Source organism: Aquarana catesbeiana, linkage group LG01 (genome assembly GCF_042186555.1).
Source record: "Aquarana catesbeiana isolate 2022-GZ linkage group LG01, ASM4218655v1, whole genome shotgun sequence".
Lineage (NCBI taxonomy): Eukaryota > Metazoa > Chordata > Amphibia > Anura > Ranidae > Aquarana > Aquarana catesbeiana.
Window position 1 is genome coordinate 234,646,314 of NC_133324.1, and position 576,716 is coordinate 235,223,029.

The 576,716-nt window shown below is 41.9% G+C and overlaps 1 protein-coding gene across 4 annotated transcripts; it reads right to left on the reverse strand.

The window, feature by feature from the left end:
* Positions 1-39,233: 39,233 nt before the first annotated feature.
* RPH3A (rabphilin 3A) lies at positions 39,234-473,151 on the reverse strand. Of its 4 annotated transcripts, XM_073625905.1 has the most exons (22): positions 472,764-473,151; positions 345,615-345,689; positions 342,150-342,239; positions 303,803-303,814; positions 265,162-265,305; positions 227,706-227,835; positions 226,181-226,264; positions 225,061-225,226; positions 223,156-223,197; positions 210,958-211,128; positions 163,689-163,772; positions 160,131-160,187; positions 150,177-150,404; positions 144,585-144,664; positions 119,220-119,294; positions 113,835-113,944; positions 113,143-113,269; positions 112,036-112,092; positions 62,609-62,760; positions 53,792-53,873; positions 52,125-52,221; positions 39,234-44,860 (listed from the first exon to the last, which is right to left on the reverse strand). In XM_073625905.1, the coding sequence occupies exons 3-22, from the start codon at positions 342,224-342,226 to the stop codon at positions 44,730-44,732; spliced, it is 2,106 nt and encodes a 701-aa protein (XP_073482006.1). In that variant the 5' UTR covers positions 342,227-342,239; positions 345,615-345,689; positions 472,764-473,151; the 3' UTR covers positions 39,234-44,729. The 4 variants fall into 4 exon arrangements, with proteins under 4 accessions (XP_073482006.1, XP_073482022.1, XP_073481998.1 ...); XM_073625921.1 differs by lacking the exon at positions 303,803-303,814; XM_073625897.1 differs by lacking the exon at positions 345,615-345,689 and having other exon boundaries at positions 472,764-473,150.
* Positions 473,152-576,716: the final 103,565 nt, after the last annotated feature.

Sequence of the window (576,716 nt, forward strand, 5' to 3'; positions counted from 1 at the left end):
CCTTACCCCAACCCAATGTCAGAAAGGCCAAGATCATGGGGAAAGTGGTCAAAAGTCTCCACCGGAATTTCGGGGTATGTCGATCGAAAGATCAGCTCAGGAAGCGGTGGTCGGACCTCAAATTACAAGAACACGAGCAGTACAGAAAGATCTGGAGAGTGCTGCAAAAAAGTAAGTAGTTGTGCTGTGTTCCTATTCTTTTTGTGTTTATTACGTTCGTGCTGCTCCATGTGCTTTTCTTAAAAGTGTACATTTTAAAATGGCAACTTTCATGTTCATGGGCACATTATTCGTTCCTATCAAACATTTTTCTTTCGGCCTATAAAACACCATTGTTTTGGCCATATGCATTTGGCCACATTTTTTACGTCCTACTTGTATGAAACTAATTTGGTTGTGTAGATGTGTTTGTTACTAGAATGAAATGCAAACTAGATTCTGTGTAAGGAGAGGACACTGAGCAGCTGTTTTCACATCTGGACACTGGAGCACTAGTGTGGGACCCCAGAACACCATTTTTATTAGGGGGGCCACACAGGTGCTCCAGTGTATACTATAGGGGTGACTCCATCTGTGAAGCTTGTACCAAACAGGTAAAGTATTGCAGCTTGAAAAAGGACACTGAAAATGCTACATTTTGGAACTCTGCCAAAATAGACAATTGTACCCCACTTCCACTTTCCTATTTATAGTTCTGCCATCAAATATCTGTGTGCTAAGTATACCATTTTTGTTTTACATAGGGGAGAAAAGACTCGGAGGATACCCCTCATCCGAGGAGACCACAGAACCCCCACCTCTGGAAGAAGGGGAAATACCCCCAACCCAAGAAGAGCAGGAGGAGGAAGAAGATGTGGTGGAAATTGTCACCACAACAGGTGAATGTCTGCGACCACAGGCTCAGGTAAGAGATGGATGCCGGCATATTTTTGATACCTGTTTTTTTTTTGTTTCTCTCCTTTTAGGTGATCGTGATGTTGTGGATCCAGATTCTTTCACATCAGAAAGTGCACAGATCCTGATCGGGGAGATCATGAGGTGTAATTTAGAATTGGAAAACCTCAAGAAAAACATCAATGATGTTATTCAAAAACATAAAAACATCATTGATGTTTTGGGGCGAGTTTAAAACCCCTCCTAATCCCTTTGTTTTTTTGTGTGCTACAATGTTAAAAATGTTTTAGCGATTTTTTGAAAAGCAAAATTTGGAGGATGCACACAGTGTGCCAACATGTGCTATCTGCCATCACGGGAGATCAATGGACGCGTTTTGGGGGTGCAACCCCTTCCTCAATAATAAAGTAGCTAAGAGGAAGGGGTTTCTCCCCCAAAAAACATCCCTTGATCCCCCGTGATGGCAGCTAGCACATGTTGACATTGGCAAATTTGTGTGCATCTTCCAAATTTGGCTTTTCCTGGGGTGACTTCACCCCATCTGAACGCAATATCAAACACAGTTCCTAAATACTCATGTCTGATATTGCCTTCAAGTTCTACCAAATGTGAACTTTGTAAGTTCAAGATTTGTGTCTTTCTTGTTGGTTTTACACATACCTGTTTTATCTTAAATGGACATTTCTCTTTTTTATAATGCCACCCCAAAAATGGTTATACAACAAACATGTTGGTTTGTTTTAAAAACCTTTTCTAAATGCACATGTGATTGTGCAGGTATTAAAAAGATTGTTAATCAAGAATGTGTGGATTATTGTCTCAACGCTACAACACTTTTGTGGTGATGAAATTGCTGTTTTCTGTGACAATGGGGGTTATTTCCTAAGGGCAAATCCTCTTTGCACTACAAGTGCAGTTTCAGTGCAGTTTCAAGTGCACTTGTAGTGCAAAGTGTCTTTGCCTTTAGTAAATAACACCTAACAGTGCTTTGTATAAGGTTACACAATCACGCCATTTTCAGGACTCCCCACATTTCTGTCAGGGTCAGCTAAAACAAACACAAGCAGTAAATGTCACCAAAGATTTGCTTTTTTTTTGTTTTTATTTGATAAAGGCTTCACAAATTGTCTGGCATATTGATAGCCCCCCTACCCACAAAGAATTCAAGGTATCTTAACCGGACATCACGGGCACTCAGGGAGGGCAAGCCAGGACGGCCACTTTCAAGCGCCATCAGGGTTGTTTCATTTAGAATTCCGGCCTCAGGCCCAACTGAGCCAGCATAGTTGGCAGAATGTTGGCGTAAAAAGTTATGTAGAACACAGCACGCCAGGATTATATGATTAAGTTTATACTCCGCCATATGGATGGGTGTCAGAAATAGGCGGAACCGGCTGGCCATGATTCCAAATGTGTTCTCCACCACTCTTCTGGCTCTGGCCAGCCGGTAATTAAAAACCCTCTGTTCCGGGGTGAGGGTCCTCATCAGGAATGGCTGCATAAGATGGTCCCCCAGCGCAAATGCTTCATCCGCAATGAAGAAGAATGGGAGTCCTTCCACATTCTCTTCTGGAGGTGGCAAGTCCAAGCTGCCATTCTGGAGACGCCTGTAAAACTCCGTCTGGGCGATGACTCCACCATCAGACATCCGGCCATTTTTCCCCACGTCCACATACAGGAACTCGTAATTAGCCGACACCACCACCAACATCACAATACTATTGAACCCCTTGTAATTATAATAGTATGACCCCGAGTTGGGTGGTGGGACGATGTGGACGTGTTTCCCATCAATTGCCCCTCCGCAGTTAGGAAAGTCCCACCGCTGGGCAAAGTGGGAGGCCACAGTCTGCCATTCCTGTGGCATGGAAGGAAACTGTTGAGGAAAACAAAAAAAACTTAGTATTTTTGCACATAAACATGGAAAGCAGATTAGACACAAACATTCTTGGCCAACATCCAGATAACATTTATTAAGGGGAATTTTACAACACCAAAGTATAAGGTACACCTATCATATTCCCCCCTCCCCCCCTCTCATGGGCCATTTCTAACATTATAGGGGGGGAATCTTGGACAAGTAACCCACTTCATTGAGAGATGAATGCCTAAATACAGGGTATTACTTGGAACAGCCCCTCCTTAGTTACACTATTGGCAGCCCACTGGACAGGTAAGAAGTGTCAGAATACAAAGATATAAATACACACTGTACACATTTGAGCACATTTGGACATTCTGCTATTACCTATCAAGATAATAATAAGATCCAAAAACTTTAAACAGTACCATTTGAAAGTATACAGGCAGGCCCTTGCACTACATGCTTTGGGGAATTCATCCATACATCTGACCACAAAAGAGGTGGGTATAGTGTGTATGGGTTTGGCAAAGTCAGCAGATAGATGATTGAGGATAGATAGAGAATTGGTATCAGCTGACTTAGCAGTTGGGGGGAGGGAGGGTTAATAAAAATGATTTGGGGACACTACAAAAAAAAGCCTCTGGCACTCTGCCTGAATTTAAAGGACAAATCTGATTTCTAAACATTTTAGGGGTTGTTTGGGGTAAAGCACTACTATGGAGCTGATAAAATACATTGTTAAGTGACTACATGAGGTGAATATAGGGCCAGGAGAACATGCTGGGGAGGTTAGTGAAGGCAAATATGTATGAAGGACTAAAAAAATAATTACATAAAAATCCAGCATGCATGAGAACAAAGGGGACATTCACAGCATATTACAATCATGGTAATTAGGGAATGAGGAAAGAAATACAATATATTATCAAACATTAAATACAATAAAATGTGATATTAAATGATAAAAATCTTACCTTCATATACTCCTTCTGTCGGACCTGGATGATGGCAGAACAGGTCTCTGGGATAATGATCCTCAGAGCCTGGGGGGAGATGCCTGTCGAGAACTTCAAGTCCTGCAAGCTTCTCCCTGACGCCAAGTACCGCAGGGTAGTGACGAGCCTCTGCTCCGGAGTGATGGCTTGCCTCATGCAGGTATCCTGCCTGCTGATATAAGGGGTCAGCGAAGCCAACAAACGGTGAAATACGGGGTCCGTCATCTGGAGAAAGTTCCTGAAATCATCAGGATTATTCTCACGGATCTCACGGAGCAAAGGCATATGAGAGAACTGGTCACGCTGAAGCAACCAATTCTTGGTCCATGAACTCCTCCCCACCCTGTTCATGGACTGGACTTGTGTCAAGGTCAGGACCCCAACACCAAGCCCCCGCACAGCACGAACTCTACGAGGAGTACGTATACGCAACATGGCTAGAAAACGGTCGGCTGCTCAGAACGAAGTAACAGAACGCACTGAAGAACAGCAAGGCCTGTGAAGAACGACCTGAAAAACAGCAACGAGCGGGAAAGATCACACAGAAAACTCCGATACGAACTGACTGCACGCACTGAAGAGCAGATACAAACCCACAAGCACAAACTGAACCGCAGAAAACGATCTGAAAGCCACGAGTCTGAAAAAGCGCGAGTCGTCTCTCACCAAACTTTTACTAACACGAGATTAGCAAAAGGAGCCCAAAGGGTGCCGCGCTTGGTTCTGAACTGGCCTTTTCTAGTCTCGTTGTATGTGGTGTACGTGACCGCGTTGTTGGCGATCAGAAATTCCGACAACTTTGTGCGACCGTGTGTACGCAAAACAAGTTTGAGCCAACATCCGTCGGAAAAAATCCTAGGATTTTGTTGTCGGAATGTCCGATCAATGTCCGACCGTGTGTACGGGGCATAAGTCCTCAGAGGGTTTGGTTAAATTATTCATGTAAGTACAACACAAGCTTTTATCCCCTGTAACATCACATAGTCCAGTTAATACCATCATCATTCTTTCCTGCCTTTGTTTAATGATCTCTTGTTCAAAGAGTATCTTCCTAAATTCTTCATTCATCAGTCCTATATCTAGGGCGGTTTTATTCATCCATGAATCAACTAGTTGGCCAAATTCATCTACCTTTGTAAGAGCATTGTACATTCCTAGTCCTCCTACTGATGCAAATGCTTTGTCCCACCAGGTTGTAATCTCCCTCTTGTGTCTCCCAAATTCTAAATGTCCATGTGCTGATATCATCTCAACTGGGGATTTACCATCTGTTGTTCCCATGAAAGGGATCATTTCTACAAGTGTGCACCACCCAGATGTTTTCCTGTCCATGGGGTAGGGGATGGTAGTGTGACACCATAATCCACAGCAAATCATCCATCCATGGGGCATATGTGGAGCTGGGACTTCCCCTGGTGAATCAAGATTAAACCTGAGTCCTACCAAACACAACCAATCTCCCAATGAGGGGGCCTCATCTTCCCTTTCTTCCATCCATGAACTGTTCATGTGAGTGTTGGTTAACTATTCCCTGGATTCACTATTGTTGCCCTGTACACAATTTGAAATGTTGTAAGTGGACATATTACCTACTCTTTCATCAGGGTCAGAGATATTGTATGTTACCAGGCCTCTGATTTCTAAAGTGCCATTGAGAGCATATGGGAGATCTACCAGGGTAAAGTTTACTATGGAGTCTCTGCAGAATCTACCATTATACATGTCTCTCCCTGCTCTGTTCAGAAAACAAAATTAGGGTGTTCTTGTGTAACCTGTAAATAGTAGGGGCTTGTTAGTTATGGTTATGCTTTCTGGTGGGATTGGTTGGGTCACATTTAACAGTTGTTCTAGGGTAACCGGCCTTCCAACCATTGAGACTGAGTGTCGGCCTGTGCCCATGTGGGAACAAACCCAGCATTCAGAGAAGTTCTGTTTCCAACAAAAGCATGCATTATAATAAAGTGATGTGGGATAGAGTCTGGGACTGAGTACGTTTCAGGGTCTAACTGGGCTCCGTTGTTATTACTTTTAAGATCTGGCCTTAGGAGTTCCTTCCTTTGTTTAAATTGTGGCCAGAACTTCTTTGGGGCAGGTTTTCATCAGTTTCATCTAGCGGTTTAAAGGGATCGTTGTTCGATCTTCTATTCTGTATTACCTGGTTAATTCCTTTCTCTCCTAATTTGGCTTTTTTAAACTTACTTACAATATTTTGAGTAGGCCTGTGATTAGGGCCCATACACCAAGTCTTATTTTGTCCTTTATATGTAGCCATCAAAATGATGGCTGCAATATGACAATTACCATCTTTTCTCTGAATATGGTACCCAGTAACTGCTTGTGCTTGGGCTTTGGACATCTGTCCTGACACTTGTGTACAGCAAGGATAAATATGACCTGTGCTTATAAATGCTGCTTGTTTATGGATGCGTATACTCTTGTTACCTGTGTGATTCCCTTTGGTGGTTTAGAATCCACAATTTGTAGCCATCCAACAGCCAAATATAGTTAACAGTAATACCATACATATTATAAGGAAAGAAAAGGCGGCAATGAGTTGGGAGTTACACCTCCAATTACGGAGTTCCTTGAGGAGGGGCAAGGGTGGGGCTGGGTTTAGTTGAAAGTCATCAGGTCCAAGTCTTTGGATCCCTTGGATACCTCCAGGGGGGGGTATAAAGGGTGTAAGGGGGTTGGACTGTTCTTGGCAGTTTGGGGGGTTTGGGGAGTGTTTTTGTTTTTCTGAGGGGCTTGAGCTCAATCCTTCCAATCTGTTGACTTGGCTCTCCTTCAGTGGACAGCTCTGGCTGGGTGCTTCCTTGATCCTGGAGGCATGTATCCATTGTGGACCTTGGTCTGTAAGAACAGCAGTTCTGGCAGCTTTCAACACTTCAAATGGTCCTTGGTAGATGGGGCCTGGCTGTTTTCTTGCAGAGAGTTGCTTTATCAGCACCTTATCACCCCAGATGAAAGGGTGCGTTGGTTCTGTGGAAAGAGGAGGAAAAGTGACAGCAACCTTGTCGTAAGTTTCAGTCAAGTTACTTACCAGATGTTTCACGTGCTCTTCCTGTAAGGAATACAAGTTAATTTCCTCTCCTTCCTGTGGCTTTTTCTGGGCTGGTTTCCTCATAAGTATTTCATATGGGGATAACCCTGTCCTGCTATGGGCGGTCGTTCTGATTTGAAAAAGTACCCCAGGTAAGAAGTCTAACCAATTTTTCATTGTGCCTTGTGTGGCCTTCTTTAGCTTGTCTTTTATATTCCTGTTCATGCGTTCCACTATGCCTGCACTCTGGGGGTGATAAGGAATGTGTAATTTCCATTGTATTCCGAGGATCCTGATAAGTTCCTTGACTAACTTGGATGTAAATGCCTGGCCTTGATGTGAGTATATTGTGCTGGGGAGGCCGAACCTACAGATCCAGTGGTTGATAAGACATCTTGCTGCTATACCTTCTGTTTCTACAGTGACCGGTATGGCCTCTGGCCAGGCCGAAAATTTGTCCACGATCACACATAAAAATTTGAGGTTTCCTCTCTGTTTTGGCATTTGTGTGAAATCTATCTGTAAATCCTGTAGTGGGCCAATGGGGGGTGGCAAGTGTCCATGTTTACCATGTTGTGGGCCTTGGACATTGTTCTGGGCTAGGGATGAGCTTCGAGTTCGAGTCGAACTCATGTTCGACTCGAACATTGGCTGTTTGCAAGTTCGCCGAACAGCGAACAATTTTGGGTGTTCACGGCAAATTCGAATGCCGCTGAACACCCTTTAAAAGTCTATGGGAGAAATCAAAAGTGCTAATTTTAAAGACTTATATTCATGGTATTGTCATAAAAAGTGTTTGGGGACCTGGGTCCTGCCCCAGGGGACATGGATCAATGCAAAAAAAGTTTTAAAAACAGCCGTTTTTTCGGGAGCAGTGATTTTAATAATGCTTAAAGTGAAACAATAAAAGTGTAATATCTCTTTAAATTTCGTTCCTGGGGGGTGTCTATAGTATGCCTGTAAAGGGGCACATGTTTCCTGTGTTTAGAACAGTCTGACAGAAAAATGGCATTTCAAAGGAAAAAAAGTCATTTAAACTACTCGCGGCTATTAATGAATTGCCGGTCCGACAATACACATAAAAGTTCATTGACAAAAACGGCATGGGAATTTCCCACAGGGGAACCCCGAACCACAATTTAAAAAAAAAATGACGTGGGGAGTCCCCCTAAATTCCATACCAGGCCCTTCAGGTCTGGTATGGATATTAAGGGGAACCCCGGCCAAAATTTTAAAAAAAAAATGGCGTGGGGTCCCCCTCAAAATCCATACCAGACCCTTCAGGTCTGGTATGGATTTTAAGGGGAACCCCGTGCCAAAATAAAAAAAAGAAACGGCGTGGGGTCCCCCCAAAAATCCATACCAGACCCTTATCTGAGCACGCAACCTGGCAGGCCGCAGGAAAAGAGGGGAGACGAGAGAGCGCCCTCCCTCCTGAACTGCACCAGGCCACATGCCCTCAACATTGGGAGGGTGCTTTGGGCCAGTGGTTGTGGGGGTCTGCGGGCGGCGGGCTTATTGGAATCTGGAAGCCCCCTTTAACAAGGGGACCCCCAGATCCCGGCCCTCCCCCCTATGTGAAATGGTTAGGGGTACAAAAGTACCCCTACCATTTCACTAAAAAACTGTCAAAAATGTTAAAAATGACAACAGACAGTTTTTGACAATTCCTTTAGTGCTGTCTGTGGGACGAGTGCAGCTACCGTCTATAAAAACATCTAAGTCATCTGGGTTGGGTATGTCAGAGAGATCTCTGCGAGGTGCTGTGACAGTGAGAAGTTCCTGTGTGCAGTCATGACAATCAGCGGGCTCGACCAGGGGTTTAAGTAGAGCGTGTAACAGTCTGATGGCGGGAGTGACTTCAGCACATGATTTAACGGTAAGGTTGTGTGTGTTCATGAGGATTATTTCATATCCAGAGGACCTCTGTGTTGTCATGTGTTGTGCTGATAAGTTTTGCAGCAGATGTAAGACACTGTGTGAGGTGTACAGGGTAGTTGGTGCTCCTACAGTGATCTTTGGAGCTTCTTTTACTGTCATGGCACATGCCGCGAGGGCTTGCAGACATGCTGGCATACCCTGTAAAGTAATGGGCATTTTCTTTGAGAGATAGGCAACGGGGCGGTAGTGAGTGCCGTGCATTTGCGCTAAGATAGCAGCAAAGGCAGGACCTCTGACCACACAATAGAGTGCAAAGGGCTTTTCGTAATTTGGCAGGCCGAGCGCTGGTGCATTGGCTAGGGATTGTAGAAGAGTTTTAAAAGCCATCGTCATCTCACTGGTGTATGTGACAGTCTTGAGAGCCTGCACAACTGTTGCTGGTCTCAGGATCGAGTCATAGTAGGAACAGTCTGGTATCCACTGCCTGCAGTATACGATTGAACCAAGGAAGGAAAGCAAAGCGGCTTTATCCTTCGGGGGGCCCGTGCAAGTGAGGGTCTTGACCCTCTCGGGGGATACCATCCTGGTCCCGCCTGAGATAATACATCCTAGGAATTCCACCCTCTCTTGACACCACTGGATCTTTTTGCGAGATGCCAAATGGCCCTTGAGTGCTAGGTGGCTCATCAGGCTTTCAGAGTCTAGCGCACACTGCGCCCCGCCAACGCTACACAACAGCAGATCGTCAACATACTGCAATAGGACTGAACCCTCGGGAGGGACCCAATCATCTAAGGTGGCCTTTAACACCATAGAGAATGCTGCCGGACTGTCTACATATCCCTGCGGGAGACGTGCCCAGGTCAACTGACCACTTGGACTCTTCTGCCAGGAGAATGCAAAGATAGATTGAAAATCCTCATGCACATCAATGCTAAAGAAAGCATTAGAGAGATCTAGTACTGTATAAATAGTGGATTCTGCAGGAATATTGACAAATATACCAGTGATATCTGAAACCAAGGGAGGCAGCGGCTGAATACACTTGTTAACAGCTTCTTTACTGGATTTATCGGTGTGTTCCAGGGACTAAGAGGTTTGAGTATGCCTTTCCTAAGGTAGTCCTGAATCTGTGGTTCTATGACCTGGATCTTCTCAGATGGCAATGGGTATTGTTTTAGATATGTAGGAGAAGCATCTGGTTTAAATGTTGGAATGTAAGGTGTGCAGGGGATATGTCCTACATCAGTTTTGGGCGTAGCCTAAATGGCATGTCCCTCCAAATGTCCCAGTATGCTCATGAAGTAAAAAGTTAAGTCCTGTCTTTTTGGCATAGTCAGGTCACAATGAGGTGATTTGGTGGTCATTCCCCCTTCGCTGTCAAATTTGATATTCAAACCGAGCTTGGACATCAGATCCCTGCCCATAAGACATAGGGGGCAATCTTCAAGGATTGCAAATTGTGATTTAGTCAGTAGTTGGCCCCCGAGGTCGCTAACAGTCAATGGAGGGGTTATTTTGTGTATGACATCTGTCCCATTAATTCCCATAGAGCAGCCCTCAGTGCAGTCCTCAGTTACAAAACGGGGGTCATTTAAACAGCTCGTCGTAGACCCTGTGTCTAAAAGAAAACATATCACATGTCCCTCCACCTTCAGAGTGACCTGCGGTAAGGTTTTCCAATGACTAGAGAACATGTGCATCACCAAGGCTGGGACCTGCTCTATCGTCTCCTAAAAGCCCTATCGTCTCCTAAAAGGATTGCCAGTGGCTTGGTGTTGGGGGTGATTATTGCCTGGCCAATCCATTTGTATTCGAGGTTGAGTTTCTGGGGGTTTTCTTGGGGTCTAGGTTCCCTATTTCCCTGGAACTGAGTGTCCCTTCTCCATCTTCCTCCTCTGTTGTGTTGATATCCTCCCCTCCTCGAGCGATATCCTCTCCTTTGTGGGCAGTCTGACTTCCAATGGCTCATGTCCCCACAATTGAAACAACCCTGATTGTATGGTGTAGGTTGATTATTGTAGTTACTGTTAGGGTTGCTGTTGCGATAAGCATAAGTGGGCATGGGAAGTGCCGGACACATAGTATTAGACTCCGGCAGGTATGGCACTGGGTTTTGTGTGAAAACCCCACCCTTGGTATTGAAGACCCCTGAGGATGCTCGAAGCTTAATGTCCTCAAGGAAAGCTTTGGCTGTCTATTTTGACCACTCAGTATTTACTAGTTTTATGATCCGTGCTGCCTTGGGATCTCCATTATTCATTACTGTTGCTGACAAAAAGGGGTCACTATTTACTCCACATGACTCATAAATTTTTTATAACCTGGATACGAAAGAATGAAAATTCTCTCCGGGTTGCTGTTTGTATGATATTAAGTCATTAATAGGCATTTCTGGCTTATATGCTTTGCGCCATGCGTTAAGAAGTTTCCCCCAGAATGCATTTCAGTCTGCACTTGCACCATAAAGATCGCTTTCTGTTGCCCATTGGTTAACATCAATTTCTGCTGTGCTGTCAGGGTCTACTGCATTAATTATAATTTGAAGATCTTCTTGTGACATTCTAGCACCTTCACAATATCTTTTAAGGAACATAGCTGCTTGTTTTGGTTTCTTTGGTTTAGGACATGTGTCTTTAAGTTCTTTAATGGTGCCCAAGGGAAGGGGAATTTGGACTTGGATAGTGCCCATAGTAATTAATGGGAGGGCAAGCGCAGGCTTGTGTGCCTCTTTTGTCTCAGACTGTGGAGGAGTAGCCTCCTCAGGCTGTGGGGGCTTCTCTTTCTCAGCTATTTGTGGCATTACAGCGTCAGTGTTTTTATTTGATTCTTGTTTCTCCCTCTCATTTTCGGCTACATAATCCTCATCAGCCCATGAATTTTGTGCCCCTGGCACCCGGTGTTGTGGTTGACTGGGTAAGAGCTGGACTGAGACCTGTGCTGTGTGTCTCTCTTGGTTTGGAGGAGGGTGGGGGGGTTATGGGGGGGGTCTCGTCTATTTCATCCAACAGTGCTTCTATCCTCTTTTTGGATGATCTCGTGATCATCTGTCCGTGTGTCGACAGATCTCTACTTGCCTGTTGCGTTTCCTGACTTAGTTCCTTAATACGCCTTTCCCTATTAATTTTCGGTTTTATGCTCATGGACCGCTTCCTTTTAATTGTTTACTTAACTCTTCCACTATAGTATTTATTTTGTGAACTGCCTCTCTGTCCATTTGTTGTTCTTCCATCCAGCCCTCCCCTTTTCTCTTCTGCTATAGCCATTAAGGCCCCCATTGTTAATTCATCTGAGGGGTATAATTTCTTTATAGGTTTTGTCTTATTGTCGTTAGGGATGAGCTGAACACCCCCTGTTCGGTTCGCACCAGAACATGCGAACAGGAAAAAAGTTTGTTCGAACAAGCAAACACCGTTAAAGTCTATGGGACACGAACATGAATAATCAAAAGTGCTAATTTTAAAGGCTTATATGCAAGTTATTGTCATAAAAAGTGTTTGGGGACCTGGGTCCTGCCCCAGGGGACATGGATCAATGCAAAAAAAAGGTTTAAAAACGGCCGTTTTTTCAGGAGCAGTGATTTTAATAATGCTTAAAGTCAAACAATAAAAGTGTAATATCCCTTTAAATTTCGTAGCTGGGGGGTGTCTATAGTATGCCTGTAAAGGGGTGCATGTTTCCCGTGTTTAGAACAGTCTGACAGCAAAATGACATTTCAAAGGAAAAAAGTCATTTAAAACTACTCGCGGATATTGCATTGCCATTTGGACAATACACATAAAAGTTCATTAATAAAAACGGCATGGGAATTCCCCACAGGGGAACCCAGAACCAAAATTTAAAAAAAAATGACGTGGGGATCCCCCTAAATTCCATACCAGGCCCTTAGGGTCTGGTATGGATATTAAGGGGAACCCCGGCCAAAATAAAAAAAAAAAATGATGTGGGGGTCCCCCTAAATTCCATACCAGACCCTTCAGGTCTGGTATGGATTTTGAGGGGAACCCTGTGCCAATTTTTTTAAAAAAAACGGCGTGGGGTCCCCCCAAAAATCCATACCAGACCCTTATCCGAGCACGCAACCTTGCAGGCCGCAGGAAAAGAGGGGGGGATGAGAAAGCGCCCCCCCCTCCTGAACAGTACCAGGCCACATGCCCTCAACATTGGGAGGGTGCTTTGGGGTAGCCCCCCAAAACACCTTGTCCCCATGTTGATGAGGACAAGGGCCTCATCCCCACAACCCTGGCCGGTGGTTGTGGGGGTCTGCGGGCGGGGGGCTTATCGGAATCTGGAAGCCCCCTTTAACAAGGGGACCCCCAGATCCCGGCCCCCCCTGTGTGAAATGGTAAGGGTTTTGTACCCCTACCATTTCACTAAAAAACTGTCAAAAATGTTAAAAATGACAAGAGACAGTTTTTGACAATTCCTTTATTTAAATGCTTCTTCTTTCTTCTATCTTCCTTCATCTTCTTCTTCCTCTTCTGGCTCTTCTGGTTCTTCCTCCTGCGTTCTTGTCCAGGATCTCCTCCGCGGCGTCTTATATCTTCTTCACCTCGGGCCGCTCCGCACCCATGGCATGGGGGGAGGTTCCCGCTTTTCTCTTCATCTTCTTCTCTTCTTCATCTTCTTCTTCATCTTCATCTCTTCTTCTCTTCTTCATTTTCTTCTCCGGGCAGCTCCGCACCCATGCTGGCATGGAGGGAGGCTCCCGCTGTGTGACGCGTCTCCTCTTCTGACGGTTCGTAAATAGAGGGGGGCGGGGCCACCCCTCTTTCAATGCCTTAGACCAGATTTTGTAACAATCAATCATATATTCTTTATTATAGGGAAATGGTGGATAATTGTACTGTTTGTGTTGCCCGCATAATTTAGTCACCTCTTCCCAATCCTCTTGACTACAGGGACCGTGAACGGTCAATCCTGATATCTGTAATGCGTGTGCTCTGGACAAAATATTTGACCAGAAAGGGTCGGTACAATTTTTTCCATAATTTCCCGACATGAAATCAATTGGTGTAGGTTGATCTGACTTACCACCAGACCCAATTTTGTCTGCTTGATTTCCCATATTTATTTATACACATCAAAAGGAGAACACTTTGTCAAAGAATTAGGACAGACAACAAATCTTTCACCAGTCAGAAATTCAATAGAGGTCCTCACACCTCTGACAGTAAAACCCTCTTGGAAAAGAAAGTATTTGTGGATATTGAACCTCAGAGTTTGGATACGGGGTGGGTCTTCTCGAAAAAAGAGGTTCCTTTCCAATTCTGTGCCAATATCCCCCTGGTACAGTTGCAACAAGATAAGTACAAGAATATTTATCTACAAACAATAGACCTGTCTTACACTCTGAGCAGCGTCCTGCTCTCAAATATTTAGAACGCCCTGGGCCGTTAAAAACTGAAATCTCCTGACTGTCCGGTCCAATATTCATAATTGGAAAAACTTTCCAATTTTCAAGTCCTGGCCAACCTAGCGGGGACTGTAATCTTTATCTCATTCAGCGAGCTACCTGACCAATTTCTCTATAATTCTGAGTCCGTATCAAGGCAAGGGTTCACAAAATAAAAGTGAAATAATACCCTTACCTTGACCTGAAACCTCAGAATCCCACTTCTGACACCACTGAAAGGGTTCATGGTCAAGTGCGCCCCTCCTTTGCTCGAGCTGGACTCTGTTGGACACCAGGAGATTTCCTCGATCGATCGTGTATTCAAGAAACCATACACAAGGATGGATTAATCAGGAATACAATCTATTACAGGAAGTTCACATGTTAAATAGGATAACAAAATTATACATCAGTAAGGGCAGACTAAGGGGCAGTCCCCTAGTCTAACCAATCACAAGAGTACAAATATCATAGGTTACATGTTATATGACATATATATATTTGCATAGTATTCTGCCCAGAGATATACTAAAAAGTCCCTTATCTAAATATACCCTCTTAACTTTAACTAAACTTATTGGAATATAAGGCCGAGGTGTGAGGTACGCAATGTCTCTTAATAATGTTCCGAGATATGTCTCACTTATGACCACAAGCGGTTTCCTGCTAGCTGTAGCTGGAACATTCTTTTACAAGAAATATATGTTTTGCAAATAAGCCTTGCAGAAGCAGTTTATAGGTTCAACTTAACGCATCACTCTAGATTATGCATGCATGAGGGAAACCATTTTCCTTACAGTTTTTATCGGATTTATTTTTAAAATTTGATAGTTCTCCATGTTCTTTTACTTCTTTCATTATATTTGGCAGAGTCACTCTTGGGTTAGTTACCAACATTAGGATGTCATCCGCATATGCCGCGATTTTGTGCCCTTTTTCTCTGACTCTCACTCCTCTCACGTCCTGATTGTTTCTGAGTGCCACCAAAAATGGTTCCAATGCCAATACATATAATAGTGGGGAAAGCGGACATCCTTGCCGTGTTCCATTCTGCATCTCAATCAAAGGTGAGAGTCTACCATTAACCTTTACCATTGCTGTTGGACCATTATATAAATTTGATAACCACTTCATCATTTTTGGTCCCAATCCCAAATGCCGCAGCGTGTCCATCATAAATCCCCAGTCTACCCTGTCAAATGCTTTCTCTGCATCTATTGACAGGAATAGAGCTGGGGATTCACTTGGTTTACCCCTACGCAACATCAAGATTGTTTTTAGACTATTATCCCTTCCTTCTCTCCCCGGAACAAATCCAGTCTGGTCGGGATTTATCCAAAGTGGTATTCATTTTTTTAGTCTAGTAGCTAAAATTTTAGTGTAGAGTTTTGTATCAGCATTTAATAGAGCAATAGGTCTATAGCTTGAACAGTTGGTTCTGTCTTTCCCTTCTTTAGGTATAATTTTAATGTAGGCTAATAATGATTCTCGTCTTACTTCTTCTTCGTCTCCTATATTATTCAGGTATTCTTGCATCTTAGGGATCAGTTAATCTTGAAATTTCAGGGGTTTCTTTTAGGGCCCGTTTAATCTCCTCTTGTGTTATTTTTTTTCCAATTCTTTTAATTGCTCAGGTTGTATTTTTGGTAGGTTTGCTTTTTTTAGGTAGTCTTGTATCTTTTTTTTTCTTATTTCTTCTTCAAAGTATCTCTCCTGTTTTTTTATCGCGTATAATGAGCTGAAGTATTTTTGAAAGGCTAATGTAATATTCGTTGTCTTGTTTACCACTTCTTCTTTCTTGTCTTTGATCTTTTCGATGTCATTTAGAGACTCTCTCCTGTAGTACCATCCATTGTTCCATCCATTCCTTTAATTGATCCCTTTTTAGCATTATAGTCCGATATGTTACCTTTTCTAATTGCTTTTTATGCCTTTGCTCTAGTTCATGTATTTCCTTTATAATTGTCATCATATTTTTTGTTCTTTCCTTCGTTTTTCCTGCGCTGATAGATATTAATTTACCCCTGATAACGGCCTTATGTGCCTCCCAGATAGTTGCTTTTGATAGTTCTGGGGTATCGTTCTCCTGGAAATTTTTTGATCTCTTCTGTTATAATTTTTTCCGTATCCCTGTCTTCTATTATATCTTCGTTCATTCTCCATGGACCTTTTTCAAAGGATTCTCCTTGCAATTTAATTTTCAACATTACTGGACTATGATCTGAAGCTGTTAGTATTCCTATTTTGTTTCTGTTATTTCTTCCAAGTTTCTATGTTCTACCATGATATAGTCCAGCCTGGAATATGTTCCATGTGCAGTTGAGTAAAAGGTATATTGGTTTGTACTTGGGTGTTGTATTCGCCATGGGTCAACTAATTGATATTCATATAGTTTTTATTTCCTTAGTTGTCTTAATTCTCTATCTATTGCAATGGAGGTACTATCTAATCTGTGGTCCATGGGGAAATTGAAGACTCTAGCTAGTATTAATTTAACTTGTTTAAATTCCATTAAATCTTTTAATATTTCCATCAAAAATTTTTTTGGGTTTCTATTGGGGCAGTATACGTTAGCAAGTGTATATTTTACACCCTGTATGGAACCTATAAGAAAGAGGAAGTGTCCTTCTGGGTCAACTTTTCATTTGTTCTATTGTAAAACGAAGGTTTTTCCCCATTCCAATAGCCACTCCTTAAGCCCTTCTTATTGGTGAATCTCCGTAGAACCATGTTGGGATATTTTTGAGTAAATTTTGATATTTGAGTTATGGGTAATATGTGTCTCCTGTAGAAATATTATTTCAGCCTTACTTCTTTCCAATTCTCAAAGCATTATGCTTCTCTTCCGTGGGGAGTTTAATCCTCGGACATTATATGACAAAATTTTTACACTGTTCGTATTTTCCATTCGTTTTTAATCCCTGCGTGTCTTCCCAGGATCCCCCCACCCGGTCCGGGCAGAGGACCGGGAGGGGGGTCCCCCGGGTCGACACGCGAGGGGACCTTAACTTTGTTCCAGGGTACTTGGGCACTGTATCGACTTATGCAAACAAACCTTCTCCCTCCCTCACCCTTCCTCATCCCCTCCCTACCCCCTCCCCCCTCCTCCCCCCTGCCCCCCACCCCCACCCTGTGTTGGTAATTTGACCTCATGGTCTCTAGAGCAGAGAGCACTTTTGTTTTGTGGAGCGCACCCCTGCCCCCCCGGCCCTTCTCGCCTATACTAAGAAAGAGTGGCCCCCTGAACATACCATAGGTCCCGGCCTCTCCTCCCCGCCTCCAGCATATTATCTTTTCCTTCTTTTTTTCTCTTTTTTCTTTCTCTTTTAATTCCCCTTCCCCGTATCACTCCCCCACCCCCATCCCACTCCCCCCTCCCCCTCTTTAAGTAATAATGAATCTTATCATTGTAGATCTATAACACTATTTTCTAAAGCCTAAGTTCCACTTAGCCTCGATTTATGATGCTATTTCATGTACTCTGTTTCTTGAGATCAGTTGCCATTGTGTTACATCTTGTGTCGTTAGTTGCTCTTGTCTATTGCTTACATCTCCACAGTTTTCTGGTAGTGGAATTTCTAATTTATTACAAAAGTCCGGGATCTCTTCTATAAATCTTAGTCTAGCACTTCTTCCATTTTTCCTTGCGATCAGGCATGCAGGAAAACCCCAATTGTATTGTATTTTCTGCTCTTGGAGGATTTTCAATAAAGGTCTTAACTTCCTTCGTCTTCTTAACGTTTCTTGAGATAGATCTTAAAAAATTTGTATCTTATCTTCTGCATATTCAATCGGTGGTTTTCTCTTCAGGTTCACCCAGATTTGATTTTTTTTCTTCCCAATTTTTAAATCGGACGATTATATCTCTTGGTTTCTCCATTGGGAGCTCTTGGGGTCTTCTTATTCTTTGTACTCTTTCAATTTTTATTATGTTGGTTTCTTCTTTTCCTAAGATGGGGTTAAAAATCTTATTAATTATTTCTATTAAATTTTCTGCCTGTGTAGGCTCAGGGAGACCTTGGATTCTCAGATTTTTCCTTCATTCTCCGTTTTCTGGATCTTCTATTTTATAGGTTTTTTCCTGTTGTTCCTTTTTTAATACATTTATTTCACCCCTCAACTCTTTTATCATTTTTAAGTGGGAATCTACTTTAGTCTCCACTTCCTCCACTCTCGAGAGGATATGTCCCAAATCCTTATGTATTGTTGTCATCTCTGTCTTCAAGGAGTTTTCTAGGGCCGCAAACATTTTTTCCATATCAGATTTTGTTGGTAATTGGGGTGCATGTTGGTCTTCCTCCTTTTCTCCATCTTCGCCCTCCACTTCTAGGTCTTGTTCCATTCTGAATTCTGGGAGTAGACTGGTTTCAACTACTGTCTTATTTTGACCCTTTTTCTCTTTTTTCTCCTTCTTCTCCTTTGCTTCTGTCTGTCGGCCCTATATACCCTAGTTGTCTTTCTCCCTCTCCATTTCCTTGTGATAAGTATCTGTTCATGGGGCCAGGGCTAGGGCCTAAACTAGCCCGGGGTGATTTAGGTACAGCTCCGGTGCTTTTTGTCGTTTTACCCCTCATTACAAAAAAAAAACCCCAGCCACCTCTAACTGTATGTCTAGAGTTATATCCCCAGGGGGAACAGTCTTTCTCTGTGGATGATGGCTATGATGTGAGTGGCCTTTACCTTTATTCCAAAATGTATTGGTATGAACGTTCCTCTTACAGACTGGGCAGTCTAAAGAGCAATGCTCACTTGTATCAGGTCACAGCTGCACGTCTTCCAGATTTGGCCACCAATTCACTGGAGGACTGAGCTTGCAGGGCTGTATTAGGGAAAGGGCCACTTTATATGCATTCTAGTTTTGCTGAAAAGCCTGTATGGCAGAGGTACTTATGTGAATAAGCTTCAAATTAAATTCTTTACTCAAAGTCAACGTTATGATGAAACTCTCTTACAACTCGCAGTTGCCATACAAGAAATGTTAAACTGTTTGTAAAATAAAGATGGACCTAGCTGTAAATTGATAGCAAATTATGCATGACCAGGCTATTTTTAGCAGCATCCCAGAAAGAGGCACTGGATGGTCTAGTTAAACGATAATGCTACATTCTTCACTATCATGCTAGAAGCTATAGAAGCTATAGAATGAAATCAGGAGGATGAAGGAGCTTGGGTGTCAGTGGCCCAAAGGACTGAGATGCCTATTGCAATGGGTAATGCAGCACTTTTCTCTCCATTATCTGTACTGAAGAATGCTGTCAAATAGTCCTTGGCCTCCATTAAGCAGAGGGTTACAGCTGTTAAAGCCGGATTCCAGCCGTAAAAAAAAAAATAAAAGTCAGCAGCTACAAACACTGTAGCTGCTGACTTTAAATAAGTACTTACCTGTCCTGGGTCAGCCACCCGAGGCCGACCCGTCCCTCGGCTCTCGGGTCCCGACACCGCCATCCTAGGTAAGGGAAACAGGCAGTGGAGCCTTGCAGCTTCACTGCCAGTTTCCTACTGCGCACGCGCGAGCGGCGCGGCGCTCTGTGAATGGCCCCGTGGTGATCTGGGAACACACACAGTTCCCAGAAGGCAACGGGGCCGCTCGCCGAGGAGCAGAAGACGCCGTGGAAAAGGAAGAGGCAGATTAGGAAGACTGCCTAGCAACAAGGGTTTAGGTAAGTTTAAATTTTTTTTTTTTCAAATGTTTTTTTTTTTTTTTTTGAGGATTTTTGGTGTAATTTTTTTTTTCAGGGTGGCCCTCCACTTTAAGCAAGAAGTCACTGAGGCCCTAAGTGGGAATATTTCTCTTTGAAGGGGCCCCAGCATTGATCAAAGATGTTGGCAATATGGGCGACTCAGTCATATTTTTGAGAATTATGAGAATCGCCCCAAGCAAAGATGTTGAACCAGTGTGATAATTGTTTTTTTCCTGCACAAACCCGGGTTGTAAATGAAGAATAGTGAGCTATCTTGCTTGTTGGAGGAGAAGAAATCTCTTGTCAATCAATTGAGTAGAGGCAAAGCCTCCTTCTCTCACACCATTTAAGAACTGGAGAGTCAACTAAAAGAGGATTACAGCTAGAGCTTTCACAAATTAAACTTGAGAAGGACAAAAAGTTAGCAGAAAATATCTAGAAATTTAAAACATCAGACTTATCTGTCAGTGCACCAGGGATTCCATGAAGGTCAGTCTACATGCATAAAGCAAGGTTTGATCCACCTGGCTCAAGAAGAAGATGAAAAGGGATCTAAGGGAGATGATGATCCAGGTAAATCATGTCAATAGGAAAGCTGCAGTAAATCATACAACCAAAATCAAACAGCACAACCAAAAAAGAGCCAAAATAAATATAAAATTAAAAATATAAAATACAACAATTGATTGCCAGCTAACACTCACAAAGTGATTTCTTTACGTTTTATCAAACTAAAAACTCAGTACAGTGCAGCACAACATGTAGTAATTAATCAGTGATACACATTAAATATACTAGAATCCTATGATAAATAAATACATCTCTAATTATATTAAAGTCCACAATAAAAATCTTATAATAAAGTCCAAAATACTCAATCACAACAGTGATCAAATATAAAGTGCAATCTTGCTTAGAAATAAAAGTGCCACTTGTGTCTCCACTACCAGTGAATAATGGCCGCTCACCTCAGAAATATGACCCCTGCATTACCTGTAAGGTCATAAAGTGCTTGCCCCCTTCAAGGGTTATATCTTCAGGCATTCACACTTTTTTCTCTGTCATTACCATCACATATAGGCACATCCCATCATCATTTAAATGAAATATACATGTAAAGGCAGAAAAAAAAACAAGACATACGTGTTTTACGTCACCGCGTTCAGAACGATCGGATTTTCTGACAACTTTGTGCGACCATGTGTATGCAAGACAAGTTTGAGCCAACATCTGTCGGAAAAAATCCATGGATTTTGTTGTCGGAATGTCCAATCAATGTCCAATCATGTGTACAGGGCATAAGAGTATATGTTGTGGACTTTTATAATTAAAGATTTATTTATTTGTCATAGGATTTAAATATATTTAATGTGTTTCACTAATCAATCACTACAGGTTGCGTTGCACTATACTGAGTCTTTAGGAAAGCTGCAGAGTCTCAAAGAAAGGTCATTCAGATTATGGACTTGCAGACCTAATTGAGTGACTTTCTTCAACACCATGATGATCTAAAAGAGACACAGCCCTTGAAAGACATGACACTTTGCTACTGGCTAATAAGAAGGGACTGCATGCCATAAACTGGAAGCCAAGTGCAAATCAAGATCATATGGTTAGGAGCAAACAACCCATTTCCTTTTCGACGGACTAGGTCCGACAGTCTTTCCAACGGACTTTGCAGCGTAGGTCCGCCGGACTTTCAAACGAACGGACTTGGACACACACGATCACACCAAAGTCCGACGGATTCGTACGTGATGACGTACGACTGGACTAAAATAAGGAAGTTGATAGCTAGTAGCCAATAGCTGCCCTAGCGTCGGTTTTAGTCTGTCGGACTAGCATACAGACGAGCAGATTTTTCGACAAGACTCGAGTCCGTCGGAAAGATTTGAAAGATGTTTTATTTCTAGGTCCGTCGGACTTTTGGGTAAAAAAAGTCCGCTGGAGCCCAGACACGATCGAATTGTCCGACGGAGTCCGGTCTGCCGGACCTAGTCTGCCGGAAAGTCCGCTCATGTGTACGCGGCATTAGCCAACCTCCCTGCACTTAAGATGAGCAAACAATGAACACTGACGATTGCTTCTCCAGCAGTCTACACATGGACTTATGCCTATTAAGCGTTCCTGTTATGTATGGTAAATACAGTATGTTCTGTTTATGTAATGCAAGACTGTATTTTTTAAACCTGCTGGTATTCTGACAAGGATTGCATTCATTAAGCTCAGGGGAATTGTAGGCGGGTGGGGCTGGGTGGCCCCAATTTTACCTGAGCAGTGAAGGAATCCCTTTTGTCAGGTTAGCTGTGTGGCAAGTCATGCAGCAATCCTACAATTGCTAAGCCACTTTCCCTTTGTCTTCAGCAGGAGTGGTTGCAAGGCTGCCATTTTACTACTGGCTCCAGAAGGAACGCAGCATAGGACCAGTGTGTCCTATGCCATGAACTTAGAATGCCATCTTGGGAGAGCCTGTGTCTACTTTTGCTATTCTCACGATATTTCAGTGGCTGTTTAGGATGCAGATGTGCTATAAAAAATTTCCAAAAATCTAAAAATTTCCAAAGTGCATAAACAGGACCAGAAAACTGTTTACTAGGCACAGCTAGGCTTCACCTCTCAGTTGGGAGCGAGTTGGAGTCCTGGGAACTCTATGAGCTAAAGTTCCAAAATCTTAATGAGAATAATGGTCTACTGCTGCCCTCCAGAGGAGCTATCCAGTTACCAGCCAGGTTTGTTGCGATAAGAGCTAGTCATTTTAGAAGCTTAAGAAATGTATGTTTTGCATAATCTTCTGTCTGAAAGAACTGAATACGTGTTCTGCATTTGTGTTCCCTGATAAATGTGCCTCACTATTTTGGAAGTAAGTTTGAAGAAAATTAGAGTGTTACTATATTCAGCGTTGTCTTGCTCTCTGTAAACATGAACCGTGCAGCAACTACCAGATACACACACATACTCAGGGTGAATTAGATGGATTGGTGTCTTTATTCAACCTCACCAACTAACATACTGTACATTTTACCTGTGTCTTAATCTTTCTATAATATAAACTTTTCTGTTTCAGCAATGCTCTTTTTCTTGTCATGTTGTATGATCACAGACAAAAGTATAATATCCTGCTGTAGAGTTTATATATATATATATATATATATATATATATATATATATATATATATATATATAGAGATTCCTCATTTAACGACTTACCCATTTAACAACTTACCCGTTTAAACGGACTTACGAACAACTCCCCCGACCCATGCAGAACGACCGCTTGGACTAACAACCAACTGCCCCGACCCGCGCAGAACGATCTCTCGGACTTACGACCAACTCCCCCGACTCACGCAGAATGACCGCTCAGACTTACGACCAGTTCTCCAAACCCGCGCATAGGACGTCATGTCATCACTCTACATCAGCCTCATTCTCACTCCGGGCCTGCTGTTTTACAGGTATGTACTGTATTGTTCTCGGTTCTCCTAGATGCCCTTTCCAGTGTTCTTTATACTGTACTGTTTTATGTCTTATGTCTTTATACTGTACTGTTTTATGTCTTCATGTACAGTACTGTAATATAAATGTGCGCTTGTGCTGTACAGGTATTCTCCACACCATGTCAGAAAAAGAAAAAGCGTGTTTGCACCTGCAGAAAGTGCTCAGACAAAAAGAAAAGCTATTGATCTTGATATGAAAATGAAGATAATGCCCCAGGCCACCCCCAGCATCTTGTTGACCTACATTGAAGGACTATGAGGTTGGCAAGAAAGTTAAAGACATAGCAAGTACATTGGAACTTGCACATTCTACCATTTCAACAATCTTAAAGGATAAGGATAGAGTGAAAGAAGCAGCAAAAGCATCGACGGGATATCAAGCCATAATAACTAGGCAGCGGAAAAGCCTCATTCATGAAATGGAGAAATTGCTGGCAGTATGGATTGACGACCAAATAAAAAAAAGAATGCCAATGAGTCTTTTATTGATTCAAACCAAAGCATGCAGTATTTTTGAGACTATGAAAGTGTACAAAGGAGAAGAATTGACTGAAACATTCACAGCAAGCCATGGATGGTTTCAAAGGTTTTGTTGGATATTCAACCTCCATAATCAGAGTATCAGTGGGGAGGCTGCAAGTGCTAATGTGGAAGCAGCTGAAAAATTTGTGGTTGAATTTGATAAAATCATCGAAAAAGGTGGCTACTGTCCAGAGCAGATATTTAATGTGGATGAAACTGGACTTCTTTGGAAAAAATGCCTGAAAGGTCCAACATACACAAAGAAGATAAAACAATGCCCGGTTTTAAGGCTTTTAAAGACAGGGTCACGTTGTTTTTGGGAGGAAATGTTGCTGGCTTCACTTGAAAAGCCTCTCCACATCTATCGCTCACAGAACCCACGTGCATTGAAGCAGGTTAGTAAGCACACACTGCCTTTTTTATTATTGTGCAAATAAAAAGCATGGATGACACAAGCTTTATTTGATGACTGGTTCATCAACTGTTTCATAACCTCGGTCAAGCGTTAATGTCAGCAAAAGGGTGTTCCCTTTAAAATGATCCTCCTGCTTGATAATGCCCCAGGCCACCCCCAGCATCTTGTTGACCTACATCTAGAGGTAAAGGTAGTGTATCTGTCTAAAAACACAACTGCTATCCTACAACCCATGGAAATAGGGTGCAATAGCAACATTCAAGGCCTACTATTTGCACACCACCTTTTCCAAAGCTGTAGCAGCAATGAAAATTATGAAGTTACCCTTCGTGATTTTTGGAAAGCTTACAACATTTTACACTGCATAAAAAACATTGCATCAGCTTGAGAGGGAGTAACAGAAAAGTGTATGAAGAGTATATGGGAAAAAAATGCTTAAAGCGTTTTGTAAACAATAGCGAAGGGTTTGATGAAACAGATGTTGAAGATATAAATAAAAAAAGTGTTTAACTTGCTAACATGCTTGACTTAGATGTTAAAGTGACAGATATTAAAGAATTAGTGGAATTTGTTGAGGGGGAGCTAAGTAATGAAGATTTAATAGAGTTGGAAGCACAGCAACACTTAGAACAGGAAGAGGAAGAAAAGGAGGAAATAGAAAAATAGAAAATACAAAAGAAGTTCACATTCAGGGGGTTAGCTGGTGTGTTCTCAAAAGTGAATGCAGATTTATTACAAAGATAGAGTTTGGACCCAAATGTTGAAAGGTTCTCTAAAGTGGAGTGGAAGATGAAGGAACGTATGCAATGTTATTGTGAAATTTATGACGAAAAAAAGAAAATTACAAAGCAGAGCACCTTAACAGAATTCTTCTTACAAGCTACCCCTACCAGTTCTATCATTTCCTTGTCATCTTCCCCTTCATCTTCAACTCCCGATGACCCTGCTGGTAATTCCAATAATGTCATTGATGACCCTGCTGGTTATTTCAATGATGGCACTCATGACCCTGAAGCACGATCACCCTTTGAAGGATTTGATGACTAAAATGTTACTCAAAATGTCTACACGTTTACTTTTTGGGCACTGTCATTGTATCCTGTACAGTACAATATTTTTGTTGTTCATATTTTTGTGTTCTGTACTTATGCAAATTAAACAACATTATTGAGTTGGAGTTTTGTGTTTAGACCTTTTTTCAGAATACAGTACAGGAGTTAAGATAGCTTAAAATATTAATTACTTGTGGCTCCTCGTTTAATGACCTGGTCACTGGAAGGGAACCTGGTCGTTAAGTGAGGAGTACCTGTACAATTAAGAAAGCATCAGCTTCTTCATGATCACAAATAGGATTGAGCCAAATGTACTTGGGTTCCGTTCACGGGAGGTTTGTTGAACTGTGCTGAAGTGCTGCATGTTAATCTGAAACCCTACTGAAGTCAAAGAGAGCCGAACTTACAGGGGGCTGCACATACAGGGGGTTCTTCCAAAGAAGTGAGGTTTTTTAAATAAGTGGCACTTCCGCTCTTGCATCATCCATCTGAACATTTTGTTCTCTCTTCACAGGTAAATCTGTGTTTATACTTCCATCTACTTTAAACTGAACATTGACTGACTGCTCAAATGCATATTTGGTAAATCTGCGTTTATACTTCCATCTACCTTAAACTGAACATTGACTGACTGCTCAAATGCATATTTGGTAAATCTGCGTTTATACTTCCATCTACCTTAAACTGAACATTGACTGCTCAAATGCATATTTGTTAAATCTGAGTTTATACTTTCATCTACCTTAAACTGAACATTGACTGACTGCTCAAATGCATATTTGGTAAATCTGCTTGTCGCCGTTGTTTCAACTCCATCTGTAGTCATGCTCACATTATTTCAATGTTTATTTAGCTAGTAAGTCTTACCTAAATTATGGGTTCCCTTATCTTTACAATTTTGGCCTTTTGGTCCTTTGGCAGTTTGATTGTGGTGTGAAAGTTTTGCTCTGCTAGCTTTGTGCCTAATATTACATCCTGATTGATTAATTGCCAGATTCAATCCACACCCACAGTATAAAAACAAGGCCTTCTTTACGGGGAACACATACAGGGAGTTCTTCCAAAGAAGTGGGGTTCTTTAAATAAGTGGCACTTCCACTCTTGCACTTCAGCAATTTGCACAAAGCAAACTACAGCAGACTGCAGGTGACCTCATGTCCAAATCATCTCACCTTCCTCTCTGAAACATGCACTCTTTACCTCTCCTCCTTTTCACAATTGCAGCCTCTCTCCTCAAACTCTCTTTTCTTCACCCCTCTGCTCCACCCCACAATCTGTACATATCCCCCTCACTTATCCCCTCCCCCTATTACTGCACTCATCACCTCTTTCTATCTCTAAGCCCACTTGCTAACAAACCCCCCTAGGATACTGAAGCATGTCCCCTCACACAACCACTGGAGATATTTCCCCAAACCCTGGGCCTCCCTTATTTAACTGCACCCAACACACCCATCACCATCACCCTACACCCTCTGGCAGTAGTTGCAATCTACGCAATTTAGGCTCCATTCCTCTTTTTCCCAACGCCAGCCTCCCCCTCTCCTGTGCCCTCTGGAACACCCGCTCTGTCTGCAACAAACTCACCGCTGTTCATGACCTCTTTGTCACTAATTCCTTTAATCTACTTGCTGTCACCGAAACCTGGCTCCACAAATCTGACACCCCTTCTCCTGCTTCCCTATGCCAGGGTGGCCTTCACTGGACTCACTCCCCTAATGGAGTGGGATTCCTCCTATCCCCCCCAGGGCACCTTCCACGTTATTCACTCTCCTCATTCTCTTTCCCTCTCATCATTTGAAGCCCACTGTATACATCTATTCTCTCCAACTTCCCTAAGAATTGCTGTGATCTACCGCCCCACTGGACCATTATCGACTTTCCTTGAGTTTTCAGACTGGCTTCCCTACTTTCTCTCTTTAGAAATTCCGACAATCCTTCTAGGTGATTTCAACATCTCTGCTAATACAAACACTCCTGCTACTTCTAAACTTCTTAGTCTAACCTCTTCATTTGACCTCAAGCAATGGGTACAGGCTTCTACTCACTCTGATGGCAACACCCTTGACCTTGTATTCTCCTACCTATGCACTCAATACAACTTCTCAAACAATCCTTTTCCTCTCTCCGACCACCACCTTATTAGTTTCTTTCTCCCCCTGTCTTCCAGCACCTTTCCCTCCAATCGCCTAACCATCACCTGTAGAATCTTTCGTGACTTCAACGCTTTCCTCTATTCTGCTACTGGCCACCTCTATGACAAAATCTCTCCCCTGTCCTGCCCCAACTAAGCCACTTCCATTTACAACAAATCCCTGTTCTCCACCCTGGACAAGCTCGCTCCCCTCACTACACGCAGAATCAGGTCTCGACCCCTGCAACCCTGGCAAACAGATGACACTAAAATTCTCAAAAAACGTAGTCGCGCTCTTGAGCATCTGTGGCACAAGACTAAGTCTCTCAAAGACTTCAACCAATACAAATCTGCCCCCCAAAAATACTATTCTTTCCTCCACACTGCCAAGCAGACCTATTTTACAACTCGTATTACACTTTCTCATCCAGTCCCCGTAAACTCTTCTCTACCTTCAACTCTGCTTCGTCCTCCATCGCCTCCACCCACTGACTCATTCACTGCCCAGGAGATTGCTAATCACTTCAAAAACAAGATTGATACAATCCGTGATGAAATCTCCACTCTACAGGTATCTCCCCCAGTTAAGAACCCATGTCAACAGGTACAATTGACTCTCCCCTTATTCAAATCTGCTACTACAGATGAAGTTGCTAAACTCCTTTCTATCGCCCACCTAACCACCTGTCACCTGGACCCTATTCCCTCTCAAATACTACAGTCGCCCTCTGACTCTATCCTACACTCTCTAACCCACAACTTCAATCTCTCCCTCACATCTGGCATTTTCCCCAATGCTCTAAAACATGCACTGGTCACCCCAATACTTAAAAAGCTGTCCTTGGACCCTACAAATCTTAACAACCTACGCCCTATCCCCTTGCTCCCCTTTTCCTCTAAACTCCTTGAACGCCTGGTTTGTAACCAACTGAGTGACCACCTCATTAAGAATAACCTTCTTGATCCCCTTCAATCTGGATTTTGCCCTCAACACTCCACAGAAACGGTTCTTTTAAAACTCACAAATGACCTAACTGCAAAAACCAACGGACACTATTCTGTACTCCTACTTCTGGACCTTTCAGCTGCCTTTGACACGGTTGACCACCCCCTCCTCCTCAAAAAACTTTACTCCCTCGGTCTCCGTGACTGTGCTCTTTAGTGGCTTTCATCCTACCTATCCCAATGCACCTTCAGTGTCACTTACATTTCTACTTCCTCCACTCCTTCTCCGTCGGGTTCCCCCAAGGTTCTGTTCTTGGACCTCTTTGACTTTCAATCTACACCTCTTCCCTGGGTCAGCTGATAGCCTCTCACGGCTTTCAATATCATATCTGACGACACACAAATCTATCTCTCCACCCCTCAACTCACTGCATCAGTCTCCTCACGCATCACTAACTTACTAACAGACATATCTGTATGGATGTCACACCACTTCCTCAAACTCAACTTGTCCAAAACCGAGCTTATAATATTTCCTCCTCCACGTGCCTCTTCCCCTGACTTATCTGTCAAGAGCAATGGCACAACCATCCACCCATCCCCACATGTCAGCGTGCTAGGTGTTATCCTGGACTCTGAACTCTCCTTTCGGCCCCACATCCAATCACTTTTTCCAAAGCTTGCCACCTCAACCTCCGCAACATCTCTAAACTACGTCCCTTTCTAACCAATTAAACCACAAAGCTCCTGATTCACTCCCTGGTTATCTCTCGCCTTGACTACTGCAACTCCCTCCTCATTGGCTTACCTTTAAATAGACTATCCCCCTTCAGTCCATCATGAATGCTGCTGCCAGACTCATCCACCTTACAAACCGCTCAGTGTCTGCTACCCGTCTCTGCCAATGCCTCCATTGGCTGCCACTCGCTCAATGAATCAAATTCAAAATACTAACAATAAGTTACAAAGCCATCCACAAACTCTGCCCCCAGCTACATCACTAGCCTAGTTTCAAAATACCAACCTAATCGCCCTCTTCGTTCCTCCCAAGACCTCCTGCTCTCTAGCTCCCTCATTACCTCCTCCCATATCCGCCTCCAGGACTTCTCCCGAGCCTCGCCCATCCTCTGGAATTCCCTACCCCAATCTGTCAGACTGTCTCCAAATGTATCCACTTTTAGGCAATCCCTGAAAACTTTCCTCTTCAGAGAAGCCTATCCTGCCTCCATATAACAACTGCACTATTTACTCCATTAGCTCATCCCCCACAGCTATTACCCTTTTGTATAACTTGACCCTCCCTCCTAGATTGTAAGCTCTAACGAGAGCTCTCTGATTCCCCCTGTATTGAATTGTATTGTAATTGTAATTGCAAATGCAAATGCCCTAATGTTGTAAAGCGCTTCGTAAACTGTCAGCGCTATATAAATCCTGTTTAATAATAATAATAAAGTCAATGATAAAAATCAGTTCTGGTTATTTTCACATCTAATCAAACAAATGCCATGGGTAGGCTTGGAACTGCCCAGAGGGACATGTACTAATAAAAAATAATGTTTAAAAATAAAATTTTGCTATTTTAATTATGTTTAACGTGAAACATTAAAAATGCTAATTTGCTTTAAATAGCATGTTTAGGGATGCCCTGAACCTACCTGTGAAGGAGTACACCTGTACCATGTATACAATGTACTACAGCAAAAGTAACATTTACAAAGAAAAAAATACCATTTGAATTGCAGTGTTCTCCATAATGTCCTGTATACAATTACCAAAAGAGTCAACTTTTTAACACCTGGTGCTTTCTGGTTGTCTTTAGCAAATTTAAAGATATGCAGCATTTATTTTTTGTCTATGGACAGCAGTGGCTTTCTCTATGGTGACTTCCCATAAGGAACAGTTTTTTACCACAGATTTTTGTGTCAGGTATTTGAAGATTGTACAGCATGCACTTGCACACTGTAGATTACCTGCAGCTAACCATGTCCTGCGGCTCTACTGCTGTCATAAATACAGATGAGCTTCTATATGCTACTTGTGGGTATGTGATACTTGGGATTTGTTTGCTTTTAATTTCTATTCACTATTTTTTATATGACACTGGCCCTCTTTTCTGTGCTTTTTATTTTTCCCTCTCTGTATATACAGTATACACAGATATTGACCCTCATTGGTTGACCCATGGTATTTTACCACAGATTTTGATCAGGTTTCTTTTCTTATCACGCTACTCTGTTCCACTGGCCCCTGAGATGGGCATCTTTTTTAACCAGTCATAAATGCCATCAGAATAATACCTTCTGGTAAGTTGGTCACCTGCATACTGGTTTTTGTTCCCCTTCCGCCTTTCCCCCACTTTTGTTGCATTTTTTTGTTCTGACACACATTGAATATACCCCTTACATGTATATATATATATTGTTTATATATCTCTTGAACAGATATCATTTTTTACTATGACAAATCGGCGTTTGTATCCATTTTATGCTATATCAGCATTTCTGGGGTGAGTGTCCAGGTAGCTTGTGTGTGCTCCATAAGCCTTTTGTCTTTGTCCCCCCAGTTTGTCCACCTTTTCTGCCACTTCCCGAGTCATTCATACACCTTGTTCTCCCCTCTCCTCCCCCCTTTTTTTTTTCTCCTGCTTGCGGGTGCTGGTTTTTTATGTTGATTTGTAATATAATGGTTTTGTTTTTTCTTGTTTTTTTCCAATTTTTTATATATATATATATATAATATATTTAGTTATGTATTATTTGCTTACCAGGTAATATACTATGTGACCCTCAAGTGGATCCTGTAGAAGCCCAATATGGATGAAATGCATCGATCCCACCATGACTATGGGTTCTTTTGACTGTATGGCATATTTGGCAACATTGTATACATGTGTATTTAGAATATATTTTTTTCTATGGATTAATAAATTGTGGTTTTAAACATATTATTTTCTGGTTTAGTATAGGCTGTGGCATGTTTAACAATTCTCCATATCCCTGTGTCTCCCCTTGTGGGAAATCAGGGACTTCCTATGTTTTCCTAATACAGATATCTGGGGATTGTGCCACCCTATTTTATTTGTAGAAGCTCCCCCATCCAAACTTTCTATCACACCAGTATCTTTCCTCCACCATGTTAAGATGGTGTTTAGCGCTGATATGCAGTGTTTTGTGTTCTCCATAATGCTGTGTATACGATTACCAAAAACCTCAACTTTTTAACACCTGGTGCTTTCTGGTTGTATTTAGCAAACTTAAAGATGTGCAGCATTTATTCTTTTTCTTTGGCCAGCAGTGGCTTTCTCTGTGGTGACTTCCCACAAGGAACAGTTTTTTACCACAGACTTTTCTGTCAGGTATATGACTATTGTACAGCATGATCTTGCACACTGTAGATTGCCTGCAGCTAACATAAGTACAGTTAGGGAGTTGTTTCATACACATACAATTGGTTTGGCTGTAATTTCAAGGATGTTCAATTCCTTGGAATTGTTTGGCAACCCTTCCCAAGATTATGAATTAAACAATAATTTTGTAATCTGTCATATTTCAGTTTGTGTAAGCAACTGTATAAATGTTTGCGTGTGTTTGCTAGGCACAAGCATTACCTTTTTGGGGGGTAAGGCTATGCAAAAACTGGTTACTAGAGAGTTGATTTTTGCATAGGAATAGGGTTATGGGAAAAAGTACCCACAAATTCCCTGTTATTGGTGGAACAGACAATTAAAGAGATTTTTTATCCATAGCAAAAGCCATGTCATTTGTCGTATTCAGGTTAAAACACCATATAACACGTTTCGGGCTATGCGCCATTTCCTCAGAACAGGTGCATCACATGCATTTCAGGTGGAACTGTAATTGCATAGGAACTTCAGGGGGCTCTAGTGGCACTATGGAGCAGTGAACTTTTAAAGTTTAGGTATGATCTAACACCCTATGCATTAGCAGCCTTAAATCATAACTATGGGCAGAATAAAAAATGACATATATGACGCAGACTGTTGCTAGCGGGATTTTTTTCTGAGACTCTTAGCCGCATACCCCCCCACCCCCACCCCCTCCTGTGACAGCCACCATTTTATTACCTGTTAATCCAGCCAGTAAGTCTGTTATTTTTTTTTTTTTTTTACTTCCTTTAACAGGCCAACCTGATCAGCAAAAGTGGAAGTAAGAAGGTTGAGACAAACCATTTAACACTCAAAGAGGGGTCTACAGTGGTCAGCTTTTATTCATTTTTATTTCAAAAATATTTTTTTTTCAAACTTATTAAAAAGTGCTCCAAAACCAAAACCATACACTTCAATTTTTTTTTGCTATTGCAGTTGTAAATGAATGTCAATTTGAATTTGAATGAATGTTGAAAAGTAATATTAAAAATTAGAAAATCAATTGAACATCCGCAGTCTGTAAAAATGTTGTTCCATACTCTGTTTCTCTACTGGATCATGATAGGTAAACTGTATAGACCGATCATAGATTTTCAGGTGAAGCAGGGTATTCCGGTTGTACATTTTTCAATAAGAATTTAACAAGAGTAGAGAGGACCTCAAACAAAGACATAAAGATCCATATATACCTAAAGCAGCATAATCAGTGAATACAGCTTTGGGGGTCTTAGATTAGTCAAAGGAAGCCTGTGCTGACAAAAATATGTAGGCTGACCATCTTCTGAAAAGGCTGATTGTCTGGCTGTCTCTCACCTTAAAGTAAAAGCCAAAACTTGTTTTTTCTTTTTTTCATTTTTGATAGAGTAGGGTTTTTTTTTTTTCATTTGTTTCTCATTGTGGTTGTTTCCCTTCGCTTCCTGTCCTGTAGACTCAACAAGAGGTAATAGGATATCTTTTAAATGTGAGGAACATTCCCTCTTAGAAACTTGGCACTTAATTGGAAGATTTCTCCTCTGTTCCAGTGGCAGCTACATATTTTGGATTTACCCTCACTTTCATTCCATGGCACTGGCGCTTAGTACAATTAGAGAGGGGGAATCTCTCTATCAGGGACATAGACAGGAAAAGACTGAGAAAGGCTACCTTCACCACTCCTTTTGAATATAAAAATAAAATGTTGCCTTTAGCTATATTATAATAGTTTTGGAGTCAACAACCCTAAACAAATATCAAGAAAATCAAAGTGAAGGCATAGCACCAAGGTGCAGTGTTAATAGAGAAGACTAAAGGCACTGGACCATCTTGATAGCCAGGCAACTAGAACTATTATATGGTTAGATTAGCAAAGATAACTTTCAGGCTCCCACAGTACAGGATTACTTTAAGATCTTCTTTTTTTCTGAACTTGTGGTTGTTCCCTGTTAGTCTGTTCCATTTTTAATTTTTAAAATATATACGTGATCCAATAGGTAGACGGGGACTATTATTAGAGCTCTAAAGAGGTTTAAAAAACTGTCAGGTAGTTAGCTTCCCAGCCTCTACCAAAAACTGAAATAAAAACAGTTTTTGGTGGTCTCTGCAAATTGCTGCATGTATGATGTCCAGGCACCTCGAGGTATCTGCACCTGCACAAGGTCAAATCTCAGGCCATTCTGACAAAGCTTTTATACCTATGCATAAAGCTTAAATAGCCCTCTTCCTACCTATTGTAGATGTCTATTGGCCAGTGAGACTGCCCATTACAATGATGCACCAACAGAAATCTGTGTGGGCAGAGATCTGTCAGAATAGCCCAACATTCAAGAAGGTTTAAGGGGTTGCTGAAGAAGTGTACTGATACCTTCAGCTGTTTGTACTCCATACCTGCAGCTGTTTGCCCCTTCACTCAAATGACACAAGTGCCTTTAAAGTGACATTAAACAATACGTGTATGCTCCAAAAGCCATTCATACACACCCACTACTTAAAGGCCCTGTATTCTACCTTTCCTGAAGCTTGGCAGATGCCCTGTGTGTGTGTTGATATCTCATACCTTCAATTTCTCCAAAACAAAGTGAAGCTAAAGCTGAATAAAAGCCTCTCAAAAGCTTCAGATGCTTCAAGCAAGCGTTGTCATAGACTTCTATGGAGGCTTTAAAGACGATTTGAAGCACCACTAAAACGACATGGGGTATACTTTTGAAGCAAAGCAAACGCAAGGTGTGTTTTTGATGCTTCTGAGATGCTTTGGTAGTGCTTCGATGATGCTTTGGTGGTGCTTCAATGATGCTTCGGTGGTGCTTTAATTAGGCTTGGCAGGTGACTGTGTGTGTGTGTAAATCTCAATTTCTCCAAAACAAAGCGAAGCTAAAGCTGAATTAAAGCCTCTCAAAAGCTTCAGGTGCTTCAAGCAAGCTTTGTCATAGACTTCTATGGAGGCTTTGAAGGCACTTTGAAGCATCACTAAAGCGACATCTGGTGTCATTTTTTAAGCAAAGCAAGGTGTAAGCAGGATTGTAAGCTAACCATTTTATTTAGTGACAAGTGCTTTGACTAGCATTCAGAGAGCATTAAAAAAGCGTGTCCGAAGTAGTTTTAAACCAGAGTTTAGTGTCACTTTAAGTTTGTTTTAGCGTCTAAGGTGCCACAACAATTTAGCAAAGTGTTTAAAAAAAAAAAAAAGAAGCAAGACCACTTTAATTTGATTGTTTTCTTTATTTGACACATCACATAAGGAGATCAATGTGTGCTAGTTAGTGGCATGCAGAGGAAGACATTTTTAATCTAGATTGTGGGTAACATCAGCATTAAGTCTGACAATGTTTATTTTATAGTTACATCATGCTTTTTTAAATGCAAACATTAGCATACAAGTCTCTGCGCCATTTCAGTCCATATCTGCATGCGTTATTTACAAAGGAAAACAAATTTTGCTCGGCTCTTGTGTCTGACAATGGCGCATTTGAAGAATAAAAAAGGATAAACACACAAAGTGAAGATGACTAAATCGTTCTAAGCACAGCTTGTCTGGGAAAGAAGTCTTGTAACCAGGAAACTGTTAGTTTGTTTAAAACACTGATTGTCTGGAAAAAAACAAGGTTGTTAAAATATTAACCTTTTCACTACCAGCATTACTGTGACAGGCTGTAACAGTGAAGTCTCCGATTACAGTATTATTAATGCAATTTTTTGTGACCTTTGACAATCTACTTATTCATATGAATGGATAACTTTATTTTTACAATATATTGTTTGACAGAAAACCGTTTCATTACAATGCCATTATCCAGATGTCCTTTTGATGTCACAGATAGGGATTCTAAAGACTTCCAAAATACAAATGATGAAACATAAATTAAGGAGCAAAAGGATAGTACAAAAGTCTTGTTATGTTATAGGCTGTCAACAAGTCTCAACCCCACTTTTATCATACATTGAGAGACTGATCACATTAGAACGCATCAAAACTGGATAGCATGCGCCCTTGGTATGTAAAGTGCAGTAAAGGCATTTTCTGAAGATGATGCTTTAGTGTTTAAATTCAAACTGTATCCAAACTGAAGCATCTTATTTATTTTAAAATTAGCAGCACTTAAATTAAATGTATCCTAAAATTAGTGTGGTTTCCACATTTCATAATTTACCAAAATTGCATTATGCAGCACTGATATTACTAGGACCCTATAGTGAGTTGTCTTCAGTCTAACTGAATGCAAATCATTTTAGTCTACAGCAGTGATAAACTGCATTGCAGGCATAGTGTTTAGCCAGAACTTCCATTTCAGTACTCTGAAGATGTAAGGTAGGGTGGCAGTATGAGCTGCAGTCAGGTAAAGGTCAAACATGTCTCCTTATCAGCATGCATGAAAAGTAAAGACCATTGTGCACAGCCTAGTACACAATTTATAATCATTAAGTTATAAAATGGAAACTATTAGGACTCTCACAGGACTTTCACACGGGGGATCCGTATGTCCGTTTTTCATCCTTCCGTTTTCGGATGAAAAACGGACATACATGTATCCCTATGGAGCGTTGGATGTCAGCGGTGACATGTCCGCTGACATCTGACCCGCTCCGATCCGAAAAGTGTAACGGAGGAAAACCCTACTCTTCCATCCGTTTTCGGATCGGATCGGGTGACGACGGACTCTACGGTCCGTCATCATCCGATCCCCCATAGGGGAGAGCAGCGCTCTGACAGGTCCGTCGCTGCACAGTGCGCAGCGACAGACCTGTCATTTTCCTGCTCAGCGGGGATCGGCGAATCGATCCCCGCTGAGCAAGCGGGTGTTCAAGGGGCAGATCATCACTGATCCGCCCCATGTGAAAGAGCCCTTATACTGATGATACATTTTTTGTAGCTATTAAGTTAAAAACGAACGTTTTAATTCCAATTAAGAGCTGGGCTGTCTAATGAAAAAGCCCAGCAGTGTCTTTTTACTTTCAGGCAGACTATATGATTGATTACCTGGTTAAGTCCCTCCTCTGATTCAGTCAGGTGGGAATTTAAGGCTATTTCCACCTTTTACAGAAAAATAATAATTGCACATATATTAGCAGGAAGAAAAGTGTGCATTTATGTTTATTTAATTTTTTTGCATAGGAACCTGCAAAGCATTGCACCCCTGATCAGTGCACCAAGGGTGTATTGTCAGATTCCTGTAGACAATTTCTTCAACTCTATGTTCACACCAAGGTATGGACTTAAGTTGGAGAGCTGGACTACAAATGTGGTGATTACTTCACTCATGCTACATTGTTGCCCCATACACACGATCAGAAATTCTGTCAGAAAAAACTTGGATGGTTTTCCGACGGAATTCAGCTCAAGCTTGCCTTGCATACACACGGTCACACAAAAGTTCTCTGAACTTTCGACCGCCAAGAACGCGGTGACGTACAACACTACGATGAGCCCAGAAAAAGAAGCTCAATACTTTTGAGCATACGTCGAATTGTTTCCGAGCATGCATGATTTTTTGCGTGTCAGAATTGCATACAGACGATCGCATTTTCGGATAGGAACTTTTTCTGACTGAAAAATAGACTCTCAATCTTTTGCTGGCTGGAATTCCGCCAGCAAAAGTCCGATGGAGCATACACATGGTCGCATTTTATGACCAAAACCTCTCATCGGAGTTTTGCTGGCGTCATTTACGATCGTGTGTACGGGGCATGGAGCTCCATCTGTTTCTTGAAAGTGGTAATTTTGAAATATTAATTTGAAATATTTTATATTTACCTGATTAAAAAATATATTTTTTGTTCTGAAAATTGTAAGTCAAAAATAAATTATAAATATGTTTTTTCAGATCTCAGCCTTGATGGGAGGTCAGTAGTGCTGAGAAGTACACCCAGTATTTCTCAGCACTACTGATCTCTGATCAAGGCTGAGATCTGAAAATTTGTAATTTATTTTTTAAATTACGATGTTCAGAACAAAAAATAATTTTGAAGAGATGCATCCATAGACACCTATCCAGTTCCATTCTGAACCAGTTCAAAAAGTACCTATGGCAATACTAGATAACCAGTTTCTCTCAATACAACTGAACTGATAAAATGTAGCTCTTATGAAAGTTAATGGGCCTAGGTCTTTAAATAGTCAAACAGATTAGATCTGTAGGCAAAAAAAAACATTTTCTGGATATTCTAAAAGAAATGCTGCCTATTTATAAAAATAGGGAAAAAAGTGGACTGGTTGCCTATAGTGATTAATCAGGTTCCATCTCGATACGTGAAAAATGATATGGTCGTATTTAGGTCAGCATTTTTTCTACTGGTGTAAGTCTCAACATACTAAACTTTTTGCAACTGCATAGGTTTACTTCATTAAGTATTTGATACTTTGATGACAATATTTAATTTAGTCTTTGAACACTGAGTGAATATGGCAACTTAGATATTTTGTATATAAAGGTTTTCTCTAGATCTATATATATAAATCTAAACGTGACAAACACAGTAATGCACACTTCATAATATCCTCACACAGCTTCAGCAAGTTAAGCAAGGCCTTGGCATGAAAATAAAGATACCGAAAAAAATCTGCTCGTGCACCTTTATGGTAAACATATTACATTACACAGATCTACTTCTGTTGATAAAAGAAGTTAGAAAAGTCCCCGAGTAAAACTGGTGTTCTTTTCAGATGGACTGTGTATTAAAGTCTAGTCAGTACAAAGAGGACCAATCAGAATAGATTAGAGTATGAGAATGCAAACAATTATATTCATAAATGCTCTCGTACCCAGTAAAATAGGCTAAGATAACTTCCTCTGGAATAAAATTATCTGCTCGTATATAGACACATTTCTGCAGAAGAAGATAGAAGCATGCAGAAGTTGGCAATAATGAAAGATTAAAGTTTTTCTAAACATTGTGCTTCTGTAACTACTTACAAGCAGGGCCGGTGCTACCACTAGGCAAACTAGGCAGCCGCCTAGGGCGCACTGCTGCCTAGGGCGCCCAGCCACTGGTGTTCCCACTCTCTTCTCTCTGCAGCAAGCAACTAAGTCTCAGCATCAGCAGGCAGCTGCCGCTCCGTTTGCTCATAGTGTCAGAGGCACAGCGGAGGACTGTGTCTGTGTCCCGACTCCCGAATGAATGGAAGCAAGCAAACATTCATTGATGGGCACTGGTAGGCTGCATTTGATGGGCGCTGGTGAGGCTGCATTCAATGGGCACTTCATTAAAAGGGTGGGGTATACATGGGCAGGGCAAAGAGGGTGGAGTCAGGGGTGGAGCAAGGGAGGGGTGGCAAAATTAGGTTTCGCCTAGTGTCAAAAATCTTTGCACCAGTCCTGCTTACAAGCAGAAAGGCCCAGGCCTAAGTAGGAAAGTAGATAGCTAGGTTTTAAGTACAAAGTCAAGAAAATTCTTAAGTGCTAAAGCTTCATGCAGAAAACAGAACAAGCAGCATTGCATATATCATAGCTCCCAACTGTCCCTGATTTAGAACAAAGGCCCAGTTTCCCAGTGCTCAACCTTTCATCCAATTTCAAAATTGCTGCATTGGTAAATTTTAAAAGCCAGAATAAAGGAATAGTAGTGGTTAAAAAAAATGAACTTGTGGGGTTACTAATCTTTTTTTTGGATAATTCTCCTTTAAGGGGGCATGGTCAGGGTGTGTTCTGTGCATACATAGTTTTGATAATAGGTGTTCCTTGTTCCTATCACAAAAAGTTGGGAGGAATATATATAGCTGCTTCAAAGAAAAAACAGAAAGTGAGATTGCTATTTCATAATAGTGTTCATGTTTCAAAAGCTAATATTAAGTCATTCAAAACTAATATTTCAGTAGATGCTCACAGATCAAATCACAGCTTCTAATGCCTGTCAAGGACACTGAAGACAGAGGACCTCATTTAAGTTCTCTCCACCTGCCATAACCATGGCACAGCAGACCCCCTCTGTGGGGTATATTTAAAAAGCATTAAATGTGACATTCACCAAATATTCACTGTAGGCAAATCTTCACGGTGAATGTGTTATAAAATTCAGCAATAATTCACCTGCAGTGACAGTTTGGTAAGTGTCACATTCACTGCTTTATTATTTTTTTTTTATAATATATGTACAAGACAGTGAATGGGAATAATAAGACCCAATGCAGAAGTGACAAAAATGGGACCTTCAGGAATACTGCTGCTTGAGTTCTTGACAGATACAGTAATGCCCCGTACACACGGTCGGACTTTGTTCGGACATTCCGACAACAAAATCCTAGGATTTTTTCCGATGGATGTTGGCTCGAACTTGTCTTGCATACACACGGTCACACAAAGTTGTCGGAAAATCCGATCATTCTAAACGCGATGACGTAAAACACGTACGTCTGGACTATAAACGGGGCAGTGGCCAATAGCTTTCATCCCTTTATTTATTCTGAGCATGCGTGGCACTTTGTCCGTCGGATTTGTGTACACACGATCGGAATTTACGACAATGGATTTTGTTGTCGGAAAATTTTATATCCTGCTCTCAAACTTTGTGGGTCGGAAAATCCGATGGAAAATGTGTGATGGAGCCTACACACGGTCGGAATTTCCGACAACAAGGTCCTATCACACATTTTCCGTCGGAAAATCCGACTGTGTGTACGGGGCATAAGTCAGCGGGAGATTCAGTCCATACATATCTAAAATATCAGTATTGGGGGACTAACATTTTAATGGAAAACAAACCTGAAATTCATAAGTTCTTATGTCTCATCACTACTATGGTATGCTGGTTTGAACCAGTAGACATTGGCTTGGCACTAGTAGACACTCCTCCAGATGAGGTTGTGATGACATTTAGGTTGGCATGATAATGTAACCTTATTTGGCATAGTAAAAACCTGTGGCAACTGTTGCTCTGAAAAGATATTGAAGAACACCAGTGAAATGTGGACCACAAGGGTTTACATTTTGGGTACCATTCAGCGTTTAGAGTCTAGAAACTCTTGCCCCACCACCAATAGCCACAGTTAGCCACTGTAAAAATATAAACAAAACATATACTTTGATTTGACATCAGTCTAGTAACCTGCTGATAGACAGGACTTACTGTTCATGTCTTTTTAAATATTTACAAGTAAGGAAAAGGAAATATGGAGTTATAGTCGTAATTTCTGCGAATTTCATAGTAACAGATATGCAATTCTCAGATAAATCATGGCCTTATCAGTTTTTGTTACTTAACTTTCATAAAATAATACTGATAAAACTATATGCATTGAAAACAGCAAGCTGTCTAAATTAAAAGAAGTCTGGCTATAAATACAGTATCTAGCATAACTGTTGGTAACAGTGGAAGCGGTATGACACCTGCATTAATCAATCACAGGGTAAAAAATAGTATTGCTACCCTAAATGTATCTCAACATATACACCAGTAATGAGGAGTTTACTATGTATCTCTGCTATTTTTTCGCTTTAAACATACACATTATTTAAATAGAAATGTAATATCTTATCTCTGTGTTACCAAACACCCTATAACTGTAAAATGCCACATATATGAGTCAAACAACATTGCAGGTTATATTGCACCAATCACTATGAATACATTAAATAATCTTTTAAGTTACAAATTATTTAAAGGGGCAGTCCACCAAGCTGATATTTCAGTTTTGACACTGGTAGGTTATATAATCCTCTAACCAGAATCTACCAAAAATGAAAATCTTAGTTTTGGGTAGACTAACCCTTTAACTTTAACTTTATTTTGGAATGATTAGAACTGTTCACTCTATAGAATACTATCTATTATAAATTGTAAAAATATTGGTCCAAAAATACTGCTGCTACAGGTCAATAACTTTAAGATTTACTCTCTAGACTAAAATGACTACAGTCTAATATATATTTTAGCAGATTTAAATGTAATAATTTTATAATTTTACATGTGCTATTATTGTGTCCCTTTAGAAATGATCCAGAAAAATGTCTATCCTAACACAGACTGTTCCTAGAACCAAAAGGAAGCTCATATAAAAATACAAATGTTATATCTGATAAAGACAGGTTTCAAACATAATATATCAAATTTTGAGTTGGGCACTCACATTCAAATTAAGTCTATGTTAAAATTATGGAAAGACTTTTAGCATGCAATTAAATGATACTGCATGTCTTACCATAGTTTGTATGTTAAAGATGTTCTAGCTCCTCTAAAATATCTTATCCCTCACCTTAGAGCCCTTTCACACTGGGGCACGGGCCACGATAGTGGTAAAGTGCCACTTGTTTTAGCAGTGCTTTACCGCTGTTATAGCGGCGCTTTACGGCTGCTAGCAGGGCGCTTTTAACCCCACTAGCGGCCGGGGGAAAGTGCAGCTGCCAAAGCGCTTTGCAGGTGCTTTGGCAGTGCTGCCCATTGATTTCAATGGCAGGGGCGGTTTAGGAGTGGTGTATACACCGCTCCCGCACCACCCCAAAGACGCTGCTTGCAGGACTTTTTTTTCAGTCCTGCAAGCGCACTGCCCCAGTGTGAAAGCACTCAGGCTTTCATGCTGGGGATGCTTGAGAGGCGCTTTTCAGGTGCTTTACAGGCCCTATTTTTAGCACTAAAACGCCTTAAAAACCCCTTCAGTGTGAAAGGGGTCTTAGTCTGCAAATGGGGATCACTGCTCTCTGTGTGAGAATGGCATTCTCTCCTTAGAAATCCTACATCCCCCCCTCGCTGTCAGAACTGCAGCATAGCAATTATTAAGGAGCCTGAGCTTTGCTGATTGAAGCTATATAGCTCTGACACATAGACCAGAGGTCCTCAAGGGCAGGCTACATGGGAGTTACAGTACATGCTATTTTAGGGGCCCTGAAATCTTTTTAACAAAAATCAATGCAGCACTTACTGTTTCACTGTATGCTAAATGTCTTTCAGTAATTTTCACAAAGATTTTAATTAGACTTGAATGTGTCTTTGTTAAGGAATAATTATATGTATCAGTAAGCTACCATAGCCAATTTAAAATTGAACTATACTAAAATGATAATTTTCTGGGTTAAATTTAAAAAAGCAACCTAAATGCTAAAATAATACAATTTCTAGCGGAAAACATTAATCCAGGCTGCCTACAAAGCAGGTCACATGATCACTCTTAGCCATTTGATGAAAGATTTACATCCTTGGTCATGTGACCAGTAAGGGAAAGAACCTAGAGAAACATTTTCTACTTAAAAGGTATATCAGCCATTATACTTTATTTATCCATCCCAGCAAAAATGATAACATTAGAGGTTTGCTTTAAATTCAAGAATCTTGAATGAGGTACATTACATTAACAACTTAAAGGGGTTTTTTCACTGTTTCCAAAAATAGGCAAAATATTCACATATTATGGTATTCCTATAAAAGACTATGGGAGGAATTCCTAAAACTGAATAATGCAAAATCTGGTGCTATTCTGCATAGAGACAAATCAGCTAATTGAACAAGCTGAAATTGGAAGCTAATTGGCACAGCTGCACCAGATCTTGCACGCACCAGTTTTAGTAAATCAACCCCAATGCGTTATGTCTCTTATTATGGAAGAGTCCGTTTTTTTCTTAGCCACTGGTGCATTGTCCACTGAAGATCCACAAACCCAAAGCGTGTGGTCAGCAGTCACATAAATGAGCACAAACCTAATTTAATAATAAAATAACTTTATGGAGGATTTTTTTTAATTATTATTTTCAAGTTATGTACTAAGAACACTTGGGTTCTTTTGTTAATAAAGATCTTGTCACTAAGAAAACAAAGTTTTAAAAGACATACTAAGACATTTCTGTTATGCCAGGAAAGTCATGAAAGTGTTTCTGACACGAAAAAAGGTTGAGGACCACTAGTTTAAATACTTGTGGAGAACAAATGATATCACATTCAATGTACTATTACTAAATGCAATGTGATTGTTTTATAATGGAATGGCGGTAGAAAACATGGGAACATAACAAACCAGAGGCAAGGTAGGGACAACCCTTTGTTCTACAAGGACTGCCACTGGTCTGATTCATATTTTTTCAAAGTGGGAAACCCCTTTAACTGGATTTAAATATTTAGTCTAAAAAACACATCAGCAACATGGAAAAACACATCACTGAATTTTGAGTTTTCTGGTTTTTGAAATATGTGATTATCAAGGTGTACTGCAAAATGTCTTAATTTCATCATGTTTATATGGTTATAGCATACGGTTTTATTTATTTAATCTTCTAGGAGTCAGTAGGCATGTAAACTTTAGAAAATATAGACATTTTTGTTTTGTGCTCTGAAATAGTTATTTTGTAGAATGTAATACATGGTGGAAACCCAAGCCTGTCAGATAAACAGTAACCGTTTTTCCATACTGCAAGACAAGAAGTGTATTTACCATAAATCAATGTGCAAATACTTTGTGCCTTAGTAAAGATTTAAAAAAAAAAAGTTCAGTCTAAATATATATTATATCAGATTGCCAGTCAGCGGTAGTAATGTAAGTGGATTTGGTTGTAACTATGATGGACATTTTTAAAACATGCTCCACAGATAACTGGGCAGAAAGTGTGGTGCTGCCCATAACAACCACTTGCATGGCATTGTAAACTGTCATTGCCCAAGCAGTGCTTAGAAAGGGAATGCAAACATCTGATAAGCTGCGCTTTTTTTCACAGTTAGCTGTAGAGCAAAGGGGCTCATATTTAAAAACAGAAGCAAAGTAATAGTGCTGTTGCCCATAGCCACATATTAGATGCAGAACTGCATCTTTTTACCTTTCAGGCCGATAGCTTCCTATAAGCAACTTATCCAAATTCCTTTGCTGTAATTTTCTAAGTGAGTGCCAATTAACATGATTGGTAAGCATTAAAAAGAAGGCTGAGAAACAAACACATGTATCATTAAAATTCATCTATCAGCATTTGTTCTGAAGGCAAACAAAAAAGCAGTATTTATATCTAATAAAGAATATACTAGGAGCAACTATATTTTCTCTATCTCTAAAAGCCAAAAGTGTGAATGCTTTGGAAGACAAGACATAAAAAGTTTACAGTGAGTTGGTACAGAGCGTGAACGTTTGGGGAACACGGCAGCTGTCATTTAATCACTTGATACATGGTTTTCATTCTGTAGAACATGCCAGCGCTCAATCTTCTTATCTTTATTCTTCAGGCACTCATACCAGTGTTTCAAGCGCTCTCCTTTGGCATTGATGCCCAGCTGACAGCCACCTACAGGGAGAATCCAGACATAATAACTTGATATAAAACTGTCAGATAATAGAAATGTGTTAAAGCTTACCACAAAGCAAAATCAGGATTATACAGGATTTATATTAAAACGAAGGACTAGCTGATAGTAGATCAATGCTATTGCTAGATACTGGGCCACACCGCAAGTACAAAAAGGCCATATTTTGAACATCAGTGGGTTAAAACTTCTATTGATATTTTACTGCTGTATGTAACCCCAGTAAGATGTTTCCTCAAGTCTTGACTATTTTATAGCTGTCTGACAGAACAGGAAATTGAAGGAAACCCTCACAATGAGGGAAAAGACAGTAATAAAAAAAAAAACATCTAGTATAGCGAGGAAGGCTGAGCCTGGTCCCACTCTTCCTATACTTCAAGTCATGATATTTGTTCTTTACTGTAATAGGTGGCCTTTTTTTTGTCTCAGCTATGCAATGAAAAAAATAAACAGATTTTCAGCATGTATTTTTGACCATTTCCATTTATTCAAAGTATTTAATCAATTGTATTAATGGCGATGAACCTGAGCTCATATTTTGATGACAAACTTGTTATGTGCAATTGTTATGTGGAAATTATGCTTTGATTAACAAAATTATAAGGTTATCAGTTATTTTTTCTGTCTGATTGTACACGCTGATGCAGTGCAATCAAATTGCATTCATGCATTACCAAGGCAATAATTAACCTGTCATTGAAGTCATGATAAATGAGAATAGATGAAAGGTAGATTGTGTTTTGTGTATAACTAACAAGGTATTGAAACAATCTTGTTTCTAAATGTTGTTTGCACAGTAAGTAGTGCATGCACTACTTTTCAAAAACACACTGCACCAAATTACATGGTACTGGGGTACAATGTGGTTCAGTGCAGGCAAACAGACCGCATTTGTGATCTGCTTTGGGGGTATCATTAGGAATGCAGTGCAGAAAGTGAGCATGGAAATGTGGGTTTCCTGCACCGTGTTCTGGCGTGAATGATTCCTTAGATAACAGACACCCTTCACATCACAGTTCTCCTCCCTCACATCACAGTCCCCCTTTACATTGCATTCCCTCTTGCAACCACAGTCCCCATCACAATCCCCCTTGCAGTTATAAACCCACACAGCCACCATTGTCATCCTCACAGCATAGCCAGGGGGTGGGAGTTGCTGTAGATTTGGATGGAAAAAACATCAAGGAAAAACAAGCAACGTCCTCACAGTGACGGTTCCTATGCACGTTCTCCTAAAAAATGCACGGTAGATCTACCTTCTCCATCTTTCACTTCACTTCCTCAGGCGAAACCACTCTTAGGCTATCCTCTCAACCGGGCACCAGGTAACATATGAGGTCACCACAACTATCCATCAGGCAAGCCCCAGTCGGGCGATGCCCCTTCTAATTCAAACATTCCTAATGACACTTACCTGTCACTGAACACACAAATAGGGTCTTTATGACCCTCTTCCTCACATACTTCTTATGATGACACATACAAAGAAATAAAAACTGAGAGTTTTACTCCAGAACTCGATTCATGTCAACGCCTTAACAGAATTAATCTTTCTAAACATAATATATATACTGTATATATAAAATGTCAATACTGCATTGGTTCTTTTGTAAAATGATTATATACATATATTTCTTTTTGCTGTATGCTATTTGTGTAACTCTCAGTGATGTCACCCCTACCCGGGGATTTTTTTTGCCTTGGTTTGTGTATATATTTGCATTTTTCTTTGGATTTCTTTTTGCCCCAGTTTTTGAGTTTCACCTGGCACGCGTGGGCCACCCATGTTTTTCTCACCACAGGGTGGCCTCTTTGTCACTTTCTGCAACCCAGGGGTGTGGCTCTTCACCTGTGGCTCCTGCTGCCATTTGTGTTGGCGGATGCCTGATGGGTGACATCACTCCAGCGTTCTGGGCGGGGCTGCACCGCAGGCCATATGTCCGGGGACCAAGCCGGAATGCATGCCAGCTGAGGAAAGGCAGAAGTTCACTGCCTGGTAGGTTTCTCTCACCAGTCAGATGTATATAAAGTCTTGGCACCCCCAGCGTCCCAGGAGCCATCGCTACGATCCACGGACTAGGACGTGCGGCATCTTCCACCGGCTGGGACTCTCTGGTAACATCTTATATGCATGGTAAACTACTTTATTATTACTTTCTCTTCTTGTACTTTTCACTAGCAATTTAGTCTGGCCTCTTTTGCTTCATATCCTTGGTATTTGCAGCAGAATTTATATATGGTTTGTATCCTGTCGTGACTATGCAGCTACACATAGATCTTTTTTGGTTGTGGCTGACTTTAATATTTATCTGCATGTGTACCCTCCTGAGTAATAATACACTTTTATTTTGCTGTGTGAGTACTTTATGTAATAGCAATACAGCTCACAGTAACATATGCATTTTTATGCATACACATACATGCATATATTCTCTCACTTACCATATATATACCCTTCTTTTTTCTTGTTACCAGATTGCTTTTCCATTTCCATGCCCTTCCCTCCTTTGGTGTGTTACTCTAGCAGGTCCTGCTGGACCTCATTTAGGTGCTGATATTAATAAGGCTACTTCCTTCCCTCGGCAATGTGATGGTCATCATTGATTGTTTTTTCATTCCTTTGGCTGATGTATGTAAGCTCCATTTGTTGTCAACATGTGAGTTCAATTTTCAAATAAGGGAACAATAATAACTCCTTTCACTGTTATATGATTACTGTGGTGTCTATAATCCTTTTTTGCTTCATTATAGAAGTGATCCGTTCTATTAAAGCATACACCCCCGACGAAAGATTGAATTCTGAAACGCATCGGGTATTCTCCATGTATGTTCTGCCATGGTGCCCTCATCCCAGCAGTCCTTGGAATATGTAGAACTGTATGCACTCATGTAAACTTGTAATATGTTGGCTTGATTGTACGCCAGCCTTCTACATTTTTAATGATATTCCTAATAAAATTTGTATTGGATTTTTGTTACAAATATTGCTCTGCTAATTTATATGTTACCATGATTTGATTATGTGTTATAGGCCACTATGGTCCCATTAGGGGGTTATTCTTGTGTTTTCCACATAATTGGGGATGTTGGCCTGATTACCCCATCAACCATACCTGCATCTTTTTTGCAGATTTGGACAGAGGGCAAGAGCTGCTCAACTTACTATGTTAAAAAAACAGTTATTACTACTCGTTAATTTGAAAAGACTCCTGCACTCTGCCCAGATCTGCAGCACCTTCCACCTCTGTCCTGCTGTGAGGATGACAGCGGCGACAAACAGGACTGTCACTCAGTCCAGGTCCAGACCGCGTTCCGACATTTAGTGATCTTTTTCATATGCCATTGGTAAAGAATGAGTTGGAAGGTTTCATAACCTCATTTTAACTAAATGGATTTAAATGTAAATCCCTGCGCTGATCTGAAATGGTGAAATGCTGCTACTCAAGACCAGGAAGGAATCACATAAATACTAATAATATAAATGGTACTAATAATATAAATGGTACGTTATTCCCCGTGTTAAAGTATGTAACACAATGTATTTGAATGAACAAAAAGTGACTGATGTGTGCACAATAGTATGTAAAGTGATAGCCTTAATGAATTGAGACTGATACTAAATAGATTAGTGCATAAGTGACACTCTAAGGTGCTGAAAACAGTACATATGAATAAACAATCTATATATGAAACAATTGTGCCTTATGTGATAAACAATTATAGAGCACAATGTTCATATCCATGAGCAAAGATGCAGCATGTGGAATCTTTTCCGATTAGTTTCCACAAAACTGTCGTGTACTGGGAAATTCCTAGTAGACGACAGTTTTGTGGAAATGTGTCGGATCAGAGAGTCCTTGTAGCGCCACTCATCTGGTTGGACAAATGACATCGTCACCAGGCAATTTTTTCATGCTCAAATTTTCTGCCTTGCTGTAAGTGTAACCTTTACAAGCATTTTAAAAAATGTATGCAGTTTTACACTATGAGGCTTTTTCTTTCCTTATATATGATTTCCTAAATCTTGGGAGTTCCTTCTTTATTTAAACGGATACAAAAGTTTACATATTATTGCACCTGAGACTGAGTTTAAACTGGCTAATTGCTGTGATGTGGATGAGCTGAACGCCTATGGAAGTGAGTCAGTTCCTTGTTCTTTGAATCACCTGAGTTCAATCTTTGGAGGTGTTTGGTTGTGAAAAAACCTAGGTGAGTGATATCCACAGCGAGTCTGTTCTCTGTTATTGGGATCCACCATATCTGGTAAGAGGCCAACTTTACTTTATGAAACATCATATTTCAAGTCACTGGAGATTACTTACCAGTGGAATCCAGTAGAAATCTTGCAAAATTCAGCGCTTTTCAACATAGGAGATTAATGCAGAAATCTGTCTGAAAAGATTCCACATGCTGCATCCCACATGCTGCATCTTTGTTCATGAATATGAACTTTGTGTGATATAATTGTTTATCACATAAGGCACAATTGTTTCATACATAGATTGTTTATTCATATGTACTGTTTTGAGCACCTTAGAGTGTCACTTATGCACTAATCTATTTAGTATCAGTCTCAATTCATTAAGGCTATCACCTCACATACTATTGTATACACATCAGTCACTTTTTGTTCATTCAAATCCATGGGGGTTTATTTACTAAAGCTGGAGAGTGCAAAATCAGGCTCAATTCTGCACAGAAACCAGTCAGCTTCTAACCTCAGATTGTTCAATTAAGCTTTGGCAATAAAACCTAGAAGCTGATTGGTTTCTATGCAGAAGTGAGTCTGAGTTTGCACTCTCCAGCTTTAGTAAATAAACCCGACTGTGTTACATACTTTAACATAGGGAATAACGCACCATTTATATTATTAGCATTAACAAACGAGTGTGAATCACAAGCTATCATTTAAATTAGGGCAAAATTGTTTGAGAAATGAATAGGTTTACTAACAATGTACTGTATTTATACCTACAGGATATGTAATGCCACATTTGAAACTCTAAATTCAAATGTTAAAAATGCTGTAAAAATGTATTAAAGATGAAAACTAGCCTTACCTTCAGTCTTTCCCAGCCTTAATGTTCCTGTCCCACCCACTTCATTCCATGAAATTCAGTTCTTTCAATCATGGAGACTCTACATTACAGGTGGTTGTGAAGTACAGGTTCATAATAATTATTGATTTACAAAGGACTTGGCATAAATTGTTATGCTATTAATTATGAGTTTATAGGTAATCACTTCTGTGTATATAGTATATACTGTATATGTATTGGTATATATATATATATATATATATATATATATATATATATATATATATATATATACTACGATCTCTGACCTTACCATATGGTCACATTCCTAAGCTTGAAACTGTTATATGACCAGACTGGGTAAAATCAGCCATTTGATAGAACTGGTTATAACCTGGGGGCCCTCTCAATACATTTCACATGTATATAGGAGAACAAATAAGCCCACAAAAGGACCTTATCTAGGACATATAGGAGGTGAGTGTGCCTAGAACCTTGTGTAACGGTTGTCGCTTCCAAGGCTTTCTGATGTTTCCAGATGTTAAGAGGCTTCCTGGATTGAATTGAAGCTGTATTTATCCAGTTTATCACCTGTGCTATATCTTTACCTGAAGCTAAGTAAATATCTTTTATTACTATACTACTTGTGAATTGTTTGAATTATTACACTACACCCACAAATCTGAAAGGGTAAGCATAAGAACCTGTTGACAAATAAACCTCTCTTAACAAGGAATTTAACCGTTTGTTAAAGGGTGTACCCTAGAGAGGTCTGAATACAAATACGGTCTGCCTAGAAACTCAACCCATCCAGACTGACATCCACTGATCAAGGCATTTAATATTTACATAACGCCTCCTGAGAGCCAGCCCATGACTTGCATTTGGGTCAAAGGACTCTTAAGGAAATATATACAGCACACTACTGGCCCCTCCTACCAGCAATGATCTGCCTGCATTGCACAGAAAGACAAAGGTTCCATCTTTTATTTGAATTAGCATGTTGATGAGGGTGTGAGGGAGGAACCAGGGAAGGCAAAATATAACGCTGATTAAACTTCAGCTTTAAATAGTAAATTATTGTTTAATTTGCCAATTCAGTAATTGGATAATATGACAATGTGCTTAGCAGACTTGTTATTCAGAGCTGGGGTCCTAAGATTAATTTACAAGGAGTCTGTATGTTCATGTTTGCACAGGTTTCTTTAAGTACTCCAATCTTTTTCCAAAACCCAAAAGCAGACTGATGGGTTGATTGGCATCTAGACAAAATTGTCCCTAGTGTGTGCAGCATGTCTGTGATATGAACATTAAACAGTAAACTACTTTGTGGGCTGAGACTGATCTATATCATGTTGTATTTATACTCTAAAGAAATTGAGAATTTGTTAAAGCTATATACTCTATGTGATTGATCCTGAGAAGATCATTTTTTACAATACTCATGCATTACATAGCAGTCAGACACTCTTCAGTCAATGGCACCAAGATTTTCGGGTGCAATCTAAATGTAGATTCTGCATCAGCTACATCTAGTTTTGTGATGCCAGGTGCCTAGAAATAAGTGAATAATTAAAAATCCTCAGAGTGGACATTACTATTCCCTCCTCGGTGTGAATATATTACTTGCCTGGTGTGTTCGTTTTATGGTAAAAAGTGGTCATAATTTACCATTTTTAGAGAGCTATAATCTCAGCCAACCTAAAAAAGATGGGTAGGGGTAATGCCAGATGAGCGAATAAAGGATAAATGATAAAGAATAAATCTTGTAGAATGGACATTACTATTTACTCCTCTATTTGACTTGCCTTGTGTCTAAACGTAGTGGTAAAAAGTGGTCATAGTTCACCCATCTAAGACAGGAAGCCATTCCCATACAGTTTGGACAATACCATCCATACATTTTTGAACTGTACAGTATACACAAAACAAATGGAAGAAGAGATAGTGGCACGTTTAAGAAATATAGAATGGCTTGCGACCTGTCTCAGCAGCCACTGAAATTTTATTGCCAGAGTGCTCTATACTGTATTTAATCACAAACATCAAGAGAGGGCGTGAAAGAAAATTTTAAAAAGTGATTACAATTTGCTGCACCTGCCAGCCCTGTTGCTCTAAGTTACATGGAAAATAAAGCTCCATCAGATACATCACTGCACTAGCGGCATTAGACTGTAATATACAGTATATGATGAACAGAACTTACCTATATAGTCATTAGATTTTCCAATATCATAGTCCCATACTGATAAATCCAGTTGTTTTTTTGCAAGATCGCTGTGCTTTACATCAAAGAAGAATTCCTGAAGGAAACAGGTACACACAATATGAATCTGTTTTAGGTTACTAATCTGTGGTTTCATATTACAGTTTTATAAAATGTAAGGGGCTAAAATGAAGAAGGAAAAATATACAGATTTTCCAGAAACCAACCAGCTTCAGGAAACTGTTTTCCAGTTACCTATGAGAAATGTCCGTCCCTTCTTTAGGCAAGCATTAACAACACCATCCACTAGATGGCTTCAGTTGTTCTTTTTTGTGCGCCAGTTTAGTAGTACCTAACATTCTCACTAATGGTCCAACTTAAAGAGGTTGTAAACCCTCGTGTTTTTCCACCTTAATGCATCTTATGCATTAAGGTAAAAGAACTTCTGACACTGACCGGCCCCCTAGCCCCCCCCCCCGTTTTACTCACCTGAGCCCATACATTCTCTCGGCGGAAAAGCGCTGTACCTCTCTGTCTGGGGTTCTAGGCTCTTAATTGGATAGATTAATAGCAGCAAAGCCATTGGCTCCCGCTGCTGTTAATCAAATCCAATGACACGGGTGCTAGGGGAGCGGGGCCGAGTCTGGCATTCTGTGTCTATGGACGCACAGGTAACCCCCAGGGAGAGAGCTTCTCCTAGGGGGTTTACTGATGCGAGGAGGAGTCGTGAGCGCCATTGGGGGACCCCAGCAGAGGAGGATCGGGGCCACACTGTGCAAAATGAACTGCACAGTGGAGGTAAGTATGATATGTTTGTTATTTAACAAAAAAAAAAAAAAGGGGGTTTACAACTCCTTTAATGCTTATAATTAACTATAAACTAGTGCAAACAATATAGATTCTATAGAGAAATTGCCCCAGATAATTCCACACAGTGTAATCTAAGACAGTCTGGAAATTTAATTCCCCCTCTCTGGCAAATTTTGATTTTGACAGGACAAGGAAAATGTCAACATTGTAGAGATTTTTTTATGATATGCTTAAATGGGCTATTTCCACTGAACTTCAGATTTTTCTTGTTGCTATGGTCAAATGCTAAACATAGAATATACTCCATATAGCTTTTATCTAGAGCATAAACTGAGACAGTTTCCCAAAAATGAAAAAAATTGTTGGGTAAAATAAAGTATTGTATAATGACTGAATAATAAAGCCTATATAAAAACCAAAAGTTTTTTTTAAGATTGGAGTTTTACCCTTTTCTACTTTATCAGGTAATTTCTTGCTGCCTGTGTCCTGCTTTGGATATATGAGAAATTACATAAACTTTCTCAAAAGTGAACAAAATTCCCATCTTAGAGAGTTTTCAGAGGAATATGTGTCTGCAATGGTGAATTTTCCCTCACTTCTTGCTCTGGTGAAAACTTAAAATTTTTTCGATGTCCCCTCACTTTCTGTCTCAAAGACAACAATTACCGGGATATATCAAGAGGGAGAGTCTGCCCTGTAGGAACACAGGTAGCAATTATCACCTTGACAAAAGAGTCTAAGTCTTCCTTACTCTGTAAAAAGGCTAAAAAATTATTGAAAGTCAATGAAAGTTAATGAAAAGCCAATTAAAATCTATAAACCAGAAAAAATATTTGGTGCATGTGTAACATTTTTACCTCATTGAATTCTGGGTTAAGAGTCTTTTTTTTTATCTGAGTCTTCTGCTTCGCTTTCTTACCTCCCTCTGGTTTTAGAAGTCTATAAATGTAGAAATGAAAAGAATTTGTACATGCAAACTAGCATAGTTACTGCATTTGTTAACATTCACTTTATTCTAAGGAAAAATCCACTCAAAACCAAATTATGGTGGTTAATTCAAATTGTGAGTTGTAGATTGCTGAGTTTCAGCCAAGTGGCTCAAAAGTGGTTAAAACGAACTATCACTTCTAGGGGTATAACCAGATTAAAATATAACTAAAAGCAATTTTGTTTAATTTTGGATAGAGTGGAGAGGGATTAGAATACCTGTCAGGTTTAAGAAACAACACAATAAGGCAAACAGCAAAATCTGCAACACAGATCAGGGTAGGAAATTGCATAAAAGTTGGCAAAATCCTTGCAATATATAACATTTCTCTGATCCAGATTTATAAATCCAACAAATGCACATTAACTACATCCCACCCTTAGGTTGTCCCCACACAATACAGTAGTTTGGCAGGCATTAGCAATTTAAAAGCATGACATGTTAGGTATCTATTTATTTGGTGTAACATGAACTTTTATATTTTTACAAAAAAAAAAAATGGGTATTACATTGTGTTTGTGTGCACAAAAATTCAATAAAATATTTTTTTTCCCCAAAATTTGTGTTTGAAAAACCACAAATATTATGTGACATAAAATTGCAACTACTACAATATTTTTTCCTCCAGGCCTTTATATATAATGTTTGCGGGTTCTAAGTAATGATCTAGGCTTATTTTTACATGAGAGAAGTGTCTAAATTGGCTTGAGCAGCTAGTGGTTAAAGCCCAACTCTGGGAATAACAAAAATAACCTTACAGTGTAGGTGTTGCAGAAGAGACTGTATCACTTTCCTGACTTCCAGCTCCAGCAAACTCCTTTGATCTATGTGACCACTCTGCCACAGCCTTCTCTAGAAGTTGCTCCTAGATTCGGTTGCTCCCTCGCCCTCACCGCATACAATATAGCCCCCACTGCAAGGGTTTTTTTTCTGTTGTGGTCTGTGTTATGCTGCATACACACGATCGGAAACGCCACCAGCAAAACTCCGATGAGAGCTTTTTGTCGGAAAATGCGACCGTGTGTATGCTCCATTGGTCTTTGGCTGGCAGAATTCCAGCCAGCATAAGATTGGGAGCATGTTCTCTATTTTTCGGTCAGGGAAAGTTCCTATCCAAAAATGCGATCGTCTGTATGCAATTCGGACGTGCAAAAAATCACGCATACTCAGAATCAAGTACGAGACAGAAGCGCTCGTTCTGGTTAAAAGAGCGTTCGTAATGGAGATAGCACATTCGTCACGCTGTCAATTTTTGGATCTTTGCAGCGCATTCTTTTGTTCTTTATAATGCTAGAAGAATGAATTTGTTTTGCTGCTGATAATCACACAGTTCTCACAAACTTATTTCTTTATTATTTCTCGCGATCTCCCGAATAATCTTTTTTGTTTTGAAAGCCAGATCTCGATAATAATGTTTAGAATTATTTTTTATAGTCATTTTTTTTTTAATCAAGATCTCCCTTTTTTTGATTATTTTTAAATTATTTTCTAGTGATCTCCATATTTTCTTTTTTTGTGTGTGTGTCAAGTTTGCACAACAACATTATTATCTTGTATTTTTAAAAGCTCAAGGAGGTTGGTTGTTGTCCCTTGTTAATTTGACATCGTATTTTTGAAATGTACCTGCCTACTCACAAACAAACTGTCCTTTTTGAAGAAAAACACATAGGCAAGTATTTTCATATAAAAAAATCTACATTCATTCTGGCTCATAACAAAATAAAGAGGAAGGCAACACTGCAGAAACTGCTTGAATTAGCGAAGCCTTTGTACCCCAGGGCACACATCAACTCTTTATAACTAAAAATTGGTAGCCTGAGAAGTCCATATAATAGGGAGCACAATCTGGTCCAGGACTCCCAGAGATCATGAACAGCAGCAGATGACATATATGTCCCCAGGTTGTGGTACTACCACAGCCTGCATCTTCTGTCAGACCAGACTGAACCCAGGCTATCACTTTCTTGTCTTCCCTGCAGCCTTCCCTCCACACTTCCCTGCAGCCTTCCTTGGAGGCTGTGGCTCTGGAGGTGGACTTGTGGCAGGAGGAGGAGGATAGGCGAGCGCACATAAGTGCATGTTCTCACTAATTTGGCCCCTCAACCCCTTCCGAAGGGACTGAAAAATAAGATTCTCACACATAAAGCGTTAGCCCTCCTCCATTTGCTGCAATTTTGCAGCTACATAGCAGTCATAAGCCTCTTCAGCGTCAGGGGGTGTTTTCAGGGCCACATTAACCTCCTTAATGAGGCCCAGTGCTGCCTCCTCCACGTTACTCCCCTTCCTGGCACTTTTTATTGTAAGGTGGAGGGGAGGCACCTGGGATTGGGTGAGGCTACTGGGCCTGGCCACCTCCTGGATGACACTTACCCCCGCCTCCTCCTGGCTGCCACATTCCAGAGCCTCGTCCTGGCTGAGGTCTTCCTGTGTATGATAAAGGGACATAGTTGTAGTTTTTGGTTCATCAATCACACACAATTTTCAGCTCATGACTGTTGCAAACTGAATGTTAATTAATAGAAAAGACTATCATTCTGAGCCCAGCATTTTTCATTCTTGTCCCAATCATTTTTGCCCCCTACTGTCTATTAATATGTCAAACACTTTTTGTTCAATCATTCATTTGTTATCAATAATAACATCTAGTTAACACCAATAATTTTCTGTCAATAAATATGTTCAAAAATACTATACCTGGCTCCAGCTGGGCTCCTCCACTTCTTTTAGGATGGAAGGGCCAGGTTGGTCCTCGGAAGCCTCAGCTGGGGTTGAGGGAAGGGTGGATGGAAGTGTAGAAAGTGATTCCCTGGCTTCAATCTGGTCTTCCAGAAACAACATTGTGTTGTAGTACCACAGACTGGGTACATACACATCCTTTGCTGCTGCTCCTGATCTCATGGAAGCCTGGACCTTATTAAGCTCCTTCCTATAAGTGCTTCTCAAGCTACCAATTTTCCTAATCATAAACTCGATGTCTGCATCGGGGACATGCGTCTTCACAAATTGCAGCAGTTTCTCCAGCGATGCCTTCCTAGCTGGTTTATTTCGATAATAGAGGTTTTTAACCTCCCACAAATTTCTCATATCCCTGTATCTGTCTATGAACTGGCCCATGAATTCAGGGTCTTTGATATGTTTCATATTTGCTGCAAGACAAAACACAAGACAAAAACACTAATATCAGGCTAAACTCTCCTAATCTTATCCCAATATAGGGCTCAATCTCGAATCAGTATAGGCCACTGATGTCCCAAGTTAAAATGTTACCTTCGTTATAACGTTCGGCGCTTCCTCCACTCACAGAACGTCGCCCGCCCCTGACGTTCTTTACCGAATATTCCCCGTCACTTCTCTTTCATAGCAGTGGAAGAGGAACATGGCAGAGAGACAGCAGGTGCGTGATAATAGCAGTAACGAGGAAGAGGAAAGCCCGAAATGACATGATCCCGCAGGAGATTTAAGGCATTTAAGGAAACATTGTTCATTTTCCAACTAAATATGATGTTTTGGGCAGATACAGGGTTAACTATATTTGGTCATGCTAATTTGTATTAAAAGAGGTTTAGGACATTGTTGTCCAGATGGACTCAGGAGCACTAGTGTGGGACACAAGAACAAGCTTTTTAGGGTGTTCCACACAGGTACTCCAGTGGATACTTGGGGTGTCTCCATGTGTGAAACTTGTCCAAAAAATTTAAGTATTCCAGTTTTGGTAAGTGAAAAAATCATGTCTTCAGCTTGGAACTCTGCCAAAACAGACAGTTGTACCCCACTTCCAAACAATGTTTCATATTCCTATTTCTGGCCTCAAATATCTGTGTGCTAAGTATACCTTTTGTTTCATTCTCATAGGTGAGAAAAGACTCCGGAGGTCTGAGGACATCAGGAAACCCCCACCTCATGAAGAAGGGGAACAGAGGACACCACAACCTGAGGATGTGGAGGAAGGAGAGGTGGTTGAAATTGTCACCACAACAGGTGAGTGTCTGACACCACAGATTCAGGTAATAGATGTATGCCTGCATATTTATAATGCATGGTGTGTATTTTTTCTTTTAGGTGATGTGCATGTTGTGGAAGAACAATCTACTCATTTCACGACTGACAGTGCACAAAGGCTAATCCAGGACATAATGGGGGTGATTTACTAAAACTGGAGAGTGCAAAATCTGGTGCAGCTGTGAGTGGTAGCCAATTAGCTTCTAACTTCAGCTTGTTCAATTAAGCTTTGACAAAAAAAAACTGGAAGCTGATTGGTTTCATATGCATAGCTGCACCAGATTTTGCACTCTCCAATCAGCTTCCAGGTTTTTTTTTTGTCAAAGCTTAATTGAACAAGCTGAAGTTAGAAGCTAATTGGCTACCACGCACAGCTGCACCAGATTTTGCATGCTCCAGTTTTAGTAAATCAACCCCAATGTTTTGTAGTCAGGATTTAGACCTCATCAAGTAAAAAACAAATGACAAAAACTGAAGAACATGATTTATGTACTAGGATCTAAAGAGAATCTAAAGAACAACAAAATGACCACTTTTTTTCTATTTTTTTATGGATTTTAAAAGCCCAATTTTGAAGATGCACACAGTGTGTCAACATGTGCTATCAGCCATCAGGGGATATCAATGTACATGTTTTGTGGGTGCAACCCCTTCCTTGTAACTCAAGTAGGTGAGAGGAAGTGGTTGCAACCCCAAAACACGTCCATTGATCCCTGTGATGGAAGATAGCACATGTTGACAATAGGCATGGGATCAGGAGGGAAATCCCCAGTTTGATTCCCAATTTGTGTGCATCTTCAAAATTTGGCTTTTACAGGGGGACATCACCCCATCTGATGAAGGCAATAGCAACACATTTTTGAAACTATAATGTCTGATATTGCCTTCAGTTTTACAATGTTGAACTTTGTAAGTTCCTGAGTTGTGTATGTTATGTTTTGAAACATGGCTGTTTATGTACTAAAAAAATATATTCAAGGTAAAACTTAAAAAAAAAAAAATTATGTTTAAAAAAAAACAAAAAAAAACCATGTGAATGTGCACGGAGTAAAATGTTTTATACTCAACAATGTGTGGCTTCTTCTTTCAATGCTCAATACCATTTTTTGAATTAAGTTGGTGTTTACAGTGACAATGGGTGTTATTTAATAATGGAAAAACCACTTGGCACTACAAGTGCACTAGGAGAACCTAGGAGACAGCTAAAAGAAACACAAGCAGTAAATCAAAATCAAGATTGGATTAGATCAAATTTTTTTTTTATATCTAAAATAATTACAAATTTGCTGGCATAGCAATGGCCCCCCTACCAATAAAATAATCTACATATTTTTGATGCACTTTACGGGCACTTTGGGGGGGCAAGCCAGGACGGCCAGTTTCCAGGGCCGTCAGTGGATTTGGAAATCCGGCCTCACGCCCAACTGAGGCAACATAATTCGGAGCATTTCTCTTCAAAAAGTTGTGAAGTATGCAGCATGCTAGAACTATGTGGTTAAGATTGTACTCTGCCATATTTATTGCCATAAGAAATAGGCAGAACCAGCTGGCCATTATCCCAAAGGCATTTTCCACGACTTTTCTGGCTCTGACCAGCAGGTAATTAAAAACCCTCTTCTCTGGGGTGAGGGTCCTCTGGGGGAATGGCCTCATCAGGTGATCACCCAGACCAAATGCTTCATCAGCGATAAAAACAAATGGGAGTCCTTCCACGTTCTCTTCCGCAGGTGGCAATCCCAAGCCACCACTCCGGAGACGTCGGTAGAACTCGGTCTGGGCAAAGACTCCACCATCCAACATCCGGCCATTCTTCCCCACGTCCACATAGAGAAACTCGTATTTCGCCGCCACCACCGCCACCAACACAATACTATGAAACCCCTTATAGTTAAAATAGTATGACCCGAGTGGGGTGGTGGGACAATGTGGACGTGCTTCCCATCGATTGCCCCTCCGCAGTTGGGAAAGTTCCAATGATGAGCAAATTGGGAAGCCACAGTCTGCCATTCCTGTGGCATTGAAGGAAACTGTGGAGTCAAAAAAGAAAAAAAAAATATTAGTACTTTTGCACATAACATTGCAAGCAGATTAGACACAAACATTCTTGGACAACATCAGTATAACATTTATTTTAAGGAGTATTTAAAGATAAAAATATAAGGTCCACTTATCAGATTCCTCGCCCCCTCTGATGGCTCATTGGAAGGGGGAAGGGTTCTAAATGAGTTTTGGACCCCAAAAAAAGCCTCTGCCATGCTGCCTGAATTTAAGGACAACAATAACATTTGTACACATTTTAGGGGGTGTTTAGGGTAAAGCACTACAATATAGCTGACAAAATACATTGTTAAGTGACTAGGCTAGGTGTATATGGGCCCAGGATAGCATGCTGGGGAGGTTAGTGAAGGCAAATATGCATGAAGGACAAAAAAGGAGCATTAAAAGCTTACAGCATGCATGAGGACAAAGGGGACATTCACAACATATTACAATCATGGTAATTAGGGAATGATGAAAGAAATACTAAACATTAGCATACATTAAATACTTAGAATGTGATGTTAAAGGAGAAAACTTACCCTAATATAGTCCTTCTGCAGGACCTGTATGATGGCAGAACAGGTCTCTGGGATAATGATCCCCAGAGCCTGGGGGGAGATGCCTGTAGAGAACTTGAGGTCTTGCAGACTCCCGTCGCCAAATACCACAATGTGGCGACTAGCCTCTGCTCCGGAGTGATGGCTTGCCGCATGCAGGTGTCCTGCTTCATAATATAAGGGGACAACAAAGCCAACAGATGGTAAAAAGGGGGTCCCTCATCCGGAGAAAATTCCTGAAATCATCAGGGTTATCCTCCTGGATCTCACGCAGCAAAGGCATATGAGAGAATTGGTCACGCTGGAGTAACCAATTCTTGGTCCATGAACTCCTCCCCACCCTGTTCATGGACTGCGCTTGGGTCAATGCAAGAACCCTAATACCAAGCCCCCGCACAGCACAAACTCTATGACGAGCATGTACCTGCAATATGGCTTCAAATCCAAAAACCATCCAAGTTTTTTCAGACTGAAATTCCGATCGTGTGTACGCGGCATTAGGCTTCAAAACTACACCAGATGCTTTGTCTTGGATTTTGCCACATTTTCCAATACTAGCAAAATGCATAGTCAAGAGAACATCCATTCAGGACCTCTGCTTAATAATCCATTGTCTCGCAAAAAAAAAGAGCCCTACATGTCGCGCTTTGGTTGTGCTGACTTATTGTGCTGACGTATTTTTTCTGTCTAAACAATACAAAATGCATGTCATCTAAAATAAATGCCAATTCACATCAATACATGCAATGCACAGGGTCTCTGAGAAACTTTTTAGAGGGTGCGTTGTTTACTACTAGAAATTGATTCTACAGCAATATCCATGCATTAAAATATTCTGTTTTTGTCTACTATTCCTTCAAATAATATAATACAGTATTCTGGTGAAATAAATATGTTGGTGAATAGTATTTTGTCTGTGAGCCATTTATTCGCTTTACAATTTTTTTTTTTTAAAGTAAATTTTTTCTAAAACAATATAGGAGCTGCCATTACTATATTACTACTTATTTTCTAGCTCTTATATAAAATGCCAGCCTCCCAGTAATATAGATACACTGGTTATGATATTCTCTGAGTCAAGGGCCCTGTACCAGTATGGAGATCAGGAAAGTCATAGTAATGTCAGAAGACCTTTTCTGAATGTGTGTCCTTGGTTGGTGACTCAAAGCCTCGAAAAGGTTTGGCATGACAGCCAGGCAACTAACAAATGCAAGTTTTAAAGTGGAACATTACCTAAACATAAAAATGCAGGCTTTTTATTTTAGAAGAGATACACTATGTCTCTTCTGCAATAAAGGATTCTTACCTGATTTTTCATAAAGTTCTTGACAATGTACACTGAGCTGTGCATGTCGGCTGCCTAGAGAAATCAACTGCCACAGACAAGCGCAGACGTCATTCCAGGACATTCAATCAAGACAGCCAAAGATACTGAACCCAGAAAAAAACTGAGCAAAGACAGGATTGTGTGGAAGTCGCATTGCTGGAGGGCAAGTGAGTATATTTCTATTTAATGCCATCTTGTGATGTGGAGAGCTTATTTCAGAGGTGAGCTGGAAAGATTTACTCCCGATCCAACTCATTAATACCTGTGTTATTTTGCATCTACTTTTGGTTACTGTTGCTTCATTTATATTCACAATCTGTTATAACTGTGTATGAAAAAAACACTAATTTTCCTGTTCATGTGTACTCCTACGAGGATGCTCCCTTTTGGAACTCAACTTCTCCACTTTAGAAATTTATTTTGTAACTCCAAAATTACTGGAACAGATGGAGTTGCTTTTTGCTTCTTGTTGTAAAAGAAAAAAATATATAAATCAATCCCTTTACAACTTTAACTGGGACAAACACCAGTGCAATACTTTAAGGCTGAGCTTCTTCAAACAGCTAAACATATACTGTATGTGTGAAGTGTTTACATGTCAGATGATTTCTAATTCTGTTCAGCCATTATTGCATTCCAGACTCTGCCAGCCAGCACAGACAGTTCCTAGACCTTTGTGAAGACCACACAGTACTGTTTAATATCCAGACATATTAATGTACTTGTGTTACTTTTATATAAAAATACATACCCCAGTACTTACAGTTTAACAAATGGATCAGAGTAACCATTAGCATCCATAGCTGCCAGGTGAACACATCGGATAATGCCAACAATAAGCCCTCCTTGCTGAGTATTGTACATCAAAGAGACCAAAACCTTTCCTCTGTCTTCTACATCTCCACCGCGATCTGTCTGCAAAGAGGCAAAAGCTTTTTTTTGGACAATTGTAGTTTTTAATGTTTACACGTTTAAGTTCCTATATATTTTTCATTACTTGTACAAATTCTGTATTTTACAAACATATAATTCAGTGTTTTCATGTAATTTACTTAGCAGAGAATTATGGACATTTTAATAAGAAAGCCCAGCAATTGCTGCTCACCTTTTGACTAAACCAGTCTAACTGGAAACCAAGTATGATTTAGGACAGTTGTCTCCAAACTGCACCCCAGCCCCAGATGTGGCCCTTTGCTTGCCTTTATCCAGACCTTGAGATGATATTCCTCCCACTGACACCGAAGACATAGTTCTATTTCTCCCACTGACACCAATAATGAGGAACTATTCCTCCCAATGACACCAATGATGGGGCGTCATTCCTCTTACAGACGCTAAAGATGTGGTACTATTCCTGCCACTGACTGACACCAATGATGAGGCATTATTCCTCCACTGACACCAAAGATGGGACATTTTTGTTCTCACTGACACTATCGATGGGGCACTATTCTTTTCATTGATACCATATCCTACTCCTACAGGCCACAGTCCATCCCCCTAAGGTCTAAATAGCAGTAAACTGGCCCTTTGTTTAGAAAGTTCGGAGATCCCTGATCTAGGAGAGAGGGAATAGGGCTGTGTCTCTCTGGCAATATACAGCGGGCTATTCAGAAAGAGTGCACCACACTGGAAAATACTCAGTTGCACCACTTGCTGGCCACAAGAGGTATTTATTATATAACAAACAAAAAAAAATGTACAAAACAGTATACATTGTCTAAGCTAAAAATACGGGTAATGCTAGTTAGAGCAGTGAAAGGATGACCCACCCAAGAGGTAGGTGGAGGTGCAAAAGAATTACTCATTACTCACATAAAAAAATATACAACATAAAGCCCCCTCTCCCACACACGCATTAGGGTTGATTTACTAAAACTGGAGCGTGCAAAAATCTGGTGCAGCTCTGCATAGGAAGCTTCCACATTTCTTTGTCAAAGCCTAATTGAACATGCTGAAGTTGTTAATCATGATGATGACATAGTGCATGAGTTTTGGAAAATAGAAGAAAGAAAAAGAGATTTAGGGGAAAAAGGGGAAAGAGAGTGAGAAAGAGAGAAAAGTCCAGCAAACATGGATTACAAATGCAAAAAGGCTTAAACCACTGAGAACTGATGTAAACTTTGGGGCCATGCATTTAATTGCCCATTATTTGTCTAAGCATCTATCAACCAAGGATCTCATATTCCAAACCACCTCTTATTAATTTTTGTTTAATCCTGTGCCAAACCCTGCACTGAAAAAGTGGCAATTACGCTCAGCAATAACATAGCAAGACATTAACAGGTGTGGAAGTGGGGTCAAGCTATGACTCCCAGCTGGTAGGTATTTCCGCAAAAGGGCAGGACGTTATTTAACTCATGGGAGTCCTCTAAAACTAAAATAAATTCCGAATTCCAACCCTGCAAGTAATTTATAAAGGTGCAGTTTTATATTTATCGTTATATCTCCAAATCCAAATCCTTATCTAAATCTGTTTTCCTGAACTGAAACCAATTCCAACAAAAATGTTAAATCCAAAAGTGTATCAAATATGTGCCAAGTAATAGGCTATGCAACAGTTTTGCTACTTGTTGCTATGCAACCAGTGTAGTTATTTGTTGCTGTGTGATGAGTTTAGTTATGGGTTACTATGTGACAAGTTTACTACTTACTATGAGACAAATCAAGTTGTTTATTATTATTTTACAAGTTCAGTTTGCCTTGATTTCTGATCTATTTCAACTGAAATCAACATTAACAATTGTCTATGCAAACCAGCTCTGATTGCCTGTGCACCCTGCAATCAAAGACATAGTGAATACTCCAGATGGCACTTAAAATTACTGCACGTGATGCAATCAAAGGGTACCAGCTATGAGACGAGACGCGGCACACTGAGTGCTAACTGATTATTCACATTGGATATTTGTTCTCTGTTACACCGAAAGCCAATCCTCAAATTATGTCTAATTTTTGTCTGGTTCTGTTTTTATCATGCTCCGATCTGCAAACCTCTAAATATAATACAAAGGTTTACTGAAGATTATAGGTATTATGTGTCAAACAACAAAATGGAAAATTCTATACTTAACTGACAGTAATTTTCCTTTCCTGATGCATAAGCATGACAGCATACATGTATAGGATAGGCTCCGCCCCTCGCCCAATCAGAACTGATTATACTATATATAAGTGAGTCGCATCCCCCATGGCGGCATTCTCGTAACTATACTCAAATGCGAAACCCAAGTGAGGGTCCTGTATGCTGTCATGCTTATGCATCAGGAAATAAAAATTACCTTCAGGTAAGTATAGAATTTTCATCCGCAAGATGGCCACTACTGGAAGCAATGTTCTGGAAAATGTCTTGAGTATGTGGAACAGGTCAAAGGTCACTGAAGGAACCTGAAGTGAAACTCTCAGAAGCATGGGTGTACCAAAGTGTGTATGTACACATCAGTTAGAAAAAACTACAGCTGCTTTATCTGATGGTTTGTGTGATTGTTCTCAATGACTCCATATGAAGTTTTTTGGCTCTTGATCCTTCGTTCCATATCTTGCGTAAATCTGCTTTTTGACTAAGAACAATGAACCGATGGTTCCGGTTAAAACAAGATTTGGTAACATTTGTTTAAAGCTTTAATTGCTCTAAAGCACTATAGTGGGAATTAGAGGAGTTTGAGTTGACTTCCTTACTGCACAATGTACATATTCACCAGCACCCAGGAATCTTCAGTTGTTGTCCAAAAGGTTTCTATTATAGCTAGATCACATCACCAAGACAAGTACAGCACAGGCCCCACTGATCCTGAGCCTCCTCTACCCAAATTAGCAATAATTTCTGCAATATAACACCTACTGTGCAAAAGTGAGTGAAAAGAAACTTTGCTGTTCCTAGAGAGGAGCAGACTTGGGATTAGGCGATAGGTAGTAGGTATTTAATGGCTGGACTGTTTTATCATCCATACTGCCCTTGCACTCTTTTTTTTTAAGGATATTTTACTTACCTGACCCTCACCTTATTGATCGTGGCTGGTCTCTGGGTAAGCTCATTGCTCAAGATTAGCGGTGAGCTTTCTGTTTTATATATATATATATATATATATATATATATATATATATAAATGACTGCAGGCTGTTCCTGGTGTACTGTTTCTAATATACTTCAGGCGGTGTACACAGTATATAGTGCTGCGCACCTCTAGTGCAGTTGCTCATACCTTTCTGGTGGTCAATACAGTACACCCATAGTTATTATTAAACTTCTGTTGGTGTATACAGTACCGTGCACCCCTAGTGCAGTTGCTACTACTTTCCTGGTGGTGTACACAATACATACAGTACAGTGCACCCATAGTTGCTATTAAACTTCTGTTGGTGTACACAGCACGGTGCACCCATAGTGCAGTTGCTACTACTTTTCTGGTGGTGTACACAATACATAAAGTGCACCATAGTTGTTATTAAACTTCTGTTGGTGTACAAAGTACCGTGCACCCCTAGTGCAGTTGCTACTACTTTCCTGTAGGTGTATACAATACATACAGTGCACCCATAGTTGTTATTATACTTATGTTGGTGTACACAGTATTGTGCACCCCTAGTGCAGCTGCTACTACTTTCCTGGTGGTGTACACAATACGTACAGTGTACCCATAGTTGATATTATACTTCTGTTGGTGTACACAGTACCGTGCACCCCTAGTGCAGTTGCTACTACTTTCCTGGTGGTGTACACAATACATAAAGTGCACCCATAGTTGTTATTACACTTCTGTTGGTGTACACAGTACCGTGCACCCCTAGTGCAGTTGCTACTACTTTCCTGGTGGTGTACACAGTACACAATACAGTGTAGTGTTTTTTTTTGCTAAACAAAATTTACAGCATGTCCGGAAGGCCACCAAGGAGAGGCAGACGCTCACAGGCTACTAAAAGAAGGCAAGCAGGCTCTGTGTCTACAGTCGACAGTGCTGGTCGTGGACATGGTGCATCCTCAGCACGTGGCCGTGGGGCACGCTTGTCCTTTTTTCCTGCAGCTGGCCATGTTATTGAGCCACAACATGCAGAAGAGTTGGTGGAATGGATAACAAAGCCGTCCTCATCCTCTGTCAACCAGGCTCAGAGTAGTTTGCCTGCCAATGCAGCTGCCAAAGCAGCCTATTCCATCGGCTCCATGTCGACAGTCACTCCTTCCCTAGCCCCACCATCATGCACGGAGGAGTCCCCCGAACTATTCAACCACAGTGTCGGGTACATGCTGCAGGAGGATGCACAGTGATTTGAAGGCTCCGATTATGGTACCCAGGTTGAGGAAGGGAGTAACGTCAGCTTAGAGAGAGGGCCCAAGAAGGTCAAGAAACTGGCATTTGTGTTCCCCCAGCTGCAGCATACTGCCAAGTTTGCTCCAGTGACGAGGAGGGAGGGGATGATGAGGTCATTGACTCAACTTGGGTGCCTGATAGAAGAGGGGAGGAGGAGGAGGCACATCTCCAACGAGGCAGGATGCCCTCCAGGGGGCAGCTTAAGGGCAGCCACCCTATTGCATCACACCACAGAGCTAAGCAGGTGCAGGGCGCTGCTGACTCCCTGCATATTTTGAAAAGTTCCTTGGTGTGGGCCTTTTTTGACCCGTGTGCAGCAGATCGCACCGCTGCTGTTTGCAACATATGTTTGAAGCGTATCAAGCGTGGCCAAAACAACAGCCGCTTGGGCACCACATGCTTGACCAGACATATGATGACCTCCAATGCAGTCTGTTGGCAACAGCACTTAAAAGACCCACATCAAAGAACAAGGCGGACCTCTCCTTTATCCTCATCAGCTGGGATCTCCAACTCCACTATACCTCCAGTTCTCTCAGAAACCTGCACTGAGAGGAATGAAGGTATAGAAATAGGTGTCTAAGTACTTGCGGCCAATCTGCTAGCGGTACACCAACATCGGATTTTAGCAAGCAAATTTCCCTACCCCAGTGGCTAAACCGTCAAAAGAAATTCAGTCCCAGCCATCCACATGCTCAGCATCTGAATGCTAGCTTGGCCAAATTGCTAGTACTGCAACTGCTGCCTTTTCAGCTGGTAGACTCTGCCCCCTTTCGTGAATTTGTGGAATGTGAGGTACCTTAGTAGCAGGTTCCCAAATGCCATTTCTTTTCACGGAAGGCCATTCCGGCTCTCTACCAGCATGTGGAAGGCAATGTCTTGGCCTCGTTGGATAGGGTGGTCAGCAGTAAGGTGCATATTACTGCTGACTCATGGTCCAGCAGGCATGGACAGGGAAGTTACTTTTCTTTCACAGTGCACTGGGTAACTCTGCTGGCAGCTGGGAAGGATGTAGGACAGGGTTCAGTATTGTTGGAGCTTGTTTAGCCACCACGCCTCCAAAATCCTAGTGGTAATTCCGCCACAGCTCTCTCCTCCACCCCCTCCTGCTCTTCTTCCTCTATGGCCTATGGCAGATTTCTCCTCTGAAGCAGCGGTGCTCCATAGGTGTTCAAGGGGCTATGCAAGCACTAAGGCAAAAAGATGCCATGCGGTTCTTGAGTTGCTCTGCTTAGGGGACACGAGCCACACTGGGGCAGTGATTCTGTCAGCTCTGCAGGGGCAGGCTCAGACATGGTTGACGCCACTCCAGTTTCAGCCAGGAATGGTTGTATGCGACAATGGCACCAACCTCCTCTCCACCCTCTGACAGGGACACTTGACCCATGTTCCCTGTTTGGCTCGCATCCTGAATTTGGTGGTGCAGCGGTTCTTTAGCAGGTACCAGGGCTTACAGGATCTCCTGAGGCAGACCAGGAAAGTCTGTGGTCATTTCCGCCGGTCATATAATGCCAGTGCTCGGCTGGCTGACATTTAAAGAGAATGCAACCTGCCCAAGAACCACCTCATTTGTGACATGCCCACCAGGTGGAACTCAATTTTGGCAATGTTGCAGTGGCTGCATACACAGCAGAGGGCCAATGAATACCTGTGTGAGTATGGCACCAGGACACGGTCAGGGGAGCTTGGCTTTTCTTCGCCACGCCAGTGGCTACTGATCAAGGATGCATGCACTGTCCCGTCACCATTTGAGGAGGCCACGAGGATGGTGAGCAGTGACAGTGCATGCATCAGTGATACTGTCCCTCTTGTCCTCCTGTTGGAGCACACACTTCATGGAATAATGGACAGGGCACTTGAGGCAGAACAGCGGGAGGAAGAGGAGGACTTCTTTACCTCTCAAGGTCCCCTTTATCCAGATACTAATATTCTTGCAGGCCCGCCGATCACACAGGAAGAAGATGATGAGGAGGAGGATTGTGTCAGCATGGAGGTGGAGGATAACACTCAGCATCAGCAGCAGTCTTCAAGGGATCGTTGGCAGTCCCCAGAAACCCATGGAGTTGTACGTGGCTGGGAGGAGATGGTTACGGATCATGTGATTCTTAGTGACCCAGAGGATGCAGGATCGAATGCCTCTGCAAACCTATGCTGCATGGCCTCCATGATCCTGCAAAGCCTGTGAAAGGACCCTAGGATTTGTGGCATCAAGGAAAGGGATCATTACTGGCTGGCAACCCTTCTTGATCCACGTTACAAGGGTAAGGTTGCAGAACTTATCCAGCCTTCACAGAGGGAGCAGAGGATGAATTATCTTTGGGAGGCCGTGCAGAAAGGTTTGTGCAATGCGTTTCCAGAGCCTGGGAGGTTACAATTTCCTGGTGCTGGACAACGTGTTGCTGAGGCTTCGTTCAGTCACAGAAAGAGCGGTGGAGAAGGTGGCCGGCTGACCGATGCCTTCAGGCAATTCTTCAGTCCTCAGCGCCCAGGTCTGATTGGTTCCAGCAACCATCGCCAGTGTCTGAATTACATGGTGCAGGAATATCTAGGGGCAAGATCAGACTTAGAGACCTTTCCACCAGAACATCCACTGGGTTACTGGGTCTTGAGGATGGACCACTGGCCAGAGCTTGCTCAATATGCAATTTAGCTACTGGCCTGTCCTGCATCCAGCGATCTTTCTGAATGCATATTCAGTGCTGCTGGAGGATTTTTAACCAATCACAGAGTGCGCCTGTCCACAGACTCTGTTGATCGGCTCACATTCATAAAAATGAATCAGTCTTGGATCACCAGCTACCAAGCACCTGATGCTGATGTAACCAAATGATGTTTCTATGGATGTGGGATCCCTTGAAGACTGCATATGCTGAGTGACTATCCTATTATGTTGAGTGACTATCCTATTCCTCCTCAATTTTCATGATGATAGCTTCTAAGAAAATTTTCAGTTCAAGGCACCACCACCACTACCTAAGGCCCAATTTTTCTGCCCCTGTTTAACAGGGTCGCATAATTACAATTTTTGATCAAATATTTAACAGCAGGGCTTGTTCCTGCGCTCAACAAGAGTATCTGTTAGGGGATGCAGTGTTGTGGCACCACCATCACTGCCTAAGGCCCAATTTTTCTGCCCCTGTTTAACAGGGTCGCATAATTACAATTTTTGATCTAATATTTCACAGCGGGGCCTGTTCCTGCGCTCAACAAAAGTATCTGTGAGGCTTTACAGTGTTGTGCCACCACCACTGCCTAAGGCCCAATTTTTCTGCCCCTGTTTAACAGGGGCATGTAATTACAATTCTTGATATAATATTTCACAGCAGGGCCTGTTCCAGCGTCCACCAAGAGTAACTGTGAGGGCTTACAGTGTTCTGCTACCACCAACACCTAAGGCCCAATTTTCCATGGAGTGTATAGGGCAGGCCGTATAGTATATACAGGCGGTCCCCTATTTTCAAACATCTGACTTACAAACGGCTCCTACTTACAAACGGAGGGAGACAACAGGAAGTGAGAGGAAATCTACCCCTAGGAAGGGAAATTCTCCCCTGTAAGAGTTAATATGGGAAAAAGGTGTCTCCCCACTGATGCTTTATCACCAATCCTTGTTTCCCTAATAACCCAAAATGTTCAAAGTCGAATTGTCATTGGGACAGAAACTGAGGTGAAATCTTCTGAACAGGGGCACAGACAGCAAAACAAATGTTACAGGGGTGATGATAACCCTTCCCTATGTTATCCAAAAAGCTTAAAAATAGATTTTTTGGCTGGAGCTACACTTACAAAATGTACCTGTTCCAAATTACAAACAGATTCAACTAAGAACAAACCTACAGTCCCTATCTTGTTTGTAACCAGGGGACTGCCTGTATACTGCTGCTGTTCAGAGTATATAGGGCCTGGGGGCCCCATGCCTTTTTTTTTTTTTTAATTTGGGTGCGGGGTTCATCTTAATATTCATACAAGACCCAAAGGGCCTGGTAATGGGCTGGGGGGGGGCAACAGTTTTAAATTACTTTTTCCTTTAGAAATGTCATTTTGTGCAGGGACTGTTCTAAACATGGGAAAAATGCACCACTTTACAGGTATACTATAGACACCCCCAGGCACGATATTTAAGGGAATATTACACTTTTATTGTTTCACTTTAAGCATTATTAAAATCATTGTTCCTGAAAAAAACTGCCCTTTTTAAAACTTCTTTTTACATTGATACATTTCCCCTGGGACAGGGCCTGGGTCTCCAAACACTTTTTATGACAATAACTTACATATTAGCCTTTAAAATTAGCACTTTTGATTTTTCACGTTCGAGTTCTATAGACTTTAACAGGGTTCGCGTGCTTGCACAAATTTTTGGTCTGTTCGCATGTTCTGCCGTGAACAGAACCAGGGGCTGTTCAGTTCATCCCTACTCAAGATATGAGCTGCAGGTTTGCGGTCATAATAAATATCTGGAAGTACTGGCTAGGACATAGCCTTAACCACTTGCCGACTGCCTAACACAGATATACTGCGGCAGAATGGCACGGGTAGGCAAAATCACGTACCTGGTACGTGATCTGCCTCCCGCGGGCGGGGGGCACATCGCGCCCCCCGGTGCCCGAGGCAGTCGGCAACGTTAGGGGAGGGATCAGTGCTGAGGGGGAGGCCACTCATTCATGGCCACCCCCTCGCGATCGCTCCCAACGAATAACAATCTTCCTCTGCCTCTGTAATGTAAACAGCGGCAGAGGAAGTGATGTCATTTCTCCTCGTGTCGGTCTTTTTCATTCCAGCGCCGAGAAGAGAAGAGATCCAAGTAAGTGCACCAACACCACACGTACAGTAGAACAATCTAGGCACACTTTTCACCCTCCATAACCCCCCCGATCACCCCCCTGTACCCCCTGTCACAGTGACACCAATGGCATTTTTTTTTTTTTTACTGATTATTGCATTGGTGTCAGTTTGTGACAGTTATAAGTGGTAGGGCAGTTAGTGTTAGCCCCCTTTAGGTCTAGGATACCCCCCTAACCCCCCCAATAAAGGTTTAACCCCGTGATCATCCCCCGTCACCAGTGTCACTAAGCGATCATTTTTCTGATCGCTGTATTAGTGTCACAGGTGACGCTAGTTAGGGAGGTAAGTATTTAGGTTCGCCGTCAGCGTTTTATAGCGTCAGGGACCCCCATATACTACCTAATAAAGGTTTTAACCCCCTGATTGCCCCTAGTTAACCCTTTCACCAGTGATCACCGTATAACTGTTACGGGTGACGCTGGCTAGTTAGTTTGTTTTTTATAGTTTCAGGGCACCCGCCGTTTATTACCTAATAAAGGTTTAACCTCCTGATCGCCCGGCGGTGATAAGTTAGGTTTTAGGGTCAGATAGGGTCTGCGTCACCCCAGGCAGCATCAGGTTAGCGCCAGTACCGCTAACACCCACGCATGCAGCATACACCTCTCTTAGTGGTATAGTATCTGAACGGATCAATATCTGATCTGATCAGATCTATACTAGCATCCCCAGCAGTTTAGAGTTTCCAAAAACACAGTGTTAGCGGGATCAGCCCAGATACCTGCTAGCACCTGCGTTTTGCCCCTCGGCCCAGCCCTCGCAGCCCACCCAAGTGCAGTGTCGATCGATCACAGTCACTTACAAAACACTAAACACACATAACTGCAGCATTCGCAGAGTCAGGCCTGATCCCTGCGATCGCTAACAGTGTTTTTGGTAGCGTTTTGATACAGTCGCTAAATGTCAGGAGCTTTTTTACCTGTGAGTCTCACTAGTGTACCACTAAATTTAGAGGCAAATCGAAGGTACACTAGTGAAGAGGCCTACACATTTCTGAGCATGACAGATAGTGAAGAGGAAGTCACTCATCTGTCAGAATCAGGCTCAGAATACAATCCTGTAGACGACAGCGGCTCCATGACAGATAGCTCTGACGACGGAGTTGTGGTCCCTGCCAAGGTCAGGCGTACCAGAACCTTTTTCTGTCGTTGATGTGCAAGAACCGCAGGTCCCTCGTATGGAGCAGAGCAGTACTAGCGCCGCTATTCCTTCTGGTGAACTGGCAAGCACCAGCGGCCTAGTACACCCTGGTCGTATATCCAGCACTGCAGTATCACATGGTGACGTGGCGAGTCCCATAAGTGCAGTTCAAGCTAGTGAGGTGGCAAGCACAAGTAGTGTCCCGCTGCCACCAAGAAGACGAACACAGGCCCGTCGTGCCCATAGTGCCCTTCCTGCTGCATTCGCCAATCCTAATTGGGAACCCACCACTTCTGCAGCACCCGTACTTCCCCCATTCAGGTGGAAACAGTTGATTTTACGTCACTTGATTTTTAATCGCTGTTTTTCACAGAGGATCTCTATAGATCTATTGTGGACCAAACCAATTTTTACACTGGTCAACACATTTCCACTATTTCCCAGTCCTCCTTTGCCAGAGATTGGAGACCAGAGATTGGAGACGAATTTAAGGTATTTCTGGGCCTTTCCCTCAACATGGGCATAACTAAAAAGAGTGAGTTGCGGTCATATTGGTCCACTGACCCAGTTCACCATATGCCCTTGTTCTCTGCCTCCATGACCAGGGCACGATACGAACAGATCTTGCGGTTCATGCACTTCAATGACAATGAACTCTGTCGTCCTCGTGGAGACCCCGGATACAATCGGCTCTACAAAATTCGGCCCCTCGAAAACCACTTCAACTAATGCTTTGCAGACTTGTTTACTCCCCATCAAGTTGTCTGCGTTGTTGAGTCCCTGATTAAGTTTTCTGGCCGCTTGTTATTCAAACAGTACCTTCCCAGCAAGCGTGCCAGATACAGGGTTAAGATGTATAAGCTCTGTGACAGGGCCACAGGTTATACATAGTTTTATGGTTTACGAGGGAAAAGATAGTCATGTAGAGCCGACAAACTGCCCTGACTACATAGGAAGCGCTGGCAAGATTGTGTGGGACTTGGTGTCACCCTTATTCGGAAAGGGGTACCACTTATATGTGGACAATTATTACACGAGTGTGCCACTTTTTAATCACTTGTTTGATCAGCAGATTGGAGCATGTGGCACCGTGCAACCTAATCGCCGGGGCTTTCCCCATGGTCTTATAGATTCCAGTCTTAGGCTGGGGGAGAGAGCCTGCTTGCAGTGTAATAATTTGCTCACTATGAAGTGGAGGTATAATAAGAATGTTTTCGTTCTTACATCCCTTCATGCAGACACAACGGTCCAAATTACTACGGCGACTGGTGTTGTGGAGAAACCCCTCCGTGTCCACAAATATAACCAAAATATGGGAGGGGTGGACCTCAATGACCAGTTGTTGGTGCCGTACCTAATTGCCTGTAAGGCCAGACGCTGGTACAAGAAAGCGTCTGTTTATTTATTTCAATTGGCTTTGCTGAACGCTTATGTGCTATACAGAGCTTCAGGACGGACTGGATCCTTCCTTAAATTCCAGGAAGAGATCGTCAGAGCCCTTCTGTTTCCAGACGGTGCTCCACCTCATGTTCCCCAACCAAATGCAGTAAGCCGGCTGCATGAGAGGCAATTTCTTTATGTCCTCCCGAGTACGCATACCCAACGATCCCCCCAAAAAAAGATGTTGTGTCTGCAGCAAGCGCGGATATAGGCGTGACACCCGCTATTATTGTCCCTCCTGTCCTGACAATACTGGTCTTTGCATTGGTGAATGTTTTGAACGCTACCATACACTAGTTGAGTATTAGCGTAGGGTACAGCACTGCACAGACTAGGCACACTTTCACAGGGTCTCCCAAGATGTCATTGCATTTTGAGAGACCCGAACCTGGAGCCAGTTACAGTTACAAAAGTTACAAAAAAAAGTGTAAAAAAAAAAATATATATATATATATATATATATATATATATATAGAATAAAAAAACAAAAATAGTTGTCGTTTTATTGTTCTCTCTCTATTCTCTCTCTATTGTTCTGCTCTTTTTTACTGTATTCTATTCTGCAATGTTTTATTGTTATTATGTTTTATCATGTTTGCTTTATAGGTATGCAATTTTTTTATACTTTACTGTTTACTGTGTTTTATTGTTAACCATTTTTTTGTTTTCAGGTACGCCATTCAGCTGCAGAGCGGATTTATTTATCTTGACAGCAACAGCGTTTGCTCCCACGATACACAAAGCCGTGACTCCAGGGCTGTCGGAGGTGATTTCACCACCACAGTTAAAAAAAAAAAGCATATGTGCCGAAGCATGGGGGCAGCAGGGACGGAGACGCGATTTGCTCCTACCTTTTGCGGGTGGATGCCCCCATGCTTCGGCATATATACATTTTAGGCACAAGTTGCGTTAAAAAATGTTTTATTTTTTGCTATGTTTTTTTTTAATTTGCTTTGTAGGTATGGTAAGTCTTACTGTTATACTGTAATGTTACTTTGTTTTATTGTTAACCATCATTTGTTTAGCAGGTACGCCATTCAGTTGCAGCGCAAATTTATTTATCTTGACAGCAACAGCGTTTGCTCCCACGATACATAAAAAAACAACAAAAAATGGAGGCGCCTCTGGGTGCAGACTTAAAAAAATTTTAATTAAAAGAGCAGCAACAGACTGAAGGCAAGGACACTACCACGTTCTTGGAACAACTTCTAATCAACACCTATGGGAGAGAAGCCTTTTCCCCCATGTTTGCGGTGGAGTGGGTACACCGCATGCCAGCCAGACCCCCCCCTGCAGGGAGCCCCCCCTCGCACATTCATAGCCAAACTCCTCAACTACAAAGATCGAGACGCAGCCCTGAGGATGGCGGGGGAGAAAGGAAAGTAGCTATTTTTCCAGATTTTTCAGCGGAGGTACAACGCCGTCACCAGAGCTTTATGGAGGCCAAGCGCAGGCTGAGGAACTTACATTACAAAAACTCCATGCTCTTTCCTACCCGCCTCAGAATAGAACATGACGGTCGTGCAGTCTTCTTTGAGGATCCCGAGGAGGTGATTTCCTGGCTGGAACGCCGTGCTATCCCTGAAAGAGCTGATTGACCAAGTCCCAGATATATAAAGATATAACTATTATGCCCAAACTCATCTACAGAGCAACTTTTCTTCAGAGTCACATGGTCGCATTGTCCCCTGCAGTCGCATGGAACCTTGTTCGACACCACCCACTTCTGGACGTGAAACGTCAGGTACCACACACAGCTCTAAAATTTCTTACGTGGAATGTGAGGGGCATGCGTGAGAAATTTAAGGGTGCAGCAGTCTTCACATTCCTCAAGAAACTGCATGCCGATGTGACAGCCTTGGTGGAAACACATGTTGAGGGGAGCATCCAGATGGCACTTCACCGGCCATGGGTTGAGTGGGCGTATCATTCTACCCACACATCCCATTCCAGGGGGGGGGGTCTCAGTCTTGATAGCTAAATCTGTACATTTTGAGTTATGTGAACTATCCACTGATCCGCAAGGAGGATACGTATTTCTCCTAGCTAAATTATACGGGGAACCCCTACTCATATTGGCCTTTTATGTGCCACCCCCATTTAACATCACCATAATTAAAGAGGGACTGTCATTCATGGCCCGCCACCCTGCTATATCTGCAGTTTGGCTAGGCAAATTTAATACCACACTAAATCCAACCCTGGACAGGCTACAACTGACTCCACCTACCCTGAATGCTTCCAACGAAACTAGGTTCCATAAGCTCATCTCCACCTTTCATTTAACAGACACATGGCGCCACAAGTTCCCACAATCTAAATCGTACTCATGCTTCTCATCTTCTCATAACTCCATGTCCCGCATAGACTTCTTACTCATTTCACACAGATTGACACCGCGACTATTAGAGGCTGCATTCTGCCCCAGAATACTCTCGGATCATAGTCCCTACTGGATTACATTAAGCATCCCCATCACCAAACCACCACGATCCTGGCGTTTGAACCCATTTTGGCTCTCTCTCCTACCGGAGGATGATGAGCTCACGGGTAAGTGGAGACTATACTTTGCGGAGAATGACAAGTCAGGATCGCCCTCCGCAGTATGGGACTCCTTTAAGCTATTCGCTCGCTCAACGTTAATTATTGATATCAATAAAATCAAGGCAAATGCCGCCAGTGCCCTCGGTAAGGTGCTGGAGGACCTATCCTCCGCTGAAAAAGACTTTGCCACCACCCCGACCCCCGCAAATGCAAACCTGCTTAAACTACAAACTAGAGTAGTCACCCAGCTACAATTTCAGAAAGCAAGACAAAAACTTTTTTCTCTAAACAAAAAATGTTTGAATATGGGGAAAAAGCGGGCAAGTTATTGGCGTACTTGGTGCACAGTGAAGATAGACCCCCGGTGGTTATCACACTACATGGCCCTGGAGGACAACAAATAACAGACCCACCCATGGTAACCGCCACGTTTAGAGACTTCTTTGCCGACTTGTACAAAACAACAGCTCCCACTGAGACACAATCAATGTCCCTCTTTCTTGAGAAGGTGACTTTCCCACAGCTGACAAAAGAACAGGTAGACCTACTAGAGGCACCCCTCACCACAGACTAAATCACAATTGCCATCGCCAGTTTCGCCAGGTCTAAATCCCCAGGATCAGACGGGCTCCCAATTGAGTTTTATTCCCAATTCAGCGAAATACTAACCCCTAAATTACTAGCTTTATCCACTTCAGCCCCGGAAGGATTTACCCCCTTCCTGACCAGAGCACTTTTTACAATTTGGCACTGCATCGCTTTAACTGCTAATTGCGCGGTCATGCAATGCTGTAACCAAACGAAATTTGCGTCCTTTTCTTCCCACAAATAGAGCTTTCTTTTGATGGTATTTGATCACCTCTGCCGTTTTTATTTTTTGCGCTATACACGGAAAAAGACCGAAAATTTTGAAAAAAAATGATATTTTCTACTTTTTGTTCTAAAAAAAATCCAATAAACTCAATTTTAGTCATACATTTAGGCCAAAATGTATTTGGCCACATGTCTTTGGTAAAAAAAATGTCAATAAGTGTATATTTATTGGTTTGCGCAAAAGTTATAGCACCTACAAACTAGGGTACATTTTCTGGAATTTACACAGTCTTTAATTTATGACTGCCTATGTCATTTCTTGAGGTGCTAAAATGACAGGGCAGTACAAAACCCCCACAAATGACCCCATTTTGGAAAGTAGACACCCCAAGGAAATTGCTGAGAGGCATGTTGAGCCCATTGAATATTCATTTTTTTTGTCCCAAGTGATTGAATAATGAAAAAAAAAAAAAAAAAAATTACAAAAAGTTGTCACTAAATGATATATTGCTCACACAGGCCATGGGCATATGTGGAATTGCACCCCAAAATACATTTAGCTGCTTCTCCTGAGTATGGGGATACCACATGTGTGGGACTTTTTGGGAGCCTAGCCGCATACGGGGCCCTCGAAAACCAATCACTGCCTTCAGGATTTCTAAGGGCGTACATTTTTGATTTTACTCCTCACTACCTATCACAGTTTTGAAGGCCATAAAATGCCCAGATGGCACAAACCCCCCCCAAATGACCCCATTTTGGAAAGTAGACACCCCAAGCTATTTGCTGAGAGGCATGGTGAGTATTTTGCAGCTCTCATTTGTTTTTGAAAATGAAGAAAGACAAAAAAAAAAAATTTTTTTTTCTTTTTTTAATTTTCAAAACTTTGTGACAAAAAGTGAGGTCTGCAAAATACTCACTATACCTCTCAGCAAATAGCTTGGGGTGTCTACTTTCCAAAATGGGGTCATTTGGGGGGGGTTTGTGCCACCTGGGCATTCCATGGCCTCCGAGACTGTGATAGGCAGTGAAGAGTGAAATCAAAAATTTACGCCCTTAGAAAGCCTGAAGGCGGTGCTTGGTTTTCGGGGTCCCATACGTGGCTAGGCTCCCAAAAAGTCTCACACATGTGGTATCCCCGTACTCAGGAGAAGCAACAGAATGTATTTTGGGGTGTAATTTCACATATTCCCATGGCATGTTTGAGCAATATATAATTTAGTGACAACTTTGTGCAAAAAAAAAAAAAAAATATAATAATTTGTCTCTTTCCCGCAACTTGTGTCACAATATAAAATATTCCATGGACTCGACATGCCTCTCAGCAAATAGCTTGGGGTGTCTACTTTCCAAAATGGGGTCATTTGGGGGGGGTTTGAACTGTCCTGGCATTTTATGCACAACATTTAGAAGCTTATGTCACACATCACCCACTCTTCTAACCACTTGAAGACAAAGCCCTTTCTGACACTTTTTGATTACATGAAAAAATTATTTTTTTTGCAAGAAAATTACTTTGAACCCCTACACATTATATATTTTTTTAAAGCAAATGCCCTACAGATTAAAATGGTGGGTGTTTTATTTTTTTTTTTCACACAGTATTTGCGCAGCGATTTTTCAAACGCATTTTTTGGGGAAAAAACACACTTTTTTACATTTTAATGCACTAAAACACACTATATTGCCCAAATGTTTGATGAAATAAAAAAGATGATCTTAGGCCGAGTACATGGATACCAAACATGACATGCTTTACAATTGCGCACAAACGTGCAGTGACAACAAAATAAATACATTTTTAAAAGCCTTTAAAAGCCTTTACAGGTTACCACTTTAGATTTACAGAGGAGGTCTACTGCTAAAATTACTGCCCTCGATCTGACCGTCGTGGTGATACCTCACATGCATGGTGCAATTGCTGTTTACATTTGACGCCAGACCGACGCTTGCGTTCGCCTTAGCGCGAGAGCAGGGGGGACAGGGGTGCTTTTTTTTTTTTTTTTTTTTTTTCTTTATTATTTTTTTGCTTTTTTATCTTATTTTAAAACTGTTCCTTTCATTTTTTTTTTTTTTTAATCATTTTTATTGTTATCTCAGGGAATGTAAATATCCCCTATGATAGCAATAGGTAGTGACAGGTACTCTTTTTTGAAAAAATTGGGGTCTATTAGACCCTAGATTTCTCCTCTGCCCTCAAAGCATCTGACCACACCAAGATCGGTATGATAAAATGCTTTCCCAATTTCCCAATGGCGCTATTTACATCCGGCGAAATCTAAGTCATAAAATGCTCGTAGCTTCCGGTTTCTTAGGCCATAGAGATGTTTGGAGCCACTCTGGTCTCTGATCAGCTCTATGGTCAGCTGGCTGAATCACCGGCTGCATTCTCAGGTTCCCTGTTGAGACAGGAGAGCCAGAGAAAAACACGGAAGACGGTGGGGGGGGGGGCATTCTCTCCCACTGCTTGTAAAAGCAGTCTAGAGGCTAATTAGCCGCTAGGATTGCTTTTACATGAAAGCCGACCGCTGGCTGAAAAGAATGATACCAAGATGATACCTAAACCTGCAGGCATCATTCTGGTATAACCACTCAAAGTCGTGAATGCTGTACCTGAAGACAAAAATATGGTTAACAATAAAGCACAGTAAACGGTAAAGTATAAAAAATTGCAGACCTGAAAAGCAAACATGATAAAACATAATAACAATAAAACATTGCAGAATAGAATACAGTAAAAAAGAGCAGAACAATAGAGAGAATAGAGAGAGAGAGAGAGAGAATAGAGAGAGAACAATAAAACTACAACTATTATTTTTTATTTTATATTTTTGTTTGTGTTTTTTTTTTTTTTTTTTTTTACACTTTTTTTGTAACTGTAACTTTTATAACTGTAACCGGTTCCAGGTTCGGGTCTCTCAAAATGCGATGGCATCTTGGGAGACCCTGTGAAAGTGTGTCCTAGTCTGTGCAATGCTGTACCCTACGCTAATACTCAACTAGTGAATGGTAGCGTTCAAAACATTCACCAATGCAAAGACCAGGATTGTCAGGATAGGAGGGACAATAATAGCGGGTGTCACGCCTATATCCGCGCTTGCTGCAGACACAACATCTTTTTTGGGGGGGTTCGTTGGGTAGGGGTACTCGGGAGGACATAAAAATGCCTCTCATGCAGCCGACTGCATTTGGTTGGGGATGAGAATGGGGGAAGTACGGGCGCTGCAGAAGTGGTGGGTTCCCAATTAGGATTGGCGAATGCAGCAGGAAGGGCACTATGGGCATGACGGGCCTGTGTTTGTCTTCTTGGTGGCAGCGGGACACTACTTGTGCTTGCCACCTCACCAGCTTGAACTGCACTTATGGGACTCGCCACGTCACCAAGTGTTACTGCAGTGCTGGTTTGACTACGACCGGGGTGTACTAGGCCGCTGGCGCTTGCCAGTTCACCAAAACGCTACCAAAAAAACTGTTAACGATCGCAGGGATCAGGCCTGACTCTGCGAACGCTGCAGTTATGCATTTAGTGTTTTGTAAGTGACAGTGATCGATCGATACTGCACTTGGGTGGGCTGGGCTGGGCCGGGCGGAGGGGCAAAACGCAGGTGCTAGCAGGTATCTGGGCTAATCCCGCTGACACTGCGTTTTTGGGAACCCTAAACTGCTGGGGACGCCAGTATAGATCTGATCGGATCAGATATTGATCAGTTCAGATACTATACCACTAAGGGAGGTGTACGGTGCGTGCGTGGGTGTTAGCGCTACTGGCACTAACCTGACGCTGCCTGGGGCTGGTGCTTGCCAGTTCACCAAAACGCTACCAAAATAAACTGTTAGCGATCGCAGGGATCAGGCCTGACTCTGCGAACGCTGCAGTTATGCGTTTAGTGTTTTGTAAGTGACAGTGATCGATCGATACTGCACTTGGGTGGGCTGGGCTGGGCCAGGCGGAGGGGCAAAACGCAGGTGCTAGCAGGTATCTGGGTTGATCCCGCTAACACTGCGTTTTTGGGAACCCTAAACTGCTGGGGACGCTAGTATAGATCTGATCGGATCAGATATTGATGCGTTCAGATACTATACCACTAAGGGAGGTGTACGGTGCGTGGGTGTTAGCGGTACTGGCACTAACCTGACGCTGCCTGGGGCTGGTGCTTGCCATTTCACCAAAATGCTACCAAAAAAACTGTTAGCGATCGCAGGGATCAGGCCTGACTCTGCGAACGCTGCAGTTATGCGTTTAGTGTTTTGTAAGTGACAGTGATCGATCGATACTGCACTTGGGTGGGCTGGGCCGGGCGGAGGGGCAAAACGCAGGTGCTAGCAGGTATCTGGGCTGATCCCGCTAACACTGTGTTTTTGGGAACCCTAAACTGCTGGGGACGCTAGTATAGATCTGATCGGATCAGATATTGATCTGTACAGATACTATACCACTAAGGGAGGCGTATGCTGCGTGCGTGGGTGTTAGCGGTACTGGCGCTAATCTGACGCTGCCTGGGGCGACGCATATCACCGTCGGGTGATCAGGGGGCTAAATCTTTATTCGGTAATAAACGGCGGGTGCCCTGACACTATAAAAAATAAACAAACTAACCAGCGTCACCTGTAACGGTTATACAGTGATCAGTGGTGAAAGGGTTAACTAGGGGGCAATCAAGGGGTTAAAACATTTATTAGGTAGTATATGGGGGTCCCTGTCGCTATAAAACGCTGACAGCGAACCTAAATATTTACGTCCCTAACTAGCGTCACCAGCGACACTAATACAGCGATCAGAAAAATGAACGCTTAGCGACACTGGTGACAGGGGGTGATCAAGGGGTTAAAACTTTATTAGGGGGGGGTTAGGGGGGTACCCTAGACCTACAGGGGGCCTAACACTCACTGCCCTAACACTGTAACTGTCACAAACTGACACCAATACAGTAATCAGAAAAAAAAAAAAAAAACCTGCTTGGTGTCAGTTTGTGACAGGGGGGGGGGGGGTGATTGGGGGGGGATCGGGGGGCGATCGGGGGGGGGATCGGGGAGTTTAGTGTGCCTGGCATGTTCTACTGTGTGTAGTGTGTTGGTGCACTTACATTGCAGTCTTCTCTCCTCGGCCCGGAACGGAAAATACCGAGCCGAGGAGAGATGACATCATTTCCTCTGCCTCTGTGTACAATACAGAGGCAGGGAAATGATCCCATTGGCTGAGAGCGATCGCGAGGGGGGGGCCACGAATGGATGGCCTCCCCCTCACCTCCGATCGCCGGGGAAGATTTGCCGACCGCCGCAGGCACCGGGGGGGGGTCCGATCGGACCCCCCACCCGCGGGCAGGCAAGGACGTACATACACGTCCTTTTGCCTGCCCGTGCCATTCTGCCGACGTATATAGTCGTGCGGCGGTCGGCAAGTGGTTATACAACCATCTCTTTGAGACTGGGATTTTCCCCCCATCCATGACAGAGGCAACAATAGTCCTCATCCCCAAACCAGGAAAGGACCCAGGATACCCAGAATCCTATTGCCCCATATCCCTTTTACAGGTTGACATCAAAATATTGGCCAAAGTACTATCCATTAGGCTTAATCAGGTCATCTTATCCCTAATACATACAGACCAAGCAGGTTTTATGCCTGGTCGCAACACCTCATTTAATCTCCGGAAATTATATATAAATATACAGGCCACACATGAGGAGGTTGGTTCACGAGTTGTAGTGACTTTGGACACAGCAAAAGCTTTCGACTCGTGGAGTGCAGGTATCTCTGGAGATGCTTGGAGGGCTATGGCTTCGGTCCAAAATATATTAAGTGGGTTAAACTGCTATACCAAGCACCCAGGGCCAGGGTGGTAGCCAATGGGTGGTTGTCTCAGATGTTTGACCTTAGTAGAGGCACGAGGCAGGTCTGCCCTTTATCTCCACTATTGTATGCCCTAGCGGCAGAACCCCTTGCGATATCCATCCGAGCAAAGCAAGAGATTAAAGGACTGAGACTCAGAAATCAGTATGTATGCAGATGACATGCTGTTATATTTAGCAGAATCGGGCCCATCTTTACATACCGCACTCCACACGATCGAACAATTCGGAATATTTTCAGGACTGAAAATCAGTTGGGATAAGTCTCAAATTCTACCAATCGATAGCTTTCCACCCCCAGAATCCCAAACCAGACTACCACTTCAGAGAGTTGCTGTCATTAAATACCTGGGGATCCATATATCCAGATCCCCTGCAGATTACATATACCTTAATATAGACCATCTCCTTTCCATGGTTAAAACTAAAGTACGGATCTGATTCTGACTCCCACTTGGGACCTGGGGTCGCATAAATTTAATTAAAATGATCCTACTCCCTAAAATACTGTATGTTCTATGGCATACTCCAGTTTACTTACCTCTGAAACATTTCAAATCTCTGGAGTCCCTTCTCAAGCCCTTTGTGTGGGGTACCAACAGACACAAACTGGCATGGCAATCTCTCAAGAACCCAACTGACCTTGGTGGCACAGCTCTCCCTGACTTTAACCTACTGTATATTACATTGCATCACAACTGTCACAGCTCTTTCACTTAGATAAAATGGACAGCGAGAGATTTCTCACGCTCCTATGTCCAAAATGGGCACAACACACCAAGGACTCAATATATGCAAAGGCATCGGGCTCGGGGGGGACGGAACTAGGGGAGAATAGACAAACCATGCTATATCACTACAGGAAAATATGGAACTTCTACTAAAATAGCATACGATCTCAAACCAAGATGGGAAAGAGAAGTGGGACCAATAGAGGATGAGGAGTGGGAGGGGGCACTGGAGTCTTGTAAGGCTGTGCCCCCCAAACTATCGGACCGCCTGTCGCAACTTTACATTCTGCATAGGGCATACCTCACACCCCTTAGAGTGGCAAGATGCAAACGCACCCAATCTGTCATATGCCTGATGTGTGGAAATGAGACAGGCACCTTCTTCCACTTGATCTGGACATGTCCCAAGATTCAAGGCTTGTGGAAACAAATCGTGACATTTCTACACGATACAATGGGCTCACCTCTAGCTCTAGACCCAAGACAATGCCTTCCCGGTATAATTCCAGACACAATTGATAAATATACAAAAACATTTCTTCATGAGACGCTCTTCGCAGCAAGAAAAATCATAGCTAAAAAATGGATGAGACAAACGCCTCCCAAAATGGTAGAATGGAAAATAGAAGTTAATAATACCCTGCCCTATAAGAAATGCACATATATTAACAGAAGTTGCCCCAACAAGTACAACAAGATATGGGACCGTTGTCTCCAGGAGTCTGATACCTGTGTATAATGAAACCAAATTAGCATGGAATGAATACTTAGACACACGCTTCAATATGTAGTTTCTATGTGCTAAACGTATACTTATAGAATATACTCACATGACAAAAACAATGTACCGACTTCCGGTTCCGGCGCCGTATGGCATAGCTGCCTCTCCTCACAGCTCCCGCACTAGTTTTAGAGACACTGATTTCCCTTCATGCTAGTGAGATGAGTCCCCAGTCCTTGAGGTTGTATGTCCTGGATTTTCTTCTGTCTTTTGCCGGGAGCTGCGATGCGCTCTGCGTACCCCTGTCCCCTCACCCCCCTCCCCGCCCCTATGGGCGGTGGGGGATGGGTGTGTGTCACCTGGGGGGGTGGGGCTTTCTCACAGCGCATCGGCGCCACGCCTCCTGCTTTGCGTGCGCGGTCCTCTCTGGACGCTGTCACGTTGAGCATGTGATCTTGCCATCTCAGCCAGCATAGCTTGGGAAACGAGCGTCTGTCATGGGTGGTGTTTACCGCCGGTGTCGGAGCTCCTCCCCTCTCTTGCCGTGCCTGCGTGACGCTGGTGGCGGGCAGCGTGCACGTGTGCGGGGCGGGTATATCTGGCCTCCCCAGGTGCCAGTTCCCCATTGCTAGTCAAACATTTGATGTTGCAGTCCATTCCACCACCTCTTTTCAAGTAGTGACATTGGTAAGCTACCTTTTGACGATTGTTCGTCATTCTGCAAACTATGTATCACCTTTCAACTTTTATGAACATTATGACACCTTGATACCATGTATCTTTTTAGATTTCCCCCTTTTGGTGGCTACCACTGGTTTAACATCCAGTCTCACTACATATACCGTCTGTTGGTGCCTGGCATTTTGGGGAGGTTCGGCTGTACGCCCTGCCAGCGCGCTGTTCGACCACCTCAGCTCCCGGCAAGGACTGGCTGACCTCGGTTTCATACTTGCTACACCTCATTCATAGTGAGTCCTTGTAAGTACTGTATATTGGGAGATGTCTACCTTTTTCCTCATGGACAGTTCCCATTACTCTTTATTAATTTTATTTTATCATATCTAATAGATACATTATCAGCACCCGCCCCTGATGAGTGTGAGATACACGAAACGCGTCGGGAATTATTCTGGGATGCAGATACAAGCCCCCCCTTTCAACCATCTATTTGGGCAATTTTGGGGCAATTTTGGGATGTTTCTCCATACCCCGATGATTTTTCCTTATTTTTTCTTATAATTTCTTTTTTCTTTGGATATTGCTATGTATTGTGGTCTCACTGTCTCATTTGCAAGTGTTGTTTTACATTTATATATTTATATACTCTTGTACCACTATGAACAAATCAGAATGTATTCATTGATCAATCAGACCACTGTGGGGCACTTGGCTACTATACCTGGATGTACCCTAGTTGCCTTTATTGCATGCATACTTTCAATAGTATGTGTGAACTAACATGAAATTTACATTTACTACAATGTTTTTCACCCATGTGCTTTCTGTTTGACATGTCTCATGATTTTTATGTTAATAAATATGTACCTTTATGGATTTTATCTCCACTGTGTCTATGGCCTCAATTAAAGTCCCAAACTTTTCCATTAACCACAGCTCCCGCACTAAGGACACATAACCGGCCTGTAAAGCCAGCCCAGAAGCCCAAAATCACCCTCGGCCACCTTGGGCACCAGCACCCACTTTATGGACCGATTCGTGGAAGTCCTCGGTTCCCGCACCAACATGGCCCAGACGTCGCCGGCGGCCCAGCCGCAAATCGAGGCCCCGGCTTCGGCCTACACAGACATCCACACAGGCGCGCAGATGGCGGAGATGGAAGTAAGTGGCAGCACAGCTCCACGCACCTCCCTACAAGCATCCCCCGCTCAGCCACACTCTCAGGCCTCCTCTCCCCAAGCCTCCCTCTCTCAGGCCTTCTCCATGCCAGCCCCCTCTCCACAGCAAGCCGGGGACCACAAAACGGAGCGCACAGCGCAGGCTGTGGCAGCCCTTCTGTCCCCCATGATCTCTGCATCTGTGGAAAAGGCTGTCAATGCGGGGATGAAACAAATAAAGGCCCAGCTAGGAGAACATAACACTAGGCTAAATGAGCTAGAACATCGCTTATCAAGTATGGAAGAAGAGATGTACCAAGCCCAAGCCACAGAACAAACACAAGACAAGACAAACCAATATATACTCCAAAAACTCGACGATTTGGAAAATAGGTTCAGAAGGAGCAACCTGCGATTCGTGGGGATACCCGAATCTCTCCAAGCATCTGCTCTGACAGACTTCTGCTCCCAACGCATCCCTGAGGCGCTAGGCCTAACGGGCTCTTGCACGGTGGAACGCGCCCACAGGATGGGGTCTTATAACGAAGAACGTAAGAACCCTCGACCCATCGTTACTAAATACCTGAACTATTCTGACAAGGCTCTTATCCTCCAAAAATTCAGACAAACCCGCTCGCTCCAAATTGATGGCGTGAAGGTTCTGATTTTTGCCGACTACTCCATTGAGGTCTCAAAGAAACGCAAAGCCTTCCAACAGATATGCTCAGAACTCTTTAAACAACAAATTAAATTCACTTTAGCCTTCCCGGCTACTCTATGCCTCAGGACACCCAGCGGCGACCAGATATCCTTCCAGGAACCCTCAGAAGCAGAAGCCTATATGCGGTCTTTGCTCTCTAACACTCAACAGCACACCCCTTCCAAAGGCACTCCAATCAACCGCTCCCTGGATCAACGGAGCCCGCGCAAAGACTCTCCCAAGCGATTCAGATCCTCGGTCTCGGACCAACATCGCTTCACCCCTCGCTGAACAGAGACTTGCAATTTACCTTTCTGGCTACCCAATTTTTGGACAGTAGCTCTCACTGTCCCTCCTCAGGTTTTTACCTTTCTCATACGGCAATACGTAAAGTATAACGCTATTATAATTCGTTGTTTTCAGTTTTCAAAGTTATCTCTTCGCAGTTGTTTCTCCTAATATGGTCGTTTATTCCTTACTGGCCTCACTGCGTACGGCTAAATTCATCCCCCCCCCCCCCCAGAATTACGGGCCGCAAGTGCCCACATAGACACCTGCTACGTTACCATGGGCTCTCTGGGGACACATTGTAACTGTCCTGATCTGGGAGTTGACCTACACAGTGACTCCATGCGGAAAAAAGTGAAGTTTACATGTTCAATTGTGATGCTCTCCTTTATGTTGTTCCCCCTCTATGACACACCCCCCCCCCTCCCTTTCTCCTTTTCTCCAGGGCACATCCAACCCTCCTGCACCTCTAACCTACAACACGACCAATATAACACTTTCATGCTTCCTGACATAGCTGGTATTTTAACGCACCACCCACACAGTGATAAACCGAACTCATCGGCACATACCCCTCTCCAGTCCCCCCCAATATGAAAATAGTTTCCTGGAATGTAAAAGGTCTCAGATCTCCCCAAAAGAGAATGAAAATTCTTAGGCATCTCAAACGGCTCAAAACTGATATAGCATTACTTCAGGAATCACATCTATCAGCCCCAGACTTTCATCGCATGAAGAAGCTTTGGGTAGGCACTGTTTTAGGCTCCGAGGCAGCAGGACGCAAAGCTGGCATTCTCCTACTCATAAACAAAAACCTCCCTTGCTCAGTTTTGTCGACGAAAACGGACAGTCAAGGCCATCTGCTCACGGCACATGTCAAAATAGGTTCCAAAGAGCTAGTAATAACAAATGTCTATGCTCCCAACAGCCCAGGCAGACAATTTTACACCGAACTGTCCAGCTGGCTACTGGAAAACACCCATCTCCCCCATCTGATTGGAGGGGATTTCAATGATACTCTCCATCAGACAGACGATAGGTCCTCTCCAAAAGGTCCAAAACCGGACACCAACCCCCCCGCCCCTTCTCTCTTTGCAAACACCATGGACTCTATCCACCTCCAAGATTTATGGCACCTCTCCCACCCGGCAGATAGGGAATTTACGTTCTATTCCAACCCACACAAAATATTCACAAGGATAGACTATCTTTTTGGCTCTGACAACCTACTCCCCTTCCTCCAAAATACCGACATCTACGACATAACCATTTCCGACCATGCCCCTATAGAGGTGACACTCGATAATCTAGACTTACCCCCACTCCCCAACATCTGGCGGTTCCCCTCCTACCTGCACAACAACACTGACTTCCAACAATACATATCCGATGCATGGACTGAATACTCCTTAAACAACGCCCCTCACACAAATGATCCCAACCTCTTCTGGGACGCCGGTAAAGCATTCCTAAGGGGCCGTATCATCTCCTATGCAACTTCCTTTAAGCGCAACACTCTAACTAAATACAAAGAGGCCAGCTCACGCCTACACCAGGCACAACGAGCATTGTACATTAAAGACTCCCCAGCTGTAAGGACTGAATGGCAGGCAGCAAAAAGAGAATTTGACACTTGGGTAAACACCCTCGAAAACACCAAAAAGACCTATCTAGATGCCTCATTCCATAGGTTTGGGAACAAGGCAGGTAAACTCTTATCCAGACTGTGCAAAGGCCCATTCCGCACGACTCACATCACATCTCTTCATGACAGTAAAGGCACCCTCCACTCCACCCCACTTTCGATCAACAGTCATGCAAAAATTTTACTCTACACTATACGCCTCAGATCCCATAGATACACAAAAAGCACACGCTTTTCTAGAGAAAATAAACATTCCCAAAATATCTCCATCACAACTAGAAACCCTTAATGCACCTACAACTCTTCCTGAACTTTCGACAACCATCCGCAACCTGACCCTCTCCAAAGCCCCAGGTCCAGACGGATTCACTAGTGAATTTTACAAGACCCTACAACCCCTCCTAGAACCCACTCTTCTTCAAGTATACCAGGGTATATGGTCAGGTGGTGCATACCTACAGTCGGTGAACCAGGCCATTATAAAACTGCTATCTAAGAAGGGCAAAGACCCCCAGGAACCGGGCTCATACAGGCCCATCTCACTTCTCAATTTAGATGTGAAAATGCTTTCTAAAATTGTAGCCATTAAGTTAGCCGATATTATGCCTTCCCTAATTCATTCCGCCCAATCCGGTTTCGTAAAAGGTAGAACCGCCACCCTCAACATCCGCAAAGTCATGCTGGCCTTAGAACATGCCCTTCAACACCCAGACATTGACCATGCCATTATCACGTTGGACGCGGAAAAAGCCTTTGATAACGTCAGTTTCGACTGGTTATCCATGACAATGTCAGCAATGGGTTTCACTGGCCCCTTCCACCATCTTATCACTGCCATGTACTCGGCCCCGACAGCAAGATTAGTGGTAGCAGGTCTTCTATCAGAAGAACTTCGCCTTCACAAGGGTACACGCCAAGGATGCCCCTTATCCCCGCTCCTCTTCAATATCGCCCTAGAACCTCTTTCCAGGTATCTAACATCAATAGCCCCCCTACATGGCATGGAAATAGGCACGCATGACTTACGTACTTCTCTATTTGCAGATGACGTTCTCATATTCTCAGCCGACCCCTCTTCAGACATGATAACCATAAAAAATGTATTTGATGAATTCCGCTTATGCTCTGGTCTCCGTATTAACTACAGCAAAAGCGAAGTTCTACCCATTGGCACTCACTCTACACCACAATGGACCCAGCAATCTATTTTCCCTGTAGCAAAATCCCATATCACCTATCTGGGAATAAAAATAGGAAAACTCCCCTCTTCACTATATCACCTTAATTACCCTCCTCTGTTGTCAAAAATAACTCAGGAATTAAATGCCTGGATGGATCTACCCCTCTCGCTCTTGGGAAGATGTCATTTGATAAAAATGGTCAGTTTTGCAAGACTACTATACCCATTACAAACTATCCCGCTACTTCTCCATCACAAAGATGTGACTTCGCTAAATTCTACCATATCTAAATTCCTATGGCAAAACAAACGACCACGTATAGCCCTCAAAAAACTATATCTTCCCAGGCGCGAAGGGGGCATCAGTCTCCCTCATATTAGAATCTATAACGTAGCATGTTTGCTTAGAACTAGCATAGACTGGATAACGCAGTCTTCTCGCTACTCCAATTTCTCTTTGGAATCTGACATGGCCCACCCTTACGCACTAGTAGCCCTCCTTCACTGCAAATGGAAGTCAGTCCCCCCTCTCTATCAACATAATCTCCTACTAAGGGATACAGCAGTAGCATGGAGAGAAGCAAGGAAACTACTCAAGATATCTCCCTTCGTATCGATACACCTCCCGATTCAAGGAAACCCGCTTTTCCCACCAGGTATAGAACATAAACCTTTCAAAATATGGGAACGGAAAGGCCTAACGAAATTCTCCTCCCTCTGCAACATAAAGACGGGGCGGCCATTACCCTTTGCCACCATTGCGGAAACCTCTCTACCCACAACACATACCTTCTATTATGGTCAATGCATCAGTTTTTTAAAGGAGTCATGCAAACAAGTCGACAAAAGATTCCAAGCTAACGTCACAGACCAAATGATCATGAACAACTCATACAAAATCTCGGACATATACAAACCTCTCCTCCACAAGTCATCTCTACCTCTCTCATCATCATCGATTAAAAACTGAAACAAAGATTTCCCTGATCCAAACCTAGTGGAAAAAATCTTGCAAGGCCTCAACGCCGTACAAAAGCTAATACCCAACGAAATATGGAGAGAAACGCAACTGAAAATAGCCCACAGAGCATATATGCCTTTCCTATCGTCAAAAACAGACAAGAGCAAAGCCTTCTGCCCACTCTGCAACCTTCAGAAACCATCCCTGACTCATCGCTTCTGGGACTGCTCCTACATCTCTACATTCTGGGATCAGGTTCTTGCTTACATATTTGAAGTGACCCTACTAGAATTACCTAATGATCCGTTACTCCTCATCTTTGGCCACCGGGACCCAAAACTTCTGCCCTGGTCCCTAACCACCAACACTAATACAAGACACGCAGGGGACTCAAAAGATACCACTTCACACAAAGGGTGGTCTCTGATTTACATTCTAATTGCAAGAAGAACCATCTTGAAAAATTGGATATCCCCTCTGTGCCCTAACATCACCCACATCAAACGAGAGCTCATGCATCTACTTATCAAAGACCGCCTAAACACGGATTTTAAACAGAAGATCTCCTTAGACCGCTTCCACTCCAAATGGCACGCCTTCATGCTCTCATCTCTCTCTCAGGAGGAAATAGCAAATTTCAGCCTATCCTCTTTCTCCTACTATGACTCCTACTCCCCGATACCAAAGGAGACAATCTCCTCTTGATAAGGTCCTCTTGTACCAAATTGATCACGGTGCAGGCAGCTAAACTTGCCACTCCAAGAGCACTAGTGGACTTCTATTTAAAATACTATCACCAGCTATCTCAACCTTAATATGGTAAAGTGTATCTGGACAATCGTATAATGTACCTTACCGACTGCTTTACGTTTCAACTATGTTACATAGTTACATAGTAGGTGAGGTTGAAAAAAGACACACGTCCATCAAGTCCAACCTATGTGTGTGATTATGTGTCAGTATTACCTTACATATCCCTGTATGTTGCGGTCATTCAGGTGATTATCTAATACCTGTGTGGCCCCCCACCTTCAAACCCTCCCCCCCCCCCCCCCACCCCTGGTTGTGTTTCTCTTCTCTCTCTCCCCTGTTGTTATTGTTATCGAACAATCTAGTATTCACAGGGATTTTCTAAACAGATCCATCCAGGTATCCACTACTAATAGTCAACTATTAGATTGTCATGATCTGTTGTAACTTGATTATCCAGCTATCCCATCTGGGTAAATACATTGGCAAATATCCCTTATCTAGACTTAAGTTTATACCAAAGTTCTGTTACTTATGTAAATGTCACAAAATAATACTGTGTACAGTACTATACTTTATTGTATGTTGAAAATCAAAAGGAAAACTTTTTGAAAAGAAAAAAAAAAACAATGTACCAATTATCCTAATTACAGACTGTATAACACTCAATGTATTAGTTACCAAGTCTATATGTAAAAGCAAACATAACATGTATGCACCAGTTGATTAATAAAAACCTTTGTTCAACGTAAAAAAAAAAAAAGAGCAGCAACAAAGATCGCACTCACATTTCAGTAGAATTAAAAAGGAATATAGGAGTCACAACTGTAACCAAAAGGGTCCGTGAAGTCACTCACCCTGGCCATGGATCTGTGTCATCAGACTGGTCTTCCAATAGCCCTGTATACACCGGCCGGCAACGATGGAGGATTACCAGAATGAGGCTTGGAAGGCAAACAGTCCAGGCGAGTCCAGGTGAGCAGAGATGACGTCACTCACATGCAACGCGTTTCCTGAGTCTCAGAGAAGGGATACCCAGATGATGTGGACACACATGCCAGCAGCAGTGGGTCAGTGAGGCAGAAAATACCAAATAAGTAGACTCCAAAGATGGACACTGGACCGCTTGCACCAGGAGTTGCGATTGGAACTCTGATGGAAATCGTCCAAAATGTGAATGGTAGAAAACGTCCAACATGTGGATCAGCAATTACCTCCAATGAGCAGCAAGATATCTGGCATGTGTGTCCACATCATCTGGGTATCCCTACTCTGAGACTCAGGAAACGCGTTGCATGTGTGTGACGTCATCGCTCCTCGCCTGGACTCGCCTGGACTGTTTGCCTTTAAAGCCTCATTCTGGTAATCCTCCATCGTTGCTGGCAGGTGGATACAGCGCTACTGAAAGACCAGTCTGAAGACACAGCGCTATTGAAAGACCAGTCTGATGACACAGATCCATGGCCAGGATGAGTGACTTCACGGACCCTTTTGATTACAGTTAAAAAGTATGCCTTTTTAATTCTACTGAAAAGTGCAATCTTTGTTGCTGCTCTTTTAATTAAAATTGTTTTTAAGTCTGCACCCAGAGGTGCCTCCGTTTTTTGTTGTTTTTTTCAGTGCCTTTGGGAATATGGTTTCCACTCCCACCGGAAGGCTGCCATGAATGTGAGCTTTATACATCATCATTGACTCTATGCACACCATCACGGACTATTACTGTTTTATTCTCCTAATCCCCCTTCATTTGAGCTCATTATTTGTATGCACTCTATTGTCATTCATATAAATTATTGCTTTTGACTTTTGCGCCAAACACTTGTTATATCCCACGATACATAAAGCCATGACTCCAGCGCTGTAGGAGGTGATTTCACCACCACAGTTAAAAAAAAGAGCATATATGCCGAAGCATGGGGGCAGCAGGGACGGAGGAGCAATTTTCTCCTACCTTTTGGGGGTGGATGCCCCCATGCTTCGGCATATATACATTTTAGGCATAGGTTGCGTTAAAAAATGTTTTATTTTTTACTAATTTTTTTTTTATTTGCTTTGCAGGTATGGTAAGTCTAATGCCTCGTACACACGAGCGGACTTTCCAGCAGACTTGGTCCGACGGTCTTTCCGCCGGACTTTCCGGCGGACTACCTGAATGGACGGACTTGCCTACACACGTCCGGACTTTCTGGCAGGCTAGGTCTGCCCGTCTTTCCGACGGACTTTCGCCAGACTTTCAGAATGAACGGACTTGCCCACACACGGACAAGTCCGTTCATTTTAAACGTGACTCGGGTACGACGGGACTAGAAAAGGAAGTCAATCTTGCCGCTTTTATCGGCGATATTGACACCTTGCGAGCCCCGTCGCGGGGCATACCAGGCCCATAAGTCTGGTATGGATTATAAAGGGAACCCCCTACGCTGAAAAAACGGCGTGGGGTCCCCCCTAAAATCCATACCAGACCCGATCCGAGCACGCAGCCCGGCCGGTCAGGAAAGGGGGTGGGGACGAGCGAGCGCCCCCCCCCTGAACCATACCAGGCCGCATGCCCTCAACATGGGGGGGTGGGTGCTTTGGGGGAGGGGGCGCCCTGCGGGCCCCCCACCCCAAAGCACCTTGTCCCCATGTTGATGAGGATAAGGGCCTCTTCCCGACAACCCTGGCCGTTGGTTGTCGGGGTCTGCGGGCGGGGGGCTTATCGGAATCCGGGAGCCCCCAGATCCCGGCCCCCCACCCTATGTGAATGAGTATGGGGTACCCATTTACCTAGGGAAAAAGTGTCAATAATAAAACACACCAGACTGGTTTTTAAAATAATTTATTAGACAGCTCCAGGGGGGTCTTCCTCCGGCTTCGGGGGTCTTCCTCCGGCTTCGTGGTCAACATCACCCAGTGACCACGCCCCCTAAAACGTCACAGTCCCAGCATGCCCAGGGACTGTGAAGGCATAAGGGGGCGGGGTCTTCACCTATATAAGTCACAGCGGAGCGCTCAGAGAGCAGTCCAGCAAGAGAGACCGTCATGTCAACATCTGGAGAAGAGAAGAGGGAAGAAGACAAGAAGACAAGAAGCCAGAAGTCCAGGCCTCCGCTAGCAAAAGAGCGGCATGAAGACAGCGGAGGAGCCGGCAGAAGAACTGGAACACCGGGAGAAGAGGCCAGAGAGAATGGAGAAGAACCCACCGGACGCCGGGAGAAGAGGAACCTGAGGGACCCCCGAAGCCGAAGAAAGACCCCCGAAGCCGGAGGAAGACCCCCGGAGCTGTCTAATAAATTATTTTAAAAACCTGTGTAGTGTGTTTTATTATTGACACTTTTTCCCTAGGTAAATGGGTAGGGGTACCATGTACCCCATACTCATTCACATAGGGTGGGGGGCCGGGATCTGGGGGCCCTCTTATTATAAGTCCCCCGCCCGCAGACCTCGACAACCAATGGCCAGGGTTGTCGGGAAGAGGCCCGTGTCCTCATCAACATGGGGACAAGGTGCTTTGGGGTGGGGGGGCCCCGCAGGGTGCCCCCCCTCCCCCAAAGCACCCACCCCCCATGTTGAGGGCATGCGGCCTGGTACGGTTCAGGAGGGGGGGCGCTTGCTCGTCCCCACCCCCTTTCCTGACGGGCCGGGCTGCATGCTCGGATCGGGGTCTGGTATGGATTTTAGGGGGGACCCCACTTTTCAGCGTAGGGGGTTCCCTTTAAAATCCATACCAGACCTAAGGGCCTGGTATGCCCCGCGCTCGCCGCAATAGGAAAATTTGTTTTTCCAATTGCAGAGAGCGCGAGATGCAGTACCCTGCCCTTGCGTCGTATCTGGTCCATCGGACCAGCATACAGACGAGCGGGCTTTCCGTCGGACCAGCATACAGGCGAACGGACTTTCCGTCAGGAACTGAGTCCGACGGAAAGATTTAAAACATGTTTTAAATCTAGGTCCGGCGGACTTTTGGGGAAAAAAGTCCCCTGAAGCCTACACACGATCGGATTGTCAGGCGGACTCTGGTCCGCCGGACCAATTATGCCGGAAAGTCCGCTCATGTGTACGCGGCATTACTGTTACACTGTATACCCCATGCTTTGGCATATATATACGGTGCATATATATACGGTGCATGCATCGTTAGAAGTGGGTGGATGAAGAGAGGTATTCTAATGGTGGGCATACCCACCGATCAATCCTTTTTTTTTCGTTCAGCCCACAGGCTGCATGAAAAAAAAGTTTACAATATATGCTCAACAAGGACCAGCAACGTACTGGTATGTTGCTGGACTTTGAGTGGTTATACCAAAATGATGCCTGCAGGTTTAGGTATCATCTTGGTATCATTCTTTTCAGCCAGCGGTCGGCTTTCATGTATGAGCAATCCTAGTGGCTAATTAGCCTCTAGACTGCTTTTACAAGCAGTGGGAGGGAATGCCCCCCCACCGTCTTCCATGTTTTTCTCTGGCTCCCCTGTCCCAACAGGGAACCTGAGAATGCAGCCGGTGATTCAGCCAGCTGACCATAGAGCTGATCAAAGAGAATGGCTCCAAACATCTCTATGGCCTAAGAAACTGGAAGCTACGAGCATTTCATGACTTAGATTTCGCCGGATGTAAACAGCGCCATTGGGAAATTGGGAAAGCATTTTATCACACCGATCTTGGTGTGGTCAGATGCTTTGAGAGCAGAGGAGAGATATAGGGTCTAATAGACCCCATTTTTTTCAAAAAAGAGTACCTGTCACTACCTATTGCTATCATGGGGGATATTTACATTCCCTGAGATAACAATAAAAATGATTTAAAAAAAATGAAAGGAACAGTTTAAAAATAAGATAAAAGAGCAAAAAAAAAAAATTAAAAAAAAAAGCACCCCTATCCACCCCCCCCTGCTCCCGCGCAAAGGCGAACGCAAGCGTCGGTCTGGCGTCAAATGTAAACAGCAATTGCACCATGCATGTGAGGTATCACCGCGAAGGTCAGATCGAGGACAGTAATTTTAGCAGTAGACCTCCTCTATAAATCTAAAGTGGTAACCTGTAAAGGCTTTTAAAGGCTTTTAAAAATGTATTTAGTTTGTCGCCACTGCACTATTGTGCGCAATTTTAAAGCATCTCATGTTTGGTATCCATGTACTCGGCCTAAGATCATATTTTTTATTTCATCAAACATTTGGGCAATATAGTGTGTTTTAGTGCATTAAAATTTAAAAAAGTTTGTTTTTTCCCCAAAAAATGCGCTTGAAAATCGCTGCGCAAATACTGTAAAAAAAAAAAAAAGAAACACCCACCATTTTAATCTGTAGGGCATTTGCTTTAAAAATATATAATGTTTGGGGGTTCAAAGTAATTTTCTTGCAAAAAAAATTTTTTTTTCATGTAAACAAAAAGTGTCAGAAAGGGCTTTGTCTTCAAGTGGTTAGAAGAGTGCGTGATGTGTGACATAAGCTTCTAAATGTTGTGCATAAAATAAGGAAAGTTCAAACCCCCCCCAAATGACCCCATTTTGGAAAGCAGACACCCCAAGCTATTTGCTGAGAGGCATGTCGAGTCCATGGAATATTTTATATTGTGACACAAGTTGCGGGAGAAAGACAACTTTTTTTTTTTTTTTTTTTGTACAAAGTTGTCACTAAATGATATATTGCTCAAACATGCCATGGGAATATGTGAAATTACTTCCAAAATACATTCTGTTGCTTCTCAGGAGTACGTTGATACCACATGTGTGAGACTTTTTGGGAGCCTAGGCGCGTAAACCAAGCACTGCCTTCAGGCTTTCTAAGGGCGTAATTTTTTGATTTCACTCTTCACTGCCTATCACAGTTTCGGAGGCCATGGAATGCCCAGGTGGCACAAATCTCCCCCCCCCCCAAATGACCCAATTTTGCAAAGTAGACACCCCAAGCTATTTGCTGAGGGGTATAGTGAGTATTTTGCAGACCTCACTTTTTGTCACAAAGTTTTGAAAATTGAAAAAAGAAAAAAAAATGTTTTCTTGTCTTTCTTCATTTTCAAAACCAAATGAGAGCTGCAAAATACTCACCATGCCTCTCAGCAAATAGCTTGGGGTGTCTACTTTCCAAAATGGGGTCATTTGGGGGGGGGGGGGTTATGCTACCTTGGCATTTTATGGCCTTCAAAACTGTGATAGGTAGTGAGGAGTGAAATCAAAAATTTACGCCCTTAGAAATCCTGAAAGCGGTGCTTGGTTTTCGGGGCCCCGTACGCGGCTAGGCTTCCAAAAAGTCCCACACATGTGGTATCCCCGTACTCAGGAGAACCAACAGAATGTATTTTGGGGTGCAATTGCACATATGCCCATGGCCTGTGTGAGCAATATATCATTTAGTGACAACTTTGTGCAAAAAAAAAAAAGTTTGTCATTTTCCTGCAACTTGTGACAAAATATAAAATATTCCATGGACTCAAAATGCCTCTCAGCAAATAGCTTGGGGTGTCTACTTTTCAAAATGGGGTCATTTTTGGGGTTTTTGTGCCATCTTGGCATTTTATGGCCTTCAGAACTGTGATAGGTAGTGAGGAGTGAAATAAAAAATTTACACCCTTAGAAATCCTGAAGGCGGTGCTTGGTTTTCGGGACCGCGTACGCGGCTAGGCTCCCAAAAAGTCCCCACATGTGGTATCCCCATACTCAGGAGAAACAGCTAAATGTATTTTGGGTCACAATTTCACATATAACCATGGCATGCGTGAGCATTTAGTGACAACTTTTAGTAAATTTTTTTTTTTTTTTTATCATTATCCAATCACTTGGGACAAAAAAATTAATATTTAATGGGCTCAACATGCCCCTCAGCAATTTCCTTGGGGTGTCTACTTTCCAAAATGGGGTCATTTGGTGGGGTTTTGTACTGCCCTGCCATTTTAGCACCTCAAGAAATGACATAGGCAGTCATAAACTAAAAGCTGTGTAAATTCCAGAAAATGTACCCTAGTTTGTAGATGCTATAACATTTGCGTAAACCAATATACGCTTATTGACTTTTTTTTTACCAAAGACATGTGGCCGAATACATTTGGCCTAAATGTATGACTAAAATTGTAAAATTGAGTTTACTGGATTTTTTGTATAACAAAAAGTAGAAAAAATCATTTTTTTTTAATTTTCGGTCTTTTTCCGTTTATAGCGCAAAAAATAAAAACCGCAGAGGTGATCAAATACCATCAAAAGAAAGCTCTATTTGTGGGAAGAAAAGGACGCAAATTTCGTTTGGGTACAGCATTGCATGACCGCGCAATTAGCAGTTAAAGCGACGCAGTGCCAAATTGTAAAAAGTGCTCTGGTCAGGAAGGGAGTAAATCCTTCCGGGGCTGAAGTGGTTAAAACAATATGAGTGGCCATCCATGCATCCATTTGCAGACATTGAAGCAAATGGAACTATAGGCTAGTGTGAGCAAGGGTTAAACCCTCAGACAGAAGCAATTACCAATAGTAGTGTAATAAACCAATTACTTAAGGTACTGTAAACTTAAGCAGAACACTGAATTTCACTCTGGCATTTAGACATAACAGATTCATGCAAAGCAATCATTAAAAACACTGCATCCAAAAGCAGACCTTAAATGCATAACAGCAACACAATGTATAGCAGTGTCATTACTACTGAAGCATTACTCTGTCATAAGCAGCGCAATAAAGGGTTAATATAATTCAGACCAACTTTGCACAGCAAACACCTGTATATCAGTCCATGTATTAGTAGTCCTACAGACAAACAAAACCTATGAGGCATAATGATCCAGACACATCATGACAGCCTATGGATAGCTTACCTGCTTTGTGCAACACCCCTCCCTGACTGGCTCTAGGGGTGATGGGAGAGGCTCCATTCCTGAACAGGTGGCCACCAATCCATCCCCAGGCAGCCGCCTGGATCTCCCGGCCACTACTATAGCGGGCCAGAAGTTACCCCAACTTTATCGTGCTGCTCCCTGCTGACTGGAAGCACCGCCGGGCACCCCATTCCCATATCCATCAGGAAAGGGCAACCCACAGTACAGCCACAGGAAGTAGACAAGGAGCCATCTTGGAATGGGGCAGCCGTCCTGACAATGCAAGCGTTTTTGCAATGGAAACAAAACATACACAAAGTGCCAGACTAACTAAATAGTGTGTGTGTGGGGCCACAACTCATCAGGGAGGAGAGACTGGATCAGTCCCCACCAACCACAAGGCAGAACTGTTTTACCTGCATCCAGAAACCAGTATCCCAGCCCCCCAGTATCCGAACCTGGGGGGTCTCCCTCAAATGGAAGCTTTACAACCGAACGTAGGGGCTTGGTCACAGGAAAGAGGCTGAAGCTGTGCAGCTGGCCAGATGAATCCGGCAAGGTGAAGGCAAAAACAAAAAGCTTTGTTTCACAGCTATAACTCATGTAAATATAGTATAACCAGTCCTGATTGGGTGAGGGGCGGAGCCTATCCCATATTTGTATGCTGTCATGCTTGTATCAGAAAAACAATTATTACCCTTTTCTATAAATATGATTATTTGTCTGTTGATAGATATATCTTTATTCTAGTTTCTTGTGTTTTTGTCTTCTCGTGAATTATATTGTAATAGAAAATCTGTTAGAAACTATCAGTGAAATCCAATACAGCACTTACAACACTTTTCTGGTGGTATGGCCCTCTAAAATGGCCTGCGCCAGATTTAAAGATTCCGGCACCCTTACTGAAATGTGTGGCGGGTTCAGGTAGTTCTTAATACTGCCAATTTTCCAAAGCTGTTTCACTAAGTTCAAAAATAGATGATAAGTTAATTTTCAACAGGTATATTCAGTTTTTAACTGCACGGAATCTTTCACCCGTATTCATATTAATAATCACATAGAAACTCATTATATATTTCTCATTTATATTTTTAGTTATAAAATGTCAAAATCAAAAGGGTTTAATTTTGCTTTTTTCCTTTTAAATGTTTTATTCTCTATTGTCTCCGTTTTTTGAAAGGGGTCTTTTACTTCACTATACCGTACAGCAATCATTTTGAAAGATCTTGATAAAAATTATCAGGATTTCATGGTATCCCTCTCAGTCACTGAGTTCTCTCCTAGTTTTTACATGCATGTAGGCAAGTAGATAACTTAAGCAAAGCAGTGCCCTTTCTGTCTGGTAAACCATTGTAAGCCAGCAGAAGCACCTAATGTGATCTTTCATTTACTGGTACTGATGGTGCATGAGTGACTTCTATAGCTTTGGGATAGCTCATGGTAGCACACAATTTAAACTCTTAAAAGGATAAGAACAGGAATTTGGTTCCTTGAATTGTGAAATGCATCCTACATAATTTACAGCTGCACTTGCCAAGCAACATATACTGTATGCCAGAAAAATAAAAAATATATAAAAAAAGACAGTCCACGTGGTTAGAGCTCCAAGTGCGTGTGCATGGGCTTACAGAATTGTGTACGCTCACACATTTTGTGTGGACACATCCATGTGCGCATCTCACGGCATGTGCAAGGGTGTGTGTGCACATTCATTGCATGTAATGGTGCCAAGCGGGTTATTTAAGGTTCAGACTTGCAAGACTCCAGTGCTGAGAGACCTTCAGCATTACTCTGTGACTTGCAATTCTGCACCTAATCCTAGTCTCTGTAACCAACCCACATTGTTCCATGAGTCTTCTTTGATTATCCTCTCTCTGCTGACCTACTTCCATATTGACTTCGATTTGTTATCTGGCTCTGATTTTTGTCTGGACTCTCATATCTCGCTGCCTGTAAGCTGCTGACCCAGCCAGTGCATGATTCAATCTCTGATTTTTGTTTTGGTACTGTCTTGCACAGCTGTTGCCGACCCTGGATTTTTCCTGTATTCTTCTTATCAGTAGCAAAAAAGAGGGTTTCACCATGTCAGACCAGTGTGTTGTTGCCACATTCATAATAGTATATCAAGAAAAAAAAGAATCCCCCTTAATTGGGACTTTGTAGGCAACAACCACACATATATAAATTAGAAAATATAATTTATTAAGTATACATAAAATCGTTCGATCATGAAGTGACCAATGGTTAAAAGAATCATAGAAAAAAAATACTATACCAATATACAAAAAAATGAAGAAAAGACAAAAAACACAACAGGTTACATGGTTTGCATGACAAAAAGATTGTGATTGCCCTCCGGTATATAGTGGTCTCCGGTACCCGACGCGTTTCTGGTTCATGCACCTTCGTCTATACGTCACCCCGCTTTGCAGTGCTCGTCTTCTTGTCAGTAACTCATATCTCCTGTCACATTCGGCCACATGATGAAAGTACTCCTGAGTTCCAGGAGCAACAGTGGCCTCACCATCTACTGGCACTGGTGCCAATGCTTTGTCCCTGCACGCTGTCAACTCAGGGTTGCTTGGATTGGAGCACAAGAAGTAACTGCCCTCATTCAACTTCCCGTGAAGGTACTCGACAATATATTTTGCAAAGTGGATGTTATGTTGCTCTTCTTTGTTTAAAAACACTGTAATATATACTTAACTTTGAAGCGTTACATTTTGGATTAATCTATCCATACATTATGATGAAGATATAGTTATCACCCACAGAAGACAACATTTGAAACAAATGTAATTTAAATGGTTTGCTTTTGGAAACTGTGAAATGTTTTAAATGAGTGCAAGGTGGGTGGACAGTTTTGCTAGTTCACAATTATTAAAATTAAATGAGTTTTGCAATGGTATACTTGAAAATAAGATTGGACTAGGTGTAGAGGCCATCATGGTATATAAAGCATATCGACACCTACACAGTGTGTCCAGGCACCAAAAACACCCAATGATGCCATATAGTTTATGTACTAATACCAGTGCTAAATGAACTACAGAAATGTGGCCTAACTGCAGAATATATGTAATATGCTGCCAAAAGTATTGGGGTTGAAAGACTTAACCTGCAAATATGAATTGGTTGAGCCTTAATTGATGCAAAGTAGTGACTGATCACTATGCTTTTGTAAGCATTTATCATTTAGAAGCAAAACCACTACTTCTTTATCACAAAAAACATTGAACAAAATGCATATAATATTAATCCCTAAATAAGTATTCAAAACTGCTGATGTTGATACAGTAGTCTATAAAGGAATTGATTAGACAAGGAAGGCTTGCCGCTCCAGGTGAGATGAGGAAGGCTGATGGAACTAGTGGGTGCCTGCCTCAGCTCACCCCCACAATCAACATGTAAAAAAAGAATAGGCTGCACTCCACAATTGTGATTCAAAATCCTTTATTGGGACATCCCAGAGTGACACCACAAGAGCAGAGTGCCCTGTAGACACGTTTTACACTGTTATAAGTGCTTAATCATTATTGTAACGATTAAGCACTTATAACTGTGTGAAACATGTCTACCGGGCACTCTGCTCTTGCGGTGTCACTCTGGGATGTCCCAATAAAGAAGTTTGGATCACAATTGTGGTGTGCAGCCTATTCTTCTTGTACATATAAAGGAATTGATCTTGACTGATCACTAACCTAGCAATTAAAAATCAAACTTATGGAATCGACATCTGGCCTGCACTGCTGTACTAATTCCAGCAATACGATCAACATTTTTGTTCCATTACTCCTGGCAGCGTCAAGGAGGTGTCGAAAAGATCTCCAGTCACAAAGGACTTAGGTCATGAAGGGGTTATAATTGGAGCTCCTTTTTCGAACACATTTTTTTCATCTGTGCTGTGGCATGCAATGTGCACAATTTTCCCAAAGAACATTTGTCATAGCAATTATAAGCTGTGCATATTTTTAGGACAGAACTACCTGTACTTCATTTAATTGTCAGCACTTTTAAGATATGTTCTCATAAACAGCAAGTCAGTAGCAGAACTTCTGACATCTGTGTCAAATTATGAGCCCTAGAGAATCACAGCTATCCTAGCAGTGGGACTAATAATGTCAGCTACACATCAACTTCTATATGTATATAGTATATCACCAAATACTATTCTGTGAATTCAGACTTAATGATCAGCTTCCAGTACTGTCAGAAATGCAGCACAAAGATGTCTAAGTAATCTAGGAGGATTTCAACAGTAGAGCAGAGGTCATTGCGAAGCACAGTTTTAGAGCTGTGGGTTTAAGGTACCTGCAGGCAGGGTTATGAAAGGGCAAAACAATATTGTCATCCAAACTTTCTGATGATATGTCGCTGTGGCCTAATAATGACATCTACATGCTGCAGCTTAATGGCATCTTTTGTGGATTTTATTTGCAAAAAAAAATGTGTTGCTGGAAATGCAAGCTGCAACAATAATATTATTGGAAAACGTTAAAAAAAGCTAGCACATTAGTGTGATATAGAAAATCTCTTTGAAGTTTTTATGTGTTATTGGATGTGTAGGGATCTGCTCCCTCTACTGCTAGCTGCTAATGTCATAAGGGTTATGTATAATCATTTATTAGCACTGTCTCTGGGAGTATGGCTTAAAAACCCAGAAGGAAGAAGTAGAGAGAGAGAGAGAGAGAGAGAGAGAGAGAGAGAGAGATTGGAACTGACATTACACATCCACATACAGGAGCTGCATTACTACAATACTGTATTTAATCAAGACCAGAAGCAGAGACTATTAGGTAATGATTCCTGTGTTTTGGCTGTTTAACTGTAGCTGCCCACAACTTCTTAATCTAAATCCTAGTGACAGACAAGTCTCTGTCCTATGGTTATTATCTCACATGGCCAGATAGCTAGGTCTGTGCAACTGTACATATGTAGTGGTCACCTTCCAGTATATTAGTAGTTGAACCTGTTTATTGCATGTATTTATTTACATGTAGTACCTGATTTTAGTAATTTGCAGGTCCTTTTATGTTAGTTAACCCTATCCCTGGTCTGGGATTATATAGCTAAGTTTAGATACCCAGCATAGGCTAGAGCCAGGTTAGGCATCTGACAGCCACTTGAGGTCTGGCTGCATGTTAGGTTAGAAACTAGTAGGGAGGGACTAAAGCGCAGAGTAGATAGGTGGACTGAGTTCCAGTGCCACACAACAGTTTCTGTGTGTGAGAAGCAACAGTGCATCCAGACAGTATTCACAGCGCTTCATTTTTTTACCACATTTTGTTATGTTATAGCCTTATTCCAAAATGGATTAAATTAATTATTTTCCTCAAAAACAATACTCCATTATGATAACGTGAAAGAAGTTTGTTTGAAATCCTTGCAAATATATTAAAAATAAAAAACAAAAACAAAAAATCACACGTACATAAGTATTCACAGCCTTTGCCATTACACTCAAAATTGAGCTCAGGTGCATCCTGTTTCCACTGATCACCCTTGAGATGTTTCTACAACTTGATTGGAGTCCACCTGTGGTAAATTCAGGTGATTGGACATGATTTGGAAAGGCACACACCTGTCTATATAAGGTTCCACAGTTAAAAGTGCATGTCAGAGCACAAACCAAGTCAAAGTCCAAGGAATTGTCTGTGTCCTCCGAGACAGGATTGTATCAAAACACAGATCTGGGGAAGGGTACAGAATAATTTCTGCAGCATTAAAGGTCCCAATGAGCACAGTGGCCTCCATCATCCGTAAATGGAAAAAGTTTGGAACCACCAGGACTCTTCCTAGAGCGGGCCGCCTGGCCAAACTGAGCATTCGGGGAAGAAGGGCCTTAGTCAGGGAGGTGACCAAGAACCCGATGGTCACTCTGACAGAGCACCAGCATTTCTCTGTGGAGAGAGCAGAACCTTCCAGAAGAACAACCATCTCTGCAGCACTCCACCAATTAGGCCTGTATGGTAGAGTGGTTAGACGGAAGCCACTCCTCAGTAACAGGACAATGATCCCAAGCACACAGCCAAGATAACAAAGGAGGGGCTACGGGACAACTCTGTGAATGTCCTTGAGTGGCCCAGCCAGAGCCCAAACTTGAACCTGACTGAACATTTCTGGAGAGATCTGATGGAGCTTGAGAGGTCCTGCAAAGAAGAACGTAGAAACTGCCCAAAAATTTATGTGCTAAGCTTGAAGCATCATACTCAAAAAGACTTGAGGGTGTAATTGCTGCCAAAAGTGCTTCAACAAAGTATTGAGCAAAGGCTTTGAATACCTGTACATGTGATTTTTTTTTGTTTTTTATGTTTTAATAAATTTGCAAAGATTTCAAACAAACTTCTTTCATGTTGTCATTATTGGGTATTGTTTGTAGAATTTTGAGTAAGATAATTCATTTAATCCATATTGGAATAAGATTGTAACGTAACACAACTTGGAAAAAGTGAAGCACTGTGAATACTCTCCAGATGCACTGTATGTTCCAGGATGATTAGGCAACAGTTGGAGGATCTTCCATCACCACTGATCTTGTATTCAAGTCTCTGTCACAAAGATGAATGCTGCATTGTGATCATCCTAAGGGGGCCCTAGAGGCATTTCTATTAATAACTAAATTCTCCCAGGTTTATGTGCACAGCTCCATCAGGACTCTTGTTGGCACTTTTTCTGATAATACCATTTTGTACACTAGATGTATGCACTATTAATATTTTCTTGTATAAAGCTCATATTATTTCCATATTGTTGTGCATCTGTATACTTATGGTTAATATTATATGCTGGTTGCTGTAGTTCCTCTGCTTCCAATTTATTAGATTACTAGTTCATTTCCCAGGAAGGAAATACCCCCTGTTCACAGAGACCCTGTTCTGGCTAGAGGCACTGCCAACTTTATTATCAAATCTACGCTTTCATTTAGTGAAGTTTCTGGTTCTCCTACTTACCTACTGGTTTAGCACAATATCCTGTTTGGGGAGGGACATTTGTTATACCACCCTCCCTCCCCCACAAAAAAATATATGTAAATGCCAAGAAGACAGAAAAGAAACAGATGACAGAAAACTGGGTACGAATCAACAGACAGAAGGACAACAGAATCTGAAGATTAAAGAAATATTAGACTGGCATTAAGAATGTGATGAATGGCCTCAGCTCAAGTTAACAATTGCTAACTTGAACCAGAGCTTGTTGACAATAAACAGTCTATCCAAGGCACTGAATTTTTTGCCCAGCTATGTCTGGGATATGAAAGACAGAACTACTGTTGTAAGTGAGAACAGCAGAAAATACAATCACCAAAGAAACCATCTAACATTTTTCAATTGAATGCTGAATAGAAAAAAAAGTAATATCACTGCAGTTGAAGACCACCCCTTTTCATGATAATAATTTAAATTCAATAGTTTCAAACCATTTCAAATATCATGATTTTTTCTCTAGGTGCAATATTGTATTTTATGAAGTTTGATCAAACCTATAAAACTTTAGATTCTGCAATTTCCAATTCCATTATTTTAGTTTAGTGTTCACCAAGGGCAAGCAATTTAAACATGTTGGATTTTGCTAAAGAGCTATAAAATAATTTAAAAGAATGTACTTTATATGAAATAACTAATAACAAAATAAATGAGCAAATATCAAATCTGATGTGAAATAAAATAAAATAGCTCTGTCATACAGCTTTAAACCACATAAGAAATTAAATAACCCTGTAACTACAGAGCAGGAGCTGTCTGGTGTTCCATCTTAATGGTGACCTTTGCCATTGCTCTTGCTTTCCCTATAGCCATGGAGGTTGTTGTAAGCTCTTTATTGCTCTTCTTCTAATGTCACATCTCTCTAGCAATCTCTAGATAGCAGCTTTTAAGCCCAGGTTCACACCATAATTCGCTGCGGACCGCACAGGAGCGCTGTGCGTCCCTGTTCACCGTTTCAGGGACGAATCAGGGCCGATTCTATGCCTGAATTCGGCCCTGAAACGCAGCCAAAGACGCACAGCGTTTTTGTGCAGTGCGCACCGAAGATGCCCTGGAGATATGTGAACCAGCACCATAGGGAGCCAGTCACATTCTCCTGCTATGCGAATTAGATGTGCGGAAGCGCACATCTAATTCGCATAGGTGTGAACCCGGGCTGAAACTTAGACTTGAAATAAGGCTTATGAAAGTGAAATTTATTCTTACAAATAAAATGGTGCTGCCAGTAGTGAAGCCACCATCTACCTGCTGCTGTCACATGATTACACTTGAGTACACTTGCGAGTACAAACCATAAACAGGAGAATGGTCTATGAAGCTGTTTGCAGTGATTAAGGGATTTACTCATACCTCCCAACTTTCTGAGATAGGAAAGAGGTTAACACTTTAGCACAAGTTCTTTAGAGAAAGGATACAACTTCTGCCAATCCCTGGTTATGTGGTCTGTGAACAATTAAAGTGGAAGTAAAGGCAAAACCTAACTAACTCTAAATCTACTCTCAGCCACATTTTAAGCCTAATCGACCTAACCCTGTAAATAAAAAAATCACTATACATACCTTTTCTGCAGCTGTTCCAGTCTGGTCCCAGGCTGAGCTGTCAGCGGCAGCTTCGGTGTGTAGGAGAGGCAGATGACAAGGGAAGCCCTATAGTAAGTCTATGGGCGACTTCCAAGGCATTTCCCAGCCATTGTTGGGCTTTCTCCTGCACTCATAGGGTTCTGTTGGAGACCAGACCAGAGCGGCTTCAGAATAGGTAAGTATAGCAATTTTTTTTACAGGGCTAGATAGATTAGGCTTAGAATGTGGCTGAGATCAAGTTTAGAGTTAGGTTTTGCCTTTACTTCTTGGCTCAACCCATGCATACATTTTTCATCACTATGCTTCTTTTATATTTACTTTTTAAAACAATAATGTGATAACAGTTTTTTGTGAAAGGTTTACGGTAGTGTAACAGTTTTGGAAGTTAAGTACTGTATTTATTATAAAGGCCTACACATCTGTTGATGTGCACAGATACAATAAGAATCAGCAAATGTGTTAAAAGGCTTTAAGGCTTTTGCTGATACCTGTTGCATATGTGCTAATATTTTGAAAATATCCTGATCACTGAAAACTCAATAGACCATGTATGTTTATTGGTTCTTACACAGTCTGCCTGGATACAAATGGTATAATCGTTCTGTTCCTAATTGGCTGCAACTGTTTTTTATCAGGAAAAAGAAAAAAAAATCCATCCAGAAGGGAAAGAAAAGATGAAGTGAACTATGGTGCAAGAAAGTAAAATGTGTTTTACACAGAGTTTTTACAGCTACTAATCTAAATATTTCTAAAAAGTTGTGACATGAGAGAGGGAGCAATTATGACCTTACAACAATTCTATGCATGTGTACTTTTGCCTGAGATAGCAAGATAAATAGCATGGTCTACTTTAAAGATCATGCTTGCTTTTCCAATATGTTTTGGCAATTCCATAAAAAATAAACCTCCAAGAATAGTGCAAATTGGTGCAAATACCAACCTTTTAGTCAGTTGGTATTTGCATTTTATTGTACATCCATAGGGCAGAAGCCTTTAGGGTCATATAACTGAATATGCTTGCACAAGACTAACTTTTATTTAACTCTTTTTGGGACACCCTAAAACTAGATCAGGATGTAGTGATATGCAGAACAACCTGTGCCTGCAGGCAGCTGAGACATAGGAATGGTTTCTGTCCAGCACCATTTAAATGTTCATTTACTTATCCTTTTAGCAACAAAAAAGTAGATACACGTTAGTTTATATATATGACGAATTTTTGTTTAACCACTCCAGCCCCGGAAGAATTTACCCCCTTCCTGACCAGGCCATTTTTTTGCGATACGGCACTGCGTTGCTTTAACTGATAATTGCGCTGTCGTGCGACGATGTACCCAAACAAAATTTAGGGGTTTTTTTTCTCACAAATAAAGCTTTCTTTTGGTGGTATTTGATCACCTCTGCAGTTTTTATTTTTTGCGCTATAAACAAAAGAAGAGTGGCAATTTTGAAAAAAAATCTTTTACTTTTTGCTATAATAAACATCTCAAATGTAAAAAAAAAAAAAAAAAAAAAAAAAAAAAAGAAGGTTTTCCTCAGTTTAGGCCGATATGTATTCTACATGTTTTTGGTAAAAAAAATTGCAATAAGCGTATATTGATTTGTTTGTGCAAAAGTTATAGCGTCTACAAAATAGGGGATAGATTTATGGCATTTTTATTTTTATTTTTTTTAATAGTAATGGTGGCGACCAGCGATTTTTATCTGGACTGCGATATTGCGGTGGACAGATCGGACACTTTTGACACATTTTTGGGACCAGTGACATTTATACAGCGATCAGTGCTATAAAAATGCACTGATTACTATATAAATGTCACTGGCAGGGAAGTGGTTAACACTAGGGGGCGATCAAGGGGTTAACTGTGTTCCCTAGGTGTGTTCTAACTGTGGGGGGATGGGACTGACTAGGGGAGGAGAGAGATAATTGTTCCTACTTAGTAGGAGCACACAATCAGTCTCCTCTCCCCTGAGAGAACCCAGGGAGATCCCGGTTCTCGCTCTGTCACAAGCAATCGCAGGTGCCTGGCTGTCATCGCACCCGCTGGGCACTCGCATCGGTTCTGTGGACACACTGCGGGCACGCGTGCCAGCTCGCCCAGGGGAGCCATCCTTTCACAGTATAACTGCGGCGGCTGGTCGGGAACCGGTTAATACTGAGAAAAATCTGTATATAGTACCTTAGGAGGCCTGAACCTGTACACTAAGCTATCAGTAAAAAGAAAAAAAAATGTAACGTTTTAAGTGTACCTAAGCCCCTTTTTAAAGGTTTAAACCCATAGATTCACACTGGATTCTGTTGCAGTGCTATTGGGATATCTGTGCAAAGGAAATGCTACTACTTGGCTGCTCAGATCCAGATTAATCAGTAGCAATGCCTTTACGAGGATATTGCCCTAGGCTGTGGCTCAGTTTTGTGAGTAGAGCCTGAAAGGACGTCTAATTAATCGTAAACCTGAGGAACTATACTGTATGCATTCTAGCAGAATTTTTATAATTGTTTTAGGTCGTGGGGGGGGGGGGGGAACGTAACTTGCTTTAAGGGTTTAGATATGATTTAAAGTGGTTGTAAAGACAGAAGTTTTTTTATCTTAATGCATTATATGCATTAAGATAAAAAGCCTTCTATGTGCAGCAGCCCCCCTCAGCCCTCCTAGAACTTACCTGAGCCCCATCTCCAGCCAGCGATGCTCACAGGTTCTTCAGCCATCCGGGACTCTCCCTCCTGATTGTCTGAGACACAGCAGCGGTGCCATTAGCTCCTGCTGCTGTCAATCAAAATCAGTTAGCCAATGGGGAGAGATAGTGGCAGGGCCAAACTGCAGCTCCGTGTCTGAATGGGCTGCCCTATGCAAAACCACTGCACAGAGCAGGTAAGTACTGTATAACATATTTGTTATTCTTATTAAAACAAATTGACTTTAGTATCACTGGTCTCCTATGAGTTATTAAACCAGTTAAAAGCTCTAGTAGGTGTACATGACAGAAAGCATAAAAATTACAATGCAATAAAAAAAAAAAAACACTTTTAAAAGTATATACTTGTACGGTTAACAGGTTAACATGTATAAGTAGCATTTAGTAATAGTACTTGTAAACAGACTTACTTCATCCTCATAGAGAGCCATGCCCCTTACTGATCCAGTTGTTCCAGCACGCTTCATCTGAAGAGAAAATTGCTAATTAATTATTAATCAACAACTGCCCTGAGCACTCACACTAGTGGCAATATCACTTGTGCATTGTGCATTTACATCTACATAAGAGAGGAATATGCCAGATACAGCTGTATAGACTATATTTACAACTACCCTAGGCATTCAACTTACAGTTGAAAAGTGTACTTCAAAATCCAGAATGGAACTCATTATACTAATGAAGCTTGTGTTAAAAATAATGACATGCTTATTTAAATATTATATACATATTATGAGGAGCGTTCAAGTCAAACCGGGACTTTCGAGTTTATATAATAAAAGAACAAATTTCAAGAGTGACAACTGCATTAGTTTTTCATCATACTCCACTGCTACATTTATACACTTATCCCAGCATTTAACTAATGCTAGAAAGCTTTGGCATAGAAGATTTGTCGGTACGCCTGAACCATCAGACTGCTTCATTTCATCATCAGTGCACCACAGAAAGATTTGTCTCTTGTCTTGTTCTGCAAAGGTTATGTGTCAATTATCCAGGATCAGGCTTTCCACGTGCTGAATGCTCACAGGAATGACTGCTGTGGGCTGGGAACCACCATGGCCTGGGATCATCACTGACGGATGTACGGACATCTTTGAAACATTTCTTACTGCAGCTGAGCATCTCATCACCCTACTGTGCTTCTGTGCTGCAGTCTTCTGTAGATATCTGCAGGTTTTACACCTTCATTCACAAGAAACTTCAGCACCACACACTGTTCAAAGCACACACTAACACTGATGTGTGCCATCTTGATTAATGGTCTCTGAACTGACCCGTGAAATGTGCGCCGCCTATCAGTAATAGGACTAACTTACCACATACTATTGTGTGTAGTACTGCCTCTCTATTATCTCTTTTCATACCTGTAAAATTAAAACTCCTGGTTTGACTTGAACGCCCCTCATACATATGCATTATTGTGATTCTCGTCTAAGCATAAGGAAACATAAGGATGTGCCTAAGCAAAAGGATAAGTTAAGCATAGTAAACAATTCCATGCACACAGTATGTACCGGTATGACTCGCTCCAAGCACACATTGAAATTCTTTTTCTGATTGGGTTTTAGCTTCTTCAGAGAGAACCGAGTTTCACCAATGAACTCATTGTGGCCAAACTTGTCTTCATCACAAACAGAGATTCTAATGGATGATATAGAATATACTATTTAAATAATACCTTGTATTTAGAACAGACATTTATGAATGGTGGTATTAGGCATTATTTTATATATATACACACAGTATATATGAAGGCTCCACTAAGAAAGCTTTCCTGTGCTCCAGCACCAATAGGGTTCTCAGACAACTTGTTTGTGACACCTCTATAAACAGATATGGATCCCATCTACAGCATCCCTTCAGTAAACAGTCCATCAATGACCAGGACACTGGAGACTGACCAATTCAATATTATAAAACAATGAACAGATGGCACTGCAGAAAATCTCTGTAGCTGAAGCCCTTAGTCCAGCAGCTAGGGAATTTGGGTGAATCCACAACAGTTTTATGGGTAAATTTATGGGTAAAAACAGGGGATGTATATTTTGTCATAAAGACTGTCAATTAGAAATAAAAAATACTGACCAATATAATCATTATCATAAATGTTAAGATAATTTGCAAACCACACTGGCTTAACAAAAGATTAATGCTAAATCCGAGAAAAGTTGCTATACATTTGTTTTTGGCAAACACAGCATCTTACCTCAAAGTCTTTCTCTGCAACTCTTCATCCGTGATGCCATGATACACAAGGGCCTCGTTCCATATTGGATTACGAGTATTTCTCAATGTTTTAGTACGCAATTTGTTTGCCTGGAAATATAGAGAAAATCAAACTATGCTAGTCTCATTTTACATTATGTAGCATTTTAAACAAAGTTCCATTTCAATGGAATAATTAAAAAGATTGTGCGCTGTGAGCAAACATTAATATAACAAAGCATATTATACAATAAAACTGAGCAAATATTAACGATACACAGTGTTCTACTAAAAACAGATGGCACATGGTGGAACGTTTGAAAGCTGAACAATTTAGTAATAGGAACACTAAAAGGTTTTTGAAAATTGTGTGTTTAAAGAATAATTCCAACCAACTGAATAATTCAGGAATGAGTAAAAGAAACCGAAAAACCGCAGTTCAGGCCATATAGCGATAACACCACATACTGACAAAGCAAGGCTAATTAGTAAGGGATGTTAGTGGTAGGCTTACATGTTTCTGGCTACACATACACACCTGTGTTCCCTGACTGCCTCATTAGAAATCAACACATACTTTGTACTGGCTTCATTAATAATAAAGTACAGCAAGTAGAAATTGCAGTAATAGCTGTGCCCCAGAGCTCACCCACGCTCAGATCTCACATTAAGATCCTAAAAATAAAGCTTCAAACCAGGTTCTCCAGCAACTCAAATTAACTTTATTGCCCCTTCACCGTCGAGCCCCTTAGAACTATATATTATACTAAGAAATTATCAGATTTGTAATTCCAGAGAAGAAGTAAAAGCCTATCTTAAAATTCTCTATTAGGCTATAGTAAGTCTGAGAGAAAAACGGGGGAGGACCAGGGGGTCACAGGACAGGGTCAATCAATGAGGAACACACTGGCTATAATTATAAATAGAAACAATTTATTGCAAAATGTATCAAAAAGAAGTTTCCACCCACATAATAAAAAATAAAAACCAACCTCCACCACTGAAAAAGTGACAGTGCAAAAGGACAGATTCACCACCTGGAAAACCCTGCATACATGTACAATATCCCCATACAGCACACTGATTAAGCTAAATCCAGCTGAACCCACTCCTGGGAATCATGGAAAAACCTTGGGAGATAAAGGTATATATCATAAATGGACAAATTAGCAATGCTGAAAGATAGAATTGAAGTCCCTGTATGGTAAGCCACTGTAGAACCTGCCGATCCAAGAGCCTGGGATGAAAAATCACTGGGAACCAAAACAATGAAGTTTATAAAGTGATTCCTGTAGATGATATATATGAAAGCAGTTCTATCAGTTGCCGTACCATCATTACATTTGTAAAAGTCAAAAGATGGGGAGAAGTTGAAACAGCGGCTTGTAATAAACAAATGAAGTGTAGCCTGCCACTTAGGAGAGGGGACTTTGACCGCATTTTATACCAAAAAGAAAATATGTGGATTTATCGCCTTAAGAGCCTCCATCCCTTAGGCTTGAACAATGAATGTAATTTATCAGTGTTCTTGGAACACTGAACACTTTCAAACCCCCCCCCCCCCCCCACACACACACTCTAGTGGTGGAGGCCGCTCGTCATCCTTTTTGGGTTTCTCCTTCTAATGTGTGAATTGGCTATACTGCAATGTTTTACATTTTCCCAGGTGAATCGCATGCATTGTGCAACTCCCGGTGATTTTGACGAATACTCTGCTAGAGTGTCATGGATTTCTCCTTTTCATGAGTTGCATGCATTGTGAGTCGCATGTATTATGCGACTCCTAGCGATTTTGACTAATACCCTGCTAGAGTCTCATGGTTTTGATAAACTAAGTATAGGAACATTTCACTATACCTCATTTTCCCCTCCCCCCCTCCCCTGGGTGACTCGCATACCCTGCTAGAGTCTCATGGATTTGATTACTGCAGGGTTGTAGATTTCCCAGGGTGAATCGCATGTATTGTGCGACTCCCGGCGATTTTGACTAATACTCTGCTAGAGTGTCATGGATTTCTCCTTTTCTTGAGTCGCATGTATTGTGAGTCGCATGCATCATGCGACTCCCAGCGATTTTGACTAATACCCTGCTAGAGTCTCATGGTTTTGATAAACTGATTATAGAAATATTTAACTAAACCTCATTTTCCCCTCCCCCCTCCCCCGGGTGACTCGTATATATTATGCGACTCCTGGCGATTTTGATCAATACTCTGCTAGATCCTCATGGATTCGATAAACTTTATAATATAGATATGTACATAAATCCCATTCACCCCCATTTCACCCCTCCCCCCCCCCCACCTTTTCCCTTTCCCTCTCCATCCCCTCTCTTATTCCATTTAAACCCCTTTCCTTTTCATTTTACACTATACTTTTCACTTCTCAACTATCTGATTGTTCTTAGTATGTGTATTGGTTCACATTAGGCCATGTCAGCTGCACACTCCTCTGGAGTACTTTAGGGTTAATGTTGTTCAAGGGGGCAGTCCGTGTGAAGCACATGGTAGCCAATTAGACATTATGCTTTACTATTTAGCTTCATGTTCTTCATTATGATCCTAGCTCTGAAGAAAACCGGTCAAATGATTGAAACGCGTCAGCTTGACGCCCCCATTCGCTGACAGTCACCACCTGGACTGTACTCATCATCCACATTTGTACTCATGGTGCTCCCCCCAGCAAGTAGCACTTGAAGAAACGCTCTTGGGATGTACGCTTATACTTGGTAATACAAGCCTTCCTGCTTTTCCACGCCCTTCCCAGCTGCGATCCAATCTGAGACTCTATTACCTTACACTGATACACCTAGCTGAGCCAATTTGTGGAACGTCCCATCTTAGCTGCGAGCAGCTAGTGTTGTATACTGTTTTAACGCCGTACGGCTGTGGTGCCTGGCGATACCGACGATACACTAGGAGACCAGCTACTGGGACCCTGCAGCCATTTTTCCTTCAAATGCCGATCATCACGGACCCTGTGCTCAGGTCAGGACAGCCCTTACTCTGAAGGAGATTGTCTGCATGCTACAGCCAGCTACTACATGTATCCTCAGATCAGCTGGTTTTCCTCCCCCTTCTCCACACCGCTTTGCAGAGAGAGCAGAGGACGGAAGGTACGTGACAGGCTGCACTTCATTTGTTTATTACAAGCCGCTGTTTCAACTTCTCCCCATCTTTTGACTTTTACAAATGTAATGATGGTATGGCAACTGATAGAACTGCTTTCATATATATCATCTACAGGAATCACTTTATAAACTTCATTGTTTTGGTTCCCAGTGATTTTTCATCCCAGGCTCTTGGATCGGCAGGTTCTACAGTGGCTTACCATACAGGGACTTCAATTCTTTCAGCATTACTAATTTGTCCATTTATGATATATACCTTTATCTCCCAAGATTTTTCCATGATTCCCAGGAGTGGGTTCAGCTGGATTTAGCTTAATCAGTGTGCTGTATGGGGATATTGTACATGTATGCAGGGTTTTCCAGGTGGTGAATCTGTCCTTTTGCACTGTCACTTTCTCAGTGGTGGAGGTTGGTTTTTATTTTTTATTATGTGGGTGGAAACTTCTTTTTGATACATTTTGCAATAAATTGTTACTATTTATAATTATAGCCAGTGTGTTCCTCATTGATTGACCCTGTCCTGTGACCCCCTGGTCCTCCCCCGTTTTTCTCATGTATGCTATGGTCTAGAGGAACGCCCCTGCTCACATATATAATATACGCAGGTATTTCGCTCAGTTTCCAGGCATGGGTATGTGATTTGACGTATTATATGCTTCTACACACATTACCCAGTCTGGAAATCCTACTTACAGGCATTATCCCTTTCCCCACTTTTTTGTTTTTTCCTTTATATAGTAAGTCTGAGTTATGGGAAAAGAACATTGAGGTTAACAACAAACGTACCATCTAGCCACTTCAGAAAATGTTTTACAATTTAGGTTTCACCACTGCTGGAAAAAAGTGTCAGCCTGTTTAAGTGGCTGAATTACCATGGTGATATGTTGTGATAAGCAGCAACGAAATATCACTGCAATGTAGGGAAAAAAACTTGAGGTGTGCAGGGAAGGTTTTTTAGGAATGCACACAAGCATCCACCCAAGGAAACCCACAATCCTGATAGAAAGGTCATAGGTTTTTCCTCCCACATATGTAAGTTCAAAATAAAAACACCATAGTTTTATTATTGGAAGACCCCTACACACAATTTTTATTAATGTATAATAAAGCTAATGAGAGACAACTTTTTTTTTGGAACCGTCAATTTTTACATTTTTTTTTTTATCTCCAACTGCTCTCTATTGTTCATACCATGTCCCTTGAGCCCGCTTGTGGTGATCTAAATGAATCTATAAAAATAACAGTGAAGCGCTATGAGTAAATTCAACAGACTAACACATTGCTCATGGCATATAAAATGAAAATCCCTTTGAGATGGATGGTAAAGAGTATACAGAAAGTAGTCTCCTCTACAGTGATAAGGGTGCTCTCAAAAATACATATGGTGCAGCAAGAAATCTGTGATTCCACCACCTGTAAGCCGAACCGGTCACCAATACGTGGACCCCTGAACTAACAAATGGGTCAAAGTAGCTTTCACCACTCACAGTGGTCATGAATGGAGGCTTGAATGGGTAGATCAATGAGGTAGGTTGCCGTATCAATTAGAAGAACCATAATCTGTTGCTCTTATTTTCAGCCATGGTGACATGTAAAGTAAAAAAGTATATAGTGCACTCTGTATAGCTAAAACAATAAAGCAGTATGCCTGCATTTTTACACAGCACAATGCACCACATGTCACAACAAACAGCGCGCCTCAATGCATTGCAGTACATAAATTTTAAAGTGGGGAGAAAGTGGGGAGAAAGGGGCGGTAACGTGCTTCAGGACATGCTCTGAAACGCACCACTGACACCATCACCTTGTGTGTCCCGCAGTGAACCCGGAACACAGGTTTCCCTGCTGCCTCCTCTCTTCAGCACATACGAGAACGCTTTACAGCTGCTGGACAGCTCTAGACGTCTCTCTACCACCATGCCGAGGATGGACACATGCCACAAATCAGGACTCCTGATTTTATCATGTTTTTTAACACGCAACAATTTTGTAAGTGCTTTTGACCCTTTGTGCACTTTATTAAATGTTGCATACTGCACTTAGATGTGCCTTTCTATTCCTTATTTATATCTTCAGAGTTGTTTCTCCTCTAACCAAAGTGCTGCCAAAAGTGCCATCTCATCACTATCATCCCTCTGACCAGCTATCCAACTCCACGAGAGCGCACTTATCTCCTCTCTGTGTTCTTTTTATCCACTCACTAACAAATAATTATAGAAAAAAACAGCTCTCAATTTTTTGTAAACTGTATATTACCTTACTGGCACCAGGTAGAAGATGCAGCTTCACATATGGATCCGCTAAACCATTTGAGTCCATAGGTTTTAAACCCTAGAAGACAAATTAAATTTTAAAACCATAGTAAATAATTGTTTTTGTGGCAAATTCATCTGAAAAATGTGTTATTGCATAAGACTTCAGACAATGAACTAAGAAGACATGGATAGCAGTATATTTACTTGTAGCAAAAATGTTAATTCAAAATCCTGAGCTTAAAAAACATAAAGTAACATGGAAATGTTGCATCCTTTCCCTAGAAACATCCATCCCTGAACAAGAAGAAGCTCAGGGTTACAATCTGCATTGATTTTATAGAGTCCACAAATGTACAGTCCAGATGACACTATGTGGATTCTATCAGACACATTTTTGGTAATCCACAGAATAGTCAAAAAAAATCTGCCACTGCAGACTTATTCTGAAGATGCAGGCTCGTAGGATATCCTCATTCTTGTTTCCCTACTGAGCGAGTCACAGAGCAGAAAAAAGTATATAGGTTACCAAGTTCACTGGCTATAGGTCACTATAAAGTATAGCAATTATGAAAATAAAAGCCCGAGATGTCTTGCTTTCAAAGCAAGTCAGCAAATGCAGCTACATTATTTGTAGCACAAAAAAATCCTAAAGACTGAACAGAGACCATGCTTTGCAGGTGTGCCTTGATGCTGGCCTATGGCTTTCCCATATATCTAAAAGGATGATCTAAATAAATCTTTTTTTTATTGGTATGTAAGAAACAGGTTTTAATTGTATTGTGTATTTTTTAAGGCCAAAAAGGCTGAGTGCTGGGCAACTTATGTATTTCTTATATAGTTTATGGTCCTTCCCACTGGTTGATTTTAAATTGTGTAAGCTTTTAACACTATATCTTTTGATGGGTTTGGCACATGCATGTTCCCACATGTGCCCTGTGTATGTCCCTGTAGCTTTAAAGCTTAAATTGCCCAGGTCCCCTTCACCTCTTGAAAATACCTACTTTTTGTAGGTGTTAAATGTACATGTAAAAAAGTTAGAATCATATTTACCTTTCCCGTATCTTCTGCATGGCTGGGAGTGATGTCACTGTCCTTTCAGGAAGATTCCTGAGAACAGGTGAAATTTCTTGTAAAGACACTCCAGTCCATTGCAAGAGCATCTTATTGCAAGATTTTGTCTGCTCTGTATTCTCCAAAATCCAGCTCAAAGATGTGACATCACCCCCACCTAAGCATCACATGTGGAAGATGGGGGAGAGGGAGGTAAAAACCCAGACATTTTTCTTTACAAGTACATATTACAGCTACCAAGAAATGATTTGTGAATGGAGAGGGGTCAGTGTTAACAGACCTTGCATTTTACTGTAAGGTCCAATTTAAGAAGGTTTTATCTTTTTATACATCCCAATGTTAGTACTTTTATGTAATAACCACATTGTGCAGAAGCACCTTTGTATTGACTGATTGATTTTCCCAGATATGCATGCATTTAACTGAGACTTCAGTTTGCAATAAAACATTACACATATGCTTTAATTAGATTGCTTTTATTGAGTTACATAGCTTTTAGGCACATGTGTGCCTTCATTTGGTAATTCGTTTTAACCTTTTGCCTACTGGGGCAATTTTAAAAAATGTTCACATATATGTTAAAAGCAGCTTTCTTTTTCTGAAAATTAATAAAATGGTGGTCGTTACCATGCCGCACAATATTTTCACAGCCTTTATCAAATGCAAATTTTCAAGAGAAAATACACTAGAATAGTGCACACAAACACAATATAATACCCCGTTTTTGGGTAAAATGTAAAAGTTAATGTTGCACCATGTAAATAGATACCAAACGTGTCAAGATTTAAAATTGCACACATCTGTGAAATGATGATCAGTTTGATCAGAAGCTTTCCTGTCTGTCCCTGCTAGGGAAACAGCATCAAAACCGGAAGTGACTAAATCCTTGTTGCTCCGAGATATATTTGTCACAGAGGTGGGGGAGGAACAGATGTTCCTCCTCCTCTGTGTACAGCTGACCCAACTGCTTACAACAGTCCCAGGCTTTCCGGTGGAATGTGAGAGCCCAGGAACAAAGGCGGGCAGCAGCGGCAGTGGACCCCCCGCTGAATTCTGTAAAAGTGATTGAGTGGCTGTAGAGCCGTTCGGCTCACTTATCTGTAAGTCTATTGCCGGCTTTAAAAAACTGTACCAGGATCATGGCTGGATCCTTGTATAACCACTTCCCATCTGGGACATAGAATTTATATACAGTATCTCACAAAAGTAAGTACATTTTTGTAAATATTTTATTATGTCTTTTCATGTGACTACACTGAAGAAATGACACTTTGCTACAATGTACAATGCAAAGTGTACAGCTTGTATAACAGTGTAAATTTGCTGTCCTCTCAAAATAACTCAACACACAACCATTAATGTCTAAACTGGTGGCAACAAAATGAGTACACTCCTAAGTGAAAATCCCCAAATTGGGCCCAAAGTGTCAATATTTTGCGTGGCCACCATTATTTTCTACCACTGCCTTAACCTTCTTGGGCATGGAGTTCGCCAGAGCTTCGCAGGTTGCCACTGGAGTCCTTTTCCACTCCTTCATGACTATATCACAGAGCTGGTGGATGTTAGATACCTTGCTCACCTCCACCTTCCATTTGAGGAAGCCCCAAATAAATGGTCAATAGGAGACATGCTTGGCCAGTCCATCACCTTTACCCTCAGCTTCTTTAGCAAGGCAGTTGTCGTCTTGGAGGTGTGTTTGGAGTTGTTATCATGTTGGAATACTGCCCTGTGGCCCTACGGCCCAGTCTCCGAAGGGAGGGGGTCATGCTCTGCTTCAGTATGTCACAGTATTAAAAAAAACATTGTGATGTCAGAGGAAGGCTGGGTCACCCGTTTACGTCACCGAGTGGCCCCGCCCTCAGCTATATAAGAGCTGTCACCAAGAAGTGTCACTCGGCGGGAGCCTCCCATGGAGGCGGAGCTGTTGCTTTTTTTTTTCATTTTCCGGCTCGTCGGGCGGCATGATAGAAGATGAATGGACATCGTGGGACATTTTTATTTTTTTATCTTTTAATAAAGGACTTGTCCCTAATTGTCTCCTGTCTTTTTAACTATTTTTGACACTTTCTTTTGTGAAATGGTAGGGGTACAATGTACCCCTCACCAATTAACATGGGGGGCTGGGATCTGGGGGTCCCCTTGTTAAAGGGGGCTTCAGATTCCGGTAAGCCCCCTGCCCGCATACCTCTACAACCACTGGGCAAGGGTTGTGGGGATGAGGCCCTTGTGCCCATCAACATGGGGACAAGATGCTTTGGGGGGCTACTCCAAAGCACCCTCCCCATGTTGAGAGCATGTGGCCTGGTAAGGTTCAGGGGGCCGCTCTCTCTTCCCCCCCTTTTGCCTGCGGCCTGCCAGGTTGTGTTCTCAGATAAGGGTCTCATATGGATTTTGGGGGGGACCCCTATGCCATTTTTTTTTAAATTTGGCGCCGGGTTCCCCTTATTATTATTAATATATTATTCTTATTATTATTATTATACAGGTTTTATATAGCGCCAACAGTTTGCACAGCGCTTTACAACATGAGGGCAGACATTACAATTTGGTACAAGAGGAATCAGAGGGCCCTGCTCATTAGAGCTTACAATCTAAAAAGGAAGGGTCAATTGATACAAAAGGTAATAGCTGTGGGGAGATGAGCTGATGGAGGAAGTAAAACAGTGTTAGTTAGAAGCAGGATAGGCTTCTTTGAAGAGAAGGGTTTTCAGGGATCGCCTAAAGATGGATAGCTTAGGGGACAGTCGGACAGATTGGGTTAGGGAGTTCCAAAGGATGGGAGAAGCTCTGGAGAAATCCTGGAGGCGAGCATAAGAGGAGGTGACAAGGGAGCTAGAGAGCAGGAGGTCTTGTGAGGATCGAAGAGAGCAGCTTGGTTGGTATTTTAGGACTAGGTTAGTGATGTAGCTGGGGGCAGAGTTATGGATGGCTTTGTAAATTATTGTTCGTACTTTGAATTTTATTCGTTGGGTGTGGAAGCCAGTGGAGGGATTGGCAGAGAGGAGTGGAGGACACTGAATTGTTGGTGAGGTGGATGAGTCTTGCAGCGGCATTCATTATGGATTGAAGGGGGGATAGTCTATGTAAAGGTAATCCAATGAGGAGGGAGTTGCAGTAGTCGAGGCGAGAGATAACCAGGGAGAGAATTAGAAGCTTGGTGGTGTCATTAGTTAAAAAGGGGTGTATTCTGGAAATGTTGCGGAGGTTAAGGCGGCATGATTTGGACAGGGTTTGTATGTGGGCCTGAAAGGACAGTTCAGAGTCTAAGGTTACCCCTAGCACCCTGGCATGTGGGGACGGACTGCTGGATGTGCCATTGATCTTGACAGAGAAGTCAGGGGAAGGGGCACGTGGGGGAGGAAATATTAAGAGCTGGTTTTAGATTCACTTTGAGGAAGTGGTTTGACATCCAGGCTTATATGTCTGTTAGTAAATCAGTGATGCGTGAGGAGATTGATAGGGTGAGCTGAGGGGCAGAGAGATAGATTTGGGTGTCATCAGCATATAAATGGTAGTGAAAGCCATGGGAGGCTATCAGCTGACCCAGGGAGGATGTGTAGATCGAGAATAATGGAGGCCCAAGGACAGAACCTTGGGGGACCCCAATGGTAAGAGGAGTTGGAGAAGAGGAAGTGTAAGTGACACTGAAGGTGCGATGAGATAGGTAAGATTCGAACCAACGTAGAGTGCAGCCATGGAGACCAAGCAAATTGATTTTTTTGAGGAGGAGGGGGTGGTCAACTGTATCAAAGGCAGCGAAACATACAGGATAATGACCGTTGGTTTTGGCTGTTAGTACGTTCTGACCTGAAGGGCCCAGTATGGATCTTGGGGGGACCCCCACAAAAAATTTTTTTAATGTTTTGGTTTGGGGTTTCCCTTAATATTCATACCATACCCAAAGGGCCTGGTAATGGACTGGGGGGAACCCATGCCGTTTTTTTCAATGAGTTTTATCTATATTGCCGAAATCCGACAATTCATTACGCGATCAGTTTTAAATTACATTTTTCCTTTAGAAATTTCATTTTGCTGTGGTACTGTTCTAAACATGGGAAAAATGCGCCACTTTACAGGCATACTATAGACACTCCCCAGGCACGATATTTAAAGGAATATTTCATTTTTATTGTTTCACTTTAAGCATTATTAAAATCACTGCTCCCAAAAAAACTTTTGTTTTTAAAACTTTTTTTGCATTGATACATGTCCCCTGGGGCAGGACCCAGGTCCCCAAAAATCTTTTTAAGATAATAACTTGCATATAAGCCTTTAAAATGAGCACTTTAGATCTTTCATGTTAGTGTCCCATAGACTTTAACGGTGTTCGTGTGCTCTTCCGAATTTTTTGCCTGTTCGGATGTTCTGGTGCGAACCGAACCGTACATGGGTTCGTACATGGGTTCGGCTCATCCTTACATGGGAGGGATTCCCCCATCAACACTGACTGTGTTGATGGGGGAATCAAGCAATTTTCTTTCCTGCAACCCATGGTTGCTGGGAAGAAAAATCACATATTCTATGGCCTGCTTAGCCGATTAACAAAACAGAAGAAGACCCAGCCATACGTGGAGAGCAAGGCATCCATCAGAAATTGTGGGGCCCCTTATACAGCTTTAGGCCTGCCGCCTCCGAGCCTGACCACCAACATTCCCCAGGGTCCTGCCCACTGGCTGTATCACCAAATCTGCCCACTAGCCATCCCACCAAGTCCTTCAGTGCCTCAGCCCCCCTCACACCTGTATGCTCTCAGCCCCCTCACACCTGTGCGCTTCCAGCCCCCTCACACCTGTGCGCTTCCAGCCCCCTCACACCTGTACGCTCCCAGCCCCCCTCACACCTGTACGCTCCCAGCCCCCTCACACCTGTACGCTCCCAGCCCCCTCACACCTGTACGCTCCCAGCCCCCTCACACCTGTACGCTCTCAGCCCCCTCACACCTGTACGCTCTCAGCTCCCTCACACCTGTACGCTCTCAGCCCCCCTCACACCTGTACGCTCTCAGCCCCCCTCACACCTGTATGCTCTCAGCCCCCCTCACACCTGTATGCTCTCAGCCCCCTCACACCTGTATGCTCTCAGCCCCCTCACACCTGTATGCTCTCAGCCCCCTCACACCTGTATGCACTCAGCCCCCTCACACCTGTATGCACTCAGCTTCCTCACACCTGTATGCTCTCAGCCCCCCTCACACCTGTACGCTCTCAGCCCCCTCACATCTGTATGCTCTCAGCCCCCCCTCACATCTGTATGCTCTCAGCCCCCTCACATCTGTATGCTCTCAGCCCCCTCACATCTGTACGGTCTCAGCCCCCCTCACACCTGTACGCTCTCAGCCCCCTTCACACCTGTACGCTCTCAGCCCCCCTCACACCTGTACGCTCTCAGCCCCCCTCACACCTGTACGCTCCCCCTCACCCCTCACACTCAGCCCCCTCAGCCCCCCTCACACCTGTATGCTCTCAGCCCTCCTCACACCTGTATGCTCTCAGCCCCCTCACATCTGTACGCTCTCAGCCCCCCTCACACCTGTACGCACTCAGCCCCCCCTCACACCTGTACGCTCTCAGCCCCCCCTCTCACACCTGTATGCTCTCAGCCCCCCCTCACATCTGTATGCTCTCAGCCCCCCCTCACATCTGTACACTCTCAGCCCTCCTCACACCTGTATGCTCTCAGCCCCCTCACATCTGTACGCTCTCAGCCCCCCTCACACCTGTATGCACTCAGCCCCCTCACATCTGTACACTCTCAGCCCCCCTCACACCTGTATGCTCTCAGCCCCCTCACATCTGTACGCTCTCAGCCCCCCCTCACACCTGTATGCACTCAGCCCCCTCACATCTGTACACTCTCAGCCCCCCTCACACCTGTATGCTCTCAGCCCCCCCTCACATCTGTACGCTCTCAGCCCTCCTCACACCTGTATGCTCTCAGCCCCCTCACATCTGTACGCTCTCAGCCCCCCCTCACACCTGTATGCACTCAGCCCCCTCACATCTGTACACTCTCAGCCCCCCTCACACCTGTATGCTCTCAGCCCCCCTCACATCTGTACGGTCTCAGCCCCCCTCACACCTGTATGCTCTCAGCCCCCCTCACACCTGTATGCTCTCAGCCCCCTCACATCTGTACGCTCTCAGCCCCCCTCACACCTGTATGCTCTCAGCCCCCTCACATCTGTATGCTCTCAGCCCCCCCTCACATCTGTACACTCTCAGCCCTCCTCACACCTGTATGCTCTCAGCCCCCTCACATCTGTACGCTCTCAGCCCCCCCCTCACACCTGTATGCACTCAGCCCCCTCACATCTGTACACTCTCAGCCCCCCTCACACCTGTACGCTCTCAGCCCCCCTCACATCTGTACGGTCTCAGCCCCCCTCACACCTGTATGCTCTCAGCCCCCCTAACACCTGTATGCTCTCAGCCCCCTCACATCTGTACGCTCTCAGCCCCCCCTCACACCTGTATGCTCTCAGCCCCCTCACATCTGTATGCTCTCAGCCCCCTCACATCTTTACCCTCCCAACACCACTCACATGTGTATATATGACATGCACGTACACACACAGGCATGTATACACACACACAAGACATGTACACATACAGAGACATGTACACACATAGGTGTACACAAACAGGCATGTATACACACAGAGACATGTACACACAAGACATGTACACACACAGTCATGTACACACACAGACAGGCATGTACACACACACACACAGGCATGTACAGATGCAGGCATGTACACACACAGAGACATGCACACACAGACATGTACACACACAGGCATGTACAGACGCAGGCATGTACAGACGCAGGCATGTACACAGTCATACACACAGCCCCCCCTGCACAACAGCCCTTACTTGTAAGGTGGTCCTAGTCCCAGCTCTTGTTTCCACATGCAGAGTGGTGCACATCCAGGAAATGGCCAGAGGTGGCAGCAAAGAGTCCGATGTCAGCTCATGACAGAGCAGCAGCCTGCTGACTCACACACATACAGGAGCATCCACGGAGCTCCTCTGCACCCACCCCTACCTTCTCACATCCCTGCCAGTCGGCCGGGCCCATCCAGGCACTGGGGCCCCTTACAAATGTATGGGCTGTACCCCCCTGATGGCGGCCCTGATAAAGAGCATTGCATTCAATGAGTCAAACAGCCTATAGACTTGCATTGTAAGAGGGAATAGTAAAGCATAACCACTGCATGTCACTTCAAAGCAGAAGCTGCATATTTAATGAGTAAGGCCCCTTTCACACTGGGGCGGTGGGGGCGTCGGCAGTAAAACAGCGCTATTTTTAGCGCTGTTTTACCATCATTTTTGCGGCTGTATTCGGCCGTTAGCGGTGCGGTTTTAACACCCGCTGGCGGCCGAAAAAGGGTTAAAACCACTCGTACAGCACGGCTATAGCCGCGGTATTGCCGCGGTATAGCCGCGCTGTCCCATTGATTTCAATGGGCAGGAGCGGTTTAGGAGCGGTGAACACACCGCTCCTTCACCGCTCCAAAGATGCGGCTCGCAGGATTTTTTTTACCGTCCTGCCAGCGCACCGCTTCAGTGTGAAAGCCCTCGGGCTTTCACACTGAACAAACAGCGGAGGCTGTTTAGGGGTGGTTTGCAGGCGGTATTTTTAGCGCAATAACGCCTGCAAACCACCCCAGTGTGAAAGGGGTCTAAATATGGCTGTCCCAGCTACATATATAATTTCAAGGTATACACAGAAATGTTTGTATTTTTTTAAATAATAACATATATTATTCTTATTATTTACACCAAGTCGATTTCTTTTACATTAATATCGAACATATTTGTCAATATTATACACCCCTTTTAGAACCACATTCAACTTTTTTTTGTCTTTTTTATTGGGGGGTGTAAGGAAGAAAATACTTGTGAACATCTACCTTTCTGAATAGAATCACCTGATATTTTAGCAAGAGTAAATTTAATAGGCCCATGTAATTTTATAAAGAAAGACAGACAGCTTCCGGAGAAGAATATTTAGTATGTTATGGAGCCGTTTATAAAGGTGGGTCTGGAGAGAGTTCCAGGCCAGAAATAAAAAGCAGTCATTGGCAAAAAAGTACATAAGCCCACATATGCCTATAGAGCAAATGCATATAGATGTTAAACACAATAATGCATAAAAGTTATATTTATATATTGTCAGTACTGTTAACAAATTGGGTTCAAGTATAAGCTGCTTACAGGCTGCAGTGAATTTAAATAAATACGTTGTTGAATATACCTACACAGCCAGCCAGATAAAATATGGGTCACTTGTCTCTTCAAAAGAACTACTTCTTGTATAGTTTGCGTTCCCTTTTATTTTTTACATAACAAAACACAAATATTCTTTACTGCAAACCATAACCTGAACCCTGACTGCTGAAAGAAAAATCCTTTTATGTTTTTTGTAGTAGGGTTAAGAGATTAAATCTTTTCAACACGTCCGTTCTGGTGGTTTTCCACAGTGACATGAGGTGTGTCGGGTAATAGGTTCACAAACTTTGTCCACAAAGGAATGCCTGAGAAAGTCAATATCACCTAATGAGGTTAAAAAAAGCATTTGTGCATAAAATGTAATTTGTAGTCTATTTGACAACAGAGTATGCACTAATGACATTCTGAACCTCAGCTCTGTTGGTGTTTTTTATTTTTAGAAAATGTGTGTGGCTGAGGACTACTATGTACACTGAGATTATTGATGTCTGTTACTCTGTGGGGCTCAGTTTTAATCTCATTTATCAAGGTGCCTGAAATCAGAACTGTCTGGGTTGCTTCATCACATCTCTTAAAATTCCTACTTGTCACTTAGAGAGTGAAAGTTTAAAAACACCACAAACAACTTTAGTTTCATATATTTCACATCATATCTGATTAAGTGTATGTAATATAAGTGTATGCAAAGCCAATGCATTTTCTAGTTTTGGATAGCGTCAGGCAGTATTAGAAGCAGGGTGGATTTGATTTAAATCAGATCAATTTAAATCATGATTTAAATCACTAGTAAAAAGGCTTGATTTAAATCATAGTTTTTAAAGAGCAACTGTCATCTCTGTCCCCCAGCGGCTCCTTCTCTGACCCGCTGTAGACTCACCAACAGTCCCATCACTTTTATGGGACGGCTGGTGATGTGGCAGGGACACAACAAGGTGAGGAACGTGGCAGCAGTAAGTGGATGCCCGCTAACAAGCGCTGCCATGATGGATCTGAAATGACAGGTGCTCTTTAAATGTAAGGACTCATTCTTGCTGGTAGTTAGAATCTTTACAACTTGCAAACAAAATGAACATTTCCTATTTAGAATAATAAGCTGTCAGGTTAGTAAAACAGTGATATCAGAACCGATTCAATCATGCAGTTTGTAGTGTACATAGATTTGCAAAACAATGGGATAAAGGAATATTCTTGAACTTTGGTTTCTCTCATGGTTACTGTGACATTGTGTGAATGTATCAATGCAGTGCATGTTATCTCAGCTTGCAGAGCTTGGATTCATTGAATGAGTTTACCAAAAATTTAAATATATACAGCCTCATGCTGCATAACTAAGCACCATTTCATGCTGAATAAACTAAATTATTAATGTATCTTAAATAGAAAACTACCTGATTTTTACTCCAAATGCCTTTTTCTTAAAAAAAATTTGATAAGAATCAAAAAAATCGATTTAAATCATAAAAATCTGATTTAAATAAAAAAAATTTGATTTGTATGATTTTTTTTTTTTAATCATTGATTTACAGTATCTCACAAAAGTGAGTACACCCCTCACATTTTGTAAATATTTTATTATATCTTTTCATGTGACAACATGGAAGAAATTACACTTTAATACAATGTAAAGTAGTGAGTGTACAGCTTGTATAACAGTGTAAATTTGCTGTCCCCTCAAACTAACTCAACACACAGCCATTAATGTCTAAACGACTGGCAACAAAAGTGAGTACACCCCAAAGTGAAAATGTCCAAATTGGGTCCAATTAGTCATTTTCCCTCCCCGGTGTCATGTGACTCGTTAGTGTTACAAGGTCTCAGTTGTGAATGGGGAGCAGATGTGTTAAATTTGGTGTTATCGCTCTCACTCTCTCATACTGGTCACTGGAAGTTCAACATGGCACCTCATGGCAAAGAACTCTCTGAGGATCTGAAAAGAAGAATTGTTGCTCTACATAAAGATGGCCTAGGCTATAAGAAGTTCGCCAAGACCCTGAAACTGAGCTGCAGTACGGTGGCCAGGACCATACAGCAGTTTAACAGGACAGGTTCCACTCAGAACAGGCCTCACCACAGTCGACCAAAGAAGCTGAGTGCACGTGTTCTGCGTCATATCCAGAGGTTGTATTTGGGAAATAGACGTATCAGTGCTGCCAGCATTGCTGCAGAGGATAAAGGGGTGGGGGATCAGCCTGTCAGTGCTCAGACCATATACGCACACTGCATTAAATTGGTCTGCATGGCTGTCCTCCCAGAAGGATGATGCACAAGAAAGCCCACAAACAGTTTGCTGAAGGCAAGCAGAATAGGACATGGATTACTGGAACCATGCCCTGTGGTCTGATGTGACCAAGATAACATTTTTTGGTTCAGATGGTGTCAAGCGTGTGTGGCGGCAACCAGGTGAGGAGTACAAAGATAAGTGTGTCTTGCCTACAGTCAAGCATGGTGGTGGGAGTGTTATGGTTTGGGGCTGCATGAGTGCTGCCGGCACTGGGGAGCTACAGTTCAGGGACTGGGCCGCAGGGCAGTATACCAACATGATAATGACCCCAAACACACCTCCAAGACCACCACGGCCTTGCTAAAGAAGCTGAGGTCAAAGGTGATGGAGTGGCCAAGCATGTCTCCAGACCTAAACCCTATTGAGCATCTGTGGGGCATCCTTAAATGGAAGGTGGAGAAGCAAAAGGTCTTTAACATCAACCAGCTCTGTGATGTCGTCATGGAGGAGTGGAAGAGGACTCCAGTGGCAACCTGTGAAGCTCTGGTGAACTCCATGCCCAAGAGAGTTAAGGCAGTGCTGGAAAACAATAGTGGCCACACAAAATATTGACACTTTGGGTCCAATTTGGACATTTTCACTTAGCAGTGTACTCACTTTTGTTGCCAGCGGTTTAGATAGTAATGGCTGTGTGTTGAGTTATTTTGAGGGGACAGAAAATTTACACTGTTATACAATCTGTACACTCACTATTTTACATTGTAGCAAAGTGTCATTTCTTCAATGTTGTCACGTGAAAAAATATAAATAAAATATTTACAAAAATGTGAGGGGTGTACTCACTTTTGTGAGATACTGTATATCCACCCTGATTAGAGGTATTAGGACCCCTGTCAGATTTTCTTTGTTGTCTGTGTCCCCACTAGGCATTCTGTTTGTCCTGGTGCCTATTATCACTGAGGTGGTGATGGGAAATCCAAAATCTTAGGCACCATTGGCACCAGCACAGGAGGAGAAAATAAATCTTCTAAGGAGGATACCTGTTTTGATGACAACCATCTAAGAAGAGAATTCCCCTTTTGTAAAGATTTCTATTCAAATTTGCATTTGCCTGAAGTACACTGAAGTCTCCCAAATGGACACAGACAGCAACTAATGACAGGAAGAAAAATGTGAAAAAAGTCTTTAAAGTGAACCTGTGGCCAGGCCATAGACATAAGTATTTACATATTCTTAAGAAGTAACTGACCTTTGTAGCTGCAAGCACTGGTTAACCACTTGCTTACTGGGCACATATAGCCCCTTCCTGCCCAGGCCAATTTTCAGTTTGATGTAAAATTTTGCAAACAGGTAATTTTTCTCCTTCATTGCTGTGCGCTGATGGGGCTGCACTGATGGGCACTGATAGGCTGCACTGATGGACACTAATAAGGTGGCACTGATGGGGACTGATAGGTGGCACTGATGGGCATGGATAGGTGGCACTGATGGGCACTGATGAGGCGGCACTGATGAGGCTGCACTGACAGGTGGCACTGATGGGCACTGATAGGAGGCACTGAGGGGCATTGAGAGGTGGCACTGATGGGATCGGCCCTTTACTCTGATCTGTGATCACTCGGTGATCACAGAGCACCCTCCTGGCAATCTAAGCCCACACTGTAGCCGTCTTTCGGGTATAGAGCGGGCGTGAAGTGGTTAAAATATATGTGTACCCTGACCTTGTAAAACAATCTATTCAGTTTAAAATAGAAATTAACAAAACATTTGTGTATGCATATAAAAAAAAAATTATAAATACCTGTTTTCCCCTTCTTTTTTTGTAAGTGATCATATACCTTCTATTCTCAGCTACATCAGAGAGCTAGGGGACAAGAAGCAGCAGCACACTGAACTTTCCAGTGAAAGGCTGTGCAGGAGGGGTGTGTCAGGACATGTCTGATCTTTGGAGGGGAGCAGCCTGAGTTCCCAGCACAGACAGAAAACCGGCTACACTGGACAGATATTTCACACAAAGGAAGCAATACAAAGAGCACAGGATACGTTTTCATAGAAGTACATGGTACAAATTATGTGAGCAGACTGCAGTTCCTCTTTAAATGCGGCCTCCAAAGGTGATATCACCACTAAAGTTCTAGTGGTGCAATCGACATGGGGCTGGAGCACAAACAATCACAGTGAGTCGCTTGCTGTGTAGCTCCTCCTTCAACAAGCATCTTGTATTCTTTTATACAAGGCCTTCTGTAATTGGAAGGATGTAAAATGTCATGATCCCCCTTGTCCAATCACAGAACACATTGAGGTGGATTTACCAAAGTCAAATAGACTGTGCACTTTGCAATTGCAGTTATTTCAGAGCTTAGTAAATGAGGAAAAGCTTAACTTTGCAAAGAATAAACAATCACATTCAAGGAAATAAAAAAGAGCATCTTTGCTTGCACATGATTGGATGGTGGAAGTCAGAGACCTTTCCCTCATTTACTAAGCTCTAAAGCAACCGCACTTGAAAAGTGCACAGTCTGTTTGCCTTTAGTAACTCAACCCCATTGCATTCTTTGAAAAAAGGGATGGGCTGAATGGAGGGGATGCACAGCAAGCAACCAGCTACTAATTTCACTGTTGGAACTTTATCAGTGATATCACCTTCAGAGGCTGCATGTAAGCAACATTTTTAGAGAAAGTAGCAGCAGCTAGCAATGTGGCACACATCATTAGAGGTACCAAAGGCCCAGCTTTGAGGAGGGGGCTGGGAAGTAATGTTTAACATAATTAACCCTGTCTGTACTATGCTGTCAGATTTTCATTCTCAGTTGTAAAACTAAATGTGAACACTGTGGGGTTGATTTACTATAGCGCAAATATGCAAATGCGCGAATAAATACTTGCAAAATAGCAAATCTGTGTACATTAGCGCAAAAATGGAATTCACTATAGCACTCGGGAAAAATACAAAATCAAATTCACTATAGGTCACAGATAACAGAGACCGTCCAAATCATTAGTCGTGCAAGAAACACTGTAATTGCACATGGAAATAATGTTTAGAGCATGATATGATAGCCTAAATGGTTATTAAATATGTGGTATATTTGTTAAAGATAATCTGTGTTTAAACTGCTGAAAAAAGTGATGTATAAACTGAAATATCATTGAGCCCTGGTTCACACTGGAGCGATTTGGCATGCGATTTGACATGTCAAATCGCATGCCAAATCAACGGCAATTGCCAACAATGGCACCATCCGAATCGTTTTATGCCGCATTTGCGGCACCACACGATTCCCAGAAGTAGTTTCTGTACTACTTTTGGCGACTTTGGGGTGCGATTTCCATAGACATCTGTGCAGCAACCCGCACAGATTTCTCTGAAATTGCCCCCCGAAGTCGGGACTGACATGCGGGAATGAAATCGTGCGAGTTCAGCCGAACTCGCACAATTTCATTCCCGCTGTCAGTGTGAACCTGGGCTGAAAGTCTGAAAAGGGATGCATTTCCATGTAATGTGTAATGTTTTCATGTTTTGTTAAAATATATTTTTCACGGGGCGTGGCTTGGCAGCAGATGTAGTCAGTCGCACGTCTTGTGAGCTCCGCCGAAAATCCGCTTTAAAATCCTGCAAATCATTGCTGACCACCCGAATTTTGTACCGGATTGTTCCCCTGTTTACCTGTCACGCTCGCCTAGCTACAGCGGTACTTCTGCAAGGCTTCAAAGCTACCTAAACGCGGCTCCTCGGCCCGCTCTGCTCCGGACCATGAGGCCCAAGATGGCAACGCGGCCTTAAAAACGGCTGCGATGAAGCACAGGGAGGCCGTTCAGAGGCTGTTCTCCCAGAATGATCTGTGGGACTCACCTGAGGTGCCTGGCAATGGAGCTGAGAGTCGAAGTGGCTCACAGTCTGAGGCGGACGACACCATGCCTTTGGAGGATCCGCATGCTTCGCTGCTGCCTTGGGACACAGTGAGTAATCTACCCAGGCCCCAGAGCGCACACAAGGCCCAATCCTCAGGCTCGGTTGAGCAGGAGCCCACACTTAGAGATATCTACTCCACGGTCACATCCTGCAATCTTTCTATCACTGCACTGGCCACGGAAGTTAAAGGGATGAAAGCTGAGATGTCTTTTATGCGTCAAGATATGCAGAAACTAAGGGATCGGACTTCTGCCATTGAAGGGCGCATTAGCATCATAGAAGATGAATGGGCCCCCATGCAGAGAGACTCACATACACAGCAGATAATGGTGGCTAAACACGCCGCAAAACTTGATGATTTAGAAAATAGACTTCGCAGAAATAACGTAGGAGCTATTGGCATCCCTGAAAAAATGGAGGGGAGAAATCCGGTTGATTTCATTGAAAAATGGCTATTGGAAAAGTTTGAAAAGGACTCATTCTCTCCTATGTTTGCAGTGCAACGAGCACATCGCGTCCCTTCCAGGCCTTTGCCTCCGGGTAATCCCCCCAGAGCTTTTCTTTTCAAAATGCTCCACTACAGAGATAGAGATATTATATTGTCAAAAGCACATACCCTGGGGTATGTTTTGGTGATTGATAACTCTAAAATATCATTATTTCCAGACTTTTCAGCTGAAGTGCAAAAACAGCGGGCCCCGTTTAATGATGTCAAAAAGAGACTTCGCTCTTTGGATCTACAATATTCCATGCTCTATCCGGCTTGTCTACGTGTGGTAGCCAGAGATGAAGTTCATTTCTTTGAGAAACCTGTGATGGTAATGCAATGGTTGGACAGAGAGGAAAGATCCTTGCGGGAAGATTTGAGTAGATGGCGCAGAAATCTCTGAATATCAACATTTTATTTCTCATGTAACAGTGGTACAATTTTCATCTTTATACAATTAGTTTGGTCACAAGATTGTCAAACTCCTTTAAAGGCGGAGGACTGTGTTCACAAAGCATGTCAGTTCTATTCACGTTCATGCACACACTACGAGGCCTGTTGCCTATTGGCTCTTCAAAGCCGGCTAGTGAACTTAGCCCCCCGGATAAGAGTCCTTCGTGGACAATACAGTTTTTCTATTTTTATTTTTTGTTTTTTTTGCTTTGTGTCATTTGGGACCTAGCTGAATCGTTAGCCCTGGTGTTGCTTAACCTGTTCTTTTACAGATTCCATTTCTTACACCAAAGACTGCCTACCATTTCTTGTCTTGCTCGACATTCTATTGGTCATCTAAAGGATATTTACTATATCCCTTACACACCTGCCTTGGTTACATATGCCTTAATGTTGTATGGCTAAGCAAATAGTTCTTACTAGTTGGAATGTTAGAGGTCTGGGAGACAGGGTGAAACGTCTAGTGGTACTTCATATGCTTAAACGCCTGGGTTCATCTGTGATGTGTCTTCAGGAGACGCATATCGCACCTGGGCAAGAATCTCCATTCTCCGTCAAATTATTTGGTGCCCAGTTTCACTCTGTCTTCTCGTCTTATGCAAGGGGAGTCAGTGTATTGATAGGAAAGGATGTCCCCTTTACACATACAGAATCATTTATTGACCCTCACGGGCATTACGTATTTTTGGTATGTTCAATAGATGGTTTACACTGTATTATTGGGAGTATATATATACTGCCCCCCTTCTCGGTGGAAGTTGTTAAGACCTTGGCTACCTTTCTGTCACAACACCCGGGGATTCCAGCATTTATTGTGGGTGATTTTAACAACTACTTAGATACAGATCTTGACAAGCTCTCAAAAGCCCCTCAGAGTAAGATAAATGGTGGGCAGACGGCCTTTGCTCGTCTTGTTTTGGAGTTGGGATTCAGGGATGTTTGGAGGACGAGCCATCCACAAGTTAAACGCTACTCTTGTTATTCTGCCACACATAAAGGTCTCTCCAGAATTGATCTCAGTCTTGGCAATGACATGATGCTACCACTAGTAACTTCCTCAAAATACGAGGCGAGAACTTTATCTGATCACTCTCCCCTGTGCATAGAGATATGTACGTCTGGCATATCCAAGAAGGTTTGCTGGAAACTTAATCCATTCTGGTTATCACTATTTCCTAACCCTGATCCTATCCAGGACAACCTGAACACATTTATTCGGTTTAACAAACCTACGGCTAGCCCTGGTGTCTTTTGGGATACCTTAAAAGCATTCCTAAGAGGTCAATTTATTAAATCTATTAGTGCCATTAAGACAGGGACCAAGGCTTGGGAGCATTCTGTTCTGGGCAAGGTGCAGAGGGCTGAATCGGCTTTTGTTGACTCCCCCTCGGATCTCACCGAGAAAACTTTTCTTGAGGCTCAACACATGGCCAAGCACTTGGTATTGACAAAAGCAGAAAATAAAAGGTTCTTCCTTCAACAGAAATACTTTGAGGAAGGGGAAACCACAGGCCATATGCTTGCTACGATGGTGCGATCACAAAAGGGTTTGTCCCATATAGGAGCTATTACTAATTACTATTACTCTGCGGAGATATTGGTCTCCTCTCATACAGACATACTATCCACGTTTAGAGATTTCTATGCTGATGTGTACTCCTCTAAGGTCACGCCCTCTGCGGCAGAAATTAATTCTTTCTTGGAACAATGTCAATTACCACGGCTTCTGGCCCAAGACGTAGAGCAACTGAATGCTCCCCTTGTGGCTGAAGAGCTGCTGGAGGCGCTGGCGCTTACCTCTCCTGGCAAGTCTCCGGGTTCGGATGGCTTGACGGCGGAGGTATATAAGCGATACTCTGAAACGTTGTTGCTGCATTTGAGGGAGGTGTTTGAAGATGCTAAAAAAATCAGGAAGCCTACCCCAATCCATGAATGAAGCAATTATTGTCCTTCTCCTTAAACCTGGTAAAGAGGCCCATTCCCCAGACTCTTATAGACCCATATTGCTATTAACAACTGATGTAAAACTTCTTGCAAGGGTGTTGGCCACCAGATTAGCCAAAGTTATTCATAAGGTGGTCCATAGGGACCAATCAGGGTTTATCCCATCGTGATCTACAGCCCTTAACATCAGACGACTTTTTCTTAACCTTCAGATACCTGTTGATAATCCAGGCAGGAGAGCTATTCTATTCACTAGATGCCGCTAAGGCCTTTGATAGTGTTGAATGGCCTTATCTATGGGAAGTTCTGAAGCGCTTTGGCCTAGGAGATAATTTCATTCAATGGGTAAAACTGCTGTATGCCGCCACCACGGCTAGGATCCGCGTAAATGGTGATCTTTCAGATTCATTCCCCCTTTTCAGGGGTACGAGACAGGGGTGTCCACTTTTGCCCCTGTTATTTGCGCTAGCCCTTGAACCACTGGCGGCTACGGTTAGATCCTCACAGTCCATTGTGGGTTTTGTCAGAGGACCATTTTCCGATAAGATCTCCCTTTACACGGATGACACTCTGCTCTACCTGGGGGACGTAGATGCCTCCCTCACGAATGTAATGCAAATAATACATCAGTTTGGATCCTTATCAGGATTCTCTATTAATTGGAGTAAATTGGTCATTCTTCCGGTAGATGACACATCAATCACCTTACCAGCTAGTGCTGAACCCCTTAAAGTAGCTTCCTCATTTAAATATTTGGGAGTGCAGGTGTCGGCTGACCCAAAGAAATATTTAGAGGATAACTTATTACCCCTTTTTAAAAGACTCCAAATGACGTGCAATGCTTGGTGTAAACTCCCATTGTCAGTAATTGGCAGAATAAATTTAATCAAGATGGTCTGGGGACCCCAACTATTGTACATCATGCACAACTCTCCGCAATGGATACCCCGCAGATGGTTTAACCGTATAGATACATTGTTTAGATCCTTAATATGGAGAAAGAAAGTTGCCATTATAAGTCTTTCCACTCTGCAGTATGGTAAAGACCGGGGAGGAGCCGCAGTCTCTAACCCTAAACTATATTTCTATGCTTCTCAACTGCAACATTTAAGTGGTTTTGGGTTGTTGGGCAATTTTGACTCGGTCGAAAGCATGCTGCGGATTGGAAAGCTCACTACATCTGTGCTAGCGAGTTTGGAGGCGGGGTTACCACATTTGCCACAATCAGCGCCCACTGTCATTCTTTTGAAAAAACTATGGCTCACAGTCAAATCTAATCTGAAAATCCTGGGTCTTTTGGCAGATACTCCACTTTGGGACAATCCCAATTTAACAGAAGTATACAGGTTAGACGGTTTCTAACTCTGGAAGCTGGCCGGAATTCATAATATATCTCAATTATTTAATCAGAATGTATTAAAAACTTTTATAGAATTGCAGACAGAATTTAAACTTCCCAGGCATCAATTTTACCGATACCTTCAGATACGACATGCTCTCCAGACCCAGGGCCAGACATCTATACTCTCACTGGTTACCCACCCCCTGATAAATGACATTTTCTTTGGGCAGGAAAAAAAGGGCCTAATCTCTCATATTTACTCCCACTTGTTATTGGCCATACAAGACACCACAGCTCTACCGAGTAGGCAAGGCTGGATAGCGGACCTAGGGGAAGTAAATGACGACACATGGGACATATGCCTTCAGGCCGGTAACCTCCGTTTCACAATCACATAGACTATCTCACCTATTTTTGCTGCATAGGGCTTACCGCACACCAACACAACTATATCGTTGGGGTAGAAGAGACTCTTCCCTGTGTCCCAAACGTTGTGGAGAGGAGGGGTCACTGATTCACCTGATGTGGCGATGCCCCAAGTTGCACCGTTACTGGGGTGACATAACTGAGGTAATTTCCTCAGTTTTTCAAATTAGGGTCCCCTTGGACCCCCTGATATGCATCTTAGGATCGGTAGATGAAGAAATATACCCCCCCCCTATTAATATAGCAGTGACGAGATTGCTGTACCTAGCTCGTAAGATGGTGGCCAGATTCTGGTTATCTTTAAATGTTCCAACTAAAAAACAATGGGTGGAACAGGTCAATTATATCCTTATCAGGGAACATTCAACATATCAGCATAGAAATGCATCTCGGAAATTTTGTTGCTAGAGGTATAGAATGTATTGTTCAATAGGTGTGAGGTGGAAATCCTCCTCTTTTTTTTCTATTTTCTATGTTTTATATATATTGATGTGACAGGATAGAGGGTGCATTCATATTGGGTCCCAATGAAACTGTACCTATTTGTTTGAGTAAACCATGAGCAAAGTTGTTGGTTCGATGGCCAGTTGGTCATCTGTTTGCAGTGTTGGGTTGGAGAGTCTTGCCTCTCCTGCATAACACGGTTATTCTTTTCTATATTTGTACAAAAATCTTTTTTGATGCCACTGTTGTAATGATTTCTATTTGCACAATGCACACTTGGCCATGATAATATTTATGTTTTCTGATAATACAATTTATACTGTGTCATTTTTAACGATTTGATGCATGATATGTATTGTGTCTCTTGTGGCTCAATAAACGAATTTTCTGATTTAAAAAAAATATATATTTTTCACAAAAATCTAATCCAAAACTCCCACAGGTATCTTCACAAACCTCAAACAACACCATTGCTATACAGATTTTAAACGAGTCACAATTTTGTGTGTTGTTTAGTATTTTCTAATGATCATAGTTTGACCCCAAAAATGTGATTGTGTACCAACATCAGAAATAAAAATTTAATTCTCAAAATTCAGAGGGTAACATCACTATTCTACACTCACACACCAAGAACCACCAAATATCACAGAACAAATCAAGAAGCATAACTCCTGACTAATGTTATTCCACCACCTATAGGTATATGTCCAAAGAAATGCAGTATTTATGTGTATATTTATGTGTCGGAGGTTTCCCACCAGCACAAATAAGCTAATCAATGCAGACACAGGTTGTCAATGGTTCTCCGGCCCTCCAAAGTACATCTGCATTGATTAACTTATTGCACCCCTGGGACATAGGACTGTTTGACACAAAAGAGATGCCTCCTCCATCCACATGGCAGCACAGTGGCTAACCACCATTGCAAATGCCAGATTTCTACATGTGATTATTGTCAGCGGCTACAGCTACACACTCCATCTGCCGTGGTTGCAGGAAAGAAAATTGCATAAAAAAATGGCATTTACAGTACTTTCAAAGCCCAAATAAAACCCAAATAACACATATGTATCTCTAATTACTCTTTTTTGGGGAATCTGAATTTTGCCAGTAAGCAGGTGTTACTGCCCAAATGTTTAGGTTAGATGAGTGCTACTCAAGACAAGCACTGATGGAAAACAATGTGTTGCATTGAGAGAAAAGGAAAATATTTTGTCACAAAAAAGCTCTGCAACACTTGCAGCTATTCCTGTCACAGATAACAGGATCACTTGTTATTGATAGAGGGTGATCACAACACCCACATCATGCTCTGTAAATTGCACAGCCTTGCTAATTAAGACCTCTGCTCTACCAAAAAATAAAAAACTTCAACACATACCGAAAATAAAATCTGAGGACCATAAATAGGATACTTTTAATTTAACACTTTCAGATAGGTTGTTAAAGTCTTTGTGTATTGTTATACTACATATCACACGTAAAGCTCTTCAAGAGGAGAAAGGACTTTGGGATCAAAGGCATATTTTTATGAGAGAGCTGTAAGTAAATGGCACACCTATTGGGGTTGATTTACTAAAACTGGAGATTGCAAAATCCGGTGCAGCTCTGCATAGAAACCAGCTTCCAAGTTTTTGTTTTTTTTTTTGTCAAAGCTTAAAGCTGAGTTCCAGTCCCCAAAATTATTTTTTTCTTAAACACTCCTCCATACTTGTCTAAACATATACAGCAACATTTAGAACATGTCATATGTGTAGTCCCTGTAGTTTGTGTTAAAATATTTGAATACCAACAAGATCTCAGAAGCAGGCAGGTTCCATGTCAGCTGTGAGCATCTGAAGCTCTCTTCTCTTAATTTCTGGGATTTGGTGCAGTTGGCTACCCAATGTGCACCTCCTGATCTTGCACTTGTGCAGTAATGCCGGTAATGTGCAGTAATGCTGATCTGGGAATAACGCAAGATTTTGTCACTAGGTGATTCGCATGGACTCCTGGGATACATGACGCCGCTATCCCAGGAGTCCATGCGAATCGCCCAGTAATGATATCACCTAAGAGGCCGCAGCCGCTGCTGAAAATACAAGAAAAAGGGTATTTACCTTAAAAAAAAAAAAAAATGGCATTGGAATGAGTATTCTCTAGTGCCACATGGGAAAAATGGGTGGAACTCCACTTTAATTGAAAAAGCTGAAGTTTGAAGCTGATTGGCTACCATGCAGCTAAGCGCTCACCAGATGGTAGTGGCCACAGAGTGACCCTCAGGCATATTGAACTTCTATTGTGCAAATACAGAGTGCCTCTTCACCTTGAATCCCATCGCTACCTTCAGGGTCAGGGAGAGAGTAACATTAACATCTCGCCTGATATACCCTCGAAACTTCTTGTCTTATTCTCCATTGAAAAATTCCACCCTGATGGGATTCAAGGTGAAGAGGCACTCTGTATTTGCACAATAGAAGTCTAAAAACTTTTTACCTTCTATTAAAAGCCACATATAGATTTGAAGCAGTGTTGCTTTCTGTGGCTTTATGGGGAGCCACTTTTTGCAGATTTGGCGGAGGCATTGAAATATTGTGATTCAGAGATAGAAGTCACCTACAATATCTGCTGATTGGTGAAAGGAGTTTTATCTGCCAAGATTTGGGAAAGATTCCTTGTTGAAGACATAGGGTCAATATGCCTGAGAGTCACTCTGTGGCCACTACCATCTGGTGAGCGCTTAGCTATACCACTTCGGGTGAAGCACAAAACAGAATGCATGTGCACTTTATTAGATGGTAATTGGATTACAAGAAGAATTTTTGTGTGTTCTTTTAATATCTGAGAACATTTTATTTGCTGCACTGATTCACTTTAATGCAATGTAGCATAAGTATTGGTTATGCACCAAATTTTTTTTGCATTATATGGGTTCACATTATAATATATGGTATACATATTGGATTCACTTTATTGCTAAATAGCATATTGTTTATGCACTATAGCACTTTTTTTGCATTATAGCACTTTTTTTGTATTATTTGGGTACACATTATATTATGGTACAACATATTGGATTCACTTTATTGCTAAATAGCTTATCTATTGCTCATGCACTATAGCACCTTTTTTTTGCATTATTGGAGTATATTGCACATAGAGCACCCTATAATGTTCTATTTATTGTGTATTAGTAAATTACTAATTTAGGAGCAGCATCAGCTAATATAGCACACACTTTTTTTGGCGCCGGTCCCAATAATTATTCATTCCTTCTACCTTAAAGTTTACAGAGATGGTTGTATGTGTAATAAACAAATGTAAAGGTATGCATTTAAAGGACAAAACAAGCATGTGACATTCAATCTAATATGGGTTTAACTGGGTAAAGGAAAAGTTGAAAAGTATATTAATGTCCTGTTGAAAATGGATAACTTTGCAATGCCCTGATATTGACTTCAAGGAAAGAGAATATTGCTCCTAAACAAAGCACTAGCAATACTGCATCTATAGAAGCAGTTCACTTTTGGGCACAAGTTCACAAAAAGTATGCCCTTTAGGGATGTTCATGTTTTAACATAGGAGACCTCAAAAACGAGGAAGGATTTCATAAATGTATTTACTGATCAGAAAATTTTTGTAACTATATAACTATAAATTACTTATAAAGATAATTAGTGAAATTTGTTCAGTATATGCGCTATACTGAGGAACTTCTTGCAACTGGTTACATGGACTTTAACCTCTGATAATAGGGAAAGGACTCAAATGAACACAATGAAAACAATGAACAGACCTCCACGAGAACTTGCTCTAGCAGATTCAGTAGATTGCTTCAAAAAAGGATGCATTTTTAAAAGCCCAACATATAAATGGACATTTATATTAATAAACCACACTAGAATGTGGGTCCAGGGAGTTATCTGCCAACTGTTCGGGGTCTGGAATTAATGTTTCTCATACTGGAGTGAACTGGATCATGTTTTATAAGGATTTGGCTCACCTTTCTCTGGTTAATTTAGGGGTTACAATTTCTTAGGATGCAAGGTTTTATAGTTTTTCCTTTTTAGTTGTTAAATACTAGCCATTACAGCCATAAACATAAGAAGCATTTTCACACAAAATAAGCACAACCAGGGGCGGACTGACCATTGAGCCACTCTGGCACTGCCCGAGGGCCCTGGGCCACTAGGGGGCCCCATCAGGGTTGCCAGCCTCAGTAAAACCAGGGACAGTATGTATAAATCTGTGTTTTTTTTACATCTGTCTGTGTATACTGTGTGTACATGTATGTGTATACTGTGTGATTGTATACTGTGTGTGTGTATACTGTGTGGCCCCATAATCTCTGATTGCCTGGGGGCCCCATAATCTCCTATTGCCCGGGGGCCCCATGAGTTATCAGTCCGCCCCTGAGCACAACCTACAAAATATATTCTAGCCAGACTGGCACTTACTACTCAGTCAAGCCCTTCTCTACTAGGATGGTGGAACTTGTTTCATGCTCCACAAAACTTTACTTACAAGGTTCATATAGTGTTTCCCTCAGCTTGTGCAATTAATCTTTGAGAATAAAACCTGAAAGCTGATTGGTTTCTATGCAGAGCTGTGCCAGATTTTGCATGCTCCAGTTTTAGAAAAATCAACCCCTCTGTGAGAAGTAGCATAATTAGGTTAATGCCAGATTTTCATGAAACTCAGCAATGCTTTCCAATGGCTTCATAATTTGGAGGGCACGTTTTGTAGTTAGGGGTCCCAGCCTACAACTTTCTTCCAGATAGGCATAATGAGGGAAGGGATTTGTATGTTTTTGTTTTTTTTTATTTTAGCATTCATTGACACTTACCTTAGCTTTGATAATGACGCACTGCAAACTGCTATTGGCTTGGTCATACCACAGGCTAAATTCCAAGGCTCCCAGTGTGGCTTTGCAAGAAAGAATACAAATAATTATTTTAGCAAACCAAAATCACTCACGATTAAAATGATACACATAGACCCTAGAAAAATTTCTTCAATGCATCTGGCTACTCTGCTGTTAAAAATGAATGGAGGACTTAGCAGAGTATTATTTTCCTTTGTTTATCGTAGTACTATGAATGACTGTTAATCAACAATGGAATTCTCTTTGCCACTGGAAAATAAACCAAATTCTTCATGGGCTATTAACAGTTTGTCATTTGCAGCAACTGTGCTCAGGAAGTGAAACAAAATCAATGAGGCATAACTCTTTTAAAGTGACTCTACAAAAATCTTGCCTGTTCCCTCTACACACCTGTTGATGGCTTCCTTCCCCCTTTATAAGAAACATCAATGTGGGTTTCCTACCTGTACTTTGTCTACATAAGAAGTGGAAAGAATACTTTCCCGTATATACATAGTAAATCTCAACAAGAAAGCTATTATATTATATATATATTACACAGTAAGTTCTAGAAAACTGGACTGTTATGCCCCGTACACACGGTCGGACATTGATCGGACATTCCGACAACAAAATCCTAGGATTTTTTCAGATGGATGTTGGCTCAAACTTGTCTTGCATACACACGGTCACACAAAGTTGTCGGAAAATCCGATCATTCTGAACGCGGTGACGTAAAACACGTACGTCGGGACTATAAACGGGGCAGTAGCCAATAGCTTTCATCTCTTTATTAATTCTGAGCATGCGTGGCACTTTGTCCGTCGGATTTGTGTACACACGATCGAAAATTCTGACAACGGATTTTGTTGTCGGAAAATTTTATATCCTGCTCTCAAACTTTGTGTGTCGGAAAATCCGATGGAAAATGTGTGATGGAGCCTACACATGGTCGGAATTTCCGACAACAAGGTCCTATCACACATTTTCCATCGGAAAATCCGACCGTGTGTACGGGGCATAAGAGTTCACATGTGACACCCCAAATTGCTTTTCTGTTACTATGATGTAAGTAGATGAACACACAGCATATGCAGCAACTTGACCCATGCCTGAAAAAGATACTTACATACATAACACATCCGCCCTACCCATCTGATTATTGTGGTTATTGCCAGATTGGGCAATAATCATGTAAGCAGATTTTTCATTACTCTGGTCAATGTGCCCTGGCCTAGACTACTGGGGATGAATCAGTAAGCCAGGATAGATAGATAGATATACTATATATATATATATATATATATATATATATATATATATATATATATATATATATATATATATATATATATATAATTTTTTTTTATTTTTATTTTTTACTAATTCCTATGTAGACAAGCCCGTGCCTACAGCACTTCTCCTCTCTACTTCATTAGTGTAAACTTGCATGTTTGCCTATTCTAAAGTTATTTTAGCTTGCAAAATTTTTGCTGGTCATATGGCTTATAATTTGAAAGTTTTTTTCTGCAATGTTAGAAACAACTTCTTTTCACTGGCTCAGTTGAAGACTCTGATTTAAAGGGAATGGTTTCATTTATAATGCCTATCTATATTTATTATGGTCAGGACTCCAAAAAAAAAATTTTCATTCCCTTTTGGAGCCACCAGATGGAGCTTTAGGCTCCTTTTCCCATTTTCAAGGCCCTCTCTTTTATGTAAAGCCTGTTATTTACAGAATTCAATGGGTTTTTGTTTTACCAAAGGAAAATATGTTTTTCACTTAGCAAAGGGAAAGGGAAATTTCCCTAGGGCTTAGTGAATGCTGTGAACCTCTGATGACGTCTATCATTCATTTATGTTCAAGCAAAAATGCAGGGTTTTTTAAATTATTTTAATTGCACGTGACTGGGTAATCTTTGCAAAGTGAAACTGAAACTTTACTACATTCACTAAGCCCTGGGGCAAATTTCCTTGCAAAGTAAAAAGCCTATTTGCCTTTAGAAAATCAACTCCAATATCTCAAAATTTACATATCTAAGCATTCAATCAAATATACACATATTTACCTACTAATAAGCAGCAACTCAATCCTTATCAGATGGCTTTTTTTGCGAGTTTCAATCAAGGCAAAATCAGACAAAAAATATGCAATTACTGTTGTATTGACTTTTTTTAGATAACCTTTTGTGCTCTGTGAATAAAACAGCATTTATGAATGTAAAAAGGAAAGTTTTTCCCTTTTCATAAAAAAACAGCCTTTTCTTTAGTTTCTAACAGTAGGGCCGTTTAGGTCTTTAGGGGTAGCCTAATAACAATTTTGTCTTATTGTTTATGAAACAGAGCACTACTGCCATACATACTGGTTGACCTCCAAAACCAGATACCCAAAAATGTTTCCTTTCTTTTCCCCATGCCTTAAAATTATTGTAAGCCATTGAGAGCCATACTGTGTTTTTTTTATACCCACACCATTGAGGGCTACAGTGCTTTAAAGGGTGCATTGAGGTAATTTTCTACATCCCCTTTACCATACCTTACTATTTACTGGCATCTGGATTTTTCTTGGCTTCCTTGGAGAAAGGTGTTTCTCTTGGCAGTTGGGTGGGCATCAAGTCTTACAACTCTAGGTTTTCTACTTCTAGGACCAGGGAATGTTTGGTGGATGGGTGAGTAGAAGGCACATTGGGTGCCACTTTTAAAGCCTGAGTGCACAGACCCTTAATTCCGGCTTATTTCCAGTCTATGGACAATAAAATATTCCCATATTTTTAACAAGCTATAAAAGAACCTTAAAACAAGCAATTTCTGACCTCTTCACCTGCTTGTACTGTGAAGGAATTCACTCTCGAGGACCCTTCAGGATCACAACAAAGACTCTAAAATTGGGTTTTTAGAGACTGACGTGCCTTAATTTCCAATCCTTCAAAAGCTGGTTACAGTGTGTGGTATTTCCAAGGACATCAGATCTATGTATAATTTTGTAAGGCAGAAACAAAAGCTGAAGATACTAGTAGACCATGGAAAAATTATTATTAGATGGTATCAAAGTTCCCAGAAACCATTCTCTGCATATCAGCTGAGATATCAAATCTGCAGAGCATTAGTGACTGAAAATTATAGTAAAGTCATATTACTTGCACTGGGATAAGTTGGTGCAGGTGTTTAGACAGCATTAAATGAAGGCACGTCAGTCTATTGGAATTTCTGGTCTGTATCATCAACCCTCCATCGTTTTGGTTGTGACCATTGAAGTACACCATCACATCATTCGTGTCCTCCATTAAAGACCTGCTGGAGTGAATGGTCTTAATGCCTGTATGACCCACCGCCGTATGGCGTGTGTGTCCATCTTTGTTTGGTAAGCGTACCCAATCTTCCCTTCATTTCACATGTTTATCTGAGAATGACATATGGAGAAACCTATGCATTTTCACCCATCATCTGGGGAAAGGACATCACTCTAATATTTCCCTTATATGGGACTATACCACACTCTATAGAGGAGTTTTACAGTTGAAACTACATTTTGTCATTTTTGTTGACTTTTTTGTTCACTAATTTTTTATATATTTATTATATATTTTATATTTTTTATTTTACATTTTCCTTTTACCATCCACTCTACACTGCACTGATTTCGTGATTTCATTCACTAAACATTGGTTTCTCATTTATGAATGACCAGTGGTCTTATATTTACACCTGGGGATAATCTGGGGTTTATACATATCACATTAGCGCTGCATTTTTTGATGTTTTTTGTTTAAAAGTACTTTATTGTTTATTTAGAATATGCAAATACTTTAATGTTGATAGTCTGGGCATGAGTTTACTTTAAGAATCCAACCTGGTACATGAAAATGTGCTATAGTACATGAGTATGTATGAATGAATTTTAACCTGTGTGCTTTTTTTAATGGTATATGCACTTTATGTACATATGTACTAAGCTCAATTGTCAGCATAATATATACTACCTAAAAATGAGAACTCTAAACACTAAAACACACAGATTTCCAGTATGTTGTTTCAATATCTCAAACATATATTTGTTGTTTATTTTGGAGACATTGTTTAATAGAAACACCCTGTTCTAGGCTAACTGAAATACTGTATCGCGTATCATTAAATATACATAGAAGCATCCAATTATCACCTGCTTGCCACTATAGAGCATTAACACTACACTAGTGAACATATATATACAGCTTCCCCACCTACCTTTACCATCTTTCTCTTCTCTAATCCCCTTTACTTTTTGCTTTTCCTATATAGGTTTAAAATAAAATGCCAACTATTTCCATTTTGCAAACTGTAAATCATTAGCCTGGAAGACGGCAAACGATCTAAACTTATTTATGTAGCACCCTCCTAGTTAAGTTGCTAGAGTGATGGGCAAATGTATTTCTTTTTGGCTCTTCTGTAATTAGTCAGGTAGCTGTTGGTTGCTTTTGGCTATTTTGGATCTTTCAGGCTGCAGATTTGATTGCTCTCCCCTGCTTTCTAGAGGAGGCGTGTCCGTTAAGTGGCTGTGGAACAAATAAATAATCTGAGGCCTTGAGCAGTCCTACTGGAGGAGTTTCAGCCCTCTGTGCACACTGCTGGAGTTTGCTACATGCTCATTGGGGTCCCAGCTCTGGCATAGCCAGGAAGGCCTACTTCTAAAGATCCTTTTCTGGAGCTGATCAAAGGATTTCACTTAGGGGACCTGGTCTGGAGAGCTCACTGAAAAGTGCCTGGTGAAAGTTGGAAAGGGTCTGGCTTTCCTAGGGCATTGTGAGCATTAACTTCTCTCTCACTGAAGAGTGTCCTGTGGATACTGGGAGAAGGCATCCTGTGATCCTGTGACATTGTGAGTACTGACCTGAGCTTAGGGTCCTAGTGACTGTGTGCGGTTTTATTTGAATGGATCAGCCAGTCTGGGATAGTTTTTAAAAAGGGACCGCCATCTGTATTTTCTCCTGCTAAGAGACTGTTCGTAGAGGCTTAGCAAAGTGGAGTGTTCTCCTGCAAATATTCAGTGACTCTGGAGTATCCCATATCTCCCTATACCCCATCCAAGTTTTTCAGCACTAAAAATCCTAAAAAGACATCCCCTAAACGGATTACTAAGCAAGAGTGAATGAACTATTACTGTGAGTCTTACTGCCACTGCACTAATCTTGGGAAAGATCCGGTTGAAACACAGTGGCTCCTTCAGGGGTAGCACCACATTCAGTAAAAATATATGAACAATGATGATGCAGAAACTCATCACAACCAATCATATTTTAGTTAATTAAATACAGATTGTAATAGGTGAAATGTTGGCTGCAATTTGCTCTTTCTCTCATTGAATACATCTGTATGTATAACATGTTCTATGTACAACTAGAATTTTCATGACATTTCCAGAATTTAATATGTGGAACAATCCAGAGAGAATGACGACTATGTAACGTATTAAATGTGGTTTGTGTGTGAAGCCATGTGGCAATCAGTACTCTAACAATGGATGCTATACATTAAGTTTTGTCAGGTAGGAAAACAACATGCCTTGCCATGAAATCATTTACTTTTCCACCCACTCACTTGCTTCATCTGAGTCATAGCTATTAGCTTCCTCCTCTTCATCTTCTTGTGGTTGGGACTGCCGTGAGGGAGCTGCTGTAGTGGTCGAAGGCACAGCAGCAGAGTAGGAGACAGTCTGGCGAAGAGGTCGGTCCTCTCTGACACCTTGTGGTGTGAATCCTATGGGCTTCTCCTCCCTGGGTGCTACAGCTGCGTATGCTTGTTCGGACTGGGATACAGGAGGACCACCTGTGGAGAACATTTAGTTCCTTGTGAATAATAAATGACAGATGCTATTCAAGGAATCTTACAAGGATTGTTGCTTGGAACACTAATCGCTCCATTTTTTCAAACAATATTTTAATATATGTTTCATTATACTAATAAAGACATTTAGGGTGCCCTTTGAAACAGACTCAATGACTGAAATGTACAACATTTATTTACCCATTGCAACAAATGGGATATAACTGTTTTCTGATCTGACCACAGTATAGTGACTTCTGAGTCGGTACTATCAATTACTATACGCTGCATTTTGACATTGCTACAATGCCTTATTGAGCACACATGATTTTTTTTCAATGAAAAATATTCAGATTTTGCATTAAGGATACACACAGTTGCATACATGTTTCTACAGATTTATTTTTTTTTCCATTTATCTACATTCCCTTCTGTGAAACAATCAATCAATCTACACATTTTGAGTACTCTTTGTAAAATGTATATTTTTTTTACCACTTTCAAATTTGTGCTTCTGCCTGGTCTTGCAATATTAAATGTGTAGTTAGAATGGGGCTTTAAAGTGAATGTTCAATGCTTTTTTTTTTTTTTTTTTTTTTTTTTTTTTCTTTTTAGTATGATGTCTTTTATACATCTATATGGAAACAATGCCTACAAAATGTTGAAAGTGTACCACTTGGTGCTGACTTCTATACAAAAACTGTTCTGCTAAAAGAGACAGCTGCATTATTAAGAGAAGAAACACACCTCCTCCCACTCTGCTTGTAGACAAGGGTATGGCTTAATTAGTCCTTTTATTTTGGCAAATAACAAGCATGAAGGAAGGTAGTGCTAGACTTTCTTTCTAGAAAGTCAGGAATGTTGTGCAAACTGGTTGTCATGGATGCACCCTGCCATAAATAAGGCGGTTATAAATCATATAAAATATCATATAATCATATTTAATATCAGTTTGCTAAATTAAAAAAAAATACATGTTAAAAATTAATTAAAGCCAATAAGAACTCCAGCACAAACAAAAACATTTCTATTGTTTCTAATCCCATGGCTTTTTAAAATACTACTACAATTGTTTCTTAGTTTCCTAAACTGGAAGGAAACCAAAATGCCAGTATGAAAAATAACATCCTCTTCTAAACCAAAAATCTAGAATAATTTGTTGCCTGTGCCCACTCTGCTTTAAAGCTGATATCCAGGTTTCCTGGGCTGATGGCCCAAATGAGCTATTTCCTTCACTAACATGTGGACCCACTGGGGCGTGCTGTTGTAGCCTCAGCTACATACAGTATACAGCACCATGTTGTTGGTGCGAGAGGAGACCATCCTTTCTCACACCCAGAACAAAATAGAGTCAGTCTGAGTGGCACTCAGCCATGCATAGGCAGCTTTGTATTCTATTAATGAATACGAAGCGTCCTCTGATTAGCCGAGTCAAAGATTATGACATCATCAGCCTGCCGATCTGACTCAGCCAATGAGAGGAAGCTTTAAAGAATACGTTACCCCAACATTTCATATTCCTGATATGTGCCTGCTTTATCATGTACTTGTATGAAAAAGTATCCTGCTCACTTTGTAATGCTTTCTTTGTCCAAAATCCCTGATGTTCCTGCCAGTCCCTTTGCTTTCCCATCAAAAATTGACCATGCTAGACATAAGAGCACAGTGTGATCGGTTTTCTTGCTGTGCTGGGAACTCAGCCTGCTCTCCTCCAATGAGATTATGCTGGCAACCACCCCCCTTGTTTACAAGGTAAGGGTTCACATATACTTTAACACTGTCAATTTGTTATCACTTCAGCATCTACGATTGACACCAGTTCCAGTGTTGTGCTATTCACAGGGCACAGAACATTGATGATGTTTTTGCTGTGCTCTGTGACTGGCACTGCAGAGTGAGGTGGTGGGGGCACAACATCAGAACTGGTGACAATTATAAAGACTATTTTAATGTAGTAGGTAGCCAGGAGTGCAGCTTTCCACTGTACATATCAACAGCACTCAGCAAAACTTAAACAAGTTCCTGAAGTAACAACACATTGACAGTGGTGATTTGAGTATTAAAGATTAAAAACAACATTAATTAACTGTTTGTGGAGTTGGGTTTAAAAAACTGTATTAAATTGGGAGAAGAAAGAACAGACAGCACCTGTGGGAGGGACCAGCAAAAAGGAGGTAAGTGACCACTCTGTGCAATACCCTTGCACAGAGCAGGTGAGTATAGCATTTTTTTTTAAAGCAAAACACATTTTGTCTTTAGTATCACTTTAAATATGGTGGCACATTAGTTTTCTTATTTTATGCTTTTTCAATTTAGAAACTGAATAACAGACCTTGACTCTGGCTCAAACCTCTGGTACTTATGCAACAAAATCCAAAACTCTTACTACATGTATATGAGACCCGAAAGTATAAAAAACTGAGAATAAAAACCTGATTTTAGCTCATGTTCTTCATCGATGAAGAACATGATATGAGGAAATGAAAGTCCCATATCCAAGAAAGTAAATTATACTTATCAGATCCGATCGTTGGTAAATCTCCTATGGCTGGTGGAGAGCATGTCCAATACAGGATGTATTGCAGGGTAAATCTGTCCCATATCGTGTTACTGAGTCATCAGGGAGAGGTGGACAATGGCAAGAATCCTGACCGGTTTCGCCGGTCTCAGTCGGCTGCTTCAGAGGCTGGTGAGAATTTGCTCAAACTCTTACCAGCCATGTGCCTGAAGGGTCCTAGACCATTTTGTGCTCCACCAGTGTGGTTAACTGTACAGTGCAAGGGAGGGAGTCAAGGCATGAAGATTTGCTGTGCTATAATAGTCAACATCTGACCCTTGGTTGGGTCCTCAACACCTTTGCATCTTCAAAACCTTGAATAACTGGCCTCCTCTAGACCACTGCATTACATCAGCCTGGTTTGGATAAATTCCACTTCACCCTTATGCATGTGTTCTTCTCTACAATTGGATATGAACTGTGTGTATTTTCCTTAATTATATTCCAGTACTGCGGCTCAGATACCATAGTATCGAATTAAGGAATCATACTGAACTGTTTCTTTTCAGGACCATGCATCCAAACATAACTTTAAACCCTGCTTATATATCCCCATCCACTGGCAACACTAGCCAGGGGGTAAGGGTATATTAAACTCAGTGACACACTGGGGTCACAAACATCTATATGTGTATACATATGAGGTGGACAATTGTTTTTTAATGGTATGAGTGATTTTCCTTATTGTGTGATGTGGTACCAATTTCTAGTTGCCAACTTTTTCACTACTTGACAAAAATAAAGTATTTTTCTAGTTGACACAGTGAGTTGAATCAAATTTTTGTATTGCATATGAGGAGTTTTGAGCTAAAATCGGGCTTTTATTCTCAGTAATTGTGCTATGTTCCACACCGATAAGCTCCCACCTCATTTACACCATATATTTTTGAGCCTCCCTTGAAAGGGATATTTTGCATTGATATTTAGGGTAGTATCTTGAGGGTCTTTTAAATCTAAGAGTGCATAAAAAGTCACACGCTTGTTATATCAATAATCAAAAAACCCAACATATAAATCTAATTAAAACCATAATTGGGCAATTATCAAAAAAAAACAGCAGCTGCGGAGAAAAAAATCCCCCTTCCCCCAGAAAAACCCTCACTTGCTAGCCAAAAACAGAACTTGCTCAAATGAATGATGTAGGGCAAAATCCCTCATCTGGGAATATAGTCCACAAAGCATTTATCCGGACTAGGGAGTCCTGTATTGTATTGCATCCACTGGGACCAGACCATCAATGCATGCATATATCAATGTAATCCACATTATCATTGAATCATCTTCCAGGAAGCAATCAAATACCTAATTATGGCCTTCATGGGGTTACGCACCTGATCATAAATATTATACTTTCATAGCAGGATCCACTGGAACACTTCAAGGGAAGATCTGTACTACTCAAATGCCTGGGTTTATCAAAACATAGTTCTACATATATGATAAATGCCATATAGCCCATATACGTTTCTTCCCAACAGACAACTCCAAAGAAATATCTGCACCATTCTAGTCAGTCTGTTTTACTATAGCATAGTTCCGCATTTATGAGATGGGTGCAGTGTGACACATAAATATTTGGTCGGGTGGCTGTGAATCTACTTTGTAGGGATCTTTCCAAACACCAGTTAGGTTCAATAAACTATAAGCTTATAGTTGCCTTATAGTTGCCTTAAAGTGTCATAAACATCATATTCCTGATATGTGCCTGCTGCACCATGTACTTGTATGAAAAACTATCCTGTTCTCTGTGTATGCTTCCTTTATGTGAAATCCCTGGTGTTCCTGACAGTTTTCTTATTAAAAACTGACCACACTAAGCAGAAGAACACAGTGTGGTCAGTTCTTTAGTTCTCTAGTTTTGCTGGGAACTCAGCCTGCTCTCCTCCAATGATCAGACTTAGCCTAACACACCATTCACTGGGAAGCTCAGTGTGCTGCTGCATCTCCTCCCACAGCTCTTATGCAGCTGAGAACAGAAGGAATGTGATCACGTATTAAAAAAAAGGGATAAAAGGTATTCATAATGTATCTTTATATCCATACAAACATGTTTTGCCTTTCATTTCTATTTTAAACTGAATGGGTTGTTTTATAAGGCGATCGTTTACAATAACTTTAAAGGGGGAGGCGCCAGCTTTGGTATAAGGATCCCATGTGAATGGAGGGCAGGAAAAGATACTAAACCATCCATGTTGGCCCAGGGAAATCCAATCCACCTTATAGGGTTTCATGGGTAGGTATCCATCCTTGTGGAAGATATGGCCTGGTCACTCAATTTATTATGGGGGGAGAGTGTCCCAACATGCTGTTTCTTCCAAGGGGACATGAGATGGAAACCTTACTGGTTTCACTGGTCATGCTGGCTTCATCAGAAGCAAATCCTGAAAAATTGTTTGTTATCTCTTTAACCACTTCCTGCCTGGCCTATATCAAAATGACGGCCGGGCGGTGGTTCCATTATCCTGACTGGACGTCATATGATGCCTTTCAGGATAACGAGCCACCACGCCCCCTTGGGGGTGTGCAGCACACGATCGGTGGTGCGGTGTGTCAGTCTGACACACCGCAACACCGATCTCCGTAAAGAGCCTCTGACGGCTGATCACGGTGTAAACAGAAAGAGCCATGCATCAGCTTTTTCTCTATCGCGTCTGACAGACGCATGTAGAGGAGAGCCGATCGGCTGCTCTCCTGACAGGGGGGGTCTGCGCTGATTTATTATCAGTGCAGCCCCCCGAGGATGCCCACATAGGACCACCAGCGATACCACCAAGGATGCCCACCACTGATGAACATCAGGTATACCACCCATGGCCACCAGGGATGCCAATCTGTGCCTACAAATGATGCCAATCTGTGCCCACAAATGGTGCCAATCAGTGCCCATCAGCAATGCCTGCCGGTGCCTCCTTATCAGTGATGCTCATCAGTGCCATCTATCAGTGTCCATAAGTGCCACACATCAGTGTCCATCAGTGCCACCTATCAGTGCCATCTATCAGTGCAGCCTATCAGTGCCCATCAGTGCCACCCATAAGTACCCATCCATGCAGCCTTTCAGTGCCCATCAGTGTCACCTATCAGTGCCCTTCAATGCCACCTATGAGTGCCCATCAGTGCCACCTATGAGCGCCCATCAGTGCTGCATATCAGTGCCACCTATCAGTGCCCATCAGTGCTGCATATTAGTGACCATCAGTGCCACCTCATTGGTGCCATCTCATCAGTGCCCATCAGTGCCGCCTTACCAGTGCCCATCAGTGCAGCCTCATCAGTGCCCATCAGTGAAGGAGAAACGTACGTACTTACAAACTTTTATAACAGAAACAAAGAAGAATTTTTTTTCAAAATTGTCGGTCTTTTTTTATTAGTTTAGCAAAAAATAAAAACCCCAGAGGTGATCAAATACCACCAAAAGAAAGCTCTATTTGTGGGAACAAAATGATAAAAATTTTGTTTGGGTACAGTGTAGCATGACCGCGCAATTGTCATTTAAAAAGCGACAGTGCTGAAAGCTTAAAAAATTGGCTTGGGCAGGAAGGGGGGAAGTGCCCTGTATTGAAGTGGTTAAATAAAGTGTCCTCTTAAAATGACTGCCTTTGGTGTCACAAATGAAATGACATCACAATGCACAGCAACGTAATGACATCACCACGCACGCCATGACACCACCTTGCATGAAGTGTCAGGACGTCACCGCGCATGCGCAAATCTAACCAAGTTGGACATGATTGACCCAGGACCACAGTACCATTATAGAGAAAAGGAAAAATTGAAGAGAAAAAAAAAAAGGAAATGCACAATAACTGCCCCATTCAACTATCGAAGAATTATAATACTGCAAAAACAATTAAAACATATAAGAAAAGATGTAAAATAATAGATAACATATATACAATCCTATTTTTCTCCACAGCTGCTGTTTTTTTTGTTTTTGATAATTGGCCAATTATGATTTAAATAAGATTTATGTGTTGTGTTTTTTGATCATTGATATAGCATGTGGCATTTTTTACTTAGCACCGAGCTGACTCCTGGGTCTCATATACATGTAGTAAGAGTTTTGGATTTAGTTACATAAGTACTTGAGGTTTGAGCCAGAGCCAAGGTCTTTTATTAAGGTTTTGCTTTAGTACCGGCGGCTCCCTCTTGATACATTTTTGGAGAGTAATTATTTATTGTAATTTTTTTTCTTTCTCTCCCTACTATAATTTAATTAGAGTAGGCTATGGACCCAGTACTTTAAGGCCACATTTTATTATTGGGTTAATTCATGCTTTTTACATTTCTTTTCACCTGGCGAACCAACCAGTAACACTTCCTGTATTAGGGAACCTACACTCTGGTTAGAGGAGCAATGGGGTGTTAATTGGTTTGTCTCAACCCCGTTATTGCTACTTTTGCTTGACAGTTTGATTTGTCAAAGGAAATTAAAAAAGCAACAGACATACTGGCTGGATCACCAGGTGCAAATAAAGGGGAAACAAAGGTCTAAAAAATAGAAAACTAATACAGCCATTACAACTAGGAATTGATAATAAAATATTTTTTTTCTGTTTTTTGTGTTTAATACAGCTTTAAGTTATCTATGTAGGTGTAAGTATTGCTTTCTGATGTTCTTTTAAAAAAGAAAAAGATAAACAATCTGGATTTGTTAAATTGCTACTAAAAATTAAAGAGGTGGATATATCCTTTTTTAAAATATGCAGTGATATCTATAGGAAAATGCAGCAGTTTTTACATTTGTCACTCTCTATTATCGCCACACCTAGTACAGAACTACAGAAGGCACAGCACCGTTTTGTATGATGTTCCATGCTGTTGTTCACTCCATCTGGATCAGTGTGCTGCCAAAGGAGCTTGATACATAAACAAAATATGCTGTCACTTTTCTCTGTTTATATTCTCAGGCTCCCTATGTTTGTATGAGTTTCCTTCCAAGATCAAGCTGAAAGTTAAAATGATTCTGACCGAACTTGCCCTAGAGTAATTATGTGTTATCTCACTTAATGGTAATAATAGGGAATCAGAACATTAGACTGTAATCTCCGCCTGGAGCAAGGGCTAAGATGAGTGTGTCTATATACCTTGTAAAGAGCTGCATATTATGTCAGCACTATATAAATCTGCAAAATTTAAATAAATGTCACTAAAATCAGTTTGCAGAGCCCTTCAATGACCTGTATGAGTAGGACAAAACTTATATGTCCTACTGTGTAAAGTTAAAATCACATACATCAGGTCTCGCCTATCCCAAAGATTATCTGTACCTGCAGTCTTGCATGTACTGGATAAACACAGGTCAGTGCAAGGACACATAGAACGCAACAGTTTTCCATGTGCCTCATTCACATCACAACATTGTGTACATGTGCCGTTCAGTATGTTGCATTTAAATGCAATATATATGCATTTTAATACAATGTACAACAGTGTATGCCAACACAACCTAACTGAAGTACATAAGAGAAAAAAAATGTTTTTTGGGTAATGATGTAAAAGGAAAGAAAACTGAAAAACACTCAATGGTTAAACTTTAAAATGCATGTCAATGCATAGAGATGCAATGCAACAACCATAAAACCACAACACAACATGCATAAAAATACACGCAACTACATGTTGCAACAATTGCAATTTCAGTGTGTTGTAGTGCATTTTTACATGCAGTATGGTGTGAAAGAACCCTTAAGTTTCATGCACACAAGTAGAAAAAAATGCCACTTTTAGTGGCATTTTTTTTCCCCATCCAGCTGCCTCTGGATGCAGATCTATTTCAGCCAATGTAGCTATGCACTTCGAATATGCATGTTTGTATATTAAAGAAGCATTCAGCGGCATAAAAAAGCACTGAACATACAGAGAATTCAGAGAGGAGCTTACTGGTATAATTTATGCACATACGCTTATAAACAAGCACATAAATTCAAGGCAGAAAGACCAAGTGTAGAGAGCAGTATTATTTACTGTATTTACCAGCGTATAAGACACACTTTTTCCCCTTAAGAGCAGGGGAAAATCATGGGTACGTGTTATATGCTGATCCCCGCTGTCTGAAGGGAAGAGGAGCGCCGCCGACATAGACCGAGCCAAGCCGAGTGTACTGTGTACTCAGCGAGGCTCGGAGAGGCTTACAGTTATGCCCAATCCCGCCTCCTAGCATTTACGTCCCACCATTGGACCGGTGTTGTGTCAATCATAGGAGCCGGGCCAAGGGGCGGGACTGGGCGAGGCTGCGAGACGAGTCGAGAGGAGCCAAGGACACGGGACATCCAGGTCTGTCTTGTACGCAATTTTGTACAAGGCTGCAGATGGACACCATTGGGCATGGGTGCAGATGGACACTATTCGGCATGGCTGCAGATGGACACTGATCATTCTGCAATGATGGGCAAGGCTGCAGATGGACACTGATCATTCTGCAATGATGGGCAAGGCTGCAGATGGACACTGATCATTCTGCAATGATGGGCAAGGCTGCAGATGGACAATGGTCATTCTGCAATGATGGGCAAGGCTGCAGATGGACACTTGGGCAAGGCTGCAGATGGACACTGATCATTCTGCAATGATGGGCAAGGCTGCAGATAGACACTGATCATTCTGCAATGATGGGCAAGGCTGCAGATGGACACTGATCATTCTGCAATGATGGGCAAGGCTGCAGATAGACACTGATCATTCTGCAATGATGGGCAAGGCTGCAGATGGACACTTGGGCAAGGCTGCAGGTGGACACTGATCATTCTGCAATGATGGGCAAGGCTGAAGATGGACACTGATCATTCTGCAATGATGGGCAAGGCTGCAGATGGACACTGATCATTCTGCAATGATGGGCAAGGCTGCAGATGGACACTGATCATTCTGCAATGATGGGCAAGGCTGCAGATGGACACTTGGGCAAGGCTGCAGATGGACACTGATCATTCTGCAATGATGGGCAAGGCTGAAGATGGACACTGATAAGGCTGCAATGATGGGCATTTAAAAATGTAAGTTTTTTTTCCTTAGACTTCCCTCCTAAAAGTTTTTTTCCTTAAACTTCCCTCCTAAACTTGGGGTGCATGTTATACGTCAATAAATACGGTATATGTCTATGTGCATGAAGTCTAATGGTGCACCATCTTATCTACATTTGCCAGAGAATATTGAAAACACAGCATTGTCACCTTGACCCTCGGGAAATCTACCACCGGGAGCTGGCCTTGGTGCTGGTCTTCCACTAGCTGAAAGAAAAGGTTATTGAAAGCATTCAAATCTTCATATTTCAAAATAAATTATGAAAAAACAGTACTGTCAATACTGCATAGTTTAATAATTCCCACAGCAGATAACTACATTAGTGAGCACATAAAAACTTTTTTTTAAGGTTGTTATTAAAAAGCAGAACACAGCATAGATATACATGTGTACATACTGTATAAGCCTTGGGAAAAGGTAAAGGAATAACCCCTACTTAACCACTTAAGGACAGAGCTTTGTTTTGAGATTTGGTGTTTACTGGTTTAAAACAGTTTTTTTGCTAGAAAATTACTTTGAACCCCCAAACATTATATATTTTTTTCTAACACCCTAGAGAATAAAATGGCGGTCGTTGCAATACTTTCTGTCACACCGTATTTGCGCAGCGGTCCTAAAAGCGCACTTTTTTTGGAAAAAATACTCTTTTTTTAATTAAAATCTAAGACAACAGTAAAGTTAGCCCAATTTTTTTTAGATTTTGAAAAATAATGTTTAACCGAGTAAATTGATACCCAACATGTCACACTTCAAAGAATTATTGCTCTTGCTCTAACGATCGCGGCGATACCTCACATGTGTGGTTTGAACACCGTTTACATATGCGGGCGCTACTCGCGTATGCGTTCACCTCTTTGTGTGAGTTCGGCGGGACAGGGCGCGTTAATACTTTTTTTATATATATATTTTTTTTACACTGTTCTTTTTGAAAAAAATGGTCACATTTATTCCTATTACAAGGAATGTAAACATACCTTGTAATAGAAAAAAGCATGGCAGGACCTCTTAAACCCCTCAAAAAGACCTCAGATCTCATATTTACACTAAAATGCAATAAAAAAAAATGTAATTTGAAAAAAAAAATTTAAATAAAGTCTCTTTAAGAGCTCTGTTTTGACATCTCTTCCGCCCTGCAATGGTATGGAGCTGGCCATCTTCCCCTCACTTAGCTCCATACCACACATGGAGAAGGATCCAATCGCCTCCTCCGGCGGGGGGGTGGCCCTCTCCCGCCACCGATAAAAGTGATCTTGCAGTGAATCTGCCCTAAAGACCACTTTTATCTGAAGGCCGACTGCCCACTCTTGAAGAGGATACCAGGGTTATGATAGCTAGCTGCTGCCATAACAACAATATTCCTCTTCAAACAGCCGACGTATAACGACGGCGGGTGGTCAGCAAGTGATTAATAATGCATTAGAAGGAGCTAAGGGGTGAATTCACTAATGTTTACCGCATGCGATAACACGGTCACTTGACTTGTATCCATAAATTATCGCATGCGTTAAAAATAGTCCAATTCACAACATCAACAAAAAAACGATTATGTGCTATTTACCGCAAAATGAAAAATGTGCCGGTAATTATCGCCAAAAAAACATGCGGTAAGCTCTTAAGTCCAATTCACAAATGGAACAGAGAGTAAAAAAACATGCAATATTTATAGTGGGTGGGTAAGAACCGCGCTATGACTAAATTGTGTATGGATCTCTGAAGGATCACATAAATAATATGAGAAAAAACACAAACATAACTGTGTATAAAAGATATTAAATCAATAAAATAATTAAAATAGCAGCAGCCGGCCGGCCAGCGAACACCCGTCTGAGACACACAGCGATGACGTCAGCGCGTCAACCTTCCGATGAACGTTACGTCTTAGAAAGACGTCGTCAAGGGCTCTCGAAGACGAAAAGTACGTCGGAAGGTTGACGCGCTGACGTCATCGCTGTGTGTCTCATGTCGGAAGGGTGTTCGCTGGCTGGCCGGCTGCTGCCATTTTAATCCATGCTTTTACATTCTGTACCTACGTATGTGCAATACTTTATTTAATAAACCCTTTATACATTCTGATTTGCGCTATGGAGAGCCCTATTTTTATTCTTTTTGGATCCTCCCTACTGCCTGTATACTGATCTTTTGGATGGAGCTACCCTGATGTGCTTGGTTGCCTGGTTATTCTGTTCATCCTCTCTCCATACTGTTGATCCTAGTAGGATGCCACTACGATTGTGTGCCTGATTATATATAAGCTGTTTCCCAGCTTGTTGCTGGTAAGCATTCAATTTATCTGGTGGTGGATTTTTTTTCTCACGAGGTGCTATTGGAAGGATTTGCCCATTTCATTGCATTTTATGGGCCTTTTTTTTAATTTCACTTTTGGACTTTATTATTTTATTGATTTAATATCTTTTATACACAGTTATGTTTGTGTTTTTTCTCATATTATTTATGTGATCCTTCAGAGATCCATACACAATTTGGTCAAAGCGCAGTTCCTACCCACCCACTATTCTATTTGATTGTGTATATCCCACAATTTACAACTGCTGCTAATTTATGTATTTTTCTTTTTTGTGTTAGCGCAGTAATATTTTTCTGTTTATGCAATATTTATCACCAGGGTTTTGCTGATGGTATCACATGTGGTAATTGTCAGAAACAGGGTGCCCCCCCAATAGCTGGTTGCTAAGGAGTAGCCTCTGCCCCAAAGCACTCCAATGTTGAGGACATGTGGCCTGGTATGGTTCAGGAGTGGGAAGGGCACTTACTCATCCCTTTTTTTTCCTGACCTGGTATCTGTTCTTTTCTCATCATTTTTCATTGCTGGCATGTTATCTTTACATTCAGCTGTCAGCGGATAACCCACTGACAACTGATGAGTCATCTGCCGGTTCTGGGCCCACTCCTTAGCAACCAGCTCAATGTGATAAATTACTGCATGAAAATATGCGGTAATTACCGCATTATTGAAACTTTACCGCAGTATTTATTTAGCACACAATTCTTGGTGAATTGAACATTTGCACATTTGTTTCCATATGCGTTATTTTACCGCAATTTTTTTTCGTTATTTAACTCTTAGTGAATTGACTTCTAAGTGCTTTAGGCCTTAGAAACTAATCACAATTCATATTATACTTGCTCAAATACTGTAAACTAATACATTGGTATGGGATTAGAACACGTGGTACATAATTAGTGTTTTCTGTGCTGCTTTATAAAATAATTATTGGATTGTCTACATCCTAGGTGAAAACAGTGGTCCAAAATTAGGTGTTTTTTGGGCTCCCCAAACCGTAAGATATGATTTTTATTTAGTAGTATAAATACAAAAGTTTAGGGTCCCGATATGTAGGCAAAAGTTGGTTGTCTCCTGAAAACTTTACATTCTTAAATAGGAAACAGACAAGGCAAAAGACAAGGAGCTTCTGATCTAGATGCATATATGCCTTTCGCTGTAGCTCATATTGCTTCACTTTTGTCTGGAGTTCTCTCATTACAAATTCTGACTAGTTTACATGCTGTGATAATGTCTGATTTTTCTTAAATACTGCTGTTAAGAATGTAAATTTTACTTAAATCTCCATAATTATGAGAGAAATGCTTGGCTATTTATATAATGTTACTTCTAAAAATATGACAGTCATGCATAGTTCCTCATTCTGTCAAGGGCCATCTGTTGTGTATGGTCAATAGTATTATACCTTGCTGGGCAGACTGTAGGTTGGAGCTTTGGTTTGCAGGAGGACCAGGTCTAGCAGCCTGAGCAGCCGGAGGACGTTTACCACCTGAAAAATCAATTAAAACAGATATACATTTTTAACTTTACAGAAAAATCTAAGTTCACTTATATTGGCATAAACAGGTTCATGATTACACAGTTTTTATAAGAGATTAGCAATATGGCTTGGTAGGGTTTCTATTTCCATTCCATTGCTGATTGAATAATTATGGCACAAAGTCACACTGAAAAGTGATCTTTGGGGTTTCCCTCTTGTAACCAAATGCCCAATGTAAGATTGAAATGTAAAGAAGCCTGATTTGCTCACATTCCTGCCTCTCCCTTCCCAAATAAATTCTTGGTATGGAAACCAGCATGGTTTCAAGGTCTGGTGTACACTCCTTCACTTGACAGCTTAACTATGATAGTATAGGCAGCCTAATGGCTAAATGAAAGCACTTGCACAGCAGGCTGACAACACTGAAACGGGAAGTGCTACGAGTGGCAGGATCTCCAAGTAAAAAACTTTACAACAGGAGAACAAAATGACTTGTTTATGAAAACTGTATAGAGTGAAGCATGATGGCAAACATACTGAAAAAAATTATTTACAGTACATACACCATAAAGAAGCTTTGGAAAAATGTTAGGTTTCTTTGTCAGATGTATATTCGTATATCTCTTAGTTTGGGGGTTGGCAATCCATTGATTAAGGGTAGGTGACAGGTAGACCATGATCCTTTCTTGCTGACCCCCAGAACCTGGACAGGAGGAGCAGCGGGGATGGCCTATACTGGTTTCCTTCTTTAGCCATTGAAAGCCACCTCTCCCTCTAGCATTCTGCTGCAGGAGGAAAGAGGATAGGTAGCAGTAAATGCTGCTCTTCCTGTCCCTGTTCTTCTTCTTTTGGCTGCTCACCCCTCCCCATGTGCTCCCACGACTCCCCACCCCCTGCAGCACTGCCAGCTTCCCTCCTCTCCGCTTCCGCCGGCTGCTGCGTGGGATGTTTCAAGATGGAGATTAGGGGAGGGGGCCAGTAAATATGTAATTTACCAACTCTTACCTTTTCTGAATGAACACAGTGAGTGATCTGTACTGATCACTAACTGTGTTCATTCATACCTGTTGTGATTAAATAGGAAGCACACAGCACTTCCCATTTAATTACTGTCCAGTGCAGCTGAGGCTGCTGAGAAAGGGACTTGGGAATCTCTGTCCTCAGTCCCCTTTTGTTTCAATAGTGAGACATTAGGGCTCTGTTTAGACATTTGACCCCTGATATTTCACCAAAGCTCCCTAAAAAGCTTGTAAAAATCATAAAAATAATATTGTAAAAAATAATTTTAAAAAATAACGGTAAAAAATCATAAAAATAAACGACTGACACCGTCAACTGCCTTACTGATACCAGTCTTAGCCCTGCTGACACCAACCTCTGCCCCACTGACAAAGTTCACTGCCCCACTGACATGTCCACTGCTCTACTGACTGGCACCATCCACTGATCTACTGACACTATCCCCTTCCCTACTGACACCATCCACTGCCCTACTGACACAACCATCTGCCCTACTGTCACTGTTGATTTTTAAGGTAGTGTAAGTTTATAGTGACGTTTGTTTTTTATTATATTTTAGTTTTCCTTAATTTATAGTTAGGCCTTCATAGTGTCAGGGCTGGGATCATCCCTTCCTTCTCTGAGCTGGCCATTCAGCTGTCGACTAATTGCCAGCTCCCATCTCTTGCCACAGTTACTCAGCTGTTGTTGATATCCTGCTCGTCAGTCCTGCCTACTTAAGCTGTCCAGTCCAGAGGAGCTCTGCCTTCACCTTGGTCAACATCACAAGAAACATCTCCTGCGCTCCTGTTTAAAGACTGGCTTTGCTGACATCCATTCTGGCTCCAGATCCTGCTTGCTGTTCCACTACTTTGATCCCTGACTTCTGGCTTGGCTGACTATCCATTCCAGTTACTGAACTTTGGCTATGTTTTGACTACGTTTGTTCTTTTTACTTTTATTATTAAACAAGTGTGATTTAACTGTACTTCTGTCTTGGTCTGATTTCATGGTTTCTGACAGTAGGCGAAGGCCATGAATTCAGAAGATGCCGTCAATCCACTTGTTGGTAATATTTTTTCCAGATTGGATGAACTGGATCACTGCTTGCATCAGTTCGCCATGGCGTTACAAACGCTCGAGTTGCACAGCTCACCTGGAATCTCCCACTGTGGCTGCCTCAATACAACCTATGTTGCAGGCCAACCCTGCTGCTGCTCCAGTCTGTGCAGGTACCCGCCTCGAGTTTTACCTCTATAAGAGGTATGTCTGCTCCGCTTCCCCAGCGATTTGGAGGCGATCCAGTCCAATGCAGAGGGTTTCTCAACCAGGTTAAGATATACTTTGAGATGCTGCCCCAGGCGTTTCCCACGGATAGAAGCAAAGTAGGTTTTGTGATATCTTTGCTTTCTGAGAGAGCCTTGGCCTGGGCAAACCCTCTATGGGAGACGCAAAAACCTGTTGTCTTGAGTTACCCTGAGTTTGTGGCTTCATTTAAAAGGGTATTTGACATTCCCGCACGCTCCGCTTCTGCCACCAAGTGCCTCATGTCCATCGAACAGAGTATGAGAACTGTTGCCGACTATCCCATTGAATTCCGTACTCTGGCAGCAGAGGTTGCATGGAACAATGAGGCCCTCATGGCTGCTTTTTCTCATGGTCTCTCGGATACCATCAAGGATGAGATAGCAGCCCGAGATATACCCACTGAGCAGGAGAAGTTGATCATGTTTGCCATCCTCATTGACTCAAGAGTCAGAGAAAGAGTCTCTTTTAAGGAGCACTTGCGGAAGCCTCCTGTATGTTTGACTCTGAGCTTTGCAGTCCCACCCATGCCTCCCTCACCTCCCATGCCTCCTGGTACTGAGTCGGGCAGTGAAGGTGAACCATGCACTTGGGTTTCACGCATCTCTCTGCGGATGACAGAACCTTTAGGAGGAGGGAGAGATTGTGCCTTTATTGTGGCAAGGCAGGTCACTTTTTGAAGTCTTGTCCTACCCGTCCAGGGAACGCCCGAACCTTGAGGTCCTGTCATGGACAGACCTTTGGTGGCGTTGTTGCATCCCCAGTTATCCAGAAGGATAAGCCCCCGGTTTCGGTCACCCTTTCTTGGGCTGAGTCGTCCGTCGAGATACAGGCTCTAATCGACTCTGAGGCTGCAGGCCTGTTCATTGATGCTGCCTTTGTATCGAAGCGTTCGATTCCGCTGCAGCTGCGTGACACTCCACTTGCCACGGAGGCTCTTGACGTGAGACCTCTACAGCCTGCCCATGTGGCTCATGAGATGGTTTCCGTTGTCCATGGCCATAGGGGCTCTTCACCATGAGATATTCCAATTCCAAGTTATTTCCTCACCTAAGTTTCCGCTGGTTTTTGGTTATCCTTGGTTACAGAGGCACAACCCCTCTTTTGATTGGCTCTGTGCTGAGGTTCTCTCCTGGTCACCACAATGCATTGAGACATGCTTCCAGAAGGTAGCCAAGGTCCTGTGCACCTCTTCACTCTCCTCCCTGCTGGAGGAGTACCATGATTTTAGCAATGTCTTTGACAAAGGTCAAGCCGGTAGTTTGCCCCGTATGATTGCGCAATTGACCTTCAACCTGGTGCCATACCCCCTCGTGGCCGAGTTTACCCTTTGTCGGTCTTGGAGGATAAGGCCATGGAGGAGTATGTTGCAGAGGCACTTTCTCAAGGTTTCATTCGCAAATCCTCATCTCCTGCTGGTGCTGGTTTGTTCTTTCTGAAGAAGAAGAGTGGTGATCTGAGACCTTGTATTGATTATAGGGGTCTCAATCGTTTCACGATTAAGAATGTCTATTTGACTCCGTTGATTAAAGAGTTATTTGACTGCCTCAAGGGAGCAACAGTTTTCACAAAGCTTGATTTGAGAGGGGCATACAATCTCGTGATGATTAAGGAGGGCGATGAATGGAAAACTGCGTTTAATACCAGAACAGGCCATTATGAGTACCTCATAATGCCTTTTGGCCTTTGTAACGCCCTGGTAGTTTTCCAGGAATTTATTAACAATGTCCTCCAAGATTTGTTGCAGGTATGTGTGGTGGTTTATCTCAATGATATCCTCATATTTTCCAAGTCCCTGGAGAGCAACCACACAGATGTCTGTCATGTGCTTCAAAAACTAAGAGAGAACAATATCTATTGTAAACTGGAGAAGTGCGGGTTCCATCGTGAACAGGGTAAATTCCTGGGCTATGTCATTTCCACTGCTGTTTTTTTTGGATGGACTCAGAGAAACTTTCGGCAGTCCTACAGTGGCCCCGACCCGTGGGTTTACATCCTCTGCAGCGTTTCCTGGGCTTTGCCAACTATTATCGGAAGTTTATTCGTACCTTCTCATCTCTGGTCTAGTCCCTGACTGATATGACCAGAAAGGATGGTAACCCACAGAGTTGGTCTCTGGAGTCCATTAAGGCCTTTGAGAGTCTCAAGGCTGCCTTTGTTTCTGCTTCTGTGTTGGCACATCCTGATCTTACGTTACCATTTATCCTTGAGGTTGATGCTTCTGAGACTGGTGTTGGCACCCTTCTGTCTCAACGTACTACCTCTGAGAGCGCTATGCATCCTTGTGGCTACTTTTTCAAGAAATTGTCACCTGCGGAGTGCAATTATGAAATAGGTGACAGAGAGCTGTTGGCGATCATTTTAGCCCTGGAAGAATGGAGACATCTCCTCAAAGGTACCACTGTGTCGGTTCTCATTCTTACTGACCATAAGAATCTTACGTTCTTGTCTGAGGCTAAACACCTAGCGATGGGCTCTTTTCTTGTCAAGTTTCAATTACATTGTCTCATTCTTACCAGGTACTAAGAATGTAAGGGCTGACGCCTTTTCACAACAATTTTCCTCCACTTCCAAGTTGGAGTCGGTTCCGGTTCCTTTAATTCTTCCTGCTCGTATTCTGGCTATGGTTCGCACCAGTCTCACTTCTCCTTTGGGTGAAAAAATCCTTGCTGCTCAGGTCCATGCTCCTCCTGAGAAACCTTGTGACCGATGCTTTGTCCCAGAGAATCTCCGCACTGCCTTGCTCAAGACTTACCATTCTCCCAAGGCTGCTGGCCACCTTGGGAAGAATCAACTCGTTTGAGCCATTTCCCAACAATTCTGGTGGCCTAGTCTACATGCTGATTTAACTGCCTTCGTAGCTGCCTGTTCCATGTGTGCTCAGAGTAAGACTCCACGACACCTTCCAGTGGGCCTCCTACAACCCATACCCAATGGAGAGAGGCCCTGGACCCACCTGTCTATGGATTTCATTGTGGAGTTACCCAACTCCCAGGGCAACACAGTTATCCTTATGGTGGTTGACCGGTTCTCAAAGATGTGTCATTGTATTCCACTGCTTGGTTGCCCCCTTCTAAGGAACTGGCTTCCATTTTTGCTCGGGAGATCTTTCGCTTACATGGGCTACCCAAGGTGATTGCCTCGGACAGGGGTAGTTTGTGTCCCGGTTCTGTGAGCCTTTTGTGCACAGTTGGGAATTCAGCTTGCTTTTTCCTCTGCATATCACCCTCATTCTAATGGGAACAAGAACAAGCCAATCAGTCCTTGGAGCAATTCCTACATTGCTATATTTCTGACCATCATAACAACTGGTCAGACCTATTACCGTGGGCAGAGTTTGCTCACAACAGTGCCTTGAATTCTGCTTCCCGATTGTCCTCATTTATGGCGAATTATGGTTTCCAACCTACCATGTTGCCTGACTCGTTTGTTCTGCAAAGTATTCCTGCGTTAGAGGAGCATCTCCGTGGTCTTTGTTCCACTTGGGCACGAGTCCAGGAGGCTTTGCGTCATGCTAATGATAGGTAGACTCCATGCTGACCACAGATGCCTGCCTGCACCTTCCTACCAGGTTGGGGACAGGGTCTGGCTGTCATCTCGCAATCTCCAACTTCGTGTTCCCTCACTGAAGTTCGCACCTCAGTTTATTGGGCCTTTCCGTATTCTTCGCAGGATTAACCCAGTGGCTTAGGCATTAGACCTTCCTTCTAATATGCATATTTTGAATGCATTTCATGTCTCCTTATTAAAACCTTTGGTCTGCAACTGCTTTACCACCTCTGTGCCAAGTCCTCACCCTGTACAGGTTGAGAACCATGAGGAGTATGAAGTACAGTCCATTGATGACTCCCTTAGGTTCCGTGGGCGCATACAGTACCTGGTGCATTGGAAAGGGTACGGTCCGGAGGAACGCTCTTGGCTCTCATCCTCGGACATACATGCCCCTGTCCTCCTCCACGATTTCCATAGACTTTTCCCCTCAAGCCTGGTAGTCCTCCGAGGGGGAGGGGGAGGGGTCGTTGAGGAGGGGGTACTGTCAGAGCTGGGCTCAGCCCTTAGTTCTCTGAGCTGGCCGCTCAGCTGTCGGCTAATTGCCAGCTCCCATCTCTTGCCACAGTTACTCAGCTGTTGTTGATATGCTGCTCGTCAATCCTGTCTACTTAAGCCGTCCAGTCCAGAGGAGCTCTGCCTTCGCCTTGGTCAACATCATAACAAACATCTCCTGCGTTCCTGTTTAAAGACTGGCTTTTCTGACATCCCTTCTGGCTCCAGATCTTGCTTGCTGTTCCACTACTTTGATCCCTGACTTCTGGCTTGGCTGACTATCCATTCCAGTTACTGAACTTTGGCTATGTTTTGACTACGTTTGTTCTTTTTACTTTTATTATTAAACAAGTGTGATTTAACTGTACTTCTGTCTCGGTCTGATTTCATGGTTTCTGACACATAGTTAATTTCATTTATAAAAAAGGGAGCTGAACCCCAATGATCTTTGATCTGTTTGATGTTGTTCCGGTAGATTTACACCTATCAAAGGTTGCCTACCTCTGCCTTAGTGGTTTGGAACAGAATGTTTTTAGATGCAGTATTGCATAATACTTACAAAGAAACCCAGTATATTCTAGAAGCCTTAAAGGTTATGTTCACTTTAAAAAAAAATATTAACTGCACATATTGCAGCAAAAAAATGTGCATTTATTATTTTTTTGCCAAATCTGCCTGCAAAGTATTGTGCCTGTGATTAGTGGATCAGGCAGATTGCTCGCACTTTTTTCTGCGCTACATGCAGCATAGTTTGTAAACAAATTACGCCAAGCAGACATAATAAATCAGAAGCAGAAAGTGAAAGTAATTGTTCTTCCACTTTTACGATCTTGTTCCGGCCATGACCTCAAAGTGAGTAACAATTTATATAATATAATAATCTTTGTTGAAAGAACATAATGTTGGGGGGCGTGACTAGCGCGTGACCTGAATGGACGCCTAAGGAGAGAGCTCCGGAGCAAAAACGGAGATTCCAACAATGGAAAGCACTGAACATCTGCGATTTTGCACAAGACTAACAAGGGACATACACCCGCCACTCCTGCCATGTCCAGGAAACGCAAAGAGGTGAGGGGACCTCAAAAACTGACTGCCTTTTTCCCCCTGCCAGAGCGAGGTAGCAGACAAGATGGCGCCGGCCGCGCGGCCCCTGCTACTTCCCACACCATCCGTGATCATTACACAGACCTGCCTGACGAGACTCCCACGGCTGCGGGGGGTTCAGAAGGCCATCTATCCCCTTCCAGGGCAGACTCACTCAGCCCATCATGCTGCAGCACAGCAAAAGCACGCCTGAAGCTGGATCTTACTAACCAGGAACAGGAGGTAAGCCACAATGCTGATCCCCCAGGCCCCAGTCGGACTGAAATATCACCAATAGCCTCATTCTCCACTACAAACCAGCCAGTAATGGATACCCAACTTAAAGAGATGCTGTTAACCCTTCATAACTCACTCCGTGCTGACATTATCACACTGATCAGGCAATTTACCAGGGAAGTTTACTCACTGGGAGACAGAGTCCATACTATAGAGGAATCTATGGGAGAAATGACCACTACCATTAATGACCTGGTGGAAGCCCATGACGAAAACATAGACGAACATGCATGGCTCAAAGCAAAAATAGCTGACTTAGAGGACCGTTTGAGGAGGAATAACCTCAAACTCAGAGAAATTCCTGAAGCGATCCAACCACCAGACCTCAAAAAGTATGCCACGGATCTATTTTCTACTCTTCTACCTGAAGAGCCAGCCATAGAGCTTACGATCTAACACATACACCATGTGCCAAAACCGGCCTTTTTACCACAATCGGTCCCATGCGATGTCTTATTAAGAGTTAATTTTTTCCACATTAAAGAACCAATTCTGTACAAATCCAGATCTATGGGCCAATTACCAAACTCATACAGCCCGATTCAAATATACGCTGACCTGTCCAAACATACCCTTGTTAGGAGGCAGCTGTCCACACTTACAAAGGCACTTTGCAACCACAAAATAGAATACAAGTGGAAACAACCCTCCAAACTGCTAGTGCAAAGAAATAGCTCATCTTTCAATATAACGTCAGTGGAAAAGGGAATGGCCCTATTGCATACTTGGGGCATTATACCCGAACCGATACCGCCTAGGGGAGCAAAAATAACCCCTGAAAAAATTACACCACAATGGCATTGAATCACCAACTAGGATCATCATGATCCCCAAAGATCTGCTAATAGTGCTTAAAATATTGTTATGATCAGCAAATACCCCGCCATGCTTCATAGCTGCACCTGTTGGCCTTAAAACTTTTACCCCACACTACCGTTTTAGTGCGGAATGATAGATATATCTCTGCAATTTGTGTTCTCCGTTTTGTTTTTTCTTCTTCTTTTCTACCTTTTTAACAGCTCCGGATGTATCTTATGGATGACCCTTTTATCTATAAGTCCATCCAACCACATCATCGACACCTGTTACACAGATCAACAAAAGAATACGATAGACAACACCACAACAACCTGAATACCTTGAACCGCGACCACCGTTTGAAAACAACAAAAAGAACAGTGAGTACCACCTCAGCTACAACACCAATCCCATCAAATGAACACTAAAATCCTAACTTTAAATGCCAACAGGCTCAATCACCCAGCTAAAAGGACCTCACTATGGCAATCAGCCAAAACACACTCCTGTCAAATTTTGTGTGTACAAGAAACACACTTTAAGATTGATGCAGCACCTACCTGCACACAAAAAGATTTTTACACACATTTTCACTGCATCAAGACCAATGTAAAAATGAGGAGTCCTTATGGAAATACACCATTCAGTCAACTTCCAATTTCAAAATAGCATCTCTGATACCAATGGGAGATACCTTATTTTGAACTGCACAATTGACAACTCTCCTATCACCCTAGCAACAATATATGCCCCGAACAAGAACAACAGTCAGGTGTACTTTCTGAATAAAGTTCTGAAGAAAATCCGCCAGGTACAGAAAGGATCACTGATCCTCTGCAGAGATTTCAATATAGTCCCAGACCAACAGATAGACACATCCAACCCCAGATCCAGGCAAAACTCCGCCATGGGAAAGTTCATCAATGACAATGAGCTCTACGATGTGTTTGGCGCTGCCACCACCCTGGAGAACGAGAGTATACATACCACTCTCCACTACACAATACCTACACTCGTATTGATTATATTTTGACTGACAAATGGATGATGCGAGTTGGTGAGTCTGACATTGCGCCCATAACCTGGACAGACCATGCCCCTGCAAGCATAACAATTTCAAATTCAAAATCACAACCAGCACATAAAATATGGAGAACCAATGCCCAAATTCTAAAAACACCCCCATATACTACATCCCTACAGCAACAGATAGAAGAATTCTTCCATCACAATGTGGGCTCGGTGTCAGACTCGGCAACCCTTTGGAGCGCACATAAGGCGTTCAGTAGGGGGGTGCTCATATAATTGGGCACACAGGCAAAAAAGAGGAGGATGCAGCAAATTGACCAACTCACTAAAGACATCAAATTACTAGGTTTCCAAAACCAGTCACATCCCTCTCAGAAATTGAAAAGTAAACTCATGACCCTAAGACAAGAGCTTACTACTAGATACATTTGAAAAACAACACCCCAAACTGAAAGCTAGATACTATAACACTAGCAATAAAGCAGGCAAAGCTATGGTGACGTGCATCCGTGGACATCGCATTAAAAGATCCCATATATGTACCATCCCAGCACTAAAGAAAAACTACAAGATCCCCAGGCGATAGCCAATGCCTTCAGCTGTTACTACAGCTCCCTGTACATCATCAAAGATGAACCCCAAAGCACGCAGGCTGCACCTGTATGATAAACTGATTTCTTGAGGGAATTAAACTCCCCTCACTTACTTTTTTCCAACTAGCCGAACTTAACGCCCCCTTCACCTTAACTGGGATTACAAAAACTATCGACTCCCTACCAAACTGCAAATCCCCCGGCCCAGATGGTCTAATAGGGGAATATTATAAATTACTCAGGGATACCCCACACCTATGCCAACTATTCGATGATGCTTCCTCTCCTCATTTCCAGCAGAAATGCTAAAGGCCCTAGTCATAACATTACCAAAACCTGGTAAAGACCCTAATGTACTCCAGAACTTCCGCCTGATCTCACTACTAAACATAGATATTAAACTGTATGCTAAGGCAATAGCAACACGAATGATGACATATATGCCTTCACTCATACACAGAGATCAGGTGGGGTTCACTAAGGGAAGACAATCAGCAGATGCAACAAGGTGACTAATCAACATCATACATTTTGCAGAGCGAACTAAAAGCCTTCTCTGCTCCTCTCTTTGGACTCAGAGAAGGCATTTGACAGAGTTCACTGGGGAAACTTCAGGGCAGTTCTAAGTAAATTTGGATTTGCAGGTAAAATTTTATCTGCCATATCAGCCCTATACCTATACGATCAACCCTCAGCACAAATATAAGTTGACGAAATGCTATCTCAGACCTTCCATATTTCAAATGGTACGAGACAAGGCTGCCCCCTGTCTGCTTTAATTTTTAACTTAATCATTGAACCTTTGTCAGAATGGATTCATTCTGACCCATACATTTCAGGGATGATAGTGGGGAAAACAGATCACTGAATAACTCTGTTTGCTGACAACATAATACTTATAATTTCCAATCTGATCACCTCCCTTCCAAGAATTCAAAACATTCTGACAGACTTGGAACAATATCATGCTACAAGGTCAATGACACCAAATCTCATATTCTAGACTTAGGAATAGAAAATTCCAGAAGCATACTCTCCACAGCCTATCCTTATCTATGGATGGAAAGACACAGGAATTCCATATTTGGGTATGACCCTTACTAAAACAACTAAACAGCTGTTTCACACAAACCTCACCCCTTTCTAACAACAATTTGTGTCAGACCTACAAGCATTAGCAATATGTGAATTCTTCTGGGCAGGCCGCCTGGCGGCTTTCAAAATGATAATACTACCCAAACTACTATATCTATTTAGATCCCTTCCAATATGCATCCCCAAATACTACTTAAAAACACTACAAATCGCCCTGAGTAGATATCAAAAATTCCAGATCACGTACATGTACGTGATGGGGCACAAATTGGCTGACCCGTTGCCGTATATATGCTTGGGGTGGTCCACGAGTGTTTAATGGGAAAAACTTTTATTGCATTTTTCTTGCACATCTAGCAAGGTAAAAATGCAGCAAATAAGTATCAGTGTGAAGGCAGCTGCTGTATGAAGCTGGTTTTACAGGTAATATCTCCTTTAGTGTTTAGAGTTCCCCCTTCTAATAATGCCTTCATCTGCTTTTTTTCATTAGAACCACAATGACATCCTTGGTTGCAGTCAATTATTTGATTATGCACACCTGTTTTTCTATTCAATTATGTCATATAAATAGTGTGTGTGTGTGGACTGCATCCTTTTGTGATATTGATAAAGTATGAACCTTTGTGTGAAACGCATTTACCCATCTTTGTCTCTCCCCTGCCTATCAGCATTGGTTGTTTTTATGGATTTTGTATAGCAATAAAGCCGTTTTTGCATGGTATGATATGCAGACACCCAATCATTCATCTACTATGTGTCTGCAGCAGTGGCAGGGCGTGCACTTCTTCCACAGTGCAGTCTGAGTATATGGCTGGATGATATCACCTGTGAGCAGTGGTTCTTTCACTGTCTGGCTTAGCTGTTGGAGTTATACTTGTATTATTTCACTTTAAGCATTACTAAAATCACTGCTCCTAGCCAAAATAAATGTTTTAATTTTTTTGTTCTTTTGTACATAATACTTATTGGCAGTGCCCAGCCCTGACCCCGGGCAATTTCTTTAGCCCTAAAAATGACCAGAACTGTTTTTTAATATATGGCTCTCATTGATTTCAATAGGGTTAGTTTTTAGGATCCAAACTTTAAACCTCGTACACACTGTATGATTGTTGGACAACCGAGCATCTGATTTTTGTCAAAAGGGCGTGTGCCAGGATCTTCTCTTGCATACTAACGTTACACATATTGTTGTGCCACAAAACACGAACGTAGTGACATACAAGGAATTTCAGCTCTTGAGCGTCACCCTTTGGGCCCCTTCTGCTAATTTTATGTTCGATTCTGAGCATGCGTGTTTGTACTTTCGACTTTTGTGTGACGGATTTGTGTACTGACCATTCGAAAATCTGACGTGGAGCTGTCGTTTGACAAAAATTTACTAGCCTGTCATCCAACATTTGTTGGCCGAAAATTGGAAAACAATTGTTGAAAAGAGCGTACTAACGTACTAAGAACTTTGGACAAAAGCCTGTCAAACGACAATCCCCTTCTAAACTTTCGTACCGTGTGTATGAGGCTTTAGTCCTGTTCGCCAAACCAAGGTATGTTCAGAAGAGCTGATCTCATGAGAAGAATCATCTGGCCAGGTAGGATTCTCTGTTGCTAAATATTACTAATTGTCCTTCTTCCTAGGTCTGAACAACCATGCTCAGGGAATTTAAGCACACAAGCTTATGGCAATGTTTTGCTTTTTTACTATAAGATCATCTCTTTTCTAATCTGACTACAACAGAATATCTAAAGAATATCTAAAGAGTGGGGCTTTTGTGCATTCATTTATTTCTTAATGAATATGGCCAGTTTTCCTATTCTCCTACCATCCCGTTCATGTTATTCACCACCTGTTCCAAGCATTAGATTAAAACAGTGCAGCTACCTACAGAAGCATATGATGTAATATTTTTGGTTTAAAAATCTATTGCTAGCATTTAATTTATTCCTATTTACTGTATTTATTTTTAAGTTTATCTTGGTTTATTTATCTCTGCAGCCAAACTTCACAGGCAACCTGGGTTAGACAGCTGAGAGAGCTTTCACTTCCCCCTCCTGCTGTATAACTGGAATAAAAAAAGAGGAATTGTATGCTTGGAGCATTCTGCAAAAGCATGGTGGGAGAACAACCAACTGTGAAAATCACTTGCTCAGGAACCTACACGAGAAGATAATGAATCAGCTAAAACAAAGTATATAAGATACAGGTGAGATACAATGAAGCTTGAAATATATATACACATTGTATATAAAAATAATGATGAGCACTAGCAGGATTTACAAATAAAGAATCATGCCTACCTCTACACTATCACTGCATCTACTGTCTTATACAAGCCTATTCAATATTGTGTGATACCTAACTCTTTATATACACACACATACATGTGTGTGTTTGTGTGTGTATATATTTTTCATTTACTTTTTCATTTACTCAGGAAGAAGCTTCACAGATTGTGTCCCAAATATCTGGATTTAGAAGTTTCCTGATTGGGACTACGCCTACACATAATACCCGTACATGGGAGAAACTTCTTAAAAAACATACGTCTTTTGATCTATACAGATTGACTCTTGCTGAGTACCATCGGGTACAGAGGATTTCGAGAGGTTTGCGGGTGAGATTAACCCCCACTTTGCTTAATGACAATGAGGAAATATAAAAATACTTTCATGCAAATCCTAAAAAAATGTTTGTTTGATCCTATGACTCTTACCATTTCATATATACATAAAGAATTGGCTGCTTTATCTGAGAAATTGATTAAAGTTGAACAGGATTTGAGGACATGTGTGACCTCCGAAGAGTTTGTGAAACACAAGGAAGCAGTTGATGAAAATACAAATAAACATTGATCCTAGTTGGAAATAAGGAAGAGAAACAAGTTTGATCATGACATTGAGAACTACGAGAGAAATTAAGTGTACAGATGGCCCCACCCATATAACGGACGAGGTCATTTCGAGTATGGAGGGATGAAAAGAGAGATCTCTGATAATTCCTCAGCCAATAAGGATACAGATTCCTCATCCAATTTTTTACAACAGGGCCGACGTGGAGGGAATCCACGTATGCATTCATGGTCCCAGTTCAACAGAGAGGAAATGGCAGGCTCGGAGCGGTCTCGCAGCACAAGAGGCAATAGGGGTCGGGCACGGGATACTTGATCCATAATATCTTGAGAAGGATCCTATCAATGGAAGATGTAGGATTGTTTAATTGTGGTCTGTCTTTTTGTCCTAAAAGTCATTTGGACACATTCCAATTAGACCAAGATCTGTATAGACTGTTCTGTAATATCAGATGGAAAGTACACCTTATTCATAAACTGTTTATGTTTGGGGAGTCACTAGGTAACTCATACCACCTATGAAACTTTTGTTAAAGTATTGTGACCCCAGATGTTGAAAAGCTGGTGTCTCAAATTGATTATTGGGATCATATACCCAATAATATATCATTTAAAGAAAGGATAGCTTTATGAGAACTCAGTAAACGGGATGATATAATAGTGAAGCCAGCTGACAAAGGGAAATTTGGTGGTCATCATGGACCCACAATTATATGAGGATGAGGTTAGCTGTCAGCTGAATGATCAAACAATATATAAAAAAGTGACTAATAGCCAATCTCCTCCCGGATGTTCTATGGTCTCAGCGAGAAATTCTATCTTTGTTCCATCAGCAAAGTTTCTGGATAAGATTTTGTCCCCCTTGGTGAGGGACACCAAGTCTTATATTAGAGACGCTAATGATTTTTTGTGAACATTGAAGAATGTCTCGTAATGTCAGGAAGATGATCTGCTCGTAACCTGGGACGTTGTTAGTATATATATATATATATATATATATATATATATATATATATATATATATATATATATATATATATATATTCTTTATAATTGATTAAGGGTATTTCCAGATTTCCCAATAAAAAGTATTTCTTTTTAAATAATATTTTGTTTATATTGGCTTTATTGTGGAAATTTCCTTAGCTTAACCAGCTAAGTAAAAAAGCTTAAGAGGTCAATTAAAAAAATATATATATATATTATATTATATTATATATATATATATATATATATATATATATATATATATATATATATATATATATATATATATATATATATATATATATATATATATACACAGTAGTATGCAACTTTAATTTTACATTAAACAAGTTTCCTAGAGCAATGTTCTTTCTGCTTACACTAGTAATAACAAATATGTTAAACACAGATAATGGATTGCTGTTAGCTAAAGATAAGGGGATCTTAAAAAATTAAAATCTAATTATACAGCAAAGGAGAGTTTAAAAAAATGAAATATTAAGATAGGAAACATTCTAAACACAAGTCTGAAAAAAAATCATACATGGCTGAACACTGGAACTATTTCCAAGAACTGTCAATAACGAACATGGCTCAGTGAAGAGCAGCTCCTCTGAACGTCTTTACCTGCGTAGGGTAATGTGTAGGAAATGTACTGCATACAGACTGAAATAGTAATTAACCTGACAAACTCCCCTGGTTACAATAAATTTAACCTGACACAAATCTGGGCAATTCAACTAAGCATCTGATGAAAAAATAACAACCAAAATGATAAACAGATCCAAAGACATGGGCAGCTGTAGGAAGAGGCAGACTGGGCTGCATGAGGGTGAAGGGGCTTTATCATATTATACTAATACAATACATTATGATGGCAGCCCTGAGTGTCAATACTTCACCCTTCAGTAACTAATCAGCACAGGGCTTTAATTTCAACATATAGTCAGGTCCATAAATATTGTTGTGTGTTATTCCCTCATTATCCCATTTACAAGGAGCAGATAAAAGATCCAGAGTTAATTTCAAGTGTGCTATTTGCATTTGGATCTGTTGCTGTCAACTCTCAATATGAGATCCAAAGAGCTGTCACTATCAGCGAAGCAAGCCATCATTAGGCTGAAAAAAAAAAACAAACCCATAAGAGAGATAGCAAAAACATTAGGTGTGGCCAAATCAACTGTTTGGAACATCCTTAAAAAGAAAGAACGCACCGGTGAGCTCAGCACCACCAAAAGACCCGGAAGACCCTGGAAAAGAACTGTGGTGGATGACCGAAGAATTCTTTCCTTTGTGAAGAAAACACCATTCACAACAGTTGGCCAGATCAAGAACACTCTCCAGGAGGTAGGTGTATGTGTGTCAAAGTCAACAATCAAGAGAAGGACTTCACCAGAGTGAATACAGAGGATTCACCACAAGATGTAAACCATTGGTGAGCCTCAAAAACAGGAAGGCCAGATTAGAGTTTGCCAAACAACATCTAAAAAAGCCTTCACGGTTCTGGAACAACATCCTATGGACAGATGAGACCAAGATCAACTTGTACCAGAGTGATGGGAAGAGAAGAGTATGGAGAAGGAAAGGAACTGCTCATGATCCAAAGCATACCACCTCATCAGTGGAGCATGGTGGTGGTAGTGTCATGGCGTGGGCATGTATGGCTGCCAATGGAACTGGTTCTCTTGTATTTATTGATGATGTGACTGCTGACAAAAGCAGCAGGATGAATTCTGAAGTATTTCGGGTATATTATCTGCTCATATTCAGCAAAATGCTTCAGAACTCATTGAACGGCGCTTCACAGTGCAGATGGACAATGACCCGAAGCATACTGCGAAAGCAACCAAAGAGTTTTTTAAGGGAAAGAAGTGGAATGTTATGCAATGGCCAAGTCAATCACCTTAACTGAATCCGATTGAGCATGCATTTCACTTGCTGAAGACAAAACTGAAGGGAAAATGCCCCAAGAACAAGCAGGAACTGAAGACAGATGCAGTAGAGGCCTGGCAGAGCATCACCAGGTATGAAACCCAGCGTCTGGTGATGTCTATGTGTTCCAGACTTCAGGCTGTAATTGACTGCAAAGAATTTGCAACCAAGTATTAAAAAGTGAAAGTTTGATGGATGATTGTTAATCTGTCCCACTACTTTTGGTCCCTTAAAAAGTGTGAGGCACATATACAAACTGTTGTAATTCCTACACCATTCACCTGATTTTGATGTAAATACCCTCAAATTAAAGCTGAAAGTCTGCAGTTAAAGCACATCTTGTTCGTTTCATTTCAAATCCATTGTGGTGGTGAATAGAGCTAAAAAGATTAGAATTGTGTCGATGTCCCAACATACTGGATATGAAGCTGAGCACGTGCACTCAACTCCTTTGGTCAACCATGGCGAGGCCTGTTCTGAGTGCAGCCTGTCCTGTTAAACCGCTGTTTGGTCTTGGCCACCGTGCTGCAGCTCAGTTTCAGGGTCTTGGCAATATTCTTACAGCCTAGGCCATTTTTATGTAGAGTAACAATTCTTTTTTTCAGATCCTCAGAGAGTTCTTTGCCATGAGATGCCATGTTGAACTTCCAGTGACCAGTATGAGCGAGTGAGAGTGATAACACCAAAATTAACACACCTGCTCCCCATTCATACCTGAGACCTTGTAACACTAATGAATCACATGACACCAGGGAGGGAAAATGGCTAATTGGGCCCAATTTGGACATTTTCACTTAGGGGTGTACTCACTTTTGTTGCCAGTGGTTTAGACATTAATGGCTGTGTGTTGAGTTATTTTGAGGGGACAGTAAATTTACACTGTTATACAAGCTGTACACTCACTACTTTACATGGTAGCAAAGTGTCATTTCTTCAGTGTTGTACATGAAAAGATATAATAAAATATTTACAAAAATGTGAGGGGTGTACTCACTTTTGTGAGATACTGTATATCTGTAGTATTTACTTATCTCTCTTCAAAGTTCTAAGTGTCATATCTCTATGGTGCTTTGTTCCTCTGTTATCAGCATGAGTCACTTCTGAGAAGTTTTCCAAACACATGAGATCATTTTGTGACAGGGAGGAGAGCTCAGCATGGAGCCTGTCTATTCACAACACAGTTCTTCTGTGTTTCTTTCCTCCAATCAGCTCTCACAAACTGCAGCCTCTCTGCCTCCTCCTCTGTGATACTAACAGATGGAAAAGTATTTTAACACCATTCTGCCCAAAATGCATTTAAAACTGCATGCAAAAATGCATCAAAAACACAGGTTTAAAAATGCAAATTGCACTGCAAAACATGCCTGAAAAACACATCAACCACAACCGCATAGATGTGAACCTAGACTTAGAGCATGTTTGCTAGCCTCCCAACTACTGCTTAATGTGTAGCACATGGTAATAACTATTCATAACTTGAAGACAGATTAAAGGGGAACTTCACCCAAAAGGGGAAGTTCCACTTTAGGTTCTCCTCCCCCCTCCTCTACCATATTTGCCATATAATGTTGGGTGGAGAGTGGGTACGTAGTTTTGACGGGTACCCAATCCCAATTCAGTTCGGATCACCTAGGCAATCTCCCCCCCCCCCACAGTCTTCTGGGACACATCACAGGTTCCAAAAGACTGCGGGACCATTCACAAAGCGCAGCGCGGCTTACTCATGCGCAGTGGGCAGCTGGCTGTGAAGCTAAAAGCAGTTAGGATGCTGGTTCCCGGAACCCAAAGGTTAGTAAAGAAGAAGCCCAGGTGGGGACGGCGCTGGTTCCCTAAACAGGTAAGTGTCCTTTTGCTGAAAGTCAGCAGCTACAGGATTTGTAGCTGCTGACTTTTTTTTTTTTTTTCAGAGTGAACAACCGCTTTAATAAAATGCAAATAAGCCCTTCCAACCAATCAATTCTATGCAATTATACAGTATATGATGGCATCCACAGTTCTACCAGTACAATGGTGGGATATTATCACACAACTCCATGTTCCATCATTTAATGATGCATCAATCTTAGCCATTGTATGGCCATTCGAGGAGAACTAGAGACGTGTAAAAATGATTGTTGTGTAGAGCAAATTATCTGCAAGATATAATGATTAAACAAAGAAACCTTAATATCACTGTCATGTAAATTAGTAAACAGTACCACTTACATCAGATAACACAAATTAAGATCTGTGCTAATTTTAGACAAGTCTTATCCTATTAAAAAAAAAATGTGCTGCCTTGTGTAGCAGCACTGCAAGCAAATTGTGATTTTGATGGTTTGCAGGTTGTCAGAAACCATAATCAAACAAATCAATTTTTTCAGAAGATTATGCTAGAAGCTGCAGGCATGTCTTTCCAGCAAGCCGTCTGTTATCAGAGATTTTATCTCAGCATACAATTTATGTTTCATCTCTAAACAAACACATAATTACATTGTTACCATCCTTGCAGGACTGAATGTAAAAGGGGCTTGGTGGTAAATTGTGCTTTAACGTGCAAACGGAATTATAAATGTTAATATTGTCTAAGTAGAGCTTCATTAAGAATAAAATAGAACTATAGTGAAAAGTTTGTTCAGAATAGGAAACTAGCATTATACAACACTTATAAAAATAGGATAAAATAAAATGTAAAAAAAGTTGAAATAAAATGGACTTGTTGGTTTTGTGTTTCCCGTTTGATTACCTATCCAGCATAACTACAGCGGGTGTACATATTTCCTTGTCAAAAGAAGTTTATTGAGTATACAATGTTATAAAGATACATAAAGTAAGTTTACAAGGATCTATAAAGTAAGCTCATTGTTTTACAGTAGGGTTTATATAGGTAAATATCATGAAATTTCAAATATTAAACATTGGGTTCACGTAAATCTAAATTAAAGATATATATCATTTCCTTAGTTACTTTTGTAGGTATTTAAATGATTTATACCTACTATACATATTGTTTACAGGTAGAGTGTATATAGGTCAAATAAATTCTGATAATGAGCTTTAATCGTAAGGTGGAGAAAAGGAAAGAGAAAGAAGAAAAAGGGTTGAAAGGTAGAGGTATGGTCCACAAGGTTGTCCCGCTCGTCAGTTTATTATTCTTTTTAGTTCTCTTTGAAGCCTTAGAATGGGTGTCTCTGTAAGTCATTTAATCTGTTACCATGGCAACAGGACAGAGTCATTGAAGTTTGACAGGAACTGTTGTTTTATCCAAGGATGCCAAAGTTTTTCAAATTTCGGAATTTGATTTTGATCGATGGCTACCATCTTAGCATGGGACATTGTATTATTCATTCTGTGAATTGTTTCTGCTAGTACCAATGTAGGAGATTTCCATGCCTTGGCCACTGTTTGTTTTGCAGCCGTTATTAGTTGGATCATAAGTTTGAATTGAGAGAGTGTTAACCATTCCGGTTTTAGATTAAGTAAAGTTAAATATGGATCTGGTTGTATTATTTTTTTAAATATTTTAGATGCAATCACGAAGACTTCCTTCCAGAAGGTTTGGATTACTGGGCACGTCCACCATATGTGTAAATATGTGCCTATTTCTGGGCATCCTCGAAAACAAAGAGCTGAGGTATTAGGTGAATATTTTGCCACTCTAGCGGGTACAAGGTACCAGTGAGTTAGGACTTTATAATTTGTCTCCAGTGCTAAGATGTTGGGTGAAGATGACTTAGATGTGAGCCATATGTTAGACCAGTCCGTGTCTTCTAAAGTTCGTCCCAGGTCCTCCTCCCACCTCTGAACGTAAGAGGGTCTATTAAGATTTGCTACTCCATAAAATTGATTATAAAGTGATGAAATTGTACCTTTAGCAAATGGATCTTTTGTACAGATTGATTCAAAAATGGATAATTGGGATAATGGTGTATCCCCCTTTAGGAATGGTGTATAGAAATTTTTGATTTGGAGATATCTGAATATCTCAGAGTTTGGTAGATCATATTTTTCTCTAAGCGATGGGAATGAAAGGAATGATTTAGATGCTATGAAGTCATATAGTGTCTGAATGCCTGATGTTGTCCAAGCTTTAAAAGAATTTGGGTAGATCCATGCCGGATAAAAGGCCGGATTTCTGATAAAAGAAAGGAGAGGATTGTGTGGAGATTGTAACTGATATTTGGTTTTTAGTTTATCCCAGAGAGATAAGAAGTGTTTAGTTATGGGATTCTGAATTTTAAAGCGGTCTTTAGGATCAAGCCATAATAAATTTGATATTAATAGAGGCCTCTATAAATACCCATAATGGGATTTCCTGTTTTGCATGGTATTTGGACAGACTGGCCAAATGTGCTGCTCTGTAGTAGTTAGTAAAATTAGGGTATCCCAGGCCTCCTTTATTTTTGGGAAGATGTAGTGTGTGTATAGGTATACGTGGTTTAGAAGAGCCCCATATAAACGAAGTTGCTCTTTTTTGTACTATTCTCAAAAAATAGGAAGGAATTGGAATAGGGAGGACTCTGAATAGATAAAGCAATTTGGGTAGAATATTCATTTTGATTGCATTAATCTTCCCTATCCAAGATAAAGGAAGTTGCGACCATTGTTTTATTAGATTTGTGATCTGTCTTAATACAGGAGGATAATTGGTTGAGAATAAGTCAGAATGAGATGCTGTTAAATGAATTCCAAGATATGGGATTGATTTTTCTGCCCATGTGAATGGGAGTGCAGCCCTAGCCGGGATCATTTCCATGTTTGTGAGTGAAATATTAAGCACTAGGCATTTCTTAGGATTAATCATAAGGCCGGATAGGGCTGCAAATCCATCAAGAGCTGGTATTAAGTTAGGACCAGAGACCTGTGGTGATGATAGAAAAAGTAATATATCGTCTGCAAATATACATAATTTGTGTGTAATACCTCCTACTTCAATGCCAGTTATAGTTTGGTTTGTTCTGATGTATTGGGCCATGGGTTCGAGTATAAGGCCCCATTCACACTAGCGCGTTTTTTGATGCATTTTGCATTTTGCAGAAATGCACGGGAATTTTTTAACATGGGTTCCTATGGAACATGTTCACATCAATGCTTTTTTGTATCTCTGCGTTTTTGGAAAGGGTCGGGGACTTTTTTTCATGCAAAAAGCAGCGTTTTGCATGTAATGGATTTCAATGGACAAGCATCAAAAACGCAAGTGCACCGTTTTTGCAGCGTTTTTGCAGCGTTTTTGGTGCGTTTTTGCCGTTTTTTTTATTTATTTTTTTTATTTTTTATTTTTTGTAATTTTTTTTTAAGACTGTAAAAAAAAATGAAAAAAAAAAAAAAAAAAAAAAAGCGCAAAACGCAAATCGCGGCAAAAACGCGGCAAAAACGCGGCTCAAAAACGCGGCAAGCATGAAAAAAAAACCTCCAAAAACGCTCAAAAGCAACATGCATAGGTGTGAATCGAGCCTAAGGGCAAATAATAAGGGAGATAATGGGCAACCCTGTCGGGTACCTCTTTCGATATTAAAGGCTTCAGATTTGTATCCAGCATATTTTATATAGGCTTTGGGTTTATTATATAATGCTTTGATCCATGTTAAAAAATGGGGTCCAAAACCCCATTTTTGTAATGAATATTGCATATATTGCCAGGATACTGTGTCAAATGCCCTCTTAATATCGAGAGATAGAAAACATAAAGGGATTTTGCATTTTTTAGCAATATGTGCCAATAACACTGCCCTGCGTATATTATCGCCTGCCTGTCTATTTGGCATGAAGCCTACTTGATCTCTATGTATTAATTTTCCTATAATGCTATTGAGGCGTTTTGCTATTATTTTTGCTAATAATTTAATATCGAGGTTTAACAGAGAGATAGGCCGATAATTCACACAGGAAGTATCATCAGAAAGGGGTTTTGGGATCATACAAACAATTGCCATTAGTGTTTCTTGCCGGAAAGAATGTCCATCTAGAAGTTTGTTAAAAGTTTCAGTGAGAATTGGGAGAGAGTATTTCTGAGAATGTTTTATAGTATAAAGCCGAGTAGCCGTCTGGGCCTGGTCTTTTGTTAAGTTTTAGGTCTTTTATGGCGTTAGCAACTTCATCTATAGTTATAGGCTCATCCAAACTGCTTTTTTGATTCTGAGATAACTCAGGTAAGGTTATTTTTGAGAAGAAGGATTCAGCTTCTGTAGGATTAAATTCATTGTTTGTCTTGTATAAAGTTGCGAGATGTGAGTGAAATTTATGGACTATTTTAACTGGATTACAAGTGTAAACATTTTTTGATAATTTCAAACGTATTGGTTTGAAAGATTTGTTAGTTGAATTTAATGCCCGAGCCAAATATGTACCTGGTTTGTTTGTATTCATGTAGAAATTGTGTTTGGAGCGTTTGAGGGATTTATCAACTGACTCAGTGAGAAATAGATCGTATTCCAATCTAGATTTTTCCAGATGAGATTTTGTACTCTGAGATGGATTATCTTGAAATGATATGTAGGCTGCATTAAAATTGAGTTCTAGTTTTTTTGCTAGATTTTTGCGTTCCCGTTTAAATAGTGCCATTTGTCTTTGTATTGTACCACGCAAGACAGGCTTATGAGCTTCCCACAGTGTTATTGGGGAGATGTCTGTTGTATTATTAATTGATATGTATTCCTTTAAAGCTTGTTCAATGGCCATCTGATGTAGTGGGTGTTTGAGCATTATGTCCGGTAAGTACCACGTTGGGTCATGCGCTTTTGGTATGGCTGAGGCTATAGTAGTGTATACTGCATTATGGTCAGACCACGGAATCGGAATTATATCTGATGCAATAATTTCTGGTATCATTCCTATTGTTAGAAAAATATGATCTATTCTGGTGAAGGTTTGATGAGGGTGCGAGAAATAAGTGAATTTCTTTTTCATTGGGTTACTTTCTCTCCATGAATCTACCAGATTGTATTTGGAAAGAAGTTGAGAAAAAGGTAATCTAGAGGTTATTTTGGATGGTGTAAAAGGTGATTTATCTAGAAATGGGAGGAGGACCTGGTTCGAATCCCCACACATTATCACTGTTCCTATTTTGTGTGTATTAATCACTTGTAATATATGTGAGAGGAATGGTGTAGGTTGTTTGTTAGGAGCGTAGTAGGAAATCACCGTGATTGCTGTATCCATTATATAACCCATGAGTATCAGGTATCTACCTTCTGGGTCTTTAATTTCTGATGATAAGGTGAATGGTGTGGATCGGTGAAATGCAATTAGAGTTCCCCTTTGCTTGGTACAGGCAGAAGCCGTGTAAATTTGTTGATAAAAAGGAGAAATATATTTTGGAGTAGAATCTTTGGTGAAGTGTGTTTCTTGGAGGCATACTATGTGAGCCTTCTTGTTATGGAAAGTACGGAAGGCTTTGGTCCTTTTTTGAGGGACATTTATTCCCTGAACATTCAGGGAAAGTATATTCAGTGGTGCCATGGCAATAGATCAAATAGTTTTGACTTACTTTTTGTTATGCAGAGCTGACTGCGCAGATCAACCTGTGTGGACTGAAGAGATGAATAGATAGAAAAGAAACCAGTGAATTCTGGAGTAAAGAGTAAACAAAAAACATATGAGATTAGATGATACATTGTATAAATTATTTTTTGCAAGTAATCACAATTTACCCGTGAAAGAGAATAAATATCTCTCTCAGGGGAATAAGTGCCTTCGTCACACTCCCACATAATATGGTTGGGAGAATGAGGAGGGCTAATGGGGGTACACGGATCTTCCGCTTACAGGAGAGAAGTGCTATGTCAAAAGACATCAAATGATGTTTCATTAATTGGAGTGCAGAATATAGTTTTTGTTGAAATTATTTATTCCAGGGTGGTTGTATATGGTTAGTCTTGCCCTAGGCTAAATAATTCAGTTAGAAAGGTACTGTTAATAACTTTGGTATTGATGAAGATAGTTTGAATTATTTTGGGATTTTAACCCTTTTAGAGTAAACAATTACATATTTTATTCATATGTAACTGTTTAGATATGTTAACTCATAAAATTGAGGTTGTATTGCTTCAGATTAGAATAAACAAAAACATAATTCTAGGAACTAGTTAGGTAATAATATATTTGTTTTAAGAAAAGAAAGAAAAAGCTTCCATTACTTCTGGATTATTGAACATATTTGTCCTAAAAAGTAATAAATCTATTGTTATTACCTGAAAATATATAACTGAACAAGAATTTCCTTATTTCACTTATATATTCTAAGGCTATATGAATCAGAAGTAATAAGAAATATAACTGGAATGTAACATGATCCCACACAGTGTGTGACTATCAGAATGCAGTTACATTCAGTTATAAATATAGGTTTTTTATAGAGAACCATCTCTTAGTATAATAAATGAAGAGATATCAGGAATTAGGATGTCAGTCCATTGAATCTTCTTGGTCCATGGATGATGTGGCATAACGGCCTCTTTTGTGAGAATGATGATTCCCATTTTGTTCTGAAATTTTCTGGGTGCTGCCTGAAGGTGAAGATGACGCCTTTCTTCTGCGTGGGGGAGTGTTGCTGCTTGTGGGTTCTGTCAGATTTAATTTTAAAAGGGTTTGTTGTAGTTCATCTGCTGATCTGCTTCTGTAAATTGTACCTTGGTAGTTAAATCTGACTGAAAAGGGGAAGCCCCATTGATACATAATGTTGTGGCGTTGCAGTTCCATTAGTTGGGGTTTCATGGATCGTCTTTTAGTAATAGTAAGTTGGGATAGGTCAGCAAAAATTTGATAATTGTGTCCTTGAAAATTAAGTTCCTTTTTTTCTCTTGCAGCAATTAGTATTTGTTCTTTCGTTCTGTAATAATGAAATTTTGTGATTATATCACGTGGGGGTCCATCTTTCTTTTTGGCTGTGAGGGCTCTGTGTACTCTGTCCAGTTCTAAACGTTCAATAGGGATATCTGGCTTTAGTTCTTGTAATAGAGCAGTAATAGTAGATTGCAGGTCTGTCACAGTTTCAGGTATTCCCCTTATGCGCAAGTTTGAACGTCTGGCTCTATTTTCGTAATCTTCAAGCTTAGTTTGAAGTATTAAATTCTCTTTTTTTAATTGTTCCAATTCTGTTATATTTTCTTGGGTTGTAATTTCAATTTCATCCATTTTTATTTCTAAGGCTGCGGTGCGGTTTCCCAGCTCTCTTATTTCTTTGGTTAGGCTTTTTGTTATTTGGTCTGAGGTTTGTTTTAAAGCCTTATGAAGCATCTTTTCAAATTGTAATAATATTACTGGGGATACTGAGGAGGCTTGTGGAGAAGTTTGTGAGAGAATTTGTTCTGTATCTGACTCAAATGGAGAGTCTTGCTGTGACATTTTCTGTCTGTGAGAGCGCCCTGATGCTGTATCTTGTGAGGTGACTGGAGCTGCTTCAGCTGCAGTGAGTGCCTGTGAGCTCTTTGTGAGGTGATTTTTATTTCTGCCACGGTTTCCTCCCAGTACCATATTTCCTGCCCAAACTTTCACAGTTTGTTCTCTGGGGCAAAAAGGTTCAAATGGATACCTTTTGAGTCTGCAGGCTCCGCTTTGTCCTTCTCTTCTCTCCTCAGCGGTGTGGAGCTCTAACAATGCATGTCTGCTCCGCTAGGCTCCGCCTCCTGCCCTTCGGGTGTACATATTTCAAACTCAGGTTATCTTCTTCTGAAATCCCAGCCTCACCATTTGTACCTCCTTTATGGTACATGATGCTCCGAAAAATGATGTAAAAATCTCTGTTCTACAGTAATAAAGAAATGATTGGCTATAGCTCAGAAATTACTGTTGACATATATAAGCATGGACACATTACTATCACATCAATGTTTTTTAATGCACCAATATATGGTAAAACCATCAACATGCTTGTGTTTTGATTTTGTTATAGAGAAAGGACTACTTTCTGTGAACTCCATGAGCAGGCTCATGCTATTTAGAATTCTGTAGTTATACCTTAGGCTTTTTTTTATAAATGAAGAAATGGTAGCATTCCTCTAAGCCTCTATTGTTCCAAAGAACAGCAATGTTCCCTCAATGCTGCAGTCTGTTATCATGATGGGAGCTGAAGAATGGCATCTTCTGCAGCACAAACCAGAGGAGGTTGTATAGGTTAATTGACAGACTTGCAGCCAAGTTATTACGGCAAGAGCTAGGCTAGAGAACACACATCATAAAGAAAATAGTTTGCATGGTTTACATGTATTATATTTATTATTTTAATATGAGTATGCCAATGGGTGAAAATTAGAACCATGAAGATCATGAGTGAACTGCTCAGTTTGTTATGAGGGCATAATATACAATATGTTAGTCTTTCTTTAGCAGCTGTCAACTTTTTTGCCTCCACATATGAAATTATAACATAGTAAAATGACTTGCTAATTTTCCAAACACCATTATTAATGCAATGTATTTTGGTCAAACAGCATATAGCCAACATATATTGTTGTTATCCTTTGTTTATAATATGACAAATTATCCCATTGAAAAATACAATGAGCAGACAATAACCTTCTATTAAACCACATACATAAAACAGTCACAGACAGAGAAATGGGCTTTGTTCTAACAATTATCTTACTATCTAATAGATGAAGAACAGCAGATACAATAAGGAAGACAGGCAGCAGTGACAGTAGGTAATAGATGCTGGTTGCACAGTAATTAATGACCAGGTTAGGGTAATTTTGAAGAGGTGTACTTCTAAGAACAAGTTAAAGAAATTGTTGGAGACAAACAGAACAAGCTAAATAATTCCAGAGAATAGGGGCTGCACTGCAAAAACTTGCAGCTGTGCAGAGGATGAGGTTATGAGCAAGGAAGAGGGGAAAGTCAGGAGCAGAAACAGGGGTTAAGAAACATAATTACTATTTTTGGATCTCAGAAGCATCTCAAAGGTATGCCAAATGCAAGCTAAATGCACCTGAAAGTATATTGCATTTACCCATGAGCAGCCCAATGACCATTAAGACAGAACCTAAGAATGCTGGGAACAGTTTAGGAGCCTCCTTAAAGTGGTTGTACACCCTGTACAGTCACTTTTACCTACAGGTAAGCCTATATTAATAACCACCTGACAACTGGGCACTTAAACCCCCTTCGTGACCAGACCAATTTTCAGCTTTCAGCGCTCTCACACTTTGAATGACAATTACTCAGTCATGCAATACTGTACCCAAATGAATTTTTTGTCCTTTTTTTCATACAAATAGAGCTTTCTTTTGGTGGTATTTGATCACCTCTGGGTTTTTTATTTTTTGCGCTATAAATGAAAAAAGACCGCAAATTTTGAAAAAAAACGCATTTTTCTTAGTTTCTGTGATAAAATTTTTCAAATTAGTAATTTTTCTTCATAAATTTTGGCCACAATTTATACTGCTACATATCTTTGGTAAAAATAACCCAAATTAGTGGATATTATTTGGTCTTTCTGAAAGTTAGAGAGTCTACAAGTTATGGTGCAAATCATAAAAATTGATCACATCTGATGCACTGACGGCCTATCTCATTTCTTGTGACCCGAACAAGTCAGGAAAGTACAAATACCCCCCAAATGACCCCTTTTTTGAAAGTAGACATTCCAAGGTATTTAGTAAGATGCATGGTGAGGTTTTTGATGTTGTCATTTTTTCCCACAATTCTTTGCAAAATGAAGATTCCCCCCCCCCCCACACAAAATTGTCATTGTAATAGGTTATTTCTCTCACATGGCATGTATATACCACAAATGACACCCCAAAATACATTCTGCTACTCCTCCTGAGTATTACGATACCACATGTGTGGGACTTTTTCACTAACTGGCCACATGCAGAGGCCCAACATGCAGGGAGCACCATCAGGTGTTCTAGGAGCATAAATTACACATCTAATTTGTTGACTACCTATTACACTTTTGAAGGCCCTGGAGCACCAGGACAATGACACGTGACACTGACGTGGCACTGATGACAAATGGCACTGATACGTGGCACTGATGTGGCACTGATGACAGATGGCACTGATACGTGGCACTGACGTGGCACTGATGACAGATGGCACTAATACATGGCACTGATGACAGATGGCACTAATACGTGGCACTGACAGATGGCACTAATACGTGGCACTGACAGATGGCACTAATATGTGGCACTGATGACACATGGCACTAATATGTGGCACTGACGACATGTGGCGCTGATGACAAATGGCACTGATATGTGGCACTGATGACATGTGGCACTGATGAAAGATGGCACTAATACATGGCACTGATGACAGATGGCACTAATACGTGGCACTGATGACAGATGGCACTAATACGTGGCACTGATGACACTGATGACAGGTGGCACTGATACGTGGCACTGATGACACTGATGACAGGTGGCACTAATACGTGGCACTGATGACACGTGACACTGATGACAGATGGCACGTGACACTGACAGGTGGCACTGATGACAGATGGCACTGATGACAGATGGCACTATGTGGCACTGATGAGATGGCACTATGTGGCACTGATGACAGATGGCACTATGTGGCACTGATGACAGATGGCACTTATACGTGGCAGTGGGGACAGATGGCAGGGGCAGATGGCAGGGGCAGATGGCAGGGGCAGATGACAGGGCAGATGGCAGGGGCAGATGGCAGGGGCAGATGGCAGGGGCAGATGACAGGGCAGATAGCAGGGCAGATGGCAGGGACACCTTTTTTTTTTTTTTTTTTTTTTTACACTCACCGCCGCAGCGGTTCGCTCTCCCTCCTCACACGCTGTCTCTGTGTGAGGAGGGAGAGCCGGCGATGAGAGAGGATCTCATATGTTTACATATGAGATCCTCTCTCATTGGCACCGCCGATCGCACCGTAAACGGCCGCTGTCATTGGCCGTTTACGGTGATCTGTGACTGGTTGTGTCCGAGGGACACGGCCAGCACAAAACTTCCGCGATGCGCGCTCGCGGGAGCGCGCAATGCGGAAGTAAACAGGAGGACGTCCAGGGACGCCCTCCCGGCAATTGGAGTCCGCGCTGTAGCCGTCTTTCGGCTATAGCGCGGACGCCTAGTGGTTAAGGGTTACCCGTAGGTGCTTGAAATATCTCCTAAACCTTCACGGTTTAGGAGATATTTACGAAAGACCTGAGCACGATGACACGCCGTGACTGGCGGCTCCCGTGTGCATGCTTAAATAACTTAAATTTTATTCTCAGGTTGATTGGAATCTAGTCAAAGGACTAGCTAATATAAATGGAATATTGCATATATTTTTATTGCCTTCCATTTTCAAGAGAAGAAACTCAACTTTTAGGAAGATATACTAAAAAAAAATAAATAATAATAAATTCAAAGCAGAAATTGTACTGCTGCCTACTCTGTAATTACACTGTGTTTCAACACTTTTTTTTTAGTCAGTAATTAAGTAATTTTTACATACCCTGTTTAAGTATCCATTTTACATGACACATTGCAATTTTTAAAAAATATTTTATCATTTAATTTGTGTAGAATGACAATAACAAAGCATGTTTATAAATAAGTCAACAAAATATTGGTGCATACATAAAAAAGGAAGACATAATAAAGAAGTTGCTCAACTTCAAATGTTAGAGTCTGTCTTCAAATACTACATACAGTCTATACAGTAAGTTATTGATGCAGATTAGCAATCCTTCAGGGTCATCTAGATGTACCTGACAGCAGAAGAATGTCCAGTCCTTCATTGCAATTCATAAGGTCAGAGAAATAAAAGGTACTACAGACTGGGGTCAAAAAATATGGAATAGTGTACCAACTGCATCTCCACATCTCCGACATTGGCAAGAGATTTGTGTGGAAGAATAACGAGAAGTAGACAATGTCATCTCTTTATTTGGGTGACAAATAACATCTTTTGGTTTAGGTGAGTTACAAAGTAGGCCCCTTTAACACCAGTGGACCGACCAGGTTCGCCTGTCAGTTTTTCAGGCGGACCCAATCGGCCCACCCATTGTTCTCTATGGGGCCGAGGATGTCCGCAGGCATGTGTCCGCTGACACCACCCAGACATCTGATCAATAACGTTCGTAATCTGTCCAGTCCATTTCAATCCGACCGCCCCATAGAGGAGAGCGGGCTGTGTCCATGTCCGCTCTGCATAGCGGAGCAAACACAGACCTGTCAGCTGTCTGCTCAGCAGGGATCAATGGAGAGATTCCCTGCTGAGCAGGTAGATTCTGCTTGAATAGATCCACTCCATCTGAAAGGGGCAACCAGTGTGCATTGTATTTTGATGGTCAGTTTAATAGTGGCCTTGGTACGGACTTTGCATTTACAACTTTGAACCTATATTGTTACTATGTGAATGTTGTTCAAGGCTTCAAGTATAAAATAGTAAAAATGCTGACACATGCTTTTTCACATGCCTCCTGAAATGCGTCTGTGGTATTAAGCACTTGTGGATCGCCAACTCAGGGTTCCCCAGGGTGTAGAGTCTAAGCCCCAGCCTGCTTCTTCACCAGAGCCCCTGATGGTGGGGATGGAATCAGATCACGGTCCCCAGGTACGCCCAGCTGAGGACCCAGAGACCACTAGCATGTGCAAAGTACAAACAGCAGAAGACAACAGGAAATCCAGGAGACAAGCCGAGGTCAGGACAGGCAGCAGGCAAGCACAGACAGTAGACAAAGCCGGGATCAGTACATGGGTAGTCAGACACAGGATGTATGGGTAGTACTAAACAGGAGCTCAGAAAACTAACATTTTTTAGGCAAGGAGTGTTGCACTGAGCATGTTTACATATAGGAGAGCAAACAGGGAGGTGACCCAGGAAATAATAGACAGGAAAAGTATATAAACCTGCAGTAGAGCAGGTGACCAGAGAAGCCAAACATCACATGTATGGTGTCACAGATCTAGCAGAACATTACAGCAAGGAAGTAAGCATTTCACAAATAGAAATCTGCAGGCTAAACCATGACAGTACCCCTCTCCCCTTTATGAGGCCTCCCCACCTATTTACAGCCAGGCTTGAGAGGATACTTCTGATGTAAGAGTTTCACCAAATAGGGGGCAAAAACATCTGTTAAAAGGAATCCATCATCTTCCCTCAGGACCAGATCCCTCCCAGTCAATTAGATATAAAAGTCTCCCCCTGGAGTATTTCGAATCCAAGATTTGCTTGATTTCATACTGATTTGTGGGATTAACTGCTAGAGAAGGATGAAGAAAATCTACTGATCATGTACGGTCTCGGGAGAGAAACATGGAAGACAGTATCGATCCTTAAATATGAATAAAGACAGAGCTTGACAGCTACAGGATTAACCTGGCAAGGGACTGTAAAGGAACCAATGACATGAGGAACTAGTTTCATAAAGAGCACTCAGAGATGGATATTCTTAATAGACAGCCAGACATGGTTGCCAAGTAGAGATTTTGAACTCATACGGCAATGATGGTCTGCAGCTACTTTGTACTTGGAAGCTGATGTAAGTACTTGGAAGCATTTGCCACTGAAGCAACAAGAATGGGAGCAGATAACTCATGCACTTGGGCTGAAGCAGACACCAGTAACCAAGATGAAGGGTCTGGTAAGGAGGCTGGCAGAGAGGACACAATAGTGGGAGTGGAGGCTGTTGTAAAGGTAAGGGAATAGGAGTTGAGGCTTTGATTTGTACAGTGGGCATGGCAGGCTGTGCTGAACAGGAACCTGGGATAGGCACTGAAGCTAGGGGTCACAGATGTTGGGGCTTCTACCCATCCAGATGGTAGCCAAGTTGGAGCTTTGGGCTGTAAAGTAAAGGGACTGATGGTTTAGGCGGTAAAAAGGCAAAGGAACTAGAGGTGGCCAGCAGCGAAAGGGTGCCTGCAGTAGGGGTAGGCAGGGGAGCAGCTTTATGGAGTCACAGATCTAGCAGAATACTACAGCAAGGAGGTAAGAATTTCACAAACAGAAATGTGCAGGCTAGACCGTGTCACCTCCTCACTTGTAACCTCCAATGAAAAACCTGGAGTCCATTTTTACAATTGCAAAAATTTGCACATGTCATTGACAGGTATTCTGAAATATGATAATTTCTTATAAAAGAACGAATCCAATAAAGTTTCCATTTTCTTAAGGACTGAAACTAACATTTATTACAGATAATTATGTAGCGCCATCAATTTATGAAGCACTTTACATGTATATTGTACATTTACATCAGTCCCTGATGTAAGGTCGGCAAAAGGCGGTTCGAACCATGTATGGGCAGGGTGAATGTACCAAGTTGATTGATCCATCAACTTGGGTACAACCAGCTTGTTGTATTTACTTGCAACTATCGCTAGCGGCTGCTATAGACGCTAGCAATAATTACTGTGTTCTCCCAGCAAGGGGCGGCTCCCAACCCTACCCCCCCCCCCCCCCCTCGTCAGTAGAACTCAATGTCACGGCCGGAGGGATTCCACTGTCAGTGCTGTCTGTGATGATGGGGGAATTGTTTGAATATTTATACATACACGTAGTAGGGCCGATTTAGACAGGAGCCAATTAACCTATCAGCATGTCTTTGGAGTGTGGGAAGAGATCAGAGTACCAAGAAGAAACCCACGCAGGCACAAGGAGAAAATGCCAACTATAGGCAGGTAATAACATGGTTATGATTGAAACATAGTTCTACTAGGCAGAAGTGATAACCACTTAGCCACTGTATGACTCTAACCTTTCAAAGTTACTGCCCCCACTGTGACACTGATTAGGCAATAGCTGCTCACTGTGTATTGTAAGGATTAGCTTTGTTTTTTCATAACAATACATATTATTTCTTTAGTTTCTAAGTCCTCACTTTAATATATACCCATGTGTAAGCCTGTTTCCATAGTAATTCTCTCTCCATTAAGGACACACAGGCATTTCTTGCATTAATATAGAAATAGCAGACAAACTGAGTTTTTCTGAGAATTCACTAATCCCCTAGGGATAATTTAAAAAAGTGCAAAAAGTCTAATGCCCCGTACACATGGTCGGATTTTCCGACGGAAAATGTGTGATAGGACCTTGTTGTCGGAAATTCCGACCGTGTGTAGGCTCCATCACACATTTTCCATCGGATTTTCCGACACACAAAGTTTGAGAGCAGGATATAAAATTTTCCGACAACAAAATCTGTTGTCGTGTGTACACAAATCCGACGGACAAAGTGCCACGCATGCTCAGAATAAATAAAGAGATGAAAACTATTGGCCACTGCCCCGTTTATAGTCCCGACGTACGTGTTTTACGTCACCGCGTTTAGAACGATCGGATTTTCTGACAACTTTGTGTGACCGTGTGTATGAAAGACAAGTTTGAGCCAACATCCGTCGGAAAAAATCCTAGGATTTTGTTGTCGGAATGTCCCAACAAAGTCCGACCGTGTGTACGGGGCACTAGTCTGAATTCAGGCCTGCATTACTTAGTAGTTGATATTTTACCCATTCAGTAGATTCTAGGCCTCGTCAAGAAAAAAATTGTGCAAGGTCTACTAACCCTTTGCAATCAATAACAATTCATCCAAAAGGGCTAATACCCACATAAACTGAAATCTGTTCTTGTTACTTTCTATCATTTGCTAATGTCACAAGACTCATAAGTTATAGGTGCAACCTGCTATGCTTAGTCAGCTCCTGTCTTTTTATATGTCTTGACTACTCCATTAATAAAATAGTTCTGCCACAATTCAAAATTCTAGTCCTGTAGGCCTAAAAGTATAAAACAAACAAAATAACCAAAAGGGATACAAGTAGTGGCGGCCTGTCCATTAGGGGTGCAGGGGCGCCGCCCCCCATCCATGCGTCCGGCCCCCTAATCTACATGCGGGGCACCGGACACATGGATTTCAATGTTTTTTTGTTTTTTTTTGAAGCACGTGATTAGAGCCAGAGGCTCTAATAGGCTTCAAAAAAGGGTGAGCACACCCACTTGTGTGACAATAGCGAATGAATATTCAATATTGCCTTCCTCGTTCTCCTCCTGGCCAATCATGAAGCCCCTATTAGTTAGGGAGTCTTAGGACTCCCTGGTCAATCATTTCTCAGGACACGCTTCCTGTTCCTGTGCGCCCGGGAGAAGAATGTCTCTGTGTGCTCCCTGGCAAATTCGTCAGAGTGGTCCCGGCTCTTCCTTCCCCCTGCCTACATAAGGTAAAGCATCCCCCGTTCGACTCCCATGAGGGGGGGTGCCAAGTGATCGCCACTGTCCGTGTCTCCCACTGGGGGGGTAATGGCCGCCGTCTGTCTCCCATGGGGGAAATTTGTTTGTGCCACCCCCCCCCCCCCCCAAAAAAAAAAAAAATTGAGCACCAGCCCCCACTGGATACCAGGAACCCTGCACAATGGCCACAAAAGGTGTCCTAACCCTGGAACTCATGCACAAAGGTCTCAAATCAGAATACACAAGAAAAACAAGAAACTGTCAGCTGGTTTAATTCTGAAGCATCTACCAAAAACCAGAATACCAGATTTGGGTGGACTGACCTTTTACCATACAAATTAATATATGTAGGACTAGGAAGGAGTGTGTATTAACTAGTCTTTGCTGATGGTGACTTCAAGCTATGCAGTGGAATAACATCCACTGCATATAAGCTTGTAAGCTTGTCTCCAACTTACAAGCTGACCGCAATGCACTGTTTAATTGGGGAACTGTGAGGTTTAGTTTCAGGGACGCGCCGGTGCCTTTCAGGGGAATATGCATGCACGCATGCGCACGTGGGGTCTGTCCAGAGTTATACAGCAGAGTTCTCCCACTGGTGTGCACCGGCGCGCTCCTGTGCGCGTTAGAGCTGTTTGGTGCCAAGGTGCCTTTAAAAGTGTGTCAGCTGCACTCATGCAGTGCTGTTCATCTGCAGCTCTGTACCTGTGTTCCTGTATCTGCCTGCTGATTGTTATTACTGTTATCGACCCGGCTACTTCTGACTCTTCTGCTATCTCAAATCCGACCCGGCCTGCCTGACTCTGCTATCCTCTTGTGACCTGTTGCCATACTCCTGCTTGCCTGACTACTCTGTTATTACCCATTTGCATGATCTGCCTGATCTCCTACCAAACCGGACTGTCTGTCTCTGCCTTTTGCCTGTGCCTTGTATTGCTGCATCCCAGCCTTCTCATTCAGCTCCAGGTGTTGCTGCTCCATTACCTCATACCTGCCAGTCTACTGATCCTCTTCTGCCTGCCAGCATCCGCAGCTCAGCCATCCCTGAAGGATCTCTACTCAGCTCCTGTTCCAGGCTCTGCAAGACCTTCACCAGGCACTCCTACCCACTGTGCTGTGCTCACGAGACCACTGTTCCCATTCCAGTGGCTCCTGAACCAGCATTGTAAGAGGGGTCTTCTCCTACCAGTCGGGCTCAACTACCAGGTACCTAACAGTACGAACAGCCATGACTGAGCCTGCAGGAGAGACCTCTCCTATTAAGGAGATTTGCACGCATCTTGCGGCTCTCACCCAGGCCGTGAAGACTCTGCAGGATAGCTACACCAGATTAGAGGGACAAGTTCTGAACCTTACTGGTCCTGGTAACGTGGCCTCTGCCTCAGCGGCCGCCCCAACACAGACTGTCTCATCTCCCTCTGTGGTACTGCTTCCACCTGAGCCAAGGGTTCACATTCGTGAAAGGTTTTCTGGGGACCGAACCAAGTTCCGGGCTTTTCGCAGCGCTTGTCAGCTTTACCTTGCCCTGCAACCCCGGACCTTTTCTCTGGAGGCCACTAAGGTGGGGTTTGTGATATCCCTCTTACAAGGAGAACTCCAGACCTGGGCTCACCGTCTAATTGAAACAGACTCTGTACAGATCCAGTCCTTGCCTTCCTTCTTCGAGGCTTTGGCTCAGTTTTATGAAGATCCTCAGCGGACTGCTACAGCTGAGTCAGCCCTGTTCATGCTCCAGCAAGGCCGCAGACCGGCAGAGGACTATGTCACGGACTTCAGACGCTGGAGCGCAGACACTCAATGGAACAATGCAGCCTTACGCCATCAATTCCGCATGGGCTTGTCCGAGGGCCTGAAGGATGAGCTTGCTCGGGTTAGTATGCCTGATACCCTTGAGGATCTCATCACCCTGATGATTCAGATTGATCGTCGTCTCCTTGAACGTCAGTCTGAACGTTCTTCCCAGCAAACCCACCCAGTGTGGATGACCACAAGAGTTCCAGCTCCTGCTTCCCGTTACTCGCCTCCAACCTGCTCTAACCCGGTCACTTCAACATCTGATGCTCCCGAACCCATGCAGCTAGGGCTGATGCGATCTACCTTGTCTCCAGAAGAATGAGCACACCGACGCCAGCTAAACCTCTGCCTTTACTGTGCTGGAGTAGGCCACTATGTGCACAGCTGCCCGGCTAAGACCCGTAAGTGCCCACTTTCTGTTCCTGCCAGTTTGTCTGCTTTGAGTGCTAATGCAACCCAACTTGCTCTCCCTCTTTCGTTACAGCTCCAGGGAAGGACAATTCAAGTCAACGCTATCATTGACTCCGGGACATGCAGTTGCTTTATAGACTCTGTCTTTACCACCCAACAAGATATTCCCCTCCAGGACAAGATGCATAAACTTGCCCACATTAAATCTGGGCAAGTCTCTCAGAAAACCCTTCCTCTGCCTGTCACCAGTTCTTCTCAGCATAAAGAAATTCTAACCTTGGACGTCATCTCCTCCCCGCTATTCCCGATTATTCTGGGCATACCCTGGCTCCAGGCCCATAACCCTCACGTCAATTGGACTACCAGTGAGGTTAAGTTTTTATCGTCCTATTGTCAAGAACATTGCTTACATAAACTCTCCAGATCTTCAGCCACCCTACTATGTATGGACATAGATCAGGACTTACTTAATACCATACCGGAGCCCTATCAGGAGTTTTCTGATGTATTCAGTAAAAAGGGAGCAGACTCCCTGCCACCCCATTGCCCTTACGATTGCCCAATTGAGCTTCTTCCTGGGGCCGAAATTCCTTTTGGGCACATCTTTCCCTTATCTGAAAAAGAGCAAGAAGCACTAAAGTTGTATATTAACGAGAATCTAGAAAAAAGATTTATTCGCCCCTCTACCTACCCAGCTGGTGCCAGAATATTTTTTGTCTCTAAAAAAGACCAGACCCTTCGCCCATGTGTGGACTATGGGGAGCTAAACAAAGTCACAGTTAAGAACCGCTACCCGTTGCCCCTGATACCTGAACTGTTTCAAAAGTTGAGATCTGCTGTCATCTTTACCAAACTGGATTTAAGAGGAGCCTACAACCTGGTCCGCATTCGGCCGGGGATGAATGGAAGATGGCTTTCCGGACTCGTTTTGGGCATTATGAGTACTTAGTCATGCCCTTTGGCCTATGTAATGCTCCTGCCACATTTTAGCATCTTATTAATGACGTATTCAGAGATTTCCTAGACATCTTTGTAATGGTCTATCTAGATGATATTTTGATTTTCTCTGGGTCACTTAATCAACACCGGGAACATGTTCGCAGAATCTTGGGCCGTCTTCGTCTGCACGGATTATACGCAAAAGCAGAGAAATGCGAATTTGAACAGAAGGACATTCAGTTTTTGGGATTAGTGATCTCCCCAATTGGTATAAAAATGGATCCTCAGAAGGTATCCGCCGTGCTAGACTGGCCAGTTCCCCTGGATAAGAAGGGAGTGCAATGCTTCATAGGGTTCGCAAATTTTTACGGAACATTTATCTAGGGGTTTTCCGCCATCATCTCACCCATCACGCAATTAACCAAACGGAACTGTCATTTTCACTGGAGCCCGGAGGCCCAGGACGCCTTTGAAAAACTTAAAATGCGCTTCACTTCAGCCCCAATTCTCAGTCATCCTGACCCGTCATTAGCTTTTATCCTGGAAGTTGATGCTTCCGAAGTGGCCGTGGGAGCAGTCATCTCTCAGCGGCAGAGCAACAAAGACCTAATGCACCCCGTGGGATTTTTCTCTCGAAAACTCTCTCCGGCTGAACGGAATTATGACGTAGGTGATCGGGAACTACTCGCTATCAAAACAGCATTGGAGGAGTGGAGGTATCTGTTAGAGGGCGCTGTCCATCCGGTATTAATATATACCGACCACAAAAATTTAGAATATTTGAGATCTGCCAAACGATTGAAACCTCGACAAGCCCGTTGGGCCTTATTCTTTACACGTTTTTGTTTCCATATTACATACCGGCCAGGAACAAAGAATAACAAACCAGACGCGTTGTCACGCATGTTTGACAACCCTAAGGACTTATCTGTACCTGATACCATTCTGCCTGCAAACAACTTTTTACTCCTTCAGACGGATCTTCTGTCCCTAATGAGGGAAGCATCCCCAGATTCTTTAAGCCTCCGGGGAATCACCTTAATGCCTCAAGATGGGTTATTGTGGAGAGGAAGCCAAATCTTTGTTCCAGAAGATGTTCAAGTCAAGGTGCTAACCCTACTTCACGACCATCCACTTGCAGGACATTTTGGGTCCATAAAACTCTTGAACTCGTGCAACGCACGTTCTGGTGGCCTAATTTGAAGGAGTTCTGCAGGAAGTATGTCTGTTCTTGCCCTGTCTGCATCCAGAATAAGACCACAAGAAACCGAGCCTGGGGACTGCTAAGACCTCTACCAGTACCCGACAGACCCTGGAGGATGATAGCAATGGACTTCATAGTCGAACTACCATACTCAGAAGGGTGTTCAGCGATCTTTGTGGTCGTCAACCGCCTGTCTAAAATGGCCCATTTTGTACCCTTGAAGGGAACACCTTCTGCTGTGGAAACGGCCTGTGTGTTCATTAAAGAGATCGTCAGGCTCCCCGGAGTCCCTGCAAATTTAGTGTCTGACAGGGGGGTGCAGTTCACCTCACATTTCTGGAAGGCCCTGTGTGAGATCTTGAAAATCGAACTAGCTCTGTCCTCAGCATATCATCCCCAAACTAACGGACAAACAGAAAGGACAAATTTGACCCTAGAGCAATACATTAGATGTTTTACGCCACAAATATGCATAACTAGCAGCATTGCAATTCCCCTGAAAGGGTTCCTAAGGCGCGGCTTACCTAAGTCAAAGTGTTCATTCCGCATTCTTTTTAATCTTTTGTACAGGATGATTGGGTGTCCGTGCTGCCCCTAGCGGAATTCGCATATAATAATGCTAGCCATTCTGCCACCGGTCAGTCCCCCTTTTTTGCCAATTATGGTTTTCATTTATCCTTTTTACCTGATTTTCTTCCAGAATCCTCAGTTCCAGCAGTCCAGGACACATTGCAGTTTCTCAGCCACAATAACCGGGTGTTGCAGGAGGCGGTATCCAAGGCACAAGCAGACAGTAAGAGGACATTCGATCAGAAGAGAAGAGGGGATCTGAACCTTCAGCTTGGCGATAAGGTATGGTTATCTACGAATAACATTAAGTTGACTTGTCCTTCCAAGAAGTTTGCACCTAAGTTTATTGGTCCTTTTTCGGTTAAAAGGAAAATCAATGAAGTGTCTTATGAACTATGTCTGCCTGATTCCCTTAAAATTCACCCAGTGTTTCATGTATCACTGTTGAAGCCTGCCGTGCCTGATCCTTTCCCTAAAAGGGGTACCAGGGCCCCCGAACCTGTCCTGGTGGATGGAAGTGAGGAGTATGAGGTGGAAGCCATCCTCGATTGCAGGAAAAGACTGGGGCACATACAATTTTTAATAAAATGGAAAGGGTATGGTCCAGAAAACAATTCATGGGAACCTGACAGCAATATCCATGCTAGACGCTTAATCCGTGCTTATTTTTCTGCTCACCCTGAAAAGAAGTTACCTGGGCATCTGGAGGCTGCCCGTTGGGAGGGGGCAATGTCAGGGACCTGCTGGTGCCTTTCAGGGGAATATGCGTGCGCGCATGAGCACGCGGGGTCTGTCCAGAGTTATACAGCAGACTTCTACCACTGGTGTGCACCGGCGCGCTCCCATGCGTGTTAGCGCTGTTTGGTGCCAAGGTGCCTTTAAAAGTGTGTCAGCTGCACTCATGCGGTGCTGTCCGTCTGCAGCTCTGTACCTGTGTTCCTGTGTCTGCCTGCTGGTTGTTATTACTGTTATCGACCCGGCTACGTCTGACTCTTCTGCTATCTCCAATCCGACCCGGCCTGCCTGACTCTGCCATCTTCTTGTGACCTGTTGCCGAACTCCTGCTTGCCTGACTACTCTGTTATTACCCGTTTGCATTATCTGCCTGATCTCCTGCCAAACCGGACTGTCTGACTCTGCCTTTTGCCTGTGCCTTGTATTGCTGCATCCTGGCCATATCATCCAGCTCCAGGTGTTGCTGCTCCATTACCTCCTACTGCCAGTCTGCTGATCCTCTTCTGCCTACCAGCATCCGCAGCTCAGCCATCCCTGAAGGATCTCTACTCAGCTCCTGTTCCGGGCTTTGCAAGACCTTCACCAGGCACTCCTACCCACTGTGCTCACGAGACCACTGTTCCCATTCCAGTGGGTCCTGAACCAGCATTGTAAGAGGGGTCTTCTCCTACCAGTCGGGCTCAACTACCAGGTACCTAATATTTAGTGTTGAAAAATGTAAAGTTATGCACTTGGGGGCTAAAAATATGCATGCATCATACATACTGGGGGAGTACACCTGGAGAAATCAGTGGTGGAGAAGGATCTGGGTGTTCTGGTAGATCATAAGCTTGATGATAGCATGCAATGCCAAGCAGCAGTTTCCAAAGCGAGCAAAATCCTTTCTTATATTAAGAGAAGTATGGACTCCAGAGAGAGATATCATTTTGCCCCTGTACAAATCATTAGTAACACCTCATCTAGAATACGTAGTTCAGTTTTGGGCACCAGTTCACAAAAAGAATAACGGGGACCTGAAGAAAGTGCAGAGAAGGGCAACCAAACTGATAAGAGCCATGGAGGAGCTCAGCTATGAAGAAAGATTAGCTGAACTTAATTTATTCTCTCTTGAGAAGAGGAGATTAAGGGGGGATATGATCAACATGTATGAATACATAAGGGGTCCATATAGTGAACTCGGTGCAGAGTTATTCAGCTTAAGTTCATCACAGAGGACAAGGGGCACGCTTTACGTTTGGAGGAAAAGAGATCTAATCTCCAAATACAGAAAGGCTGTGGAATAGACTCCCTCAAGAGCTGTCTCCAGCCAGCTCAGTGGATTGCTTTAAAAAAGGCCTGGATTTTTTCCTAAATGCAATATAACTGGATACTAATATTTACAGGTAAAGTTAATCCAGGGAATATCCGATTGCCCGTTGATGGATCAGGAAGTAATTTTTACCCCCGCTGGAGCAAATTGGATCATGCTTTATTGGTTTTTTTTTTTTTGCCTTCCTCTGGATCAACTGTGGGTAGAGGATAGTGTGTATATAAATAGAGAGAGAAGTTTTCTATTTGTGTGTGGTTTTTTTTTTTCTATGTTGGTTGAACTGGATGGATTTGTGTCTTTTTTTTTCAACCAGAGTAAATATGTAACTATTACAAACTTGTAACTTGTTGAATTTAATATATATACATTTATCTATATTGTAAAATGTTGCAATATAGAAATATTCATATAGGCCATATGCTGGTCTTTACTTTTCCATCTGAAGAAAAAAACAGAGTGCAAGCTTCAACAGCTTGTCTCTGCAGCAAAAATGTTTTCTCCATCTTTGAAACCAAAAATGCACAGTGTGTAAAGTAACCAGGTCTATATGTGCATTAACCTGGGGAAGTGGCAGGAAGTGCTTATTCAGAGGCATTGAGCACACTAATCTCCATGTTCTTGGTCATCTCGTTCAGAAGTAAAAGCACAACATATAGCTTCACTCCATCAAAACACAAACATCTTTGTAAAGTTTCTGGCAGAGGAGTCTGACTTGTGCTGCACAGGCCCTGTGGCCACCCCCAATAGGGTGAAGAGGGCCTCTGTAGCCAATTATGCATGCAAGGCAATCAGTGTGGGGACAAGGTCAGCTAAGAGGGTGAAACGCGTCAACTGTTTCTTTGATGGAGCTGTGTTAGTGTCTTTTTGTTACTATATTCAATAAAGGATACAAGACTTTTATTACATAACTGGAGTGCCAGCAGACAGCTGGCGCCTGAGATTTCAACAGTATGATATTGTGGTGATTGAAGTCCACCTAGAGCGGTGTGCACCCAGCTTTCTTCCCCATCCATTCCAACCGCCTTTCAACTTTTATTTTTCCAGGGACTTTTCCCAGCCACTTTAACCATTGTTATTAATGAGGAAAAGTGTGTTACTTGCCAGCTAAGCTTTTTCAGTTAAAAAAAAAAAAAAAATACAAGAAGGGTCATGGAAGCAAAGGAATGAAAGTCAGACAGATCTGAGTTTGGTAATACATATGGTATATAAAATTGTTCACATTGTTATAAAAAAAAATAATAGAACACCTGCCCACTTGTACATACCACTCATATGCTGTATTACTGAAAACCACGTCCTAAAACATGGGAACAGTGTACTATGCCAAGTGCAAGTGGTACCATTGTTAGGAATGAATGTATGCAGAAATTATTCACTACCATATATCTAAATCATATTAGATCATATTAGAGCACTAGAGACATCAATTTCAATGTAATTAAATTATTTCTTTGCTCCAGAAATGTGTTTAGATTATTCACCATGTTCATTTTAATATGCTAAACTATCCGTATTATTCTTTCTACAGAAAATGGATTAGGGTACACATAACTTGGAACGATTATTATGAATCTTAAGCAAAAGCATAATATACAGTATATCTCCCAACAATACATTTAACAGAAAGTGTAATTTAGACAGAGTGACTTTGCAGTTGGCTAGTACTACATCAGAGATAAGTGACATAAACAAGCTGCAGACAAGGTTATCATGTACCCAACAACCCGGGGACAATACACTGCATGTAAATGGATTCTAATTAGTGCACCAACTGTTCACTCAAGCATCTTTGGTAAGTAAACATTGCAGCACATCACATTGCTGAAAATGATGTCTTGCTAGTTGCACCCATACTTTTGTTACCTAAGAATAATGATAAGGTTATCATAGGTATAGATTTATAACAAACACATTTCCCCATTACCAAAACACAAAAAACTTCTTTATTAATGCTTAACAACATGGCATGCTGCAGGTCTTTGGCATGCACAAGAGTTCATTCATGACAGCATCAAGGGATGCCAAGAATGTATACTGAGCTGTGCATGCACAGTTCAGGGTACATTCTAAATAAGATTGCAAACAGGCAGGCAAGTTTGTTTTATTGCAGAAGAGACAGTCAATAAAGATTCTACCTGCTTGCAGTTTTTTTGATTTTTTACACTGTAGTATTAGGTTGGTACTGGTAAGACCAATTTAAAACTAAAGTCTTTGAACAGTTAAGTATCTTTTTGTCTTTACCAAGCTTCAAATAATCAAGGTGTTTGTTACCCCCTATTCCTCCATCACTTCCTATACCCCGATAGGTCCTTTGATCTTTTAGGTAATGGAAAGGCTATGTGGGTACAAAAGCAGCCTGTCCATTCCTGGGCAAAAGTACATGAAAGTATTGCTTCAAAATGAGATATACAGGTTAGAATTTATGATATATAATCAAATTATATATAAAGACAGATCATAGAGATCTCTAATTCTTCCTCAAGAAATTACTATAAGTAGCTGAGAAAATGACTAGGGAATTACCCCTAAAAATAGGTCTGATAATCACTCTTGCATCTACAGTATCTCACAAAAATGAGTACACCCCTCACACTTTTGTAAATATTTTATTAAATCTTTTCGTGTGGCAACACTGAAGAAATGACACTTTGCTACAATGTAAAGTAGCGAATGTACAGCTTGTATAACAGTGTAAATTTGCTGTCCCCTCAAAATAACTCAACACACAGCCATTAATGTCTAAACCGCTGGCAACAAAAGTGAGTACACCCCTAAGTGAAAATGTCCAAATTGGGTCCAAATTGGGCCCAAAGTGTCAATATTTTGTGTGGCCACCATTATTTTCAAGCACTGCCTTAACCCTCTTGGGCTTGGAGTTCACCAAAGCTTCACAGGTTTCCACTGGAGTCCTCTTCCACTCCTCCATGATGACATCACGGAGCTGGTGGATGTTAGAGACCTTGCACTCTTCCACCTTCCATTTGAGGATGCCCCACAGATGCTCAATCGGGTTCAGGTCTGGAGACATGCTTGGTCAGTCAATCACCTTTACCCTCAGCTTCTTTAGCAAGGCTGTGGTCATCTTGGAGGTATGTTTGGGGTCGTTATCATGTTAGAATACTGCCCTTCGGCCCAGTCGCCGAAGGGAGGGTATCATGTTCGGCTTCAGTATGTCATAATACATGTTGGCATTCATGGTTCCCTCAATGAACTGTAGCTCCCCAGTGCTGGCAACACTCATGCAGCCCCAGACCATGACACTCCCACCAGCATGTTTGACTGTAGGCAAAACACACTTGTCTTTGTACTCCTCATCTGGTTGCCGGCACACACAGTTGACACTATCTGAACCAAATAAGTTTATCTTGGTCTCATCAGACCACAAGACATGGTTCCAGTAATCCATGTCCTTAGTCTGCTTGTCTTCAACAAATTGTTTGCGGGCTTTCTTGTGCATCATCTTTAGTAGAGGCTTCCTTCTGGGACAACAGCCATGCAGACCAATTTGATGCAGGGTGCGGCGTATGGTCTGAGCACTGACAGGCTGAACCCCCACCCCTTCAACCTCTGCAGCAATGCTGGCAGCACTTATGCGTCAATTTCCCAAAGCCAACCTCTGGATATGACACTGAGCACGTGCGCTCAACTTCTTTGGTCGACCATGGTAAGGCCTGATCTCAGTGGAACCTGTCCTGTTAAACCACTGTATGGTCTTGGCCGCTGCGCTGCAGCTCAGTTTCAGGGTCTTGGCAATCTTCTTATAGCCTAGGCCATCTTTATGTAGAGCAACAGTTCTTTTTTTCAGATCCTCAGAGAATTCTTTGCCATGAGGTGCCATGTTGAACTTCCAGTGACCAGTATGAGATAGTGAGAGCGATAACACCAAATTTAACAAACCTGATCCCCATTCACACCTGAGACCTTGTAACACTAACAAGTCACATGACACCAGGGAGAGAAAATGGCTAATTGGGGCCCAATTTAGACATTTTCACTTAGGGGTGTACTCACTATTGTTGCCAGCGGTTTAGATATTATCGGCTGTGTGTTGAGTTATTTTGAGGGAACAGCGAATGTACACTGTTATATAAGTTGTACACTCACTACTTTACATTGTAGCAAAGTGTCATTTCTTCAGTGTTGTCACATGAAAAGATATCATAAAATGTTTACAAAAATGTGAGGAGTGTACTCACTTTTGTGAGTTACGTATATGCTAGCTTGGTTATAGTTTCACAATGCAAGCACCTGGATAAGCAAGTTCCACGACACTTATGATAGTCATAAACACCAAGGTAATGAACACCTGATTGCTTTATAACAGTATTAGAAAGCAATAACTAGTACAGATAGGCTAAAAGTAGTCATACTGCCCATAACCTGGCATAAGGAATCCTGGGGTTTATGAAGAAGTCACACAGACATTAAACTATATCCCCAGGATTTTAAGGAAAGGTGCCAAGTGGCCACAAGCAGTGCTAAAATGCTAAAAGATGTCTACATCATTTATTTAATAGTATCACCAATTGTCCTTATATTAGTATTAAATTATTGGTAGTTTGTCAAAAATTGGCTACATATTTAATTAATAGCTATTTCTAAAAAATGGCTTCCTTTCTGTTACCAATTGCTTTTAAATATTTTATTTACATTTGTAAAGCCCCCCCAGATCATCATCTTTCCTCCTCAGTATCAGCACTTCCCACAACTTCCAGGCAGGGAGTGCACACACAAACTTTCTTAAATGCTCTTGAGGTGGAACCATTATTTCCATGAGTACTTTCATTTTTTGTACACATGCTCGACTACAATTTGAGTTTAATAACACTTTAAAAGGTACTAGTGGTCAGTAGTAGGTTGCTTGTGCAGTAGGATAACTGGTATTTACTGTATCTCATCACAAATAGTCATCCATTCTATGAACCTGTAAAAGAGACTGGACCCTATTAGATTAGCCATTCCCTTAACATAAAACAGTCACGCAGCACGTAGGCCTATGTGGTACTTTTATAAATGTTTTTACAGCCAAGTCAAACTTTGTAAAATTCCCGCTTAAAAGCATCAAGTAATCACATGTAATCCCTGAGCAGAAATAAAGAGATTGGCAAACCTCCAGGGCTTCTGTTCACTTCGCTGTCTGCAGTGCTGTAAGAATAATCTCTTCCCTCTTGGTCAGCTCCAGCATAATCTCCACCACTTGGGGCCATTCTCGTCTCGGATTGCTTACGCGTAGGTGGAGGGCAGCTCCCTCTTGCCGATGGAGCTGCAGTTGATTCAGTGCCTGAAGGTAGACAAATTTATTTTAGCATAACTAACGCAGTAAATTTCCTAATAACATCTTGCCAAAATATACCATGAATCAATCCAAAACTAGCCAGTAACAGTTTGCTTAATTGTACATTCTACAAATCATTCCAACAGGCTTACTGGAGCAATGGAACAGATGTCTGATTCTCTAGAGAAATTCTGAGCTATGATATAAACACTGATTGCTGGCTTTACACATGGCACTGATATGATAGACTTCATTAACAGCTTGTCCCTCTGTCTGTCTGTAAAACCAAAAGTTCCTTGACCCCTGATAAAACTGTAATGAGCTATATCAACATTAAATAATATAAACACATTTATAGCAAGGCAAAGAACAATGTTGATTTGCAAAGTGCAGTTACTCTTATCAACCAATCAAAAATCATTTAACTGATCTGACAACAGCGAGGAGAAAACTGATTGGATTGTTACAGAATGGTTCTTTTTTATTAATTTACCGCCCACCACTTTTATGGCCCTTTACGAGCATATAACCTACCGCTTACAAAGATATACATATCTTTTTTAAAACTCCTACGTGTCATACAGATAGGGATAGCGCAATGATAAAACATTGGGTCATGTTGCACCAAAAACAGCCATAAAAACGATTAACCCAAGTAATACATAACATTAAGTGGCCTGCAAACCTCCCTTTAGGGAGTATTTGTGCTTTCTTGGTCTATAGATAGTATTTTCCAGACTGCTCTGTACAGCCTGCTTGCAGAGTCAGAACCAATGAGTTGTGGGTTGAGTAATATATCTCTGTGTTGCCAAATAGAAACTTAGCTGAAAGCCTGGCTGAGAATAGTGAGGCTATAGTGAGGAAAACTGGTAATTTCTAAGTGTTCTAAGAAATCTCCCGGTGGTTTGGCACAATTTTACATGGTACACCCTAAATATGGGTGTAAGAAGGTTGGATTTAGCCTTTAAGCAGCACTCCCATACGATGCAAAAAAGGCTTTATTGTATCCAAAACATGTAAAAAACAATCCACACAGGCAGGGGAACATAAGCAGACGCATTTCACACGAAAGCATGCTTTGTCAAAACCAATTGACAAAGCACGATTTCATATGAAACCTGTCTGCCTTTGTTTCCCTGCCTGTGTTGATTGTTTTTTACATGTTTCAGATACAATAAAGCCTTTTTTGCATGGTATGGGGGTCCTGCCATTTGTCTAATTTTCCTCATTAGTGGGTCAGCATAATCACCAGGCATCAGCAGTGGCTGCCTCCTTATTTTTTTATTGGCAAACTTACCTTCATGAAAAAAGTATCTAGACTTTCCATTAAACTCAATTAAAGAACAAAAAAAATCACACATGTAATGGCAATATCATTTTTTGGAGATACTATCCGTATGTTTAAGTAGGACAAAGTGACAGTGCCTGTGCCAAACACATCCTTCAATCCCCTTATACTCACATTACCTGCCCTCTCGCAGATTTTTGCTCCTCCACAGCCGACACAAAATCGTCTGTTTCGGCAACTCAGGGTAGCAGTGATTTCACTTCTCCAGTCAATTAAAAAAAAAGAAGTTTTCATATGGAATGGCAATATAACATTTTCGGAGATATTGTCACTATGCCCAAGCAGAGCAGTTATGTTTTCAAAAATAGGCATATCTTGAATGGCTTGCTACTACTAATAGAAAGCAACTTCAATACGGTTGGTCAACTTACAGTTTTCCATCAGCATAACAGTTATTTCTGGTTCTATTACATCTGATATGATATAGTGTGAAGTACTGTGAAAGTGTCAGTTTCTGTTTGATTCAATGAAATCTAAATGATCTGAAACATACCGGCAGACACAGACCTAACAAATTAATTGAGCACTCGTTTGTTCCGTAAGAAAACACAGACATTCATAATGTGGCTGCAAAGTTCTGGGAAGGTCTATATCCAAAACAATTCTAGAAGGTGAATTAGAGCTCTTTCAGGAGAATGACAGCTCATTAAACAAACACAACACATATTCTTACTTTCACAGACACATGCAAATGAGCTGCCTGGGATACGCAGGACAAATGTAATTAATTACAAAATAATTTGTTTAAATAAGTTCAAATTTTTAATTATAGCACTTTGGGTATGAATTTTCAATGAAGACTACATCAATTTATTGGTTAAAGTGTTTTATTTAGAAAACAGTTTTTTTTTATGTTATTAAAATTATTTCTTGGCTTTTTTATCAATGCAATTGAATTAACAATAATTAAAGTGGAACTTTACCCATAACACCTTGATAAAAAATAATGTTCTTTAGCAAGGAACATACATTCTACATGAATAATTATGCTGTCAAAATCTCCAGCATTGTTACCGCTTCTTTTTGCTGGAGGCTGCCATTTTTCTGAAGCCCAGAGTCCTTTAGGCTGTCAGCAGATCAAATTTGGCGCAGTGCCTAAAAATGGAGAGCACCTGAGCATGTGCAGAGCAGGGTGAGACAGTGTATTAATGGATTTTAAATAGTATAGACACTTATTTTTTATGTTTTATTCATATGCACCATAGACTATCTGCAATAAACAAGTTCATTAACCTCCCTGGCGGTATGATTATGTCAAATTTTTGAAGCTCAAAGCGGTACATTGTTTCGCATGGAAATTTGGCGTTATATATGGTAGGCCTGTAATTCTTAGTAATAACTCACTTAAATCTGTCCAAACAAGAGACTAGTAGACATCCCAGGTATGATCATGTTTGAAACATGAAATTATAAATTATAATATAATAACTATAAAAAAAAAAAAATACATTTAATTCAATAATGTAATCAAATCAAAACACTGAAATTTGCTCAGTTGCAGAATTGTTGCTGTCGTCACTTTTAGTGTTTAATGACGAATTTCCCCACTAATCACTATCGCTCAATTCTGCATGTGTTCTGATTTACTATCGCTGTTTTCTAGCTGGTCTAAAACCACTTTTGATGTAAAGGGACACTTTTTGGTTGCCATGGACAATCTCAAGTTTCCAGGCAGAAAGAACAGTATATATAATATAAAACTGCATGCAGGGCACTGGACAAAGCACTAGGGACAAAAGGGAGGTGAAATGATTTGATACAGTAATGTAATCTTACAGATTACAGTGTACTGTGTGTGTTATATATTTTTCACTATTTTGAATTTGCCCATGTGCTCCGCCCCGTGCGTTGCTACACTCGCAGGGAACTGAGCTCGACAGTGCTGAATCGGGCGGAGGACAAAGCGGGCGGGACATAGCAGGATCCTGGGGACAAGGTAAGCAATTTTGCCTGGATCCTGCGATGTAATCCCGAGTGTGGCTTGGGGTACCGCTTTTGGTAATGAAAATTCACCCCGAGCCACACTCAGGATTACCGCCAGGAAGGTTAAGAAACCTGTGATACGGTTTATTCATGTTTAAAGCAGAAATGCAGTGGTGGCAATTTTGATGGTGACCAGTTCACACTCCTCTCTCTTGTTCAGCTAGCATTCTAAATCCTCTCTTTTTCTTTCTTTTCAGTTCTTGATCAGCTCACACTCTACTTTCTTACTTACCTTCTCTCTATTTCTCTCTCCTCATGTATTTGATAAGTTCTCACTGTACTTTCTTTTTCTCCAGTCCTTGATCAGCTCACATTCTACCTCCACTTTCTCTCTCTCTCTCTCTCTCTCTCTCTCTCTCTCTCTCTCTCTCTCTCTCTCTCTCTCTCTCTCTCTCTCTCTCTCTCTCTCTCTCTCTCTCTCTCTCTCTCTCGTCCTTAGTCAGCTCACCATTTACCTTCTTTCTTTTTCTTTCTCACTCTCTCACTCCAGCCCTTGATCAGCTCACACTCTACCGCCTCTACATTTCTCTCTTCTGTTCTTTGATCTACCTGCTTTCTTCTCTGGTCCTTATTCAACTCATGCTCTAATTCTCTCTTTCTCCGCAGTCCTTGATACGTTCCCTCTTTGTCTCTCACTCTTTAGAGTGTGATCAGCTCACACTCTAAGGCCCGTTTCACACTGGTGCGATGCAAGAACACTGCAAATCCACTGCTGGTTCCCACATCGCACCAACTCGCATGTCAGTTCACACTGCCATATGTGAATTGCTGGGGAGTGTCAATACATTGTTAACGACACCCCCAGTTCAGCTTGCATATCGCACTGCGAACTGACAGTTTGGACATGAATCGGATCACATATGTGTGAACACACAAGCGATCCGATTCTGGTCCAAACAGAAAAAAGGGTCCTGTGCGTGTTTGGACCGTATGCGATGCGATATCAGCCATACTATCTGTATGGTTGATATCGCACCACACAGACATCGCATGTAATGTGAACAGCAGTGCGCTGCGAATTACATGCAATGTCTGGCATTGCACAAGTGTGAAGTTCTGTGAACCGGGCTTAAAGCCCGGTACACATGGGCTGAATGTCAGAAGACAACTCCCAGGGGAGACAGAAACACCAAAACTTCCTTTGTATTCCTTTTGCCACCGCTTGTCTGGAAAAAACTGGAGTGAGAGTTCTTCCTTAATAGTCAACTGCCAGATACAGTTGCATTATTAAAAATAATAATAAATCAATAAAAATATATATATATATATATTTACATATTTGCACATTTGTTACCCTAAAATAAAAACAGAGTAGAGATTTGGTTAATTACAGCAGTATACTAATTAAAAATGCTGTCACTAAAAATAAGTATTAGGTTTGCAAAGTGTTAAAGGCAGGCTTTTTGTTAGCGGGAACGCAGTTCCGGCGCCTCCAGCACTAAATGTATTTTATAGCAAGGAGTGCTGGAGGGTTTATTGATGCTTGCTGCTGTGGGATCTAATGTTGCTGGTGGGGATCTATTTTTGTGTGGGAGTCTATTGTTACTGGGTAGGTCTATTGTTGCCGGTTGCTGGGGGGCAATTGTTGCTGGGAGGGATCTACTGTTTAGGGAGAGGTCTGTTGTTGCTGGCTGCTGGAGGGTCTAATGATGCTGACTGCTAGGAGATCTGTTGTTGCTGCTGGGGGTCTACTGTTGCTGGGTTGGTATTTTGTTGCTGGCAGGAGGTCTATCGCTGTGTGGGGGATCTATTCTTGCTGGGGTGGGGTCTATTGTTGCTTGTGAGGTCTACTGTTGCTGGGGTGGGGTCTATCAAATTCTATACAAATAACTTAGTAGCACAAAATGATACTTGGTTCTGCATTCTCTAAAAGGGGCGGTACTGGGACGTGGGTAGGAGGTGGAACCAAGGGATGATGCTCAGAGGTGGGTAGGGGCAGAGACAAAGGGTGCGTCAGAAGGAGGGAGGGGGGTTTGCACCTATTCTTTGAGAAAAAAACCCTGGTTAAAAGGTATTGTTATGGTAACTGATGCTGTTAAATTTGGCCTCAAACGTCTAGGCATTAATAACCTCTATTCACAAAATGGTTAAAAACAAAGAGAAAGTGCACAGACATTATATGGATACCTTCATATAACCTTTATTAAAGCTAATATAACCTTTATTAAAACGAATAGAATTTGTTAGTCACAAACGTTCTTTATAAACTTGCTATATCACATAAAATGGCATCCAGGAAGAGACCTGCTCAACCCTTACTGCACAGAAGAAATGCTTGTAGTAGATCCTGTTAGGGAACATGCAGCTACTGTCTCTAGCATGTATTACTGATGACCAGTTTTAAGGGTGGACCCTCTTCATTCGAGCCAGTGACAAGCTCTGTCAATCATCATCAGTGTGTCCAATTCCGTGTTCCCTGAAGTTCTGCCTGAGCTCAACATTAGTAATGGCCACAAAGAGCTCTTCTTTTAAGAGAGAAGCAGAGATGCTGGAAAACAAAGTCTAAATAAAAAAGTCTAAATAAAGGATTTTCTTTACAATTCAATAGCAGTTCATTGGGGAGGCAAATATAGGTATTTAGGCATACCTGTATGGATCTGTATTTCATTTTTTAATGTTCATGAGAGTTATTTTTGTATAACTAAAGGGTTAACCATGGAAGATAGATATAAAGGGTATTTAAAAAAAGGACATAACAAAGACATCAAATGATGTGATCGCTCAGATAAGGTAGAAGAACCTGTTCCTATGAATCATCTTACTGATATTTAATCTTGAATGTCATCTTGAGAGCTAGAAGATGCTGCAAAGCATACACAAGTGTATTTTATGTGTGCTCATGCAGTGAATCCTAAATATTTAATATGCTTTTATTTACGTAGATGTCCAGCTAAAACTTTTTTTTTTTTTGTGGTTTGGAATAGGGAAGGATTATAATAATTATCACATTTGCATAGGTATTTAGGGCCCCATTACAGATATTTACAATCACCTACTGTCCCAGTATGAATATTTTACTCAGACAGGAAGTGCATGAAAATCTCCAACAACACAGACATCAAAACAACTTTTTTTCTGGTAGACTTGGAGGAGGCTGAAACCCTGCCAGTCCCTCACTTTCTGTGTGATTAAAAAATTGGCACCAAGACGGTAAGGACCCATGCACACCATAGTCACACATTTGGGTCCGTATAACACGAGCACGCTGGTGAGCGCTATGTAGAGTTGGTGTGATGCTTTATTACTTTTTTCCCTTCTTTTAACTTTATTGAAATGTCACAAAAATGTGCTATGATGCATTGTAACCCATCGCTGTGTGTTGCTGTGTGACTAAAAATGCAGAAATTTTTTTTTTAAACCACACTAAAGCACCTGTGGGGAGTGAACAGGACACATAGAAAACAATTATTTTCTCTGTCTACTCACACTGAGCCTCAGTGACCTGGTGTGAATGAGCCCTATGTGAAGGTAAATCAGAGCCCTGAAAAGTAGTTCAAACTGATTATGTCAGTATGGTGGCAGCAGCAACGGCATGTACATTAACTCCAGGCCACTGTACCATTTGGCATTTTGCATTTTAAAAAAACCTCCGGCTGCCAGCCCTCTGGTAGACCACTTTACACTCTTGGGAAGTTGACACTTGCTGTTCCCCCTGGGGAGTATGTACCCAGGGGCACTTAGCTCTGAGCAATTTTCCGAAAACATGGCAATTATATTGTGCTTGTGTACACTTAAATTAATTTGAGTGTATTTTTTAGGGAAAATGTATGTTATATAAACAGTAGCACAAATATTGTTTTACAATCATGTCACATCGAATCTAATGGCTGATCCTGCCAGACTGCTTTTATCTTATTTCCTTTCCTTCCACCCTACACAACTATATAAAATACCAGCTTTATCTGGTATATTTAAAAAATGTTCAGCTGAATACAAATAAAAAGTGTTTATTTCAGAAACCTTGTTTGTCTGTACAATTTATGATTATATACCGACGGGGAGGAGGCATGTACTAGCTAAGCTTCTCTGCAGGGTTTTTACTGGTCCTTTTACTTTAATGCAAATCTACCAGATCTACCTGATGGAAGATAATGGAGTTTCTGCATTTTCTAACACCAGAAACCTCCATCATGTACCTGGTAGTTGGGATCTTATCCCAGGCTCCAAGATCATATCAAGCAGTTTACAAGCAGCAGTTTTAAATTCATGTCAATAGAGAGGTGTTTTTTAATCCACTTTGTAGTCTAATACATAAAAAATCTAGTGTTAGCCCTCTCATGCTTACCTTTGATATACCCTCTTTTCCATTTCTGGAGTGGACATGGCACCTTATTGAGACCCTCCTAGAAGACTCTGTCTGCTACCAAACAGTATTAACCACTATTGCCAACTTTTTAGTTGATCATGAAGTTAATGCCACACCTCTCCCACTCTAATGAGGAAGCACTGCTCAGTGGGGTCTTCATCCAGCATGGGGCCTGCCTCAAAAAAGAACAAGAAAGACATCCCCAAAGCCCTCTGCAGACTACAATCGCTAGAAACCAGACTCAAACAATCCCTGATATCAGTCACCACTGTAGAGATCTCTGCCACAACTTCCCTTTACAAAATACACAACTAAGCCTACAGGAGTTATAAGTAATGGGTCTCTCTTCAGGCCTATCAATATAGATAATAATAACAGTGGTCAGTCCTTGGCAGGAACTATTCATCCCTGCATCACTTGAACATACATCCCCTCAATTAAATTATATCATCGCCTACCCACATCCTTCAAAGGTTCAGCAATCCCTTCTCTTAAAGGAGAAGTAAAGCCAAAGCTTTTTTGGCCCTACTTCTCCTATGGATCACAGGAGTACAGTTTGTTCTGTTCTGTTAGTCCAGGTTAATTCTAACAAGGGTTTCCATCATGATTCTACATGTGTGTCATTCATGGGTACAGACTGACCTATATACAAGGGGGATCTTTTCTACCTAACATTCATCTTGTGTAGCTCACTGTCCTCCTTTCTAACTCTCCATGGCTTTTATCCTTGGTGAGGCCCAGCATCAGAAAAAATTAACATATAAAATTTCAATGTACTGTGAAAAAAAATAACAGTGTTATAAAACCCTCCTCTTGCAACAAAAATATTGTAATATACCTAAACTCCTATCTTGCTCCCAGCTCCATTTTTCATTGCAGCCTGTACTTGTTTTAAACTCAGCATTAAAATACCTCTCCACTTCATTTCTACATAAAGTATGGTTATAGTGGCTTGCAAGGGCCCCTTGAGCTCCAGTGTAGCATGCTGCCTGCTGGGGCTACTTTCCTACTTGTCAGTGCTCTGTCCATCAACGTAAACAGGCAGCTCATTACTCAGAAGCAGTCAAGACATGCATGCACTTTGTGGACAAGGCGCAAAGCATGATTGAACATGTAATCCTATTTAATGTGAAAGTGCTTTGGTGGACCTAAGTGCAAAAGTGAAGTATTTAAGAATACTTTATTGACAAGGGACTGAAATCCTTTCCAGAAGCATTGTGATAAACCTTTTGGTGTATGTATAGGCTAGGCTGCAGCGGATTTATAGAAAGGAGTGTTCATTACAGGCAATATATAATAATATAATACATTTCAGTGAACAATTTTGATTGCTGCGGTCATTTTTTACAACGTTTTAAGATCTTGCAAGCGCTTTTTTTATTTTTGTTTTATTAAATGAAGAAACTTGCAGATTAACCAATAGAGCAAGGGTAGACTATCTACTACATTGACTCAACCTAACTGCATAACTAGTGAGAGAAGGTATTAGACGCACAATTGGCTGACTCATAGGGGTTGATTTACCAACAGCAAAAAGATTTGTGAAATGCAATGGAATTCGCCCCAGAGCATAGTAAATGTGTTGAAGTTTAACTTTGTAAAGAATAACCATAATCAGACGCAAGGAAAATAAAAAAGGACAGTATTTTTTTTTGCAGAGCTTAATCTCATTCACTAAGCTTTTATGCAAATTATTTAGCAAAGTGAACACCCTATTTGCCTTTGGCAAAAAAAAAAAAAACACAGACTTGCACAGTCAATAGAAGCAATAAAGGACAACCATTGTGTAATACAGCAAACGGGCGGTGCACACAGATATAGTACCTGGCTACGTGCCGCTGACGTGGCGGCACCTCAGGAGGCACGCATGCATGTTACCTGGTGGACAGATGGCTGGCCGATGTATGCACAGTTTGCTCCGGTCAGTTGGAGTGTTAGTTTGGTATTGTGGTCATGCATACATGACAAGGGTGGCCATGGATTCCATCAGTGCCCAGCGTACACCCTTGGATGACAGTGTGGTCGCACATGCGCGACATCACCTATTGGAATGGCTGTATGCCCAACACGCCATCCTAATGTGTTAACACACACAGGTGTATCCAATTAGAATCCCACACAGATATCCCCCCCCCCACTTATAGATCTGGTTGATCTATTAGGCTTAGGAGCTGCCCAATCTTGCTGACACCAGGGAAGGAAGGGGGGGATACTGAGCAGCTCATCTCTCCTTATTTTACCAGCCGATCCACCACTCCAGGACCACTTAGCAAGCTTGGACTTTTGTGTTTATCTGATATACCAGGTAACAGGGGCATTATCTTTATGTCGGGACTATAAACGGGGCAGTAGCCAATAGCTTTCGTCTCTTAATTTATTGTGAGCATGCGTGGCACTTTGTGCGTCGGATTTGTGTACACACGATCGGAATTTCCGACAACGGATTTTGTTGTCGGAAAATTTTATAGCAAGCTCTCAAACTTTGTGTGGCTCTGGTTTGGACTACTCCACCAATCAAAGGAGTTGGTAACAGCTGGTCATAGGATAATATTATGTTTGATATGGTGTTTGCTGATGTCTATATCAACTGAGGTATGTGGAGTGCCTACCTTTTGAGACGTTACACCTTAGCTTTTAATGATAGTAATAAAATTGTTAATTGTATAGGTTTTATTTTAGAGCTTGACTGTAATTTGCTTTTCTGAAAAAACAGTCGGCGACGTGTGATACGCAGCTGCGTCAAAAGTCGCAGCAAGCCATTCATCACCTGATTCCCACAAGGTTGAAGATTCAATTTCGTACTGTGTAGAACAAATATTACTTATATATGGAATTATGTGTTATGTCTTTGTCTTGACTATATATGTTCTAATGTTTTTAAACTTCTTACAATAAATTGTGATACGCAACTGCGTCGGAAGTCGCAGCAAGCCATTCATCACCTAATTCCCAAAAGGTTGTAGATTCAATTTCGTACTGTGTAGAACAAATATTACTTACATATGGACTTATGTGTCATGTCTTTGTCTTGAATATATGTTCTAATGTTTTTAAACTTCTTACAATAAATTTTTGATAATTTTTTACTTATGTGGTACTGGTAAAGTCCTCAATACCAGTTTATAGGGTCTTTTTGTAATACAGCAAAGTGTGTATATGTAATAAGCAGATATGACTGTTCTCCTGTACATACAGTATGCAATTACAAACTATACATTGAAGCAAGTTATTTTGTAAGGCTGGGTTCACACAGGTCTGGCTGTGATTTGCAGCCTGGTGTCCTGTGCGTTTGTGTTTACCAGTTCAGGTGCAAATTTTTCCCTGAATTCGCACCTCAACCGGACCCAAAAATGCACAGGACAGTTTTCAAATTTGCACCGCAGCTGCCCCGGACATGTGTGAACCGGCTCCATTGAAAGCCGGTCACACTCACATATATGTGAACCCAGCCTCAATGATTAGCACCCACTGTTAACATTATTTATATCATGCTGAACGCTTTTACAAGGATATCTCAAAACACTTTCCTTTAAACACAATGACCTACATTTTTGCAGTCAGAAAAAGAGGTAACAGACAAGTATATGGATTCAGCTAGGCATACAAGCAGTAGAGTGATGAAAATGAAAAGCCCTGAGCTAGCTTGGCTTGAGATTACCCTTTAAAACTGTGTTTTTTTTTTAACTTTCCTGAATTCCATACTGAGTTTTCAGCTTGTTCCCTAAACTGTAGTTCAGAATTTTACCACTCTATATGCAGAATATGTAGAGTTGTATGAATGAATGAATAATAAAAGGTAAAATATAATTATAGGAGTGGCAGAGCATTATCACTATGGAAATTGTATCTTGTGTACAACTATACACCATACTGACGACAGAACAGATGTCCAACTCAAGCATTCCTGATTCTTATTTTTAAATTCTACAATTCCTCTTTTGCCTTGCAAATTGCTGTACATTGATGATTGCATGTGAATAGAGGCTCTGATTGGTATCCGAATCCAAAAACTCATTTCTCCGATTGTCTCTCATCATTCACAAATTATGCACATGTGAATCAGATGTGCAGCTTTTACTGTGTATGAGCAATGTCACTTTTTAACGCCGTACAGAACACCGAAGCAGAAATGGGTTTAAGGGATTAGACCATTCCTCTGTAAAAGGATGTGCATGAAATGTTTCCGTTTGCTGTACAAGTTATACACTTACAGGTCCATTGAAAAAATTAAATTAGCTCTGGTTTCCATAACAATAATCACAAACCACACTTACAGAGAACGCCTTTTAGTCAGAATTAATTATGTTTCTAATTACTAATCTGTCACATAAAAGACAAATCACAGTAATACATTTTATGCACTTGTTAAGATTAGTTTTCAAAGTTATTTACTTACCGTATGATTGTTGGTCTGGCTGAGTAGTATTCTCCCCTTGACCTTGAAAACATCAATTAACAGTAATGTTAAAAGAAGTAATAGCTCTAAAGCCTTATCTAATCTCTAATCTATATACGAAAAAAAATGTCCTATAATTTCTTTCAATACCCCCAAACAAAGGGAAAGCTTGTTTGATACTAGCACATTATGTGAAATTTACCTTAGAACAAAGCCCTTCCAGCGGTGAGCTGTCATCACTGACAGGCCTTCCATTTTGACCCATCTTCCTTCCAGGTTAGCGGACACCGGCTGTGTGAGTGGCCAGAGCCATGATGACATTACTCCCGTGCTTGCTCGCGGGAGCTGCCGTTTACAACACATGACTCTGAAGGATGTCACCGGCTGCATGTACAGTAAATATCTCCTAAACGGTGCACATTTAGGAGATCGTTACAGACCCAATAGGTAAGCCTTATTGTACAGTACCAATAGGTTGGCTTACCTATAGGTAAAAGTCATGTATGGGCGTTTACTCCCACTTTAAGCCTGGTACACACAAAACGTTTTTCTAGATAACCCATTGGGCTGAACGAGAAAACTGACAGATCACCATACTCACATGCGATGTAAGTACGCCCCCCCCACCCCCGCCATGTCTTTGTGTTCTGACAGGGACAATCTCCCCCCTACCCCGCCAGAATACACTGATCAGCGCTCACAGCCATTGCCACAAAATCCAGTCATTAGACCAGGTTCTGTCAGAAAGCCAGCTGTACACACCGACCAAATGTGAGCCTTTATTTGATGAACTGACCAATACTGGCCGATATTCAGCCTGTGTGTACCCAGTTCTTGACTAGAGTCAGTGACTATACTTCAAAGAGGGGCTCTGGCAAATAACTGTGGTTAGCTCATGCAAATACATTTAACTGAAATCTACTTTTTTTTAATGCACATTGTTGAAACAGTGTATATTAGTGGGCTATGTTTTTCATCTTCCATTTCTCGCAGCTCAGAAAGGCCATTCCTGATGAGGCAGAGATAGCTGGGCAAATGACCTACAACCAGGTGAGAGGCCCTCCACTGTCATAACTAGTGAGTAGGCAGTGGGGCAAGAGCCCAATAGCATGCAGTTTATCAAGAAGACCCAGCTTCTGTGGGGAGCACCTCCCTGATTGCTACCAAAGTACTCCAGTTCCACAAGGCTGCTGCTTCATCCTTGTGCCTTGAACCCCTTCAGCAGTTTGTTACCAGAACTACCCTGGACTTCAATGTGAGTAATACTGCCTATGAGGATAAAAGTTTGTTACACAAAAACATTTTAATTAAAAATTATTTGGTATCAATAATATAGTGGGAGAAGGCTGGAGGAGGAGCCTGTAAATGTTTTTTTACTTTTAAATAGTAGGTTTATTCAATTGTAATTTTGCACAGCAACAGCCACCGTATTGGATTGTTGTCACCCATTTAAGAGTCAGGGTTTCTGGTCAATTATCTTCAGTTTTCTCGATAGACGGTGTGTGAATTTCTTTCTACAGAGTTTGTCCAGGGATCCCTGTCAACCTTTGCAGTCAAAGTATCGTTCAGCTCCCCTCTCTTCCAACCTAATAATTTTTCATGTTAACTGTCACAGTTTTAGCAAGAAGGGGATGTTTATTAAGCTTAGAGCTGAACAGATTACTTTTCTGATAGTGTAGGCAGGCCTGAGCCTTATTGGTTGACCTAGATGGACTTTTTTCAGCCAGACTAACTGTGTAAGCTTTTTTTGGTTATAAACTGTTTGCTATTTTATTAATATTATATTTGGTAACCCATTTAATAATTAACCATGGCCATTTCAACCCCAAAAAAATGTTTTTAGAGGCTCTTATAGAGAGTTATTTTGCTAAGAATTGGTAAAACAAATCACAGTACATTCCTCACCTCGTCCTTGGGCACGAGGGTAGCGTTTCTGCTCTGAAGTGGTTGTCTCTGATGTTGTAGAGTCACTTGCAGGGTTCTGGGTTTTAGTTTTGCTCACTGGCATTGGCGGCGGAAGTTCATGTTTTGGAAAGCCTTTGAAGAACCATGCCCCAGATCTTTTCCATACCTGCAGGCAGAAAGGTAAGGTAAGGTTAGGATTGTTTAGATGTATTAGTTATTGATCATTATTCAATGTGATCAATTTCATAGCAATTTCCCAACTATACTGAAATCATATTTTGGATGTTGAACTGTCTTGTCCATTGTCCATTGGCATTCATTGTCAACAACCTATGCATATATAGGAATTAAGATGCTCAGTTTTTATCATGGTAGCAATCTGCCCTTAAACCGCGTGAAAAACAGAAACAACAACAGATGCTCATCAATTTAAGCACATCATGAGCAACACACAATAGAAGGTCATTCAGCAAGTGCTTGCTAACATTCCAGTTATATGTATCCCATTGTTGATGGAAATTTTAAATATATTTGAAAATGTATGCAACTGGCTGTCTTGTTTTTAAAATTAAATAAATACAAATTTTACATTTCATCTGCGTGTTCCTTGTTAGTATATTTCTATGCACACCTGTAGGGGCTTTCAGTTCAAAAACTGGAGGAAGAATGGATGGACTAGCATGACCAGCACACTCATAGTCCATTGAGAACCACAAGCCGTCTATTATAGTGGTAGACAGGACTTGTAGTTTATTCATTCACAGATTGCTGTGAATAAATTACGCGGCTGTGCGGGCAGAGCACCGCACAACCATGCTGATTTTAAAAGTGACAACAGCTTCAGAGAAGAGGATTCCCACCTGCTGTCACAGTGCAAGTTCCTAAAGGTGTACTTAGCCTTTAATGAATATACATCTGCATTAATTTTGACTGTTTATTATCTGCCTTGAGTTCAGCATTTTAAATAGTATAACTCAGAACCAACAAAGACCACTGTGTTTTTCGCCATGTAAGCCAAAAACCAGAAATAGCAGAGAATGTTTACTTTTTTGCTTCAACACCAAAAGATGGTTCCAATTTGTGCACACCAACAGATGGCAGCCCTTCATATACCACTTACCTCACGTTGTTCACTGCATATTTTGCACAGCCAAATGGAATGAGGCCTACTGTTAGTCTGTATGCCACACTTTGTGCAAACATTCTGTAAATATAAAAGGTATGATTAATTAAAAAGGATCACCTAACAATACATGCATAGACAATGTCGATAGAGAGCTTATAGATAAGTCTGTAACATTAAAACACTAGATGCATGGTACAAAACATTATAGCAGTAAACAAATCATTTGCACATAGCAATAAAATTCTGATACATTTTTGGAAATATTAAAAAGTCTATGCAGGGTTCCATTCAGATTTGTCCTGTAATGTTCAAGAAGTTTTGCTGCTCATCCATGTAGCTTCCTCAGCTCTAATGTGTATCAGGAGCATACCTTGACATTTATAGCTCCACTTAGTCACCTTAATTAAATCACCATAGAATGTGTCAAGGTACTGTCAGCAAGAGAAAAGGAATGCTGATAACTATTGGACACAGTTGATCACATGGGAAAGAGCCACTGTGATTGGCTCTTTACACCAATATATGATCAGCTGTGTGGAAAGCACGGAAAGCGAGGAGGACATCATATGACATCCTCCAGGCAAAGTGCAAGCGCACTGTAGCCATCATTCGGCTATAGCGCGTCAGGAACTGGTTAAGCTGACTGAATTACCTGTGTGGCTATAAATGCTGAGGTGTGCTTCTGACACTCATTAGAGCTGATGAAGCTTCTTGGGCTGGAAGTACAACATCTTCCACATTATAGAACAAGTCAAGTTGATTGTGAATAACTATTTCTAGGTAAAACATTATTAACATTCCTAATCATTTTCTCTTATAGAGTTTTACCAATTCAAAATAAACTGTTCACTTTGAAAGTGAAGTTGCACTTTGCAACAAAATTTTGCCAGAACTTAGTGAATGAGGTGAAGCACTGCTGACTTCTATCATCCAATTATGTGAAAATAAAATGCTGTTTTTTTTATTTTTCTTGCATGCATTGGGATTTCTTTGCAAAGTGAAATTTGACCTCATTCTCCAAGCTCTGTGGAAACTTCCCTTGAAAAGCATACAGCTTTTTCTTCCATTTCGGAAAATGAACCCCTAAATGTCCATATGGTCAGTTCAAATCAGGTGTCAAGACAAATAGAATGCATCAAATTGCCCAATATCATAAAATAACAGAACACATTGAATGCTGGAAAGGTCACAAGGAAAAGAAGGAGCCATAGTGGGGCCTGTTATGATTTTTCTGTTACCTGAGGAGGTAATTTTGATTTTCTCTTCACTTGCTGTCCAGGTTATAGAGGGGGACTCTTCCCAACAGAGTGACAAAGCACAAAAAACATGACAAAGTTTCTAACATGTTCCACTCTACACTGAACCAAATAAAATTTTTGTCATGGAGTTTCATTTAATTTACTCACTACTGACCATATGTTAAATAAAATCTACCTACAAGTTTTATTGGAAAAGGTAATGTTGGAAAATGAAATCATCATAATAGCAGGATCATGTAATTATGAGACCTAATAATAACCTTTTTGCAGTCTTCACAAACAACACACTTTGATCCTGGCAATCCTAGAGTCTCCCCACACAGAATGCACCGATTTACACCATCCCCAGTTACTCCCTTCCTCATGTCTTCTAACCGGTCCACCAAGCGCCTATGTAAAAAAAGAAAAAAAAAGAAAGAAGAGGTTAAATGATTTGAACAGGTTCACCTGATTTGTGAATAAAGGCACCCCTAAAAATGTTGTGACAAATTTACGTTAAATGCAGGCTATAGCTTTTGGGGATACTTTTAAGCTTTCATTGTCCCTGGTCATATCCTAGTGTCCATTTGCAGTAAGAGCAGGTTATCTGTCCTGTACTTCCCAGTATTCTTTGCATTTATTGCATTTCATAACTGCATTTTTTTAGTAAATTCAAGAAAAAAATTAAATTTATCTAGAATTAGGACTGATAAAATATCCACAACTGGTAGGACAGTAATGTTTTTATGGTGACAAACACATATACACCTTAGGGGAGGTATACACAGAACAATATTTTGAACAGTTCCACAACAATCTCTTAAAGACAAATGAGAGCTGTGAAATTCAAAGTTTTAGCAAGAGTTCTAGTTAAAAAAATAAAGTTGAAAGTTCTTTGCAAAAGAAGAGTAAACTCATCCTCTGGCAGCCTGTGCCAGATTATTTTGCCGTCAATGTTTTAACAGCTGTGTGGTTGTGTTGATGTGGGACACAGGCACTTACATAGACACAATTCATAATAATTTACTAGTTTGGTTATGCTTTATTAAGCAGTGTACTCGTTTGGCACTCTCAGTTTTCCTATCCCGGTTATACCGGGGTGATGCCTGCAGCTGCTGGCATCACCCCAGGATCCGTTTTTTAAAGTGGGCAGTTGGTTCTTTAGGGATAACAATCGATGCGGCTAAAAGCATCCCCCCTTCCGCCACCTTCTGCTGCTCTATGCAGTGGAACTTTTTGTCTTGTGCTGCAAAGTGTTCTTCAATTCGTCGGGCTTGATATTTAGCATCTTTTAACGTTTGTGCAGATCTATAGTAATATTTTAGACTGGCATATTGATATATGCTTTGTGTTCATTAGTTATTTTTACAGGCAGCCAATTTGTACAATAACTAAACATACTGTACATCAGACACTGGCCATGACACAATATATGAGAGAAAGCAATACACAAAGCCCATGTTTAATTCCATCTGTATTCTCCGCTGCTTTTTTAGATATAGGTCACCATGCAAGTGGAGCGTATGAAGCATCCATGAATCTGGGATTCCTAATTTCATCTCCTGAGGCCTGCCTTTTGAGTGACTAAATTATCTAGTCATGGTTGTTCTATTTTTACTGATGGTGGCCTGTGTTCAGCTTCAGCATCAAGACTGATGCCAAAATAAAGACAAATGTGTCCAGGTTTTTATCTCGATGCTCAAAGTGATCATGTACACACTTGGAAAAAGGTGTTATTATTGTTTGTCCGTATTTTATGTGCTATATCATACAAATCAGCTGTGCTGGGGCTGTAGTTAGAAATAATAATTAATAATAATACAATTCCTACTTAGGAATAGTAGGTATGTGTCTAAAAGTAGAGCTTAAAAGGAAATCATCCCAGCCACTCCGCTACAAGTCTCCCACCAATGTTCCACTAACTGATTGGTGCAGGCTCCAGAACAACTGCCTAAGGGTAGCAGAGCTAAAGAGGTGCTTTTTACTATATAGTTATGGATCACACATTTTTGCCATCATAAGTAGAGCTACAGTTATCTCACATAATTCTGTTTGCACAATATGACATCTGTAATCCATAGAAAAGACTAAGGTCAGGTTCGCACCGGTACGACAAACGCTCCCACATTGGGAGCTCATGTCGCATGACGTGTGAAAAGTAATGTTTCCCTATGAGAGCCATCTTATCTGGTTCGACACAAGTCGGTCCGACTTTGAAAATGCTCCCTGCACTACTTTGGCCTGACTTTCATCCTACTTCAGCCCATTGAATATCACTGAAGTCGGATCAAAGACGGATCGCGGTCTTAACTGATCCGACTTTGGCATGTGACTTGTGCTCTGATGATCTCGAAGGGGAACTCCATGACAAATATAAAAAAAAACAAAAAAAAAACAGAATGAGTTCCCCTCCAAGAGCATACCAGGCCCTTCAGGGCACTAATTGGCATGGATATGGGCACTGATTGGTACTGTCATCCGTTTTTTATGGGGCACCGACTGGCAGCTTATGAGCACTTTTTTCTGACAGGGAGAACTGCCGATTGGCAAACCCAGGAATGCCGTTTACCGGTACTTCCTGTTTCACGAGATGATCAGCTGTGATTGGCCACAGCTGATCACGTGGTAAGAAGCCTCTGTCAGAGGCTTCTTACCATGATCAGAGATGTGGCGTGTTAGACTGACTGCGCTTTTTATTTTTTGCGATATAAACAAAAAAAGAGCGGCAATTTTGAAAAAAAAAAAACAAATGTTTATTTTTTGCTATAATAAATATCCAAAAAAAAAAGTCTTCATCAATTTAGCCTAATATGTATTCTTCTACATATTTTTGGTAAAAAAAAAAAAATATTGCAATAAGTGTTTATTAATTTGTTTGCGTAAAAGTTATAGCGTCTACAAAATAGGGAATATATTTATGGCATTTTTATTATTAGTTTTTTTTTTTACTAGTAATGGCGGCAATCAGCAATTTTTAGCGGGACTGCGACATTGCGGTGGACAGATCGGACACTTTTTTGGGACCACTGACATTTATACAGCAATCAGAGCTAAAAATAGCCACTGATTACTTTATAAACATCACTGGCAGGGATGGGGTTAACACTAGGGGGCGATCAAGGGATCACTAGGAACAGCAGATCTCTCTCTACTTCCCTGACAGATCTGTCTGTTTACATTGACAGATTCCCCTTCTGGGTCTCAGAAGATGGATCGCAGGTTGCCGGTGCACATCGTCACCACCGGCTATGCGCATCGGCTCCAGCTTCGCCTTCTAGAGCTCTTTAAGTGGCCGACATACACCTACGGTGATTCGCACAGCTGTGCTAACCTGCCCCTGTATAATGACGGCGGTTGGTCAGCAAGCACTTAAAATGCTCTAAGTATAGAATAATATCTGCGGATCCTGCCAGAAATCCAGTGAGCTCCTAATTTTCTGTAGCGAACTCACAACTTTGCCTCTGCTGAACCGTAATCCCAACCAGTATTGTTAGCCTTGCCTTGTTAGTTCTTTCTTGTTGGACTACAGAACACGTATCTCACTTATCATCTTCATAACAGAAGGGGGAAAGGTTTTGCAGTCCACCTGGGGAGAACACAGGTAGAGCTGACATTATTGCTTAGAATCTCAGTAATGATATGTGTAGCTCAGACCTCAAGATGGTCTTGCTGTTTGTCCAGGTTCTATTCCCTATTGGGTGCACAGCAGCCAGGTACACACCAGTTCCTCAGTCTCTCAACACGATAACCAGGCAGAAAATGTCTTTTTAGGATTTATTGCAAGAAGCACACAACCAAATTTACCTAAACTTATTAGCAACCTAAGTAGGAGGGTTCATACTTTAATTACAAAAGCAGTAATTATGCCAAGAATAAGTGTATTTACTAAAATCTAACAGACTGATGTTAGACATTTGACAGGTTGGTATGCTTAGCAAATGTTCTAAACCATAGAAAATCTAGCTAAAGGCAAATGGAACGAATTACCGTATAACACGCACCCCAAGTTTAGGAGGGAGGTTTAAGGAAAAAAACTTACATTTAAATGCCCATCAATGCAGCCTTATCAGTGTCCATCTGCAGCTTTCCCAGTGTCTTTGCAGTCCCGCCCATCTCCACTGATTGCGAGAGGAGAGAAGCGAGCGCCGCCGACATACACAAAGCCGAATGTACTTCGGCTAGACTTGGCTCTCCTCACAGTCAGGGGCGGGACTGTGAGAGGAGCCGAGTCCAGCCGAAGTACACTCGGCTTTGTGTATGTCGGCTTTGCTCGCTCCTTTAATCACAATCAGCGGAGATCGGCGGGATCGGCGTATAACACACATGCGATTTTCCCCTCATTTTAAGGGGAAAAAAGTGCGTGTTATACGCCGATAAATATGGTATATAAAATCCCATTGTGCCAGTACTAACAGACTCTTTGTAAGGTGTGACTGAACCCACAGTTATATGGGTTATATAAGCAATAGTAAAATACAGCATGTTACTTTACATACAGCGCCTTGAAAAAGTATTCATACCCCTAGAAATTTTCCACGTTACAACTAAAAATGTAAATTTATTTTATTGGGATTTTATGTGATAGACCAACACAAAGTGGCACAGAATTGTGAAGTGGAAGGAAAATGATAAATGCTTTTCAAAATTTTTTACAAATAAATATGTGAAAAGTGTGACGTGCATTTGTATTCAGCCCCCCTTTACTCTGAAAACCCTAACTAAAATTGAGTGGAACCAATTGCCTTCAGAAGTCACCTAATTAGTGAATAGAGTACACCTGTGCGTAATTTATTCTCAGTATAAATACATCTGTTCTGTGAAGCCCTCAGAGGTTTTTTAGAGAACCTTAGTTAACAAACACCATCATGAAGGCCAAGGAGCACACCAGACAGGTCAGGGATTAAGTTGTAGAGAAGTTTAAAGCAGGGTTAGGTTATAAAAAATATCCCAAGCTTTGAACATCTCATGGAGCACTGTTCAATCCATCATCTGAAAATGGAAAGAGTATGGCACAACTGCAAACCTACCAAGACATGGCCATCCACCTAAACTGACAGGCCGGGCAAGGAGAGCATTCCTCAGAGAAGCATCCAGGAGGCCCATGGTAACTCTGGAGGAGCTGCAGAGATCCACAGATCAGGTAAGAGAATCTGTCCACAGGAAAACTCTTAGTTGTGCACTCCACAAACCTGGCCTTTATGGAAGAGTGGCAAGAAGAAAGCCATTGTTGAAAGAAAGCCATAATAAGTCCCGTTTGCAGTTTGCGAGAAGCCATGTGGGGGACACAGCAAACATGTGGAAGAAGGTGCTCTGGTCAGATGAGATCAAAATTGAATATTTTGGCCTAAAAGCAAAATGCTATGTGTGATGGAAATTTAACACTGCACATCGCCCTGAACACACCATCCCCACCATAAAACATGGTGATGGCATCATCATTTTGTGGGGATGCTTTTCTTCAACAGGGACAGGGAAGCTGGTCAGAGTTGATGGGAAGACAACGAAGCCAAATACAGGGCAATCTTGGAAGAAAACCTGTTAGAGTCTGCAAAAGGCTTGAGACTGGGGCTGAGGTTCACCTTCCAGCAGGACAACGACCCTAAACATACAGCCAGAGCTACAATGGAATGGCTTACATCAAAGCATATTCATGTGTTAGAATGGCCCAATCAAACCCCAGACCTAAATCCAATTGAGAATCTGTGGCAAGGCTTCAAAATTGCTGTTCACAGACACTCTCCATCCAATCTGACAGAGCTTGAGCTATTTTGCAAAGAAGATTTGGCAAAAATGTCATTCTCTAGATGGGCAAAGCTGGTAGAGACATCCCCCCAAAAAACTGCAGCTGTAATTGCAGTAAAAGGTGGTTCTACAAAGTATTGACTGAATACAAATGCATGCCATACTTTTCACAGATTTAGTTGTAAAAAAAATTGGAAAACCATTTATCATTTTCCTTCCACATCACAATTGTGTGCCACTTTGTGTTGGTCTATCACATAAAATCCCAATAAAATACATTTACATTTTTGTCTGTAACATGACAAAATGTGGAAAATATCAAGGGCTATGAATACTTTTTCAAGGCACTGTATATAATAGGATCGTGGAGACAAAGCAGTAGGTTGAATCACTAAAACTCCACTTTCAATCTAATTTCCATTTCTGAAGTTTTAAATTAATTGACTCCAAAGTTTCTTAACATTTTACATTTAATTTCCTGGAAAAATAAATTTAAAAAAGCTTTTAAATTTTAACTTATTTGTTATCAGTGGTGTGGAATAGAAATTGTATAAAAGTAGGGTAGGATGATGAGAGAAGCAAATCCTCCACTTTTTGCAGTAAACTGTTTAAATTGTTACGATTTTTACATATACTGGTAATGTCTCTGATAGTTCGTTTCCTAGTATTTATCACCTTTTCAATCACTACATTTATTGCAGTAATTACAGATGTAATAGATCACTACAGAAGTGGAAGACAATACTATCACACTAATAGCTAACATCAGCCCTAGTGCAAATTTGTATTCAGCCTGTTCAGTAAAAGATATTGATGTTTCATTTTTATTGTACTCTAAACTATAATAAAAGTGGGAAGCATTGTTATTTTTTGAAACTGCCTTTGTATCCAGTGAGCTAGAAAACAGCTAAGCCTATTCCAAATCTTCAGACAATACCTGGCCCATGGGAATGAGGGAAGAAACAATAGATTGGCTTTATGTTAGACTAGTCAATTAAATAAATAACCAACTGTAGACCAGCACTGCAGAAACCTAGAACCCAATGGATAGGGAGCCCAATGGGGCATTGGTGGTACTAGTCCTAAAATAGAACTATAGGCAAATCTTTTTTTTTTTTTTTCATTTTGGATAGAGGAAGGAAGAGTTAAAACCCTTTAGAGTTAAAATCTATGGGACATCTGTGTCCCATGGATTTACGTTACTTTCCCATCTCATAGCCAAAACAAGAATTGTGGGGAAATCCTTGTAAATTAAAGAAGTCAACTGAGCGCCCCAGGTCGGAAAAAGTATCCCCATTGGAAGAATTCCCCCCATTACTGTTTTGGGGACAATCCGAAATTTGGAATTTTCTTTTACTTTCCGTAACGGAACAAATAGAGAGAGTGAATCTCCTTAACAGGGGCACAGGAAGCAATAATAACAGGTGTTCTAATCCCTCTCTACTGCATCCAAAAAAAAAGTTTTGCCTTTAGTTATACTTTAACTTCCATACTTATCCAGTAAGAGATGGCAGAGATACCTCTACTATGAGATAGAGATCTAATATACACACGTTTCTGGCATGCATCAAGCTCATTTTTTATTGAGCACATTAACTCCATGGAACTTTCATTTTATGCAATGATGATTTAGTGTGAAGATGGGAGCACATTGATAGAGAAATCCCCGTTAATTTCATTAACATGCTTCTAGAACCCCCATACTTAGGAACTCATTAAAGTGACCCTGTCTTCACAGAGTCACTATTACTTAATAGGCCACTTGTAAAATAAGAAGTAATATACTTACTTTTCCATGGGCCAGTGTGTTGAAAAGCCGCTGCTTCTCCACTTCCCAGCCAATACATGAATTCTACGCTTCCAGATAGTTTCCTCCACTGACATATGAGCCAGTGGATTTTTTGGATGGAATGTGGAATACACTTGTATTTATATTGCACTTATATAATTTAAAACACCTTGAATACATACAGGTAACATCTATTTAATTACTTATGTGACTCTGAAAAAGAATTGCGTGCATCAGTGATGATTTTGGTGTGTTAAATTAACGGGATATATATTTATGCAGTCAGTTTTGTGTCATACACTTTGAAATATAAAAGTGTTTGTGCTCACACAGTATCCAAAGAATGTATAGTAAATGGATGAGGATGTAGGAAATATTGATTGGGTATGGTAAATCAGTTCTTCTAGACCTAAGCAGATGTTAGCTAGCCATATAGATTTTATTCTGCTTGTGAAATCAACTTGAGATTTACACATTTGGTTAAGTAGAGTAGGATATAAACTGAACACATTATATAGACAGGTCTTCCTATTGGATTTCGCTAAAGCTAAACTTCATTTTTTTTTCCTTTATAGACCTGGAAGAGTTATTATGTTTATTGCAATCCTGTCACCCTTACAGCCTGTAACAGCAGAACAAAAAAAATAGCAAAGTAGCTGTAACAGGACACACAAAGGGGAGTTCCTAAAGGGTGTCACAGACACCTTTCACAGTTCCCTCAAGGCTCAGCATATATATGAAAGATGCATGAATCTGCCAGTGCCTGCACTGAGGTCAGTGTCCATACTGGACATTCTTTCCTCAATGCCTCCCTCCTTTACTCCCTACAGTTCTTAAAGTGGCCATAGTGAGAACTACTTGAATTTGTCGTCCATGTTGGTAAGGTTACCAACACGGGTGCAAATGATTGCCTGAATTAGCCGGAGGTAGAAGGAAACTAACATATAGTAGCTATATTGATTTCCCCAGAGTATTTCATACAAACATGATAGAAGCTCTAACTCTACCCCAACTGTACTGTAATGAAGTGATTTTTTTTGGCAGTTTGTGCCCCAACAAGACAGATTTCCCATCCTGCCCTGTCAGGGCACAAAGGACATTTCCCAAACCAGATAACAAACCACAGTAAAACATGACAATGGTTCTATCTCTACCCCAGCCTGTTCAATACTTAGCAAAAAAATATCTATTATTGGGTTTTTAATCTAAAGGAAACTGCAGAGAGACTGAACAATCATATTGCAGTGTGGCAATTGCAATCCTTGACACGTGCCCCTCAACTTCTTCTTTCTAGTAGTTTTCTTACATCTTGATGTTAGAAGAGTTTGCTTAACACCAATCAACCAAACCTTAGTAAATTGCACAAGTATTGTGTAATGTGTCTGTTCAGCTTAACTCATGACAACATTTAGTGCAGAGAGCTTTAAACTATGGCCCTCCAGGTGTTAAAGAACTACACGCCCTATGAGGCATTGTAAAACTCTGACAATCAGAGACATGACTATGCACAATGGGAATTGTAGTTCCTGAACAACTGGAGGGCCATAATGTGAAGACCCCTGATTTAGTGTATCAATATCCTGAAGCATTAAGCAACTTTGCTTGCCTGCATTTTGGAGACAAAGGCAAAGTCATAGGTTTGAGAGTCAGAGAAAACTAGACATTGGAGGGTTATTTACGAAAGGCAAATCCACTTTGCACTACAAGTGCACTTGGAAGTGCAGTCGCTGTAGATCTGAGGGGAAGATCTGAAATGAGGGGAAGCTCTGCTGATTTTATCATCCAGTCATGTGCAAGCTAAAATTATGTTTTTTATTTTCCTTGCATGTCCCCCTCAGATCTACAGCGACTGCACATTCAGTGCACTTTCAAGTGCACTTGTAGTGCAAAGTGGATTTGCCTTTCGTAAATAACCCCATAAGGCTCTGTGGACAATGGACAATCATAAGCTACTGTGTATATTTAAAACGTATAAAGCACTGTGGTAATATGAGAGAAGTTTGAGGCTCAGCACGTGGTTACTGAGAGATAGAAGAAAAGCATACCAAGCACACCATAATTCTCTGTTCAAACAAACTTCTTCACAATTTCTCCTGGTCAATACAACTGCATCAAAAAATAGAAATTAAACCTCAAACTGCAAGTTCAATATTTTTTTTTTATAAGTAGAACTAAAGGGAAACTTTTTTTTTCAATTTGGATAGAGCAAGTGAGAGTTATAACCCTTGTCAGTTTTTGTGCCATCTGTGTCCTATTGGGGAGATTTCCCTTCACATCCTGTCTCATAGCCACAACAGGAAGTGAAAGGAGATCCCTACAAAGTGAGGGAAACACTGGTGGTCACCAATGGCCCCATAAGAAGATTTCCCCTCCGTACATCTTCTGGTGACAACCCATATTTTGGGAATTTCTTTTACTTGCCATAGTGATAATGGTAAACAGGACAAATAGAGAAGGTCAATCTCCTTAACGTGGACATTGACAGCAATAAAACCTGTACAGATGCTTTAATGCCCTTTGTAAAATGTAAAAAATGTTTTTATTGTTACTTTAAATGCCACTAAGGGAGTATGGCAGGTTGCTATATATATATAAAAAAAAATCACAACATTTTTCTCCAGTTAAAATTAACCCAATCATACCTTGGGAAAGTAGAGAAGAAGAAAAGGCAATGGAATATTATTTCTGGATGAAATACACAAGAAAGTAACAGTTAAAATAACAAGGAAGAAAGGGACATAGGTGTCTTGGTGATTAAGGGTCTCAAGAGATCCACACTATATACTGGATTGTGCCTTTTACTACACGGCAGATATGAAAAATGGTGTTCAGTATCAGTAGAGTTACTTTCTTTATCCCTGGTGTCCTTTTTATTGAAGCATCGTCAACAAACATACCAAAGACCTTTATATGCTGCAGTCTGACAGGGCAGATATTTCATTGACATATGCAGCTCCAGCACTGCCTGAAAATACTTAGTGTATCTAAGCTCAATAACAAAAATGTAATATATTAAACGAGGCAAATCTTTAGATGCAGTAGCTGTATTCGTTTTTTCCGCGCTTTTTTCTTCTGGTGATCCTTCTACTGGTGATCCTACCAGTAACAAATATCCTGTCCAAGGGTGACAACTCTCACTATACTGTATCTATGAAGGAGAAACACTGTCAGACTAGGGTGGGAAGTTTGTTAGGACTACAGAAATGTTAGCTTTTATTTATATGTATGGTCCTTATACAATTCCCCACAGCTAACATTTGTAAAGCAGTCAATTATGTCTATATATTTTTTTCATTCAACCAGAGAATGTGATGGGGGATACCTCAACCATTCTATGTGGATAGGGGATTCCGCCCAGTGTGCCATTGTATTCTGCCAGCGGGAGACCTTCCCCGCTAGCAGAATATAATGATAAGGGTTGCCGGCTATAGCTGGTGGCACTGATTGATTGGGAAAAACGTTGTACACAAATCGATCAACAGATCGACTTGTGTACAACCACTAGCCCATACATGGATCAAAATTCAGCCACATTTCGGTCCATGTATGGCCTGATAAAGACAATAGATATAGGTTGGATGTGTAGGTCACATCCAATTGCTGAAGCCTGATTTTAAACCATTCACTGTATGAACTATCCATTAGGTGTGCACGGGCACCGCAACCCCTATCCATGTATCCGGCCCCCTGATCTACATGCAGGGCTCCGGGCACGTGGATTCCAATGGGGGGTGTTTTTTTTTAAGCACGTGATTTGAGCCAGAGGCTTTAATAGGCTTCAAAAAAGGTGGGCGCTCGGGGCACAGCGCACTGCTCCCCGATCCCACCCAGTTGTGTGGAAATAGCAAATTAATATTTGCTATTATAACACTGATTCTCCTCCAATCAGGAAGCAGGTCATGAGCCCTGTCACCCGATGTGCCAAAAGGAGATCTGATCGGAATGGCGCCAAGGAGGGGGGAGGAGACGCTGATGAACAGAGACAGCAGCTAGGGAGAAGCTGTCGCCGCCCGCCGTGCTGTCCGCAAGATGGGGTAAGTGCGGGGCCCTGACTGACTGACTGATGAGGGGTGCCGCCCGTAACCTGGCCAGCCGACCAACCGGGGGGGGTCTCCTGTGTCGTCTGTGACCTGACCGGGGGGAGGTGGTGGCGGCGCACGGATTGTTTTCCGCCCCCCCAAAAAAAACCACCAGCCGCCACTTCTATGAACTGTGACAGTGTGAAGCCCTGCTGCTGTTTGAATAGGATTGACGACAATGCAGGATTCTCACAGATGCAGACTGAAGGGTTTCAGAGTATTGATTCTTAGTGGAGAAAACTGTTTTCTCCACTAATTTTCTACATTTTTTTCTAATTCCTGGATCCAGGATGTGTGTGCAGGTGTGCATAGCTCTTATAATCTAAGATCTGACAGCACATCAGGGCTGCACCCTCCCGAAGAGTCTGTGAGGCTGCAAAGAAACAGCCAGGGGGACAGTCACCAGCTCTCTGCTCACTGAAGACCAAGAACTGAGCGATCAAAGGTCTATGATCGCTTAGTTCTCGATCTTAAAAGCAGCAGGGGACAGATGCAGCATCTGACTGCTGCTGCATTCACCTAGGTGAGTATGTAAGTTTTGTTTTATTTTCCATTCCCATGCTTCTCTTATAAAACCATAATATGCCTTTATTGTGAACAAATCATCCCGTTCACTACCCTGCATGCCAGAAGCAGCTACCATCAAAGTTCTGTGTAAAGATGAGGATTTTGCCTGGCCATAGACAGTAATAAAGACCAGTCTTTCCTGTCCCAAACTTAATTTCCAATGTAGTGTTCAGGTATAGTAGTGGAAGTTACAAATGTCAGAAATTGTAAAAAACTGTCAATTTTGCAGCTGCTGGTGAAAAGTGCTAGTAGCACATCTACACAGCAACTCATATTCTGTATGCATATGATATATTAGGACTAAAAAACTTTTTTCTGATAAGATGTTAATTTTTAAAGTAACACCAGAAACAAGTGAAATTATTGGTGCTATCAATTTTACCCCTAACAATTTTCACAGCAAACCATGTAAAAGGCAGGGCATGTCAAGTCTCTGACTGCACATGGGAATCTCATGCCATTTCCATGCACTTCTCTAAAGACCTTTGGCTCTTCCCTTACTCTTCCTTATATAGATTATAATCTAATGCAGAAAAGAACTAAACCTTGTTCCCGAGCTTCTGAAGTTGTCTGCAACTATGCCATCTAGTCCTGTTAATCTGAAGTTGGATGATGTAATTCTATGCCCATTTTAAATAAGCACAATGACAATTAGCATGAATTAGCACGTGAAAAGATCAGTCTGCCATTTCTACCATCTGCTGGTCAATACTTAGACTGCAGCTGCACATCTGGATTCATTCAGGCATTCTTCAATAGAGTTTAGATTAAAACATTGTCTTGCTTTTATGTTTGTGGATTACCCTTACATGCTGAATTAGACTTCCCTCAGTTACTGATTTTGCCTGCTGCCTCAAATTAGTAACACAGATGATCTAACACATCCTAAGACAGCGTATGAGTGAAAAAAAATATGCACAGTATACATCAAGCTTTTGTGATCAAATGCCCCCCTCCCATGTCTATTGGAACATAACCCCTACCTAGGTCTAGTTGTAAATCTGACTCAGTTTTGATTTGTTACCCTCTGTAACTTTTGTTTTGATCCACTGAACTACCATTCTTGATCCATTCCCCAGCTAACACAATGTGATAAATAACATTTGACTGATGAAGTGAAAATAAGCTTTTACTCAGCCGAGCAGACTTTGTTTTTAGACTACCACTGATTGTGGCAGTCTGCAAAAAAAAAAGCATTAACAATGAAAAAGAAAAGACTTATCTAGCTTGGCATGAAGCAGCATGTTGGCTTCCAACCAAATGCTAAAGACTCCAGGCTGCCTGAGTATTTGTATGGGAGGGCCAGCCATCTTTAGCAAAAAAGTCATGAAGACTTTCAACAATGCCCTGCTGTTTTATTTAAGGCCATATACAAAATAAATGGGTCAAATCCAAAGCAGAGTTGTTAGGTTTAGTAAAAATCCTAGAATTTTCAGTGTGGGTCTTGACCACTACTTCCACACAACTATGACAATGTTAAAATGCCCATGCGAACCCCATTACTATTGTCCAGCCTCTGACATGAGATTTCCCCAGACGTTCCCTTTCCTGCCACTAGCCCCCCTTTTATAATCAATGTGTATATGCATAAATCCCTCAAAGTTTTATACATTTGTGTGTACAGAGGCACCAGGAGTCAGCTTGGTAGAGACTGAACCTCTCTACCGGAGGCAGTAACAGACATGGAGAAGAGGCAAGCAAACCTATGGTGGCAAGCAAACTCAGCTTTCAAAAAGCCGGAAATCTAAACTGGGGCCTTAACAGATATTCTTATCAGATGATCACAGACAACCAGCTCAATATAAGCCATGTTACTGATTTGGGGCATTTTTTGAAATTAAAGTGGCATTTCTGTACTGCAATAAGGCAGGCAGTCTGCTACTGACTATGAGCTTTGAATTGCCTTTGCAACATAAATTGCAGGGCCATGCCTCTTTGCACCCCTCCCTTCTTAAGAACCAAGGCAGCCACCTTTGCTTTCCTATGGGCCTGGTCCTGATTACTAGTCATAAGCAATAGTAGCCATAGCAATACCTACTGGAAGCCTCCATATTCCAGCATTTAATATGTGAAGACTTGCATAGCTTGCAATTATACCATATAGGTAAGCAAGAGTTTATGTCCATTGACTAAATAGATTTATTGTTTCAGTGCTGGCACAGCACTTCATGAAGACCTACAGAGGTATGCTGGTGCTTTTAGCATTCTAATTATGTTTTTTTTCAGTCTTGCAATGTAAAATAGACTTGGCTCGGTCATAAATGCATCTAAGACATATACATATCCTCTTCTGTAGAATTTTTGTTGGAGTTTGATTCTTCCATACATTAAGATCTACATAATGAATCTTTTTAAATATATAACAGGTATGTGACACAAAAAAAGGATTTCCGTTAAACACTCAATTATAATCCTGGCAGCCAGGTAAGGAATAAGCAGCATATCAGACTTAATGTTTAAATATTTATGTTTCCTGAGAAACAGAAGACTAAGAATTAGTCTGCAAAGGCTTTGACAGTTTCACTCTTTTCAAGGCATAGATACAAGGCATCTTTGATTACCATAGATAGCTTTTTATGAGATCTTTGTTATAAAAGCTATCTTTTTATAAGATTGTTGCTTTAAGAGCAAAAGCAGTCAGACAGGTAAGTGCCTTTTAGACCTAGTGGCATGGTAGATGAGCAGGTGATCTAAATGTCAGTGTTCAGCCAGTCTTATACCTTAGGTATAAGACACCCCAAAAAACTTCCCTTAAATCATAAATCAACCTATTGGTTGTGAATTAAACACCCCTCCCTTGCATAGCTGCCCTTGCATAGCATTTACCAAATTTACCCACAAATGTCTCAAATACCTTTAATTATTAATGATGTATGAGCGGTCACAAGAACATTATCTGTCCTTCATGATCTTGGCACTGAGGGCGTGGGACAGAGCCTACTATGATGATCTGCTTTTCAGTGACTGCAGAAAGAAAAGCCCTAATTGACCCTCCTTCTCTTAGCTATTATTTTATTCATTTTTTTATTATTTATATTTTTAAAGCATTTATATTTTATTATTGTTTTGTGTTGAATTATTTTGTTCCTTAAATTTTTTTTGTTGCATTTAAAAAATGCTCAAAATTTAAGAAAAATAGGATTTTATACTCACTTCTACTACCAGAATGCTTTAGTTTTGTAGCAAAGCAAAACCAAGTGCTTGATAAAAAATCCAAGAAAAAGATTTTAAGTGGAATGTAAAAATTGTATTTTCTTTTTCATTGATTGAGTAACATAAGAATCTTAAACCTACAGGATGTCCAAAAGCGGTGGAACTAATGGGTGGGCAACACAGCAAACAACTGCTAACAGGCTCAATAGAGAAAACAAGAATGAAGAATGGGGGCAGCCTACAGCTCAAATAGCAACCTGAAAGTCCTTATGTCTGATGCTGTCATCAGATGAGGCATAAATGTCCACCTTGCAGAACTTAGAGGATATGCAAAGAGAAGACAAGGTGGCAGCCTTGATAATCAGGGAAACAGAGGCCTGATGTCAAGCAGCCTAAGAAGTGCTTACTGCCATAGTGGAGAGAGCATTAACTGGAAAGGAGGGAACCTGACCCTTATAGCTGAAAGAAATTCACACAGCCTGAACCAGATCCAAACAATGGAGGAAAATTTTCATTTTGGTGAACTGGAGTCAAACAAAGGGACAAAAGAACAATGTTTGATTAGGAAGAGAAATGAAGGCTTATGCCTCAACACTACCATGTCCCTATGCAAGAACAAAAAGTGTCCCTTGCAGGATAAAGCTGCCAGCTCAGTCACTGACCTTGCTGAGGTGATAGCTACAAGGAAAACTACCTTGTGGGTCAGAGTAGCGCAGAGAAGAGATAGACATGTCTCTAATAGGCTCAAGTGGGGGCTCTTTAAGTGCCAAAATAACCAGTTTGGGGAATTACATGGGAAACCAACTGCACAAAGGTAATCAGCAGGGACCAGACAATTTTCAATCCATCTATAGGCAGGGAGGCTGTACAGAAGTCAATCTGTTGGACTTTCCCCACTCATTCAGCTATAGCCTGCAATGCTAATCAATGTATTCTGGTGGCATGGAAGTCTACATGCTGGTTGAACAAAAATACCGACTCATCTATGGGCTGTTTAAGCTCCTTGAGGGCAGGGACTGATGTGAATGAAGAGTATACGTAAGGTGCTAAGTAAGTTGACAATGCTTTATAAATAAAATACTTTAAACTGTACATGCCCTATAAGAATAATTGTATCTGATATATTGAGCATAGAATACAGACTACCTACAGGGTGAACATCCTTAACACCACTCAAGAACATTGTTTAGCAATTAAAATCCCTGTTTTCTCATTCTGTTGCTGGCCTGTCACTCTAAGTAACCTTAGAGAATGCTGATGAATAAAGGGTGCATTTCTATGAGACACAAGAGGGTTTAAAACAGATGGTAACAATCCAATGGTCCAAAAGAAAGTTGTCAGCTATGGATAACACAAGCAAAATAGCTTTTATTAGCAGAACATCTAAAAAAGGCACATAAATGTCTCTAAGAGACCAATTTATAACTGGGCTTCTCTCATTCCTACTCCCACGGGTTGTATGCTTCACTCTCTGCACCGCACTTTAGGAAACCTTAATATGCTCTAAAAATGACAGATTTCTGCAAGTTAGGTCAACAGTCTGAATACCATACAGTGTAATAAATCAGATTAATGAAAACTTTGTTGTTCTAATGTAGGAGGATAACACCAGTTCTTTACTAAAAAGGCTAATTAACTCTTTAAATACATTTAGTGCAGGAAAGGTGCAACGTTCCAATGTATAAAGGAGCTAAGAAAAGCAACACCAAATTGACACTGTGACAGATGTTTTGTGCATTAGTACAGATATTCATGGGACAGTGACAGATGTTTTGTGCACTGTACAGATGTTCATGGGACACTTGGACAGATGTTAATGGGACAGGAAAAGTGGTGCTTGGTGTACGGTGCTCTCTTTCTGCAAACACACCAGAATCCAGAGACAAGTGTGCCTAGGACTGTCCGGATCACCCCACCTAGCACTAAATGCAACTACATTTGCACTGGGACAGCTATAATCCCCCTTTGGCTTCACCCGAAGTTGTCTGACCACCCCACATGGAAGCTCAGCAACCTCACAGATGAAAATACATTATTGCATTTTATCTTCTTAGACATGTGCATGACGAAAAAAATTGTTTTGTTTTGTTTAGCTTTGATTTTTAATCTAGTTATTTCGTTTAGTTCAATTCGGTCAATTCGTTCAATATGTATTCGGAATTCGTATTCAGAATTTTCAAATTTTCTTTGAATTTACTGATTTTTTTGATGCAAAATGTTCAAATCAATAAATGTTCGAATCGGTCGAAATGAAAATGTTATATTGTTTTCGATTTAAATGCAGAAAAGTGAACAAAAGAAAAATCTTATTCAAATGATTACAATGACTCTTTAAATCACCTTTGGCTTAACAAAAACAGCATTATTTCGAAATGGTACTCTAATAACACACACAGTCATTGATTTCAGCAATATGTGTAGTTAGAATTCGACTGGAGTTCAATGTAAAATTCAATTCGAATTTCAGTCCGAATTTGCAAAATTTGGATGAATTTCATTTACATTATTCGGAGCATTCGGTAAGATTTGTTTATATTGTAATTTGGTGAATTTGGATATATCCGAATCTCCGATTAACGAAAAATTTGTCCGAATATTAATTAACCGCACATGTCTACGTCATACATTGTATTGAACTCGGTGTAAAATGCTATGCCATAAAGATCTCCTGCAGCCTTCTGTCTTTGTTTGTTTTTTTCTTTTTCTCTTCTCTCTATTTGCTTGGAGGTACCCCAAACTAAAATGAAGGCTGACTAGAATGTTAATTAGATTTGACACTACACTCTTTATATGCTGAATTATAGGTTGCAAAGATTGCATAAAACAGGACTGTGATACAAAGACATCTTTCTTCTTTCTTTCTAACATCTATGGATACTTCCTCAAAATTCAATCAAAATGAAAGCATGAATTAAAACGAAAAAGCAAAATGTTATTAGCTGATTATCCCCCAGAAAAACATAATATAACCTCCCCAAAGAACCAAAGCATCTAACATGAGAAACTTGCACAAAGAATTATTTGGGCCTTTTTCATTTTTTTTAAACCACTGTAAAGGATGATTATATGACAAAACTGACATGCATTGTTTTTAACAAAATACTGTAATCTCTCCTAAATCTGGAAAATTTAATCTGAGCATATTATGAAAAAAAAGAAATACAAAGTTACTTTCAGTGACAACTTTGTGTCAAAAGATCAGTACATTCAGAGATACAATAGATATAAAAAGTCTACACACCCCTGTTAAAATGTCAGGTTTCTGTGATGAGACAAAAATAAATAATTTCAGAACTTTTTCCCCCTTTAATGTGACCTATAAACTGTACAACTCAATTGAATAACTAACTGAAATCTTTTAAAGGGAGGTGGGGGTGAAGTATAAATAAGAAAATAAAATAATGTGGTTGCATAAGTGTGCCACACCCTCTTATAACTGGGGGTGTAGCTGTGTTCAGAATTAAGCAATCACCTTCAAACTCATGTTAAATAGGAGTCAGGTCCATAAATATTGTAACTTCAACACAATTCTAATCTTTTTGGCTCCATACACCACCACAGTGGATTTGAAATGAAACTAACAAGATGTGCTTTAACTGCAGACTTTCATCTTTAATTTGAGGGTATTTACATCCAAATCAGGTGAACGGTGTAGGAATTACAACAGTCTGTATATGTGCCTCCCACTTTTTAAGGGACCAAAAGTAATGGGACAATTGGCTGCTCAGCTGTTCCATGGCCAGGTGTGTGTTATTCCCTCATTATTCCATTTACAAGGAGCAGATAAAAGGTCCCAAGTTCATTTCAAGTGTGCTATTTGCATTTGGAATCTGTTGCTGTCAATTCTCAATATGAGATCCAAATAGCTGTCACTATCAGTGAAGCAAGCCATCATTAGGCTGAAAAAACAAAACAAACCCATCAGAGAGATAGCAAAAACATTAGGTGTGGCCAAATCAACTGTTTGGAACATCCTTAAAAAGAAAGAACGCACTGGTGAGCTCAGCAACACCAAAAGACCCGGAAGACCATGGAAAACAACTGTGGTGGATGACCGAAGAATTCCTCCCCTGGTGAAGAAAACACCATTCACAACAGTTGGCCAGATCAAGAACACTCTCCAGGAGGTAGGTGTATGTGTGTCAAAGTCAACAATCAAGAGAAGACTTCACCAGAGTGAATACAGAGGGTTCACCACAAGATGTAAACCATTCGTGAGCCTCAAAAACAGGAAGGCCAGATTAGAGTTTGCCAAACAACATCTAAAAAAGCCTTCACAGTTCTGGAACAACATCCTATGGACAGATGAGACCAAGATCAACTTGTACCAGAGTGATGGGAAGAGAAGAGTATGGAGAAGGAAAGGAACTGCTCATGATCCAAAGCATACCACCTCATCAGTGAAGCATGGTGGTGGTAGTGTCATGGCGTGGGCATGTATGACTGCCAATGGAACTGGTTCTCTTGTATTTATTGATGATGTGACTGCTGTCAAAATCAGCAGGATGAATTCTGAAGTGTTTCGGGCAATATAATCTGCTCATATTCAGCAAAGTGCTTCAGAACTCATTGGATGGCGCTTCACAGTGCAGATGGATAATGACCCGAAGCATACTGCAAAAGCAACCAAAGAGTTTTTTAAGGGAAAGAAGTGGAATGTTATGCAATGACCAAGTCAATCACCTGACCTGAATCCGATTGAGCATGCATTTCACTTGCTGAAGACAAAACTGATGGGAAAATTTCCCAAGAACGAGCAGGAACTGAAGACAGTTGCAGTAGAGGCCTGGCAGGGCATGACCAGGGATGAAACCCAGCGTCTGGTGATGTCTATGCGTTCCAGACTTCAGGCTGTAATTGACTGCAAAGGATTTGCAACCAAGTATTAAAAAGTGAAAGTTTGATGGATGATTGCTAATCTGTCCCATTACTTTTGGCACATATACAAACTGTTGTAATTCCTACACCGTTCACCCGATTTGGATGTAAATACCCTCAAATTAATGTTGAAAGTCTGCAGTTAAAGCACATCTTGTTCGTTTCATTTCAAATCCATTGTGGTGGTGTATAGAGCCAAAAGGATTAGAATTGTGTCGATGTCCCAATATTTATGGACCTGACTGTATGTTTGGAGCAAAAACAACACTGCACATCACCAAAAGAACACCATAACCACAGTGAAGCATGGTGGTGGCAGCATCATGCTTTGGGGCTGTTTTTTTTCAGCTGGAACAGGGGCCTTAGTCAAGACAGAATTATGAACAGCTCCACATACCAGTCAACACTGGCACAAAACCTTCAGGTTTCTGCAGAAAGTTGAACATGAAGAGGAACTTCATCTTTCTGCATGAAAAGGACCCAAAGCATCCAAAACAACAAAGGAATGGCTTCACCAAAAGAAGATTAAAGTTTTGGAATGGTCCCATCTGTGGGGTGATCTGAAGAGGGCTATGCACAGGAGATGCCCTCGCAATCTGACAGATTTGGAGGGCTTTTGCAAAGAAGAGTGGGCAAATATTGCCAAATATAAATGTGCCATGCTGATAGACTCATACCCAATAAGACTGAGTGCTGTAATAAGATCAAAAGGTGCTTCAACAAAGTATTAGTTTAAGGGTGTGCATACTTATGTAACCATATTATTTTATTTTTTTATTTTTACTTCCCTCCACCTAAAAGATTTCAGTTTGATGTTCAACTGAGTTGTACAGCTTATAGGTCACATTAAAGGGAAAAATTCTGAAATGATTTATCTTTGTCTCATTTTTTTACATCATAGAAACCTGACATTTTAACAGATGTGAGTAGACTTTTTATATCCACTGTACAAGCAGCTAAACATACATGCAGATCTTTACTTTTCCTGTAAAAGCTGAGCTTGGACCTACTCCTCCCACCACTCAAAAGTGACACTAAACTCTGGTTTTAAAAAAAAAAGACAACCCTATTCAAATATGTACCTGCTATTGTGCTCAGCCTCCCCCAAATCGTCAAATTCCCATTGGAGGGTGGCTATGTTAGCTCTCATTGGTCCCACTGTTTGTAGGAACTTAACCACACTCTCTTCTTGCTCACTCCTGAGATGGAATGGTGACTATAGTATATGTAGTGTGTAAAAAGCAATGCACACGACTGCATTTAACGTGCACTGCTTGTTTTAACCAAATGAAATTAGAGGAAAGGGGAAGTTTGGGAGCTCACGGAGGACTTTACAATGAGACAAAAGAACACAGTAAAAATGTAAAATAGATTATGGGGTCATTAAGTCATGAATACGTATGGATTCGTTTTGGAGAATAAGATTATTGTTTAATGTCACTTTAATCTTCCTAATTATCCTTTAAAGTAAATCCTAGAAATAGTGGGGCTTAGAAAGAGAAGGGTCAAGCTTGATTTTCAAACGGGAAAAATCAGTATTTGCATTTAATTTCAGCTGCCCATATCTCTTGATCTATTGATTGTTTTGAGGTTTTCACTGAACATAACCTCTTCTTCATGTGCACACCTCTAATCTGTACTTACAGTATTTTGGAGGTATTGCACAAGACAGCAAAATCTGAATGGCTAACACTTTCCCTTTCCAGTGTGTAAAGGATTATATGAAGCTAATATTTGGACAAGTTTCAGGTACTTATACTGGCATTATTTAAAACATACTTTATTATTTGAATCAATCTCACATTGAGCCTAGGTTCACACTGACTGAACTGAATTTGCACAATTTCATTCCCACATGTCCTGACTTCGGGGGCGATTTCAGAGACATCTCTGCAGCTTTCTGCACAGGTGTCAATGGAAATTGCACCCCCAAATCACCAAAAGTAGTACAGAAACTACTTTTGGGAATCGGTGCTGCGCCGCAAATGCAGCGTCGCACCGATTCGGACGCTGCCTTTGCCGCCAATTTGGCATGCAATTTGACACGTAAAATTGCATGTCAAATCGCATCAATGTGAACCAGGGCTCAGTGACTGGACTATCATCATAAATGCTTCTAAATATGGTCTGCATGGCTAGGGCAAGGCTATAAGAACATAAAAAACATAAAAAACAGCAACGTACTTCTAAACAAAACCCAACATAGAAACATCCAAATGCAAAGGCCTTTTATAATACAGCTGTGCTTACAGTAACTAACTTTAAAGCGGTTGTAAACCTCAGACATGAAATATGAACAAAGCATACCCCTCTATAGTGTGTACTTGTCTCAATCCAAAGCACTAAGTGTCATTTTTTGTCTTCAGCCACATTTCTCTGCTATCAGTATGAGTCACTTATGACAAGTTTTCCTGACACCAAAAGAAAAAAAGTGACAGGGAAGGAAGCTCCAGCTGATTGACAGCCTCAGCTCTGTTCCTGTGAGCTGTGTGAAGCTGTGTCCCTTCCCTCCAATTATGGCTCAGAGCTCTCCTCACTGAGCTCTGCAGAGTGTAATTTCAGCTCTCCACCTCCTGTTTTCTGAAAGCTCAGACAAGTTGTATAAACTCTGAAATTTAAACAGCCATAGAGAAGAGAAGATTGCAGATAAACAGGTACAGCTTATGTAGGAGGATTTGTTTCATCTTTGTGCATCCTCTGAGGCCAGTCACTTATAACCACTTTAAACTTTTAGGGCTTCCAGAATAAATATGATATACATACACTCCAGAGGGATAACACAATTTACGCTATACTACTACTACTTACCATTGTTTCCTTATGAAAGGCGACTTATGTTTTGTATGCCCCTTTTTGCCTGCATTGTTTTCAAGACTGAAATTGTTAACTAAAATTTTTTTTCAATTAACTGCTTTTGGACTGCACATATACTGTTCAGGGCAGCCCTTCAGCGCAAAATCAGGTACCTGTATGTGATTCTTCTTTCCTGCGTCTCTGGTGCACACGCATGCCGCCAGTGACTAGCTCCCACTGTGATTGGACACAGCGGGAGCCAATCTCGAATTTACGCCCCAGGTGCATGGGGACCTCATGATAATCTTGTATTACATCATACTTGCCAACTGGCTTGGAATCTGTACGGTGCCCTCCTGATCCCCTCCCCTGAACTGTGCCCTTTGTGTTGATTAGTCTTTGATTTATTTTATGTTTTCTTATTGTTTAAAATCTATTTAATTTAAAGTACTAATAAATATATTTAATTCAACTACTCATACTTTCATTCTTGAGAGTAGGTGCGTAAATTGAGGTATGCTGGTAGGGGCCCAAGTGCAATACTTTGCCCAGGGGCCCATGATGCTATTAAGATGGCCCTGTAGACAAAGCAGATCGCTGTTCTGTGACAGGAGGAGACAGAGATTTTGTGTTTCTGCTGAGCAGAAACACGGATCTCTGCCTTCTTACAGTACAAGCACCCCCCACACAGTTAGAAAGCACTCCCAGGAAACACATTTAACCCTTTGATTGCCCCTGATGTTACCCCCTTCCCTGACAGTGTCATTAGTGCAGTTACAGTGCATATTATGTAGCACTGATCACTGTATTAGTGTCACTGGTCCCAAAAAAAGTGTCACTTTTGTTCACCAGCAATGTCACAGTCCCGCTATAAGTCACTGATCGCCGCCATTATTATTAGAAATAAATAAATAAAAATTCCATAAAAACATCCCATAGTTTGTAGACGCTATAACTTTTGCGCAAACCAATCAATATATGCTTATTGGGATTTTATTTTACCAAAAATATGTAATGGGATACACATTAGCCTAAATTGAAGAAGAAATTAGTTTTTTTACATTTTTTTATTGGATGTGTTTTATAGCAGAATATAATTTTTTTTTTTTTTGCAAAATTGTCAGGTTTTTTTTGTTTACAGCACAAAAAAAAAAAACTGCAGAGGTGATCAAATACCACCAAAAGAAAGCTCTATTTGTGGGAAAAAAAGGACGTCAATTTTATTTGTGTACAGCATTGCACGACCGCACAATTGTCAGTTAAAGTAACACAGTGCCATATCGCAAAAAATGGCCTGACCAAGAAGGGGGGGAAAACCTTCGGGAGCTGAAGAGGTTAAACAAAACATTAAATCAAAAGATAATGTATATATATATATTTTTAATTTGCCTGGAGTTTAAACTTTTATTATGACAAGTGAACAATTTTAATTTGCATACATATACACAATGTGTGTTAACCAAAAAAAAAGACTTGTCTTTATACATCAGCAAATAAGGGGTTAAAGCTGACCTGAGCTAAATTTAGAACACACTGTTTGCCCCTCATTGTCTTGAAATAATTGCATCTGTCTTTATAACTGGAAGGCCAGTACAGCTGTATAATTCCAATTTACTCTGCTTGTCAAAGAGATAAGAAGTAACAACTGCCTTCACAATTATACCACACAGTCCATTCCCAATATGAAAGGTTAAAATCTGCATTTCTACTCATATAGTCAAAGCAGCTCAAACAAAAACCGAGGATCTGTAAGGCATATTTTTCATAGCCAAAAGACAAGTTTCTTATTTCATACTTGATTCCAAGCCAATAAAGGCAATTTACAATCTAATCTTATTTTCATTTGCAATGTGAAAATACAGCAATGCAGTTTAATCGCTCAGGCCTGAACACATAGAGGTTGATTTATTAAATGCAAATAGGCTGTTCACTGTTCAAGGGACTTTTCCCTTAGCTTAGTGAATGAGGTGTAATTCTGTTGACTTCGATCATCCAATCATGTGCAAGCAAAATACTTTTTTTTTTCTTTGCACATGATTGGGTATTCATTGCAAAGTCACATTCACCACATATTCACTACACTAATGGAAATTTCCCTAGCAAAGTAAAAAAAATCCCTTTTGCAAAGTGAACAACCTACGTGCCTTTTGTAAGTCATCCCCAAAGTATTGTGTTCCTGAATGAGATGCCTACAGTGCAGCTGATCACACAGATGCAGACGGGCAGTGCATACATCACAAGCATGTATAGGGGTATACTTATAATGCAGTGAATGTGGTTTCCCCAAACATTCACTAAAGGTGAACTAATCACTGCTATTTAAAATGCATTCATCATAAAGATTCACCTAAAGTGGCTGTTGAGTGAAACTCACATTTCACTGTTATATAAATATACAGTACTTCATAGTAATTTTCACATGTAGAGGAGTTGGCATTCAAAGTCATGCATGTGCTTCCACTGTGGAGGCTCTCAAAATTTAGAGTTAGGACTGCAGATAGTACTTGGGTGATGTGAAGTGGCTCTGCAACTTATGCCCTGTACACACGACCGGTTTTGCCGTGGGAATAAACGCTGAAGGTTTTTCTGACGGAGTTCCAACGGAATTCCGCTCAAGCTGTCTTGCATGCACATGGTCACACCAAATTCCAACCGTCCAAAACGCGGTGACGTACAACACGTACGACGGGACTAGAAAACGGAAGTTCAATAGCCAGTAGCCAATAGCTTCTGTCTCGTACTTTCTTCAGAACATGCGTCTTTTTTGGTGCGTCAGAACAGCATACAGACAAGCGGTTTTTCAGATAGTAATTTGTTACGTCGAAAAAATATAGAACATGTTCTCTATCTAAGTCCGTCTGAATATTCGACAGAAAAAGTCCGATGGGGCATACACACGGTCGGAATCTACGATGAAAAGCTCCCATCGGACACTTTCTGTCGGAAATTTCGCTTGTGTGTACGCGGCATAACATATGTATTTGCAAATGTGTGCAAACAAAACCCTTGTTTTTAACGCATACTGTAAAACAGGATAATTCAGTTGGTAGAAGATTAGTCGGTAAGTTGAGCTGGGAATTTTATTTGGTTTTGTTTGACATGTGTTGCCCTTCCATGTGCTCCTTGCCACAAAGGCCAGTAATAGGTGGGGGCAATGGGCATTTGTTTTTACTGTTGGCATTCAAAATCAACAGTCTGTCTTAGGCCAATGTCACTATTACGATCCTGTCAGTACCGAGAACTTACCAGCAACAGTATCGCTTTGGAGGACACATCATGGACATGAAACACTCATCTGCTTGCATGTATCACTCCCTTGCCAGCTGGATAAGAATCAATCTCTCCTGAGCGACTTACGTTTTGCAATGTTTTGCAGCATTTTTGACAGCGAGGAAGTGACACCACCTGCTGAGGAACTGACACATACAAAGTAGTGGGGTGTTCTCCCTACATATTCTAGCAATCCTTTTGTTGGCAAGTTCTTGTCAGTGACAAGATCACAGGTGTGACATTGACCTTATGAATAGGAATCCTAGAACACAAAGTTCAGTTTGCAATGATACTATTGCCACAATAACAAGACCATCCATACATCAAATCAACTTGTGGAATGAGATAAATATTTTTGTAGCAGTTGCATGTAAATCTCCCAGGTAAATAGGCCATCCTCAGACCTTAGGTAGGAGGTCCTAATGGAAATGGTCACAGAGGTTTGGAAAACAAATGTTCTTTTCATCCCTGTTGATAGATCAGAGATCTATATAACCAGTATACGTTTATCTGTGCATGGCAGGTTTAGAAAAGAAAAAGCTGATCTCTAATTTGGGAGTTATTTTGAGAAATTTCACAGTTAAAAACACTTTTGCTATTTGAAAATACTTGTGAATGTTTACTGAATTGACACTCCTAAGGAATATTCAGTATAAGGATTAGCAGTTAAGATAAGTGCAAGTTAGTGAATTTTCTAGGAGCAAATAAACCCAAACACACTGGAAATGTTCACAAAAACATGTGATTTTCGCAGATATAAAAGGTATTTGCAACTGCTGTTCTTAACCACTTCAGCCTCAGAAGAATTTACCCCCTTCCTGACCAGGCCATTTTTTGCTATACGGTACTGCATTGCTTTAACTGACAATTGCGCGGTCGTGCAACGTTGTACCCAAACAAAATTTGTGTCCCTTTTTTCCCACAAATAGAGCTTTCTTTTGGTGGTATTTGATCACCTCTGTGGTTTTTATTTTTTGTGCTATAAACAAAAAAAGCGCCTTTTTGAAAAAAAACACAATATTTTGTACTTTTTGTTATAATAGATATCCCAAAAAAAAATAAAAAAACAAATTTCTTCCTCAGTTTAGGCCGATATGTTTTCTTCTACATATTTTTGGTAAAAAAAAATAATCGCAATAAGCGTATATTGATTGGTTTACGCAAACGTTATAGCGTCTACAAAATAGGAGATAGATTTATGGCATTGTTATTATTATTTTTTTTTACTAGTAATGGCGGTGATCTGCAATTTTTATCGGGACTGCAACATTGCGACAGACACATCGGACACTTGACACTTTTTTGGGACCAGTGACATCTATATAGCAATCAGAGCTAAAAATAGCCACTGATTACTGTATAAATGTCACTGGCAGGGAAGGGGTTAACACTAGGGGGCGATCAAGGGGTCAAATGTTTTCCCTAGATGTGTTCTAACTGTGGGGGGATTGTGGCTGACTAGAGGAGGAGAGAGATCATTGTTCCTACTTAGTAGGAACACACAATCTGTCTCCTCTCCCCTGACAGAACCGGGATTTGTGTGTTTACACACAAAGATCCCGGTTCTCAATCTGTTATGAGCGAGGCACGTGTGTCGGCTCTGGGGACACACTGCGGGCGCGCGCGCCTGCTACAATGTCTTGAAGAGCCGACGTAAAGCTACAATGGCTCACACAGGGGAGCCATCCTGCCGCAGTATAACTATGGAGGCTGGTTGGGAAGGGGTTAAAAAAAACATGGTTGCTGGCAACAGGGAATGTCATCTTTAAAGCATATGTAACTACAGGAACTAAAATGTCATATATTGCAATTTACCAGTCCTTAGGTGAGGTGGCTGTATTGTTTTTTTTTTACTTTTTCAGGCTTTTTTTCCATCTGATAATTCTGCCAGTAACGCACTTCCTGCCCTAAGATGACAACAGCGCAGTCACCATGGGACATTACCACAAAAACCTCCCCCTTTGCTTTTCTTTATAACATAGTTTACATGGAGAGCTGGGGACATTGCTGATAATTGTCAGCAGAGGCTATCAGCTCACAAGATTTCTGACAGGATCAACAGGCATTTTTTTTTAACTTATCATAGCAAAATGCTTTCAATTCAATTACATATTTATCAGAACATAATATACTTTATCAAATGGGAGTAGTTACAAGGGTTTACATACACTATAAGCTAGTTCTGCAAAGTTTGTGCATGGAATGTTAAGATCCCCTCAGAGTTCAGCTCTAACTAGGTGATAAACAAGAAGAGGTTAGTCAAGCAGTGATAATTTCGTCAATGAAAATATTTTCGTCTATTAAATTAACACAATTTTAGCTGACTAAAATACGACTAAAACTAAAACTAAAAAGGCATTTTAGTCAAAAGACTATGACTAAAACTAAGTCAAAATTAAAGGGGTTGTAACGGCAGAAGGATTTTTATCTTAATGCATTCTATGTATTTTAATACAGTAAAAAGCCTTCTGTGTGCAGCCGGCCCCCTAATACTTACCTGAGGTCTCTCTCTGTCCACCAATGTCCACGAGTGTCTCAGCCGTCCGAGATGCTCCTTTCTGCTTGGTTGAGTCAGTCAAAAGACTGACAAACAAAATTGAAATTCGACTTGTACTTTTAATGTTATACTTACCTCCTTTGTGCAGTTGGTTTTGCACAAAGCAGCCTGAATCCTCCTCTTCTTGGGTCCCTTTTTGCTACTCCTGACCCCTCCCTCCTATCAAGTGCCCCCCTCAGCCAGCAGCTTTCTATGGGGCACGCGAGCCGAGTCAGAGCTCCATGTATCCATTCAGACACGGAGCCCCGGAGCCCCGGCCTGGCCCTGTCCCCTTTCTCCCCTGATTGGCTGACTGACTTTGATTGACAGCCGCTGGAGCCAATGGCGCCGCTGATGTGTCTCAGCCAATCAGGAGAAGTGTCCCCAATGGCTTAGACATTCGTGGACATCACTGGAGAGAGAAGGGGCTTAGGTAAGTAATTAGGGGGTGCTGAGGAGGCTGCTACACACAGAAGGTTTTTTATCTTAATGCACAGAATGCATTAAGATAAAAAATACCTTCTGCTTTTACAAACTCCTTTACAAAGTCCTTAAAGTGGTTGTAAACCCATGAACAAAACAAAAAAAACCCTGCAAGAGAAAGGCATTATGAGCTAGAATGCATAGCATACTAGCTCATTATGTATCACTTACCTTAGATCAAAACCCCTGCAGCGTTCCTCGTTCACTGCTCTGGCTGGCGACATTGCTCCCGGAGTAACTTCCAGGCATCGCGAGCTCTGGCGGTGTGACTGGCCGAAGCCGCGATGATGCCACTCCCGCACATGCTCACGGGACCCGCCGGTAATGGCACAGTCTAACTGAAGCGACAGCACGTACGTGCCATTGCTTCAGTGCGCATGTGCCAATGACGTTGGCACATGCAGATACAGGGGATATCTCCTAAACTGTGCAGCTTTAGGAGATATCCAGGGCAGCTACAGGTAAGCCTTATCATAAAAAGTGGTTGTAAAGGGTTTACAACCACTTTAAGGCATATTAACATATGAGACTTGAAGCTGTTAAAGATCTGACAGGGTTTCTTTAACTGCTACTAACCTGCCTTGGAGTAATATGTGATAGTCTAAAACGCTCTAAATATAAGCTTATAGTAAATGAGTAAGCATTCATCTGACAGTGGCTGATAACTATACAGGGAAAGGCTCTCTGTCTCTGCCACCTGTAGGTACAAACACGCTGTACTATTTTAAAGTAAAAAAACTCTGGAGCTATCAATCATCTCCCTTTTCTCATTGCTCCTTTTTAACAAGATGTCATGAATGGTGTAGAATCCCAACACAAGATACATAAGGGACAAATGTTGAGTTTGGTGCGCCTAACGACCATGATTAAATGTCTTACAATTTGAAAAATCTATTTCCCACTGTGATATTGCACAGATATTTTATACACGAGACAATGCAGATGAAAAAGAAATGGGGTATAAAGCTGACATGGCACCGACAGTATGTCAGCCTGCACTTCCAGGTTCGCTACAACCATATTTATGCTTATGGAACAAGAAAAAAAAATCTAAAATTACACATCAAGGGCTCATTTATTATTGCTGTCTCTAGTCTTGAAACCAATTTCCTCTGTCCCAGCAGCAAAAAATGTTCTAATTCTATGTGCTGAAATACTCAGAAAGATGACTTGTTGCCAGATTCTTAGGAATCAGGGCAGTATTAATACACTAAAATATATAATAAAAACCCCATGTGTGACACCTGTCATTTCCAGACGGCCACTTCCGGTTCCGGTTTTACATTGTTTTTAATATTTTAATATGAGTGGATTTCCTGGAATTTTTGATTTTATACAATAATTATACAGAATTACGCTTCTTTTGACATTTGTACCCATCCCTGGAGGTTCGTGGAGGACCACACTTTTTGTAGCTGGAGTTACAATCTGTGGAGTTACAGTCTGTTACAGAGCCCAGCTGTCCTCATAACGTTTGCACACTTTCCAACGGGATTTCGGGATTTCTGATGGCTCAGTGAGGACAACGCAAGCCACAGCGACACAGCCAGTGAAACTGCTAAGCCCAACCACCCTCTCAAAGCGCATCCGACTTCTGTTATGGGAGTCCTGGATCTCTGGTGAGTGAGAGGGCACACAGAGGGGAGCACAAATTTTGCACTGATGTTTGTCACTTGGCGCTTTACACTGCACATCCGATTAAGTTGAAGTTGCACTGGAAAAACCTCCTTGGATTCACATGAACTTTATATATTTATTTATTTGTTCACTGGAGTTTAAGGACTTTATATATTGTTATTTTATATTTGATATGAGTTTTTATGATTTATTCAGTGATGTATTAGTATAGTATATGGTAGCGCTCTTATCTTGTTCACATTTTTAAAGGCACATGCACTTTGAGAGCAGCAACATTGAATGTTAGTAATCACTTATATTTATATTTAATTTTATTCTTATCACCAATTATTCTTTTTATAATCACTTGTTTAGCACAGGAATTCACAGTGTTATACACTATTTACCTGTCATCATCATCCTGTTTGGAGAATTCTGCGGCCTGTGTTGCTCCTATCGCCATCCAGTCGACTGAGACAGCGATCAATCTACCAATTGCTGGGAGGAAGATATATCAAGTGCATCTAATGGTGAAAGATCTTCTGCCATCTTGCTTATTCCTGCTAGGTCCTAGTTACTGATAATGCAGCTCTATCTGATGGTGGATCACCACATCTGTTAATCTTTGCTACCCTGTGACACTTTGCGAAGATACCCCTTACCATTCTGTGGATTACAAATATTGCTTCATAAAAGTCTGAGTACTCAAACACAGGATTTAAAGGGCCTCAACACTGGCACACTGTGTGTGTGTGTGTGTGTGTGTGTGTGTGTGTGTGTGTGTGTGTGTGTGTGTGTGTGTGTGTGTGTGTGTAAATAGAATTCCCACTGTCCACTGGTTAGCTAAAACCCACCAGACCTATATAGGCTCCTATAGTCAGTAATATCGCTTTTGGGTAATTGTTGAACATTATTTTTGTATTGTGCAACTGACAGTTTCGTTCGCCACTCGCTTAGTGCATTTCAGGCAAGGCCTCTCACTGGCTGTTAAAGTGAATGAACACCAATCCTGTTTTAATTTACTGAGCAGTTGTATTATGTCATTGCATTTGATATTGGTATTCTGTTAATCAGTTTCTCTCTTTTCAAGGCTTATTGCTAGTTCTAATAAAGCCCAGCTAAAAGTTTAAATGGTGTATTGGTGTTACTTGGATCCAGGTGAGGGTGAGCCATCACTGGTGTGGGGCAGAAAACCCATATATTACAGCGGCCCTTGCAGGGGGTAACGCTACATGTGGGGGTTCTCGTCCGGGATACCTTCTGGTCCCTGTCACAGAGTGATGACTACCTCTACCAGCCAAGTCACCATGATGGACCCGGTCATTGCTGCCAAGTGGTGTGAACAGCAAAATGGCAGGTTGGGGCTCTGTGTAATTATGAGTCTCACTGGTGCCACCTGGACTGAGAAACAGGTCCAGCAAGTAGTGTCAGCTTTGATGCCTGATCAGAAAACATTCATTCTGGACCTGAAAGTTGATCAGACAGCCTCTCGCACCTATGTTTTGCTAGAATTTAAAAGAGGGATCCTGACCTGTTTCCAGGGAGTTAGCATACAGTTACCAGGGGACCTCGAAGCTTAGATTATACAGCCAAGTATGCTGGATGATCACCCTAAAAATGCTAGCTCAACAACATCAGGACCAGGAGTATCAGCTACTACTTCCACTTTGGCGCAAAAACTCAGCCGCGTCTGCCAATTATGGCTATTGAAAGTTGCAGTTCTATTCTGGGAAGGTCCCTGTGCCATCTGGGGAACAGGACTTCGAAACCTGGATAGTTTAGGCAGTGCAGGCTGTGGAAGAATGGGAAGTCGCTGACACAGTAACAAGACAAAGGTTAATCAAGAGCCTAAGAGTTCTGGCTTCAGGTGTAATCAGAAATCTAAAAAGGGACAAGCCAGGCTGCACAGCCACTGAGTGTCTAGAAGCTTTACGAGAGATTTTTAGAGGGGTGGAGGACTGTGCTGAGCTAATTTAGATGTTCTCACACACCTATCAAAATAAAGGAGAAGAGTTATCCACTTATGTCTGGCAGCTGGATAAAATCTTTCATCAGGTCATTCCAAAAGGAGGCATGGAGCAGAGTCATGCAAGCAAAGCTTTATTGGATCAAATTCCTAAAGCAGCACTGCCACTGGGTCCCATAATGTTGAAATTCCGGACTAGAGATCAGAACAAGCCATTGACTTATTCCAAATTGGTCAAAGCTATCCTAGAAGAAAAAGCTTTAATTAAGGCAAAAAAACTGCTAGTGCTTCACATGCAGCTTTAACTGTAGAAGTAGGAACCATGGGCATAGTGGAAGTCCAGTCTGAAGTAATGGCTTTGAAAACTCAGATGTCACACAGATGATGGAGTTGATGACATTACTGTCTGCCAGGATTGCCATAACAGAGGGGGAAAAGACATTGAAACCAACTAGGGCAGAGGCAATACAGAATGTTCCTGCTGGAGAACCCTCTAGTTCAGTGGTCTGCTATACTGTAATTGTGGGGGTATTGGTCACTATCAACGTGACTTTCCCAGGCCACCAAAGCCACGAAGAGAACATCATAAGCTGGTGGGAAACTCAAGAGGGCCCTGGTGAGGGAGCCAGCCAGGTGCCCATCTACAGTAAGTCAACTCACTCCATTTCCCAATTCTTAAACGAAGGGCAAGTAAGGCCTAAACCTTTGTACCAAGCCTAACCAAAAGCCTCAGTCAGGCTGCTCAAGCCACTCTCAGAGTTCTCAGATCACGGGAGATCAGTGCACACCACACCCAAAACCGTCAGTCCAGACGACAACAGAAATGGACACAGGCTAAAAGTGGGATTCAACCCCAAAAGCCGAGCAAGCTGCACCAAAACAGCCAAGCAAGTTCCCTAACAAGCTGGTGGGTCCTTTTCCTATAGTGCCAGTTCAGGTGGAAGGTGTATACACGAAAGCCCTTCTAGACTCTGGCACCCAAGTGACTCTAATTTACTGTGATTTCTATGATAAACACTGAAACACCCGCCCTTGCAGAAGTTAGAAAGTCTAGAGATCTGGGGTATAGGCAGTAAGAAGCTCCCCTATGACGGATATCTTCCAGTCAAGCTTGATTTTGGCCCATCTGTTGTAGGGCAGACAGAGACTTCCGACACATTGGCCATTGTATGTCCCCCCCCCCCCCCCCCGGGGCTAATCAGAGTTCCACGATTGTGGGGATGAATACTGACTTGGTTTGAAGGTTACTAACTCCTCAGGTATCAGAGGGTGAGGCTGCAATTAAAAATGTACATCTGATGTTGCGCTCAGTGTACCAGCGATTGGTCCAGGAACAAAAGGCCCCAACAGAAAGAGTGGGAAAATTGTAAAAGTTGAACAAAAACTGAAAAAGTATTGCAGCCAGGTGAAGTAGCATGTCTGCAGGCTTCAGTCAAACTGAATTGGGAACAACCAGGTCCTTATGTTATACTTGAAGGTGACCCACAGAAGACAGATTTGGGTTTGGAACTGATTCTGGAAGCCATTTCTATGAAGGCCTTACAGAGAACCCATGGAAAGGTTACTGTCAGTGTTTGTAATGTTACTGATTCTCCAGTGAAGATTCAGGCCCGAATGATGATAGAGCAGGTAAATCCAGCCACACCCATCACACAACATGGTGTAGTGGGGGAAGCCAAGGAAGAGTTACCAGAGGAGTATCTCTATCCAAAATGGAAAGAACGGGCTACATCTTGGTCGGAAGACTCTGGGAGGGCATACTATGACGTCCTCCCAGAATTGCGCTTCCGCGCACCCCCTGGGGCACGCACCCGGGAATGTCCGTGACTAATGGGTAATAACAGCGGCCCTTTACCACGTGATCACACCGTCCAATGACGGTGTGATCACTTGTAAACAAACCGGAGCATGTCTGGTTCGGCTCCATGCTCCATCCATGGCTTATCCATGCTCCATCCATGTCTCATCCATCCATCCATGGCTCATACATGTCTCATCCATCCCCATCCATGCTCCATCCATGGCTCATCCATGCTCCATCCGTGGATCATCCATCCATCCATCCTTGCTCCGTTCATGCTCCATCCATGGCTCATCCATCCATCCATGGCTCATCCATGCTCCATCCATGCTCTATCCAAGCTCCTCCATCCATATTCATGGCTCATCCATCCCCATCCATAGCTCATCCATCCCCACCCATGGCTCATCCATCCCCATCCATGGCTCATTCATGGCTCATCCGTGCCACATCAGTGATCATCCATGCCACATCCATGGCACATCAGTGATCATCCGTGCCACATCCATGCCACATCAGTGATCATCCGTGCCACATCCATGCCACATCAGTACCCATCCATGCCACATCAGTTCTCATCCATGCCACATCCGTGCCACATCAGTGCTCATCCATGCAACATCAGTTCTCATCTGTGCCACATCCATGCCACATCAGTTCTCATCCATGCCACAACCATGCCACATCAGTACTCATCCGTGTCACAACAGTTCTCATCCGTGTCACATCTATGCCACATCCATGCCACATTAGTGCTCATCCATGCCCCATCAGTTCTCATCTGTGCCACATCCATGCCACATCTGTACTCATCTGTGCCACATCAGTTCTTATCCATGACACATCCGTGCCCATCCATGCCACATCAGTTCTCATCCGTGCCACATCAGTGCTTATCCATGCCACATCAGTTCTCATCCGTGCCATATCCATGCCACATCAGTTCTCATCTGTGCCACAACTATGCCACATCAATGCTCATCCGTGCCACATCCATGCCACTACAATGCCCATCAGTGCTTCACAAAAGTGTAATAGGTGGTCAAATTAGATTTTAATTGAATGTTTCTAGAACACCTGATGGTGCTCCCTGCATGTTGGGCCTCTGTATGTGGCCAGGCTGTGTAAAAGCCTCACACACGTGGTATTGCCATACTCAGGAGGAGTAGCAGAATGTATTTTGGGGTGTAATTTGTGGTATGCATATGCTGTGTGAGAGAATTAACTTGTTAATATGACAATTTTGTAAATAAATAAAAAAATAAATCAATCAATCTTCATTTTGCAAAGAATTGTGGTAAAAAATGTCAAACTTCAAAAAACTCACCTTGCCTCTTACTAAATACCTTGGAATGTCTACTTTCTAAAAAGGGGTAATTTGGGGGGTATTTGTCCTGTCCTGGCTTGTTAGTGTCTTAAGAAATGAGATAGGCCGTCAGCACATCAGGTGTGATCAATTTTCAGTGATTGGCACCATAGCACCATAGCTTGTAGACTCTATAACTTTCACAAAGACCAAATAATTTACACTGATGTGGGTTATTTTTACCAAAGATATGTAGCAGTATAAATTTTGCCCAAAATGTATGAAGAAAAATTACTAGTTTGCTAAATTGTATAACAGAAACTAAAAAAATGTATTTATTTATTTTTATTTTTTTACAACATTTTCGGGCTTTTTTTTCATTTATAGCACAAAAAATAAAAAACCCAGAGGTGATCAAATACCACCAAAATAAAGCTCTATTTGTATGAAAAAAGGACAAAAATTTCACATGGGTACAGTGTTGCATGACTGAGTAATTGTCATTCAAAATGTGAGAGCACTGAAAGCTGAAAATTGGCTTGGTTAGGAAGGGGGTTTAAGTGCCCAGTGGGCAAGTGGTTTAATAAATAAAAAAGGCCATAAATAAAGTGAGTGCCATACACTATTCAATTTTCGTGCAATCTCCTACTGCAATTAGGTTAATCTTCTGACAGTGCAAGGAACCTCCAGTTTCCACACCATGCACACCAGAGTGCCCTTCACCCCACCTTATGGGTGTCTGCTCACCTTAATTGTTGGACCCCCACTGCACTTTATTTACTGTACATATGTACAAATGCAACTCCTCTCCAGTCTTTCTCTTTCCTCACAGATCATCTCCCAATGGCAAGATAATATGTTCGAAGCAGAAAGACACTGATAGTGCAGATCATTCTCACGATTTTTATTGAAATTGGTAAAAAAAAAAAATAAATAACACTCACATTTCAGCAGATAAAACAAACTGAGAAAGCACGGACAGTGCAACTTGTGATGGTAGCAGTGAATTCATCACAGTGAGTGGAGTCTGGATGCCATATACTGGAATATGGATGTGACATGCCTTGTTTTATTTGCTGAAATGTGAGTGTTTATTTGCCATGTGGTGATCATATGACCTCAGCTCTCAGCTGCAAAAGGGGCTTAGAGGGGTGGGGTGGATTTGCAGTACACTGATCTTCACAGTAAATGCCTGTCCAAGGGTGGTTGTATCAGCAGAAGATCATTGGAGGACAGGCAGGCTTTTGGAGCACAGCCAGAAAACTGACCACGCTGGAAGGGATGTGTTTCTATGCCTAGCGTGGTCATTTTGAATAAGGAAAGCAGGGAGATAGGAAGGAATACCAGGTATTTCACACAAAGGAAGCAATTCAAAGAGAACAGAATACTTTTTTAACACAAGTACATGGAACAACAGGAACATATCAGGAATATGAAATGTCGGGGTAACATATTCTTTAGGTGCTTTATTGTTCATGCTTTGTCACGCAAGGTTACACCATTCACTGTTTTATGTACCTCTGCTAAACAGTGATATGGCCCAGGGACACATGATGAATTGGCTAAATAGCCACAGCTAAGTTTAACACAGCAATAAAATGTTCAGAGACCTTATGGCAAATATAAATTTTGCTGTGCTGCCAGTCCAGGTTTACTATTAAATATGCATGCTATAAATATATAACTTTAATAAAGAAGGAACTGCGTGATACATTATCCTGAAATAACATTTTTTATGTGGAGACAATAATTCCTACCCAATTCGCTCTTGCTCCATCTCTTCCATCTTTGTAGCCCTTGCTATAACTCTGTTAATAATTTCCTTCTCTTCATCTGTAAGGTCTTCATGTTTTCTTTGGTCACCGGGGTATGTTGGGTGCACAGACCATCCAGCATCAAGTCTAAAAATAACAAATGTGTGTTTTAAATGAATGAACCCACAACATATTTAAAGTGTATTTCCACTTTTGCAGTAAAATTTGAGAAAACCACACTATGTGTTCTTTCCCTTTCAGAGATAATGCTCACCAGGACATGGATATGCCTAATGGGCACACAGACAGCAATAAAAACCTGGCAGGTGTTAAAAAAACACCTTCAGTTAAAATTTAAGCATACATCTTTTTTAACATAAAGTCAACGGGTTAAAGCAAAACACATGCAGTATTTTAATTACTGATCATATTTTTCCTTTTTTTATGATTGAACAATTGAAGGAAATGGTTCAATAGCAATTTGAAAACATGGAAACCTCAGACACTGCATGATTTTTGGAATTGGTTGAGTATAGACTGATCATGAACCCAGTGACACAATGAAAGTCTACTCCCAGAAACCCTGAAGACCTGGTTTTAAATGGTTAAACATCTTCCACAGGTCAACCATTTAGAACAAAAACACATATCGTGAGCCCTGATATATAGTAATCAACAAGTTTGTGGTTAAAAGAAACTGGTTCATTATTAAAGGAAATGGGGTATTAAAAGGAAACCTGCACTGAGCAGAATACAAGTTGCCACTGCTGAACATCTTTGGAGTCTCTATATTGGGTCCAATACTTAGCATCTCTGATTCAGATCAAGCATGAAGAGCTCAAGGTCAGAGCAAGATCAGAACTCCTGTTCTGCATAATTGATCTGGGTGAGTGACTTCTTACATTTTGAAGCCACTGGATTAGCATGATGATCCAGAAAAATAGAAACACTGCAATTAAATTATACTATGGCAAATTATATTCTTGCCCAGTGACTGTCTAATAGGTTCAGCTTGTCTTCTGCTGTGCATAACCTGTCACCAGTAACAGCTAAATGGGTTTTATTTTTCATGCCCTGGGAAACACTTTCCTGCTGCCAATGTACCAGTCTCCCGTAGCTCTGGTCCAGGTTGCATATTTCTTAGCGGTTCAGTATTATCCAGCACAATTACATTGCACCCAGAATTTTACAAAAAAAATGCAAAATAATATGTTTAATATTACATTACAGATGTATAGTTTTATACTGTGAATACTGTATTTAAATACTGTATACTATATATAGTAACTTCAAACATAGAAACTGCAACCATAAAATAGAAGAAGGTCAAAGAGTGCCTAAATGCTACAGATGTGGCTGGGGACTGGGGAAATGCTGCAGAAGACTGGGACGATGCCCTCGAAGCAACAGATGACGGAGAAACATGTCTCCTGGTACTGTTAGACCTTAGTGCAGCATTTGACACAGTGGACCACAATACTCTACTTGTCCAGCTCACAGAAGTAGCAGGAGCCACAGATTCTAGTCTAAAATGGTTTGCATCCTTCTTAGAGAATCGCTCGCAGACAGTGAAACTAGGAGCATTCACCTCGGAAACCCGGGCAATCTCCTGTGGAGTCCCTCAGGGTTCACCCTTGTTGCCAGTGCTATTCAACATCTACATCCGCCCTCTCCTCAAAATCATCAAAAAATCAGACCTCTGCTTCCACTCATACGCTGACGATACCCAAATCTACTTTCGGATCACCGGACAAAAAGACCACCATCAGCAACTAGAGAAATGCCTCACTTTAATAGATGACTGGATGACCATTAGTTCCCTCAAACTCAACGGGTCAAAAACAGAACTTCTCTACCTACACGCTAACCAAAATCCCAAAACCAATACCCAATGGACACCTCCCGCCATCTTTGGACAAACCATCTCTCCGAGCACCAAAGCCAAAAGTCTTGGAGTTATCTTTGACTCAGAAATGACAATGGATGCACAAATAGGATCAGTAGTTAGCGGATCTCACCATCTCCTCTGCCTGCTACGCAGACTCATCCCCTTCATCCCAGAAGATGACAAAACAGCAGTAGTTGGAAGAATCATCAATTCCCGTCTCGACTACGCAAACTCACTCTACATAGGATTACCCCAATATCAGCTTGCGCACCTACAGGCCATTCAAAACACGGCGGCAAGACTGCTAACAGGAAAAAAACCCTGGGAGTCCATCTCCCTATCCCCGAGGAGCCTACATTAGCTAACAGTAAAGAATCAGATCACATTCAAGACCCTCTGCCTCACCCACAAATGCATACAAGATAACGCCCCTAAATACCTCAGACAGAAAATAAAACACTACACACTGAATCGCAATCTCCGATTATCTAGCCAAAACCTCCTCCTCGTTCCCGAATACCCCTACAAAGCAAGGGGAGAACGAAGATTCGCAGTCCAGGGACCTCGGCTATGGAACTCTCTTCCGACTCACATCCGCATGGAAGAAAACCATCAGGCCTTCAGGAAAAAACTCAAGATTTACCTCTTCTAAGAAGCTGACAACACAAACACATCAGCGCCTTGAGGCGATTCAGTTCGCATTTGCAGCGCTTTACAAATCATACATTCATTCATTCAAAACTATTAGTGACCGTAGCTCTGGTCCAGGTTGCTCGACTATTAGAGATTATCCATGTCTTTATGGATCTTGTTTGTGCACTGCTGTGTACTCATGTTGGAACAAGAAGGGGCCATCCCCAAACAAAGTTGGGAGCATGAAATTGTCCAAAATGTCTTGGTATGCTGATGCCTTAATGCCCCATACACACAATCGGATTTTCCGACAACAAATGTTGGATATGAGCTTGTTGGCGGAAAGTCCGACTGTGTGTATGCAACATCGAACATTTGTTGTTGGACTTTCCGCCAACAAATGTTGGCTAGCAGGTCCTCAAATTTTCCGCCAACAAATGTTTGTTGTTGGACTTTCCGATCGTGTGTACACAAGTCCGTCAGACAAAAGTCCACGCATGCTCGGAATCAAGTACGAGCTAGAGATATAACTAACATTGGTAATGGAGATATCACGTACGTCTTGTACGTCACTACGTTCTGATTGGTCTATTGTTCCCAAGAGCTCATGCGCGGCTTTTGCAAATCAATAAAAGTGGCGCTAAAGGCCAGTGTTTAAACTGCCAAGTGTGCAAAATAGTTCTATAGACTAAAGTGATCTAGTGCTGTAAATGCTACATAAACAATACAAAATTATTACATAAATGTGCAAATGAAATCGTGACAGTGTCTCTGAAAGTATACCATACACGAAGCAATATTAAATCGTGCACTGATATCAATAATAGAATATGAGTGGTTTAGTCCATAAAAAATCCATAGACAGGACACCGTGCAGGAAATGTGCAGTCTCTGAAAACAGTCCACCAATTCACTCAGTGATAGTGATTCCTCTCCCTTTGAACTCAACACTCACCAGCTCAATATGCCTCACACTCTCGTGTTTTGGCAATAAGGCATAAGTATAGTTGGTCAATAGAAGACGGAAGATCCAGATTCCTTGATAAATCGAAGTGTCACCTCAATGTATAAAAGAACTCAAAATAGTGTGATACCGTAAAACATGTAAAATTTATTTAATTAAAACCTTCAATCATTGCACTCACAAGAAAACTTCTTGAAAAAAGCCAAACTGATACTGCAAATCAAATCCAAACACAATCCTCCTCTGTGAAACGCCCAGCACCACTATGGAAATGACGGTCACGGCGGACCTCAAGGGACAGCGTTAGATCGATTCTCACCCCACTTCCCTGACACGCTGCTGGTGTAGATATCCTGCTGTTAGGCAAGCCCAGGGGGCAGCTCCTCTGTCACCCTCGAACTCTCTCGCCGGTGTACGGAGGTACACAACCACGTCCCGTCCGTCACTGATTGTTACTGGTAGATGCCGTACAGCCACGCCCCGACATGTTTCGTCATACCTGACTTCCTCATGGGATTGGCTGTACGGCACGGCATCACCTCCCCTTATACCCTTCACGTCTTTCGACGTAGCTGTATGCTAATGAGTCTTCCCATTCCCAGGTGTCCCCGCGGCCCTCCAAGCAGCGATGCTGGGCCGATCACAAACTCCAGAGAGCATAATCATTATACAATGTCCTCAGTGTTAGCGGAGCATATACATCCCAGATGTGTTGCATAGATCGAATAGCAAAAATTCAAAAAGGGTATACACAAAAATGCAAAGCAAACATTCAAAGGGGATGTAAACTAGATAGAAACTTTTGGTCATAATCTTATTCATAAGGTACTGATTGATCGTATACATACATCCTATTTACTGGACAACTCCCAAGGACTTGTTCGCCTAGAAGTAATACCTAGTGGCCTCGTCCTGATACTCTGTGACATATAGCCAATGCATGCATCCCATACATTGACCGATCCAGATCTAAAACACGGGACCCTTCCCTAGACATACCCCTCATTACCCTTATCTAATAATAGGGAAACTAGATAAATGTGAAAAACTCCTTTCCTAACTCTCTATTGTATATCTGTGATAAGTGAAAAAATTATTTATTATTATTGTTGTGCACTAAGTGAATCTATATAAATTATTAGAGAGCTTTAGTGCTGTTAACCACCATCATAGCCCCCTAGTGGTGAAAGTGAGAAAGTGACTTCTCAGTTTCCCAAAAGTTAAATAAAATTAAAGTAAAATTAAATAGAATTGAACCGCACAATTACCATCCCCCGTGACCACTTAAAGTCATTCAACCTACTGGTGTGCCAGATTAGTGTAAATTCTGATACCTGTGCAGTGTGCTTCAAATCTATAAGTGATGAAGTGTCTATAAGTCATTGTTTCAAAAAAATTTTTCAAAAAAAAAAAAAAAAAAAAAATTATTATTTTTTGTGTAGAATTCTAAAATTCAAACTAATGATATTCAAATTAATAATATTATAAAAAACAAAATGTGCGGTGAAATAAACTGTTAAAAAAAAAAACTGTTAAAAAAAAAAAAAAATATATAGAGCAAAGTATGAGCAATTCTCATTAGGTACCCTATTAGACGTCACTGATGAAACAGTTTAAATCTACCTCAATATTGAGGCCCCTAGGGGCAAGGCTCTTCAGACGATATATCCATAGGGTCTCCCTTTGTGAGAGGTCCCTTACTCTGTTCGACCCTCTCCACGATGGATACACACAATCTAATCCACAAAATTGTGCTAAGGAGGGGTCTTGGTGATGTTTCTCTCGAAAGTGTAAGGATACACTATGGTATTTGAAGCCATTCTTAATATTCATAAGGTGTTCAGATATTCGGACACGGAGTAGTCGTTTTGTCCGTCCAACATACAATAACCCACACGGGCACCATAAAAGGTAAACCACGTGTGAGGAGTTGCATGATATGTATTCTTTGATTTCAAAGATTTTCTGGTCTGTGCTGGTAACAGTTGTTATCCCCCTATTGGAGACCCTCACGGTTTTACAACACACACATTTCCTGCATGGGAAAAAACCTTGTAGGTCAATCCTTAAAGTCTGTTGCCCTGGTGGGTTCAGGATCTTTCTTACCACTCTATCTCCAAAGTTTGGAGCTCGTCTGTAGACAAACTTAGGTGATGAGGGCAAGATTTGGCCTAAGTGTCTATCCCTACCCAAGATATGCCAGTGCTTTCTAAATATTGCTTCAATATCCCTATACTGGAAATGAAAGCCTGTGATGAACCTGATTTGTTGTTGAGTTTTTTCTCTTGGTGGGTGTCCCCTACCAAAACATTGGTTCCTAGGTATAAGAGCTATTTGCTGTATTGTGTTGTCCAATATTTGCTCTTGATAACCCTTCTGTAAGAATTTGTCCTTTAATATTTTAACTTGGATATGGTAATCCTCCAGCTCGGTACAGTTTCTTCGTACCCTGAGTATCTGCCCCTTAGGTATATTACGAATCCAAGAGGGGTGGTGCCCACTGGTGATGGTCAGATAGCTGTTGCGATCCGTCGGTTTGAAATAAGTTTTGGTTTTCAAACCGTTAACATTTTTTTCGATAGTTACATCTAGGAAATCGATAGAGGTATCACTGATTTGGAATTCCAATTTGATTCCATTGAAGTTATTATTCAAATGTTTCAAAAATTCAATCACTGATTCCTTCGATCCCTCCCAAATGAACATCAGATCGTCTATGAAGCGACGATAAAACTTCAACTGGGGCCTATCGATGCTAAAAACCCGTTTATCTTCCCACTCAGCCATAAACAGGTTGGCGAGGCTGGGAGCAAACTTAGCTCCCATAGCCATGCCAACCTGTTGTGAAAAAAAGAAACCGTGGTACCAAAAATAATTATGGGACATGCAAAAGTCCAGAGCATGTCCCAAAAAACGTTTTTGCGTATGAGGGACTTCGTCCCTCCTACTAAGTGCCCAATTAAGTGCCAACAGTGCATCCTCATGTTTAATGATAGTATATAATGAGGACACATCAGCCGTTATCAGGTAGGTTTCTCTTTCAGGATTGATCACCACTTCCCCCAAGAGTTGTAACAGGTCTGATGTGTCCTTCAAGTAAGCTTTAGTGGTTATGACACTGGGCTGCAAAAATTTGTCTAAATATTCACCCATACGTGCCGTAATAGACCCAATCCCGTTCACAATAGGACGGGCCGGTGGGATTTGTGCGTTCTTGTGAACTTTCGGCAGTGTGTAAATGATGGGGATCCTACATACTGAGGGCACTAAATAGCGTTTCTCTTTAGCATTCAAAGCATTGATCTGATGACCCCATTCGACCAACGCATTCAATTGTGTTCTATACGCTTCCGTTGGGTCGCCTCCCAGTTTCTTATATGTAATTCTATCTCCCAAGAGCTCCATGAGCTGATGGTGGTAGAAATCTTTGTTCAAAAGGACAACTCCTTCCCCTTTGTCCGCAGGGCGGATAATGATGTTTTTCTTCTTTTCCAAAGATTTTAATCCATCTTTAATATACCTTGGATTTACCATTTTCTTAACAGGGAGCTCGTCGATGTCTTTCAACACCAGATGCTTGAATACCTCTATGAAATGGTTGTTTGATAATTGTGGATTAAACGTTTACTTGTTCTTTAAGCCACTGTCGATTCTCTGTCCTCCTACGTTAGCTCTAATCCCTGATTCTACAGGGTGGCTGAGAAAATATTTCTTTAGGTTAAGTGTTCTGATAAATTTGTGTGTGTCGATGTAAGTTTCAAACTTGTTCATCACTCTCCTAGGGGCACATTTAAGACCAGTCTGTAGTATATTCAGTTCTTTCTCATTTAATTTAGCTTCACTCAAGTTAAATATACCTGTCTCTACATATCCCTCGATCTTTTTCTTGGGTTGTCTCCGTCTGCCTGCCCGGCATCCCCTTCTCCTCTTTGGTAAGGGGTCACTTCTCGATTTGGATAATGTGGGGGCCCAGTTGGATTGCCTCCCCTGCGTTCCCCTGGATGTATGTTCCTCCTTGGTGTTCCACCCCCCCTCCCCCCCCCTCCCCCGTTGCCCTAAAAAAGGTCGAAAGACGTGAAGGGTATAAGGGGAGGTGATGCCGTGCCGTACAGCCAATCCCATGAGGAAGTCAGGTATGACGAAACATGTCGGGGCGTGGCTGTACGGCATCTACCAGTAACAATCAGTGACGGACGGGACGTGGTTGTGTACCTCCGTACACCGGTGAGAGAGTTCGAGGATGACAGAGGAGCTGCCCCCTGGGCTTGCCTAACAGCAGGATATCTACACCAGCAGCGTGTCAGAGAAGTGGGGTGAGAATCGATCTAACGCTGTCCCTTGAGGTCCGCCGTGACCGTCATTTCCATAGTGGTGCTGGGCGTTTCACAGAGGAGGATTGTGTTTGGATTTGATTTGCAGTGTCAGTTTGGCTTTTTTCAAGAAGTTTTCTTGTGAGTGCAATGATTGAAGGTTTTAATTAAATAAATTTTACATGTTTTACGGTATCACACTATTTTGAGTTCTTTTATACATTGAGGTGACACTTCGATTTATCAAGGAATCTGGATCTTCCGTCTTCTATTGACCAACTATACTTATGCCTTATTGCCAAAACACGAGAGTGTGAGGCATATTGAGCTGGTGAGTGTTGAGTTCAAAGGGAGTGGAATCACTATCACTGAGTGAATTGGTGGACTGTTTTCAGAGACTGCACATTTCCTGCACGGTGTCCTGTCTATGGATTTTTTATGGACTAAACCACTCATATTCTATTATTGATATCAGTGCACGATTTAATATTGCTTCGTGTATGGTATACTTTCAGAGACACTGTCACGATTTCATTTGCACATTTATGTAATAATTTTGTATTGTTTATGTAGCATTTACAGCACTAGATCACTTTAGTCTATAGAACTATTTTGCACACTTGGCAGTTTAAACACTGGCCTTTAGCGCCACTTTTATTGATTTGCAAGAGCCGCGCATGAGCTCTTGGGAACAATAGACCAATCAGTTTAGTTTTATTTCATTTTAAGTGGCAGCTTAGCATAATACGTTTATTTATACTTGTTGTCTAGGGGGTAACACCCCTGCACCTGGCATTTGAGCGCAGTGGTGGAGACTCGGGAAGGGCGGTATATCTTGAGTTTTCTCATTTGTCACGTCACTACGTTCGCAATTGTTGGCCCGTGTGTATGCAAGACAAGTTGGAGCCAACAGCCTTCAAACAAAAATCCATGGTTTTGTTGTTGGAAAGTCCGATCGTGTGTACGGGGCATAAGAGCTCCCTTCATTGGAAAAAAGGGGCCAATCCCAGCCCCTGAAAAAGAACCCCACATCATAATCCCCCCTCCACCAAATGATCCATAAAGGTCCATAAAGAAATGGATGAGCAAGTTTGGGGTGGAGGAACTTGACTGGCCTGCACAGAGTCCTGACCTCAACCTGATAGAACACCTTTGGGACAGTGGCGGCCCATCCATAGCAGTCACAAAAAAAAGGCCCTTTAAAAAAAAAAAGAAAAAAATGTCCTTGAAGTGCACTGTGTTTGGGCGCCGGACACAGTGCACTATGGGAAGCGCCACGTCTATGCAATCACGAGATTGCAGATGAGACGCTTCATTTGCAGGGTTTTGAATGGGCTTGTGGAGCAGTGTATCACGCCGGACAACTTTCACCCGTACGTAGTATCACTACAACTGGGTGCTTTGAAATATCCAAACTCTGCTGGGGGCACCTGATGTATGGACGGACTCTGCTGGGGGCACCTGATGTAAGGACGGACTTTGCTGGGGGCACCTGATGTAAGGACGGACTCTGCTGGGGGCACCTGATGTAAGGACGGACTCTGTTGGGGGCACCTGATGTAAGGACAGACTCTGCTGGGGGCACCTGATGTAAGGACAGACTCTGCTGGGGGCACCTGATGTAAGGACAGACTCTGCTGGGGGCACCTGATGTAAGGACAGACTCTGCTGGGGGCACCTGATGTAAGGACAGACTCTGCTGGGGGCACCTGATGTAAGGACAGACTCTGCTGGGGGCACCTGATGTAAGGACAGACTCTGCTGGGGGCACCTGATGTAAGGACAGACTCTGCTGGGGGCACCTGATGTAAGGACAGACTCTGCTGGGGGCACCTGATGTAAGGACAGACTCTGCTGGGGGCACCTGATGTAAGGACAGACTCTGCTGGGGGCACCTGATGTAAGGACAGACTCTGTTGGGGGCACCTGATGTAAGGACAGACTCTGCTGGGGGCACCTGATGTAAGGACAGACTCTGCTGGGGGCACCTGATGTAAGGATGGATTCCGCTGGGGGCACAGACTTTGCTGGGGGCACCTGATGGCAGGCGACGTGGCAGATGACACGCTCAGGGCTCCCACTGATTCTGCATTATGGTGAGTTGAATGATTTCATTTTATTAGAAATAATGCACTTCAATCATCCTGACACCATAATAACCATGGTGCCAGGATGATTGAAGCGCTAACACCAGGTGTTTTGAGTATCTTTATCTGCTGACTGTTAAACTTTCTGGAATACACATATTTCTATTGTTGTGTAGGATCTGGGCCTGCTGTCCCTCCATCTCTCTCTCCCTCTCTCCCTCCCTCTCCCTCATTCATCTCAGACTCTAACCGTACCCCCTTAAAGCCACGCCCATTTAAGCCATGCCCACTATTTTGCAGAGACCACGCCAATTTTTTGCTATGTCACGCCTACAAACGAATGCCCCACCCCTTATTATAATAAAGGGTGTGGCTTATCAGGAGTGGGAGGGGTCAAAAAGGATGGGTGGGGTCTGGCGCCCCCCCATCCTAAAACTTTACCAGCCGCCACTGCTTTGGGATGAATTAGAGCAGAGACTGCGAGCCAGGCCTTCTCGTCCACATCAGTGCCTGACCTCACAAATGCGCTTCTGGAACAATGGTCAAATATTCCCATAGACACGCTCCTAAACCTTGTAGACAGCCTTCCTTGAAGAGTTGAAAGGGTGGGCCAACTCAATATCAAACCCTACGGAATAATACTGGGATGCCATTAAAGTTCATGTGCGTATAAAGGCAGGCGTCCCAATACTTTTGGTTATATATATATATATATATATATATATATATATATATATATATATATATATATATATATATATATATATATATATATATATATATATATATATATATATATATATATATATATACACACATACACACACACACACACTGTATATAAGGCTGCCCGTACATATTATACAATTTTCTTCTACAGTTTTCCTTTCCTTACCAAAACCATACAATATGAGGTCAAACCCAAACACTTTCAATTTGTATGCAGTCAGGTATGCCCTTGCACTAGATAGTTAAAGGTAAGTAAAGGAAATTAGAATAAGATTGAATTGAATAAGAAAAAAGTGTATAATGTATGGGCAGCTTAAGTCTCATGTGAAATATTAACTTGCTGCCTTCCATTAACTGAAACAAACATAATGTTTTTTCAGGCTGACTTGTAACATTAGTTTGCACTCAGCATCTATTATTTCCACTTTCTAAATACGGTTTACAAGCATGAACATGGTTGCTGACATTTAAAAAGGGGAACCAGCATCCTGTGCAACAGTGGAAATCTTATCTCAACTATCCATTTAGATATAATCAGTTGTTACAATAATCTTGCTTTCTTTGACTTCTATTGGATCCAGTCCATTCTGACGTACTTTGTTCTATCAATATACATGTCCATAAGCACAAAGCAATTATAAGCAACCAAGAACCATATTGATTCTTGAAAGTACAATACCATGAGCAGACAGTCTAGAAAAAAAAGAGTCAATGTTAACTTATACCTGTAATAAACTATATATTGTATATGTGGCATGTAAACAGCCATGATTTGTAAACCTTTATTTTAAATATGTATCATATTATTATAATGTTATTTTCTCTCAATTGGCAAACAATTGACAATAATATTAAAGGTATATAACTGGAAATGCTACTAAAACAAAATATTTTCGCTCAATTTACTTTACGTTTTTTGAACAAAAACACCAGAAAAAATAAATATGATTGATACAAAAACATTATAGTTTCCCTTTAAATTAATGTTAATGTCTCTCATATTTTTACATGCTTGCTCTTTCTTATTTGTAAAAGTGGACGTGTCGTTGGATGAACTGATGTTTTCAAACCACGGTGTGCTGCTGATACCCTTTACCTACTCCCAGGATACCAGATTTAAAAGTCCCGATGGCATATTCCTAGTCAACACCAAACTTTATCAGAAATGCAAGGATCTCTTCACCCAAATGGAAAACACAAGGTAAATTGGATATCATTCCTTGACACCTCTCCCTCCTCTCCACCCCTTTATTTTTTTTTACCCTATCCTCCTCATTTCTTTCTCCCGGTCATGTTCATTTTTTTACTCTTCTTCTACCCTCCCCCCTCTTTTTACTCTTATGCCCCATACACACAACAGTTTTGCTGTCGGAATAAACTCTGAAGGTTTTTACGACGGAGTTCCGACGGAATTCCGCTCAAGCTGTCTTGCATACACACGGTCACACCAAATTCCGATTGTCCAGAACGCGGTGACGTACAACATGTACAACGGGACTAGAAAATGGAAGTTCAATAGCCAGTAGCCAATAGCTTCCGTTTCGTACTTGCTTCAGAGCATGCGTTGTTTTTGGTACATCGGAACAGCATACAGACGAGCGTTTTTTCCGATAGAAATTTGTTCCATTGGAAAAATATAGAACATGTTCTCTATCTAAGTCTGTCTAAATTTTCGACAGAAAAAGTCCAGTGGGGCATACACACGGTCAGAATATACAATGAAAAGCTCCCATCGGACTCTTTCTGTCGGATATTCCGCTCGTGTGTACGCGGCATTACACCTCTTTTCCAGCCCTCACATATACCAAGCTAAATTATTAGGTCCCACACAACAACTGACAATTAAGGCTTGGAACCTTCATTCCCTATCAACTCTCCAAAGCCAACAACTGAACCATGTGTATATAGCCAAGGGTTGAAATCATTTTGAAATAAACAAAGTGTGGACATGCAATAATGGTAATTCACTGCACTTCACTAAATGTTTTCTGAAAATGACTGTGATTGTCAGTGTAACAAACTGCTTTCATTGCCAAGTACAAATATTACAATAAAAGAGGAATGTATGAAGGACTGGATAATATAACTACAGGCATACCCCACTTTTAAGTACACAATGGGGTTTATTTACTAAAGCTGGAAATTGCAAAATCAGGCTCACTTATGCATAGAAACCAATGAGCTTCTAACCCCAGCTTGTTCAATTAAGCTTTGGTAATAAAACCTGGAAGCTCATTGGTTTCTATGTAGAAGTGAGCCTGATTTTGCACTTTCCAGCTTTAGTAAATAAACCCCATTGTGTACTTAAAAGTGGGGTATGCCTGTATATGTTGTATACCTGATGTAAAAATATCTATCTGTTCTGTTCAAATTTTAAATAAAGAATGAAAAAATGCCTGTACACACGATCGGTTTTGCCGTCGGAATAAACTCCGAAGGTTTCTCCGACGGAATTCCATTCAAGCGATCTTGCCTACAGATGGTCAAACCAAAGTTTGACCATCCAGAACGCGGTGACGTACAACACGTACGACGGGACTAGAAAAAGGAAGTTCAATAGCCAGTAGCCAATAGCTTCCGTCTTGTACTTGCTTCAGAGCATGCGTCGTTTTTGGACCATCGGAACAGCATACAGACGAGTAGTTTTCCCGATAGGAATTGGTTCCGTTGGAAATATTTAGAACATGTTCCATTTCTAGCTCTGTCAGAATTTTCGAAAAAAAAAAGTCCGATGAGGCATACACACAATCGGTATATACGATGAAAAGCTTCCATTGGACTTTTTCTGTCAGACATTCTTCTCGTGTGTACGCGGCTTTAGTATTGCAAACATCTTATAGTTTAAGGAGAAAATATCTCATCGAAGTTTAGACACCAGTCCACAAAGCTGTTTTACTGGTCTAAGGTAACATATAGGGGATACATTCTCTCTCTACATAGAGCCCCTTTCACAGATGCCGTGATGCAGTCCAATCAAGGCAATTCTACTGGATGGACAATGGCAAGACCAGTCCATTGGACCTAATGTGACTCCACACTGCATTTTTCTTGGAATGCTGGTCGACACAGCAAATATAACCATCTGTAATACATATCTGCTTTAGCCATAGAGCATACTGACTCCTGTTTGACTGCAGAGTACTGCATCACATAACTCATTATGCATACAATTGGCCCATTCAGACCCGATGTGGCTTTGCCTTTGATATATATGTTTTTATGCAGCTTGGAACCGTTAGTGGGTGCTGTCATGGCTGGGAGGGTTGGGGTTAAAGTTTTGCCCACTCTCCTAATTATTTTGGTGGGTTTTCCTCTCTGGGTCTACCTCACTTGCCTGTGGGATATAAATAGTGTACTGGTTTGGTTTGGAGAGAGGTTTCCCCAGGGAGTCCCATGTGGAAGGCCAGGGAGTCGTTAGTGGTTCCACAAGAGGCACTTTGCGAGTGCAGTACAGCTTTGCATTGTGAGACCCATAGGGGATGGATGCAGAAGAAGAGACCCGCAGGAGTAGGAAAATGTTGTTTGTCATGACCTGCAACAGAGACTTTTAACTTGGAGTTCACCCTGAAGACACCAGCACTGGGGTTTGCCTCAGATGGACCTACACTTTTGCAAGAGAGGCTATAAAGGACTATGGACACTGAAATGCACTTTTGCAGGTATGCCAGGGCAGCACATCAGCCTGTAGTTATAGTTAGGGAACTAGGGAAGTATTGTGCCTTGCCTGTTGGTCTGTGAAAGTCTATTCTTGCACATTTTATTAAGTAAAGTGTTTCAAACCTTGTCCTAGCCTGTTCTGAAGTCATTAAAGAGGTGTATTGTAAGTAACAGGCATACATATAGTAAACAAGTAGGTCTTTAACACATTGGGGTATGAAGACATCAGCGTAGAGTGGAGTAATGTAAAGACACATGTGGTTTCCAAGAGTAGCGGAAGTGTAACACGCAGCCTGTGTCAGGGCTGGGCTCAGCCCTTCCTTCTCGGAGCTGGTCGCTCAGCTGTCGGCTAATTGCCAGCTCCTGTCTCTCTCCACAGTTACCCAGCTGTTGTTGATCCTGCTCGTCAGTCCTGCCTACTTAAGCCATCCAGTCCAGAGGAGCTCTGCCTTCACCTTGGTCACATCACAAGAAACTATCTCCTGCGTTCCCGTTTAAAGACTGGCTTTGCTGACATCCCTTCAGGCTACAGATCCTGCTTGCTGTTCCACTGCTTTGATCCCTGACTCCTGGCTTGGCTGACGATCCGTTCCAGTTACTGAACTGTGGCTATGTTTTGACTACGTTTGTTCTTTTTAGTTTTATTATTACACAAGTGTGATTTAACTGTACTTCTGTCTCGGTCTGATTTCATGGTTTCTGATAGCCTGTCAATAGCGTGTACTGGTTATAGATGGCATGGCCTCTAGCAGCCAGGGAGATGTTGTCGGCACCCCCTACACCAGCGGTCTGTCTCCCAAAGCAATAGGAGCGGATTGCACTGCAGAGGTTCCCCATACTGTGTAGGGGTACGGAAGTTCAAGAGTTGAGTTGAGTGCATGTGTATAGCCCACGCAGAGTGCATGGCAGGTTAATGGGGAACATGGAGGACATGACTAACAACCTCACAGCAGCTACCCCTGTAGACCCAGGCCCAACTGCCTATGCCCCCATCTCGCCCTACATTTCCTCTATGTTTGCAAATATTATTCAATAATCATACAGCCAGTGATAAAGCATTTCACAATGGAGTGGTATTTTCTATTAAGATGCAGACTATGTTTATCACTGTTGTATTTGAATATAATAGAATAAATGAACAGACCACCGCTATGGGGTAACTACCCAGAAAGGATTTCTAACCACATTAAGGAGAACTACATGATTCCATATTGATAGCAGAAAACCTTTGATACTATCCACCCAATTTGCTGGATAAAACGACCTGAGGGTATTTTTAGAATCTTCATGATTACAGCAGTTGGAACAACTGTCAATGCAGAATTTTGTCACTATTCATCCTTTTTAGTACTGATATTAACTGGTTCATTCCCAAACAACACAGAGGCCGTCAGTCACCAAAGCAGCAGTCCATATATTCTGGCTACTATTGCTTGTGGAACTTGTAACAGGAGAGAGAAATTGTGGCATGGGATACTCCAAAATGGCTAGCAATGAGAGGACAGTCTAAACCCTTACAGTTGGCAATCATGAGGCAAGTCTGTTTGGCACCCAGTTACCCTGCACAATTGCACAGCTGTGGGTACCCAGTGCAACTTCAGAAGCATTGCACAATACAGGATGGAATTCTTCACAAAACTCAAAGTCTAGAATCCTGCTGAGGACAGGGGAATTGCCATTGTCTGAGACCCTGTCTCAGTCAGAGCAACATCTGAAACTTACATCCTAAAGAGCACACAGTCATTAGGAATTGGTTCGGGGTCATTACTAACAGGTCCCCAGGACAGCTGCCACCTTACAGCTTCCTCCGGACACCTCCCAGTGGGTGAGAAAAACCCTTCTCAAGACCAGTTCCCTTTAGTGAAGTTCTAAAGCCAGTTCCAGAATCCTTCCAGTTTTCTAGTCCCAAGACCTTCGAGAACAGCAGCACAATCCAAGGCTTGCAACAGCCCCCTCTAAGGCTTGGAACTCTCATTTCTGGGGAAAGACAATCTCTCCAGGGCTCCAGACTATCATTTTCCCAGCCACCATCTGGGCACACCTCCTCAAGTATTGGCTAGACCTGATCAATATGCAGGCTGGTTGTTTGAATCTTTCCTCCCTAAGCTTTGGAAGCTTCTGCCATAGGCAGGGGGAAACAATCAACTCCAGTCTGTGAAACTCTGAACAGTCCAGAGCAAACAATCAACACTCCCTTGACTACATAAAGATTCAATAACTAAATTTATCTAGCAGCCTAACTGGGAAGGTGCTACATCTTGGAGAGATTTATTGGTACAATCTGGCACAGGTCTCAATCTAAATTTACTGTATATAAAGAGCAAAACATGCAGATTCCTCAGTGTTACCATAGTTCATTATAATAGCATTGTGTGCTGATCTCTACTATACTTGGAATCAATACTAATAATGATATGAACATTTGGGCATTCTGGGAACAATTACGGTTAGCACACTAGAAAGAGATATTTTTGTCTCAAAGCTATAAATAATTTCCAATACACAGGGCCCTGTATTCGGTAGTCTTTTTCTGCGCATTTTTAGATTTAATGACTATTTTTGACTTTTCAAAAACGTTATAAAATAAATTAGACATAAATACACTATACATATTACTACAATAAAATAGGGGTTTAGGTCTGTAGATCTCAGTAAGTTTATTTTGTTTTCATTGTTATATTTTGTGGATTGGGCATTTCCCTCTTCTAACCATCTGCTGGATTTTGCGAATATATGGACTGTTTATATTTACTTTGTTTGACTAATCAGCCCATTTACACGCAACAGTTCCCTTTTACATGCATTTCTAAAACAAAAAAAAACACACTAATGACTATACACACCCTTGCTGCATAGCATCAGCAGTCTTATTTCCTGGTATTGCTTTTAATAAATCTGACGTCAGTATAGTGAAATCTGGATTACTGTATTTTACACATCATCATTGCCGTTTGCAATGTTTCACTGAATGTGCCCTATGGCATTTGACTCTGTTGGATAACAGTGGAATTATTTGCCATGCAGGGGGAATGTCTTTTTTCTTCCTCTAAATAACAGTTTGTGCTGCCATATTCCTTTAAAGCATTTATAGCCTGCAGTGGACACATGCCTCAGTGAGTCTCAGTGCTCCTGGTCTTACTGTTGCATAATATAATGTAAATGCAGCTAGTTTTTTATTGTGCTGCAAGCATTAGATTAGAAAGCCATGTGCGTGATTCTAATTAAAGGAGGCAAATATAGCCTTGGGAAATTTTGTAATCATGCGCCACAGGAACCATGTGTTTAGCTCATCCGCTTCTCACAGAAAGAACAAAATATTATGAAAATGGAGTGTATCACAACTAATATCACATCACATTCCCAAAATCCTGGAAAATGTGTACTACATGCCATCCATGGCACAGTAATAATTAGGCCTGAAATCCAGGTGTGCTGTTACCATGGGTTTGAACCAAATCCTGCATGTTCGAGGTTCACAGTCGCAGTGAATTTATGGTGAATTTCACCAGGCTGAATTTTTTTTAACCATAATGATCTGTATGGCATTTGAACTTAGATCAGATGACATAGAATGGCCAACAATAGTGGCTTTGTTATGTGCCAGCTGCCTCGCTATAAATGACCCAGCAGCCATTTGTCAATGTGTGTTGGAATAGTTTAGGGAGAGCTAACAATCCATGTAGGGAGTGTCAGTTGCTATACTGTACATTGCTACATTGCTTTACATTACTGTTAATGTAGTGTTTCAGGCTGTATTTTCCTTTGGCAAGTTATTCTTTAATTTCTTTTGCTAGGGCCTTTTTTTTGTTATGGTTAATACAGGCAACAATGCACAATATTTGCAGCACATCTCTGCATACTTGTTAGGTGGCATAGTGTAGTGTGCACCAAAACTCCACATATTTTCCCTATTGTTACAGCTGCCAGAATATTTAGGCAGTGTCTTTTATTTTGAAATGCATGCCTTAAGTGAGAGGCAGTGGCGGCTGGTGAAGTTTTAGGATGGGGGGGCGCCAGACCCCGCCCTTCCTTTTTGACCCCTCCCACTTGGTGAAAATGGGCGTGGTTTCAGGGAAATAGTGGGCGTGGCTCTAAGGTGGTGTGGTTAGCGTCTGAGATGAACGAGGGATGGAGGGAGAGGGAGAGAGGGACAGCAGGCCCAGATCCTACACAACAATAGAAATATGTGTATTCTAGAAAGTTTAACAATCAGCAGATAAAGATACTCCAAACACCTGGTGTTAGCACTTCAATCATCCCGGCACCATGGTTGTTATGATGTCAGGATGATTGAAGCGCATTATTTCTATTATTACATTGTAATATAAAATTAAATAATTCAACTCACCGTAATGCAGAACCAGTGGGAGCCCCGAGTGTGTCACTAGCCATGTCGCCTACAACCAGATGCCATCAGGCGTCCCCAGCAGTCCGTCCTTACATCAGGTGCCCCCAGCGGAGTCCCAACTTACATGCAGCCTGTGTCACATAAAATGCAGGCTCTGTCTCCCCAAATGCAGCCTTTGCCCCCCCCCAAATGCAGCCTCTGTCCCCCCCAAATGCAGCCTCTGCCCCCCCCCAAATGCAGCCTCTGCCCCCCAATGCAGCCTCTGTCCCCCCCAATGCAGCCTCTGTCCCCCCCAATGCAGCCTCTGTCCCCCCCCAATGCAGCCTCTGTCCCCCCCAAATGCAGCATGCCTCTGTCCCATTACATGCAGCATGCCTATGTCCCATTAAATGCAGCCTCTGTTCCCAGTGCCTCTGTGGGTCCATGGCAATTCCGTCTGCAGAGATAACGAGCCCCAGGAACTGGATGGTGAGTTTTTCGAATTCACACTTCACCTTAGCGTAGAGATGGTGTTCCCTTAGTGTGTTTAACACTTTCTTCACATGAATTCGATGGGACTCTAAGGAGGTGGAAAAAATTAAAATGTCGCCCAAGTAAACAATAGTGAAAAAATCAAGAAAGTCCCGGAACACATCATTTACAAAATGCTGGAAGGTGGCTGGAGCATTACAGAGTCCAAAGGGCATCACTAGGTATTCAAAATGTCCGAAATGAGACCTGAAGGCAGTCTTCCATTCATCCCCTTCTCTTATTCTGATTAGATTGTATGCTCCTCTAAAGTCTAGTTTTGTAAATATACGAGCTTCCCGAAGCCTCTGGAATAGTTCTGGAATAAGAGGTAAGGGGTATCATTTTTTGATGGTTACCTTATTTAAGTCCCGGTAATCAATACAGGGCCGGAGGGAGTGATCCTTCTTCTCCATGAAAAATATTCCCGCTCCCGCGGGGGAAGCAGATGGCCGAATAAACCCCTTATCAAGGTTCTCATCAATGTACTTCCGCAACTCCTCCAGTTCTGGTTCTGAGAGTGGGTAGATCCTGCCAAAGGGAATTTCTGCACCGGGTAAGAGATCGATAGGGCAGTCATATGGTCTATGAAAAGGGAGAGAGTGTCAGCGCTCTTTTTATTGGAAACGTCCAGAAAGTCATGGTAAATGGAAGGCACAAGCTTAATGGTTTCAGGCAGCAGAGTGTGGTTTTGACTGGAACTTAATGCCACGACTGTAGAAGATGGACGGAGGGGTCTTTTACGATGGCTTCTGGAGGGGTCTTTTACGATGGCTTCTGGAACAAGTCTGTAGGAAGTGCCCCTGCTCGCCACAATAAAGACAGAGATTATTGCGGCGACGATAAGACCGCTCTTGTTTGGTCAGAGGGGGCCTAGGAAAGCTGGCGTGTGGAATTTTCCTGATGTCAGAAACTTTTCTTGGCACGCTTGAGAAGGAGGCAGGTGATGGGTCCGTCGAGCAGGTAGGTATTAGATGGAGATTTCCGGCTTTCTTGAACCGTCTTTCACGTAGGTGACGGTCAATTTGTATGCTGAGGTGGATTAAGTCATTCAGAGAGGTAGGTATTTCTACCCTGGCGAGTTCATCTTTGATGGCTTCTGACAGGCCAAGACGAAATCGGAAGTGTAAAGCTGAATCATTCCACTCAGTATCAGTGCTCCATAAACAAAAGTCCGAGACATAGTCCTCCATAGGCCTAGAACCTTGTTGCAAATGACTCAGCGAAGTCTCTGCTGTCTGGTGGAGGAAAGGTTTGGCATATAATTGAGCCATGGCAGTGAAAAAGGTTTTGACCGAAGCCAGGACAGGGTCGTGTTGTTCCCGAAGCTGAAAAGCCCAGGCCTGGGGTTCCTCCAGCAACAAGGAGATAAGAAATCCCACCTTCACTTCCTCTGTAGAGAATGTACGGGGTAGCAAAGAAAAGTAGAGTTCGCAGGCATTCTGAAAAGTCCTGTACTCCGGTCCCCAGAAAACCGTTCGGGCAAGGGTACCCTGGGCTCAGGAAGGTAAGACAGTTCAGTTTGGGAGAAAGTCATAGTTTGAGCAAAGGAATCCTTGAGTCTTGGATGCTCGGAAGTGGGAGGAAAGCTGGATGTATACTGAAGTTGGTTATGGATGCGGGCAAAGTCCATATGCAACCCTTGCACTACGTGGGAGAGTGCGGTAACAGTTTGGCAGAGGGTTGACAGCAGAGAGACCTCCCTTTCAGACTCCATTACTGCCTGACTGGTACTGTCACGTACCTGAAGGGAGACTGAATTGACGAGGTCGGCCTCTCTTGTATCTCCAGTCCAGGTCCCACTGAGAGTGAAACAGAAGGAGCCAATGAACAGGGGGCACACGAGTGCCTGCAGGTGGAAACCAGGAACCTTGTTGAAGGAAGTCGCAGCTGGTCGCAGGACTGTAGTTGCAGAGCAGGAAGTCGCAGGATTGTAGTTGCAGAGCAGGAAGTCGCAGCTGGTCGCAGGATTGTAGTTGCAGAGCAGGGAGTCGCAGCTGGTCGCAGGACTGTAGTTGCAGGCACTCGGGTAGTTGTGCTGGGCCAAGCTGGGCACCAGGGCCAGGTCACAGGGATAGCCGGGTTCGTCAACAGGCGGGCAGCAGGGTACCGGAACATCAGGCAGAGACGGGTCAGATGGGAAGCCGGGATCAGGAACCAGAGATCAGGTATAACAGAGTTCAGAGCCGGGTAAACAGGAGCCAAGGTCAGCAACGGGAATCAGGAAGAATAACACAGGTTCAGAGTAACAGGGACACAGCTGAAGACCAGTCAGCACCTATCAGTAACTGGGGCCTCCTTTAAATAGGCCAACTGGCGATAGGGCGCGCTCCTGCGATTTCTGCTAGTTTTCTTACAAAAATATATACGCAAAAAAAAAGTTTGTATTAAGGCCTGTGCTAACCAGCTTTGGGGTTATGTCGATGTCATCATTTGACGACGCTTCGGAGATCATTCAGAATACAGGCACATTGCATTGGACCTTCTGAACTGCATTTGACCTGTGCAGTCACACTGCTATGGATTTAGTAACATCATTGGTTTGAGTCAAGTTTTATATATATTGTATATTTTATAGCAACATAATGTGAAAGCAGTCATTTACAACTTTTAAACATGGGCAGCTACTGGTAGTGGGTAAGAAAAACTTTGGGTGCCAAATTACTGTTAGTAAATACAAGAAAATTGTAATGTACAATGTAAAATTGTATTATACATTTATTCTACCTTGAATCCTAATCCTAGTGCTACATGAGCCTTCTTTTGATTGATTTCAATGTAACACTGACTTGATTTTTTTATGATTCTATTTCAGAAACTTGTTTTTGCATATGTTAATTCTTGAAATTGTTTGGGATAATAAGATGCCTGTAGGGGGGTGCCTACTGTTGAGGTGCACACTACCTCATGTTACTGGTTTGCATCATGTTTATAAAGTCTATGTTAGTGAGTTGTTGTGTAACAGGCTCACCAGGGAGTTAGGAAGGGGTTAAGGCTGATAACTCCTGGGTGTTTAAGGCTCTGCCCCCTTGTGGTGGGCTATAAATAGAAGGGGTGGCAGCCCATCTGAGCTCTTTGCCTTCCACATGGGAACAGACAAGAAGTGTTGCTGCAGAATGTAGTTCTATCTAACCACGTGGCTTCCCTTTTGAGGTACCCAGTCGGGGTACCAGAAGCCGGATATGAATTTTGATGAAAGGACTACTTAATCCAGGAATATGAGCTGGGCAGCCGGAGCTGGGATGATCCAGAGCTGTGTATGGAGGGAGACACTGTATTACATTAATTCTGTATCTGCACGAAGTTTTCAAATAAATGTTTCAAAAGCACCTGGGGACATTGTAGGTAGGGGATAACAGGGGATAAAGAAAAGTTTGGGGGAGAATGCTACCAAGGGCGAACAAGTGGTTAAACTGAGAAGTGAAAGGCTATGCTGTTGTTTCCATGAGTAACTGGAGGAATGTTGGGTGCTATAGCTGCCAGCCGGCGGGAGAATAGTGTGAATTGGCAAGGGTGACAATCTGCTCTGCTAGTAAGGGGTTTTCTGAGCTTAACCCCCTCCTTAGCGATAGGTGCCCTACACACGGGACCAATAGGAGCTCCTATGGATATAGCCTGTATGTCATGGGAAGGAGGAAGAGTGAGGGATCTTAGAAAAAGAAAAGCTCAGAAACATGTAGAGAGTTTTGCAACAAGAGGGGGTTATTGCCAACAAATTGGGAAAGAGCTAGTTCAGGTCCACATCCCTAATACAACGTATAAACGAAGTTCCTCAAAAAGTGGGACTTTAATGGACCAGAAATGCTCAAGGAGTAGAGAATTTTGTAAAATTACAAATTTTCTTACAACGTATCAACAAAATTAATATAATTGACACACATGAAAATGATGAGGGCAAACATGGAAAACAAACAAAAAAAGAAGGAAAGCCCTGATGAACTGTCGGAAAGACAGAACAAATCCAACACGTTTCAACTAATGAGGTAGAGGTCTTCTTCAAGGTAAATGGGCTGACATTTTCCAGATCAATACATACAATCAATAATATCAAGAAATACACAATTACAAATAGGGATGGGCCAAACGGACCCCTGTTCGGTTCGCACCAGAACTTTTGAACACCGCGAAAGGTCGGACACGCATAACGCACCCCAATGGGACCCGAACATCAAAAAATAAAAGTGCCCATTTTGAAGGCTTATATGCAAGTAATTGGGCATACAATGGTTATAAGGGTCCGGGTCCTGCCCTGGGGGACACGTATCAATAAAAAAAAAAAGTTTGTGAAAAACGTTATTTTTAAATGAGCAGTGACTTTTTGATTTTTAAAGTGAAAGCATAAAAATTAAAAAATCCTTCCAATATAGTGCCTGTAAAGTGGTGTTTGGTGCACTTGAATTTGAGTACTCACACTGCACAGACACACTCCATGGATACACTATAATATACTGCAATGTAATGCGCCAAACATACAGTGACGCACAGAACTATATGGCATTAAACTGGCAGTAAAGCACACAAAACTATATGGCATTAAACTGGCAGTAACGCACGCAAAAAACTATATGGCGTTAAACTGGCAGTAATGCACACAGAAGTAAATGGCGTTAAACTGGCAGTAATGCACAAAACTATATGGCGTTACTGTCCCTACTCTAGCTATACAATAATGTAAAATTCTTAAGAACAACTTCTACCCCTATGCATATCATGCATTTAATAGGGCAGCTAAATCAAGAGGGGTCTCTATATTGGTTTCAAGACGAATTTCCTGGACATTAATAGACAAAAAACAGATATAGAGGGCAGATTTCTGTTCCTCAAAGGGATGATGGGTGGCATAAAAGTGACTTTTGCCACGATATATGCCCCCAATAATAATCAAGATCAATTTATCTGCGCTACTATTAATAAGCTGATGAAATTTACTGACAGTAAACTTATCTTAGGGGGTGATTTTAATCTTCCCCTAGACCCGAAGATGGATACATCAGGGGGAAGCTCCTCGGTAGCTACAGGTCTACGTAAACGAGTCTTACAAATATTGCATAATCACCAACTTACTGACGCGTGGAGAGCGTATCACCCTGACGAAAGAGACTACACCTTCTATTCAGTGCCACATAAAGCATATTCTAGAATTGACTTATTTTTCACTCCACAGAGTATGTTAACGGCGGTTAAAGAGGTGGCTATAGGGAGTATCACATGGTCAGACCATGCCCCGGTCTCACTGACATTAACTATGAATGAGTATTCCTCTGACAAGAGGAGACAGTGGCGATTAAATGAGAGTTTGTTGGAAGATAAGATGGTGGTTGAGGACGTTATTAAGGAATTGCAGTATTATTTTCAATATAATACTGTAGAGGAGACAGATGCAGGGATAATCTGGGAAGCGCACAAAACGGTAATAAGAGGGGTACTCATTAAGCATGGGTCCAGAATAAAAAGGAAAGGGAGGCCCAATTGACCCAATTACTGACAGATATACAGATGTTAGAGTCCCAACATAAACAGAACACGAGGTGCACGGGGGAGACAGAACTGCTTAAATTGCATAGACAAGTGACAGAGTTACTCCAACATAGAGCTAAAGCAGCACTTCAGAGATGCCGGAAATATTATTATGAAACAGGAGACAAATGCGGCCGTTCACTGGCTAGAGCTTTACAGGAACAGAGGACTCAATCCTATGGACCCCGAAGGTAGAAAAGTACACCTTCCCTCCCACATTGTCTCGACCTTTCGTAGATTTTACCAATCTTTATATAATTTGCCTACCAGATCACAACCTCAAAATATCATGGAGGAGTATATTTCCTCTTCAGGTATTTCTCAAGTGACAGAGCAGATTCGAGAAGAGTTGGACGTTGCTATTACCTTAGAGGAACTGCAAGAGGCCATCAAGACATCCAAACCGGGGAAAGCTCCGGGTCCGGATGGCTTTACACATAAATACTACCAGACATTTTTCCCTCAGTTGGGTAAGCAGATGGTACAAACATTTAATGCAATGGGACATGGGACAGGATTTACTCCAGAAACCCTGAAAGCACATATCACCGTTATTCCGAAGGAGGATAAGGACCCATCAATATGTGGCAGCTATCGCCCCATTTCATTATTGAATTCAGATCTTAAGTTATTTACAAAAATATTAGCTACATGTATACAACCACATTTGTCTGCATTAGTACACCCAGACCAGGTAGGCTTCATTCCAATGCGGGAGGCCCGTGATAATAGCATTAAAACTCTGAATCTAGTCCACGTAGCCTGTCATTCTAAAACATCCACTGTGTTCCTGGGAACGGATGCCGAAAAGGCATTCGACCGGGTCAATTGGTCTTTTATGTTCTCAGTCCTACGATATGTGGGTGTAGGGGAGAGGATGGTAGGGTGGATCTCGAGCATATACACAAGGCCGGAGGTACAAATAAAAGCAAATGGAGTTCTATCTGAACCTTTTTCTATCGCTAATGGCACCCGCCAAGGGTGCCCTTTATTACCACTCCTTTTTGCTATCACCTTAGAGCCATTTCGTTGTAAGGTCATGCAAAACCCGGATATTAGGGGGTTAATAACTGGAGATTTACATCATAAAGTATCCGCATATGCAGATGATCTTTTATTCTGCCTTACTAATCTTGTTACATCTATGCCAAACCTACTAAGAGAATTGGACCAATATGGTGCACTGTCCAATTTAAAAATTAATATGTCCAAGTCAGAGGCAGTGGGTGTATCTATGACTACGACTCAAATTAACGCTTTAAAAATGAATTTTAAGTTTAGATGGACCTAAACGGGCATCAAATACCTGGGCATGTTGATTCCACCTAAATTGGACCAAACCTTTAAGTTGAATTTCTGACCTCTACTGAGTAGAGTGAAAGTCTTACTCTCTAAATGGCATCAAGGCCTTTTCTCTTGGTTTGGTAGATGTAACATAGGAAAATTTAGGCAATACTGACATTTTTATTATCTTTTTCAAACTCTACCCATTCATATACCCCCAGAATTCTTTAAACAGACTAATAAGATGGTAACTGAATTCATTTGGGCCCATAAAAGGCCCAGAATTCAACGCCATTTAATGACAATGCCTAAACAATATGGGGGGGTAGTGGTACCCGATATGCAGAAATATTATCAGGCGGCTCATATGGTGCGACTAGTAGACTGGTGTAGGCATGCAAGCTTTAAAATATGGCCAAAAATCGAGCAATCACAGTGTGAGGTCCCATTGCGTCGTGCAGTTTGGTGCTTTGGAGACCTGAGTTCAGCTCTCAAAAAAGCACCCAACCTTGGGCCCTACCCTGCGTATTTGCTCCCGAATATGTTCCACCACTTTACTATCATCTGTCAACTCCCCCCTGTACCCTATTGTAGGGAATCCTCGTTTCCCTCCGGGACTACAGGAGGGACCCTTCAGGAAACTTTCAGACTCACAGTGTTTTCAGGCCTCGCATTTTATACAAATAGTGACTGGGACATGGCCCTCATTACCTGAACTAACCTCATCCAACGACCGTTTCTGTCTTGATTTCTGGAGTGCAGCCCAGTTGCGACATTTCCTTAACTCTCTCCCACCTCCAGACAGATTTCAGCGAACATTGACACCCTTAGAACAACTATGTGAGGGGACAGGGCCTTGCCTTCATTTAATCTCGCAAATGTATGCATTACTGGTTGCCCCCCAAGAGGATTATGTCCCTCCATATATAAGGAAGTGGGAAATGACATTAGACAGGATGTTCACCCAGGCACAACATAGGCAGATAGTAAATCTTGCGTTGAAATCTTCAATATCCACAAGAATCCAAGAAACTAATTTTAAAATAATGACAAGATGGTACCGTACACCCTCATTACTTAATAAATTCTTTCCGGAGATCCCGGACAAATGTTGGAGGTGTCAGGAGGAAAGAGGGACTCTACTCCACGTTCTTTGGTCCTGCCCAAAACTGGAGTACTTCTGGAGGGAGATACGGTGGATAGCACAGAAATTTACTGAGTATAACCTCCCAGAAGATCCAGCCCTATTTTTGTTACATGTCTCAAACATACCGGGGGAAACATATAGTAAATTAATTTTGTGCCATCTTATTAACGCGGCTAGATCATGTATCGTACGGCAGTGGAGAGATACATACCCTCCCACAATTCTTACATGGGTCACACGAATTGAAGAGGTTAATAGGATGGAGGATTTGCTATTATCGGCTCAAAATCGAAAGGAGACATATTTAGAAACTTGGGGCCAATGGAATACATTTAAATTCTCAGAGGAAGGGAGTTCCCTCTTTGCTCCTGAGAGTATGTGAAAAAGAGAGTGTGGACCTGGGGGTGACCTCACTTTCATGGATGATGGTATAGTAAACTCGCCTTTTCCTCGGTACATCTCCCCTATCAGTGTTTTTTTTTTTTTTTCTTCCCTCTTTCTATCTTTTTTCTCCTTTTTTTTTTTTTTTTTTTTTTTTTTTTAGGAAATCTTTCCCTCATGGGGCTTCTTACTTTCTTCTTTTGCCTCTTCAGATATGTAGAGGTTTTTCTTCTTAGTAAAGTATGTTGTCAGGGCATACAAGAGAAGCAGGTCTAATGGAAGAGAGAATGGGGACTATCTCAAATAACTAGTTATTGTTTTTTCTGTAGATGTATTTAAGATAGGAGTAATGCTGTTAAATGGATTTTGAATGGATTCATTGGAACTCATACGATTGATGGATTAATTTTTAATGTTTATTTCTCTATATGTATGACAACTCCTTAGTCTACCTGTAAAGTGGCAGATCTGTACCATGCCTATAATCTGCTGCAGCAATAATTGCATTTATAAAGCCAAAAAAAATTTACAGTTTCCCTGCAAGCTGCCTTTATTTTGCTCAGCAACAGCTGGGGAGCCAGTGTGTATGATGAGGCCACAATTTAGTGCACTGGGAACAAGATTAGAGATTTTTTGGATACATTCTGGTGTCACTTTGACTTTGGATAGAAGTAACAGGTGCGTAAAAATTGGTCTTTGGGTGTCGGTGGCGCCTTCCCACCGTAACCCTATAGAGGTAATCTTGATGAAAGCAAGCATTGGTCTTGCTGTAAAAAATTGCAATGATATGCACCTGTCAAACAGGTGAATAAAAATTACTCTTTGTGGACAAGAAGGCAGGTTTATCCACTCTGGCAACTGTAGGGGACTGCACACTTGTCTCTGCTTGCATGAGATAGGATGAGGAGGATGAGGAAGGTTTAGTAAGCCAGTTCACCACCTCCTATGCATGCTGTGGCTGGATAGCATGGGAAAATTCACTAAACAGTGGAAATTATGCCCTGCCTGAGGACTGATGACCACCATGTCCATCTTTGCTTGTGGACACATTTGTTGCTGGCCCCCTTAGAGTGCCAAGGGAACATCTGCCTCTCCTTGTTGTCCTACCAGACATTATTGGGAGGGAGGGGGCGGTGCTTATAAGCAAATGTAAAAAAGTGGAAATCTGTAGATGCACTTTAATCCATGTAAAGTGGTGTTTGGTGCACTTGAATTTGAGTACTCATACTGCACAGACACACTCCATGGATACACTATAATATACTGCAATGTAATGCGCCAAACATACAGTGACGCACAGAACTATATGGCATTAAACTGGCAGTAAAGCACGCAAAACTATATGGCGTTAAACTGGCAGTAATGCACACAGAAGTAAATGGCGTTAAACTGGCAGTGACGCACACAAAACTATATGGCGTTAAACTGGCAGTAACGCAAACAGAAGCAAATGGCGTTAAATTGGCAGTAATGCACAAAACTATATGGCGTTACTGTCCCTACTCTAGCTATACAATAATGTAAAGATTACTGACACAGTCTCACTACACTACACAAGCTTTATGAGCTGTCCCTACTCTACACTAATGTATGTATGAATGACATGGTCTCACTACACTACAGTGAAACTATCTGAGCTGTCTCTACTCTAGCTGCACACTATGCAAAGCTGAATGATGTTCCTCCTCACTACACTGACACTATACTAATATTCTACACTGACAATTGAAGCAAAATAGCACAGTGTAGCACACTAAGTAACTAATAGCACTGAACAGAACCCTGTTCTATCTCTCTCTAAGCCGAAATCTCACTGAAAATGGCTGCCATTGAAATAATATTTTTATACTGTGGGGTAGGAATGAGCCATGATTGGATAAAGTCATAATGACCGTGTCCAATCATGACTCTGACAGTGCTCTGTGCCCTGATTGGCTGAAACTTTCACTGCATCAGCCAATCAGGGCTTGCAATACACTGTTCAGCGCCGTAATGGATTGTGGTCGGTATCGGGGGGCTGTACCAACGGTCGAACGACCTGTTTGGCTGTTCGTCGAATGTCTGAACAGCAAAAGTTCAGCCCAAACTTATGCTTGGGCCGAACCGTTCACCCATTCCTAATTACAAACACATAAAATTCATAATGTGACATAACGTATATCATAAAAGTTATAACAAGAAAAAAAGGAACAAAATGTGCATGCAAGTATCCATACTGACCTCATGGGTCTTAGGTGTCAATTGGAAAAATTCCTAGCTCAACAGATAAAAGGAGACTAGAACGCTAGTGAAGCGCCATGTGGCCAGAGCAAAAGGGAAAACTAAGCCGTGGCCACCTCAGAAATCTCCCCGATTCGTCAAAAGGGGGCCTGAGCAGCATCAAAGGAAGATCCAACAAGGTAAATAGGTTATACTATAAAGCATAAATTAGTGCACCGAAAAAATGGACGCTCAGTGGTATCGTCCAGAAAAGCGATGATGGTAACCATACCTATCATTTGGGGGTTTGTAAGATGAATCCATCACAATGGAAGTTGGTCCATAGCGCAGAAATAGATCCCACCACAGAAAACCATTGATGGTCAAACAAGGCTGTGCCACATATGAGGTTTAAGAGCAGAGAATGCTCAAAGATTACTCAACAGATATCCAAAGATAGGCTGAAACAATGACAGCCAAACCTGAAATCAAAGATAATGTGGATTTGAATTGTACCAGGGGACAAGGGAATTAATCCAAAAGTACGAAAAAGTTAGAGAATAATGAACCCCAAACAGAGGAGGGGTATCACATACCTTGTAAGCCTTGTCGGTATCATAGGTGTGGAAGTTCCTCGTGTCTCCAAAGAGCTACCAGGAGCATGGGAAGTTGCCTGCTTTTAAATGATGGCCATAATGAGAGAGGGAGGTGTGGTGAAAGATGTCATCGAGTGAACCCTCCTTAATGCAGCCCCGTGATTGGCCCTCTTGAGCCGACGGCGCACCACGCCACGCCATGGACACAGGTGTATACGATCGCGGTGATGCCGGGTCACGGCGCCGCCCGCAAGCCACGCTATCGTGAGAGACTGACGCAAATGACGCTATCGCGGGCATATGCTGGACCCGATCACATGACAGCAAGGAAGGAAAAAGGAAAGGAAGGAAAAAGCTTAGCTATGGTTGTCCATGCCATAGCTGAGCTTTTTCCTTCCCCTTTTCCCCCTGCGTTCTTTTGTTCTGTTCTCCCAGCTGGCGCACCCAGGCCGCACGGGCCGCCCCCTGAAGGGTCGGTTACGGCGGCTTACTCCGGGCTCTGATGCACAGTCTGCTGCTGTGCGCCTTTGTTCTTCATGCGTCAGGGGCGGGAGGCGCAGCACGCCGTGCCGTCACGTGATTGGGTCCAGCATCTGCCTGCAATGGCGTCATTCGCGTCAGTCTCTCACGATAGCGTGGCTTGCAGGTCGTCGCCGTGACCCAGTGTCACCGCCACCAGATACACCTGTGTCAGCGGCGTGCCGCAGTGCGCCGTCAGCTCCGGGGACCAATCATGGGGCTGCATTCAGTAGGGTACACTCAACGACATCATTCACCGCACCTCCCTCTCATTACGGCCACCATTTAAAAGCAGGCAACTTCCCATGCTCCTGGTAGCTCTTTGGAGACATGAGGAACTGCCACACCTATGATACTGACAAGGCTTACAAGGTATGTGATACTCCTCCACTGTTTGGGGTTCATTATCCTCTAACTTTTTCATACTTTTGGATTAATTCCCTTGTCCCCTGGTACAATACAAATCCACATTATCTTTGATTTCAGGTTTGGCTGTCATTGTTTCAGCCTCTATTTGGATATCTGTTGAGTAATCTTTGAGCATTCTCTGCTCTTAAACCTCATATGCAGCACAGCCTTGTTTGACCAACAGTGGCCTTCTGTAGAGGGATCTGTTTCTGCACTATGGACCAACTTCCATGATGATAGATTCATCCTACAAACCCCCAAATGATAGGTATAGTTACCATCATCACCTTTCTGGACGATACCACTGAGCGTCCATTTTTTCGGTGCACTAATTTATGCTTTATAGTATAACCTATTTACCATTTGTCTATTCCTTTTGTTTTTTGCTTTTGCATATACCCAGATTCTTGTTGGATCTTCCTTTGATGCTGCTCAGGCCCCCTTTTGGGAGGCAGGTTCAGATGAACCGGCGGGATTTCTGAGGTGGCCACGGCTTAGTTTTCCCTTTTGCTCTGGCCACATGGCTCTTCACTGGCGTTCCAGTCTCCTTTTATCTGTTGAGCTAGGATTTTTTTCCAATTGACAAATAAGACACATGAGGTCAGTATGGATACTTGCATGCACATTTTGTTCCTTTTTTTCCTTGTTATAACTTTTATGATATAAGTCATGTCACATTATGAATTTTGTTATGTGTTTGTAATGATTTATTTATTGATATTATAGCTTGTATGTATTGATATGGAAAATGTCAGCCCACTTACCCTGAAGAAGACCTCTACCTCATTCGTCGAAACGTGTTGGACTTCTGTCTTTCCGACAGTTGATCGGGGCTTTTTTTGTTTTCCATGTTTGCTCACATCATTATCATGTGTGTCAGTTGTATTAATTTTGTTGATACGTTGTAATAAATTTGTAATTTTACAAAATTCTCTACTCCTTGAGCATTTATGGCCCATTAAAAGCCAACTTTTTGAGGAACTTAGTTTTTACATGTAGAGAGTTTGGGCTTAATGCACTACAAAGTCTGGGAGTGAGGTGACATAAAAGCTGGGCTGGAGAAGCGGGATACAGACTCCCCTTGAAAGTGCTGCACTGTGTGAAGGAAGCCTAAGTGACGCAGTCTCCGTGTCATGAACATGTGTGATCAGAACCGTGTGATCTGTGACAGAGGACACCAAAAACGTATATAAGTGAATAATATAAAGTTTATTAAAGATAAGTGGTAAATAGTAACACCCCAAATACAAATAGTGCTCAACCAACCAACAGAAACCCAGACTACAGATAATTATATACAGCCAAGGGAAGTACCAAAATCATAAATAGCCAGGCCAGGGTCATACACAGCAGATCATCAGGTGGACAGGGGATGTTCCAGAAACATAAACATAAGCCAAGCCAAGGTCATACACAGGGAGATCAGCAGATGGGGTAAGGAACACAGGACAGGGAGAGGATGGACAGATCAGACTGCAGGGCAGGGATGAAGGTAACAGGTGGGACAGGATAGGGATCAGGACAGGGAAACAGGATCAGATACACGGGTCACAGGTTCAGGGCACAGGAACAGATTCAGAATCAAGATCAGATCACAAGGTAGCAGGTCAGGGTGCAAGGAATATACCAAGGCAAACATGTGAATGTTTGCCGGGTTTTTATATACCTGTAATTGGTCTCAAGTGACACCTGATTGCAAGAGGTGCTGTCTGCTCCACACTGCCAGGATCCATCCGCTGGTGGACGCCAGTACTGCTGCCCAAAGATGATATAATACTATCAACAGAGGAAAGCTCCCCTGGCAGTTCCAGACTGCCAGGAGACACCTGCTGGTGGACCACAGTACTGCACGCCTAATATCAGGCAGTGTCATCAGTGGATGGAACCTTCCCTGACAGTACCACTCAAAGGAGTGGCTTCCAGATGCTCCAACTAGCTGCTGCTGGGACAAGTCCATGGCATCAAGCTGGGCAGCAGGCAGAGTCACACTAAGCTGGGTAAGAAGACAGTCCAAAGTATCAAACCAGGCAACGGGAAGCTCAAGCTGGGCAGCAGGCGTAGACATAACAGGCTCAGCAGCAGGCACATCAAGCTGGGCAGTAGGCACATCAAGCTGGGCAGCAGGCACGGACACATCAGGCTGGGCAGAAGACAGGGACACATCAGGCTGGGCAGTAGGCATGGGCACATCAAGCTAGGCAGCAGGCTCAGGCACATCAAGCTGGGCAGCAGGCAGGGGCACATCAGGCTGGGTAGCAGAAAGGGACACATCAGGCTGGGCAGCAGGCACATCAAGCTGGGCAGCATGCTCCGGGTCGTCGAGCTGGGCGCCAGGCTCCGGGTCGTCGAGCTGGGCGGCAGGCTCCGGGTCGTCGAGCTGGGCAGCAGACAGGAGCACATCAGGCTGGGCAGCAGACAGGAACACATCAGGCTGGGCAGCAGACAGAGGCACATCAGGCTGGGCAGCGGATAGGAACACATCAGGCTGGGCAGCAGACAGGAACACATCAGGCTGGGCAGCAGACACCGAGACAGACTGGAAGGCAGGTACCAGGACATCAGACTGGAAAGTGGGCACATCAGACCGGAAGACAGGCACCGAGACATCAGGCTGGAAGGCAAGCACCAAGACATCAGGCTGGAAGGCAATCACTGAAACATCAGGCTGGAAGGCAGGCACATCAGGCTGGAAAGTGGGCACATCAGACTGGAAAGTGGGCACATCAGACTGGAAGGCAAGCACCGAGACATCAGGCTGGAAGGCAAGCACCGAGACATCAGGCTGGAAGGCAAGCACCGAGACATCAGGCTGGAAGGCAAGAACATCAGACTGGAAGGCAGGTACCAGGACATCAGACTGGAAGTCAGGCACATCAGACTGGAAGGCAGGCACATCAGACTGGGAAGTGGAGACATCAGACTGGAAGGCAGGCACATCAGACTGGGAAGTGGGGACATCAGACTGGGTAGTAGGCACTGGGGCGTCAGACTGGGTAGCAAGCACTGGGATGTCAGACTGGGTAGCAAGCACTGGGACATCAGGCTGGGTAGCAGGCACTGGGACGTCAGGCTGGAGTGGATTAGCTGGTGCGGAGGCAGGTTGGGTTACAGGCAGGATCAAATGGGTTGGAAAGAATTTCCATTTCTTCTTTGGCTTAACTGCTGGAGATCTGTAGGTGACTGTAGGACTGTAGGTAGGAGGTGAGGCATACTGAAACAAAGGGCTGGGATACGGAAAGAAAGGGGGAACAGCGGCCAGAGGATGTTTTTGTGGGGAAGTTGTAGGTAGTAGAGAAGAGGCAGGTGGGTTAAAAGCAGGATAGGTGCAGGAAGTAGAAACAGGGTATTGATACTTGGTGGGGAGCAGGGTATATTGGACTGTAGTTGAGGTTGCCATGGGTCATGGGAGAAAGGACGTCTGAGCAGGCAGGGGTTTAGTAGCAGCTCTGGGTTGTGGAGAGCTGACAGAAGCTGGGCATAATGCCGCATACACACGAGCGGATCTTTCGACCGGACTGGTCCGACGGACCGAATCCGGCGGACAATTCGACCATGTGTGGGCTTCATCGGACCTTCAGCGGACTGTTTCTGTTGAAAATCTGACGGACTTTAGATTTGGAACATGTTTCAAATCTTTACGTCGGAACTCCGCCGGACCCAGTTCCTATCGAAAAGTCCGCTCATCTGTATGCTAGTCCGAGGGACGAAAACCGACGCTAGGGCAGCTATTGGCTACTGGCTATCAACTTCCTTATTTTAGTCCGGTCGTACGTCATCACGTACGAATCCTTTGGACTTTGGTGTGATCGTGTGTAGGCAAGTCCGTTCGTCCGAAAGTCCGTTGGAAGTCCATCGGAAAGACCGCCGGACTTGTAATGCTGAAAAGTCCGCCCGTGTGTACGCTGCATAACAGATCTGACTATGTCTGAAGTACAGGTAGAACAAACGTGGGCTCACATACCCTCTGTCTGACCAGGGACTGCACTTCATGTATACAGTCCTTTAACAACTGTTTGGGACAAACTGAATAGTGCTCCAAAAAGGATGCAAAGTCATCCTCCAACAGCCATACTAAGGACGCAACCTGGTTAATGCTGAAGGGGGGAGAAAAGTCATCACGGCCCTTTGGGATACAGAGCAGAGCCAGCTCTGTACATATTTTAATTAAAGACTGAACATCCCTGAACAGTATACTGCCCTGACTGACCACAGATCAAGCTAAACGGATAATCTCCAGCAGCTGATCACTGGACCACCCTTTCAATGTCTGGCGGAGATATTCAGAAATCTCTGTTGCCAGCAGAGCATAATAAACAATTATATCTGAATTCATCCCTGCAACGTAAAACAGAACCGAGATGGTTCCCTTGTTCAGCCACTTCTGGTCAGAGATGGCCAGGTATGCTATACTGTCATGAACATGTGTGACCAGAACCGTGTGATCTGCGACAGAGGACACCAACAACGTATATAAGTGAATAATATAAAGTTTATTAAAGATAAGTGGTAAATAAGTAACACCCCAAATACAAATAGTGCTCAACCAACCAACAGAAACCCACAGACAACAGATAATTATATACAGCCAAGGAAAGTACCAAAATCATAAACAATAGCCAGACTAGGGTCATACACAGCAGATCAGCAGGTGGACAGGGGATGTTCCAGAAACATAAACATACGCCAGGCCAAGGTCATACACAGGGAGATCAGCAGATGGGGTAAGGAACACAGGACAGGGAGAGGATGGACGGATCAGACTGCAGGGCAGGGATGAAGGTAACAGGTGGAACAGGATAGGGATCAGGACAGGCAAACAGGATCAGATACATGGGTCACAGGTTCAGGGCACAGGAACAGGTTGAGAATCAGGATCGGATCACAAGGTAGCAGGTCAGGGCGCAAGTAAGATACCAAGGCAAACATGTGAGTGTTTCTCGGGTATTTATATGCCTGTAATTGGTCTCAAGTGACGCCTGATTGCAAGAGGTGCTGTCTGCTTCACACTGCCAGGATCCATCCGCTGGTGGACGCCAGTACTGCTGCCCAAAAATGACATAATACTATCAACAGAGGAAAGCTCCCCTGGCAGTTCCATACTGCCAGGAGACATCTGCTGGTGAACCAAAGTACTGCACGCCAAATAACAGGCAGTGTCATCAGCGGATGGAACCTTCCCTGACACTTCGCCTGCACCTGCAGGCATTAGTGAGCACCGTTTCTAGTGTTCCCAACTGGGCGCATTAAGACCTGCCCACAAGCCTGTTACCATAATTTTCAAGGTTCTGTTTGCATTTGGGTTTGAATTATTATTTTACTTTAGTGTATAATTCTGCACATATTATCTGCCATAGCAGTTTCCTTTAGTTTCCTTACATTTCAACTAACATGTTAAACCAAAAACTTTTTTTACATTCCCTAACTGAGCCAAATTCACTTTCATGTTTATTTCACATGCTCTCCCTCCCAGGCACTGCAGCACACAAAGGGAGGATTCTAGAAACAGAAGCAGTGCTGCCAATCCAGGAAGCAGGGGACAGGACAAGGTATTTGCCAGGTGCTGATTTTCAAGCTGCAGGCCTGTGAATCAGCAGTGACAATGCCAAGAGCCACACCCCCTGCAACATTGTTTTATCCCACTTTAGTGCAAGCAGACACAGCCTACATGAGTGTGGCAAATTCTGCTTTGAATTCAGGAGTAATGCAACATTGTTGCTGCACTATCAAAGAAAGCTGTATTAGACATTTCAAGGGAACCAGGAGAAAACTGTAAGTGCAGATGCAGTTATTCAATGGTCATTCAATGCCCAGAGAGAAGGTGCCCAGAGAGAAGGTGCCAAACTGCAACCACCACCCCTTTCACCCTGAGGGGAGTAGAGTATTGGATGCAGCACGCCACCCTCATTCAGGCAGCTGAGCCCCCTCCCCCTTCAAATAATGACACAATACCCCTTCTGCACCCCTTTATCCCAGTCCTACATACAGCTGTTTTAAAGAGCCCTCATGACTGCCCATCCTCCTGGAGAAGGGGAAGCAGCTTCCTCATAAATCTCCCAGAAATATACAGTAACAAAATGTAATGGTACCAGACAATCCAAAGCAGAAATATGCATAAAGTCCATACAGAACTGGTGCTATGTCTGTAAACCAATAAAGTCTAGTTTCGGAGTAAAAAAAACACAAAAAGAAAAAAACTATTCCACAAAGTCTAGTGGTATAATGCCATTGGGAGTCCCACATATGCTATAAAAGCCCCTTTTACACTGGAGATTTGATCAGGTCCCCCTGTCAGTTTTTCAGGCAGACCTGGTCGGATGGTCTATTCATATCATTGGGAAGATGGGTTTAAATTGACTACCACCTACCTCCAGTTCCCATCTGATCTGCTCAAAAAAAAAAAGGGTATTCATCCTCTTTTGTTTAGGTGGAGTAGATTGGAGGGTAGTACTAGTCAGGTGTAAAGTGCATTTACTCTCAGCCACCAATAAAGCAGAGCAGGATTTGTCCATGCTATTCTGCATTAACTGAGAAACATGGATCTATCATCCACCCACTTTGCCCAGATTAGCAGGGCATCTGTGAGCGGATCACCTGCTGATTGGGACGGAGTCCGCCTGTTTGAAAGGGGCCAGACGGGGACAGTACATAAATATGATGTTGTAATTAATCTACTGTACTAAAAATCATAATGATGGTTCCACATGGTCCACACAAGAAACATATATAGTTTCTAAAAACCCCTCCAATAATCACCACAATCTGAGGAGGGACCCACTCTTATTCTCAACCAGAGGAAAATGATAGCATCCCTTTGGCAGTCCACAGAGAAAAGCAGAGTAAGCCCAGGTTCACACTAGAACGCAGTGCGGGAAACTTGTGATCTGTGCGCATTTCCTGCACCGCATTAAAATTGCATTGCCCTTGCGATCTGCAGTGGGTGTCAGTGCAATGTTAACGACACCTCAACTGCAGGTCAAGTTGTTAGGAAACTAACGCTGGGAGCTTGTTAACAGGCCAAGGGAGCAAAGTGATAACCTGATCACTGCAGAGATGCTCTTTCATTGTCCAATCAGCAAGCTGAAAAAATGTAGATGAACAAGCTGTAAGACAGTGTCACCTTTCCCATTGACCTTGATCTCCCTTATGCAAGGGCTCAGGTGTAGCAGCCAACCTCTGACACCAGTGACACAGCAGAGCTGGCAGTGACAGAGAAAGAGAATGGAATTGAATGTAATAAGAAGAGGAGATGACATTGCCCCAGCTAAGGTCAATGTCATCTCCAAGGGTAGTTAAATCAACCTTTGGCAGGTAAGACAGTTAACATACACTACTAACTTCAACAGTATAATCCGCTTACAGTTTGGCTGAAAATAAAACCCACCCCACATTAAAAAAGTATTATTTTTCCTTTTGAGGCATAACAGTAGTTTGTCACAGATAAAAACAAGATAAAAAAATAAATAAACTTACTGTCCTTTATCACTGTCAGCAGAAAAGTGAAGAAAGAAAAAACATATTAAATAAAATATTAGACACTGCAATTTTACATTTATTTGCTGAAGAGAAACCATCATGCTTTAAAAGTTTAAGGCTGATCCACACTTTTGTGGTGCATTTTAGATGCATTGCGTTTAGGTGCATATAACATGTGTTTTTGGAGAATTACCATTGAACGCCATATAACGTACTTTTCATGAAAGCACTAAGATGCCTGAAGCATGATTTTGTTTAACACACCTAAAATGCACAGGCCTAAGGGGGGCCCAACATGAGTAAATAAAAAAGCAACTTATATACAAATAATACATTCTTCTCTGGCAGATTTAAAAAACCATTGCATCTCTTCATGCCTCGTGTTTTTTTTTTCTAAACAGTTCTGCCTATACATGTTTAAATACCAGTGTATAATATTACTACATTTTTAGTGCAGGGGAACACATATCCATTAGTGATCAAAAGATCCCATCAAGCCATAAGTAGAAGTCTGTCTGAACAGACAATTACATACAAACATGTATATTTGTCCTAAAAATTGTATATTACCAGAAGATATGGTTTGCCTGTAAATACGTTCTTTGTTTTTTTCTAAAGAAGTTCATGTTTGCAGGTCAGGTCACACTATTGATCCCATTCACTGGATCTCATTAAAAATAAAAAGCCATGTTTTTATGCACTATACGGATAATGCTCCTGGATATACACATGTGCTTACACAAATACTCATGACCCCATAGATGTGCACAACCAGTTTTGCTCAAACCACCTACATACGGTATATACATGCATTAGACAAACAAAAAATGCTACTAGGTATGTCTGACACCAAAGACGCAGAGAGCGCCATGTTACCAGAGACTGCCTACAAAAGAGAATGCTGTCAAAAATAGCTGACATGATAAAGTGAACCTGTAGATTGAAAACATTAATGAAAAATGTCTCTGCAAAAGAATACTCTAAGAACCCTTTCACATGGGCGCCGCCGTGTAGCGGATTCCACTGGCTCAGCGGGGGATCTCTCTGCTGATCCACGCTGAGCAGGCAGATGACAGGTCCGTATCTACACCGTTGGGCAGAGCGGACACAGACACAGTCCTGCTCTCCTCTATGGGGGAAAACGAATGGAAACAGACTGCCTGCCCGTTTCCATCTGATCAGATCCGCCAGACGGATGAAAAACAGGACCACCATCTGTCTGTTTTTTTGCAGGCAGGATCAGATTGGATGACGGCGGGTGTCAGTGAACATGTGTTCACTGACTTCTGCCGCTCCAAAGAAGTCCGATCAGGTCCATCTGAAAAACTGACAGGTGGACCTGATCGGACAACCTGTGTGAAAGGGCCCTTAATGCATACTACTCAATTGAGCTGCAAATCCTCAATTTGCTCTTTTCTAATAGTTTTTTTTTAAATGTTTCAAAGAAAGTACAAGGACCATCATGTGAAGTACAAGAATCTGTGTAAAACAACATGGGAGACATTTTGCTTCCTGGCCTCACACTGCAGTGGACTGTGTTGGCAGAGCTAAGAACCATCCACATCCCTCAGCGCAAGTGACCCCACACAGAAGAGCGCAGGTATGTCTGAGTGCATTGGGACAAACCTTATGGCCTATTAGACTGCACACTTATATTTAGGTACCCTGCGCAACTGTAGTTATAGAAATTGGAGGTAGAACTATGAAAATGGAGGTGTACAGTGTCTATATGACTACATATCTATTTCTGACTTCCATTGGTCTTCAACTTCTAATAGACAGAATTCCTCTTTAGTTATCAGGAAACAATGCAAGAAATAAGAAAAGGAAAGAAGAAGAAAAAGATGTACCTATCTTGCACATCAATGAACCTGAAGTAATATTGGCACCAATAAGTTACTGTAGAGAAATTGTCTGGCTGATTGAATCAAACGTAGGTAAGCTTTAGATAATAACAGTCTCAAATCATGACTTGTGGGTGGCCGTGCATACACCAACTGGCATGACAAGAGTCAGCTTAAAATCAGCTGAGCTGGGTGGAAAATTATCAGTCAAACAGTGACTACATCCTATCAGATGTAGTCATTGTTTGGGTATTGAGGGAACACTGGGAGCCATAGCTGCCTGAACACAATAGAAATCCCTCCATCCACACTAAGCATGGATGGGTGAATCAACTGATTTCTCTCCTCCAGCCTGTGAGGCTGAGCAAGAGAAATCAAGCCATGTGTAGCCAGCCCTAAACTATAAACTCCTTTGGTCACTGTCATGTTTGTACATAAGCCTTTAAATGGCTGAGATTTTCTTCATAGATTGTAAGCTCTTCTTAGCAAGGTTATCTTGCAATGTTTGAATGTAAACACTAAAGAATAAAGTTCCTCTAATTAGAACAGGCATATCTGATGTGTATAAATACTTATGGCTGCATAAGTACATACTGTACATACAAAAAGGGAAGAAAATTGAATAAAAGAAGGTAAGAATGAAAAAACGAGGTAGAAAAATAGAAAGAACGTGCAAGGGTAAATAACAGAAGTGAGAGATGTGTTGAGAAAAATGTTTTTCAACAAATGATATGTAAAAATAAGCACATCATTTAGTACTTTACAATGAAAAAGGACAAATGAAGAAATGCTGGAAAACAGGGAGAAGAAAGGTGAAAAGGAAAGTGAGGAAAAAGAAGATATGGACACTCCTGTGCTTGCATATTATAGAATCAAAATCAATATAAAAAGACAGATCACTAACTAAAATCAGTGAAATTAGAGGAATTCAAGCAATAAACAGAAGAATTAAAAAATTCTCAGGACCTAGATTGTGAACACTGATCGTCAGAATTGCCCTTGTCATGTTAAGATATAAGTCTCATAAGGCCACCAGTCTTCCCAGTCTCAATAGGCTGTAAGTTCTTACAGGGTTCCCGCACTGTAACAGAATTGAAGTCCTAAAGGACATTGTTTCTCTCATTAGATGAACAAGCATCTTCCCTGCTGCACCTAGTGGAGTTGAACAGTGTGCATTTATATATTGTTCTTAAAAAGGGAAGAAAATGTAATTTAATGAAAAAGACTATCAGGAAAGGAGGGAAAGAGAGTGGAGGATGGAAGATAAAATGATTTATACGCTGTAAAATGTGTGCGTATATGAAGATAATGGGGCTGATTTACTAATAGCAAATAGGCTGTACACATTACAAGGGAATTGAATAACATTAAACTCTGCTTACTTCCATCATCAAATCATATGCAAGGAAAAAACAAAATACTGAAAATAATGTGACTGGCTATTTTCACAACTCAGTCTCTAAAGGTCAAAATGTATTCAGGTCATTGTATATCTAGTAATATTTAGTTAAATTCAATTGGACTTGTTCTGTAATCCTAAAGACATGTTGTATCTATCCAAGCCACCTCTTTATACCCACAGTGAGGACTCGGAGTACATTTTGGAAGGGACAACGTGGTTTACAACAGACATGAAAGAGATTATATATTTCAGAGGTAGAGGCCTTCAAAAATCACCTGTCTTCCCATATATTGCCCTTTTTACATCTCTACCCTGATGTTTTGACAACAATTCACACCTTCAGTATGGTAACCAAAGGATTAACACCTACATAATCCTTCCTGACACCAATGGATAGGATTATGTAAGTAGAGCACATACCATTCTGTTCTTGAACAGTAACATTGTGATCGGATCAAGGTGTCGATGCTACCTGTGTAGAACTCTAAATTCCCCTGAAATTACTGTTATGTAAAGAGCTAATGTGCAAAGATAACAAATGTTCTCATAACTTAGATTGTCCTAAATTACATTGTACTGTATTTTATCATTAAGAATTGTAATGGGATCACTATTGAATTGTAAGTCCTAACACATGAGGCTATTTCAATAGATTGTAATGATAAAGAATGCATTTGTCATGTTAAAATATAAGGTCTTATTAAAATTTTAGCTTTGATGGGCAGGCATCTCTTGCTATATTACAGTGTGAAATCTAATCTCAAATGGGCAAGGGTTCCCCTTTTTAAATTAAAAGGCATTTCTTCCTCTTCCGATAGTGGAACTGATGGGTCTGTATATTTACAAGAAAAAGAGGGATAAGGGAAGTATAAAAGAAAAAAAAAACAGAACGGAAATGGATGGACAATGGAAGGGTAGGAAAAAACATGTCTTATGTAAAAATGCACACTACATAATTCCTACTATACTTGCAATATACAGTACGTATCCCTTGTTAAACTAGTAAGTCTCATTTGCATCACTCATTTGCCTCACTGTGATTTTTAACGGAAAGGATGCTTCTCATGAGATGAGGGGTCATCTTGTGTTGCACATGGTAGGCCAATAAGTGAATATGAATACACTTATGGAGGAGAAGAAACGAAAATGTAAAGAAATGTAACAATTGAAGAATAGAAAAGGAATATGGATTATAAAAGATGGGAAGAAAGGAAAAGGAGGGGAAAGCCATTTTGACCGGAACATCTAAAAATATTCTCTCTGTTCCATTCTCTCTCTTCCTCTCTCTCTGCGAGTCATATGGGATATACAGTATGTGTCCTCTGACTTCGGTCTAACAGAGAGACACATTCTCAAACACCTAAGGAAGGAAATAAGAATGAAGCTTAAGAGTGTTAAATTTGACACAAAGGGGGTTAGTTACTAAAGCTAGAGTGTGCAAAATCTGGTGCAGATCTGCACAGAAACCAGCTTCATGGTTTTATTGTCAAAGCCTAATTGAACAAGGTGAAGTTAGAAGCTGCTTGGCTATCACGCACAGCTGCATCAGATTCTGAGTGCACCAGTTTCAGTAAATCTCCCCCAGAAAGAGAGAAAGTCAGTCCCAGAGAAAGAGAGACTCAAGCCCCCATTCATATCTTTGCCATTTATTAAAGTACATTACCAAAAACAACGCACTGAAAAGTGCACCAACAGACCTTAAAAACTTGCTAAAAATCACAGAAAATGTACATGCAAAAGGAGTGAACCCAGACTGATAGTATAGAAGGTTAAGGCAGCCTATAGATGGTACAAAATTCTTTTCTGCAACCACGGGTTGCAGGAAAGAAATTTGCCTGATTCCCCCATCAGCACAGACAGTGTTGACAGGGGAATCCCTCCTGCCAAGCAATTGTCTTCTCCTGGAGGGGGAAGTCCCCCCCGGGCGAAATCAGTGTTTATCGCTAGTGGCTATAGCAGCTGCTTGTGATAATCTGAAGCAAATCCAGAAGGCTGGTTGAACTCAAGTTGATTGATTGATCAACTTAGTACATTCAGCCTGCCCATTAATGGTTCAAATCTCGGCTGGTTCCTGCTGAACCGGCTAAGACTCGAACCGTGTATGGCTGGCATAATGCAGAGTATTTGTCGTCCCTTCCAGATTGTATATCAAGCAGACTTTGTTTATCCAGTTCAAGGTTAGTGGCAGATAGGACATACATGTGTAGCACTAACTCTCGGTGGAGCTGCTGGTTTAAGCGGGCTGTTACCTTCACTCTCGATACCTCTGTTTCGCCGGCACCGGGTCTAGGGTTCCGTTGAGTTTACCTCTGGATGATATAAGCACCAACACTTGAGTACATTTTCAATGCTTTATTGAACCAAGTAACAAAGGAAGTGGCAGGAAAGAGGCAGGAGGAAAACTGCAGGGAAGCTCAAATACCTTTCTTTAGGTTTCTTTAGAACATCCTTTAAAGTTGAATACTGTAATTGAATGCAATCCCCTTTGTGGGACACAATCTTTGCTCGCCTGGATAGGCCTCTCTCACTTGCCTAGCAGCCAGTACGTAGCACAAACAAAAGTCTCTGCCACAGACTTGCTTGAAATAAACCCGTACAATCCTCTGCCACAGGATGTATTGGTTCGTGATGAATGTCAAACACAGTACTTGGACCTTTAAGCCAACCCGGCAGTACCATGCAATAAGACTACTTCAGGATACGTCCTCCAACCGAGTCACCGGGCCCATCTCCAGACGAGCACTCTGCATGATCCTTCCATGATGGGTCCTCCCCTGGGATCTTCTCGGTTGTCCAGCTTCTTCACTCTGGATAGACAGCTCAGGACCATTCCTCGGCTGCTGTGGTAGGCCCCAGGCAGGCTTCTGGGCCCACCCACACGCCGCAGCGACGTGGGCCTCTGGAACGGAGGACCACGAGGTGGGACTCTAACACATACCTGTCGGCCAGGAGGGCCAGCAGGTGGCTGAAAATGAACCCCTAAACATGGCGTCCCATAAATACCCTCTCCCAGAATGCAACTCGGAGGACCACATCCACCGAGTTGTCTCCGGGACAGAGGAGCACTCATCCGCTTTAACACGTTGCTTTTCCAACACCCGCCGATGGTGACAACGACACCCACCGGCACAATGTGGAACCACACGCAACGTCAGCCAAGCTGGAACAGAGGCAAATCTAACTTCCTATAACGAGCAATTCACTAAATGTACCTATCAGATGGTAGATCATAAATCCACCAGTGCCACATACTCCCCCCACTACAATAGACGTTGTCCCCAACGTCTGTCCAAAAATAATGATAACTCCCAAGCCTGGAAGTAGGTATTTGAGCTTAAAACTTGGATTAGATAAAGAAGAAGGAAAGACAGTGGAAAGACATTATAAGATTAACATCTATAAAACAATATGTTCACGTCCGTAAACAAAACCATCCTATGACTGTACATAACCTCACTGTCTATCTAGCTGAAAATCCTAACAGCTTGATAGAGGATCAAATGGTTCCTGAAAAGGAAAGCATAATAACACACATATATCCTGTACAACTTCAGGAACAAAGCCTCATTAAAAATGAGACTCTCTTCCCATAATCTATATCAAAATAATCTTTAGGAGTCCATCCCTGTATAAAAATTTTTTTCTCCCTTCAAATGAAAGAAATCCGGCTAGCAAAAAGAAGTCCTTGGATTTGAAACACTGAGATGAATACCCAGATCTTGACCACGAAGATCTCTTTATACTGACACTAACTAACTAACTAACTCCAAAGTTCTTTTGTCCATAATCACCAATAAAACCAGGGATCTGGCAAGGTCAATGTTTTTCCCAGTTTATCCACTGTAGTAATGAAATACACAACGTCCTCTTTTCCGGGCCTGCAGATAACTACTTTGTCAGCATAGATGTGCCGACCGAAGTTCCAGTGCATAAAACATCCACTAAAACGTTCATCCATTTTAACAGAACATCCAGTCTTTCGGAAAGGCTTAGGCACAGACAAATAGTTCCAAACAGCTTCACTGTACCCAAGTTCCCGGTTAACTTCAATCACTTGCATTATGTCCTGAGGGACATAAGGGAACTCCAAGTCATATTCCGTAGCTACACGCTTGTTCAACATTCTCTGCAAACGTGCAAGTTTGGGCAAGGATCTGTTTTTCCCCATGCCAGGAGGCACACATGAATCTAATGATTTGCTCACCATAGACCCAGCTGGTGTCTGAAGTGAACTAACAACTTTTGGCAATGTCTCATTTACAGTGCTGTGTGGCTCCACACAGGGTGACGTCTTCCCAGAACTCAGGGCTGTCCATTCAGGGAAAGTCATAGCAGAGACGACATCCTCGCCTTGTGCCCATAACATCTCTTGTGACATATTCTCAAATAGGTCATCATCACCGGAAAGATCTGACAAGGATTCTACTTCCGAATCTCCCAATTCTTTTGCTGGCAGATACTTATTTACAGTCCCAGATACATTCCCCATCAGCTGCTTACCCGTTCCCGTCGTGGACTTTGTTGGATCCGGTTCGGGTAGTCTCTGGGGTAGGCCTCGGCCACAGCCGTGGGAAGCCTTCACATATCCCACCTTCCTCTGGACAGGTACAACAGAGACAGGCGCGGTGGACACAGAATTCAAAGCAATGTCCGCTGATGAGACGGCAACAGCAGTGTCTCTCTCCAGAACATTCTTGGCAACAACAGGCAAAGTGGTGGCCTGCCGTTCTCTCTCCATAGTAGTAGCAGCTTCTACTGTGGCGATACCTGTTGCCCAATCCATCCGATAAGCACGGGGCGACATGGTAGGTTGCTCCACCACAAACAAATACTCTCCACATTGCGGACATCGGCCAAATGGACGGAGATGTACGGCCAGTCCTTCACATCAGTGGCAGATCATGCCCAGTCCCTCAATATCTCCTGAGGTATACAGAACAAACCTCCCCTGCGGCTTCAGATGAACACCAGTGTCCGTAAGCAGGGTTCCGGTCAGTACAATACTCGACACAGTGTTTGCAGGGAACATTCTTGGTCCCATAATTGGCTGCATCACTGAAAAAGACATGGCCACAATCTGATCTTCTCAGCACGATCACGAGGCCTCTCTTCTTCTCTGGCGCTAAACACATACACGCGTCCCACGCGGTATCAAGTAGGGTAGGCTCCTCCCACTTGTTCTTCTGATGACGTAGCTCCCAGGCTTTCACTGGCGCCCGCCTACGCATTCAGAAATAAAGTCCTGCAACTTTTAACCTCTTCTCTTCCTGAAAAATTGACAAAGTCTAGCTCTCACCGTAAACTCTCGGTGAAACACCTCCCTGGGTTGCGAGAATTGATGGTCAACAAATCCCGCACAAGCCCCCACATGTAGCACTAACTCTCGGTGGAGCTGCTGGTTTAAGCGAGCTGTTACCTTCACTCTCGATACCTCTGTTTCACCGGCACCGGGTCTAGGGTTCCGTTGAGTTTACCTCTGGACGATATAAGCACCAACACTTGAGTACATTTTCAATGCTTTATTGAACCAAGTAACGAAGGAAGTAGCAGGAAAGAGGCATGAGGAAAACTGCAGGGAAGCTCAAATACCTTTCTTTAGGTTTCTTTAGAACATCCTTTAAAGTTGAATACTGTAATTGAATGCAATCCCCTTTGTGGGACACAATCTTTGCTCGCCTGGATAGGCCTCTCTCACTTGCCTAGCAGCCAGTACGTAGCACAAACAAAAGTCTCTGCCACAAACTTGCTTGAAATAAACCCGTACGATCCTCTGCCACAGGATGTATTGGTTCGTGATGAATGTCAGACACAGTACTTGGACCTTTAAGCCAACCCTGCAGTACCATGCAATAAGACTACTTCAGGATATGTCCTCCAACCGAGTCACCAGGCCCCTCTCCAGACCAGCACTCTGCATGATCCTTCCATGACGGGTCCTCCCCTGGGTCTTCTCGGTTGTCCAGCTTCTTCACTCTGGATAGACAGCTCAGGACCATTCCTCGGCTGCTGTGGTAGGCCCCAGACAGGCTTCTGGGCCCACCCACATGCCGCAGCGATGTGGGCCTCCGGAACGGAGGACCACGAGGTGGTACTCTAACACATACCTGTCGGCCAGGAGGGCCAGCAGGTGGCTGAAAACGAACCCCTAAACATGGCGTCTGTCCCATAAATACCCTCTCCCAGAATGCAACTCGGAGGACCACCTCCACCGAGTTGTCTCTGGGACAGAGGAGCACTCATCCGCTTTAACACGTTGCTTTTCCAACACCCGCCGATGGTGACAACGACACCCACGGCACAATGTGGAACCACACGCAGTGTCAACCAAGCTGGAACAGAGGCAAATCTAACTTCCTATAATGAGCAATTCACTTAATTTACCTATCAGATAGTAGATCATAAATCTACCAGCGCTACACATGTTTAATAAAAGTTAGGAAAATATTTTTTTGCGGGAACTCTGCTTTGCAGCTGAAACTTGCAGAATAAACCTACAGTTTACTCATCTTCTGAATTTACATTTGAATATAATCATAATTTGTCCCCACTTTGCAGGAAGAAGGTCACCTGAAGAAATGGTGTTAAAAAGAGCAAAGGAAGAATGGAGATGAAAAATGTGCTTGTCTGCTGTATCAATGAGATTGAAGTGATATGTAGAACACAGAGCTCTCTCTGACTTAATCACTGCTGAACTGCCATGCAAGCAATAGTTGGCCTACATTTAGCACTCTCAGGCCTTAGATAGTTCACTCTTATAATCAAGAATTCCCACATTATATTGTAAGCTAATGCAGATCTCTAGATATATTAGAACTGAATTCTTACACAAAGAATGCATCATGTTAGGTGAACAAGCAAATAAGGAAGGACAGAAAGAAATGAGAGAAAGAAAGCTGATAGGATTTAAGAGGGCAGTAAGGGAAACAAGAGAAAATCATATCTGGCAACTATAATCATTAGTTAAACTTATATTCAAGCTACCTTAAAGCGGAGTTCCGCCTTTTTTTTATTTTTTAAAGGCAGCAGGTACAAATACTGAAGCTGCTGACTGTTAAAATATGGACACTTACCTGTCCAGGGAGCCCGCGATGTCGGCACCCGAAGCCGATCTGTCCCTCGGCTCTCGGGTGCTGCCGCCTTGCAACTTCACTTCCTGGTTCCCTACTGCGCATGCACCACTGGTTCCTGCTGTCTCCTGGGACCCGTGTGTGTCCCAGAAGACAGCAGGGTGGGGGGGAAGTGGGGTAGATACCTCCGAGTGGCTTGGGTATCTATGCCCAGGAGTGGGAGCAAAATACCTGTATTAGATTCCGAAAAGCGGAAGTTCCATTTTTGTGTGGAACTCCACTTTAAAGTATAACCGAGGGCAGAATTTTATAGTTTTTCTAGTTAGAGTGAAGAGGGATTAAAATACCTGTCAGGTTTTACTGTTGTCCGGGTCCTCATTAGGGAGATTCAAACATCCTATTTGTCTTAGTGACTGTTATCACTGAAAGTGAAAGAATACTCAAATTTTGAGAGGTCACCAGAACAAGAATAGAGGGGAAAACATCCAGTGGGGATACTAGTTTTAGTGACTTCTATGGACTTCCCTCACTTTAGATTTCCCTCTTATACTACCTTTCATTCATGTTGTGGCTATAACACAAGAAAGAAAGAGAAATCTCCCCAATGGGACATATATGGTAAAAAAAAAAAAAAAATGACACTATCTAAAATGAATATAAAGTGTTTGTTGTCTTCAGTTCTACTTTAACTACATATACACCAGTAGAAGATTCACAGTTCAATAGTCCAAAAGAACTTATGCTGTCATAGCAGCCTCGGCATGTGTTTTGATATGTTCCTCTGAGCCCTTGTTCTGTTTGTGTGTTAGTTGGACACTCCTAGCCCCTTCATGGTCAGGATAGGTTTTATTTTCACCCTCCATGAGTAAGGGGGCTTTTAGGCTACTTTCACACTGAAAGCGCCGGTCGTTTTAGGTCTGTATAAGCGGCGCTTAAGTCTAGTTTTGCGGCACTTTAAAAGCGCTGCTCATTCATTCCATTTTGGGAGCACTACAAACAGCGCTCACAACCCATCCTAAAGATGTTGCTTGCAGGACTTTTCAGGAAAACACACTGGAATAAATGGGAGGTGGTTTTCAGGGGCACTTTGCAGAGGCCATTTTTAGCGCTAAAGGGATCTTGAGAGTAAGAAAGCTTTAAACATTAATGGTGTTTTACCTTAAAGAAAAACAAGGAATAATATCTTTTGCACTAGGATTTCACATCTGACTCCTTTTGTCAAAGCAGACCTTCAGTCATTTTTTCATCTTTCCATCTATTAAATCTTCTGCCCTTATTGTTTTAACTTTGGATAGTAAAACATTTTTTTTTTCTGCCAGAAAATACCTTATACAGCCCACTCCCTCTTTCTTGTCTGGCCATTAGCCTAGGCTTAAAGTGGATGTAAACCCAATGTCATCCTTTCTAAACTACTGCCATAGGGGTTATTTATAAGGATATACATGCCTCCTGTATGTATCTTTACCTGTCAAATGTCTCCCCTCTGTCTGTTATGAGACCCGAAAAACTGCATATTCTGTGGGTGGGTCTGTTGTCTGGAGATCGGTGGGTGGAGTCGTGATGTCAGTAGACTCCCCGCCCACTTCTACACTCCCCTTGTCAATATGCATTTTCTCCTGTGTATTTCTTACACTGAACTTCTGCTATGATCTCTAACATCCAATGAAAAGACAGGAAAGTAACCACATGACTTCAGCATGCCAAATCATACTGAGGTGTGGAACAGCCAATCCTTGCAGAGCTGCTGAAGAAAGGAGTGGGGGAGGGAATTAAAAAATAATGCCTGTGTCTTAGGCTGTCACTCACAGCAAGGGGGAGGATTTGACAAAGTTTTTCTCAGTTTGTCAAGATTTATCTCACTGAACAATAAAAGAGGATTTCTCAGAGATGGATTAACTCTGTGTGGCAAGACTGGGTTCAAATGATAGGAAATCTTATACTCTACAGTATGATATAAAAAAAAAAAAAATTGGGTTTACATCCACTTTAAGACATCATGCACAGTTTTCTCTTTCACTCTTGTGAGAGTTTGCCAGGAAGGGAGGGGAGGGTGAGTCATAAGAAGGCCAATGAGAGCTGCAGAGCTGGAGGTGTGCTCTGTGTAAATCCAGGAAGTGAAGAGGCAGCATCTTCAGCTGCCGACAGTTAAAATGGTTGCAGTCAGACTTAGTGGAGGGAGATTTTTGCAGCATATTTGGCAAGTACAGAATCACAGTCTATATAAAATAATATGCAAAGTGGCTGGAGGGAAGCTTCAGAATGGCAAAGATGTTTTTATTACAAATTATGTGAGCAGACTGCAGTTCCTCTTTAAGTTGACACCTGTTGCCACTATCTTGTTAAGACTCAAGAGGCAAGTCTTTTCCATATAGCCACATTTGTGACAGAACAGAGCCTTCGGTCTTGCAGCCAGAATTACATGAAATTCTTGTTTATCAAAGTTCTAACTACATAGAAAGACATCCCCATCTCACCAACAGAATCACCAACTCAAACACAAACTAGATGTTCTTCTGTCACAAACATAAGTCCATGCAGACTGGCTTAACAAACACTGCTTCTTCAGAAGTTGTGTGTTTTTCCTGTAGAAGCAGCTCATTGCAATCTTAGTGTCCATGCACATTAAGACCTTTGGAGGCATATTTTAAGACCAGAGTATAGAGGCAGAAAAAAACTCTTCTGGTCTGCGCTTTTGAGAGCAGTTTTCTAGCAGAAAAGAACGCTAAGCACTCCAAAGCGCTGCTAAATGGTCTATAGATGCATTTTTTTAAGCCAGAATGCTTCTGGAATCTATCATAAATATATAGGCACGTGTGAAGCAATGTATAGTCTCTTCACAGCTTCTACATGAATGTATATACATTCCGCACCTACTGAGTAAATGGGTCATGAGAAAAAATGGCAGAAAATTAAAAAAAAAAAAAAAAAAAAAAAAAAAAGACAGAATGGCAAAAAATGGGAGAGGGAGACATTTTCTTTTCTTTTTTTTTTTTTTTGCATATCCGTGAGAAATAATTTCCATGTAAAACAGGGAGCACTCTCTGAATTCATCACTTTTGAGCATCTGAAATGCAAGGCATGCAAGCAATAGGAGTGACAGATAAAACATGATCTCAGGAGATATACTGTAAGCTCTGATGAATAGCCTGGGCAGAATTTCTTTATGTAATTATTGACCACACATTTTTCCCTGTAATCAGTAGATATACAGTTATCTCATATGTGCTTGGGTACATATTGCCACTTTAATTCTAAGCCTGGTCACGGCCAGTAAAACAAGGAAATGTTCTCTGGGAGAGAAGCAATCCTAGTAAAGCAGTGCTGCTTTATGCTTCAAAGATTAAGTAGATACAGGTTTAAGTGGTAGAAATCCGGCTCAGTAATGGAAATATTAGCCTAGGGATATAAAAATGTGTGTCAATACAATCTGCAACTATGGGAAGATGGTTCTGAACAAGTATTTGGATCTACCTATTTTACCAGTTTTAATCTATATTGTGACTGTATACACTACAATGTCTATGCATCTATAACATACAACTGATAATGATTACAAATAAAGATCTAAAGAACAACTTAAGAACAAAAAAAAATTGGTCTGGAGACAAAGGTTTAGGGCCTGCTCATAGGCAAGGAAAATCTAAAAGTAGCAGGTTGAAGGCGTCCTTTTGACACCCTTTCTTGACATACTGACCCCAACCCAGGGGCGGATCCAGGGGGGGGCAACGGGGCAATTGCCCCCTCCGAGAAAGTGGGTGGACAGACATCGCTGTGGTGAGATGGTGAGAGAGCCGGCGGGTGGCTCCACGGCTGAGAGCATGGGCGGCTCCACGGCTGAGAGCACGGCTCCGTTGGTGAGCAGCTGTGCGGCTCAGTGACAGACTGTGTGTGTGAGCAGCAGCTGGCCAATCAGGGAGCCGGCGGGCGGGGGAGCAGAGAGATAACATCATCTCTCACCGCCCAGCGCCGCCCTGCATCCCTGCAGTTCTGCCCTCACTGTAGAATGTACAGGCAGCCTCGGCAGCAGAGAGATTACATCATCTCTCTGCTGCCCCTGGGGCGGGATGCAGCACTGACACATCTGCTCAGGATGAGCCCTTTGTTCGCTCTGCTCCCATCGCTCTCCCAGTGGCAGCAGCCAGCCCATTCCTCCCTGCCCAGCACTGATGACAGGGGGATCACCAGTTGAATAAGCCTGAATCTGGGACACAGCAGACAATTATAGCAGGCAAGTGACAATCTGCAACGTGTGGCATGGGACGTGGCAAGTGACAATCCGCAACATGTGGCATGGGATGTGACAAGTGACAATCCGCAACGTGTGGCATGGGACGTGGCATGTGACAATCTGCAACGTGTGGCATGGGATGTGGCAAGTGACAATCTGCAATGTGTGGCATGGGACGTGGCAAGTGACAATCTGCAACGTGTGGCATGGGACGTGGCAAGTGACAATCTGCAACGTGTGGCATGGGACGTGGCAAGTGACAATCCGCATCTAGTGACAGGTGATGTGGCAAGTGACAATCCGCAACGTGTGGCATGGGACGTGGCATGTGACAATCTGCAACGTGTGGCATGGGACGTGGCAAGTGACAATCTGCAATGTGTGGCATGGGACGTGGCAAGTGACAATCTGCAACGTGCGGCATGGGACGGGGCAAGTGACAATCTGCAACGTGTGGCATGGGACGTGGCAAGTGACAATCCGCATCTAGTGACAGGTGACGTGGCAAGTGACAATCCGCAACATGTGGCATGGGACGTGGCAAGTGACAATCTGCAACGTGTGGCATGGGACGTGGCAAGTGACAATCCGCATCTAGTGACAGGTGACGTGGCAAGTGACAATCCGCAACGTGTGGCATGGGACATGGCAAGTGACAATCCGCAACATGTGGCATGGGACGTGGCAAGTGACAATATGCAACGTGTAGCATGGGACGTGGCAAGTGACAATCCGCAACATGTGGCATGGGACGTGGCAAGTGACAATCTGCAACGTGTGGCATGGGATGTGGCAAGTGACAATCTGCAACGTGTGGCATGGGACGTGGCAAGTGACAATCTGCAATGTGTGGCATGGGACGTGGCAAGTGACAATCCGCATCTAGTGACAGGTGACGTGGTAAGTGACAATCCGCAAGGTGTGGCAGGTGACAGTGGCAAGTGACACGCTCGGGGCTCCCACTGATTCTATGGTGAGTTAAACCATTTCATTTTTTATAACAATGTAATAATAGTAATAATGCGCTTCAATCATTCTGACACCATAACAACCATGGTGCTGTGATGATTGAAGCGCTAACACCAGCCATTTCCCCGTTAAATTTACCCCCCAAAAAACGCATTTTCTGGCAGTGCCCCTCCCGAGACTAGGCTCTGGATCCGCCCCTGCCCCAATCAGAGGTAGATAGAGTACAGGTGGTCTCCATAAACCCATGTACACCTAATATTACACTGGTAGTCCAGGAATACAGCTGTACACACCAGTGACATACATATTTGGAAGTGATCCTTCTGTCCATTCAGCCTTGAGTTTTCACAGCCCCATAAGACAGCATAGCCAACCAGGAGACCTGGCTTTTATCTGCTGCATTTGAGCAATAAAGCTTGGTTCTATCCTCAGCCTGTGAGTGGAAGGAGCAGAACCAGACAAACGAGGTCATCTATCTGCCCCCTTCTTCTGTAAACATGTGACAACTGATTGGCTCAGATTGCTGACCCTCCCTCTTTGGTCTGTGCTTGAGAGTTGCTGTGCAGCGGAATACAGCAGGCTAAACTTAATTTGGTATTTTTTACATATAGATAAAGCACTGCTAGTTTTTTTGTTGTTTGAGTTTAATTTTGTTAATTATTTATGTTCAACTGATTTTGTTAAGATTTGTTAACAATACAAAGATAGACAAAGATACCTAAGAAAGGAAAAGTATGTCCATTCAATTTACAGCAGGATTTACCAGTTTCAGACACTGTGGGGGTTATTTAATAAAGGCAAATCCACTTTGCACTACAAGTGCAAAGTGCACTTGAAATTGCACTGGAAGTGCACTTGGAAGTGCAGTCACTGTAGATCTGAAAGGGACATGCAAAGAAAATTTAAAAAAACTGCATTTTAGCTTGCATATGATTGGATGATAAAATCAGCAGAGCTTCCCCTCATTTCAGATCTACCTCTCATATTTACAGCGACTGCACTTCCAAGTGCACTTTCAATGCAATTTCAAGCGCACTTTGCACTTGCAGTTTGCATTTGTACTGCAAAGTGGATTTGCTTTTTGTAAATAACCCCCTGTATGTTGTACACTGAAGAGTAAATGAGGAGTGACACCAAGGGGGTTATTTACGAAAGGCAAATCCACTTTGCACTACAAGTGCAAAGTTCACTTGAAAAAAATTTGAGAGGTAGATCTGAAATGAGGGGAAGCTCTGCTGATTTTATTATCCAGTCATGTGCAAGCTAAAATGCTGTTTTTTATCTTCCTTGCACTTCAAGTGCACTTTCAGTGCAATTTAAAGTGCACTTTGCACTTGTAGTTTGCACTTGTAGTGCAAAGTGGATTTGCCTTTAGTAAATAACCCCCCAAGAATCAGACAAGGAGTCGATGCAACCTTCTTCCTCTTCTCTCTCTCTCTTCTCCGCTCTTTCCTCCCACCTTGTTTTCACCCTCTGCACTAGATCTTGATCATACATTGCCGCTGCACATTTCCTACCTTCCTTATTATGCATCATATCCTCCCTTTGGTTATCATAGGTAATATATAGAACTTACACTTGCATTTAGCATGTCAAGAGATATTCTTGTTGCCATATTGGTCACCCTTCTTAATTTATGACTGATTACTGTTATAACGATAACACCTGATGTCCAACAGTACTCTTCCATATTAGGGCTCTGTGTATTCTGAGTAACCTGTGCACATTGTTTATCGTTCCTGGTGCCTTATTGCTCTTGTTGTTTTTCTATATGTTGTAGTTGCACTTTATGTTGTAACTCCTTACTTACCTCTAAATCAATCTAATTAAAACTTATTGAAATAGAAAAGAAGGGGTCAAAGATTAAACAAAGACAGAAAGCACAGAGAGAGTGAATAATGGAAATTTTTAAGAAGAGGAAGGGGAAAAATAATTGTCATATGGAGTGTCAGAAAGGAATTTTCCTTTTCATTAAAACATAATTAGCTGTATTGTCTCTTGGGTTCTTCTTTCTCTTCCTCTGAATCCACAGCTCAGTTGTCCTAATAAGACCTTAGGAGAACTAAAAGTAAACTGGTCATAATAACTGCTGAACTTATAGTATGCAAAAGGTTTATGTTTTACTTCTGTTAAGTTAAAAAAGCATATGTTGCTTGCAGAAATAATGGTAACATAATGCACAGGTAAAAACAACAGGGGGGGGGGGGGGGTAGGTTTGTTTAAATGTGACCCAGTTTGGACTATGAAAAATACATTTTCTAAGAAACTTTAAGCAAAGAAAGGTAGAATGGTCATTAGCTATAAAGTATCATGACAAATCTAGGTTGTATTTCTCTTTTGGAATTTTACAATATCTACTGATAGCATTGTGAACTGCATGTCAGGGTTGTACCATAGTTGCTGCCAACATATACATTCAAAGGAGTTGATTTACTAAAGGCAAATAGACTGTGCACTTTGCAAAGTACAGTTGCAACCTGCAATTGCTCCAGAGCTTAGTAAATGAGGTAATGGCTCACTTTGCAAAGAATACCCAATCACGTGCAAGGAGAAATAAAAAAAACAGCATTTTTTCTTGCACATGATTGGATGATGAAAGTCAGCAGAGCTTCTGCTTATTTACTAAGCTCTGGAGCAACTGCTCTTGAAGAGTGCAATTGCACTTTGCAAAGTGCACAGTCTATTTGCTTTTAGTAAATGAACCCCAAAGTATAAAAGGACACAACACAAAGTGGGCATTGTAGAATTCTATCATAAAAATAACATATTTCATTATATGTAAAGTGCCTCGGCGCTCTGGCCCTCCCCAAATGCTTGGAATTTAACATTCTGCATCATGAGGCCAGACACCTCTCCTTTAATTTTCAGGTTGCTGTCTCTAGTTCATGCCAGCAGTTTATTTGAAAAAAAAGCATCCGTTTGATCTCTGCCCTTTTTTCCTTTACTGCTTAAAAATAGATAACACTATACTGGTAGGGAAATGCAGAAAAGAGCATTAACTCTTACATACTATGTAAACAAGGCAGACTGCTGTTCTGTCAGTAGGCTAGGTAGTGACCCTGTGTTTCTGCAAAGCAGGAACTCCGATCTTTGCCTTCCCATAGTACAAGCACATCCCACACAGTGAGTAAGCACATTTTAGGCGCACATTTAACGCTTTGATCGCCACCGATGTTAACCCTTTACCCTGCCCATGTCATTAGTACAGTGGCAGTGCATACTTTTAGCACTGATCACTGTATTAATGTCACTGGTCCTCAAAAAAGTGTCAATAGTGTCAACAAGTGTCCGATTTGTCAGCCGCAATGTTGCAGTCCCACTATAAGTCACTGCTCACCACCATTACTAATATAAAATAAATAATTAAATGAAAATTCCATAAATATATCCCATAGTTTGTAGAGGCTATAACTTTTGCGCAAACCAATCAATATACGCTTATTGGGATTTTTTTTACCAAAAATATGTAGCAGAAAACATAATGGCCTAAATTGATGAAGACATTTTTAATTTTTTTTTAATTGGATATGTTTAATAGCAGAAAATCAAAAATATATATATTTTTTTTTCAAAATTGTCGGTCTTTTTTTGTTTATAGCGCAAAAAATAAAAACTGCAGAGGTGATCAAATACCACCAAAAGAAAATTCTATTTTTGGGAAAAAAAGGACATCAATTTTGTTTGGGTACAGTGTCGCACGACCACGCAATTGTCAGTTAAAGTAATGCAGTGTCGTATTGCAAAAAAATGGCCTGGCCATGAAGGGGGGTAAACCTTCTGGAGCTAAAGTGGTTAAAGAAGTTTATTCTTTTCTATACCCACTGTAGACCTGACTTATTTACATTACAGGGAGTGTTTTAAAGTAGTAATAAATGTTTTTTTTTTTTTACTTAACCCACTCAGCCTAAGGAGTGAAAAGTTACTCAGAGCATTCTATATTGTACATTTTTGTACAACACTTACATTTTTTGTGAATTTCCAGGTTGGAAAGTGCAAACACTGATCATGTCAGACGGTACTAGTCAAATGATGCAGAGACGTTCTCAGTTCATCTCAGGCCGGAGATGGGGTTGGCATGGGTCCACTTTGGCTCTTGCGCTTGTGGTGGATCTTACTCTCAACTCCTATTCTCATTTGACATTGTGCTTGATGTTGGTCGGGAACTCGCCCCACACCTGGATTACATAAGCAGGTGAGCTTGATTGCCTTATCATTTCACTATGTGTTTTACACCAGGAGGTAGCACACACAGCCCATTCACTGGATACACACACGTAAGTTACGCACATATTTTTTACGAGCCCCCTTTTTTGACATCTACAACATACATACACACACAAATATTCATCATGTTTTTTTCACTTTTTACATTTTTTTAAACATATTATTCACATATTTTTATACATTTTTTTCAGAACACTATGGGGGTTATTTACGAAAGGCAAATCCACTTTGCACTGCAAGTGCACTGCATTATCTGCAATTATCCCCACACACGTGGAATGTTTGGTGGCGATTGGGCATGCTATCTGGATTTTTTTTGGCCGGGGCGGGGTTCCTTGCCTCAGCTCTGGAACAGACAACCAGTTTGGGGTTCCATCTTCATCGATGCTATCCAAGCACAGTGCTTTAGTCAACCTGCGAGTATAGACTCCTTTCTCCCCATGAGGTATTTTCTCCCCTTAGGGGTAGAATATATTAACTAATACTACATATCCATTTGTATTTACAGTTTATCTCTGTACCCAACTCCTGATGAATGGCATGTAGCCATGAAACGCGTCGAGGTTCCACGGGGTCCTCAGTCAAGTCTGGCCCATTACCTATTCACTGGCCCATATATACTTTTTATACATTCAAAATGCAATGAATACTATGTAATTATTAATGGGTATGTGCATCTTCCTCTGTTTTTACAGCAGCTCTGTTGCATATGGTGTACCAATGCCTGTTTATAGGAAATATCTTGTACTATACAGTGAAACCTTGGATTGCGATTAACTCGGGTAACGAGTGTTTCGCAATATGAGCACTGTATTTTTAAAAATCATAACTCGGTTTGCGAGTGTTGTCTTGCAAAACGAGCATGATTCAGGCCAAAGCGGTGTGCAGTACCGCTTTTGGCCTGAGGTGTGGGGCGCCGGAGCCGAGCAGAACCGAACGGCGCCGTTCACAGCCGATCGGCGCTGTTCGGAAATGCACGGAAAGCCCCAAGGACAGCACAGCTGACCTCAGCAAATCTCGGGTAGGAAGTCTTTCCAAGGTTTGCCGAGGTCAGCCGAAGTGTCCTCGGGCCTTTTTGGCCGTTTCCGAGGCTCTCCGGTGCCCCCCCGCCTCTGGCCGCATGCGGTATTGCATCCCATTGAAGACAATGCGGAACAAATTATTTTCGTTTCTATTGACTTCAATGGGAAAACTCGCTTTGATATGCGAGTACTTTGGATTACGAGCATACTCCCGGAACGGATTATGCTCATAATTCGAGGTTCCACTTTATTTACAATTAATCATGCTCAAGATTGATATCATTCATCTTATTGCCAAATGCCGTTTCTATGACATGTGTACATACAGTCAGGTCCATAAATATTGGGACATCAACACAATTCTAATCTTTTTGGCTCTATACACCACCACAATGAATTTGAAATGAAACGAACAAGATGTGCTTTAGCTGCAGACTTTCAGCTTTAATTAGAGGGTATTTACATACAAATCAGGTGAATGGTGTAGGAATTACAACAGTTTCTACATGTGCCTCCCACTTTTTAAGGGACCAAAAGTAATGGGGCAGTTGGCTGCTCAGCTGTTCCATGGCCAGGTGTGTTATTCCCTCATTATCCCATTTACAAGGAGCAGATAAAAGGTCCAGAATTAATTTCAAGTGTGCTGTTTGCATTTGGAATCTGTTGCTGTCAACTCACAATATGAGATCCAAAGAGCTGTCACTATCAGTGAAGCAAGCCATCATTAGGCTGAAAAAACAAAAACAAACCCATCAGAGAGATAGCAAAAACATTAGGTGTGGCCAAATCAACTGTTTGGAACATCCTTAAAAAGAAAGAATGCACCGGTGAGCTCAGCAACACCAAAAGACCCGGAAGACCACGGAAAACAACTGTGGTGGATGACCAAAGAATTCCTCCCCTGGTGAAGAAAACATCATTCACAACAGTTGGCCAGATCAAGAACACTCTCCAGGAGGTAGGTGTATGTGTGTCAAAGTCAACAATCAAGAGAAGAATTCACCAGAGTGAATACAGAGGGTTTAACACATGATGTAAACCATTGGTGAGCCTCAAAAACAGGAAGGTCAGATTAGAGTTTGGCAAAGAACATCTAAAAAAGCCTTCACAGTTCTGGAACAACATCCTATAGACCAGGGGTCTCAAACTGGTGGCCCTCCAGCTGTTGCTAACCTACAAGTCCCATCATGCCTCTGCATGAGGGAGTCATGCTTGTAACTGTCAGCCTTGCAATGCCTCATGGGACTTGTAGTTTCACAACAGCTGGAGGGCCGCCAGTTTGAGACCCCTGCTATAGACAGATGAGACCAATATCAACTTGTACCAGAGTGATAGGAAGAGAAGAGTATGGAGAAGGAAAGGAACTGCTCATGATCCAAAGCATATCACCTCACCAGTGAAGCATGGTGGTGGTAGTGTCATGGCGTGGGCATGTATGTCTGCCAATGGAACTGGTTCTCTTGTATTTATTGATGATGTGACTGCTGACAAAAGCAGCAGGATGAATTCTGAAGTGTTTCGGGCAATATTATCTGCTCATATTCAGCAAAATGCTTCAGAACTCATTGGACGGCGCTTCATAGTGCAGATGGACAATGACCCGAAGCATACTGCGAAAGCAACCAAAGAGTTTTTTAAGGGAAAGATGTGGAATGTTATGCAATGGGCAAGTCAATCACCTGACCTGAATCCGATTGAGCATGCATTTCACTTGCTGAAGACAAAACTGAAGGGAAAATGCCCCAAGAACAAGCAGGAATTGAAGACTGTTGCAGTAGAGGCCTGGCAGAGCATCACCAGGGATGAAACCCAGTGTCTGGTGATGTCTATGCTTTCCAGACTTCAGGCTGTAATTGACTGCAAACGATTTGCAACCAAGTATTAAAAACTGAACGTTTGATGGATGACTGTTAATCTGTCCCATTACTTTTGGTCCCTTAAAACGTGGGAGGCACATATACAAACTGTTGTAATTCCTACACCGTTCACCTGATTTGGATGTAAATACCCTCAAATTAAAGCTCAAAGTCTGCAGTTAAAGCACATCTTGTTAGAATTGTGTCGATGTCCCAATATTTATGGACCTGACTGTATATGTATTTATACCATTTTATCAACATTAGTTACTTCTTATGTGCTGCCAAGCTGACATATATATATTGATGTATCCATTATGTTCATGCCATGTGTGCATGTGTACGTATATATATGAAATTACTTTTTTACTTGTTTCATACTATTGTCACGAATAAATAATGTTTACCAACCACTCTACTTCCACAAGTCAATTGCCTCGTTCAAAGTCCTACATTCCTTTCTTGTTTACTAGTCAAATGAACAGACTGGGTCTGCTGTCAATCAACTTAGTAAAAGGAGGGAATGGTTTGTTGCTGTAGGCTTTTGAATATGTAGATGTATGCTGTGTATGGACACATGTTAGGAGTGCACATGCTGAGATGGCTCCATAAAACTCTGCAAGGGAATAAAGCCACCCTAAAGCATGAACTGGGTAAAAGTCCACATTCGCAGATGAAAAACAGCACGACTACACACTTTAAAAGAAAAAAGCCCAGCAAACCTGGCAAGTACTGAGGGCTGCAGAGCTCTAGGTATTTTACATTAAAGGGTAACTTTTATAAATGCAAAGTTCTACCAAGTGAGGGCAGCACAAAAAATGGTTGAGGTTCTGTCCTATATTCTATAGCCAAAGAGACTGTACACTCCCAACTGAGTTAACTACATGCTTATTGCAGAACACTTTACAAATTGCGCTAGCAAAAAGAGGAATCCCCTACCATCCTAATAACCTCCTAGAAAAGCCCCCACCTAGACTCACCCAAAAATCTCACCCTGCATACTGTAACAAGATTTCACCACCTCTCGTAAGCCAAGCGAGGGGTAGGGGATGCAGTCTTAGCAGGGAGCTGAGTCCGCCCTCTCCAAAACAAGCTATTAGAGGTATTTTTTGAGTGCGGGGGGATGGATGTTTTGTAGAGGGTGGGCTCAGCTCCCTGCTGGGTCTGCATTCTCTACCCCTCGATTGGCTTACGAGAGGTGGTGAAATCTTGTTACAGTATGCAGAGTGAGATTTTTGGGTTAGTCTAGGTGGGGGCTTTTCTGGGAGGTTATGAGGATGGTAGGGGATTCCTCTTTTTGCTAGCGCAATTTGTATAGTGTTATGTAATAAACATGTAGTTAACTCAGTTGGGAGTATACAGTCTTTGTTTCTTGTTTTGTTTTTTGGCTATAGGTAATCCTTATATACAGGGTGAGTACTACACCTCTTTACTAGGTGGGATTCCCATTTTTCATTCTTTTGAATACGGTCCTATGTACTAGTAGTCACATCATTGTTTTTAGAAAATGAGGAAAAAAATAATTCATCTGCTCCCGCAACCAACAGAAGCAAACGGCCTTATTTAGTTGACAAGTGAAAGTTGTCTAGAAATGACAGCCAACGCTTCACAAGTGCTGGTACCAAGGTGCAAGGCAAGAGTTTTCTCATTACTTGCTCCTATTGAGGTATGCCGCTATGCAATAGCAGATTTTGCTAGGTACTGAACCTCAGCTAAAAACATTCAGATGCGGATTTAAAACACTACTGTGGTTGCATTTCTTCCCAGGTGCTGTTTAAAGAACAGTTAGTGACTGTGGTGAGTTGGGGAGGATAAGTGCACAGTACAAGAGATAAATGTATCAGACATAATGACATTTGCGTGAGCGTCAAACACTCAGGCAAGCGTGTGCAATGTCATTTAGAATCTTTGTATTTGTAAAATTTGTGAAAATGACACAGTGGAACTAATGCCTGTCTGCTAAATCCCTTTTATTGAACGTTACAAGTGTGATTTATGCAAAATATTTTCCTGCGTAAGTTGGGTAACTGAAAAAAAAAAAAAAAAAAAGAATAATATCACCTAAATTGAAAGGAAAAAACATGACATACAAACATACCATACGCATTATGCTACAGATGATTTTGTAGATTATTTTGAGGTTAATATCTGAGTAAAAACCTGTTTTGGGTAAAATTACAGGTACCCTAAAATTTTTTTTTTTGGAAAAAATTTTCAATTTTTTCCAACTTCTTTTTTAACTAAAATGTATTAAATAAAAATATATGCATCCAAATCTATTATTAAACGAAAGTGTAAAATAATTTAAAAAAAACACAAATAAAAAAAGTTATACTGTAGTATAACAAAATATTTTAAAATGTGCTTACAATGCAAAATCTATAGGGTATGAAAGAGCGGTCATCACTTCACTAATGCACTTCCCCAGAGGAGACATGTTTAAAGCAGCATTAAACCTAAAAGCTTACCAATTCTTAGATGTGGTGGCTGCAGTAGTTTTCTTTTTTAGGCTTTCTTTCCCTTAAAGTGTTACTAAACCTACAACAGTAAAGTTAGTCTGTATATGCAGTAAAGCTTGCTTGTTATACTCACTGTGGAACCTAAGGGGGCTAATCCTCTGCATTGTGTAAAAAGGCTGTTTGATTTTGTATGCACAGATCCTCCATCCACTGACTCCAGAACAGGTCCGGATAAGACAGAGTTACTGGAGTCAAGCTGCACATGCTCAGTTTGGTGTGTATTGGGAGAGTGCATGTGATCAGCACAGGGCCAATCAGCACTGTACAGACAGAGGGTCAGGGGTCCTTGGTCCTGATAGGACAGCTCAGAGCAGTATGAAAACTTTTACTACAAGCTTTAACCAGGAACTGATAGAAGTCACAAAACTGCTATATACTGCTGATAAGAAAAGGTATTTAGCAGTTTATATTTACTAAAATAATTGCATTTCCATGTTCTGCATACTGTGGGAGACCAGATATAGTGAATGCAGGGCATTGGGTTTAGTAACACTTTAATTTCACCTGGTGATCCAGCCAGTATGTCTGTTGTATTTCAAAAGAACAAACTCTCTCACAGATGTAGCAGTTAAAGGGATGAGACAAACCATTTAACACTGACAGGGGTGCTTACAATGAGTAGCTTTTATTTATTAAAAACTTTACCCAAAAAGGAAAAAAAACTGTTGCTGTAAGTGCTTAGAAGATGTAAGCAGGAGTTTGGCCTCAATATGCTTAGTGTACCTAAATCTGCTAGCACTTCTAGCATTGCCCTCCCCCTGGTATGAAAATTATGATGTCCAAAGGTGCCCCTGTGTGCCTTCATCCAGCGCGGGGGCACTCTAATATAGGAGGTGTGTTACTGGCCAGATCACCAGGTGAAAACAGAGGGACAAAAGGAAACTAATGCAGCCACCACATCTAATGAGGCAACAGATTGGAATGTACTCTGTGAGCAACATGGAAGGAACATTGATGGGCTTACTGAGTGCATAAGACATTATATTAATTTCTGTGTAGATTCTATTATTCCAACAAGAATTGTTCACTGTTATTCACATAAAAACATTGTGGGTAACTAGGGATACGAAGGATATTCTTAATTCCAAGAAGATGGCTTTTAGCATGGGTAATAGGGAGAAGTTAAAAATGAATCAGAGGGACCTGAGGATAAAGATTAGAGAGGCTAAGGAGAAATATAGGAGAAAGCTGGATTGGAAACTCCAGCAAAACAAAGTGAGAGAGATCTGGAGTGGCATGAGAACTATTACAGGTCTTAAGCAGGTTGGAGGAGGGACTAGGGGTGATGTGAAGAGGGCAAATTAACTGAACCATTTTTTTAATAGGTTTGATTCTGAGGCCCTGGCTTTAACTTCCTCAGATTCAACACAAAGCTGTAGGAGAGCAGAATTGCGGAAAGAACTTTCCTCTACTCATACTAGATGTCCTTCCTCTTTTAATGTGTGTTCTGATTCACCCCTATTGGATACTTTTACTGGTTGTTCTTTTTATAAGAACAACTCTACTCCTCCTTTATGGGAAAGTGCATCAATGTCTTTTACAGTTGATCAGGTGAGTAGACATTTGAAGAGATTTAAGGCAGTAAAATCAGCAGGCCCTGATGGAGTTAGCTCCAGGGTGCTTAGGGCATGTACAGACCAGCTGGGGAGTGTTCAACGGGTCTTTACTACCACTGATTTCAGCTACCAGACAGAGTCTTACCACCTTCAAATATTTTCTGATGACTCTGCTGTAGTGGGATGTATCAGCGATGGGGAAGAGACTGAGTATAGAACTACGGTGGAGAACTTTGTCACATGATGTGAGGATAATCTGTATCTAAATGTGACAAAGACAAAGGAGCTGGTTGTGGATTTCAGAAAGAGGAAGTCACCAGTGACCCCAATCTCTATCCGAGGAGTGGATGTGGAGGTAGTAGAGAGTTACAAGTATCTGGGGGTGCATATAGATAATAAGCTGGACTGGAGCAAGAACACTGAGGTGCTCTATAGGAAGGAGCAGAGCTGCCTCTACCTTTTAAGAAGACTGAGGTCCTTTAACATCTGTCGGATGATGCTGAAGATGTTTTATTAGTCTGTGGTGGTCAGCGCTCTCCTGTATGCAGTGGCATGCTGAGGAAGCAGGCTTAGGGTGTCCGACACCAACCGACTCTACAAACTGATTCACAAGGCCAGTGATGTTGTTGAATTGGAATCAGAGTTTTTTACAACAGTGTTGGAGAGGAGAATGTTGTTCAAGCTAAGTTCTATCTTGGACAACTCCTCCCACTCACTCCACAATAAGCTGGTCAGTCTGCGGAGTACCATCAGTGACAGATTATTACACCCACAATGCACCACAGAGCGACACAGGAAATCATTTTTGCCTGTGGTGATCGAGATATATAATTATTTTCTGTGAGGACTGGAGGTGAAGATTTAATTCTGGTTGTTTATGATCAGGATTTTGTGTTGTTTCAATAGTAAGTTGGTATTGTGTTGGTTATTATCTGGGGTGGTGTTAGAGAAAGTGGTGTATTATTTGTATTTGTATTTGGTAGTTTGCCTGTAATTTTAATCTGTGTTATTTATTCTATGTTGTATTTTAATTGTATTGATGTTTTATTTGTAGTGTAGTTTTAATTGTGTTATTTGGTGTTAATGGCTGTTATTGGTAATTTTGTTGTGTTTTTGCATCTTGTTCAGTCTATTGTTGTGATCTTGTGTTGTCTTTGTTAAGTGTGTCTGTGTTGTAACAATTTCCTTTTGGGATTATTAAAGTGTTCTGTGTTCTATATTCTGTATGATTGATAAGCTGCAACATATTACATTTGGTTTTGGGTTTAATACCACTTTATGTAAACCTGTCATGTGACAAATATGGGGACTGCCATTGTTAACCTCCTTCAGAAATTGCTAGCTTAAAGGGATAGTTCACCTTTACCACAAAACTGGCTATGCAGATAAGGGACATCTGTAGATAAAAACAAACTGTGCAGCTCTGACTAAAGTTGAATAAAGCCCTTGCTATAGGTGTAGGCCATTTACAGTTGTGCTCATAAGTTTACATACCCTGGCAGAATTTATGATTTCTTGGCCATTTTTCAGAGAATATGAATGATAGCACAACTTTTCTTTCACTCATGGTTAGTGTTTGGCTGAAGCCATTTATTATCAATAAACTGTGTTTACTCTTTTTAAATCGTAATGACATTGGGGTAGTTTCTGTTGTCATTACGATTTAAAAAGAGTAAACACAGTTGATTGATAATAAATGACTTCAGACAAACACTAAAACAGAAACTTTAGTGACCCTGATCAAAGGTTTACATACCCTGGTGATTTTGACCTGATAACATGCACACAAAGGGGTTTGAATGGCTATTAAAGGTAACCATCCTCACCTGTGATCTGTTTGCTTGTAATTAGTGTGTGTGTGTGTGTGTGTGTGTGTATAAAAGGGCAATGCATTTCTGGACTCCTGCCAGACCCTTGTATCTTTCATCTAGTGCTGCCCTGACGTTTCTGGATTCCGAGTCATGGGGAAAGCAAAAGAATTGTCAAAGGATCTGCAGGAAAATGTAGTTAAACTGTATAAACTTTCAGCCACAACTGCCAGGAAAATGTTCAGGACTCAAGGAAAAAACACACAAATAACTTCAGGTGAAAGACAGGACTCTCTGAATACACGTGGTGTGGCTTTTTCAAGATGCACAATAAGGAGGCACTTGAAGAAAGATAGGCTGCATGGTGGAGTGGCCAGAAGAAAGCCATTACTACGCAAATGCCACAAAGTATCCCGCTTACAATACGCCAAACAGCACAGAGACAAGCCTCAAACCTCTTGGCACAAAGTCATCTGGAGTGATGAGACCAAAAATTTAGCTTTTTGGTCACAATCATAAATGCTACATTTGGAGAGGAGTCAACAAGGCCTATGATGAAATGTACATCATCCCTACTGTGAAACACGGAGATGAATCTGATGTTTTGGGGATGTGAGAGCTACAAAGGCACATGAAATTTGGTCAAAATTGATGGCAAGATGAATGTAGTATGTTATTAAAAAATACCAGAGGAACATTTGCATTCGTCAACCAGGAAGCTGCGCATGGGACGTACTTGGATATTCCAACATGACAATGATCCAAAACACAAGGCCAAGTCGATCTATCATTGGCTAAAGCAGAATAGAATGAATCTCCAGAAGGTTCTGGAGTGGCCATCTCCTGACCTCAATATCATTGAGCCACTCTGAGATCTCAAAACATGCAGTTCATGCAAGACAGCCCAAGAATTTACAGGAACTGGAGGCTTTTTGCCCAGGGGAATGGGCAGCTTTACCATCTGAGAAGATAAAGAGCCTCATCCACAAATACCAAAAAAGAGCTGTAATTGATGTTAAAAGGGGCAATACACAGTCCAAAAAACCGGCGTATGTAAACTTTTTATCAGGGTCATTTGGGTAGTTTCTGATGTGATTGTGATTTAAAAAGAGTAAACACAGTTGACTGATAATAAATGGCTTCAGCCAAACACTAACCATGGGCGAAAGAAAAGTTTTTGTGTTATCATTCATATTCTCTGAAAAATTGCCAAGAAATCATAAATTCTGCCAGGGTATGTAAACTTATGAGCACAGTTGTGTGTGTATATATATATATATATATATATATATATATATATATATATATATATATATATATATATATATATATATATATATATATATATATATATACACACACACACACACACACACACACATATACACACACATATACACACACACATAGACACAAATACACCTAGTTGTAGAAAATTACTTGTAAGAAAGTATGCCTCAAAAATCTCATTTGAGAGTTAAGGCAGTAAGAATTTTCCCCTATAAATGGTTAGTCATCTATTCAAGTAATTGATGAATATTTTCTTGATTTTTGCTGGCTGGACCAAATGGGTGAGAACAGTCTATCCATCGAATTTGAAGACTTGGATATTGAGGAATCACAGAATAGGATGCCCAAATGTAATAAAATTTTTTCTCCTTCCTGGAATGTAGTGAACGAGTATGGTTTGCCTTTATAGGAGAAGGAAAGACAAAATGGAAAAGACCATCGATATTTAATTTGTTGAAGTATTAGGTGTTGTAAAACTGGTTTTAGGTTTCTATGACACTGGGTTGTTGAAGGAGCGAGATCTGCAAAAAGTTGAACGGTTGACCCATTAAAAAATATTTCAGGTCTGAATCATGTAGCAGTCATCATTTTTTCCTTTATGCAGAAATGTCAGGTCACCTGAGTCCAGGTGACAGATGCACCCCATTGGGGTCTGGAGTGCACCAAAGGTAGTGGACCCTATGGCTGTCTGCTGCGGATGGAGCTCTAGGTGATACAGTAGAGCAGGTACTCTGTAGTACCAACACGAATGACACTGGGATCTAGAGCATGAAATGTCCCAGGGAGCGGAATCTAAGTGCCAGAGGCCCCTAGTGGTGGGGGTGGATTTAGCTTCAGTCTGGCTCCAGGTCGTGACCCCTAGGGCCTCCCAGCTCACGCTCATGGTAGACTACAGGAAGGTAGAGAGGAAGCAGCAGACTACGACAACAAAGGATAGCCAGGAGAGCCAAAGGTCGGGGCAACAAGCAGGTAAGGATAGTCAAGAACAAGCCAAGATCGGTAACTGGAATCAGACGTAGAACGCACAGCAAGTAGCACACAGAAGCCAAACACACAATATTGATCAGCAGGGCTGACTTGCAGTGCACAGGTTAATATAGAGTTCCCTGGTAGGGGCTGGGATGGAGCCATGCTTTGAGGAGAGATTACTTAAGCAGCCAGGTGAGAGTGGCTGGCCTCTTAAGCTGAACACATGGAGAGGTAAGCTGGCAGACAAACATTACTGTAGATCCATGACAGGAAATACTGAGGTTTAGCAATAACATTGCGTTGTAGTCCATCAAATCTAGGAATAGTTAAGGCTCCATGAATCCTATTTCCAAACTGAAGGGGTAAAATATCTGGAAAGAGGTCTTTCATTAGTATATGAACCGCTATTTCTAGCTCAATGATGGCTTCTGGCAGACCACGTCTGCGGACATTATAACGGCGGGACCTGTTTTCTAAATCCTCAATTTTGGTATAAGTGTCTTCCAATCTGGTATGAAGTTCTGAAATTAAGGAAGAATTTTTTTTAGAAATGGTTCCATCCATCTTGGATGTTTAATGTTTTCACCGGTGACCCCGCCCCCTCTGATGCACGGGGACTCCACAGGGACTTCCCTATGGCTTTCCCGTGATGTCAGAGGGGACGGGGTCACCAGGTGGCCCCTCCCTCAGTTATATAAGAACTGTCAGAAGAACAGAAGCATCACACAGCGGGAACCTCCCATGGATGCGGATCGTCCGAAGAACGAAGCGGGGAAGAAGAAGCCGGAGGAAGATGCGGATGAGAAGACTGAAGAAAGAAGCAGAGGATCGGAGAAAGAAGAGGAAGAAGCGGGGGAACAACAAGATGGAGGAAGAAAACCGAATGAAGACCAGAAGAAGATGGAAGAAGAAGGGGAAAGAAGAAGACATTAATAAAGGAATTGTCAAAAACCGTCTCTTGTCTAACATTTTTGACACTTTTTTTGTGAAATGGTAGGGGTACATTTGTACCCCATTACCATTTCACACAGAGGGGGGCCGGGATCTGGGGGTCCCCTTGTTAGGGGCATGTGGCCTGGTATGGTTCAGGAGGGGGGGCGCTCTCTCGTCCCCCCCTCTTTTCCTGCGGCCTGCCAGGTTGCATGCTCGGATAAGAGTCTGGTATGGATTTTTAGGGGGACCCCCACGCCATTTTTGTTTTTTAATTTTGGCGCTGGGTTCCCCTTAATAACCATACCAGACCTGAAGGGCCTAGTATGGAATTTGGGGGGACCCCCCACGCATTTTTTTTTTAATTTTGGTTCGGGGTTCCCCTTAATATTCATACCAGAGCCAAAGGGCCTGGTAATGCACTGTGGGGGAATCCCAGGCCATTTCCTCCCAAGACCTCCTGCTCTCTAGCTCCCTCATCACCTCCTCCCATATCCGCCTCCAGGACTTCTCCCGAGCCTCACCCATCCTCTGGAATTCCCTACCCCAATCTGTCAGACTGTCTCCAAATTTATCCACTTTTAGGCGATCCCTGAAAACTTTCCTTTTCAGAGAAGCCTATCCTACCTCCATCTAACAACTGCACTATTTTCTCCATTAGCTCATCCCCCACAGCTATTACCCTTTTGTATAACTTGACCCTCCCTCCTAGATTGTAAGCTCTAACGAGCAGGGCCCTCTGATTCCTCCTGTATTGAATTGTATTGTACTTGTACTGTCTGCCCTAATGTTGTAAAGCGCTGTGTAAACTGTCGGCGCTATATAAATCCTGTATAATAATAATAATTATAATTTGTTTAAATGACTTTTATGAGTATTGCAGAGACCCGACAATTCATTATAGCTGCCGGCGCTACCGCTAGTACTTTTAAATGACTTTCTTTTCCTTAAGAAATGTCATTTTGCTCTCGGACTGTTATAAACATGGGAAACATGCGCCACTTTACAGGCATAATATAGACACCCCCCCCCCGGTATGAAATTTAAAGGAATATTTCACTTTTATGGTTTCACTTTAAGCATTATTTAAATCACTGCTCCCGAAAAACAGCCCGTTTTTAAAACTTTTTTTGCATTGATACATGTCCCCTGGGGCAGGACCGAGGTCCCCAAACACTTTTTATGACAATAGCTTGCATATTAACCTTTAAAATTAGCACTTTTGATTTCTCCCATAGACTTTTAAAGGGTGTTCCGCGGCTTTCAAATTTGCCGCGAACACCCCAAATTGTTCGCTATTCGGAGAACGGGCGAACAGCCAATGTTCGAGTCGAACTCGTGTTCAACCCGAACAGACAGCCCATCCCTAATAAGGGGTCCATATAGTGAACTTCGTGTTGAGTTATTCACTTTACGGTCAACACAGAGGACAAGGGGGCACTCTTTACGTCTAGAGGAAAAGAGATTTCATCTCCAAATACGGAAAGATTTCTTCACAGTAAGAGCTGTGAAAATATGGAATAGACCCCTTCCAGAGGTGGTTCTGGCCAGGTCAGTAGATTGCTTTATGAAAGGCCTGGATTCTTTCCTAAATGTACATAATATAACTGGGTACTGTCATTATAGGTAAAGTCGATCCAGGGAAAATCTGATTGCCTCTCGGGGATCAGGAAGGAATTTTTCCCCTTGCTGTAGCAAATTGGATCATGCTTTGCTGGGGTTTTTCGCCTTCCTCTGGATCAACTGTGGGTGAAGGATTGAGTATATGGGATTGTATGATATTATTTTCTTTATTTATTTTTATGGTTGAACTAGATGGACTTGTGTCTTTTTTCAACCTGACTAACTATAACTATGTAATCAGCTTCACATAAATCAAGGACTTCTGGTCTTGGCCGTGACCAGAAGTGACGTCAACCGGCTCTTCCCGATGCATTGCGTCACAGATTGTGTGACTTTATCAAGGGTTTGATAACTCAGGATTAATCCCATAGGTGCACACACAGAAGAGGAGCAGCTAATATCGCTAGCAGAGGACCCCAAAAAAGGAGGTTCGGGGGCACTCAGTACATTGATTTAAGAAAGGCCTGGGTTATTTCCTAAATGTACATAATATAACTGGGTACTGACATTTATAGGTAAAGTTGATCCAGGGAAAATCCGATTGCCTCTCAGGGATCAAGAAGGAATTTTTCCCTCTACTGTAGCAAATTGGATCATGCTTTGCTGGGGTTTTTCGCCTTCCTCTGGATCAACTGTGGGTGAAGGATTTAGTATATGGGATTGTATGATATTATTTTATTTATTTTTATGGTTGGACTTATGTCTTTTTACAACCTATGTAACTATGTAATTATGTAATCAGCTTCACATAAATGAAGCACTTCCGGTCCCGGCGCGCGGCGTCACAGATCACGTGACTTTATCAAGGGTTTGATAACTCAGGAGTAAGCCCATAGGTGTGCACGCAGAAGAGGAGTAGCTAATATTGCTAGCAGAGGACCCCAAAAAAAGGTGGTTCGGGGCCACTCTAAGCAATACCATTGCACATAGCAGGTAAGTATACAATGTGTATTATTGTAAGAAGAAAGTCTTTACAACAGCTTTAATGTTTTAAAGAGTTTAGTTCTGCTTAAAAAAAGGAGAAAATAAAGGGAAAAAAAGCTTGAAAAAACAAATGCAGCCACCACATCTGTCAGAGAACTCGTACAGCAAGTGCTCATTCCTATGCAGCAGCTGCTAATCCCTGTTCCTCTAATGCTAATGCGCATGTGCAGAGCCACAGACAGAGACGGGCAATGATTGAAATGGGCATGCACAATGGTGCATCCATGAGAGCTTGCATGTGCGCTAGTGTGCGCACACATGCACCCATTGATCCTGGCACACCTGGCACATAAGTTCCTATTTGAGCACATGTTTAAGTTAGCCGACGTAAGATGGTTAACCCCTTTATGCCGGCCGTACGCAAATATGCGGCCCCACTGGACTGGGCTTTTTTTCGTGGGGCCGCATAATTGCGTATCTATCTTTGTGCTTGGAGCACGCTCCCAGCACAGAGACTGGGGTCTCGCAGAGAGCCCCGAGCCCCGTACTAATCATTGGGACCCAGAACTCCCAATCCCAGTCACCTGATCGCTGTGATAGCCTTTGAATGACTATCACAGTGATCAGTCACTGTGAAGCCCGTCCCCCTATTTTCTGTGAATGGAGGAGAGAGATACTTAGTATCAGTGCCAGTTGGTGTCAGTGTTTTAGGTAGGATAAAAAAAAAAGCAAAATGGGCACTCATGTTTTTGGGCTGTACTACGGGGTACATACAACAAATAACATACACATATGTGGTATCGCTGCAATCACCAGGAGCAGAAGAATTTATTTATGCTCTTTGGTGGAGAGTTATGGTAGTAGCGAGAAATATACAGCTAAATTAAATATATATTTTTTTTACTATTTTGGGCCAGTTTTCCTTTGATAATAAAAAAAAATCCATTACCATTTACCATCAAATGAAAGCCCAATTTGTCCTGAAAAAAATGTGGTATAATCCACCAGGATGTACAAAGTAGTTGTGATGATATGTACAGGTTTACTAATATATGTCAAAGCTGCAAAATTATGCTCAGGCATTCAGATTTGTTTTACCCTTAGGTGCGAAGGGGTTAACATTGCATTCAAGCAAATAACATTTTTAAAACGAGAGTTCAATAATGGCAGCCTCTATTTTGCACATTTCCAGTAAGTGAGCTCAGGATGAAATAATGATGGTATTGTCTAATCTGGGTAATTGCAAACCAAAGTCATTAGACTGAGATTTTAATAAATCTGGGTGATTTCAGCAGTTTAACAGAAATATTAAACAAATTAACCATTTTTACTCCAACTTACCAAAGATGAATAATGCGCACAGCACAAAATACCATTTAGTAATCACGGAGAAAAGCCAATAAAACAGAGTGATCCATTTAATTAGGGGTTTGTGGATAGATATTATATATATATATATATATATATATATATATATATATATATATATATATATATATATATATATATATATATATATATATATATATATATATATATATTTTATATAAAAAGTATTCAACTTAAATGGGAGTGATTTATCAAGTCATATCTGCGTTAAACTGATATCTTAATGAAATGTTAATTGTAAGCTTGTAATTAGTTGTGGCTCTGGATAAACTGAAAGCACATTCCTAACCTGGGATTTTCTGGTTTAATAAAATATGCACATTTAAAATGTGAAAAATTAAATGAGTGAATTAATTTATTCCCAGGGAATTTGTGAAATGCTTAATTGGAGAAGTCCACATTACTGCCGAAATAATTTAGATTTTCAGCACTGTAAACAAAATTACTGTGCCAAAAACAAATGTATCAGTTTTCTTTACTGCTCCTTAAGAGGCTATTTAAATACAACTGTTTTGGCCATTGCATGCCTTCAAAATTGCTACCAAGAAATTAAGGCAACAGTTTAAGGTCATGTTTACAATTTTAATGCCCCCACCCACTCCCCTTTAAGCCTCATACACACTACTAGTTTTTTTTGTTCAACCCAAACCTGACAGCTCATGACAGAGCCGCTGTACTCCCCTCCTCTGTACTCACCTACTATGCTATTGTGTTCTGACAGGGGGACAGCCCCCCACCAGAACACTCTTGTCAGCGCCATTGACTAAGAGCACTGAATGGTAGCAGGTCAGTAGACGTTTTTTGGTCATGACCCTTCGAAAGAAGCCAGCTGAACAGAAGTTCGGCCAGCTTCTGTTGGAACGGCTGCCGTACCCACGTCCCGAATGGGGTTTAGGGGGCTAAAACAGGCAGTGAGGAGGTGGCATAACACCTCCTTAATGCCTATTGAACACTTCTTGATAATGATCCTCAGGGGATTGCTGTTCTAAGGGTAAAGCGTGTGTAAATGAGCCCTTTAAGCTAGCAAAGATTTCTATCTCCTCGGTTCACCTCCCCTACCTCCACTCATTGCGCACCCTTTATTTAATTCTCGCTTGCACTGTATAGACCATAATTCTAAAACTCACCATTCCATCTTGAAAACTGCTGCCTATGAGAGGGAAGCAGCAGGCACAGGTTTCCCTTTGGCTAAATGCCTTCAGGGGCTACCTGCCCCAGTGGGCATTATGCCTACACAGTGTTGATCACTGTCTCAGCAGATGTTACTGTGCAGGTTGCAGAGAACACAACTCCACAACTTGTAACACCAGCTGTCAGTGGAGCCAGTATGATGACTTGCTGTGTTGCAACCCATTCAGGCTGTGAACACACACTTTGGATCACTTAACCTAATAAAATAAGAAATGTTTAGTTCTATTTTCATGAATCCTCTCCCCTACATTACTGTGCTTATTTATTACATAGACCAGGCTGGTAATACTGAAACTTTTCCAGATCCACAGTAGATTTTGGAACACAGGTTTCCTATTAATAAATATATGACACAATTTTTCTTATCTTCTGTTTTGGTATACGAGCAGTCAAACCTGAGAGGTCCTATTAGAGGGTTTTACTGATTTATTAAACATATTTGAGTATTACTTTAATAGTATGACTATTCATCTCTCATTTTTTTGATCTTTTCAGCTTTCCTTTAGGTCAGCATACAGCTATAGGACATACAAGTAAAAAAAAATAATAAAATAAATGTTTATTTTTCATTTTGTATAAGAATATAGGATAGGAATAAGAAATGGTTAAAACTTTGCCAGATTTGTTTCTTGCCATCTGGGTCCTGAATGAGAGAATTTACTCCCGGACCTGTAGACACAGCAAGCGAGAGGAAATCTTTCCAAGTAAGGTACCCACGTAGTTCTCCCCAGAACAAATTTCCCCTATCAACAGATTTGATCTCTATTCCTGTTCCGGTGACTCAAAATTTTGTATTTTCTTTCACTTTCAGTCCTGGTGACCATTGTAAAAGAAAGAGGGTAAGGCTCCTCAGCAGTGACACACTATAGAACAAAAACATGGACGAGGTTCTAACCCCTTTATTTAAAAGTGACAAAAAATAATTTGGCCTTAGATGCCCATAGGGGCAAATTTATAAAGCAGTGAATGCAACACTCATTAAACATTCACTGTTTATTCACTGGGGAATCATTCACTATTTTCAAAAAACGTCCTCCAGGAAGATTCAACTGCACGTTCACCAGATCAAGCAATCTTAATCTACATTCACCAACATCTGTTGTTCAATAAATAAGCATCTTACTGTGCTATTCACCCTATTTATAGCATGATGAATGTAACATCCCCTGCACATTCCCTTCACACATGCATTCACAATCTGGGGGTGAGAGAAAGGAGGGGAAAGAATCTGCAAGGTGCTACAATGGACAACAACTATAGTCTCAGACTCACAAGGAACTACTATGGACAACAATGACATACAGGTCAGAAGAGTGGATAAAAATAAACCGTTCTAGCTACTACAAAGTCTATGTGAAAACAAATCAGATACACACACCATTAAGCCAAACTGGAAGTTCCCCTGCTTCCTACAGATCGTTTTAGAAGAACATAGCTCTTGTGTTTCCCAAACATTACTATTTCCACTGGAATCATTTCAAACAGCTCTTCTCTAAAACCTCCTATATTTATAAAGATTTCAGTTTCACTTACTTGGATCGGAGACTCATTTGTCTGTCATTAGGACACGTCCAACGGTTAGAAGAGTTTCCAATCACCGTGTCTGTCATAGTTCTTTAGTGCCTGGTAGAAAACAATATAAACATTTGTCAAATTATAAAATCGTTATTGTTAAACCAAAAATTCAAGGAAATGTCAAAATATATGCATGTATTACTATATTAGTGCTGTGTGAATTTAGATTTTTGTTGTTCACTTATTTTTACATTTTTTCAGATATTATGTTTTTTACTATTCATATCACATTTTTTTTTCACAAAAATGTTTAAAACAGGTTAAACAGGATGTAGGATTGGCCATTGCCCTGACTTAAAAAAAATGACATCTATTTTCTATATATATATATATCTATATATATATAGATATATATATATATATAGATATATCTATATCTATATATATATCTATATATACACACAAATACACACACATATACACACACACAGGTATATATATATATATATATATATATATATATATATATATATATATACACTACCGTTCAAAAGTTTGGGGTCACATTGAAATGTCCTTATTTTTGAAGGAAAAGCACTGTACTTTTAAATGAAGCTAACTTTAAACTAGTCCTAACTTTAAACAAATATACTCTATACATTGCTAATGTGGTAAATGACTATTCTAACTGCAAATGTCTAGTTTTTGGTGCAATATCTACATAGGTGTATAGAGGCCCATTTCCAGCAACTATCACTCCAGTGTTCTAATGGTACAATGTGTTTGCTCATTGGCTCAGAAGGCTAATTGATGATTAGCAAACCCTTGTGCAATCATGTTCACACATCTAAAAACAGTCTAGCTCCTTCCAGAAGCTACAAAACTGACCTTCCTGTGAGCAGATTGAGTTTCTGGAGCATCACATTTGTGGGGTCAATTAAACGCTCAAAATGGCCAGAAAAAGAGAACTTTCATCTGAAACTCGACAGTCTATTCTTGTTCTTAGAAATGAAGGCTACTCCATGCGAGAAATTGCAAAGAAATTGAAGATTTCCTACAACGGTGTGTACTACTCCCTTCAGAGGACAGCACAAACAGGCTCTAACCAGAGTAGAAAAAGAAGTGGGAGGCCGCGTTGCACAACTAAGCAAGGAGATAAGCACATTAGAGTCTCTAGTTTGAGAAACAGACGCCTCACAGGTCCCCAACTGGCATCTTCATTAAATAGTACCCGCAAAACACCAGTGTCAACATCTACAGTGAAGAGGCGGCTGCGGGATTTTGGGCTTCAGGGCAGAGTGGCAAAGAAAAAGCCATATCTGAGACTGGCCAATAAAAGAAAAAGATTAAGATGGGCAAAAGAACACAGACATTGGACAGAGGAAGACTGGAAAAAAGTGTTGTGGACGGATGCCAAAGGTGTGCAATGCTGTAATTGCTGCAAAAGGAGGATTCTTTGATGAAAGCAAAGTTTGATGTAAAAACAATGTTATTTCAAATACAAATCATTATTTCTAACCTTGTCAATGTCTTGACTCTATTTTCTATTCATTTCACAACGTATGGTGGTGAATAAGTGTGACTTTTCATGGAAAACACAAAATTGTTTGGGTGACCCCAAACTTTTGAACGGTAGTGTATATATATATATATATATATATATATATATATATATAAAACACATACATACGTACACTGTATATAGTATTACATGTATATTAAAATATAACACAATGCAAGAATGCAGGACAGTTTTAACAACACTCCCCTGGACTTAAGATGCAGGAGTTGTGAAATGGTAAACTTTAGCTGACTTTTTTCCAACCTTATTAACCATGTACCGTACATAATATATTAGGTTATGTAAAACATCCCTCATTCTTTTTCATTTCAGCTGCTTTATCAGATAGGGGGCTTGTGAGCAATACACATATATCGAACTGCAGCATCAAATACAAAGCCTACAGTCCCTTTCAGATTGAGTGACGCCAACTCAAATTTGAGCATCAGATTAATGAGTGAATAAAATTATATTTTTATACTCCTTTCATGAACAACAAAGCATAATACTACAATTTACATATGACTGCATATGTCTGACACATTGACTATTAACTATATATTTTTTTTATTATTTTGTTGTTTTATGTTTTGTTTCTTGTATATTGTTACTTTTTTCATTAGAGTGACATCTGGAAAATACCAAGTGGTCCATCAAGTCTGCCTTTTTTAATATACTGTTTCATACTGTAGCATGTTAACATGTACTGTTGATGGCCACCACTGCTGGAAGTCTGTTCCAAGCAATTGACTACTCTTTTGGTAAAACAATACTGTCTAAGGTTAGTTTTGAACTTTCCTCTTGCCAAATTGAGGTCATGTCTTTGTGGTCTTTCCTTATACTGATATATTTTAGCCCTCTAACCTTTCACCATTTTTATACCCATCTCTTGCTCTATCTTATTAATATCATTTTGTAAATGAGGTCTCCAATGCATTATTTAGAAAATGTTGAACTACAGTTTTCACTGCTTTGATCTATCTTCCAACAATGTCAAATGATGTTCCATGTCTCTGACCCCCCACCTACCACCACCCAGAAAATTATCTTTTCAAAACCTTTGTGTTATCTTTTAAAGACATACCCACTTGCCCACCAAACCTTCAGTTACATAATTTAAAAAATGGATTAAATAGAACAGAACCCTATACACAGCCATGTGGTACACCACTAGTGACTGGCCTCTGTTCCCGAATGATCCTGTATCAAATGTTTTGCTGAAATAAAAATAGACTATGTCCACAAAAGGGTGATCATCACACATGTATTATCCTGGGCTCACAAGCTCAAGTCCAATATGCAGTTGTAGAGCTAGGACACTCACAGAAATTCCAAGGGGAATATGGTGTATCAGGAAGCTTTACATACTGTATACGCACATGCAAAGACAACAACATGCATAAATGTATAAGGTAGATGGAACAGTGCATTTCTAATTTTCTCTTGACATTCTGGCATAAAACATAGCGAACATAAATATATCTTTCTACATTGTGCGCTCACTCCTCAGTGTCTCTGATAATAGTATTTTCTGGAACTGAATAGGCAGTGTCTCAGGCTAGCCTTTTAATGCTTTAATCTTTTCTGACAAAGAAATTCCATTCTGCTTTGTTTAAAGTGTCTTCCATGTACAAATTGACCTCCCATTTTAAGAGCACTTTTAAAACCAAAAGTAGGTAGAATCTAATTAGTTCTTTGCTATGTATTCCACTATTAACATTTGAAATGTCATCTTAAAAAATAGATGAAAAGGACAATGCACAAACTAGATACATGTATAAAAATATTAAATATCAAACCAATACTCAGCTGTATGCCACCAACAATTGAAATGTTTTTCTAAAATAAATTAAAAAAAGGTAAAAGGAATAAACTACAGGCTTTTAAAAACACTAGTAGTAAAATAGAATTTGTGTACTCACTATAGAACCATTTTCTTGAAGTCCATTGATGTACACTGGGATTACTAGACTGTTGGGTTATACTGCCTACAATGGCTAAAAAAAAACAAAAAAAAACACATTAGCCAGCATAGGGCAACCCTGCCTTCAGCCATCATGACAGCTTTTGTAGCAAGCTAGTACAGATAAATACAGAGGTGAGGGACCTATGTCCCTCAATGAACTCCAAGAAGAATATTTTATAGTGAGTACAAAAATCTTAGTTTGTTTCTTGTCCACTGAGGGACACAAGAATTTTTAGACTGTCTGGATGTCCAAAAGCACTCCAACTGATGGATGGGCAACTCAGCAATAAAGTCTAACAGACTCCTAAAAAATTCCCTGCATAGTCCCATATATCTGCAGAACACCTGACTGAGGCCTGGAAAAAGGCCTAGAAAAGTTTTAAACGCCCAAAAAAAAACAAGGACTTACAAACCTAGTATCGTGTGCCTACTCAGGAAAGGCACACGCTACTTTCCCAATTATGAGATCATAAGCTTAGATGATGGTCTGTCTGAGTCATCTAGAGAAAATGGAAAGAGAAGCCCATGTACATGGGGTCTATCCAGGATTACAAAGGTTAATCAATCTTCCTTAGTGAACCAAATAGAGGGGTAGAAGAACATTGTCCTAGTTGAGGTGAAAGACAGAACTAGTAAGAAAGGCAAGAAAGAGATCCTGGTACTTGCCACAACCTCATCCCTATGCAAACCCAAAATGTGTTCTTGCAAGATAAAGCCAACAGTTCAGGCATCCACCTCAGAAGTGGCAACAAGAAATACCTTTTATGAAGAGTAGAGAGAAAGAGAGAATGTCTCTAATGGGTTTTGAAGCTCAGAGAGAACCAAATTCAGATCCCTCTGAATATCAGGCACTGATATGGGAGTCTTCCCGTATAAGGATCTTAATCAAGGTGTGAAAGGCCAATAATCACTGAAACAAGACAGCAAGGCAGACAGGGCAGAAACCTACCCCTTAAAAGTTCTGAGAGGCAAACTTAGGTCCAGACCAAGCTGCAGGAAGAACAGGAATTTTACCACAGAGAAATTCAGTCGGAGGAATCTCCAAAACTCACATAAAGTGAGGTATGCCTTTCATGCCTGAACTAAAGCCAGTGACTATTAAGCAAATGGCAAATTGGCCCTTTGGACAGATATCTGGCAGTGCCCACAGATGTGTGCCACATTCACCTGGGTCAATCCAGAGCAATGGGGATCTGCAGAATGCCTTCCATCTCAATCCTGAGAAGCTGATTAGAAAGACATTTCAAGGAAAGAATGCATAGATTAAAATGTGCTGATCCCAAGGAGCCACCAAAGCTTCCCTTGCTTCCAGCAGAGGATCCCTGTACCTGGAAACACACGTGTTCTGTTTGTTTTTGAACAGGAAGGCCAGGTGTTCCACATCCAGCATCCCCCACCTGCGATACAAGTCCTGGAACACCTCCAGATGTAGGGACTAGGGATGAGCTTCGTGTTCGAGTCGAACCCATGTTCGACTCGAACATCGGCTGTTCGATCGTTCGCCGAATTGCGAACGTTATGGGCCGTTCGCGCTAAATTCGTGTGGCGCGTCACGGCCCATAATTCACTGCGGCATCGCAGTGCATTGCTGGCTGATGATTGGCCAAGCATGCACTATGACCCGCATGCTTGGCCAATCACAGCGCCGTCAGTAGAGAGAGCTGTAATTGGCCAAAGCCAGGGTGGCTTTGGCCAATTATGGCTCAGGGGATTTAGTACACACCCCACACTATATAAGGCCGCCTGCACGGCGGCCCTGTGTAGTGTGTGTTCCGGTGTGCTGAGAGATAGAGAGAGAGAGAGACAGTGTCATTTGATTTGAGTTAGATAGATTAGGCAGAACAGTCAGTCAGTTAGCTGCACTTACAGTGTATTGTGTATATATATGCATCCCAGGTGTTGCATATATATATATATACACTGTATTCAGTTTAGCTAGATCCGTTCCTGTTATCTTCTATCTAGACTATTTACATTTAATGCAGTGCGTCCTGCTCACAGTGTTCAGCTAGATCCGTTCCTGCTATTTACATTTAGTGCAGTGCGTCCTGCTCACAGTGTTCAGCTAGATCCGTTCCTGTTATCTTCTAGACTATTTACATTTAGTGCAGTGCGTCCTGCTCACAGTGTTCAGCTAGATCCGTTCCTGCAATTTACATTTAGTGCAGTGCGTCCTGCTCACAGTGTTCAGCTAGATCCGTTCCTGCTATTTACATTTAGTGCAGTGCGTCCTGCTCACAGTGTTCAGCTAGATCCGTTCCTGCTATTTACATTTAGTGCAGTGCGTCCTGCTCACAGTGTTCAGCTAGATCCGTTCCTGCTATTTACATTTAGTGCAGTGCGTCCTGCTCACAGTGTTCAGCTAGATCCGTTCCTGTTATCTTCTAGACTATTTACATTTAGTGCAGTGCGTCCTGCTCACAGTGTTCAGCTAGATCCGTTCCTGTTATCTTCTAGACTATTTACATTTAGTGCAGTGCGTCCTGCTCACAGTGTTCAGCTAGATCCGTTCCTGTTATCTTCTAGACTATTTACATTTAGTGCAGTGCGTCCTGCTCACAGTGTTCAGCTAGATCCGTTCCTGTTATCTTCTAGACTATTTACATTTAGTGCAGTGCGTCCTGCTCACAGTGTTCAGCTAGATCCGTTCCTGTTAAATTCCTACTGACAGGCAGGCTTGTCTGGTTACAGTATATAAAGCTACCTGAAGAAAATTACAGGTGTTCTATTTGATCCTATTAGTACCACGGTCAGGCAGCTAGACTATTTACATTTAGTACAGTGCGTCCTGCTCACAGTGTTCAGCTAGATCCGTTCCTGTTATCTTCCTACTGACAGGCAGGCTTGTCTGGTTACAGTATATAAAGCTACCTGAAGAAAATTACAGGTGTTCTATTTGATCCTATTAGTACCACGGTCAGGCAGCTAGACTATTTACATTTAGTACAGTGCGTCCTGCTCACAGTGTTCAGCTAGATCCGTTCCTGTTATCTTCCTACTGACAGGCAGGCTTGTCTGGTTACAGTATATAAAGCTACCTGAAGAAAATTACAGGTGTTCTATTTGATCCTATTAGTACCACGGTCAGGCAGCTAGACTATTTACATTTAGTACAGTGCGTCCTGCTCACAGTGTTCAGCTAGATCCGTTCCTGTTATCTTCCTACTGACAGGCAGGCTTGTCTGGTTACAGTATATAAAGCTACCTGAAGAAAATTACAGGTGTTCTATTTGATCCTATTAGTACCACGGTCAGGCAGCTAGACTATTTACATTTAGTACAGTGCGTCCTGCTCACAGTGTACAGCTAGATCCGTTCCTGTTATCTTCCTACTGACAGGCAGGCTTGTCTGGTTACAGTATATAAAGCTACCTGAAGAAAATTACAGGTGTTCTATTTGATCCTATTAGTACCACGGTCAGGCAGCTAGACTATTTACATTTAGTACAGTGCGTCCTGCTCACAGTGTTCAGCTAGATCCGTTCCTGTTATCTTCCTACTGACAGGCAGGCTTGTCTGGTTACAGTATATAAAGCTACTTGAAGAAAATTACAGGTGTTCTATCCCAGCTTAGTGCAGCTACAGGCCATTAGTATGTCTGGAAGGCCAAGAAGGAGAGGCAGACAGTCACAAGCCAATAAGAGAGGGCAAGCAGGCTCTGTGTCTAGTGCTGGTCGTGGAGACGGTGCATCCTCATCAGCACGTGGCCATTGGTTCTGGGCGCCACCACCAGTGCCTAAGGCACAATTTTTCAGCCCCTGTTTAACAGGGGCGTGTAATTACAATTTTTGATGTAATACTTTGCAGCAGGGCTCGTTCCTGCATTCCAACTAGAGTGTCTGTGAGGGGTTGCAGTGTTGTGGCACCAGCACCAGTGCCTAGGGCCCAATTTTTCTGCCCCTGTCTAACAGGGGCGTGTAATTACAATTTTTGATGCAATACTTTGCAGCAGGGCTCGTTCCTGCGTTCCAACTAGAGTGTCTGTGAGGGGTTGCAGTGTTGTGGCACCAGCACCAGTGCCTAAGGCCCAATTTTTCTGCCCCTGTCTAACAGGGGCGTGTAATTACAATTTTTGATGCAATACTTTGCAGCAGGGCTCGTTCCTGCGTTCCAACTAGAGTGTCTGTGAGGGGTTGCAGTGTTGTGGCACCAGCACCAGTGCCTAAGGCCCAATTTTTCTGCCCCTGTCTAACAGGGGCGTGTAATTACAATTTTTGATGCAATACTTTGCAGCAGGGCTCGTTCCTGCGTTCCAACTAGAGTGTCTGTGAGGGGTTGCAGTGTTGTGGCACCAGCACCAGTGCCTAAGGCCCAATTTTTCTGCCCCTGTCTAACAGGGGCGTGTAATTACAATTTTTGATGCAATACTTTGCAGCAGGGCTCGTTCCTGCGTTCCAACTAGAGTGTCTGTGAGGGGTTGCAGTGTTGTGGCACCAGCACCAGTGCCTAAGGCCCAATTTTTCTGCCCCTGTCTAACAGGGGCGTGTAATTACAATTTTTGAAGCAATAATTTGCAGCAGGGCTCGTTCCTGCGTTCCAACTAGAGTGTCTGTGAGGGGTTGCAGTGTTGTGGCACCAGCACCAGTGCCTAAGGCCTAATTTTTCAGCTCCTGTTCAACAGGGGCATGTAATTACAATTCTTGATCTAATATTTCACAGCAGGGCCCTGTGAGGGCTTACAGTGTTGTGGCCACAGCAACACCTAAGGCCCAAATTTCTGCTGAGTATATAGGGCAGGACCCTACTTTCAAACATCTAACTTACAAACGACTCCTACTTGCAAACGGAAGGAGACAACAGGAAGTGAGATGAAATCTACCCCTAGGAAGGGAAATTCTCTCCTGTAAGAGTTAATATGGGAAAACAATTTCTCCTTTCCACTGATGCTTTCCAATCCTTGTTCCACAAAAAAACCCAAATTTTCAAAAAACATTTTTCATTGGGACAAAAAAGTGAGGTGAAATCTTCTGAAGAGGAGGAAAGACAGCAAAACAAATGTCACAGGGGTGATAACCCTTCCCTATGTTTTCCAAAAAGCTTAGAAAAGATTTTTTGGCTGGAGCTAAACACGTTAAAAATGTTCAAAATTACAAACAGATTCTACTTAACAACAAACCTACAGTCCCTGTCTTGTTTGCACCGCCTGTATACTGCTGTTCAGAGTATATAGGGCCTGGTGGCCCCACACCTTTCCTTATTTTAATTTGGGTGCGGGGTTCCCCTTAATATCCATACAAGACCCAAAGGGCCTGGTAATGGACTGGGGGGTACCCATGCCGTTTGTCTCACTGATTTTCATCCATATTGCCATGACCCGACATGACATTAAACCCGCAAGCAGTTTTAAATGAGATTTTTTCCTTTAAAAATGACATTTGGTGCAGGGACTGTTCTAAACATGGGAAACATGCGTCACTTTACAGGCATACTATAGACACCCCCCAGGTACGATATTTAAAGGAATATTTCACTTTTTTTTTTTTACTTTAAGCATCATTAAAATCACTGCTCCCGAAAAAACGGCCGTTTTTAAAAGTTTTTTTTGCATTGATACATGTCCCCTGGGGTAGGACCCGGGTCCCCAAACCCTTTTTAGGACAATACCATGCAAATTAGCCTTTAAAATGAGCACTTTTGATTTCGAACGTTCGAGTCCCATAGACGTCAATGGGGTTCTAACGTTCGTGCGAACTTTCGGTCCGTTCGCGGGTTCTGGTGCGAACCGAACCGGGGGGTGTTCGGCTCATCCCTAGTAGGGACCACCCCTCAGGACCAGGCCTTGTTGGCTGGGGAAAACTGACTGTCAACTGTCTACACCTGGGATGTGTATGGCAAAAATATGAAGTCCTGCCCAGTGAAACTTTTGGTTCCTCCCTGATGGTTGATGCATACCAACACTGAGGCGTTGTTTGATTGAATATGGATCAGTGATCAGCAGGATGATCCAACATTGCAGAGACATCCAAATTGTCTGAAGCTTCAGCATTTTTATAGGGAGACAAGATTCCTCTGACAACTAGATTCCCAGCACCAAAAGGCCAAAAGGTTGCTCAGGACTCCTCCTCAGCCCAACAGGCAGACATCTTTCATGAGAGCCTGCAAATATACAAATGGTTTACTAACATACTGAATAGTTAAAGTGGATCTGAACTCAAAAAGTTAAGATTTGCTATGTTTTAGCAAACGGCTTAAAATGTTAATTGCATTTAAGCAGTACCTTTAAAAATCTACCTTTTTGTTTACGTTTTCTCTTGAAAAGGCAGTGCATTTCCTGATATGTGATTAGGGATGAGCTTCGTGTTCGAGTCGAACCCATGTTCGACTCGAACATCGGCTGTTCGATCGTTCGCCGAATTGCGAACGTTATGGGCCGTTCGCGCTAAATTCGTGTGGCGCGTCACGGCCCATAATTCACTGCGGCATCGCAGTGCATTGCTGGCTGATGATTGGCCAAGCATGCACTATGACCCGCATGCTTGGCCAATCACAGCGCCGTCAGTAGAGAGAGCTGTAATTGGCCAAAGCCAGGGTGGCTTTGGCCAATTATGGCTCAGGGGATTTAGTACACACCCCACACTATATAAGGCCGCCTGCACGGCGGCCCTGTGTAGTGTGTGTTCCGGTGTGCTGAGAGATAGAGAGAGAGAGAGACAGTGTCATTTGATTTGAGTTAGATAGATTAGGCAGAACAGTCAGTCAGTTAGCTGCACTTACAGTGTATTGTGTATATATATGCATCCCAGGTGTTGCATATATATATATATATATATACACTGTATTCAGTTTAGCTAGATCCGTTCCTGTTATCTTCTATCTAGACTATTTACATTTAATGCAGTGCGTCCTGCTCACAGTGTTCAGCTAGATCCGTTCCTGCTATTTACATTTAGTGCAGTGCGTCCTGCTCACAGTGTTCAGCTAGATCCGTTCCTGTTATCTTCTAGACTATTTACATTTAGTGCAGTGCGTCCTGCTCACAGTGTTCAGCTAGATCCGTTCCTGCAATTTACATTTAGTGCAGTGCGTCCTGCTCACAGTGTTCAGCTAGATCCGTTCCTGCTATTTACATTTAGTGCAGTGCGTCCTGCTCACAGTGTTCAGCTAGATCCGTTCCTGCTATTTACATTTAGTGCAGTGCGTCCTGCTCACAGTGTTCAGCTAGATCCGTTCCTGCTATTTACATTTAGTGCAGTGCGTCCTGCTCACAGTGTTCAGCTAGATCCGTTCCTGCTATTTACATTTAGTGCAGTGCGTCCTGCTCACAGTGTTCAGCTAGATCCGTTCCTGCTATTTACATTTAGTGCAGTGCGTCCTGCTCACAGTGTTCAGCTAGATCCGTTCCTGCTATTTACATTTAGTGCAGTGCGTCCTGCTCACAGTGTTCAGCTAGAGCCGTTCCTGCTATTTACATTTAGTGCAGTGCGTCCTGCTCACAGTGTTCAGCTAGATCCGTTCCTGTTATCTTCTAGACTATTTACATTTAGTGCAGTGCGTCCTGCTCACAGTGTTCAGCTAGATCCGTTCCTGCTATTTACATTTAGTGCAGTGCGTCCTGCTCACAGTGTTCAGCTAGATCCGTTCCTGTTATCTTCTAGACTATTTACATTTAGTGCAGTGCGTCCTGCTCACAGTGTTCAGCTAGATCCGTTCCTGTTATCTTCTAGACTATTTACATTTAGTGCAGTGCGTCCTGCTCACAGTGTTCAGCTAGATCCGTTCCTGCTATTTACATTTAGTGCAGTGCGTCCTGCTCACAGTGTTCAGCTAGATCCGTTCCTGTTATCTTCTAGACTATTTACATTTAGTGCAGTGCGTCCTGCTCACAGTGTTCAGCTAGATCCGTTCCTGTTATCTTCTAGACTATTTACATTTAGTGCAGTGCGTCCTGCTCACAGTGTTCAGCTAGATCCGTTCCTGTTATCTTCTAGACTATTTACATTTAGTGCAGTGCGTCCTGCTCACAGTGTTCAGCTAGATCCGTTCCTGTTAAATTCCTACTGACAGGCAGGCTTGTCTGGTTACAGTATATAAAGCTACCTGAAGAAAATTACAGGTGTTCTATTTGATCCTATTAGTACCACGGTCAGGCAGCTAGACTATTTACATTTAGTACAGTGCGTCCTGCTCACAGTGTTCAGCTAGATCCGTTCCTGTTATCTTCCTACTGACAGGCAGGCTTGTCTGGTTACAGTATATAAAGCTACCTGAAGAAAATTACAGGTGTTCTATTTGATCCTATTAGTACCACGGTCAGGCAGCTAGACTATTTACATTTAGTACAGTGCGTCCTGCTCACAGTGTACAGCTAGATCCGTTCCTGTTATCTTCCTACTGACAGGCAGGCTTGTCTGGTTACAGTATATAAAGCTACCTGAAGAAAATTACAGGTGTTCTATTTGATCCTATTAGTACCACGGTCAGGCAGCTAGACTATTTACATTTAGTACAGTGCGTCCTGCTCACAGTGTTCAGCTAGATCCGTTCCTGTTATCTTCCTACTGACAGGCAGGCTTGTCTGGTTACAGTATATAAAGCTACTTGAAGAAAATTACAGGTGTTCTATCCCAGCTTAGTGCAGCTACAGGCCATTAGTATGTCTGGAAGGCCAAGAAGGAGAGGCAGACAGTCACAAGCCAATAAGAGAGGGCAAGCAGGCTCTGTGTCTAGTGCTGGTCGTGGAGACGGTGCATCCTCATCAGCACGTGGCCATGGGACACGCTTGGCCTTTTTTTCGGCAGCTGGCCGTGTTGAGCCGCAACATGCGGAAGACTTGGTCGAGTGGATGACCAAGCCGTCCTCATCCTCCTCATCCTCTCTCACCCATGCCCAGGGTGCTTTGTCTGGCAAAGCAGCGGCCTCTTCCCTCAGCTCAATGTCATCAGTGACTCCTTCCCTAGCTCCACCATGTCCTCATGAGGATTCCCTCGAACTGTTTGTTGGGTACATGCTCCAGGAGGATGCCCAGCGTTTGGAAGGCTCTGATGACGATACTGAGCTCGATGAAGGCAGTAACATGAGCACGGACAGAGGGGGTGCCCAAGAAGGACAGCAATCTGGCAGTCATGCTCCCCCTGCTGCAGCATACTGCCAGGTTTGCTCCAGTGATGAGGAGGGAGGGGATGATGAGGTCACTGACTCAACGTGGGTGCCTGATAGGAGAGAGGAGGAGGAGGAGGAGGAGGAGGAGGAGGCGGCAGCACATCACCAACGAGGCAGGATGCCCTCCAGGGGCCAGCCTAAGGGCAGCACATTGACTGCATCACACCCCAAAGCTCCACATGTGCAGGGCGCTGCAGTCTCTGCGCGTTATTCAAAAAGTTCTTTGGTGTGGGCCTTTTTTGAGACGAGTGCATTAGATCGCACCGCTGCTATTTGCAACATATGTCTCAAGCGTATCTCGCGTGGCCAAAACATCTCCCGCTTGGGTACCACATGCTTGACCAGACATATGTTGACCTGCCATGCAGTTCGTTGGCAAGCGTATCTAAAAGACCCACACCAAAGAACAAAGAGGATCTCTCCTTGCTCCTCATCAGCTGAGATTTCCAACCCCACTAGACCTTCAGTCCTCTCTGAGACCTGCAGTGAGAGGAATGAAGGTGTAGAATTAGGTGTGTCACAGCCAAGTACTTGTGGGCAATCTGCTTTTGGTACACCGACGTCAGATTGTACCAGGCAAATTTCCCTGCCCCAGCTGCTGCACCGCCGAAAGAAGTTTGCTCCCAGCCATCCACATGCCCAGCGGTTGAATGCTAGCTTGGCAAAATTGCTAGCACTTCAACTGCTGCCTTTTCAGTTGGTAGACTCTGCCCCCTTCCGTGAGTTTGTGGAATGTGCGGTTCCTCAGTGGCAGGTACCCAAACGCCACTTTTTCTCACGGAAGGCGATTCCGGCTCTCTACCGGCATGTGGAAGGCAATGTCCATGCCTCGCTGGACAGGGCGGTCAGCGGTAAGGTGCATATTACCGCTGACTCATGGTCCAGCAGGCATGGACAGGGACGTTACCTAAGTTTCACGGCGCATTGGGTGACTCTGCTGGCAGCTGGGAAGGATGCAGGACAAGGTGCAGTAGTGTTGGAGGTTGTTCCGCCACCACGCCTCCAAAATGCTGATTGTGACACACCTCTCTCCTCCACCCCCTCCTCTTCTTCTTCCTCCATGGCCTCTTCCTCGGAACCAGCGGTGCTCCGCAGGCGTTCAAGGGGCTACGCAAGTACGCAGGCCAAAAGATGCCATGCGGTGCTTGAGCTGGTGTGCTTGGGGGACAGGAGCCACACTGGGGCAGAGGTTCTGTCAGCTCTGCAGGGGCAGGTTCAGAGGTGGTTGACGCCACGCCAACTTAAGGCAGGAATGGTGGTTTGCGACAATGGCACCAACCTCCTCTCTGCCCTCCGACGGGGACAAATGACCCATGTGCCCTGTTTGGCTCACGTCCTTAACTTGGTGGTGCAGCAGTTCTTGGGCAGGTACCCGGGCTTACAGGATGTCCTGAGGCAGGCCAGGAAAGTCTGTGTGCATTTCCGCCGGTCATATAATGCCAGTGCTCGGCTGACGGACCTCCAAAAGGAGTTTAACCTGCCCAAGAACCGCCTAATCTGTGACATGCCCACCAGGTGGAACTCAACGTTGGCCATGCTGCAGCGGCTGCACACGCAGCAGAGGGCCATCAATGAGTACCTGTGCGACTATGGCACCAGGACAGGGTCAGGGGAGCTTGGTTTTTTTTCCCCACGCCAGTGGGCCATGATCAGGGATGCATGCACTGTCCTGTCACCATTCGAGGAGGCCACGAGGATGGTGAGCAGTGACAGTGCATGCATCAGTGACACTGTCCCCCTTGTCCACCTGTTGGAGCACACGCTGCGTGGAATAATGGACAGGGCACTTGAGGCAGAACAGAGGCAGGAAGAGGAGGACTTCCTTAGCTCTCAAGGCCCCCTTTATCCAGACAGTGTTCCTGCGTGTTCCTGCGTGTTCCTCACACAGGAAGAGGACGAGGAGGAAGAGGAGGAGGAGGAAGATTGTGTCAGTATGGAGGTGGAGCCTGGCACTCAGCATCAGCAGCAGTCTTTAAGGGATCAGTCCCAAGAAACACATGGACTTGTACGTGGCTGGGAGGAGGTGGCTGCGGACCATGTCGTTCTTAGTGACCCAGAGGACTCTGGACCGAATGCCTCAGCAAACCTACGCTGCATGGCCTCCCTGATCCTGCAAAGCCTGCGTAAGGATCCTCGTATTCGTGGTATCAAGGAGAAGGACCAATACTGGCTGGCAACCCTCCTTGATCCACGTTACAAGGGTAAGGTTGCGGACCTTATCTTGCCATCGCAGAGGGAGCAGAGGATGAAACATCTTCGGGAGGCCTTGCAGAAAGGTCTGTGCAACGCGTTCCCAGAGACTGGGAGGTTACAAACTCCTGTTTCTGGACAACGTGTTGCTGAGGCTTCGGTCAGTCAAAGAAGGAGCGGTGGAGAAGGTGGCCGTCTGACCGATGCGTTCAGACAATTTTTTGGTCCGCAGCCCCAAGGTATGATCGGTTCCAGCAACCATCGCCAGCGTCTGTTTTACATGGTGCAGGAATACCTAGGGGCAAGATCAGACTTGGACACCTTTCCCACCGAAAATCCTCTGGGTTACTGGGTCTTGAGGATGGATCACTGGCCAGAGCTTGCACAGTATGCAATTGAGCTACTGGCCTGTCCTGCATCCAGCGTTCTTTCGGAACGCACATTCAGTGCTGCTGGAGGCGTGGTAACCGATCACAGGGTGCGTCTGTCCACCGACTCGGTCGATCGGCTGACCTTCATAAAAATGAATGAGTCTTGGATCACCACCAGCTACCAAGCACCTGATGCTGATGTAACCGAATAATTTTTTTTGAAATCTCAGATCCCTTCAAAGACTGCCTATGCTGATGCTGAGTGACTATCCCTGAGTAATTATCCTCTTCCTCCTCAATCATCACGCTGATAGCTTGTAAGAACATTTTTGGTTCTGGGCGCCACCACCAGTGCCTAAGGCACAATTACAATTTTTGATGTAATACTTTGCAGCAGGGCTCGTTCCTGCATTCCAACTAGAGTGTCTGTGAGGGGTTGCAGTGTTGTGGCACCAGCACCAGTGCCTAGGGCCCAATTTTTCTGCCCCTGTCTAACAGGGGCGTGTAATTACAATTTTTGATGCAATACTTTGCAGCAGGGCTCGTTCCTGCGTTCCAACTAGAGTGTCTGTGAGGGGTTGCAGTGTTGTGGCACCAGCACCAGTGCCTAAGGCCCAATTTTTCTGCCCCTGTCTAACAGGGGCGTGTAATTACAATTTTTGATGCAATACTTTGCAGCAGGGCTCGTTCCTGCGTTCCAACTAGAGTGTCTGTGAGGGGTTGCAGTGTTGTGGCACCAGCACCAGTGCCTAAGGCCCAATTTTTCTGCCCCTGTCTAACAGGGGCGTGTAATTACAATTTTTGATGCAATACTTTGCAGCAGGGCTCGTTCCTGCGTTCCAACTAGAGTGTCTGTGAGGGGTTGCAGTGTTGTGGCACCAGCACCAGTGCCTAAGGCCCAATTTTTCTGCCCCTGTCTAACAGGGGCGTGTAATTACAATTTTTGATGCAATACTTTGCAGCAGGGCTCGTTCCTGCGTTCCAACTAGAGTGTCTGTGAGGGGTTGCAGTGTTGTGGCACCAGCACCAGTGCCTAAGGCCCAATTTTTCTGCCCCTGTCTAACAGGGGCGTGTAATTACAATTTTTGAAGCAATACTTTGCAGCAGGGCTCGTTCCTGCGTTCCAACTAGAGTGTCTGTGAGGGGTTGCAGTGTTGTGGCACCAGCACCAGTGCCTAAGGCCTAATTTTTCAGCTCCTGTTCAACAGGGGCATGTAATTACAATTCTTGATCTAATATTTCACAGCAGGGCCCTGTGAGGGCTTACAGTGTTGTGGCCACAGCAACACCTAAGGCCCAAATTTCTGCTGAGTATATAGGGCAGGACCCTACTTTCAAACATCTAACTTACAAACGACTCCTACTTGCAAACGGAAGGAGACAACAGGAAGTGAGATGAAATCTACCCCTAGGAAGGGAAATTCTCTCCTGTAAGAGTTAATATGGGAAAACAATTTCTCCTTTCCACTGATGCTTTCCAATCCTTGTTCCACAAAAAAACCCAAATTTTCAAAAAACATTTTTCATTGGGACAAAAAAGTGAGGTGAAATCTTCTGAAGAGGAGGAAAGACAGCAAAACAAATGTCACAGGGGTGATAACCCTTCCCTATGTTTTCCAAAAAGCTTAGAAAAGATTTTTTGGCTGGAGCTAAACACGTTAAAAACTTTCAAAATTACAAACAGATTCTACTTAACAACAAACCTACAGTCCCTGTCTTGTTTGCACCGCCTGTATACTGCTGTTCAGAGTATATAGGGCCTGGTGGCCCCACACCTTTCCTTATTTTAATTTGGGTGCGGGGTTCCCCTTAATATCCATACAAGACCCAAAGGGCCTGGTAATGGACTGGGGGGTACCCATGCCGTTTGTCTCACTGATTTTCATCCATATTGCCATGACCCGACATGACATTAAACCCGCAAGCAGTTTTAAATGAGATTTTTTCCTTTAAAAATGACATTTGGTGCAGGGACTGTTCTAAACATGGGAAACACGCGTCACTTTACAGGCATACTATAGACACCCCCCAGGTACGATATTTAAAGGAATATTTCACTTTTTTTTTTTTACTTTAAGCATCATTAAAATCACTGCTCCCGAAAAAACGGCCGTTTTTAAAAGTTTTTTTTGCATTGATACATGTCCCCTGGGGTAGGACCCGGGTCCCCAAACCCTTTTTAGGACAATACCATGCAAATTAGCCTTTAAAATGAGCACTTTTGATTTCGAACGTTCGAGTCCCATAGACGTCAATGGGGTTCTAACGTTCGTGCGAACTTTCGGTCCGTTCGCGGGTTCTGGTGCGAACCGAACCGGGGGGGTGTTCGGCTCATCCCTATATGTGATGTGCCTATGCACTCTGTAGCCTCAGCGCTCTATATTTGTAATGCAAGGTGATGCCTTGGACTACTAGTCTCAGGAGACTTGTAATGAGATTTGGTGAAGTGCCTACTTTGCTGCTTACTGTTCTCCTTGGTAGAGGCTTTGACAGAACAAAGCAAAGCCCTGCTTCTACCAAGGCAGTTGCCTCCACACAGAGGCACAGTGCAGAACAAGGCATGGTAAGGCAGAAATGAGGAAAGAGTAGCTGCAAGAAGACCACAGGCAAAACTGGTGACTAGTCCAGAGATCAGTTTTTTTTAATAACAGTCAAATGACTGTTATTAAATGACCCAAATCCATATATCATGTTTCATCAGAAGGGGATGCTGGTGCTCGTTCAGGCTTCTGTCAGCCTCTCAATCATCCAAGCAAAAAAAAAAAAAAAAAGGGCACCAGGCCTCTAATCTTCTATATGTCCTTTATTTCTACTTTGGCTTACATACAAGACATAGTAGAGGTTCAAAGCAGGTAAAGGTGTAAGCCGGAGAGGAAATAAAAGGCAGAGGATTAGAGACTGGGTGTCATTTTTTCCTCTTTATTAAAAGTTTAAGGCATGACAGTAAGACTATTTATATAAAGCTTCTTTTAAACTAAGCATTGTACTTTGTATATACAGTATCTCACAAAAGTGTGTACTGTACACCCCTCACATTTTTGTAAATATTTTATTATATCTTTTCATGTGACAACATTGAAGAAATTAGACTTTGCTACAATATAAAGTAGTGAGTGCACAGCTTGTATAACATCTTTTGTGAGATGCTGTACATCCATACAGTATATATATATATATATATATATATATATATATATATATATATATATATATTTATTTATTTATATAGTGTTGCGTAATCTGTTAATACATCATTATAACATTTTCTGTATTGGTTCACTTAATTAACATTTTACAAAATAGCAATCTGTTGAAGCAAACCCGTCACCAGACTACGAAATACAAAAATATTAATCATTATAAAATTATCTATGTAAAATGTACACAAAGCATTTGTTGGTTTCACAGCTGAGTTTGTAGACAAAAGTAAATAACCAAGTGGAGGATCACTATTGGCTCCAAATGTCCTGAATGTATTATTTCCCAGGCTTACTGATATGAAGCACCTGTATGGCTTGGCTCTGCTGTGTGTGCCTCCTGGTTTGCCAGCAGAGCAAAGAATAGGAAAAAAGAGACCCTAGATAAGGACTGTAAAGCTTTTTAAATGTCCAGGATCTTGTGAACCTCAACTCTGAAGACCTGTCCTAAAAGATATTCACAAATGGCTTTATATCAATTATATATTGTAACTTTTTATTTTCCCATAAATCAAGTTTTTAGGTGTCTGTTGTATCTGAGCTGTCATCCTTGGAGGCAGGCCACCCCACTGGTTGTTCACCTCTTTTAAAACAATGAATTCTACCTTTGCAGTAAACATACTTCCAGAATGCTGCTCTGGTTTTTAGTTTGGCAACTTATCCTTATTTGTTCCCTTATAAAAGCTGCCTCACTACTTTAGAAACTTGTTAAGTATTGGAGCAGCTTAATATCAGTTTCTTATCTTGCGCATAAGAGAAGCTTTATGCAGAGATACAATGCAGTACGTATTGTATGCAATACAAGCAGCAAGCTTTTGTCTGAGAGCCTGCAAAAGCAAATCTGTATTTTAAAATACTGCCTGTGTCGTATTGTAGTTCCTGTTTTGGAACATTTACTCTTTACATGCTGTGTATGATAGGCACCAAACTCAGTGGTATTATTACAAGAAGACTGAGAACAATTTACTTTTCTCGTGTTAAAGGAACCATACTAAAACGTTTGCCAATGGTGTCATACAGAAAAACATTTTAGATTAGGCTACTGATGTGTTTTGTCCACCCGCTTTACAAATGCACATTGAGTGAAAAAAGACACAAGTCCATCTAGCTGCTATGATGCAGACGTTTTGAGTATATCTAACCTGCACATTCACATGACTCAGGAACTGGTGGTCACAGATTGCTGGCAGCAGTGTGATTTTGAACAGTGTGGGGAGGTTGCCTTCCTCTGGAGTGTTGATAATTCGATTCGGGTTAAACACAAAAGATAGTTAAATTTGTGGGAGTATGAAGAATCAAATACCATTTACAAAGTTGATTATTTCGCTCCTTTGATTTATATCATAAAATAACATAAAATGTCAAAGCATTCATTTATTTAACACAATACAAATCAAGAGCAAATTACATTTGTACAAAAGTAGGAAGTCAGTGTGAATTGTTACAGCGACTTACTATACAATATGCTTTTAAAAGTGAAATATTGGTATACCTTATGTTACAACATCCTACATATTCTGGGGTGCTCATTCTGCACATATATGTACAAATGTACTGCAGGCTGAAGTATCAATAAAAGGAGAAGCAAAGAGGGAAAATTGAAAAAAAGAGGAAAAAATAAAACCCAAAAATATTGGAGTCAACCAAAATCTTTACAGAGTACATTTTTAATTGTAATTATATAAAGATATTTGATGTCAAAGTAGTTACAGTTACTATTTTCCCTAATTAGAAATACAATTTCACTCAAATGAAATTTGCACTGAAAGAAATAAAATGTTTACAATTGCTGACTGTTATAAAAATGCTGGTTATCTGGCTGTGTCTGCTTTCAGAGGGGCTGACCTGCTAGGAATGTGCAGATCCAGAAATTCAAAATGAAGTGGGAACTCAGTCTTATAGAAACCACTGGATAAGCTTAACAGCCAGCGGACTAGTATAATAACCCCTTGATGCCGACGTAACACAAATATGCGGCCCCACTGCACTGGGCTTTGTTGCATGGGGCCGCATATTTGCATATCTCTCTTTGTGCTGGGAGTGTGGCACACAGTGCACTCCCAGCACCGAGACCGGGGTCTCACCAAGAGCTCCCGGTCCCCTTCTAAGGATCCAGCTACACAGGACCACCTATGATTGGCTACCACACCGATCAGTCACTGTGAAGCCTGTCCCTATGTTTCTCTCTCCTTTCAGATAGAAAAAAAATAGTGTGTAAATAGTAAGATATAAATAAAGAAAAACTACTTCAGTAGTCAGTGCCAGGGTTTGTGTTTGGGTCAAGGTCAGGGTCAGTTTATTTTAGGCAGCATTTTTTTTTAATTAGTATTAGTGTCAGTGTGTTTTATGTATGAAAAAAAAAAGCAAAATGTGCACTATTGTTTCTGGGCTGTACTACAGGTAAAAAACAGCTAACAACACATATGTGGTATTGCTGCGATCATCAGGAGCAGGAGAATTTATTTTAGGTTGTTCTTTGGTGGTAGATTGTGGTAGTAACAAGACAAATACAGCTAAATTAAAAAAAAAAAAAAAACACATACATACATATATATATATATATTTTACTATTTTGGGCCAGTTTTTCTTTGATAATAGAAAAAAAAAGCAGGAGATATCCATAACCATTTACGACCACAACCTACCACCAAAGAACAACCTAAAATAAATTCTCCTGCTCCTGAAAGCCCACTTTGTCCTGAAAAAAAACAAGGTATAATCCACATGGATGTACAAAGTAGTTGTGATGATATGTATGGTTTTACTAACACATGTCAAAGTTGCAAAATTGTGCTTAGGCATGAAGATTTTACCCTTAGTCGTGAAGGGGTTAAGATATCAGCAATGGTAGCTTCCATACTAACGCTTATAGCAAAATCTGCATTGTGCTGCTATGTTAATGCTTTTGTTCCATAAAAGAGTAGGTTGATTTCACACACTCACTGCACACTTCCTCCACCCAGGATTAAATTGACTGCAGTCCTCGATGATGTTTAATGATATGCAAATGAATTCTCACAGTGCACATGTGTTTATTTTAATCTACTCCGACATGCATCTTAGGTAATGCCTGCTGTGTAATGCAGTTTTAAGGCACAGTTTGGTTTAACTTAGAAGTGTTTGATCAGCAGACCTGCTTGGCACCCATAGAACACTTAGCATTGACAAAATCATCTAACTGGCTGCAGCTAAGCAGCCAGAAGTTTTCTGCAGTGATGACTACTCCTCTTCTGCAATCGCTATACTTAACAGTATTATCCATATGCCAGCGTTCAGACAAACATGCTGAACACAGCACGCTAGATCCTGAGGATTTAACATCTGTAGTCCATACACGTTTTATTACTGTCACGATGTGAGTGTCTAGCGAGTAAGCCTCAGTTCATTGCATTGCCCACAATATCCAGCACCTGTGGCTGAACTCTTCCGTCACCAGTAAAGCAAAGACTTCTGCCAGTACTGCACAACCATCTGCACCATTTCCCTGCTGCATCTAGCCACTATTTTGTGTTGTTAGTACGCTACTGTCCATGTTTCCAAGCAATGACTAAAGCAGGACAAAAGTCCCACTTGCCCCTCTCTTTTTCTTTTAACAATGACTAAAGCAGTTGTTTTGTAATAAAGGTACCAAAGAAAGGTAAAAAGCAATCAACAATGCACACGAGGCTGGTTGCAGAAACTCCCCAGTATACAGGAATATTATACACCAATCAGTCATAACTATATGACCACTGACAGGTTAAGTGAATAACATTAAATATCTTGCTACAATGGTATCTTAAAGACAGTGAGATATACAGTATTAGGCAGCAAGTATGTTGTCCCTGAAGTTGATGTGTTGAAAGCAGAAAAAATGGGCATTGTAGTTTGTTGTGAATAGGACTGCATAACTGCAAACTGGTCAGGGTGCCCATGCTGACCCATATACACAGCCAAAATCACCTACAATGGGCATGTGGTCAACAGGAGAGGGTGGCCTGATCTGTTGAATCACATTTTTGTTTACATCAAGTAGATTGCCAGGTGTGTGTACATTGCTTACCTGGGGAAGAGATGGCACCAGTATGCCAAAATACAGAAGGCTAGCCAGTGGATGCAGTATGATGCTTTAGGCAATGTTTCACTAGGAGACCTTGGGTCCTGCCATTCCTGTGACATACTTGACATGTGCCACCTACGTTGTTGCTGACCAAGTACACACCTTCATTGAAACCATATTCCCTAATATCAGTGGCTTCTATCAGCAGGATAATGCACCCTGCTACACTGCAAAAATGGTTCAAGAATGATTTGAGGAACACAACAATAAGGATTTGGCCTCCAAATTCTCCACATTTTAATTCATCAAGCATCTGTGAGATGTGCTGAAAAAACGAGTCCAATTCATTAAGGATTCACCTCGCAAATTACAGGACTTAAAGGGTCTGCTACTGACAGCTTGGTGCCACACACCACAGCATACTTTCAGAGGTCTAGTGGCATCCATGCCACAATGGGTGGGGGGTGTTTTGGCAGCAAAAGAGTCTGTTTTCTTGATAAAAGGGGGTCCAACTCAATATTAGGTAGATGGTCATAAAGTTATGGCTGATTGGTGTATATGCAATTAATCATTACCATGAGAGAGTATGGAACTATTTGTTTGCTGCACGCATGCCCAACTTATTTTACATCAATTAGACATATATTTTGTGATGGTAGCTAGCTAGTCATTGGCAGTTGATTGAGGAATGGGCACCTTTTTTTCAGCCACCTGTGTATATCCAGCTTATCTCTGTTCTACAGAAAATAGAGAATGCTGTTGATTCAGAAACCAGTGCACACACATAGGTTATTGCCTATGCTTTGCATTCTACCTTGTACAGAAGTGATATCCCCCTACCACTATATTAATTGCTTCTAAAAATTCTCTGCATACACCAAACAGACAACATGTCACATGATGGTTGACCAGTCAGAAACAACTTTACAATTATACTATACCAGTACATACATCCAATAAAAATTTGGTCATTCAACGTTGGGTAATAGGTGGAAAAACTTTTCTAACACACTGCACCCTGTGAACCTACTAAAACAATAACTGATCATTTATTAAAAGAGGTATAGACTCCAGAGAAAGACATCATATTTGTCTTGTACAAATCTTAGGTAAGGCCTCATCTGACATATGCAGTTCAGATTGGTCACCTCACCTGTTTACAAAAACGGATATTGGGGAACTGGAGAGAGTGCAAAGGCATGGAGGAGCTCAGCTATGAGGAAAGATTAGCTGATCTGATTTAATTCTCTCTTGAGAAGAGGCATGTAAGGGGAGTATGATGAGCATGTATACATACATAAGTGGTCCATGTAGTAAATTCGGTGTAGAGTTTGTTCACTTTAAGGTCATTACAGACGACAAGGTGGCACTCTTTACATCTTGAGAAAAAGAGGTTTAACCTCCACATATGGAAAGGCTACTTCACAGTAAAAGCTGTGTAATGTGGATTAAACTCCATCAAGAACTAGTTCTGACAAGCTCAGTAGATTATTTAAGAAAAATGTTGGAATAATTCCTAAATGCACAAAATATAACTGGATACTAAAATTTATAGGTGATAACACCAGGGATAGTTGATCCAGGGAACATCAGAATGCCTCCAGGGAGATAAGCAAGGATTGTTTTTTCCTCTCGCTGGAGCAAATTGGATGATGCTTTATGCGTTTTTTGTTTTTGTTTTTTTGCCTTTCTCTGGATCACTTTGGAAGATAGGATTGTGTTTGTGTATATGGAGGTTTTCTATTTGTTTGTTTTTTTATTCTAATTGTTGAGCTAGATGGTAATCAAATATTTTACATTTCCCTCTATCTTGAAAACAATTAACGCATGTGCAACACTTCCTCGCCTTTGATTAATACAAACAGATTGGTCATGTTTCAGAAATCTTAATAAACATCACTATGATGGAAAATCTTAACTAAAACACAGATTGCAGAAGTAGAAAATTCACCATGTAATAAGAGCAGAAACAGGGTTATTATAATTCAGTATGAGAGATAGTGGAGTACCTAAATTGCCCAAGATGTTGGATTTACCGAAAACATAATTTTTTAGAATTATGTTGACTAAGGAAACCATGGAGATTTCTAAAGTAGACAATCCACAAATACGCAAAATTCTACAAAATATATAACCGTGTCCCAATGCATTGGCTGAGTGTTGGATAATGTTTTTATTTATAGTGGTCTTTAGTTTCTTTAATGAACAGTTAACTAAATTAGCTCAAGTAAAGCTTGATTGATACTTCTGTGTGAAGCAAACAAATATATCTTGTTAGTTCTTTATAAAAATCAAATATTAGAGGACCAGGTATGTGTAGGAAGTACCCTATCCAATTATATATGAAAGCTATTTGTAATGTGTAAATAATAAAGTCAGAAGATTGATGGGATTGATTGATTGATTGATGGGATTTAACTTCCCTAAAGCTTCTAGAATGTGACAGTAATTTAGCTCCTTTCAGAATATAAATATCAAATAACGGTAATAAAACATAAATCTTCTGCTAGATTGGAGGATGTAAATCAGAAGTATTAGGTCCAGTAACCTTGTTGATGAGAGATCTCCAATCTTTGTGGACATCTTTAATGATAAGTTTACCTGCTGTAAAGCATTGCACCCGTAATCAGCCAATTGCGGGTGCCATGTAGGATTCGTGCAGACTTTTCAGTGTATCTGTCTGCTTGTATCTCATAAGGGACATTGACAGGAAGGAGGACAATGAACTACCAGAGCGCTCAATAGTGCCGACAACCGCAAAGGCTGTCAGGACTTGTAGTTCTCCCATTCACAGAACACTGTGAATAGATGACGTGGCCGATCAGGTGGAGCCCCGCACAGCCATGTTTTCTTTAGATTGTGCAGGGAGAAGATCCCTAGCTTGCTGTCAAAACGGGGACTGGGGGGGGGGGGGGGGGGGCGGTGCATTTGTAACATGTTACAAAAATGTGAACTTATCCTTTAAAAGCCCCTGTCCTTAAATGAGAAGTATGGCCAAAGCTGTTTTGGCCACACTTCTCCTGTGTCACAGGAGTGCATTTAGTCCTGCACTCCTGTGACCCAGATTCAGCCGGCAGCAGGGTAAAGTCCGCTGTTGACTGACATCACCTAGCCAGTCTAGGCTCTGCAGGAATCCCGACAATGATGCCTGACCGGCAGCTGGCTCAGCCACCCAGCGGTACGTTGAGAGCCTAAACCAGCCGCTCCCACCCCTCCACAGCCCAGCGCTCCAGTTAGTGCTGGAGGGGCAAAGCACATAGCCGGTGACTGTCAGAATGATCATTTCCTACAAAGCCCCCAGGAAACATTATATTGCCTACCAGGGTAAAGCAACAAGGCCACACTTGTAAATTGTTAAACATCTTAGAGACACAGTTGTGCTCTATTTGAAAAATAGGTTTATCAATAGAAAATGTCACGTGTTTTGTTACTCTGAGTAAGGGAGATACTAAAGTTAACATATGAAGGACATTTCCTTTCCAGATAAGAGGTCTGGATAAACATCATTAGTTCTACAAGATGCATACCCTACATAACGAGGCTCCAGCAGGATAAGCTATTACCATTATTGCAGAACAAGAATAGGTTCTTGCATTATCGCTTTAATCAAAAGTCAAACAAATAGCTTAATTTGGATGCTCTAATTACAAACAATTTAAAGGCTAAGTTCACTTTTGTTCACTTTTTTTTTTCCTTCTAAATTCCAGCTCCCATATGTACCAATATAGCATTAATGTACTTCTTTTGCAAAAAAAAAAAAAAAAAAAAAAAAAAAAACAGCTGTTTAAAAACACTTATCTATTACTTCTGCCTTACCTGGACAGACTTTTTTTTTTTTTTTTTTTTTTTAGTTTTCAAAAAAAAAAAAATGACACAGCAAGGAGTTGACCAGTTGAGGGTAGAGGAGGCAGGGTGTGTTTTTATGAGATCAGCTGGTCAAAGGCTTCCCGTGTCATGACCTATAGTCTTTCCAGAAAGAAGACAGAAATCATGGACAAGTGTTTTTGAACAGCCATGAAGACAGTGAGGTAAGGGTGTGTAGAATTAATGGAAAGCTGTTTTATGTTTGCAAAATAAGTACATTAATGTTATATTGGTATATAGGGGAGCTAGAATTTAGAAAAGAAAAGGTGAACTTAGCCTTTAGGGATCTAAAACCTAAGCTGTGTTCAAAATAACTAAATCCAAGCATCAAAATTTCCCTTAAAAATACTCTAAATTCTTTTTATTATGTGTTTGTTCAGATATTTTTCAAAATCATAGTCTGTATCATTTTCATGTACTTATTCCATCTGAAATATTGAATTGAACCTGCCATTCACCTTTGTTCCTTGTTCTAAATTGACCACACAGAACATAGAAGATGATCTGTGTTATCGTGGTCAGTTTTCATCCTTTGGCTGGCCTTTCAGAGGTACAGGACACTGCGCAGACACACAGCATGTCTGTACTGAGTAGTTTTTTCAGCCATTTCATCCCAAACAACAAACTATTTATCACTGACAGGGGCATTTACAAAGCTTTTATTTACTTAAGCCTTTTTCCCAAAAGGAACAAAACTGTTAGTTACTGCTTATAATGTGTTAGCTAGACTTTGGCTTTAATTTGCCAATGTATCTAAATCTGCTAGTACATCTTACTAGCTCACAGTGCTCCTTCATCCAGAGTGGAGGCACTTTACTATAGGATGTGTGTTACTGGCCAGACCACAAGGTGAAAACAGAAGGAAAAAAAGCCTAAAAAAGAAAATCAATGTAGCCACCACATTTAATGATTTGCAGGCTGCAATACATTATATTTTAGTTTTGGGGTTTAATAAAACTTTAAATGTTGCTCAATAACACAAACAAAAACAGTTATAGCTCATAGTAGTTAGTCACTTTAAACTCCACTTGTGTTAGAAGCATACCCCAACAACTGTAGCACATAGGTAACGCAGTCACCCCAATCCAGTAACCATAGAGCATGTCAAGATAGATATTGATCGCCCAAGAAAATTATGGGAGGTATGAAAATGTGTTTTATTTACTTAATCCGAACACCATAATGCATGAATTACTTGGGTGAGTGGCAAATTTACTTTATTATTACAGAACAGGTTCAGTTGAATGTGACTAAGTACTGCTCAATTAAGCCCTGTATAAACAAGAATTTTTACAGTCATCTAAAAAAAAAAAAAAAATCACAACATACCAATATCATAAAACCCTCACATTTATAGAGTAAGTTACATTGTAGACATAAAAATGCAATGTAATTGAAATTCTGATCTACAACCACTAAAGGTATAGGTCCCAGTTCCCACAGAACATATGCCCACTCATAATCCAGGCTTCTTATTGGTGTGTATTCTGGAAGGTAAATATAGGTATAAACATTTATCTATCAATAGGTAATGGGTTGTAAATTCTTGTATAATAATGGTGCTGTGCAGACAAAACAAAACACAAGCAGGAGGTGAGTTTGTTCTGTGTTAAAGAGGAGTTCTGCTCCCCCAAGAAAAAATTTAAAGTCAGCAGCTACACATACTGTAACTGCTGACTTTTAATAATAGGACACTTACCTGTCCTGGAATTCAGCGATGTCGGCACCCCAGCAGATGTTTCCATCGGCACTCGGGTGCTGCTTCCACCATAGCAAGTAAGGGAAACTGGTAGTGAAGCCTTGCAGCTTCACAGCCGCTTCCTTACTGCGCATGAGCAAAGTACGCTGCACTTTCTTACTGGCCTAGCGGAGGAGGGAGGAGGAGGAGGGTGGGCCAAATTTCTGACATACCTCGCCGTGGCGAGGTGCGACAAAAGTGGGGACAGATACCTGTCATAAACAGGTACCCGCTCCCCCGTCCCCCCGAAAAGGTGCCAAATGTGGCACTGGAAAGGGAGAGACAGATAAGCGGATCTTCCACTTTTGGGTGGAACTCCACTTTAAGTTGTACACTGAAAGGTAGACTTGGTCCATAATGTTTTGTTTTGTTTTTTGTTTTTTTTAAAGAAGAGAAGTGAACTTCTATGGTTTGCCCATAAACTTTTTCCAGATAACAGTATTCAATTAAAGTGTTACTAAACCCAGGACCCTGCATTAACTATATCTGGTCTCCCACAGTATGCAGAAGGTGGAAATGCAATTATTTTAGTAAATATAAACTGCTAAATATCTTTTCTCATCAGCAGTTACAGCAGTCTTATGACTTCTATCAGTGTCTGGTTAAAGCTTGTAGGAGGAGTTTTCCTTCTCCCCTGATTGTCCTATGAGGCTGCAAGACCCCTGATCCTCTGTCTGGACAGTGCTGATTGGCCCTGTGCTGATCACTGCACTCTCCCAAGAAAAAAAAACTCTAGCAGTACACACCAAACTGAGCATGTGAAGCTTGCCTCCTAGCCTCTGTTCTATCAGGAGATGGATTGGGGACTGTGGAAGAAGGGGAGGACCAGAAAAGACAGGATCAAACAGCCTATTTACAAAATGCAGAGGATTAGCCCCATAAATTCCACAGTGAGTATAACAAGCATGCTTTACTGCATATACAGACTGATTTTACAGTTGTGTGTTTAGTAACACTAAGTGTATCATATTTTGTTGTGCAAAATAACCTTACATGTAGTGCTAAATATGCAAAACATTTAATAGCAATAGCATCTCATTTACTGGATTAATATGCGGTTTTAAAACATCAGTACAGCCTTGTTAAAGGATTGCATGGACAAAAGCATTAGGATATTGATGATATTTATGTAGATTTTTAATATTTACAAAATACCAATTGTTCCTTATTAACACTGATGTCACTGATGTATTATTTCCAATAATATCATGTTGTGCTATTCCCCAACCATCTTCTATCTGGAGTCTCCACATAATTCAAAATACCAACTACTGAGTTTCTATAGAAATCCAATTCAGACTTGCTGATATTAAAGTGGATGTAAAGTCAGAAGGTTTTTTTTATCTTAATGCATTATATGCATTAAGATCTGTGGTGATCTACCCGTGAATCGCCAACAGCTGACGCCTGATGGGTAGATCGAGATTCAGCCAGCATGCAGAGTAGGTAATAAGTTCTCTCTCATGTTGCGCTGCTCCCTGGCGGCCCCTCCTCTCTTCTTGTCCATCCCAATTTGCTTGTGACATCACCTGGGATGGACGAGAAGAGAGAAGGGGGTGCCGGGGAGCAGCGCGACATGAGTGAGAACTTATTACAGATGATTCCTGCTCTACTCTGCATTTGAAGAAAACGGCTAGTAAACACTGTGCCCTGATGTGCCCTGTGCTCTGAAGTGCCCCATGTGCCCTGGCGTGCCCCATTGTGCCCAATGTGCCCTGTACCCTGATGTACCCTCTTCCCTGATGTGCCATGTGCACTGATGTGCCATGTGCCCTGTGCCATGTTCCCCATGTACCCTGATGTGCCCTGTGCCCTCATGTGGCATGTGCCCTGTGCCCGGATGTGCTCTGTGCCATGTGCCCTGTGTCCTGATGTGCCCTGATGTGCCATGTGCTCTGTGCCCTGATGTGCTGTGCCCTGATGTGCCCTGTACCCCGATGTCCTGTGCCCTGATGCCAGCATGCAGAGTAGCGCAGGAAGCATTTGTAATAAGTTCCCTCATATTGCGCTGCTCCCTGGCGGCCCCTCCTCTCTTCTTGTCCATCCCAATTTGCTTGTGACATCACCTGGGATTGACGAGAAGAGAGGAGGGGGTGCCGGGGAGCAGCGCAACATGAGAGAGAACTTATTACGGATGCTTCCTGGACTACTCCTCATTTGAAGAAAACGGCTAGTAAACAATGTGCCCTGATGTGCCCCTTGCTCTGAAGTGCCCCATGTGCCCTGACGTGCCCCATTGTGCCCAATGTGCCCTTATGTTCCCTCTTCCCTGATGTGCCACGTGCCCTGATGTGCCCTCTTCCCTGATGTGCCACGTGCCCTGATGTGCCATGTGCACTGATGTGCCATATGCCCTGTGCCTTGATGTGCCATGTTCCCCATGTGCCTTGATGTGCCCTCATGTGGCATGTGCCCTGATGTGCCCTGTGCCCGGATGTGCCCTGTGCCCTGATGTGCCATGTGCCCTGTGCCCTGATGTGCCCTGTGCCCCAATGTCCTGTGCCCCGATGTCCTGTGGCCCGATATCCTGTGGCCCGATATCCTGTGGCCTGGTGTGCCCTGTGCCCTGATGTACCATTCCCTGATGTCCTGTGCCCTTTGCCCTGATGTCCTGTGTCCTGATGTGCTGTGCCCTGATGTACTGAGTCCTAATGTGCTGTGCCCTGATGTGCTGTGCCCTAAAGTGATGTACCCTAATGTGCTGTGCCCTGATGTGCTGTGTCCTGATGTGCTGTACCCGGATGTGGCCTGATGTGCTGTACCCTGATGTGCTGTGCTCTGATGTTCTGTGCCCTGATGTGCTGTGCTCTGTACCCTAATAAGCCCTGTACCCTGATGTGCTGTGCCCTGGGCCGGTTTGGATGAAGTCCAGGGCCAAATTTTTCTCCCAGTACAGACCTGGGGCAGGGCCAAGAGAGGGTGAAGAAAGGAAGCGCCACCTGAGTGCAGTATTAGTAGGTACGTTTTAACACGTACCTACTAAAACTTACCTACTAATACTGCACTCAGGTGGCGCTTCCTTTCTTCACCCTCTCTTGCATACCACAGAGCCAGCTCTCTGAGCACAGCAGCCGCCTCCTAGATCTACTGCTCCACCAACCCACTTTACATGCTCTGAACTGTCAGATCCTAATTAACTCCTGGACTGCCAACACTTTAGCCATGGACTATATGCCTGGCTAACCTGACTAATTCTGATTACTGTATGCTGTATATGCGCTTATAGTTATTATTACTTTTATCTGGGGCAGGGCCAAACCGCAGCTCCGTGTCTGAATGGATACACGGAGCTGCACCCTCGGCTCGGATGGCCCCATAGCAAGCCGCTTGCTGTGGGGGCACTGAACAGGAGGGAGGGGCCAGGAGCACCAAAGAGGGACCCGAGAAGAGGAGGATCCGGGCTGCTCTGTGCAAAACCACTGCAACAGGGCAGATAAGTATGACGTTTGTTATTTTTATAGAAAAAAAAAAAAAAAAAAACGGACTTTAAAGTACATCTGAATTAAAAAGATTTTTTTGAGCCTCGAAGTAAAAGTGAAGCCCATTTAGGTTTTTTTATTTTATTGATGTCTGTATTTCAAAACAGGAGATTCACCCTCTATACGTGTCCTGACTACTGGAGCAGAAGTAGAGCAAAAATCTTCTTATAGGATCAATAGTTCCAGTGCCCCCACTGGGGAGATTTAATCGCTCTATCTTTCCTGACCAATGGAAAAGAAATAAAGCGTAATCTTCCAATAGGATCTGTTAAAATATATTAGTTTGAGGGATGAATGTGAGGCAATTATGACCCTACAAAGGTACCATCCCATATAAAACAATTACCGAATGAGAACAAAAATGGGGTGGGACTTTACATGTACCTTGCAGGGTCTAATAAATACACTGAAAAAAATAAACAAATCTTTAATGTCATATACAAATAGCTTTAAAAAAGTTGAATATAACTGGTTAAAACCACAGTTACTGATATGCCCCGTACACACGGTCGGACATTGATCGGACATTCCGACAACAAAATCCTAGGATTTTTTCTGATGGATGTTGGCTCAAACTTGTCTTGCATACACACGGTCACACAAAGTTGTCGGAAAATCCGATCGTTCTGAACGCGGTGACGTAAAACACGTACGTCGGGACTATAAACGGGGCAGTGGCCAATAGCTTTCATCTCTTTATTTATTCTGAGCATGCGTGGCACTTTGTCCGTCGGATTTGTGTACACACGATCGGAATTTCCGACAACGGATTTTGTTGTCGGAAAATTTTATCTCCTGCTCTCCAACTTTGTGTGTCGGAAAATCCGATGGAAAATGTCCGATGGAGCCCACACACGGTCGGAATTTCCGACAACACACTCCAATCGGACATTTTCCATCGGAAAATCCGACCGTGTGTACGGGGCATAAGTGTTCTTATTGCCTATAGCTTTCAAATACTTAAGAGAATATACAGAACCAGAACAAATACTTCACAGAAATAGAAACACTTGGCTTAGTTAACGGGGTGAAACTCTACTGACTACCATCATCCAATCACATGCAAGTAAAAATGCTGTTTTTTGCCTTGCACATGATTGGGTATTCTTTGCAGTAAATTGTCACCACGTTCTTTAAGCTAGAGGAAAATTCCCTTTCAAAGTGAAAATTCCTTTGCAAAGTGAACAGCCTATTTTTTTTTTAGTAATGAACAACCAAGGTTTCCTGCGTAGCCTACATGCATGTTCTTTTACGCAGTGGGCAAACCAGAATCTTATATGCATTCACTACCATGTATACATAGTAAGGGACAGATGGTGGGATCATTTGTAATGCACGCCCACTTATTCTGGATTGAAGTCATTTATTTCAAATGTTGCAATTATTTTTCTTTGCTATGGCTGTCAGGAAAATTCATCACTGATTTAAATCAAGGTCTTTTTTCATTTATAGATATACTCATAATAATCAACACAATTATGAAGATATGCTGACATCGCAGATGAATCTGTAAGATGAGAAGGAAGTTTCAACCTAGCTGAACCTACCATGCAACATCCCATGGGTAAACAGCAAGTGCGTTGTAAATTATCGACAGTCTAAAATTATATGAGAAGTATTCCCACTCCTTGGCAATGTGTTTGTTGTTTCTTGCCTCAAAGCTAGCATTACAAATATTACTTTTGTGTGATTAAACTTAGGCTTCATGAATTTTATATGCATCATATTATAGGCATATATCATATACTTAAGTCAGAAATTAAAGTCCTGCTAGATCACTTTATGCTGGCCCCTTTTGCAGGTATAGCTATGTAAAACATTAAAAATAAATATCTATACTGTTTAAAATCCAGTAATACACAGTCTCACCCTGCTATTACACATGGTCAGTTGCTCTCCATTTTTGGCATTGTGCCAAAAATCAGAGCCACTAGAGGCTGATCTGCTAACCGCCTAAAGATTTACTGCTGCTCATGGGCTCTGGGCTTCAACAAAATTGCAAGAAGAAACAGGAGCAATGCTGGAGGCAATTTACAGCACACGCTAATTTTGGTAGCATAATTATCAAGTTCCGCCTTAAGAAGATCTATCATTATACTTTTTTTACAGTTCCGTCCCCTATGGGAAAAAGTACACATAGTATGTTGTCCCATGTTTATAAGTACTTTCTAACCCTAGTTATGAGGTCCGACCTGTCCCCCCTCTCCTCCTGTCATGGCTGGTAAGGCAATAGCTACAAAGAAGATGGAAACTTCATAACTGCAGCTTGCCTTGGTTGTTAACACTTTTCCGAAACAAGAGGAATACAGAGGTTAAAAGAGGCTAACAGTGATTCAACCTACCAGAACCAACCACAAAGGATCAGTCTCCAAGATTATGTAGTAGCTTTTGGATCCTTCTTTTAAAAAAAGGAGTTATTTTTAGCAATACCAATGAGATTTTAGGGCCCCGGTTTCAAACCTGCTTTTATATAAATGAAAAAGGGCGCTGCGTTCTCAAGGTGACATATTAACCAAATATGAATACAAACAAATATAAATTAATAAATGAATAAAAATAATAATAAGTCCCAGTAAGTGAATCGTGTAACATATATAAAGTCCTCCAGTGGACAGTGAAACCTTGAAAATTCCTCCAATGGAAAAGGAACAAACAGCAAAAGTTGGTGAAAATCCTGTGACTTTTAAGGACGGACAAAGTGAATCCACCACCACAAAGAGTGCACGCTTACCAGCTGCACAAGCTTTAACAATTGTGGCTAATGACGCATTTCGTCACTAATCTGACGTCGTCCTGGGGCACGGGCACACATAACAAAGCCTCAGTCTGAATCTCAGGCAGCTGATGCTGCAAACACCATTTTGATTATGGAAAGATTCAGAACCGAGACTAAAATCCTATGGATAACAGTAAGTGGTAAAGTGGTGAGTGCAACAGCCAAAACACGCACTTATGAACCACCGCATCCACCATAGCTAAACCACTGAAATGGACCAAAACATTAGCTAACACACTCAATATGCATAGATGGAAATAAGATAAAAAATTGTTTCAAACGACTAAATTTGCAAACGTCATTACAACCAAAGTGTGAGTATGTCATGGATCAACATCCACGCTGGTGACTTTATCGTCCCCACCATGGATAGGGAATGGCTTCCATGTCCACACCAAAAACCACGCGTGGGGAAATCGACCGACTACATCAAAATCGATCGATAATCTCCACAGTGGATAGTAAAGGGAATGTTACTTAAAGGACTATTTATCCATCATAACATTCCAAAGGATATACAATTAGAACAAAAACAAAAACTATATCTATCACATAACACCTCACATTAAGAAGTGTTATACCCCAAACGGGACAGTATACCACTCCTGGACAAACCAACCAATGACGTCAGATCAACAATCTCCAAAATGGGTACTAAAAAACATTACTTAAAAAATGTATGTACTGTACCAAAAATGCAAAAATTAAGATAAAAAACGAGGTAAAACAAAACGAAATCTATCATGGAACAACTCACAATAGAGGAATGTTATACCGTTATCAGAGCAATATGCATAGCAGTGGTGAGACTGCAACGCCCTATCCTCTAAAATAGGGAAACCCATGTGCAAAACTATAATGGCACATCAACGGGCATGTAACAGTTCAGCCCCAATAGTAGTAATCATACCAACCATTGAGATCAACCAAGGGAAAAAATAGCCACCCAAGATTCAGATTGAGTTCAAACTATGAGCAAATATAGCAATAATTAATCAAACAACCAAAATCTAAATACACATGGCTATGATATTAAATAGAGGAATATTAATCAGGAATTGTCTATAAAGGCGTTAACAACCACATCTACATTTAAACCATAGGGGACATAGGTCTTTAATCTATGGACTCAAGACATCTCAAGCTTAGAGATACTTCTAAATTAGGGAACTACCCCTCCAATGGGGACTGTATTTATCTATCCCTAAAAATATGGTATTAGAGGGATCCCTATTGTGGGTTGTTAAATAGTGTTTGGATACAGAATGCTTGGTGAACCCCTTCCTAATATTATTAATGTGCTCATTCAAGCGAACTTGAAGGGGCGTTTTGTCCTGCCCACATACTGCAGTCCACAAGGGCACTGCAGCAAGTAGACTACCCCCTCAGTAGAACACATAATAAAGGGCTCTATCTTATGTTCCTTAGACGTACAACTAGAGAAAAACTATTCATTCTCCAAGTTGTGCTTTTATATGTATTTATAGGATACTTCTAGGTGCATACAAATTCATGTAATGATGTTTCAGTAGTGCTATTCAAACTGTGGGGTTGATTTACTAAGACTGGGGAGTGCAAAATTTGGTGCAGCTGTGCATGGTAGCCAATCTGCTTCTAACTTCACCTTGGTCAATTACACTTTTGCAAAAAAAACAAAAAAAAAAACTGGAAGAGTATTGGTTTCTACGTAGAGCCCGACCAGATTTGACAGACTTCAGTTTTAGTAAATCAACTCCTGTGTGCTTGCCTGTGTTTAGGTGTGGCAAGCTTAGCTACAGTTAGAAAAAATTGAATTCTCCTGTGTCAAGCATGCGATTGGAAACTCTAAACACAGCTAAAACTGCTTTAAGTCTAGGTTCACAATGCTGCGGGTTAGAAATAGTGCGAGTTCACATGAACTCGCATGATTTCAACCCGGCAATGCAGTCCAACTTCGGGGGCGGTTTGACAGACATCTGTTCAGGTTTCTGCACAAATGTCTATTGAAATCGCACCCGAAGTAGCCAAAAGTAGCATAGGAACTACTTTTGGGAATCGGTGTGACGCCACAAAGATAGCGTCACACTGATTCAGACAGTGCTATTGCCGACAATAGCTGCCGATTTGGCGTGCGATTTAACATGTCAAATCGCATGCCACATTGGACCAATGTGAACCTAATTAGCAACTTTGAAATGTAGGATAAAATGATCTGGGGGCAGATGACTTATCCATTTAAGCAAGCTAACACCGGAGTGCCAATGTGAACAAGGCCTAACATTACGTGCCTGAAAATGCAGTTATTTATGCTTGTGAAGAACATAATGGATTGAGCTTTTTGTGTGGCATATTTATTATTTTAGGTATATTAATTGTTTTGTGGTATATTTGTTGTCTTAGGTAAGTAGCCAGGCTTTGTTTACTGTAAATAAGGAATGCTACACTATGCTACAAATGACAAATATACCAAGAATGATATTATGCCTTAGAGTTTTTTTGTATTTTTTACGTGGCCAAATATGATTTTTCATCTGGTTATTAAGCTAAGCAATTAGGATAGACTAGGCAAAGAGCTTAGCCTATAACCCTCCAGTCAGTGGTGTATTTAGGTTTTGTGCTGCCCTAGGCCTGACTAAACGCATGCACCCCCCTAATTTAAATACGACCCACCCCATCCTGCCGAGGCCACACCCCTTCCTGTTTAAGACCCACCCTATCATCTGTAAACAACACCCCTTCCTCTTTAGGCTCATTTGGCACCTTTCAGGGGGGAACGGGTACCTGTTTCTGACAGGTACCCTTCCCCACTTCCGGGAGACTGCGCTGTCCCCTCTGAAGTTTGCCCCCCCTCCTCCTTCCTCCGCTGGGCCATTCAGAAAGTGCAACGCGCTTCGCACATGTGCAGTAGGGAACCAGTCGGTTTCCCTTACCATGAATGATAGTGGCAAAACCCGAGAGCCAATCCGAAAATCGGCTGAGGTGTCGACATCGCTGGATCCCTGGACAGGTAAGTGTCCTACTATTAAAAAAGTCAGCAGCTACAGTATTTTTAGCTGCTGAGTTTTAATGCTATCACGGGGGGAGGGGGTGTCTCACTGTGCCCCATCAAATGCAGTCACTGTGCCCATCAAACGCAGTCACTGTGCCCATCAAATGCAGCCACTGTGCCCCATCAAACGCAGCCACTGTGCCCCATCAAACGCAGCCACTGTGCCCCATCAAACGCAGCCACTGTGCCCCATCAAACGCAGCCACTGTGCCCCATCAAACGCAGCCACTGTGCCCATCAAACGCAGCCACTGTGCCCATCAAACGCAGCCACTGTGCCCTCAAACGCAGCCACTGTGCCCATCAAATGCAGCCACTGTGCCCATCAAATGCTGCCAGTGCCCATAATACTGATATACTTTATTAAATCATTGTACCTGCTGTCCTGGGGGTTTCCCTCGTGCTCCTCTCTCTCCTCCTGACGTCACAGCCCCAGGGCCGAGGAGACGATTCACTGCAGGAAAGCAGTGCAGGGGAGGGTAGGCGGAGCTTAAGGCTCCACCTGTCACCTGTTGCTTATGGGGGGCGCGAGTGACACACGCCGCCCCCCCGCATGAGAGAAAGCCCCCCCACCCGTCTGACTGATTCCCGGCTCCCGCTGCCGCCTCCCGCACACTTGCAGCCCACGGCGGCCGGCTTTCTGTAGCGGCGCCGCTGTGTATGGGCGTGCTTGTCAGAGAGTAGGGGGCGTGAGATACACGCCCCCACCCTCTGCCAAGCACGCTCATACACAGCGGCGCTGCTACAGAAAGCCAGCCGCCGTGGGCTGCAAGTGTGCGGGAGGCGGCAGCGGGAGCCGGGAATCAGTCAGACGGGTGGGGGGGCTTTCTCTCATGCGGGGGGGGGCGGCCTATTTTGCCGCCCCCCGCAAAGTGCCGCCCTAGGCCTAGGCCTTGTTGGCCTCGGCCAAAACACAGCCCTGCCTCCAGTTACTGCTATCTTTACTGACCAAACCTGTATAACTGAGCCAAGCTGCAGGATCAGTATCTGTATAGCCAGCCAATACCAAAACAACATCAAAGCGTTCAGCCAGGTTTGCTCACAACAAGAAACAACTATAATGTACTGCAATACATTTTTAATAACATATATCCATAGTTGCACAGAGCATGAAATGTGCTGTTATTATTTTATAGATATTATTTGAATAATATTAATATTTGTATTATTATTATGCCTTTTGATTAGTACAATCATTATTTCCCCCACCGTTTTGCTTGTTTTGTTGATTGAAATCAGTAAAGCACTGAAATGGGTTGCAGATTTTGTTGGCGTTTTATTTCCATGTGATAGTTTTCTACAGTTCTGAACATTATCCTCAACTGTGACATTAATGGCCAGCATGAGTGCATTTCTTTGTAAGACTAGGTTAGGAATATTAGATTTCAAGCTTCCTTGGATGTAGAAATGTACTTGATTAGCTGCCTCTGTATTATGTCTGCAATATGTTAGTAGTAAAGAAATGAGTATAAATTAAATGAATAAATTAGAAATTTAAAAACTGAAGTCCACTATGAGCAAATATTGTCTAAATACAAGAGGTGTGAGTATTCTCACTTACATTTTGGTGTGCTTTGTGCATTTCTTCCAGATCTGTGTAGAAATTTAACTTGAAACTTCACCTCTGTGCAGGCAGAAGCTTTTTGTTTCAAAACCAGTGACTGCTGCTCTCTTTTTGTGCAGGCTGGCTGGCCTTGCATCCACTCCCTCCTTTAGTATTCTACAGGTAGCCTATAGTAGGAGTACCTTCTGGGTCTTTCCCACAGCTTCAATCTATAAAGGCTATGTGCGGCACAATGATGATGTCAACACTACTTTTACATAGTAAAAACTGTGTTTGCAAAGGCATTTGCTAACACACATAGTAGATAAATATTATATATATATATGCCATGTATATATATATATATATATATATATATATATATATATATATATATATATATATATATATATATATATATATATATATATATATATACACATGGCAGTGGCAGATTTGAAACAAAAAAAAAGTTATAGCAGAATGTGTCACTTTTATGCGGTAATCACGTAATCCTAAAAGTAAACAAATAAAACAAAAAACTACATTTGTAAATTGTATGCAGTTTACAATAAATTAAAAAAATTGAAATCACCATTAAAGGCCTTAGATTTCAATATAGTTTATAAAATAATAACCCAATTCTAGGAATAATGTGACTTTGTTCCCATTTCTAATTTTCAATAGGACACAAAAAGAGAATATCATATAACTGTAAACATCTGTTTGGCTTTACCAGCAAACAGAAAAGTTGCTTGCCTTGTAGCCAACATGTCTCTAACCCAGAACGTAACAATATTACTATTTTTCTTCTTTTTTTTTTGGGGGGGGGGGGGGGGGGTAGTCAATTTACTCACAGCAGGGCACATTGCATATCATAGTTAACAGTCACATAAAGGTCAGCTGTACTACTGTCATCAAGCATACGACAACTTGAGTTTGAGAGTCAGATCCTGAGCTAAATATAAAGCCCCATACATGGTTCTCAAGGGATAAAAAATTGGGTCTCATGTCATTAGGTTTGTTTATCTCTTCTGTTTCCTATTTGTGGATCCTTCCGTGTTTTCTATGTTTTTGTATTTTTAGGTAGAGTAGAGAGAATATGTAGGGGATGGCTGGAGGAAGGAAAAAGAACAAACAATGGGGCTGTATTGGCATAAATGCATGAAACAAGAATAGAAGAAAGGATGGAGAAAAATAAGGGAGGGCAAGGGGTACTTTACTGCCAACAGTCTGGGGTAATGTTCAACTCTCAAAACTGGTTTAGTCTATAAAGGAGGCTCTCCTCTACAAAATTAGCAATTCATTTCAAAAGTTCACAACACAAGCACAACATTCTTGGCTTTTTTCTATAAGAGCAGATGTTGGAAGCCTACCTGCCATCTAATGTAAACACACTACAGGTCTTTTAGGCTCTTAGAAACTGATTAAAACTCATCTTCATAGTCTTTGTTCTAATTTTTGAGAATAAATATTTTATTAATAAACCATCTATAGAGGCAAGTAAAACCTTTGAAAAAAGTTTTCGAAAGCTTTTTTACTGCTTGTTTAGAATATGTAAATAGTTTAATACCTATAGTCCACATTGGTCACATTGGCAATTTAAAGCCCAACTTCAGGGAGATAAAAAATGCAACACACAGCTCCACTACAATGGTTAGGGACTCCTTAGGAGAACAATAACTAATTACTATCCCAGGGAACAATAAAAGGAGATATACTTACCCAATGAACCTCCGCTCCTCCTGCAGATAGACCAGTCCCAGCTACTTCTTAGTCCCCACACTCTAGCAGTCTAGGGTCCTGACATCATCAAGACCAGAGCAGAATCTATTGTCCTGCTGTGAACATGAGGATGCTGAAGGACAGTCACTGCCAGACCCTGGGGGAGTGCTGTTTGTCGGGGGAATGGAGAATCAGGTAAACTGTTTCTCCTCTCCCCTAGACAAAATTCATTTTTTTTCTGCTGGGCTTTAATATTTATTACAAAATATGTGATTATGTGATGCCAAAAACAAACCCAGTCATTACCAGATACAAACTCTGCAACACAGTGCAGAGTTTAAAGTGACTCTTCCCTTTGCCCACGTAAAAGTGTCACTTTACTGCTACCCTCCCCAGAACCACATAATCAATCCTGTAAGGACTGGCGTAAGAAAGCCCTATTTAAGCTTCAAACTGTCACATGCAAACTCCTCCCTTTGCATGTGACAGCAATGGGCCAATCACAAGGCGCATGCACTGTCACATGGGAAAGGGGGAGCAAGTAACATGCTCACCCTTGAAAAGTTGGGTATTCCACTTTGCTTCCCATGGCTGAACAGAGCAGTGAAGGAGCAAAGGAAAGGTGAATATATACTGCAGGGGAGGAAGGATGAATGAGGAAAAGGTGGGTTAAGTGACTCTTTTGCTTTGTCATGCATGGGCAAAGGAAAGGGTCACTTTAAGTGAACCATCTGCCCATATTGTGAAAAACCCTGACAGACCAGAGCATTTATTGATATTGATGAAATGTCTCCTTACAGAATCGTATTTGAAACAAACTCACCCAGAGTACAAGAGAAATTAACAATTCAAGTTTTTGATCTTACTCTAAGCAAAGCAATTGATATTGCAAGAACCCATGAGGCTGCTCAGGCACAATTAAAACTCATGGCTCAGTGAGATAAGTGTATGAAATAGGGAAGGTTCCAACTCCTCACTGACAGGCGCAATTAGATACAGACAAAACAAAAACCATGGCAGTTCACCCATGTGGCAAAGAGCTGTTCTGGAAAGCTGTTCTTCACAAATGGAAACAAAAGCGAGCACTATGCTAAAGCATGTCTTCCCACAGATGTGTAGGATATTGATGCAGCTTCTAAAACTGATTCCTTTGACGTCATGTGGAATTGTAACTAAGTGAAAAATCTACCTTTGCAAATGTAATCAACAAAGATCAGCCGGCTCACATTATACACAGAAATTGCATTAGGAAAAAAGGAAAGCATGTAAAATTCAAACTAAACCCAGGTGTGAAAATGAATGTGATACCATTGAATACATTTCAACAGAAAGAGCCATTTCTACAAAACATCAATGCATGGGCACTGGGAAAAAAAAACAACCAGTGAATTTCAAAATCAGGTTTAGTCCTGAAGCCAATAAAACCTCTGAAATTAAAAACATGTACCTAATGGTCACAAATTAGGCCAAAAATTCTCTGTTCACTTAATTCTTGCAGCATTCTTTTGGACAAAATTAAATGTAACATATAGTGTTGAGAACCAGGTGGCCCTCAACATGTCTGTGTATAATATTATATTGTTATTGTTAAATTGTTCCTTTTTGGTTCAGGGTGGTGCTTGACTACAGTACATTGTTTCTGTAGGAGGCCTAATATAGGGTTTGATGTAGGAGCATGTTTCCTGTGTCCTGACTGCCTCCAAACTCAGAAACATTACATTATTGTTAATATTATTATTATTGCTATTATACAGGATTTATATAGCGCCAACAGTTTGAGCAGCGCTTTACATTATAAAGGGAGACAGAACATTTACAATATAAATGCAATACAAAAGAGGGTTAGGAGGGCCCTGCTTCCAAGAGCTTACACTCTAATAGGGAGGGGCAAGTGAAACAAAAGGTAATAACTTTGAAAGATGAGATGATGGGAGCAGTGGCGGCAAACAATATCTACCCCCCACGTCGGTCTGTTCTGGTGCACTTACCCCATCTATGCGGCGGCTTCCCTTGCTCGACAGCGGTGGCAGCGACAGCTTTTCCTTACACTGCTCTCCATGGGCATCGGAGCCTTCCATTTCCTCCCTCCTCCTCGGTGGCCAATCGGAAGTCTTCTCTTGTCAGCCGATCAGAAAACGGGTCTCAGGTGCTTCAAAAAGACAACCCTGCTGCTGTAATTCAGACACCCCGGCTTCCTGAAAGGGGCTGGACGCATGAACAGGGGGTGGCCGCGGCGGCCGTGGATCAATTCATGCTATGCATAATCTATCCATTACAAATATAGGGGGTGGCGTGGATAGAGGGGGCAGCACCCAGGGTGCCCCTAATGGATGGGCCGCCACTGGATGGGAGAAATAAAAGATTTAGTTATTAGGTGAAGTCAGAATAGGCTTCCCTGAAAAGATGAGTTTTCAGGGATCGCCTAAAAGTGGACAGAGTAGGAGATAGCTGGACAGATTGGGGTAGAGAGTTCCAGAGGATGGGAGAGGCAGTGGAGAAGTCTTAGAGACAAGCATGGGAGGAGACAATGGAGCTAGAGAGCAGAAGGTCTTAAGGGAAGCAGAGAGGATGGTTTGGGTGCTATATTGAGACAAGATTGATGATGTAGCTTGAAGCGGAGTTGTAAATGGCTTTGTATGTTGTTAGTATTTTGAATTTAATTATTCGAGCAATCAGAAATCAGTGGAGGGATTTGCAGAGAGGGGTAGCAGACACTGAGTGGTTGGTAAGGTGGATGAGTCTGGCAGCAGCATTTACAATAAAATATTTGTTCTTCTGACAGCTGGGGCCCATGGTAAGAAGATAAAAAAAAAAAAAAAAACAGGACTTGTTTGTGTCTACATTGAATTAGCACATAAAAGTTCTGTTACAGTGATACAACAGGTACAGACACATATTCCAGTGTGCTAGTCACTAGACTATATATTAGTTACTGTCCTGTGCCAGGGAAGGGGTGTTAAAAGGACAACTGGTCAAATTTAAAGACTTAAAGGAGAAGTTTGAGGATGCAAAAGAAAAATAAACATATGTACTCACCTCTATGCTGCATCATCTGTGCGATGATGCAGCTGTCCTTCATGGGCTCTAAGACTGAGAACCGGGTGATCACATGACCACTGATGGCTCAGCTCTTTGGTCTTCTGAAAATGGAGAGCAGTGACCGTGAGACACTGCTCTCCACTCTGCTCCTCCCAGTACTCACTGGAGCATGGGGCAGGGGAGGGGGCAAGGAAAGCTGGCTCTGGCTCTTCACTGCACACTGAAAGGCAGAGTCAGCTATAAATCAGGCAACTGGGTGGATCCTGACAAAACTGTTTGGAACTTTTTTAGAGTCAGGAGCAGCTCCGCCACATCAACTGGCAGCAGACTGTCAGCTGATTCTGGGTCACAGGAGACCAAAAGCAAGAGCACTCCTGTGGCCCACTAGAAAAGTGTGGCCAAAAAAGCTTTGGGCATGGTTTTCTTTTAAAAGTCCTTCATTTTGAAATAAAATACTTGTTTTCTAGTAGATACTTAATAGGTTATATTCCACTTTTGTTACATTAAAAAAAAAAAAAAAAAAGATTGCAAGTAAAAAAATAGTGATATAGCATGTACAATTACAAAACGAGCCATACTGTAATTTTTGTATTAAAATTGTTTTTTCCTTTTAAACCTGCAGTGCTGTAATTTTCTGTAAAATTCAATACAATATGGCCACCTGAAGGCATTTCATACCAAGTTTGTGTACAGAACACCCCCAGAGATGTCATTTCCTGCTTGTGTGATTGGCTCACTGATTTTCCCAGAAGTCTGCACTAAGATACAAATCTGATTTTAGACAACCTTTGCAACAAAAAACTAAATTTTTGTGAGATACTTTCAAAGGGTTTATTACATGTTCAGGGATGCAGACCCTGTCCTCATTAGAGCCCTGAAGCTGATCAAAAATGAAAAGTCACTCCAATTCAGAATCAGTCCTGCACAAGATATGATCTAACTAGAAGCTATTTATTCAGAGATGAAGCAGGTAGACAAAAAGTTTGTTAAAATCATTTCAATGTAACTAGATCACCCAGAGGAGATTGTTGTTTTTCCACAACAAAATAGGAGGTATTATTTAAAACATATTTAAAGATAACCTGTCACCAGACCATTTATTTCCACTACAATCTTCCCATAAGATTATATTTAACATATTTAAACATGTTATTTACCTGTAAAAGCCTGCCTTGCATAGATATCCAAAAACCATGTAACTGGGAGAAACCATCTTGGATGTGATGTCAGCAGCCCCAGCACTGCCATTCAGATATAGAAGATACTTTAGTATTCCCTTTCACTCCTCCCCCACTGCTACATAAAAGGTTATGTAGGGAGGTGATGGGGCAGAGGAGCTGCCAACAGGGAAAGTAATTAGACACTACCAGAAGTAGAACTATGACTTGCAAAGATGGAGGAGGCGGTGCTAAGAAATTGACTATTTTTGAACCTCTCAAATTTGCTAATAAGTTCAGAGGCACATTTCATGTGAATAAAAATATTTATGCAAAGGAAACTTTATTTTTAATATGCTTTTAACTGCAGTTTTTCTAAGTTTGATAAAGAGGATACAGTCTACAAATGCTCTCCATGCACTTTTTCACGACACTTTATGCAGCATATAAATTAAAGTGGTATTAAAAGCAGATTGGTGGTGGCAATGGGCATCATGATTGACGATGGATCTACACCAGGTGACATGTTTACATTTTTTAATAAAGGAATTGTCAAAAAATTGTGTTGTGTCTTTATTCACTATGTACCCCATACTCATTCACTAGGGGGCTTCCAGATTCCGATAAGCCCCCCGCCCGCAGACCTCCAAAACCACCACCCAGGGTTGTGGGGAAGAGGCCCTTGTCCCTATGAACATGTGGACAAGGTTCTTTGGGGAGGGGGGGCAGAGCCCCAAAGCACCCTCCCACGTTGGCCTGGTATTGTTCCTGGTCTGCTGAGCTGCATGCTCGGATAAGGGTCTGGTATGGATTTTGGAGGGAACCCCCTCGCCATTTTTGGGGGGGGGGTTTTGTGGCATGGGGTTCTCCTTAGAATCTATACGAGACCTGAAGAACCTGGTATGGATTGGGAGGGGAGGCAACGCTTTTTTTTATGAATTTTCTATTGCAGGCATTCTTTTGTTTACATTTCAGCCATCAGCCCACTGATAGTTGATGAGTCATCGGTTGTTAAGTATATGGCGGCCCGCTTCCCGGCTGCTCCTTAACAATCATCTATTCTTTACATAGAATTCGAGTCAGCCAATCACTTTTTGACCGATCTGAATTGTTCCGAAAATTTGGAATTCATTAGAAAACAAATAAACAAAATTAATTTCAAAGAAATTAATTACTATTTCATTCAGAGGTTTGGATACCTTTAAATCTCCAAATAACCAAAAATTTGTCCGAATTTACATTCAGACCGAAACAAATTGCACATGTCTAACTGAAACTGTGCTACCAGTTCCTTTACTAGATCATGGCGCACAGCTTATTTAGTAGCACAGCTGGATCAGCCAACTGCTGATTTTTTTTACATAGATCTAAAGCATGTAGTAAGTCTAGATCTGTATATATAAGCAACAAACATATAGTACTACTGAAACTCTCTATGACCACCTTCTGTTAGTTAATAATAAATAACACAGCAGCTTACCTATGAATGCATGCGTTTGATAAAAAGCTGTTTGATAAAAAGCTGATGTATGTAACATATAAAGTAGTTATTATAGGAAAAGAGCAATAACCGTTATTTATCTGGTCAGGCATGTGACTGGGGAATACTGATGGAATGGATTTCCTGCTAACTATAATGGGCAGTTGGAGAGCTAGACTTCTTAGAGTTTTAGTAAGAAGCACATTATGTCATACACTCCAGTTAATATTTATGCAAATGGGGCCTCGGCAGATCAATAATAGGAAAAAAAATCTATAGCTAAGACATGTCTAAGCAACTTGAAAACACGGTACTCGCCAACACTCAACTAATGGTCCTAAAATTATGAAACTAAAATGTTTTATGTGCATCATCATTGGATATAGAGATAAATTTGGGCTTGGACTTTATAGGCACAATACTCAATTTTGTATAATTAAAAGCTGAATTTTATTAAATATATAAAGTATTGTATTAAAAGCAAAAGAATAGGGAAAGCAAATACAGAAATCAGTTCATAGAGGTATAGTTACAATTATACACTCCATACATAGCTCAGTATAATGTACACAAGATATACGAGTATAGAATACCGGTCATTCCACCATAAGTTACTTTGTTGTCAAAGAGGAGCTATGTAGTGATTGAAAATGGTTGTCTAGAACTTGCTCAACATGTTATACGCCATAGCGCTTCTTCAGGAGCATGGAACAAATTTACTGAAATACATAAAGCATCAAATAAGTATAACTCAAAATTATTAGCTAGTTAATATAATAATACCTTAATTATGGCAGTAGCAATATGTACAAAAATAGCAAATCTGACATCACTGAAATGAAAACCCAGTAATCAGTGCTGATCTGGCAAAGCCCAGGCAATATTCATACATTATGGGGACATATATAACAACATAGATGAAAAGGTATATGGTATGAGTTGTCATATGGACCATTGGATCAAGGTGACTGCTAATAAAATAGAAATGAGAAAATTTTTTGGGGGGAGGAAAAGGGAAAGAGGAAGAGGGAAAGGGGGAGAGAGGGGGATCATCATCCTGTTTGATAATGGGTTTTTACTAAAAAATTTTTGCTGTTGGAGGTGCAATATAGATTTATAGATTTTTTATAGATTTTATATATGGGATGTAATACAGCTCCTTAAATGAATCATGCTTTATAGTAGCATAATATGCTCAATTTCAATAGGTTTACCGCTAATAGGTCTACCTCTAATTTTTGCTCTTAATTGCCCAGGATGAGTGCTGATCATACAGGAATAATTATGAGTATTTACTGTTTACCAAAATAGTGTAGAGAACAGAAGTATTAACTTTGGTTACATTCTGGAGAGGACCTCCTAAAATGGTGCCTTAATGTGTAAGTAAATTGAGATTTGAAAGTTATGTATAAAAAAAAACAGTGGGGTTGTTTTACAAAAACTGGAGAGGGCAACATCTGGTGCAGCTGTGCATGGTAGCCAATCAGCTTCTACCTTCAGCTTGTTCAATTAAGCTTTGACAACAAAAACCTGGAAGCTGATTGGTTTCTATGCAGAGCGGCACCAGAATTTGCAATCTCCAGCTTCAGTAAATCAACCCCAGTGAGTATATTGGATCTCACTTTTGAGTTGGGTGCTTGTATAACTAAAGCCCGCCAAAAGAAAAATATAAATAAAAATCAAACAAAATCATTCTTGCTAGCTTACCAACACTTAGTTCCACTTAAAATAAAATGTTTCACAATGTGAAGTTGTGCTTCGGGTTATTCAAGAGGGGCAGAAGTAAAAGTTTTGATTGTCACGGGATAAGACGAGGAAGTGAAAATGGTGATTTTTTTTTTAAAGAACAAAACACATTTTCATCATGGATCAACCTTCTAGAAAGCTGTGTAGGTGTTTGGAATTAAAAAAAAAACTTCATTCATGATCTCAACTAAACAAAAATTTCAACATGGATTTCAAGTGAGGTTAGACTTCTGCACACTACAAACATGCAGACAGCGTAGTACAAAGTCCCATATGTAGATTGTTATTCCAAAAGGTAACAATACATCAAACTGTTTTTAGTAATCAAAATGGACACAACATCAATGTGTATGGAAAGAGTATATTAAAGTACCTTCAAATAATAGCAATGCAATTCATAGAAAAATAAGCTAATTTCTGGGGCTCACAGGCTTGAAGTAATAAAGGAGAGGGAGAGAGGAGAAAAAAGAGAGGAGAGAGAAGAAAAAAAAAAATAAAAACACACGTGTATTGTGGATCTTATCACGGTCAAAATATTCTGCATTGCCTGCACAGAGCATCAATAATTGAGGCAATGCTGGAAAAAGTCAGAGCAGGCCATTATTCATGCAGATGATAGCAAATATGCAAAACAGAAAATGTGAAAGATGAGAAGACAAATAATAGAGGCTATGCTTTATAAGATTGTCTATGCTTTACAAAAAAAAGGGTTGAATTTAGCCACAAATGTCCTCCAAAAGACTGAATATATAAGCGATTTTTTTTACAATTTGTACATTTTGAGACTTGGTGCTGCTCCCCCCAACCCATCTGTCTTAGGCACTGGCTCACAAATGCCATCATAGTACATATGACCCTGCTTAAAGGCAGTAGATGAGTCATTCCAGAGATGCAATAGGAAATCTCTGCACTGGAAGTTATCTTTTAAACAGTTTGTGCGTTGACTGTTTTCTCAAGTCTTTGCTGTCATCAACCGCAAGCCTTGCACCCAAACATATGGCTGGGAGGTAGGTGTGTGTGGCAGATTTGTCTTTATAGCAATAATAACCTGCCAGAAGTTCTAACTCCAACCCCCTTCACTGAAAAAAATGTGCTTTGTTGCAGTCTGTGTCCCTACTGCAGAGATTTCCTATAACTTCCTAAAAGGAAGTAAGGACAAGTCTCCCCAATGAAGACACATACCACAATAAAAACCTGCCTTTCCCCCTACTCAGTCAATCACCAAAAGCAAGTTTCGCCTGGAGTTGGGCTTTAATAGCATCATAAATTTAAAAAAAAGAAATTATATATGCCTAACAGAACCCACAAGGCATACATAATAGAGCAGCAGGATCCCTTGGCCAAGCCAAGCCTTGCTATGCATCTATAGACACACACAGCCCAGCTCAGGATGGAGCCTGAATGTCTGCCCCCATACCAAGAGGTTTGCTTGGGGACAGACAGAGAACAGGAGGAGCAGACATTGCCTTTGGGGGACCCCAGATGGGGAGGTTCTTGGCCACTCTGTGCAAAACCATTGCATAGAGCAGGTACTGTAAGTATGTCATGTTGGTCATTTAATAAAAAAAAACAACTTTACAATCACTTCAATGCAACATAAGTTACTTGTGTGCAGTAGCACGCTGCAATTGAATGGCTTGTGCCGCATACACACGACTTTACGGCATACTTGGTTCTGCAGACCGGAGTCCATCGGACAATTCGATCGTGTGTGGGCTCCAGCTGACTTTTTTCCCCAAAAGTTCGACGGACCTAGAAATGAAACATGTTTCAAATCTTTTCGACGGACTCGAGTCCGGTCAAAAAGTCCGCTCGTCTGTATGCTAGTCTGACGGACAAAAACTGATGCTAGGGCAGCTATTGGCTACTGGCTATCAACTTCCTTGTTTTAGTCCGGTCATACGTCATCACGTACGAATCCGTTGGACTTTGGTTGATCGTGTATAGGCAAGTCCGTTCATTCGTAAAGTCCATCATAAAGTCCATTGAAAAGTCCGCCGGACAAAGTCTGCCGTAAAGTCCGGTCGTGTGCACGCGGCATTAGTGTGAAGGGGGCATTAACATTTTGATCTGCACTGCTGGTTATGTGATGTGTGGACTATGAAGACTCATGAGGGGGCTTCCCAAAATGGCAGGCAGTATGTGCTTTCCATGTGTGATAAACTTCCAGCTTATTAAATCTGGGTTGCTGCTGGATCATATGTTTGAATCTTATCAGACATGTTTTTAAGTAGGTCAGGGTTTAATAAGTTGGCTTTTATTAGTAAAAGAATTGTCACGCAATATGTTTAAAAATATAACTGCCTTATAATTAATTTTAATTTAAAGGATAAGGAAAATTTCAAACAGTATTTTCTGGATGTTTTCTCACCTTTCCCCCTCCCACTATGCCTATCTAACCCACTTTCTCCTCCTACTCTGTATACTCACACATATCTGGCACCATGTCTACCAGTGTTCTGCCGCAAAGTTTACCTGTGGCCAGTGCATTTTATAATTTCTGCTGCCTACACATGTGCAATAGAACCCCATAGACTTCTCTGGGTTCAGGAGACTGAACTGTCCCTTGGCTCCATATATGTCTATGGAGTTCAACTATGCATGCATAGGAAGCAAGACCTGGACCCACCGGTTAGTGACTGTGCTGCCTATCTCCTTTAACCTCCAGCAATTCCTACATATACCAGCAATCAGCATCAAGCACAGGCATCTCCCATCACTAATAAATGATCTGCAGCTCTCTTCAATAGATTATGTGACATGTAGCAGTCTTAAATAAGTTATTGATATGTGACTTCTTGTGCTGGGAAGTGATTGAGGGTATCTGCAAAGATCACTGCAGATTAGAAGAGATCATCAGCATAGTCATTAAATCTGGGGCCAACTCTAGTATAGAGTCTTTGGGATAAGCAAGGTTGTGCCAAAAAGTGACGTCTGCACAGAAGCAGTAGGAAGGCTACAAATAATATGTGGTCACTGCAGTAGATGAGTGTGTTGAAATGGGACATGGCCTTCTAATTTCTGCCCGTGGTTGAGGTGACCACTGCTGTTTCCTGTGCCACAGTCAGGACTGGCTGTTGGCATTCTTAAGGCTGGTGAAGAGCAGGCACCCCAGTGAGCTGTAACCACCCCTTAGAAACAAGGATCAGAGAAAGTGGGGCATCTGTTCATTTAAACCCCTATAGCCAGAAGAGGGGATAGAAGCAGCCAGGCACAGGGCCCAGATAGTTTCCAGAGATGCTATAGAAGGATTGTGATATACAGCATATAGAGACTGTGGGGTGAGAAGAGAAGTAGAAATACAGTTGATGCAGCATATGGTGAAGATTTGTTGTTAAAGAGACTGCACCATATAAGAGAGGCTTCTCTTGGGAAGTCTGATGATTACTTAAAGAGACAGGGTCCTCAATGTATTAAGTTATTGGATTTATGGCATCCTGCACCTTTCCGATATCCCTTCCAAGGTATAGTCCCCCTATAAATATAAGAACAACAATTCCATTGATTGTTTTCTGACTGCGAGTGACTGTTACAAATGCTGATTGCTTGGCTGCCGGACTGGAATGCCTCCAGCCTGGCTGCATACACAAGGTGAACCTTTTTAAATCCAGCGGCCCTCAAGGGGCCCCCGAGTTCTACTGTGGCTTGCACAGGCACTGCAGTCTCTGACATGGCAGTTCACACTACCAACCATCCTCCCCCCCCCCACCTAACCTCTGCTGTTGGCTGGATGCACTGCATCTGCAATTACATCTGAAAGCCTGTTGTGAGGGCATCATCACCACCATGCTTTCAACCATTCATCTCACCACCACTGCACATGCCTTAAACTTCCCCACCACTGTGCCTTTACGCTTTCTCCTCTTGCTCTCTCTCTCACCATCTCAGCTGACCTCAATCCTTCTTCACCCACACACCACACATGCACACCAACCTGCAGTCTCACCACTGCACCTGATCTCCATCCTATCCCCCTGCCCCCACTTCACTTGTCACCTCTGCAGTGCACTCGCTGCATCAATGCATGCTTTCGCTGTTGCCCCCACTGTACCAATGCACACCTCCGTGCTCTCCACCACTGTAGTTACGCCAGGGCTGGTGCAAGGATTTTTGACACCCTAGGCGAAACCTAATTTTGCTGGCCACCCCTGACTCCACGCCCGTTGTCCTGTCCATGTATACCCCACCTTTTAATAAAGCGCCCATCAATGCAGCCTCACCAGCGCTCATCCATGCAGCCTCACCAGCGCCCATCCATGCAGCCTCACCAGCGCCCATCCATGCAGCCTCACCAGCGCCCATCCATGCAGCCTCACCAGTGCCCATCAATGCAGCCTACCAAGGAGGGAGGGGGGGAAGGGGGGCATGACGCTGCCGGCATTGTTCAGGACAGGCCAGGAGGGAGAGCAGCCTCTATGATGGGGGGCGAGGTCAGGGGACACAGGATTAGGAATCGCGTATGGGCAGAGAGGAAGAGCTGGCTGACTGTGGTTATGTCAAGGACAGCAATCACAGGTCACTGATGACTAATCAGAGGTGCGCATTGGTGCAGCAGGGGATGTTTGCTTCCATTAATTTGGAAGTCGGGACACAGACACAGTCCTCCGCCACCGTTGCGCCTCTGACAATATGTCCAAACAGAGCTGCAGGTGCCTGCTGACTCTGAGACTTAGTTGCTTGCTGCAGAGAGAGTAGAGTAGGAACACCAGTGGCCAGGCTCCCTAGGCAGCAGTGCGCCCTAGGCGGCTGTCTAGTTTGCCTAGTGGTAGCACTGGCCCTGAGTTACGCACCCTTCCAAATTCAGTACATTCAACAAACAAGCACACATTTGCTAGCTAACTCCTAAAATTATATTAGTGTGCCAGTTTATAGTTTTGTTTGCTCCATTGCAGATTTCTTTCTTGCATCAGACTTGTTTTTGCTGTGTGCATTCTATTACACCGACAATTCATTATATTGCATTGTCAGTGTAATGTGAGTAGGTCTTTGCTTTCAGTACAAGCGGCTGTGACACATACTGCAACTGTAATTAACAGACTACTATAAACATTACCATTGCCCAGAACAGTATACAGAATGTTGCAGAAATTATGTGTAATCAAAGTAACAGAATAGGTTTAACTTCCTACAAGTCCAAGTCAAGCAACTGAGCTAATGATGCAGCTAAAGATACTGCTAAAATAAAAGATGGTAATTTATTCCCACATTCTGAATTGTGGAAATGCACTCCAAGATAAAATGTATAGTTTATGTGTTATATACTATGGACACTATATTTAAGCCAAACTGACAAAAGCCATTTTCATGACAGTGATGCATAGCAGGGTTGTAATTGAGTGCATGGAAAGAGGCTTCAGCAATCAAAATGTGCTATGTTGAATACAAGGTAGACATTTGTCCTTAAAGTGGAAAAAAATGGGTGAACAGGCAGGAATTTTATGCAGAGACATGATTTGTCTCTTCTGCATTAAAGTTACTTACCTGCCTGTCCACCCTTGTAAAGTGAACTGCATACACTGTAGAAAATTGGCAATGCCAAATCCATCTGGCCAATAAAAACAGCCAACGATTGAGACCCAGAACCCAGCCTGTGATGGAATCTGGATACCCTGTCGGGTATTTCCGTCAAGAAGCTGCTTCCCAAGTCCCGAAACACGAGACCAACGAATCTGGCTATAGAAACCCCAAGAACCAGACAACACCAGTCTTGAAATGAACTAGAAATAGACTGTTTTCTTTTATATCTCCCACAAATATATACACCGGGATGACAATACAAACTGTAACCGGAAACCTAATTAACATGAGATAATTAACTAATTATTTAACCAGACTAGGTGACCTAGCTCACTGATTATCAAAATTTCAACACAGAACTCCTTCACACAATAGCAGAAATAATTAGCACAAACAACAATGGGTGAAAGAGCCTTAGAAGCCACACTAGGCTTATTTATAATAAACACATTACAGCAGACAACAGACAGACAGGTGGCTGGAGTTGATGACATCAGCATCTACTATGAGTCCCAACAGTATGAAGCAGTCACTATTTCTAATATGGCATATAGACCCAGACAGGGTTCCCAGAGTCTGTGTGTCTTGGGGGGACATGGACTTGAATCCAAAGTAACTACTTCAAGGGTCCCCAGGCATACACCCCACAAAGAGTAGTGTTCCCTTAAAATCCAGGGCCCATAATCAGTAGGCAAGAGGCTAGCATTCAGTCCCTTCTAAAAGCCTCTGTCCCGGGTGAGTCTATCACACAGCCACCCAAAGATGTCAGTGGCTGGTGGGGAGCTCCGGGACACACTGCATCATTGGATCCAAGGTGAGTATAGATCTGCTTTAATATATATAAAAGTGTGTAACTATGTAAAGTAAAAGATGCCCTGACCTAGTGATCAATAAAGCATCCTGGCTACACCTCTTGTAAATTGCAAACTTATTAAGAGGAACTTTTCTGCTCAAAGGAATATAAAAGTTGTTTGGATTCAAAGTAAGGAATGATTAAGAACAATTTTAGCAAAAAAAAAAAAAACCCGTGTCCCATAGGAGAGATTTTCCATCACTTCCTATCGCCTCTTCATTGTCACAAGAACTGGTGTCCTTTTTTTGTGCCAACTCAAAATTTTGAAATTTCCTTTCACAAATCTCCCCAGCAGAGACTCAACCTTCCCACACTATCCAAAACAAAGCAAAAAAGGTTTTGTTTTACACATACTTCACCTTTTACAGAAACTGGCCCATGCAACAAGGAAAGGTGAAAACAAATCTTTCTACATCAGTTGTACCAGTTTAATCAACAACTCTCTTTTCTATACAGCCATTTAAAGTGCAGATAGCATTTCTCAGCTCCAGAAGGCAGGTAGCAGGAATATGATACTAAAGTAATATGTGTCCTTCGTGCTATCAATAGTGTGTAACAAAAAATATTAAATAAGCTAATTGCAGCAAAATCTAAAGTGTTCACAGTGACACAGATTATTAGAAAACTAAACAACAAAAATGATTTTGCGCAGTGATCCAATTGTCTGAGGAAGTCTCCTCTAGGTATGATATTGAGAAAACAATTATAACAGGACTACTAAAGTGCATATAGTGCATCCAGAAAGAATATGAAAATAAACAACAGGTGATCATATACTCCTGACTGGTACAAATTCAAAATAACTGGTGAATAATATCAAAAATACTGATAAATAATGTGCCAATCATAATCTACTTGTGCAATATAGTGAATAGTCCAAAATAAGATGAATGGAAAGGCTAGGTCCTCATGGGAAGTAGAACTATACTAAAAAGTCACGAACATGGGATAAAATATCATTCCAATTGCTGGCTTCTTAGTAATAAAACATAGTGATAATGCCCATATATAACTTCATAAAATTAATTAGATGTGGTCTCCCAGAACTCTCACCTCAAAGCTGATTAGTTATTGCATCTGTGAGTTCAGGTCTGTAGGTATTTCCACTGTTGTGAATAATCAGTAAGGTGGATTGTAGATTTCTCCTTAAGGATCCTCTGCTGGAATTCCTATAAAGCTCCGGTGTTACCAACACCGTGGTAAGAGGAAGGAAAGGGGAAAAGAAAGGGGGCTCCACTAGTGTAGTATATTAAAAGTCAGGGATATTTATTAAATGTAAAAAAGTGGACTCACACTGACACTGACTAATGTTAAAAACAAAAAGAAAAGACAATGATTGTGTCACGCTCTCAGCACCCTCTCACTTCTCCTCCTGTGTACGTCTCGCTCCGGCCACTGCCTACGCGTTACGACACCGTCACGTGTCTTCATCTGGGGAACTGGATTGGTTGTACTGTTCTGTGATATATAGCGAGAAACCAGAAGTATTGTAGCGGCCATCTTGATTATGGGCACTGTTTTGTTTGCATGGTGGCCATTTTGCCTTAGGCCAATAGGTTGTGTGTGTTCAACATTTTGTTGTAGCTTAAGTTTGATTTGTCTCTACATATGTATATTAGTGAATGCGGCCATATTTTTGGTGGGGACATCTGAATGTACCTGGATGTACTTAGATATATTTCACATATGCCGCATGAATGTGAATGGTGAGAATATCAGTGAATAATAAATAAAAAGATGAAGATAAAAATAAAAATAAAAATAAAAGCAGGACATGGCGGTAGTCTTACAAATTGGTAAGGAAATTGGATTATAAAAATAAACTAAAATAAAAGTAGAATTAAAATAAAAATATATAAATAAAAATAAATAAAAATAAAAATAAAAATGAATATGAATGAATATGAATCCTGCTACCTATTAAGGAAATTAAATACGGAGTAATATGCAAAAAATATTTGAAACAAAAAAAGGGAGGAAAATTACACCGTGACATGTTAGTCTGGATAGTGTGACTTCTTAATGTATTACTATAGGTCATGCATATATTTTAAAATGGGCTAATTCAGTCATACAGGTGGAGGAGATCTGAGAGTGCCCTAGAGATGTGCCTATACATACAATTATTAAAAGTCCCTTAAAATATTTTGACAATATAAATATATTGAAATAAAAATTGAAATAAATAAAATAAAAATTGACAACAAGTAATGTTTTAAACAGGATGATTATCAATTGGAGACCAAAGATAGAGACATCCCAAGTTCTTATTTTAAAGGAAGATGTATTAGTGTATATCCTCTATAGTATGTCTTTGGCTATATACTAATGAGTGTGAGAGACTGATCTCAGATAATAAAATAAATAGAAGACAATATCCAAAATATAGGTGGAGTAAACCTACAAAGAGCTGGTATTTCGCTCGTGGTTAAAAATTGTTCAAAAAGCAATTCAGGTCAAACTCCACGTTGAGGCCTCCAGGTACAAGAGTCCACATGGTATGAATCCACTTGGATTGTTTCTGGCTGATGGTTCTGACCATATGGCTTCCTCTCCATGCCTTCTTATATTTTTCTATGCCCCAAAATTGAAGATGTATGGGGTCTTTGTTATGTACCTGGGCGAAGTGTCTTGAAACGTTATGTTTAGGGAAGCCTGATATATTTTGTACATGCTCCTGTACTCTTGTTTTAAGTGCTCTTTTGGTCCGGCCTACATACTGAAGGTTGTAGCTACATTGTAAAACAAACTACTCCCTCAGTGTGGCATCCTATGAAATCTTTAATAGTGAAAGTTTGTCCCGTATTGGTGGCTGTGAATTCTTTACGTTTCCCTTAGAATTTCTGTGAGTGTCGACATGCATAGCAATTTCGGCAAGGGTAAAATCCTTTACCGGAAAAAAAATGTGTATGTTGGTGTAAGAGGAGGTCCAACTACAGATTTTACTATGAGATCTCTAATGGTTGGTGCTCTTTTATAGACTATATTAGGTCTTTCTGGCAGGATCTTCTTGAGGTCTTTGTCATTCTTCAGGATGTGCCAATGTTTTTGAATGAGTTTAGCTACATCCTTATGTTGTATATTATAGTCCAATAGGAGGGAAGGTGCTTCATGTTGGAATTTCTTTGGGAGATTGGTGAGCATGGTTGTCCTATCCATTTCGTTGACCTGTTGGATCTGTTTATCTATCCATAGATCATTGTATCCCTTCATCTTGAACCTTTCTCCAATCAACTTAATATGTAAACAAAGAAAGTACTTGATTAAGTGTCTAGATTTTTTGCCTTAAAATAATATTTTTTCTGGCATAACCAACCCTACTATAAACAAGCAGTAGGAATAGCCATGGGTGCTAAATTTGCACCAGGAGTGGCAAATGCATTCATGGCACAGTGGGAGGAGACAGTGGTCTATACGGACACCCCTGCAGAACTGTCCCTTTACATAAGGTATCTAGATGATCTGGTTATTGTTTGGAATGGAGATAGAGGATCACTTGAAACATTCTTAAATAAACCGAATGAAAATAACAAAAACATTAATTTGGTATGGAGAATAGATGAAAAGACAGTTGACTTCTTAGATTTGAATATCAGCCTGGAAGGACAGAAAATAGTCACTAAAACTTTTTTTAAAAATGTGGATGCCAACAGCTATCTATCCATTGATAGCTGTCACCACAAACCATGGCTGTTTAATATTCCAAAGGGACAACTCATAAGAATAAAAAGAAATTGTACTAAGGAAGAAGACTATCAAACTCAGGCCAAATTGAATGAAGAAGGGTTCAAGATGAAGGGATACAACGATCTATGGATAGATAAACAGGTCCAACAGGTCAACGAAATGGATAGGACAACCATGCTCACCAATCTTCCTAGAAAGAAATTCCAACATGAAGCACCTTCCCTCCTATTGGACTAAAATATACAACATAAGGATGTAGCTAAACTCATTCAAAAACATTGGCACATCCTGAAGAATGACAAAGACCTCAAGAAGATCCTGCCAGAAAGACCTAATATAGTCTATAAAAGAGCACCAACCATTAGAGATCTCATAGTAAAATCTGTAGTTGAACCTTCTTACACCAACATACACATTTTTTTCTGGTAAAGGATTTTACCCTTGCCGAAATTGCTATGCATGATGACACTCACAGAAATTCCAAGGGAAACGTAAAGAATTCACAGCCACCAATACAGGACAAACTTTCACTATTAAAGATTTCATAGGATGCCACACTGAGGGAGTAGTTTATGTCTTACAGTGTAGCTTCAACCTTCAATATGTAGGCCGGACCAAAAGAGCACTTAAAACAAGAGTACAGGAGCATGTACAAAATATAATATCAGGCTTCCCTAAACATAACGTTTCAAAACACTTCGCCCAGGTACATAACAAAGACCCCATACATCTTCAATTTTGGGGCATAGAAAAATATAAGAAGGCATGGAGAGGAAGCCATATGGTCAGAACCATCAGCCAGAAAGAATCCATGGGGATTCATACCATGCGAACTCTTCTACCTGGAGGCCTCAACGTGGAGTTTGACCTGAATTGCTATTTGAGCAATTTTTAACCACGAGCAAAATACCAGCTCTTTGTAGGTTTATTCACCTATATTTTGGATATTGTCTTCTATTTTTTATTATCTGAGATCAATCTCTCACACTCATTAGTATATAGCCAAAGACATACTATAGAGGATATACACTAATACATCTTCCTTTAAAATAAGAACTTTGGATGTCTCTATCTTTATTTGGTCTCCATTTGATAATCATCCTGTTTAAAACATTACTTGTTGTCAATTTTTATTTTATTTTATTTATTACAATTTTTATTTCAATATATTTATATTGTCAAACTATTTTAAGGAACTTTTAATAATTGTATGTATAGGCACATCTCTAGGGCACTCTCATATCTCCTCCACCTGTATGACTGAATTAGCCCATTTTAAATTATATGCATGACCTATAGTAATACATTAAGAAGTCACACTATCCAGACTAACATGTCACGGTGTAATTTTCCTCCTTTTTTGTTTCATATATTTTTTGCATATTACTCCATATTTAATTTCCTTAATGGGTAGCAGGATTCATATTCATTTTCATTTTTATTTGTATTTATATATTTTTATTTTTATTTCTACTTTTATTTTAGTTTATTTTTATAATCCAATTTCCTTACCAATCTGTAAGACTACTGCCATGTCCTGCTTTTATTTTTATCTTCATCTTTTTATTTATTATTCACTGATGTTCTCACCATTCACTTTCATGCGGCTTATATGAAATATATCTAAGTACATCCAGGTACATTCAGACATCCCCCACCAAAAAGATGGCCGCATTCACTAATATACATATGTAGAGACAAATCAAACTTAAGCTACCACAAAATGGTGAACACACACAACCTATTGGCCTAAGGCAAAATGGCCACCATGCAAAGAAAACAGTGCCCATAGTCAAGATTGCTGCTACAATACTTCCGGCTTTTCGCTATATATCACAGAACAGTACAACCAACCCGGTTCCCCAGATGAAGACACGTGGCGATGTCGTAACGCGTAGGCAGTGGCCGGAGCGAGACGTACACAGGAGGAGAATTGAGAGAGTGCTGAGAGCGCGACACAATCATTGTCGTTTCTATTTGTTTTTAACCATTTGTCACAATGTAAGAGTCCACTTTTTTACATTTAATAAATATCCCTGCACTTTTAATATACTACACTAGTGGAGCCCCCTTTCTTTTCTCCTTTTCTTCCTCTTACCACGGTGTTGGTAACACCGGAGCTTTATAGGAATTCCTGCAGAGGATCCTTAAGGAGAAATCTACAATCCACCTTACTGATTATTCACAACAGTGGCAATACCTACAGACCCGAACTCACAGATGCAATAACTAATCAGCTTTGAGGTGAGAGTTCTGGGAGACCATATCTAATTAATTTTATGAAGTTATATATGGGCATTACCACTATGTTTTATTACTAAGAAGCCAGCCATTGGAATTATATTTTATCCCATGTTCGTGACTTTTTAGTATAGTTCTACTTCCCATGAGGACCTAGCCTTTCCATTCATCTTATTTTGGACTATTCACTATATTGCACAAATTGATTACAATTGGCACATTATTTATCAGTATTTTTGATATTATTCACCAGTTATTTTGAATTTGTACCAGTCAGGAGTATATGATCACCTGTTTATTTTCATATTCTTTCTGTATGCACTATATGCACTTCAGTAGTCCTGTTATAATTGTTTTCACAATATCATACCTAGAGGAGACTTCCTCAGACAATTGGATCACTGCGCAAATTCATTTTTGTGTAATCTGGGTGGGAAGGCGCAATGCCGACACCAGTTCCATTGTTCTGACTGGACATCATATGATATCCTTCAGAACAAGCCGATGTGCACGCTCCAGGGGGTGCGAAGCACGGCAATCGGTGGTGCGGTGTGACGCCCGGACACACTGCATCTCTGATCACTATAAAGAGCCTATGATGTAGGTGCTTTACCACGTGATCAGCTGTGTCCAATCACAGGGCGTAAATAGAGGAGAGCCGATAAGCGGCTCTCCTGATGGGGGGGGGGGGGTCTGCACTGATAATCAGTGCATTGATTTTAAGTGCAGCCCCATCAGCGATGCCTTCCAGTACCCCCCCAGTGATGCCAATCAGTGCCCACCAGTGAAGACAATCAGTGCCCAGTGGTGACAATCAGTGCCCATCACTGATGCCAATCAGTGCCCATCACTGATGCCTGTCAGTGCCTCCTCATCAGTGATGCCTATCAGTGCCATCTGTCAGTGCCCAACAGTACTGTCTATCAGTGCCCATCAGTGCTGCATATCAATGCCATCTATCAGTGCCCATCAGTGCTGCATATTAGTGCCTCCTTATCGGTGCCCATCAGTGCCATCTCATTAGTGCCCATCAGTGCAGCCTCACCACCACACATCAGTGAAGGAGAAAAAAATAAAAAACTCAGTGGTGATTAAAAACCAATAATAGAAAGCTCTATCAAAAAATGATAAAAATGTTGTTTGTTACAGCATTGAATAACCGTGCAATTGTCATTGAAAGTGTAAGAACGCTTAAAGCTGAAAACTGGCCTGGGCAGAAAGGGGGTGAAAGTGCCCAGTATTAAAGTTGATAGACTGTCAGAAGTGACTTACATGCAAATAAACTCAAGTGACTCATGAAAATAGCATGAGAGAGCAGACGGAACTCACACAAGATGTTTTAGGTTGAGGCAAATACACACTATAGAAGGATATGCCTTGTTCATTTTTCATTTCAGGAGTTTACCACCACATTAAATGTACTGTGCGGGTTTGTTAAAATATAGGTATATGCAGATTCCATACCACCAGGCCGTTTCTGTCCCCCATGCAGCCTGGCCCAAAAACTCCTATTGCCGACATCCTTACATCCTGTGTTCATTGCAGGACAACAGCAACTATGAGCACTCACCCCTAACATCACAAGAGTGAGCACACTTCCTGTTTTGAAGCCACGTAAAGAGAGAGAAGCTGCACAAGAATGGTGCATGCTCACTCTTTCTACACCTTTCCCAACAGCAACTGAGCTTCATAGGGACAGGTGGAGAGAGCATGCACTGCACATGTGCAGCATCCAAACAGAAAGCATGCTCACTCCTATGAAGTTAAAGGCAAACCCCAACATCTGCTATGTCCTGCAGTCACATGGTTTGCTTCTTGGCTATTTCCATTAATAAGTGGGTGCACCAAAAAAAAAAGTTATCTGTGAGCAAAGTAAAATGGGAAAGCTTAGAATACAGTCTACTTTTGTTGAGAAATTACAATCCCCTCTGAGTGATCAATGCACATTGCAAAGAGTTTAACAAGCTTTGTTGCAAACTCTTACTTGTTTCTGCTCCAATGAAAAAGCTGTTTGTTGTGTGCAGAGTACCTCTGAATGGGAGTAACTGTTCCATGATTAATCAGCTGATGCATTTGCAGTGTTCTAATGAGGAAAGTTGTACTTTCTTCAGCCCTTTAGAAGTGATTAACCCTTTGGAAGTAACCTGCCAAAAATGAAATTCAATTTTTGTTGTAGAGGATGCCTAAAATCTGACTTATATCTTATATAGTGCAGACTGGGAAAATCAGAGCGCCAATCAGACAAGGCATGAAATGACTTTTCTGGGGAAGATATGTACACCAAATGTGTACAGAATGCTTCCAGGTTGCCAAATTGCATTGAATTTTACAGAGAATTACAGCACTGTCAACTGAAAAGGAAAGGTAATTTTTATTAACTTTAAATTACACAATGTCTTGTGTAGCAATTACCCTTTAAGCTACTTGTTTCCACCCATGTCTCTTTAAGATGGTTCTCTGGTCATATTACTGAAAATTAAAAGTCAGTAGCTACAAAAACTGTAGCTGCTGACTTTTAATAAACACTCACCTGTCCCGGGATCCAGTAATGTGCACTCTGGAGGGGGCACTGGGGACCGTCTTTGGTCCCCGATGCCAGCATCTTAACTGTGGGGACCTGACTGTGACAGCTTGCAGGTTTACAGCCGGCTGCCCACTGCACATGCGTGAGCAGCTCTGTGCATTGTGAATGGTCCCGCAGTCTTCTATGACCTGTGACATGTTCCTAAAGAAGACTGCGGGAGGAGAACTTCCGATCATATCGCCTTGGTGATCCGAGAGGAAGTGGGAGCAGGTACCTGTCGAAACTAGGTACTCGCTCCACCCGAAAAAAAAAAAAGTATGCCAAATGTTAAAGAGGGGGGGGAGGGGGGGCTTAAAGCAGAACTTCCCCTTTTGGGTGGAGTTCTGCTTTAATTGAAAGTCTGGACAACACCATAGGGAATAGGAAAGAAATTAGTTACTCTTTTGATTATTCAGTTGTGTGTGTGTATTCTGACTTTAAGCAACTACACTCCATAAACAGGCTTTTTCTTAGCAAAGTTATTAGTAGCAGCATGATAAACATGTCAAAAGGAGTATAAAGCTCCACCTGATGGTTGGAAGTTAGTAAATAGAAAACATTCACTTGTAGTATTTCATATTTGACTATATTTGTTTTTTTTTTTTGTTTTTTTTTTTAGGAGAATATATATATATATTATATATATATATATATATATATATATATATATATATATATATATATATATATATATATATATATATATATATATATATATATATATATATATATATATATAACCATTAAGCAAACATTGCTCTCAATGATCATTGCCTATGACTGTTCTAAAGCATGCAAAATGGATGCCTGTTGAAACATGCAGGAGAAATCGATGCATTTTTAATATAAATCGGATGACTTACTTAGATATATGCATTTTTACATGTCTCTAATTCATCAAACAGCTGGACAGTTCAGCAGCAGTGGGTGAATATCTCTTCATGAATATTTATCATCCTCCTCCTAGGAGGACAGCATTATCCCTGGCATATACTTCGGCACCGCTGGCAGAATTTTTTTTTATGATTATCTATATAGTATCACCATCTCCCATAGTGCAGTAAATATTTAATGTTACAGATGGGGGGATGGGGAGGTAATGCAGATGATAGCGATATATTAAAAAAAAAAAAAAAAACAGCATTGAAGTGACAACTAAATATAAAATGCTTAGAAAAATCTATATAATATATAGCAACATCAAGGGCCAATAGGAGTGGGAATGCTGGCTGTTCTGTTTATAATGTAGAGAAATATGGGATATGAGAATAAGATAAATCTAAAATACACTGGTGATCAACTTATAATAAAAGATGATTATTTGCATCTACCCACCTCATTGATTCATCCTTAATGATGCTCATTTTTTTTCTACACTTCTTGTTAGAAATTCAAAGAGCAAACAGTGATCTATCACTAACAAAAAACTGTGGGCTGTAATATTTTTTTGCAAAGAGGTAAGGCTTTCTGTACATTTGGCTTGAGAGATTTAAAGATGACCTGTACTGTGGAAGCTGTGCCCAAAACAAGGTAAGCAGAAGCAGGGCCGCTGATAAGGCAGTACAGCCAGCTCTCCTGTACTGGGTCCAGGCCTCATCAATTCAAAATTTTATACCAGATATACACCTAATGGAATTTATTATTCTGTTCCCAGAATTGTTTGTCCCTACAACAGTATATTTTCACCTGTGGGTACATCTTGCCCCATTCTATCTTTTTCTTCCTGCCCGATGTCGCACCTATAATTATGCCGCCTCGGCTCCCGTGGAGAGGCAATGTCCCTGGCCCACCCTGCTCCCACCACAGCACACTGCACTTGTTGCTTGAGTCGGTGAGTGCGTTTGGTAAAAACAGTTTTAGATACTTTATGTTCATTTCATTATTTTCTACTTTTTTACATGGACTCCATGGTTCATTATACTTTTATATATATCCTTTAGGAAACTTAATCGCATCAGCTCCTGATGAGTGGGGACACCCACGAAACGCGTCGAGCTTTGTATTAATGATGCCCCAGCTACATCCTACATGGAACCATAGTTTTCTATACCATATGTTTTCCTTATTACATCAATTCTTTCCTACTCAAGAAATGCACATTTACCTTATGGGTGCTTGTGTCGATATCAGGTTTGCTGTTGCTAGCAACACTATGCTATATTACTGTTTTATTTACATTGGATCATGTGCTGCTATACGTATACACAATTTTTATCATGTTTATGTTATGTGTACATCTCCTATGACCATTAATGAATTGTTTACTGTATATGAAATGAATACTCTTTTATTGTTTGATATTATTTACAAATAATAAACATTTCTTAATGCATTTTTTACTATGGTCTACTTTACCTCCACTACCCAAGCGCTTCATTTAAAGTCCCAACTTCCCTCTTTAATGTACTGTGGAAGCTGTGCCCAAAACAAGGTAAGCAGAAGCAGGGCCGCTGATAAGGCAGTACAGCCAGCTCTCCTGTACTGGGTCCAGGCCTCATCAATTCAAAAGGGGGGCCTGGGCGCCTGCCGAGCAGGAGAGCCACCAGTACTGTCCTATTGCTGACACTTGTGACTCTTGTGCAGTGTTGCCAGCTTCTACTTTTCTTTTCTTCCTTCGGCTGCACTGCAGGGGGATCAGTTCTGGTATCTGCACCCCCTTCCCCCTGTCTGGGACCCCTGTGTGCCCCTTTCCCCCCACAGTGCTGCAGTTTTCCCTCCACTGCTCTCCCACCAGCAGGTGCTGAGGGCACACAGTCGGGTTATTTCAAGATGGTGAGAGGGGGGCTCACCATCCTGAATGAACACACAACTCTGAATGAACACAGTGAGCGATTGGTACCGATTGCTCACTGCGGGGGTATAGATATTGTCTCAGTGCCGCTATACACTTGAATAGGTCTTGTTCGATGGGGGTATATTTTCTGCCTTGACTGCTAAGCATAGCATCACGGGTGTTGCATTTTATCAAAAATATAATTTGATATTTTTGGAGGGGCCCCTGTCAGGTAGGTTGTGCGGGTCCCCATAATTTCTGTCAGCAGCCCTGAGCAGAAGACCAGTCAACAGTGTTGCCTGTAGGCTCCCTGCAGCTAAACTCTCTCATAATTGATTTACTATGGGGGTGCAAGTGAATTTGCTCCAAAGATTAGTAAATGAGGTAAAGCTTCACTTTGCAAAGAATACTCAATCACATGTAAGGAAAAAGAAGTGCTTGCACACGACTGGATGATGGAAATCAGCAGAGCTTACCCTCAGATTTAGAGCAACTGCACTTGAAGTGCACAGTATATTTACCTCAGTAAATCAACCTCCATGCCTTTTACTACACTGTATCTCATGAAAGCAGAGTGAAATTTAAATACCCTGTCTTATATGCTTTGATTATATCAACTGAATTTGAAATAATATTATGTAGCTAAAATGATTTTTGTATTCTTAAATATGAGAAGTACAGCCAAAGCTTGTTTGGCTGTACAGTACTTCTCCTGCGGATCACAGGAGTGCAGTTTTTGATATTTCCGAACACTCACTCAATAAACTGAGTGAAGATTCCCTTCAATTATCTAGTCATTTTAACCTCCCTGGCGGTATGATTACCGTATTTATCGGCGTATAACACGCACTTTTTTCCTCTTAAAATCAGGGGAAAATCGTGGGTGCGTGTTATACGCCAATCCCCGCCGATCTCCGCTGATTTTCTTTGATCGCGCCGACATACACATCCGAGTGTACAGATTCAAATATGGCCCTGGGCGTGACTGTGAGCGGAGCCGAAAAGAGCCGAGTACACTCGGGTATGTGTATCTCGGCTCCGCCCAGTCCCTCCGATCTCTGCGGCGCTCGCTCTGCTCCGCCGAGTCCTCCGGCGCCATATTTGAATCTGTACACTGTGTATGTCGGCACGATCACAAAAAATCAGCGGAGATCAATGGGATTGCAAGGCTGCACTGGGGCAAGGCTGCACTGACATGGCTGCAAGGCTGCACTAACAAGGCTGCACTGACATGGCTGCAAGGCTGCACTGGGACAAGGCTGCAATGGACACTGGGGAAGGCTGCACTAACAAGGCTGCACTGACATGGCTGCACTGACATGGCTGCAAGGCTGCACTGGGACAAGGCTGCAATGGACACTGGGGAAGGCTGCACTAACAAGGCTGCACTGACAAGGCTGCACTGACAAGGCTGCATTGATGGGCATTTAAATGTAAGTTTTTTTCCCTTAAACTTCCCTCCTAAAATTTTTTTTCCTTAAAATTCCCTCCTAAACTTGGGGTGCGTGTTATACGGCGGCGCGTGTTATACGCCGATAAATACGGTATTTCAGATTTTTGATGCTGAAAGCGGTACAATGTTTTGCATGGAAATTTGGCATTTTATATTGTAGGCCTGTAATTCTTAGGAATAACTCACTTAAATCTGACCAAACCAGAGTCTAGTAGACATCCCAGGTATGATAAAGTTTGAAAAACGAAATCATAAATTATAATATAATAAATAACTATAAATAACAAATAATAATTATTCAATAATGTAATCAAATCAAAAACACTGAAATTTGCTCAGTTGCAGAATTGTCGCTTTCGTTACTCTCAGTGTCCGATGACGGATCTCCCCACAAATCACTATCGCTCAATTCTGCAAGTGATTCTAATTTATTATCGCTGTTTTCTAGCTGGTCTAAAACCACTTTTGATGTAAAGGGACGGTTTTGGTTGCTATGGACATTCTCCAGTTTCCAGGCAGAAAGAACAGTATATATATATATATATATATATATATATATATATATATATATATATATATATATATATATATATATATATAATATAATATAAAACTGCATGCAGGGCACTGGACAAAGCACTGGGGACAAAAGGGATGTGAAATAAATTGATACAGTAATGTAATCTGTAAGATTACAGTGTACTGTATGTGTATTGTGTGTTATACTTTTTGAATTTGGCGTCGTTCTCCGTCCCTGTGCATCGCAACGCTCGCAGGGAACGGAGCTCGGCTCTGTGATAGATCGAGTGGAGGACGGCTCGCACACAGAACGGGGAGACATCGCAGGATCCAGGGGACAAGGTAAGTAACATGTACCTGGATCCTGCGATGCAATCCCGAGTGTGGCTTGGGGTTACCGCTTTTGGTGCTAAAAACCCAATCCCGAGCCAGATTCAGGAATACTATAAGGGGGGGTTGAAAGCAAATTTTTTACATAATGTATTCCTTAATAGTCACAACAGATATAAATCAAAATTGTGTGTGGCAAATGCCTTTGCAAAGCCAGATATTACCTTGTAAATTAGCAGTGACACCTTAACTGTGCTGGCCATAGTCTGTGCAGAGAGCAGAACTGTGGGGGGAGCGCAGCAGGCCCAACTCATTACAGACTGTCTGCGGAAAACTACAGGAAGGGACATATACAAGACCAGTCACCCTGCACAAGAAGAGAGAGCAGCAGTGACTGGTCTTTATCACAGGAAGCTCCCACACAGAGGAGTTTTACACTGGATTACTGCACAGATCTGGAAAAAATACATATACCACACAGAGGGGGTTATTTACTAAAGGAAAATCCACTTTGCACTGCAAGTGCACTTGGAAGTGCAGTCGCTGTAAATCCAAGGGGGACATGCAAGGAAGATAAAAAACAGCATTTTAGCTTGCACATGATTGGATGATAAAATCAGCAGAGCTTCCACTCATTTCAGATCTACCCCTTAGATTTTGAGCGAATGCACTTTCAAGTGCACTTGCAGTGCAAAGTGGATTTGCCTTTTGTAAATAACCCCCAGAGATTCAAGAAAGAATACAAATGACTCTTGTATTTAGACAATGGGGGTTATTTACGAAAGGCAAATCCACTTTGCACTACAAGCGCAAACTACAAGTGCAAAGTGCACTTGAAATTGCATTGAAAGTGCACTTGGAAGTGCAGTCTCTGTAAATCTGAGGGGTAGATCTGAAATGAGGGGAAGCTCTGCTGATTTTATTATCCAATCATGTGCAAGCTAAAAGGCTGTTTTTTATTTTCTTTGCATGTCCCCCTCGGATCTACAGCGACTTTACTTCCAAGTGCACTTTCAGTGTAATTTCAAGTGCACTTTGCACTTGTAGTGCAAAGTGAATTTGCCTTTAGTAAATAACCCCCACTATTTGCTTATTCTGGAGCTCAGGTGTAACTCTTTTAGTAAATCAGCCTCATTGTATCAGGTACTAGTGGCATATTACCAGCGACTATCAGAGAGGGAAAATAAGTAAAAAAAAAAAAAAAAAATGGGAACAGCCACACAGGCTTATTATAACAAAATTATTAGTCACATAATTTGCGTTCTACCCTAACAATTAAAAACATGAAAAAGACCTGTATGAATTCACTTCCCCGAAGCTAACCAAATAATAAGGTCAATAACGGAATGCAAGTGTATTCAGAGTGGATCAATGTTAAATCTCCTGACTCCAGACCAAAGTTGATACAGTAGTACAAATGCTATATATGAATTTCAGTGCATACATTAGAATATATACATTTATTTAAATCATTATTTGATAGTTTATTAAATTCAGTTATTAAATAGATACAATAATTGTATATTTATATATGTGTCTAAAAATATCAGCCTAGGAGGATTACAGTCCCCCAAATAATTATAAGAAAACTAAATAGATAGTAAATAGTGCTAATTATATTACATGAAGTTAAAACTTTGGCACTATTTTACATTGCATTAGATTACTGTTGCCCAAAAAATATCTGAGCAATGGAAATGCTAGTTGCCTGACTATATGGTACTATTGAGTCACTGACCTGTTATAGTCATGCAACAAACTGAACACAGTGAAAAACCAATTCCTTATCTTTATATTGTACTAGGTTAGCAACTCAAAGTAGATAAAGCCAAAGCATCAATATAACAACCTAGCTACTAGAATATCCAAAAGTGGGGTTTAGCAAGAGCCATCAACATATTTCCTTTAAATGAAGAGTATGAATAAAAAGAAGAGATGCATAATAACATCTACAAGACATTGTGACACTTTGGAGCCTTCACATGGTCTCCAAAGAGTTAACCTATTGACTAGTTTTCTAGGTTTCCAAAGCTCCATGCTTCCTTCTTAATCAATATTCTTTCCCGTAATCTAGCCCCTGACATTGCACTTAGTCTCCAGACATCCTCAGTCACAGTCTGATATAAGGAGAATATTACTTTTGTTCTGCCTCTTGGCAATTCTTGTCTTGCAGCCTGACAGTGTTCCAAGTGCTGCGGCTGGACTGGCAATTACATTTTCAATTTATTGTCAATTAGGATCCTCTGGTTACTTTTTTGCTCTGTGATATAGGTTTCAGCGATTGCTTCTGCTGCTTGGCTTTAATGCCCATCACTTTGAATTAAGATGAGATAAGACACATTTGGCATAGCTCTGCATCAACTGCAAAACTTTTCAAAACCATAAAGAAAATACCCATGTCTAGTTGCACTACAGAAAAAAAAACAAAACAAAAAAACAAAAAAAAAAAAAAAAAAAAACATTGCTGGCTTCTTAAAAGGAAACCTGTAATCTCTTTATACTAAGCAAAAGCGTAGTGGCTGCACTGAAACTACCATAAAGTGGCAACTCCCTTCAAAATGTTACCTCCCTGATACACTGTCTGCCATAATTTGTATAATATTGTGTTGTAGGTTTCAAAGGCTAACTTGTTTTACAAAGCACATGTTCATTTTATCTATACAGTATATACTAGTGGGAAAAATTGTGGATACTTTTGAAAAATATAGGATTTGTCTAATTTGAAGTTATATATTTACTCTAAAAAGTGTTGAAACGCATCAGGTTATACATCATTGTATTCCAAATATAATGCTCGATACAAATTTTATTTTATAGTGCATCTATTCAAACAGAAATGATACAAACATGTAAAAACTAAATGTCAATATCTGGTTGGATGGTCCTTAGAAGCAAATAACAGCTTTGCACCTATCTGGCAAAGATTGCACTATGTTTTGAGTTCTTTTGGGGTAATAATAAAATACCAGTACTTTATTATAGAGTTCTAGTTTGTTTCTTGGCTCTTCATCTCCAACTCATTAGTCTCACCATCACTTCCTACATTGTGGATCTGCTTTAAGGCATAAAAATGCACACCACAAATAATAAACTTCAACAATGCATTATGTCAATGTAAAATAGTGTTGTATGTTAGCTGCTCATTAAGAGGCTATTTTTAAATAGAATCATCCGATTTATAAAGCTCATTAACCAAATATTAATGATAGTCATATACACCTACACCATCTGTTCTAAAAAGGGAAAAGGTAGTAACTGTTATATTTACTAATTTTAAAGGCCAGTGAATGTTGCGTTGATTGTACTTTCATTTTGCACATACACCAGCCTGATGTGGTAGATTCCTGCATTTTACAATGAAACTACAACAACATATGTTCTGCAGTGGGTGTCCTCTTCTCTGTGGCCAGGATCCCAAATGTGGGACCAGAACTCCCCTTTGTGCACCAGGTGAGATTGAGGGGGATCCTAGGCAAGGAATTGTTTTAAGAGTACAGTTAAATCTGGAGAAGGGCCTCTCAGGGACTTCCCATAACTTTATTGTACTAACATCATATGTGGAATGATACAGTAAAATATCATACTATTAGTATATTTGGTACTATACCAAACATGGGCGTTTGTACTCCAATGTTGTCACAGGGAACCCCAAGGAGATGTCTCTGCAACAATAAAACTACTCCTGCAACAATAAAACTCCTCTATGGCAATGACTTAGGGAAGGGGAAGCCATTTTACCCCATTTGGGATTCCAGCAGAAAGATGAAAAGGAATTTTAAAACTATGAAAAAAAGTATTACATTGTTTTTTAAACATTTGCTATCCTCTGTGCATCGATGAATGAGTGAAGCAATTTAAAGAACCTTTAACCTCCTACCAAGAAGGATGTTGCATCCAGGGTATCTATGCTTCAGAACAGCCTTTCTCAAACTTTTCAACACAGAGGAACCCTTGATGTAACTTTCCGGTCTCAGGGAACCCCTGCTTAAAATGACTATATCTACAACTCATGATACATTAGTGTGATGGTCAGTGGGAAGAATGCTCCTTACATTTGTGGTCATTGGGAAGAATCCCCCTTACAGCTAAAAAGATAAATGGTGTCAGTGGGAACTTATCTGAGAGGCAGAAATTGCTCATTGTTCAAGGGACTCCTAGCAACCTCGGGAGGAACTGTAGTTTAGAAACCCTGCTTTAGAAACTTCTCCTTTTTTTAGGGGATGAATCTCAAAGCAGCTGCCCAATTATGAAGTACTACCTTGGACTACCTTTGATGTGGCAAGGGGCTATACTCTTATTGCTGCCTTGCTAGGAAGATAACAACTTGCCTGTACGGCATAAATGTTTTAATATACAAATAAAAAATGGAAAGCTTAAAAAAGTCAAGTTTCTCTCACTTTTAAATAGAACCAATGTGGTATGGTGGCAGTGTTAGTGTGGGTATGGAGTTCCTGCAATCTAAGAAATCTGCCTTGTTTAAAGAAATTTTGTGTCGGCAGAGATTGATTATTCTACCAGGTGTTGAAAGAAGTGGTGGTTATGCCTAGTGGGAATGCTGGGTTTCATCTCGCTACAGTTAAAAGACTTTGGCAATACATTTTCTTAGAGGGTGGTCTCAGAAATCTCTAGTTGATATTTTTGGGCTGGAACATAGGGGGATTGTGGAGATTATATGTTCCAATGAAGCTGTGACTGGTTTCTTAGCTCAATGATAGTGCCAAATCAGTGAGTGTACTCCACACCAGACTTGGTTTTCAGGGCAATGATAGTGCCAAATCAGTGAGTGTACTCCTCACCAGACATGGTTTTCAGGGCAATGATAGTGCCAAATCAGTGAGTGTACTCCTCACCAGACATGGTTTTTAGGGGCTTTCCTGCACAATTTTATCTAAAGAAATGTCAAAAAAAGTTCACACAGGTATATCTTCCCGCGCAGGGGGTTCTCACAATCAATGCAATAAACATAACATTTAGCCTCCTGGCTAAAGTAGAAGTACCGCTTGGTCTTCCTACCCATCAAACACGTCCCAGTGTTCGTGCACACATGCTGAACCCCAGCTCTGCATTCCTACCACAGCTCCCTAGCTGCTCTATCCCTCCTGGATTCTCTCTCAGGCTCGGGGACAGTATGGTGCAAACCAGCACCTCTCATGGCTCCCTCCACACAGTGACTCCCTCAGGAGGGTGGGGCTCTGAGCTCTATCTCTGGCTCTCATATGAAGCCAGCCCACATCTGTCATAAGCGTGCTTACTTCCTACAAAATCTGGTGTAAATCACCATTTTATCCAATGGTACAGGGTCACCCTTCTACAAAACCTAGTATTTAAGGGTAGCCTGGATGTTCCAATCCACCATTCTGGTTAACTGACATGTCCTGAAATATTTATTATTGTGCAAAAAGCTGATGTTTTCCTTAGGCTTTGGTGAGGTATGAGTTCAGTAGTTCACTCTCGGAGCATTATTGTCCCAAAGGAAAGTGAAGAATAGGGATTGGATTGCGGTGAAGAACAGGTGAGGAAGGGCAATAGGGATGGTTTGGAACACACACACACAAGTCTTCATTTTCACAATAACTGCTCTTCTACTAGGAGAAGTGGGTTTTATCCTAAGCTCTCAAATCAAGTTAGAGATGGGTGATTATGGAAGAGAAATTGAGTTAATAGAGGTCGTGGAGGCTGGATGGGGGTTGGATTTCTAGATATTGATTGGTGGTGGGGCTTTACAGAGTAAAGGGGTAGTTCCTTTTGCAGAATTCTACTGTGTCTGATGCAAATCATTTTGAGTAATTGACCTCAAAATTGGAAGACCAGATACATTTCCTCAAATTCTTTCATTAGGTTTGATATTATGATAAGGGGTTGGGTGAGGTAGAATAATAAATCATTGGCAAATGCGAACACTTTAAATTCTTTTGCTGGCATTGATATGCCATGTACTGTATGTTATCCTTTGCCCTTATCATGCATAAAATGAGTTCCAGTGTGATAATAAAAATCAGGAGAATTGCACTGTCTGGTTTCATTTTTAGATCTCAGAATCACATACACCCTTGCTTTTGAGGGGATTACAGAGTTGCAATGCGAGTCAGCTCCCTTTTTTGTGGACCGAGGTTAACAGAATAGCATCCATATAGTCCCAGACTATCTTGGCATTGGTAAATTCGAAGAAGCTGGATATTTTTGAAGTTCTTGCCCAATTGTGGAGATTTCTTTTATGGTGTTATCGCAGGATTCCCTTCCGGGCACAAAGCCAGCCTGATCCAAAGAGATAATGAAGGGGGGGGGGGCAGTGGCAGAAGCCGATTTGCTAAGTATTTTAGCACAGACCATTTCAAATCAAATCTATTCCGATATTTCTAGGATCTGTTCCTACTCAAAGAGGGGTTCGCAAAAGGTATATCGGTAGTAAAGTTTATAACATGTCTGAAAACAAAAAGTAAAACCATTTTATAATGTAATTTTCTATCTTGCATAATGTTATTACTTCTTTGTATATTTGCCATATATCATCATTCCAACTCCATAAACATTCTAAGCATTTCCAGTACACATTTAACATATATTATAGTAGTCTTGGTCCATAAAATGGAGGGCTTCTATTATTTTTAATTACTTACAATGTGTACATCATTCAGGTTTTGTAATCCATAAAGTACATATACAGTCCACCAATCTAACATAATCCAAACATTTATCATGATAAATATGTTTTTTTTTTTTCTCATTTCACACTGACTAGTTATGCCTATTATTTTATTATTCAACTGCTGCATGGAAATGTTCTAGTTTAATGGGGAAAAACAGCAAGCAGGATAGACCCTTTTTACATGCCTAAAATAAAGAATGGCAAAAAGTTATCAACAATTTCAATATATGGTAGTCATAATCCTTAAATGGTTCTTTTAGCTCTAAACAGTTCACCCTCAAAAGAGATTGTAGGAACAGAGGGGGTATGCGATACCTCCCAACTATGCTTACATTTGCATGCAAATCATGAATCCAATCTAATCGAGGAAGCAGCCAATATACATTAGCAGCTTTATTCCTATGCAGATTTTAGGTGATTACACACCAGCAGTTCCAGTAACAGGCTGTACAGGGAGGGAATGCAAGGTCTGCACCCATAATGATTCAGAGCCTTATTTTACTGCAAGCAAGTGCTGATTGTGATTTTTGTGAAATGTTTCATTATCGATTTGTACAGGCCAGTGACATAATTTTAAACAGAACTTTACCCATAACAATTTGATAAAAAAATAATGTGCTTTAGCAAGGAACATACATTCTACATTTATATTTATGCTACCAAAATGAGTGTGTGTAGTAAATTGGCTCCAACTTTAGGCACGGTGCCTAGAAATGGAGAGAAACTGAGCAAGCGCAGAATAGTGGAGAGACCAGAGACAGTGTATTACTGGATTTTAAACAGTGCAGGCACTTATTTTTAATGTTTTACATAGCTTTACCTGCAAAGGTGGTCAGTTTGAAATGATCTAGCAGAACTTAATTTCCTGACTAAAGTTCCACTTTAAGCAGCTGTACTGGTACTATGCAAACAGTCCTCTGGAATTTGAAGTATGCATTACTAGGAAGATTGTCCTCCCACAAGTTTTGTGATAGCCTTTATTTGTCAAAAATTAAGTGTCCCGGGAAATATTGGGCACTTTAGGCAATGTCCCAGAGACATCGTACAGAGTTTATCACAACTCCCAACAAATATGCAATATTTGGACTGCTGTATATATTGGCGTATAACACTCACTTTTTCACCGTGAAAATCGAGTGCAAATAGCGTGTGCGTGTTATACGCCAATACTTCAATTTTAGCTGCCTTGGAGGGGACAGGGAAGGGGGCAGGACGAGCGCCATCAGATTACATACAGTGAGAAACTCCTGTTTACTTGGTGGCCTCTGTAATAGGAAGTCCCGTCTCCTGGGCCGCCATTGGACCACTGTTCTGTCTATCATAGGAGATTCTCACTGTATGTAATCTGTCGGCGCTCGTCCCGCCCCCCTCCCTGTCCCCTCTAGGCTGCAGATGGGCATCGATCAGGCTGCACTGATGGCAATGGTGAGGCTGCTGCATTGATGTGGACTGATGAGGCTGCATTGATGGCAATGGTGAGGCTGCTGCACTGATGGCAATGGTGAGGCTGCTGCATTGATGTGGACTGGTGAGGCTGCATTGATGGCACTTGTGAGGCTTCAGATGGGCACTGATCAGGCTGCATTGATGGCAATGGTGAGGCTACAGATGGGCACTGACCCTTATTTTGCTTTAAAGTTCCTTACTTAAAATTTAAGTTTTTTTCCTGAAACTTCCCTCTTAAAATGAATGTGCGTGTTATACGCCTGTGCGTGTTATACGCCGATAAATACGGGTAATCTAAAAAAGGGATGGGCGAAGTAACGTGGCTCTTAGGAGTCAGTTAGTCCAAACTATGATTCCGAAGATATTTTAAAGGCCAGGAGACTAATGGTTCCAGTGCTATAAAAGGTTCAAAATAGGTGGCAGCTGCAATTATTCTTGTGACCTGGTTACCTAGAATTGTCTATTCACGCACTTTAATACTAGCTATGCCTCAATCTGGACAGAATATATATAATTTATATGCTGTGTAAAATATACATTTGTGCAACACTGATGCCAAGACAAAAATGTAATAGCATGAAAAAAGCAAGATTTTACATGTGTTGAAAACACACATAAAACAATAATTGTCTAAGCACACTGCTGCATTCAGATAGACTGCAGCAATTATAACCCATGTTCTACAACATCTTTTCAAAGCCCACCTTTTCTTTCTTTCTTTAGCAACTAAAGATACTGTATATTCTGTTATATATATCTGTTATATATTCTGTATATTCTATTCTGCATACTGTAGAGCAAACCTCTTTGGCAGTAACAACCGCTTATCAGTCTAAAAGGACCTACCACATTTCCCATGCATTACAATGGATTACGTAGTGTGAAGTATATGGGACTAATGATAAGAGCTTCACATGCAACTAAGCCCAATGGAATTTCTGCAAGACTACTCAGAAAGTCTTAATCATCTATCACTGCTTCAGAAATTGATGATTTGCTATAATGAAACTACAAAATACAAAATAACCTTTAATGTTACAGGTGGTTGATGGATTAAATCCCATGTTGCCAGGCTCAGGGTAAAATAATTCCCTCCAGGTTAAGCTCAAGTGCTAAAAGGCTTCACACATACACCAGACTGATCAATATTTTACAAATGCTAACGCAGAGTGTGCATTTCAATGGAAAAAGGTTAATAGGTGAAAATGTACCATTATGTAAGTCCTGTCACTTCTTTAGTATAATAGTACTCAACTGAAGACTATGTCCCTTTTTTGATGAATTGCCTGCAAATAATAAAAGATTTTACATTTAACATATCTATCTGCTACAATAAGCAGATTCCCAGTGGTAAAATACAACGTTTTATTAGCTGATCACAACACAGCACTTGTAAATTCACAAAGGATGGCACATGCAACATTGTAATACCATTATAATACAATACAGAACAAGAAACAAGTAGGCACCAAATAAAGATTCACATGCACCATGGGTCATAAATAAATTATTTAGTAAAACACAATAATGCTCAACTGACAAAGTTCAAAACCCAGTCTGGATTTTTCCATTTAGGATGACCACATGCCAATAAAACTGTAACATAGTGAATCATTGAGCTCAACTGGGAAAACTGGAGGAAACGCAGAGCTGTTTCTCCACAGCACCCAATCAGTTTAAAGTGGCACAAAACAAAATTGTTATTCTCCAAAAGTAATCCATACACATCCACTACATAAAGGCCCTGTAATGACATAGCTTCAAATTCACTCCCTGGTCATCTCTTGCCTCGACTACTGCAACTCCCTCCTCATTGACTTACCCTCACATAGGCTATCCCCCCTTCGGTTCATTATGAATACTGCTGCCAGGCTCATCCACCTTAAAAAAACGATCAGCGTCTGCTACCCCTCACTGCCAATCCCTCCACTGGCTGCCACTCAGCAAACAAATTCAATTCAAGATGCGAACAACAAATTACAAAGCCATCCACAACTTGGCCTTTAGCTACATCACTAACCTAGTCTCAAAATACAAACCTAATCATTCTCTTCATTCTTCCTAAGACCTCCTGCTCTCTAGTTCCCTTGTCACCTCCTCCCATGCTCGCCTCCAGGACTTCTTCAAACCCTCTCCGATCCTCTGGAACTCTCTACCCCAATCTGTCCGATTATCGCCTACTCTGTCCAATTTCAAGCGATCCCTGAAAACTCATCTCTTCAGACCCCCATCAGCCTCTCTCTAGACCCTCACCTAACAGCTGTACATTTATTTTCTCCATCAGCCCACCCCCCACAGTTACTACCTTTTGTATCTCTTGACCCTCCCGCTCTAAACAAGCAGGGCTCTCTTATTCCTACTGTATTCATTTGCTTTGTAATTGTACTTTCTCCCCTTATGTTGTAAAGCGCTGCGTAAACTGTCAGAGCTATATAAATCCTGTATAATAATAATAATAGCAATCTATTTTTAAGTTGTTTTCAATCTCCTTGTTATATACCCTGTGAGCTTATGACCCCCCCTTCTGTTTATTTAGAACAAGCAGTTCACATTATTTACGGTCATGTGCAGTGCTTTATGCACACTATGGGGTTGATTTACTAAAGGCAAATCCACTTTGCACTACAAGTGCACTTGGAAGTGCAGTCGCTTTAGATCTGACGGGAAGCTCTGCTGATTTTATCATCCAATCATGTACAAGCAAAAATGCTGTTTTTTATTTTCCTTGCATGTCCCCCTGAGATCTAAAGCGAGTGAATTTGCCTTTAGTAAATAACCCCCCCTTATGTGCCATAGTCTATCTCTGCAGTGATAATAAAAAAGGGTGGCTACATTCCTACACACAGTGGGACCATAAAGAGAAAATTTACTTTTTTGATTTAAGAATACATGCTTGAATAGAATTTTGTTTAAACCAGAGTTTTATTTCCATTTCCACATGAAAGAAATTATGCTATGGGGAAAAAAAAAACATTTTTTCTAGCCACATGCCTATAGATCAACCACTAAAAAAATACTGACACCTATCAGTCATTTATATTTACTAGCAGCAGCACTGTGTTTCTTTTCCACTGTTCACTATGTGGCCATGCTGGCTTGTTGCATAAGATACTCAGCCATTGGAATGGCTTTCTGTCCTGCCCTCACCTGTACACCATAATGCTACTATGCTAGCAAAACAATACTGCCTTCTCATGGCTACAGAGACCTTGGAATATAAGCGCTTTCTGCATTAATGACGTTGTCAAATAATTAATGAGATAAAAGCTTTGAGAAAAGTTGATATATTGAATATACTATACAAGGATATGGTTTAATCCTATTATTAATTACTAAAAAAAACTTTTACATTTAAAAAAGCACACAGCTTTCTGAGGAGGCACCCACAGGAAGGAGGAGGAGACAGCATTGGTGGGAGGTAATCCACCACTATGTGCAATATCCTTGCACAGAGCAGGTAAGTATAACATCTTTATATTTTAATGAAAAAAAAAAAAAAGGTTTAATATTACTTTATTTCACTTTACAAAACTCTGGTTCGGCCACATCTTGAGTATGCTGTCCAGTTCTGGTCACCAACCCTCAGGAAGGATGTCCTCGAATGAGAAATCGTCCAGAGAAGGGCAGCAAAGCTAATAAAGGGGCTTGAGGACCCCAGTTATGAGGAACCACCAAAAACATTAAACTTATTCTCCCTTGAGAAGCGACGCTTAAGAGCAGATATGATAGCGATATACAAATCTTTAAATGGGGACTCTAGTATTGGGAAGAAACGTTTTAATTTTAGGTCTCTAAAAAAGAGACAGGGACACACAATGAAGTTGAACGATAAACAGTTTAATCTTATACAGCATAAGGCAATCTTTACTATCAGAGCACTAAGAATGTGGAACTCTCTTCCACAGTTGGTGATGTCAGCAGGGAGTTTTGACGTTTAGATGTGTTTCTTAGCAAACACAATGTACAGGGATACAGAAAACAGATATCACACACGCACTCGCTAGATCAAGGGTCTTGAGGTAAAATTCACAGAGGTCCAGTCAGTAAAGTTTTCCTCTGGCAGATCTGTGAATCTCATGTTTGTGCTATAACATATCACAGTTCCCCCTGTACATTGGTGTAAACGGGGCTGTGATGTGAAAGGTGGGCTGAAGACACTAAAGACTCCTTCCTACATTACTGTCCTCAGTGCCCCCCCCCAAATTACATCATAGTCCTATCCTTACATCAGGGTCCTCAGTCCCCCTTCACATCACACCACAGTTCACCCCCTTTACATCAATGTCCAGGGTACCTCTTGAGGGCCAGTTAACAGTTAGACATTCCTGTAAGACTCCTGTATGACTTTCAGCCAATTCATTTGAATGGCACTGGTTTTCACAATAAGTAGTGTATGTACTACTTTTCAAAAATGCACTGCACTTCAAACACACTGTGTTTTGATTTGGATTTGGGGTGTCATCATAAATGTATTGACACCTGCAGCAGATCGCACACCAAGTGCGTTTTGAACACAGTAGAGGAAATGCACACAGAATGTGGGTTTCCCAAACCACGTTCTGGTGTTAACAAGCCCTTACATTACAGACCTCCTTCACATCACATTCCCACCCCCTTTACATCACAGTCCCATCTTTACAGCAGTCCCACAGTGTCCTCAGTTTCTCTTCACATCACAGTCCCCCTCTTAAATCACAGTGCCCCTAGCAATCACAGCCCCCATCACAATCCCACATGCAGTCATAGCCCCCCTTTCCTCCCTTTCATCACAGTCCCCTTTTAAAAGCAGCCTCTCCTGCACAGTCTTACCTTAACATGGCAGGGTAGAGGCACTTGCCAGTCTGGAAGTCCTCTCCTGGGTCTCATGCCTGGCCACTAGGGTTGCCACATCATCCCTTTAATCCAGGACACACATTAATTACACAGGTTCTGTGGCTGATTAAAGTGGTAATTAAACTCACTTGCTGCCTTACTGGCATTAAATCGGCCTCAGAAACTGTGTAATTAATATGTGTCCTGGATTAAAGGGATGATGTGGCAACCCTACTGGCCACCCCTGTCATCCCCACAGCGTGGCAGGAGGTGCTGCAGATTTGGACAGAGGGTGGGAGCTGCCCAACTTATTGTGTCAACAAGTGGGTGATTACCCACTTGGTGATTTGTAAAGACTCCCCCTCTCTGTCTAGATCTGCAGCACCTCCCACCCCTGCGCTGCTGAGAGGATGGCAGAGGCAGGGGGGCAGGAGAGGACATCCAGCTGCTAAGTGGCATGGCCATGGTCTGGAGAGGACTGTAAATTGGACCATGGTCCACCATTTAGTGATCCCTGAACTATATGGACAATGCCCTTATATAATCTTACCAACTATGTAACTAAAATGTATGGAAACTAAACATTTTTAGGAACAAATCCTCAAAAAATGGTAATGTCCCAGAAAAGTGAGGCCACCTGACAACCATGAAACCTGCCTACTGTGTCAAATCATCTTTTTGTTTGTTTGTTTTTTTGCCACCACCAGCTTTTGAAATTCCGTTTATCTCCTCTACTTTCCCTTGTGCCTTGCAATGCATGATTTATAAAGAAAGAGACAAGCAGTGGCTTGTATAATAAATGAAATGTCATAGGGCTCAAAAGACAGATGTCAGCATGCCCAAAGTGCTCTACATTCCCTATAAGCATAATTTACAGGTTGGAGGTGTTAAACATGTCAGCATGGTGGGTACTTGATTAAGAGTGCTGCATTGCCTTGTGGGGGTTCTAAGTTACAAATTCCCATGAATGACCTCATGTAGATTTGTTTTTACTCCATATATCTGTATGGGCTTTATCTCGTGGCTCCTATTTCCAAGTGTATGTAAACCTAAAAGCAAAAATGTAATACACTGAAGTCCTTGGTGTGGTGGCTGTAAACATTTTTTTCCAAGTTCTTTTTGCTTTATTTGCAACTGGTAATCCTCCAAATAACAATTCCTTTCCCCTTTCCTTCGCACTCCACTCTATCTATGGATGGAGCCATGGTTGTCACTCTAGGCTGCTCTCCTGATATGGACTACAAACATGTTCATACCTCTTTATCTCAGTAACCTCAGGGGTTGGGGGGGAGAAGAGCAATTGGTAGATTGTAGATCATACCTGGGAAGGAAGATATTCTTTGCAACTCCCCGGAAGGGACAAGGACACTGCATTTCAGGCAAGTTCAACAGGTTTTCTCTGTATTTTCTGAAAAAATTCTTAGCCTGAGAACAACTAAAATGTTTGCACCTACCACATCTAAGAATCATAAGTTGCAATATATTGCATTTTGTTTTTAGGTTTAGTAAACCTTTAAGTAAATGGGTTAATAAATTAATAAATGCAATGCAATACAATACAGTGGTTAAAAGAATAGATGTAAGAAATCTCCTGCAGGAGTATCCTGGTGCAATAAAAATAAAGACTCTAGGATGTGACCTTGGCAAACAAAGGGGCATATGAATTCTATCTACCAGGTTAATGCCCTATGGGACCAAGCTCATTGTGCGGTCCATACATTTTGCACCCCTAGTACAGTTTTGTCTTCATAGAAAGGGTTGTACTTCATCACACAGTGACAATGGTGTGATGTCATGGCCCATTTTGCATAAAATACATACTTAGAGGGATCCTGCAGTGGCAATCAGATAAATAAAACACCAATTATTGAGCACTTACAAGAGTCTGAAGAAAAATTACATTTTTAAAAGCATAATAGCCTTTCACATGTAACGGTTTTTGTAGGGAATGTTCTATATATCTGGTAATATAGGACAACACCTGTCACCATTGCTCTTTAATTTTATATGAATGAATTTAATTCTTTATCTTGTTTTCCAGTTTTTCCCATGCACACAAATAACTGTCTTTCCTTATAAGCAGGATGGTCTTACAGTTTTTGTTACTGAAGAGTTATAGCTGGAAATATACAGTGAGGACGGAAAGTATTCAGACCCCCTTAAATGTTTCACTCTTTGTTATATTGCAGCCATTTGCTAAAATCATTTAAGTTCATTTTTTTCCTCATTAATGTACACACAGTACCCTATATTGACAGAAAAACACAGAATTATTGAAATTTTTGCAGATTTATTAAAAAAGAAAAACTGAAATACCACATGGTCCTAAGTATTCAGACCCTTTGCTGTGACATATTTTTAACTCAGGTGCTGTCCATTTCTTCTGATCATCCTTGAGATGGTTCTACACCTTCATTTGAGTCCAGCTGTGTTTGATTACACTGATTGTACTTGATTAGGAAAGCCACACACCTGTCTATATAAGACCTTACAGCTCACAGTGCATGTCAGAGCAAATGAGAATCATGAGGTCAAAGGAACTGCCTGAAGAGCTCAGAGACAGAATTGTGGCAAGGCACGGATCTGGCCAAGGTTACAAAAAAATTTCTCCTGCACTTAAGGTTGCTAAGAGCACAGTGGCCTCCATAATCCTTAAATGGAAGACGTTTGGGATGACCAGAACCTTTCCTAGAGCTGGCCGTCCAGCCAAACTGAGCTATCGGGGGAGAAGAGCCTTAGTGAGAGAGGTAAAGAAGAACCTAAAGATCACTGTGGCTGAGCTCCAGAGATGGGAGAAAGTTGTAGAAAGTCAACCATCACTGCAGCCCTCCACCAGTCGGGGCTTCATAGCAGAGTGGCCTGACGGAAGCCTCTCCTCAGTGCAAGACACATGAAAGTCTGCATGGAGTTTGCTAAAAAAACACCTGAAGGACTCCAAGATGGTGAGAAATAAGATTCTCTGGTCTGATGAGACCAAGATAAAACTTTTTGGCCTTAATTCTAAGCGGTATGTGTGGAGAAAACCAGGCACTGCTCATCACCTGTCCAATACAGTCCCAACAGTGAAGCATAGTGGTGGCAGCATCATGCTGTGGGGGTGTTTTTCAGCTGTAGGGACAGGACGACTGGTTGCAATTGAGGGAAAGATGAATGCGGCCAAGCACAGGGATATCCTGGACGAAAATCTTCTCCAGAGTACTCAGGACCTCAGACTGGGCCGAAGGTTTACCTTCCAACAAGACAATGACCCTAAGCACACAGCTAAAATAACGAAGGAGTGGCTTCACAACAACTCCGTGACTGTTCTTGAATAGCCCAGCCAGAGCCCTGACTTAAACCCAATTGAGCATCTCTGGAGAGACCTAAAAATGGCTGTCCACCAACCTTTACCATCCAAACTGACAGAACTGGAGAGGATCTGCAAGGAGGAATGGCAGAGGATCCCCAAATCCAGGTGTGAAAAACTTGTTGCATCTTTCCCAAAAAGACTCATGGCTGTATTAGATCAAAAGGGTGCTTCTACTAAATTCTGAGCAAAGGGTCTGAATACTTAGGACCATGTGATATTTCAGTTTTTCTTTTTTAATAAATCTGCAAAAATGTCAACAATTCTGTGTTTTTCTGTCAATATGGGGTGCTGTGTGTACATTAATGAGGAAAAAAAATGAACTTAAAATTATTTTAGCAAATGGCTGCAATATAACAAAGAGTGAAAAATTTAAGGGGGTCTGAATACTTTCCGTCCCCACTGTATGTTGTTTTGCATGTTACTTACTCCTGACACCTGCACTCTATACATTGTATTGTACATTACATAGCCAGACAAGCAAAATGATCACTTTTACTGTGCAGAAAAACATATGTAATGGAAACGCTTACATTTTCTAAAATTATCCTTCATTATGAGGTTTATGTCTATTTGTGAGACTGAATGGTAAGTAGTATTTTGCGGGTGCAAGGACTGTGGTATATATGTGTGCAAAATATACAGTGACTAGGCACAGATTCTGTTTAATCATTCCCCTTTAAACTCCTCCCACAGGCAAAATCTCTATGCTGTCCTTTGTGTCACTTACTACTGACCTCTGAACTCTTCCTCATCTATTACTGACCTCTGAACTCTGCATCACCTACTAATGACCCCTGTCCTCCACCCTACTGACCCCTGTCAACTGCCCTGACGACCTTGCATCCTCTGCCCCTCCTGCTAGTTTTTACTGTACCCCCACATTAACTTTATTGAAGTCTCCACACAGCAGCACATTACATTGTGGTCTGCTGCACTGCGCAAAAATGCAGCATGTCTACATTGGAATGTGAACAATTGTTCCCTTGCGACCTTTGTTGATCTGGTGCATATTATTACAGGTCACTGCATACAGTGTGAACAAGCTCTTAATGGTGACTAATTTATATAGCTGTCACATTCTTTTTTTTTTTACCAAGGGTTTCACTGAATGGGATCTTGCCTAGTATGTAAATCTTTAGAGAAACGTGATAGTGTGTAGTTTATACCAGACTTGAACATATACAACATGGGTTTTTATGGCACTGTAATAAATATTCACATTTAGTTGCCTGATTCTCATGTTACCAGTCTGACTGACAGCAGAGCTATAAACATTCATATTGCCATATGCTTATAGGGAAGAAATATACAGCTGACACACTTTTCTCAGCGTTTCATAAACCCAACAACACTCATAGGAACTGATGTAGAAAACATGCTGCCACAGCATTTCTTGGCTGCAACAACATTGTTAAAAATGCATTAAAACAACAAGTCCTTTAATTATACAGCTTCATTTAACACAAAAGATAGTAGCAACTATATTTAAAGGAGTTTGGATATATTTACTGAGCAGATTTCCCTGGCCACAGATGATGTACAGAGATTGGGAACCAAGTTGTATGCTAAATAATTCTTAGCCACCTGACAGTCGCACAGCCATCTATGTCTGTAACCTCTGCATACACCATAGCACCAGTGTTACCTTAGGGGTACATCAGTTATCCAATTGAAAAATCTAACTTGACTGGTAGTCTTTTGCCCCAAGATCTATCACTCACATCAGGAGATGCCCATGGATATCAAAACTCAGTACCTAGTCATGCCAATATTATAATCTCTAAGTGTATCTAAAACCTTGACCATTTAAATGCAATCTAGCATTTGCTTAAAAGAAGATATCATTTGTAACTAAACAGTTGTTATACAAAAGGTTGAGCCCAATAATCTACTCTCTTCAGCTTTCTGGAGCAATACATGAAGGTAACGTGAACCATGCAGGCAATATTACGGTGTAATGTAAATGGCAGAGAGCACTTTCATTTCCTTCTTGAGATAATAAGTACTAAAAATTTACTAGCATTTATTAATGGCTCTGAAAGGATACATTTGTGTATAATACATCATAACACGTCACTGGATTTTTTTTTTTACAGCAGCGAGATTCAATGACTCCTGCTGCTATCATTCTATCCAATGAAATTAATTAAATCTATCCAATGAAGACCCAAGACATTGGCTGGAGCTGCTGGGTTCGTCCTGGACGCAGGAACGATCATGTTCAGTTAAGAAAAAGGGGGGCTTTTGGGGGCTACTTCAGCACAGAAGGTTTTTAACCTTAAAGAGGAGGAGGTCCCGTCAATTTTTTTTTTTTTTTTTTTTTATGTCAGCAGCTACAAATTCTGCAGCTGCTGACTTTTAAAATAAGGACACTTACCTGTCCAGGGCGCCTGCGATGTAGGCAACCAAAGCTGATCTATCCCTCGGCTGTCAGGTGCTGCCGCCGCCATCTTCGGTGAGGGAATCAGGAACTTCTTGGTTCCCTACTGCACATGCGTGAATCATGCTGCACTATCCCACTGGTCCCTGCTGTCTTCTGGGACCTGTGTGTCTCCCAGAAGACAGCGAGGGGGAACGGAGAAGGTGCCGGAAGTGGCGTAGATACGTGGTGGCTCGGGTATCTATGCCCGGAAGTGGGAGCAAAATATCTGAATTAGACAGGTATCTGCTCCACCCTCCCCCCTGAAAGGTGCCAAATGTGACACCGGGGGGGGGGGGGGGGGTTTAGACTGGAAAAGCTGAAGTTCCATTTTTGGGTGGAACTTCGCTTTATTGCATAGAATGCATCAAAGTGAAATACCTCAAGACTTTACAACTACTTGTTTGCTAATACTGTAGAGTTCCATCTCAGTTTTGTTTATAACCTGTTTCTTTCCTTTCAGTTTCCCACCAATGCACACCAGTGGAAGGGGGTTGCCACCAATTTCCAACAACATTGGAACTTTTCTAATTGTAGTGGAGCCATTGATGGCATACATGTTCGTATTGTGAAACCGCCAAATTCAGGCAGCCAATAACAGTTAAAGTGTAATTTTTTGCAGTACATAGCCAAAGAAATACAAGTTCTTAACTTCAACAGCAGCAAGATTCAAACGTTACAACTTTTCTGCTGTTCTATTTTTTCAAAAATAGTCATAGTGCAAAGCAAAAACAATGGCATTCAGGCTTTAATCATGATTGCTTTCTTTTTGGCATTTCTGCCATTCTTTTTTGTTCAGGCTGGGTTCACATTTGAACACACAGCGCCTCCCAGCAGGAGTCCGTCTCCAATCACAAACATCTCATGTGACACTGCACTGCGGTGCCGATCGCATGCGATGTCTGTGCAATGCGAGTGCAGTCATACAGTTGTATGACTGCACTCGCATTGTATTAGCAGGAAAACAGTGCAGGGCCTTTTTACCCTGCACTGGAATTTGATCACCTGTGAACCGATCTGGGGATGTCATTAACATTGTATTGACACCTGCAGCAGTTCACAGAATGCAAAGTGAACTGCGATGGGGGAACAGGTGCTGTAATCGCGCTGACTCGAAAGGGAAGAAAACAGAGTCCCCTTATACAAAAAAAAGGTAGAGGAATCGTTTCCCTGTAAAGTGTTAACAATAGTGCAAAATATAAACAATGGAACTCAGAGATCGTGATTTCTAGATTTTCGGCATTACTGAAATTCCTTTTTTGTTCAAGGGGAAGAAAACAGAGTCTCCTTCTTCAAAAAAGGTAGAGGAATCTTTACCCTTATAAAGTGTAAAAAAATAGTGCAACATAAAAACAATGGCAGTCAGGCTTTAATCATGATTGCTGTATTTTTGGCATTTCTGACAATTTTGGCATTTTTTTGTTCAGGCTGGGTTCACACTGGTACACGCAGCGCCTCACAGCAGGAGTCTGGTGCGTCTACATTTACTGTTTCAGGTCCGATTTCAGCCTCAATTTTGGATGCAATTCGAACCTCATACAGACCAAAAGACGCAAGGACTCCTGTGCAATTAGCATATGAGCAGTTTCGGAGATGTGTGAACCGACTCCACAGAGAGCCAATCAGAATCTCCTGTCATGCGAATTGGATGCGGTTAAACCCACATCCAATTTGCATAGGTGTGAACACAGCCAAGGGAAAAAAAAAAAAAAAACAGAGCCAGAGTCAAAAATAGTGCAAAACAAAAACAATGACAGCCATGCTTTTTAAGAGATCGTGATTGCTGTTTTTTTGTATTTCTGCCATTCCTTTTTTTATTCACGGGGAAGAAAAAAAAAAAAAAAAGAGTCCCCTTCACAAAAAAATGTAGAGGAATGGTTACCCTTTAAGGCCCCTTTCACACGATCGGACCGTTCAGGTCCGCCTGTCAGTTTTGACGGCGGACCTGAACGGGCGATCCATGTTAGCCTATGGAGCGTCGGATGTCAGCGGAAACATGTCCGCTGACATCCGACACCATCCGATCCGCTAAAAGCAGACGTATGGCTCTACGTCCAGATCCGTCGCTGGCGGATCGGATCAGGTGAGATCTGACGAAAACGGACACGCTGTCCATTTTCGTCCGATCCCTCCATAGGCGGCAGCGGCGCCTGACAAGCCCCTCCCCGCTCAGTGAGCAGAGAGGGACCTGTCATCCGCCGGCTCAGCGGAGATCAACGGACTGATCTCCCGCTGAGCCGGCAGACCGAGGCGGGCTCCGTAGAAACGGAGCCCGCCTCGTGTGAAAGGGAAGTTTAAAGCATTGTACACAAAAAAAAAAAACTATGACAACAGTCCACATATATTTAAAAAAACAATAACAAAAATTGAATACAAAAATAAAGTGCTTTAGCCAATATAATCACATGATTGCACTTTAGCTATCACATAAATGATGGCAGTATGGATGACGCAGCATCTTTAATCCTTTGCACCTTGGCACAACAGTGCAGCAGGTCTCTGGACATCATGCCCAATGTTGTAGAATTCAAAAGTGGTTCTGTAGAAAAATACATTTTACATATTACACATCAAGTAAGGCAATGACATGTGTGTACATATCCATGCATGCTACTCATGGGCAGAAGAGACAAAATCCACTAGGCCTTTCTGTTCCACTGCTGTATCACAATGGATATTCGAATTATCTTTTACAAGATCAGGTATGCCAGGGTCACAACGATCACTATTGCTGTCCTGTCTGTAATCCTGGAGGTTGAGTACATTACCTTTGAAAACAAAAAATATGCATTAATTAGAACATAATTCACAATTATTGAATTAAAACCAAAATAATAATAATTTCCTGAAATAAAATCACATAATTGCACAGTGGATCATTAATCCCACAACGGATCACTAATTGGAATGAAAATAAAACCTACCTATCTGAACATATGGAATGTGCATTTGCATTTTTGAAGAACATCTTGCATAACTACCTCGGTCCACTCGTCGTCAATCATCCTAGAAGTCCACCAACCTCACATATTCTGATCATGTAATCTAATTACTGTTGATGCAGCACGATAACACAGAAAAACACATAACAAAACAATAAAAATCTACAAACCTTTTGCAGATTCCTCTGGGTAGGACAATTCCTCAAGTGTTATCACACCACTATCTTCATCTAGAACATATGCTTGCTCATTGGTTCTATCTTCTGCATTCTCCAAAATGCCTTCCTCACCATCTTCTTGCTCTTTCAAACTTTTCCTTTCTTGCTCTGTCCAAAAACAAAACGACACATACACAGTACATTATGTTCGGTAAAAGTCATCTTTACCACTTGACAGCAACCGACATTCGAAAATGTTGCTGTTCCCTGGTAACATGTATTAGAGCCAATGCTTGTATCCATTGTAAAAGCAATTCTAGCATCTAACTAGCCGCTGGATTGCTGTTACAAGCAGTGAGCGTGGACATAGCCACCCCCCGCCTCCCTCTTTGGATATCTAGAACGCTTTTAATGGCAGAGTAGGGAGTGGAGTTGTTATACAACACAAACGACCACATAAATAGTACCTTGCACATGCTGTGATATTGATTTTTTAACTATTATGAAAACAGTAACGTAAATAAAAAACAAAAGAAAAATACCTTAAAGTGGTTGTATACCCCACTTAATACTTTTTAATCATATGAAGCATATGATAAGTGGCATGACTGTAAAATTAATATCTCCTAACCTTCACCATTTAGGAGATATTCACCTTGTATGCAGACGATGAAGTCGGCAGTGCATACGCTGTGAATGTCCGGCGTATCGTGCCGACACTTCAGAGCCCCATTACCGAAACGGAGGGCCTCCCGCGCGCCTGCCCTGGAGTGACATCAATGTGGCTACAGCCACTCCCAGCGTCAGAGCCCATAAACAGGGAAGAAACAAACACAGAGGAAACATGTCAGCCCTCTCAGCCTGGTAAAAGGGCGCTGCTGCAGGGGCTTCATTCAAAGAGAAGTATTACATATTGTAATACTATGCGATGTATACTAGCACATCATGACATCGTCTTTCATGTATTTAGTTTGGAGCAGTTTATTACTTTAAAAAAATATTATTCAAAATTAGCTTGGAACAAAGCTGTTTGCATTAATTGGAATTAAAAATTTATATGACATACCTTGTTCAAAGACTCTTTGCTCATGAGCTCCTGATAGGTCACCGTGCGCAATTTTCTGATCAGATGCGATTTCTTGCAGTCATTTGTGAATGCGCCTTTGATGCTGCGATTTTTTAAATCTTATTTTAATTTTTTGCCCTGTAAAGAAAACATACAATGTATTCAGTTTACAGGTATTAAATATTTTTGGATTTCCATAAGCCAAAACAAAAACATTATAAAAAAAGGCAATAAATATATTTTTATCTTTTGTTTTACTTACTTTTTTTTTTATAGTTTTATGAATTTGTTCAAGTTGTTCTGTTTCACGGTGCTTTAGGTCGGACCACCGCTTCATTAACTGATCCTTGGCTCTTTCTACATCATGTTTCTTCTTTAGCAATAAAATTACTTTATCCATGATGATGTCCTTCCTTCTGTTGGGATTTTCATAGTTCTCCAGTTTGCCATCGTAATCAATCTTCTCAAGAACATAGACCATGTCCACCATCTCACTTCTCGACATTGGAGTTGCTTTGGTTTTGTGTCCAGGTCTATGTGCCTTCCCGCCCTCCATGTCCACCATTTTCTCCATGCTGCAGGTGAGGACTTGTGGCTGTGTCGCAGGCGTCGGCTATATTGCACGTTCACACCATAGGTGACTCGTCAGAAAGGGGCGGGGCAATGTACGCCTGACCAGTGTACAACATACCGATTGAATGTTGGAGAGTTCGTTGACTAGAGACGGACGTTTTCACTGCCCACAAAAGCTATTTTCACACAAACGTAGGTATATTTCAAACATATTTTGAATCCTTGTTTCTGTATTCAGTTGCAATAGTAGTTTTTTATTTGTATAAGTTCAGTGTAATTAAAGGCCTTGTTTATTGGCAGAAATGTGTGCATATTGTGAGGTGATAGCATAATGTATATGTAGGTCTGATAAAAGATAGGAATTATTATTTAGAATATTTACATTTTATTTTGCAGGCAAAATGGCGGACAGGTTTACCTGCTCAGAATTCTTAACACAATTCATATAAATGTACAGGCAGATGCCCTGCTTGTGGAAGACAAAATCTAAAGAGTACTCCAACCATAATAAAAGGCATGAGGCCCTCAATAAATTTGTTGAAATGTGCAAACCCATTTGTAGTCCTGCGGACTTGAACTATGTTCACAATAAAATTGCTAACCTAAGAACTGTTTTTAAAAAGGGAACTCAATAAGATTATTGAATCACAAAGATGTGGAGCAGGAGCAGATGATATACATGTTCCCAGACTCTGGTACTTTCAAAGCCTGAGATTCCTCACAGATCAAGTAGATGCCAGATCATCAATATCTACTCTTCTACCTTGATATTGCGATTTTTTTTACCAAAAATAAGCCTGAGATTCCTCACAGATCAAGTAGATGCCAGATCATCAATATCTACTCTTCCTTCTACCTCCTGTACGCTACCATCCACCCCAGCGGCTTTGGAACACTCAATGTGTCCTGAAATACAGATTGAGGACACAGAGGACATACAACAGACACAGGTATTATTAACGAATTGTTGGCTTTTCAGATTAATTCTTACATTGTATGTTTTCATGTAACATCAATTTTTGGGGTTTAATGTGAATATGAACTGCATTTTTTGCAATACTATAAACTTCTTTTTTTCATTTACTAGACAATACCACAGGCAAATGAATCACCAGAAGACTTGAATGTGTCCACTCCGAACACACCGGTGACAACTTTGATCATAACTATGACCACTTTGATCACACCTGTGGCTAGGCCTCAGAAGAGGAAGAGACTTGAGGATGCCACTTCATCTTTTCTGACCAAGGCAAGCGCTGCTCTTCAAAAGAAAACAGATGTATTTGATGCTTTGGGAATTATAACAGCAGACAAGATGAGAAGCATGTCAGAGGAACAACGACAAATTGCCGAAATGTTAATGCTTGAGATGCTGAACAAAGGGGTTAGAGGTGAGTTAACAAGAAAAACGATTCTTACAGAGTCTGATTCATCTCCATCTCAGTCATTAACACAAAACTCACAACATGCAGCTCATGGCTCACAGCATCCTAGTGCCCAATGGCAATACATGCAGTATGAACGTCAAATTCCTCCTTGGTCACAAGACTTTAATTATACACAACTGTAGTTTGATATTACTAGTGTTATGTTTTTAATAGTGTTCATTTTTTTATTGGACTTCATGGGCACTAATTATGTGGCATTTATGTTGTGAGAATTAACTTGTTCTTTTTTTATGTTGACCACCAGGTCTGCGATACTGTATATTTATTGTTTGTTACATATCAGCACTGCAGATCTCTTGGAGTTTCATTATAAACTACTTCCAGTCTACATACTTTTCTTCACTGGTTGTATTGCATTCCTCAGAACCAGTTTAAACATGATAACAAAAGTGAAGCATGCCTGTGCAATAGGTGTCATTACACACACTTGTAGTCTCCATTGAAAGCCCTTGTGACAAAATGGCAACACAGAAGAACAATTGGGATACAGGGACAGAGCATTGTCACTATATAACAGTGCCTGCACAATAGTTTTCAGAGCAGGGTCATCAGGGATTATTTTAAGCTAAAAAATATTTGATGTCAGTGACAAAGTGGTAAATGTTAAAACCCGTGTCAATTTTTTTGCCATCTTTGACCCTTGGGGAGATTTTTGTTATATTAATGATCTGCAGACTCTATGGGAGGTTCAAGGGAATCTGTCCTTAATAAGCAAAATCCACTCATCAGGGGAACCCCCAGGTCACCATAACCATTGTCCCTATTGGAAGATTTCCCCTCTATTTCTTTTCTGGGTACAACCCTAAATCTGGGAATTTCTTTTACTTTTACTTTGAATGATAATGGTAAACATGTCAAATGGAGAGGGTGAATCTCCTAAATGGGAGCACATACAGCATTAAAAATTGAAGAAAAAAAGAGAAGAAAAACAAAAGGGGATTCTCAACTGCTCCTAAATACCGATCCGAAAATCCCCCTTTAGAACATACCGGCCATATCTTGGCCTGAACCTGTAATGGGGATTTCTAAACGGTTCCACCGTCTAAACCAAGTATCTCGGATGATAGATAGCAATCCAGAGACACTAGGATTTAGTAGTCCTCTGAGTTATGATTAAATCCAAAAGAAAAACGTGACAAGCACAAAGGAACTCTTCTATGAGGACAATTCAGTGATATAGGTACAAATCTTTATTGAAGACTATCCAAAAGTAAAATTCCATATATAAATGACTATTAAACTACAACCCTATTCCCAGTACACATTAAAAGACCTAAAGTCTGGAGGAGGAAAGGTGGCCACCATTTTCTAAATCACCTCATACAACTCTCATTCTCACACACTCACATACACCAATAGATATTGATTGGTCATACAATCTGTTTGGATTGAAGGTGAAGTCATCAGGTGATCAATGGAAATTAGTCAATCATGATTCATTCATTTTTGGATCAAGTCCAAAAGGGATTTGTCCACGCTTGATTGGAACTACCATGGAATAGATAATCTAAGACCGGAGGAGAGAAAAGCCCTTAAAGAGCTTAAGGAGGCCAAGGAGGTCATTATAAAAAGCAGTGACAAAGGCGGAAATATAGTACTACTTTCGCAGGACCTGTATGAAAGGGAAACCATGCGCCTTTTAAAAGATGATAACACGTATAAAAAACTATCATACAATCCTTTTCCTGAAATCATAGATGCCTTAAACTTCAAACTCAGGATGGCATGCGATAGCAATTTTCTCTCCAGCAAAGAGACAAAGTTCTTTGCGTCAATGAATTTAACACGTCTACCTTTTATATCATACCCAAAATCCATAAATCGATTACCAACCCTCCAGGAAGACCTATTGTGTCTGCAATTAAAGGACCACTGGAGAGAGTGGGCAAATTCGTTGACGCAATGATAAAGGAACTAGTGGGTGAACTCCCCTCATATGTGCAAGACACACGCGATGTCCTTAGGAAAATAGATGGAATAAAAGTGCCGACAGACACCCTATTGGTGGGGATTGACGTAGAATCCTTGTACACGTCAATCCCGCATGAATGCGGCATACAAGCGGTACAGCACTTTCTTGATTCCAAATTTCCACAATTAGCTGCACAGAATGAGTTCATTGTAGATCTGCTGCTATTTATGTTGGATAATAATTGCTTTCAGTTTCTCAACCAATACTATAGACAAGTAAGAGGTACCTCCATGGGGGCCCCATGGGCCCCAGCATATGCATGTCTACATCTAGGGTTGTGGGAGCTGGAGTATGTTTATCCCTCGTCGATGTACCTCAGCCACTGTTCGCTGTGGCTGAGGTACATCGATGATGTGATAATGCTGTGGGGGGGCACGCCCCTCGAATTACAGGCCTTTATTGATGAATTGAACCTAAACAATAAGAATATAAAACTTACCTACTCGTTTGATTTATCTTCCCTGCCATTTCTTGATCTTACTATCCAGATCAAGAATGACCAAATATCTACTAAAACGTACAGAAAAGACACGGCAGCTAATACCCTGCTCCTTGCCACTAGCATTAAAAATTGACCTTTTAGTTTGCTTAGTTTAGTTCTTTACACACTAGTGAATGACAAATACTAAATTGTGTGTAATAAATTTAAATATAATGTTTATTATATAAAATATTGGGCCCATGTATAAACCCTGAGTTTTCTTTATTTCACTTTTATGTGAAACGCTTTAACCGCTTCCTGACCGCCTCACACAGCTATACTGCGGCAGAAGGACACGTACAGGCAGATTAACGTACCTGTACATTGCCCTTTAAGTGGCGGTTTGTGGGCACGCACGCTCGCTGGGAGATCCCTAAGCGTGGTCGTGGGTCCAGCGGACTCGATGTCCATGGGGATACCCGCGATCGTCTCACGGAGAGGAAGAACTGGGAAATGTTAATGTAAACAAGCATTTCCCTGTTCTGCCTAGTGACACTGATCACAGATCCCTGTAATCAGGAGCGGTGATCAGTGTTGTGTCACACATAGCCCACCCCCCCTTCAGTTAGAACACACTTAACCCCTGCACTGCCCCCTAGTGGTTAACTCCTTCACTGCCAGTGACATTTTTACAGTAATCAATGCAATTTTATAGCACTGATTTCTGTAAAAATGACAATGGTCCCAAAAATGTCTGACATGTCTGCCATAATGTCACAGTCCCAATAAAAAAAAATAAATAAATAAATAAAAAAAAAAATCGCAGATCGCCGCCATCACTTTTTTTGGTAAAAATGATATAACTGGATTTTTTTTCTTGACATACAGCAGAATTTATTAAAGTGCAATCAAAACATTATATAATTAATATAATTATATCATATATTCATGGAACATGCTGATAAATTATTAACTAAAATAATATCATCTGTTGATTGATTGCTGAGGAATATTGTGATCAGCTACAAGCGAGTTTCTGTTCGTATGTTGGGGCATTTGCGCGGTACAAACCTTGTTTACATTCTCCCATCTTCTTCCGGGTTATTGTCGTGTTTCCGATCATGCGTGGTGTTCGTCTATCAATTTTTAGCGGACGCATACTGTACAGATTAAACGATTGTCAAACAATGGGCTATCGTCCGGGCAAAGTTTTCGTGTTTGTCCCTTCAGATTTTGCTGGACGGACTGTCGTGATCTGCTGTCGAAAGCTGTGTTCTAACGATCAGATTATCAAACGATTAATCCGAAAGCGATTTTTATCATCCGATAATCTGATCGTGTGTATGAGGCATTATGGGTGCTTATGTTGAAAACACAAGTACAACTATTTAGAGTTATGGGTGCTTATGGTGAAATTGCATATGCATTTAAATTGTATATTTTAAAACTCAGCTCCAGCAAAAAACAATTTTTCTTAATTTTGATACAGTAGGCAAGAGTCAGAAACTCCAACAGAGACAAAAGCAGCAATAAAATCCTCTAAATAAAAAAAAAGTTGAGAACTACTGCAAGGTTCTAGTTGATATCTGAAAGCCCACAAGGGTATTTTTTCTCCCCTTATGTTTAAGAGCCACCCTGATATACAAGTCATCACTGGTACAGAAAGTGCATGGAAATTATACCACAGAGGAAACAAAAAGGTGCAAATTCTTCCCCTTTACATCTAATGTTTTGGCTGGAGGTGAAATTTAAACAAACTTTTTTTGCCATCCTAACCTATTCCTGGTAAGAAAATATATGAGGTCAAGTTGGGTAGCAGGTGCATGGCACCTTCACTAGGTGTTGGATGGACTAGCAGGGTTTAAATTTTGAGTAAGATTACCTTTAAAGATAGCAAAAAAACACATATCTATTTGGGCAAACAGTTATCCAATCTATAACTGGATTTAGTTTTTGCTTTTGAAAAAAAAAAAAAAAAAAAAAAAAAAAAAAAATTTATAAAATAGTTATAAAAAAACAAATCTCGATACAATTTACCCAAATGTTTCCATTTTGTGTGTGAGCATGATATGATGAAAAGCTAACTAATATTGGTATGTCTGTCTAAACAATCCAGTCACTGCAAAAGTAAAGCTAATTGAAGTATATGATCCTGATTATTAATGCATGGTGCATGTCACATTGATATAAATTCAAGTGTGGAAACATTCTGCGCACCCATCTGTTTTATCATCTCAGCCCCGTACACAAAACAAATACCCAGGGCTGCATTCCAGATTTGTGAGAGAAACACCATCAAAATAGGTCTCTGAATAAGCATAGACTCTTTACACGGCCAAGAGAGGATGGACCTGACTACAGGGATTTTTCCAGATCAATTAACCACCGCAAGTATGAAACAAGACAGGCACTACATTTTAATAATGCTAAAGTAAAGATAAAAAGGAGGTAAAATATACATATATTCTACACTATATATTTATTCTTATTGTAAACACAGTAGGATATGTATATACAGTATGTGTATATTCTCACCTCCTCCCCCACAAGAATATTTTTTTTTTGTAGTCAGCACCATCAGACAATGACATATTATAGGAAACAACATTATTCACTCATTCCAAATTCTGGTAAAAATACACAATACCAAGTAAAACCTGTGATTTTGAGGACAGGAGTAACTGGCAAAACCATTATTATTGATTTCCTATCTTCATAGAGCACCGACATATTATACAGTATCAAGGACATAAGCCCCCACACCGGTACAACTTACATTCTAATTTCCATAAAATTGTACACACATAACACATTCTCACACCATTTCTGTGCCTTTTGAGGCCATTAATCAATTAACAGTGTTTCTCAATTAATGCACTTAAAATTATGGACAATCTCAAGGCACCTTTTAAAATTATGGACAATCTCAAGGCACCTTTTAAAATTATGGACAATCTCAGGGCACCCCATTCTAAATGTAAAAAAACTATTTTAATAGTTTTATATATTGTGGCAGCATCGACACACGTAGGACATCCAACATTACAGGCGATTTATTCTTCCAAAGCAAATACACTTTTACACTGGTACTGATATTCCAATGTTTCCCCTCTCCCTCAGTTTCTCTTCATCACTCAGCTAATGTGACCCCCAATGTTGACGGCGAGGGGCAAACAAGGAGGTTGTGCAGATGATCAACGCCCTTCTTATCAACACTGGTGGCATACCTGGTTGTTAGGACGCCGGTGGTTGGAAGGTTGAAATGGTGCACAATAAAAACCTGTAGCTTTGTGTAACTAAAAGACAGGCTTGATCCACCTGCCGGCTTGTATACATTTTTGGGGCAATTTTTAGGCATTTTGCCAAGGCACCCCTGAGGAAACCCTGGTTGAAATTAGCCCACCAGACAGTTTTGGCCATGGGAGGACACAGGAGCACCAAAACGAAAACCCCAAAAGGGGGTTTATATACAATATATTTACACAGTATCTCACAAATATAACAGTGTAAATTTGCTGTCCCCTCAAAATACCTCAACACACAGCCATCAATTTCTAAACCGCTAGCAACAAAAGTGAGTACACTCCTAATTGAAAATGTCCAAATTAGGCCAGGCACTGATAGAAGTCACAAGACTACTATATACTGCTGATGAGAAAATGTATTTAGCAGTTTATATTTACTAAAATGATTGCATTTCCATGTTCTGTGTACTGAGGGAGACCAGATATAGTGAATGCAGGGTCCTGGGTTTAGTAACACTTTAAGATAAAAATTCAGCAGTGGAACAGTTGGCTTTAAATCCATTCACATGCTAATGAACATCATGTAAGACAACTTTAGATCTACCCTAGCAGATATCAAATATAAAAGCACCTTTAGGGTTCATTCACAAAAAGGCAAGCATAAATACCAATCACATTGATATACAAATCTCTTTATTTTTCACTTGGTCAGTTCAGTTTCTGAAGGACCCAATTTCAAGTAGAGAAAAACCTTGGATTGCGAGCATAATTCGTTCCGGAAACATGCTTGTAATCCAAAACACTTGTATATGAAAGCAAATTTCCCCATAAGAAATAATGGAAACTCAAATGATTCCTTCCACAACCATTTACTCATAAATCCTTCAGTTTATAGTCCATATAAATAGATTATAGCAATGTGATAGGTTGTGTAACTATTAAATGTCCATCCACAAATGGAAGCCTCCACAAGGATGATTAGAAGCAAAATCCAGCAGTAGTTATAGAGTATAAAAGAGAAGAGAGGCGCCTCTAAGTGTAGCAATATGGTTACATGTAATGAGGACACAACATTTATCAACTCACATGGTTGATGATTAAAAGAGGCACATCTAAGTATGCAGGCATCCGGGGTAAAGCAGTCCACATAGACTATCCCCCGAACCACCGGCTCTCACCTCTGTCAGTCTGCAATCATGACCGGGAAGACTACCCTGCAGTGGAGCGATCTGAAAGTGAGGCTTGAAGGCGCTCGTGGAGTCTAGCATGGAGGTGAGGACGTCGATGGTGGTGCGGGGGATGGTCTATGTGGACAGCTTTATCCCCCGGATGCCTGCATACTTAGATGTGTCTGTTTTAATCATCAACCATTTGATTTGCTAAATGTTGTACCTTCATTAAATGTAATCATTTTGCTACACTTAGAGGCATCTCTCTTCTCTTTTATACTCAGTTGTCACATGACACTACTTGTATATCAAGACATTGCTTGTATATCAAGCCAAAATGTATTAAAAAAAATATTGCTTGCCTTGCAAAACGCTCTCAAACCAAGTTACTCTCAAACCAAGGTTTTACTGTATTTTTAATGGCAAAATGCAGGTTGGTACCCCATGACACCTTGGTGAAAATAATCTTTCAAAAACAAATTGATTTCCTAATAGCCAAGCATTTTTCCTGCCCTGAAAATTGCAGATAAATACATGGCAATGCATCTCATGTTTTTTTTGGCAGGAACAAGCATTTATGCACTTGAAGACTGCCACATGAAAAGAATATAAAGCTAAAAAGCCTAAAAATGAATGAGGGACACCTATCAGCAAAAGTATGCAGACATAGGACACACCCCATGACCACGCCTCCTTAAAGGAGAATTGTACAAAAAAAAAAAAAAAACACAAGTTTGGTTGAACCCACAAGTGCTTTTTTTACCACTACTATTCTTTATATTGGCTTTTGGAATTTACAAATGCAGTAATTTAGAAATCAGATGAAAGGTTTAGTGCTGGAAAATACTTTATATACAACTATATACAACTATATAGATCAGACCAAAATGAGGGACAAATGAGGAGGAATGAAGGACAGAGGGACATTGCTCCAAATCAGGGACAGTTCCTTGAAATCAGGAACAGTTGGGAGCTATGAATATATGCTTATGAAAAGACAATATAAGTATAATCTTCTAGATTGTAAGCTCTAATGAGCAGGGTTCTCTGATTCCCCCTGTGTTGAATTGTATTGTAATTGTACTGTTTGCCCTAATGTTGTAAAGCGCTGCGCAAACTTTCGGTGCTATATAAATCCTGTATAATAATAATAATAATAATAATAATAATTTGGTCATTTTCAAGCATAATAATGGTGTGCATGTCCACAAATAAACATATAGATGGATGTTTGTCACACAATTTAGTGAAATATTAAATGCAAAATAAAGCTGCCTGTCAGCAAAGCCTGTGCAATAGTTCATGTTTATTTGTAATCCCTGTGCAACAAATTAACTGTTGCAGATGAGACATGTTTTTCATTGCCATTTTAGTGCAGTGCCACCATGACAGTCCACAGGAAAAATTATACAAATCTGGACTGCCTTATTCAGTATATTACACATGCTGAGGCCCAAGGTGCTACAGATAAAGATAATCTATTTTACTTTAATAGTATGAGAGCTGTGACTTTGCTTTAGGTGCAAAGCATTTTTTTTTGTTATTTATTTATTTTTTTTTTTTACCACAGGCAATCAAAAGAGACAGTTTAAAGTGGAAATTAAGTAAATTTTTTAACTTTCCATCTATTAAATCTTCTGCCCTTGTTGTTTTAACTTTGGATAATGAAACATTTTTTTTTCTGCCAGTAAATACCTCATACAGCTCACTTCCGGTTTCTTGTCTGATCATTAGCCTAAACTTATGACATCATGCACAGCTCTCTCTCTCTCTTTCAATCTCGTGAGAGTTTGCCAGGAAGGGAAGGGGGTGAGTCATAAGCGGGCCAATGAGAGCTGCAGAGCTGGAGGTGTGCCTGTGTGTGTCTGTAAATCCAGGAAGTGAACAGGCAGCAGCTTCAGCTGCCCACAGTTTAAGCGCTTGCGCAGCCCTTGTTCTGCGAGGGCGTCATATGATGCCCTCGCCTTCCCTGCCCACCAGGCGGTGCGCGCTTGCCGCTGGCGGCAATCGCGCGTGCCCGCCTTGTCACTGGGCACCCAATGCGCATGCCCGGCGGCCGCGATGTCTGCCAGGCACCCGCAATTGCCCGGTAACACGGCAGGACCGTGGGTCTGTGTATGTAAACACACAGATCCACGTCCTGTCAGAGAGGAGAGGAGACAGTTGTGTGTTCTCAGTATAGAGCAACACTGATCGGTCTCCTCCCCTTGTGAGTCCCCTCCCCCTTCAGTTAGAAATACTCCCTAGCAACATGATTAACCCCTCGATCACCCCCTAGTGTTAACGCCTTCCCTGCCAGTCACATTTATACAGTAATCAGTGCATTTTTATAGCACGGATCGCTGTATAAATGTGAATAGCCCCAAAAATGTGTCAAAAAAAGTGTCCGATATGTCCGCCACAATATCGCAGTCACGATAAAAAAAAAAAAATTAAAAAAAAAAAAAAAAAAAAAACGCAGATCGCCGCCATTACTAGTAAAAAAAAAATAATAAAAATGCTATAAATCTATCCCCTATTTTGTAGACGCTATAACTTTTGCGCAAACCAATCAATATACTCTTATTGCTATTTTTTTTTACCAAAAATATGTAGAAGAATACATATCGGCCTAAACTGAGGAAAAAATTTGTTTTAAAAAAAAAAAAAAAATGGATATTTATAACAAAAAGTAAAAAATAGTGTTTTTTCAAACTTGTCGCTCTTCTTTTGTTTATAGCGCAAAAAATAAAAACCGCAGAGGTGATCAAATACCACTAAAAGAAAGCTCTATTTGTGGGGAAAAAATAATAACAATTTCATTTGGGTACAGTGTTGCATGACCGCGCAATTGTCATTCAAAATGTGACAGCACTGAAAGCTGAAAAATGGCCTGGGCAGGAAGGGGGTGAAAGTGCCCTGTATTTAGATGGTTAAATGGTTGCAGCCAGACTCAGTGGAGGGAGATTTCTGCAGCATATTTGGCAAGTACAGAATCACAGAATATGTAAAATAAAATGCAAAGTGGTTGGAGGGAAGCTTTAAAATGGCAAAGATGTTTTTCTTACAAATTATGTGAGCAGACTGCAGTTCCTCTTTAACACAAATTAAATGGCTTTCGGTACATTTCATTTAAGTTTTAAAGCATATACAATTTTAAACTGTTATGTTATATCTGTATTCTAATATCATTTTGGTTTATAGATAAACATTTAAAAGATGACAAAGTATTTATAAAGCACTATGGATTAGCTAAAAAGACAGCACAGCAAAGGAAGCTTACTTTGCAGCTCTCTTTGTCTGATTAAGACCTGTCCCAGCAGTCTATAAGGGATGAGTCACTGCCTTGATGATTCACCGACTTCTGCTAGAAACTGAATTTCAGTAGAGCTAATAGCTGAATATTCAATTAACTAAAGAAATATATTTTAAAAAAATGTAGACCTGACCATGATAGAAATAAGGAATATGTGTCCAAAACACACTTTATATTCCACTTAGCCCTCATTCACATTGGAGCGGCTTGTCATGCAATTTGTCAACAATGACGCTGTTCAAATTAGTGCAACGCAAACTTTGTGGTGCCACATCGATTCGAAAAAGGAGTCGCCTACTTTTGGCAAATTCGGGTGCAACTTGCATAGACATCTGTACATGAATCCGCACAGTTGTCTTCAAAGTCACACCTGAAGTCGCACTGGCATGCAGCTTTGAATCCATGCGATTTCAGATGAAGTCACACGATTTTAGAGCCGCATTCAATGTGAACAAGGGCTTAATGTTCTTGTAGTTTGTACAAATGATGATGTTGCAGCACAATTAAAACCAATTCACTACACTATTTTTCAAGACAGTTTTGTATTTTATTTGGTGGACATTCCTATCTGCTTCAGATATCAATGAATATCATAATAAATGAATATCATTTCCTATCATCATAGGAAAACTGTCCCCAAATATTAAAAAATATATATTAATTTTTACAATTTCTAAAAAAAAAAAAAAAAAAGTTGGTGTACATTTTATGCCATGTACCACTACCAAAAAATACATTTAAAAAAATCACGAAATAAATGTCTTAATGACGATTACGACCATAACACATATGTGTGTCTGTGTGTGTGTGATTTGTTCTTTATGCTATTTGTAGTAAGGCCAAGAAACAATAGTATGTATTTTGGTTTTGTTTGTCCTGCATAAAAACACTGACACTAAGGCTCCATTCACACCTGGGCGTTTTGGGATTACGACAAAATCGCTGCAGGTTCAGTTGCCATTATTTTCAATGACACTTAAAATGCGGTGTGGTTTTGCTGCGATTTGTCACGCAGCAAATCACGTGAAGCGCGTCGCCCAAAAGAAACGCCTGCTCCTTTTTTGGGTGACAAGCTTCACACGGTGCAATCCACCGCGATTGCCATGCGTCAATCATTACAAAACCGCACCCGCGTTTTAGGTGCCTTCGAAAATAATGGCACCGGAACCTGCATTTTACGATTGTAGTGCACTTTGAGATCGTAGGCAGAATCACAGTGATTCTGCTGCAATCCTAAAATACCCAGGTGTGAATGGAGCCTAACACTCACACTGACACTTATGTCCCGTACACACGATTGGATTGGATTTTCCGACAACAAATGTTGGATGTGAGCTTGTTGGCTGAAATTCCGACCATGTGTATGCTCCATCATTTGTCTGACTTTCCACCAACAAATGTTTGATAGCAGGTTCAAAACTTCGTTGTCGGAATTTCCGACTGTATGTACACAAGTGCGACGCACAAAAGTTCATGCATGCTCTGAATCAAGCAGAGGGAGCCGCACTGGCCATTGAACTTCCTTTTTCTCGGCTCGTCGTACATCACCACGTTCCCACGATCGTAATTGTTGGCCAACATTTGTGTGACCGTGTGTATGCAAGACAAGTTGGAGCCAACATCCTTTGAACAAAAATCCACGGCGGAAAGTCCGATCGTGTGTACGAGGCATTAGAGCCCTTTCACACTGAGCCACGGGCAGCCTTAGCGGTAAAGCGCCACTAGTTTTAGCGGCGCTTTACCGCTGTTTTAGCGGCGCTATTCGGTCTTCTGCGGGGCACTTTTAACCCCTGCTAGCGACTGAAGAAAAGGGTTAAATGCGCCAGTGTATCGCTGCTGCCGAAGCGCTTTGCAGGCGTTTAGCAGCGGTGCCCATTCGTTTCTACCGCCCCAAAGATGCTGTTTGCAGGACTTTTTTTAATGTCCTGTCAGCGCAGCACCCCAGTGTGAGAGCACTCGGACTTTCACATAGGGGTGGCAGGGGAGGTGTTTTTCAGGCACTTTACAGTCGCTATTTTTAGACTTTTAGCGGCTAAAAAACGCCCCAGTGTGAAACACTGACACTAACTGACAATTAAACTGCCACTAACTGCCATGAACTGATATTGACATTCACACACACTGTTACTAACTGCCACTAACACTGACCGCCTACACTCACTAGGCTAATTAAAGCACTGAACTAGTTAATCTTTTTTTTTTTTTTGTACAGATTTCTCCTTAGTGAGGGGGAATAAATACTGTAAATGTATCTTTTTATCTTTTCCTCTTCACTTGCAAAGTCAGTTGTTTGGTAAGCTGGATACACACTATACAACTTTTGCTGTTCGATTTCCTTTAGATTTACCTTCAACTATGTAATGCAAGGGCCTGCCTGATTGCATGCAAAATGAAAGTGTTTAGGTTTGACCTCATTTTAATTGGTAAATCTAAAGGAAAAAAATCTAAAGAATATTGTATAATGTGTATCCAGTAGAGCTGCACGATTCTGGCTAAAATGAGAATCACAATTTTTTTGCTTAGAAGATAGGTCACGATTCTCGCGGCGTAACATCACCTTTCACATTAAAACAAAACAATTGGGCTAACTTTACTGTTTAGTTTTTTTTTATTAATTGAAGTGTATTTTTTCCCAAAAAATTGTGTTTGGAAGACCGCTGGGCAAATACAGTGTGACATAAAATATTGCAGCAATTTACATTTTATTCCCTAGGGTCTCTGCTAAAATATATATAATGTTTGGGGGTTCCAAGTAATTTTCTAGCAAAAATATTGATTTTAACTTAAGAAAGAAGTGTCAGAAAAAGATTTAGACTTTAAGTGGTTAAGTTTTCTGCATTTACACTGTTGAAAACTTGGCAGACTGCCCAGATTTTTTCTTCACACAGAAGTGTATCCCTTTGATCTAAGAAGGAAGAGTTAGTTACAATGTTTCATATTAAAAACTTGGCAGACTGCCCAGATGTTTTCTTTTCACAGCTGAGTGAGCAGATAAGTCTCTCCACTTGTTATATGAAAGAATCGGCAAACTATGCAATAGAGATTGTCAGAGGGGTTGAATCGAGATCGCGATTTGTTAACGATTAATTGTGCAGCTCTAGTATTCAACCTAATAATCACAGAGGAGAGACAACACAGGGAACTGTTACAGAATGAGTGGTCACTGCAATATCCAATCACAGGCTATCTTACTAATCAAGCAATCGGGAACCGGTCCCCCTGGTCCCAATCATTATTAGGAGACCCGGGGCTGTCACAGCCTGGTCACTGTGTTGGGAGTGCACAATTGAGTGCACTTCCAGCACAAACACAAGAACACATGTATGCGACGCCAGGGTTAAAGCCCACTTCCTAGACACTGCATATATGTGTTACGTGGTTGTGATGGGGTTAAATAATTGGAGTGGCTCTGTGCCCAAAATGTGGCCTGAAAGCCCCAAGCATGCAGCTCATTGAGTGATGGGCTACAGGTAAGTAAAGACCTCATTCAAACAGGCATACCTATCTGTACATGCATGTCAAATAAATGGGCTTCTGTGGCCGTGTAAACAAAACACTGACAACATGCTATTGTGTGAATCTTGCCTTACCATCTTTACCTCCACTCATATGTTTATACCTGTCACGCAGAGCACTTAATTTGCCAGTTTATGTAAAACAATGTATTAGATTTCTATTAGTTAAATGAGATTAACAAATGTAAATACCAAATTACAAAGCAGTGACTGTTATCGAGAAAAAAATCAATACACAGTTCCAGTAAGAAGATGATCATTTAGCTGTTGTCTACAACCATGAATGGCTCAGCTGTTGGTGCTCTATGAGGATCGTAAACACTAAACTCCCATGACATGCAGTGTACAACAGCTGTAAAGTAGGAAGCTATCCTGTCCATGAAAACCAATCAGCCTATCCAAAATTACTTCTTTTGGATGACATTACCTGCTACAGATTTGTTGAACCAATGTCACAGTCTGGGTAGTTGCCAACCACCCAAACGACAATAAAGGCAAAAGTACCTATATAGTTTCATAGTTGGCAAGGTTGAATTAAGGCAATAGTCCATCCAGTTCAACCTGTGTGAGTGTATGTGTGTGTGTGTGTGTCAATGATTCCCATATCCCTGTATCTTATGTTCACTTCAATGCAAGTCCAAGAGTCTTTTAAAACTATCAATACTCCCCTCTGACACCTCCAACTGTGGAAGAGAGTTCTACATCCTTATTGCCCTGACAGTTAAAAAACCCCTATGCAGCTTAAGGTTAAAGGCTTCTCCTTCAGTCTCATTGCATGGCCCTGTGTCTTCTTACACCCCCTGAAACTGAATAGTTTTCTTCCTACGCTGGGATCACCATTGAGGTATTTGTACATTGCTATCATATCTCCTCTCAAGCGTCTCTTCTCCTTGAGAGAATACATTTAGTGCTTGTAGTCGTTGCTCGTAATTGAGGTCCTCCAGTCCCCTTATTAATTTTGTTGCCCTTCTCTGGAATCTTTTCAATTCCAGAACACCTGTAAGGTAAACCAGATACCCAACAAAAGAATCCGTATTTAGCAGTTTTTCCTTAGCAAAAAAACCTGACTAAACTCATGACGTCCGTGTGAAAGGACCCTTAGGGCCCTTTCACATGGGGTGGATTCAGTTCCAATCAACAGGGGATCAGTTCACAGATCCCCTGCTGATCAGACACAGACAGGGCCCGTTCTGCTCTATGGGTGGGCGGGTGTAAAAAGGACTCCACTGTCTGTTTACACCTGACTACCTCCGATCTGCTCTGCCTAAGAGGATGGAGTCCCCTTCCATTTTTTTTTTATTGGACCCAACCAGACCCGGAGGTAGGCTGGTGTAAATGGACTTGTGTTTGTTTACACCCACCTGTCCATAGGGATGAATGGACCTTCTGATGAGGTCCAACTGAAAAACTGACAGGCAGACCAGATTGGAACATTTGTGTGAAAAAGGGGCCTTTAGGCTACATTCACACCTGTGAATAAAGTGATAAATAAAGTTGTGTTTTTTTTTCATTTAAAAATAGCAAACATGTTAATTATAATTACCTGCCCTATGCAGTGGTTTTGCACAGAGCAACCAAGATCTACCTCTTCTCGGGTCCCTTGCGGCACTTCTGGCCTCTCCCTCCTGCTGAGTGCCCCCACAGCAAGCAGCTTGCTACAGGGGCACCTGAGCCGAGCCGCTGCTCTGTGTGTCCATTTAGACACAGGGCCATGGCTCAGCCTTGCCCCTTCTCTCTCTCCTCATTGGCTCACGGATTTTGATTGACAGCAGCGGGAGCCAATGGCACCCACTGCTGTGTCTCAGCCAATCAGGAGGGAGAGTCCTGTACAGATGAGGCTCTCATGCAACATTGCTGGATCCAGATGGGGCTCAGGTAAGTATTACCCTAAGGGGGGTTTCTGCACACAGGTTTTTTTTATCCTAATGCATAGAATGCATTAAGATAAAAAAAAAAAAACCTTCTGCCTTTAGAACCACTTTAAGGCTGGTGAGAATTGTAGCCACAGGAATCTTCTAATTCCTACTGCAAATAGTTGCGACTGCTGGCAACCTGTCATTTCAGTGAACTGGGCCAGCGGCCACACCTAGCCTCTCAGAGCCACAGCAGGAATCAGAACATTCTTGCTGCTACACTTTGTGCTGGTCTCGAGTGCCGGTGTGAATGTAGCCTTTCAAAACAATGGCACAATTAAAAAATATATTGTAGTCTCATAAGAATTACACCAGATGAAATAAAGCAACAATAAAGCAAAAAAAAAAAAAAAAACCAACATGAAATAAATCAAATATTAAGCAACTTGAAGAAGGAATATTTCCTAGCTTATTTTGGGCACAGGGATGACAAGCTGACCTACAGAAGTAAAAAGTACTATGTCAATACATGACAAATTGACTTGGCCTTTTGCAGAGACAGAATCAGTCACCTGTACAGTTACCCTGCCAAATTCACAGTTTTCTTTTCAGTAGAATGTGTAAGTGTTTTCCGTCAATATGTACAGACACAGAAAGAGGTGGGAGGTTAGTTACAGAGGGCTGCAAGTCTGGTGTGTGGGTGTTCTCCATTACTAATTCAAGCAATGAGAGAACACCTAGGGGACGGAGAGTTGTGCTTTAAAATAATGTTCTGAATAATATAAAAAAGCTTTTTTACTCAACCACTGTTTGATTTAAAGAGAACTTTAATTAAACATAACTGGGGCAACTTGTGTGCATTTTATGTATGTATTTTATTTGTGTGATTGCCAGTCATCCCTGAGTTCCAAGGACAGCCCCAGCTTTAAAAGCATTGTCCCTGATAAGATCCCTGGTTTTCAGTTTTGACAAGCTACAGATTTAAATAACCTTTGTCTTCACACCAGATTAAATTTATACTATCTTTTTATATTCCTGTTTTTTTACTATTTGTTGAAAAGCTGTTGAAATTGGTTTTATAAACCATAAATACAGCACATAATATAAGGAATGTTGCTATAAGGATATAGCAACAAATAAGCATTGTCATCCTCAAAGTTGGTATTGGCTAAAATTAACTGGCTCGCCAGTGGTGTTCCCAGTTATATATTCATAGGTAACTATGCTGATCAACAGAAAAGGACAAAGCGGTATTTGGGTTAGTACAGACGATGGAAAACACATAATATTTTGCTATAAAAATATGGCTACTATGATGTGTTCATCTTCAGTATTTTTGATATACATCAGAGTTCTGCCATTTGTTTCTTATCTTGTAAAATGTGACTTAAAATAAACACTAATGCCCTGTACAGACGATAGAATTTTCCAACAAATGTTCGATGTGAGCTTGTTGTTGGAAATTCCAACCATGGGTAGGCTCCATCGGACATTTTCCGTCGGAATTTCCGACAAACAAAATTTGAGATCTGAATCTCACATTTTCTGACAACAAAATCCGTCGGAAATTCCGATCGTGTGTACACAATTCCGACGCACAAAATTCCACGCATGCTCGGAATCAAGCAGAAGAGCCGCACTGACTATTGAACTTCATTTTTCTTGGCTCGTCGTACGTCACAGTGTTCTTGGCTTTCGGAATTTACAACAAGATTTGTGTGACCGTGTGTATGCAAGACAAGTTTGAGCCAACATCCGTCGGAAATAAATACAGGATTTTGTTGTCAGAAAATCCTGTCATGTGTACAGGGCAAGAATCAATAATATACAAATGATTGGTGAAAGTTTAAAATATTTAAAAGAAAAAAAAAAAAAAAAAAAAAAAAAAAAATGTGAACCAGGGGAGGTCAATCTGAAAATTAATGAGGGCCTCAAATGTGGCCCCACAACACTCATAAAAGGGACACACAATAGCAGCTTATTTTTGTGTGTTGAGGTGCAGGCAGCCTTGTCAAAATGAAAGGGCAGTAATGCAACTCAACACCCAAAATGTTGGTTCTGATGCAACTAACACTGAAGGCAAAGAGGGAGTAAAATAAGCCCCATCACTGATGTCAGTGGCAGCAATAGTATTCTCCAGCATCGGTGTCAGTGGCTGCAACTGAAACCACCCAGTGCTGGTGTCAGTGGCTGCAATAATAATCCCTGGTATTGGTGTCAGTGGATGCAATAATAACCCCCATATTAGTTTCAGTGGTAGTAATAATAACCTCTAGTATTGGTGTCAGTTTCTGTAATAATACCCCCCAGCCTTGGTGTCAGTGGCAGTAAAAATAACCCCCAACCTTTGTGTCAGAGGCAGCGATAACGAACCGCACACTGTGACAGTGCTTAACTCTCCACCACCACCACCCTTCCATCCTGCATTTGTGTTCAGTTGCAGTGGTTGGTGCCAATGATGTTAACCCCTTCTTCCTTGCACTGGCTCTCAGTTACAGTGCTAGTTAAACCTCCCCCTATTGGTGGACAGTGATGGTGCTATTTAACAACCCCTCTCCTATTGATCATCAGTGCAATGCTTTTTAACGACCCCCCCCCCCCGCATTGGTGGTCAGTGGCCGCAATAATAACCCCCAGCATTGGTGTCAGAAACTGCAATAATAACCCTCAGCATGTGTATCAGTGGAAGTACTACAACCACCCCCTTCCACACTGGTGCTTAGTTGCGGTGCTTGCCCACTGGGCACTTTTACTCTTTCCTGTCCAGGCCAATTTTCAGCTTTCAGTGCTGTCACACTTTTAATGACAATTGCGTGGTCATGAAGCACTGTACTCATATGACATTTGTATCATTTTTTTCATACAAATAAAGCTTTTGTTTGGTGATATTTAATCAACACTGGGTTTTTTTTTTAAACTGCCAAATATTTTGAAAAAAAATGTTTTTTTTTTTAGTTTCTGTTATACAATTTTGCAAACAGGTAGTTTTTCTCCTTCACTGATGTGTGCTGATGAGGCTGCACTGATGGGCACTGATGAGGCAGAACTGGTTGGCACTAATGAGGGGGCACTGATGAGGCTGCACTGATGGGCACTAATAGGCAGCACTGAAGGGCACTGATAGGTGGCATTAATTGGCAGCACTGATTGGTATCACTGATGGGCACTTTCAGGGCTGCACTGATCATCGGGACACTGATGATCAGTGCCCCGATGACCAGTGCAGATGTCTCCTTTCACACTAGCCAGTTACCAGCTCTCTCCTCTCCTAATGCTGTGACAGTGTGAGGAAAGCAAATGTGTTTACATTGTGATCAGTTGTGATTGGACACAGCTGATCATGTGGTAAAGAGCTGCTGATTGGCTCTCTACCTTGATCTGTGATTGCTGTGTCCAGATGACACAGCGATCAAAGATCGCGCCACCCGCGTGCCACAGCAGGCACGCGATCATGGGAGAAAGTCATAGGATGCCCTCCCAGAACTGTCCGACTGCGATGTAGCTGTTGTCTTGCGTGGTCAGAAAGTGGTTACACCCCCTCATTGCTGGTCAATGACAGTGATAGAAATCAAATATTCCGCGCTTAGGATCAGTAATAACAAGGAACTGCAGCCCCCCAAGCAAAATGGAAACACCGAAGTGAAATCCACATAACCAAAATATTCTAAAAGGGGAATGGCGCTGTTCACAGATAATAAAAAACCAAAAAACGTAATACACAACCCACCAAAAAAAATTTTTTTGTAATGGGAAAGAGAAAATGTGAAAAAAAAAAAAAAAAAAAAATTATATTATATATATATATATGGATATGGTCACCAACAGCCTAATAGGGGAAGAGGAAATACCCGGAGAGGTAGAGGTAACCCCCAAGGATACAATAGAGGGACTGGACATTCTGATACATATACTCAGTATAGATCCCCCCATGCTCAGAATAGATCCCCTCTACGTAACCAACACAGAAGGGACTATCCTGAACCATATTATAACTATCGGACCCCGGTCCGCACTTATAATCGTTTCTCACCGTTAAGAGATGAACCTCACACTAGGGATCACTATCAACTTGAGAGATCACCATACACATACAACCATTCCTATCCAGACCCCCCATATAAAGAGGATTTTCCCCGGGGACCATCCGGGCCCAAACGAAGAATAGACGGAAACGAGGCTCCAGAGGAGGCCGGAGGTCCAGGAAAAAGAACACGACATTGAAAATGAGTGGCATTTTCAATCTCAGTCAAAAATCTTTTTCCAATGCTGAACTACACGTACTTGACAAGGGTCTCAAATTTGCTCCTTCTAAAAAACTGAGCAAATTTGACACCTTTGTTGATGTCCAGAAATTTAAAAGAAAACTCAATGTGCAACGACACTTTTTAGCCAACCCTATAAGTGTTGTGGATACAATTAACACAAATGTTACAACCTCAAGCCCAATAGCCCTGCATACGGGATTGGCCAACCCCTCTCTTTTCAATCCCCCTGGCGCTACGGCACCTGCCATTAAAGTCTTCTGCGATTTAGTCCTCAAAGATCTGGACAGTCTACCCAAGAAACGTACCTTTGACCACCCTAATATCAGGACGGGTTTAAAATCTCTCTGTGAACGTAAGGACATAGTCATCCGCCCCGCCGACAAGGGGGGCGGGGTAGTCATCCTAGACAAAGAGGACTACCACAGAGAGATGTGCCATATCCTGAGTGATGATAAGACATACATACCCCTACCCCGGGACCCAACTAGGGATTTCAAAAAACACCTAGTGAACTTAGTAACGCGAGGCTTCCAACAAGGAATCCTCACAAAAAAAGAAAAGGACTATTTAGTCCCAGTAGGACCACGCATTCCAGTGATGTACTACCTCCCCAAGGTTCATAAAAATAGCCAAAAACCCCCTGGCAGACCTATCATAAGCGGCATTGACTCTATAACATCTAGAGTCGGCCGCTATATAGACCACTTCCTTCAACCCCTTGTGTCCAGGGTCCCATCCTATCTTAGGGATACCGGGGACACTATACGTAGATTGGAAAGTATAGAATATCAGGACAACCTTATCTTGGTCACGGCTGACGTTACAGCGTTGTATACTTCCATCCCGCACAGGTTAGGTCTGGCGGCCGTTGAACATTACTTAAACACTAGTGAAGATATCCCGATACCACAACAACATTATATTATGGAACTTTTACGGTTCGCAACACAAACAAATTATTTCTGGTATAACAATCAATTCTTTTTGCAGAGGAAAGGCGTGGCTATGGGGGCCAAATTTGCCCCCAGCCTCGCCAACCTCTTTATGGCCCTTTGGGAGGAGGATGTCGTCTATCCCGCACAGCGACCGGAGCTGTGCTTATGGGCTAGATATATAGACGACATCCTCCTCCTGTGGAAGGGTGATGAGGAGACTCTTCACGACTTTATGGCCACCTTGAATCATAATGATAGAGGGATTATTCTGACGTATGAACTTAGCACGGTTTCGATACATTTTCTAGACTTGGAGATTGCCGTTTCTGACCGTCGGATTGTGACCACCACCTTCTTCAAGCCGACGGACAGAAACGGCTATATCTCCACAGACAGCTGTCATTACGGCCCTTGGCTCGACTCTGTCCCCCGCAGTCAGTTATTACGAATTCGAAGGAATTGCACTAACACCATTGATTTCTTGCACCAAGCACAATTCTTGAAAGAACGGTTTTTAGAGAAAGGCTATCTATCTGCCCAGATCGACAGCGAAATTTCTAAAATCTCCCTCATTGATCGCAATACGCTAACATCGGTACGTCCAAAACCAGCTCCCAATGACAAATTCAAGTGGTCACTTTTCACCCAATTCTCTGTCCAACACAGACAGATCAAACAAATTCTAAACCGACACTGGAATATCCTGGAGAAGTGATCCGGTCCTGGGTCCTGTGCTCCCTGCAAAAGCAGGGGTCACTTTTAGGGGGGCCCCATCATTACGGAATCGCATCTCTCGTAATGTTATAGAGGCACCCACCAGACCATCGTTTTTCCCAGAAACCAAAGGATACTATCCCTGCAAGAGATGTAATGTGTGCACACACAACTCTTGTGGGAATTATAGATCTGTGAGTTTTGAGTCCACTGTCACTTCCAACATATACCAGATTAAACATTTCGTCACATGCACTACACGATATATCGTGTACCTCATCACATGTCCCTGCAATATGCAGTATGTTGGCCGTACCATCAGATCATTTAATATCCGTGTTAACGAGCACATTACTGCTATCAAAAAAGGTCGCACTAACCACAGTGTCCCCCGTCACTTCTTAGAATTCCACAATAAAAACCCGAGAGGTTCTAAATTTCAAGTAATAGACAAATTTATTCCATCTTGGAGAGGAGGTCCACGTACTAGGGGGGTATCACAGCTTGAAGTTTTCTGGATTTACCAACTAAAAAGTTACTCCCCCCATGGGTTAAACGTGGAATGGGACATAAATGCTTTTATTAACAAGTCCTAAACCATGTTGGAAACCCTTGGTTTACATATACATCTTCATGTTTTTTTTTTTTTTTTTTTTTTTCCTTGTTCCTTGCCAGATTTATTACATTTATGGTTAATTTTAGTTCTTAGTTTTTTCTTTTGTGAATATATGCATATAGTTGTCTCTTTTCTTATAACATCCAATGCTCCATTCCCCTGAGTGGGGACACCGGATGTCAAGCGCACTGGAGCGCACAGGATTAACGTGCTCCGTTTAACTTCCTGGGTCTGCTGTGGATGTAATGACTCCACTAGCTAGCCCTTCATTTCCTGGTTTGGAAAGGAGGCTTGGAGCGCGGCGTCCGGTGCGCGATGACGTCACGCGTCGTGACGCTGTCATGTGACTCCGCACGGAGCAACCAGATTGGATATCCACTTTTAACGGTTTTAAGTGTCAGCAATGTAGGTATTTCATCGGCTGCTGGGTCAGACTAAGGGGGCTGTCTGCTCCAGCAGCTGAGGATCTCCACACAATTATCTAAGTGACCTCTTAGATCCCATGCAAACATGTGAATACTTGGGTCTCACACAGCTGATTGCTATCTTGTTTAATTGTATGTGTTTAAATGTAAGCGTGGTTCAGGCATTTAGGCTTATGCCCCAGTAGAAGGACGTTGCTCCGAAACATGTCGGGTTGCTCACGCCATTAAATGACCTGTTACCACGCGATTTTATCCTATTTTTATCTTTTGTGATCACATTTTACCCTATGAAGTGCACTATGTAGCACTTTTTTCTCAGCTTTAAATAAAGCTTCTCGTTTCAAACGGATTCATGCCCTATGTGGAAGTTTTTTCTTATCTCCCTTTATGTTTGGGACCCTGCTGAGCCCCAACCACCTCTATCTTCAAATCCCTCCCATCTGAAAGGGAGACCTTGAAAGACCGGGAACCCCCACACCACCGTTCAACGATCCGGATCCTGGATGCGACTCACTGTGAGGACCCCCGCAGCTGGATATCGCTGGGATCGGTGTATCCCCCAAGCCTGTTTGACACTTCACTATACGGTGACTGTGTCCACCTGTTCCGGTAAGGTTACCCATCCCCACCAATTACAGTGTTCACTGTGTAACTAGAAGACCTACGTGCAGGGTGTTTCCCCATACAGAGTCCTCCACGGCTCCCACTGTGCGTGGACGCACGACACCAGTTACGCCCATGAACCCTCATGTGTGCTTAGGACCTTTTCACACCTATGGACTTTGTTTATAATTTGGTACACATTTGTTTTTCACTTTATGAGTATAGTTTTTCTCTCTAACACTCCTTCATAGATATTCAATCCCAGATTTATATACACTTTTGAGCGCCGCATGTTTTTTATTTCATATATATATATATATATATATATGAAAAAATAAACAATAAATGTGCAGAGTGCACCAAAGTCACAGCAACATGTGTGAGAAAATCTAACTAAAATCCTGTAAATTAATCCAATACGTATATGGCACAGGGTGTGAATGTGCAAGTCACAACCATAAGTGAAAGATTGCAAAATCATACATAGTGCAAGATAAATAAAAAAAGTGACATAAAAAGTAATATTGTTGTTTAAAAAACCACTCAAGTTCCCAATATCATAAACAATACATAAAAAATACATATAAATGGGCCAAATGAACTTCTGTGTCCTTCCTGATGTGAATAGTAAAAAAGTGAATAAAAATGTGTTTTGAAAGTGAAAAAAATCAAAAAGAGAGTATTAAATAGGATGTAAATAAATTAGCATATGTGATGCAATCAAAATCGTCCAATATAAATTGTCCAATGGAGGTATGTCTGACAGGTGTGTAATCCCCAACCAATTTCAATGTTTAGTGTGTCTGTGACTGGCAGGCCCCCTCTTGTGCCCCCACTCACCAGAAAGCCCAACCCCTGCAGGGGTGAAGGGCATGAATGGATCCTGTGGCCGGAATCCTGGAGACCCGAAATCCCCCTCTCAGGTTCAGCGAGCCCCTTCCTCCTGGATCCGCGTTGTTCTTCACATAAGTATCCACCGGAACAAAATATGTGTGGAGAAACAAGGAATCCTCATAGTGTAAATCCGTTTGGAAATAAAAGCCGTTTATTGTCAAAAAATAATATGTAAAAGTTTAAAAAACGGGAGCTGACAATGCTCTCCTAGTAAAACAGAGGCGGATGGTGTATAGGTAGCGAGGTGACGGCGTGCGTTCCACCAGCTTAGCTACCGAAACCGGAAGTGCAGAGTCAAAACGTAGAAGCGACGTGTGCGTACCGTATGACCACGGCTTACGCGTTTCGTCAAGACGTCATCTGATGGCGCCTCAGATGGCGTCTTGATGACGAAACGCGTAAGCCGTGGTCATACGGTACGCACACGTCGCTTCTACGTTTTGACTCTGCACTTCCGGTTGCTAAGCTGGTGGAACGCACGCCGTCACCTCGCTACCTATACACCATCCGCCTCTGTTTTACTAGGAGAGCATTGTCAGCTCCCGTTTTTTAAACTTTTACATATTATTTTTTGACAATAAACGGCTTTTATTTCCAAACGGATTTACACTATGAGGATTCCTTGTTTCTCCACACATATTTTGTTCCGGTGGATACTTATGTGAAGAACAACGCGGATCCAGGAGGAAGGGGCTCGCTGAACCTGAGAGGGGGATTTCGGGTCTCCAGGATTCCGGCTACAGGATCCATTCATGCCCTTCACCCCTGCAGGGGTTGTGCTTCCTGGTGAGTGGGGGCACAAGAGGGGGCCTGCCAGTCACGGACACACTAAACATTGAAATTCGTTGGGGATTACACACCTGTCAGACATACCTCCATTGGACAATTTATATTGGACGATTTTGATTGCATCACATATGCTAATTTATTTACATCCTATTTAATACTCTCTTTTTGATTTTTTCACTTTCAAAACACATTTTTATTCACTTTTTTACTATTCACATCAGGAAGGACACAGAAGTTCATTTGGCCCATTTATATGTATTTTTATGTATTGTTTATGATATTGGGCACTTGAGTGTTTTTTTATATATATATATATATATATATATATATATATATATATATATATATATATATATATATATATATATATACACATATATATATATATATATATATATATATACACACATATACACACACACACACACACACACACACACATATACATATACTTTTTTCACATTTTCTCTTTCCCATTACAAAAAAATTGTTTTTTGGTGGGTTGTGTATTACGTTTTTTGGTTTTTTATTATCTGTGAACAATGACAGTGATAGTTACCATAAGTAGCAGTGTTTTTTTCAACCCCCCACCACCACAGTGGAACTTGTCCCCCCAGAATTGGTGGCCACATACCCAATTACACGCTCTCTCTCTCTAGGCCGGGACTTTACTTGTAATCCACCCCACAGTTCTTTTTTTTTTTTCAGTTCCAGATGCTGAAACTCAGAAAGAGCTTCAGCACCGACACCCCATTGCTGTTTTACTGCCCTCAGGTGCCCAACAGATGCCAGACCGAACCCAGAGAATCAGTGGGCTGCATGTGGCCCATGGGTCACGTGTTGGACACCGCGGTTGTAAACACAGCTTCAAAATCACATGTAAATATCCGATGCAAGTCTGATCAGATGTGCAACTACCCATGCAGTATATTACATTTTGTTTTTGTGTTTGGATATGCTTTAACCACCCACCCATCCTCATGTTTTGATGGTTTTGGATACAACCCACATTTTCATCGTAAAGGATTAGCTGATGTTTAGTAATACAGTTATTGTATACTGATAATTATATTTATAGAGTTACCTGCAGTCATGTGAAAAAACAAGTACATCAAATGGAAATATGAAGACTATTTTAGCATATTCGAAAAGGAAAACCCTTAATATTCTTTCAAACAGTGCCTACAGATAAAGGTGATATACCTGAAAAAAAATGGAACATAAAACTGACCGGTGTATAAGATCAGACCTACTGGAATAAAATGCTATAGATCAATGAATCAAATAAAGAGTTGTCGCAATTTAAGTGAATATGTTTGGCATAAACCAAAGACAGCATTTCAGGAGAAGAACCTCGTACCAACTGTGAAACATGGTGGTGGAAATGTTATGGTTTGTAGTTGCTTTGCTGCTTCAGGGCCTGTCAGCTTGCAGTCTCAGAGTCAGCTATAAATTCTGCACTGTATCAAAGTGTGCTTAATAAGAAAGTGAGGCCATCTGTCTGAAATGTGAAACTGAACTGGAGATTGATCTTTTAACATGATCCAAAGAACACTAGCTAACCCCTCAAGAAATGGTTATGCACTGGCCTAGTCAAAACCCTAATTTGAATCACATTGCAATGTTGCAGTCGAGTTGGTAAGGGCCAGTTCACTCAAAGTAACCCACAAGCAAATCTGCATGAAGGAGTGGTCAAAACGTTGCAGATTCTATGTTAAAGAGTGCTTATAGGAAGTAATTTCTGCTAAAGGTCTCTGAAGCTAAAAGAGTACCTATGGTTCCCATAAACTCTATTGATATTTGGTAAATAAATGACTGAAAAGGCAGAAGTTTTATGTGTTCTATTTATATCACCTTTTTTCGTTAGCACTGTTTAAATAAAGATCGAATATTGCCTGTTCGAATACATTGAAAAAGTTGAACATTTCTATGGACGTACTTACTTTTTCACAAGACTAACTAGAGTCAGGCCCTGATTTATTTTTAGAAAAATGTGGCTTTTTTTGATTATAAATAAAAAATGATGTTTAATGACAAGAATTATCTTTTAGAAGCAATTTAAAAATTCTAAATTCCAGGAACATTAATATTTATATATATATATATATATATATATATAATGACAGAGACACAAAAAACAATACCAATTAAGAGACCAATATAATTATGTCATTATGAAGCAAATCTAATGCAAACCAGTTTGTAAAGACCTTAAAAAAAAAGAAAACAGTTACTATAATAATGTAACTGTGTTGGGCTGTAAGTAAACACCTCTTTCACCTCTTAAGTGGTAGAGGCTATAGCTAGAATCAATAGAAGCTTGAAGTCAAGTTATCCGCAACCCCCAGTCACCAATATATCATTATCTGCCTATGACCTGGGGTTAATTGGCATGTGTAGTAGCTTTCTGAATGCAGCAAAACACAGTTTTCACTCTGCAGGAAAAATATGTGTACAGCAGAATATAAAGAGTGACACACACCTATTACAATAAAGGGCAAGACCTGTAACTCCCCTCAATAAATCAACCAGAACCATTGGTTTAGTGACTAAGCAAATAAACAGGTTGGCTAATATACTAATTTGTTACCAAATGTTAACCAAGGCCACTAGTAGGAAAGACTTTAGGTCTTAAAATGATGGCAGAAAACTAGAAAGAAAACCCATGAAACTGATCATGCTCCTCTATACTGCCATCTGTGGTCCATCAAACTAATTCATACAAAAGAAGTTCTGAAAATATCTTCCTTTCCTGCAGAAAATATTGCTCTAGACCTCATGGGTGCTCATGTGATCACATGCCCATGCACTGGCGACAAGGCCTCTGGCCATAACTGGTCGAGAAGGACTACTGTTTGACTGAAATGTTTTCTGGACATTTTATGTAGAAACAATGATGATCAAGGGAAGTTGGTCACAAGTGACAGGGAGAAGGCAACTGTATAAAATTATTTTCTCAAAAAGAGAGGTATAATAAACAGGACTGTAATGTTAATAACATTATATTGAATGTACCCTTGTGGCTGACGGAGACCAGTGTTAAGAACAGACTAGAAAAACCTTGATGTGAATAAATCACCAGGACCAGATGGCTTACACCAAAGAGTCCTCAAAAAACGTAGCCATATTCTATCCAAATCATTATTCCTGAATTTTAAGGATACCAATATTCAAAAAAGGGTTGATATATATACCTGGTAACTGCAGATCAGTCAGCCTAACATCAATAGTATGTAAACTATTAGAAGGAATGATAAGGGACCATACCCAATAATTTGCTTAGAAAATAGTAGTAAAAAAAACATGGATTTATGATGAAAGGGTCTTGTCAGACCAACCTTTTAGGGCCAGTTCACACCACATGCAGTCCAGTGCATTTTTTTTCCTGCATCAAAAACGCATAGAATGTAGGTTATATGGTTTTCAATGGCATAGTTCATGGCAGTGCTTGCAGTTCCAGTGCATCCCAGTTCCAGAAAAAACATGTAGAACATGCTGCATTTTTCCTGCACTGGACTGTACTGGAACGCTGTAAAAAGCATCAAAAACTCACCGGAATGCACCTAAACGCACCAAAAATGCACTGAAACAACCATGTTCTTATTTAAGAATAAGGAGGAAAAAAAAAGGGGGGGGGGGGAATGCACTTGACTGCATAAAAAATGCACCAAAAACACACTGGAACGCATCAAAAACACGCATGCAAAAAAGCATCTGGGGCGCATCTGGACTGCGTTTCTATGGTGTAAACTGGCCCTTAACATTCCAAAAGAGCCGTAGTTTGGACAGAGAAAGGTCTGTGTGTCTAGATTTTACTAAGGCATTTGATACAGTACACCACAAATGATTAATCTACTTAATTATAATTAGCATTTTTTGTGATTCATTCACATTTATTATTTCACTTGATTTTAGGAATTTTTTGGACACTTTATTGCTACTTTGCACATTTACATCTTATTACTTGCACAAGTTGGACATTTTTTGCTATTTTTGCACATTGCTTATATTTGCACATTGTTTGTATCACTTATTCACTCCACACGGATATCTTTTTCATTTTTTAGTGTTTACGTACAGATTATCCTATCACAGTGTTCATATAGTGATATTTATCTTTTGCGCTAGATCACTTTATCCAGATGTATTTGTTTTAGTGTTTTGTGATACACTTCTAGGTTTGGCTGCATCAGATACACTATTTTATCACTTGAGTTCTGTCACTAGCGACATTCACTAGTTACTCTCAGTAGCGCGAGAGACACACTTTTTAGACCTGGATGGACTGTTGTCTTTATTCAACCTTACCAACTATGTAACAATGAGACTAATGTTCCTAAAGTTGGGCACGACATTGGAACTGAAGTTTTTTTTCTGCAGAAAAAGATATGGCAGCACATCTTTTACCATTATTAGTTTAATGAACAAAGACTAGCAAAACAGAAGAGTATGCCAAGCTGAGCAAAATCAAAAGGATTACTATACTTTTGAAACACATTAGTTCTTCTAATATATTCAGGGATGACAGCTATGAAGCCACGGAGGGAAAAGGCAGAGGTAAGAGGTTATATTACTCTACAAAGCACTTGATTTATAAATGGTTTAGGTTTCAAACTAGCATACTGTATATGGTTAGTGTGACATGCAGTCTTACTTGAACCTGTCAAATCTACCCTTGGGGGTACATGTTGACAGCAACTGCATTAGAAGATCATCTGATACAGCAAAAATCAGTAAAATTGGTCCTCCACCAGGCCACATATGGGGTACCAGTGGCTTTTCTCCTTGCTGGAGGCTCTGACACAAAGAAACAAAGGCCCCTTTCACAGTGAGGCACTTCTAAACTGCCAGTAAAACACTAAGGCCCCTTTCACACTGAGGCGCTTTGCAGGCGCTAAAGTGCTAAAAATAGCGCCTGCAAAGCGCCCTGAAAGAGCAGCTCAATGCACTCCAATGTGAAAGCCTTGAGGGCCTTCACACTGGAGCAGTGCGCTTGCAGGGCGGTCTAAAAAGTCCTGCAAGCCGCATCTTTGGAGCGCTGTATTTACCGCTCCTAAAGCGCCCTTTCCCATTGAAAACAATGGGGCAGCACTCCAAACCCACCTGCAAAGCGCCCCTGCAGCGGCGCTTTGCAAGCGGTTTTAACCCTTTTTAACCCTGCTAGCAGCCAAATAGCGCCGCTAAAACAACAGTAAAGCGCCGCTATTTTTAGCGGCACTTTTCCATCAATTTCGCTGCACTTTTTGTTCACACACCTATGCAATCCAATTCTGTCAATCGCTCTGCGTTTTGTGAACCATTTTTGGGGTGTCTTTAAGTTAACATTGACACCTGCAGCGGTTCACATGAATGGAGTGAGATTGTGCTGCGGTGCTGGAAATTCCGCATCAGTGTGAACCAGGGCTTAGGCTTGGTTCAAACCTATGCAGTTTGCTTTTGATTTGTTATCACAGTGCATTTTGCATTTTTGCACACGTGTTTTTGATACTTTTTTTGCAAGTTTTTTTGATGCGTTTTGAATTTTTTATGCTTCTTTAGTTGACCAATTTGTTGTTGGGTGGATTAAAAATGGAAAACCCAGATCATGGCAAAAATGCACTACATGCATCCAAAAATGCACCGTTTTGCTTTTAAGGCTCCATTCACACTAGCGTGTTTTTTGATGCATTTTGCAGAAATGCATGGGAATTTTTTAACATGGGTTCCTATGGAACATGTTCACATCAATGCCTTTTTGTACCTCTGCATTTTTGGAAAGGGTCAGGGACTTTTTTTCATGCAAAATGCAGCGTTTTGCATGTAATAGAATTCAATGGACAAGCATCAAAAATGCAAGTGCACCGTTTTTGCAGCGTTTTTACAGCGTTTTTGATGCGTTTTTGGCTTTTTTTTTTTTAACTGTAAAAAAAAAAAAAAAAAAAAAAAAAAAAAAAAAACACACAACACAAAACGCCGCAAAAACGCTGTAAAAACGCTGTAAAAACGCTGTAAAAACGCTACTCAAAAACGTGGCAAGCATGACAAAAAGAACTCCAAAAACGCTCAAAAGCAACATGCATAGGTGTGAATCGAGCCTTAGGCCTGATTTACACCTATACATTTTTAGTGCTTTTTGCGTTTTCCAGATTTGCACTACAGTTCATTTAACATGGTTTCCTATGGAACTGTAGTGCAAATCTGCAAAATGCAAAAAGCACTTAAAATGCATAGGTGTGAATCAGGCCTTAAAAAGTCCCTGACCCTTTCCAAAAATGCAGCGGCTGAAAAAAGCACAGATGTGAACGTGTCCCATAAGAAACCATGTTAAATGGAGTGTAGTACGTTTCTGCAAAAGGCATTATAAAACTCATAGCTGTGAACCGAGCCTTAGGTCTCTTTCACTTGGAGCAGATCCGCTTTGCTTTGCAGGGACTAGGTGGCACTGATGGGCACTGATAGGGGACATTGATGAGCGCTGATAGGCAGCACTGATGGGCAGCATTGATGAACACTGATAGGTGGCACTGATGGGAAGCACTAATGGGAACTGACAGGTGATATTGATGAGCACTGATAGGTGACACTGACAGACAACACTAATAGGCTACACTGATGGACACAGATGTGCACTAATAGGCAGCACTGATGGAGCTGCACTGATCATCAGTGCCCTGATTATCAGTGTAAACAATGTACTGACAGTCTTGCCGGTTAACGGCTCTCCTTTCCTCACAGACACAGCGTGGGAGGACAGGACTGCAGATAACTGGCAAGTCTGTTTACATTTGATCAGCTGATCACATGGTAAAGGGCTGCTGTGATTGGCCCTTTACTGTGAACTGTAATCAGCTGTATCTGAAGAACACAGCAGTCACAGAGTGGGCTGGATGCGTGCATGCGGGAGGCAGGGTTCTGGGGGGATGTCCATGTTGTCCCAGAACTGGAAGCCTGGGGCTCGGATGGAAGGGGGAGGGGGTTTGCGGGGGGTCCTTCATGGTTTCTTGCACTGGGGCCTTGAAAGTTCTAGTTACGCCTCTGGATTAAGCAACAACAATTTTACGCTACTAACCTTGATAACTGCATCAGATAACCTCAGAATAGCCTACTTGCAGGAAAAGTATCTGCTAGTTGTGGAAATTCTTACCCACAAAAGGTTCTTCAGTGAGATGTTAAGCACATAAATGGGTTTGAAATCACAGGAAACAAGCATGTATATTTGCATTTCCATTTGCTGCAAAGACAGTCTTTCAGTGGAGTGGACACACTTTTTTCCAAATGGAAAAAAAAAAAAGCATAGAAAGAGTCCTTTTCAGAGCCTATTCGCTCAAACCAGGGATTGCTAAACGATACCCAGAGACCAGTAATTAGCATAAGCATGTGGTCACTATGCAACCATTTGTATCTTCCAATTAATCATTTAGAAAGGCTCAGTTTACACCTAGGCGACTTGAATCGTGGGTGGAATCGCCTTGATTCTGCCCACGATTTCAGAGTCACAGCAAAACGTGGGATGCGCTTGCAATGCCATTATTTCCTAATTGTACCCCAAACGTGGTGTGATTTTGCCACAATTGTAGAGCAACAAAATGCGATGCAATTGCGGCAAAAATCGCAATGTCAAACGCTCCGGGTTCTATGCCACGATTTGTTGCTGCAATACTGTATGCTCAGGTGTGAATAGAGCCTAAAGTATAACCAAATTTGTGTCCCTACACCTCAGCTGTGTGCCATGGAAAGGAGCAGAATTCTGTACTAGAGACTACTACCCCACCTTTTATCTTGTCCGAGGAATTTTGCTTTACCCAAGACAATCTGACATTTCTGCTCAGCACTTGGATTTGACGAGTTCTGTTATTTGCCTTGAATTAGCTGGACTTAGTTGAGAGCTAGCTGAAGAGAACACAAATCCAGAAGCATTACGGCCTGACTGACTGTGTACACACACCATTAGCGATATGCTTGACTAATTACATGGCTAGGAATGCCAGGTCAGCTATTTGTATTTGATCCACATAATGTAAATTCTCCATGCTTGCATTGCAATTAGCTCATATATATTCCGCATGCAAAAAAAAAAAAAAAAAAAAAAAAAAAAAAAAAACAGCATTATGTATTGCGTTTCCAATGTTCTTAGCTATACGCTTGAATTACAGCACTGCACATATCCTAACTGCTATAGAGACTTTTAACCTCATCCAATGTATTTATGATCATAAAGATTTTCTGAATAGGGTTTAATTAGGCGGGTGTTGGGTTGTACGGTTATATTTATATTCAGCATTGTTTATAGTACATGGATGATTATAATAAGCAATTGCACACTGCAACCAATTAGATTTCATCTTTGCACCTTTGCACTTAGAAAATCAAGCAAAACATTCTAATTTTGTTTCTGTAGACAATAACCACTCATTTCATGAGTCTCCGATAAATAATTTTGAGCTTGGCACTTGTTCCAGTATTGTGTGGATGTACTGCCATGCAGAACACATAGGTTTAATAGCCACATCACTTCAATAATCCTTGTTAAGTCCTCATACAATATGGCCTGTGCCTTGAACATAAAGATATGGTTGCAGAGAACTAGGAATGAGCAACTGTGCGTGTTCCTAGTTCACATCCTTGCTGTCAAAAAATAGAAAATAATTAGTTATGGTCAAGTGAACTGATACACACTGACAATGCTAAATTTGGTCTAGGCATCTAAACTTTAATTACGAATAATCAATCTATAGTCGAAAACCTATTCACTTGATAAGCTACACACAGGGAAGTAGATTTCAATCATTAGTTTATGATAGAACTATAACTTACAATCATAATAATCTAGATAATCAAATGCGATTATATTCATGAACAAAGTGTCTCAGTGCTGTTAATCGATGCAAAACGATTGATAATTTACCACCCAGGACGCAGTATGATCGAATGTGATCTAAGTTTACTCTAAATCAGTTGGATGGTTATTCAATTGTTTTCATGTGTAATCGTTTTGATCAAATCACATGTCGACTGGATAATAAAATCGAAGCATGAGTGGCCACCATAAAGTTCACCATACAATCTCTATACAATGAACTTTAGATCTACTAAAACTATGTAATATTAGGACAAACCTAAACTATCAAATTGAGATGTATCCAATCAGGTAGGCCCTTGTACTACATAGTTACTGGGAGAGCTACAGTAAAGGAGATTGTGCATCCTGATTGCATATGGTGTATAGTGAGTTTAAAGAGGAATCACAACCCCCCATTTTTTTCCTCTCCCACTGTCCCACACTGCCATGTTTTTCTGTGACGCCATAAAAAGGCAGTGCCAGCCCTTCAGGGTTCAGACACAGCCTTCTGATGACGTGTCACCAGGCTTCCTCCTCTGTTAGTGCATGGGGTGATGTGCAGGCCTCCGGGGATATAAGCGTTACATGTCTCAGGAGGCACCAGGGGCACTGAGGATCGTGGGTGGGCCAAAACTAACTGTTACAAAAAAAAAAAACATGATGCATGTGCAACTGCTGGGGGAGGGAGGCGAGATTGAGGGGAGGAGAGCCAATTTAAAGGGTGAAGATCCAAGGCCTTGTTCACACTGGCTGCAAAACCAGGTGGTTAAGCCATAGCACTTACCAACACTCCTTACTAAAGTGTAAATGATGCCTCTGGCAGACAGTGCTGCTTGTCAACCACCTCAATTCACACCAAATGAAGCACGCCTTAAACCAGGGGTCTCCAAACTATGGCCCTCCAGTTGTTCAGGAACTACAATTCCCATCATGCCTAGTCATGTCTGTGAATGTCTGAGAGTTTTACATTGCCTCATGGGAAGTGTAGTTCCTCAACAGCTGGAGGGCCATAGTTTGAAGATCCCTGCCTTAAACACACCTATAGTTTTTATAGCGCAATTGGGATGAAGTTGGAAAGCCTTTACATGGGGTTAGGGGAAAGACTTTTGGAAAATCTCTGCGGGACAATCAGCTGTACCCCTGTACCAATACAATATCCTCTTCTTCTTCCACTGCACAATTTAATCCAAAACTATCTTCCCCTGGACCAAGTACAGCATCGGTGAGATAACAGTGTAAGAATCCATGATATTGTTTTTAAAAAGACTATAGTCTATAACAGTAGTCTCCAAACTCCCGCGGGCCACATGTGACCCTTCACTTGCCTTTAATTGGCCCTTTGGGCACCATTCCTCCCACTAACACCAATGATGGAGCACTAATCCTCCCGCTGACACCAATAATAGAGAACCATTCTTCCCACTGATACCAATGATGGGGCACCATTCCTCCCACCGACACCAACAATGGGGCGCCATTCCTCCCACTGATACTAAGAAAGTGACACTATCCATCTCACGAAAACAAAAGATGGGGTATGATTTACTTCCACTGAAGTCAGGGCATTTTCTACTCCCACTGACCACAGTCCAGCCCCCCCTAACATTTGAAGGTCAATAAACTGGCCCTGACCAGACACCACACCATAAAATAACCGCACCTCAAAAATTGTCACTTCATCTACATCATTTCCCCTTTAAAAAAACAAATAGGGCATTTGGAGAGAGTTAATTATTTTGTTTTTATATTCCGTTTTCATCATTTACTTTCCTATCAATGCCTGTGTGATCTTAGCCTTACTGCAGGATCAACAGAAAATGAAATTATGTTACAGGGAGGACTCAGAAAAACAGACTGCTGTAATAATGTGTGTGCGTGTGTCCATAGTGCCACTTTAACTACATTAAAGAAAGTGAGGACACCAACCTGGCTATGTTGCCGGATAGGGGTGCCACAAGATTGGCTAAACACAATTACAAATTCTTTGGTGGGTAAATATTCTGTGCCAATGCATCACAAGTGTATATTTAGCTATTTGTCTGCATTTCAAATTTATTGTGCATGGGCACTTTATGACAAGTTTTAAAAGGAGTTTGTATAGGAAAGGGTTTGGATATCTGCATTGTGGTGACAAACGTGCCCATAAATATTGTTCCTTAGGTAGCTGCATTATAAGCTAAAACGGCTCCTACCACAAAGAATAGCTGAGTATATACAATCTAAGGTCTCAAAAAAAATACAAATAAGCTGATGTATAACTGAACCAAAGAAATATGGGGAACAGTTGGAGCTACTGGTCAATGAATCAGAATCTAAATGAAGCAATCTGATTGGCTGCTGTAGTCATTTTCCCAATTTGTGCTCCATTTTCTTTGCTTTAGCTTTTTGTACATCAATAGATTTAAAAAAAAAACCATAGGATAGCATACAGAAGCAAAAGGAAAAAAATATACCAGTTCTCATATTAATATCAGGTTTAGCATATTTTTAGGTTACAATTACTTCATTGTGTCTTTCCATTTCATTTATAACATATACCAAGACAAAGGTGTGGATAATATTTGAGTGCTGCAAGCAGTGTCTTTGCATCAAACTTGAGAAGCTTGTAATATGCTACACTACATTGTGATAGGACACCACAAAATAAAAAGGATTCAGTAGCCCTTTATTAAATTGCCAGTCATGGTACTTAAAAAGTGCCATCTGACCTCACTACAACAAGTCATATTTTCGCAGGGTCCGCATCAGTTCTGTCAATTATGGAACCAGCAAGTCCGATTAGACAGGAATACCTCTCATAGAAGCACTGCTGTGCAGCAGGAACCCTGTAATGCTTAACAGCACCATTATATCTAAAATCACTGATAATCCACAAGCTAATTGCTCATCAGAATAAAGGGATTTTCTTTTAATTAGCACATCAAGTTCAGGTAACTGATAACACCATGCATGCTGTTAAATAATGAGCTAAAATAGAGCATTTTAAATAGCAACCTATGACAGTACAAACAGAAAGATTTGTGCCAATATAATCCAGCTCACCTCCTATTCCTTTGCAAATTATGAAGCTATACTCAGCAAACAGATTTTATTCTAATTTAAAAAGCTTGCCATCTAAAAGGTTCAAAAGAGTAATCTATGAATCTTAAACCTAAAAAATAAGAACACCCACCAACCCTTCCGTTTAGTTTTTGTACCCAGCAATGCTGGAGTTTAAATGGATAATTAGGCTGTATGCAGTGAGCCTTGCTTAACCCCTGCAATGCATAATAGATGGGGCTGCAGGGAAGGGGTTAACTGCATCAGGATGCCAGACAAAGGCACTGACAGATCCTTGCACAATGCTATGCAGCACAGTCGGTGCAGCATTCTGACAGCCCCATTTTGCAGGCAAGTGTCCCTTTATGTCTATTCCTGGTGCAATCTATAAAAGCCTCTTCCTATTGTCTACCTGGGGGGGTGGTGGTGGAGGGAATGGTTTTCTGCAGCTGCCAACATGACATAAGTGGCTTCCTCCCTTTAGAAGAGTATGAAGGTTTCTAGGAATCCCCATTGTAATCAATACAGAACCGGATATAACCTGTTAAGTTTAGAGAACAGGCTGATCATTGATCATAATGCAACCTGTGCAATATAAAGATAAGTTGGGTGCCCAGGAATACTGAGTGTACACCTCATCCTATAGAAATAGGATACAAAATAAAAGAGCAATCGCAAATAATACAGGCATCGATCATAATGCAACCTGTGCAATATAAAGATAAGTTGGGTGCCCAGGAATTAATGTACATCTCATCCTATAGAAATAGGATGCAAAATAAATGAGCAATTACAAATAATACAGGCTGATCATTGATCATAATGCAACATAAAGATAAGTTAAGTGCCCAGGAATGAATGTAGATCTCATCCTATATAAATAAGATACAAAATAAAAGAGCAATCACAAATAATACAGGCTGATCATTGATCATAATGCAACATAAAGATAAGTTAAGTGCCCAGGAATGAATGTAGATCTCATCCTATAGAAATAAGATACAAAATAAAAGAGCAATCACAAATAATACAGGCTGATCATTGATCATAATGCAACCTGTGCAATATAAAGATAAGTTGGGTGCCCAGGAATGAGCGTACATCTCATCCTATAGAAATAGGATACAAAATAAAAGAGCAATCACAAATAATACAGGCTGATCATTGATCATAATGCAACCTATGTATTAAATAAGATAGTTGGGTACCCAGGATACAAAATAAAAGAACAATCACAGATGGTCTATAAATCAAGTGCTTGCATGTCTTTACCTTGTATGAAGCAGCAAAGTGTAGAAGCCAGCAGCTTGCAGAGACTGCCTTGGATCTAATACTCCCTTAGCTCTGATGAGTTGCCTGAAATGTAAAAGACAAAGCAAGAGAGGAGAGGGAGAGGTAAAGTAAATGCTACACTACATTTCCGTCCGGGGATGTCTGCAGCTGAAGGCTTTCTGGGAAAGACAGCAAATGCTTCAGCTGGATCCCTTGCTGAGCAGGCAATGTGTGCGCACTCTCCTGGGCTGGGAGCAGTGGGGGAATCAATACACCTCATCAGCACTGGGGAGGCGGACAGCGCCTGGCTCTGCTATCAATGAGTCTGCCACTGCACACCATTCATGGCTTCTACTGCTCACCACTCATCACTGCTCACCATTCATGGCTTCTACTGCTCACCACTCATCACTGCACACCATTCCACAAGTTCAGGATTCATTGCCACTCATCATCACATCCACATCACATGCAGAGCTTGCACTTTTCGCTGAAAACATCTTTAGGGGCCATGTCTAGATGATTGTTTCTTATCTAAATGCCATTAGCTAGAGCAGTATTTAAATAGCGCTAATGAAGATACACTTCGTTAGAGCTACACTTTATTACAAGCGGCTGGAAATGCCTGATGGAACATTCAATGCAGTACGTGATGATCGCAGTGGTAGAAAGAGCGATTCGCTGATTTTTGGTTCACCTGAATAGGTTGTCAACAACCAGCAGTCTGTTGGTTTTTTGTTTTTTTTCAACCTTTTTTTAATCGCTTGACCTCTGGAAGATTTACCCCCCTTCATGACCAGGCTATTTTTTGCGTTATATTAACTAACAATTGGGCAGTCATGTGACACTGTTCCCAAACAAAATTTATTTCCATTTTTTCTTTTGGTGGTATTTGTTCACCACTGTGTTTTTTATTTTTTGCACTATAAACATAAAAAGGCTGACAATTTTGAAACAAAAACTATATTTTTTACTTTCTGCTATAAAACACATCCAAAAAAAATAAAAATAACAAATTTCTTAATAAATTTGGGCCAATATGTATTCTGCTACATGTTTCTTTCCTGACAGCTCCATGTTAGCACAATGGTAAGCTGACATTTAGCTCTTCAGGAAAGGAAAATTGCAGTAAGTATTTAATATTAGTTTTCTGTTTTCCTGACACCATGTCAACTACCACTGTGCTGACATGTAACTCGTCAGGAAAGGAAAATTGCGGTAAGTATTTGATATTCAATTTTCCATTATTAAGAATATAGTGATTGGTTTGCGCAAACATTATAACTTCTACAAATTATAGGATATATATTGGAATTTTGTTATTTATTTGTTTATTTTTTACTAGTAATGGCAGTGATCATCGACCTATAGCGGGGCTGCGATATTGCGGCGGACATTGGGACACTAACTGACACTTTTGAAACATTTTGGGAACCAGTGACACTAATAGTGCGATCAGTGCTAAAAATATGCACTGTCAGTGTACCAATGACACCTAGGGCAATCAAAGGGTTAAATGTGTGCCTAGCCAGTATTTTAGTGTACTGTGTGTGGTGCTTTTACTAGAAAATCTATTACTTCCCCGCTGACAGGACAGGTCTTTGCCTTCTTTACATAGGCATATCCCCGTCCTGTGTAAATTCATGACGATCGCCAGGTGCCAACAGTACGACTGGGTTGCTGGCAGCGCACGCACGCACGTAAAGTGTCAGATTAAATGTGGGAATGTTGAAAACAAAACATACATATTACCTACCTGCTGCAGCATTGATCTGATGCTGTCGCTGTACCCGACGTCTCAAAGCTCAAGTACTGAGTGATCATGTGACCTCTATTGCCCAGTTCTCGGGTCTGCTCTGAGCACTGAGTGGTGACTATCAGGCACCACTCTCTGCTGTGCCCCTCCAGCACTCACTTCAGAGGGGGAGGGAGTGGCTGGCTCAAGCTCTCAGCACTGTGCTGGCAGGCTGAGCCAGTTGCCGTTCAAGTACCAGGGTGGATCAGGTGGTAATTTGAGTAATTAGGCGGTGTACTTCTGTCCAGAAGGGTTGGTTTATGGGACAGGACCACCATATGATATGCCTGCTGTTTTTATATGTTTGTGAGTATCAGTTTGGCTGTGGCTTTATAATAAATTGTTTGGTGGTAATGCACGAGGAGCATGCGCCCTCTTGTGTGTGTGTTTTGCAGTTTACTGAAGATTTCTCGATCTGTGGTAGGTTGCACCCGAGGAAGCATTATGCACCTAAGTGGCCTTGGGAGCGTCTTGTATGGAGTGCTGGAGTGTTGTTGTGGATCCAGACCACTAATGACAGGTAAGGATGAGCTCCGGCGTGTTCGCACAGCCCAAGTGCAGAGCCCGCCAGGAAGTCAGCACTGCACTGCGCTAATCACAGGCAGTGAGACATTGTCCTCATGTGTGGCTGCAGAGATCGGGAAATGTCTCACTGCCTGTGATTAGCGCAGCGCCGTGCCGACTTCCTGGCGGGCTCTGCACGTGGAGTGTGCGAACATGCCGGAGCTCATCCTTAATGACAGTTTAAATCCACCAGGAGACTGGATGATAATGTACCAACTGTAAAAGTCATGTTTATAAGATCTCGGTGCTCCCTGTAGAAGTCTGCATGTGGACATTCATACACTTCTAATGACAGGCTTAATCCACCTGTATCACTAATGACAGGTTAAATGCACCTGGAGACTGGATGATGATGCACCAACTATACAAGCCATGCATATACGTAATTTAAGCCAGGTCTCAGTGGTCCCTGTGGAAATCTGCATGTGGACATTTGTATACTACTAATGACAGATTAAAACCACCTGGAGACTGGATAAAGTGGCACCTACTACCATATACACTCACCGGCCACTTTATTAGGTACACCTGTTCAATTGCTTGGTAACACAAATTGCTAATCAGCCAATCACATGGCAGCAACTCAATGCATTAAGGCATCTAGACGTGGTGAAGACGGCTTGCTGAAGTTCAAACCGAGCATCAGAATTGGGAAGAAAGGGGATTTAAGTGACTTTGAACGTGGCATGGTTGTTGGTGCCAGATGGGCTGGTCTGAGTATTTCAAAAACTGATGATCTACTGGGAATTTCACACACAACCATCTCTAGGGTTTACAGAAAATGGTCTGAAAAAGAGCAAATATCCAGTGAGTGGCAGTTGTGGGGACGGAAATGCCTTGTTGATGTCAGAAGTCAGAGGAGAATGGGCAGACTGGTTTGATATGATAGAAAGGCAACAGTAACTGAAATAATCACTTGTTAGAACCAAGGTATGCAGAATACCGTCTCTGAATGCACAACACATTGAACCTTTAAGCAGATGGGCTACAGCAGAAAAAGACCACACTGGGTGCCACTCGTGTCAGCTATAAACAGGAAACTGAGGCTACAATTCACACAGGTTCACCAAAATTGGAGAATAGAAGATTGGAAAAACACTGCCTGGTCTGATGAGCCTCGATTTCAGCTACGACATTCAGATGGTAGGGTCAGAATTTGGTGTAAACAACATAAAAGCATGGATCCATCCTGTCTTGTATCAACGGTTCAAGCTGGTGGTGTAATGGTGTGGGGGGTATTTTCTTGGCACACGTTTGGCCCCTTAGTACCAATTGAGCATTGTTTAAACACCACGTCCTACCTGAGTATGGTTGCTGACCATGTCCATCCCTTTATGACTACTATGCTATCATGTCAATATGGACCAAAATCTCTGAGGAATGCTTCCAACACCTTGTTGAATCTATGCCATGAAGAATTAAGGCAAAAGGGGGTCCAACCCCGTTCTAGCAAGGTGTATAAAGTGGCCGGTGAGTGTATATTGTCTCGGTGGTCCCTTTAAAAGCAAATATACAGACATTTTCTTCTTTAATAAATAACAGGTGAAATCCACCTTGAGATTTTTCTCATACTGGAGCATTCAAGTTTTTTGCAGCATTCATAGATTGTCTATGTCATCTCTATGTGCTAGTTTCAACCTTTTGATGTGCTTCATCCTCAGAAACACAGGAACCTTTTACTGAGCCGTCTTGGAATACAATCTGGATGATATACCACTGTAATTGTTAAGTGGAAGAAGTGAATGATTTAGCATATTTGTTGATTTGCTACTCTACAGTTGTCCTAATGATTGTAGGATTAACTATTTCACTCACAGAGCCTTTTATGGGACTGCTTCTAGTCTGAGAGAGTATCACCACTATTATTACATCCTTATCTGTATAGTTGATACGCATTTTTTGATTCATTGATTTTTTTTAGAGTATGATGTATTTACATATATTTTGAAAATCATTTTGGGAGTATCTTGGGTTTTAGTGGGTATACCTTTGTTTTAACTTGTGACCGTGTGTCTTTATACTTTTTATGTAATAAAGTTTATTTGGTATACAGTTAGCTGCATAAGAGTCAGATATCTTTCTGTTTCATTATTGCTTTTTTATAAATATATATATCAGAATTTCTGTGGAAGCCCTAAAAAAATATATATTTTTACAGAAGTTGTGTCTCACGGCTACTAACAGCATGTACAACTAGAACTTGTGCTTTGAGTGCTCTGCTAGTGTACAACTTGCCAGTGAAAATATGCAGCAAGTTCACAGACTTACAATTCAACACTGCTTCATATTTGAATAACAGAGTGTTGCCACAAAGATTGCGACTGGGGGTTTATTGAATTTACAGGTACCATCATCCTAAAAGTACTGAAACTAGAAAGGGTTGGGGAGAGTATAGCAAGGACTACTCCAAACAATCCCTACCTCCCCTTCAAAAAATATGTGGACTATTACGGTACCCCATGAAAACCATACAATGTAAATAAAAATTTCAATTTATTGAATTACAAAACATAAAATGTATGTATAAATACAGTTTGACAACAAGGCAACTTAGGGATTGTTACAAGACAACATATATTCTAAAATAACAGTGCATAAAGCCCGCATAGGTAAATGAAGGCCAGATGAAGTACTTAAGGACGTTAGCCTCAACAGTTTTGCGGCAGATGCCGCTTCCTCAGGAGGCGTCCAAATATAGCATCTAGAAAGGTGAAACAATCAAGATTACATAACTATATTTACACATGGTATATAATAATGCAAAGTCATAAAACATAGAATTGGAGTAATTTAAGTTGTGTAAGCACACTCACCAATCATTGCCCTGACGGGCAAGGACGGCACTTGTGAGACGCCCAAGTCGGGCGTTCCCCCTGGCGTGAGCACGGGGGGGGCTGACAAGACATGCTGGTGTAAAAAAAGAGGATATGTAATATTACGTATTGGTTTAGGGTGTATACTAAAATGAAACGTACTCCACCGTAGTGTATGGGAAATAGAAGGGGGTGAAAGGAAAGGGGGGGGGGGGGGGGAAAGGGGGGGAAACGGTGAATGGGAAAGGGAAGATATAGGGAGAGATAAGGGGAGGGAAAGGACCAGGGGAAGAAAGGAAGGACAAAAGAGGCAGGGAATAGGGAAGAGAAGGGGGGGAGGAGGGGGAAAGAGGGGGGGGAAGGGGGGGAAGAAGGAAGGAGAAGGGGGGAAGGGAAAGGGGGGGTGAAATGGCGGAGGTGAGAGGGAAGGGGGAGGGGGAGGAGAGGGGAAAGGGGGGGAGGTGAGAAATAGAGAATGCTGGGGTAAATAGAAGTTACCATCCACCGCTGTAGGACGCCCAGGGAGTGATGTAACCACTAGTAATCAATTGATACCCACCAAGTCTGTAGACAGACAGGTAATAGTTTTTAATGACACCCAGGAGTAAGCACTGGTACCCAGCAGCAACATGAGGATTGCTGAAAGACAATAGGGCAAGGGAAAGCCCATAAGGTATATAAAATAGTGCCTGAAAGAATCTCCTCAATCTGTCTGGAGTCTGCTGCAAAGGTGGAGCCCACCGAGGTGGAACTCCGCCATGAAACAATGCACCATCCACCCAGAGGAGTGAAGAGACCTGGCAAATAGTCCTTGCTATACTCTCCCCACCTTTCTAGCTTCATATTTGTGGCAAGGTATCCTTGCTATCTGGGTTATGAGGCGGGGGGGGGGGGGGGCTTTGTGGGATGCTTTTAACTATGGAACCATGTGTGGCTTTAGGGGTGGAAGGGAGCTGAAGGGCTCTGAAGAAGGTAGTGGGACCTTGAGGCTCTTTTTTGCTTTTAGGGGAAGAGGGGAGCTCTGGGGCTGAATTGCCCCCCTCAACTCTCTATGTACGCATAGACAGTTCAGATCTTCTTCTCTGTGTGTCTCCCATCTGAAAATGGAGGCAACTTCTCCTTCTTCCTGCCTCTGGTCATACGAATTACATATGACACATGAGAAGGGGGGGACAGGAAAAGGGCAGTCTGACTCCCCAGTGGGTATATGTACTAAGAAGAAGTTCTCTCTGTTTTCTTCCAGCAACTATCCAGGCCCCTGCTTTTCCAGATAGGAGTGACGCTTTTCAGAGCACTTCCCTGCATAGAAACACTGCCCCTAGGACAACTGCCCCTCCTTGCCCCCCTTGGTCCCAATCCTGCTTCCCAGAGCCCAAGACTTCAGAGGGGTCCATAGAAAAGCTAAAAAAAAAAAGTTGTGCTCTTCATAGTCAGTTAAAGCTTTGAAATTCTTTAGACACTTTATTCAGGAGGTGATGGAGAATTGCAGGCTTTCTATTGTTCCTAATAAAAGTTTCCTTCAAGTATATCAGACAACATCACATATACCTATTTCCTGTTACTGGACGCACTATATTCATGCTATGGGCTACCAAAATATGAGTCATTTGCAAAGAGTACAGAACAAAATAGAGACCACAAAAAATTGGACTTTTTTGGCACCGTATCAAACACACAAAATCGTTTGTATATGTAAATATTGTCTTTTATTAGAAAATGTGTTAAAAACAAATTAAAACCATTAGATAGTATTAACCCAAACTAGTGTGTGAGCATACACACCCCCTGTATACAGATAGGAAGCCTCCAAAGTATTGAAACTGGCACATATGTAATGAAACAAATACAATCACCAAGGACAAATAATATAGCAGGGGGCTATCTCTGTGGAGGGGTGCGCCGCCTCACACTAGGCAGACAGTTCTGTGTACATGTTTTGCGTTGACAAATAACGCTCTTCTGGAGCCTAAAGGGTTAATTACAGTGTTAAACCAAGCAAAATGTGTGGACCACAAAATAGGGAGGAACAGAGCCAGTGGCAGGCGTGACCCCCCATATGATTGCAAGTAGAAATGAGGATACACAACAAAGGGTTATTATATCAGTTGCTCTAGCAATACTCAGCCGTTGTGTCGTTTATGGAGCCTCCAGTCTACTATTTGGGTGTACTGACCAGTAATACCTCTGCGGATCCGAGAGGCCTATTCTGCCTCTTGTTTTTGGCAGTACTAATTTTGCCCATCCAATACGTGCTGTCTTGGTTCCCCAGAGAAAGGCCCTACATATCCTCTTGTAGGTTGCAAAGAAAGAGGGTGGCAAATGGATCGGGACAGTTTGTAGTTTATATAATAAACGGGGGAGTACCGTCATCTTGAGAATTGCAGCCCGACCAAACCATGATAAGTTGGGGGCTTCCCATCTGTTGAGATCCCGCTGTATAGTTCTCAGTTCTGCTAGGAAGTTTTTTTCGTACAAGTCTTAAAGCTTACTAGGGAGTTGCATACCTAGATAGGTGAGGGCATCTGCTTTCCAGCGAAATGGGAAGTTATTCTGACATAGTTGAATTACTGTAGGGGGTAGTGATATGTTTAGCGCAAAGAATTTTGAATAGTTGATCTTTAGGTTCAAGATAGTCAAAGAACCGGCATTTGTTTGGGAAGGGACATTAACGGGGACGAGAGGAAAAACAGGATATCGTCTGAAAAGGCGGCAATCTTATATTCCCATTGGTGTACTTCTATGCCTTTGATATTTGGGTTTGCTCGAATGCAACGAAGGAGGGGTTCTAGAGTGAGGATATACAGTATGGGGGACAGGGGGCACACCTGTCTGGTCCCATTCTGGATTAGGAAGGCGTCCGACAGGTGGCCATTAACCCAGACTCTAGCCCTGGGCTTAGTGTATAGCACCCTGATAAAGGCACAGTCCCAGGTTTTCTAGGACTGCGCCCATGTAGTCCCAGGCCACTCTGTCGAACACCTTCTCCGTGTCCATGGCTAAAAAGCAGCCTTCACGTTGGGTAGAGGTGAGCCAATGGTGCAAATTGAGGGCCTTAATGGTGTTGTCCCTGGCTTCTCTTCCAGGGACAAAACCAACCTGGTCCAGACCTACCCATGCAGGTACATGGTAAGTCAGTCGAGTGGCCAGGATCTTGGCAAACAATTTGACATCCGCATTTAAAAGGGATATGGGTCGATAGTTGGCTACGTCAGTGGGATCTTTGACTTTTGACTCCGGACTTTTGCCAGGCTTCGTAGCCTCCAAGGCCTCCTCCCACTTCTCCACTGAGAGCGAGGCTTCCAGGGCTTGTCTATTCTCAGTCAAAAGTGCTTGTGGGCTATATGTTTTTAAGAACTCCCGTATGACATTCGCGCGTGTGGTCTCGTCCACCGACCCGTGTTCATGTGCTTGGAGGTCGTATAGTTTGCTGTAAAATAATTTATTACATGCATTTGTGCGCTTCCCATTGAGTCATGGGGGACACGTCTGGTGTGTTGTTATGTCAAAAGTAGTCCCTAATGGTCTGTGTGATGTCTGCGAGGTCTCTAGGTTCGGACAGTAGGGTGGAATCTAGCCTCCATATTTTGGTAGAGGTTTCCCTCTGTGGGAATTGTAACGTCAGTGTGATCGGGTTGTGGTCAGAGAGTACCATATTCTCTATAGTTGCATCATGGAAGTATGTCAGGTCGATCTGGTGAATGAAAAGGTAGTCGAGCCTCGAGTAGCGTTTATGTGGGGATGAGAAAAATGTATAGTCCTTCTCCTGTGGGTTTATGGTGCACCAGGTGTTGTGGAGCGTGAGGGAGGCCAAGTGGAGCTTTTTCTTGGCGCAGGGCAGAGAATGAGAGTGAGGATGTGCCATTGGAGGTATCAAGAAGCGGATCAAGGGCTATGTTAAAGTCCCCCCCCCAGTATAAGAAGGCCTGTCTGAAATAATGTAAGTTGTAAGAGGACCTCCTTCAGGAAGGTCTCCTGTCCAGAGTTGGGGCAGTATATGTTTGCCAGGGTCAATGTTCTGACTTTCCAGACCCCCTTTAGGAAAAGGAATCTGCCCTCTGGGTCAAGAACTTGGTCCGTGAGGTGAAATGCAAACGATTTTGCGAGCAGTATCGAAACCCCCTTTGTTTTGGAGTCCACACAAGTTGCATGAAATACCTCAGGAAATCGACTATTGGATAGGCGGGGTATGGAGCCCGATTTAAAGTGTGTTTCTTGCAGAAATACCACCTGAGCTCTATGGCGGTATACCTCAGCAAGAGTGCTACTGCGTTTTTCGGGTATATTAAGGCCCTTGGTGTTCAGAGAATGAACCTAGAGGAACAAAGGAGTTGATGTCTGCACTGTAGGAGGCATGTTCAATAAAGGGAGTCGTTTGTCAATGGCACCTCCAAGGTTTGGATGGGAAAGGTTTAGGGGGTGAGGGATAGGGGGTAGGGGAAAGCAGGAAAGAAGAGTAAAGGGGCCGCGCCTGTTTTGGGAGGCAGCTCAGAGAGCTATCGTAGCCTAAAGGCTATGATACTCCCCATAAAGGACCTAGGTGTGATACACCTTTATTCCTTTATGGGGAGTGATTCAAATTTAATGTCAGTCCAGCTGAGTTACCTAAGGATGGAGAGTATGGGGCAGGAGGGTAGCAAGAGATTATTCCGGCTAGGTTCAAGGGGGAAGCCTGCCTCCTTGTGGTGGGGTGAGAACTTAGCACCAAAAACAGAGTCGTGCACCCTGCCATCCAGGAACTCCAAAGGGCAAACATAGTCTGTGATGGGGGCATGTCGGGCAGGGCCAGTCAAGCACGGTGGGGGGAACCCTTTCCAGCAGCCGACAGGTTCGGGATTCCCCACAAGCCAGGGCCACCCATAACATCCTATGAGCATGTGGAGTAGCTTGTAGAAAAATTATGAAGCGGTAAATATACCACGTTAGAAAAACTGAAATAACTGAATTAACCTAGTTGCCACGTAAGCTACCATAGTGGTTTTTTGAGGCCTCTAACCCCAAGATCGTCCAAATCAGGGATGCGTCCGAGGGCAGGGGATCCCACCCACCAGCGGGTCTCCAGGGTTAAATCCCTGGGTTAGTTCACCCGAAAGGGAACATGTGGCCTTGCAAACTATTATCCAACTTAACTATGGTGGCGCATACCCTGCCCAACTCGGATGAAGAGTGCGTGTCCCCTGACTTCGGATTTCCTGGTTCCTCTGGTCGCAGTCTACCATGATCTAATAACCAGCCACGGGTCAGGGTTAGTCTTCCTAGGGTACCCTAGGAAGTGTCCCAGCTTCGGTGGAGGTTATGCATGGGAGAACATCAAAAGCAAACAACTGTATACAGTCACATTCACAATGGTGAGCTGCAATGGTCGCCCTACCTCCAGGGCCTATGCAATAGGAAGCAGTAGTAGGACTCTGCACTGCCAGTGAGATTCGCGCAGCAGCGGTATGGTGCACTTGGGTGGGGGGGGGGTGAGGGCGCATGGGAGTTTGAGAGGGGAGGGGAGGGAGATGGAGGGGGAACAAAGTGACTTAAGCATCAATTTCAGCGTTACTGCTGTCAGAGGCAAACAACAGGTGTCAATCATACTCAGTTCTTCGCTATACTAACCAAGAAGTCAGTCCCATTTTGAGGAAAGTCTGGACTAATCGGGTATGAGAAGGCATCTGGGTTTATGTATCCTCTGTTAGCTGACTTAGTACTGTAAGATGGGAAGAGTATGCTTCTTCCCATGGGTCAGCTGTCTCCACAGATGGGAAAGATCTCTCTAAGACCCGGCTGGGGCTGGGGCTGGGGTTTGTCTCAGATAAAGTCACTGAAGGGTCGGGGTGTTGGTGGAGGTAGGTGCTTACCTCTGCAGGGTTTTAATTCCAGGTCCCATAATAAGGTCTCTTTATCCTGGTCTCCGGGCACATCAGTGCCTGATCAAGTAAGTGTCTTTCCTCAGGACATGAAGAAGAAACCGTAGGTGTTCATCTAAGTGTGGGCTAGAGTATATAGTAGTGCAGAAAATGGAAGGATACCTGAGACAATGTCAAATCCACCCGCAACTTCTTACCATTCGCTCGTATTTTGCTTGGATCTAGGAAGATGTTGTGAGCCTGATCACTGGACAGTAGGGATGAGCCGAACACCCCCCTGTTTGGTTCGCACCAGAACTTGCGAACAGGCAAAAAATTCGCTCGAACACGCGAACACCGTTAAAGTCTATGGGACACGAACATGAATAATCAAAAGTGCTAATTTTAAAGGCTTATATGCAAGTTATTATCATAAAAAGTGTTTGGGGACCTGGGTCCTGCCCCAGGGGACATGTATCAATGCAAAAAAAAGTTTTAAAAACGGCCGTTTTTTCGGGAGCAGTGATTTTAATAATGCTTAAAGTGAAACAATAAAAGTGTAATATTCCTTTAAATTTTGTACCTGGGGGGTGTCTATAGTATGCCTGTAAAGGGGCGCATGTTTCCCGTGTTTAGAACAGTCTGACAGCAAAATGACATTTCAAAGGAAAAAAAGTCATTTAAAACTACTCGTGGCTATTAATGAATTGCCAGTCCGACAATACACATAAAAGTTTATTGATAGAAAACGGCATGGGAATTCCCCACAGGGGAACACCGAACCAAAATAAAAAAAAAAAATGACGTGGGGGTCCCCCTAAATTCCATACCAGGCCCTTCAGGTCTAGTATGGATTTTTTAGGGGAACCCCGTGCCAAAATTAAAAAAAAAAATTGGCGTGGGGTCCCCCCAAAAATCCATACCAGACCCTTATCCGAGCACGCAACCTGGCAGGCCGCAGGAAAAGAGGGGGGACGAGAGAGCGCCCCCCCTCCTGAACCGTACCAGGCCACATGCCCTCAACATTGGGAGGGTGCTTTGGGGTAGCCCCCAAAACATCTTGTCCCCATGTTGATGGGGACAAGGGCCTCATCCCCACAACCCTTGCCCGGTGGTTGTGGGGGTCTGCGGGGGGCTTATCGGAATCTGGAAGCCCCCTTTAAAAAGGGGACCCCCAGATCCCTGAAGGGTCTGGTATAGATTTTGAGGGGGACCCCACGCCATTTTTTTAAAAATTTTGGCCGGGGTTCCCCTTAATATCCATACCAGACCTGAAGGGCCTGGTATGGAATTTAGGGGGACCCCCACGTCATTTTTTTTTTAAATGTTGGTTTGGGGTTCCCCTGTGGGGAATTCCCATGCCGTTTTTAATCAATGAACTTTTATGTGTATTGTCGGACCGGCAATTCATTAATAGCCGCGAGTAGTTTTAAATGACTTTTTTTCCTTTGAAATGTAATTTTGCTGTCAGACTGTTCTAAACACGGGAAACATGCGCCCCTTTACAGGCATACTATAGACACCCCCCCCCAGGTACGAAATTTAAAGGAATATTACACTTTTATTGTTTCACTTTAAGCATTATTAAAATCACTGCTCCCGAAAAAACAGCCATTTTTAAAACTTTTTTTGCATTGATCCCCAAACACTTTTTATGACAATACCATGCATATAAGCCTTTAAAATTAGCACTTTTGATTTCTCCCACAGACTTTTAAAGGGTGTTCTGCGGCTTTCGAATTTGCTGCGAACACCCCAAATTGTTCGCTGTTCCGCAAACTGGTGAACAGCCGATGTTCAAGTCAAACATGAGTTCGGCTCGAACTCGAAGCTCATCCCTACTGGACAGTGTTGGTTGATGAGGGTAGGCAGGGATGAGTGAGGGCTACAACACAGCTCACCATGTCCCGACGTGTTCAGAGTTCCGTTTTGCGATGAGCAGATGATGGGGAGACGCGCAGGCTTTCATCTGCTTCCCTGTCCCAGTGTCCTCTGGGAGGAGAGTTAGCTGAGGTTCTTCGGCGACATTGCCTGCTCCTCTGCGACCTCTGGGTGTCGCCAGGTTGGGCAGGAATCCAGGGTTCTGCTTGCAGGAATGCACTGTACCAGTCCGGGACCAGAACCACTAGAATGCCCAGGGCATTACAGAAGGGTTGGAGGTCCGCTGGTGTTCACAGATGCGTTGTGCGATTTTCAGTAGTCGCTTGCCGGCAGAATGGAAATTTCCATCAATAAGGAATGCGTCTGTCCCGCAAAACTTGCAGGAGCGTGCAGAGATCCCTTCTGTGCTACAGGGTGATGGTAGATAAGTCTTGGAACAATTGGATGCATGACCCTTCATACGCCAAATGAACGTGGTTATGGGCCAGGCACAGTATGTCCTCTTTTTGGGTGAAGCTGACCAGGCAGCATACTGCATCCCTAGGTGGATCAGTGTCCCTACCCCTAGGTCTCAGCGCTCTGTGGCACCTCTCCATTTCTACTGGTGCGTCTGGTGGTCTGCCTAGCAGGGTATTAAATATGGCTCATACAGCAGCTTGCAGCTGAGGTCCCTCTACTGTCTCTGGGATCCCCCGGACACGTAGATTGAGTCTGCAGCCTCTATCATCTAAATGCTCCATGTGCCTGTTGCATGTCCAGGAGGTGCTGCATGTGTATTCACTGCTTGCTGTACCTGTGTAATGGCTGCTCCGTGTGTCATGGCCGCCGACTACACATGCTCCAGGCGTACTGCAACAGACTTAATGTCCGTTTTTAGTTCAGAGATGGCTGCTGTTAGTGTGCTCTTAATATCCAGAGCTACTAGCTGAAGGTCTGCTAGGCACAGGAGAGGAGAAGTCGTGAGGGGGACATGCTCGTGAGAGAGACTGCAGGGGTGTCAGCGGCAGCCAGATGGCCTGTGCTACTACAGTCCACGGCTTGGGATGCGGCCTGTGTGTCTGTGTGCTGGGTTCGGATCATCGCTGGGATGTTCCTGCTGAGCTGCAAGAACGGGTCTGGCTGTGACCGGGGAGTCGGTTGGCTCCTGCCAGCCATCTGTACGGCCGTGGATCGGGTGTATTTAGCTGCTGAGATGTGTAGTTGGAGCTCTGGATGGCGGAGCTCTTTCTCTAAGGGGCTATTCCGTTCCGGTGCTAAGCCATGCCCAAAGAGGACCGTTTTTTACAGTTTCCAAGTCCCTCAACTAATCACAGGTAAGACTAGAACCCATTCCACCACTGACGGGGACCAGCTGTATGTTTAAAAGCATTCCCACCTCAACTCTGTGTTCCATGATTTCAATAAAATAGGGCACCAACCCACAAATGTGTAAACAATATAAAGGCAGCTGCCCTTTTAGGTGTAAACAACACTAGATGTATATGCAAAATTGTAAACATAAGTGCTGGCCCTTTAAATACATGAATACCCCAAAACCTTCAAACTCTAAACAGGACACTCATAGTTGTTTCAAAAAATAGTGCCAACAATTAATCAAAGTCCATACAGTGTCTTTAATATGTGCATCTGCTCATGGTACATAAAAAATCCATAATATATATAAATGTCCCCAATCACCGTGTCAGTGAAGGTATAACTGAGTGACAGAATCTTCTTAAAAACACTGTGATCCAACATCTGTAAATACACTCCCCGTTTATCAGGCCCATGCAGCCAACAAAACAGCCTTCAGGAGTTAAAGGTATAACCCAGAATGTGGGAGAGCTGGATTCAGTATGTTCTTGAACTTCACTGCCGATTCTCTTTCATCAGTAACAAAAAGTAACAAAAACCAAAAGCCCAGAAGAAACGTCCTCAGGAAGCTCCAGTGTTCCTTGAACCAACATACGGCAACTTTTTGTGAATGTATTGTCACAAATCTGTGAAGAACCATGTTACTCAATGAATCTTGAATTGTGGGGTTCTTCATGGATTTGACATATATGCATGTATACATTCAGTTGAATCAGCAGAAAATGTATTTTTCATCCAATTTATGACTAGGCAGTAATATAGTGACTAAAGAGGTTACAGGGTCACATATGCTTATATTTATACTACAAAGTGTTTGGAGCAAAAACAGCAATGAAGCATATGTGAGGTCATTCCAAAGGATTGCTGGTCCTAAGAACAATCTTTTTGCATGTAGGTCAAGGTCCTCCATACTTAGAAGATCTATACTTCTCTAACAATTTACATTGTGGGTTTAAATCATATGCTTTTAGATGGCAGATAATATCAGTTTTTTAATTATATACCCGGCTGTCTGTACTATTATTGAAGTAGGAGAGCACGTTTGGCTTTGGTACTCTATGAGACATAATGGAAAAATCCAGCACCAGCTGAAAAAACACTTATAGGGTTTCTACAATTGAGCAGTGCAAAGACTGGCTCAGATTAAGTATAGTCACTTAAAAAAACAATTAGAGTGATCTCTTATGGCTTGTGCACACTGTCATTTTTTTTTTTTTGCATATTATTAGCGCTTGGCAGGTAGCTCTGCAAACAATGTTTCAAAGAGTGTATACTGAGCCAAATAGTATTATTTTGATCTTTGCATTAAGGGGTGAGATATTGTAATCTGTGGTATCCAAATTGTTATTCCCCATGAGGTGGGACACAATGTGTAAACACCAATTTTATTAACAGTAAGATAACAGTGGCACAATAATAGTTAAATAATAAAGTATCAGAAACAAAATTATTTAATTTTCTGAAAAGGCAGCCGTGTTTTATTAGGTTAACTCAAAATTGCAAATCCAATATCACCATATGCAGTAAGAAACGTTAGATGAATAAATAAGCTATGGCCCAGCAAAAAAAGCTTAAGCCAATAACCAATTAGCTGAGCAATGTCTAAACTAAACTTTACCATCCCTTGTATTTGGACATTCCTTAAACATTATGACAAATATAATCCAGGGAGGAAGGAAGTGGAGATTTTCAGGGCTGTAAGGAATAAGGACTTCTTGTCAGCTAGAACAGTTCAGAAGGTAGTGTAGTGCAAGCTGGAAAGCCCATTTAAAGCTGAACTTCAAACAACAGGTGGAGATCCACAATGGGATTACAAGCCCAATCCATCTAATAAGGGGTCAGGGGAAGAAGGGGGCTAGAAGTGGAATATCATATTTTCCAGACCAAGGAATGATTACAATAATCAAAAAATAAATTAATAAACAGTCAAATAAATGGACAATATCAGTAATATAATGTTAACCCAATCCAGTCCCTGCTGGCTTATAGGGTGCAAGTAGACAGGTTCTGATATACCAATCACATATAAAAACAACATTAGCTTCTCACCATCAAACCTGTAAATGGGGTCATCATTTTTATCTGCCCATACATACTGTATATCTCTTAATATTAGCTTCTCAAAATGTAAAGAATAAAAAATGTAAAGGGGTACCTGTCCAATCCTATGTGATCCCTCCGTATGAAATGTTCTTTTCCATGTCTTCTCCCAGCAGGCCCCCCAGCCAGAAGAGAGGTTTGGTCATGGGCAGAATATTGCCCACAAAACACAGTATGCTTGATGCTTCACTGCCTTTAACACAATGTAAATGAACCGTTTGGATCTATTCCCAGTGTTGACTTGTGGAAACACGTGCATTACCACAGCATGCAGCAATATATGTTACAGGTGCTGGTGCAGAATTGTGCCACTCATTCCAAACGGTACTCCAACACACTTTGTAAATGGATGTGCCTTGCAGTACAGTGCAATATGTTCTAACATACATTGGAATGTGGTGCACTGGTAAAAATGCTACATGCCGCTTTTTTGGAGTTATTAGTGTGCGTTTGGCAGCCCCTTCAAATAAATGGGTTGCCTTAACACAACACATCTTACCTGGTGGCATAGTGCACGTTAATACATTGCAGTTGTGTAAATGGGCCCTTAAAGTGGACCTGTAATCTTATTCCGCATACACACGAGTGGAATTTCCGTCGGAAAAATCTTGGATGGTTTTTCCGACGGAATTTTGCTCAAGTTTGGCTTGCATACACACGATCACACAAAAGTTTGCTGAACTTTCGACCGTCAAGAACGCGGTGAAGTACAACACTACGACGAGCCCAGAAAATGAAGTTCAATGCTTCCGAGCATGCTTCGAATTGTTTCCGAGCATGCGTAGCAATTTTGCGTTTTGGAATTGGTACAGAGGATCGGAATTTCAGAACTGAACTTTTTCCGACCCAAAAATTGAGAACATGCTCTCAATCTTTTGCTGGCTGGAATTCCGCCAGCAAAAGTCTGATGGAGCATACACACGGTCACATTTTCGGACCAAAAGCTCTCATCGGACTTTTGCTGGCGGAATTTCCGCTCGTGTGTATGGGGCATAAGAGAAAACAATATGTTGTGAAAGAGACAGACAGAGAAGGTAAGCATGGTCATTCTATTTTCAAGTATAATGGTTTTTAGATATGCTGCCCCTACTGTCTGTACTTGTAAGTGGCTATGCTGTGAGTTATTTATGTACATCACTTCCTGTCTCTCTGGGGCAGGGTTAAAAACCCCAGAAGGTGGAAATGAATGGAGAGAGAGAGAATTGATCCACATGACCTTACATATGCAGCAGCTGTTGCTGCTGCTGATATTTCAACCAAATCAGAGCAGAGAATATTATGCAAGCAGTCCTATGTTCTAATAGTTTAACCACTTACCTACTGGGCACTTTTACCCCTTCCTGCCCAGGCCAATTTTCAGCTTTCAGTGCCGTCTCACTTTGAATGACAATTGCGCGGTCATGCAACATTGTATTGGACACAGCTGACCACATGGTAAAAGGCCGCAGTGATAGGCCTTTATCCCAAACTGTGATCATCTGTGTTCAAAAGACACAGTGATCACAAAGATGTGTGATGTGAGATGTGCGCCGCAGCGGGAGAACGGAGGGTGCGGTTCTGGGAGGACATCAATAGATGCCCTCCCAGAACTGGATGACCGCGCTGTAGCTGTCATTCGGCCACAGTACGGTCAGCAAGTGGTTATCTGCAGCTGGCCATAGCTTCTTTAGTGGGTATCTGAATCCTTGTGACAGACAGAGCATCCCTGTCCATCTGTCCATATATAATTATCCCACATACACAGTGCCAGATAGCTAGGTCTGTGCTACTGTATGTGACTAGTAGTCACCTTCCAGTATATTAGTAAGTGAACCTGTTTTTTGCAATAGAGTTTTTAACTAGCTTCTGGTAATTTAGTTAACCCTGTTTTTTCTGGTCTGGGATTCTATAGCTGGTTTTAGCTAAGTACTCAATAACCAGAATACGCTAGAGCCAGGTTAGGCATCCGACGATCACTCCCGGTAGTTAGAAGTCCAGTTGCATGACAGATTAGAAGCTACTAGTGACTAAGTGCAGAGCACATAGGCTGACTCTGAGTTCCAGTGCCACAACATGGCTTCTGTTGGTGAAAAGCTGCATTCTAGGCTGGCTGGACCAGGAGGGTCTCCTCATCACCGAAGGTCTTGTCTTCAAGTCTCCAACACCAAGACGAACACCCTCAGGGGTCCTCAAAGCCCCTGCAACTGAACTTTGCTACAACATTCATCTGGAGGTATTGCCATTAATAACCCTATTTACACAGGAATATGTGCAGAATTTCACCAGGACTCTTGTTGGGTCCTTTGCTGATAATACCTGTTTGTACATTGGATGTACAGCAGTGGCGGCTGGTGCTGAAAATTTTTGGGGGGTCGCAAACAAACTGAAAAATACTGAAACCCCCCACATCAATTGCAGCCTCACTGTGCCCATCAAATGCAGCCATTGTGCCAATCAAATGCAGCCACTGTGCCCATCAAATGCAGCCACTGTGCCCATCACTTACAGCCATTGTGCCCATCAAACACAGCCAATGTGCCCATCATATGCAGCCACTTGTGCCCATCATATGCAGCCACTGTGCCCCTCATATGCAGCCACTTGTGCCCATCATATGCAGCCACTTGTGCCCATCATATGCAGCCAATTGTGCCCAGCAAATGCAACCACTTGTACCTGTCAAAATGCAACCACTTTTGCCCATCATATGTAGCCACTTGTGTCCATCAAATGCAGCCACTTGTGCCGATCAATTGCAGCCACTTGTGCCCATCACACGCAGCCACTTGTGCCCATCAAACGTAGCCACTTGTGCCCATCACACGCAGCCACTTGTGCCCATCACACGCAGCCACTTGTGCCCATCACACGCAGCCACTTGTGCCCTTCATATGCAGCCACTTGTGCCCATCATATGCAGCCACGTGTGCCCGACAAATGCAGCCACTTGTGCTCATCATATGCAGCCACTTCTGCCCATCATATGCAGCCACTGTGCCCAGTATATGCAGCCACTTGTGCCCAGTATATGCAGCCACTTGTGCCCATCATATGCAGCCACTGTGCCCACTGACCCCCCCCACTCACGGCTCTGGCAGCACCCCCATCCCCCCCGCGTGCTCGGCTCTGACATTGTGGCACTTACCGCCAGGCAGCAGCTCCTCAGTTCACCAGAGCGGCGGCGACCTCCGCTCTAGCGTTTGTCTCCTCCAATAGGCATCCAATAGGGTGGCCTGAGGATTTGGTCAATCAGGAAATAGGTCTGACACCCTGCCTCCTGATTGGCGGGGAGGAAGGTTAGTGTGAAAATAGTGAAAATTAATTCACACACAATTGGGTGGGATCAGGGCGCACTCTCTGCGCTCCGAGCCCACCCTATTTTGAAGCCTATTAGAGCCTCTGGCTCTAATCAGGTGCTTCAAAAACTACCACCCCCTCCTGCCCCCGCCATAGGAATCCATGCGTCCAGCGTCCTGAAAGGGGAAAGTGCACACAGTGCATGGACCGCCACTGATGTAAAGTATATACTATTGTTAATCTTTTTTAATAAAAAGCTTGTATTATTTCCATACTGGTATGCATCTATACACTTATGGTTAGTGTTATATTCTAGCTGCAGTAGTTCCTCTGCTCCCAATTACTTTCATTAGATTACTGGCTAATTACCCAGAAAAGGAATCCCCTATGTTCACAGAGGCCCTGTCTTGGGTGGAGGCACTGCCAACTTTATTATCAAGCCCACTATTCCACTTAGGGAAGGTTCTGGTTTTCTTATATACTTACAGGTTTAGTGAAATATCTTGTTTGGAGTAGGCCAATTGTCGACAACCCCCCCACTTCCCCAAAACAGGGCTATAGATACTATGGAATTAAAAGCTGCTTTTAATATTCATGTCCTTCTTTGTCACTGAGAAGCTTAAACATTACAGATTTCTAGGTTAATTTTAAGTGGGTTGTAAAAAATATCATATTGGGATAACGTATGTTTCATCTATAGGGTACAAAACCTGTGGTAATGAAGTATAGAGGTTGTCGTTGCTGACCTACCATTATTAGTCTACTCTCTGTAATGCTAACCTAACCCTATTATTTTCTGAGTCGCAGACCTGTAACAATAAAAACTCAGCTAAAGTGTTTTGACTTTGCTTTCACGATCTGCATGATGTCTCAAAGTATTAAATCCAGAGCCAATCAGGCCATTCGATTTTTTTAGAAGTACAGATATGACATAATCTCACTGGTATGGGTTGTCTTTACCTGCCAGAATGGATGATGCACTTCTTTTTTATTTATTTTTTAATTCATCTGTTTATTAACATGTTTTTCCTTTATAGTTACAAATCATAACACACAAAAATACATTAAAAAACTATTTACAAATATCCCATAAAGGAGAGAGAAAAAACACAAAAAAAAGAGAACCTATGAGCCCAATATATTAATCCTATTAAGCACACAAACACTATAATTAATCTACATCACTATTGCATCTTAGTCCTATATTTACCTATTCCCTGTCTCTTTTCTTTCGATGTACTTCAGTATAAAATGTAATTCAATCTGCTGTACTTGGACAATCTAGAAGGTTAGCTTTGACCTGAAAATTTCCCTAAACCTAGCAACATTCTGGACACCAGATAGTCAAGTGAAATGGATACACCTGCTGGCATAGGGGTCCCTTATATGTAAAAAAAAGCATACATCTGGTATTTAAATGCTAGAAAAACAGAGGTTGCACTGAATAATGAAGAAAGCTTTTGTAGTGTACAGGTTGCTTGTATTCAAGATATTTGTTGCCATATTATTAATCCTGCTGTGTCAGGCCCCAGTATTAGTAAAATCTATTATTCTATGATTTAGCTGACAACAATGGCAGACATTGTAAGTTCTTTTTTCAATGCCATGCTGAGGTTTTGTACACATTCTACTTTTCTGAACCATAAGCTGCAATTAGATTTGACACACAAGTCACAGTAAAAGAGGCTGTAGCATAACAGCTCATTATGGTAAATGCTTAAAATGCAGTACCAGCCTACCTTTTTTCATTCATTTTACTGTTATTTTTGAAAAGGCTCTGCAACGCATACAATCTAAACAGGAGAGAGCCATGTAGAAACCAACTTGGTGACCATGGGTATATTAGGCTACCATTAACAACACTTCTCTAAAATAATCCCTTATAGAATTGCAATGTGGTTTGGACTGATTAAGCTATGCTCTAACTTTTGATGTACAGTTCAGGGTCAATAAATGAACCCCTGAGAATAGAAATATATAGGCTTTTAGCTATAGAATTAAATATAGAGACTGAAGGAGTTGGGACTTTGTGTGAGGCAGATGGCTATCGAGTAAGGTAATACATGTACAGTTGGCTAAGCATTGTAATTTATTTGTCATAAAGAGGGTATAAAATCACACTCAGTATGAAATATATAGCAAAGCCATTGAATATATATATATATATATATATATATATATATATATATATATATATATATACAGATGGATAAAGTACAGTTCATGAATACATAAAACTAAAATTGTAAGCATATATTCCAAACAGTTCATATATGTATATACTCATATAAAGGCGAAATCGCAGCACATTCTAGTAACCAGTGTAAGGAGTGAATACTCTGTATGAAAATGAATAAAATAGCAGTGTTTGTATAGTATATGCAAGATAATAGTGTAAAACATGGTGCATCCTATCAATGCTCAATGCATTTTGTGTTCCTCAAACACTTCATCAGGAGCGGGGGCATCCACTATTCTGCAAGAAATATAAAACAATATTTCTAGTTGAAACTCCAACGTAAGAGGAGGGAGAAAGGAAGAAGATGTTATGGCTAAAGTGCTTACATGGAACTGGGATTAGGAGGTATGTGCTACTGCAAATCAGAAGAGGCCGCTAAAGTAGGCTGTCTGTCCCAGGAGCTGAGGAAGCCACACTGCACGCGGGGTGAACACCCAACCGCGAATTCCCTAAGAAGCTGCATTCTCCATAGTGTTAAAATAGTAACATAGAGTGAGGCTCCGAGTCTGTAAAAAAATATAGAATTTCTAAGGAATAGCTCTCTTGTATAGATACTAATGTGAACCAGGTGAAGACCAGTGTGCAACAGGGGATGAAAAGGTGAAAAAATCATCACTAGGATGAGGACCATAAGACCATGTCCAACCAATTTGGAAATATGAGTGCAAGGTAAATATAGCGAGCTTGTGTATGAAAGAAAAGGTGGGTGATTAAAAATGAAAAATAGCCAGAACAAGTGCCAACGAGGAAAGACCCATAAATATCAAGATAGTTACCTCGTGTGCATATGAAGCAACAAGTTGTACAAGTGATGTGCAACATAGCCAATGGTGCAAGTAGAGAGATTGTGAAAGTAAAGGTGCTCGGCAGGCCCACCCGCAGGTAACTCCCAGCGTCACACTAGGCAAGATGAAGGTGGAGAGGCACCCCACAGCAGCATCGCCGCCCACTAAAAAGGCGCCAAAGCCTCCCAGATATATATCGGCCAGAATGTGGAGCAATCCCACCCCCCCGCCCCCCCAACTAGTGGGAGGGAGGGGAGGGGGAGGGCACCAGGCACGCATCGCAGCTCCCGGGCATCAACAGTCAGGTGGCCCCAACATTCGCAGAGCACACACACCTAAATACAGGGGCTGCTAATTCAAGAAAATTACTAAAATAGCAATATTGTTTTAGCTATAGAGTCAATGACTACTGACTTGCTTTTAAAGTTGCTGGCTCCAGAACTGCCTCTTCCTAAAGAGCCACTGACCTAGAACAAATATGCAGACTTTTTCAGACTTGATTGACTATATAAATTATGCAGGCCAGCGTGTCACTAGGTAGTATATACAAGGTTAGAAAGACAGCCCAAAAACCTACTCTTTAAGACAAAGTCGGTTCCAATATTGATATCCTCACATACTTCTTTTAAATCGGTAGTAAACTGCTGTTTTTTTTTTGCAACCTGCAAGGCAATGTCATAATGTGCTAGTATCATATACTAACACATTATGTGACACTTACCTTAAAACGAAGCCCTCCAGTGGCGTACTGTCACAGCTGAAGAGGCATCCATCTTCACCCAGTCTTCCTTCCCGGTTGCAGACTCCGGCTGTGTGAGCCGCAGTGACGGTGTGCACGGGAGTCACCATTTACGGCATAGGATATTGAATAAACAGCACGGTATGCCTTTCCTTCAGATCGCATGCGCTGGTGATGTCACCAGTTGCATGTAGAGTAAATATCTCCTAAATGGTGCACACTTAGGAGATATTTACTTTGCCTATAGGTATGCCTTACTATAGGCTTACCTATAGGTAAAAGTCATGCATTGGAGTTTACTTCCACTTTAAGAAAGCAGATTGTATCTGCTCTAGGGCACCCATAGAAGAAACCTGCACTGAGAGCATATGGAGGTTAACATTACTACTGTCCTCTTAATGTAAGCATGCTTGTTCCTGGTCAGTGACTCAGAAAATATTGAAGCTAGAGACACCCAGTAGCATTTTTTGCAGATCGGTCACTTAGCCTTTTCTCCACATCCTATGCCCAAAAACATAGGAACTGGGGTGCAGAAAAATGGCTGGACTGATGAGTCCGATCCGCCAGATGGATGAAAAATAGGGTTTCCATCCGTCTGGATTTAGCAGAGCGGATCGGGGTGGATCAGACGTCAGCGGACATGTCACCGCTGACACCCATCGCTCCATAGAGATGTATGGAGCGTCCGTTCAGGTCCGCCTGAAAACACTGACAGGCGGATCTGAAAGGTCAGCACGTGTGAAAGGGCCCTTATACAAGTTGTACACTAACTACTTTACCTTGTAGCAAAGTGTCATTTCTTCAGTGTTGTCACATGAAAAGAAATAATAAAATATTTACAAAAATGTGAGGGGTGTACTTACTTTTGTGAAATACTGTGTATATATATATATATATATATATATATATATATATATATATATATATATATATTCTGCATTCGGAGTAGCCTATATATACAGTGCATTCGGCGTGTACAGTAGATAATAAAGTGCAGGCGGTGTACACAGTATATAATACAGTGTGTACAGTTTCAAATACTGTTCAGATGGTGTACACAGTATGTTAAAAAAAAAAAATACCCATCATGTCCGGAAGGCCTCCATAAGAGAGGCAGATACTCACAGGCCACTAAAAGAGGGCAAGCAGCCTCTGAAATAATATTTAACAGCAGGGACTGTTCCTGCACCCAACAAGAGTAACTGTGAGGGGTTACAGTGTTCTGGCACCACCAACACCTAAGGCCCAATGCTTCTGCCCCTGTTTAACAGGGGCATGCAATTACAATTTTTAAAATAACATTCAACAGCAGGGACCGTTCCTGCACCCTGTGCCCTTTTGATTTTTCACGTTTGTGTCCCATAGACTTTAATGTTTTTTTGTCTGTTCGCAAGTTCTGGTGCAAACCTAACTGGGGGGTGTTCGGCTCATCCCTAATGGTAGCCTGCATGTACAGAATCCAAAGCAAGATGTTCTGGGCACTGTCCCTGCCTGTCACCTCTGTGCTGTGCAGTCGTGTCAGCCTCACCTGGTGCCATCTGTGTGGGTGCTGACAGTTATCTTCCCGACCACTCCTCTCAACATCTTCCTCTCCTCCTGTAGATCTCCCCCCAGCCCCCACACAGACAGCCAGAAATTCTGCTTCCCGCTAGACTCATACAGCTTGTCCAGCGCGTCCAGCATCTTCATCTGCCTGGACTTCCTGCTCATGTTGACCCCTCCTCCGCCGCTGCCAGTGACATTCAGCTGCCTCTGGATTGGTGAAAGACCCGGCCCACTGACAGGAGTTGCTCCTTCTGCCTGCCCCGATAAAGCTCGCACTGCGCTGATCAACAGTTCGGCAGCGCAGTGGAGGCTGGGGGGGGGCTTTTTTTTTCATGCAGGGGACAGCTTTTTTGCTGCCCCCCTCAAAGTGCCACCCTAGGCCTGGGCCTTGTGAGCCTAGGCCAAAATATGGCACTGCTCTACATATATATATATATATATATATATATATATATATATATATATATATATACACACACACACACACACACAGTTAGGTCCATATATATTTGGACACAGGCACAATTCTAGTTATTTTTTCAGGTATTTACCAAAACATATTCAAGCTATAGTTATATAATGGATATGGGCTGAAAGTGCACACTCTCAGGTTTCATTTGATTGTATGTACATCCAAATCGGGGGAAGGGTTTAGGAATTACAGCTCTTAAGAATAGCCATCCCCTTTTTCAAAGGACCAAAAGTAATTGTATAATTGAATCAAAAGCTGTTTCATGGCCAGGTGTGGGCTACTCGTTTGTTATTTCTTAATCAAATAAGAAGGCAAACTGTTTGGAGTTGATTCTAAGTGTGGTATTTGCATTTTGAATCTTTTGCTGTGAACCTACATCATACGTTCAAAGGAGCTGTCCATGCAAGTGAAACAAGCTATTGTAAGGCTTCAAAAACGAAATAAATCAGAGAGATAGCAGCAACATAAGGAGTGGCCAAATCAACAGTTTGGTACATTCTGAGGAAAGAAGAACGCACTGGTGAGCTTAGCAACATAAAAAGGCCTGGACGTCCATTGAAGACAATAGTGGTGGATGATCGCAGGATCCTCTCTATTGTACAGAAAAACCCATTCACAACATCCAGACAAGTGAAGGACACTCTCCAGGAGGTGGACTTATCATTGTCAAAGTCTACAATCAAGAGAAGACTTCACAAGAGCAAATACAGAGGGTTCATCACAATGTACAAACCATTCATAAGCCTCAAGAATAGAAAAGCCAGATTAGACCTTGCCAAAAAACATCTAAAAAAGCCAGACCAGTTTTGGAAAAGCATTCTTTGAATGGATGAAACTAAGATTAACCACTTGCCGACCAGCTCACGTACATTTACTGCGGCAAGTAGACTCTTCTGCGTGAACCGACGTACCTGTACGTCAGTCCCAGCAAGGAGGATAGCGGGCGCTCACGCACCCGTGGCGGGAGCGTGCCCGCGGGTCCCGCAGACCCAATGTCCACTGACGCCCCATGATCATTGTGTACAGAGGCAGAACGGGGGAACTGCCTATGTAAACAAGGCGATTCCCCAGTCTGCCTAATGACATATCAGAGATCTTCTGTTCCCAGTGATCGGGAACATTAATCTCTGTCATGTCCCAGTGAGCCCACCCCCCCTACAGTTCGAACACACCCGGGGAGCGCACTTAACCCCTTGATCGCTCTCTAGTGTAAAACCCCTTCCCTGCTAGTGTAATTTTTACATTGATTGGTACATTTTTATAGCACTGATCAATGTAATAATGTCACTGATCCCCAAAAAGTTTAATTTGGGATATGATTTGTCGGCCGCAATGTCGCAGTCCCGCTAAAAATTGCCATTACCAGTAAAAACAAAAAATAAATAAAGTCCCTAAATCTTTCTCATAGTTTGTAGACGCGATAACTTTTGCGCAAACCAATCAATATACACCTACGGATGATTACAGGATGCTCTCTATGGTAAAACTATGGTAAAACTCATTCCTAGCATCCAGACAAGTGAAGGACACTCTCCAGGAGGTGGGCATATCATTGTCAAAGTCTACAATCAAGAGAAGACTTCACAAGAGCAAATGCAGAGGGTTCACCACAAGGTGCAAACCATTCATAAGCCTGAAGAATAGAAAAGCCAGATTAGACTTTGCCAAAAAACATCTTAAAAAAGCCAGCCCATTTCTGGAAAAGCATTCTTTGGATGGATGAAACTAAGATTAATCTGCACCAGAATGACAGGAAGAAAAAAGTGTGGAGAAAGCTTGGAACAGCTCATGAACCAAAGCACACAACATCATCTGTAAAACATGGTGGAGGCACCGTGATGGACAGGGCATGCATGGCTTCCAGTGGTACTGGGTCATTGGTGTTTATTGATGTTGTGATAGAAGCAGCCAGATGAATTCTGCATTGTTTAGAGATATAGGGGTTGATTAACTAAGAAAAATGGGAAGTTATGGTTGCTTTGCATTTAGTGACGCCCAATTAAGCCAATTAAGACTTCAACTAGGCGAACATGCGGGTGAAAAAGCGCGCTAATACAGGTGAACATGCCTTTGCAAATATCAAATTGGCATATCCGTGAATTCGCAAGTGCCAATTGCTACCGAGTTTGGAACTGCACTGCAGCCATAATCACACTTACACATTACCTCCACCCACTAACTTACTCACTGTCCAGGAAATTGCTAATCACTTCAAAAATAAGATTGAGACAATTCTTCTCGAGATATCTGCTCTACAGAGATCTCCCTCACTTTACACCCCTTGTCCTCCTGCATCTATACTTCCCTCTTTTAACCCAGCTACTATAGAGGAAGTCATTACATTTTTTTCTAACGCCCACCTAACCTCCTGCCCCCTGGACCCTGTTCCTTCTCAAATACTACGGTCACCATCTGACTCTATCCTACACTCTTTAACTCATATCTTCAACCTCTCACTCTCTACTGGCATCTTCCCCAACCCTCTAAAACATGCGCTAGTCACTCCCATACCAAAAAAAGGCCTCACTAGACCCCACCAATCTTAACAACCTAAGACCCATCTCTTTACTCCCTTTTGCCTCCAAACTCCTTGAACATTTAGTCTACAACTGACTGAGCGACCACCTCATTGAGAATAACCTTCTTGATCCCCTTCAGTCTGGATTTCACCCACAGCACTCTACAGAAATTGCCCTCCTAAAACTCACAAACGACTTACTAACAGCCAAAACTAACGGTCATTATTCTGTACTCTTACTCTTGGACCTTTCCCCTGCCTTTGATACAGTTGACCACCCCCCCTTCCTCAAAAAACTCAATTTGCTTGGTCTCCATGGCTGCACTCTCCGGTGGTTCGAATCTTACCTATCTCATAGCACCTTCAGTGTCACTTACAACTCCACTTCCTCCTCTCCAACTTCTCCTACCGTTGGGGTCCCCCAAGGTTCTGTCCTTGGACCTCTACTTTTCTCGATCTACACATCCTCCCTGGGTCAGCTGATAGCCTCCCACGGCTTCCACTACCATTTATATGCTGATGACACCCAAATCTATCTCTCTGCCCCTCAGCTCATTGCATCAATCTCCTCATGCATCACTGATTTACTAACAGACATATCAGCCTGGATGTCAAACCACTTCCTCAAACTGAATCTAAAACTGAGCTCTTAATATTTCCTCCCCCACATGCCCCTTCTCCTGACTTCTCTGTCAAGGGGTAACCTTAGACTTTGAACTGTCCTTTGAGGGCCCACATACAATCCCTGTCCAAATCATGCCGCCTTAGCCTCCGCAACATTTCCAGAATATGCCTCTTTTTAACTAATGACACCACCAAGCTTCTAATTCACGCCCTGGTTATCTCTCGCCTACTGCAACTCCCTCCTCATTGGATTACCTTTACATAGACTATCCCCCCTTCAGTCTATAATGAAAGCCGCTGCAAGACCCATCCACCTTACCAACCATTCAGTGTCCTCCACCCCTCTCTGCCAATCCCTCCACTGGCTTCCACTCACCCAATGAATAAAATTCAAAGTATTAACAATAATTTACAAAGCCATCCATAACTCTGCCCCCAGCTACATCACTAACCTAGTACCAAAATACCAACCAAGCCTCTCTCTTCAGTCCTTCCAAGATCTCAAGCTCCCTTGTCACCTCCTCTCATGCTCGCTTCCAGGATTTCTCCAGAGCTTCTCCCATCCTTTGGAACACCCTAATCCAATCTGTACAACTGTCCCCTAATCTATTCATCTTTAGACGATCCCTGAAAACTCTTCTCTTTAAAGATATGGGGACAAGGTGCTTTGGGGTGGGGGGTGCAGAGCCCCCCTTCCCCTAAAGCACCCACCTCCATGCAGGGGCGGATCCAGGGGGGGGCAACGAGGCAATTGCCCCCCCCCTCCTGAGAATGCAGGTGAGTGAGTGGGCGGGCAGCTCCACAGGTGAGAGAGCGGGGGGGCGAGCTGCCGGGCGGCTCGGTTGTGAGCGGGCGGGAGGCTCCGTGGGTATGTGGGAGAGCGGGCAAGCAACTGGGCTGCTCAGTGGGTGAGTGGGTGGCTGGCCAATCAGGGAGCCAGTGAGCAGAGAGATGACATCATCTCTCACCGCCCGGTGCCCGCCCTGCATCCCTGCAGTTCCACCCTCACTGCGCAGGCAGCCACGGGCAGCAGAGAGATTACTTTATCTTTCTGCTGCCTGACTGGTATTCTGCTGCCTGACTCTGGGTCTCTGGGACACAGCAAGAGACCACCTTAGAGAGACACAGTAAGAGACCAAGTGACAATCTGCAACGTGTGACAGGCGACATGGCGAGTGACAATCCACAGCGTGTGGCACGCAACGTGGCAAGTGACAATCTGCAACGTGTAGCAGGTGACGTGACAATCTGCATCTGATGACAGGCAACGTGGCAAGTGACAATCCGCAACATGTGGCAGGTGATGTGGCAAGTGACAATCTGCAATGCGTGGCAGGTGATGTGGCAAGTGACAATCTGCATCTGGTGATAGGCGACGTGGCAAGTGACTATCCGCATCTGGTGGCAGGCAACGTGGCAAGTGACACACTCAGGCTCCCATTGATTCTGCATTATGGTGAGTTGAAAGATTTCATTTTACATAACAATGTAATAGAAATAATGCGCTTCAATCATCCTGACACCATAACAACCATGGTGCCATGATGATTGAAGCGGCAACACCAGCCATTTCCCCGATAAATTTCCCCCAAAAACGTATTTTCTGGCAGTGCCCCCCCCCCGAGACTAGACTCTGGATCCGCCCCTGCCCCCATGTTAAGGGCACGTGGCCTGGTATGGTTCAGGTGGGGAGGGTGCCTGCCTAGATGCATGCTCGGATAAGTGTCTGATATGGGTTTTGGGGGGGCACACCAAATTTTTTTCACTTTGACGTGGAGTTCGCCTTAAAATCTATGCCAGACCCAAAGGGCCTGGTATGGATTTTGGGGGGAACCCCACGCCATTTTTGTGTGGGGGGGGTTATTTGGTGCTTAGAGAGAATTCACATTTAGTTGACATATTTCATGGTTTACCTAGTCCACAAAAGAATTAATAGAGCCCTGAAATTCAGCATTGGAGCAGGGACCCCCCCCCCCCCCCCAATTACACTTTCTACTCAAGGACTTGCATGTATGCACAACCAAATACTTTTGTATGCAACTAGATTTGATTTGAAGGGGTATGAATGATTTGCACTTATAAAATATGTATTTATAGTTTGCAAAAGTCAAACAAAGCAAAAAAGAATCAACTTCTTATTTCAACATTAGTATCAGCATTTGGTACATTAATGTACTTGGGCAAAAAAAAAGAAGGCATGGAAATGATGCTCCAGCATTTGACAAGTTAGAAGGATCCTGCTCAAAAGAGCTTACAATCTACAAGGGTAGGACACTACAAATTAGACACATTAAAAATCACATTAGAAAAGGTCAGAACTCCTCACCTCAAACCCCTAAAAAGTTAAATTGCAGGATTATCAGAAGCAAAAGCAGACAAAATTAGTACAAAATCCAAAATGGCAGCACGCAAACAAAATTGACACACACACACACACACACACACACTTCTGTTTGGAATTAGCAAGAAGCTTCCTTTTCCTCTAAAACATTGCATAAACTAGATTAACATTAGCAGTTGTAAGTCTAACATGTGAGATTTAAAAGTAACTAGAACAAGATAAAGGTCTGCTGAAGCTCACAAACAATGAACACATGGCCAGACTGGACAAAGACACAATTTGGAAACCATGCCCACAAAAACACACTTTTGAGTGTCTTAATGCAAAACTATACCAGCAAACACATAAAGCAATCATCAAAACATAGCCTTAGTGAGGTGTGGGTTGGGCATTATGCACCCCCCCAAAAAAACAAAAGAAAACAAAAAACATATCTATTTGTAAACCAATATAAGCACTAAACAGAGATTCTGGCCTTTTCTCAGGCCAAACAACTGCCACAACTGCAGGCCTTTATATAACCTTGCTAGGATTGCTACCACAGCTACACCCACCCAGTAAAGGACACACCCTCCAGTGTAATTGATTCTGTCTCTTCAAGTGCTCACACCTGTTCATCAGGAACACACATTCTTTACAAATGAAATAATGCATCAACATATATATCTGTGCAGGGTAAACCTAAAAATAACAAATGTCCAAGGCTCTGACCATGATCAGTAATACCAAAATTTAAAAATTAAACTTGTACATTGTTGGGCAGGTGGAAAATGTCCTGTGGAAGGCCAGAGAACCATTGAACAACCTGTTTCTGTGATATGCCATCTCTTTGGAAGGCTGGGTATGGCTGATTGCTGTCAGCATGCTGAACCATCTCTAATTGTGTTGCTTTTTGCTTTGTAAGAGGCAGCAATTAGTGCTGGTGGGGAAATCTTAAGAATAATGGTAACAATGTTGAGTTGTAGTTCCAACATAAACTAAAAGTAGTTTAACTAAAACTATTTTAGCATAGATCTAACTACTCAAAAGATTATGTCATTGTCAGAAACCATGAAATCAGACTGAGACAGAAGTACAGTTAAATCACACTTGTTTAATAATAGAAGTAAAAAGAACAAACATAGTCAAAACATAGCAAGTTCAGCAACCGGGACGGATCGTCAGCCAAGCCAGGAGTTAGGGGTCAAAGTAGTGGAACAGCAAGCAGGATCTGTAGCCTGAAGGGATGATCATGTCAGCAAAGCCAGTCTTTAAACAGGAACACAGGAGATAGTTTCTTGTGATGTGACCAAGGCGAAGGCAGAGCTCCTCTGGGCTTAAGTAGGCAGGACTGACTAGCAGGATCAACAACAGCTGGGTAACTGTGGAGAGAGATGGGAGCTGGCAATTAGCCAACAGCTGAGCAGCCAGCTCAGAGAAGGAAGGGCTGAGCCCAGCCCTGACAGTCATACATTGTATAAGCAGGGATAAAACCAACTTAGACCAGGTTAATATAGGATGACCACAGATTAAAAAAAAAGGTCTTAATTATTATTAAGAGTATAGTTTTTAAATAAATAATTTTAAAAAATAATAGTGTATTATAGAATCTAAAATCTTATGCTACATATTGGAACTAATGATAACCAAGGAAATAAATGTTCTGCTACCAGAAATATATAAAGAGTAAATTGAAAGAGGCGAGAGAGAATAGGGAGAAAAAGTAGAAGAGAGAAAGAAGATAAAAGAAAAAGTAATTTTAGGTAGGAGAAACAATAGATAGGGAAGAAAGAAATGAGAGGTAGTAGGGGTCCCCAAGGTAGTACATGATAAAAACACATACCATGAATGCAGAGAATGGAAGTATAAATCAAGATTACCAAGGTCTTGGTAGGGAAGCATCAAAATTGGAAGGCAAAAAGTGAGTCACCCAGGGATTCCATATATTCTCAAAGTTGGATATTTTATCTTGAGTTCTGTTTTGGCATGGATCATTGATTTATTGATTCTATTTTTAGTTTCAGCAATTATTAAGGACGGGGATTTCCAAGCTTTGCCAATTGTTTGTTTCAAACAGTGTTGAAATTATAAGAAATACATCTAACCAGAATTTTTTTGCTACCGGGCAATCCCACCAAGTATGGAGATGTGATCCTAGATCACCACAGCCACAAAAACAACAAAAACAAGATGGAGAATAATTTGGAGCATACAGGGGGTCCCCGGGTTACAAACAAGTTAGGGACTGTAGGTTTGTTCTTAAGTTGAATCTGTTTGTAAGTCGGAACAGGTACATTTTTTAACCACTTAAGGACCGCCTAACGCCGATTTACGTCGGCAAGGCGGCACGGGCAGGCAAAATCACGTACATGTACGTGATTTGCCTCTCGCGGGTGGGGGGTCCGATCGGACCCCCCCCCCGGTGCCCGAAGCGGTCCCGTTCTGTTCCCCGGCGATCCGAGATGAGGGGGAGGCCATCCGTTCGTGGCCCCCCCCTCGCGATCGCCGCCGGCCAATGGGAACACTCCTTTGCTGCTGTATGCTAAACAGCAGCAAAGGAAATGATGTCATCTCCCCTCGGCTCGGTATTTTCCGTTCCAGCGCCGAGGGGAGAAGACATCAATGTGAGTGCACAACACACTACACACACAGTAGAACATGCCAGGCACACAAAACACCCCGATCCCCCCCCCGATCGCCCCCCGATCCCCCCCCAATCACCCCCCCCCCTGTCACAAACTGACACCAGCAGGTTTTTTTTTTTTTTTTTTTTTCTGATTACTGCATAGTGTCAGTTTGTGACAGTTACAGTGTTGGGACAGTGAGTATTACCCCCCTTTAGGTCTAGGGTACCCCCCTAACCCCCCCTAATAAAGTTTTAACCCCTTGATCACCCCCTGTCACCAGTGTTGCTAAGCGATCATTTTTCTGATCGCTGTATTAGTGTCGCTGGTGACGCTAGTTAGTGAGGTAAATATTTAGGTTCGCCGTCAGCGTTTTATAGTGACAGGGACCCCCATATACTACCTAATAAATGTTTTAACCCCTTGATTGCCCCCTAGTTAACCCTTTCACCACTGATCACCGTATAACCGTTACGGGTGACGCAGGTTAGTTCGTTTATTTTTTATAGTGTCAGGGCACCCGCCGTTTATTACCTAATAAAGGTTTAGCCCCCTGATCGCCCGGCGGTGATATGTGTCGCCCCAGGCAGCGTCAGATTAGCGCCAGTACCGCTAACACCCACGCACGCAGCATGCGCCTCCCTTAGTGGTATAGTATCTGATCGGATCAATATCTGATCTGATCAGATCTATACTAGCGTCCCCAGCAGTTTAGGGTTCCCAAAAACACAGTGTTAGCGGGATCAGCCCAGATACCCGCTAGCACCTGCGTTTTGCCCCTCCGCCCAGCCCACCCAAGTGCAGTATCGATCGATCACTGTCACTTACAAAACACTAAACGCATAACTGCAGCGTTCGCAGAGTCAGGCCTGATCCCTGCGATCGCTAACAGTTTTTTTGGTAGCATTTTGGTGAACTGGCAAGCAAGCACCAGGCAGCGTCAGGTTAGCGCCAGTACCGCTAACACCCACGCACGCACCGTACACCTCCCTTAGTGGTATAGTATCTGATCGGATCAATATCTGATCCGATCAGATCTATACTAGCGTCCCCAGCAGTTTAGGGTTCCCAAAAACGCAGTGTTAGCGGGATCAGCCCAGATACCTGCTAGCACCTGCGTTGTGCCCCTCCGCCCGGCCCAGCCCAGCCCACCCAAGTGCAGTATCGATCGATCACTGACACTTACAAGGCACTAAACGCATAACTGCAGCGTTCGCAGAGTCAGGCCTGATCCCTGCGATCGCTAACAGTTTTTTTGGTAGCATTTTGGTGAACTAGCAAGCACCGGCCCCAGGCAGCGTCAGGTTAGCGCCAGTACCGCTAACACCCACGCACGCAGCATACGCCTCCTTTAGTGGTATAGTATCTGAACGGATCAATATCTGATCCGATCAGATCAGATCTATACTAGCGTCCCCAGCAGTTTAGGGTTCCCAAAAACGCAGTGTTAGCGGGATCAACCCAGATACCTGCTAGCACCTGCGTTTTGCCCCTCCGCCCGGCCCAGTCCAGCCCACCCAAGTGCAGTATCGATCGATCACTGACACTTACAAAACACTAAATGCATAACTGCAGCGTTCGCAGAGTCAGGCCTGATCCCTGCGATCGCTAACAGTTTTTTTGGAAGCTTTTTATTGAACTGGCAAGCGCCAGCGGCCTAGTACACCCCGGTCGTAGTCAAACCAGCACTGCAGTAACACTTGGTGACGTGGCGAGTCCCATAAGTGCAGTTCAAGCTGGTGAGGTGACAAGCACAAGTAGTGTCCCGCTGCCACCAAAAAGACAAACACAGGCCCATCGTGCCCATAGTGCCCTTCCTGCTGCATTCGCCAATCCTAATTGGGAACCCACCACTTCTGCAGCGCCCGTACTTCCCCCATTCACATCCCCCAACGAAATGCAGTCGGCTGCATGAGAGGCATTTTTATGTGCTCCCGAGTACCCCTACCCAACGAACCCCCCCCAAAAAGATGTTGTGTCTGCAGCAAACGCGGATATAGGCGTGACACCCGCTATTATTGTCCCTTCTGTCCTGACAATCCTGGTCTTTGCATTGGTGAATGTTTTGAACGCTACCATACACTAGTTGAGTATTAGCGTAGGGTACAGCATTGCACAGACTAGGCACACTTTCACAGGGTCTCCCAAGATGCCATCGCATTTTGAGAGACCCGAACCTGGAACCGGTTACAGTTATAAAAGTTAGTTACAAAAAAAGTGTAAAAAAAAAAAAAATATATATAAAATAAAAAAAAATAGTTGTCGTTTTATTGTTCTCTCTCTCTATTCTCTCTCTCTATTGTTCTGCTCTTTTTTTACTGTATTCTATTCTGCAGTGTTTTATTGTTATTGTTATTGTTATTGTTATTATGTTTTATCATGTTTGTTTTTCAGGTATGTAATTATTTATACTTTATTGTTTACTGTGCTTTATTGTTAACCATTTTTTTGTCTTCAGGTACGCCATTCACAACTTTGAGTGGTTATACCAGAATGATGCCTGCAGGTTTAGGTATCATCTTGGTATCATTCTTTTCAGCCAGCGGTCGGCTTTCATGTAAAAGCAATCCTAGCGGCTAATTAGCCTCTAGACTGCCTTTACAAGCCGTGGGAGGGAATGCCCCCCCCCCCCACCGTCTTCCGTGTTTTTCTCTGGCTCTCCTGTCTCAACAGGGAACCTGAGAATGCAGCCGGTGATTCAGCCAGCTGACCATAGAGCTGATCAGAGACAAGAGTGGCTCCAAACATCTCTATGGCCTAAGAAACCGGAAGCTACGAGCATTTTATGACTTAGATTTCGCCGGATGTAAATAGCGCCATTGGGAAATTGGGGAAGCATTTTATCACACCGATCTTGGTGTGGTCAGATGCTTTGAGGGCAGAGGAGAGATCTAGGGTCTAATAGACCCCAATTTTTTCAAAAAAGAGTACCTGTCACTACCTATTGCTATCATAGGGGATATTTACATTCCCCGAGATAACAATAAAAATGATTTAAAAAAAAAAAAAATGAAAGGAACAGTTTAAAAATAAGATAAAAAAGCAAAAAAATAATAAAGAAAAAAAAAAAAAAAAAAAAAAGCACCCCTGTCGCCCCCTGCTCTTGCGCTAAGGCGAACGCAAGCGGCGGTCTGTCGTCAAACGTAAACAGCAATTGCACCATGCATGTGAGGTATCGCCGCGAAGGTCAGATCGAGGGCAGTAATTTTTGCAGTAGACCTCCTCTGTAGATCTAAAGTGGTAACCTGTAAAGGCTTTTAAAGGCTTTTAAAAATGTATTTATTTTGTTGCCACTGCACGTTTGTGCGCAATTGTAAAGCATGTCATGTTTGGTATCCATGTACTCGGTCTAAGATCATCTTTTTTATTTCATCAAACATTTGGGCAATATAGTGTGTTTTAGTGCATTAAAATTTAAAAAAGTGTGTTTTTTCCCCAAAAAATGCGTTTGAAAAATCGCTGCGCAAATACTGTGTGAAAAAAAAAAATGAAACACCCACCATTTTAATCTGTAGGGCATTTGCTTTAAAAAAATATATAATGTTTGGGGGTTCAAAGTAATTTTCTTGCAAAAAAAAAAAAACTTTTTCATGTAAAAAATAAGTGTCAGAAAGGGCTTTGTCTTCAAGTGGTTAGAAGAGTGGGTGATGTGTGACATAAGCTTCTAAATGTTGTGCATAAAATGCCAGGACAGTTCAAAACCCCCCCAAATGACCCCATTTTGGAAAGTAGACACCCCAAGCTATTTGCTGAGAGGCATGTCGAGTCCATGGAATATTTTATATTGCGACACAAGTTGCGGGAAAGAGACAAATTTTTTTTTTTTTTTTTTTTTTTTTGCACAAAGTTGTCACTAAATGATATATTGCTCAAACATGCCATGGGAATATGTGAAATTACACCCCAAAATACATTCTGCTGCTTCTCCTGAGTACGGGGATACCACATGTGTGAGACTTTTTGGGAGCCTAGCCGTGTACGGGACCCCGAAAACCAAGCACCGCCTTCAGGCTTTCTAAGGGGCGTGAATTTTTGATTTCACTCTTCACTGCCTATCACAGTTTCGGAGGCCATGGAATGCCCAGGTGGCACAAAACCCCCCCAAATGACCCCATTTTGGAAAGTAGACACCCCAAGCTATTTGCTGAGAGGTATAGTGAGTATTTTGCAGACCTCACTTTTTGTCACAAAGTTTTGAAATTTGAAAAAAGAAAAAAAAAAAAAGTTTTTTCTTGTCTTTCTTCATTTTCAAAAACAAATGAGAGCTGCAAAATACTCACCATGCCTCTCAGCAAATAGCTTGGGGTGTCTACTTTCCAAAATGGGGTCATTTGGGGGGGTTTGTGCCACCTGGGCATTCCATGGCCTCCGAAACGGTGTTAGGCAGTGAAGAGTAAAATCAAAAATTCACGCCCTTAAAAACGCTGAAGGCGGTGATTGGTTTTCGGGGCCCCGTACGCGGCTAGGCTCCCAAAAAGTCCCACACATGTGGTATCCCCATACTCAGGAGAAGCAGCTAAATGTATTTTGGGGTGCAATTCCACATAGGCCCATGGCCTGTGTGAGCAATATATCATTTAGTGACAACTTTGTGCAAAAAAAAAAAAAAAAAAAAAAAAAAGTGTCACTTTCCCGCAACTTGTGTCAAAATATAAAATATTCCATGGACTCAATATGCCTCTCAGCAAATAGCTTGGGGTGTCTACTTTCCAAAATGGGGTCATTTGGGGGGGGGTTGTGCCACCTGGGCATTCCATGGCCTCCGAAACTGTGATAGGCAGTGAAGAGTGAAATCAACAAGTTACACCCTTAGAAATCCTGAAGGCGGTGATTGGTTTTCGGGGTCCCATACGCGGCTAGGCTCCCAAAAAGTCCCACACATGTGGTATCCCCGTACTCAGGAGAAGTAGCTGAATATATTTTGGGGTGCAATTCCACATAGGCCCATGGCCTGTGTGAGCAATATATCATTTAGTGACAACTTTTTGTAAATATTTTTTTTTTTTTTTTTTTTTGTCATTATTCAATCACTTGGGACAAAAAAAATAAATATTCAATGGGTTCAACATGCCTATCAGCAATTTCCTTGGGGTGTCTACTTTCCAAAATGGGGTCATTTGGGGGGGGTTTGTACTGCCCTGCCATTTTAGCACCTCAAGAAATGACATAGGCAGTCATAAACTAAAAGCTGTGTAAATTCCAGAAAATGTACCCTAGTTTGTAGACGCTATAACTTTTGCGCAAACCAATAAATATACGCTTATTGACATTTTTTTTACCAAAGACATGTGGCCGAATACATTTTGGCCTAAATGTATGACTAAAATTGAGTTTATTGGATTTTTTTTATAACAAAAAGTAGAAAATATCATTTTTTTTCAAAATTTTCGGTCTTTTTCCGTTTATAGCGCAAAAAATAAAAACTGCAGAAGTGATCAAATACCATCAAAAGAAAGCTCTATTTGTGGGAAGAAAAGGACGCAAATTTCGTTTGGGTACAGCATTGCATAACCGCGCAATTAGCAGTTAAAGCGACGCAGTGCCAAATTGGAAAAAGACCTCTGGTCCTTAGGCAGCATAATGGTCCGGGGCTCAAGTGGTTAAGTGTAGCTCCAGCCAAAAAAAATATTTTTAAGCTTTTTGGATAGCATAGGGAAGGGTTAACACCCCTGTGACATTTGTTTTGCTGTCTGTGCCCCTGTTCAAAAGATTTCACCTCACTTTCTGTCCCAATGACAGTTGGATTTTGAAAATTTTGGGTTGTTGTGGAAACAAGCCTTGGTGATAAAGCATCAGTGGAGGTACCTTTTCCCCATAATAGCTCTTACAGGAGAGAATTTCCCTTCCCAGGGGTAGATTTCCTCTCACTTCCTGTTGTCTCCCTCCGTTTGTAAGTAGGAGTCGTTTGTAAGTCGGATGTTTGTAACTAGGGGACCCCCTGTATTTCACAATTCTGACAGGGACCAAATACCACTGCATGAATACTTTATAATTTGTCTCTAAGGCAGTTATATTTTGTGAGGATGACTTAGTTGTGATCCAAATCTTATCCCAATCAGCTGCTTCCAATGAAACCCAAGATCCATCTCCCTTTTAGCCACATTTGATGGTGGGTCTGAGTTGGGTTTAGTAATAAGATGACGGTAAAGAGTTGAAATAAGTCCCTTGGTGTGTGGGTCACGTTTACATATATTTTCAAAGAAACGCAGATTATCTTTAAACAATATAACACATACTGTATTTATTGGCGTATAACACACACAGGCATATAACACGCACCTTCATTTTAAGAGGGAAGTTTCAGAAAAAAAACGTATTTTTTAAATAAACAACTTTGAATTAAAATAAGGGCCCATCAATGCATCCTGATTAGTGCCCATCTGCAGCCTCCCCATCTCCCATCAATGCAGCCTGATCAATGCCCATCTGCAGCCTCAATGCAGCCTGATCAATGCCCATCTGCAGCCTCAATGCAGCCTGATCAATGCTCATCTGCAGCCTCAATTCAGCCTGATCAATGCCCATCTGCAGCCCATCTCCCATCAATGCAGCCAGATTAATGCCCATTTTTAGCCTCAATGCTCACCTGCAGCCTCACCATCTCTCATCAATGCAGCCTGAACAGTGTAAGAAATCACCGAGCCGTCATATCCTGTTTACTCGGCTCTCACTCAGCTCTCAGTCGGCAGTCACACACATAGTTCCGCCTCCGCCATCGGCATTGGACCAGCTAATAATAGTAATAGTAAAAATAAATACTGCGCTAACACAATAAATTGAGCTGCGACTAAAGGTAGTAAACCGTAAATCATATATAGTTCAAAAAGTCGCGCTAAAGGAATGAAAGTGGCAACAACCTAGTGCCTATAACTTGACAAAAGGTAAATTCAATACAAATGAAAAGAAAGGGATTGAAAAAATTAAATATAAACCAGTGTCTATAAACACCACAGTGAAATGAAAATAAATATTAGATAAATAAAACACAAATGATGTTTACTATGCAAAAAAATGAAAATAAAAAATAAATTGAGTGATTAAATGCAAACAGTAAAAATGTTTACCAGAACGCTATTGCCAAACGCAACAGTATATAGGAACTGTGCAAAGACAATAAACATATACCTAGTGAAAAACATAAATTATGCAGTGTAAAATTGAGAGCAAACTTATATGATCCACAAAAAGTCCATATCCAAAAGAGCACTGATTAATAGAGTTCATGCATATTATAACAGACGTATAAATGGATATCCCCCAGCGCTGAGTGAATGTAGAAACAAAACTTGCTGTGGTGACTAAAAGGTGCGTGGGCAGACCTCCACCGTTCAAAACTACTGCCTCTTACCAGAAAAAGTTGGTCTCTGGAATAAAGAGACCTAAAGGGCGGATGGCTGCAACCCCAGCCAGGGATCTGTACAGCAAACACTGGTTGTCATCCGAATCCCGGAACTCACTCCGTCAATCACACCAAAATGAATAGGATGGGTCCCCATAAAAAAGATAAAGGCTCCACATAGCATAAAATCCACGGCTTTTTATTGAATAAAGGAATAAAGGTTGCACTTACAAAGTGGTTGTAAAAACAAGCATATCAGGAACGCCGGCCGGCTAAAGAACTCCCCGTGTCTTCCGGGTGTGCAGATCGCGGTGTCATCGGGACGTAGCTCCTCCTCCCTACGCCGTTTCGTCACAACAGTGACCACGTCCTAGGTATATGTTTATTGTCTTTGCACAGTTCCTATATACTGTTGCGTTCTGGTAAACATTTTTACTGTTTGCATTTAATCACTCAATTTATTTTTTAAAAGTGGAATATTCTGCAATGGCCAAGTCAATCACCTGATCTCAACCCAATTAAACATGCATTTCACTTGCTGAAGGCAAAACTAAAGGCAGAAAGTCCCACAAAGAAAGAACAACTGAAGACAGCTTCAGTTAGAGCCTGGCAAAGTATCAGAAAGGAGGAAACACAGTCTTTGGTAATGTTCATGGGTTCCAGACTTCAGACACTCATTGCCAGTAAAGGATTCTCAACAAAATATTAAAAACAAACATTTTATTTATGATTATATTCATTTGTCCAATTACACTTGAGCCCCTAAAAATGGGGGGCTGTGTATAAAAATGGTTGCAGTTCCTAAAAATTTGTACTTGATATTTACGTTCAACCCCTTGAATTAAAGCTAACAGTCTGTACTACAAATTAATATGAATTGTTTCATTTTAATTTTAATCTGGTGGCATACAAAGTGCCTGTGTCCAAATATATATGGACCTAACTGTCTGTGTGTATATATATATATATATATATATATATATATATATATATATATATATATATATATATATATATATATATATATATATATATATATATATATTATATATATGTAGCGCTTGCCCCTGAAGGAGCGGCTATCCGTAATTCACGTTTACCGCCTAACTCATCACAGCCCATAAAATCAGAAACAGTCCATATTGCATTTTTCTCTTGCTTTATTAAGTAACATGAACTGGGATAGGAGAAGGGTTTCTTTTGAAATGCTCTTTTGTTGCTTTGTAATCTTTTCTTTGCCTCTCATACAAAGACCTAGAATCATTGCGGATAATAGGAAATCACTTGCGATTTCTTCAATCAGGGAAGATGGAAGTAGATTTGATAGAGAATAATCGATAAAGAGTCACTCTGAATAACTTCTTCATCTGCAGAACTTTTCAAGAAACAGTCTGTATCTCTACATGTGTGCTTGCAGCTTTACCGCTACCTTTTTACCACTACTTCCCATCTGCATGATACTTCCAAGTTGAGCTAAAGAAAAGTCACTCTGAATAACCCCTCCCGCTTGACTGATTTGAAACCCTGAGCATTGCTGAACCCAAAGTCACAGGCCATCACCACCCGTCTCACTGACTTGCGTACCAACATCCCTCAGCATCTGGCAGTACCCTTCCCTTGGGCTTTCACTCACGTGATCAATAGTCCTTGTGCCACTCATAAACGATCGATCGCCCAGTTTCCTTCCGCTTAGTTGCTACCTTTTCCGCAATGATTCTTTGTTCCCTTTTTGTTTTCTGGCACGCTCCCTTCCCCGCAGGGGCGGCCAACAACACCAGCGACAACATGCTGTACAGTGTCATCTACTCCTCTACGGGTGCCGGTACCCCACCCTCCTCGCAGGGGGGGGCTCAGTTGGCTCCCCGGAGGGGGGACCTCTCCCCTCCAGGAACCAGTCTGGCTTCTCCAAGCTCGAACAGGAAACTCCCTAACTGACCATGTGACCAGGCTTTTATATGAGAGTCCCGGGGAGTTGTCAAACTAATTAATGATTGGCCGATGCTCGCATACAAACTACCTGCCTCTCAAATCCCAAATGAACAAACAGGCCTGCTGTAATAGTACAAGCCTGCCTAAATTTACTTGGAATTGTAAACTAGCAAAAAGGTCACCTACATAAAAGTAGGTGCCCGCTACATATATATATATATATATATATATATATATATGTGAAAAAATACAACTGCCCTTTTTTCTTTTTTTGTGATAATCTCTGCTCTCAGCTGCATAAGGGGCTTAAAGAGCTGGTTGTGGAGAAATAGCAATACACTGGTCTTCCCAGTGAATGGCTGTGCAGGGGGGCATGTCTATGGGACCCAAACTTAAAAAAGCAAAAGTGCCCATTTTAATGGCTTATATGCAAGTTATTGGCCATAAAATGGGTATGGGGGCCCGGGTACTGCTCTGGGGGACATGTATCAATTTCTTTGTAAAAGTTTGTTTTTAAATGAGCAGTGATTTTAATGATGCTTAAAGTAAAACAATAAAAATGAAAAAAAACTTTATATGTAGTGCCTGGGGTATCCCCTTAGTCTGCCTATAAAGTGGCGCATCTGTACTGTGTATAGAACCAGCTGCAGCAAAACTGACATATATAGATAAAAAAAATACATTTAAATTGATTTCCCTTGCAAGCTTTCTTTATTTTGTAAATAACAGCTTGGGGAGCCAGTCTGTATGATATGTCCACAATTTAGTGCACTTAGAACAAGATTAGAGATATTTGGATAAATTCTGGTGTCTGTTTGGCAGACTTTGGATGGAAATAACAAATGTTTGCACCACAGTGAGCAAGCCTTATGTGAAGAAGCCAAATTATAGTACACAACCCAAGATTAACATTTTTTTCTAGATAAAGTCTGGTGTCTCCCCTTTGCAGACTTTAGATAGAAGAACAGGTGCCAAAAAATTGGGCTTTGGGTGTTGGTGGTGCATTCACCCCGTAACCCTATATAGATACTGTTGATGACATTAAGAATTGGCTTTGCTGTAGAAAATGCTGTAGAAAATTGAAATGTCAAACAGGTGTGGACAAATTGGTCCTTAAGTGCTAATTGTGCCCATGAAACCTATACCAAAAAATTACTAAATTATTAAAATTATTATAATAGTCGTCCACAAAGCTAGGCAGCCTAGACAGTCTTGCAGAGATTCCAGATCCCAAAAACATTCACACTCTTTTATCTGTCACAAAACCTCCAGCAGCACTGAATGCCCATTTGGAAAGCATGCTGGATGCAGGGCAGCCCAGCAGCTCAATTGCATATTGGGCAAGTTCTGGTCTGTGGTCTATTCTCATGACCCAGTAACCCAGTGGATCGTCTACTGGAAAGCTCTCCATGTCTTCAACCACATAGGCTTCTTTTAAGAGGAGGACTTTTTAGGGACCATCTAAAAGCAAACAGAGTAGGAGATAGTCGGACAGATTGGGGTAAGGAGTTCCATAGGATAGGAGAGGCTGGGGAAAAGTCCTGGAGGTGAGCATGGGAGGAGGTGACGAGGGAGCTAGAGAGCAGGAGGTCTTGGGAAGAATGAAGAGAACGAGTAGGTTGGTATTTTGAGGCTAGGCTAGTGATGTAGCTGGGGATTGAGTTGTGGATGGCTTTGTAAGTTGTTATTAGTATTTTTAATTTAATTTGTTGGGTGAGTGGAAGCCAGTGGAGGGATTGGCAGAGAGTAATAGCAGACAGTGAGCGGTTGGTAAGGTGAATGAGTCTGGCAGGAGCATTCATGATGGACTGAAGGGGGGATAGCTTATGTAAAGTTAATTCCGTGAGGAGGGAGTTGCAGTACTAGGCGAGAGATGACCAGGGAGTGAACTACGAGCTCTGTGGTGTTGTTGGTTAGGAAAGGTGTATTTTGGAGGCTTTTTGGAGACATATTGTAGGAGGAGATGTTGCAGCATTTGACGTGGTAAGATTTGGACAGTGATTGCACGTGGGGCTGAAAGGGTAGTTCAGAATCCAGGATTACACCTAGAACCTTGGCGTGTGGGGATGGGCTGATAGTGGTGCTCTATGGGAAATGCAAAACCCTGTCGTCCTGAGTTACCCAGAGTTTGTGGCTTCCTTTAAAAGGGTATTTGACGTTCTCGCATGCTCCACTTCTGCTGCCAAGAGCCTTATGTCCATCAAACAGAGTATGAGAACTGTTGCAGATTATGCGATTGAATTCCATACTCTGGCAGCAGAGTTTGCTTGGAACAATGAGGCCCTTGTGGCTTCTTTTTCTCATGGCCTCTCGTATACCATCAAAGATGAGATAGCAGCCCGAGACATACCCACTGAGCTGGAGAAGTTGATCACATTTGCCATTCTTATTGACTCCAGACTCCGAGAGAGATCTTCCTTTAAGGTGCGTTTGCAGAAGCCTCCTGTATGTTTGGCTCCAAGCTTTGCAGTCCCATCTGTAAGGAGCACCTTCACCTATAACCACTAGTCCTGACTATTTACTTTTATTATCTAATTATAATTACCTCATTGTCAGCGGATTCCGTTGCTCTCACCCAAAATCTTCTATGCATAGGGAACAGTGTATATAAATAATTGACACAATACAGGTTAATTCACCATACACTGTTCGGTTTATTCTGGCTCAGACAGGGTGTTAAATATGATTGAAAGATGGGCGTTACCAACCATTTTCCACCAATAAGGAGTACATGTTCAAATTACATATTTCCTTTAACATGCATTCAACCAATCATAATATCATATATAATTAACTCTTTACATCTTTGTATCTAAGCAAACTCATTATGTCACATTATGTTATGTCACCTAGACAGATATAACTCCAGACAGACCATCTCACCAACACGTAAGTTCCTAATTTTGGGTTTCGATTTCAACACAAGTTCACTGCCTACACAGCAATATATTATAATGTCATTGTTTAAACAAAATACACCTAAAGGAACACAGTCCAGCCTTAATATGACACAACACTATATGAACATAAGGGGGGGGGCTTTTTACATGACTCTTTCACAACCCTTGCCTCCCTCACCTCCCATGCCTCCTGGTACCGAGTCTGCCAGTGAAGTAGAACCCATGCAGTTGGGCTTCACACGTCTCTCTGCGGAGGAGAAGGCCTTTAGGAGGAGAGAGAGATTGTGTCTTTATTGTGGCCAGGCAGGTCACTTCCTGAGGTCTTGTCCTACCCATTCGGGAAACGCTTGCACCTGAGGTCCTGTAGGGGACAGACCTTAGGTGGCGTTGTTATGTCTCCAGTTATCCAGAAGGATAAGCCCCTGTTCCAGTTACCCTTTCTTGGTCTGAATCGTCCTTCGAGATACAGGCTCTAATCGACTCTGGGGCTCCAGGCCTGTTCATAGATGGTAAAAAAAGAATAAAACGTCCTGCGAGCCACAATAAACCTAATGCTTAGTGGATATCACTACTCAGCTGCATGCGTTAAACACGTCTCATATATCGTGCAAACGGTTAATATAAAAGAAAAATACGCTGCGCTAGAGTGTGTTATTTTGTGCTGGTCAGTATTATAGCATACCAAAATTTGTGTGTAATTGCAAAGGCATGTAAAAAACCATAAATACATACATGTAATCAATACCCCCACTGGGTAAATACCAAATGTGATAAAGTAATAAATAATAAAGTGCTCCTAAATAATAAAATATACAAAAAAGGTTATATACAAACACACTAAAGTGCAAAATGTATAAATCTGCATGGTCTAATCAAACAAACATGCTGGAGTGCATATATAAACGTGTTAAATAAATAAATTCCAAAAAGTACTTAGTGCCAAACAGTTATGTGAAAAAACAGTCCTTATTGAAACAAATCTCATAGGTGATTTGTGGAATCCTGTAGATAGATATTTAAGAAAGTGCTTATGCGTGATGTCCACTGGTGTTATTTTTTAGCATTCTCATAACTTTCTTTATGCCACAGATCATGCTTTGGTGCAGTCCAGTGACCCCCTAGGTAATATGCTCACCTCAGAACGTGTGACTCAGCTGCTACACTAAGTCAAATCACGCTTTTGAACCACCCCAGGGCTCTGTGTAGATTTCCGGATCCCAGGCTCCAATGCGGTATCCAAAGATATATGAGAGAAAAAACTTGATGGTGTGATATAGTTTTAAAAATGTATTAAATAAATAAATACACTCCCCAAATGGGGTACTCACAATCGTAAGGTGCGTCAGTGCACCGCTCTATACAAAGTGTACGATCAATGAACCGGTAAAGGGGTATGGTATGTGTCTCATCAAAGGCAGATTCACTACCTCTCGCTCCGTCCTAGCCTCTCCCCTACGCGTATTCGACACAGGGATCACGTGACTTCCTCAGGGGGATTCTTATTGGACGGCCGTTCTGTCATTTAAGCGCTCGCAGCCATTTTGTCATGGTCCGCGGACACTCTAGTGTTAGGCTACATAATATATTGGAGCGCTTCAAGCTGAGTTGTATTCAAGGGACAGCTATTGGCAAGCTAATCACACATGTACCAATTATATGGAACACATACGGAGTGCTAAAAGATCCAATGTTAATCAAAGAGATAAGCGCTACCTAATAGATGATTTAAATGGGAGATTAAAATGAAAATTTTGCAGATGTGACTCTATTATCCAGAACAAAGGTCGATGGTCAACACACCATACCCACTACTATTTAATATACCATAATCTTAGCTTTACAAGTATGAATATTCAAGAATAGGAATGAATAAAAAACATATTAAAAATAAATGAAAATCCTACGATTAGGTTAAAAACTAAATCTTTAATAAAAATTTTAAAAAATAAATAGCTTTATTAGCCTTCGCCAATAATATAACTAGACAATCCATGAGAAAATACCACAACCGCAAATATAATAGATAAATATACTATATATAATTATTAGGATGTTGTAGGATATTGTACCCCCTCCGAAGCCCAAGATGTTTTGGGACCTTAAGGTATTTCATGGATGTGGAAGATGCTACAGTTGCATAAGAGTTCCAACCAACATAAAGAAAGTAAGAGAATTCTGTAACCCTCAAACCAGTCAGATGCATACTATTAGGGATTTTATCTCATGCGATACTGTAGGGGTTGTATATGTGGTCCAATGTCCCTGCAATTTATTTTATGTTGGTCGAACTACAAGAGCTCTCAAAGACTGTATGGAAGAACATGTTAGAAACATGCAAAAGGGATTCGATAAGCATTATCTATCCATACATTTCAAAGATGTTCACAATCAGAGCATGATAGGTATGCAATTCTAGGGTATAGAGGCGCCCAAGCGACACTGGAGGGGCTCTAATTATATTAGAGAAATAAGCAAGCGTGAATCTTGGTGGATACACCAGCTTGGTTCATTATCACCTGGTGGATTGAACAAAGAGTTCGATCTAAGATGCTTTTTAAGCAATTATTGACAGCTTGTTTGCATTGTGACTGGGTTTTTCTTTTCTTTTCTTTTTACATTTTATCATTATTTTTTATTTCAGATTTTATTTTTATTTAATATATATATATTTATTAATGCTATTCAATAATACCTCACTTCATATCAATATATACGTTGTGGGGGTTACATATCCATACAAAATAAATTATTTTAGGTTCTAATATAAATATATATATGCTATTAATGCACATGATATATGGCTTTGCATACAATATCCTAATAATTATATATAGTATATTTATATATTATACTTGCGGTTGCGGTATTTTCTCATGGGTTGTCTAGTTATATTATTGGTGCAGGCTAATAAAGCTATTTATTTATTTTTTTTATTTTTATTAATTAAAGATTTAGTTTTTATTTATATTGATAACAGTTTTTGATTCCACCATACATGGTACGATCTTGGTGACTGGTTGTCGGTCTACCTACACAGAGACTAATGAGGACTGTATGGATTGCAAGTTCTATTTATACATTCCATTGCCATTAACCTAATCGTAGGATTTTCATTTATTTTTAATATGTTTTTTATTCATTCCCTTGCGTAATACCAGCTAAGGCTATTGCCAAGAAGCTCATCCAAGTAATTCGTCACATGGTTATTCCAAAAGGGGTATTAATGGATCAGGGTACAACATTTGTGTGTCACTAAAGAGTTGTTGTCTATGTTGCTCAAAATCTCCCATTTTCATCCCCCTGTCTACCACCCCAAACTGATGGTCTTTTGGAGTGATTTAACAAGTACATGTTAAAAAAAAGGTGGTGGACAAAGATGGTAGAAATTGGGATTTTTTTATTGCCATACCTATGTGTGCTATACAAGAGGTATCTCTGGTATCTACAATGTTACTTACCTTTGAATTGCTGTATGGTAGACACCCCAGGGGATTACAAAAAAAATAACTTAGCGCCAAGGCAATGATAGGTGACAAAACATCAAACTGAATGACCAGCAGCAGTGTAAAAGTGGCTCGACAGCAACACTACAATTTAAAATATAAACTGACACCGCACTTGACTTAATAACTCAAAATCAAAAAAATATATATAATACATCAACTTAAATGTATATAAAGTCCTGCAATCCCAGGGGATTGCTAGATGTTGCAAAAGAAATGTGTGAGGGAGAGACCACGCCCTATAAAAGCATCATCGAGCATATTTCACTGATGCAGGATAGAAACGCAGCTGTCATGCTGATTGTATGGCAACTTCTGGAGCAAGCCCTGGAGGCACAGAAAAAGTTTTTTTATAATTGGGGTGCCAGGACCTGTACCATGGAGATAGAGTGCTGGTACTAGTTCCCAAAGCTGAGTGTAAATTCCTGGAAAAAAGGAAGGGCCCCCGCTAAAATTATGGAAAGAGTAGTGGAAATAAACTATAAAGTCCACCAGCCAGGGAGAAGGAAACCAAAGCAAAGACATTATGTCAATCTCTTAAAACCTTGGAAGGACAGTGAGACTTTGCTGGCAGTGCCAACCCCCAAAAGGATATGACCCCCTTGACACCTAAGGTGCCAATAACAGAACCCTTGTCAATGGCCCAACAGAATGATGTAAAACAGTATTTAGGTCTCAGGTAAATATTTGGGGAGGGGGGTGGGGGAACAACTACTGGAAGGTTTTTTCCTTAATGCAAGTAATGCATTACGGTAAAACCTTTTCTGGCTTTAGAACTACTTTAAAAATTTGCAAACACAGTAAAAACCTGCCAAGACCAAAATGTTTTTGCTGAAAATCTTTAGATCAACAACTTGGAAGAAAATTTTAAACACATCGTAATACATACTGAAGTTATTTAAATGTACTGTTACCATGTTAAAAATGCACAGTTTTAAAGTATGGATATGTATTCAGTTTTTGAGTACAAACTGGGGTACTAGATATCTATGTAGAGAATGAAATAACAACGATCAAGTGCAGGGGCATTGCTAGGATTGCGAAAGCATAGAGTTAACATTTTGCCTGAGCCTTAATGGTGTACTTCAGACACAAATGCTTTCACTTAAAAATATTGATACTCCCAATGAACATAAAGGAAGGAGCTAGAAAAAGAGCAGAGTATGAAATACAATCATCGGATAATCCTGGGCAGTCCAGGGTAGCCAGACTTTATCATGTTTCCAAGGACAATTCCGGTTAACATACAGCGGGTAAATTAAGTATTGAACACGTCACCATTTTTCTAGGTAAATATATTTCTAAAGGTGCTATTGACATGAAATTTTTATCACATGTCGGTAACAACTTATGCAATCCATACATACCAGGAAACCAAAACAAATAAATTCAGAAATGAAGTTATGTGTAATAAAATGGAACGACACAGAAAAAAAGTATTGAACACGCTAACTGAAATGTATTTAATACTCCATACAAAAGTATTACTAGTATTACTTGTCTTTTGATGTGATAAACCACAGTTTAGGCACCCAGATTGCGACTTCCAGTTTTTACCTAAACTCCACAGCTCTTAGCGATGCATCATTTTGTTTGAATTACAAAACCCTTTGTTGATTGTGACAGCTTCAAGATGCCTCCTGTATGGAGAAACTAGTTGCATGCATTGCTCAGGTGTGATTTTTGGCCCATTCTTCCACACAGTTTTCTAATCTTGAAGGTTCCGTGGGCCTCTTCTATGACCTCTGATCTTTAGTTCTTTCCATAGATTTTTTATTGGATTCAAGTCAGGTGATTGGCTGGACCATTTTAGCAGCTTTATTTTCTTTCTTTGTAACCAATTGAGAGTTTCCTTGGCTTTGTGTTTGGGATCATTGTCTTGCTGAAATTTTCACCCTTGTTTCATCTTCATTATCCTGGTAGATGGCAGCAGATCTTTATCAAGAATGGTACATCATTCTTGGTACATTTTTCCATTCATCTTTCCTTCAGTGATATGAAGTTTGCCAGTACTATATGCTGAAAAACAGCCCCATACTATGGTGTTCCCACCTCCAAACTTCACTGTTGGGATGATATTTTTGATGTGATGTGCAGTGCCATTTGACCTCCAACATGGTGTGTATTATGGCATCCAAAGAGTTCAATTTTGGTCTCATCTGACCAGACTATATTCTCCCAGTATTTCACAAGCTTGTCTAAATGTTATGCAGCAAACTTTAAATGAGCTTCAACATGCTTTTTCTTCAGCAATGGAGTCTTGCGTGGTGAGCGTGCATACAGGCCATGGCGGTTATTCTTTTCTTTGAAACAATTGTACCTGCTAATTCCAAGTCTTTCTGAAGCTCTGCACATGTGGTCATTGGCTCTTAAACACCTCTCCTGTTAATTCTTTTTTGGCTGAATTTTTGGCTGAATTCGGACCTGAAACGGACCAGAAGATGCACAGGGCTCCTGTGCAAATTTGCACCGGAGCTGCAGAGGAGATATGTGAACTGGCTCCATAAAGAGCTGGTCAAAATCTCCTTCTGTTGTGAACCCGCATCCAATTCACAATAGTGTGAACCCAGCCTTAAGTCTTATCTACCACCACTAAACCTTAGCTTCTCATTACAGCTGCTATTCCTGCTATTTTGTAGAAATGTACCCTGTATTCCCAAAATGCATAGTTAAAGGGCATTGCATTGAGTGTAGAAAAAAAAAAGAAATACTGATCGTGAAAGAGGAATTCAAAAAACGATTTTAAAGAGATGGTTGCCACTTGTTTCTGGCTGGGTTCACACCATCACCACATCCGTCTCACAGCAGGGGTCCGGTGCGTTCTGGTTAGGGATTCACCTGGACAGTTTGGGTTGGGAATCATGTGTCCGGGTTTCAGACTGCCTGAAACCCGGACACATTATTCAGACTGGACTATGGCTTCCCAGCAGAGTTGCTGGCTGCAGTTGTCTAAGCTTAGGGTGTGTGTTACACTCTTTCACACTGCCCAAAGCCAGCACTAACAAACCCCCCAAACACAGACGGGAGAGAGGAGAGAGGGCTCAATCTGCACCTCTTCCCCCCACCCCTACCCCTCTGTGTTTGCCCACACTCCAATCCCTGACGCTGTGCCTGAGAAAAGAAAAGTTGGGGCTGGAAATTTGAAGTCCAGTAGCCTCAGATACATCTGGATGAGAGGTGTTGACTGCCAAAGGGTGAGTGAGCTCACCATCCATCCCTGTCTGTGACTGAAATCTCCCCCCTTCTTTCTCCTGCATCTGAGTGAGTACACTAAGGTAATTCAGAGTTCTCAGAGTTCCCCTTTACACTGGAGGCCACAGTGTTTCCCCCTACATCAGAGTCTTCTCCGTACATCAGAGTGCTCACTGTTTCCCCTTAAATCAGGGTTTCCAGAGCATCTCTTATGTTACAGGCCCCAGAGTTCTCCCTTACATCAGAGTCTGCAGAATCCACCCTTACAGTGAAATGGGAACTCTGCGAGTTCAGATGTAAAAAGGGGGACTCTTGTTATTAATGTCACATGATTAGAAATGTTATTTAATAGCAAAATATATGCATAGTTTATACTATAAAAAAATTGCTGTGCGCCGCAAAAATGTTCTGGTTTAATTTGAAGAAAAGGTGGCAACTCTAGTCCTGGTTCACTGTTTCAGGTCCGATTTCAGCCCGAATTTTGGGCGAAACAAACCAAAAGACGCACAGCGTTTTTGTGCAAAACGCACCGGACCTGATGCGGAGATATGTGAACCGGCTCCATAGAGAGCCGGTCAAAATTTCCTGCTATTGCGAATTGGATGAGAGGAACTCGCATCCAATTCGCAATGGTGTGAACCCAGACTCTAGGTAGAGCTTAGCTGAAAGGAAGAGAAGCCTGCCACCTAAAAACCTTACAACTCCTCGAATGTTCAAATTGCAAGAATTACTTAGAAAAAAATGTAGAATATAAATATTCAAGCACTGGCAGTTTATCATTTTTTCCTTTCAATATTGTGGTTAAATTGTACAGCAGCTGATAGCGCAGCTGGTGATATTTCTCTAGAGACTCATTTTAATGTCTGAAATAACCACTGCTAACAAAACATTCAACCAGAAGCTATTGTCAGGTGTGCTAATCTGGCATGAATATCAGGAGGCAGGTGTAACATTGCCCTTTATTTTTTCCAGACATGTCCGTGAGCTGCTTGGGTTGTTTATATCCCTGCTGCTTTTGTTATGTAGGCGCTAATAATTTAGAATGAAGAGAATCTGATTAAATAAAATAATGCACATTTTTATTCAACACTGGTTTAAATCCTACTTATACTACATTTTATGTAAATTGCAAAAAACAAATAAAAAAGAAGATTACCATTTGTTTTCATACTTACATTTGTCCAGCTTGGCTTTATGTACATTAAATATTCATATGTGATATTCGGGGTGCTGAAAATCACTGTAGTATCTTGTGACGGCACAAGGTGGATAATGTCACAATCTCCACTGCATCCAATCACCAAACCCCTTGTATAAACTGAAAAAGATACAAGGCATTTTCTGAATTGATTTAGTTATGATGTGAGCCACCATAGTTGGCCAGAATATTAATTTATTCTGGCCATTGAAATGGAAGCCTGTGACAAGGTAAGTGATCACCAGGGAGGTAGGTTTTGGGGCTGACCCCCTCCATTGGTGGTCAGTAGCAGTGAAAGTTATCTCCCCACCTTGATTTGGTGGTCATGGCACTGACATTTTAACCATCATCCCAGTGCTGCATTCATGGTCATGATAGTGAAAGTTAATCCCCTCCCCCCACATTGGTTGTCATAGGGGGATAAATTTGAATTCCACTCACTACTAATGTGTGGTGAGGGGGTAATAGTACTAACAACAGTGCTGGGTGTTGATATTGTGTCCACTGAAAGCAGTGCTGGGGGTTTTTATTGCATCCACTGACACCAGTATTGGGGGTTATTATTGTGTCCATTGACATCAGTGCTGGGGGTTATTACTGTGTCCACTGACACCAGTACTGGAGGTTATTATTGTGTGCTCTGACACCAGTTATGGGAGTTATTATTGGGTCCACTGACACCAATGTTGAGGGTTATTATTGTGTCCACTGACACCATTGCAGGGGATTATTATTGCATCCACAGACACTAGTGCTGGGGGTTATTACTGTGTTTACCGACACCAGTGCTGGGGTTTATTATTGTGTCCCCTGACACCAATGCTAGGGGTTATTAATGCATCCACCGACACCAATGTTGAGGGTTATTATTGTGTCTGCTGACAACAGTAGCAAGGGTTATTATTGCATCTCCAGCGCTGAGGGTTATTGCCGTGTCCACTGACACCAATGTTGGGGTTATTATTGTATCCACTGACACAAATGTTGGGGTTATTAATTCGTCCACTGACATGAATGTTGAGGGTTATTATTGCGTCCACTGACTCCAATGCTGAGGGTTATTATTGCATCAACTGACACTAGTGCTGGGGGTTATTATTGTGTCCAGTCCACTGACACCAGTGCTGCGGGTTATTATTGCGTTCCCTGACACCAATGCTAGGGGTTAATAAGGCACCCGCCGACACCAATGTTAAGGGTTATCATTGCATCCACTGACAACAGTAGCAGGGGTTATTATTGCATCTACCACTGACTACAGTGCTGGGGGTTATTGCCGTTTCCACTGACACCAATGTTGGGGTATTATTGTGCCCACTGACACAAATATTGGGGTTATTGATTTGTCTACTGACATGAATGTTGAGGGTTATTATTGCGTCCATTGGCACCAAAGCTGGGGGTTATTATTGCATCCACTGACACCAATGTTGGGGGTTATTTTTGCGCTCACTGACAACAATGTTGGGGGTTATTTTTGCACTCACTGACAACAATGTTGGGTGGTATTATACTCTAAGACCCCATACACACTATTAGATTTTCTGCAGATTTTGTCTTCAGATTTACTAAAACCATATAATATGAGGTCAAACCTTAAGAGTTTCAATTTGTATGCAATCAGGCAGGTCCTTGCACTACATGGTTTTGGTAAATTGTCATGTACCTGGGTGTCATTAAACGAGGATGCTCCTGGTTCCACAGCTGCAGCCTTACCTGTTGTGCCATGGGGAGCTCTGGAGTTGTTGCAATGTTCTCACAGCTTGATGGACTCACTAGCCCCACCCGCTGCCAGCTGTGGACAATGTACAATCAAGCAGCCCATAAATAACAGCACTTCTTGTTACTCAGTGCCCGTTTGTGTGGACTAGCTCCCTGGGTGTATTGATAGCTCTGTGATTCTGATTACCGTGTATGGACGTTTGCCTGAATTCTTGACCACTCTCTAGCCTGCTGATTTTGTACTTCACCGCCAGCTCGTCTATACCCTCTGCCTGCCTGACCACTCTCTGGATTTCGATTGTGTACCGCTTTGCCTGATCTGTTGCCGACCTGACCTGCCTAACTAAGTTTTCGCCTGAATCCTCAGCACACAAGCTCCACTTAGAACACTACCTACCACAGGTAGCTTACATTATAAATGGGCCACAATGGCAGTGGACCCTGCTGAGATTGTTAAGGTGATTTCACATCAGGGACAATTGATTGGAGCTCATGAACAATATCTTTCCTCCCTGGACACAAGCTAGATGAACTTTGTGATAAGCTTAAGTCTTGTTTGTCTAGTTCCTCTGCACCTGTCCAGACTCCATGTCATGAAGATCCTACCAGTAATCGGCGATCCAGATGCACGGGAACACGGCCACGGGCTCTACCGCGCATGTGCGCGCGTTCACAGGTGCTGTCACGCACGGGCACGCGCGCGCACTCCCGCTGGTGTCAGGCGGGCTATTTAAACCGGCTTGTCACACTCAATCCCCGCTGTCTGCTTTACAGCGTTCTGTGTGCCTAAACCTGATCTGATCTGTATACTCTGTTATCTGACCCGGCTTCCTGTTAGACCATCCTGCTATCCGCCTGCACCGGACCCCCTTGGCTTGCCTGACCATTCTTCTGTGTTATCCCTGGTACCTCTGCTGTCCGCCCAATACCGACCACCAGCTTGTTTGACCATCTCTCTGCCTGATACCAGTATCCAGTCTGTTACCTGCTGCTTGTTCCTAGTTCCAGTCCAGCGCTCCAGTATCCAGTCTGTTACCTGCTGCTTGTTCCTGGTTCCAGTCCAGCGCTCCAGTATCCAGTCTGTTACCTGCTGCTTGTTCCTGGTTCCAGTCCAGCGCTCCAGTATCCAGTCTGTTACCTGCTGCTTGTTCCTGGTTCCAGTCCAGCGTTCCAGTCTGCTACCTACTGCTTGTTCCTGGTTTCAGTCCAGCGTTCCAGTCTGCTACCTACTGCTTGTTCCTGGTTCTAGTCCAACGTTCCAGTCTGCTACCTACTGCTTGTTCCTGGTTCCAGTTCAGCGTTCCAGTCTGCTACCTACTGCTTGTTCCTGGTTCCAGTCCAGCGTTCCAGTCTGCTACCTACTGCTTGTTCCTGGTTCCAGTCCAGCGTTCCAGTCTGCTACCTACTGCTTGTTCCTGGTTCCAGTCCAGCGTTCCAGTCTGCTACCTACTGCTTGTTCCTGGTTCCAGTCCAGCGTTCCAGTCTGCTACCTACTGTTTGTTCCCGGTTCCTGTCCAGCACTTCAGTTCCTGCCTACTTACCTGCTGTGGTTCCTGGTCCATTCTGCATTCTAGTCTCCAGTCTCCTCTTCAGCTTCTGGTTCCAGAGGGTGCCACCACTCCTGAACTTCTGGTGACTGTTGATCCTGCCAGGCACCCATACCACTCCTCACTCCTGGGCCCTCTGTCTCCATTCCAGAGGAACGGGAGTGGGAGCTGTAAGGGAGGTCTCTCTCTGCACTTCAGGCTCAAAACCTACCAGGTACGTGACAGTAGCAGACAGCCATGTCTGATCCTGAGCAGCGAACCTCTCCCATGGAGGAACTATGTGCACACCTGGCAGGATTGACTGAAGCAGTCAAGAATCTGCAGCAAGGATACACCCGGCTGGAAGAACGAGTGTTAACTTTGTCTAATCCCATTGGAGTCCAGGGAGTTCCTCCTGCTTCCGCTTCCTCAGTTGGGCCTTCCTCAACGGTGGTGATGCTCCCTCCAGAACCCAAAGTTCCGACACCTGAACGATTCTCCGGGGATCGTCATAAATTCAGGGCCTTCCGCAACTCCTGTGAATTGTTTTGTGCTCTTCAGCCACGTACTTTTTCCCTGGAGGCCACCAAGGTGGGCTACGTAATTTCTCTGCTTACTGGCAACCCCCAAACCTGGGCACATCGCCTCTTGGAGCAAAAGGATGTATCCCTGACCAACCTCTCCACTTTCCTTGACGCACTGGGTCAGTTATACGATGACCCCCAGCTCTCTGTGACTGCAGAGGCGGCTCTGCACACCCTTCAACAGGGTCGCAGGGCAGCAGAGGACTATGTGGCTGAATTCAGAAGGTGGAGTGCGGACACAAATTGGAATGATGCGGCTCTCCGCTATCAGTTTCGAATGGGACTTTCTGATTCTTTGAAGGATGAGTTGGCCAGGGTGGGTACGCCACAGACTTTGAATGCTTTGATCGATCTAGCCATTCAGATCGATCGACGCTTAAGGGAGCGACTGAGAGAGCTATGGGATCTTCTCGCCCAACCTGGGTGACCCCAAAGGTTCTTCATCATACGTCACCAACACCACCTACCTCCACGTTTAACCCACCTGAGCCTATGCAATTAGGGGTCCTGCGGCCTTCTCTTACCCAGGAGGAACGTCAACATCGTCGAGTGAATAATTTGTGCCTGTACTGCGGGGAACCTGGGCACTATGTCAGGAACTGTCCTCTTAAGCTCCGTAAGTGCCTATCCCTGTCCACTGACTATGTAGCACCTCTGGCCAAGAATACTAGTCACCTTGCTCTCTCTATCCTGTTACAGCTTCCAGGAGAGACTCTGCAAATAACCGCCATTATTGACTCTGGAGCTTGCAGCTGTTTCATGGACTCTCTTTTTACTACCAAACATCAGATGCCCCTGTTGCCTAAGGCCCATGGACTTTCCATTCATCTAGCTGATGGAACCGCCATCAAATCCGGACCTGTTACCCAAGAGACTGTTCCGATACCCGTTTCTATTTCCAATTCTCATCAGGAACTATTACGCCTGGATATCATCGCTTCACCCCTGTTTCCCATAATCCTCGGCATGCCCTGGTTACAAGCTCACAATCCTGACATTAACTGGGCCACAGATGAGGTTACCTTTTCCTCTTCATATTGTCAACAGTCTTGCAGAATTCAGAACGTTCAGGAGAACCCTACCTTGCTCTGCCTAGACACAGATCCCAGTCTACATCTCTCCATCCCCGCAGCTTATCATGATTTCTTAGATGTATTCAGCAAGCAGGGGGCAGAAGTCTTACCTCCTCACCGGGCCTATGACTGTCCTATCGAGTTACTCCCTGGTGCTGAGATTCCTTTTGGAAGAATTTTCCCTTTGACTGAGGTAGAACAAGGGGCATTAAAGGAATACATCGATGAGAACCTAAAGAAGGGCTTCATTCGTCCGTCCACGTCTCCAGCAGGTGCAGGCATCTTCTTTGTACAGAAGAAGGATATTACCCTCAGACCATGTGTGGATTACCGCGAACTAAATAAGATCACTGTAAAAAAACGTTATCCTCTTCCTCTGGTACCAGAATTGTTCCAAAGACTTGGAAAGGCCACCATATTTACTAAACTTGACCTCCGCGGAGCCTACAATCTAGTTCGTATCAGGGGCAGAGACGAATGGAAGACCGCCTTTCGTACCCTTTATGGACATTTTGAGTACCTGGTGATGCCTTTTGGTCTGTGCAATGCCCCTGCTACATTTCAATATTTCATCAATGATGTTTTACGAGACTTTCTAGATCTGTTCGTTATCGTCTATTTAGACGACATATTAATATTTTCTTGTTCTCTTGAATCTCACCGCAGGCACGTCAGGAGTGTGTTGGGCCGGCTTCGACAACATGGCCTATATGCAAAGGCTGAGAAGTGTGAATTCGAACAGGAAAGTATTCCATTTTTGGGGTTAATCATTTCCAGTAAAGGCATTAAGATGGACCCTCAAAAGGTCACTGCAGTCCTAGATTGGCCAGTTCCTACAGACAAAAAGGGAATCCAACGATTCGTTGGATTCGCCAATTTTTACCGTAAATTTATTAAGGGGTTCTCAGCCATCATTACACCCATCACACAGTTAACTAAACAGGGAACACGCTTCCACTGGTCTGCTGAAGCCCAAAAGGCTTTTGAGCCCCTAGGGGCCTTTTTTACTTCCGGCTCTGTACTAAAGCATCCAGATTCCTCTCTGCCGTTCGTACTTGAGGTGGACGCATCTGAAATTGCGGTGGGGGCAGTGTTGTCCCAAAGACAGGGAACTAAGGCCCTGTATATCCTGTCGCCTTCTTCTCTTGTAAGCTGTTCACGGCAGAGAGAAATTATGATGTAGGTGACAGAGAGTTGTTGGCAATCAAATCAGCGCTAGAGGAGTGGAGCTATCTGCTGGAAGGAGCCGCTCACCCAGTCTTAATATTTACAGATCATAAGAACCTGGAGTATTTGAGATCTGCAAAGAGGTTGAAGCCACGTCAGGCCAGGTGGGCTCTCTTTTTCTCCAGGTTCTCTTTTCATGTCACTTACCGCCCTGGCTCCAAAAATACCAAACCCGATGCCCTATCCAGGATGTTTCACAAGTCCCAAGAAGTTTCCCCTCCGGACACCATTTTGTCCCCAGGGAATTTTCTTTTGCTTCAGGGAAACCTGCTTCGGCCGGGGGCTTCACCCCGATTTTTGTCATAGTGGACCGGCTGTCAAAGATGGCCCACTTTGTCCCAATGAAGGGCACTCCCTCAGCTACAGAAACGGCACAGGCATTCATTAAAGAAGTCATCAGGCTCCATGGGGTACCGGTCAATATTGTTTCAGATCGGGGGATACAGTTTACCTCCCGATTCTGGAGGTCTCTATGCAAGACACTGAACATTGAGCTTTCATCTGCTTATCATCCCCAGACTAATGGGCAAACAGAGAGAACAAACCAAACTCTTGAACAATATTTACGCTGTTTTTCTTCTTTTGCCCAAGATGATTGGTTTTCTGTGCTCCCATTGGCTGAATTCGCCTACAACAATTCTATTCATTCCGCTATCAAACAGACTCCATTTTTTGCAAATTACGTTTTCCATCCTTCATTTTTGGCTAATTCTCTTCCAGAGTGTACAGTACCCGCAGTTCAGGAGAAATTGAATTTCTTTACTTCCAATAACCAAGTTTTGCAGGAGACCATGACCAGGACCCAGGAGTATAATAAATCAACCTTCGATAAAAAGAGGCGAGGTGAGCTATTACTTACACCCGGGGACCAGGTATGGTTATCTACAATAAACCTCAGGCTGGCCTGCCCCTCAAGGAAGTTGGGTCCCAAGTTTCTTGGACCATTCCCTGTCAAGCGGAGAATTAATGAGGTGGCATACGAACTTGAACTCCCTGATTCATTAGGTTCTCCCTGATTCAAAGGTTCACCCAGTATTTCATGTGTCTTTGCTCAGACCCTCTATTACTAATCCATTTCCAGGCCGAAGTACGGATCCTCCTGATCCAATTTTGGTAAATGGGGAGGAGGAATTCGAGGTGAAAGCTATCATGGACCATAGGAAGAGAGGTAACCAAAATCAATTTCTGATAAAGTGGATGGGGTTTGGTCCCGAAGAAAATTCTTGGGAACCTGAGGACAATATTCATGCTGAAGATTTGTTGCAATCTTTTAAAAGGTCCCATCCAGAGAAATTTCTCCAAAGGGGCATCCGGAGGCTGCCTCTTGAGGGGGGGCAATGTCATGAAGATCCTGCAAGTAATCGGCGATCCAGACGCACGGGAACACGCCACGGGCTCTACCGCGCATGCGCGCGTTCACGGGTGCTGTCACGCACGGGCATGCACGCGCGCACTCCCGCTGGTGTCAGGCGTGCTATTTAAACCGGCTTGTCACACTCAATCCCCGCTGTCTGCTTTACAGCGTTCTGTGTGCCTAAACCTGATCTGATCTGTATACTCTGTTATCTGACCCGGCTTCCTGTTAGACCATCCTGCTATCCGCCTGCACCTGACCCCCTTGGCTTGCCTGACCATTCTTCTGTGTTATCCCTGGTACCTCTGCTGTCCACCCAATACCTACCACCAGCTTGTTTGACCATCTCTCTGCCTGATACCAGTATCCAGTTTGTTACCTGCTGCTTGTTCCTGGTTCCAGTCCAGCGCTCCAGTATCCAGTCTGTTACCTGCTGCTTGTTCCTGGTTTCAGTCCAGCGTTCCAGTCTGCTACCTACTGCTTGTTCCTGGTTCCAGTACAGCGTTCCAGTCTGCTACCTACTGCTTGTTCCTGGTTCCAGTCCAGCGTTCCAGTCTGCTACCTACTGCTTGTTCCTGGTTCCAGTCCAGCGTTCCAGTCTGCTACCTACTGCTTGTTCCTGGTTCCAGTCAAGCATTCCAGTCTGCTACCTACTGTTTGTTCCCGGTTCCTGTCCAGCACTTCAGTTCCTGCCTACTTACCTGCTGTGGTTCCTGGTCCATTCTGTATTCCAGTCTCCAGTCTCCTCTTCAGCTTCTGGTTCCTGAGGGTGCCACCACTCCTGAACTTCTGGTGACTGTTGATCCTGCCAGGCACCCAAACCACTCCTCACTCCTGGGCCCTCTGTCTCCATTCCAGAGGAACGGGAGTGGGAGCTGTAAAGGAGGTCTCTCTCTGCACTTCAGGCTCAAAACCTACCAGGTACGTGACACTCCAGCTCCTAATCCTGCTTCAATCCAACCTGCCTCTGTGCCACCCAAACTTCCCTTGCCTAAAAAATTTGGTGGTGATACTGAGGACTGCAGAGGTTTTTTAAACGTTTGCCGTTTGCATTTCCTCAACAACCCTGGGACTTTCAGCACTTCTTCTGCCAAAGTGACTTTTGTAATTTCATTATTTAAGGGGAAAGCCCTGGCATGGGTCTCTCCTTACCTGGAACGCAATGATCCTGTGCTGCAAGACGCTGATAGATTTCTGGCTTCTCTCCAGACTGTATTTGGCAAGCCAGATCGAGCTTCTGCAGGTGAGTGCTCACTTTTGGACATACAGCAAGGTACCAGGACTGTGGCACGGTATGCTATTGAGTTCCGTACCCTGGCTGCTGAGACTAATTGGGTCTCAAGGGCATTACGTACAGCTTTCCATGAAAGTCTTACAGATCGCATTAAGGATGAATTGGTCTATAAGGATTCCCCAGAAGACCTTGAAAAATTCATAGAGCTGTGTGTTCGTCTGGATATCCGGTACCATGAAATTTGTCAGGAGAGACTTATAACTTGCAAGCTTTCTAGGCCAGTTTAGCGTTTAGCCCCTATCTTCCAAGCACCACCTCAGCCTGAACCTGACATTTCAGTTGAGTCCAAGACACCTGTGGAACCCGTGGAAGTCAGCCATCTCCACCTAACAGAGTCAGTAAAACAAAGGAGGTGTGCATTGGGCCTTTGCTTGTACTGTGGACATAAAAGACATTTGTTATCTGTCTGCCCTTTCCGTCCAGTAAAAGGCAGGGTCTAACCAGTGTTGGAGGAGCTAGGTTAGACCTTACAAGTACTTCCTCTAAGACCAAGATTACTGTACCCACAATCTTCCATTTAGCCTCTAAACTTGCCATATTCCTGGATTACATTTTTAAAAAGGAAAATAACATCCCATTTGTCCCCAAGCCTAGACCCCTGAGCATCACCACCCTGAATGAACAACTGTTGGGAGATGGCCTTGTAAAGTTTGAGACTACAACAATCACCCTTCAGGTAGGCGCACTCCACAAAGAGGAAATCGTCCTGTCTCTTATTGATTCTCCACTTCTGCCTGTTATCCTTGGATACCCACGGTTATAACAACACAACCCTTCTTTTGACTGGGTAAATGGAAAACTAACCTCTTGGGGGCCTTCCTGTTATCTGAACTGTTTGTTTCGACCCACAAGACTTGTCTGTTGGTTTCCATGGCCATCCCTCCTACCTTGCCTTGTGAATACAATGGATTTGCAGATGCTTTCTAGGGTTCACAAATTACTACAGGTGCTTAATCAAAGGTTTTGCCTTCATTGCTGCCCCTCCTACTGCTATGACTAGGAAAGGTACAAATTGCAAAGTGTGGCCCTCAGAACCAGAATCAGCTTTCCAGCAATTAAAAGCATGTTCAGCAAGGCTCCAGTTCTTCAGCATTCAAACCACGATCTCCAGTACATAGTGGAGGTTGATGCCTCTGAAGTAGGAGCAGGCGCCATGCTGTCCCAGAGACAACCTTAGTCCCGTAGAATGCATCCAGTGGCATTTTTCTCTAGAAAGTTTTCTCTAGCAGAGATCAAGAACTACTGGCTATCAAATTGGCATTGTCTGAATGGCGACATCTTCTGGAAGGGGCTCCCAAGCCTTTTTCTATCCTGACTGACCATAAAAACCTGCTGTATCTTTAGACTGCTAAACGTTTAAATTCACGTCAAGCTCGATGGGCTCTGTTCTTCTCCCGTTTTAATTTTGTTGTTCTTATGCCTAGGGACAGAGAAAGAAGAAAACTGATGCTCTTTCCAGACAGTTTGCTATTTCTGAAGAAGATCGACCTAACGAGCAGTATATAATCTCACCTCACAAAATTATCACACAGATTACTACGGCTCTTTCCCAACAGTTACAAGAAACCCAGAAACATGCTCCTCAAGGCTTGAAGATACCACCAGGTTGCCTGTTTGTAGCCCCCAGCCTCAGGAAACCTGTACTCCTGGTGTCACCATCACTCCTAAGACCTTGTAGCGTCATGTTTGGTGGCCTCACATGAAAAAAGATGTTATCGCCTTTGTGGCTGCCTGTCCAACTTGTGCTGCTAATAAAGTACCTCGCACATTGCTTACTGGGCTGTTACAACCACTTCCTGTACCTCGTCAGCCTTGGACTAATTTGACTATGGACTTCATTACAGAGTTCCCCAAAGCCGATGGCATGGCTGCTATATGGGTCATAGTAGATCGCTTTTCCAAAAGGTCTCATTTTGTACTGCTCCCTGGATTAACTACAGTAGAAGCACTTTTTTTTTTCTTTGAGACAGCGCGGTATATATTTGTTTATAATTTACAGTAGAAGCACTGTCTACCCTCTTCCTTTCCCATATTGTGAAACATCATAGCATACCTACCAATATCGTCTCAGAACGCAGATCCCAGTTTGTTTGCCGATTCAGGAGAGCATTTTGTAATGGTCACACTGAACTGAACTGAATTGGTCTGAGTATTTGCCTTTGGCTGAATTTGCCATTAACTCCCGTTGGCACAGTGCTCTTCATACCATGCCATTCTACACAGCCCTAGGCTATCACCCTCACACTTTTCCCCTACTTCAACCTTCCCCAGGTGTACCAGCAGCAGATCAGCCGGTGAAAAATATTCTGCTACACTGGAAAAAGATTTGCTTATTGCTATGAAACTCAGTAGGCAAATATGCGTTTTTCTCCAACAGACAAAGGTGCCATATACCTCCATATGTGGTAGGGGACAGAGTTTGGCTGTCTACCAAATACGTGAGACTGAAACAACCCTCTAACAAATTGGGTCCTCGATTCATTGGTCCTTACAGAATAATTGCTTGAGTCGGGTCAGTCTCCTATCGGTTGAAATTGCCCTCCTCTCTCCAGATACATCCCGTGTTCCATGTATCTCTCCTCAAAAAAGCAATTTTCAATCATTATATCAGAACTCAACAGCAACCTCCTGCTGTTCTTGTTGGGTTTAGAGACTTCAAACATGAGTTTAAAGTCTCTAAGATTTTGGATTCTAGAAGGCGGGGTCGTGGCCTACAGTATCTGGTTCATTGGAAAGGGTATCCCTTCACAGACCTTTCCTGGGTTCCAGTCAAAGATTTGCATGCCCCTGCTCCTATTCGAAACTTCCATGCCTCCTTTCCCGCTAAGCCCCTGGTCCATTGGAGAAGGGGCCCTATCATGTACCTGGGTGTCATTGAACCGGGATGCTCCTGGTTCCACAGCTGCCGCCTTACCTATTGTGCCACAGGAGCTCTGTTCTCCCAGATTGATGCATTGCCTTGGACTCACTAGCCCCACCTGCTGCCAGCTGTGGACAATGTACAATCAAGCAACCCATAAATTACAGCACTTCCTCTTACTTAGTGCCCGTTTGTGTGGACTAGCTCCCTGAGTGTATTGATAGCTCTGTAATTCTGATTATCGTGTATAGACTTGTGCCTGAATTCTTGACCACTCTCTAGCCTGCTGATTTTGTACTTCACCGCCAGCTCGTATATGACCTCTGCCTGCCTGACCACTCTCTGGATTTCGATTGTGTACCGCTTTGCCTGATCTGTTGCTGACCTGACCTGCCTAACTACGTTTTTGCCTGAATCCTCAGCACACATGCTCCACTTCGGACACTACATACCACAGGCATCGTACATAAATCTAAAGACAAAAATATGCAAAAAAATCGAATAGTGTGTATAGGGTCTTACTTATTCAGTGTGCATTGCGATACACTGCAAAAAAGGCAGCAGGGCCAAAGTTTTTGGCCTTTTAGTTACACTATAGCCCATTCATTTTGTGCTGCGCTACTATCATGTGCACTGCATAAGGCTATAAGCTCACTTATAAGCTAGCCAACAAAGAAACCTAACTAAACTGTTTAAACTGTGTTGTTTTCAGGGGAAACAGATGTTTTTGTGGCATATATTTGCATGCTGCATCAAGGGGCATCTGGAAAGTGTAGTCCATAACTCAAAACTGTTGGAGTACTGGTATATTGGATATATATTGTAATACACAAAAAGCAGGATCTCCTGGGGGCACCAGAAGCCCAGACATCACCAGGGTACTGTATATACATGACTATTATCCAGTGTATTTGTCAATGTTATTGCTTTTTTGAAAATTAAAAATTATATGTAAATCCAATCACTAAAATCTTCAAAATGGTATTGAAATTTGAAGAGCCATTTTAAATTTCCTGTTCTGGCACTTCCTGTTATAGGGGGTGACAACCTACCATCTCTGTCTCCCAACTGTGCTCATGTGATGTCACCCTTGCAGAGGCTTCTGATAGAGACTACAGTTGACCACTTAACCACATTACACAGGTGTGGCTTCTTCTCCAAGATGTACATTGGGATTTGCTCAGAATCTAGAAACACTTTGGCTGCATTTTTTTCAGACTTAGATTCAGATCTAGTAAAAATAAAAATATTGGTAACCGTATTGATCTTTGTGGTGCACTAACACATACACATGATTCCTCTTGTACCAAATTGTTATGTAACTGTAATGTCTGCCTTCATTTTGTTTAGCACTGTGCAAACTGTTGGCGCTATATACAGTTGTGCTCATAAGTTTACATAACTGGAGGCTTTTTGCCAAGAGGAATGGCCAGCTTTACCATCTGAGAAGATAAAGAGCCTCATCCACAAATACCACAAAAGACTTCAAGCTATCATTGATGTTAAAGGGGGGAATACACGGTATTAAGAGCTGGGGTATGTAAACTTTTGATCAGGGTCATTTGGGTAGTTACTGTTGTCATTATGATTTAAAAAGAGTAAACAAGCTGATTGATAATAAATGGCTTCAGCCAAACACTAACCATGAGTGAAAGAAAAGTTTTTGTGTTGTCATTCATATTCTCTGAAAAATGACTAAGAACTCATAAATTCTGCCAGGGTATGTAAACCTATGAGCACAACTGTAAATCCTGTATAACAATAATAATACACATAGGCGTGTGCACAGGGTGCTCCCTCTGCTGCCCAGCTGTGTTTACTATGCTTCAGTTTGTGAATGAACAGGAAACCACTCAGCACAGAGTACTTCCCATTCATTCACTGTCCAGTGCAGCGGAGGCTGCAGAGAAAGGGACTGGGGGATCTCTGTTCTCAGTCCTTTTCTCGGTCACAAAAGTTAGACGTCAGGGGTCTGTTTAGACCCCTGATATTTTGCCAAAGCTCCCCAATGAGCTTCTAAAAAGAAAAGAAAAAATTATATTGTAAAAAATAATTTAAAAAAAAAATGTTTTTAACCACTTGAGCCCCGGACCATTATGCTGCCTAAGGACCAGAGGTCTTTTTCCAATTTGGCACTGCGTCGCTTTAACTGCTAATTGCGCGGTCATGCAATGCTGTACCCAAACGAAATTTGCGTCCTTTTCTTCCCACAAATAGAGCTTTCTTTTGATGGTATTTGATCACCTCTGCAGTTTTTATTTTTTGCGCTATAAACGGAAAAAGACCGAAAATTTTGAAAAAAAATGATATTTTCTACTTTTTGTTATAAAAAAAATCCAATAAACTCAATTTTAGTCATACATTTAGGCCAAAATGTATTCGGCCACATGTCTTTGGTAAAAAAAATGTCAATAAGCGTATATTTATTGGTTTGCGCAAAAGTTATAGCGTCTACAAACTAGGGTACATTTTCTGGAATTTACACAGCTTTTAGTTTATGACTGCCTATGTCATTTCTTGAGGTGCTAAAATGGCAGGGCAGTACAAAACCCCCCCAAATGACCCCATTTTGGAAAGTAGACACCCCAAGGAAATTGCTGATAGGCATGTTGAACCCATTGAATATTTATTTTTTTTTGTCCCAAGTGATTGAATAATGACAAAAAAAAAAAAAAATATTTACAAAAAGTTGTCACTAAATGATATATTGCTCACACAGGCCATGGGCCTATGTGGAATTGCACCCCAAAATATATTCAGCTACTTCTCCTGAGTACAGGGATACCACATGTGTGGGACTTTTTGGGAGCCTAGCCGCGTATGGGACCCCGAAAACCAATCACCGCCTTCAGGATTTCTAAGGGTGTAACTTTTTGATTTCACTCTTCACTGCCTATCACAGTTTCGGAGGCCATGGAATGCCCAGGTGGCACAACCCCCCCCCCAAATGACCCCGTTTTGGAAAGTAGACACCCCAAGCTATTTGCTGAGAGGCATATTGAGTCCATGGAATATTTTATATTTTGACACAAGTTGCGGGAAAGTGACACTTTTTTTTTTTTTTTTTTTTTTTTTTGCACAAAGTTGTCACTAAATGATATATTGCTCACACAGGCCATGGGCCTATGTGGAATTGCACCCCAAAATACATTTAGCTGCTTCTCCTGAGTATAGGGATACCACATGTGTGGGACTTTTTGGGAGCCTAGCCGCGTACGGGGCCCCGAAAACCAATCACCGCCTTCAGCGTTTTTAAGGGCGTGAATTTTTGATTTTACTCTTCACTGCCTAACACCGTTTCGGAGGCCATGGAATGCCCAGGTGGCACAAAACCCCCCCAAATGACCCCATTTTGGAAAGTAGACACCCCAAGCTATTTGCTGAGAGGCATGGTGAGTATTTTGCAGCTCTCATTTGTTTTTGAAAATGAAGAAAGACAAGAAAAAACTTTTTTTTTTTTTCTTTTTTCAAATTTCAAAACTTTGTGACAAAAAGTGAGGTCTGCAAAATACTCACTATACCTCTCAGCAAATAGCTTGGGGTGTCTACTTTCCAAAATGGGGTCATTTGGGGGGGTTTTGTGCCACCTGGGCATTCCATGGCCTCCGAAACTGTGATAGGCAGTGAAGAGTGAAATCAAAAATTCACGCCCTTAGAAAGCCTGAAGGCGGTGCTTGGTTTTCGGGGTCCCGTACACGGCTAGGCTCCCAAAAAGTCTCACACATGCGGTATCCCTGTACTCAGGAGAAGCAGCAGAATGTATTTTGGGGTGTAATTTCACATATTCCCATGGCATGTTTGAGCAATATATCATTTAGTGACAACTTTGTGCAAAAAAAAAAAAAAAAAAAAAAAAATTTGTCTCTTTCCCGCAACTTGTGTCGCAATATAAAATATTCCATGGACTCGACATGCCTCTCAGCAAATAGCTTGGGGTGTCTACTTTCCAAAATGGGGTCATTTGGGGGGGGTTTTGAACTGTCCTGGCATTTTATGCACAACATTTAGAAGCTTATGTCACACATCACCCACTCTTCTAACCACTTGAAGACAAAGCCCTTTCTGACACTTATTTTTTACATGAAAAAGTTTTTTTTTTTTTGCAAGAAAATTACTTTGAACCCCCAAACATTATATATTTTTTTAAAGCAAATGCCCTACAGATTAAAATGGTGGGTGTTTCATTTTTTTTTTTCACACAGTATTTGCGCAGCGATTTTTCAAACGCATTTTTTGGGGAAAAAACACACTTTTTTAAATTTTAATGCACTAAAACACACTATATTGCCCAAATGTTTGATGAAATAAAAAAGATGATCTTAGACCGAGTACATGGATACCAAACATGACATGCTTTACAATTGCGCACAAACGTGCAGTGGCAACAAAATAAATACATTTTTAAAAGCCTTTAAAAGCCTTCACAGGTTACCACTTTAGATTTGCAGAGGAGGTCTACTGCAAAAATTACTGCCCTCGATCTGACCTTCGCGGCGATACCTCACATGCATGGTGCAATTGCTGTTTACGTTTGACGACAGACCGCCGCTTGCGTTCGCCTTAGCGCAAGAGCAGGGGGCGACAGGGGTGCTTTTTTTTTTTTTTTTTTTTTATTATTTTTTTGCTTTTTTATCTTATTTTTAAACTGTTCCTTTCATTTTTTTTTTTTTAAATCATTTTTATTGTTATCTCGGGGAATGTAAATATCCCCTATGATAGCAATAGGTAGTGACAGGTACTCTTTTTTGAAAAAATTGGGGTCTATTAGACCCTAGATCTCTCCTCTGCCCTCAAAGCATCTGACCACACCAAGATCGGTGTGATAAAATGCTTCCCCAATTTCCCAATGGCGCTATTTACATCCGGCGAAATCTAAGTCATAAAATGCTCGTAGCTTCCGGTTTCTTAGGCCATAGAGATGTTTGGAGCCACTCTTGTCTCTGATCAGCTCTATGGTCAGCTGGCTGAATCACCGGCTGCATTCTCAGGTTCCCTGTTGAGACAGGAGAGCCAGAGAAAAACACGGAAGACGGTGGGGGGGGGGGCATTCCCTCCCACGGCTTGTAAAGGCAGTCTAGAGGCTAATTAGCCGCTAGGATTGCTTTTACATGAAAGCCGACCGCTGGCTGAAAAGAATGATACCAAGATGATACCTAAACCTGCAGGCATCATTCTGGTATAACCACTCAAAGTTGTGAATGGCGTACCTGAAGACAAAAAAATGGTTAACAATAAAGCACAGTAAACAGTAAAGTATAAATAATTACATACCTGAAAAACAAACATGATAAAACATAATAACAATAACAATAACAATAACAATAAAACACTGCAGAATAGAATACAGTAAAAAAAGAGCAGAACAATAGAGAGAGAGAATAGAGAGAGAGAACAATAAAACGACAACTATTTTTTTTTATTTTATATATATATATATTTTTTTTTTACACTTTTTTTGTAACTAACTTTTATAACGGTAACCGGTTCCAGGTTCGGGTCTCTCAAAATGCGATGGCATCTTGGGAGACCCTGTGAAAGTGTGCCTAGTCTGTGCAATGCTGTACCCTACGCTAATACTCAACTAGTGTATGGTAGCGTTCAAAACATTCACCAATGCAAAGACCAGGATTGTCAGGACAGGAGGGACAATAATAGCGGGTGTCACGCCTATATCCGCGTTTGCTGCAGACACAACATCTTTTTTGGGGGGGTTCGTTGGGTAGGGGTACTCGGGAGCACATAAAAATGCCTCTCATGCAGCCGACTGCATTTGGTTGGGGATGTGAATGGGGGAAGTACGGGTGCTGCAGAAGCGGTGGGTTCCCAATTAGGATTGGCGAATGCAGCAGGAAGGGCACTATGGGCACAACGGGCCTGTGTTTGTCTTTTTGGTGGCAGCGGGACACTACTTGTGCTTGCCACCTCACCAGCTTGAACTGCACTTATGGGACTCGCCACGTCACCAAGTGTTACTGCAGCGCTGGTTTGACTACGACCGGGGTATACTAGGCCGCTGGTGCTTGCCAGTTCAATAAAAAGCTTCCAAAAAAACTGTTAGCGATCACAGGGATCAGGTCTGACTCTGCGAACGCTGCAGTTATGCGTTTAGTGTTTTGTAAGTGTCAGTGATCGATCGATACTGCACTTGGGTGGGCTGGACTGGGCCGGGCGGAGGGGCAAAACGCAGGTGCTAGCAGGTATCTGGGCTGATCCCGCTAACACTGCGTTTTTGGGAACCCTAAACTGCTGGGGACGCTAGTATAGATCTGATCGGATCAGATATTGATCCGATCAGATACTATACCACTAAAGGAGGCGTATGCTGCGTGCGTGGGTGTTAGTGGTACTGGCGCTAACCTGACGCTGCCTGGGGCCGGTGCTTGCTAGTTCACCAAAATGCTACCAAAAAAACTGTTAGCGATCGCAGGGATCAGGCCTGACTCTGCGAACGCTGCAGTTATGCGTTTAGTGCCTTGTAAGTGACAGTGATCGATCGATACTGCACTTGGGTGGGCTGGGCTGGGCCGGGCGGAGGGGCACAACGCAGGTGCTAGCAGGTATCTGGGCTGATCCCGCTAACACTGCGTTTTTGGGAACCCTAAACTGCTGGGGACGCTAGTATAGATCTGATCGGATCAGATATTGATCCGATCAGATACTATACCACTAAGGGAGGTGTACGGTGCGTGCGTGGGTGTTAGCGCTACTGGCGCTAACCTGACGCTGCCTGGTGCTTGCTTGCCAGTTCACCAAAATGCTACCAAAAAAACTGTTAGCGATCGCAGGGATCAGGCCTGACTCTGCGAACGCTGCAGTTATGCGTTTAGTGTTTTGTAAGTGACAGTGATCGATCGATACTGCACTTGGGTGGGCTGGGCGGAGGGGCAAAACGCAGGTGCTAGCGGGTATCTGGGCTGATCCCGCTAACACTGTGTTTTTGGGAACCCTAAACTGCTGGGGACGCCAGTATAGATCTGATCGGATCAGATATTGATCCGATCAGATACTATACCACTAAGGGAGGCGCATGCTGCGTGCGTGGGTGTTAGCGGTACTGGCGCTAATCTGACGCTGCCTGGGGCGACGCATATCACCGCCGGGCGATCAGGGGGCTAAACCTTTATTCGGTAATAAACGGCGGGTGCCCTGACACTATAAAAAATAAACGAACTAACCAGCGTCACCCGTAACGGTTATACGGTGATCAGTGGTGAAAGGGTTAACTAGGGGGCAATCAAGGGGTTAAAACATTTATTAGATAGTATATGGGGGTCCCTGTCACTATAAAACGCTGACGGCGAACCTAAATATTTACCTCACTAACTAGCGTCACCAGTGACACTAATACAGCGATCAGAAAAATGATCGCTTAGCGACACTGGCAATGGGGGGTGATCAAGGGGTTAAAACTTTATTAGGGGGGGTTAGGGGGGTATCCTAGACCTAAAGGGGGGTAATACTCACTGTCCCAACACTGTAACTGTCACAAACTGACACTATGCAGTAATCAGAAAAAAAAAAAAAAAAACCTGCTGGTGTCAGTTTGTGACAGGGGGGGGGGGGGTGATTGGGGGGGGATCGGGGGGCGATCGGGGGGGGGATCGGGGTGTTTTGTATGCCTGGCATGTTCTACTGTGTGTGTAGTGTTGTGCACTCACATTGATGTCTTCTCCCCTCGGCGCTGGAACGGAAACTACCGAGCCGAGGGGAGATGACATCATTTCCTTTGCTGCTGTTTAGCATACAGCAGCAAAGGAGTGTTCCCATTGGCCGGCGGCGATCGCGAGGGGGGGGGCCACGAACGGATGGCCTCCCCCTCATCTCGGATCGCCGGGGAACAGAACGGGACCGCTTCGGGCACCGGGGGGGGGTCCGATCGGACCCCCCACCCGCGAGAGGCAAATCACGTACATGTACGTGATTTTGCCTGCCCGTGCCGCCTTGCCGACGTAAATCGGCGTTAGGCGGTCCTTAAGTGGTTAAATAATAATAAAAATAAAAACTACTGACAGCGTCCACTGCCCCGCTGACAAGGATCTCTGGCCTACTGATATCGTCCACTGCTCTACTGACACTATCCTCTGCCCTACTGACAAGGTCCACTGACTTACTGACACCATCCACTGCTCTATTGACTGACACCATTTACTGCCCTACTGACACCAATCTCTGCCCTACTGACACCATCCACTGCTCTACTGGAATCGTCCCCTGCCCTACTGACAAAGACCACTGCCCTACTGACTGACACCATCCACTGCCCAACTGACACCAATCTCTGCCCTTCTGACACGTCCACTAATCTTCTGACTATCACGATCCACTGTTGTACTGACACCAACCTCTGCTCTACTGACACCGTCTACTGCTCTACTGACACTGTCCCCTGCCCTACTGAAGTCATCCATATTTTAATACATTTTAAACTGTTTGTTTACATTTATTTTTAAGAGTGTGTGTATGTAAAGTGTATATATACAGTATAAACACACACGCATGTGTGTTTGAGCTTTGGGGTGCACACCTTAATGCAAAAGGCTGCACACACCTATGCACATACACATTAATGTGCATTACATAAAGGCAGCCCATTCATTTGAATGGGCTTTCTAACGCATCAACATTTTTAGCAATGCAGTGCACTACAATACACTGTAATGTATAATGCTGCAATGCAGATGAGAAGTGCTTAGGGGTGCCATTCAGAATGAAGGGCACATCAGCACACCAAAGCTTATATAAAGCGTGTTGCTGCAGCACAATTGTATGAATCCAGCCTTAATGCTGGAGCGAAAGTTAGGGACACTCAGCAGGTAGACTCTGTCCCCTGAGTTAGTTTACAAGCCAAATTTTCATATCTAACAGGACTGTGCCTTTCATTAAATAGTGTGAATGGAGCATCAGCTGAAGTGTTTAATTGTTCAGTATTCCCAAATGAGCAAGGTGGCTTTATTTCCGAAAAAGTGATGCATCCAAAGCGGAAAAATCTCCAATACAGCTGCTTGAGCCACAAAGATGTGCCAAGCCAAATACTGTAGCAGAATGACTACATTGTCAGCCTTGACTTAATTTGTTGATTTAATTACAGAGAAATCATTTTCAGCTATCTGTACTAATGATGATGTAATTAGATTCAGTGCTATACATATAATGAATGACGTGCTACATGTAATTGACAAGAAAACATAGACTAATACTGACATGAGACAGCTGCATATTGTAAAAATTACACAATGAGAATGTTGATAAACTTACCATGCTACCAGAAATCTTTTGTGCTAACACTATATCAAGTTTTATATTGTGCTATCTATACTTTCCACACATACAAACAGCCAGTCTGGGAATGAGATTTGCTAGCAGCAAAATGGCAGTAGGTGCCAACATTTCATTTTCTGAGGCATTTTGCTACTGGGCCAATGTCTTAAAGCCCATCATGCTCCAAGCTCTTTCAGAATTCCTAGTACCTAACCCAGATAGCAAGCAATTGTGCTGTAAGTTTGAAAATGACTTCCTAAGCTATTGCTACACTTGCCAAGATTCACAAGTTTGTTGCACAATTGCAGCAAGTCAGCATTGCATGACTTCAGATAAATGTTCTTTGCAAACATTCTGCAAGTCTGCTGCACGTTCTTGTTCAGTTATGTTGTGCAATAGTCATCCCACCACAGGGGTCACTGGGGCTGAATTTTCATGCTGTAGACTTGTAGAGCTCTTGCTGGAGACTCATCACTGCAACTTTGTCCTTGCTAGAGACTTGCCATGCGAATTTGCTACAAATTGGAAAAGTGTCAACTAGAACTTGTGCTTCAAGTGCTCTGCTAGTGTACAACTTTCCAGTAAAAATGTGCAGGAAGGTAACAGACTTACAATTCAACACTGCCACAAATTTGTGGCAAGTTATCCTTTGGCGTATTTATGAAACAAAATATTAATTAATTTTTCACTTAAAAGACTGCTACTGCTCTGTGATAGATTAGCAATTGAGTTTAGCTGAGAGAATATTATTACCCTCAAAAACTTAACATGTGCTACACAAGGACCAGGGATTTTTCTTTTGCCAAGGTTTTAAAACATTAGACTGTCCCTGGAAATCAAGAGTAGAAGACAACTATAGACAAATTCAATTCCCATCATCACAGAGTGGTACTGTGGATACGAAAAATAGGTATATATATATATATATATATATATATAAGCCACATCCCGATATATTTGAATTTGAAATTTGAAAAAGAAATTTGGATGATGGACTTTATAGGCACAAAACTAAATATGTAGTTTAAAAAGTATATCAATTTTTATTTACAAAAAAACATTTGAAACAATATTAAAATCATTGACTATTCACAATGTTGCCTAGCATATAACACATATAACACATCATATCTAACAACTATAGATGCCCAAAAGCACCATGATAAAATGAACTGGTGTATCTCCACACATATAGTTTGGGTTAAAGAGGAACTGCAATCTGCTCACATAATTTGTAATAAAAACATTTTTGCCATTCTGTAGCTTCCCTCCAACCCCTTTGCATATTATTTTATATATACTGTGATTCTGTACTTGCCAAATATGCTGCAGAAATCTCCCTCCGCTGAGTCTGTCTGCAACCATTTTTACTGTGGGCATCTGAAGCTGCTGCCTGTTCACTTCCTGGATTTACACTGACACACAGAGCCACACCACCAGCTCTGCAGCTCTCATTGGCCCTCTTATGACCCATCCCCCTCCCTTCCTGGCAAACTCTCACGGGAGTGAGTGAGAGAGCTGTGCATGATGTCATAAGATTAGGCTTTTTACCAGACAAGAAGCAGGAAGTGGGCTGTATAAGGGCAGATTTAATAGATGGAAAGTTGAAAAAATGTCTAAAGGTCCGCTTTAATAAAGGAGTGGTGAACTGTCACCTTGCAAAGTGAGTATTTACTTTGCTTAGTGAATAAGCTAAACCTGTGTTCAATTCAATCATCCAATCACATGCAAGCAAATATAATTTCCTTTCCCCTGCATACGATTGGATGTATTCAAAGCGGACCTAATGTCATCCTTTTTACTAAGCCAGCTAAGTAAACACTTAATACTCTTTTAGAATTTCAAGCCCACAGAGTATTTGTAAAACCAGACAAAAGATTACTTTTGTAAGCTTATATGAAGGCTTTCATTAAAGTGAACTTTTTTGGAAATAAACAGTAAATTGCTAGCAGGGGTAGAAAGCTAACATTTACTGGTACAGGTGGTCCCTGGGTTACAAACAAGTTAGGGACTGTAGGTTTGTTCTTAAGTTGAATCTGTTTGTAAGTCGGAACAGGTAAATTTTTTAAGTGTAGCTCCAGCCAAAAATACTATTTTTAAGCATTTTGGATAGCATAGGGAAGGGTTAACAACCCTGTAATGTTTGTTTTGCTGTCTGTGCCCCTGTTCACCTCACTTTCTATCCCAATGATAATTGGATTTTCAAAATTTTGGGTTGTTGTGGAAACAAGCCTTGGTGATAAAGCATCAGTGAAGACACCTTTTTTCCATAATAATGCTTACAGGAGTGAATTTCCCTTCCTAGGGGTAAATTTCCTCTCACTTCCTGTTGTCTCCTTCCATTTGTAAGTAGGAGTCGTTTGTAAGTTTGTAACTAGGGGACCGCCTGTACCTGGATTTATCTTCTAGCACCTTCTTGAGTGTCCTAGGAACCCTAGAAATTGGGATGTTCAATCCAGTTCCAAATTTGTATGTCTAGCCTGCCCCTTCTTACCCGTCACTGCCTGTAGGGGCAGGGGGTAGGTGTCGTGTGGTTGGTCGTCATGTCATTTATGTTTTCCCCTTTGTTGGGCGGCAAGCAAGGCTAACATGAGAGGCCTACTCCACTGTGACCTGACCCACCCCGCACACATTGATGATACGTTCAGGGATGATCGGTGTAGCGGTGGGGGCCCATCTTTTCATCTAGAGGGAGTCGCATTGAGGAGGGGGGCACTGCCACTGACAGGAGAAGTGACAGCTGTATCACCGCTAGGGTTGCCGCCTTTTCTTCAAGCCAAACCCAAACATTTTAGCAGCCTGGGACACCTTTGGGTGCACCAAGAAGAGTAGTAATGTGGTGCGCGAACTGTGATTGTGGCCAAATTGCTATTGCTGACATCATCACCCTGCATCCCAGTGATGCCGAACCTGCCCCCAGACAGCCACCCCAGCTCCCAGATGGCAACAGATTTGTGTGTGACTATCTTGGTTACTTGGGGAGCTACAGTTTAGTCTGAATAATGTGTCTGGGTTTCAGTCCGCCTGAAATCCGGACACATGATTCAAAACCCGAACTGTCTGGGTGAATCCCGGACAGGTGGCAACCCTAATCACCGCTCCTGTGGCTGGGCTGACACCTCTGGAGAAGGGATGCTGGTTATGCCCGTGCAGTAACTGCTCAGACAAGTAAAGAAAAAGCATCAGTAAAGGAAGACTTCCTCTGCTGGGCTCTGCAATAGATGATGCCATTAGTCAGAGCCTGGCAGAGGAGTGAGCAGATGAAGTTTTCTTTTGCTTTCGAGAGATCATCTGAGCTATCACTGCACTGCCATCCCTGGCATCCCTCTAGATGAGGGAAATCGGCCCAGAAGAAAAGTGAGAGAGGGGATGATTCTTCTACACAGACTGCCAGATGGCTTGAGCAGCCAGGTAAGGAGCACCAGTGCCCCCTAATCTGCCCCCACTAAGCACGAAGACTCCCATCTCTACCCATCTCTGCTTACTGAGCATCAGGCCCCCCTTATCCCCCCACTAAGCACCAGGCCCCCCTATATCCCCCCACTAAGCACCAGGACCCCCCATCTCCCCCATAAAGTACCAGAACCCTCATCTCCCCCAACTAAGCACCAGGACCCCCATCTCCCCCCACTAAGCACCAGGACCCCCCATCTTCCCCCACGAAGCATCAGGACCCCCCCTCTCCCCCACTAAGCACCAGTACCCTCATCTCCCCCACTAAGCACCAGGACCCCCATCTCCCCCCCTAGGCACCAAGACCCTCATCTCCCCCCGCTAAGCAACAAGACCTCCCCATCTCCCCGCACTAAGCATCAGGACCCCCCATCTTCTCTGACTGAGCACCAGTGCTCCCTTTTGTCCCCCTTGAAGACAAAGCTGCATTCTTTTAGGCAGGTATGCAGGGTCAAGGGCGGGGCAGGGGCATCAGGTAGGCTGTAGGGAGCCACATGATTTCTAACAACAGCCCTGCTGTAACTGCCAGCCACCCACTGCACCAATCACCCTTGACTGTCCCACTGTGTCCTCCTCCAGCCCCCATGTCCTCCTCCAGTCCCCTGTGTCCTTCTCTACTGACACCCCACTGCTCTAGTGACACCATTCACTGGCCTCCAAAAAGCATTTTTAAAAAAATGAAAAAGAATACAAAAAAATTAAACTGTAAAAAAAAATTTTTTTTTAATAATAATAAAGAACTACTGACACCGTCCACTGCCCTACTGACACCACCCTGCACATACAACCCACTGCCATACATTCCACACCCCTCTCCCTGCACATACTGCCCACTGCCATGCACTCCGCACTCCTCTCCTGTACATACTACCCACCCCCATACATTCCACACCCCTCTCCTACACGTAGCACCCATTGCCATACACTCCGCACTCCTCTCCTGCACATACTACCCACTCCCATACATTCCACACCCCTCTCCCTGCACATACTACCCACTGCCATACATTCCGCACTCCTCTCCTGTACATACTACCCACCCCCATACATTCCACAGCCCTTTCCTACACGTACCACCCATTGCCATACACTCCGCACTCCTCTCCTGCACATACTAGCCACCCCCATACATTCCACAGCCCTCTCCTACACGTACCACCCATTGCCATACACTCCGCACTCCTCTCCTGTACATACTAGCCACCCCCATACATTCCACAGCCCTCTCCTACACGTACCACCCATTGCCATACACTCCGATCTCCTCTCCTGCACATACTACCCACCATCATATCAAGGTAATTACCGCTCCAGATGGTATCGCTTGTGTTTACACCGTCCTAGTATATAGGAGATGAAGGGTGCCGGCTCAACAAAGTCAAATGGCAGAAAATGGAAAAAGAATGTCCGCACTCCAAAATAATGCCTTTATTAAATGAAACTTAATCCATACATCAATCAGGGACACAGGTCCAGATGATAGCTAATGCGATTAAAGTTAATGGAACTTAATCATAGCTGTAGGACTACCGATCGCAATCTGTCTTTTATACACAACAAAATAATATATGGTGGTCACCTGACCAATTGTATCTAATCCAGATAGCGATCAGCTGTGGTCCTGCAAAAACCTTTCACACTTGTGGTGGAGGAGTAATCAACAAGGTGATCAAGGCAACCAATATATTAAATAAATTCAACCCATAAAAGTCCTTTTAAATTCAGGGTTAGATTAGTGGGCTGCAACAGATCGCGCTCCTTGGCACATATAATACATTTCTAAATCAAATACATAACATACGATATTCATATGTCTGCCAAATACCCAATAAAACCATTAAGTGAGGTATAAACATTGATAAATGTGCAAAACAAAACATGTAATATAAAAATGTGTTAGAAGATTGCGTATATATATCATACCGTGTGTGTGTCTAAATATCGATGTGCGATGTTCAAGATGAAAGCAAAACAAAGCAAGATGCTTTACCCATAAAATAAGACGATAATAGATACACACACGAATGTATACACATATGTAAATGGGGACCCTTACATACATTACCCTTACACCCTCACAAGAAAAGGCAGGTCAGGGACATAACTGTTTTATATTAGGCATGGAATAAGAACATATTGATCCTCAACAACCTAAATGTGGCCACATGTCACGTGAGGCCCCCCATAATCTATGTGTCCATATAACTCCAGATGTTTCGTTTCTGTGTAAATTAGAGTATTCATTGTCATGTCAAGATGTTAACGTTAATATAGTCCTAGTGTGTTATAACAATAGAACAAAGTGAAGTGAAATTACTATATAGTGAGGGAGAAAAGGGACTGTTTATACAAAGGTAAAATGAAACTGAATAGATGGGAATGGGGGGGCAAATGGCCAAAATATACCGGAAAGTGAAAATGTCCAAAACAAGTGAAATAGTGAATGGAAGGGATTATGTGAAAATCATATACTGTAGTTGATGTTTTCAATTGTAAAAATAGAACACATCCCATTCAAAAATTATAGGAGGAAATTATATTAAAAAATATTAAATTATATAAAAACTATATACTATAGCTGATGTTTTCAATCATAAAAGTAAGACACATCCCATTCAAAATTTAACCCCATCGGCTTTCTAGTATTTAAGTGACATATCCAAAACAGTTCTCATTTGCAGTGTGTTCTGAATCTATCGCCCCCTCTAATGGGTGTGGTGATTCTCTCTATGCCCTGTATACCCAAACCTGCCGACATTGGTGGAATGATTTTTATCAATGTCATACAGATGGTCATAAAGATGGTCTCTCAACCGTCAGGTAGTCCGTCCTATGTATTGGATATTGCATAAACTGCAAGTGATGACATAAACTAGGAATTTAGTGTTACAGTTGATAAATGAAGAAATTTTGAATGATTTACCAGTTGCAGTAGAACAGACAGTATTGTCCCTTTTGATGAATAGGTGCATGTTCTGCTACCACATCCAAAGGTGCCTGTAACCAGGTGGTTCCAGGACTAGCGCTGGTATATAGACTGGGCGATAGGTATCTTCCTAGTGTAGGAGCTCTGCGAGATACCGTTTTAATGCCGCCTGTCAGGATTCAAGCATATATGGGATCATTAAACAGTACAGGAATGTACCTGTTAATGATGTTCTTAATTTGATTACATTCCACACTGAAGGGTGTTGAGAACACAGGGGGCACTGGCATTAGAAGAGAACAGTTTTCTATTAACAGCTCTAAGAGGGCCCCTGTCTGAGATTAGCTGAGAACATGGAATGTTTTCAGCAATCCTAAAGGCTCTGAAAATCATAGATTTAGAATAACCTCGGTCCTCAAATCTGGTTGCCATGTCCCCTGCTTCCTTTATAAAATCAGAATCCTTGCTACAGATACGTCTTAGCCTGAGAAATTGGCCGACTGGGATCCCTCTTATGTGTACACACGACCGGTTTTGCCGTCGGAATAAACTCTGAAGGTTTTTCCGACGGAATTCCACTCAAGCTGTCTTGCATACACACGGTCCCACCAAATTCCGACCGTCCAGAACGCGGTGACGTACAACACGTATGATGGGACTGGAAAACGTAAGTTCAATAGCCAGTAGCCAATAGCTTCCGTCTCGTATTTGCTTCAGAGCATGCGTCCTTTTTGGTGCGTCGGAACAGCATACAGACAAGCCGTTTTTCCAGATAGTAATTTGTTTCATCGGAAAAATATAGAACATGTTCTCTATCTAAGTCCGTCTGAATTTTCGACGGAAAAAGTCCGATGGGGCATACACACGGTCGGAATATATGATGAACAGCTCCCATCGGACTCTTTCTGTCGGAAATTCCGCTCGTGTGTACGCGGCATTATTGTATGTTTTGAGTGGCCTGAATCAGCTCTCAATAAGGCCTTGCCCACAATGGATTTTCTAAACAAATTAGAGGTGATCTCGCTGTCGTTGGCCCGCAACTCAACATCCAGAAACTCGATGGACCTGGGGCTGTGATGCCTTGTAAATCGTAAATTCAAATTATTTTCATTTAAATAGTTCAACCAAGTTTCCATGTTAAATTGCTCGTCAGCGACAAGGAACAGCAGATCGTCTATGAAGCGACAATAAAATATGTGGGATGGATGAGTAGAGGCTGGAGACATCACATGTAACCCAATTATAATTGGGCTTCCATGTGATGTCTTTCAATTTTATCAAAAGGTGTGTGGTATCTCTGATAAATCCCAGTAGATCACTAACCAGAGGTTGTAATTGATCATCTACCCATTGGCCCAAGCGTTAATTCAGTGATCCAATGCCTGCAACAACTGGGCTACCAAAAAGGGGATCTAACCCCTTGTGGATCTTTGGGAGGTGATGGAACACTGGTGTGATCAGGCAGTCAGGAATGAACATATCCCTTTCTTTCTGTGTAAATATAAATGAAATGACAGACCTGTCTAAAAGAATGGATAGTTCATTCCTGAATGATTGGGTGGGGTTCCCCCTAAGTTTAAGGTAGGTACTAGTGTCAGTCAGTTGCCTCAAAGCTTCATTTTTATAGACATCTGAGTCGAGGACAACCACTGTGCCACCCTTATTGGCATTCCCAGATAGTGAAGTTCATGTCATCACTTAGACTCTTAAAGTGGTGTTCCGGCCGAAATTATACTTTTTAAATAAAAATACCCCTGTAATACACAAGCATAATGTATTCTAGTAAAGTTAGTCTGTAAACTAAGGTCTGTTTTGTTAGTTTCTAGCAGTAATTTGTTATTTTATAAACTTACAGCAGGCCGTGGCCATCTTAAGTGTGGGCATCTGAAGCCAGACTGTATTTCTTCCTGGATCTCATCCTTGCACATGCTCAGTACAGCACAAGCAGTGTAACAGGTTTCAGGTCAGGTTTCCATAGCAACGGCAGTGTCAGAGGAAGTTGCCGCCCCTTCCCAGAAGGCATTGCAAACGGGAAATGATGCGATGGGCCACGGCCAGGGAGGAGGAAGTGAAAAATGAATACAGCAGATATACAGTAAGTGCTGAGAAAAAAAAATAAAAATATCCAATCCATTTACAGTGCACAGTTTTTAGTGAGGGATGCTGAAAAGTTGTAAAAGTCGGTTGTCTGTCACTAAACGCCCCCATATTATGATGGGCTAAATGGGTGAGATCCCTCTCCACAAGTTTCTGAAAAAGGTCTAGGTCCTTCCCCCGTGAAGCAATTGGGTAAAAATCTGATCTTAATTTAAAAGATATTTTAGTATCACTATCTACGGGGTCCTCCATCCTGAGGATTGGATTCAATAGCCAAATCAATAAGATCGTGTAGACCACACACATCAGAAAATAATTCATGAGAGGGAGGAGACTCACCCGTTTGAGGAACTTCTGGCAAACCTTCCACAGAATCCCCTGGCTCATTAAAGTAATGTTTCTTTAGTGTCAGCAAGCGTGCAAATTTATTCACATCTAATTAAGTCCCAAACAAATCAAAGTACATGTCTAGCGAACATGCAAACCCTATTAAAGTCTATGTGACACGAACATGAAAAATCAAAAGTGCTAATTTTAAAGGCTTATATGCAAATTATTGCCATAAAAAGATGTGTCGGAACCCGGGAACTACCCTAGGGGACATGTATCAATGCAAAAAAAGTTTTAAAAATGATGTATTTTCAGGAGCAGTGATTTTAATAATGCTTACAGTGAAAAAATAAGTTGAAATATTCCTTTAAATATCGTGATAGGGGGGTCCCCTTTGTCTGCCTGTAAAGTGGCGCATCTGTGTGATGTGTAGAACAGTGCCACTGCAAACATGACATTTCTAAAGGAAAAAATTTAACTGAAACTTGCTCGCGGCTGTAATGTATTGCCGGCTCCCGGTAATATAGATAAAAAATCAAGGAAATAAACATTGAGCGGTCCCACACCCCCCCCCCGCCAGATTTTAAGGGGAACTCCCCACCAAAATGTAAAAAAAAATTTGTTGTGGGGTCCCCCCTCAAATCCATACCAGACCCTTATCTGAGCATTCAGCCTGGAGGTCAGGATAGGGGAGACGGGTAAGCGCCCCCCCCCCCCCCTAAACCATACCAGGTTACATCCCCTCAACATGGGAGTGTGCTTTGGGGTCCCCCCCAAAGCACCTTGTCCCCATATTGATGGGGACAAGGGCCTCTTCCCGACAACCCTGGCCATTGGTTGTCGGGGTCTGCGGGTGGGGGCTTATCGGAATCTAGAGTTCCTGCCCCCCCCCCACTATGTGAATGGGTATGGGGTACATTGTAACCCTACTCACCAAAAAAAGTATCAAAAAGTAAAATCCACAAGAGACAGTTTTTGCCAATTCCTTTATTAAAATATAAAAAATAATTTAAAAAGTGTACCGCGATGTACATCCATTGTTAATTTCACCGCCCGACAGACCTGAAAAAAAAAAAAGAAAAAACCCCGCCTCCATGGGAGGGCTCCCGCCAACTGCTGTCTTTTCCCTTTGACTGCTCTTATATAGGCAAGGGCGGGGCCACCCGCTGATGTAACCAGAAGACCCCGCCCCGTCTGACGTCACATGACGTCACATGATGTCAGAAGAGAGTGGGGTCACTCGGTTATGTCACCGGGTGGCCTCGCCCTTGCCTATATAACAGCTGTCACAGCCAAGAGACAGCAGTCGCTGGGAAGCCTCCCATAGAGGCGGAGCGTCTTTATTTTTTTCTATTCTTCGGGTCCGTCAGGCGGCGTAATTGAAGATGGATGGACATTGCGGGACACCTTTTTTTTTTTTTTTTTTGTGAATTGTGAAAAACTGTCAGTTGTGGTTTTTACTTTTGACACTTTTTTTGGTGAATGGGCAGGGGCACAATGTACCCGATACCCATTCACATGGGAGGGCCGGGATCTGGGGGCCCCATTTTTAAAGGGTCTTCCAGATTTTGTTTACAAACCCCTGCCCGCAGACCCCAACAACCAATGGGCAGGGGTGCTTTGGAGGGCATTCCAAAGCACCCTCCCCATGTTGACGGCAAGTGGCCTGGTATGGTTCAGAAGGGTGGGTGCTTGCTCGTCCCCCCTCTTTCCTGGCCTGCCAGGCTGCTTGCTTGGATAAGGGTCTGGTATGGATTTTGGGGGGGATCCCACGCCAATTTTTTTTTACATTTTGGCGTGGAGTTCCCCTTAAAATCTATGCCAGATCCAAAGCACCTGGTATGGATTTTGGAGGGGACCACACGCTATTTTTTTTTTAAATTTTGGTGTGGAGTTCCCCTTAAATTCAATACCAGACCCAAAGGGCCTGGTATGGATTTTGGGGGATCCCCATGCTGTTTTTTCTTAATTCTGTCATAGGGTTCCCCTTAACCACTTCAATATACTGTATTATATACTCTGCACTGCACTATATACCCTGCACTGTATTATATATACTACACTGACTGCGCTATATATTCTGAACTGCATTATATATACTATACGGACTGCACTATATACTCTGAACTCTAGTATATATACTATACGGACTGCAGTATATACTCTGAACTGCAGTATATATACTATACGGACTGCACTATATACTCCGAACTGCCTTATATATACTATACGGACAGCTCTATATACTCTGAACTGTATTATATATACACTGTGTTATATACTCTGCCCTACACTGTGCTACATACTCCACAGTACTCTGTGTTATATACTCTGCCCTACACTGTGCTATATACTACACAGTACACTATGCTATATACTCTTCCCTTCACTGTACTATATACTCCGCAGTACACTGTTATATACTCTGCGCTACACTGTGCTATATATCCTGTAGTACACTGTTATATACTCTGCTGTACACTGTTATATACTCTGCACTACACTGTCATATATACTCTGCCTTACACTGTTATATACACTAAGCTGACTAACCGCACACTACATTACACTAAATATACCGCTTAATCTCCATTCATAAATACTATATACGGCTTCTGTGTAAGGAGCTTTATATAGTGTGGGGTGTGGACTTAGCCCCTTGAGCCATGATTGGCCAAAGTAACCCTGCCTTTGGCCAATCAAGATTCTTACAGCAGATTGCGCTGTGATTGGCCAAAGCATGCGGGTCAGGTGCATGCTTTGGCCAATCAGCAGCTGTCAATGCACTGCGATCTCGCAGTGCATTATGGGGAGCTCCGCGGCGCTCGAATTTGCTGCGAACGCCCCATATGTTCATTTTTTCGAACAAACGAACACCCGATGTTTGACTCGAACTTACGTTTGACTTGAACATCGGGACCATCCCTATTCCCTAACATCTAAGTATGTATTATTCAGAAATATGTCACCACATGTTGGAACTGTGGACATATAATTATGTGTTACCAAAAAAGAAAATTGGACTTTTAAGGCACTATTACTACTATTAGCTTACAATCTGATATCTTTATTACAACCTCTTGGGTATAAAACAACATAGAAGAACAAGTTTACTTCAAATAGACATTAAACATATTAAAATGATTTGCTCCAATTAAGGTTGGCTCAGTACTTGCTGGTGAATAATAGTATAGATGGTGTCATTCAATCGGGAAGATGCTGCAACCTAACATCCCTAGTCACATTTCCCAAACATCCCTAGTCCCTATGTCAGGCTTGTGGCTGTTCCAGCTCACCTGCACAGGAAAGAATCCATCTTTGGCAGAGTCCATAGTTGGTGTCTTCAGGAAGGACTGCAAGCCCCGGCAAACCTCCTAGACAGCTGGAACTCCAACCTCGGCATATCACTGGCAATCCAGACTCCGGTAATAGCAGAGAATGGGTCTGACCAAATGAACTGGATGGAAATGAACCAACAGGACAGTAACCCCTTTTCCTTCTTCCCCCCAGTTCTTCCCCCCAGTTCTTAACCTCCGTCCCTTTCCCTTTTATAGCAAACAGGACCAGGGGGCCGGGCCCAGGAAAAAGCCACAAAAAAACCATGGGAAACACAATTACCTCCCAATTTCCTGGCTGACGCCACTACCTGCCTAAATGCTGGTCAGTGTGGCTACATGTTATATTGATGGCTCATGAGTAAAGTGTGGAAGACAAAGGGCAATAGGTCAGATCTAGGATTTTATAGCTGTGATTGTAATTAGCACAATTTAGAGCGGTAGCAGATTTATCTACGGCCTGACAGTGCAATCATAGTTTTAGCACCAATGTCTTTTGTAAAGCCTTCAGCATAAAACCAAAGGAGTCTTTCTTCTTGTCTCCCAGGTAAATACCTTGGTTGTCTGTAAGAGGACCTTCTTCTCCCGGACAACCAATGTAACAGGGAATCCCATATATTGGCATCAATCAAAGGTGTACTATACTGTATATACTGTAAGGGAACAATTCACTGCTGATCACCAACTTAAGGGGGTATGTCAACACTGAATACCATTGTAAGAGCACCACATTGACCTTCAATGTAAGGGGCACTTCACTGACCACCAATTTAATTGAGTACTTCACCACTGATGTAAGGGAACATTTTACCAATGATCACTAATGTAAAGAGACACTACAATTTTCACTGTCTGCATTTAGTTTCTAGCTAATATTATTCATTTTATTATGCTGAAAATAAATGTGTCATATAGAGCAGGGGATGTTAAAAAATTATCCAGTTTGGGTGTCAAACACTGTATGTTAGGTATGTCTCATTTATTTTTTTAAAAGGTGTTTTATTTTCCCCATTTACAAATAACCAAAAAAAGAAAACAATAAAGAAAGCAATGCAGATCTTCAGTGTATACAAGAATTAAAGCGGGATTCCGGCCGTTAAAAAAAAAACCTAAAAGTCAGTACAAACACTGTAGCTGCTGACTTTAAATAAGTACTTACCTGTCCTGGGCCAGCCGCCCAAGGCCGACCCGTCCCTCGGCTCTCGGGTCCCGGCACCGCCATCCTAACTAAGGGAAACAGGCAGTGGAGCCTTACGGCTTCACTGCCTGTTTCCTACTGCACATGCGGGAGTCGTGCAGCGCTTTGTAAATGGGACGCGATGTGTTGTGGGACACACACAGTTCCCATAACACACCGCGCCCCATTCCCCAGAAGACAATGCACATACGACCCCTGATCAGCACCATATTTTCTAGGACCCTTGGCCACTGTATTTTGTATACAACCTCTACTATCCAGTTTATTTAGACATATTTCAAAGCGTGAAAGATGAATCCCCTTGGCCTCACTCTGCCTGAGAGAGTTGGGAGGATAAGGCACCCCCCCAGAAATCTCTTGATACTAACTTGATACTTGATGATCTAACCATGGCTGCCATATCTTAGTGAACTTCTTGGGACACGCCCTACTTTTATATATTAATTTAAATTTGGGGAGGACCCTATTAACCAAGCGGAAAAAACAGAAGCCGAGAGTGGACCCAGGTCTTTCCAATGTAGTAAAATGGTTTTTCGTGCAAAAAATAACAAAATACCCAGTAAAGTCCTGGCATGAGTGCGGGGAACATGGTCATTCAAAACCCCCAAGAGTCCAACTTCTGGGGTGTGGGGTATTGGTAGATGCAGTTCATTATCAAAGAAAGCAAACAATTCCTTCCAGAAACTTGAGAGTCCAGAACATGTCCAAAACATGTGAAAGAAATCAGCAGCAATTGTATTACATCTGGCACAAGCAATATCTGGGCCTAGACCCATTTTAACCAGTCTAGCAGGTGTATAATGTAAATGATGTATAAACTTAAATTGTATCAAGAGATCTGCAGTGCTAATGTTATCTTTAAAACATATCTCTATGGCCTCCTCCCAATCCTCTTCAAAGAGCTCAGGCATAAACGTCATCCATTTACGCTGTGAGTTCTGGAAGGTTTCTGCTCCCACAGCCAGAAGGCGCCCATAAAACGTTGTCACCAGCTTGGCAATTTCAGGGAATGATAGCAGATCTTCAATAGAGGATTCCGTGAGCTCTATGGTCAACGATCTGAACTGAGTTCTGAGGGCATCGTAACAAAATATATTTGAAGAAAAATTTGTTATGAAGACCGAATTTCAGTCTGAGTGCTTCAAAAGATAATAGAGTATTCTCCTCGACTATGTGGGAAATATGTGTGATTCCAAAATGGGCGCACCAGTTCGAATCTGGATGGCCACAGAGCTCAGGGAGATTAGGGTTCCGCCACAGTGGGGTCTGCGGCGAGACATTTGATAGGGATTGTGTCAGCGTTTTCCCTCCCTCCAAGCCATAAAGCAAACCTCCACAGGGGAGCATCTGGAGCCCCCTGATCTCCTTGATCTATGCAATTCATCTCGTAGTGAGGTAGGAGGTTCAAAAAGGGTCAATAGAAAGGCAGTGGCGGGAGTTTGGGGGTCAGAGTGTAGCCAGTCATGAATATATGTGAGCTGGGAGGCAAGGAAGTAATGTCTTAAGTTCGGGCAAGCTAGACCGCCCACGGCCTTTGCTGCTTGTATGGAGGTCTTGGCTATACGGGGTAGGCTACCATTCCAAATAAAGGCGGATAGGGCGGAGTCAAGTTTTGCAAATAACTTTTTGGTAAGGAAGATCAGTGATGCTCTAAAACAATAAAGAAACTTTGGTAAAAAAATCATTTTGAATGTATTTATGCGCCCGATCAGATTAATAGGCAATGATAACCAGGTACGAAATGTATCCGTCATCTGTTGGACTATAGGGGTAATATTGAGATCCTCGTATCCAGAAAGGTCAGCATGAATTTGAATACCTAGGTATTTAAATGAGGCGGTTAACTGGATACGTGACCTCTGTAAATAGTCAACTGAAAAGGGAGGGCCTATAACAAACGCCTGGGATTTCCTAGCCCACTTGAAGACCCAAGACTGCACCAAACTCCCTGACAACCTGTAGTAGTTTAAAAAGGAGCTCTCTCTACCGTCCATGTATACAAGGGCATCATCAGCGTAGAGAGAGATTTTCTCTTCCAGAGGGCCAGAGCGGATACCCCCAATCTCAGACATCTGCCGCACAGCCAGAGCCAATGGCTCAATGGCCAATGCAAACAGAAAGGGAGAGAGAGGGCATCCCTGCCTGGTACCCCTCTTCAAAGAGAATGGATCAGAAATATCCCTATTCGTGTGGACTCTAGCTCTTATGTCTGCGTATAGCAATCTAGCCCATTGGGTAAAGTAAGGACCAAATAGATATGTCTCATTATGAATTATTTTATTTACTATTGCATCTTCAGCTTACTGATCTAGCTAATGTACCCCGTATTGCAAGGTTTTTTTTTTTTTTTTTGTGCCTTAAAGGAGTTCACAAGGAAAAAACAACTCTTTTGAAAAATAATCACAGTGAAAAGTACTTTATCCGAGTTGCATTTTTGTTGTTAGATATAGATACACCATGGCCTGTAGCAGAAAATGAAGTCTATGTCAGATAATATCCAGCTTCAGTGCAATCCATCTGTGCTCAGAATTTTTTTCTAAGCAGCAGGAATAACTATTAGATAAGCACCTGAATGACCGCAACATAGAGGTATATAATGTAATACTGACACATAATCACACACATAGGTTGGACTTGATGGACTTGTGTCTTTTTTCAAACTCACCTACTATGTAACTATGTAACTATGTAACTATGAATACTCAAACACTAAAAAGAAACAGCAAATACACCTAACCTGACAATACATCAATTTTTTTGGTGAATGTATTCTTTATTGCAATTCTCCTTTAACAACACTAAGCAGCAAAATCTAATTACTGAGGCCAGCTTAACCAGAGACATGAAAAAGAGATCAGTGACTGTCACATCCTGACTATGTTAAGATATACAGTACTGTATAGGCATCTGTTCAAAAAGCATTTGTTTAATTAAACCAGACCTAGCACACAGCATTGTGTGAGAAATGCTTTCTGTGTAGTTGTGCTTTATATTATGGCATGTGACAGTAAATTGCAATTAACCATTAAAATGATTGAGGTATAAATGGGAAAAGTAGAAAAATGTGTCAATTATATTGACAAAGATTCCAAGATTTGTATTAGCTGTTCTACTTATTTCATATAATTGCTGCACCCACATAGAAATTATCAGTGTGCTCACCCACTTACATTTTACCAACAAAGCTAAATTCATGATCTCTTGGTTATTCCTTTCTGATTGAAAACTTTGGACATTCTAGTCATGGCCAAAGGATATATGTTACAGGTAAAAATTTCTCACTTGGATGTTTATCTAACTAAATTAACCTGTCATGGTAAAAGAGTCTAATGGTGCATGCAAGTAACTCTGTTAGTCTCCAAAGCAATCCTTGTGTTTCTGTGGAGTTCCTTGAAAGTGTTTGACAGTTGAATACCATAGAGGTAGTTTAGAGCTGAATTGGCCAGAAGTTGAGGTCCTGTGTTTGTCCTGGGCCTAGGATCTAAAATGATCCACAGAGGATTCATACAGGATGTATTTTAAGGAATGATATAGATATTTGTAGGCACCACAGCCTTGCCCTGTTAATTTTTTTAATTATTTGACACCTACATGTGCCTTTTTATACTTCTGAAGAATGATATGATCACACTAGCATGCAGGCAGGTTGTATAGTTTAGCAATCCAGCTGGCCAAGGGGTTAAATGTTTCTAGCTCAGTTCCAGGGCTTTTGGTTTTAGTCAGCCCACTTGTGCTATAAAAAGGGAGGAAGCTGGGGTCCAAGGGTTCCTAGTTGCAGATTTTGGTGGGTCTGGTGAGTTCCAGCATCACCTGTGAGTGCAATCGTTTGGCGCTGCTGAAGGAGCCGGGATTTTCTGAAGACATCAAAGCCATGGACAATAACATAATGGACTCTTGCCTCATGGAGGTATGCCTGGGCCACAATGGCGTCCCTAGGGGGGGCAGAGGGGGCCCTGACCCCCCCAACATTATGCTGTGCCCCACCATGTGCCCCCTGTGCCCACCATGTACAAAAAAATCAATGTCTAAGAGGGAGAGAGTCCCCAGTCAGCTCCTGCGGGTGATTCCTCCCCCTCCCTCTGCTTGCTGACACTGCATAATGCGAGTGCTCACAAAACCACGGCCGCCCGATCTGCTCCTTCCCCTGCATCCTCATTGGCAGGGAGAAGAGCGAGTTGCAGGAAGGACTCCACCAGGACTCTCAGTTACTGAAAAAACAGACTGATTTCTCCCATCCTTAGGACGGGAGAACCAGCCTGTAAATTCCAAGAGATGCCAGACCAGAGCAGTCAATAGGAGGGGCAGGACAGCAAGAGGAGGCTGGGAAACCCCACAGTGGCAGAACACCAGGGCCTGGTGGCAAGACAACCTTTGCAACCCTGATAGTTCTCCCACTGCTTTGGACCCTTATATTTTCTTGGTATGCTGGTGACATATATACCTTGTTTTCTGCCACCCTGGGGGACCCCAATACAGTAGGAAGGGAGCTCACTGCAGAACATGTGAAAGGGCCGTTGTGGGGTCATAGTAAAGGGCCCCAGTATATATTTATATATCTATATATCTATATCTATATAGATATATAGATATAGATATATAGATATATATATATATATATATATACACAGGGCTTTTTTTCTCAAACAGTAGGTGCTGGAACTTAACCACGGCCCCACAAAACCAATCCCTATACACACACCCTCCAAATCACATCAAATAGTGGGTTTGTTCAGTCAAATTTCACGAAAACAGTAGGAGGGTCTTAAAGGGGCATTAAATACCAGGATTGCATTACATAGAGAGTGCAGAGCTGTCACTTTTAAACACAGAAACCAGACTTCTGTGCTTACAAGTGATTGTGGTGAGCAGGCACCAAAGGGTCAGAGCCAGAGGTGGTGGAACTGAGTTCCACCAAGTTCCCCCTGAAAAAAAGCCATATATATATATATATATATATATATATATATATATATATATTTATTTATATATACACATGCATTTTATAGTTGCCCCCCTACTTTTGTCCCTGTCCCCCCATGTGCCCCCCCTAATTATGAAAGCTGGAGACGCCACTGCTGGGCCACTACACTATTCTAGTTAGTATTAGGGAAAGCACGTTTTTATATTGAACTGTTATGCTCTGTAAAGTTACCTTAACCGTTCTGAGCCTAGTCTGAAGTTATTCAAAGAGGAAAATGTTCATTTTGGCGTATCAAAAGAACTTGGGTCTGTAAAGCACAGAGGAGTATGAAGTAACACCACTACAAAAAGGGTTGACTTGGCAAAGACAAGGAAGAAGAATTTAGTTGCTATGGGTAACCAGATAAAGGAACAATATACAAGCAACCAGTCATTAAGTGAGGTACCTGGACAGGTGAAAGATCCTGCGGTAGCGAGGGGTTCATTATTAGGCTCCGTCCCTAGCGATTGGTATGCAATAGCAACTGGATCCAAACCCATGTTACAGAGACTCATGGCCTGGTCACTAGTTACCGAAGAAGGAGTTAATGAGGATGCATGAGGTCTGTGCAAGGTGCTCAGCAGGACCCCATTCTGTTACTGGGAGTGAAGTAACAGAGGTACGGTGGACTGGTGGAGTGGGTACAAGCCCAGCACGTCAAAATATCTTGGTTACATTGTGTAGTGACTTGGGACAAGTCGCTTTTCAGAGGAACGCTGCACTTTATTACTGCACACAGTAAAGGCTCATGTCTGTAAGTGATATAACTAAAGGTTTTTTGGGCAAGGTACTGTATGTCGATTTGCTGATGATACAAAGGTGTGTAATAGGGTTGACATCCCTGGAGGTGTCTGTAACATGGAACATGATTTGGCATGATTTGCTGGAAGATTGGTCAAAGCAGTGGAAATTGCAGTTCAGTGATTCTAAATGTAAAATAATGCACCTAGAGGAAAAGAATCCCTTGCGAGAGTATATCATTGGGGGTACAGTGTTGACCAGCACTACAGAGGAAAAGATTTGGGAGTACTTATTTCAGATGATTGCAAAATGAGCAAACAGTGTGACCAGGCAGTGGGTAAAGCAAATAGAAATAGGATGCATCACTAGAGGGATCACCAGCAGGAGGAAGGAGGTCCTGATTCCCCTATATAAATCTTTAGTGAGTCCTCATTTAGACTACTGTGTCCAGTTCTGGAGATCTCACTTTTAAAAAGATATTGATAAGACAGAACGAGTCCAGAGATGGCTAACAAAAATGGTGAAAGGTCTGGGGGATAAAACATAATGAGAGCGACTTCAGGAACTTAATATGTACAGTTTGGGGGAAAAAAGGGAAAGGGGAGACATTGAAACCTTTAAATACATCAGGGGGGTGAATAAGGTTCAGGAGGGCAGTTTTTTCAATATGGAACCAAAATCAAGAACACAGGAAAATTACCTCAAACTAACTGGAGGAAAATTCAGAACTAATTTGGCTGGCTTAGGAAGATCCATTCAGAATCACGGTTTAAACAGGATTCTTGCCTGAGAGCAGCGAGAGCAAGGAGGACAGAGTGAGTACTTCAGCACACCCAGGGATTCACAAGGGGGGGAAGAATGCAACATGTAGCAAGCTTTCACAAGGACAGCTTGGCCCTTTTATCCCTTGCCCTGGGAGATCATTTGGGTTTTTCTGCAACCCCCCCTCCCCCTACTCCCATCCTGGTACCCTAAGGCAGCTGCCTAAGCTGGCAGCGGCAATGCATATTTTTTAGTCACTAGCCCTGAGTGATGAGGGAGTGGGGTTTAAAATGGACTTTTCAAAGTGCTCACCCCCTCCTCTTACTGAAAACAGCATACACTTTACTGGGCATTGCTTGATGCGTCTCATCAGCAACTTTTGGAGTACTCTAAATTCCTAGGGTCTCTGCAATATAGAGGTGGGCCCACTTAAATAGTGGACCTTGCATTTTAGTGCTAGGTATGGTCATTATTTACCACTGCATCCAGTCAGATTTATATTTTCAGATTCAGTCTGTCATTTTTCGGTCTAGTTTGATTTTGTCTAGTGGGAAGGAAATGTGCATGTTCTTAGCTCAGCCGCAGCCTCTCTAACAGATAACATAAAAATAAAGTATTTTAATAAGAGTCAATGAGTTAATGATGTGTCAGATATACCTAGAAGAAATCTGATTGAATTTCACCAATATCTCAGGAGGAATGTATTACTTATTATAGTAGTATATCACTAGCTGAATTGACAGCTGCTAATAGACAATTATTACTAGTGTTCTATTCTCCAGAAAGTTGAATTGAATCAATTGTTCTTCCTTCCTGCTCAACCACTTTACTTCAGTTGGAAATGCTTTTGAAATTAGAGAGATGCTGTCAGCACTCCCATGGTAAGCCAAGATGTACAACTTCCATACAATTTCCACATTGGATGTACAAGTTTTCTATTAGTAAGTGCCTGATTTGCTCTACCTATTCTATTTTACATTTATTTTACATTACAAAAAATGTAGCAGGAGTATTTTAGTTTGGTGGCTGCTGCTGAGGACATCTTTCTGGTGATTAGAACCCAAGAAACCAATATGTTTCTGGAGCACTATGTATCCACCCAAGTCAGAATCAACCTAAAACTGAATTCTAGGCAGATAGAAGAAAATGCACAAATACAGCAATCAGTTTACCCAATGCATAATCTTCTTCTTTTTTGCTCTAGTCTGCCCCATTCACCTCTAATGTCTCTTTAGTAGTTGCTTCTAACTTCCTGTTGAAGCGACTAGTCATGCCTGCAGATTTGCTGGTCGACAGTTTGCTTTCATACTCCTTGAAATCAGTTAGCACTGGTGTCAAGGCTGCTGAAGTAATTGAGCCAATGGGGTTGATTTACTAAAGGCAAATATGCTGTTCACTTTGCAATCCCAATCATATGCAGGGAAAATTCATAAAACTGCACTTTTGTTTGCACATGATTGGATAATTGAAGTCAGCAGAGCTTTTTCCAAGCTCTGGGGAAAATTTCCTTGCAAAGTGCAACTTCCGACTGATTGATCAGTTAGAAAAGTGAAAGATAGCTTAGCACTGAGTGCTATGTGATCTATCCGCAGCTGCTTGTAAACATCGAGGGCACTTGCAGATAGATCATACAGCCTGGCAGCACGAATCAGTCTTTTACAACTGTGAGTAAACATTCAGCACTTTCAGGGTAGCACTGTTTGTTCATTCATAATAGTGTAAAAACAGTCAACTTAGAGAGGGGTGAGGGCTCAATGCCGGCTGCACCTTCCCCAATAGCAATGGTCGTGAATTGAACTTCAGACTGGTGTGGAACTACAGCCATCAATAACATAAATAAAGATAAGTTTTTACTCTACAATGTGGCTGCCTATCAGAATAGAGGATTACATAAAAGTTTTAAAAATATTTGTGAGAGCTCTTCAATAAAGTTCTCTATATCAAGGAAGTTAAGAACCACTGCTTTTAGCTACAATTCCAGTTTGCACGGTTGCAGCTAATAAAAAAAAAAAAGACCAGTTCTAACTTATTTAATTGATCTTAATATTGTACCCAAAGTCTTTGGTTTAATTTTCATGAAACACACACACATTTTTTTTTCTGTAAATGTTTAGGAAGAGGAGGAGATAAAGAACATAATGAAAATGTATATTACAAAACCTTCTAGATGTTTTGTATTCTGTGCATGTCGGCATTTAGCCTCAAACACATTACTGATTTAAACAGCATTGTTATCTCTCCTGAAAATGTAATTTTGCCAGAGTAGTTGCAAGAAAAATTGAAAATTCTTTATTTGTGATAAAAAGCAGATACTGAACATATTTTTGCATTTCGAGTTAATATAAGGCATCACCAGCTGAAGCTTCTATTTTGGTTTTATAAGAGAAAACATATTGCAGTTTTATCGTTGCTGTAAACTCTAGAAGGAATTGTACGAGTGTTACAATAAATTACAATGCCTTGGCTTTGGCAGTGCTTGTGTTTTAGATGGCAGATCTCACACATTGATTCTATTGATGTCATTTATTTTCCAAGCACAGCTCAGTAACTAGATTTTTGTCATTTGATCAAACGTTTTATCATGTAGAGTTTTGGAGCTACTAAATTGTATAACTTGTTTTTTAGAAAAAAAATTATATATATATGGTATATATATATATATATATGGTGTATATATATATATATATATATATATATATATATATGGTATATATATATATATATATATATATATATATATATAAGTGAGGGGTGTACTCACTTTTGTGAGATACTGATAGATGTATATATATATATATATATATATATATATATATATATATATATATATATATATATAGGAAGGCCTGTATACTGGGCTGAAATTATGGGAGGAGCCGGAGGGTATTTAACCAGACCACCCACGATGGTCTGTGTCGGTTCCAGTGCACGGTACCACGTCACCAGGCCGACTTTCCTAAACTCGCCGCACGTTTGTGAGTTCCTGCTCTTCGCAGTTCCCCATTCGCAGTTCCCGACCGTTACACTCGCTGTCGCAGGTAGGAGCTATTGTTACCGTTTTATAGAAATCGTATCGTTATGTTACCCGTACGGAGTCACTTACGGATCAAGTCACATTAGCGGCACACGGTCCCGAAACCTTTGTTCCTCACATCACCCCCCCCTTCTAACCGTACACCTCCTACGAAACCCCCACTTCATCTTAACTGACTCTCTACACTTCTTACTGCACAACAAACACTCACCAACAGCTGATCCGAATCTAGTCGCAGCTTCGGCACTACGCTTCGGATCCTCGGCAAACGCAAGCCCCTTCAACCACCATCACCATTAGTCGATGCAAATTTTCACCGACCGATCCGAGTCCAGTCGCAGCACCGGCTCAATGATTCGGATCCTTGCCAATACAACTTTCACCGACCGATCCGAGTCCAGTCGCAACACCGGCTCAATGATTCAGATCCTCAGCAATACAACCCCACCAACCAATCCGAGTCCAGTCGTAGCACTGGCTCAACGATTCGGATCCTCAGCAAACCAACCCCACCAACCGATCCGAGTCCAGTCGTAGCACCGGCTCAACGACTCGGATCCTTGGCAATACAACTTTCACCGACAGATCCGAGTCCAGTCGCAACACTGGCTCAATGATTCGGATCCTCAGAAATACAACCCCACCAACCAGCTGCTGTTTCCTCCGCCAGTGGCAGCCCAACCAGGCACCCAGGCATCACTGCAGTCAATTTCCTCAGCAATTGCTCAGCTGCACTCCTTGGTGACCACACTGTCAGCAGCAGTCACCGACGTCCAGGCAAGAGTGGGAACCCTGGAGGTACATCAAGCTGCACCCCCACCATCTACAGTAACCACCGTCACCCCCATGCCTCTCCTTACAGGTACGCCCGACATCTGCACGTACTTCTTCCCCGCACATCTCGTCCCAGCAGGCATCAGGAAGGACATCATGGATGGGAAGGACGTTAACTTAGCATCCCTCCTCATCGCAGTACACGACTTGGCTGAAAACAAGTCCTATTCATGGGGGGACTTTCCGTTGTCCTGAAGGCTAAAGACCATAGGCTTATCCGCAAACTCAATATTGCAGAGTTTGTGCTGGCCTTTGGGATCCTCAGAGACGTACTATGCACGGTCAACCCCAACAGGAGGGAAGAGCTGGATCTATACTTACATGCAGTAGTGGATCTAGGTTATAAATATGGAGGATGCTCATTTTATGACTACCACAGGTCATTTTCAGCTAAAGCAGCAGCCAGATTCTCCCAGTTCCAGGCAACTACCAACTGGAGCACCATCGATATAGAGCTGTTCTGTCGCCATTTCGCTGGCCTACATTCCCCACTCTGTACTAACTGCCAGCCAACTTTCCCTCCATCTCTAGTGCCGCTCACAACCCAATGGCATTTACTCAGCCGGCCCAGGCAGACAGATTAGGACGACCCGTCCGTGCACTAGGGGGAGCAGCCATATGCAACAATTTCAACTTCGGGGGTTGTAACTTCCCTCACTGCAAACTCCTTCATATCTGCCTCACATGCCACAAAGCTCACCCCAGGTACACCTGCGGTATCAAACAGCTTAAATCCGCATGATTAGGCCGAGTGCACGTCGGATGGCTCGGGTTTTACCTCTCCTCACACCCAACACCTTCACTGGCAGCCTTCCTCGTCCAGGTATTCATGACAGGCTTCCACACTGGACTTATCACACTCCCCAACACAACTCACGAGTGCAAGAACCTGCTTTCAGCCGCTACCGAGGAGGAAGCCATCACCACCCTGCTGCAGACAGAACTAGACCGGGGGTACATGATCGGCCCCTTTACACATTCACCTTTCTCTGTATGGAGAGTCAGCCCTATCGGGCTTGTGAAGGGCAGGTTTTCAAATAAACTTTGTTTAGTCTATGATTTGTCCGCGCCTCATTGTTCCCACATACCCAGTTTAAATTCCCTCATACCTTCAGAACAGTTTTCACTTAAATATTCATCTGTAGACTCAGCTATTCAATCTATCATTTATGCAGGAGTAGGCGCTTGGCTGTCTAAAGCAGACATCTCGGACGCATTCAAGTTGTTACCAATCAAGCCGTACCTATGGCGATGGCACGGAATTAAGTGGAAAGGCTCGTACTATTTCGCCACCAAATTATTTTCGGTTCCAAAAGCAGCCCGTGGCTATTTGACACTTTTGCTCAGTCCCTTTCCTGGATTCTGTCACATCACGCGTCCTGTCAGAAAGTGATTCACTACTTAGACGACTTCCTACTCATAGAGAAACCTAGCGAGTCCCCAGTTGATCTAAACAGCCTAAGAGAGATCTCCCACAATCTTAACGTGCCTATAGCAGAAAAGACAGTGGAAGGCCCGGAACAGATTGTCACCTTCTTGGGTGTCATACTCGACACTCGCGCCATGCAGGCTAGCCTGCCTCCCGACAAGTTGACCCACATCAGGACAGTCATTCACACTTTCACCAGTACTCAAGGCTGCACTAAAAAGCAACTACAATCCCTCCTTGGCATGCTTAACTTTGCCATAAGGATCATCCCTCAAGGGTGATCCTTTGTCTCACGCCTTCTGGTGTTTCTCTCCCAGGTACAAGACCCTGACCAAATCCTTAAACTAGATGAGGCAGCTGTAGCTGACCTGGCCATGTGGGACAATTTTCTAACAAATTGGAACGGCATTTCGATGTTTATTTCGTCAGTATCTCCCACTTCACCCCAGATAATCACGGACGCCACAGCCTCCACAGGCTTTGCAGCTATTTTTGGCCAACACTGGTTTGCAGCACCATGGCCACCAGAAATACTCTCGATCCCCGGGTTCAGTCAATCCTCCTCGTTGTTTGAGATCTACCCCATTGTTGCCGCAGCCCAAGTCTGGGGCAACAACAGGGCAGGACAAACAGTGACATTTTCCACAGACAATCAAGCCACAGCCAGTATTATAAATAAAGGTCGGTCCAAGTCCTTGGCCATCGTGTCCTTCCTACGCATTCTATTTTATATGTGGTCTGAACGCTTATAAATGGCTACCACCAAATTGGTCAGGGAGCTGCTCTATTGGACATATAGTACCAAAAGTCCGTATAGTTTTTAATAATCCACCTGGGAGGGTAAGGAATTGGAAAAGGAGCATAGGTTCCTCAGAATTTAACCCCTTGTTACAAACTCACTACAGCACCAATTTAACGTCCTCTGTGTCCACATCCCAGGCAAATGCAACGCCTCAGCCGACGCTCTATCTCATCTTAACTTTGCAACGTTCTTTTCGCAGGAACCTGGAGCTGACCCGACCATGTCTGCTATCCCACATTGGTCGCAGCTAACCCTGGATTGAAGCGACATCTTCACGACTCCACTAGTCTAATTAACCAGTCATTATCTCACAACACCCTGAAAGCCTACCATACTGCCTGGAAGATCTATCACAGGTTTCTAGCCGCTAACCTCGGTGCAATACCAGGAGATCTCCATCACATCCTGGCCTTCATATCGTACTGCCACACTCAGCTGGCATTATCTTTCAATACCATTATACTCTACCTAGCTTGCATCCAGCATTTCACCTGCTTACAAGATCCTACCAAACCATCTTTGTTCGTTGTCCATGCGGTCAAGGCCATCCTGTGAGGTATCCACAAACAGCCCCAAGTCAGCGGTAAACGCTTACCGGTCACCAGTGCCATGTTTCGAGATATGTCCACTATCCTTTCACATTCCCCTTTCGGCTTATTGCCCAGCTTGGTCATCCAGGCGGCCATCTACCTGGCACTCTATGGCTTTCTACGGCCCAGCGAATTCACAGTCACCGGCCCCAGTCGTAGGATGTTACGTAGACGCCACCTCACGCGTCACCACAGTCACTTCACATTGCACCTCGCGGTGTCTAAAATGCAACAGTCCGGTCCGGGGGTTGACATCAAGCTCTTCAGAACTCACAATGCCTGGTGCCCCGTAGCCATCCTAGATCAGTTATTAGCCCATCTGTCTGATCCCTCACAGGACAGACCATTGCTACCATTCCCGATTAGCCCTCTAAGTACCAAACAGTTCACTACTCATGTCAGAATCCTTTTGCTCAACTTAAGCCTTGACCCCAACCATTTTTCTGCACATTCTTTCCGCATTGGAGCAGCATCAGCATCTTCACGAAACGGGGTCCCGGACCACGTGATCAGGAAAATGGGTAGGTGGAAATCCACCTGCTTCGCTCGATACATTCCCTATCCACAAGCAGAAATGTCACGAGCCTTTAACAAGCTTGCCCTGTAGTATGTCAGGAAACTTAAATAAATAATTACCTCCCTAACCAAGTCTTTTTGCGCCCTTCTCTGGCATACCGCCCAGCAGGCCAGGGCACACTTCAGGTCTATTTTATGTTGTTAGTCTTGTGACGTGTTTATGTGCTTCACATCTCTCAGGACAGAGGGCTTCGACCATGAATAGGAAGGCCTGTATACTGGCCTGAAATTATGGGATGAGTCCGGAGGGTATTTAACCAGACCACCCACGATGGTCTGTGTCCGTTCCAGTGCACGGTACCCACCCATTCCCCTTCTCAGGGTACTTCTCTTCAAACAATTTCTCTACAGAAAAATCCATTTACTTTCTTAAGGTATGCGCCCTTCTCTGGAATACCGCCCAGCAGATCTGGGTTTACCATACAGCAGGCCAGGGCACACTTCAGGTCTATTTTATGTTGTTAGTCTTGTGACGTGTTTATGTGCTTCATATCTCTCAGGACGGAGGGCTTCGACCATAAATATATATATATATATATATATATATATATATATATATATATATATATATATATATATACACACACACACACACACATATATATATATACTGTGGGGAATATAATTATTTGATCCCCTGCAGATTTTGTAAGATTGCCCACTTAAAAAGAAATGAAGAGTCTATAATTTTTATCATAGGTATATTTTAAATGATAGAAACAGAATATCAACCACTCCATGACCCTAATGTGCTTCTTCTTGGGCGACTCCTTTGTTGCCTTGGTGGTATGTTTTGGGTCATTGTCATGCTGAAAGACTCATGCATGACCCATCTTCAGTGTTCTGGCTGAGGAAAGAAGGTTCTCATCCAAGATTTTACAATACATGGCCCTATCTATTGGCCCCTCAATGCGGCAAAGTCAGTCTGTATCTTTAGCAGAGAAACAACCCCAAAGCATAACGTTTCCACCTGTGCTTGACTGTAGGAATGGTGTTCTTAGGGTCATAGTCAGAATTTTTTCTTCCTCCAAACACGGCGAGTCCCCCTCCCCCCACTCCCTCATTAAGTACCTCTCATTAGTCTCCACTTGTGTCATGGGTGGAGACCTTAAGATTCTCCCATTTAGAAGAGTGTATTGCTCTCATGGTTCAGAGATGCAGGATCTCCCAATCTATGGATAGTGTAGGACCCACTAATCATGGGGTACTTTGTCTCAGTAAGTGGGCTTAGCACCATATAGCAATATGGTGTGACCAAATCCCCATATTTTTTGGTAATGTTTTTTTGAAAATGTTTAGGCGTTTTAAACTAGCCTTGCTGGAGGTAAATGTCTTTTTTGCATGTGTGCGCTGTAATATTTTCTTCTACTGTATGGTCTTATGGCTGCACCATCTTTAATGCATCTTTTAGGGTGTGCCCCCCAAATATCTTGTTTGTCTATTGTATGGATTCTGACCAAATCCTTTTGGGTGAGGAGCACCCCACTCCCTCATTAAGTACCTCTCATTAGTGTCCACTTGTGTCATGGGTGGAGACCTCAAGATTCTCCCATTTAGAAGAGTGTATTGTTCTCATGGTTCAGAGATGCAGGATCTCCCAATCTATGGATAGTGTAGGACCCACTAATCATGGGGTACTTTGTCACAGTAAGGGGGCTTAGCACCATAAAGCAATATGGTGTGACCAAATCCCCATATTTTTTGGTAATGTTTTTTTGAAAATGTTTAGATGTTTTAAACTAGCCTTGCTGGAGGTAAATGTCTTTTTTGCATGTGTGTGCTGTAATATTTTCTTCTACTGTATGGTCTTATGGCTGCACCATCTTTAATGCATCTTTTAGGGTGTGCTCCCCAAATATCTTGTTTGTCTATTGTATGGATTCTGACCAAATCCTTTTGGGTGAGGAGCACCCCACTCCCTCATTAAGTACCTCTCATTAGTGTCCACTTGTGTCATGGGTGGAGACCTCAAGATTCTCCCATTTAGAAGAGTGTATTACTCTCATGGTTCAGAGATGCAGGATCTCCCAATCTATGGTTAGTGTAGGACCCACTAATCATGGGGTACTTTGTTGCAGTAAGTGGGCTTAGCACCATAATGCAATATGGTGTGACCAAATCCCCATATTTTTTGATAATTTTTTCTCTAAATGTTTAGGTGTTTTAAACTAGCCTTGCTGGAGGTAAATGTCTTTTTTGCATGTGTGCGCTGTAATATTTTCTTCTATTAGTTGAAGAGTTGCCTTCCCACATTAAAGATACTATCCGTTTTTTACAGATTCTTGACAGCCTCCACGTCAATGGCCAGACCATTTTGGTGGCCATTGATGTCGAGGCTCTTTACAGTTTGATACCTCATGACAAGGGCCTGGTTGCTCTAAGTGATACTCTCGGGTGCCAGAGCCAATTTGAGCCTGCAAGAGTTCAGTTTGTATTATCAGCTCTAGA

Excerpts from the sequence above, each read along its gene's own strand:
- RPH3A (XM_073625905.1), bottom strand. The coding sequence starts at position 342,226 with ATGACAGACACGGTGATTGGAAACTCTTCTAACCGTTGGACGTGTCCT. Across the intron at positions 226,265-227,705 it reads TTTGTGAAGACTGCAAAAAG|AATGTTTGCACAAAGTGTGG; the intron begins GTTATTATTAGG and ends TTATATTTACAG. Across the intron at positions 113,945-119,219 it reads TTCTACCTGGTGCCAGTAAG|GCAAACAAATTGCGTACTAA; the intron begins GTAATATACAGT and ends CTATATTTCCAG.